Raw genomic sequence first — 576,716 nt, 5'->3', positions numbered from 1 at the left:
TGTATCAGGAAAGTGCTACATCCTACTGTGCAGTAACCATGAGGTCTCCACCATGAGAGGGATGAAACTGTCCCTGCAGAATACAGCATCAGCCAAAGCTGCAAGAATTATCAGTTGGAGTTTAAACACATCTTAGCTTTGAAAAAAAATTCTCCTTCGTTAAAATTAGATTTTTTTCTCATATGATAGATCTTGATTACATTTTCCAGTCCTTCTACTCTTCCTAGTTCCTCCCAACCTCCCCTCCCATCCAGAGCCACCCCATTCCTGTCTCTTGTTAGAAAAGAACAGCTTTCTGAGAGATAACAAGGAATTTAACAAAAGAAATATAATAAGAAAAAATAAAATCCATCACATCGAAGCTGGACAAAGCAACCAAACAGAGAAGAGCCCCTAGAGAAGGCACAAGTATCAGAGACCCACTCATTCATACATTCAGGAGTCACATAAAAGTCCTAAACAGAAAGCTGTAATAGTCTTCTCTGGCTCTTACACTCTTTCCACCTCCTTTTTCATAAGTCTCCAGTCTCCTGAGCTGTGAATAGAGGGATTTAATGGAGACATCCCATTTAGAGCTGTGCATTCCTAGGTCTCTCTCTCTCTCTCTCTCTCTCTCTCTCTCTCTCTCTCTCTCTCTCTCTCTCTCATGTCTGGATGGGAGTCTTTGTATTTATTCCCATATACTGCAAGAGGAGGCTTCTCTGATGATGACTGGATAAGGCACTGATCTGTGAGTTCTATGAGCAGAATACTATTATGAGTTTTTTTATTGTTATCTTTTTTTAAAAAAATAAAAAGAGTAGTAGCATTTGATTTTACCTTAAGTTTCTGGGCTATCTAGTCTCTGGTTCTTGGTCACCCAAGCAGTATCAGGTATGGGTTTCATCTCATTGGTGGGCCTTAAATCAAATAAGCACTGGTTGGTTACTCCTACAAGCTTTGTGCCACCATTGTCCTAACGTATTTTGCAGGTAGGACATTTGCTCAGCCATGTTCATTACTGCTCTCTTCATAGTAGCCAGAAACTGCAAACAACCTAGACGTTCCTATACAGAAGACTGAATAAAGAAAATGTACATTTACACAATGGTGTATTACTTAGCTGTTAAAAAATGATATTGTGCCTGAGGTGGTGGTGGCACACGCCTTTAATTTCAGCACTCGGGAGGCAGAGGCAGGCAGATCTCTGTGAGTTTGAGGCTACTAGAGCTAGTTCCGGGACAGGCTCAATAACTACAGCAAAACCCTGTCTTGAAAAACAAAACAAAAACAAAACAAAAAAAACCCAACAAAAACAAAAAAATATATCATGAAATGCAGGCAAGTGGATGGAACTAGAAAAAAAAATCATTGTTGAGTGAGGTAACCCAGACTCAGAAAGATAAATATAGTATGCATTTGCTTGTATGTGGATATTTTAGGTTTTTAAACTCTTTTTTTATTTTATGTTTATGCTTATAGGTGTTTTGTTTGTGTACCACTGTGAACCCGTTACTCCCAGAGACCAGAAGAAGGAGTTGGCCATTTCTTGCTGTACTTGTCCTTATATTCTAGGGGACTGTGATAGATCCCTGTGCATAATAGTCACTCAAATACATGCCTCAGGAATGAGTGAGTGAGTGAATGAATAAATGAATGAATGCACTTCTCAAATTAAGATTCAATCAGGATTGTATGTGCTTTCCTCACTACAGTGAATCCTGATGTAAGTGCCTAATGATTGCAAAGAAATCATATTTGTCCATTGCCCACTTCCCCCACTAAAGAAGTAGAGTAATTCTGAGATCCTCTCATGACGTCCCTGAGGTGGTGTGATTTCTTCACATGCTGGCCTCCACCACAGGGTGGGAAGATATGAAGAAGCAACGGCTTCAGGTTTTTCAGAATGCACAAGACCAATATAGATGCCGCATGTGCAACTTCTCATCTCTCTGTCTTTCTTGCTTATTTGTGCATTTACTAAAGGCAGAATCCTTTGTTGAGTTTTCCCACTCTTGATGTCTGTTTACCCTATAATAAGCAAAGCTGTATATTTCTTTAGGAGAAGCTTGAATACACAAGTTTCTGGAGCTGTGTACCAATTGGGAATTTGCTTCAAAGGCAGAGTCTCAGCCCCTCTTGAAATCTCCATACCACACTCTGCATTTAACAAGATCCCTAGGTCATTTGTTGGAACCGTTAAAGATAGATAAGCACTGAATTTCTGTATCAGGACATTTATTCCTGAGTAATTAAAGTCCCTGTAGAGTGTCACTTAAGGCCTTTGCTCTCGTTTAAGCAGTTCTTGCAATGCTGCTCCCGTCCTCTAGCTACTAATATACAGTAGTCAGATCCCTCTCAGAAATGCTGCGGAGCTGGCCTTGCATATTTAGTTCTTTTAATGTCTTCTCATAAATCAAGTTTCCCATCCCTTCATCAATCCAGCAACTCTCCCTTGAATTTGCAGTAATTTGTCAACATCTTTCTCCATCTGAGTAGCTGTAAGCCTGAATGTAATTTTCTGTGAGCAGACACAAGTATTATTTATAGGATTCAAAATTCCTTTAAGATACGTGATCAAGGCTAATAGCCAAACAAGGGAAAGGTAATGTATACACACCGTGCCGTGGAAGGCAGTCAATTAGAGTTCCATTTGGTATTCCACAGGCATTATCATCATAAACTGCAATTTAAAAGATAGCTCTCAAACTTTTATATTAGACATAGTGCTCAGGAATATATATTTGGAAATATATATACATATACATATATATATATATATGTATGGAAATAAGTGGTTAAGAACAATGAAGAACAGTAAAATTCTTGCAGATCAAGACAGTCTGGATTAATAGAGGAAAGTAGAAAGAGCATTCCCAGAAAAGTTAATAAGCTAACAATAGCAGTTTAAACGGGGTGATCAGAGAATGATGATGATGATGATGATGATGATGATGATGATGTGACATTTTCTCTACGTTAGTAATATTTTCCAATGTATGGTTTGCAATTGCATGACTCTTAAAAAAAGACAAAGTAAATGATGCTTTGTGGAGCAGAGGAAAGAATTTGCTGTATATTTATTTAAATTATACTGTCTTTTTCACAGATAAGAAAAGAGATCTAGCAAAGCAAGAAATGCCAAGGGAAAAACAAGACCCCTTAATAGTGTTTCTCTTTCCCTCACAGAAAGACAGCAGAGAAACAGATTGAATTGCCAACAATCCTTCCTGCCAAGAAACCTACATAAAGCTCGGTAGACCTAAGTGGTTCAGAGAATATCTCTTCCACCATGGGCCAAGTGGAAGTGGCATTCATTACCATGCACTCTTTCACTTGGACCACCTTAGGGTAATACCTTAAATATTGACTTCTACTGTGCAAAATTATATCTTGTGAGTCTAATATAAAATGAGTATATTATTGATAATTCAAATACAGAGACTCCCAGAATGAGAAACACTTTTGTCATATCTGTGGCAGAAGACCTAGTACTAACTGAGGCTGTCCAAGACAACAGCCTGCCTAGCCAGCCCAGTCAATGTCGACAGGCCGTCACTGAGGCTCTGTTAGGGGCACAGAGCTCTTTGTCTGCATTGAAGATACTACTCAGCTTTGTGGGTGGGAATTTTATTCTCCAGTGCAGGTGGCCCCTTCCTGAAACCATGTTCTATGTCAAGGACACTTTGCTGCTTTAAGAATGAGGTGGACATTTGGTGGCTATCATGACTTTCCTTTCTCTCTGCCACACCTTTGTTCTCAAAGATTAAGTTAGATGTGTATTCCAGGCCACTGAAGAGATTTATGTATATTCTAATTTCTAATGCTCACAGGACAATAACTCTGCTGCAATAACAAGGTTTATTTTATTGCAGTTAAAGGCTGTTTGGAGCCTTAGTAGGTGAGCATGTCCCCTAGCTCACATAGGCTAAACATCTGCTAAGTTCCACCCCACAACTTTCTTAACCTTGCTTTATGGTTATTACCCTCAGGAGACCACTAAGCAGAGTTTGAGGGAGAAAGAACTGAAGTGACATTTGTCTCATTATTCAGCATATTTAGGCAGTTTATTATCTGGTAATGAATTCCTCCCCACTCCCCAAAGAACTTAATATTAAATAATATTAACACATTAACACATAATGTGAGGCTGCATTCATTAATACAGTTTCCAGGTTGCCTATAAATGTTGGTCCAACTGTGTTTCTGTTACTGAGACCAAACACGGAAATGGGTGTTACCTCCATGCCTCAAAAGAGAGATCTTGGTAGTCTAGAGAGATATATGGGTTGCCTAGCAATAGCATTGTTCATTGTGCAGAATGATAATGTGAAATTGTTTTCTGGAAATTTTGTCTCCAGGAAAAAAAAATGCACTTGATATCAGGGAGATTGTAGGAGAAAGAATGAAAATATCAAAAACGGTGCAATAGATGTATCCATTGAGACTGGGCTACACATGATATGCTGGTCCCTGTATTGTAGCCAGTTGTGTTTCTGTGATGTTCTCCATTTTCCATGAACAGAAGCTTCTTTGATGACGGGTGGTAGCTACATTTAACTATGGATATAAAGATAATATTTGGAATATGTAAGAAATTATCAGAGAGCACTGCAGAAAAGAGGACAGAAAGATTATTTTAAAAAACACCCAGAATACCAGGAAGTCTGGGGTAACATAGTCTCTCCTAGAAATGGCTGCTTGAACAAGGACAAAATGTTGGCAGTGTCCTTAGACATGCTAACATGAAAGGGGGGGGGAGGACCTCAAGGGATTCCTCTCACACATAAAGCACTATAGGCAGCTAATGATTAGTTGAAGAAATAGAATTAGCCTCTTCCGGGGATGAGTGCCCTCATTGGTTATCGATTACAAAATGCTCAGCCCTGAAACCATATACACAGAAAAATCAAAAATATATCCAGCAGGTTGCAGTTTTACATTTTCACATTTTATACACACACACACACACACACACACACACACACACACACACACACACACACGAAGCACTAATAATCTAAGAAGAAGAAGCTATCAATTTGAGAGTGAGGAAGCATGGAGGGAGGGTTTCTAGGAGTCTGGAAAGAGAAAAGGGAATGTAATGTGTTACAATTTTAATTTAACTAAAGATTTTTTAGTAGGAGTAAAAAAAATCCCCTCAACTTCCTAAGCTGTAGGGTCTCTAGCTAGTATGTACACATGTAAGATTCTGTAGAAGAACTGGTTACTAAAGATCAGGGAAGTTTGTTCTTCAGGTGAGTGTGTGAGGAGACTCCAAATCACAAACATTAGTTACTTAGCCCAGAGACATTGATTCTCTTCTACTGAAAATGCATTTGAACCTACAGTGATTTGTTTCAATTGTGAGTATCCTGCTCTTCATTGATATATTCTCTAGCCAGAAAATATTACTGGGTTTAATGTATTCAACAGTGACATTTAAGCTATAATTGTAGATAATACTTTCTGTTACCTCCCAGATGTAAATTTCCCTTCTCCTGTCAGAGATTAGATTTTGCTGAAGTCTTTTTCCTTTATGCACCTATATTATCTAAGGAGCCAACCTCTTGTAACACAGTTTGAAAAATAGACATAATCTAATTATAGTGGCTTCTAGATGATCTGTGGACTGTCATTAGATAAAGGCCCTACCTCTGGAAAGTATCTTAATCAGTATTCTATTCTCTGAAAAGACACCATGACCACAGCAAGTCTTAAAAAGCATTTAATTGGGGCTTGCTTACATTTTCAGATATTTAGTCCATTTTCACCATGGTGAAGAGCATGGTGGAAGACAGGTAGACATGGTGCTAGAGAAGTAGCTGAGAGTTCTGTATCTGAACCTGTAGGCTGCAAAGAAAGAGATAGCCCCTGGGGCTGGCTTGGGCTTTTGAAACCACAAATCCCACCCCCAGTGACACACTTCCATCAAAGCCATGCCTCCTAATCCTTCTTAAGCAGTGCCACTCCCTGATGGCCAAGCATTCAAATATATGAACCTATAGGAACCATCACAGTGATCTTGACAAAGATGCTGCCCTTATGAAAAAATGATATGATCAAATCCCACTATAAGAATCATTCCTGGGGTATTGAAATAAATGTGAAGTTAACTCATTATCATCTTTTGAAAAAAATCAAAGAATTAGTGAAAGATACTTATTATAGTAATGAATGTTTGTATTAACCAGATAAAAATAAATGTGATAGTTTTCATAGAAACAATTGCCACTCTATGAAGTACTGAAAATACTATAGTGACTATAACTACAATTTGTTCAAAAATAACAAAAATATATAAAGCTTAATCTTGAATGCCTTTCAGTCAATGATGCTGTCAGACTGCTCCCATTGATTAAATGTAGTAGCAGAGTTGAAACATTTAATCAATCATAAAAGCCACGGTAATGCATTATATTACTCCAAAGCTGAAGCGATTAGTGTACTTGCACTGTAGACCAGAATATAAAGTGCAGAATGCCAGTAAGAAGAAGAAGAAGAACAACAACAACAAAAACGCTGCAAGAGAGAATGATTTCTTTCTCTGTGTATGTCTTCGTAGCTATGAAAAGTATTTGTAGTTCTATGTCTTATGTGGATTATTTCAGTTGCTAGGTATGACAAAGGAAAACAGTCATTTGGAATGTATAGGATGTATTCGTAAAGATGTGAACATGAAAAAATGTAATAGTTTGACACAGAAAATAGTAATAGGTTTTTGGTTGATGATGCACTTTCTTACAAGATGCTCCGCTTTCATTCTGTTGCTTTAATAACAACACTGTTACTAAAAATGTATTCTGGAAGAAAGGGTTTAGCTTACAACTTCCAGGTCAAAATCCCTCACTGAGGGAATTTAAGACCAGAATTTAAGGCAGAGTCATAGAGAAATGCTTCTTACTGGCTTGCTCCCTGGTTCATGCTCAACTCAGTTTCTTTCAGAACCCAGACCTACGTGCCTTTGGAAGGTGCCATCCACTGTGGATCCAGCCATCCCCCATCAGTCATCATCCAACACAAACGCTCACAGTTATGTTCACAAGCTAATCTGATGAAGCCAATTCTTTCACCGAGGTTTCCTCTTCCCAAGTGTTTTTATGTTGTGTCAAATTGACAATATAAGGTAACTAAAAGGGACTGGAGTAATTGCTCAGTGATTAGAGTGCAGACTGCCCTCCCAGTGGCCCCAGATTCAATTCCCAGCACCCATGTGACAGCTAATAACTCAGAAACTCCAGTTTTAGGGGATCTAACCGTAGTCTGGGCTCCACAGACATTGCAGATTCATGATACACAGACATACATGCAGGCAAAACATCTAAACAAAAATTAATAAAGCTCAAGACCAAACCAAAACAAACTGAAGTGTTTAATTCCCCATATTGAGATTTTCCATTATTATTCACTCCACAGCAAAGAAAATAAGCTATAGACAGAGTGAAATGAAAGGGGAGAGATGAAGGGGGAAGAAGAAATGAGGCACATGTACCTGGTATGTCACATTTGAAAAGAAAAAGTTGTTTCAATAAATCAACATAAGAATGGATTGATCTGAAACCAAGAGGTGGTGATAGCAGGGAACATTAAACAAAAAAAAAAAAGATAGATAGAAGATCCATTTTGATTGAATGGGGCATTATTTGATTCATTTTAAAGAATTATAATGAATAACATAACCATAGATATTCACAAACCATCCTTTGATAAGGTTGTATAATAATCTTTAGTCTATATTATGAATATCAAGATTCTAGTGTCTAATTTGTATGCGTATTCATTAATTCATTTGTGGTCTTTGAAAATCTTAATGCAAAATGACCAATAAACAGATAGGTAAGAAAATATTAAAAGAGTTGAATCCAAACTGATGCTTGAACTGGAAACCATGACTCCCAGTACTGACTGAAGGGCCAGTTCATGTACTACATTGAAGCAATTTACTGTCCAAGTGTTTACAATAAAGCTTGAGTCCAAGATAAAAAAAATATTTTGACTTACCCCAAGTCCCATGATTTAGGGCAGGGGTACTTTCCGATTTCCTGATTGAGTTATGGAAAGGTATCTATATGTATCTCTAGATAAAGTTTGATCTTATGTTGAAACAACTTGGTTTGTTCTTAGCTTCTGGCATAGTTCATTTTGCAAGTAGAGTGTCAGCTTCATGGCTCCATCTATACTTTTATCTTTTTACTTCTGTTCAGAGTCAGCAAGGTACCGTAATATGTGACTTGGTATTTTGAGTGTTTCTTGTGACTGGCTCAGCTATTAAAAATACATCTGTTTAGTTCATAAGCCCCACTTTGCGAATTTCTTTTGAAATAGTTTGAAATATTAAGGGCTATAACTCTTCTATCAGGGTTATCTTTTCTCTACTTTGAACTTTCTAAAGGCCAGGAGAAATAAGCCCTCATTTGCAAGAAGCCATCATATAGGGTTATTCGTGTCAATGAAGTCATCACACACAGTGGCACAGAAGCTGGTTCTCTGTTGGACTTCGGAATTTCACCTCTGTGATTTCATTAGCACCAGATAATTGATGAATGACATTTTAAATGGCATGGGTATTAAAATCAGAGAGTACAGGGCTGGGTGATGTTCTGGTGGAGGGGGGGATGTGCTTCTCAAAAGTCACAGGGGGTGGTGAGGACCCTTTGTTTTCTATTCTACCACCTACTAATTTCACAGTCATCTCTGATAAAGGAAAGAATTAACGACCTGGCTGCAATGCCCTTTCAGGCAAGTAGAGAACAGTTATACAACAGCTCTAGCCTTTAAAGGGGGAGAGATGTGATTTCAGACAGGTTATAAAAGCACAGTCTTTGAATGAGAGATGTCTGAGAAGGCGGTTCCCAATTCACCCAGCTTTTAGAAGCAAGAACAATGTCTGACTGCATAAGTAGAATAATATTAGAATAGTCAACATTGCCAGAAACAAAACATTGTTCCTCACTTCTCATTGAATTAAAAAATGGAGGTTATTTCTGTTTTTTCCTTCACTTTTATGCCAAAGTTTTGTTGTTTGTTTATTGATATTCCTTCCCCTTACTGAAAAAAAAAATCTTGAAAGCCACAGAGAGTAAGGAGAACGAGAGGAAGTTTGACATTCAGGTGTCTCAGATTACCACTGTGTGGAAGATATAGGCAAACATCTCTGTGGATCTTTCTTGTTCTTTTTTGTAGCTCAGAAACAGCAATACACTCTCCACATTCTGCAACAAGTCTAGCAAAGACTCACTGGCATGCAAGTATATCAAGTGGATTACTAATTTATGTCTGTCGGATTGACAAACTTCTTCATAGCATGTTCTGAAAGTTTTGCATCCTTTCAACAGGATATATTGAATCTCAGACGCTGGGCTGTGTTGTTGATCCCAATGTCTAGAGAGTAAATTAGAATGTCACATGGTATCTGACAGCCTTTCATTATGGATTTAAAAGGCTAGAATCCTGGATTACAATCCTCAGAGGCCATTCTTTGTAAAGGAATTTAGGCTTTGAAATTACATATTGGAAAATACAAGATACTTAATGTTGACTGCAAGGTTTGTTTTTTTAAATGAAAATATGGGTATTTTCATAAAATTTGGAGAGGGAAGACATTACCTGAGGACATGAGATTCATTCTTGAGTGATGGAAATCATTTATTTGCCTCACTCTAGAGTATCAGAGTACTTAACATTCTAAAATATATTTAGACTAATGTCCTCAAAAAACAAGAGAACTCCAAACCAGTGTTGGCATGCCATTATGCCAATGATACCCTTGGGGGGAAATGGGCTGTTCATATAACTTACATTTTGCCTGCCTCTTTGCACAAATTCCTCAGCTGTCTGTCTCATGATCTAATCTTAGAAGTTTCTGATAATAACACAGTTTGTGATTACTAACAAGGATCTAATCAATATCCTAAAGATTAAAAGGCCCCTACCTCAAAGGAATAAAACTACAATGATTTAACTCAAGGCTAAGCCTGTTTATGTAAGGGTTGGAGAGAAAAAAAAGAAGCCATAGGCCCCATAAATCAAACTGTTGACAGGTTTAGATCTATCCCGACTTGCCCATTTCCTCCTTTGGGATTAAAAAAAGAAAACACTGATGGACTATTCAGAATATCAGTTGTATGTATAATCATCACATGTTAAAATTAGTAATAATACTGTTGCAGTATTTTGACTGTTCTGGGCTCTTTCTCAAACTGGCTGCACCACTCGGACACTGTGCTTCAATATGTCAGAGTAAAAGTGATGATGGATAATTTCCTCTGGCAATGTGAAGTCAACCCCCTCCTTCTTTTGTCACACAGGCAAAGAAGTAAAAGAATGAGAGTGACTATGTGTGTTGGGGTGGGGTGTGTGTAAATTAACTTTTCTTCATGTACGCCAGTCAGTCCAGGTGAGAAGGAAATATATCCCAGACTAGCGTAGTTCCACTTACAGCTTTTTGGTAGTCATTTAGCTACTTCACAAGAGCTGATTATAGCTCTGCCTGTATAGTATAGTTTTGTGCAATGGCCGTGATGTGTTATTCTTACAACAGATGGTATTCCAAGTATGTGACAAAATTACCTTATTTTATTTGGATATCAATCAAGCTTTTGGAGGGTGAAATCAAATGATTTGGAACAAGTAAGATATTCTTCCCACACTCCTTGACTATAACTTTAAAAAAGAAAAAAAATAATAGCTTGATGGAAAATATACTTTATTTAGAGTTAGACAATATGAGAAAATTTTTCAGGTGCCATACTCTGATGCTGTGACATGGGTGTCATTTCGTAGTAGAGGTAAAGAAAGGTAGTTCATGGTAACAGAGTTTTGGAGGTGAGAGACACCAGTCCCTCCTTCTGTGTGATTTGGAAAGATAAAACCTCAAAGACAGGAGAACTTGTGAACTGTTAAGACTTCAAGGGTTCAGGTTATTTTTAAGAATTCATACATAATAATTGTATATGTTCATAAAATATGTATATATTTATGAGATGATATTTTTGACTCATATACAGTATATATTAATCAAATTAAATTAGGGTAGCTATCATATAAATCCAATCAGATATTTACCATTTTTTCCCATCTATTAGGATGACTATCCTCTTTCTTTTTCCATTCAAAAATTTCCCCTCCCCCCCCCCCACCGCATTCCCCTCTTGCTCCCCTACTCATCCTCCAGCCTTAACAGAGGGCAGGGTACCCTGCCCTGTGGGAAGTCCAAGGCCCTCCCCCCGGAAGCTGTGCATCCAAACAGACTAGGGTCCCAAAAAAAACAGTACAAGCAGTAGAAACAAGTCCCAGTGCCTTTTATCAATGGCTTCTCAGTCAGCCCCCATTGTCAGCCACATTCAGCGAGTCCGGTTCGATCACATGCTCGTTCAGTCCCAGTCCAGCTGGATTTGGTGAGTTCTCATTAGAACAGGCACACTGTCTCAGTGGGTGGATCAACCCCTTGTGGTCCAGACTTCCTTGCTCATCTTCTCCCTCCTTCTGCTCTTCAACTGGACCTTGGTAGCTCAATCCAGTGGTCTGATGTGGGTCCCTGTCTCTATCTCCATCCATCACCAGACGAAGATTCTATGGTGATATTCGAGATATTCATCAGTGTGACTATGGGACAAGGCCAGTTCAGGCACCTTCTTCTCTGTGCCCAAGGACCTAGCTGGGGACATCCCAATGGACACCTGGGTTCCCCTCTAGAGCCAAGACGCTTGCCAATCCTAAAATGGCTCCCTTAATGTAGATATCTTCTTCCCTGCTCCTATATCCGCCCTTACTCCATCTCAGCCCTCCCACTACCCCAAGCTCTTCCTAATCCTTTCCTTCTTCCTTCTCTCTTCCCCTCTCCCCTTCCCCCAATCCCACTCCTACCCTTACTCCTACCCCCATGCTCCCAACTTTTGCCCGGCAACCTTGTCTGCTTCCAATTTCCGAGAGAATCTATATAGGTTTTTCTTTGGGTTCACCTTGTTATTTGGCTTCTCTAGGCTTGTGAACTATAGGCTCAATGTCTTTTGTTTACGGCTAGAGTCCACTAATGAGTGAGTACATACCACATTCATCTTTTTGGGTATGGGTTATCTCACTCAGTAAAGTGTTTTCAATTTCCATCCATTTGCATGCAAAATTCAAGATGTCATTGTTTTTTTACTACTGAGTAGTACTCTAATATATTCCATACTTCCTTTATCCATTCTTCCATTGATGGGCATCTAGGTTGTTTCCAGGTTCTGGCTATTACAAATAATGCTGCTATGAACATCGTCGAACAAATGCTTTTGTAGTATGATTGGGCATCTCTTGGGTATATTCCCAAGAGTGGTATTGCTGGATCCTGAGGTTGGTTGATTCCCAATTTTCTGAGAAACTGCCACACTGATTTCCAAAGTGATTGCACAAGTTTGCATTCCCACCGGCAATGGATGAGTGTTCCCCTTAGTCCACATCCTCTCCAGCATAGGCTATCATTGGTGTTTTTGATTTTAGCCATTCTGACAAGTGTAAGATGATATCTCAAAGTTGTTTTGATTTGATCGCTAAAGAAGTTGAATATGACCTTAAGTATCTTTAAACATTTGAACTTCTTCTGTTGAGAATTCTCTGTTCAGTTCAGTAACCTGTTTTTTAATTGGGTTATTTAGAATTTTAATGTCTATTTTATTTTGTTTTTTATATATTTTGGAGATCAGACTTTTGTCTGATGTGGAGTTGGTGAAGATCTTCTCCCATTCAGTAGGATTTCCCATTTTTGTCTTAATGATCTTGTACTTTGCTTTGCAGATGCTTCTCAGTTTCAGGAGGTCCCATTTATTCATTGTTGCTCTCATTGTTTGTGCTACTGGGCTTATACATAGGAAGTGATCTCCTGTGCCCATGTGTTGCAGTCTACTTCCCACTTTCTCTTCTATCAGGTTCAGTGTGGTTGAATTTATATTGAGGTCTTTAATCCATTTGGACTTGAGTTTTGTGCATGATGATAGATATGGATCTATTTTCATTCTTCTACAGGTTGACATCCAGTTATGCCAACACCATTTGTTGAAGATGCTTTCTTTCTTCCATTGTATAATTTTAGCTCCTTTGTCAAAAATCAGGTATTTTTGTATTAAGAACACTTTAAATCCATATTTCTCATCCTATGGAAACACATAGTAAATTAACTACTGTTCCTTTATGAGCTACAGGACAGTAGAACATACTATTGCCATTTGATTTCTAGTTATACCTCAGGACTTGTTACCCAACTATCCATCCTTCCCAAAGTTTGATAACTATGATTCTGGTCTTTGTTTCAGTCAAGCCAATCTCTAGGTCAAGCTGTAAGTGAAAGATGCTTCTGTAACTGGTATATTGCATCAAACATGAAGGTTGCTCATGTATGACAAATGATAGCACATTCATGAAGATGTGCTCTAGGGACATTTATGTTATTTCAAATGACATTTCATTCTTCAGGAAGATGGCTAATTCCACTCTGTACATTTGCCACATTTTCCTTATCTATTCTTTTATCAACATATACTCCTATTGCTTTTGTATTTTTATAGTTATAAATAGTGCTTCAAAAAACATGGGCATGTTTTTAGTTTTCATACTTCCTTTCACAAATCAATAGAGAAATACAAATTCAACTGTGAGTTATCATCTTTCTTCAGAAACAAAGGCTACTTACTAAAGACAAAAATTCTCAAAATTGTTGATGAGGCTATGTAAAACAGGAAACCTCTTATGCACAGTTGATAGAAGTATAAATGAATACTGCCATTATATACTACAGCCTGGAGGTTGCTGCAAAGACTAATAACAGAAATATCATTTGACCAAGAAATTCTTTTTCTGAATAAAAATTCAAAATAAAACAGATAAGTATGTATAAATGAGTTATAATTGTGAGTGAGTTTAACTGAGGGAAGACATTATGACATGAAGTAAAATATAAATTTGGGACATGGAGATACATGGATAGGTGTAGATTGGCAAAGAATTAATTGGGTACAATGGTCTTGAAACTAGCTGATTTGGGTAAATTTGAATGAATGCAAGTTCTCTGAACCTCCTTGGGCACATATGCAATAACCCTCTCTTGTCAGATAAGGCTGATTCCATACTACATGAAGATATGAAATGACATCACAGAACAAGGTCTAAAATTTCCTCTTGCCACAGTCTCCTACTCAAAATGGATTCCTGAGTTAGATTTCAACACCATCTTTGGAATAAACTCAAAATCATACCTAGATGTTAGTCTATGCATTTTAATATTTTAACATCAGAAAAAGATCTTGGTAGTTTGTAAGGGAACCAGAAAGGGCAAGTCATACACCAGGTTGAATTTATCAATTCTGGTGTACTCACAAAAGATTTAGTATCTTAGGACAAGGTAGTCCAAGGATCTGGAAGCAAACTTAACTTCATTGACTTTTCCCTATACAGAATCCTACACAAAGTATTGTTACCAGCATTACCTTGATTTAAATGAAGAACCCAGAATTAGGAAGCCATGCATTTGGGTGCATTTATCATATGTTCCTTAACACAAAGAGTCATTCTCAATGAAGGCTTTGGGAATACTGATTTTAATTTTTAAAAAAGAAGAAAATTAAAAAGAGAAACCCCACACAGTGTAATGAGGAACAAGATGCATTACAGGATCTCTCATGAAGGCATCTTTAGACTCACTTAAAGGTGGAAAATGCTGCCATTTAGAGGTTTTCTGATTTCATTGTAAATGTTACAAACTCAGAGTAGCACGATTAAAATATTAGTGATTAATGTTAAAAGCTCAGTGTGCTTGTTACCCTGAGGGAAAGCAAAGAGAAGTTGGTAAGCAAAATCATTTAGGGGGGCAGGGGTAAATTTTTATCTATCTATCTATCTATCTATCTATCTATCTATCTATCTATCTATCTATCTATCATCTATCTATCTATCTATCTATCTATCTATCATCTATCTATCTATCTATCTATCTATCATCTATCTATCTATCTATCTATCTATCTATCTATCTATCTATCTATCTATCTAACATCTAGACTGCAGCTTCTCCTCCCTCCTCTCCTCTCAGTTCATCCTCCCATCTCCCATATGCTCCCCATCCTATTCTCCATTGCTACTCAGAAAGGGGCAGGCCTCCCATGGATATCAACAAAGTACACCATATCAAGTTGCAGGAAGACTAAGTACCTCCCCTTGGATTATGTGTGGACAAGGCAACCCAATATGAGGAAGAGGGTCCCAAAAGCCAAAAGCCAGCAAAAGGCAGGCCTTGTCCCCACTGTTAGGAGTACCACAAAAAGGCCATGCTATATAACTGTCCCACATGTGCCATGGGTTTAGGTCAGTCCTATGCAGGCTCCCTAGTTGTCAGTTCAGTCTCTGTGAGCCCCTACGAGCCAGGTTAGTTGTTTCTGTGAATTTTCTTGTGGTGTCCTGGATCCCTATGGCTCCTATAGTCCTTCCTTTATCTCTTTAGTAGGATTCACTGAGCTCAGCCAGACATTTGGCTGTGAATCTGTGCATCTGTTTCAATCAGTTGCTAGATGAAGGCTCTCTGATGACAATTGTTATATGAGTATAGTAAAATATTGTTAGGAATTGTTACATTGACTTTTTTTCTTCAGTTTTGTTTGGTTCTATAATCCAATTAAAAATGTGGTATAGATCTAAACACAGACTTTTTAACCAAAGAATCTTTATGGCCAAGAAATAAAGTGTTCAACATTCTTAGCCATTTGTAAAATGCAAATCAAAAGAATTTAAAATTTGATCTTTCTTCTGTCAGAATGGTTAAGGAAAAAAAACACAAGTAACAGCTCATGCTTGAGAGGATGTGGAGCAGATGGAACACTCCTCCATTGCTGGTGGGAGTTCAAGCTTGTACACCCACTTTGGAAGTCAGTATGGCAGTTTCTTAGAAAATTGGGAATCAATGTATCTCAGGACCCAGCTATAACACTCATAGGCATATACCCAAAGGATATGTAATCATACCACAAGAACACTTGTTCAGTTATGTTCAGAGCAGTATTATACCGAATAGTCAGAAACTGTAAACAACCTAGATATCCCTCAGCCAAAGAATTGATAAAGAAAATATGGTATATGTACACAATGGAGTATTACTCAACTATTAAAAACAACGACATCAGAGAATTTTCAGGCAAATAGATGAAACTAGAAAAAAGTCATCCTGAGTGAGGTAACAGACCCAGAAGGCAAATATGGCATGCATTCACTCATAAGTGGATATTAGCTATAAAGTAAAGGACAATCTTGCTACTATGCACAGATTCAGAGAATCTTAGAAACCAGGAGGACTCAGTGGGTGGGGGAAAGTTCAGATCTCTCTGGGAAAGGGAAATAAAAGAGATTTTGTGGGTGGTCTGGGGGCAGATGTTGGTGGGAACATGAGAGATCAGGTAGGGAGGGGATGGGGAAGAGTACTGATAGAGATGAGTGAAGGTGCATTTTGAGGAGAGGTAGAAACCTGATGCAAGGGAGACTCCCAGGAATCTACAAGAATGACCCCAGGTAAGACTCCAAGTAAGAGGGAATAGTAGTCTGCCCTGGCCATCTCCTGTCACCAGGCAAGACTTCCAGTAGAAGGATTGAGACACCAACCCACCAACATAAACTTTGACCTACAGTCTGTCTTGCCTATGGAATGTTCTGGCGTAAGGGTGACACAGATAATGTGGGAATGGCCAATTAGTGACTGTTCCTACTTCCTATTCATGCAATGAGAGCAAGCCCACCCCTGACACTGCCTGAAGAGCCAGGACCCAGAGGCTGGATGGCAGAGAGACCAAGGAATGAAGCAGAATCATTTGACCCACTTGAAATTTTGACAATAGCTAATTAATTGTAAGTTTCCTTTAATACGGATTGGTAGACATTTCACTGAAATTATTCACTAAATTTGTGTAGTTTCTAGTAATAGCTCAGGACTTGATGAAGAGAAACTCGAGCCGAGTCACAGTCCCTCAATTTAACCTGACCTCACCCCAGCTGAATGAAAAAGTAAAGCATGATTTAAAAAAAAGCTGATGATGTCTTATATTGGTTGTGCTTTATAGCAGTATATCTAATACTAAGTAATTCATAATATATAATTTTAATGACTCACAGTTATGGGCACCAGAGAGCCCAATGTTGAGATCCCTGAGTCTGGCAAGGAACTTTTTGATACATCATCTCAGAGTGAATAAAGAGGCCCAGAGAGGCCAAGAAGATGCCAAATATTATTTGACCATGCCACCAAGCTCAGTCATGCGTGCAGAGTCATCATGGTCTAATTTCCTGTCAATGCTGTCACAATGACAATTAAATTTCCTTATGAATCTTAGAAGAGACAAAGCTTTGAACCACATAGCACATTCTACATGCTTTCTATCATTCCAATCTTTCACAGCTAGATCTGGAGCAAATTCATCCTTAACTATACTTTGATTGTTATGAAATTACCTAGATGTTAGAGAAATTGTAGGTTGTTGACTCTGTAAAAACACTACTATTAAATAAGTTGGAATGCCACTGTGGCCAGAGGCATAAAACTTATGTGTAACTGGCGGTAAAGATAATGTAGACATTGTTTTATGTGGGCATAGTGTATTTGCAAAGTCATTCTGTGGGCACATGGAATACATGAAGAAATGTACATTCAGTAATAGGGATAATTTTCATGTTAGCCTTTGACTTAGAGATTGTAACTATTAAAATCTTTGAAACTGAAGTAAGTATTGCTCTAGATTAATTGCAGGGGTTAGTATATCTTCACAGCCTTTGGAAGACGCAGAGGCACTTATTTCTCTTTTATCCCACTTGACTCTCTTGTAAGACAGAGGTTCTCAAGCAATGGCAATGGGTTATTGTTTTATTAAATAGTAGATCCTATCGTAATGACTCTCCTAAATGTATCATCATGATTATTAAGGGACTGATCATGATTTTAGTTTTTTATTCTACATCTCCTTAGCTTTAAATTGTTTTACATTCCTCCTCCACTCCATCCTGAAACCTATAAAAAGTCAGAAATGATTCTTCCTATTGGAAAGAATAGCAGTGTCCCATACCCATCCTCATCTAGACTATATAATTGTCTCTCTGCCTGGAGTTTGTTCTCAAGGCAGCCATCTAGTCTTCCCAAATGATGGCATTATGCTGACCAGACAGGGTGAGTAGAAGGCAGGAATTCCTTAGATAGTTTTAAAAGATAAATGTTATTCCTACCAATGAGAAGATGTTTGTTGATGCATACATGAGTGGGTGAAGATATATATCTTTTCAAGACAAATGCAAACTGCAACATAGTGTGGCTTCTCTTTTTTTCCACTAACAAGCAGCTTTATTTTAATATACCTGACAACTTTAATCTGTTGTTAGTATCCTTTTTTATTAAAGCCAATGGTCAGTGTGTTGATTACATTCATTACTCAGAAACATGACCTAAGAATCCTCAGAGAGAAAGTTGCTTCCAAAGATACACACAGATTACCCTGGCATCTACCTCTCAGACTGTTCACTTGATTTCATGAGCTATGTTGCATTCTTTTCCTAAACATTTTTGTGTTCTCTTCTTTAAGAGAGAAGCACCATGTTTAATAGATCTGTTTGTATTTGACAGGCAGTAGACATCACATTTCCATACATCATTTTAGTTTGTTTGCTCATAATGCCCATAATCTTGAGAAAAACAAAGGTCTACAGGAGAGACACAACACATATAAGTAGTGTACCAATTGGCTTTTATTATTAAGAGACAACAACATTCCTTATGTGCCTTATCAGAAACTCAAAAGAAAAAAAAAGGACGCTTTCTAGAAGTTCCCTAGAGTTTTGAAGCAAATTCATGTTGAGGAGGAGGCCATTCATTTGTCCTGGCTGCCCAGAACCAAAATAATCACAGAGAAACTGTATTCATTAAATCACTGTTTGGCCCATTAGCTCTAGCTTCTTATTGGCTAACTTTTACATATTAATTTAACCCATCACGTGGCTGTGGTTTACCAGGAAAAAATCCCAGAGTCTGTTTCCAGCGGAGGCTCCATGGCTTCTCTCTGACTCCGCTCTTCTTTCTCTCAGCATTCAGCTTAGTTTTCCCTGCCTAGCTCTGTTCCCAAAGTAGTTCCTTTAATTATCAATGGTAATCACAGTATAAGAGGGAAATTCTACATTGAAGTCAAGCCCTCTTCAGAAACAAGCAATTTCCTCCCAAGAAATAGTTCTGTGATACCCATATATCTCCATAAAGAATAATTGCACAACACTGGGTTCTGTTTAACTTAAATGCTTGTCTTAAACTGGGAGTCGTCTAACAAGTCATGTCTTTAAGTTTATGAGACTAACACATCTTAATCAAAAGGGAAGTTAAAAGCAAAAACCTGAACCCAGAATACTGTGCAAAGAAAATTCTCAGCACAAACCAGTTGGTGAAGACATTTCACACAGTGGGCCTGGGAGCCTGACAGGACTATAAACAGCTGAGAGTGGCCTTCTCAGCTGTTTTGCTTTGAGTTGTTCTTGTGTTAGAAATTTAGGCTGAGAGATCTACTTAACATAAGCCGTGTCCTTGAGAAGGGTACCTGGATCTATTATTTTTAGATGATCGGTAGTGTGCCTAACTCCTTTATGTCTTTAGACATATGAGGAACTTGCCTTGAGCATGGCTAAATGAACTTCCCCAAAATACAGTAGAAAGACATGTTCCTTCTGACACCAACTTTCCCCAGTCCCAATCTTTATCCCCATCTTTCCAATATAACTCTGCTGTCCTTGAGCTTTAACTTCCATACTGAAAAAGCTTGACAAAGTCACGTTTATGTAGTGTTCTCTACTCTTGGGAATACTCTCCCAATTCTCTCTCTCTTGTTCCACATAGCTCTTATTTTCCAATCTGACAGCATCATTTCTTCCCTCTATCCCACTGAGCCACTTCTCCATTTTGTTACTATTCCACTTGGCATTTGTCTAGAGATCCTGTGAACTTTTCTCCTCAGATTTTGCCAACATAAGTTCCTTTTGCAAATGTGAGTTGTGTTAACTTCTGCCTATTATTTACATTGCATCATGAAATTCTTTGAATTATAGGCTTGAACAGCTTCAGGGAAAAGCAAATAATGGAAGAACTGAACAATAAGGCTATGCTATTTTACATAATAATTATTCCCATTCTAAGACAATATGTTCCCAATCTCTGCCATTGCTCTTACAGTCTTCTTTTCCTTGAATCTAACTGCCTAGATGTTCTTAAGAGCTGATGTAAGCTGCTTTGGTCTTTTGTGTACTCTACATTAGCCCTCTTGAGAGTGGGCTTCCAGATTTTAATATGGGTAATTTTACTATTTATGGAAAAACTAGCCATAAAAAGTAAGACTATTTTTACTTGTTCTAAATACTGTATTTTCCAGATAGGTGCCCTCTTTTACACTTCCATCATCCCCCACCTCTTCGTGGTAATGTGGTGCACCATCTCGTCTTTCTTTCAAATCATGCATTCAGTCATTTCTCACCTTGTATCTTTGGCATTCTGGAGTTTTAAATTCATGTCTCCCAGTACCACTATCACTGTCCTCTTGCTCTGACATGGAATATATCCATACAATCATAGATAGTGGTAAATTCTATTCATCTTGATTTTTTCCAGTTCCAGAGTCATGCTACATCTCTCGGTCATGATCTTAGATGTGGTTCATTCTATAGCCCAGACCTGGATAATCCATTTTTGTGATGAATTCATCTACAGTTTTGCCTTAAACCTTATATTGACATATTATTATTTTAGTGTTCATAGGAGACATTTGGTGCCTTGTATTCATGTCTGAACTCTATCAAAGAGAATTCCCTGCCTACTCCACCCTGTGACACTAAGAGAGTTATTTCTGACAATTTGACAGCTCTTATGTTAGCAGGGTATCTCTTTTATTTTATTCTGTGATTTAGGTAGAACTCCAGAGAGCATTGAGGACCCCTGGATCAATGGTCAAGATCTTAATTTTTCACTGACTTTGACAACTGTCTTGTGGTTTCCCTTCATCACTTGGTCCAGAGATTACCTTCTTCACTCACTGGAAGATGGCGGGGGACCCTGTTATCCTGATTGCTGACAGGGTAAGAGACAAAAGTGAATTTAAACTGGTCCAGTGGGAATGTTGTCAGGTTTCTCAACTCCCCACCCCTTCTTGAAAGTTATGCTGGATCCATGAAGGCTAAGACTATAAAAATTCCCCAGAAACTTTCCAGTCCTGTGGCTGTGCACTGGCTCACAGTAAAGGTAGCATAATATAACATCTGTGGAAGTCTCAGGATAATGCAGAGAACTCTTCCAGAAATAGTTTAGCAGAGAGTGTTGTACAGCAGACCTGAAGCCCTGAGTAAAACCTGCTAAGAGGCAAAGCATGTTTCATCCCTATCTGAATGAGGAGAGCAGGAAAACAGAAGTGAGCACAGAAAGAAAACAACCAAATACCAACACTGAGTGCACACCGATACTTTCAAATCAGTGAACAGAGAGTAAATTTCCTTCTTTCTGTTGAGTAGTATTGAACTTCCCTGTTTCCTAAAATCCTATTGTGATTATTGGTGTTTCATGGTTATTTGCTTCATACACTATGGAAGGAATCCTCAAGACAGCACTATACATTTTTATTGTGTCATTAATTTAACCCTTGGGCAAATCAGTTAACTACTATCAACACTCAGTGGAAGAGACTCATGGGTACTCTCCCAGGATTTAAGCCTCTTCTAGCTCCCAATGAGACAGAGCTGGTAGATGGTATGTTTATACAGAGAGACAGGGAAGCGAATGACTGTTCTACTTTCACTATTAGGAACCTAGCTGTCTCATAAGCGTACATAAACATTTTCCTTATGTGTGGAAGTTAAGAGAACAACTAAATTTTATGAAAAGTACCGACAAAAGTCACAACTGATCTGAGGGTGAAAAATAACAGGGCTTCCCCACTGGGTCTTCTAAATGAGAGAATGCTATGTAAGGTGGGTCAGTCATCAAGACAACTGGTGGCGTCACTGGGGTCTAAGTCATTCTTGACTCTTTAGCCTCCTCTATGGATAGGTAATCCTCCTCTTCAAATATGTGCCAAGTCTGTCTGCGTTACTCTCGTTTTAAAGCCCTTTCTTTTCATCATAAGAATTATTTTTGTAGTCTGTTACCTGGCCTGTCATTTGTGTTCTTTTCTCTTAGGATCCATTACTTGTAAGTTGTGTCTTTATAGACATAAATCAAGTCATGTCACAACTTTGCAAAATTAACAATGGCTTCCCTTAGAGACAGAGTATTCTTGACGTGTGCCTCTGCTTTTTGGCAAAAGTTCATACTGCACATTGATGCTTGGCAACTGATTTTCTGGTAAAATAAGACTGATACTGTTGCCGATGAGGAATGGCCAGAAAGCCAATAATGTATTTTGCATGGTTATTAATTTTTCAAAGAGCAAGAATGAATAGCTAGTTTGATGCAATGTAGTAAAATCTTCGGATGTGTACATGTTGTCCGTTTTCTCTGGGTTAAATAGGACCATGAGATAATTTACCAGCAAACAGCAAATATTATGAAAACAGGCCTCCTTGTTAGAGGTCTTTTATTACGTGCAAATGAACACTGGCAACATTCTAATGAAGAAGTTGGGGTTGTATGGCCTCCCCACTCTTTCTGCAACTATCTCAAATCCTCTTGCATAGAAATTCGGAGCGCTAGTGATATCCATGATCCTATCTTATAATAAATCAATTCTTAGGCTTTTATGTAATCTGTATTTAAAATGGTTTTTCCTCTAGCCAGAAACTGCAACTTCACATATCAACATGGTGTTATATAACCATTGTGGAGGGAAGAGCATAAAGCTATCCTCTAAAAATCACTAAGATAAGCAACTTAGCTTATAGAAGGGGAGAAAAATGAAATATCATGCTTAAGAAAAGGAGAGAGGACTCTTAACGAAATGTATTCATGAGAAAGAATTACTGACTGCAAGTCATAGAACAAGTCCATCACATCCTACTGAACTCTAGGTTTGCTAATGCAATGTATCAGCAAGGGAAGGAGGGATATTATGTAGAACTGCCACAGTCACTATTGGAAATGTCTTTTCCTCTTACTGAATTCTTATCTAAAATCTGCTTTGTAAATAGACTAAGTCATGTTGAGGCAAAATATAACAAATGTTTTGAGCCCCTACTGGATATTTGTATTTGTGTTCCTGGCTAGGCAAGTAATAATGCAATAAAATATTCTCTTCACTTATGAGGACCTAAAAACCTTTTAGGGGAACTAAGTCTATAAACAAGGCCCGATAGCAGTGATCCTAAAGTTCTCAGCAAAGATTTCACTGTCATTTTGTGCAGATTGGGAATCATTTTTATCTCAAAGCAGGTAAAGACTGTTTAAGATCTGGGGAAAAAATAATGTGTAAAAAAAATCTGTGAGCTACATTAGGAAGCATATAATTCCCAGCTGTGAGTTTAGGCTCTTGAATAGATGAGACCTTAGCTGTAACACATTCTATCCAAAGCACCCTTATATATGATTGTATGGAAGACATTTGAAATAACCAAATAGCATTAACGATATTTTCCATTCTCAGTGACTTAGACAATTATAACCAGAAGGATATGCACCAAGTACAGCATATGCTTATATTAAAATATAATACATATATAGGACCATGTGAAATAATAAATAGACTAGAATGATTAGGAAGCATCAACAGAAAAAAAGTATCCTCCTGTAAGCTCCTCAATACACAGTGGTGCTTAGATATCATGGCTTGTTCTATAATCCTTGTTAAAATCCCTTGGCTGGGAAAGTCCTAAGTACTACAGGAAAACCTACTCTTGTTATTTTGCTAAGTAGCTATGCTGTCAGACTGTCCTCTAAATAATCATGTTTGTACGCATAAACCTGGATGCCTCCTGATACTAGACAGAGATGCTTCTTTTGCAATGGACAGTCAATAGAGAGATACTTAACTACTCAAAGTGCTGGGAACAAGAGATTGGGTTCTCAGTCCTGTTTAGCACTAAAGAGGACATGCATTAACCCTATTACCATCAAAACACAGGATACAGTGCATGAGAGGTGGAAAGAATGTAAAAAGTGGAGAGTGGGAGGGAGCTGCAAAGTGCTCTGTTTCGGATATATTGTGGCTCTCTCCATCACTATCTAACAGTTTGTTTAGCTGAATAAGACCTACTCAAGATCAAGCCCAACCACAGAAAATACTCAAACTACACCGTACATCCTCCAGATTCACTCTTCTGCGCAACAGTGACCAGGTCTTCTTATTCCTCTGTAACCGATGACAAGGTATCCTCCGACCAATCTCCTCAATTCCTGTTTCCCCCTAAGAACTGACTTTTTAGTCTGATGATGCAAGCATGCTGAGAGCAAATCTCTAAAGATGAGGGCTTTTGAAACATCCATAGTGCATACACTGGCCTCCAGCTGCACTAAAAAGAGAGAGCCATAGCTCTGTTTCCATGAAATATATTACCCGGAGAAGCTATTTTTTTGTTTGTGTTCTATACTGGAGTTATTAGAATTTCCGTATCCAGGGAGAAAAAAATTGTGCAGTTCAAAATATTTAAATATCATTGATCTACAACATCTTTAAACCATATAGTTCATGATAATATTGAAATATAATTCTACCTAAAGACACAAATAAACAGTGGTTTAGTTCTTAATGAATATCAAATTTAGTATAACCATGCCGAAAAGCAGAGGGTGAAAACTGCATGATTGAGGAAAGTGGATATTGCAGACTTGGGTTGACTTCTATGATATCAGACTGACTGACAGTGCTGTTGAGATGGTAAAATGCCATTGTCTATTTGAATAGATCTGTGGTCACTTCAAGGGCACAACTCTGAGTCATTCATATTCCTATAAATAATCCCTCATTCAGGCTACAGTAAGCAACTAGTGATCCTATTTGTTGACTAAATTAGAATTATTTCTTTAGTCTGTTGTTGGTACCATATTTGTGGTTACTAGCGTTTGTTCATGTTTCCCCAGAAGAGACACAGAACACATCCCAAGTCTAATTTTTGATTGGAGACAGGAGACAGTACCTGTCTGTATCCACACAGACATAGTGGCATCCTTCCCGGTTGAGCTACATGTGTATGGAGCACGCACAACCACCACAGTGGGAGGATCTGCTTTGTGGTTATGGTTTCCATTCTCCCTGCTGTGAACAGTCTTTTTCTTAATAAATCTGATGCTGCTGAATGGGTGTGCAATTTTCATCTCCCATCTGAGGCTAGCTCTGGAAGAGGTTTATTCTTGTCTCTGTAGCCAAGGTGCTGTGCAGACAGTGTCAGTTGGAAAGGTCACTTTCTGATTGCTGCCAAGCCGCTGGTTCTGCAGGCTATTGCTATGGTTGCTGCATTGAAATGTGTTCTGCACCTCCTTAAAGGATGAGGCATTAATGTTAACTGTTACAGATGTGGAGGGATGGCTGGAAACGTGTTGGACTTACAAAAGAATTGGGTTGTGGATGAAAATGTTGGTTAGGATGGCAGAATTTATTTTCTGAACAACAACAAAGAGCTTTTGAAGACAGAGAAAATTTAGAATCAAAACTGCCCTGCCCCTAAAATCCAAACCTACACTACATGCCCAGTGTTCCTTTTCCTGAGGTTAGTCTTTATTGGTGGTCTTTGGTCTGACTGTCTGGACACATTTGAGATTATCTCTTAAGCCTCCATCAGTATTTCACATATTCATGACTTTTTCTAACAAACAATATTTATATTTTTGGCTTTATAAAGCAGAGCTATTGCTTTATTTTGATTTCAGCATTTACTTTCTGATTTTATTATAACCATAATTTTAGCTTTAAGATGTATGGAATAATATGCTCTGAAAGAAATGTAATTATCTTAGGATTTGCTAAGTCCTTAACATACAAATAGAGCTGATAATATATAATATACATCTGGATATTTATTCAGGAAGGTTGGCAGTTCATAGACTATCCTTGTCCAGACTCGAGATGACATTGATATCATTTCTTTTCATTGCTTGGGGTTGTTAATGAACAAACTTCTTTAAATGTCAAAGAGTGTGTGCCCCTTACTAACTGGGTGTGAAATTTACATAAAACTTTTGTTGTTTCTTTCTTTGAGGCAAGGTCTTACTATGTAGCTCTGGCAGACGTGGAACATACTATGTAGACCAGGTTGGGCTTATATTCACAGAGACCTGCCTGCTTCTGACTCCTGAGTGCTGATATTAAAGGCATGTATCACTGCACCCAGCAGGTTTACCTGATTTTAAAAATAATAGAGCAAATTTACCTATTTTTTTTAAAAATAGAAACTAAGAGAGTATTCATCTTTTACTCAGTTCTTACTGAATCAGACATCTTAAATTTGTGAAGTGAATAGCTAGGATTTGCTCAAAAGGCACTGAGAAACGGAGAGGTGTGTTATGATCAGCTGAATCTGACAGTAGTCCAAAGCACACATACTAAGATACAGTGTTTACAGATTTGGCTCAGCACCATTGAGTCTGGGGAGTATCAGTGTGGACTCAGCAAGAATGACTGTTATTTCCAGAAGGACTTGTGGTTTTAGAAACAATTTTGATTCAGGTATTATTTGGGTGTTGAATGTTCCCATGGGGTTTACGTGTTAATGTGTGATTTTCATGGCGACAGAACTGTGAGGAGGTGAGGCCAAGTGGGAAGTTATATTATTGAATGCACTTGAGAAAGATTTTTGAAACTCTGCTGGCTAGTTTTACGTAAATTTGACAGAAGCTAGAGTCATCTCAAAGAAAAAAAAAACTTTAATGGGGAAAATGCCACCATAGACTGAGCTGTAGGCAAACCTGTAAAGTATATTCCTAATTTGGTAAAATAATAATATGGAAGGCTGTAAAAGCAAAAAGAAAGCACACCATTAACTATCTTAAAAAACATTTAAAGCACACAATCCAGTGTTTAAACATACATATATAGCTTTAATTAACTTTCATCTCTTGGCATCATGGTGTTTCTTCAAGAGCCAAAGACCACCTAACAAAATCCCAGTACCAGACATGAGAAGCCATCTTTTGAGTTGTTGCCCAATGCTATCCAAGAAACTCTACAAACATACTGCCTATTGCAATTGCCCTTGATTAGCACCCCCAGAGTTAAAAAGTAAGTCCCAATTACTGAAGACATATTGCACTTAAGGTGAGACTTACCTAAATGCCTCCTCCATGAGGATTAGGATTAGTTTTCTTTTATGATACCAGAAGGCACCATGCAAGCTTCTAAGGGATACGGGCAACCAATATTCCTACCCAGCTATGGCACATATCAACCATATTAATACCAGTATGGCACTATAAGTGCGGTAGGGTCATACACATCTTGGCAATAACCAATAGCTTTCTAGTTGGACTTAAGACCAACTCAATCTAAGGGACACCATGCCTGGTACTGGACACATAGCTAACTCTTTGATGCTAATTAAGTTATGGTTATTGGAGGAGAAACTACCACTAATTTACTAAACCAGCATAATCCCTAAGAACAACCTATAACCATTTGTTCTTAAACCTAGATATAAGTGTCATCTTCACCCCTTATCAAGGAAAGTTCTTTCTTTAGTAGAGACCACTAAAAAGTACTACAGCCAAGCACAATGCAGAGCTGTGGAGCCCTGTCCCAGTGGATACATCTACAAAACACTCCTATGCATAAGGTTCAGGGAATATTTTGGAACTGGGGATGAAAAGACTTTAAGAACCAGATGATCAGGGAGTTTTCTGTGAGATTATCTTCTAATAATGTCAGAAACTATACCTATAAAAAAAGTAGACAAGATTGCCTGGCAAAAACTGGGAACTTGGGGGTGAGGTGGGATGGGGGTAAGGGGATATGGGGTGAGAAAAGTAAGAAGGGGAGGATCGGGGGAGCTTGGGGGAATAGGATGGTTGGGATAAAGGAAGGGTGGATATGGGAGCAGGGAAGTATATATCCTAATTAAGGGAGCCATCTTTGGGTTGGCAAGAGACTTGACTCTAGAGGGGCTCTCAGGTGTCCAGGGAGATGTCCCCAGCTAGTACCTTGGGCAACTGAGGAGAGGGAACCTGAAATGACCCTATCCTATAGCCATACTGATGAATATCTTGCACATCACCTTAGAACCTTCATCTGGCGATGGATGGAAATAGAGACAGAGACCCACATTGGAGCACCAGACTGAGCTCCCAATGTCCAAATGAGGAGCAGAAGGAGGGAGAACATGAGCAAGGAAGTCAGGACCAGGAAGGGTGCACCCACCCACTGTGACAGTGGGGCTAATCTATTGGGAGCTTACTAAGGCCAGTTGGACTGGGACTGAATAAGCATGGGATAAAACCGGACTCTCTGAACATGGTGGACAATGAAGGCTGATGAGAAGCCAAGGACAATGGCACTAGGTTTCAATCCTACTGCATGAACTGGCTTTGTGGGAGCTTAGCCTGTTTGGATGCTCACCTTCCTGGACCTGGATGGAGGGGGGAAGACCTTGGACTTCCCACAGGGCAGGGAATCCGGACTGCTCTTCAGACTCGAGAGGGAGGGGAAATGGAATAGGGGGAGGGGGAGAGATATGAGGGGGAGGGGGAGGGGAGGGAGGGGGAGGGGGAGACGAGGGGGAGGGAAATGGGAGGCGTGGAGGAGGCAGATATTTTTTTCAACAAAAATAAATAAATAAATTTTAAAAAAAATCTCACCAACATGACCACCCATATGTAAAATGAACTAGAAGGAAATTAGTGAACATGACAAAGTGGATGGGGAAAAGACAAGGAGGACTCAACCCTACACAAAAATGTATAAGTAAGAGAATTAAGCTGGGAGCAGGAGAGATCATCCTCCCCCGGGAAGAGCATATCCATTAGTTACTCAGTACCAAATGATTACTCTTCAAAACATACAACATTATATGGACACTAAAGGTTGTATTTAGGAATTTATATGTATATACAAATATGCATGTGCACGCTATAGCAATTGATGAAAAAACATGAATTTGAAGAAAAGCAGCAGTATGTATATATGAGGGTTTGGAAGGAGGAAAATAAAGGATAAAATATACTTAAAACACAACAATAAGAACAGAAAAGTTTGTAAAAATGATTATAGAGTGATTAGATAATTAATTTATAATTAATTCCAGTAGTGAAATATGATTTTGACCATTTGAATTACTTACTATAGGAAGTTTGACCAGATGCCCTTATCTCATAGATGGTGTTTCCATGCTCTTGGGATGTACACAGGATTTTCCATACATTCTCCACATTCATAACAAAAGCATGAGCAAATGTCATGTGAACTTTATGATTTTAGAATTTTCCAATGTGATCTTAAGAAAAAATGTATCTGAATAATATGTCAAGTAACTGAACTTCAAAATTCTGGGTCTTAGACCCTTGGGGTGGTTTGAAAAAAAAATGGCCCTCAAAGGGAGTGGCACTATTAGGAGCTGTGACCTTGTTGGAGGACGTGTGTAACTGTTGGAGTGGGCTTTATGCTCTCTGTTGCTCAAGCTTTCCTCAGTGTGACTGTGAGTTGACTTCCTGTTTCCTGAAGCCAAGGTATAGCCTTGTGATGTCTGTCTGCATGCCACTATGCGCCTTGTCATAATGATAATGAACCGAACCTCTGAAACTGTAAGTGAGCCGCCCCACCAATTAAATGTATCCATTTAAAGGGTTGCCATGGTCATGGTGTCTCCACGGTAGCAATAACAACAACAAAAAACTGTAACTAAGACACCTCTCATTGGTAATTTCTAATCTCATGATGATAAAGGTGACTACATTGTGTAATAAAGGTAATAGCACACATCCAATTCAAGTTAATGTATTATCACTCTATGACTCAGATAGATAACCTGAGAGAGACAAGCATGAGCAGTCAAATTGCTATAATAGATGATGGATTCTCATTTCTCCTAATTCACCCAAACCATGGAGTGAATACAAATGAATGCTTAGATATATTTCATTAAGATAAAACTTTCTAAAGGGAGAATTATCTCTTATTAATGTTTAGTTAATTAAATTTGTTCTTTGACAGTTTTATATATAATTATATTTATAAATTCTTACTGATTACTCTCATCTCTTACTCTCTTTTGTCTCTGCCCACCCTGTCTACCTTCCCTCCTCCATATTAGTCTTTCTTAATCATTCATATCTATTTGTTTTGCTTCATAAGCCACCCAGTTTAACCTGAGCCATGTTTACAACAATGAGAGTATTGTCTGGGAGGCTCTGCAATGAGGGCACAGCTGAAGACAATGGCATTGGCTCCTCCTCTCCTAGAATACATCATTAACCAATTCAGCAGTAAGATGTAGTGTTCCATGAGTCCTTCGCTATGAAAAGCTAACTATTGACATTGTCCGGTTTGATGCAGACCCAGTGCAGACACCTGCAGGTACTGTGAAGTCATGACTGCGACTGTGTCATAGCTGTGTTATGTCTTACAGTTTTACTCGGTATCTTCCAGGTTTTATATTCTTCCCTTCCCATTTCTAAACCATTTTCTGAGCCTTAGAGAGGGTGTTAAAATGTCATAGTTAAGGTCGAGCCCTCAAACATCACTTATTCTCAGAATCTTGGCAAGTCATGTGCCTCTGCTTAAACCAGTGTTCACTAAAGAGAGGATTCTCTGGTAACTGCTAAAAGGAGATTTTTGTCTGTGAGTATAAACATAGATATGTAGAAAGCAGTTTCCTATTATGTTAACTTAATTCAACAACACTAGTAAATCCTTTCCTCGGATCTATGACCTCATAGGCATGTGTTGTTGATCAATATAGGGGCATAAAAGTCGTTTTTATTTCTTTGTCTTTTTTTTTATGTGCACAGGTGTTTGCCTGCATACATGTCCTTATAGGTGTTGTAATCTGCTGGCCTGGTCTGTCACCTGGGTATCCTCTACCTCTCCACTCTTGCTCTATCCCTAAAGTGGTCACAGTTACATAGTCATTGGGTCCTGTCCAGCCCTCCCCCTGATATGTCTTTTACAGACCCTAAAACCTCTGCCTTACTTCCAGATTTCTAACCTTACCCACCTTTGCACTAACAAATGTCCTGCATGCCCTTAAATAACAACCCAAAGTGGAAGCTTTCTAATTTCTATCAGCAAACAGGCAGATTAAAAACTTTCTATCCTGCCAGCATCTTACACCCATCTGCTGGGCAGCCCCACCCCTACCTGCCTATCAATGATCCTTTTCTCTCTCCTATTCCTTTTCTCGCTCCTATTCTGTCTCTGCCACTGCTGCAGATGCTAATCCCACAGTAACCAGCAAAATTGGCTGGATTTGAGGCGGCTGTTCCACTCCCAGCCCTCATTCTTCCCCACGCCCGTGGCTAGCAGTGTGTGGCTGGTAACACTGAGTAATCTTACCATCTACATCATGTATGAAAGAATGTGTGAATGGTGTGGCCACACGGATATAATTCTGTTTTAAATGTATGTTCTACATGGCCTCTATGTATCTCTTGTTATTTGTATCTGTTTAAAATTCCTGCGGTGGCTCTGAAAACTTGGTTTCTCCATACAACACATGACTGCCACCATTTTGACTAAGAGCAGGTCAGATGACCTCACTGCAATCTTGACTAAGGGGCAGGTGAGGTAACCAAGTCACCATGTTTACTGAGGTATTCTTTGCCTACTTTCGCAGTTTACTTACATTTTTGTCTCTAATTTTCTCTTAAGGACTCTGTTACATGTGTGTTTTGTGCAGCGGCATGTTTTCAGTAGGGACCAACCAAAGCATTCATTTCACTCAACTCGGGCTTAGTGTGTGTGTGTGTGTGTGTGTGTGTGTGTGTGTGTGTGTGTGTGTGTGTGTGTGTGTTTGTGTGTGTGTGTGTGGCATGCATGTGACTTTTGAGTTAACTTTATGTATAAACATAAGTTAGCTTTAACTCTGTGTGTATATGTGTATAAAACTTAAATTCTTTTATAATTGAACCCCAACATCTGTTTATCCCTAAAGCACGGGGAATTCCCTTATAAAATCAGGGTGTACTGTCTCTTTAGTATTATGCTTCAGCTGTTTATCATAAAACAGTAAATAATCTTTTAAAATGTAAATTATATCATCCCACTTCCTTGCTTTATGCCATCTGCTGTACCTTAAAAAAATACATCACCATGTCTTAATTTAATTTCTCAAAAAATAAGAAACTACTCTTTTGGTACCAGAAAAAAAAACTTAAATTCTACTGTGTGTGATTGTACGTATACTTAATGTTAAATGTTTTAAATAGCCTGTTCGTTGTATTGTTCCAGACTAAGAAATCAATAAGTCTCATATTTTATATTGGTATGTATTTTTAAATCTCTTACAAAAATACTGTATATAGGACTCAACCCTGCTTTAAAATAGATTAAGCCATTCTCCACTATTATCAGTTCTACCAATAAGTTTCTATTGCAAACAGTTTTTTTTCCTTTGTCTTTTACAAGTATAACCTATTAATTTAAAAGCCAGTATATTCAATCTTGGACCCAGCTCTGTAGGCAGATCCTATACTGTAATCATAACTTACCTATACCTGATAAACAGTCTTCAACTGCTCAGAGATCTGGGGAATATAGCATTTAAATGTTTAATTATTAAAAGACTTTACATAACAGAGAGACAGGTTGGCTCCTAGCAGCAACATTCTTTCCTCCAAAGGAAAAGAAAAAGAAAAAGAAAAGAAAAAAAAAACAGAAGACAGATGGGCACAGAACAACATCCATCCACAATTTGCTTCAAGTGAAAGCATTAACCACTGGTAGAAACTTTCTTTCATCTAAACTCCTGAAGATCTCCTGACATAGACCAAGAATCAACTGGAATCAACAACCTAACTGATCAGGCCAAGGTAGATTTTTCTTTCTACAGATTTCCTATTCCAGAAGATCTTCAAAAGTCTGGCAAACCCTGCTTCTAACAACAGAAGATAAATACAGTCCTGATGCCCTTGACCTCGACGACCATGAGGACCCTCAGGAGAGGCTCTAGGTAGCCAAATGAGTAAGTTCTCTGTTCTATTAAATCAAGTAAAAATGTATCCTTCTCAAAGATCTCTGATGCAGTTTCATAGCTGAGAGGTTTTGTCAGTTTAAAAGGACAACCTCACCAAACAAATTTCAGTACAACCTCTTAACATGTTCTCAATAGGAGGTGTTTTAAGATATACAAATGAGAGTTATTAAAATGTGTACCTGCAAGTTATAAAAGTCTGAGGACAAATACAAAATTATCAAATTTCTCTCTCACACTGCCTTTCAAAGTCTTAAAGATACTTTTCATCATGCAAAAACATCTGCCACAGTCATTCTAGTTTAAATATGCTTTTGTTTATACAATGCATGTGTCTAAAATTTATATTTTTACAAACTCAAAAAAAATTCTTGTGAGTTCCAGGGAGGTGAATTGATAGATTCACCATAGATAGATCAGATACTCCCCTCTCAATTCCCTGGTCCTGATTTTTTTTCCCTAAACAATATTTTCCTCTGTTCTGTTAACACCTTGCCAGGTCCAAGAGGCACTAGACAGTTCCATACCACAACCCTGGACAGGAGTAAGGAGACCAGCTAACCCAGGATATTACCAGCATCCAGTTTTCTCAGGCTCCCCAAGAAGGACTTTGCCACCCACAAAAAAAAAGCAGGAAGCAGTTTTGAGAATCCACTGTCCCAATTCTTTCAACCTTCTATACCTAAATCCCCGCCTTTTATTTTTTTAAAAAGATGGGGATCTTGTAATCTGTTGGCTTGGTCTGTCACCTGGGTACTCTGTCCTTTTAAAAACAAGTTCTGCAAACTCTCAACCTCCCCACCTCAAGCAGATCTCCAGCTTCTTTTGGAGAGGCAGCTTCTGCCTCTCTCTCTTCTCCCCCTTTCTCCCCTTCCCTTCCCCTTCCATAACCCACTAAATAAACTCTTTACCCCAGCTCTCTCTGCACGGCATATCTGTCTGTCTCTCACCCGCCATGGTCTCCCATTCACTAAGGGGACTGACAGAGACCTCTGGTGGCCTGTTGCCACCCTTCGTGGGACCACCAGCCCTTGTGGGACTGACCTCAGGTCACCAGTGGTTTTAAATGATAACAATTGGGTGTCAGGTACCCTGGAACTGGAGTTACAAACAGTTGTGAGCTGACATGTGGGTGCTGTAAATTAAACCTGGGTCTCAGGAAGAACAACTAATGTTCTTAACCACTGAGCAATCTATCTCTCCAGCCCTGTGGAGTGGAAAAATTTAAGCAGGGAAGAAAGTGAGGAACACTAAAAAGAAGAGGGGACTTGCGATGGGGGGGAGGTAACTAAAATGAAGGTTGTATGAAAAATCCATATGAAAAGGTACTGATTATAACTAAGTTAAAGAATATATAAAAGAGACAGTGAAAAGAGATAGAATGTGTGACTAGACAGTGCTTACCCTAGAAGTAGTAGGTTACTAAATGAAATTTCCAATTCCAGTATGGGAAACCACCAAAGGAGACATTGGTTACTTACTCTTTTTATGTGTTTTTCTAAGTATGAGAGATTATCTAAGACAGCACTTTCTGTAAATACAGAATGTATGCATCCTACAGATGCAAAGGAGTTGAGAAATAATATAAATAAATTAAAGAAACAATTCTAACAGCTTCTGCAAATTCAGACCAAACAAAATACAAAAGTGGCATTAACATTTCCTGCACAGTGAGTTAGATACAGTTCAAACTTTGGAGCCTGCCCTTGCATGTGTGACTCCCTCTGTTATACTGACAGGTTAAAATGGAAACCATTTTCTATTTAGATAATTTCATAGTGCCTTTAAAATGGTGTCACTTAAAGCATGGGAAACAGAAGGTCTTTTCTAAAATATCCTCTTGTTTTCAGGAATAAAATTCAAGTATGATTAGTGTGGTGGATATTTTGGTTGTCTACTTGACTACATCTGGGATTTATTAAAACTCAAAAATATCTGGACACACCCATGATGGAATTTTTGCTTAATTAAGTCATTTGATGTAAATACTTCATTTATATTTTAATAAATAAAACTTGCCTAAAGGTCAGTGCAAAGCAACCATCCTAGTCAGTCATACAGGTCAGGCAGTGGTTGCACACACCTTCCATCCCAGCACTAGAGAGGTATGTAAGGCGGAATGAGACAAGAAGTTGCTCTTCTTCAGTTGGAAGATTTCAAAAAGGTGAGAGTGTAGACAGAAGTTTCTGTACTGCCTGGTCCCACAGCCATTCAGTCCCAAAGAAACACGCAGAGACTTATATTAATTTTAAATTTTCTGGCCTATTAGCTCAGGATTATTATTAACTAGCTCTTATAACTTAAATTAACCTGTAATATTTGTCTATATTTAGCCACATGGTTTGGTACCTTTTCTCAGTGAGGCATTCTCATCTTGCTTCCTCTGCATCTGGCTGGTGACTCCATCTCTCTGCTTTTCATTTTCCCAGAATTTCCTTAGTTTGGTCTCCCCACCTGTATTTCCTGTCTGGTTACTGGCCAATTAGAATTTATTAAACCAATATTAGTGACAAATTTTTACAGTGTATAAGAGTATTATCCCTCACCATCCCTCACCATAAGAGCTCTCTAGGAGCTTGGCTGCTGGGACTGTATTCAACCACTGTCTGGCCTATATGGCTGACTAGCATGGTTGTTTTGCACTGAACTTCAGGCAAGCTTTATTTATTAAAATGCAAATGAAATATCACTACAGTTTGATGTGGAAGATCCACTTTTACTCCAGATCCTTGATATGGAAAGACAGATCTTTGATCTAGATCTTTGGAGGCCTGAGGACCCACCTCTAATCTTGGGAACACCTTCTGCTAGAAGCCTATATAAAGGACATGGAAGAAGGAAGCCTCTTTCTGCCTGCTTGCTCTTGCCTTCACTAGCAAGTCTGCTTCTTCACTGATGTTAGACCCTACTTCTTTGGGATTCCAGTGTATACTGAAGACCAGCTGAGGCATCCAGCTTCATGGACTGAACAACTACTGGATTCTTGGAACTTCTATTCTTAGGAAGCCATTGTTGAATAATCTGAACCACAGCTTGTATGTCATTCTAATAAATCTAATTAATTCTAATAAATCTCATATGTATATATGTATATATACATATATATATATGTATATATACATATATATGTATACATATATATGTTCTGTTACTCTAAAGAACCCTGACTAATACAATTAGTTACCCTAAAATACTTACTTATTTTCTGGTTTGGGGTTCTTGACAGTTGGATATTATTCTCAAGATTAAAATATTTATAGTTGGAAAGGAGGATGCCTATGTGGGTTCAGTGATTAGTCAGTCCTCTGTTACTTTTCCCATAAACAACTAAGTTTATCCCTTTCATCCATATGATCTGTCTTTTCATAGTTGGATGTGCTTCTGCAAATATTCTGTCATTACACAGCAATTGGGAGTGATGGGGCAGGTCCTAGAGGGCACTATCAGTACTTTGGCTTTTGTACAAGAAATCCAAGGAACCACTAGAGGTTTTTGAATACAGAAAGAGAATGATCTTGTTTCAAGTCCATTATTTCTACTAAAATATAAGGAACAGATGGTGAGGAGCAAGTAAAGGAATAAGGAGATGAGCTGTGAACCATTAAGTTGACCCAGATGAGGGATAATGATGGATAGGGTCATGGCAACACTCTGGAATTAGAACTACAGAACTAACTGACAGATTGGCTAGAAGAACTAGTTAGATTTTAAGCACAATTTAAGAATCACTACAGCAGGCAAAATTTAAAGGAAAGATTCCAAGCAAAGAATCAGAGTGGAATTTCCACCTTTAACCACCACCAAATCACCAAGATCCCCACATCACGTCCCATGCACAGGGGTCATGAGTGATGGGGACGTGATTTATTTTTGTGAAGTCTTGAGGATGGAAATTAGACTGGAAACTGTACAGGGCAAAATCAAGAAGAAATATAACAAGGAGTGTACACAACTCTCTCATGGAATTTTGCCATAAAAGCAAAGAAAAATGAGATGTTGGGACAAAGAAGGGGGGTTTAATAGAATGTTCTTTTTGACCTTTTCATCAACGGCATTTAATACATTTTTCAATAAAATGGTGTAACATTGAGTGTGTTGAATTAGTGATGTGACTGACCTTGAAGAGGGTAACCTTGGGGGTGATGCAGTAGACAAAGGATGATTTCAAAGGCTAAGTGCTTAAACATCTGAGTGTGCACACATGAGGCCCATTGTTCCTGCAATGCTGAGAGCACGGGCAGGGATCTGAGAAACTCTGCAGATTTGGTAATGAGGTCGAGCAGAATTTCTTTTGTGATTTCTTTCTATGTTTCCTGTTAAGAACATAACAGCAAAACCTTCTAAACTGAGGAGATTGACAGGAAAGTTGCTAGAGAGATATGTGAAAAAATGAATTTTCTGGAACTCAGTGGGCTCTTCCTCTGAACCTGAGGCCATGCAGCACAGCAGGCAATAGCTTGGCCGCCAGGAATATACGAGTCTCTGTTCTTTGGACATGCTGATCATTGCTACTCATCATTATTACAATAGGAGATATGTTGAAAGTTGTAGGAACCTATGGAAAGCTAATAATTTCATGTTCCTTTCCCTCCCTCCCTCTATCCATTTGCAGCTTTGTCTTGGCTAAGGTAGAAACGTCATTCTCAGTTTTTATTTGGCAGACTAGTGACTGAGCTGCCATGACTTATACCAACAGTGTGTGCTTACTTTCTGAGAACAGCTATACATATGTACATATGTATAAGGTACAGACAACACATAACATATATCTTACAGACAGTCCATTATGCTATTGTACTGGATTGCACTGAGTTCATTGGAATCCATAGTGTCCTTAATAATTAGGCACTGCCCAGTTAAGAAACAGCATTAACAGACTCTGACACAATTTTCAGTGGACTCCCGGGTGTCAACTGGCCTCTTAACCAGAGATTTGGCATTTCAGTGAGCTTATGGCTTAGCTAGCTAAAAAATAAAATAGAAAGGAAAAACAAAACCCTACTTACTTAATAGTCTAGCCAATGATTCTCAGTTATTATCTCCTTTTCTTTCACTCAGTTCTACCCAAACACACATGATTCTTGAACAATAACATTTTACAGAATAGAGAATCAAACACTATCAATTGTGTTGGAATGAATAAGGATGTTGGGAAAAGGAGGAGAAGCAGACAGAGATAATTCCTGAGTGATTCTTTACAAATGAACACTGGCTAAGTTAAACCTGAATTAATGTGAAATTAAATATTACAGTAAGGCTATTATCCAAAGAGGTCACAGTGATGAATGGCCAATTTAAATGAGGCCACAAGAAGGACCCAGAGCCAGAACCTATTAATCCTAGTCTGTTTGCAGACTCCATTTTTATGCAGATTAACCCATATTTCAGGTTGAAAGATCAGCAAGACTTGCTCTCTGACAGGAACCAAATCTCTTTTTTGTTCTTGATTTTATTTGTATGCAGTAAGGGCCGCAGTTCAGTGGTCACAGCTTAGGAAGAACATTCTAGTAATAGCCAGTACTGATTAAAGTGACTGACAAAGCGGTTGTTTGATCCAGACTGCCTTGAGTCTGGTTTCCTTCTTTTTTAGATGGTAATCACTTTATGGTTGCCAATAATTTTTAAATTATTTATAACAATTGTATTGCATTGCACAAGTTCTATAGAGATGTAAAAAAAAAAAAACTCTATTCATTCCAGGTAGAGCTCAATGACAGACCAAAAAAAATGATTGTAGCTTAGTGAACCATTGAGTTTATTGAGGTTACTCACAGGGGCACAAATTGGTTGATAGGAGAATCTCATGTTCTCAGAAATTATTATTGCTTATATAAACTTGAAGAGGAGTCTCATGAATTTTATATGTTTTAGAAGCATCCTAAGACTTCTTAATTTATTTACTTTTTGAGCATATTATAGCTCCTTTACTTCTTGAGTCTTAATGTTTATATTAGGATGAAATAGTCACATGACATGTTGGTACTTGTTCACTTCTTTTTTTAAAAAAAACTATGCTTGTTTTTTCTGAGAGATCCAATTTCATATTCCATATCCCTGTTAATTATCATTGACTTATTTTTCTTTTATAAAATTACAAGAAGTTTTAATGAAATACTTCTGGAGAAATTGGTATGCTTTATGTAGATCTTTGGGTGAAATAGCTGTGTATGTAATATAGATTCAGCTTCTATAATTTTCCCAGCTGAACAAATTTGTTTTAGAACATATGATGGAATAGAATAAGGAATAACATGGCTGGGCATAAGAGCAACTGATGGTGTCCTACACTAAGCAGCCATGTGACCTTGAAAAAAATGACTAGAGTTTAAACATAAAGCATTGCTCTCTGTCTAAAATAGACTCTCAGTGGACAGTTAGTGTTAGATGATGTGAACTTAATTCTTGGGTCCCAGACTTTCCACTAAATTAAGCATCATATTGTGCATGGATGGAAAATATGACAGATACAATTGACTTGCTTGACTTAAAAATTAGCTTGCATACTCTCATTGGCTTTAACAGTTACTACAGATGAATAATGACCTGGTTTAGTTCACAATCAGTCATTATTTCAGCACCGGGATGATGGTTTCATCTTTCAGATAGCAGACAGGCATAAGAGTGGGGATCACTATTACCTATGGAGAAAGCAGGTAGTGGTGACTTCTTGAAGGGAAAATTGGCTTGTCTGCAGAAGTAGAACTTAAATCTTCCATCAGGAAGGCTGTGTTTTATCTCATTCTACTACCAACACAAGGTGAAACTGTTTCTTTGCATGGAAGAGGAACATCTGTTGATGTGATCTGAAGGCTAAGGGCATTTGGACATATTTCGCAATGCTTTGCCATTCCATTCTTGGAGGATTGTGCTTCTTACTGCTTTCTACATTGCTGACTGCCCCTTTGATCAGTGAGTGGACTTGGAAAAGGATAAACCTGACTTGGCCTCAGAAGCATCATCCTATTGTGTGGCATGACCCACTTATGTCACAAGAAGCATGTTTCTCAAAGGGAAATGACCTGGAGCCCAGCCAGAGCAGGAGGAAAACCACAGGGTTGGCAAATACTGAATGCTTCCATGGCATCAGGAAGCTGTGGGACATCTTAGGAGTCTGTATTCTTGCCAAAGCCAGGGGCATACTTAAATATTGAAAAGCAGATCATATATGGACCACTGTAACATTCCCCTAATAACTATATAACTATATTTGACATTTACCTTATATGGGTACAAGATATTATTTTACAGAAAGAAAAGATTTATGACTCTATAGTTAGAGGTAAGGCCTAAAATATAAAAGAGCATATTGAGTTACAACTGTTGGTGCTGCTACACTGATAATACCTCAAAGTATGGCTGAAAGTTGGGATTCCTGCACATGCAGAAGTAGGAAAATGAAAACATGGACAAATGGGCGCGAGGATGCATGGATACATAAACAAGGCACTTGCTCATACACTTTTGCTTATGGTGCTTCTGCTGCTAGAATTTCTCCATGGTTGATTTCAAATCCTTTTTCAAGGTAAGCATTCACATTTCTCCTTTTGAAGGCTTTTTTGAGCCTTGTCTAATTGCTTGACTTGATTTTATCATCCTCCTAACTATTCATGTACCAAACATATATTTCTATTTCAACATTTAAGCTATATGTTTATATATTCTTGTCAGGTATGTTCATTAGCCATTATGGCAGTGACATTTCATTTAAAGGATTTGAAAATTCGCATAGTATTACTTAAACTTACAAATATTAGCATATAAATCTAAGAAAAATGTATATTAAAAGTTATTTATAATAGAATGCAGGTATTTTGTTAATTAATTGATAAAAATTTTTGAGGATTAGGTAGCATTGTTCTGGATATTGGTAAAAACAGGTTCATATGTTGCCATGCTACTCCGAGAAATTTGCATTTATCTCATTCAGTTTCATGCAAGGAATGATGTCGCATATGGGGTGAGATAAAACAGACTTGTGAGTATGACAGAACCATAGAAACTAAGGTGAGATTTTTTTTATCCCGGGTCAGAATTTACTTTGTTCTATAGAGGGTATGATGGGTCACCATATTGTTAATTAGTTGAATCTAGAAGAGTTTATACCAGGAGAACATTCCTGTTGGTGTGTCTGCGAGGCAGTTTTCAGAGAATATTAACAGAACCAAAGAGACTTGCAGCATTCCATAGTACGGGTCCTGGAATGGAATGGGAGGAAAGGAAGGAGAAAGACTTCTGTGTAGGCACACTCCTTTTAGTTTCTTAAGCGTTATAATCTGCCTATCATCCCTGGCATGATGAACAGAAACCCTTGAGCTCAGGGCCTAAAATAACTTACTTTCTCCTTAATTTATGTTTCGTATTTTGCTATAGCTACAAAAGTGGGAATACTGCAGAAAATTAGTGCCAGAAGTAGGATCGCTGCTGTGAGTACTGGCAGTGTTGTTCAGATGCCTTTGGAACTGTTTTGTGGGGCATTTTTGGAAAGGTTTAGAGACATGTGCTAAAGTTTGAATTTTGTTTTGCTTTTCTCTCTGTAACAGCCCTGGCTCTCCTGGAACTCATTTGCAGACCAGATTAGCCTTAAACTCACAGAAACTGGCCTCCTCTTCCTCCTGTGTGCCGGGATTAAAGGTGTGTGCCAACATCGCCCAGCTAGAATTTTAATTTTTAAAGCTGAGATTATTAGGTGATCCTGGTGTGACAAGGGAAGAATAACTACTCAGTTTACATAATTGCAGATGGAAGACGGCATCTGTATGGTTTCAGATAGGAATGGATACTCACTGAGAACTGGACTAGAAGCCATGTGTAATACCTTTTAACAAAGAACTTGTCTATATTCTGTCTGTCTTGAATTCTTGTGGAAGGGTCAATATAAAGGTGACGAATGTTTTAATCTGTGGAGGTAATTCTAAGGCAGCACAGCATTCACACTGTGGCACAGTTATTTCTAACTTCTTCTAGCTATATTAAAAGTGATTATCAGGAGCAAGAGCACAATAGAGAGGTTGGAAAATGGAAAAGCTGCATAGAATATTGGGACCAAGAAAGACAGAGCTAATGAATATATTAGGTCCATGACGGAGGAGCCAGATACTCACATGAAGACAATTGGAAAGACACCTGAAGCTGACTCAGGAGATTTTTAGACTCCACTCTTTACAGCTTTTAAGGATAAGCAGGACACCTGTCTGAAGAACTTTTCCTTAAGAACAGAATACATCCTACATTCTTGGTACACCAGGCTGCCTAAGGTATTTATTCCTTAAGATTCATTTCACTGTGTTCAGCCTTCCAGCCACTCAGCAGTCAGTGTAACCTTGGTGACTCATTAAGAGCTATGAATCATAGATGCTCTCATCCAGATTTTAAAGAGTTGAGAGGTCAAGGAATATGAGGCATAATCATGGTTGCTGGAGGTGTTATGCTACCCACATGGTTGTCAAGATGTGCCCACTAGCACAATAGTGGCATAGCAACTATAGGAGCAACCAAACATTTATAGTTGGATTTGAGGGCCTTTTTACAGAAAGGTGTATTTTCTTTATACTCTAAACCTGGTCAAAAACCTGTAGCCAGGGAGGTTGCAATGGCAAAGCTACTGCTATTGATTTGCTAAATGCATTACACTTATATATTTATATATACTGTATTATATATAGTATATATCAATTACACTTATAATTTATTAGAATCTTTGTGGAGAGCAAGGGAGATATGGGATCAGGGGATATAGAAAGAAAAACTCAGTGAGTACAGAGATCAGTCTTAAGAGGAATGAAGTGATACAGGCAAGAGATCCTGTGGTCTTCAGTACAGAGGCACACCAGTTGAGGGAACACAAAAGGGGTTAAAGAAATGGGTAGGAATTCAGGGCAGCAGTGTCTTCAGACAGCTGCAGACTTAAGCTATTCTGAAAGCATTTGTATGGCATTTGGAATGAAAATGTAGCTACTTCAGCTTTAATAGAAGACAAACAAAAATGCAGGTGACGGTGGGTCGGTTCTGAACAAGGTATCTTTTTTTAATGCATCAACATGGGGTGAGCGCATATTTGAAAGGGCTTAGAATGTATATACAGGCTTTATACTTTGACCTTGACTAATGTGAGGAAATGCAAATCCACAGAGAAAGAAACCCTCACCTAATCTCTAAGTGAAGTAAAAGGAAAGTAAGACATAAATGAAACACTTTTTTTAAATCTTGTCACAAATCATCCAGACTGAGAAAAGAGGAAAGATGGAACACACCTGGAATGTGAAGGCTTCCAGCTTAAGCAAGAGCTGCAAAAGCTATTCTGCAAAGGTGGGCCTTATCCATGCCCTGCTTGTTCATAGGCCTGCGGGAGAACAAGAAAATGCCACCCTGAGGTCTCAGCACTGCTGTGCTCAATTCTTTCCCACCACGAAAAGCACAGGCCAGAGTTCATGTGTTTAAAGTGAGGTTTAATCTAAGGAAAGACTGGCAAGTTTTGAATAATGCCACTGGCTGGAAAAGCTGTATCAGGATTTTTAAAATATATATCTTCTGAACTTCACTGAACAAAAATCATTCAGAGACAGGGATGTGCTGGGCATTATTAACCAGAAGAAAAGTGATGACTTTTCATTTTCATCTATTCTTTATAAATTATAGACTTTCATCTAAAATAAATGGTGCCTGGTATTCATAACCATTTTACACTGTATGTTAACTCTTGTATTGTTCCTTGGCTCTTTGTGAGCAATGTTCCTCATGGAGCCTGACTTTTGTTACATGATATAGCTTAGTGCTCTAAGTAAGGAGACTGTCCCCTTGGTCTGGGGATGAGATAAAAATGACATACATAGATGAGGAATTTTGCTTGCTGTGTTGATTTTGGTTGTCTGTGGTCAGGGTTATGCATTTTGTTTGGTTGATAAAAAAACTCACCCTCAAAATTAGATAAAGGGAAGAGAAGTCATTGGTTATTATGCTTGACAATATTTTTGGTATAAATGCTTCCAGAAAAGCTGACATAATTAGCTTGAAATTTCCTAAATTTTGCCACTTGTCAGCTGTAGGAACCAACTTTGAGACATCACTGACTTTTATCACCTTTAATTAACTCTTTTCCTCAGATTTCTGACAATTAAAATAGGAATAATTTTTTTTTTTGGTTTTTCGAGACAGGGTTTCTCTGTAGCTTTGGAGCCTGTCCTGGAACTCCCTTGGTAGACCAGGCTGGCCTCGAACTCACAGAGATCCGCCTGTCTCTGCCTCCCAAGTGCTGGGATTATAGGAGTGCGCCACCACCGCCCGGCAGGAATAAATATTTTACTAAGCAGAAACTATCACTACTATCATTGATATCAAAGAATATATTAAAAGTCAAGACTAAGCACTGAGCATTGCGATACAATACATTGAAAGCTTCAAATCACTTTTGCTAAAAGCACTCACTTCTGCAATGACAAGGAGGTAGTCAAAGGCAGGATAAAGTTTAGCATTCCTGCCTTCATTGTACCTGTGTTCATTTCCTTACACTTTGGGTCAAAGATTCCTACTTAACTCTCCAGGAAGACAAACTAGTCACTTAAAGGGTAGTAACTAGTAACAGTGTTCCCCCTTTGAAGATAAAGAAATAAAGATAAGAATAAAGAATTTATCTTCAAGCATTTCAGGGAAACAGATTATCATCTGCCAGCTTTTATTAAATCCTAATCCATACTCTACCACAGTGCCACTAAGAGTCTCCTACTGTTGCCCTAAACTAGTCAGAAATAGTGATTCTTGCAGGAACATCAATCCATATAAGACCATCTCCCTTATGGAGGAACAATTTCTCATAATAAGAACTGAGACTGATTCTCCATACTGAAGCAATCTTCTCTTGACATAAAGGAGACTGTCCCTTAAGTGACAACAACTTCTTCAGAGCCAACTTGTAGAACAAAGAAAATTGTCAGTCAGACCATAGTAAATCCAAGACATGTAACTGCATCCTTACCTGCTCACCTGCAAAAGTTTAGACTTTGTGTTAGCACACAGAACAATTCTAGGACCATCTTGTCTTCCTTAGATGGATTGATAAACTACTGAAAACTCCATTCCTTCTCTTCTTCATCACTTATTCTTCTTTTCCTTTGGGGCAAATGAGTCTGTTGAATCCAAACCCTTTCTCTTAATAGCTGAAGATTCACAGAAATATCACTACAAGGAGGGGCCCCTCAGTCTCACTGTCACATCCATAAAGAAGACAGTACATTTGAACGGAGCCATTTTGCACTCGTGGGTTGCTATGTGGCTATGGACAATATCCAATACTTTTTCTTCATACTCATGAGATTCCAAAACAGTCCAGCCAACCTTTGAACAAAACTTTGGAATAAAAGTTTTTCTATGACTTTTATTCAAGAGTACATGTACTTTGGGAGGGATATCAGAGACCTAGGGTCTGCTTACTCTTCCTGAAGTGACTGTCACACTTTCTGTCTATTGCTGATGCTGTCCCTTCCTGGTCTGCATACAGAACAGACCACAAGGATCACACCCAGTACATGAGACAATCTGTGGATTTTGACTTTGACCTTTCAAACCGTAGTAACTTTTACTGTACAACACATCCATGAGTGGGCCTGACTTTCTGCAGTCAAATGATCTGCCCTGAGCTACAACTGCATGGCTCACACTGTGAATATGTACTCAGTCTGTGGACAACAGAAGAAAGGCCATTGGTGCTATTGTAACTGTTTCCAGTACTTACAAACTTACTCACATTTAGACTTAAGACAGCTGAGGAAAAGAAGGCACAGTTTGAGAATTAGTGTTGCTTGGTTTGCAACTTTGCTGTGAACAAAATGAGGAACATTCAAGGAAAAGGAGAAGATTAACATTACATATATGTCATGAATAACAGGTAAGATAAGTTGTCTCCAGTCCTAACTATTAACTAGTATGCATTAATTGACACTGTACTAGATCCAAATGGCCAGTATATGTAGGCAGAATGCATTTGTACTATGCTGATGAAGGGGTGAATTTATTCATGTCTGTCTGAGAATTTTCTATACTTGATTTATGTATTTATTTATCATCTATTTTGTTTTGTTTTTTGGGTTTTAATTAGAATAAAATTACATTACTTTCCTTTTCTCCCTCCAGCTGCTCCTAGCTACCCTTCCTCAAGTCCCTCACAAGTCCCCTCCTCATTTTGATAGCTTTTTCTTTGATTACTATTGTTACGCACACACACACATACACACACACGATATATGTTTGGAAAAATATATACTCTTACAACCTGCTGAGTCTGCATTTGTTGTTCATGTGTATATTGTTTCAAGTATGACCACTCTCCATTGGACAACTAATAAGGCAGTTCATCCCTGGGAGGGGTTAATTCTCCTCTTCCAAACAGTCTTCAGCTGTCTGTTGTTCTTTGTCTAGAGGTAAGACCCTGTGAGATTTTCCCTTTTGGCATTAACATGTCCGTTAACATATCACCATTGTTCCTGTCTTGTTTTGTGCAGCCATTTCTAGTAGAAACTATTTCATAGAAGACTTCCTGGTAATTTGCTTTTACAACCTTTTTGGACCCTCTTCCTCAATGTTCCCTGTTCCATAGCTTCAAGAGCTGCAATGTAGATATAACCATTGCAGCCAGGCTTTCCATGATCTACATATCCTATATATCTCTGTTTTGTGTCCAGATGTGGTTTTCTATGATGGCCTCCATTTGTGTAAAGAGAGGCTTCTAACAGAGGCAGCTACTACTTATTTGTGGGTGTAAGGGGAAAAAATTGGCATGAAGTAAGGGATTGTCTGAGTCTAGGAAAGTGGTGGGATTAGATCGTTGTCTAAGATTCATTACCTTACTTGCCCTGGGGAACTGGGTATTTTTCCAATACCAAGCATAGTCTCTCTCCTGTTTGGTGGATCATCCACTTAGTATTGCTTTGTGAATTTCTTAGACTACCCTGATCAGTCATTAGGAAGGAGCTTTTCTTGCCTGGTACTGATTTGTTTTTTTTTGTTGTTGTTGTTGTTGGTCTATGATTCTTGTAAATGCATTTCTCAAAGTTGCCTTGTTTTTCCCTAATTGCTATGAATACTTATTAACCATTTGGGGGATATTTATTAACAATTTTAATTTCTTCTATTGAAAGCTCTCTTCTTAGTTTCTTAGCCCATTATTAATTGGATTGTTGTAGCAGCATTTTATCTGTATTTTTAGTAAATAAAGCTTGTTCAAAGATTAGGGAGTATAAAAAACCCCACTGGTCAAGCTTTACAGACCAGGCAGTGGTAATGCACAACTTTAATCCCAGTAGCCACACTAGTTGCCATAGAGGCTGGGCAGTGGATGTCTTTAATCCCAGTGGTGCATGCCTTTACTCCAAGCCCTAGAGAGAATTATAAAACAGGAGGAAACAGCTCTCAGTCTCATTCTTATTCTGAGGTTCTTGGAGGCAGAATCGCCTTTTCAGACTGAAGTTGAGGTAAAAGCCAGTGGCTGGCTGCTTTACTTTTCGAATCTTCAGGTTGAAAACCAATTTCTGTCTCTGAGATTTTATTAATCATGCTTCAGATTGTTTCGCTGACTTTTTTTTCGAATTTGTTTTTATCTTTATTTTCCTGAGTACATCTATGTAAAACATGTGTGTACTAGTGACTAGGGAGGCCAGAAAATGGAATTAATTCTCAAAACTAGAATTACATATGGTCATAAGTGTTCATGTAGGTGTTGGGAACTGAATTCAGCTCTTTGGAAGAGCAGCAAGTGATGTGGGAATCCCCTCTGTGTGCTGTGATTACCATTAATGGATAAAGAAACTGCCTTGGCATGTTGATAGTGCAGAACTTCAGTAGGGAGGGAAGATGGAACTGAGTTCTGGGAGGAAGAAAGCAGAATCAGGGAGACGCAATGGATCCACAGAAGATAGACATGCTGAAACTTTGCTGGTAGGCCACACCCTCGTGGTGATATACAGATTAATAGAAATAGAAATTAAGATGTAAGTGTTAGCCAATAAGAAGCTAGAGCTAATGGGCCAAGCAGTGATTTAATTAAAACTGTTTCTGTGTGTTATTTTGGTTCAGGGCGGGCAGGATGAACAAACAGCCTCTTGTTACAAACAAGTACTCTTAACTGCTGAGGTTTTCCACTTTATAATTAAATTAAAAGGCTCTGGGGATCTTGTTTAAAAAAATGAGGACAAGTCATCACCTTAGATCTGGATCACTCAGCAATGAATGAAACAAACATCCATTGCAAATGTGTGTGTCCATGTGCAAGCATATTGTTTCCCTGTTAATATGCAACATTTTTTGAGCTATCAAGTTATTTAATTAGATTATTTTCCAACTGATATGAAACATTATGTTCACATATTTTTGCCCTGTTCACAAACATTTCACAAGGCTTTTATTCCTGAAATCAATACATGATAAACCAATGCATCTGTTTTGGCATTTTAATAGACATTAAAAATGACATATGCTGTCATAAAATAGATTTGCTTAGATGTTTGACAGAAGCTGATATTAAGCCCTCACTCAATAGAATACAGAAGCTGCTTTCTTATTTTACTATCAATGACTTTATTTTACTGTCAGTTTTTGCCTTTAAAACTTACATGATATAATTTAGATAGGCCTGAACTGAAATTTTGCATCTTGTACTGGCATGAGTCAAAACTCTCCTATAAGCTCCTACCCACACTTCCATTCTTTCTGCAATGCTGTCTTTTATAGGGGTAACATGACATTCAAAACTTCTGATTTATTAGATGTTCAGTAGATATTTGTTCATATGCCTCAATTTAAAGTAGCCTGTCCTGACCATATTCTGATTTTGAATCTTATTCTCATAATTGTTATGTTTTAATTAATAATTTTGTAGTTAGATAGGTCAACAAGTGATGTAAGGCAAACAACAAAAGATAGTGACAGTCTGCAAAGCTTCTACTATCCTAGACCAGAAACTAATGACAACATGAATCTAAAATTGATGTGAAACCATAGTTTGGTTCAAACTCTTCTCAGGGTAAGCTTGCACACTTTGCATTTGGGGTCTGAGCAAAACCTTACCAGCCTGGTGAATCTTTCCTATCAGACTCATCTTAAGTTTTAAAACAAAATCTCAACAGACATTTTCTTTAGTGGAATGATTTTAATTGTAGTAAACTAAGTTGAACTGAAAGCCCCTGGAAGATTAATTATTTGATTGAATTGAGTGATGTTTTCTTTAAAAAAAATAGCCTTTTGGCATACATGGAAATGTACGAAAGAAAATTAGTGGGAATACTTAAGTATAACAACCATATTAAACAAGATAAACTACATTTAGCTCATATAAATCTACAATTTACTAGATAAAATCAAAAGCATCAGAAACTATGGTCCCATATCTGTTAGAAAATTAGCACCAACCAAGACAAAAATTAAGAGCCTTGACATCCTAATAAAAAGGTTCTTGAAACAATGCCAAGGAAGGGAACATCTTTGCTACTTTCAGGCTATATTGAGTTTTACTTAGAAAATGATACTGGTGATATTCTTTATTGTTTCTGTTTATATTTTAAAATCATTAAATATAGAGATCCTGATCAGTAGAGTGGAGGGAAAAACCACTTTATAGCTTATTACAACCCTACAGGAAGGTCATTCTGTTAACTAATTTCGAGGATATTGCCTTGGTCAATTGGATGCTCACTATAGTGGCCAGAAATACTGTATGACAGAGACATGCTCTTAACATTTGTACTGTGATATTAATCACCATCTGTTAGTAACTACCAAAATAAACTAAGGAAATAATGATTGAGAAATATTCAAATACAATCATTTTTTCCATTGAAAACCAAGAAAATCAAAACTCAAAATATCTATAGCTTTGTTACAAATGTAGCTCTTGGATTTTATTATGAACAGCTGGAATCACCTTGTATAAATTTATTGGTTAAAAACGTCTGATGGCACATATTTCAAGATACTTACACAACGAGAAATAAGAACATTTAGAGAGACTAGATGTGGTGTTTTATTGAAATGTTCAATAGGAACCATGAAAAGCATTACCAATCTGGAGAGAGAGGAGTTGAGACATGATGTTCTTGTTCGGCGCTGATGTTCTGTTTTTGTCCTCCAATTTCTCCATCCTCTTCTTCTCAAGAGCAGACTTCAAGAACTTGTTTCAACTTTCATATTCCTGGTCTTCAGAGCTTGTCAATGTGTGAGACCTGTTTTATTTCAGTAGTCAAGGCAGACAAGATAAAAATGCTACTTAGAAAAGACCTAGAAGAGGGGAACTTAAAGGACATAGCTGAAAAGTGTTTTTTGTTTCTTATTTGTTTGTTATTTTAAACTCTGGAATATCATCGTGAGTTATGTATTTTGCCAGGCATTGAGCAGAGCTGGAATATCACCTGCTGCTAGGTCATACCAGTGTTAAATTGTTGTGTCATTGTTCCTCAATATCTAGGTCAGAATAAGTGGGCTGATTTGAGGTAATCTTATATTAAATTGCAGTCTCAGACCTATTCCATACATGTGTGATGGGGAAGTTTTGTTAACCAGTTATCTTTAAGAGGTGGGACCAAGTTAGGGTATGGCTTTCTGGAACCTGGAGAAAAACAGGCATAGAGCCCAGGTGCTCTCTCTCTCTGTGGTTCCCTTGCAGCACAGCTGAGCTTGGACTTCTCATACCTGTTTTGTGAGTTTTCTCCATATAATAAATAAAAATATGATTGTTTTATCTCTTATCTAGCCTGGTTATTTCTTGAATTGAGCTGAGTTCTACAGTTGGTGCCTGAATTGTGGGGCTCAGGTCTCCAGGGGATCTAGCCAGCTGTGGTCAGGCTCCACTCCATTCATTTGGGTATAGAATTCCCACACAGTGACCCTGAGTAGCCGCTAGCTGTGGTTCTTCATATTTTCTCATTAAATATCTCAGCTGGCTTTTGCATCCAGTTTTTTTCCATTCTGCTGAAACCCAGGCAGGAGGTTTGCTTCCCCAGGCTTCCCTGGGTGCCTCTGTTTGGCATTGCTACCTTGCTATTCTTGTGCTTTTGCAGCTGCTGACCAATCAGGGATCAACATGGAGCACACAGCCTGTGATTTACACTAAGTAACTGTTTTTAATCTGAGCATTTCTTTCAGCATTTAACGCTAAAATCAGATTAAACTGACCACAGGGCTTCAAGTGTGCCAAGACACCTACTGGCAGGTAACAGCTATTGCTCCTACTCCAGCTCAAACTCAACCACAGGTAAGATTTATAAATTAAAACATAAATTATAAATTTATAATTCATAAAGGCAATATTACAAACAATTTAACAGTCCATGAGTTCAATAGCTTTTTTACTTATGCCATGTATGATGTTATGCAAGGTTTATATGATTTCCCACCTACATCCCTCTATTTGATTCTGGGGATTAGCTTTGTCATTCATATTTTCTCTTTTGAAACATGGTTTGATAATAGGGCCAAGAACGAGGCACTTTTAGAAATGATACAGTCTTTACAGACTGATAATGATCAACTAAAGGGGAAATTCAGGACTCTGGAGAAAAATACAACCAATTTGACAAACAAAACCCAGTCAATGACAGAGGCTGCTGAAACATTGTCTGAGAGAATTTATAGTGTTGAATGTATTAATCAGACTCTGATAAAGGGTTATGATAAAATGTCTGATAGATTATCTCTCCAAGAAGGTAATATGCATGATATAAAAATTATGTCCACACCTTGTCCCTATGTAGCACAGTAGCTTTAAATGCTTGGGACAGGTTTCAGGAACTAAGAAAGAGAGTTGAATCAGATATTAGGGTTAAACAGTATCAGAGAGAACCCTTTAGTGACTTTTTACAAAGATTAACTAAAGTTGTATAAATAGGGGTAACAGAGCCAGAAGCTAGATGTGTACTAATTGATTCATTGGCTTTTGAGAACGCCAACTTAGAATGCAAAAATATCCTTGGGACTTTAAAGGTCAGATCAGCACCAATGGATGAATGGATCTTGCATACAATGAATGTTGAGACACTGACTATAGTACTGAAGCTTGGGTAGGAGAAGCAATTTCCAATGGTATAAGAAGACATCAAAATACCAAAAGTTTTAATTGTGGTAGAATAGGACATCTGAAAAGGGATTGTAGACAAAGGGTTCCTAGGAATAATGTCTTCTCTGAGAATGGCAAGGATTGGAGGACTCGGCCTTCAGGTATATGTAGGAGGTTGGCAAAGGCTGACACTGGACCAATGAATGTAGACAAAAATAAGACAGACCAGGCAACTAGATACCATTGGGAAAATCCTTTGGGGGGGGAGGCTCTCACAGGACCCCATAATGAACATGGTCCAATCATTCCCAGTTACTGTGGAGAAAATGTCTCACCAGGAAAATTTTAAAAATCCAGTACCTACTGTAAAAAAAAAACCATACTGGTCTGGATGATGGAATAGATGTGGAGGATGAATCAAACACTTCAGTAGGACATAGAAAATATATATTCTGGCAGACTTCTATAAATGACCAAAGACCAAAGCTATGAGTGTCTATAAATGGCATTTTTATTGAAAGCTCACTAGACATGGGTGTGGATGTAAGAATCTTGGCATGTTCAAGAGGTAGATATTCAGTTCCTAGGAATTAGAACCCTATCTCAAGTGAAACAAATCATGAGATGTGTTGAATGAATAGGGCCAGAAGGACAGAGAGGCTATATGTAGCTAATATTGCAGTGAATTTGTGGGGTTGTGACCTATTGTAGTAATGTAATACCCAGATTAACATTCCTGAAACCCAAAAAACTTATGTTTTTGAGAAAGATATTAGAAGATATTATAGACAAAGGCCAACCAGCCATTCAGGCGGTATAAGAACACACAGCAACTGACAAAGTTTCAGAAGTACCACCACTTTACTTTTGCAGGATCCCATAAAGAAAACATCTCCCCCATGACAGTGGGAAGCAATTCTAGAGAACGACATCCCCTCTCCCAAAAATGTTTGACCTCACGGTTTGGAACATCATTTTGGGGTTGTTGATTATTACTTGTATAAGGTACAGGGTTGGGGTGGAAACTATGTAGGTTTAGAGATTAAAAAATATACAGGGATAATAATAGTGGGTAATAGAGTGAATATGTGTGAGCTCTTATTTATGGATAATTTACATTGGTATAGGTTTTTGTGTATTGATACAAGTTCAAATTATATTTTTTATTTCTGTTTACAATATTTGTACACATATGCAAAGTTATTTTGTCAGATTGTATATATGCATGTTTCTACTCTGGGACATTTTGTATATTGGTACAACTTTTAGGATGTATTTTCATAATGCATTATATATTTTTCTTACCTCTGATAAAGATACTTATACATTGTTTACATTTCGAGGACATTATCCTGATTTGCTGCACATTTGTTATTTAATATTCTGACATGAAGTCCTAGTCCTTAAGTTATACAGGTATTGAATATTATAGGTCAATAGTTTTTCATGTTTATTATACAGTCAGATTAATTAGATACTTTAGATACACAGAGATTGTATTATGCCTAGATAGCTAGTCTTCAACCTCTTCAAGGATCTGTAGAACATGGTCTTTAAATAATTTAGGGTTCTGTTGACATAAGACATGATTGCTCCTGACAGCATCAATCTATTCCCGAGAAAATGTTGAGCACTGAAGACACTCCACCTGGAGTTTGTTTTCTTCTTGGCACAACAGGCTTTTGGACAGGGAACTGCCCTTGCCTCAACCACTGACAAAGTATATGATATCTGGACTGGATAAGCAGGACACACACACAAAAAAAGGATTGCCAAGACAGGATAAGTCAGTTCTGAAAAATTCCCTGCCTCTGAAAATGGTCTGTCAGTTATGCTAGGCCTTAGTCAAAGTTTGTTGCTTCAACATTGCAAATGAGATTTTGGGTGATTGCTCAGGTAGCCAATTGTCTCTGTCATATACTGCTCACTTTGGAAGATACTTGATTGCACTTCCTACCTACTCAAGTAATATTATCTCACTTCTTAGCCCTTCAATGGGGTTGAAGATTAGACAGTCATAGTTACCTTCCTCTTATGATTTAGCCAAGTTTATTTCCGATGCAAGTCTTAGACTCCTTGGAATAGAATGTTTTTTAAAACATTTGTCATGTGTTCCTTGCTTAATCTTGTTTATGTTGGTTGTAATTTTATACTTCATATTTGATCGCATTGAATATAGTTTTGTATTGGGTTTGGATTGCTCTTGTTTAGACAAAAGAGGGAGGTGATGGGGAAGCTTTGTTATCCAATTATCTTTAAGAGGTAGGACCAAGTTAGGGTATGGCTTTCTGGCACAGAGGGAAAAGGTGCTCTCTCCCTGTGGTTCCCTCACAGCACAGCTCAGCTTGGACTTCTTGTTCCTGTTTCATGAGTTTCCCTCTCATAATAAGTAAAAATATAATTGTTTTATCTTTTAGCTAGACTGATTATTTCCCAAATTGAGTTAACTTCTACATATTTGTATTCTTGAATCCAGGATGCATGTGTAACTACTATCTGTGTAAGTCTTACAGTGGTGCTAGATATGCAAGATGAAAAGTAGGAACACAAAATATCTCAGCCATGTCTAGTCTTGGTAAGGGTCCTATTGCTGTGATAAAATATGGTGACCAAAACCAACATGGGAAGGAAAGCTTGAGCCTATAGAGGGCATTTCTTATTCAAATCACAATGAGGATGCATCAGCAAACTCAGGAGGTTTGCTTGAAGGAGAGCTGTGAGAGAAAATCAGAGAGGCCTTGGGTAGAAGAACATCTCTGATCTAGAGCCTGGCTTCTCCCAGACTCAGGAACGTTTTTCTTATAGCCATTTTGCTCACAAGACATTCGTTCCCTTTACAAGATTCCTTTTCATGGCTCAAATATTTTCCAAACTCCTAATCTTGAGAGACACTTTAGAGACTTTCCTTCACATTAGACTCCTTTATCTTACTCTCTCCTAAAACTTTCACATCTTCAAGGCTCTTGCTTACCCGCCATCTACCCATTTCCTCCTTACAATGAGACTCCATTAAGAGAAAGTGTAAGCTCTGTAAAAGCAGAATCCTTGGGCTCAGATAGCCCCCACTTTAGTCACCAACACCTAGGGATGGAAAGGTGCACAGCTGGTCCTTGGTAGATGCCTGTGGATGAGAGATGACAGAGAAGAAGACAAGATGCCAAGAGAACTCTTTTAGCCCATTATCTGCATTGACAACATACAGAAAACAGCAATCAGTTCTTCTTGGAAATTAAAGTTTTGGTGTCAAAAATAAGCATAAAATGCTATCCCTACTCAATTTCTTTCTTCAATGCCTTAAAGTTCTTGTCAAATAGATCTTTCACTTCCTTGGTTAGATTTACCCCAAGATATTTTATGCTGTTTGTGGCTATCGTGAATGGAGAAGCTTCTCTGATTTCCCTCTCTGCTTCCATATCCTTTGTATATAAGAGGGCGACTGATTTTTTGGAGTTGATCTTGTATCCTGCCACACTGCTAAAGCTGTTTATCAGCTGTAAAAGTTCTTTGGTGGAGTTTTGGGGGTCGCTTATGTACACTATCATATCATCTGCGAATAACGAAAGTTTAACTTCTTCCTTTCCAATTCGAATCCCCTTGATCCCATTATGCTGTCTTATTGCTATTGCTAGAACTTCCAACACTATATTGAAGAGGTATGGCGAAAGTGGACAGCCTTGTCGTGTTCCTGAGTTAAGCGGGATGGCTTTGAGTTTCTCTCCGTTTAATTTGATGTTAGCTGTCGGTTTGCTGTATATAGCTTTTATTATATTTAGGTATGACCCTTGTATCCCTAATCTCTCCAAGACTTTTAACATAAATGGATGTTGTGGATGGACATCCCTTGCTCTTGGATTGGGAGGATCAACATAGTCAAAATGGCAATTCTACCAAAGGCAATTTATAGATTCAATGCAATCCCCATCAAGATCCCATCAAAATTCTTCACAGATCTGGAGAGGACAATAATCAACTTTATATGGAAAAACAAAAAACCCAGGATAGCCAAAACAATCCTATACAATAAAGGATTGTCTGGAGGCATTACCATCCCTGACTTCAAACTCTATACAGAGCTACAGTAATGAAAACAGGGTGGTACTGGCATAAAAACAGAGAAGTCGATCAATGGAATCGTATAGAAGACCCGGATTTAATCCCACAAACCTATGAACACCTCATTTTCGATAAAGGAGCTAAAAGTATACATTGGAAGAAAGAAAGCATCGTCAACAAATGGTGCTGGCACAACTGGATGTCAACCTGTAGAAGAATGAAAATAGACCCATATCTATCACTGTGCACAAAACTCAAGTCCAAATGGATTAAAGACCTCAATATCAGCCCGAAAACACTGAACCTGATAGAAGAGAAAGTGGGAAATACCCTACAACAGATGGGCACAGGTGATCGCTTCTTAGGTATAACCCCAGAAGCACAGACATTAAGGGCAACATTGAATAAATGGGACCTACTAAAACTGAGAAGCTTCTGTAAAGCAAAGGACACTGTCACTAAGACACAAAGGCAACCTACTGACTGGGAGAAGATCTTCACCAACCCCACAACAGACAAAGGTCTAATCTCCAAAATATATAGAGAACTCAAGAAACTAGACTTTCAAATGCTAATTAACCCAATTAAAAAATGGGGCACTGTACTGAACAGAGAATTCTCAACAGAAGAAGTTCAAATGGCCAAAAGACACTTAAGGTCGTGCTCAATCTCCTTAGCAATCAGGGAAATGCAAATCAAAACAACTTTGAGATATCATCTTACACCTGTCAGAATGGCTAAAGTCAAAAACACCAAGGATAGCCTTTGCTGGAGAGGCTGTGGAGGAAGGGGTACACTCATCCATTGCTGGTGGGAATGCAATCTTGTGCAACCACTGTGGAAGTCAGTGTTTCGGTTTCTCAGGAAATTCGGGATCAACCTACCCCTCGACCCAGCAATACCACTCTTGGGAATTTACCCAAGAGATGCTCTATCATATGTCAAAAGCATTTGTTCAACTATGTTCATAGCAGTATTATTTGTAATAGCCAGAACCTGGAAACAACCTAGATGCCCTTCAATGGAAGAATGGATGAAGAAAGTATGGAATATATACACATTAGAGTACTACGCTGCGGTAAAAAACAATGACTTCTCGAATTTTGCATGCAAATGGATGGAAATAGAAAACACTATCCTGAGTGAGGTATCCCAGACCCAAAAAGATGAACATGGGATGTACTCACTCATAATTGGTTTCTAGCCATAAATAGGGGTCACGGAGTCTACAATAGGTGAATCTAAAGAAGCTAAGTAAGAAGGTGAACCCAAGGAAAAACATATAGTTATCCTCTTGGATAAGGGAAGTAGACAAAATTGCTGGGGAGAAAAGTGGGATGTTGGGGGTGGGGTGGGATGGGGGTAAGGGGAGATGGGGAGAGAAAAGGTAGAAGGAAAGGAGGGGGGACTTGGGGAAACAGGAGGATCGGGATAAAGGAAGGTTGGATAGGGGAGCACGGAACTCCATTTCTTAGTTAAAGGACCCACTTTAGGATGGGCAGGAGACTTGACCCTAGAGGGGCTCCCAGGTGCCCAAGCTGAGGCCCCCAGTTAGTTCCTTGGGCAGCTGAGGATAGGGAACCTGAAATGACCCTATCCTAGAGCAATACTGACGAATATCATGCATATCATCCTAGAACTTTCATCTGGCGATGGATGGAAATAGAGACCGAGACCCACACTGGAACACTGGATAGAGCTCCCAAGGTCCCAAGGAGGAGCAGAAGGAGGGAGAACATGAGCAAAGAAGTCGGGACCACGAGGGGTGCACCCACCCACTGAGACAGTGGAGCTGATCTACTGGGAGCTCACCAAGGCCAGCTGGACTGTTACCAAAAAAAGCATGGGATAAAACTGGACTCTCTGAACATGACAAACAATGAGGGCTGATGAGACGCCAAGGACAATGGCACGCGGTTTTGATCCAACGCAATCTGCTGGCTTGGTGGGAGCCTAGCCAGTTTGGATGTTCACCTTCCTAGAAATGGACGGAGGGGGGAGGTCCTAGGACTTACCACAGGGCAGGGAACCCTGACTGCTCTTTGGACTGGAGAGGGAGGGGGAGAAAAGTGGAGGGAAAGGGAGAGAGGTGGGAGGAGGGGGAGAAGAATGGAAGGAGGGGGAGGGAAATGGGAGGCTGGGAGGAGGTGGAAATTTGTTTTTTTTTTCTTTCTTTTCTTTATTCTCCTTTTATCAATAAAAAAAATGCTATCCCTAGGAAATTAAATGTTTCCCCAAATAAGAGAATTTTAAAAATCTTTGTTTCCATAACTTAAACACCCACTGGACTATTAGAAACTTCTTACAAATCTATTAAAAAGAATATTTTCTAAAGATTCACATTAGAATCTATTATAATGCCTCCCAAGGCCCCTATACTTCCAGTTCAGGGACTCACTATTTTAAGTTACTGAATTCATAATACAAATCAATGCTTTTTTCATATAAGCACTCACTACAGGGGCCACATACTTATTCTACTAAAACTCCCAATATTCAAAATATTTATAAGCATCACCATAGGAACAAAATCCATATCTTGTTTCAAGTAACATAGTCTATATTTTTATACATATTAGTTTTTACTTAGTATTGTGACAAAAATTACTAATTTATGAAAATAAGCATGAAACACCTGCTAAGATTCAACCAAGTTTTCTTCACTTCAGACCTCGATCTGTAAAAAGTCTAAAGGCTAAACTGATGCTCATGGTAACACCCATGAAAAAGGAGTAGCTGAATCAGGGGACAGTCTGAGATTTATTTATATCTCATAAACCATGGGAAAAATAATATTTTAAGTAGAGAACATTTTGACAATTTTGTCATGCTTGTATTTTAAACTATGAACATGTCCAACAGAACCTCTTTGGAGGATTAAAGTTAAAGGGCATCCACATACTCAGTCCCACTGGGAGCTGAAGGGCATGGGCTATCTGTCTCTGCAGTGGGAGGAATGGATTCTTCACATGAGGGTGGAGGGCAGAATTGCCCAGAGTAACAACTCAAGGCAGTGGCAGCAGTGAAGACTGCCATTTAATGTAAGCCGTATTTGTTTATATGTAGGGGGCAAAGGGAGAAACCTGATTACAACAGGCAGGGGCTTCTTGTTGCAGGAAGATCTTGCTTCCACCATTCACATATAAAGTGTTTTTATCAAGAGCTTAAACAAGCTATTATGATGGCAAAACGAAAGTTAAGAAGCTGCTTTGAGAAGAAAATAGTGGTAGAAATTCCCACAACCACAACCTTGTTCCTCAGCCTTGCTCACAGGTTACTTTCTTCTAAAACAAACTCAAACACATAAGAAAAATAACTTTAAAGATGGTTTTGCTGTGTGGCTTGTGAAAACTTCCTTGACCCAGATACTGGGTGACAAAAAACTCACTGAGCAGATTCATTTGGACAGTCCTGCTAGTTTAGAAGGTATCCGACTTGTTTATATGGACTTATCTCTTACTGCCTGGGTATGAATTGTTCTAGATGACAGTTCTGTAGCCCTTTAAAGTAGACATTGTTTTACTCTCCATTCCTGTAACAAATACCTGCTATAAATCAACTTCTAAAGAAAAATAGTATCTGGGCTCAGAGGTACAGCGTTTCCAGTCTGTACCTGATCCCATTGTTCGGCCCTGTGGCAAGGCAGTTCATGTTAGCAGCCAATCCAACACCAAAAAGGGAAAATGACAAGAAGTAAAGGGAACAGGAGGTTCAAAACTCCCTTTATGTTGCCACTAGATCCCACCTCTTAACATCGCTGCCACTGACCAATAGTGTATTCAGCCATGACCCTCTGGGGACATTTATGATCCCCAGAAATCTAAGAAAGGTAGAGAAAACCACAAAGAAGGCATATGTGGACTCCTTACTCTCTGATCTAGGCATGTGTGATCTCCCCTACTTTGTGATCTGGGCATGTGTGGTCTCCCCTACTCTGTGATTTGGGTTTAGTGAATAACAGAGAGCTTTCATCCCAGTGACAAAGCTACATTTTTCCTTCACATGGTGACAAAAGAACAGCTCCAAGTCTGGATGCTATAGATGAGGACACCTGAGAGGTTTGTTCACAGAATGCCCCTCACCACTTTTTTAGATGAACCACAAAGCTCGCAGTGCTGGCCTGTCAGCCTTGGGGAGAGAAATACCCTTGTACCCAGTGAATTATTGATGGCCACACAGGGCATGGTAAAGATGCTGTGGGCGCAGTGACGGTGATGGTCTTGTCGTCTTGATTGCAAAGAAATGCATGCAAGGGGGAGTAAAAATGGATTTCAATTTATATTCTGCTTTGCTCAAAATCTTCCTTAAAAGTGAAATGTCACACTTCACACTGTTAAAGAAAGCTTTCAGTTTCTCATTTTCATACACAATTCTCGAAGAAGATTGTATCACCAATGCTCACACTTGGTTTAATTAGCAGTCATTTCTAAGCTGGTCCATGATAAGCTTTTGCAGAAGAAATGAAAAAGTTCATAAATCTGTCAGTCTTGGTACAAAAAAAAATGGCTTTCTTTTTTCAAACTGCCTGGATTGGAAAAGGATGCTGAGGTGGTGGATTTTAAACTTTTATCCGGGCCATTTATCTTTTCTCGATACCTAGAAGTCTTCAAGCTCTCCCATGTGCTAAACATATATACTCGGATCCTCAAAATCACAGTTATTCCCCGTCACACTCTCCAAGCCATAGTTAAAATAGATGTGAGTGGTTAAGAAATTTCCATTTATTGGTTGGAGTAGTGCAGCAAGGAAGAACTTTTTAAAAGGTATCTGGAAATGATTCTCAGCCTGGGGCAGAGAGAGCAGAACCTAACTGGGTTGTTTTGGGACCTTATTAACAAAGCACGGAAGAACCATAGACCTATGTTTTCCAGGGAATATAGTGTAAGGTAATAAATTTAGGAAAAACAAATACTATGTTTATGCAGGTATATACTATGAAGCAAGATAAATAGAAAATTTGTATACCTTAATCAGTTAATGAGTATCTGATTAAGAATCTAATTTTCTCATCTCTTTAGTCAGTTTGTTATGCAGAGCTAAGACCAAGTCATGCATTCCTTTGACTACTAATTGAGCTTTAATAATGTATTGGGCTCTGAAATAAGACCTACTCTTTCAAGAAAGAATCCAATACTGTCATTATTTGTAAAGAAGCATCAACTCTAATGGGGTGATATGCGCACATGTGTTTAGGCTCACTGACTAAAGCAGAAAACCTTAAGAAGGGCACATCTTGAAAGTGGGATGCAAAGTGCGACAGGCATCTGCTCAATGGACATGATTGACCTAAGGGGGAGTAAGCATTTCTTGGGCATGATGGAAAGACCACTTTTTTTTTGAGTGGTATAAAGCCTTAGGAGTGTACACAGGTCCAAGGCAGTGGGGTGATTCTGGCAGCTGGAGGAGTCGGGTACAACTCCAATAGAGGTGAAATTTTGAGGTAAGAAAGAAAATGGGCATTAATGTGTGTGAAACCTTTCCAGGTTGACAGTGGATTGAAGCATGAATTCAGTTTGTCACTGAAGCAAGGCTGAGAACACCTCTTAAAAACCTTGTTTTTACAGTCCTACCTAATATAATAGTTACTAAGAAATAATGCAAATCTGTGATAATTCTACAGTGTACATGGAGGATTTGCATGCTCTTTATCAATGCTAAAATACTTATTGAATGTTCACTTTGTTTCATTCAGAGCACTGATAAGGGAGAGGCACACAATAGAGGGGAAAATTCTATTCCTGAGTTGCTAAGGTGTCGCTTGGTTAATAAATGGAACCAGTACTCGGCTAATAAAAACAATGTGTGATAGTTCAAATAAATCAATTACCTATAGGTGCAAGAGAAGTCAGGACCATGAGAGAGTGCTTGGCTTTGGTGTTGGCCTCAGTGCAAGGGTCATAGGATGCTATTCATTTGCTTTTATAAAAGAAGTGGGAACTTTCCAGAAATACAGGAGTCTCTGAAGGAGATAGGGGTTTTTAGTGGTGGGGGCAGCTTGTTTGTAGCCCTAGAAGTGGGGAAAGGTGAATCATAAACTTACTGGAGCAGTTAGGAGATGGATGACTAAGAAATTCTAACTGAGATGAGCTAACATTATATAATTTAGCAAATTCAAAGGAGTTCTCCAACTGTGGAAGAGGTTGTCAGATTTTGACCACCTACTTTGGAATTAGAACTCCTGGGCAGAAAAGCTTTTAATTGGAGTGTTCGGTTATTACTGCAAACTTCTGGAATTCCTGCATTGTCGAACCACCACAACAAAAACAACATAGGGAGCAGGGTTGGGGAATTAAACATCAGAACAATGCAAGCAAAACTGCAGTGACATATTCTTCTCATTTGAAAATGCAGATTGGAGAGGAAACCTCAAAATGGTAATATCTTTACTTTAAAACAACTATTTATGTCATTATGCAGCTACTATTATTGGATCATTACTGTGATGATTAAAGTTTTCAATTACATGTTGCATTGTTACGTTAAGCTTATACACTCATTAATTAGGTCACTTACATAAAACCCAGTGAAGAACTAGAGGGATTTTATTGCCCACTGCTTCACAGACAGGAAAACAAAGGCGACAAGGTTAAGTGGCTCCTGAGCTCCTCCTATGGGATTTGGGGTCCTCAGGCTGGATGTCTGACCCCACACATGACCTCATTGGCAGGGCTCCCTCAGTTGTGCTCGTGACCGCATTTCCCCCACTAATTAGAAACCAGAGCCCCTGATGTTCCTGAAAATTAATCTTACTCACAGCTGCAAGGTGTACCTGTCCCTTGCCTGTTTGTTTACATGTTGCAATTAGCGACCATCTGCTCTGGAGGTGAGACTGTTAGGTCTTCCTTTGGAAATCCTGACTTCTGTGAAGATGAGTGACAGGGTTTTTGGGGGGGAGGGGGGATGAACTGAGTGATGAACAGGACCTTGGCTCCTCTGGCGAGGTGGACATGCTGCTTGTGAGAGGCACATAGAGCAAAGAAAAGTAACCATGTCTTTTCTCACTTGTTGCCTCTCCTTTTCCTTCCTAGTCACAGTCCCCATGGAGCACATAAGAAGCAATGTGACTGCCAGGACCTCTCCTTTGTATGCAATGTTTGTGAATGAACCTGTATGCCTAATTCTGTTGCTGTACAATGAGGGGCAGAATGCCCTCCTTTTCTCCCTCCCTCCCTCCTTCCTTCCCTCTCTCCCTCCCTCCCTTTCTCCCTCCCTCCCTTCCTCCTTCCCTTCCTCCCTCCTTTCTTAAGAATATTGGAACTGTGAGGGTGTTATGCACTAATGACTCCCCCCCTGAGTTGCCTGACTTGTTGATGCTGTGCCTCCACATGTGACCAGGAGACTTTGTCCTGGGATGTGTTATTCCTTCTTTGATACTTTCCCATTCTACTCTCAAAACTTCTTGTTTTCGCCGGGCGGTGGTGGCGCACGCCTCTAATCCCAGCACTCGGGAGGCAGAGGCAGGCGGATCTCTGTGAGTTCGAGACCAGCCTGGTCTACAGAGCTAGTTCCAGGACAGGCTCCAAAGCCACAGAGAAACTCTGTCTCGAAAAACCAAAAAATAAAAAAATAAAAATAAAAAAAAACTTCTTGTTTTCTGTATTTGTTTGATCTCTGACTTCAGTCTGATTACCCATTTACCCAGAAGGAAAGCATCCTTGTCCTGGGACTACTACCTTATCCTCATTTGTATTTTTTATGTTTTAATTATCTCTTTGGGAATTTCATTGAATTATTTTGATAATAGCCACCTCTCTCTCATGACTTTTGGAAGATCTATTCCCTCCCCTTTCCTTCCTTTCCCTTCCTTTCTTTTCCTTTCCCTTCCCTTCATTCCCTTCCCTTCCCTTAACTTCCCTTCACTTTCCTTCCAATACAACTTTTCAATTTTAACCCCCATGAAGTCCAATTTGTGTTTCCTATACTCTTGGGTATGTGGACTTCTAATGGAACATGGCCAACCTACCAAGGGTACCCCTTAAAAAAAAACTGACTCTTTCTCTCCCAGAAACTGTCAATTGCTAACAGCACCCCAGTTAGGAGTTATACTTCACACTCATCTCCCCTTGGCATGCTGGGATTTTGTCTGGCTTGAGTTGGCACAAGGTCTAGAGCATGCTGTCTCACAACTGGGAGTTTATATCTGCAACTTCCCAGTTGTCTAGAAAACATTGTTTTCTTATAGTAATTCACAGCCTCCGGCTCTTAAAATATTTCTACCTTCTCATGTGCAATGATTCCCGAACCTTAAGAAGAGGGGTGTGATATATGTCACATTGGAGTATGAACACTCCACAATCCTTTGTTCTCTGCTCCTTGACCATGTCCCGTCCTCTATGCTAACCACATTGAACTGAAGAAAGAAGATTCTCTCGTGAGAGTTTTTAGAGATGACTAATCTAGGGTATAAAAATCAGCTATTGGGAGTCAGTTTAACACTGTGACCATTTAGTAGAATTATGACAGTAGATACTTCCCTAGGGCCCATGGCTGTTCTAACCACAGGTTCTTGGTCCTAATAAAAAGTGCCAGTTATGCACTTCATCTTGTGGGGCAGGCCTTGAAAACCTCAGAGAGAAAGATGTTATCCTCGACATTTTTGTCATTGCACCAGTGAGTCTGTTTTGCCAGGCATATCATTCTTATATCTCATAGTTAAGGATTGCTCAGGAATAGGATTGGAGGTTAGTTTTCTCCTCTATAAGGATGTATAACATCACCTAACACTGTAAAAGCTACCCAAGAGGGCAGATGCTTTCGGGTTAGTACCAGCCTGACCTCTTCCTTGTTCTTGTTTATTTTTTTTTACTTCCTGACCACAGTTTCCTCTCCCTCTGCTCCTCCTAGTACATATCTTCATCCCCTCTCTCCCCAACACCATCTACTCCTCCTCCTCTGTTTCTCTTCAGAAAAGGGCAAGCCTCTCATGGGTTTCAATCAGCCATGGCATCTCAAATTGCAGCAAAACTAAGCACATTCTCTCCTATTCAGGCTGAACAAGGCAACCTGGTAGGAGAAAAGGGTCCCAAAAGCAGGCAACAGAGTCAGAGACAGCCCCTGCTTCCACTTTCAGGAGTCCCAGAAGAAGACCAAACTATTATAACAAATGCAGAGTGCCTACTTCAGTCCCATGCAGGCTCCCTGGTTGTCAGTTCAGCTTTTGTGAGCCCCTGCAAGCCAAGAATAGTTGATTCTGTAACTTTTCTTGTGACATCCTGACTTCTTTGACTCCGACAATCCTTCTTTCCCTCTTTTGCAGGATTACCCAAGCTCTGCCTAGTATTTGGCTGTGTATCTTTGCCTCTGTTTCCATCAGCTGCTAGATGAAGTCACTCTGATAATAGCTGGGCTAGGCACTAATCTGTGAGTAGAAAAGAATGTCCTTAGGAATCATTTCATTGACTTTTTTTCCTTTCTATGACTCAAGTATGTGTTGTCTTCAGCAATAGGATTTTACTGGTAAGTTCTGCAGGAGAACCAAGAAGATCAACAATAACTTGTAATGTTTGAGGGTCTATGGATAGAATAGAGAAGTCAGGCCGGAAGAAGATAGTATGATGAGTAAGAGACTTGAGTGTGGACACTTCGCTAAAGGGTGTGGAGAGCTCAGACACACATAGTGAGAGAATGTCATCATTTCTTTTGCTCAACAGTTGCTCTGGACTGACTTAAGGTTTAGCATGCTTTTGTTGACAGAAGCAGGGATGGGGACATGGTAAGGGATATTACTAAAATGAAAAGGGAGTCTTTGCTGATAGATGCCAGGAGCTCAAATCAAGGGATGTAGTCTCTGGAATCTGCATGTAGAAACTTAGTTTCAGGACAGGGAAGAGCCTCTGGTATGTTTTCAGTTCTGACTTACCACATGCTGTATCCGGCATATGCCATCATCACATTAGAGCCTGAGAAAATGCTTACCACACATGCAATCTGCAAATTAAGGAATAAGGTCTCATAAAGTCTCAAAGATCTCAGGTAGGAAGTGACAAAGCCCATGCTCTTTCTCACATGGTCCTCCTCTTACTCATGATGGGCAAATGCTCAGTTTGTTCTGCTTCTTGGGAGTCACTGAACTGGGCTTCACTAACTGTACTGCCAAATACAAGAGTTATGTGCACTCTTACTTTCTGCCATGACTCTGAATGCTCTACTCTCCTTCCTGTCCCTGTCAGAATAATGACATACACAGAGTAGAGCCTTAACAAGCATATCAAATTCTTAATAAAATTCAGTTTGAGATTTTTTTGGATGTGCCTATTAAATACATAAATACTTTAGGAAGCTACTTTGTTCTGAAACTACACAAAGATGTAAGACAAAAATCAATACTCAGCATTTTAAAGTGAACACTAAGAATTCGTTTCTCAGACGTGTGAAAAAAAATGTTCTAACCTTCCAAGTACTTCTCTGATGACTCCTATTACCCTCATGCCTCTTCTGCCACTCTGTTTGCAACCTGATCATTTAAAATTGGTTTACTCATTCCATCCCAGCAATTAAGCAAAGCAGAACTGACTAGGCTCATTTCATAATAGCTCTTAAAGACTGCTTAACGTCGCCATATCCTTTCCTCCATCCCTCTACACACATACAAAGGTCTCACTTCATTGAAATAGGAGACATGGGATGCTGTGGGATAACGCTTTTGTACACTGTAAAGTCTTGTCACTTGTATTGGTTTAATAAAATGCTGATTGGCCAGTAGCCAGGCAGAAAGTACAGGTGGGGCAACCAGACTAAGAAATCTGGGAAGAGGAAAGGCAGAACGTGTGGTCACCATTCAGACCCAGGGGAAGCAAGATAAGAATGTATAACTGAGAAAAGGTACCAAGTCATGTGGCTAAACATTGACAAGAATTATGGGTCAATTTAAGTTGTAAGAACTAGTTATTAATAAGCCTGAGTTAATAGACCAAACAGTTTATAATTAATATAATAAGTCTCTGTGAGTTTCTTTGGGACTGAACGGTTGTGGAATTAAGTGTGAAAGAAACTTAGGTCCACAATGGGATAAGAACAGAGGAGGTAGGCAAGTGTCTACTTCCAAGCTCTGTGGCATCTATCTTGAACTTAGAGGCAGAACACAGAACAGTCAACAGAAACAAAATGAAAGAAAAAGACATCTGTCTCAACTTTCCCAGTTGTCCTGAACCCAAAGAAACACCAATGTGCTCTCATTTTCAATGAGGTTCTTTTAGAACTGCTGTTGTATTGTTATTTCACCTTGTCCCTTATTATGTAGAGCAAAAGGAAATTGTTGTTTCCCAGCAGTGAATACTCCTTGGAGCTAACAAATGTTGTCTTTAATCACATTAAATGGAAGGAGGTGACAGAGATCTTCATAGACAACCCAGACTCTCTTTCCATTTCAGGATATATGTAAATGTACTACAACTTGTATGAAAGTACTGTCATGTTTCTGACTACAACATATTTCACACCTATTTAATGAAGCCCTCTGGGTATTCATGTTCTTTTGTGAAGCTAAAAGTGGACTAAATGCAGGCCTCTTGAAATATCAATCACTAAATTTTGTAGCTAGTGATGACCAAGCTGGATGCTTGCCAGATCCTGAGCACAGGTCCTTCCTTTTACAGATGACACTTCCTAATACCCCATGTAGTAGCCTGCAGCAGTTATATATAAGCATTGTTCATAATTCACTTCAGGTTTCCATTTTCCCTGGAAGCCCTTTCTGGCAATTTTAAACATAATGTAACTTCCTGGTGTGTTTGCTCATTCTATCATTTGTTGAATGTTAGCCATTTGGTTTCTCTCAATCTTTCTGCACCTTGCTTGTATAAAACCACAGTCACTGCATTCATCCATAGGTGTAGACACAATAGTGAGATCTGGGGGCATGGGTTCCACATTCACCTTTGTGTCCTTAGCATGCAGCATGTGCTGTGCCAACAATGAAGTCTTCTCAAATTTATGGAACAATAAATGTGAAATTAAAGAGAAAAAGATACATCTGAAGCCTGCTTCATAGTCCTGAACACAAAGACATGGGGCTGAATGGTCTCATTTTTCACGTGGATCCTCTTTTATAACTAATGGCACATTTTTCTTCTTTTTCCCTTTTGCTTTTTGAAATTATAATATAACTACACTTTTCCCTTTTACCTTCTTTTCTTTCTTCCTTCTGAACTGTCCCACATACTTTTGCCTGCTCTCCTTCAGATCCATGGCCTTTTAATACACACACACACACACGCACACACACACACACACACACACACACACACACACACATATTGTTGGGGTTTCTGTCCTGCCTGGTTCCTGCAGTCATTAAGTCCCAAAGAAATCACACAGAGGTCTACATTAGTTATAAACTGATTGGCCCAATTGCTCAGGCTTCTTATTAACTCTTATAACGTATATAGATCCACCTCTACTTCCTGTCTGGTTGTCCTGCCTTTACTTCTTGCCTGGCTACTGGCCAATCAACGTTTATTTAAAATAGGATAGACAGAGTATAGACCATGGTCCCACACCATATATATTTGTGCCAAATTGTTCGATGGAGGAGAGCCTCAATCCTACCCAAAGAGCTATAGACAACTGAGGACATGTGACCAGCAGAGGGGTTCTGTACATTAATTGGTTGCACACTGCCATACAGTCATCCCCGAAAGAAAACATTGCTCTTTTGTCTTGTGCTATACAGAGTATAGAATACTTACTATACAGAGTAAAAGGAAATCATTGCTACCTAGGAGATCTAGATTAGCAGAGAAAGCTCTAGGGAGCGAGTAGATGATCTCTGAATGAGGTAAAAAAAAAAAAGAAAACTGACTTTCTATTTGGAGAGGGAAGAATGGTTAGTTTTGTAAAAAAAAATATTGATTTTTAAAGAGTTAATAATAATTATGTACACAGTAGCTTTAACAAAAGAGAGGGGAGGTGGAAAGCCATAGAATAATATTTCCTATTTTCCATTTTTAGTTTTTGAGATTATTATATAATTACATCAATTATCCTTTCCTTTTCCCTCCTCCAAACCCTCCAATATATACCTTCTTTTTCTCTTTCAAATTAATGGCCTCTTCTTTTATTGTTATCAAATGCATATGTGTATTTAAATATATATTCCTATATACAATCTGTTTAGTCTGTATAGTTACTCGTGTGTGTGTGTGTGTGTGTGTGTGTGTGTGTATTTATGGCTGGCCATTTGGTGTTAGATAACCAGTTGGTATGCTCTTCCCTGGGGAAGACTATTTCTTCATTTCTCAGTTGCCTGTAGTTCTCTGCATAGGGTGGAGGCTTCCTGGGCTTTTCCTTTTTCATGTTGACAGATCTATTATTGCTGTCCTTGTTCAGTTTCTGTTTAATCAGTCATGCTGGTGTATCTTTATGGGTGTAGCTTCTGATGTGACAAGGAGACACAGTCTCACAGTAAATTTCTGGATCCTCTGGCATTACTTCTTTTGTAGTGGACCTTGAGCTTTAAGAGTGGGGATGTTTTGTAGATGTATCCACTGGGACTAGGCTCTGCATGTTGATTGGTTGTGATATTCTTTAATGGCTTCTGTCTGTTGAAAAGAGAAGTTTCCTATTTTCCAATATAATATTTTACTCACATATGCACTATTTCCCAGAGCACGCAAAAATTGTTCTATAGATAGTGACGGCTCTAGATGTGTCAAAGAAGCCTGTGATCACCTGCTATACAGATTTTAATTATAGTATACATGCTGAAGTCATATTAGCAAATTTCCATGGTAGGATGCTTTTTTTTTTACAAAGAACTTTCTTCTAGTAGTCTTTACTTCCATAGAATTTGACAGGAAACAGGACCTACTCTTTGTATCCTAAGAACTCTCCCCTGCTATTTATGAAGAAAATAGACAATTCTCACATGCTTAATGAATATTTGCTCATCTATCAGGCTAACTATACCCTGTATGTTCAGCAATTGCTCTTCTGTAGGCAGAAAAGCTGCTTGAGAAGCAAGAGGGCGCTAAGAGTGTCTTTCTGTGTACTACAACTTTGCCTTCCCCCACTGCACAGACTGAGTAGGCAATATACTAGATGGATGATGAGAAAGCACATAACCCTGATGCTCATCAAAGCAGAAATTCCAAGTTCATGTCTCTGACCATGGTATCATCACATAAAGGTTTGTTGTTCAAAATGTTACTCTTGTTGATGGTGATATCCTTGGCCAACTTGCTTCTAAATGCCACCTCATTCTATCTATGCATTGGCTCTTGATTCCTATCCTTCCTTTTGAGGAAAGTTAAGGTTTCTCTAATTAGAGATGAGTTTTCCAGGAGCAAATGACTTTGAAGTGGAGAAAATAAAACTTTAAATTTAAATTTATGATAAAATATGAGAACAAAATGGGCATGGAATGGGACTTGAGGAGGGTAATGGTTGACTAAATGGAAGAATCTTCATTTAAGTAGAAAAAAAAAACGACACAAGAAAGATGAGAAATGTAGTCCAGATTTGTCAGGGATGGAAGAATGGGTTTACTCTGGTCTTCTCAGACCTCTGCAACTGTGTCTAACACAGAAAAGCCCTATTGAAACAGAACAGAATTGAGCTTGATAGTCATCTGTAAGACAGGCTACTGAGGCCCCTCATTTGCTAAGTACTCATCTAGACTGTGATCATAATTTCTCTTTCTCATACAGAATGTAGATAGAGATTTTATGTTTATTATGCAAATGTGTGACTGTCCCTGAGAAGGGTATGTTAAAGTCTTTACCAGAGGTATCTCTGAATGCATTCCTTATAAGAAGGCCCTGTGCAGATATAAATAAGCTAAAGTAAAATCATAATAGAATGATGTGAAAATAAAATGATTGCTTGGAGAGTCTATAATGTGATATCCTTACAGAGATCCTTATTTGAAAAGTAGGAACACAGACAGCAAAAGAAGGACATAAGGACATACCATGATAGAGCCTCGAGTGATGTCAAGAGTGTCTAGGAGTCCAAGTGCTAGAAACAGCAAAAAAAAAATTCCCATGAGACTTCCAGGACTTTAGGGGTCACAGTCTTGATGACACCTCAAGTTTGGATTCCAGAGAGCTGGAAGAGATGTTTAAATTCTGCAATTCAGGATGTTTACACAAAGGATAGAATGCTCAAGTTCTTAGCAGAACCCTATAATTCAAGGAGAAATGATATATAGGATACTTAAATATCCTTTCCTTCTTGAAACTGAATCTCCAAGCCGTTTCATATCAGTCAATAGCAACATTTGAAGAGTTACACTAATAAAACAGATTCTTAGATACTCCAGAAAACTCAGGGAAGAAGACAAGCAAGAAACAGAAAGAAGCCAAATATTTTAAACAAGCCGATGATAGGGAGCTTGGGAACAGACATTAGGCATTTCCCAGCTCTCAAAAAAAGCAGCCGTGAAATATTGACCAGCCCTTCACTTTGGTCTCAGTTCCTGATGGTAGATGTTCAGACCTGTGCATCCCGTCAGAACTGCTAGCCTTGTTACAAGCACAGCATGGGACAGAGACTGCCGGAAAAGTTAAAAAGATTGCAGACCCTGGATGCTTTATGATAAATAGAAAGATTCTCTTGTAAGAAAATTAAAATGCAAATTGCAATGTCTGCTTAATATCATTTCCAGAATCCTAATGCTATAAATATACTGTTTACTCTGCATGCAGCATGGAGGCCTAATTGTGTTAATATGCAGGAGGACAGCTCACCTCACTTGTAAAATATCCCCCTCACATTTTATAGCTTTACAAATGTCAGGCTGGTAGGCTATAACTCTCCTGCTGAGGACCTCATTACCTATAAAGCATTCATATCTGTCACATAAAAGATGCAGGTGAGATGCAGATTCGGCAATTAATCCATACATCTTTACCCAACTAGCTGGTCTTGCCACTTTTTCAAACAACAATTACACCACCTTGGGCACCTTTTACAAAGTACTACTGTTTTTCTGTGTTCGATCTGAAGTAAGAAAACTCTAAGTCAACTGATTTCTTTATGTTTTATTTTAGGAGCCTCTTGAATAACACTGACAACTTAAAAGAGGCTTCTCATGTCTAGTAGTGGGATTTGTTAAATGGTATTTAGCTCTTGGAAGGAGAATTGTCAGCCCAGATGAGAAAATTTTCTTTAAACCTTGTATGTACTGTAGGAGATGTCTTCCCATCCCAGCAGCTGCTTCCAAAATAGCCACAAAAGACAATATTATTATTAATTATACATGCTAGACCAATAGTTCAGGCTTATTACTAACTATATCTTACAACTTAAATTAACTCATTTCTACCAATCTATGTATTGCCATGTGGCTCATGGCTTCACCTGTCTTCCAGCATGTCTTGCTCTCTCTGTGTCCTGGCGATTCCACCAAATCCACCCTTCTTCCTCCCAGCATTCTCAGTTTGGCTGTTCCACCTATGCTTACTGCCTGGCTCCTGCCAGTCAGTTCTTTACTGTTTCCCTGTCCACCTAACCCAGCAGCAGTTCCCTTTGATTTGCCTGATTCCTGCAGTTTCTCCAATCTACATACTCACCTCTGAAGATTTGGAGCTAGGAGCCTCCAATGAAAGAACATATGATCGTTGTCCTTTTTAGGGTCTGGCTTACCTCCTGAATATCATCTTTTCTAGTTCCATCTGTTTACCTTTAAAGCTAACTGTTTTATTTTATTATATAAAGACTATTACTTTTGCCCTTGGTTGCCTCCAGAGATGGAAGGTAAGTTTCTATTGTCAAAGACTCCACGTACTTCAGACATAGGGCCCAGAGGTCCCTGAGCTGGAACTGACATGAAAGTCTCTTCCATGAGGACCAGCTCTCATGCTGTCAGAAGGCACTATGAAATCTTCCAAAGGAGGGAGGCTACCAAAGGTCCTACCTAGTATGGCACATATGAATTACAACAAGGATCAACATGGCATGATAACCCTAAGGGTGCATTATGGCACACATGCCTTAACTGGAATTGATTTCTCTACATTAGGACTTAAGACAGACTCAACAAGAGGAAAACCATACTGAAAACCTAGCCTATTTCTCAGGGCTAGTCAAGTTATGGCGACCCTACAGCCATCACTTTACTAGACTGGGATAATCTCCAGCTACATTATAAGCATTTTTCCTTAGACCCACAGAGAAGTGTAGTCTTCACCCCTCATCAAGAAAACTTCTTTTTCAATGAACAGAGGCCTTTACAAAAAAAAAACCCACAACCAACCAAAATACAATTACTGATCCAATTTGCAATGGGTCCATCGACCTAAATGTTTCCGAATGGATACATGGTACCTAGAGCTCAGGGAACGTTACGAGGGTGGAAAGATTTAAAATCTAGAGGATCAAGGAGGTTTCTGTGAGTTTGTCTTCTAGTAATTTCAGAACCCATCAAGTTTCACCAACATGACGCCCTAAACATCAAATGAGCATGGACAACAAAATATATGTCAAAGTGGAAGGTGAAAAACCACCAGGCCTCAACTTTACATTAAGAACTGTGGGCAACTAAGGAATACTTAAAGTGGGTTAAATAGCCTTCTCCAGGCAAGAGCACACCAGTGGATTACCCAACACCAAATGGTCAGCCCTGAAAACATTTATACAAGTAGCATTATACAAACTTACCAGGTTATATTTAAAAATACATATGTATTATATATATATATATATATATATATATATATATATATATATATCTCAAAATATATGGATATATAAACATAAATGCATATAACAACACAACAACAATTAATGAAAAAGAAGCCATAGTTTGAAAGGGAGCAACGAGATTTAAGGGAAGGGATAAATGATGTAAGTATATTATAATCTCAAAAATAAAAGAAATAATAGTAAAAATATTCCTTTCCTGTGATGGGCCATATAGTTAGAATCCCTTTCTAAAATAATCATATTAATCATACTAGCAATAATCCAGATACAATTAAATTCTCAGGCATTTTTCAGCAGTACCAGGAGTAGGAGGCCTCCAAGCTCTTTGTTCCATTTTAGGCAACACAAAGTGAGGGAAAACTGCATTTAATTCTTATAGTATCAGGAATAGGAATGTCCAAGCATGAGTTAAAACATTTAGTGAGGACCTTGTTGTTGTATTGTGGATGTCAGAGGATATGGAACAGTAGAAAAGAGAATAAGAATTCAAACATGTAGGTTTTTATGCCTGGCCCTTTAATTATTAGCATCAATCCATCCACGAAGACAAAGCAGTACACACAGCCTCCCCTTTGACTCCTCTTCCCAGCACTGTTGTGCTGTTACATTGGTTACTCTTATGCAGAATAATGAAGACAGGAAGCCCTAACTCTTTTATGTAGCATTTCCCTAGTCACTTTCAACCATGTGTTTATAAATATTCCACTGAAAGCATTTCATGGTAATAGGGACACAATCCCAGGTCTTTTTCTTTTCTTTTCTGATTGTTTGTATTGAGCTATATATTTTTCTCCACTCCTCTCCACTTTTCTCAAGTAATTTTTATGGGTGAGTTTTTGTTAAGCTTAATATAACTGAATTCCATTGATATCTTCAGAAAGACCTGTAAGATGGAGAAATGTGAACCGTCTGGACACCAAGAAACTAGTGGGGAAAGCATCATACTTAGGTCTGACTGGATCTGCCAGGGCAATTTTCTGTGACTAGTCCTGGCCTCGTTGCTAGAGCCCCAGAGCTGGGGTACAATGTGTGGAGATGTTTCAGTGGTTGACTTTCTCTGACATCATCCACATGCTTCTCCCTGTTGTTAATTAGAGCAGCCATATCAGAGATCAGTCAATATTTTGTGAGTCTCAATCCTTGTCTAAATGCCCCATGAAGACTTTGCTTTAGATCTAGCCCAGCCATCTTTCTGATGGTGGCCCAGAGACAGAAGCTTGCTTCTTCAGTCTCACAGCCCAGGGCTAGCACCTCACACCCTTTTACATCTAGTGCACTGTGCGTCAGAGTCAGGTCACAAGGGTGGTGCTGACACTCTTCAGCAGCAGCTGCTGTGACTACCATAATGCCGCCCAGTGCTCCACGTTTTTGTTGCGTTTCTAGTCATATTTTTCATATAGAAAAGTGATGCCCTCATGGCAGAGTCTGTCTCTGGCTCCGACGAAGCATAACAACCTTTAGCTGAAGGACGACGCAGCCGTGAATTGTTCAGCTGCAGTGCTCAATTAGCCTTCCAATATCTCCCCCCCCTCCCGTTTTCCTCTCACACTCTGTCAAACATGTCACAAACAGAGCCGCTTTCTGATGTGGACATTGGCTCATTAGGCCCCAGCTGAGATCGTTAAATTGTTTCTTTAGAAAAGAAGCAAAAGGGCAGGTTTCAAATTCCTCTGATAGAACGGGTTCTAAACGTCTGCCCTGTTGTGAGATGAATAGTGGCTGATGATTCAGTGATATTTCAGACACCACTGGGGCCCGACTGGCTGCTCGCAAGATTGAGGTTGCTAGGATGGAACAGCAAACAAAGAGCCAGTGCATGGGCGTAGATTTCTGGAGTTGCTTTTTTTTGTGGGCCAATCTTAACGTCATTGCTTTGTTCCTTTAAGACAGGCTTTCTAAATTTGGGCACTATTGACACTTGGGGCCAGGATGTCTTCATTGTGAGGACTGTTCTGAGATTTGGGTTGTGAGAGCATGCCAGCTGTCTACCCGCTAGAAGCCAGCAACATGCCCTCCAAGGTATAGCTAGTAAATGTGCACCCGGAATCATCAAATGTATCGTGACAAAAATCACTTTCAGTTGGCAAAGAATACTTTACAATCTCTAGATGCTTGGCTACCTCCAGCCATGCCCACAGAGGGAATAAATCAGTAGTGTGCACTATCGGATACTGGTGAATGATTAGAGAATTACAGCTGTTAGGACCAGGCAGATCACTTATGTCTGCAGCGGCCTCCTCTCCTTCCATTCTTCATCCTTCCTAGTTTTTCTACTATAACTTAGTGTTAATCTATCATTGTTAGCATACAGAAGCCACTACTGCAGGTCAGGGAAATGTTTTATCTCCTGGTGTCGATCCGAAGTCCTTTGGCTTTACTTTTATTTCTTTAATATCTGTGAAACATCACTCTTATGTGTTCTGTTATCAAAGAATCTTCCATCTATTCATACGCATAAGAACCAGTGGTTGTTAAGTGAATGGATGAGTTAAGCCTCTAAAGTTGTACATATTTCTAGAACATATTTATGTCTGATTTCAATAGTATCAACTAAAATGTTAACGGGTTGAAAAGTGTAGAATACCCATACTTCCTTTCGTCTGTAATGAGGATACTTAGAAATTGTTGTGTACATTCATGTACACACACACACACACACAGAAACATGTCACATTGGTTTTGTAAGTTAAATTAGATAAGGAGTAGAGTAGATATTATTTTTTCTCAAGCATTGTAGCTGTAAAATCATATGCCCTGCAACACTGAGTATTCAGCCATGTCTTTGAGGCCAAGAATTCATCTCATTTAAAAATATTTGTACCTACAGAGGAAGAGATTTGTGTACCGCAAAGCCAGCATTACAAGTCACACCCTCATTCCGCTCAAAGGACGAAGACTAACAAAGGGCTGCTTCCCACGAGATCGATACTAGTTCTCAGCGTCAGGGTCCAGACTTGCCTTCTCTTTCTGAGATTGCTTTTGCTGAGGACAAAGAAAGTTTGTCAGGGACTGTATCTCCTCATGTGCTCTTGGTGCCACACTCAGAATGATAAAGCTATGATATTCTGTGTTGTGCATGCTGGGCTTCAGAGTGGTCCAGTCACGGTCTGAAAACAGCTGGTTCACTCCCTGGCTAGGAACAAAAGGGGCGTGACTTGATGGCGGGCACATTCTGTGGTGACTCCTTCATGATGAGGAGGGGTTCAGTTCTGCTTCTCACCAGGTTTCAGGCTACCCAGACCTTAAGCCTTTCTCTATATTTTTTTCTGTTTTAAATACAAATAAATGGCTTATATCTTAGTTGTACCAGTTTTTAACTGTGTAATCCAGGACAAAGTGTTCAACCTATAGGGCATAGATGTGATTTTAAAATAAAAACAAACTAAAAAACTAAAAAGACCCTGTCTAAGCAGAGGCATCAAACTGTTCACACCAGTCTATCTGTTTAGAGGTAGGATGCATGCAGGCACTTAGGGTGGGGCCATGTGTAGCCATAGGCAGAATGCTGCTCATCTCAGGCTTCCATTCAGAAATGAGTTTTGTGCATAGACTCACAGTGGGTCCCATAGAAGCACCAGGCAAAGAGAATAAGCTATGCAGCCCTGGAGCTCATAGGAAAGAGCTGAGGGCAGAAAGGAGCATGCACTTATATAATGTACTTATGGAAAATGCATACATAGGGACAAGTGCCAAGAAGAGATTGCTATTAGGGGACGGGATGGATCAAGTGAAATGGTGGCCAAAACTCTGAAAGTGACCAGTTGAACAGGTGTCCTACTAACATGAAGAAAGCCATGAAAAACAATTGGCTATGATATCTGTCTAAGGGTGAACACTCTGTGACCAGTGGGACGGAAGAGTCCACAATCATCTATTTTGTGTGACACCAATATGGCATTTTCATCGTCAATGCTTAACAACAGCGCAGTTTTCAGTTTGTGGCCTGGGCTACGTTAATAACTATTCTGGGCTCACGCAGTCCATGGGGTATGTGCTACGTATCTCTCCCCTTAGGTGTTGAAGCAGCTGGCTAACCTGGTTAGAGAGGAATTAATGAGGAGAAGAGAGAGCTGGAGACCATAAATCACACTAACCCAGAAGCTGAAGCCCTGCTCCTGAACCCAAGCCCTTATTTTTTCTGGCTAAATTCTCACCAGGTAATCTAAATGTTTTAAATTGTTCATTTTCTTTATACCTTTAACTAAAAGGATAGAGTAGGCTGGATTTTTCTTAAATGTGGAATCTTAAAGTAGATATCAAAGATGTTTAGAAAATGGTGATGTCACCTCATTTTATTCTTGATGTAGCCTGGGCACAGTTGACTGTATAATGAGAGACCTCTAAGCCTTCCCTCTATTTCTGATCCTGAAAAGCTAGCTTGTATTCCCTCTACCACCATGCTCCAAAATTCAGTGTTCCTGGATTGTAGAAAACTCGTGTATATGTCAACGAAATGAAACAGATGGAAATACTAAATAATAGATCTTCCAAGTCACATATTCCTACCAGAACATTGATCTCCTTACTTAAATGCCTCAGCATTGATTGTTGTCAGGTCACTGGAATGAGATAATGAAGACAATTCAGAGCTTACTCAGTGCCCTGTGAACTTTGACTTGGATCAAGGATTATCTTGTAGCATGGGAGTGGGCAAAGGGACAAAATAATACAGGGGAGAGAGGTGGGGAGGGAAAGCTTTGCAAACACAGAGAGATGGACACAAACAGCAAACAGAAAGACAGAGAGAAATTCACTTTTGTGTGCATGAGTATATATACACAGAGAAGAAGAGGCATGAGAGAGAGAGACAGAGACAGAGACAGAGAGAGACAGAGAGAGAGACAGAGAGATACATATACAGAAGACACAGACAAACATATAGGTCTATAAATACTGACAGATATTTTTACCATACAAATTACAGACATCATTATTGATAGTTCAGTAAATAATTTTAAAAGCTGATAATTACAGGAGATGATTTACTGAAGGTGCCACCCCCTATATAAACTCTCTGATTTATTTTATTTCTTTGTTTTTGCACTTCCAGAGATTAAACCAAGGCATTTGCTCTCACATTGAGATACAGCCCTAACTCCTGAACTTTCCAGTATCAATCGATGTGAAACATACATGTGGAGACATGACGTAGACTGAAAAACCTGCTAAAAACAAAAAGGTTGACAACTTCTAAGATAACCTACTTAGATGGGATAAGAAAGATAATTTTTTAAAAGTTCTCAAGGAAGGCCTTACATAAAACAGTAGATTGGGGATATGTTCTCAGACGTTTGGGCTCATGAGAAGATGATGCCCTGGCTCTGTCAAGCATTTTATCACAGGAATCTTGGGATTGCTAAGGAAAGGTCGCTGCTGAGCCCCGCTCTCTTTTCTCTTGACTCAGATGCACACTACAGTTGAACTCCTCACCAAGCACCTTTGCTTGTCTGTTCATTGTTTTCAGGGGCAGTGCCTGTCTTCCTTTTTTACCTTCCTCTTCCTCTCCTCCCCTTTCTCCATCCTCCTCTCAATCTTTCTTCTCCCTTCCTCTTCCTTTTCTTCCTCATTTTCTCTGTATTTTAGCTCTTATTCTTTCATAGTTACCCTCAATTTCTCCTCCATTCCTATCTAAATATGTGTATGCATTACTGTGAAAACATTACTGAGATGACAGCTGCATTCTTCTGCTTCAGTTCAGTACGATTTTATTATCAGTATATATACCATAATGTTATGGTAAAAACCTCAGTGTGCACAAAATGGTAATGTGTTAGAAGGATCCCAGTAATGTCTCAAGGCTGTTTGATAGGAACACATTCTCTAAGATATTCCACATTAAAAACACTCTTGCCTTATACTGATTCTCACAGACACTTCATAAGACTTCTATTATCCATGTTTTGTCTAAATGGATTGTCCAGGGTTAAAAAAAAAATCTCATTGGAAAGAATTAATACATGGTCTCGTGATTTCCAGAACAGTGTGCAAACCTCCACCTCACGTACTTTCCACTCCACAGCGTCCTGTGAAAAACCTTCAACCATGTGCACCATGACCTAAGTTTTCTGTGAGGATGGTGGCATTGCATGCTCATTAGCATAGTAGCAAAATGAGGTACAGTAACCTGGGTAGTTCTCAGAGATTTCCAAGGGAGAGTGGGCTGTCAAATATAGAGCTGATGAGATGGGTGTGTTGCTTGCTGCACTAAGAGGACAACCAGTTTAACGTTTATAATTTTGATGAATAAAGTAATTCTTCTCTGTTGTATGAACAAGGATACAAGGAAGGTTTTTTTTGTTTTGTTTTTTTATTAAAAATTTCCAACTCCTCCTCTCCTCCCATACCCCTCCCCTTCCCCCCACTCCTCCTCCCCCTCCCTCACTCCCCCTCCCTCTCCCTCTCCAGTCCAAAGAGCAGTCAGGGTTTCCTGCCCTGTGGGAAGTCCAAGGTTCTCCAACCTCCATCCAGATCTAGGAAGGTGAGCATCCAAACAGACTAGGCTCCCACAAAGCCAGTCCATGCAGTAGAATCAAAACCCAATGCCATTGTCCTCGGCTTCTTAGTCAGCCAAGAAAGGTTTTTTAACAAGGCTGGTGAGGCATGGAAACATATGACATGGCACACTGGCTGCCTTCTGTCCTGACCCTGGCCAAAGCTGTATGTCCTGTGTACTGACCCCACTTAGTTTCTTGTATTTTAGGTGCTCCTTGTGGAGATTCACATCCACTTCATCCAGCCCATCCACTAGCTCACTGAAGCCACATTTTAAAATACATAAAAAGTAATAGTTATAATTATTTTAACAATATAGTTAACTTATTGTATCTAGAATATTAACCTTTCAAAATGTAACTACTATAAAATTTGAGGTCTTTAAAAATTTTTTCAAACAAAAAAATGGTTTATCATAAATGCTAAACAATTGAACATTCATCCTTTCTCCTTTCTTTCTTTTTTCTTTTATTTCTCTCTTTTATTTTGTGCTTGGGATTGAACCAAGGTCATTTTATTTGCTAGACACACATTCTGCAACTGGGTTATACTCCGGTGTCGGAACACGGCGAGAAGAGTGACTCACGGTGAGCAGTGCCTTGGGGAGCTGTGAGGGAGGCTCCAGAACAAGACAGAGCCTTTACCTCAGATGCACTTGTTTTGTGGATTGTTCTTGGACATGATTTTGTGCTTCTTGTGATAAACATTTCCTTCAACTTATAAGACATGTTTATTCTTGTTGGATGTCAGATCATAACTAGAGAATCAAATCTGGTGAAAGAATGTGCTGAGCGCTGTCCTCAGTGTACCCCATATCTGGATATGGCCTTCTGCTTTGCTTTTCTGCTTTCCCAGATAAAATCTATTGTACATGTGAGGCAACTGTGTTTAAATTGGTCTGTCCTGAGGAAGTTCTGGGAAAGGGCTGCTCTGCTAATATTTACTACGTGCTTAATGGTGTTTATTTACATGTTATTCTGATTATGTTTCTCTGAACTCAAACAACCTTTCTTGGATCATTGCTTTCTTCATTTCTTTCATGTATAAAAGTACAATGAAACTGAAATAAAGTCGTCTACAGCACTAGACTGGAGTCTGCCCCATTCTTTAAAGTCCTCAAATCATGGGTCTCAAAGAAGATCTACAAAGGTCAGTGAACATTGACACCCAGATATCATAAGTTTATTTCTTTTGTTTTATTTTGTGATAAAATAAAGCTTTCGTGTTAAGGTATAACTTAAATATTTAAACATCATTAAATATTATATAAAATCTATGCACTGAAGAGTGTATAATTCATTAGCATTCCAAAATTACATAATGTCTTTCTTAAATTTAACTTTTATGAGATAGAATCATTTGAGAATGTTTTGTTGTAAAAGTCTCTGCTGTATATAAAAAAAGTAAAAGAAGGAAAATGAAGTTCAGGAAAGCTGGAAAGTTCAAAGTCAACCTCTGGCAACTCATCCAGCCCGTGGATGGAGACCTGGGATCAAACACTGCCGGCTTTTCTTTGTGTTACAGTTTTCTCAGTGTTTCAAGTCTCTATACACTTCCATGAGTTTCTTATCTTGCACACATGAGACTAAAGGTAAGGTTTGGTGCCTCCTGGAAGTAGGAATAGTGATGTCTATTTTGACCAAATGGTATGGATGATAAGGAGGTGAGGAAAGAGTCTACTAGAATATCAGTTTTGTTTTGTTCAACCTGGCATTCATGATAAGCACATCAGTATGGATACTAAGTTTATATATAGGTTGAATGCATATCATGTTAGAAAAACAAACAAAGACATTAATAACACCCCCAATGGTGGCTGCTATTCTGAAGGAATTTCCATGTTCTGAGTACACACCACATTACTTCTCTAGATGATTCCCTTACATTCATTTGTTTAATCCTCACAAAGACATGGTGGGAAATAGCATCAATATTGCTATTTGATGTACAAGAGGAGGACACATGGTACATAAGAAACTATCATCAAAGGGCTGGGTTGTAAACCCAAGAACACCAAGATCTACAATATACAAAATTTGCTATTACAATATGTATTTCCTTTACTGATTATCTGACAGGACCATGTATAGCCACCCCAATGATAAATGTATTAGTCCCAAGTGACTTAAAATTGCATTTTGTTTATTTGTGTGTAGGGGGAGGTGGCCTGTATCTGTGGGTGCACACAAGTCCCTCATGCCCACAACATGTGTATGGCAATCCGATGACATTTGCAGAGGTTGGGTCCCTCCTTCCACCATGTGAGTCCTGAGGTAACACCCAGTTCATCAGCTTTGCTAAGTTCATTTGCTTGCAGTTCCTAAAGTGATTTTAAGTATAAATATATGAGATTTGGAATATGGCTCAGTGGGTAAAGTGATCACTACACAAGCATAAATTACCTGAGTTATGAAGCCCGGAAGCCATGTAAAAGCCAGTCACAGAGGCCTCCACACGCACCTACACATGTGCAAATACATACATATCCCCTCACCCCACCTCACCTCCTACACAAATAATAAAGTGACACCGAAAGACGCTGGGCTTGATGAGTTTATCACTGACTAGATTCAAGTCTTATGCACCTATTCTTGACTGAGGGCTTTTGCAGAGCAGATTCAGCACAAACAAGGGCTCAATCCTGTCCACAAGATATAGATATTGGACCTGCTTTAGGGTCATTGAATGTGAAGAGTTTAAATAGAAGTGTCTCCTATGTCCTCCCTATTACTAGCCAAAGTGCTGAGACTATGACTCACTGGTGGTGGCAAATGCTTTTGGCTCTATGTGAACATCAAACCCAAGTCTATTTTCTTCTTTACTAAGAGATCATATTCACGAGTGTTCCAAGTGCTCGAGTGTTCAGTGCCTTCCTCATATGCCTCTCTCTCTCTCTCTCTCTCTCTCTCTCTCTCTCTCTCTCTCTCTCTTCTCAATCTCTCACTCTCCTTCTCTCTTTTGTTCCCTTACTCTCTCTCACTTATAATGATCATTTATCCTCAGATTAGCCTCTCTCAAGAGAGAATAAGGAGTTCAGTAGCTTTTATGAACTTTTCAAGCCGCAATATTTTGTTTAATTTGTAGGATGCCATCAGGGGACTCACAAATTTGTACTGTCCCATTATGTTGTCAAGTGCATGAGAGCTAGGCAGGAATGACACACTAAGTGTTGTGTTGGCACTGCTGGGGTGAAAGGAGAGTGGGCATCTCTGCAGTTTCCGTCAGCAAGCAGTGATGCACACCTGTGCCCTGTGGGTTCACGAGCAGTACTGCTCAGGTGCGCACTGCTATCTGTAGTTATCCAATACTTGTTTGCATTTCCTTATAACCACATCCACGAAAGAACATGCTGATATGTTTTGTGATGTTTAAAGATAAAATGAGTTTTGTTGCAGCTTTTTCAAATGCTCACAAATTATCATTCATGGATATCTGAAATTCTTTCATGACTGATTGATTTTCCAATCTTAAATTACCAATATAGACATTCGTGACTGATAAAACTAAACAATGAATTTGCTCAGGTTTCCACAGTTACCTGAGCACAAAGCTAAGTGGAATTGTTTGGTATAAGTGCTCTATGTGTGTGCACATGTGTGTTCATGTGTTTGTATGTGTGTGGCTGTGTGAGTGTATACATGCATAGTATGTGTGTATTTACATGTTTATGTACATATGTATATGCAGTGTGTGCATGCATGAGTATGCATTTACATACTTGTGCATATATGTACATGTGAATCTTCCATGAATATGTGCGTGTGCAATTTTGCACATGTTTGCATATGCACGTGATTTTGTATGCACGTGAATTTTTCTGTTTGTGTGTATTGGAAGTATGTGTGCATGCACCCAAATGTGTTTGTGCATGTCTGTGCATTTGTGTGTGCATGTGTCTATGCGTGCATGCATGCATGTGTTTGTATGTGTGCTCACATTGAATTTCACAAGAATAAACATTGCTCTGTTTTACTCTATTTAACCTTCAAATATTTTGAAGAGAATTAATCCTTAGTAGTCAACACCAGTACAAATGAACTATCAGCTTCAAGGTTAGAGACCTGAGGGAGATGACATCAGACATGAATGGTAAGAAAGTGATAATAATAAAGGCCATGAAAAGTGGAGAAAAGCAAGTTTAAAAGTGACCATTCTCCGGGACAGAGGGAGCACTGAATCTGCCTAATTTTCACTCTTGTGTGCAGCAGGATTGCTTTGGGAAATAGAAAGGATAATTAATAAAACTACCCGACTCCCAGAGCCAGTGTCTTATCAATGAGCTTGTTATCTGTGGAGTTCTGTGTTAGCCATTTGCTTTATTCTTATCTCTTCTTCTGTGAGGAAGTGAATAATTACTTTCCCATCCAAGTAGGTGGAGCCATCTGTGAAAACGTTCTGCTCTGGAGACTATGGTCTTCGTGTTCCATCAGAGGAGACGTCTTGTTGTCACGAAGAGGAAATTCTTTACTTCCTTGAGTTCTCACTGCTTTTTTGAAAGTGCCCCTGCTTGGTTTGCAGAACTGGGGGTGCTAAGGCATGAATGATGTATGTTTAGTTTAGTGAGGAGCGTGGCTTAAATAGCTCCACTCAGCACATTAGCCAAATACTGAAAGACTTGCACACTTTTAGTAAGATGAGAAGCTATTTGGTGGTAGTCTTGCTGGATAGAAGAGGTGTCCCTGACACTACTGTTCTGTCACAAACTGTACTGGGGACTGATATTTTGGAATGGTGTCTTTTTCTTCATTGTAACTGAAGTTGGGTAGCTTGTGGAATCTTGTAAGTCAAAGAATGAATAACAACTGCAGAATTGACTGTTTTGGGATCTGTATGTAAAGTCCTAGTTCTCACTGAAAGAAATAAATTCCCCAAAATGGATTTACTCAGGAACCCTATGATTTGAAGAAAGAAGAAGCCCTCTGCCTTCCACTTCCCTCATTGTCTTTCCTCCATTCACTAAGCCTCTCTCCTCTCTCTCTCCACCATCTCCCCATTCTGCTTTCACTTCCCTCCTCTGTTCATCTGTTTCTAATGCCATAAGGTTCATTTTTATACCTTTTCCAATTCCATACTTGTAAAAATCTTTGACTTTATTAGCAGAATATCAAAAACTCTGCCTTTATACACACCTACATAATGCTTGTTCTTCTGGTAGATAAAACGTTCTTTTCCTAGAAGAAAAGATCCCCACTCAGAAAAGGCAATGGGATGTCTAATCCCCCTCAGTTTCTAATTATTGTGTTTCCTAGTTCCAATAACATTAACCTTCAGAGTTCATAGCGTAATCTAGTTCTATTTCAGTGTTCATCATCTTAGGAAGCAAAACGGTTTTATCTAAAATAATATTAAAACTGTCCATCTTATAAGATTAAGGATTAAACACTACAAGAAGTCATATTAAATATTGATTATTTTGAGTAAAACATAAAACACTGTTCAAGTGTCTTAAATACTCAGCTTGTTCATCTAAAAGATTGAATGGTACATTTCAATTTCCTGATGGCTCCATCGGTCTATGTTCTTATAGTCCACGCAGTGCCAACTTTTGTATTAGTTTCTTTTAGAGAAGCCATCCTTTACTCTTGGAAAGCCAGAGTACTCAGTGGATTTGTGGTCTCCTGCTTGCACCCTTCAAATGATGTCTACAATGGTTAGTTCACGCAGAAGCACAGTAAACTAATGGATATCCAAACATGAAAGAACTTTAAAAGTTGGATATTTAAAGTTCTGAGCAAAGAAAAGAATATGGATAGTTGCTTACTTTAACTGTAGTTAAAATTCAAGCCTGCAAAAAAAAAAAAACCCTAGTTGTATACATTTATCTTCACAGGATTTGAAAGAAGAGCATGTCAGGGTTACAAGTTATGAATAAGACAACCAGCTAGGAAAAGAAGAAACAAAGGATTGGGGTGAAGAAAGTGAGCATAAGCGAGGATGAGAATAAAAAGAGGACATTATAGATTTCAAAACCTGTCCAAACAGATGATACAGACATCGCCAATATCATAACAGATTCAAAAAACAGTGGAAATAAACATAACGATACCTGTGGGAATGTTTGTATACCTGAAACAAAGTTAGAGCCAGGCAGCAGGAAATAGAATGAAGTTTAGACATCAGTCAAAATTGTCATACCCAACAGGACACAATTCAGTCTCCTATTTCCCTCTCACATCCTTTGGGGTTGTCCCACCATTTGGAATTCTGGTTTTCTTTATTGTAAACAAAGCTCCATTTCTTTTTCTAAAACCTCTCATTACTCATTTCCTTTCCTACCTCCACCAAAGATATGCTGTCCTGAAATAAAAATGCAGATGGTATCTTCGTGAGGTCTGTGGGCAGACTTCCCATTATCAAATAAAGCCGAGTAGTATGTTTGGAGAAGCTGATCAATAACTGTATTAGCTGAGTAAACAGAGTGTTGAGTTGTGGAAATCATTCTTGCCTTGACTTTCGCAGTCTCTACAACTGTACACAATTATAAAATCAGCAACTGCTAGGATGCTTGCTGTTCGAACATTTCTACTCCAGTATATGCATATCCACCTAGAGATGTGTTTAAACTACTTTAATGCCCCACAAAGTACAAGAAAGGAAAATATTACTTATCTGGAGGGAACATGTCAGTAATTTAAAAGCACATCTTCTTTCAACTAAATATTCAGGCTGAAATGCTGACAGATTTTTACATCTTGAGCTTTGACAAAAAGAACATATAGCTAGGGTGTTATCAAAACCAAAAATGAATATGTGTAATAAATCTTTATATTATTACTATTACCTATTTTTTAAAAGTTACATTATCATGCTGTATTATATCCTCAAATGCAAAATAGATGCTATACAGAATTACAAATTATTTGAAATCTAGAAATCCAAATATGCAAATTTATGGCAGTTCTTTGAAATTTTGCATTTCAGTTTTCTTTTCTTCAGTTGGTTTCTAGGAGAGCATTCCAGTTGTAGAGTGCATGAGTAATGTAGAGAACACAGGACAGTTAGCAAATGCTGCCCACATGCTTAAAGATCTTCATGCTTAGAAAATATAATATATTGGATGACTGGTTTTTTTTAAGACGCCACTTCTTGACCCAAAAAGTATGAAGACATAAATCATTCTATCTGCAGTGCACATCAAGTAGTGACAGCTATTTACCCATGTCCTTTAGCTGCAGTTGGGTTGTTGTGAGGGATAGCAAAGAAATAAATTCTGGGAAAACAAGGTTGGGAAGCACCCTCAGCTGAACTGTGACATAATAATAATAATAATAATAATAATAATAATAATAATAATAATAATAATAATAATAATAAAAAACAAGAACTCTAGGTTACTTTATATATAATGTATAAGGCCATGAAAGTCATGGGCTTTAGATAAAAATGGAACTCAGACCATCTAAATCGCTTATGTCTTTGACATATCTTAGAAATAGGTAACATTCATTGCTCTTAATATGGCTGCCAGTAACCTTAAAATTTTAAGAAAATGCGTGTCTCATGGAGCTGGGACTAGGTATTTGTTTAGTAAGAGAGCCTGAACTAAATCAACTTGGCCTCTAACAAAGCTGTGTTTTTTTGAGTGGCTCCGCATGTGTGTGCACATTCATCTGTGTGTGGATTTACATGTGTGTGCAAATACTTGTGGATATCAGAGGATAACCTTGTGCATCATTCCTCCGTTACCATGCACCTCTGTTTTAGTCATGTGACTTTGTGTGTCTCCTTATGGGCACATTCGTGAATGTTTGTGTGTGTGTGTGTGTGTATCTTTGTCTATGTCTGTATGTGTTTCTCTTTTGAGACAAGGTCTTTCATTGTCCTGGAACTCCCCAAGTAGGCAATGTTGGCTGGCAAGCAAGATGTGGAGACTCATCTTTGACAACCTGCCTTGAGACCAAAGGTGCAAGCTGTCATAGCCAGAGGATTTAACAAAAATTCTGGGGATAAAACTGAGATCTTTGTGCTTCCAAGGAAGGCACTTTACAGACTGAGAGGGACTCCTCAGCAACGTCTACTTATACAGGAGAACAAGGGCTGACACCTGTGCAAGAAGCACTATATTTCAAATTACATATACTTTTATTTATTTGCTTAATTTTATATTGTATCTAGTTCTGGAATTGTACAAGTTTTACTCCAAAATTGATGAGCATTGAGAGAATGCAAATATTTACAACACTTAACTTACCCTCAAGGGTTAAGGCACTAATTCTGTTCCCAAAGGCAGAGTCCCCGTGACCCAAATCTTTCTCTGCTGCTTCCATCCTTTGAATTGCCACACAGGGGATTAATGTCAACACGAATTTTGGAGGAACATCACCATTCAAACCACTGCAAACATAATCTCAAGGGGCCTTTGTCCCCCAAATTGATTCACTCAGTGTGTGTGCTGTCAATTGATGTAGTTAATGAACATTGCATTTTCCATGTAATTTTCAGTTTGCTTTCTTTTTGACATCATTTTTAGCATTGCTGTTGAATATATGCATGAAACACTATTCTCATGTCAAATTTTGTGGATGTAAATTTAATGTGTTTCTCTTTCTGCTTTCTTAACTTGGCTTTCAGAAATTTGGAGAATTTCTCCCACCTGAAAGATCATCTTTGTACAGGTTCAGCTAATTGAGCTGATACAAGCCCAGCAAGAAAGTTGACATGAAAACCTCTCCAAAATAATTGAATCGTTTATCTTAAAGGAAAAAATTATAACTCACGTTTCACTTTAAATTGCCTCATGACCGTACTCCCTCTCCACTCCAGCACACCCAGTCTTGTCTGCCTGTACTGAGCTAGCCTTGTATTTTTTTCATCTAGTCCTGGGAATGTCCTATGCGACTTATCAGCCCTTACATTTTCTTATCCCTTTGTCTGGGACATCTTGCTATGAGTGCCCATGACTATGCCCTCTGTTTAGCTACGGCCCACCCACTTTCTAGGTAGGATATCAGCTTCTTACTACTCTGAGAAGCTTTGCTAGCCATACAAACTGGTTCTAGGTGCTTAACCTGTGCTACAATGAACATCTCAATTTTCCTTTATGATATGTAGAAATTGTTATTTATATTATAGCCATAATGTTATTTTTACTATTTTAGATTTTGCAGAATGTAAAAGCTAGGACTCTGTATAACTTGTCATTTTATCCCGCTGTACAGTCTTTCCAGAGTACCACTGTCTTCTGACCTTTGAACAAATGAAATATGAAAGTTCAGCTATGAAAACTCTAATTTTTAGGGCACAATGAAGCAGCAAAGTCAAAGTGATAAATGCAAATTATAGTACTATTGAAGCAAATTAACATAGAGATCAGCCCTGAAGAATCTCTCAGCAGTTAGAGGTTATGTAATATAAACATCAATTTGCAAATGTGCACATTTAATAAGATTTTTTGTAAATATTCATATTAAACAAAGACTGAATATAACCCATAAGAAATACACAGTTAGCACTGTTATTCAAGTAGAGACTTTACAATAGAATGAATCAATGGATATCTGTGTAGCGGTAACAGAAGTCTTCCTTGCTTTGCTTTTGCTTGTGTGCTCTACGGTTTCCCAAGCCATTTTTAGGATGTAACCATTTAACTAATGAATCATTCATTACCTGGTATGTAAGCTCTAATTTTTTTTTATCATGTCTTAGTTTTCCTTTTTGTTTTTTGGTGCTAGGCATTGAACCTAGGCATTGAACCCAGATTAGTACTCTGTTATTGAACTACACCTCCAAACTTACACTTTTACTAGTAGTGTTTTCCCCCTCAAACACGCCTGAGGGTTAAGTATATCCACTAGCAAGTATATCTACAATCAAGATGAGAAGGGTACAGGCCTTCCAGTCCTTCTCCTGAAGCACATGTACCTTTCATTTCCAGGTTGTTTATGTCCCTGTCTCTCTGGCTATGATTTGAGCTTCATTCCATTACTGATTTTATCTTTGGGGGTTTTTGAAACTTTACTCTCTCCATTTACCAGGATCCTCATTTCAAAACCTCAAACATTTTAGTTCATACCCACAGCCTGTATTCACGCTGCTATCTTATGCCTCTCCTTCTTGCTTTGCTGGTCCACTACTGATTTTATTGGTGACATTTCCATTCTTGCTAGTTTGATCTGTGCTCTGTGAGGCAAGAAGAATTCTGTCCCCGAGCCCTTCCTCACACTGCATGCCAGACAGCTGGCAGAGTACCAATAAAGAAACCAGAATAGCGGAGAAAGCACTCTACTGGCAAAAGCAAAAGACATTTCACAAATAATCCAAGGATACAAATACTTCTGTAAATATTTGCACATGTTCACAGCAATTATTTGACTGACTGATTTATTATCAGCCATTTCATCAGAATGCAATGTGGACAAAAAACACAGGATTAATTCAAAAGCACTTTGGACTCTAATCAAAAACATTTGACTTAGACTGTGTATGTTGTCTAAACACAGGCAAGTCATGTGGGAGCCCTAGGCTACACGTTTGTCATTTGTATCAGAAGAGCATTTATTTATTTGTTTGTTTGTTTGCTTATTCATCACTTACATATTTTGTGTTATTGTGGGTTGAACACAAGTCCTTATACATGTATATGCTATGTAAGCATTCTCTACCATAGAAATATATACACAGTTTTTCTCAGAATTAATTTGAAACCAGGTCTCACAAAGTTATTAAGGCTGACCTTTGAACTCACAGCCCAGGTAGGCCTTAAACTTAAAATTCTGCATCACTCTTTCTTCATCTAAGAAACTTTTGCTATCTGAGGTTCCTAGATTAATTCTGAATGTCTCTATTCAGTGAAAAAGCAATCTTCCCACTTTAAAAATACATATGCATTAGAGTTTAAAAATGCATTTCTATGTTTATCCGTCAGTAGTATTTATAAGAAAAATTCAAAGTGGAATAGTTTAGGTCAAAAATGTCAATGAATTTAATGAGTATATTCATTATTTTACTAAGAGCTTGTAAATATTGACTTTGAGAAGCACTGGTTAATATAAAAAACAAACCTATCCCTTACAGATCAAGTCATTGTCAGCACAATATTAAAATGAGCCAGTCCTGGATGTTAATATTATGTTTCTGTAGATGGAGATGCACCTTACCTTCACAATGTAAGACTTCTACAAAGATGAGCTGTGCTTGGCTGACCCCACAGAGTGCACACATGTCTACTTAATGTGCCAGAGTTAGCAAGTGCCACCTCCACAGGAAATTGAAAAGGCTTTCAAAAAGACAAGTATTAGGTAGATATATCCTTGAAGATTAATGATCACCCAGAACTCTTCAGCTTTCTAATATACAATTGCAGGGAAATTAAAGTCACTCATTTGGGGCTGCATCATAGTCCTGAGCACAGGACTTCCACCTTCAGGTATCTGGCTTGAATCTATATCCACCTCAAGACTGACTGAAAGTCATTAGCTTCTGTCGCCCTCCTCGTGATGTACAGAATGATTTACTCTTCTTCGTTAAGTTCTGACTATAGCCATAAACAACAACAAAATGAAACCTTCACATCCGACGCTCCGTGGAGATGATGGAACCTGAGGAGAAGGGTCTCAGCTTAGATTGGTTTTGTAAATCAAATTAGCATCTCCCTGGCCAACTATGCAAGCTGTGTTGAGACTGTTTAAGTCTTTTCTAGAAGAAAGTGTTTTCATGTTATTCTCTGGACATCTTCCATTAACATATCATGGTGAAGGCAAACCGTGACTGACTCCTAGCTATTGCGGTACCAATCTTTTCGAATTTTTGCTTCACATATAGAGAATTTGCTGAGGGTATAGGAATCTGGTAATCTACAGAAAAGGTTCAATTTATTTTTCTTTCTTTTGTTTTATATCTCACAGACTACAGAGTAAGAAGTGAGATTTTATTATGTGTCATTGTTTTATCTGTGGGGACAAGAATGTGTTGGAATCAGATTGTTGTCTTATCTGCAGAGAAAAAATTATGGTGCAACAGCAAAACATATTTCTATAAAGGTTTCTGCTGCCTGGACTTTCCATTCTGGCTTTGACTCTATCTTTCAGATAACAATACCTTGGAGCTCTGCCTACATTAAAGTGGTCTAGATTTCTCAGTCTCTTTTGACAATAATAGATTCTAGAGTACACAGGTTTTCTAGTTTCTAAAAAGTCTTCAAGCATCCTGGGTCCATCTGCAATCTTGGAATGTTGTTGTTACATCAATGGATATGTATTAGAGTCACCTGGAAGGGCATAGAAATGTCACATATGAGCAGTGTGAGTTCGTAGCCATGACAGAAAAGAGTACTAAAGTAGAGGCTAAAAGGGAAATGAATCCTCACAGTTAGTCTCAAAAGTTTGTTTTAATGTCGGAAATTTAAGTAATGCTTGTGAATGTCAAATAAGGAAATGTGTAATTTGTTTTGTTTTGTTTTGAGATAGGGTTTCTCTGTGAAATGGGGGTAACTTTTATGTGCTAATCAATATTGTCGATGGGGGACAAGTTTCTCATCAATTCTGTAAGTTAATTTCTAGACTGGGTTAATTAAGGAGGGGGAACACATCCCCCAAAAGAGTGTCACCGTTTTGTTATCTGGTTCTGGGCTACATGAAGAGGCTCATGCAGCTGAGTGCCTGCACTCACTCTTCTCTTCTTCCCGCCTTCAGACACAGTGCGAGTGGTCCCCTCAGCCCCACGGATGTGCCTTCCCTGTGGCGACACACTGTGCCTTCCAGCTTCCAGCCGAAGCAAACTCTGTGGGCACCGAGTTTGTCAGTTCTTTTGTCATAGCTAGAACAAAGAAACTTCCATGCTGATGTCTGTGAAGTGATCATTGTGGTGCGAGCACAATTGTAGGGATAAGTCCCACCCCTTAGGGGGCGTGTTCGCCTCGGGCTAATGTTTGCCTATAAATTTGGAGAGCATGCTCCCAGCCACTGCTTCTGCTTTCCTGGTCTCCGCCTGAACGGTGGTTCTGTAAGTCTATTTCGCCATTAAAGCTGTATATATATTTTTACAATCTGTCTGCATTCGTTTACGCCGTTACACACAATGGGCACTCGAACCCCCATCTATTATTCTCCCTTTTGCAAGACACCGAAGATGGAGGTGGTAAGCCACTTTCTATCTAGACAGGTTGTCTGTGGGTTCATACTGAGACTGGCAGAACTATGATAAAGATGCTCTGGAAGACAAAGACAGGATAGCTCCGGTAAACACCTGCCTGAAGAGAAGAGTATTTCTGCCACTTCCTGAGTGACATTTCAGGCAAATTTTCTTAGAGAAGTGACATTCATCATGCTTTGTCTAATTAACCCCGAGAAGTTAGGTTCAATACAGTATTCAGTGTGGTAATTTCCTTATCCCCTTATCTTCTCCTCCATCCTAATCCTTTGTCACTCAATCCTATTTTATTCTAGATTGATATCAATTAAATCAATTTCCCTGGATATCTTAATGACATTTGCTCTGAGAAAGAAATATTAGCTCTTGATTTCCCTGATGTATTAGATTTTTGAGTTATCACAACAAAATCCCACAGACCAAGTAGTTTAGCCTAACAGAGATTTACATTCCTACGTTTATGAGGCTTAGCGGTTGGAATTAAGGACCCCAATTCCTCTAACTCTGAAGGTCTAGGAACTGACCACTTCTTTTCCTTTGCTTCTCATTGTCCTTGCCAGTCTTAGTCTAGTTGACATGTAGTGCCAGGCATGACTTCTGCCTCCACAAGTTCTGCTTTCGCCTTGCCTTGCCTTGCCTTGCCTTGCCTTGCCTTGCCTTGCTTTATTGCATCGCTGGGAACTGAACACAGTTCATGCATATGCTAGACAACTATGCCACCAGTGGGTGACATTCTCAGTGGCCCTTGCCTTTTTCTATTTCTTAGTCTACTGCTTCTAGTCAGATCACCAGTTATATTTAACTAAGGAATTACTCTACTCCCATGTGACCTTAGGTTAATGACCTTTACAAGCATCTGTTTTTCCAAATTAAGTAACACTTGCAGGTTAAAACTCAAAGTGAATGTTTTGGGGGAAACTATTCAAACAAGTACACTGGCTGAGTACTACATAGAGGAACTCTTCCTAATGACTTTTGTTTCACATGTACAATGCATCTCAGTGACCTTCATGATCCTCGCTCTGTGGAATAATTTCATACATAGTAGATGATTATCAAGGAAAAAACGCAAAGTCAAAGAGAATGCTGATAGTCATCTCTGGGGCTGTCCCCTCCTCTGTGCTCTTGTGCATCCATGTTCATCTTGGGATTAACTCAGACATGAGGGCAGAAGGTGCCCATGTTCCTATGCCATGGTACTCTGGGCACCCCACTGTGTTTCTGCTATCCTGTCACCAAGCAGTAAGTTCGTGAACCTTTCAATACTTGAACTTTGAGGTGATGCTTTCATGGAAGGATGAAGGACCTGATCTTCAATAGTGTCACTGGTCCTTAAATGGATATTAGCACAATATTTTTGTTGATAATAAGAGACAGTTGATCCAGAGTAACTTGTTAATTTAATGTCAACTTTTTAGTCAAATTCTACTGCTCTTTTTACAAAGGTCTAAGTAGTACAAGCATAAGCTTTATGATGTGGGAGTGTCATATATCAATCTGTTGATTTCATTGGCTAAGCAATAAAGGAACTGCCTCGGCCCATTTCATTGGTTAGAAGATAGGTGGGAGGAGTAGACAGAACAGAACGCTGGGAGGAAGAGGAAGTGAGGTCAGACTCCGCAGCTCTTCTCTCGGGAGCAGACGCAAGAGAGACGCCATGCTACCTGCTCCAGGGAAGACGCACACCATGCCCCAGCTCCAACCCAGGATGGACTTAGGCTAGAATCTTCCCGGTAAGCGCACCTAGGGGCGCTACACAGATGATAAGAAATGGGCTAGTCCAGGTGTGAGAATTAGCCTAGAAGAGAATGGGCCAAGCAGTGTTTAAATGAATACAGTTTGTGTGTAATTATTTCGGGGCATAAGCTAGCCGAGCCAGGCGGCTGGGTGTTTGGGGACGCAGCCCTGCCGCCGCTCCCATATTACTACAGCTTTAAAATAACCTTCTGGAAAGAAGTTTGAATGTGTTGCCCAAGCATGCCACTTTCTAATGACCGCATCTGGTCATTGAAGCAAACACTTGCATTGTATTCTTCCTTCCAGTGAAGAAACGCTAAAGCTCAGAGGCTGTGTGGCAATATCAGAGATGGAAAGGGAAGAGAGAGGCACAGAGAGTGGCAGCATAATAGCTGTGTCTTTATCCCTATTCATCACAAACTCCAACCTCCTTTTCTTTATCAGGAATGTCGGAATCATTGAAGGTTATTTCTGGAATGCTTGCTTAGCCTGAACGAGTTACTGCTAACATCTTCATCTAACTTGGCCATTACTGAGTTTTGGAACTACATACCCTTTAGTGTGATTTTATTTTTCACAGTCTTTTTCTTTAAATCACATCTTAAATACAAACAAAACTGAAGAACAATAAAGGCTTGGACAAAGAGTATCAAATCTCAGGATGCCAGCTTGGTTTTTAGTCATATGTGGTGGGATGACCTGCAACTCTCCTAGCACATGCCCATACACAGAAAATACTGACTCTGAAACATCAGTGTTGGGGTAGGAGAAATGCGCAGAGTGCTGAAAGAAGGGGTGTAGAAACAAATCAGTCAATCCGGCTGCATCGCTAATTAGATTTTCCCCAACACACAGATGGCTTTGGGCCTATTGATGTTTACTGTGATACTTACATGCTCAGTATATTATTGATTCTGATGTCAAGCCCTGTGCTTAGATGCTGTTTTTGTGTGATGGAAAAACTGCCAAAGAATACCAATGGAACCATTTAAACACAAACACATACTCATAGGTGCACACACATTCACATACACATACTCCTCTCTTCAGAATGTCAACAAACACCAACACTAATTTTAATGCTTAATCAGAGCCTACCCTCAACCTTGCCGAAGTAAAACAATAATGTTTTATTTATTTATTTATTTATTTTTGGTTTTTTCGAGACAGGGTTTCTCTGTAGCTTTGGTGCCTGTCCCGGAACTAGCTCTTGTAGACCAGGCTGGCCTCAAACTCCCAGAGATCCGCCTGCCTCTGCCTCCCGAGTGCTGGGATTAAAGGCGTGCGCCACCACCGCCCGGCTAACAATAATGTTTTAAATGTTGTTAGCTAGCTATTGTCAGCACAAAGTGTTCTTTGAAGATTAATTATTCTCCAGTACCTAAATCAGGTGTAATTCACTGCTGTAAAAAAGGTTACGTGATTTGATAATACCCAAGATGGTTGGTAATAAGATCATGAACAAGCACACGAATGCTAACCCAGGGGGAAAACATCAATCATCTCCTCATACATTAAAGAAAATAAAATGAATTTAATGGAATCTATTTGATTTAGGTGTAAAAAAGAAAGTTGGGATGATATCTAATTATTTAAATGTAGATCTGTGGATGTTGATAAGAAAAAAAATTCACAAACATGATTTTAAATAGTTTAAATAAAATCTATTGGTTATAATAACTACTCTTAATATTTTGTAATTCTGGGGACTCTTAGGAGCATAGGTTAAACTTTCTCAAAGCTGTTTATAACCATCATGCTTTGTGCTTTCCCAGGTTCATGAAAACCATTTAAAATTCTTTTAACCACAGCCTCCATGTCTCTCATTTATGTTCTGTTCAATGGTGAATGTCCCTATCCTGCTTAGCTTTAACAATCAGCTTGACACAGTCTACAATCACCCGAGAATGGAGTCTCATCTGCAAGACTGCTTGGAACAAACTGGCCTGTGGGCACGTCTTTGGGGAGTGTCTTGATTAATTGATGAAGAAGTACTTTGTGTACTGCGGGTGATACCATTCCCTGAGCAGGTAGTACAGACTGTATAAAACTAGCTAAGTACAAATCTGCCAGCAAGACAGCAAGTAACATTCTTCCATGGTTTATGTCTCAAATTCCTACTTGAGTTACTGGTCTGAATGCCCTGGAAGATGGGCTGCGACATGGAAGCTGAAGTAATCCCATTTTTTCCCTAAATTGCTCTTGCCTTGAGTGCTTTATCCCCACAATAGAATGAACTAGAACAGCTCACCTAGCAACCTCCCACACCAGTAGGCTCTTATCCATGCTTCCCTTCTCTCTCCCCTCCCCCTTATTCATACTGCTCCCCCATGTAATCGATTCCTCCTCTTTACATTATTTTGGTTTTTGATGTATGGAGAATTGAGTTTAGGGCTTCTCCTAATCTCAGCTAGAGTTCTAATATTAAACTAGACTCCCCAGCCCTTTCCTCCTCTGCTGGGGAACAATAAGTAGTAAGCCTGTTGATGTCACTGGTCCATCCACTGATCTTTACTGATATTTATAAACTAAACCACCTAACATATTGTGTTAGAAATTTTACTGTACATGATTCAGGTTTTTGCCCATTCATCTTTTTTGGTATAGATGCATCCTACAAACATTAAGTCATTTTATCCAAAGAGCTAGTGCTATCTTTAGTTTAAAACCAACAAGGATGAGGGGCTGGAGTGACAGCCCAGTGTCGTAGACCTTTCTGGCACAGGAGTTGCCTGTACTTGACATTAAGCACTGAAAAATAGTAAAAAATAAAAGTAAACAAAAATAGAAAGAAAAATAAAACTGTTAAGCCAATGTTTAACTCCTACACATCTGGAAAGATCAAGGTCTTTATGCCAAAGAACAGAAAATATGTGATTAAAATTGGATAAGGACATTTATGGCTTAAGGATTAGCTATGAAATTATATACATAGGTGTTTACCTTTTACAGAGGTCTCGAATACCTGTCCTTTCTACTTCTGATGCATAACTGAGATGAGAAGGGCCTGCAGTGACCGAGTTTCTCACTTAGTTGCAAGCGTTCTTTGTCTTTCTGCCTCACTGCTCCTTGCTGCCCTGCTAGAGAGACTTGCGAGCACCCTCGTGTTACTGTGACCATAATATACTTTATTGCAATGCAAACTCTACAGTAGCCTCCTAGGTTCCCCACAGCCCTGAACCTCAGCAACAAAACCTTTCTCCCATTCAGTTTAAGATCCTCACCCATAAACTATGGCCTGAAGTCTCCAGGGCCTCAAAGTCAAGACAAAGATGTGTAAATCCTCCCATGAATTTGAAATGAGAATGTCCTGAGCAGTCATTTTGTGGAAGGAACTGCGTCACAGCGTGGCCTGGAGAGTGATGTACAACTGAGTTTGCTGCTGGGCTGAGTCGGCCCTTATTTTGATAACTTGCAGACCTTCAAGCTGATACTGAGTGCTGAGAGCGCCCATTCATATTTCCTCACAAAGATGAGGATTGAGTGTAACTTGTCAAGCATTTACAGGATAATCTTGATTTTTTTTCTTAGAAAAACCAACTTAAATGTGATCAGATCAGATAGAAGAGTATTCTTTTTTTGCAAGGTTATCTGCTTTGGCATATACAGACAGCTGATGTACTTACACCAGCAGGCACATTTATAGGTCACAGTACCGGGGAAGAAAGGAAGGGAGTTTCAAAGGCTGTGCTGGAATGCACTAGTTTAATCCAATGCAGCATGTCTGATTCGGTTGATTACACTTGACACTCTAGAAGTTGTTAGTCGGGATGAGGAGGCCCTGATCTCACCTGTGTCAATTTCTGTGTGATTAGAGTCCCCAAGACAAATGTATCTGACTCATTACCATGAAGAAGGTATTGTGCATACTGTCAAAAGAGTAAGACATTTTCCTCAGTCCTAAAGATTAAGGTATAATATCCCAATTAGTGCTCTCTCTCTCTCTCTCTCTCTCTCTCTCTCTCTCTCTCTCTCCTTCCCTCCCTCCCTCCCTCCCTCCCTCCCTCCCTCCCTTTCTCCCTCTGTGTGTGTGTGCTTATCTATCTGTATTTGTGTTCTTGAGTGGAGTTGTACCTGTGTGTGTGCATGCGTAGGCCAGAGATTGACATCAAGTTTCTTCCTCAATTGCTCTTCGCCTTTTATAACTAGTCTTGATGAACCTGGGGTTTGTTGACACAGCTAGTCTAGCCTGCCAGCATACTCTAGAGATGACTGTCTTTGTCTCTTGAGTGTTGGCAACCATGGCTCCCTAGCATTCACATGGGTGCTGGGAGTCTGAACAACCGTCTTCACAAGTGTATGGTAAGTGCTTTACCCATCGAGCTATTTATCTTCCCAGCCTCCAATCAGCTATTTTAAAAACAATGTTGTTGAAACAAATACAATAAATATGTTTTTACATCTGTTCAGGAGATATTAAGATATTATTAGTTTTTTTTAAGATATTATTAGTATTTTATTTGGCCCACAGAAATGGAACTCTTTTCTCTCAATTTCTTAACCTGTTTGTGGTGGGTATGATTCCTAAGTTATGTATTCAGTTTGTAAAAGATACAGATTTTAATATTTACTCTGAAAATAATATTTTATTTTCATAATATTCACCCTACCTTCCTCTCTCTAATTTCCCCCAGACTAATCTCCCAACACCTCCACAATTTTGTGGCCTTTTCATCATTTTAATAATAAACTGAGTCCAATTTGTGCTGCTCGTGGGTGTGGAGTTATCCACTGGTGTGTGGTCAGAATACCAGGAACCACATCCTTAGAGAAAATATTCCCTCTCTCCTCCAGATCCCATCGCTGTCCATAGCTTCTCAGTTAGGGGTGGGAGCTCATGAACCCCTTCTCCATGCATGCTGGCATACACACAATATTTCCATCATGTCCAGAAGACTCCATTTTTGTCCACTTCTCCCTACCTTCTGGATCTTACTATCTTTATACTCTTCTCCCTCCCATGCTGGCCCCTGAGCTTTGGAGTAGGAATGATACATATGTCCTATTAACAGAGGAGCACACCACTGACACGTATTCTCTGCCCTCTGCCCTGTAGTGAGCATCCACATTAACTCTGGTCCATCACACAGAGAAACTTCTGTGATGAGATCTGAGAGCTGAACTAATGCATGGGTATGCGAAATATGTTTAGAGTACATGTTCATTTAGCAGAATACTAGTAGTAGGTTTCCGTGGGTCTGTGAGCTCCACAACTATGGTCTCTTGGCCAGGTTTACAGTATCAAAAGTTCATGTTCTCCTATGTACCAGCTTTTAAATCCATTCAGAAATGGGTTAGTTACACCCCCCCCCCCAAAAAAAACACATGCATGCTACTAGGACAAATATGGTCATATCTTTCCACACTGGTCATTTTTGGAGTGCCCAGGGATGACATCTCCTCCCTGCAGCCTGTGTTGCACTTTCCATAATAGAATATCTAGCCAGAGGGAGGAGGCCTCCTGATCATTACCAGTTTGATTTGTTTATGGCCTGAGACCAACGTATATAATTTATTTCCTTAAATCAGCTGTTTCTCTACCCCAGAATCTGACTTGCTTAAGTTTGTGGGTAATGTTATGTCAGGTCATTTGTGATTTATGCTTTACAAGATTGTCAAGAGGCATGTCAGCTTACTGTTGCTGTACCTGGGAGGCCCAGAGAACTATGGTCCTCATGGTTCGTGTTGATAATTGTGGTATTGTTAAGTTCCCATGCATCTTTAAATCTTGAATAACCACCTGGTAAGTGTCTTGAAATAGATTAGGGTATTTTGTTGTCATATAGGGCTTGCTATACTCCACACATCCCAGAGCCTTGCCAGGGCATCCTTGAGACTTTTGTCTTCAGTTCTCCTCAGGCACTATTTTTTTTTTTTTTTTGGTTTTTCAAGACAGGGTTTCTCTGTAGCTTTGATGCCTGTCCCAGACCTAGCTCTTGTAGACCAGGCTGGCCTCAAACTCCCAGAGATCCGCCTGCCTCTGCCTCCCGAGTGCTGGCATTAAAGGCGTGCGCCACCACCGCCCGGCTCCTCAGGCACTATTACGGTGAGAAAATATGTGGTGGTGTCTGGGAGAGAGAGATAGAATGGTTCATGTCTTGTGAAGAGGAACAGATCTGAAGAGGTAAAGTTTTGAGGAGCTGGAAGGAGATGGGTGGCTTGCTTTTAACCTGGGGCCATGGGTATCCATAGCGCTGCCTCAGCCACAGTCTGTGCTAATGTCTGTGACTCCTGTTACCACGAAGGTCAGGAGGATAGGGCTGCACAGAGTTGGTCCCGCCCCTCACTGACTGTAATACTTGTGATAACTGGCCCTGACCCACACCAACTGCAGCACTCTGGAGAGCTACACCTCTCCTAGACAGCATCATAGAGCTGATTCTGTTTGCAGGGCATAGGCAAGCTGGCCCTGAGAGCATGAGAGAAAGAGAGCAGGTCCCTCCCCCACCATCTGCCAAGTGGTATCTTGGTGAAGGAAAAAATGTCTTCCCTGCCTTGTGCTTTGCCACCTACAGTGAACAGGGCAGGGGTGGTGGTGGTGTGTGGCTGACCCAGCCTTTCACCAACTGCAGTATTTGGGAGAATGGACCCATCCTGGGCAGCACAGTTGAACTATCCCTGTAGACAGCAGCACTGGTGAGCCAGTCCCTGGGAATTTGATTGTGGCAGATAAAGCCCACCCCTCATCTGCCATGTGGAGGGTGATGAGGGCTGGGGAAAGATACCTCCCCTTACCCCTCACTGCCTTTGGCAGGTGGGATAGCTGGCCCTGAGGTCATGAGAACAGGAGCTGTCCCTGTTCCTAACCAGCTACAGCACTCGGAAGAGTGGTCCCTGCACCTCAACTGGGCAATGCAGTAGAGCTGACCCTGACGGTGTAGGTGTGGGTGACCAAGCCTGAGGGCATGAAAACTGGGGAATCCTGGAGAGCTCACCCTGCTGGTGAGAATGGGGGAGAGTTGGTGGACTGATTAACACTGCAACTACCAAGGCCCAGAGCCAGGACTATGAGTTGGCCCAACATCTATCCCATCTGTGATTTGCAGGAGCCCGTGAAGGAGCTGGCCCTAGAGATCTAAAGCTGCAGGATCTACACAACACTGGACAACAACACTGTATCCTAGAGGAGTCCTAGTGAGGGCCTAACATCCATAATGTAGCAGAAACCAGAAGCTTCAAACTAGACCAATGACTCTTTGCAATGGACACTTGCAAGTAAAGATATATCGGCACCACAGCTTGCATGATGATTTTTTCCCTTTTCTCTTAAATTTTACATTATTTTGGCTATGAGGTTTGATATGATTCTGTGCAACAGGGACCTTGGCAGGTGGATACAAACCATGGCAGGTGAGAGCCCATGTAGACAAAGCTTAAGTGGGAGTTTTATTGAGTTAAAGGGAGTGGGGAAGAGAGAGAGAGAGAAACAGAGACCTGTTTGCCTTTTCAGAAGAGCGGTGAGAAGACAGTCTCTTAAAGGGACCTTTTGCACCTGCAGCCATAGGACCCTGGCCTGATCAGGATCCTGTCTGAGTGCATCCTTCCAGGTGACAGGGGCCACACAAGGCCTGAATCCTAACAAGATTGCAAGGGCAGAGGGTACAAACAAAGGGACAAGGATATGAATGGGATCAAGATGCATGATGTGAAAGCCACAAAGTATCAAAATAAAAATAAAAAGTTACAAAATAAAAAAATGCATGTGTTTTCTCAGAAGGCGTTCCTTACCAACCAATGTCCAGTACCCTTTTTGGCAAAGACATTTCCCATCCTGCAGATCATAGTATGACATATTTGAGGAATGAGTGTTGAAACAGGGGGAAAATAGTTCTGAAAAAACATAAAGCCTTCTGTGGGCTTGGCTACAAAGAGAACCCCTGAGGCTCAGATATGCAACCATGGGAGAACATCCTATTTATTTATTTACTTCTCTGCTTGTATCTAAAGTTTATTTCCCAGATGAGCTCCCATCTGTTTTCTCTTAAGATTCCTTCTTCCCATTTCTGATGTCTTCCACTCACCTGATATCTTCATAGCCTCAAACTGTATCAAGATTACTTTGAATGGGAGGTGTTAGAACAGAAACTCTTCAAAAAACAGTTAGGACTCTATTCCTATTGTGAGTCCATGGTGGTGTTCTGGAAAGCTTGCATATTTTCTTTGTTCTTCTGTGGTGTTCCAATAGGTCTCCATTTTGTTTTATGAATGAAGTGTGCTACTTCTGAGGTCGTCATAATTGCAGAGCAGGGATGAGCCAGCAAAGGTGCCTGACTCCAGGCAACATTGTTGACACATTTTCATGGGGTCTAACTCTCTCAGTTTGAGCAAATCTGATTTCTTGAGGGCAGTCTTTTTAATGCAAGGCCATGTTTTCTAAAATCCAGCTGGGAATATGACTGTCTCCCTCTAGCAGCTGGGCTCTAATTACTGCACATAAACAAACATCATCTGGATCTGAGCCATCTCACAACCCCGGCTACTATTCATTTTCAAGCTGACCAGGCTCATTTATTACTAATGACAGGCGTCTGTAGCAGATTGGAGTTGGCACAGCCCACTTCCTCTGTATGTAGCATTTCAGAGTGCCTCTGCGAACCTTAGATAACAAACTGCCTAAACTCATGGTTCTCCCAGCCCCATCCACTTCCATGCTCTGCTTGAAGCCTTCCTGTGTCATGGCATTGTCTGTTTGTGGTCCATTATTTGTTGTCCATTTCATAAATGCACACAGAGCTGTGTTTTATTGTCAAATGCTGTTATTTGAATTCTTGTATGTTTCTATCATGCATCTTTACGTGCTAAATGCTGTCCTTTCGGAAAGGAAAACTATTTAATGTTTGAATTATTCAAAGCTGTAAGCACAGAAATTTAACATTGTTGAATGTGTAGAGAGAATAAACAGGGAGCCATCTGAGGCATCATCCTGTTCTAATCTGAGAGAGACATCGAAAGATGCACTGTCTGGCAACAGGATATGAGTCTGAGCTGGGGATTGCTGGTCCATGCCACCCTCACTTCTACATTGGCAATGATGCTATCCCTACTTATTTTTTCTTATTTTGAGAGAAAGAGAGTTATAGAACTTAGCATTCTTAATGTAGACTGGTTCAAGTCTTCTGTTTACATTTTAATATTTAAATTTTTATTTTGTATGCTTCTGCCATGTTTGCTGGAGCTTGTGCCTGATTATTACTGTATTTTCCCTTTCTAGGTCCTGATAATAATACAAAGTACACGAAGTAACTTTAGAGTTTTATGTGTAAGTTTTTTTCTTTAAGTCTGCAGCTAATATTTGGTATGTAGTTTGTATATGTGTATATAAAATATGGCTTAATTTCACAAATCTCAGAAAACTGCGGCTGAGAGAAATCATAGTTTTCCTAAAGCCTTAGAGCCAAGGACACTAGCACTCAAACTCAGTAACCTCATTCCAAATTCCATTCTTGTGTGTGTGTGTGTGTGTGTGTTTGTGTGTATGGATGTATATTGTATACATATACTTTTATCATATATATACATAGACATACATACACATAGATAGATTGATAGATGATAGGTAGACAGACAGACAGACAGATAGATAGATATGTTTTTTGAGACAGGGTTTCTTGGTGTAACACTAGCTGTCCTGGAACTTGTAAACCTATAGACCATGCTGGCCTTCAACTCACAGAGATCCATCTGCCTCTGCCTCCTGAATGCTGAGATTAAAGGTGTGTGCTGCCACTGCCCAGCTTTCTGTCTATATTTTTGACATGATTTTTTTTTCTGATAATGTACTAGTTGTTGCTTTGGTAAACAAAACTTGTCACTAGTACCATTATTGAGCTAAGGAACAATTGGTCAGAAAGTCAGTCTTAACAGTTGCTAAGCAATTTCTAAGCCTAACCCAGTGTTGAACATGAGTGTTTCCTCAGAGAGCTAATGAAAATCAAAGTCCGACTGTCAGTTCTGATGACAGTCCAAGATTAAGGAAGCGTGACAGTGTCAAGGACATGTTCCCTGCAGTAGAACTGGTGAGTGCAATTTATGAATAGAGTTGAAAAAGGGAATTGAATTAGGAACATAGGTTAAATAATGAGAACCACGTTGAGGAAGAATAGAGGGTGCATGCCAGGAAAAGGAGACTTCCTACCAGAAAAGAAATTAGAAACCTATATGGGGCACCAGAGTTCAGGAGGTAACATTGCAGGTGAGCAGTCATACGACCAGTAGAGAAGTGGGTGAAAACCAAACCCTATACAGACTTTTCTGTCTTTGCGAGAAAGAATGAAAGAGCAACAATAAAGTGTCAAGGATAAGATGCTGGAAAAGGAGATGGACAAACAGAATCAGGGCTAGGAGGATACTGCACCTGTGCTTTGCAGAACACTTTCATCCAGGGCTGCCCATCCTCTTGGAAGTCTCAGTTGACCCCAATCGAATGTCTCTGCTTTCCCTTCTCATCACACTCAGAATTTTTTCCTGATGTAGCCTATCACGACATGTTTGTACTCCTTTATGCTTTTTGTTTTGTTTTCAAGACCGTGCTTCTCTGTAGCCTTGGAACCAGCCCTGGAACTGGTTCTTGTAGACCGGGCTGGCCTTAAACTCACACAGCCTTTGCCTCTCATGTGCTGGAATTAAAGGTGTGTGCTACCACTGTCTGGCTTATGTCTATTTTTTAATGTTCTAATTGAAATAAAATTATATCGCATTCTTTCCTCCAGCACCCCCCTCACTCACACACTACCCTCCCTCACTCTTCCATGCTCTCTCACTCTTGAGATGATAGTTTCTTTTTCTTAATATTATTGGGGTATGGAGATGTGTAGATGGATGTGTATGCATAAACATATATAAATATAACCTGCTGAGTCCATTTATTGTCAGTAATTTATATGCTTTCATGAATGCCTGCTCCACACTGGCCAACCAGTAAGGGCCTGCCTCATCCATGGGAACGGCTAAGTTGACTTCTTCTTGCAGTCATTAGTTTCCACATTCTTGTTTTTATTTTGTTCCGGGATGGGATCCTACCTATTTTTCAGTCTTCCACAATAGCATGTCCATTGGTATTTCCATTGTTCCAGTCTTATCTTTATAGCCATTTCTAGATAAAGACTCTTTTATAGCAGACATCTTGAACCCTGGCTTTTACAGTTTTTCCTCCCTTTTCCAAGATGTTCATTGTGTCACAGACACAGAAGCTGTGATGTAGATGTGTCCAATGGGACTGGGCTCCCCACAATCTGCTGATCTCAACATCGTATCCAGTTTTGGTTTTCTGCGATAGCTTCACTTATCTGTGAGTATATAAGATTTAGACTGTAGTAAAGGATTATGCCTGTATAGTAGTGACCACAATAGTCTTTTTTATTCATCATTTTTTTATTTATTTTACAGACCAAACACGGTTTTCCCTCCCTCCTCCCCTCCAGCTTCCTTCCCTTGCCTCCTGTCTATGCCCCCATCCATTCCTCCTCTGTCTCCATTCAGATAGGGTAAGGCTTCGCATGGGAGTTCCATGACCTCATTAGCCTCAAGAAGCTGACTAGATTATCAGTGAAATGATTTCACCCCTCCTTTTTAGTGTGCCTTGATTCAAATTAGATATCTGTTGGTTGCTACTTACTCATGAGTGCCGTTTCTGCAGCTCTATTCATATCTTGTTATGCTGTTGATTGTCATGACTTGTAGGTATTGCATCTGGGTGATTTGTATGTGTTGCATCTGGGTGGGACTGTTTAATTGCTTCCCTCCCTTAGCAGCTTATATAACATTTTCTGGAACAATGAAGTCTAGACCAAAGAAAAGAAATTTTCAGCTGAGATCCAGCTTGAATCATCCAAGTCCTGTGTCTTAAGTCCGTGGTATCTTCAGCAACATAGACCCATCATTACCTTCTGAGAGGCAACTAAGGGCCACCCTAATAATCTGTTTTGGGGGTAATTGCATGGACTGGCCTGAACAACCATTCAAAGGGAGTTTTCTCATCCCTGCTGCTGAGGCTTCTGTTAGTCTTGTTCTTATGCAGAGCACTGTCTGGTGAAGTGGCTGAACTCTTTTTAGACTTTATTTATCAAACAGCCTTGGGGTTATTTGTCCCCTATTTATCCTTTTCCTTGTGTACTGACCCCCTCTCTCCAGCCTCGTTGAAGCCCCATATCTTCATTCCATTCATCTATAACCTGCTACTTCCCTCCGATGCCCCCACCTATGGTCCCTTTATACTTTGCTGGTTGTGCTATATTGTGTACTCACATTGGAAGGTTTGGAGCTCTGGGGTACTTATGAAAGAGGATACGAGTCATTGGTTTTTCTGGGGTCTGGGTTACTTCACACAATATAATCTTTTCTAGTCTCACCCATTTACCTATAAATCTCATATTTTCATTTTTCCTTACAGCTAGATAGTATCCCATTGTGTGCATGTACTATAGTCTCATTATCCATTCATCCACTGGAAGATATTTAGTTTCCATTTCTGGCCTATTATGAGTAAGACAGTAATAACATAGCTGAGATGTATCTGTGGAATAGGCTATTGGGTCCATTGGGCATATGCTGAGGAATGACACAGCACATTAATTTTAGCTTTTTGAGGATCCTTTATAAGGACTTCCAGAAGGATTTCACCGATTTGTATTCTCCACAGCCTCACTGGCATTTTTTGTCATTTGTTTTGTTGAACTTTGTCATTATGGCTGGGATGAGCAGAAATTTCAAAGTTGCTTTAATTTAAACTTTTCTAAGGAGGATGAACACTTTTGAGATATTCTTTGACGCTTCATTTCTTCTATTGAGAATGCTATACCTAGATCTCTAAGCTATTCTTGGAGTCATTTGTTTCAATGACTCTTCTACACTCACATATAAACTCTGTAAGTCAGTAGTTAGATCCACTTTGTTCACAGTTTACTACTTAGGGCCTGTAGTAATAGATGTAGAAGAAAGAAAGGTGGGAAGGCAGGGAGAGAGTTCAGGCATAGAGGTGAAAAGATCAGTCCATCTAGTACGCTGAGTCTAAGCTAAGGAGAAAACAATGGGGGAAAGAAATTTTTTTTGAATATAGTTACTGCTTTCTCATTAATTACTATTGGTGAGGTTATGCTCTCTAGTACCAGATATTACAGAGATACAGTAAAGACTAGAACCAGATATGCCACAAAGGCCCTTGCAAAATGTCATCATGGAGAACAAGTCTGTCCTTCAACATAAGCTTTTTTTATGTTGTTTGCTAATGAAGCAGAATATTCACCAGAAATGAGCATATATTTAAGAAGTTCTTTTTAATAAGATCATTGAAAGTGTAGAATTAAATGTATAGACAGTAAGTCATTCCACTATGCATAGAGGACATGAGGTTTAAGAAATGTTTTTCTTTCTACCTATGCATTAAGCATCAGGAACCTGCTTTAGCTGTTGCCCCTCCCAGGAGACCTGATTGTTTTCATTAAAGAAAACTCTTTCTTACAGGGCCCTGCTGCGAGTTATATAACTATACACAGCACGAAGACACACTCCAGCAGTCTCTAACACAAAGAGGTCCAGCATCAGCAAATGGAACTTCATTTTTCTGAAAGACAGGGCACACCTACCATAGGCAAACCCCTCAGGCTGCTTCTCTTTTAATGTTTTCATTTGATCTCTCATAAAGGGTATTAAGACTGCATGCTGCCTGCTTCAGACAAATCCCCAAATGCAGACTTGCATTATGAAGCCAGAAGGAGAAAATGAGAGCCCTGTGGAACATGGAAAGTCAAGAAAATCCGATGCATTGAGCTCCTCACGTCCATGTTCAGTCCTGAGGCACAGGGAAAGGGGATGCCTCTTATCAAGGGGCTTCCAGCTGCAGGGGTCTCATTAGAGGTCTGGGACTGCCCTTGGCATCCTGTCCACAACCTCTTCATCTATTATTGATGTCAGAGTTCCTCTTTCTTCCCTTTCAGAATGCTTCTCCCTTTGTCAACCTCAACTCCAACCTTTCCATAATATATATGCTGCATTAGCCTTCTTGTTCATCTCACCACTTAAACAAACCACAACAACAAAAAACAGAAAAAGTACTCTTTACTATCATTTGAATGGACCACTCACCCAGTTTCTTTTTTTTATCTTTTTAAAATTATTTTTATTACAAATTTTCACCTCCTCCCATTTCCCTCCTCCTCCCCCCATTCCTCTTCCCCCTCCCTCTCCAGTCCAAAGAGCAGTCAGGGGTCCCTGCCGTGTGGTAAGACCAAGAACCTTCCCCCTCCATCCAGGTCTAGGAAGGTGAGGATCCAAACAGACTAGATGGATGGAGATAGAGACAGAGACCCACATTGGACACTGGACTGAGCTCCCAAGGTCCAAATGAGAAGCAGAAGGAGGGAGAAGATAAGCAAGGAAGTCGGGACCGCGAGGGGTACGTCCACCCACTGTGGCGGTGGGGCTGATCTAATGGGAGCTCACCAAGGCCAGTTGGACTGGGACTGATGGAGCATGTGATCACCTAGTTTCTGTTGTCAACAATTAATAGGTAAAGTTTGAATTTTACTATTTGTACTTGTGTTTAGCTTTGTGCGTAGAATAGTACCTAAGAGCTAATGGAGCAGGTGATTGAATTGTTGAATAATCCCGGGAAACCACCCTCCTCCTGTCTTCAGCCCTCTACCCTGGTCCGGTGTGATTCTAGAACGAGTGACTGAGAGACATTTTCCATTGGCTCTGCTCCTTAACTTGCCTAGAATCTTCCTGAAAGTGTTGTCATGGTATGTGACTTGTTAACTGACAGCATTTTCTCGCTTAGAACTTCCAGTCAGTGCCGTAGACAAGACTATCCATCCTTTGGCTGCTAACATCCTAGTAAGTGAGATTTCCCTTTGCTTTGCACACAGCACAATTGCTAGTGAGCCAAAGGGAACTAGGCTATGGATACTCACCCTTAATGAAAAATGAGGACAGGAGTCCCATTAAAAACTAGGAGAGGAGAGAGTCACAGATCTGAAGGGTGCTGATTTAATTATCAGTTTTTGCAAAGACTTGTTTTTTTCCTTTATTATAAAATCCAGCTTACTAATCACTGCTGATAGCAAATACATACAAGCAACACAGCACCTAAGTGAGAAGGAGATGGTGAAGGACAGAGCAGCGCATTCCTTACAGGATGATACATGGTGTGACATTTAGATTTTGTTTTTAAGTAGATTTACAATGCTCCATGTAATCTTTTTCCCTTCTCACTTCTACTTTTTTTTTTCAAATATCCTTCCACATTCTCCTCCAGGCTTGATGTCCCATGCATTGAGGTGAGTGCACGGAAACCAGAGATTGGTTGTCAAGTTCCGTGATGGATGAAGTTTAGGAGCAGATGCCAGAGGAGTCACCAGATAATCAGCTTTCAATCCTCTCGCCTGCCTTCTCTTTCACAGCTCAGGGTCTACAAGGCCCCAAACATTTCTCATGCCAGGACTTCCCTCGTATAGGAAGACCTATAGAGGAATAATGGAGTCCAGGCTGCAACCATGAGTAACTACAAGAGCTTTCTAAAAAATGTTACTTGGAAAATGATGAAGCCAGATCATAGGACAGCTTTCAAAACAATAAATGATTTAATAGGTGAATGAGATACCATTTGCAGACAGAAATTTTGAGGAAATAATTCTGCATGAGAAGTCACCCAGTGCAGGGGTAGAAGCATGGAAGACAGAAGGAGGTAACAGAAAACAAATGGACATTAATACTTTTTCTTTGCATGTGATTTCATACCAGAACAAAAGATATTATTTTTTCTAAGAACTACCAATGTACTTGAACATGGTACACATATCCTGCCTCCCTTCTGCCAGTGTACTGGTGGATAAATTCACCGTAACTGACTGTAGGAGCCAGACATCACTGCTGGGATAAGATACTACTAAAAGAAAAGTTAGGAACAGCTTGAAGACTAGTTCCCTATTAAAATATTCACATTGTGTCATGGTTTTTAGAAACCAGTCTCTAAATGAGTTTTGACAATGATAAAGAGAAGAATTTGTTTCTGAGCAACAATAAATCATTTCCTTTAAATCGCAGCTGCTTCACTTCCTGTCAGCTGCTCACTTCCTGTCAGAACCCGTAATGTGGGCATGACTCGGACAATGGAGCCACAGTCTCAATTCAGTCAGTGTTTCATTCCAGAATTCATTCTTTCAGATGTCGTATAGATGACTTAGGAAAGCATTCCTGGGCATTTTGGTACCCAGGAAGGAAGATGCAACTCCTGTCACTGAGGCAATCTTTGGTTTCCAACAGTGGCCTCCTCTAAAGTTAAACAGGTGCTCCACTTTTCTGTTCAGACCACATGCTTCTCGGAATTGTCAGGAAGGCTAATAGAGTGGCGACAATGTTCCCTAGGAAAAAATAATAAAGACAAGAAACGGGTATTTGAAATCAATAAAACTTTTTAAAATTTAAGCTTTATATTTTAGAATATTTAAGTATTGTATTTACATCATTTCCACCTCCCTCTCCCTGCTCCAATTCCTATGTATTCCCTTATCCTCTTTCAAATTCATAACTTTAAAAATTATTATTATTAGTCTGTGTGTGTGTGTGTGTGTGTGTGTGTGTGCGTGTGCGTGTGTGTGTGTGTGTGTGTGTAGAGACCCCTGAGTCCATTTAGTGCTGGTTTTAATTATGATGAGCATACCTACTGCCAACCTGCCACTTTTCTTAGCTTGTCGATAGCAAGGAGTTATTTTGAGGGTGGGCCCAGAAGAGATACTATTTTTGGTCTTTGGCTAGTAGAGTCTCATTGAGTACTAACTTTAATTATTCAATTTGACTCCATAGAAAAATGGAATAAGTATGAGCTATGGGTGACGGGAGAAGTCCCTGGGTAAAGATAGGACTTGCCGGTTTAGATGAACACTGACAGTGACTGAAACCCCTGCAGAAACCAAGCAGTTGTATATGAAGAACAATAGAGGCCAAGAACCAGAGGCCCACAAACCGTTACCAGAATCTAGGCCCAACATGGAGAAAACATTCTACTGTTTACAAGAGTGTAAAAGCTGTCCTTTGCTTTTGTATGTCTTTTCTCTAGTTGTAAATACTGAGAATTTTTATGTGCCGCCAATGGGACACATTTTTGAGGGGGTAGCTCTTTTCTAAAGATGTATTTGTTTTATTTTATGTGCATGGAAATTTTGCACAAGTATGTATATATGCCACATGCATGCCTGTTGCCTGTGAAAATCAGAGTTACAGGTGATTGTGAGCCACTATATGGATCCTAGGAATCGAACTCTCATCCTCTGCAGGAGCAACAAGTGCTCATAACCATCTCTCCAGGCCCAGGGAGATCTTTTCTGGATAGCATAACTTAAGGACCTTTTTGCAGAGATGTTAAGAGCAGAATGGTATGTTTTATGTCATCTCCTTAGGAACAGCATTGAGCTAACAACTGTGCCATGTGCATAAAAATTTACAGGACAGAACTCATGTTCTCTATGCTTATGATGATTTTTAAAAATGAGTGTGGAGAGAGAAAGGACTCAAACAGAGACCCAGGATGGTGTCCTGCAAGCATTTGTCTACTGAGAAAACGGAAAATCAGGAAAGAAAATCCTGGGAACAAGGGGGTTCTACAGAAGGGCCACCATGCACAGAGTGTTAGTTCAATGTTTCACAAGGATTAGATTTGAGTTTGAACACGGAGACAATGAGAAGACTATTTGGCTATGTTAAAGGGCTTTTATTCCCTCTACTTTTATAAAATGCATCAAGTCATTTTATGGCATCAGTAACTCTTGTTTATGTATTTCTGAACAGTGACCTCCTGGGAAAGATAGCATTCATCAGGGTTCAGTAATAAAATGCACAATTTGTATCTGAAAACCAAAACTTGATGGCAAGTGGCTTGTATCTTTTTTTTTTAATCAAACAATTCTGAGGGGGGAAAAGGCATTTTTCATTTTTATAGCTAGGAACAGGGTATCACATAATGAGGATACAGCTTTTCAGTTGTGAAAAATGATGCCAGGAATGACTGGAAGCGATAAATCCCCCTCCCCTACTCACTCACAAAATGTTACAGCTTTTATGTCACGTATATCTATTCTAAAACAGCCTCAAGCTTTAGGTGGAAATAAATGTTTGCCTGAGGAGGAAAGGGTTCAGACTGCTCGAGTTAAATGCCAGGTTTTCCTCTCTGCAAGGCCCCATTGTTGGACGTTGTCACGGTAGCACCGTGAAATCGCATTATCAATCCTGCTAAACGCTTCCTTTCGCATTCATTATTTGGGCACAGCGGACCCTGAGTGAGATGCAGCATTGACATCATCTGTCAGGATGAAATGGCTTCTAATACTACTGCTTTCTTAAACAAATCCAAATTGGCATGTTGTTCAATAATAAGAATGTATTAACCCAATTAGAACGGCAGTCATTTGAAAATGTTTCTCATGTGATAAAATCATTTTAATGGGTAGTTGCATCTATAAATTTACATGATATAATTGTTATGATTTTGATGATAAAAGACAAATTTGGCTCTGTTTGCTTTATTAATCATAAGTGAATGTTTGAGATACTACGGAGAAATGTAATTAAAAGTGCGGAAGGCAATTACTATTTTCAGACTGGCTTCCCAGTAACTCTGACTTGTGCCAAGTTCCCATCAATCACCCACATTTCCATAATACTCCTCCCTGTGTGACGGAGGTCAGGTCTGACCCACCTCTCTCTAGTCTCAGACTCCTTCAGGAGAGAGTTCGCATCAACAGGACTTGCTCACTCGGCTCTTCAGCTTGCTTTCCCAGCCGGCTTCAGTGAGAGTTGGTGATGCCTCACTTGAAGCATTTTTTTTTATAACCATAGAAGCATTGGTAGATGAATGGATCTCAGCTATCTGAAGATAAATACGTTTAAGGTTAAAAAATGTGTAATAGTTTTAAGGTTCCCTAAAGCAACTCAAACAGTGAGCTGCTACCCGTTGTTTCCCCGATCCTCACTTGTTTCAAAGAACACTTAATCTAGAGACATAATCGCTGCTTGTCAAGTAAAATGAATGCATGGAGATAGAACAAAGTTTGGCTAGAGTGTGTTTTAGGTAGAAAGATAGTCTACCACAGGGGTTCTTACTCCAGCAGGACAGGCATCAGGAAGAGACAGGAAGGGACCTTGGGCACTGGATTGGCTTTCGACTCCCTTTACTGCCATTTTCCCATCTCCTTTATATGTCAAGTCCTTTATGCTTTCTTACTTTTCTCTGAAATACCATCTAAAATTGCATATCTTCTATTGATTTTAATTCTTATCTTTGAATTTATAAGGTGTTAGAATTATTCTTAAAAAGTCACAATCTTCTTTGCAATTAAGTCCTTTTAATTCACTAGTAAATCTTGGTGTAATTCATAAAATATGTAGATGCGAGACAGGCTGGATAGATGCATCGTACTCGACCCAGTTTAGTGTGAAATGTACCCTTACGTCCTCTGTGCCATCGTTTTAGTAGAAGACTGAAAAATCTAATTTCCCTAATTGAGATCGTCCCTACTGTGTCATGCACCAAGAACTCTCTTAAGGTGGCCTTGGGCTCTCTCTTAGGAATACTTTCATGAGGGAAAAAAGAGGCTTACTACAACATTTTCGCAATGTGGGGCTGGATCTCTAACATTTAGCTATACCAGTTATTCTCTGTTTATCTTGGTTGCAGAAACTCACATTTCTTATATTAATAAGCAAAATAAACTATGAATATCCTTGAAAGTTCTAAATTATGACAATTAAAACAGCCAGTTTTAAATATAATTATTGATATATGATAGAAAATATTTTTATCAAAATTTAGATTCATGGAAGTTGGATCAAGAGAAATTAATTATAATGAAAATGACATATACAAAGCACAAGATTTTTAAAATTAAATCAGAAGGATTTTGTTTATTTATTTTTTGTTTTGTTTTTCTAGACAGGGTTTCTCTGTAGCTTTGGAGCCTGTCCTGGAACTAGCTCTTGTAGACCAGGCTGGCCTTGAACCCACAGAGATCTGCCTGCCTCTGCCTCCCAAGTGATAGGATTAAAAGCATTCACCACAACTGCCCTGCTAAATCAGAGTTTTATTGTACAACCTGACCATTAGTAATTGAAGTTGACATAATTTTCAAGAAAAAATTTTGAAGAAAATTGAATTTCCTTAAAATAAAAAATTGATTGAAAAGTTTGCTCTTTTAAATGAAATAAAATAATAATAAGAATTGAGTTGAATCCATAGAGTCCAGTCTGGAAAATATTCTAGAGCATTTCACCAATATCAGCAAAAAAAATGAAAATGAAAATATCCCAATGACATCAGAGTCACAAGTGAGCATCAATAGAGTGGTTCACAGCATGCCCTCGGTGCCAATGGCCATGTCAGAGGAACAGCAAGTGGCACTTGAGTTTCAGGGGTTCGGCCCACCAGAAAGCAAGGCACTGATGGGTTTCAGGTGGGCAAGGCCCCAAGGGCTTCACCTCCAGAATGTCTCTTGCTACTGCTGTGCCTTTACATGTTTGCCAATACCATTCATCCCTAGTATCTGGCATGGTGGGAATGATTATGGGGGAATCCCCACTGACTTTAATTCAGTGTTATGGTCTCCTGGAAATATACCCTTCTACTGGGCATTTTTACCTGTAGATTATTATTAAGTTAATATTCTCTTAAACTGTACTGTTTAATTGAATTGATGGTTTTATATAATAATAGTGTTAATTTAAATAGAATTTTGATGATTAAGGGTTTTTGTAACAAAGGTGGTAAGGGATTATGACAGAGGCTAGTTTAGTGAGAAAATTAATGTAAGTAAAGGTAGGATATACTGTTGCCTCCACCCCTGATAAAGCAGGGAATGCAGAGGATAGAAAATAGGAACAAGACAGTGTTACAAAGCAAGGCATTAGTTTTTCTTGAGGAGCCATATAGACTGTGGTTTATATTAATGATTAAGGAAAACAACTGAGTTCCAGGAGTTAACTCAAGATCTTTCTGACATTGGAAATGTGTTCACAGGTTTTGTTGTTCATCATAGCTAAAACAAAGCTTGAAAGAATGACTTCATGTAACTAAAAAACAAAGAATTGGATGGTTAGTTAAGATAATTGGACAGGACTCTAAAATATAAAAAGTGAAACTAGTAACCTGTTTTACTGGCAATTATAAAAACTACTGCCCATGGATACAGTTGTGGCTGAAAGGTTCCTGATCTTTGAGAAGTCTACAGGGCAAGTGTTTAACTGCATGTGGGTTCTGGGGATAATTTTTTTGCCTGTAATACATAAAATGTTTAACCATGTAAGTGAAATGGAAAACATGTTGTTTTTACTTGTATTCATTACAATCATTCACTTAAAAAATAAAATGTAACCATATTGCAATTTTAACATTGCTTGAAAGATTCCCCTGGGATCTATAAGCTGTAAGGAAACAAAATAAAGAACTTAGAAGGAAGACATCAGGAAGTAGTGCGGAAGGAAGTCAGGACACAGAAGGGAAACATCGGGGTAGAAAAACAGAACAGAAAATGGATAGAGTAGAACAAGCAAGAGAAAGAATAATAAAATGAAGAACTAAGCTTTGGCCCTCAGAAAGGTCCTCATGTGTCTGTTTGTCTATCCAGTAGTTCACCTGCTCTGCACCTTCCCCTCAGTTTCTCTGACCCGCTGAAGGCTTGCCATTCATCAGCACCCTAGGTGAGATCCTGACATTTTGGAGGTGTGCGTGTGTGTGTGTGTGTGTGTGTGTGTGTGTGTGTGTGTGTGTGTTTCTTTTTTTCATCAGCTCCAGAGATTTCAGTTTTACTTTCTCAGACAGAAAAGTCAACTGAATGGTTAGGGCACCACTCCATGACTCCCCTTCAGTTCCTGAGCTTCAGAAGGTTAGTCCTTAGGACAGCAACACCTCAAACTGTGAAAAGCACCACAGAGCCCCAGAGGAAATGCTGAAACAGTAAACTGTGTAGAAGAAAGTATAGGGAAACACCGTTATCACCTTGTAAGGAAGATTCCTCAGGAAATAATAAAATAATTGTTGTAGAGAATAAAAATTTCTTCTTATTGAAAAAGATTATTAATAAAAATCCAGCCTCAGATGGAGAGAAAACAACACTAAAGCATACTCAACAAATATCTGTATCCAGGATAATTAAACTTACACCTGAAAATGAAAAGTCTTCCCCAGCAAAAGAAAACAGACAAAATCCTGGAACAGACACTATAAAAAATGATAACCATGCAGTAAAAATCAGTACAAACAATCCAAATAAATTGTAAATTACAACATTTAAAATTCAGTATGTTAGCAAAGCACACACCTTTTCCCAAAACTTGGGAGGCAGAAGCAGGCAGATCCCTGGGAGTTCTGTTGCTACAGAGTGAGATGTCTGAAAATGAATAAAAATAATAAAATACAGAACATTAAAACTTAACAGCCTGTAAAAAGTAAAAGGTATGTGTGTGCATGTGTGTGTGTGTGCATGTGTGTGTGTGTGTGTGTGTGAGAGAGAGAGAGAGAGAGAGAGAGAGAGAGAGAGAGAGAGAGAGAGAGAGAAAGCAGAAACACAGAATGATTGGATCTCATGTATTACCCACAGTTATATGCTTTCACAGCTGCTTTGAAACACATTTTGTTATATCTACAAGAGCTACACATGTATATGTATGCTTCAGTAAATATCCTTAAGAAATATAACCAAAACAGAATTGCTTATGTAACCAAAGATGCATAACAATTATTCCCGATAGCATTATTAGCAACTGTCCCCCAAAAGATTATAAAAAATAAATGAATACTTAAATTCACACAGTAGAATATTACATAAAAATACAGTAAATAACCTTCAGGTGTATTTAGCAGTGCAGATGAGTTCACAGCTACATCACTGAGTAAACAAATCTACAAACAAATGGTTATCCAGTTTGGTTCCATACTTACACATTCCAGGAAGTCATGGGTATCCACAACAATAGAAATCACCACATTTCCTTGGCTAGGGTGAGGAATGACTCATGATTTTATGGTGCACAAAAAGGAGGATGCTCTAAACTTGAAAGTTGATTACATAAGTGCTTTTCCTTTTCTGAAACTAAATGGAATTCACATGCTTCTCTTGAAAATTGATGTATTTTTCTTTTATGCATTGCTATATTGAAGCAAAAATAACTTACATGTTGCAGAATTACAGAAAATTTACTGAGATTAATGTGCACTTAATTTCTTTCTGTCAATGCCTATCATAGGGAAAAGTAAGAAGAAAAGTTTCTTACTACAAAGATGCATTCTATAAGATTTCCTCTGTCCTCGATTGTGTAAATGCCTAGCATTTACTGTGGGAAATGCACCTTCTCTTTCTGATGTGGGGAAAGTGAATGAGAGTCCTCAATAAAATCTTATGACATCTCAGGGAGTGCTCTAGCACCCTCAGCCCTGGAGAAAGAGTGGCCTGTGATAGGGCCTCTTAATTTTTCTGTCATTGTCATGGAGTAGGTGAGTGCCCAACTCCAGGTATGTGGCTCTACTCACTCCAGCTGAAACACGTTGCTTGATTCATACCAGAAGCAAAGATAAACAACTAGTCTATAGGAAACCACTAGGCCGTGAGTCTACAATGAAGGGAAACCTAACATCCTTGGCTAGAGGCTTGCTGCATACCAAATGGGGAAATTGTTCTGTACCAATCCATCCCTTGCCACTCTGAGGTGTGTGAAGCAGATGTCCAACATCTGAAAATAAAGAGTGACCAGTCACTGACAATTAGGGAGCCTTATGGGTCTGACAGAAGTCCTTTCCATATATGTTAGGGTTGTGTAGCTTGGTCTTCTGGTGGGGCTCCTATCAGTGAGAGCAGGGGCTGTCTGGGACTCTTTTGATTGCATTTTGAGACTCTTTCCCTCCTACTGGATTGCTTCATACAGCTTTAAATGAGGGGAGGTGCCTAGTATTACTGCAATTTGATATGCCATGTTTGGTTGATATCCCTGTGAGTCCTGCCCTTTTCTGAAGAGAAGCAGAAGAAGCAGATGGGAGAGGGAGGAGGTAGAAGAAACTGCAGTCAAAATGCAATATATAAGAGAAGAATAAATTGAAAAATTAAAGAAAAATGATCTTCCAGCTGAATTAAACACAAGAATGCCTGAATTCATGAGTTTCAGTTACCAGTTCAGTCTGTGATATGCCTTAGTAAATAAAATCCTTTGATTTGCCCAGCGAAGTCTTAACAGCAGTCCCAAGAATCGCTGGCTACGGTTGCATGGGAATGTCACGCACTGAGAGAAAGTGAGTCTTTTATAGGGAGTTTTCGTAGGACTCTAATCAATCTTAATCATTGGGATATAAATATAGTATTGCTTATCTTTTAATACTATTCATATTTTTTCCTAGTAGCATCTATCATCCTGCACCTTTGTTGTCTTCCTAGTTTACTTGCTAATATCTACTAGGAAGAAAACGGAATCAACTATCCAGATAATGGATACTTGACACTGTTGACTGAGCTTAATCATTTCGCACAGTATTGATTTTATTGGACTTAATAGCCATAATTATCCACTTCAAAATACACAAGCAATTACTGAACAAGGAGGAAATTTAGAACCCCTTTGTAATTTTAATTTCTCCTCTTCACCTTCCTCCCCTTCTTTCCCTTTCCCTTCCTCCCCCCTCTTCCCTTCCTCCTCCTCCTAGTATTAGGGATTGGACCCAGGGATATATACATATACTAGGCAAGTGACCTACTGCAAAACTATATCCTAGTACACCTTCAGTATCTTTTTCTTCAATAGCAAATTAAAACAGGCTTGGTTTTCATGACTACATTAACTATTCTTTCCAACAACATGGTTTGGAAAATGAAGAGCCAGTATCAATTATTCTGATGCTCTTCTTGCTCCGGGAATATAGAAAGTTTCCTCCTGGGAGCCTCATCAGCATTAGCTCAAAAGCAGCATTTATAAAAGTCTATGATAACATCAGGTATTATTCCATGTTTATGTTTTCTATTAAATTGAAAATTAAATAATGCCTCCATTTTCTCCAGAAAAGGGTGGGTATATGCATATCTAGATAATTTTTATGAGGGAATCAATCAGGATCTTGTGAAAGTCAGCATCTTCCAGGTTACAGCTTACACACTTAATTAAAACTCCATTAACTTCACTTCTTAAGCAAAACGATGATCTTGGGATTGGGGACCTTTTTCTAGAGAATTGCAATGTGCTGCTTTCATAGGCTTCCTTCACAGAGAACGTAAATTCTACACATGGGCACAGTGGTGATGCATGTCACAAAAATTGAGACAGCAAAAGATGTGCCCAGGGTTTAGGAACAGGAACCTTTGGTATGTTTCCTTTTACTTCATTTTTTGCCACTTGCCCATATGTATACATCATTCATATTAGCCCATATGAAAAATAATGAAACCTCAAAATGTGATCCTCTGCTCTTGCTTGTGAGATGATTATTCTCCAGTGCTTATGATAAACCACCCTCAAGGGAGATGAGTCTTCCAGTGATTGTGCATGAGAACTCTTTTGAACAAAGGCTCCCTCATGACCTGGAATAAGCTGTGCAATACGAGGATCTGTGCTTTTCTAAGGCTTCAGAAGAGTTTCTACTAGCATAGTTATTGGCACTATTGAATAACTGAAACTATTTTGGGCACATTGGAGCAGACATATTTTACATCCCCTGTTAGATAGCAACACAGTTACCACCTGATTTTTCAGTGCAAATATTGAAACCCAAGAGTGTGAAGGTTCAAGTAACACAGACAGGGGAGGTCTTATCCTGAGACTGTGGGTCTGATGTCTGACTCCTTGGCCATGCTGTCTCCCTAGAGCTCTATATGACTTGCAAACAGGGATAAGCGCAGCCAATCAAATAATGTGTTGGAGAACTGAAGCTCAAGGTTCTCTCATAGTCAAGAGGGGAAGTAGAGGCTGGAGGTAGAGCTCGATTGGTTGAGTGCTTTGTATGAATGAATCCTGGGTTTGATCCCCAGCACTAAAGAAAGGGATATGTGGGTATGTGTGCGTGTTTATGTGTATGAATGTTAAAACACTGTTTTCCTCATAAGCTATAGTTGTTAATATGTTTTCATTGTTCGGCATTTTGAGAATTCATGCTCTTTGAAGCCTATTTCATATGTAAAAACATGTATTTTAGGTGGATAGAGTTTATACTATATTGTTCATGCTTTTCTGTTCTTTATTTCCTTTTGTTGGCTATCTAATAAATTAAAAGTCAGTAAATCAAGTTAAGAGAAATTAGAATATTTTCATTTAGTACTTATTTTGTATGTGTTCTATATGCTTACAGCAAATTAGGAAACATTGTCTCACTTTTGGCTTTGGCGTTTCTTTGAGGTGAAATATCCTACTTGAAGCCAAAGCCATTCAATTACTGATACTGGGGAAGAAGTAGATCTGGGTGTGGCAATGAGCCCTGCAATGAGACTCTTGAGCGTCCCAGGTTCCACTGCTCATCCACCTTGTGGGCTCACTTCCAATCTTCCTTTACCTTAATTTCTGCTTCTCGCGTATGACATAATAATGTCCACAATGAGGGTGACTATCAAAAGATGATATTCTGCACACAGTATTTCCCTAGTCATTATATGCCATTGATATGGGCTGGAAGAGTCTGAGCTATATTGTACAAGCGAGAGGCTTAGAGTATATTTTATACATTAAAGTGGCATGAATAGAGGAGGGATAGACTTGGATGAGGTTCACTGGTCCAATAATAGCTGCAACGGGAACGGAAGCAGCTAGCTCTTGAATTTGTGGAGAAACCAGGTCACCTGGAGCAGAACAGGCAGAGAGATGAGAAATAGTGCTGAGCAGGTCAGAAGCACGGGAAAATGGCCTGCAGGATGATTTTGTGATGAGCTAGCCTGGCCTGGAAGGAAGACACTCACTAAGTGGAAAGAAAGCTCGAGCAGCAAACTGGCTGTAGCTGCAATATTTGAGCTCTCTTGTAACGCAAGATCTAGTCACAAAGCAAGCGTGGACACCTGGCCTCTGATCATGAACACATCAGCAGTTACTTCAAATGAATGACCTGTTTTAAAATACTAGGTTATATTTTTGCTAGAACTTTGTCCGAGACCAGCTTCGACAAAGATACCGCTTACCAGGGTAGGGGCATGGGGATGAGAAAAGTTAGTAAAGAGAATGAAGACGTGAGTGAAAATAATAAAACAGAAAACCCAGGATAGTACCGGGAGGGAGTTCCAGTGGATACTGAAATCACCTGCTTTTAATCTTCTATACACTTTTATACCCCAAAACAACAGGGGAAGAAGAAGATAAAAGACTACTTTAACATGATACAAAGGACAACTAGAACAGTTAATTGCTTCAATAGTTTGAGACATCAAGTCATTAGCATTCTTGTTGTTTAGGCAGGGAACCCACACTAGACCAAGTATCCTGAAGGCAGCCACTCCCTAGAGCAGACCTCATAATTCAAAAGAAGGAGCAGAAGTATGCTAGAATTCTCTGAACTTTGGTGAGGGTGGAGTGGATCTACGTGTGTGGGCCATCTTAATGTCAAAAACACCAATAACCACACCCTAGGTCAGGTGTAGCCACACTTGTTGTCAGTAACAAACCAAAACTCTCTGACCTGCTTGGTTCATACATGTCTTGCAGGACAGGTGAGATTAGCTATGATGTTATGCCACTTTTGCATCAGGTCATAGTCCATTCTCACAAGTATCCACTACCACAGAACTCTACAGACATTGTTTCTTCTCCAGTCAGTTTTCCCCAAGTAAGACATTTGCAAATTGTATCTAAATCTCAACGTTCTCCTGGAGACAGGCTAACCACATACACAGCAAGCAAGGTAATGATATTTTTATCCATACTGTTGTGTATATACTTCATATTTATTTTAATAAATTGAAAAGGATGGATAATTGAATCCTGAAATCTGAAGGGACAGTGAAATCAAGAGCCCCAGTTTGGCTGTGCTTCTGTGAAATAGAGCCTTGAAGGTGGCCTAGGAAGCTCTGAAGATCAGCTCTCATGGGGACTAACACACATATGTAGGTTTACCCTACATCAGCTTTTCTTCTGGAAAAAAAACCATATTAAAGTAAGATGCTCAATTTTTATCTTACAAAGGGGACTGCTGGCTTCATTTGAAAGATCAGGATAAATCCAGACTCCCTAGCAGGAAGAGTAGAGTCAAAAATCTAGGTTAGCCAGTTCAGTGACTCTCTTCCAGGAACTGGCTGGCCATAAATTAGATTATAATCTTGAAGAAAATCTTGAGAAACAGGGAGTTACACCTTGTGATTATCACTGGTATTTTTGAAATTTTCCAATGATGCCTTCCCTACCCCCTTTGGGTTGTGGTTTCTTCCCTTAAATACCCCTTCTCCCAGCTACTCAGGGTCGAACTCCTCTACCTCAGCAAGGGATATGAGTCTCAATTCCAGCGCGCTGGTTCCTGTCAATAAACCTCACGTGATTACAGCAAAGATGGTCTCTCGTGAGTTCTTGGGAGATCGTGTTATCCCGAGACTTGAACGAGAGTCTCCCAACTCCAGGGGTCGTTCACATTCTGATGTCAACCTAGATCCAGGAGCCTTCTATCTTCTTTCCTTCATTTCTGGGTACAGTTACTGTAATGGATCAAGTAAAATTCTACAGAACCCTGAGTGGCTGCAGAGTCAGAAATGTTGCAGGTCCCCAAGCGGCAGTGGGTCCTGGGAGCAGCCAGTCCCAGGCAGGGATGGCACAGTTCCCCAAGTGGCTGCAGTGGGCCACGAGGGGCAGCGAGTCCCACAAGGAGAGACAGACAGATGGGCATGCCATGAGACCATGCCACAGGTCTCCGAAGGTGGCTGGTGCAGGGGAGGTTGAATATTTATTTAGTGGGTTATGGAAGGGATGGGGAGAAGGGAGAAGAACAAAGGGGGGGGGGAGCGACAGAGAGAGAGAGAGAGAAACAGAAGGGGAGAAGGGGAGAAGTGGGGAGAGACAGAAGCTGCCTCTTTAAGAGGGAGATGGAAAAGAGAAGGGACTCAGGTTGGAAGCTGAAGATCAGTTTGCCTCGCTGATGGGGGAGGGAGTAGGTGTGGCTTGTCTCTTAAAGGGACAGAGCAGACCATTACAATTACTGCTTAGGTTTAATTCATATGAAGGCATGTATGAAGCTATGTGAAATCTGAGTGTGTATGTGGAAGAAGAGAGAAGCATTTTGGTTTTCACTTAGGTCTGGGAATGATTTGGCATCAGTGTATAGATGGAACATTTGTTTCTAACCACATCTTAGAAGTAGATATTTGAAATTGCTGAAATAGTAGTACCATTTCCTCCACTAGTTAATTCTGAAAAAACACTACAAAGAGGAACTCTGTATTTATTTTATTTTATTTTATTATTTTACTTTATTTTAAACTTTTTTGAAACAAAGTCTTCTGTACATCCCAGGCTGGCACAAATATGCTGTAATGGGTAGGATGACTTTAGCTACAATCTTCATGTCTTTACTTCTAAAATCCTGGGACTACAGGCAGGCTACAATTCCTAGTTTACAGAGCACTGAGGATGGATCCCAGGGTGCTATGCATGCTAAGTGAGCATTCCACCAATTGATCTGCATCCCTAGGCCAGACACTGCATTTTAATTCCTTCTTTGTCTCTCAGGACAAACTGCTCCTTTTAAAGTCATTAACTCAAAATGGTAATATTTCTCTAAGTTTTGGATTAAAATAGGAAATCATGCTTTGATATAATTTGGGAGAAAGTTGCTGGATTCTAATATTGTGAATATAGTTACATTCTGAAATATAGGCTATATAAAATGATAACGTAATATATACAGAGATTTGAAGAGGAGAGAATACTAAAGTTTTCTTTCAGGGCAATGAGCATAAGAAGGAAATAAATAGAAGCCCCATTCATATGATTGTTGCAAATGAAAGAACCTAAATATGAATCAATCATAAGATAATATCGGGGGATGATCAAGGCAATGAGAAGAGCTGCTCAATAACAGGTGAGCATCATGCCTGAGAAGTTTAAGTCTGATGCCCTGGTCCTGCATTTCTTATCAGGCATTTATGCTTTGTATTTTCAACCACAGGGACATATTGGAGGTCTTCGCATCCAATATTGTAATATTAATATTCAGTTATTGAAATATTAAGTTAGAAGCACTACCCCAGCCCCTGGCCTGGGAGTTTGCCTTGGTCTGGACTCCACCTCCGGGAAAGCCTGCCAAACCCTGACCCCTCCCCAGGGAGAATCAGGACCACTCCTACAGGCTATTTAGGCTCCTGCTGGATAAAGGAACACATGGTCTTCTGGTTTTGTGTGTGCTCTCTCTTTCTCTGTCTCCACCCCCCATGCTCCCAGCCACCCAAGAACGCTGCATTCATTAAATGTGGGCATCTTTGATTCGGTCTAATCTGGTCTAATTGGAGTTATTTTGCATCGGTGGAGAGGCTCTTTTTAAGATTTTTCCTAACAATTGTATTTTTATATACTGCTTTTCCTGCTTTTTTTTATTTTAGCCAAAAGAAAGGAACAATTTATTGATATATGGCCCCATTAAATACAAATCTCGCAGCACAATGCTACATGTTCTATTAGCATTCCTGTTGGTTCCTGAAACCGATTCATTCATAGACTTTCATTCCCACCGTTCCACATGTGGCATAAAAGGCATGACTTTCATTCTAAATGAGAAAAGGAGCTAGAAAAATGACAGCATTTAAAAACAAGGAGTCGGTGACCATGAATTTCTGTTTCAAATTCACTAGGCAAAATTTCATTATCTGCTTCTGTGTTTTAGAACCAATTCAAGGTGAGTCATTGAGTTTGGGGAACGGCACTAATATTTTAAAATAGAGCTAACTTGTTTAACTGTCTGTGTAGGGTCCTGTAGTTAGACAATCCTCACTCTGACTCCAAAAGCAGAAACTAGGATGCCCTTGTCAACAAGTCTTAACTTCTGGAGGAAGGTAGGCACTTAGATGAGCAAGGATTCTGAATGCCTCATTTCTCAGAGAGCAACTCCAGCTTTCAGGGGACTTTACCTTGAGCTTGGTATGTATGCACAAGTGCCATTCTGGACAGCACATGAGTTCTGCTTCTGACAAATCCCTCTCCACAGGTGGGTGAAATAAGTTAATTACCTAATCACATTCTGAGTAGGCAAGTGCATCTGATCTCACCTGGGGACAGGAAAGTGACACTGAAAAAGACCCCTTTATCCCTCCTTTTTCTAAATAATTTTCTCCTGTGTGGAGAGTTCAGCCAAGGCAAAGGAGCCCTTTACATCAGCTTTCATCCAGGATAAAATCTCATACCACCTCTATGGTCAGTTTGTCCCCAAGTTGAAGGAAATGAAGTATATAGGTTCAGGAATAGCAAATTTTGGATATATGTATAGTGTATAGTGTATATGTATGTATAGTGTACATGTATATTATTTGGACATATATATGTATAGTATATATATATGTTGATACATGTATAGTGACTTTATATGACACATTTTAAGAGAATAATTTAGAAAGAGAATATTTTTTTTGCTGATGTTATAACCCTAATCAGGAGCTCCCAAAACTGCTGATAAGGACTTTGCCTTTTGTGACTTAGAGGTGTCAATTGCTAATTGGATTAGCTAGCCAGTCTTATCAGTTTACTATTCAGAAATATCTTGTAATGACACAGTGCCTTGTAATGAAGTGTTGTGGTAGAACCAACTGAGGTCAGTTAGAAACACATCCAGAGAGACTGAATAATGCCAATAATCACATTTTTAAAAGAAAATATAAGGAATTAACCTGGACATGCTGATTTTTATTTTTAAACTTACATATAAATAAATGCATAAGTAATAGAATGTATTTAGTGAGTTTTTCTTATTGAAAATAGCATTAATGAAACAAAAACAGTGACAAAAATTCATACATATTGTTTTGCAATGACTCAGTGAATAACAATAATATTAATTCATAATACTGATATTGTCATAGATTTGAAATGGGTAAAGAATATCTCAAGTCAGGGCAGTGGTAGTTCATGCCTTTAGTCCCACCACTAGAGAGGCAGGCAGATCTTTGTGAGTTCAACTAGCCTGGTCTATAGAATGAGTTCCATTATATAGGATGGAACTCATATAGGAAATTATCAGGACAGCCAGGGCTATCTCTCCCCATCTTACCCTTCATCTACTCCTCAGAGGAGGGAAGGTCTCTCTTGGGGAGTAAACAAAGTCTGATATACTAAATTGAGACAAGACCAAGCTCCTTCCCCCTGTATCAAGTCTGAGCAAAGTATCCCACTATAGGGAATGGGCTGTAGCACAGACACTGAGAACAACAATTAATGAATTGAACCTCCTGAAACTGAGAGGCAGTAAGGCTTCTGTAAGGCAAAGAACACTGTCAATAAGTTAAAGAAGCAGCCTGAAGAATGGGAAAAGATCTTCACCAACCTCATATCTGACAGAGAGGACTGATTTCCAAAATATATAAAGAACAAAAGAAACTAAGCATCAGAATACCAAAAAATTCAATTAAAAATGGGATACAGGTCTAAACAGAATTCTCAACAGATGAATCTCAAATGGCCAAAAGGCATTTAAGAAATTGCTCAGCATCCTTAATCATCAAGAAAATGCAAATGAAAATGACTCTGAGAAACCATCTTATACCTGTCAGGATGACTAGATCAAAAACACCGATGAGAGCTTATGCTGGAGAAGATACAGAGTAAGTAGAACACTTCTCCACTGCTGGTGGGAATGCAAACTTCTACAGCCACTTTGGAAATCAGAATAGTGGTTTCTCAGAAAACTAGGAATCAATCTACCTCAAGACCCAGCAATACCACTCCTGGTATATACCCAAAGGATGCACAATCATACACTCAAAGACATTTGTTTAACTATATCCATAGCAGTGTTATTTGTAATATTTAGAACCTAGAAACAACCTAGAAGCCCCTCAACCAAAGAATGGATAAGGAAAATGTGGTACCATTACACAATGGAGTGTTATTCAGCAGTGAAAAACAATGACATCTTGAAATTTGCATGCAAATGAATGAAACTAGAAAAAAAACAATTCTGAGTGAGGTAACCCAGACTGCAAAAGACAAACACAGTGTATACTCACTCATAAGTAGATACTAGAAGTAAAGCAAAGGATAAACAGGCTACAAACCACAGCCCCAGAGAAACTAAGTAAAAAGGAGGACCCTAAGAGGAGCACACATGGAGGGCCCCAGGAAAGGGAAATGGTTAAGATCTCCTGGGTAGTCAGGGTTCCCTGCCCTGTGGTAAGTCCTAGGTCCTCCCCCCTCCGTCCATATCTAGGAAGGTGAACATCCAAACTGGCTAGGCTCCCACCAAGCCAGCACATTGCATTGGATCAAAACCGCGTGCCATTGTCCTTGGCGTCTCATCAGCCTCGAGAGGGAGGGGGAGAAAAGTGGGGGGAAGGGGAGAGGGGTGGGAGGAGGGGGAGAAGAATGGGAGGAGGGGGAGGGAAATGGGAGGCTGGGAGGAGGTGGAAATTTGTTTTTTTTTTCTTTCTTTTCTTTATTTTCCTTTTATCAATAAAAAAAAATACATAAAAAAAATAAAAAAAAAAGATCTCCTGGGTACTTAGTTTTTTGCAATAGCGCATCGATCCTTAGAGGGTAGTCTATCAAGATGAATAGTGTCAACTGTTCTGCTGTCTCTGAGCTTGTGCATGTTTTTCTGCTACATCTTTGTAATTTCTCACCACTCTCAACGCTAAGAACTCATTTGAACAAGACATTTATGCAAAACAATCGTGCCAATAACTGGAAGGATTTAAAAGTTCTCAACTGTAACTGCTTGTCAACTTATCGAGAACAGAGTAAAATACCTCTATATATGAGGAGAAACACCTTGTTATATCACGTCCTTGACTGGTGGACAAACTCCCAAATTTTAGCTATTTCCTCCATAAAAATCTGAACAAGCTATGATCACATTGGATACCTCTGGCCAGCACATGTTCCCTTCAGCTGTTACTGGTGCCTTGATTTGAGATCTCAATATAAATAAGGCCTTGACTGCCTTATTTATAAATGGCTTGGTCTCATTTCTTTTTTTTTTCAGATCATAGTCCTTTATTATCAGATTCATGTATTCTTTTCCATCTATTCCTGTAATTAAAAAAACTCTGAATTATTCTATCAGCTCTTTTCTCATTTCTACTGTTCCTGTGACACAAGATCCCACTTCTGTGGCAATGTTGCCATCCATGTCTTGAGATATGTTCTATTTCTTTCCATATTTACTCAGAACTTGGCCTTATAACTTATTTGACAGTAGGCTGGACGAGGTGCGATACAGATCCACCAAGTCTTTTTCAACAGGTTTACCCACTTTCTATTCTTGGACCTCTGGTGACCAACTGAATGAAGATGGTCTGTTGGGGTTGAAACACTGCACACATGCAAGCTAAGATGTCTGAGTCATAGTAATATAACCTAATCTGGTGGGTTAGCCTGCACAGTGCTAACAAATGATGTTTGCATAAAGTCTGGTATGCCCAGTCTATAGCAAAACTACCCAAGTCTTACATCACCTCTGAAAATGTGAGAGAAACAGCTGAATTATATTCTGAATTGCTTTATTATTTGTAAAAAAAAGTAAATCACTGATACATCTTGATATAGTAGTAATTCCAAAATATTTTTAACTTATAGATGGTATTGAAATGTTTAAGTATTAGAGTAAACATGAGAGTACTTACCAACACTCTACTGTTCACTTCCTACATTGAAAAGAGGGGTATCCAGTGACTTAAAAATTACTTGTTTGAAGCTAATGAATATCAGAGCCTGCATTTCCTGGCTTATTCCAGGTCATCTTGCTTCTATACTACTAGTATGTATTGTGTTTCTGGTTGTTTATGAAAAATGTTTTCATCCCTGTTGTCTACAGATGAAGAATTTGTTTTTAATGCCAAAAAAAAAGCCTGTGTTACATGCATTGACCTATGCCTATGTCTTCTTGAAATGAGTTCCTATTTTAGATTGTCAAGAGTGCTTTGCACATTCCTGTGTCATATTCAGGAATGCATCCCTAGTTCTGAGCTTATTCGATTTCTAATCCTTATCTAAACAGCCACCGACAGCATGCTAGCTTCTTCATTTCTTCAATCATCAAACATTTAATGTTTGCTTACTATAATGTAGTCTATTAGAATTCTTGGCCAATGGGGCAAAATAGTCACAATTTGCATTTAAAACCAAGCCAGTCCTGGAATAACCATTTCCACAAGAAATCACTTAATCACATTTGAGAACAGTATGAGTTAAAAAAAAAAAAAGCATTTCACATGACTGTAGAAACTGTCAGGGAGCTAGCTCCTCACAAAGGTTTCTCTTTCTTGAATCCCAATCTGGTAGAAACAAACTTCTAAGGAAAAAAATGAAGAAAAAGAAAAAATGTAATGGAAATCTCCCTTTATAACACACCCACTCTTCTGAAATACTTAACATGGCCCTCAGAAAGGGCCACCTTTGATCTTATCTCTGTGTGTTTCATACCACACCCCACTTCTAGAACTCTGGAAGTGATACATTTTTAGCTATATGGTTACCTTTCCTCTGCCATGATACATTTCAGAGTCACCCAAAAGTAACTTAATTGCAAAAACTGAAAGTGATATGTTTCTTATAGTAACATTCTATTTTTGAGTTAACTAAATTAAAAGAAAAATCATTTTTTATCACAGAGGAAAGGAGTTCCATGTCTTATATTTATAAGTATAACTGGCAAATAAAAATAAAGTCTATAGCCTGTTCTAAGTGCATACAAGCAACACACAGAGAGATGTGATGAAACAGCAATCACTCCACAGCTGATTAGCATCCTCACTTCACACAGCATTCTACATGACGAGAACATGTAAGATGAACTCTTAGCATATTTTAAGTAGAATGGAGTGATTTATGTTTTTCTGGTAATTAGAGACTTCAAATATCTTTAAATTTATCTCTTGGTCCTCTTTTGAGAAATGTCATCAGGTCCTCTATTTTTAAATTTGTCACTTTTTGTTATTTATTAAGCTATTATGAGTTTCTTATATATTTTAATATTAATCCCTTATTAGCTGTGTGGTTAGCATTTTTTGTTGTGGTACAAATTATCACATCTAGAGACTTATGCATGTTAGGCAAACATTCCACTATTGAACTATATTTTACCTAGATTTTGTGGGTGGGGTGTAAAGTCTTGCTAAGAAGCCATGGGTGCCTCTAAGCTTGTCATCTTCCTGCTGCAAGCAGGAAGTACTGGAAAATACTGGAAACACAAGTGTGTGTCACCTGTAAATATTTTCTCCTATTACATGGGTTTTTTCCTGTAATTTAAATATTTCCTCTGCAGTTTTTGTTTGAAGCAACGCTGTTCATCTGGAGACCTATATTTGCTTTTGTTATTGGTGTCCCAGGGTTTGCATCAAACAAAATAAAAATAAAAGCAAAGAAAACTTGTAAGAACCAAAGTCAAGAGGTGTTTCCCTCTGTTCTAAGAAAGATCATTCCCAAATGAAGTTTCTTAAAATGCTTTGAAGGGAAGAAGCAATTATAAGGTTTGGGTTTGCAAAGGATGGTCTCCAGTGCCTTCTCCAGTGGCTAACCATAACTGTTGGCATTAAGATTCTGCCCCTATAAAAGGTACAAGTATACCTGGACAGTACATGACAGAAGAAGTGGGGTAAACACCTCATACAAGGTTGACTTCTATAGATGAAATCTTTGCAACATAGTTACTTAAACAAGACCTGCATAATGATAACACCAGTTGATAACAGCATGGATTAAAGGAATATCACAAGATTTTCTTCTAAATGGAGATCTACAGGCAATTAATGGCTACTGAGAGAGGGAGAATCAGTATTCTCCAATGATGAGACCCCTAATAGTTTATCCAATCCCAAGCGGTTCATCCTAATTATTAATACATATAAACAACACTAAGTGGACTCTACAATGGTATATATGTAACACATAATAAGAAAGAAAGAATAAGTCATTAACTGGAAAAGTAGTGGGGAATGTCTCACATAATAGTTTTGTGAAAGCAGATTTCCTGTCATTTTCTTTAAATGGAGTGGTGTTTCTTGGTGAAAGCAAACTTGAATCAAATAGCATGTCTTTGTCCATAGATAAGAAATAATGTAATTTGACCCTAGCCTCTGATTAGATTATAGTTTAATGTGAAATAAAACTGAAGATACAACAAGGGGGATGGCTCAGCAGGTAAAGGTGCTACCATTAAACCAGTAGACCTGAGGTTGATTTCTGAAATCCACTTGGTAGAAGGAGCAAAGAGACTATTACAAATTGTCCACTTAATCCACATATATAAACATGTACACACACCCACACCCACACCCACATACACACACACGCACACACACACGCACACGCACACACACACACACACACACACACACACACACACACATATATATATAGCTGTTGTATAGAATTTACTGAAACCTGCTTATCTCTCTCCTGAAAAAAACTGTCTCCTGATTTCCCTGAGATACCTGTTGCTCTCATGAAACCCGTTAGCTTTCCTAAAACAGAAAAGTTAATGTTATTAACTAGTTATCTATAAATTGTAGTGCTTCATATTTTATTCTTCCTCACATTTGCATTTTAACTCAATCCAGACGTAGACATTGGGAAAATCATTTCGGTACAGATCGTTTTCTTCTCTGTGCCTTGCTGTGTACACAGGAGGCTGACGTAGTGATGCTCATGAGGATCCTGTAGTTTGTGTAGAACATGAATACCTTTACCAACTCAGATCATTTTGAGGGAAATTCCAATCCCATCATATATGTGGGAAAAACACCAAATTACCACAATTTAGAGATGAAATAAGGCAAGTGGTCTATCTTTCTTATGAGCTAAGATCTTAATCAGTGTCAGAATAAAATATTCTGCAAACCAAATGAGGTAGAGGTAGAAGGGAGATGCATTATTGAAAATAAGCCCACAGTGAATATTTTAGTATGAAGCTTTATGTTAAAGGAAAAAGCTCCCTTCTACCTCCACCTTTTAAATACCACTAAAAGTCTTTGCCCTCTTTAAGCATTTATAAATTATAGTATCATTTTTTGATAAAAAGGCTGAGAAAGAAATCAGAGAAACATCACCTTTTACAATAGCCACAAATAACATAAAATATTTTGAAGTAATGCTAGCCAAAGAAGTGAAAGACTTGTTTGACAAGAACTTTAAGTCTTTGAATAAAGAAACTGAAGAAGATATCAGAAAACGAAAAGATCTCCCATGCTCTTGGATAGGTAAGATCAACATAGTAAAAATGGCAATCCTACCAAAAGCAATCTATAGAATCAATGCAATTCCCACCAAGATCTCAACACAATTCTTCACAGACCTCATAAGAACAATACACAAATTCATATGAAAAAACCCAGGACAGCAAAATAATTCTGTATAATACTGGAACTTCTGGAGGCATCACCATCTTTTCCTGACTTCAGGTTCTATTATAGAGCTATAGTAGTGAATACAGCTTGATATTGGAATAAAAAAAACATACAGGTGGACCAATGAAATCAATTCAAAAACAGTGATATTAATCCACCTATGAACACCTGAGTTTCAACAAAGAAGCTAAAATTATACAATGGAAAAAAGAAAGCATCTTCAACAAATGGTGCTGGCATAACTGGGTGTAAAAGAATGAAAATAGATTCATGCCTATCCCCATGCACAAAACTCAAATCCACATGGATTAAAGAACTCAATATAAATCTGATCACACTGAAGCTGATAGAACAGAATGTGGGAAGTAGCCTTCAATGCATGGGCACAGGAGACCACTTCCTAAATATAACACCAGTAGCACAGACACTGAGAGCAACACTTAATAAATGGGACCTCCTGAAAATGAGAAGCTTCTATAAGGCAAGAATGCAGTCAGTAAGACAAAATAGCAGTCTACATAGTGTAAAAATATCTTCACCAACCCCACATTGAACAGAAGGCTGATCTCCAAAATATATGAATAACTCAAGAAACTAGATGTCACAATACTAAACAATTCATTTTTTAAAAATGGGATTACAGATCTAAAAAGAGAATTCTCAACAGAAGGATCTCATATGGCTGAAAAGACACTTAAGGAATTGTTCAACATCCTCAGCCATCAGGAAAGTGCAAATCAAAATGACTCTGAGATACACCTGTTAAAATGGCTAAAATAAAAAACATAAACAATGGTTTCTGCAGGAGAGGATGTAGAACAAGGGGAACACTCCTCCAATGCTGCTGAGAATGAAAAGTTGTACATCACTTTAGAAAACAGTATTGTGGTTTCTCAGAAAGTTGGAAATTAATCTACCTCAAATCCCAGTAATACCACTCTTGGACTTATACCCAAAGGGTGCACACATTTGCTCATCTGTGTTTATAGCAGCTTTATTTTTAATATTCAGAACCTAGAAACAACATTTATACTCCTCAATCAAGGAATGGATAGAGAAAACATGATACATTTACACAATGAATTATTACTCAATTGTAAAAAACAATGATGTCTTAAAATTTACATGCAATAAATGGAACTACAAAAACCATCCTGAGAGCTGTATCCCAGACCTAAAAAGACAAACACAGTATGCACTCACTCATAAATGAAAATTAGATGTAAAGCAAAAAAAAAAAAAAAAAAAAAAAAAAGCTGCCCACAAGAATCTAGGTAACTAGGAGAATCCTAAGAAAGACATACATAGATGTAACTGTGAAGGGGGTTAGACAAGATCTCCTGAGAAAATTGTGAGTGGGCAGGGAGGAGAAGGGAGGGCAGAAGGGGGAAAAAGAAAAGTGGGGGGAGGAGGTGAATATGACGGAATGGAATGGTTGAGATCAGGGAATGGCAGAGAGGGAGAGCAAGGAAAGAGATATTTTGATTGTGGGAGCCATTGTGGGACTAGCAAGAAACCTGGCACCAGGGAAATTCCTAGGAATCCACAAGATGACCTCAGCTAAGACTGTAAGCAATAGAGGAGAAGGTGCCTGAACTGGCCTTGCCCTGTAATCAGATTGATGACTACCTTAATTTTCATCGTAGAACCTCCATCTAACAACTGAAGGAAGGAAGCAGATGCAGAGATCTACACATAATCACTGGTCCAAGCTTCCAGAGACCAGTAAAAGAGATAAAGGAACAATATTATGAGCAAAGGGGTCAAGACCATGATGGGGATACCCACAGAAACAGTTGACCTGAGCTAGTGGAAACTCACTGACTCTGGATTGATAGTGAGGGAATCTGCATAGGACCAAACTAGACCCTCTGAATGTGGGTGACAGTTGTGCTGCTTGGAAAGTCTTTGTGGCCACTGGCAATGAGACCAGGATTTATCCCTAGTGCTGGAACTGGCATTTTGCAGCCCATTCTTTTTGGAGGGATTTCTTGCTCAGCCTAAATAAAGGGGGGAGGGCCTTGGTCTTTCCTCAAAGTGATATGTCAGACTTTGTTGACTCCCCATGGGAAACCTTACCCTCTCTGAGGAGTGGCTGGTGGGTAGAGGTGGGAGGGAAGGTAAGGGGAGCAGAAGGAGGGAAGGGAATGCAAACTGATCTAGGTATATAAAATAAGAAAAAAAACATTTTATAAAATAAATAAATAAATAAAAATTTAAAAATAAATTAGTTATAGTATCATTTTTGATTAGATTTAATTTTAATTAAATTTGATTTAGATTTAAGATTATTTGTTGATTTCTGATATGAGAAATAGCCATGAAAGTCACATTCTGCCTTTTTCATCTCTCCATAAATTAATGTTTAATATTCAGAGCACTTAGCATAATGGGGATTCTGGTGGACAATGCTGGAACATTGACCAGTCTTCTTTCCATGATGCATAAACACTGGTGATAGGTCTCAAATGAGAAATTCTCAACATGTTATAAACCTCAAATAAATATCAATACCCTAAACACATAACAGGAACATAAAGGTTGTAGTGTTGAACGCAGCAGAACTTTATATTTCATTTGTGGTTTTAGTTTTTTAAAAATTAAAGTATGGAATTTAAATGATAATGGATATGGGATTTCCCTCTGTAGGCTGTGATTAGCATTAATGAGTAAAGAAACTGCTTTGGACCTATAGCAGGGCAGAACTTAGATAGGTAGGGAAAACTAAACTGAATGCTGAGAGGAAGAAGGCAGAGACAGAGAGAAGTCATGTAGCCGCCAGACGCCAGAAGTTTACTTTGTAAGCCACAACCACATGGTGATACACAGATTAATAGAAATGGGTTAATTAATATGTAAGAGTTAGCCAATAAGAATCTAGAGCTAATGGACTACTCAGTGATATAATTAATACATTTTCTCTGTGATTATTTCTGGGCTAATCAGCCAGGAACCAACAAGCAGCCTCCTTACTACAGATAATAAACTCCAGATATAGAGAACATTCATGTTTGTATTGCAATATACACATTCAGCACAAACTGTCATTTTGGGAAAAATTTCAGAAGCATTCTTAAACCTACAAATCTGCTCTTGCTTGGCCATTAAAAAATGGTAAATCTCGCTGATCAGTTACGGAACATCATTTTGTCCTTGTAGGTACAATTGTAACATGCATGTCAACTAATCACCTTTTTTCTCAAAATAAAATGTACTATTTTTATCTATATCAAAGTTGTTCTCAATAATGTCAACATCAAAAAACACATTTTGTTTTTGTTTTTTAATGACTAAATTAGGTAGGATACATACAGTTGTAGAATTAAAAAATACTTTCTTATCATTTTAAATTGTGGGGTTTTTTAGCGTGTGTGTGTTTTCACACACTAGTACATAAGATTGTAGAGGACAGAGGCCTCTGATTCCTGTGGAGGTAGAGTTAGAAGCACTTGTAAGCCTCTGGAAATGGGTATTAGAAACTGAGCACAAGTCATTCGCAAGAGCAGAGTGGAGATGTGACTGTTGGGCCAGCTCTCTAACCCCTAGTTATGGAATTGTAACAAAATCCCTGTCAGCCATTTCTTCATTTTACAGGTGATAAAGATGAAGTTGTTATGAAGGGCATTTCGTGAACCCAAGGTTTAACAGCTGAAAGATGGTATGTGAAAAACAATGTTTTAGAAAACTGAATGTACACAGAAAATGTTAGCACTATTTGTGTTACCCATTTACTCAATGGATATTCATTGTGGTCCTTGTCAGGGGTGCAACCATGAAGAGCATTAACCTGGATTACTGGCTGCTTTGATCCTAAAATCTGTTCTGCACTGAGAACCAGCAGCCCCTTAGGAGAGATTTTTAGATGCCTAAATCTTTTCATTAACAGATGGACTTCCTCTAAAATGTGGACTTCCAAGACCAAAGATTCTAAGGCCAAGTGGCTTCTGGGGAACGTCTGATTTTCCAGGCAGACTGTGGATCAAGCATCCTTGCATTTGGATGGATGGTTTCCCAGGGGCCTTGAACAGATTGGGCCCAGCACTGGCACAGAGGAAGGCTGGAGAATAATCTCCTGGAAGCCTCAATTAGTGTTTGGTGTATGAACATTAAACAATGCTCAATGTGGAAACAATACATCACCCAGCAGGTCCTAGAAAATAAGCAGAAGGCTGGCCACAGGCCAGGGCCCAGGGCCAAGTCCCTTGTCAAGGACAGCTCTTCTTGGAGAAATGACAGTGGACTTGAGGACAGCAACCTGAAGAGGTAATATAAATTACACTTTGAAAATGAGAGAAGTGCCAAAAGGTGGCTTTGCTTGCTTGTCTAATAGTCATTTTACTTCTTTGGTACAACTTTCTTGATAGACAAAAATAAATAAATTTTATAAAAAATGACATCCATGTCATGTGCACATGTGGAGGATAGAGAACAACTTACGACAGTCAGTTCTCTCCTTCTGCCATACAAGCCTGGGAATTAAATTTGGATTGTCAGCTTTGGCTTTGGACTTCTTTCCTAGTTGAATCTCACTAGCCTTCAGTACATTTGATCAATTTGTTATTCCATACAATTCACCAGATATTCCAGTGTAACTTCTCATTCCCTAGATGCTACCTTGTAGTTAAGTGTCAGTGGGAAACTTACCTCATGGTGTGAGAATCCCTTATCTACGGGCCTCAGTAGAAGTGGCCAGGTCTTTAGGCTGCAGCATTACCCCTCAGGGTAATGGTCCTCAGAATCTATTCCAGTTCAAGCACAAACCAGTTTTTGTGCTAATCAGGATAAACATCTTAGGGATTCAAATCTAATAAAACTGCAAACATGCTATTCAAGTACTGAGCAAAATTAAAACCTTTTCAAATTTTTAATGTTCTGCAGAACTGGTAGGAAAGTCAAATTTTATTTTTATGAAAATTGAAATTTCCTTGAGAAGGCAATTGTATTAAATCTGTCAAATCTTGCCCTTTCTGGCAACTACCTTTGGAATAGTCAATGAGTTTGGTTACTTAATGTGTTTAAGAAGTAATTAATTAGTATGTATCTTTCTTTGTCAAGTTACATGAAAATTAAACTAAGAACTTGCATGAAAAAAAATAACAACAAACATCTTTGAGGAGGCAATCAAAGGCAAGACTAGTGGCCTTTATTGTTTTGTGAGTCACTTAGACTCCCCTGACCAATAAACCTCTCAAAGGGAGATTTTTTCCATGTCTGACACTGAAGTTTTTGTTAAATGGTCTTAGTTCTTTTGGGGAGCATTATCACCTCAAGTGACATAACTTCACTTAATATATGCATGCATATATATACTTATTTATTTATTTTAAAATGAACAAAAAGTACGTTTACCTCTGGCTTTTTCAAACATCTTTAGTGTTGTTTTTCTCTATCCCTTTCTTCTCGGTATTGCTCTCTACCTCTCCCCTTCCCAGTTAAAGCCCCACCTTAGTTTCTCACATGTCCCCTCTCACAGTCCCTTTGTCTGTTACCTCCTTACCTACATAGCTGCTCCCCTACTGTTGCCGTTTTTACTTTCCTGGTTTCTGTGGTTATACCTGATGAGAAGCTCACAACCAAATGCTCAGAACCAGGGTTCACAGAATGGGTGAAGAAACTGAGATTCCTAATTTGGCATATTGAGATACAAATAATACATGCAGTTTGGTATGTGGTGAGGCTGGATAGGGACATGAGTTGTAGCCTATGCTGGTTCATGACAGAAGACAAAATTGAGGAGCCAAGTGATTTGACTTATATGAACATTTTAAACCCAATTTGGCTTATGTTTAAAATCTTGAAGTCTTAGTTTCCTCATTAGTTATCTTTTAGTTGAAAGGAATTTGAAAATTACTATAGCACAGAGGTGTTATTGATGAGGACAGGGAACAATGCGTTAGATTTAGAAGACAGATATTTGCGTCCTGTCTCTTAGCACTTTAGATAAGTTATATAACTCATTCAAGTTTCATTTCTTTAGCTTTAAAATGATGAAATTAAAATCAATACCCTCATTAGTCTCTTTCTTGTCTAATGACCAAAAAGAAAATCTTCCCTCTGTTTTAACGTTAGTTATCCCCATTCACTGAAAAGAGAATGGCTTGCAGTAATTTAGCTGTAAATTAATTAAACACACAAAACTTTGTAATCGCTTTATCTGAAAAGCATTAAAGCCTTAAATAGAAAAGCACAAGACATTTTAACTTCAGTTGGTGAAGACTCAAAGAACCAGACTCAATTCTTCACTATCTACGCAATTTTCTCAGAAGATAAACACATTTTTCTCATTTTGAATTGTAATGACCAGTTAATTTAGGCAGCATAGAGCTAGAAACAGGGATAAATCATAGCAAACATAAGAAAAAACAAATTGACTGAAATAATTTTATGATGGGCAAACAAAAACCTTCATTTTCATAACTAAGCAAAGTCATTATGGATAGACCTGATATTTCAATAGAACAGTTTACACTGACTGAGTTCATATTTTTTTCCTGTGATCGTGACATCTGTGTAATCTGTATGCAAATGTACGACTAGCCAACAAATTCTTAGAGGGTAGTTGAGAATGAACTGGCCAGTGGGCTGCAGTTTACACACCAAACAAAGAACATCACTAATCATAATGTCCTACATTTGTGCATAGAATCATAAATTTACAGAATTAGGAAACCCAGAGCTCAAGTTCCTTTTGCACTTAGGATAAAGCTCCAACAACCTCTACTTTGTCTGAGACAGTAACCACATCTCATGTACAGTCTAAATGATGCCTGTAAAATTCTTAATGAAAGTGAGTTTGTTGAAATTTAAAACTGTAAACTGCTTGGCCAATCCTTTATGTCAATCATTTCCTTTAAGGAAACAATTAGACAACTTCAGTGTTAAATGCCTTTGACTTTACTAAAATACGTTATACGTTCTTTTGAACTTTCTATGCATTTTTAGGTTCTTTAATTCTCTGTTCCTAGCTTGCAATCAGAATCTTCCATTTATGCATAAGCTCATTTCATCACTTTACTCTTTAAATGTGGTGACCAGAATGACCCATAATTAATTGGATATGATCTGATAATTTTAGACCTTGGTAGAAATTACCGATTTCAAATTTTGCTTTCACAGAGCTTGAAGAATTAGAAAGTCATGTTTTCCCATAAGATTGCCAAGTCAGACACTACTACATATGTACTTTTGTAGTTTGGTAAGTTTTTTCTGATCTAAAGTTAATAAGTTTAATATATGGCATTCTTCAACATGACTTGCTGCTTGAATGTGCTCTGTTCATTTGATCCTTATAGTCACAAATATGCAAATCTATTCTGCCTATCATGTGTGTTAATGAGAATAGTAAGTACAGTACTTATGCAAACAATATTTCACTTTTGGGGTGCTTATCTAATTCCTTTATGACATACAGTGTCTCTAAATAACGAAAAAACTGAAGATTTGAAGCTAACTTTATTTAGAATTATAGGTCCCCCACCCTGACAAGTGCGTGCAATTCATATCTTGAAGGGAAGTACTGATATCTATCACTTATAAAATGAGGAAGCTCCCACTTCCCTCATGTCACATTGACTTTTGTTGCTTTTTGGCTCAGATTCCAACCACTGGCACCAATTTGAATATGTATGATGGCTCTCAGCTTGTTAGCAAGCCACTCTGAAAGCCGCAGTAGAGTACCTGTCCCTTTCCCAGCTGTCAGTTTAGCATGATTGTATTATGAAAATAAGACCAGGAAGCATACTCCACAGCCAATGAGAAGCATACATGCTTACTCTTTCTCAGATCTACTCCATGCTCAAATTTGTATCTGTTACCTTTGGGACTGAGTAAAAGTAACACCCTGTATTTTTCTTTATGTCTTGTTAAAGTCCCTGCTCTCTCTATCACTTTCTCTCTTCCTCATCTTTTAGCCGCCACCTCCCTCTGCCTTTTCTGACATTTTCTTCTATCTCTGTCTTTATCTCTTCTACACATATTCGATGCAAATTCTTTAGCTTGAATCTGTCAATGCTACTTACAGTCTTTTCTTATATGTTTTTCCCTTTGTGTTTACCTTAGAAAAAAGATCTTCAACTCTGTACAATTTTCTTCTGGCCATGGTCTTGCTGTGGCTATATTTCATCTTGATCTAGCTATATTGAACATCCTGTACCTGAATGCGTGCAATGCGGTGGCTCAGATACAAACACATCCCATAATTCTAATCACAGGGACTGTCTTCCACTTCTTCTGTTTCTTTCTTTGGAATCTCATCCAGTTAGGTTTGTTTAAAGCCTTCTTTTCCTTCATAAAGCCCTTGCTCCACCTCATGCCTTCTCTATCATGGAGATAGTCACTGTTTAATTATTATTGGTATTAACCCTCTTTTTGTCTAAAAGGTCCAGCCTTGTTATTAACATAATCTTGTAATAACATAATTACCATCAGCCTGTTAAAAATCTTAGCATCAATGAGCTCAATTAGAGCTATTAAGTTTGCTTTGGTAATGACATGATAAATGAGTAAAAATCACAAATACCAAGCCATTATTATCACATCTTCCTCAATGTCAAATAATGCCTTCATTAGGCCAATCCTGCCAAGCCCCTCATCGATTAGCATCACCCCCAAAGATGGTAATTCATTGAATTGATCAGCCATTAACTTAACATTTTTAAATGCCAGTGCACAAAACTGTGCATTGCAAGGAGAGTCCAAAAACTGCCTTTCAGATAAGGTTTTAAGATCATGTCAGTTCTTAGATCACAATTGCTTGGCCCAAAAAGCTTCAGATGGTCAATTTTCCTCAGTCAAAGAAAAAGGAATTCACATTTAAAATTTATTTTCATCACATCAGATTCCTTCTTTATGTTAATTCTTTTTTGTTTTGTTTTGTTTTGTTTTTTTATTATTTATTTATTAAAGATTTCTGCCTCCTCCCAGCCACCGCCTCCCATTTCCCTCCTTCTCCCCCAATCAACTCCCCCTCCCTCATCAGCCCAAAGAGCAGTCAGGGTTCCCCACCCTGTGGGAAGTCCAAGGACCTCCCACCTCCTTCCAGGTCTAGTAAGGTGAGCATCCAAACAGCCTGGGCTCCCACAAAAAAGCAAGTACATGCAGTAGGATCAAAACCCAGTACCATTGTTCTTGATTTCTCAGCAGTCCTAATTGTCTGCTATGTTCAGAGAGTCCGGTTTTATCCCAGCCTTTTTCAGACCCAGGCCAGATGGCCTTGGTGAGTTCCCAATAGAACATCCCCATTGTCTCAGTGTGTGGGTGCACCCCTTGTGGTCCTGAGTTCCATGCTCGTGCTCTCCCTCCTTCTGCTCCTGATTTGGACCTTGAGATTTATGTCCAGTGCTCCAATGTAAGACTCTGTCTCTGTCTCCTTTCATCGCCTGATGAAGGTTAATATCCAGGAGGATGACTATATGTTTTTCTTTGGGTTCACCTTCTTATTTAGCTTCTCTAAGATCATGAATTATAGGCTCAATGTCCTTTATTTATGGCTAGAAACCAATTATGAGTGAGTACATCCCATGTTCCTCTTTTTGGGTCTTGCTTACCTCACTCAGGATAGTGTTTTCTATTTCCATCCATTTGCATGCAAAATTCAAGAAGTCATTATTTTTTACTGCTGAGTAGTACTCTAATATGTATATATTCCATACTTTCTTCATCCATTCTTCCATTGAAGGACATCTAGGTTGTTTCCAGGTTCTGCCTATTACAAACAATGCTGCCATGAACATAGTTGAGCATATACTTTTGTTGTATGATAGGGCATCTCTTGGGTATATTCCCAAGAGTGGTATTGCTGGGTTTGATTAATGATTTTGCAATATGAGCTTGGGTTTATAGCCTCCTGGGTTTGCAACACTGGATAGTTATTTAAATTCCCACCTACAGCTTTTCCCTTTTCTAAAATGGGCATAGATATAGTGCCAGTCTCTCAGGTCTATCTCCCAAATTCAGTGGAACTATTTATGGATGTAACGAACTTTTCCCAGGTAAACTTAAACAAATGTCTGTTCATACCACATAGAGCACCAATGACACACCAGGTTAAAATTACTAACAAAGCATGAATGAGGTGTCATTTACAAAAACATGGGGGATTCAAGGCAGTTGCCTTTCCAAGAAGTCCACTTCAGCATAGGTAATTCCTTCCCCATAGCTTAATAAATGGAGTTTTCACTTCAGTTAACCTTTCACACTCCATATACCTGTGTATCTCTCAGGACCAGAAGATAATGTGAAGTTTGCGCAGAACTGTATACATGCTTGAGAAAGACACAAACAGAGTGGACCTCCTCACTCCAAGTTTTTTCTGTGGGACAATCAACGGGCCTGATCTTGAGGGTCCAGTCTCTCAAAGATAATCATGACTAAACTGATGAAGATAGTACCAGCACTTCTGTTCAGAGGACAATATTCTACAGCATTAGTATAGTTTGGGTACCTTGAATAATTATTCTAATTATTATGAATAATTGTCATTGTGATAAAACTTTTCAGAGAAATTCTGGGGGAAGTTTTATAGTGGTTTAGAAAAATACTAGTAGTTTGGATTCTTTCTTCCCAAGAGAAAGTCAGTTGGTCTGTGGTGCAAGCCTGCCCCTGGCTGTCCTGAAGATAAGTGAGTGGGGATCCACTCTTCCGACTGTGAGCAAACCCTGTTCTTTAATTACTCCTGGTTTCTCTTACCACATAGTGTGATTCATTCACTTAAAGTCACTGCAATAGTTGCTGTCATAACAGATGCTTTCCTGAGAGTCAGATTGATGCCCCCATTGTTTCCGGCTCATCGTAGGCCTGTCGGCAGTAATAGACTCAACCCAAACAAGCATATTTTTCACTCACAGCCTGCTTTTTATGAGCCCCACTGACAGCTCCTTAATAAATAATACATTTCTAAATGTTACTTGGCTTTTCTCCTTATTAATAATTCCAGTAGCTTTCCCAAAGCTTAAGGGTTTTGTTTGGTCACTGGCTAGGTTTTTATTCTTGCCTAGTTTTCTCATTTTATATTTTTAAACAAATATCTGAACTGGAAGCTGTTACAACTATGATCTGTTCCTGGTAGGTGTTCCAAAACTATGTGTTGTTTTCAGCATATATTGAGATATCCAGCAAGAAATTTCTGGTACCAGTTTTTTGCTTTGTTTTGTTGTTTTGTCCTCCCTTCTGGATCTTTTTGTCATGGGAACAAAAGAAAATGCTTGGCTCCAAAGAGATTTTAGGGATGGTTCTAGAAGGATACTTGACATGATGTTTGTAGAATGTATTCCAATTCTGACTAAACATAGGAAGGGTACTTTTGATATTTGCCATAAGCATATATTTACCAATCTATAATAATAAGAACTTGTAACTTAATGCTGAAAGATATATTTATCATGAAAACACCTTTGACTAACTAATTCAGGAAATCACACAAAACTGAGAGAATTCACATTAAAAGATGAGCAGATTCCTGGAGGATGGTACAAATCCCATGTTTAGCAATAGTCAGGAGATCTGGTTCTCTTTAATTTTGAAGTACTTCAGCAGCCAAACACCAAGTTGGTCCTCAAAGATTTTGGGTAAGCAAGTATAAAATTGCTTTTATATTTTCTGAGAGCTAATGAAACAAAGAGATTACCTGATACAAAGGATCCTTCAGCTCTGCTTTTTTTAGTTCTGAGTCCTGAAAAAAAAATGCCCAGAGCCCCAGAGAGGCAAGAAAACGGATGAGTTTCATGGCCCATTAGTCCCCTTTTCAAAGGTTACCTGAACTGCTTTAAGGGATTTGGGGGCTCAGATTCCTCTAACTTCTCCATAGCTGGCAAAAGACTTAATGTAGAAAGAGCACCATCGGGGGCCACAATAAAACCTAACAGATGGCAAAGACCCAGAGCACAGTGGTTTGGCAATGCACCAAATTCAAACTGGTTTGAAATAGGACACAAAGATTAGACGAAAGTTCCTTGACAAGCCTCCTCCTCTATAACTTGTTTCTCTCCCACTCTGGTTCCTCTCCTTTGTCACTCCTTTCCTCCATATTATCCCCACAATTCTACTATTGCCCTGCTTTTTAAACTTATAGAAGTTCCTCCTGGATCAAATCAGTGCCATCAGCAGGTCCATATTAGGACATTGGCTAGGTTCCCTACCAAGTCCCCTAATCTGTGGTCTCATTTTACTCATTATAGCCTTTTGCCTAATTAAAAGTGTCCAGAGGTTTTCCCAAGAGCACAGGATGGCAACTGATGTGGGAGTCCCCTCTGTGTACTGTGATTACCATTAATGAATAAAGAAACTGCAGTGGTCTGTTGATAAGGCAGAACTTAGGTAGGCAGGGAAAACTAAATGGAATGCTGGGAAGAAGAAGTCAAAGTCATAAAAATGCCATAGAGCTGCCAGAGTCAGATGATGCCAAATCTTTGCCTGTAAGCTACTGCCATGTGGTGATATAGAGATTAATAGAAATGGGTTAAATTAATATAAGAGTTAGCCAATAAGAAGCTAAAGCTAATGGGCCAAGCAGGGATTCAATTAATACAGTTTATATGTGATTAGTTTAGTACTGGGCAGCTGCGACGAACAAGTGCTCCTAGACACAAATTAGCACCCACGTAGCCAACTAAATCCATGTAATACCTGAGAGGGCTTGAAAAGGAATTCTAGACAAAAAAAAATATGCAGATTTTAACCGTTTTTTGCATGTATGTTCCACACTTTTTTTTTTATCCATTCTTCCATTGAGGGACATCTAGGTTGTTTCCAGGTTCTGGCTATTATAAATAATGCTGCCATGAACATAGTTGAACAAATGTTTTGTAGTATGATTGGGCATCTCTTAGGTATATTCCCAAGAGTAGTATTGCTGGATCCTGAGGTAAGTTGACTCCCAATTTCCTGAGAAACTGCCACACTGATTTCCAAAGTGGCTCCACCATGCTGGACTGGGCGGAGCTAGCCGGCAGCACCAGATATGCCATAGTAATGGCACAGCTTAAGTTTTAGAATGGCAGGCAAGCAAGAAGTACCATATATATCATAATAATGGCACGGCTTAAGTTTTAAGACTCACTTAGCATTTTAAAAAGCACTCCTGGCCATTAGATGATGATAGATATGCAATAAAGACAAATCCAGATACAAGGACCTATAAATGGGACAGTGTTGGATAAATGTATGTAGGCTTGGGAGAGAGAAGAAAAATAATATAGACGGTTATGAAAACAAGTAATTTTTTTAAAAAAAGGTAAAGTCTTTAAAGGGACAGAGTACAGAAAGAAAAATAAGACACATAAAGATGGAAAATTCACAGTGTCTGGATTATGTATATTATTTGTTATCTTTTAATTTTTTGACTGCAGAGAAAACATTTGATTCTGGATACTGCTGAGCTAAGCCAACATATATATTTCAAAGGTATCATGAATTCAAAATTTGGGTATAAGGAAATATTGCTTTGGAAAAGAGGTTCTTCTTTTGTTTTCCTAGAAGATGAGAACCTGTGGATTGCTTCCAGACCAATATGGTTTGATGGAACAAAACCCCCTGAAAGGTTTCTGTGAACTTCCCCACAAAGAAAATACTTTGCCCAACTGCTTACTGAGATAAACCTAGCACACAGGATACACCATGAAAGACCTGATTAACAGTGTCCCCAAATAGCAAGAAATAGTATGGAAAGAACTATGTCCATATTCCCAAATATTGTTTATAACTGTTTGTTTACATTTAAAGGGAAATATGCTATAGAGATGCATTATTTGCATTAGTATGGATCTTGGTTTATTGATACAAATTTAAGGTCAATTTTCTTATATGTATATTTCTGCTGTTGATTAAGGTATTTTGATTGCAATTCATTTAAAAATGTAATGTATAATTAAGAAATATAGCTTAATAGATAGTTATCTATAATAGTCAAGATTATAGTCATGTTATTTAGGTATTCTAGATATATAGATATATATTTCAGTTTGATAGGTCTTTTTCAAATCTTTCAGAGACCTTTAAAATATGGCATTTAAAATGTTTTAATAACTTAGAACTTTTCATGACAACAAGACACTCTGCTCTTGTCAGCACCAATTACTTTGAGAAGAAGATGGGCATTGAAGAGGCTCCTTAGCCTTTTGGGCAAGAAACTGCTCTTGCATGTCTAAGTGGACACGCAGGATCCACAGAGAAATGACTGCTGAACTTGCCTACAGATGAGATAATCCTTCAGGAATCCTGCTTCACGAAAGAGTCTGTGAGACATTCTACAGGATACGTAAGAAAGTGACTGAACTGTCTTTAAAATTTCCTACTTCGTGGAAAAGTCTGCTAGATACTATGGGCCTGAAGGCTGAAGGTGGATGCCCCAATGGTACAGAAGAACTTTGGGTGACTGTCCAGGCAAAAAGATGTCTCTGTCAATTCTAGAATTTTGGAAGTTGTTTACAACCTACTTCTGCTTTACTTAGGTAATATTATGTCCTTCTGGAGTCTTTGATGGAGTTGAAGAATTTATAATTATAGTTACAGTTTTCCTTAGGTATGATAAAAGATATAAATGTTGTAACTGTAATTATTGCTTGATACCTGTTTTGTTATATGTAATTTTACTATGTTAAACTTAAAACCTTCCTTTTATTTTAAACAGAAAAGGGGAGGTGATGTGGGAGTCCCCTCTGTGTGTTGTGATTACTATTGATGAATAAAGAAACTACAGTGGCCTATTGATAGGGCAGAACTTAGGTAGGCAGGGAAAACTAAATGGAATGCTGGGATGAAGAAGGCAGAGTAAGAGAGATACCATGGAGCTGCCAGAGTCAGACATGCTGAATCTTTCCTGGTAAGCCACTGGATGTGGCAATGTACAGATTAATAGAAATGGGTTAAATTAATATAAGAGCTAGACAATAAAAAGCTAGAGCTAATGAGCCAAGTAGTGTTTGAATTAATATATTTTCTGTGTGGTTATTTTGGTTCTGAGCAGTCGGAATAAACAAGCGGCCCCTCCTCCAACAGTCAACCACATGACCCACCACAGCTGATATAGTTTAAACTATTCTCTTGCTATAGAAAGCCCACTGGAGCTGTCCCTTCCTAGATCCCAGGGCTAGAGTCTAAGCCCCACTCCATTCTCTCACTGGCAACAGTTAATGAGAGAATATGCCATCTTCTTTCTTCTTAAATGTCCACAAGGTTTGTAATGATGGTTTAATGACCTAAAAGCCTCCCAGTGAGATAAAACACTCCAGACAGGAAAGATGCTTTAACTGGTAAGCCCTGTGTATTAGAATCTGGGACACTTCTAATAAGATCAACATACAGACCTCTGTTGGTTGTACCATTTTTGAGGTGACAGGATGGCAATTGCAAATGGAAACTTCCATTCCAAGGGTACCCTTTCCCACTCTCTAGAATCCCTAAGACCTATGCATCATGACACGTAGTCTCCACTTGAGAAAAGATTGTTGCCCTCTAATTGTTATGATTAAAGGACGATTCTCCTTCTGTTAATAATATTTTAAAAAGAGCAGATTGATCTAAACCAACCCTTCCTGTTGAGAATATTCATTCTTTCTCATCCTCTCTCATCCTTTCTGCATCCTTGCTGAGCTGAAAACACACACCAAGGCATGTGTGTACACTGCACTAAGAATCTCCTCCTGTTTCCTGCAAGAATATTGTGAATTTTTGTAGCAAGAGAAGGCTTTTGCTTACTTACTCAACATTTAATATGTCATTTCTTCAAGGAAAGAATACTAAAATGTATTCCAATTCATTTATTTGTATCTATTTATATATCTTATTTGGGGTGTAGTATATCTCTTTGTATGTTTGTCAGTAATTTTATTTTCTGATAGAAACTTTCACAAAGAAGTAAATAGGTTTTGGTGTCTATCATATCTTTGGTGGCAACTGGATCATATCACACAGCTTTAGGGCTAATCAACTGTGATTATCTTTAAAGAGAAGGAGCTGAGATGTCACCCATAAGAAACTTATTGAAGTATCTCATTATAGAAGAATGAAATGCATCTTTAGACATTGGCTATGATAGAACAAATAAGCTGTATCAAGAGGATTTTTGGGCTACATTCTCAGTTTATCAAAGAGAGGGGAAAAAGAAAAAAGCTTATTCTTACAGGGATTCTGGAAAGATACTTTGGCACATAATCCCAGGAATGCTGTGGTGTCATGCAGATATTCTGGAATGCTCAGGGTTAGGGACACCATTTAGGGGTTGATTATTACTTGTATAGGTTTGGGGGTTGGGGTGGAAATTATGTAGGCCCAGAGAATGCTAAAAAAGAAAACAAGGAAAATTGAATGGGATAATAATAGATTAGTGTGAACTTACACAACTACTACTACTACTACTACTACTACTACTAATAATAATAATAATAATAATAATAATAATAATAATAATATAATAATAATGAGCAATAGAGTGAATACTTGTGAGCTATTATTTATGGACAATTTACATTGGCATAGATATAAGTTTTTCCCTTACAATAAATAATAATATTTGGAATCTTCTGGAGTTATCTTGGGATTATTTGATTTGCGTTCCTCCTTCCCTTTTACACATTCGGCTACATTTCAACAGTCTGTGTCACTGTAATCCACAGCACAGCACCTGTGGCAAGATGATTACAAGGGTATGAGATGCACTGTCCTCCAGAGTCCTCTGCTGGCATCACCACAGGTTTCCTTAGTAGGCATGCTCACTCACTAATACAGGATTGTTGGCCTACGCTTGATTATGCCTCTGTTCTCAGTCTTAACTTCCTACCTCCAAACCAGTACTCCATTTACTTCTAAATAAAGTTTGTACTTGGATTATTGAATCTCTGCCTACTTCTGGGAAAACTCAAACTAGAACATACATATATATTCTTTGTTCCAATAGAAATACTTTTTTATTTTAGTTATTGGAATGCACTTAGTTTTTCCTAATTATATATCCATTTTATAGAAGCTCATCATTGGTATCTACAGAGTTCTTCATGAAAAGTCCCTAAAATTGCTTGGTTTGTTTGTTGTTTGTTTATTTTCCTTGAGTATAGACACAATCAGCCTTATGGTGAACATGCTAAAATTGCATTGAGAATGCATTTGCAGGACTGTTGAGAAGGCAGATGACTATATTACAGAGCAGCACAAGTAGGCATTCACAGTCTAGTACCCTGGGGAATTTCAGTTTTCATGCTTATCCTAAGGCTACAAGGGGAGAAAAAGCAAGGTTACATGCATGTCCTGTAGGCACAAAATCAATAAAGCAAAGCTTCAAGCCTCAGTGACATACTGAAAACTCAAACACTTTAATTCTCCTACTTGGTTCATACTCTTCTCAGGAATGACTTAAAGCACCAACTTAGGAACCTTGGTAGCAATCAGACCCATAGAAGGACTTAAGATGGCAGCAATGACTCTGTAGAGTGTAAGGTACTCTGGAGCTGATGTAAGTATGCACATCAAACCCTGGCTTACCATTGATTTATAATTAACGTGGCAGACATCCTGTGCTTTTACTAAGAGTTCAAAACAAACACTCTAAATTTTACCCAGGACCTGAATCTCAGTTTAGAAGTCGTAATCATTTGAATTTTAGAGTTCAGCAATTTTAAACTGGATGTGTGCCTGTGTGCCAACCCATAGCATTTCAATCCTTTACCTTTGCCTTTAGTGTGCTCCTCCCCCAGTGACTGTTGTAATTGTTGAACATTATTTGCTTTGCAGTGCCCAAAATCAGATGAAATTCATTTTTGTTTTCCATCTCACAGAGACTGCTGTTGCATTTTAAATTGTTTTTCCACTTTCAATGTAAACCACTCATTGTGACTCTAATGAAAAAGCTAGCTTTTGAACAAACGGAACACAATTGAGGCTTTCTTGTGTTCTCATGCCCACACTGTGACTCATTGCTAGCAATTCTTTCTCTATTCTAGAGTAAGGCAAGTTTCACTGTTTCCCTTTGATGATCATAACAGCCTCCCAGTTTGAGAACTATCTCTAGGAATATTCTCTAAGAATATTCTCTACTTTATCACTAAGCCCTTCCTAAAGCACTAATTAGTTCATATTATTTTTGCTAAGAATCATTAAATAGACCTTCCCATAATAACTTATAACCTAACAAAACTTGTAAAGTTGTCCTCAGTGTGCTCTCTCTCAGTATCATCTCTATAGACTTGTTTTTCTTTAATTCTTCTTATATTATTGTAGCAACGTGGTATTTCATGTAGGTTTCTTAAATATTTTAGTTTTTATTTTAAAATTTTCTGTGCTCTTCTGTTAGTGATATCCTCAAAATGAAACAAAAAAATATGAAATGAATACAGATCTCACCACAGAATCCAAAGCAGAAATCAAAATAAACAAGCAAAGGGCCAGTAAAACACACACACACACACACACACACACACATGCACACATGCTTGCATATACACATATATACAAAAAAAACAAACAAAGCAAAATGAGATTTTAAAAAAAGGCTACAAAAATACCACTGGATTCATTTACTGTTAGCCTGCTACTACTCTGAGAGATATGGGGCCTCCCTAGAGTATTGTGACTATATCCAATGAGACTCCTTTGGAGAAAACGGAGTTTTGCTTTGTCAACAGGTGGTGGCTGGTGACCACTTCTTTTTCTTTTCTTTTCTCTCTCTCTCTCTCTCTCTCTCTCTCTCTCTCTCTCTCTCTCTCTCTCTCTCTCTCTTTCTCTCTCTCTCTCTGTTTTTCGAGTCAGGGTTTCTCTGTGTAGCTTTGGAGCCTGTCCCGGAACTAGCTCTCATAGACCAGACTGGCCTTGAGCTCACAGAGATCTGCCTGCCTCTGCCTCCCAAGAGCTGGGATTAAAGGTGTCTGTTACCTCCACCTGGTACACTTCCTTTCCAACATCCTCTTCTCCCACGTAGTCCCATAGAATGTACTTAATCTCAGACTAAAGCACACATATCAAAAATTTAAAAGCTAAAATCCACATATAAGATAAAAAGACAATATTTGTCTTTTGGGGTCTGTGTTACATCACTCAGGATTGGTGAGCATGGATGGAGCAAATGTCTCTGTAGTAGAATATAGAATCCTTTAGGAATATGCCCAAGAGTAGTATAGCTGAATCTTGAGGTATATCTATTCCCAACTTCCTGGAGAAAATACCACACTATTTTTCATAGTGGTTGTTTCAATTTGCACTCCCTTCAGCACAGAGTAACTGTTCCTCTTTCCCCACATTTCCCATTCTCAATAACCATGCTGCAAGTCTATGTTTGGTTTGGTTTGGTTTTGATTTTTGGTGTTTGTTTGTTTGTTTTTGCTTTTTTGTTTAAATCTTAGCTGTTCGGACTTGTATATGATGCGATCTTAATGTAGATTGAATATGCATTTCCCTGATGGGGCATTGATTTCTTTAAAGGTTTCTCAGGCATTTGTGTTTCTTCTTTTGAATAATTTGTGCTGAGTTCCAAGATACCCACTTACTTGTTTTATGTCGTTAGTTTTATTAGTTCTTAATATTTTCTACTAGTCTTCTCTCAGCACCGACTTTTTCCCATTCTGTAGGCTATCTCTGCCTTAACGATGGTACTCCATGTCATACAAAGCTTATCAACTTCATGAGGTCTCATTTGTTAATCCTTGGTCTTTGTTCCTGTGCTATACTATTAGTAGCCTCTTCACCGAGCACACCAATGTTCCAATGAGTCGAAGCCCACTCCTCACTTTTTTTTTATCAGATTCACATTATCTGGTCTTATGTTGAGGTCCTTGATCCTTTGATTTTATTTTTGTTCAGGGTGATAAATAAGGGTATATTTGCTTTCTTCTATATGAGATACCAAGTTTTACCAGAACAGCTTGTTGAAGATGTTATTTTTTCCAGTGTATATTTTTAGCTTCTTTCTAAAAAAATCAGGTGCCTGTAGATATGTGAACTTATGTCTAGGTCTTTAATTAAATTAAAATGATCAGCATCTATTTTTTAACATCAATACCAGCTGTTTTCATTACAAAAGTTCTGCAGCACAATTTAAAATCTAGAATGTTGATGATTCCAACTTCTCTTTCATTATTGAAAGTTGTATTAGCTGTCATTTTTTTATGAAGCTACCCTGATACCAAAACCACACAAAGACTTAACCAAGAAAGAGAATTATAGACCAATCTTACTCATGAACATCGATGCAAAAATTCTCAATAAAATACTGGAAAACCACATCCAAGAACACATCTAAAAAAATATACATTATGATCAAGTAGGCTTCATCCCAGAGAGGCGGGGCTAGTTCAACATATGAAAATCTATCAATATAATCCATCATATAAATAAACTGAAGGAAATAAACATATTATCATTTCATTAGATGCTGAAAAAGCATTTGACAAAATTCAACACCCCTTTATGATAAAGGTCTTGGAGAGATTAGGAATACAAGATTCATCCCTAAATATAATAAAAGCAATATACAGCAAGCCAACAGCTAACATTAAATTAAATGGAGAAAAACTCAAAGCCATCCCACTAAAATCAGGAACAAGACAAGGCTGTCCACTCTCTCCATACTACTTCAATATAGTGCTTGAAGTTCTGGCAATAGTAATAAGACAGCATAAGGAGACCAAGGGGATTCAAATTGGAAAGGAAGAAGTCAAACTTTCGTTATTTGCAGATGATATGATAGTGTACATTAGTGACCCCAAAAACTATCTTGAACTTTTATATACAAATCCTTCATTGTCCTGGTTAGATTTATCTCAAGATATTTTTTGAAGGTATTGTGAAAGGTATTGCTTCTTTCTCAGTATGTTTGAGGAAGGACTACTGATTTTTATGTGCCAATTTTGTATCCTGCTCTTTTCTGAAACTGTTTACAGCTGCAGAAGCTTCGTGCTATAGTTTTAGGGTCTTTTGTGTATAATTTCATATGTGTTTTGATCAGTGTTATATTGCTGTGAAGAGGCACCATGATGATGGCAATGCTTATAAGAGAAAACATTTAACTGAGGTTACTTACAGTTTCAGAGTTTTAGCTCATTATTCATTATCATCATGGCAGGGAGCATAGCAACACACAGACAGATATGGTGCTGGAGAAGTAGCTGAGAATTCTACATTTGGATCTACAGGCAGCAGCCAGAAAGAACCTCTAGGCCTGCCTTGAGCTTTTGAAAACTCAAATTCCAAACCCAGTGACACACTTCCTCCACCAAGACCACACCTATTTCAAGAAGGCCACATCCCCTAATCCTTCTCATGCAACATCACTTCCCAGTGACTAAGCATTCAAATATATAAGCCTGTGGGGACCATTCTTTTTGAAACCATCACAATACGCAAACAATATAGTTTGACTCCTTCCTTCCCTACTTGAATCCTCTTGATCTCCTTAAGCTGTCCTTTTGGTTATCTAAGACATCAAGTACTCCAAAGCATAGGTATGGAGAGAGTGGCCATCCTTTTTTTGTTGTTTCTGATTAGTGGAAATGATTTGTTGCTCTCTCCTTAGCTTGATATTGGCTGTGAACCTGCTTAAAAAAATCTCATTTATTATGGTGAGGATTGTCCCGTGTATCCCTAATCTCTATTTTATCATGAAAGTATATTGGATTTTGTCAAAGACCTTTTCTGAACCTAATGGGAGATTATTATATGATTTTTGTCTTTCAATATGTTTAAGAGGTAGATTACATTTATTAACTTACATAAGCTGAGCCATCCCTGCATCTCTGAGTTGAAGTCAACTTGATCATGTTGGATAACCTTTTGATGTGTTCTTGGATTCAGTTTACAAATATGTTATTGCAAAGTTTTGAATCTGTGCTCATAAAAGATATTGCTCTATAATATATCTGGTTTTTGGTTTGGTTTTTGTGTGGTTTTGGTATTAAGACAAAAATGTCCTTGTAGAAAGAATTGGGGAATTTTCTTTCAGTTTCTATTTTGTGGAATAATTTGAGAAATATTGGCATTAATTCTTCTTTGAAGGTCTTGTAGAATCTTGGGTTTTTTTGTGGTTTTCTTTTTTTTTTTGGTTGGGAGACTTCTAATTTTTAATTGTTGTTTCTTTTTCTTTAGGGTTATATGTCTGTTAAAGTTGCTTATATAGTCGCAATTTAAATAGTGTAGAGCATAGATATGAAGAAATTTACCCATTTCTTTTATATTTTCCAATTTAATAGAGTATAAACTTTTAAAATATGTCCTTATTACTCACTAAAATTTCTTGGTCTTTTCTCAGTGTTGCTATTTTGCTCTTTCATTTCTTTTTTTATCAATTTGTTTCTTCTCTTTGTGCCTTTTGCTTAATTTGATGAAAGTTTTGTGAATCTTGTTCATTTTCTCAAAGAACCAACTCTTCCTTTCCTTAATTCTTTCCATTGGTATCTTCTTTTTCCTTTTCCTCTTCCTCTACTTCTTCCTTTTCTCCTTCCATCAGTTGTAGTCCTGAGATGGAATATTTCTTCCCATCTCCTATTTTCAGATGTTATTTTTTCTTACTGTTCTTAAGTTCCAGGTGTGTTTCTAAGTGACTATGGGTAGGTCTAGAGAGATCATAATGGAAGATAGGAAGGATAGTGAAGATGACCTACCTGAGTCCAGTCTATTGTTGCCACTGGGGATGCCTGGTAGAAAATGGTTCTGAAGGTTAGTGGTTGACACAAAGGAATGGAGATAGGCTAAAAAGAAGGCTGGGAGTGCTTGTGGGAAAGAGCTGGGCTAGGTCTGCACCAAGAGGTGGAGTCCCAAAAGAATGGAGGTAGGGCAAAAGGAAAGGCCCCTATCAACTGACTGCAGTACAACAAAGAAAAACATCTGAGAAGACGTGCATGAAAGTTATTTAAATTCTTATAAATAACTAAATGGAAGAAGGGAGCTTGGCTTTGCTGAGAAGCGGTCATTTCAGATAAAATTAGAATTTCTTATTAATATATATTGACTTGTAGTCACCAGAGGCTGTGGTGTTAAGGATATAATTGTTAAATGAATCACACCCAATAATAGCACCCAGACAGTTAAAATCTCAAAAGAAATTCTGTTTAAGTGTACAGAAACTGCATGTTAATTTTGTTTTCCTTTGAAAGTTTTTGTTTTTCTCTTTGCCACCAAACTTCTCTGGATCCCAAATCCTGCTCATGGTATTGTCAAGCTGACCCCAGGCTAAGAATGTCTGTATGTCTATTTAATTTAAAATAAGACTGTGAGAAATGGAAGAGTGATAGGTATAACAGGGAAAGGGTTGAATTCTCATGGTAGATGAAGAGCAAAATTTGGAGGATGTTTTTATTTTGTGCTGGATGTCAAGTGTCTCTGAGTTCCTGCACCAAAGACAATATCTGTGGTTTCATGACACTTCCTGACCCTCCATATAAATTAGAGAGGCACACTAGGAAATCTGTGCTTTGAACCCAGAAACCACAGGTTGGGCAACAGACTGATTCATGTCACATCAAAACACTCAAGACTCCATTAGACTCACAGAAGACTACCTTGTGGGCAGAAGTTAGAAAACCATTAAAGACCAGACACAGACATTCCAACCATCTCATTTCCTCTCATTCACCATTCACACACTCCTGAACAACCTTGTCAAAATAACACATCACGTGTTAGAGGATTTCAAAGGGCCAGGCATTTGCCTTCAATATACCAGCATTCTGCCTAGACACAACTGCTGTTCTTAATCTGTGTTCTAGTCTGCTTAGTTAATTAGAAGGACTTTAATATCTCTTTACTCTGGCAACCATTTCAGCACTGAGAAAGTTCATTATCATCTTTCCCCTGAATTCTCTCTCTTAAATAGTGTAGATTAATAATAGAATTAAGTCCTACAGTTCTGTCTACTGCACCGTTAATGGTATACATTTTTAATACTATTGTTGAGGTAGCATGGCAAAGCACTATACAGCATTTAATAAATGCTAACTATTTTCTCGCTATTTAAAGACAGGGCCATAGTCTTAAGTCTTTTTGTGTCTGGAATAAATTTTCTTACCAGTCTCACCAAAGGATTGACTGGATTTGAGTTTCCTCCAATTAGCTGTTGGAGTTGGTGTTAGTAGGCAGTAGAGAGCCACACCCTTCTGAGAACCGCACTTATTGATTTTCTTTGTGTGACCTTTAGGTGAGCCAGTTTTCAGTTTGTGCCTTTTGTTGATTTGTCTTTTATCTAAAGCCAAACACTTAATTTACCTTCCAGACTCTTTATTTTGTTCAATCTTATGCATTATTTTAAACTGTTATATGCAGATTCTAATGTTTTACGAGTTTCTTTTGTAAATAAAAAAAAAGTGAATACCAGGCAAACATGCTGCTCATTTAATGCATGCTGTGCCAAATAAACAAAACCTCAACGAAAGGACTTGGTTGGGTTTTTTTGGCATATCTTTGTTCTTTTAGCTGGCACTGGGAATAGAATCCAGGAATTCTCACATGTCAAGGTACCACTGAGTCACACCATTGACCATTCTCCTTGACTGTTCTGTATTATACTGTGGTAACATTATGATACATTCATGCAGAGATAAAACATTTTACTTCATTAATGATATTGCAGATACTATTTCTCCAATTAAAAGTATAACAAGAAGACTTGAATCTTAGCATTGATCAATCTGCGGTGTGCTCTAAGAAAGATGCAGGAATCCATAGTAAATGTGGAGGGAGTATCCTAAATGGGACCACTCTGCACCTTAGAATCTGCAACCTCACATTTGTGGGTGAGGCTAGGTTATGCAGCACTGCGAATTAAGAACACTGGCTTTAGTTAACAAATTGTTGAATGCATTTTAATTTAGTTTTTCCCACTGGCTTTATCTTACCCTCTCTTAGCAAATATATATCTATTGGCACTTGAATCTCCGGGTTTTCAATTCACCACTTAAATTGATTTGGCTTTTTTTTTTTTAAGGTGTGACTTAGAACAAAGGAAGAGATCAATTTCACACCAGTCAGTCAGAGAATTAAGGTTTCACCTTCTGGCTGGATCCTTCCTGCGCATCATTTCTTAAAAGATAATTGGAGAATCATGGACTAAGGTGGTTAATGACTTATTCAGTGACATGCACAACAACAAACACTTATTGCCTGACTCTTAAGCAAACCATTTGTTAAGACTTTAGATCCATTTCAGCATTTTCAAGAAATTTAGAAAAGATGAGATTAGGAGAGAATGCAAGTATAGACAAAGCTTTTTACTTTGTGGCTTTTATTCTCTATGGTTTAAAAGATCCCTCCTTACTTTCCATTTAGTTTCTTCCCTGCTATGAATAGACAACATTAACTAAAGAGAGAGATGAATCTCCAATGAAGGAAGTTCTATTTGGAGCATACACAAAAGTACTGAATCACAATCTAGAACACATATTCACAGGCAAGAGCCGTCTCTGCTGTGTATGAAGAATAAGGGAGAGGCTTTGGCTTATTGATATGGAGAAATTTATAAAATATTTGGGGAAGAAAGCTTATTGGCATTTACAGTTCTTGGGAGCAGGCAAGCTGGCTGGTAAGAGGGTTCAGAGAATGTAAGCTAGTTATAAAGTCATTCTTGATAGCTTCATGAACACTCAGTGGAAATGAAAATCTTATAAACCAGATAGGTTACATTGCTGGAATAGTCTGACAGGGCAATTCCTTGAATAGTTTCTCATGATCTAAGAACTTTCTATTTGTATTTTCTTGGCTTTATTGTAGTGACTATGCACGAATATTTTTGAGTTGTTTTAATTTTTTTGAGTATTATATACAGTGCTCATTTCTGTACACTTACAGCTCCTTTTAAGCAAATGAGATTTATATTATCTTATTTTAGCAAGGCATCAATTGCTTTAAAATATATGGTTAAAATTTTAATATAATTAATTAATCTTACCAAATACTTTTAATTGCTTAATATGTCTCTAGTCCTAGAACACATGAAATACAGTACATGTAAATTATATGATATAATATTCTTATATGCTCAAGCTAACATAGTTTGTAGAAGGTATTGGGCGGTATCTCTTGGCTCAGAAACAAATGTGTCATCCCAGTTTGACAGGCACAGTAATTCCTGCATAGGGCCTGCACAAGTCCAAGTCAGTTGGAGTCCCAACACTGATAGGGTGATGAACATAATTTCCCACCCCTAGCCAAGAAGTTATCACCAACTGACAACCACTCACAAAAGAAATATTAGTTTTCTTCAAGAGTCTCATTGGAGATTCAAAACACACTTAAAAGCAGGCCCCATGCCCAGCAATGATGGCCAACTCCAAATGAAATCAATAGTCCTTTGGGGAATGCTTTTGTCTGGGTGTTTTATTTTACCTTACTGGCCTTTTGCTTATATATCATCCCATCCAGTTTTCTGTTTTTATGAATTTGTGTGTGTCTATCTGCAGATGTGTATTTTCCTCACACTTTTTCATTTTTCTCTGCTTGTTTCTTTGTTTTGCTCTATTCTGGTTTGTTTGCTTATTTGCCTATTTTTTTCTAAAGAGAGAAAGAGAAAAAGAAAGTGTGGAATTAGATGGGGGTAGGGAAAGAATCTATGGGACTAGGAAGGCAAACCATAATCAGAATATATTGTATAAAAAATCTGTTTTCAGTTAAAATAAATAGATGCATAAACAAACAAATAAACAAAGGCATAATCCAACACACACACATAAACAGTTAGGACCTTGCCTTTGTAGATCATAAGTAAATTCTGGAGGTTTAGGAGAGATGGTTCAATCAGTAAAGTCCTTGCCATATATGCAGGAAGGCCTGCATGAGTACCCTTAGAACCTGTAATGAACACAGAATTATATCTTGGTCACTGTTCTAGTGCTGTGGAGAGACACAATGACCAAAGCAACCCATATGAAGGAAAGTGTTTAACTTGCTTACAGTTTCAGAGGCTTAGTCCATTGTCATCGTGGCAAGGAATATGGCAGCTAGAGAAGTAGCTGAGATCTACCTCTTAATCCATGGGCAGAGAGAGACACGGAGCCTAGCTTGATCTTTTGAAACTCAAAATCCACCCCCAGTGATATACCTCTTCTAACAAGGTCACAAATCCTACTCCTTTCAAAAAGTTCCACTCCCTGGTGAATAAGCATTCAAACATATTAGCCTATGGGGAACTTTCTTAACCAAACCACCACCACTAAATACTCTCTCTCTCTCTCTCTCTCTCTCTCTCTCTCTCTGTGTGTGTGTGTGTGTGTGTGTGTGTGTGTGTGTGTGTGCGTGTAAGCAAGATGTAGCCTTGGGTGATATTCTTCAGAAGCACCCCTCAACTCATTTTGAGATAAGGTCTCTTCATTCTGAGAGTTACCAGTCAAGTTAAGCTGGCTGGCCTATGAACCACCCGAATCCGTCTATGCCTGCCTTGCCAGTGTTAGGGTTGTAAGCATACACCTTCATGCCTGGCATTTTAGAGAAATTCTGGAGAAATAACTTTGTATTTTATGGTCCCTCACTTTGTTAGCTGAGCCATCTCTCCAGCCTCTCACTTTGGTTTCAAATCTTTGAGCCTACTAAATGCTTTTATTCGACACTCCATCAAATATCAAAAGGATATATTATATGAACTGAGGGGAAACAGACTATGCAAGGATTGAGGAATACCTGAAGCTGTGCTCACAGACTGTGATCTCAGTTGTCCATCAACTAAGCCCACAGTCAAAACATCACAGAAGCTCTGAGGTCGAAATAGAGCAAGCCAGCAGTATTAAATAAAAGGAAAGCAGAATTAAAATGGTGTAAGGATTAGTCAATGGTCAACTTAGCCAAAATAAAAATCTTATTAAATTTCTTTTGTTTTATAGGTTTGGTCTGAAAGTCAACAAAGAAGGTCTTTAAAGTGGATGGGGGAAAAAAAAACCATTCCTTCCAATGACAATGCCTGGAATTAATGATGTTTTCTCGTTTGTGAAAACGTGGTTCCTTTCCCAACACAATGCCTCTCTCTCCGCTGCCGTTATACCATTATGTCTCACAGACGCCTCAGGAAGATCCGTTTCTAAATCATCAAGTCTGGCAGAGTTCCTGTAAGTAAATAATATGCGAGCCTTGAATGGTTCCCTCACTCACAGTTTTGCATAATTATGTAAAATTATGAGTAAATTGCATGTTACAAATGTTCACCTAAGTACAGCTTTCACAGACGTACTAAACAGAGTGAACAGTGGAAAAATACCTGCTTAGAATAAAAGTGAAGATTGGCTTTTAGTCATATAGTTATGACAGAGTGAAATTGAGTAGAAATATGAGTTGCAATGCTCAGTGTATGGTGGTTTTCTTTTTTAAAGAAAAAGTACATTTTGTTGCAGCAATTTCTCCTGATTCTAAAAGAATTTGTTCTTTAAACCAAGTTTATTGTTATAGTCTCCATGCTCATTTATTTTTTGCTAAGTTGGCATTGATTTAGATTGCTGTTCAGGCACAATTTATGCTACAAATATAGCTGGTTTTTTTTTTTTTTTTTTTTTTGCTTCTGGAAAAGTTCTTACTGCCCAGCACCAAAGACACTGCCGGCTCACTCACAATATAACTTCTCCTATTTATTATCCACCTTTTGGTGAAATTATTCATTTGAAGCCATTGTTTCTAAATCTTTATTCCACTTGGTGGAACTCAAAGGCATATATGGATTTAGATATTTATATTTTGCTATTTTTTTCAGCACACATTATTCTTTTGCCTGTTTCCTAAATGGGCAAAGGACCTGACAGTGACCTCCACATGTAGGGTGGTTGTTCCTTCTATTGTCACACATATTAACCCTATTTGAAAACACCCCACAGACACACCCAGAAGTGCTTCACACTTCTAGATTTCCTGGTCCAGAGAAGTTGATGAGATAAAACATCAGAGCATCCAACCCAGAATTGAAACAGCCTAGTTCTGTCTGTCACTTAGAATGTAAGGCCCAGGGCAAACATCTTTATTGCAGTCCCCGCTGCCATCATAAAATCACAGGTCACACATCTGAAAGCATGGTTTAGAGATCTAATTAATTAATTAAAATAATATTCCAATCCATTTAAATATCCACATAGCCAGACAATTCTACCTTACTCCTTAAAGTCTTAAAAAATTGCACCTATATTTAACAAGGAGCTTTAAAAAATGCAGAACTAGGAAAGCACTACATTCTATTATTACGTATGAGACAGATTTGGGGCTAGCATATAAATCGTGATAACCCCATAGTCTCTCAAGAAACTGAGGAGAGTGTGGATGCATCTATTTTTTAATCATTTTAGACAGATGTCTACACAGCTGCATGTGGGTGATTTGTCTCTGCCCAGCCACATGGCCCAGGACATCTGTCTGTGCTGCTTCCCAGCCCTGAGAAAACTAACAAGGTCGTCAAATCTGCATCTTAGCTGGAATTACTGGTCTCCTTTTGCCCTTCTGGTTGTTGCATTACAGGTATGTGTTTTATAAAATGCCTCATTATTTTTAGAGTGGAATCCCAGAACCTACCACAGAGGAAGCATCTTATGCTTGGAGTAAGGATAGCATTTATTTGTTGGCTAATTTTAAGTACTGGCAACTTCCAGGGGAAAAAATGGAATTTGACTGTGAAACCAATAATTGGAGCTTCTCTTAGGAAGAACTTTTTGAGAACTGGGGACATTACCTAAATGCAGAGGCCAGGATTTTGCTAAGTTCTGTTGTGCCTATCACTACCATTACATCCCAATTCTAAGCCTTAGAAATAACAAATGTTTATTTTCCTCATTCTTCTCACCTGTAAAATTTATCTTCCCTTGCCCTTGTAACTTTCCTGTGGGTTTTTGTTTCTCAGGCTTCTCACTCAAATCCATCCATCCTTTTCAGCAAGTCAATGTCACCGTGTATGTATTTGGCCATTGTATTCACAGTCTCCTCTGCTTTTGCATTGTCTGGGCTTTACAGTTTCCATGTCTCCTCTTTTTCTTTGTAATAAAATCTGAGATTTTATTCATCTTTCTGTCTGACATGTCACAGTGCCAGTGAGTTGCGAAATCTTCATGCTTGCCTAATTATTTCATGCTACAGAATAATTTACGTAAGAATCCACCAAAATCATTAAGGAGGAATTCTGGGTAAGCATCTTGAAAAACATCTATAATTAAATGACCACAATGTTCTTTGGTGAATAAGAACACCAAATATTTCTAGATGTAAAATAGCTCCATTGTAACTTTAAATCTGGCAGCTGAGTGGAATCAACTCCATTAATACAAGGAATAAAAGCACAAAGCTATATATGAAATATCAATGTGCTGGCAGGCTGGAGGTTATGGGAGAAAGTCAGTAGGTGTCTCTGGCAGAGAGACCATGGCTACCAAACCAGGGATAAATGTCTAAGGTATCCAGTAGTCTCTAAATTCTGAGTAGTGTTCCTTATCTCATTCCCAAGTCATTAGAAAGTTTCTATCAGATTTTCAGCCTAGAGTTAGCTTCTATGAAGGTGGAATGAAACAAGAAACTTACAGTAAAGGGGAGAGGGGAGGCAGCAAGCAGAAATGTAGAGCCCAAGGCCACTAGAGAGCAAAATGTGTGAGCAGAGGTTGCACAGAGAGAAAACTCCCATGAATAACTCATGCGTGCTCCCCACGTTCTGTGAGTTTATGTGACCTTTATTCACGTTGATTTAGGGGCCTTGTTTTCTTTGTTTTCTCCACCTCCTCTATCTAGTATACTCTTTCTATTTCTTATGTGGGGTTCCATGATTCCGGAGGGGAGGGATTTGATGGAGACATTTCCTTTAGACCTGAGTGTTCCAGTGTTCCCAAGTCTCTCATTATCTGCATAACATCTGGCTGTGAGTCTCTGTATTTGATCTCACTTGCTGCAGGAGGAAGTTTCTCTTGGCCGAGCAAGGACCTGATATGAGTATAGCAGAATATCACTAGGAATAATTTTATTGCTACATATATTTTTTTAAGAATAGTAGTATTTGGTTTTATCCTAGGTCCTTGGGGTAGCTAGTCTCAGGTTCTTGGTCACCCAAGTAGTGTTGGGTATATGAGTTCCATCTTGCAGAATGGGCCTAAAGCCAAATCAAATATTGGTTGGTTACTCCCATAACCTTTGAGTCACTACTGCCCTAGCATATCTGGCATTCAAGACTTCATCAGAAGCCAAAAGTTTCGTGGTAGTTTTGTGTTTATGTTTCTGTTTAGGTAGCTTAGAGAGTATCTTCCTATATCAAAAATGCTAGCACATAGAGATTTCTATGTAGGTACCAGTTCGACTTCTACATATTCAAAGAATTGTGTAAGTATTGTCTTGGTCTGTGGGACCTTGCCATGAGTTTGTGGAGAGAAATCTATACTTTTGGAAACAGCCTAGATTGTTTAGGGATTCCCATGGGACCCCCTTCACCAACAACTCAATTATATGTAACTCATTCCTAATGCTGAAAGCTCTGTTGGGTGTCAAGTGATGACCAGTTGAGACTACTTTTCCCATTATTTGGCAATTTTATTCATGTTCCCTTCATTTATGTTTATATTTTAGGAAGTTTCTACTGTAATTATTTTTAATACTACCCTCAAATGCCTCTTAATTTTAGTTGTCTCTCCCCATATTCCCTCTGTCAACCGTTCTCCTCTCATCTTGATCCTCCCATTCTATCCAACCATAATTCTACTCCCCTTTCATATCTTTCCCCCCAGTCCTGGACTCTACATTTAACCTATGTGGTTCTAATGATTGTAGCATGGTTATCATTGCCTATACAGCATATATTCAACTATACATAAATAGATAACATAGCTGTGTCTGGAGTACCTCATTTGGGATAATGTTTTCTAGTTCTAACCACTTATTGTGACTTTCATAATTTTTGGTTTTGTTAATGACTGAGTGATACTTCATTGTGTAAATGTGCCACATTTTCTTTTTTATTAATTTTTTTAGATTTATTTATTTATTATGTATACAACATTCCTTCCATGTATGCCAGCAGGTCAGAAGAGGGCACCAGATCTCATTATAGATGGCTGTGAGCCACCATGTGGTTGCTGGGAATTGAACTCAGGACCTCTGGAGGAGCAGTCAATGCTCTTAACCTCTGAGCCATCTCTCCAGCCCTCACATTTTCTTTATTTATTCTTCTATTGAAGGGCATTTGGAATTTTTTCCAATTTCTAGTTATTATGAGTACAATAACAATAAATATGGTTGAGTAAATGTCTCTGTGTGGACAAAGAATTCTCTGAGTATATGCCTAAGAGTGATATAGCTAGATCTTGAAGTAGATTCATTTTCGTCTTCCTGAGGAACCACCACACTGACTTCCATCATGGCTGTACAAGTTTGCATTCCCACCAACAACCCTCCACATCCTTGCTTGCATGAAGTGCTGCATGTTTTATTGATGTTGGTCATTCTGACAGGTGTAAGATGCAATCTCAAATAGATTTGAATTTCATTTTCCTGATAACTAAGGTTGTTGAACATTTCTTTAAGTGTTTCTCAGCCATTAGTGTTTTCTTATTTAAGAATTCTGTTTAGATATATACCCCATGTTTAATTGGGTTGTTTGTTTTCTTAATATCTTGATTTATTTGAGTTCTTTACAGAATTTGAATATTAACCTTCTACTGAATGTGTACTTGGTAAAAAGTCTTTTCCCATTTTTTTTAGACTTCTGCTTGGTTCAAATGATGGTATTATTTGCCATGGATAAGCTTCTTACTTTCATGAGGTCCCATTTATTGATTGTTGATCTTAGTGCCTGTGTTAAAAGAGCTCTCCTCAGAAAGCCTTTCCTGTCCATGAGTTCAAGGCTATTCACCACTTTCTCTTCTATGAAGTTCAGTATGTCCTATTTTATGCTGAGGCCTTTGATCCGATTGGAGTTGAGTTTTGTACAAGATGATAAGAATGGATCTATCTGCATTCTTCTACATGTTTTATCAGTACAATTTGTTGAAGATGCTTTTTTTCCTACTGTGTATTTGTGGCTTTTTCTAAAAACTCAAATGGTCATAGATATATGGATTGTATTTGCATCTTCAATTTGACTTCATTGGTAAATGTATCTATTTTGTGAGAATATGATGCTATTTTTATTACTATTGCTTTCTAGTACAACTTGAAATTGGGAATGGTGAGACCTCCTGTAGCTATTTTATTATTCAAGACTCTTTGAGACAATCTCGACTTTTTTTATATTTGTTTATAAAGCTGAAAATATTCCTTTTGAGATCTATGAAGAATTTTGCTGGAATTTTGATGAAGATTACATTGAATTTGAAGATTGATTTTGGTAGGCTGGCCATTGGTATGCAAGAGGAATAATAAACCTAGAGACAGATATTGAGATTCAACCTGAAGATCAGAACAGTAAAGCAACCTGGCTCTTTCCTCTACTTCAGACTGAAAACTGGCTATCCTTCCTCCAGGAATCATCAGATTGAGAGTGTATGTGATATTTGTCTCCTGCAATCTTATATTTCTCTCTAGTGCTGGTATCAAAAGCCTGCCCCACCACTGTCAGGCCTCTATGGCTAGCTAGTGTAGCAGCTGGGATAGAAGGTGTGTGCAACCACTGGCCTGTATGACTAACTAGTGTGGCTGCTTTGCAATGATATTCAGGCAAGCTTTATATATTAAAACACAAATAATATACCACTATAATGGAGTTTGGTAAAAATGCCCCCCAAGGGAGTGGCACTATTAGGAGGTGGGTCTTTGTTGCAGTAGTTGTGGCCTTGTTGGAGAAAATATGTCACTTTGGTGGTAAACTTGAAGTTCCCTATGGTCAAACTATGTACAGTGTGGCACACAGTTGCTTCTGCTGCCTATGGATCAAAATGTATAACTCTCAGATCCTTATCCAGCACCATGTCTACCTACGTGCCACCATAAAGATAATAGACTAAATCTCTGAAACTGTAAGCCAGGCCTAATTAAATGTGTTTTTCCCCTAAGGGGTGCTATGATCATGGTGTCTCTTCACAGCAATAGAAACCCTAACTAAGACAGTCATTGTAAATATTGATACAATGGTATGGGAGATCTTGCTATCTTTTAATTTGTTTCTTCAACGTCTTAAAGTTTTATCATACAAGTCTTTCACCTGCTTTCTTGGGGATACCCCAAAATAGTTTATATTATTTAAGGCTATTGTAAAATGTGTTGTTTCCCAGATTTTTTTCTTTCTTAGTTCATTTGTTGTTTGTACATACTAGGGCTATGGATATTTGTGAGTAAATTTGGTATTTAGCAATTTTCTGAGAGTGTTCAGCAGCTGTATGAGTTTCCTAGTGGAATTTTTAGGGTCACTTATGTGTGCTATCATATCATCTTCCAATAAAGATACTTTCACTTTTTTCTTTCCTATTTGTATTCATTTGTTCTCCTTCAGATGTCTTATTATACTGGCTAAGATTTCAAGTACTACATTGAATAGATACAGAAACCTTGTCTTGTTCCTGTTTTGGTGAAATTGGTCTACCATTGAGTTGTTCTCCATATAAGCTGTTGTTGATTATGAGTTTGCATTAAATTGCCTTTATTGCGTTGAGGTATGACCCTTGTATTCCTAATATCTCCATAACATTTATCATGTAGAGGTATATCATGTAGAGGTATTGGATTTCATCAAAGACCTTTTGTGCATATGATGAGATGATCATGCTCTTTCAATCTTTCAGTTTGTTTACATGGTGGATTACATTTATTGATATATGTAAATTGAGCCATTCCTGCATCTTTTTTATTCTGTTTGCAGGTATTTTATTGAGAACTTTCCATATATGTTTATAAGGTAAATTGCTCTGTAAATTTTTTCTTTGTTAGGTTTTCAATGTGGTTTGGGTCTCAAGGTAACTGTGGCCTTGTAATAGGAGTTAGGCAATGTTGTTTTAGTTTTTTGTGGAATAATTTGAGGAGAATTGGCATTAACTTTTCTTTGAACATCTGGTAGAATGTGGAGCTAAATTCATCTGTTTCTGGGTTTCGTTTTGTTAGTTTGCTTGTTTTTGTTGGTGTGTTGTTATTGTTTTGTTTGGTTTGGTTGGGAGACTTTTTAAATACTGCTTCTATTTCACCATAAATTATATGTCTTTTTACATTGCTCCTCTTATCTTCATTTAATTTTGGTAAGTGGTATACACCCAGGAAATCATCCATTTCTTTCAGATTTTCCAATTTGGTAGACTACAGGTTTTTATTTTATTTCTTTATGATTCTCTGTATTTCCTTGATATCTATTGTTACAGGCCCCTTTCATTTCTAACTTTGGTAATTTGGGTATTCTCTTTTTGCCTTTCACTTAATTTGGATAAAGTTTTGTCAATCTTGGTAATTTTCTTAAAGCACCATGTCTAGTTTCATTGATTTGATTCTTTGTATTGTGTTTTTGTTTGTTTATTGATTTCAACACAGAATTGGATTATTTTTTGTTGTCTACTCCCTTTGGGTATACCTTCTTTTTTTTCCTAGAGCTTTCAGGTGTGCTACTAAATTATTAGTTTAACATTTCTCCAATATGTTATGTGGACACTCAGTTCTATGAACTTGCCTTCTACAATAGACTTCATTATGTTACATAAATTTGGGTATATTATGTATTCATTTGCATTGAATGTTAGAGTCTTTTAATTTTTTCCTTACTTCTGTCTAGATCTATTTTTTATTTGGTAGATAATTGTTCAGTTTCCATGAGTTTGTAAACTTTCTGTTGTTTCTATTGTTGTTGAAATCTAGCTTTAATTAGTGGTCAGATAGGATACAGGTCTTACTTAATTTTCTTGTATCTGCTGAGAATGTTTTTGTGTCTGAATATGTGATCTACTATGGAGAAAGTTCCTTGAAGCAATGAAAAGTTATATTCTTTTGTGTTTGAGATATGTGTTCTGTAAATATCTTGTTAGGACCCTTCATTTAAAACAGCATTTAGCTCCAGCATTTCTCTGTTTAGTTTTTGTCTGGGTGACATGCTTATTGGCAAAAGTGACATATTAAAGTTTCCAAAGATCAATGTGTGAGAGTCAGTATGTAATTTAAGCTTCAGTAGTGTTTCTTTTATAAACTTGGGTTCCCTTGTGTTTAGGAAATAAATGTTCAGAATTGCAATGTTTTCTTGGTGAATTTCTCCTTTTATGGGTATGTAGTATCCTTCCCTTGCTCTGTTTATTAGTTTTTGTTTGAGATCTGTATTTTTAGATATTAAAACGGCTGTGCTGACTTGCTTCTTAGGTCCATTTGCTTGGAATATTGTTTCCATCCTTATGTCCTGAGGTGATGTCTATCCTTGATGTTAAGATGTGTTCTTGGATATATCAGATTGATGGATGGTTGTATTGTATCCATTCTGCTAACCTATATCTTTTTATTGAGCAATTAAGACCAGTGATGTTGAGATACAGCATTGAGCAGTGTTACTGGATATTTTGTTGTTGCTGTTGTGGTGGTGGCGGCGATGGTGTGTGTGTGTGTGAGTGTGTGTGTGTTTATTCTTTTGATTTGCTGTTATGGGGTTATTATTTATTTATTTTGTTTTCTTGGGTATGGTTAACCTCTTTATGTTGGATTTTTTTCTAGCACATTCATTTGGCTGGATACTGTATTTTAATAATATAATCTAAGGCATTTGAATTTTTCTCTGTGTAATGGGAGAATCTCTGAGAACAGACATCATCTTGGCTCTCACTATGGCAATGGTGATATGTGTGACCTTTCATGGTGTATTGTGGGCATCCATCACAGGCACTGGCTGGGTATGTTGGCCTGATACTCTCCCCCCAAAAGTGCTCAGAAGCATAGAACAAAGAAGGAACAAAGCGAGAGGTTCTTGGCTCAGTACAACAGTTAGGGGAAGGTGAGCAGTGTGATTTCTTCCACATCATTTAAATGAAATGACATTTTAAAAACTGTATGTTTGGGTTTTTTTTGCTTTGTTTTAATCATTATGGTATTCAGAGACATTCATGAACACTTGAGAAAGGCAAAGCTTTTAAAATTTTAAAACCCATTTTTTAGTGACACACTTCCTCTAAGGTCACACCTCCTAATCATTCTAATTCTTTCTAATAGTATCACTCCCCGGTGACTACATGTTCAAATATATGAGCCTATAGGGAGCCATTTTTATCCAAACCTCCACATTCTACTCCCTAGCCCCCATAGGCTGATAGCCACATAATAATGAGGAAATGTATTTAGTCCAACTTCAAAAGTTCTCATAGTCTACTACAGTCTCATTGCTGTCTAAAAGTACAAAGTTCAAAGTCCCTGAGAATCACAGAACTCTCTTAAATATAACCCCCCTGTAAAATCAAAATCAAAAAGTAGATCACATCCTTCCACCACACAATGGCATGGTATATACATTACCATTCCATAAAAGGGAATATTGAGGAAATAATGTACCAAAGCAAGACGGAAAACAAGCTGGACAGACTCCAAATTCTGCATCTCTGTGTCTGATGTCAAAGTGCCCTGCAGCTCTCCAAGTCCTTTCAGCTTTGTTGACTTAAACGTACTTCTCTCCCTTGTTCTGTTTCCATGCCTGTCCTGCAGCATCCTCAGCAGGTGTTCTATGAATCTGGCATCTCCAACATCTGAGGTTTCCAATATTATCCAGGTTTTACCTTAGCTTCATGCAATGACCTCTCTTTCTAGGTCTCCGTGAAGGGACACCCCTGACAAATATCTGGTCTAAGTTAGCATTATTGTTGCTGTGATGAGAACCATGACCAAATACAAGATAGGAAGGAAAGTATTGATTTCTTTCAGTGTCATAGGTCATCATCGAAGGAAACTGAGACAGGAACTCAAAGAGAGCAAAAACCTGGAGGCAGGAGCTAATGCAAAGGTCATTGAGGAGTGCAGCTTAATGGCTTACTCCTTTTGATTATAGATCTGAATATGAGTGACCAGTAATAACCACAGGACAGTGTCAATATCAGGCTGTCTTGAAATCTCCTCTGATAGTATCATTAATCCAAAACACTTCAATTTTGCCTCAGGCATAATTTTAGGGCAGGGCAAAAAAAGCCATATTCTTAGTTAGTCAAAATATCGTAAGAATAATAATATCTAGACCTATTACTAACATTCTTCCCCTCTGAAACTTCTTGAGCTGAGCACCCATAATTCAAATCACCCTCAGCATGGTCTTCCTTGTTCCCACTAGAACAGCACAATAGGCTCTGCTTAAAGAATCTAGTGACTTTTGTAAATCAAAATCCTAAAGTCTATATTTCTCTACAAGTGGCATGGTCAGGCCACTCACAGCAATATTGTGCTCCTGGAAATAACTAAAGAATTATTGTTGCTGCAAAGAGACACCATGACCTTTCTCAAGTGCTCACAAGTATCTACCATAGTGATTAAAAAAACATGTAGTTTTTAAATGTCACTTCACTTGAATGATATTGAATAAATTATATCTTTCATATCTTTTTTAACTGTTCATATAGAAGATAGCATCTAACTGAGGCTTTGCTTACAGTTTCAGAGGTTAATATGAGGAGCTTCTGAGTAGCAGCCTCAGCACTCCCTCAGGGTTCAGAACAGGACTTCTACAACAATCAAAAACTAGTTTCAGAATGGGATCTGAGGAGTAGGATGAAATAAGTCAACTCATTTATGATGTGGGAAGTCGTTCTCTATATGTGTTGCTTTTATTGGTTAATAAATAAAGAAGCTGTCTTGACCTGTGATTAGGGCAGAGTAGAGCTAGGTGTGGAAAACTAAACTGAATGCTGGGAGAAAGAAGGCAGAGTCGCAAGATGCCATGTGGCCTTCAAAACCATAAGCTTCATGGTGAAATATAAAATAACAGAAATGGGTTAATCAAAGATATAAGAGATAGCCAACAAGAAGATAGAAGTAATAGGTCAAGTGGTGAATTAATTAAGACAGTTTTTGTGTGATTATTTTGAGTCAGGTTAATCAGGAAATGGACGAGCAGCCTCAGTCAATAAATTGGTGCCCAACGGGTGGCCAAACTGTCAATATAGGTGGAACTGTTTTTGAAATTTACTGCTTCATGGAACGGTACTTTCTGCTGGATACTATGGGTCTGTAGGCTGAAGATGGGTGTCCACAATGTTACAAAAGAACTTTGGGTGACTGTCCAGGCAACAAGATGTCCCTTTCAATGCTAGAGTTTTGGAAGTTGCTTACAATGCACTTCCTGTTTACTTAGGTAATTTTACATTCTTATGGAGTCTTTGATGGAGTTGAAGAATAGATAAAGTTATTGTTTTACTTAGTTATGATAAAACATAAAGTAGATATAAATATTGTAACTATAAATCTTGCTTGATACCTGTTTTGTTATATGTAATTTTACTATGTTAAAGTTAAAACCTTCCCTTTTATTTAAACGCAAAATGGGAGGTGATGTGGGCAGTCAGGAAATGAATTAGCAGCCTTGGACAACACACTTTTGTTACCACTACATGTTCTTTCTTCCTGGCACAAAGAAGCAGTGAAAAGAAGCATAAAGACATAAGGGATGATCTCCACAAAGCTTTAAGTTTATATAGGCATATAGACAAGTTAGCAATCCTATAGGTGGTAACAATAGTATCAAGCATGCATTTTCACAGAGTCATAAAAACTGGTAGATCTGGTAAGGATGCACCTTATGTCTCAGAGGGGACGTGGCTGTGAAGTTCCCCTGTGTCTGGGAACACAGCATAGCTATATTAACCTGTGGGCTTGATTTGTATTAGCATCTAGCTGGTTGAGTTAAAAAATAATATCTTCTGGGAACCTTGCTTTTGATTCCATCAAGTTGCCCACATGAGAATTTTTCTCTCTGAAGCTAGTGTTAGCAACTCAGGCCTTTTTCCTGAAAAACAGTGAATTTCCTGGGCTGTGATCCTATATTAGTTGAAACTAAGATGAAGAATAAATACAGACAATTAGTAACAATTAAGTTAGAGCAAAGGGTCAGTAGATTACACCTTCCTGAGTCTGCTGTTAGAGCAGACATATTGCCTCCAGGTAAATGAATCATCCAATATGAAGCTCCTTTCTTATCAGTGACTACTGTCAATAAAGGTTTGTTGGGGACTATTTTTGTGGATTTTGTCTATGAAAACAAAGGCTTAACTGAGTGAATCCTTTTCACACAAGACTTCATGGTGTGGGGGGAGGTATTCAGTTTCAGTACAAGAGAAGTCAGGTTTATACACTACTGGGATACAATAGAAGGGAGAAATGCCTTGATTTCACAATATTTCTACAGAATTGACAGTGACTTATCCAAAGGACAGGTGTGCTCGTAACTCTGCCAAAACAGGTTAGCCCAAGTAGATATGTATGTGTACACTTCCTGTAGTTTAGTCCAATATATCTGTCAGCTGTACATTTACTGTATAATTCTTGTGAGCTCACCACAGGTTAGTCCATTATCAACATGCTGGGGAATATGGCAGCTTACAAACAGACATGGTGCTTGAGAAGTAGCTGAGCATTCTAAGTCCTAATTCACAGGCTACAGAAATAGAAAGACTCAGTCTGGCATGGGCTTTTGAAACTTCAAAGCCTATCCTTAGTGACACATTTCTTTCAGTAATCCCATACTTCCTGATCTTTCTCGTTCTCTCATATATTGTCACTCCCTTGTAACTAAGCATTCAAATATATGAGTTTACAGTGGCCATTCTTATTTAAGCCACCAAACAGAGGAAATATGCCTTGAGCCATTTTGGGGGCAAGTAGATTAGAAAATGGGATAGAGAGTCACAGAAGGTTATTGCTTATGATTCTGGAATAAGTTACAATATTCAGAAGTTTGTTCACTAACCTGATACCCACATCTTCACCCTTCACTGTGACTAGTGACATCTCTAATACTGTTTGAAAATATGAGACTTTTATCAGTGTTACAGGACTACAGATATAAGTATGGACTTGAGAGACAAAGGCAGGTATTCTGACACAAATTCAGATGAAAAAATAACTTGCCATAGTTTGTCTTTTGATGACTCAAGATTTAGTTCCAAAGTACTCTCACTTTTTGGACATGCCAACCACTGTTCTGGTCTCTGCCTTGAAGAAGGATATATACAAAGCCATTCGTATAAGCCTTCTCCATCCCCCCAGCTCTTAACTTTTCAGAAAACCTCAAACCATTCTTCTTCATTTTGGTTGTGGTTCTTTTCACTGTGTGATATGATTGCTAGCATCTCTGAGAGTCACAATTCAAGAACTAATCTTCATGAGTTATTAGAAATATTTTCCTCCTCATGGGTGGTAACAGTGATAAACTCACTCTCTCCTGCCAACATTGAAGTTGCATGAGTAGGTGGAGTTGAAGAGTGCTTGATGCCCTCACATTTTTCTGTGTCCCAGTGTTCACTCATATGCCCACATGTATTTCTTCTCTTTGATAGAGAAAGACAAGTTTGAAGATTTGGTATTCAGCTTAGAATTTAAAACTTTGGATATTGTCCTTCCAGGGAGAAAACAAGATTGGATAGGAACATGTGATAATAAAAGCTTTTGAATGACAATAAAATAAAAATTGTGAGTGTGAATTACTATAATTCACACTATATTCAAGGTTATAAAATTAAAAATTAAATAAAATACAATTGCTGGTTATTTCTTTGAAAGTATATTCTAGAGATTGAAACTCAGTATACAGTTATCTATCTGCTCAGCTCAGGTAAACCAGTCATCCAGTGCTTCAAAGGGACCACAGAATGTGAAGGTCTCAGTAAGTGGCAACTGCAATTCACTGGGATTTGTAGAAAATTCTTCCTCTGTCTAAGGCTATATTTTCTCAAAGTGAAAACAACTACTCAAATTAAATTTCAGAACAGTCACTCAAGGGTTTTGCCTCATGAATTAAAACAGCAACTCCTGATGAATATAATTTGAAGCCCTACTGTCCGTTGTGTGTTATATGGAAACATCTTTAGAAAAACTATGTATGTGTGTTAAGGGAAATTTTATTCTCACAGTGACAATTCATCATATCATGATTACAGTGCTGGGATTCCTGGCAAACAATAGCTAGTTAAACATAAGAAACAAATGATGCATGATGCGTGCTAATTCTCTAGAGGTCTGAAGGATTTGAAAATATGACCTCATGTGACCTACATCATATTGAACATCTACTGGGACGGTGAACACCTCTTAACTTTATTTCTGATATACAAAAATGAAAAACATAAATCCATCTTTCAAAATCCACAGAGCAGCCATATGAGTCGTGAGTCAAAGGATGCCTCTGTTGCCAAGGCTTGCTTTCTTGCTTGGTGTATTCAGTAAAAACCTTGGCAGTTTATTAAATTGTGTGTCCTTTTTCACAGAAGAATTGATGTGTTTCCATTTAGACACAAGCCTGCTTTCATATAGTAAGAATAGGTATTTTCTGTTTCTAAATATGACCTGTAGGGAATGGCACAATAATTTATTTTGGTCAGGTCCATTTACCTGTCATTCTTTCTCCCAGAATTGAATGATGCTAAGGCATCAAACACATTTCAAGTTGTAGCCATAGACACTGATGTCATTTTTGGTACTTAGTCTAGGCTGTTTGTGAACTTCAGTTTGAAGAAGTTTACTTCAAATTTGAGGCACTGCCCCAAATATTTTATTGCTTGTCATCTTTATGCCAACTACTGGTTAGAGTGATTTTTAAATTAAATTTAATTTGGCTTTTAAGAAGTGAAAACCACTTCAGTGCCATGTTCCATTGATTCTTTTGTAATCATTCAGTTAGATATCAGAGTAGTCCTGTCAATGCTCTGGGCAGTTAATTGAGAAGAAGGGAAAAGGTTTACTCTATAACTCCCTAGATATAGTTGTTACAGAATGGAGATCATTTTAAAGGGTTGACAGAAATCTTCATTTCAAGGTTTAAAAGACATAATGGTAAGTTTAGTGGAAGAAACTCCTTGGTTGTTGCCCTTCCCACAGTTTCCACACTGCCGTGTTTCCTATTATCAGACACAGCTGTGTAGATTGGGTTCTTCTGGATACAGTGAATAAATTTCTAGACTTATGAACCCTAGAGCTATACTAGGCAGTTGTATAAACCTGATTTAATCAAAATTAGTTAATGCATGCCCAAGAAAGGTAGAACATATCTGACATGAAAATGAAAGCAAGACATTGTTGCACAAACCTAAAATTACAGCAATTGGAAGTAGAGGCAGGGAGATAAATAGTTTAAGGTTACCCTACACACAAACTAATGAGTTCTAAGCTAGTCTGGGCTACTTAAGATCTTGTCACAACTATTTAACTACCTAGATAAGTAACTAATAGTTAAATATTTTTAACTTGATATCAGAAATAAATAAGTTACTACTGGAAAGAAATATAACCAATGACTCTTGAAAAGTGGGACATACATTTTTAGAGGACATCCACTCTAAAATTTGTTCTCTCAATGCTGAGAGTCTAAGTTATGACACTGTTGTTTAAAATCTTGTCCATAATTCAGTAGTCTCTGGAGTGCCAAGTTGGTGGTTCAGTTCCTCACTGGGTTCTTCTGAACCACTGTTTTTATCAAAACCCTACTGATGTTGAAACCTGTCCAGGTAGCATTAAAATAAATGATGAAGTTTGCATATGGATAGACTGTTTCTCTACTCTGATTTTAAGCATATGTTGGTATGTTAACTCCTAAGCCTTCTTTAAAGAAACAAATATATACTTTTACTAAACAGCAATTCCATTAAGAACGACGAAGCATGGAAAATCTGATTGAATTTTCCTCGAGGTTTAAAAATTGCTTTCATCTAATAATGAAATGCTGGCTTGACTTTTCCAGAGGAGATTATGTGCAGTTGCTTCAGCAAAGGGGAATAATAACCAGGTCTTCTTAGCATATCCTACTGCTCAGACAATGTCATTGCTGCTTGCTGCCTACCTTTGAGACTACATGGACATCTGGTTAGGCAAATTTCTGTCCTAGACTAAGACCTTGTGTCAAATGAAAGGTGAAGGTAAGTAGAAATTATTAATAGCTTGTTAGGGTATAGCAAAGGCCTGTAGATTATACCTTCCTGCGTCTGCTGCTAGAGAATTTAGAGACACTCAGACCTGTTTATCAGTAAGAACAGACGTGCCTGTCTCTATTGAGGTTCCATGTGGTTCATAGCAGGGGTTCATTCCTTATTGTCAGAAATTCGGTCAATAAGTTTTGGCTGAGTGAATGCTCTCACACCAGGGTCACACAGTGTGGAAGAAGGTTATCTAGTTGCCAGTAAGAAAAAGTCATGTTTAAAGAATGGTCTATATACTGGTGGGATGTTTTGGGATGAATCCCAGTATGGAAAGGAGGAAGGTTATGGCTTCACAAAATTTTTACAGAGTTGAGTATTCAAAAGACAGGTATTACAATGACTTCTTGAATTTTGCATGCAAATGGACAGAAATATAAAACACTATCCTGAGTGAGGTAAGCCAGACCCAAAAAGAGGAACATGGGATGTACTCACTCATATTTGGTTTCTAGCCATAAATAAAGGACATTGAGCCTATAATTCGTGATCCTAGAGAAGTTAAATAAGAAGGTGAACCCAAAGAAAAACATATAGGCATCCTCTTGAATATTAACCTTCATCAGGCGATGAACGGAGACAGAGACAGAGTCCTACATTGGAGCACCGGACTGAAATCTCAAGGTCCAGATCAGGAGCAGAAGGAGAGAGAGCACGAGAAAGGAACTCAGGACCGTGAGGGGTGCACCCACACACTGAGACAATGGGGATGTTCTATCGGGAACTCACCAAGGCCAGCTGGCCTGGGTCTGAAAAAGCATGGGATAAAACCGGACTCGCTGAACATAGTGGACAATGAGGACTACTGAGAACTCAAGAACAGTGGCAATGGGGTTTTGATCCTACTGCACGTACCGGCTTTGTGGGAGCCTAGGCAGTTTGGATGCTCACCTTACTAGACCTGGATGGAGGTGGGTGGTCCTTGGACTTCCCACAGGGCAGGGAGCCCTGATTGCTCTTTGGGCTGACGAGGGAGGGGGACTTGACTGGGGAAGGGGGAGGGAAATGGGAGGCGGTGGCGGGGAGGAGGCAGAAATCTTTAATAAATAAATAAATAGAAAGATGATAGATAGATAGATAGATAGATAGATAGATAGATAGATAGATAGATAGATAGATAAAGACAGGTATTCCCAAAGCTCTGCAAATCGGCTTTCTCACTATGCCCATGATTCTGGCTAGTGATCCATCAGCTGTATTTTTACTGGAAAATGCTTGTGGCTCATAACACCAGATTAGCTGATTTAACAAGGGTGTGGGGCCCACTCCACACCTAGACCTCCTACCTCCTTTCTGGGCTCTAGCCTGGTAAATAACCCTACCACCTGATACTTTTTCCCCTGTAACCTACAATATCTAGCCTAGGACTTCTAGCCAGTGTCCTGGCCTACTCTGGCCACAGAGCCTGCAAAGCAGCCTACCCCCAGGCCTCTTCGGTGTCCCACACCCTGTTCTCTGGCCTGGTTCCAACACCTCCTCTTACAGTACAGCCAACCTCTCAGCTTCCTCCAGGTCCCAATACCTTCGTCCTCTCACAGGACTCTTTGTGCCTGACGCCACCCACTCTGGGAATGCCTAGACTTCCCAAGTCCTCCTCACTGTTGAGCCTAGTGGCTGTTTACATATTCAGTAGAGTCCCAATCAAAACCACTTGCCATGCTCTGTAGAAATAGAAAGAGAAAACAAAGACAAAAAAAGTCATATAGAACCACAAAAGTTCCTACATAGCTGAAACAATGAAGAGCAAAAATAACAAAGCTAGAGGGATTTCTATTCCAGATCTTATGCTGTATTACAAAACTAGTGTAATAAAAACATAACGGTATTGGCAAAATAATGGGCATGTAGACAGATGGAAAGAGTCCAAGGAGATGTCCCTAGCTAGTTCCTTAGGCAGCTGACAAGAGGGAGCCTGAAATGACCCTCTCCTATTGCCATACTGATGAATATCTTGCATATCACCATAGAACCTTCATCTGGCGATGGATGGAGATAGAGACAGAGACCCACATTGGAGCACTGGACTGAGCTCCCAAAGGCCAAATGAGAAGCAGAAGGAGGGAGAACATGAGCAAGGAAGTCAGGACCACAAGGGGTGCACCCACCCACTGAGATATGGGGGCTGATGTATTGGGAGCTCACTAAGACCAGCTGAACTGGGACTGATGGAGCATGTGATCAAACTCGACTCTCTGAATGTGGCGGACAATGCGTGCTGACTGAGAAGCCAAAATAATGGCACTGGGTTTTGATCCTTCTGCATGTACTGGCTTTGAAGGGTCCTAGTCTGTTTGGATGCTCACCTTCCTAGACCTGGATGGAGGGGGGAGGACCTTGGACTTCCCACAGGGCAGGGAACCCTGACTGCTCTTTGGACTGGAGAGGAGGGGGAGGGGAAGTGGGGGATAGAGGAGGGAAATGGGAAGTGGGGAGGAGGTGGAACTTTTTAATAATAATAATAAAATAAAGTTAAAAAATAAAAGACTCAAAAATAAGCGCATGTAATTTCAGCCCCTTAATATTTAACCAAGCCATCAAAATCATAGGCTTAGCAAAAGAGCATTTTCAACAAATAGTGCAAGAGAACAGGATTCCACATGCCCAAGAATGCAATTAGGACTTTAGCTGTCACCTTGTACTATCTAAAAATGGACCCAATTCCCAAACATGAAACACTGAAACTGCTGGAAGAAAACATAGGCAGCACCCTACATGATCTAGGTGTAGAAAAGGACTTCCTAAAGAGGATTTCACTTGTCCAAGAATTAAGACCACCAGCAGACACATGGGACTTCATGAAACTAAAATGTTTCAGCATAGTTTAAGAAACAATCAACCCAGTGAAAAGCAAACCCGAAAAATACACGAAAATCTTTGCTAGCTGCACATCTGATAGATTGGAATCCAGAATTTCCAAAGATTTCAAAAAGCAAAAATTAAAAAACAAAACAAAGCAAATGATGCATTCTGAAATGGGTTTGAGACCTGAATAAAGAGTTCTCAAAAGACAAAATATGCTTAACAAATATCCCCCAAAATATTCATCACCCCTCGCAATTAGTGACATGTTAATCAAAACAATCTGAGAATTTCTCTTCCCACACAGTCAGAATGGCAAAGATCAATGGAATAACCAACAGTAAATGCCAGAGGGGATGTGACTAAAAGGAATCCTCATTAACAGGATTTCAAACTGATCCAGGCGCTGTACAAATCATTGTTGAGAACTATCAAAAGGCTGACACTAAACCATATGACCCAAATATATTACTTCCTGGAACACGCCCAAAGAACTTGACATTACACTCCATAGATATTTGCTTCTCTATTCAGAATAGCTAGGAAATGGAAACACACTAAAGGTACTACAACTGATTAATGGATAATGAAACAAGGCGCATATACACTATGTAATACCATTCAGTTGTAAAGCAAAATAAAATTATGAACTTTGTAGGCTAAGTGGGCGAAACTAGAAAAGATCATATTGAGTGAGATAACCCTGACCAAAAAAGACATACTTCTCCCATTCTTTCTTATTAGAGGCTCTGTACGCCAAATCTTCAGGTGTGAGTATATAATAACTACAGAAACCAGGAAAGTAAAATAGGATCATTGCTAGTGTATCGAGGGAAGCAATAGTTATAGCATGGTACAAGTAATCTTACCAGAGAAATGGGAAAGGGGCTGGTCCTCTTGGCAGGCTAGGCAGGTAAACAAGAAGGTAAAGTTGAAGGCAGGATTTAAATGATCTGGTAGTGTAAATATGAAAGGGAGAGCTCTTTAAGAAGAGGGTAAATATAATTGAAGGAGGAAAATTGGTAAAATAACAATATGAATATATGGAAAGGTCACAGAGAATCATACTATTAATTATTTAATTTAAAAATGCTATAATACTTCTGAGTCAGTGTGTAAATAACATACTGTTTTAATGAATTTTTCTCACTTGGGATGACATTGCTCATTTCAAGAGCCAAAGCCCACCTAACAAAAATCCCAGTAATAGATATAAGAAGCCTGTTTAGAGTTTTTGACTGGGACTACCTAAGAAATTCCCAAAACATAAAACCTATTGCTGTTGCCCTTGGTTACCTCTCTGAGGCAAAACAAAAGTTCCTATTGTGGAAGACACTTTGCACTTCAGAAACCGAGCCCAGAGATCACTGAGATGGAACTGACCTGAAAGCCTTCTCCCTGGACCCTAGCTTTCATGGCACCAGAACATGTCAAAGTATATTGGGAAAAGCCCATGGGTTCTCAAACCTAAACAAAAACCTATAGGCAAATGAGAGAAACTAGGAGCAGGAGACATGGTCAGAGATGGGAATACAAAGTGGATGTGCAATCTAAATGATCAGCCCTAAAAACATACATATGAAAACATTACATGGATTCAACAGGCTCTAGTACACAGATATATATGTGCATTCAATAGCAATGAATGACAAAAGAAGCCATGAATTTGAAGGAGAGTGAGGAGGCATATATGGCAGGGTTTTGAGGAAGGAGAGGGATAAATGTTGCCATTATAAAGAAGAAGAGGAGGAGAAGGAGGCGGCAGCAGCAGTGTGTAGGAAATAAGTGAAAGTCAGCCCTCAGTGTGTCAGAGGTAAATTTCTAAGTGATGAGTAGGGTTCTGGTCAAAAGACTTACTCTGTAAGGATTTCCTTCTTCTTTTTCTTTATTTTTTCTAAAATTGAAAATAGATTTGTCTCTCATACTTTGCATCCAGAGCACAGTTTTCCCTTCCTCAACCTCCCCCATCTCCCATATCCTGTCTTTATTTCCTTTCAAAGCAGAGCAGGCCTTCCAAAGACAACAATCGAACAAAACAAAACAAGAAAAATAAGACAAGGCAAAGTCATCATATCAAGGCTGGACAAGGCTACCAATAGGAGGAAACAAGCCCTAAGAGCAGGCAAAAGAGACAGAGACACACACCTCTGCCCACCCTGAGAAGTCCCCAGAAAACACCAAGCTAAGACACACAAAAACAGAGAATCTGGTGCAGACCCTTTCAGTCCTGGTGCTTGCTGCTTCCCTGTGAGCCCATGTGAGCTCTGTTTGAAGGATTTCTAGTAAGCATTATTGGCAAGGGGTGAAGCATAGAAGGTGGGTCTTGTTGGAGGAAATTGGTCTCACAGGATGTGTCTGTGAGAGTTTATCTTGCTAACTCCCTCCTGTATTTTCCTTCCTTTGCTCCTAGCCTCCTCAATGGGAAATAAAGGACAACAAAGACTCTGGAGAACTAAACAGAATTAATTGAATTAAATTATAATTTATTGGCAATGTTTTTGTTGATTATGTTATAATATACAAACTTTCCCCTAAATTTCTAATTGCTTTAAAGATAAAAATGAAGATTCTTGAAATTTCACTTTTTAACCACATCACTAAAAGTGAAAGTATACTTCAACATCTTAATATTCTTGATTAGTATTTCTACTTATTTGTTACTTGATAAATCTTTATATTCGATTATATTGTTCACATTGCATAAAAACAATTTCACAAAGGAATTTTAAAACATCTACAAGAGAAATAGTCCTCTTTTCCCTGATAATCTTCGCCATGAACTTGGAGGTTTTGAAACTGTCAGCCTCCCAGAGATGACTTTAAGAGCCCTGATGTTATAACTGCATTTATCCTCAGTATCAGAATGCTATCAGTGATTGTCCTACTGCAGAAGCAGGTAGCTCATCTACCCTCCATCTCCATTGTGTTAATAGACACTGCAAGAGCGCAGATAAATCTCATTTTACGTTATGCTTGCTCACAAAATGAATTAGATTGTGTTGTTTTAAGGAGCATGAGAATGTATGACCATTGAAATCATCTGTAAAAATGACCTCAAGATGAATCCCTTGTGCTTGTTAAGCACACGCTAAATCTAGATCACAAATTTGGTCCATTTTATTTTGATTTCGAAAAAATAATGTGTCTCAGAGTGATTTGCACCTGACCTTCAGAGAGGCAAAATTTTGAATGTTCTTCCTAAGACACATATTACAAAGCAGAATTATTGATTATATTTCATTCAGGCAAAATTGGTTATTTTGTTTTACTTATGACCATTATAAAACAGGGCTGAGCAGCCTTGCTATGATCAAATAAGAATGATCTATAATGTTTTCCCAGCTATTGAATAGAAGCCAAGCCATATTGAGGTCAGCAACATTAGCCAGTTTTCCAGCACTGAGACGTTTTGCTGTGGACCACACTTCTGTGTCTGAGCAGCAGCAGCAGCTGCAGTTCTTCCATTAGGAATGCAAGCCTTGTTGCCGACAAGATAACACAGGCAAAGATGGCCAGGGCACACTTACACTGTAATTATTTTTCAGTATTCTGTTGGTCACTTTGGTTATTCCTAAAATGGACAATCTACTGTGCCCACACTTTGATGGATGCCCACACATATATGCATATACATACACTTTCAAGTACTTACATTCATAGACATACTGATATATACATACACTTATATACAATTGTGCATATACACATATAAAAATGCATTCATATACACAGATGAATTCACAAATGCACCCAAAGATATATAAGTACATATACAAACACACATTCATACACACTTAGAAAAACACATTCTATGTAAACCAACATATTGTTGAATATCTTTGGTTTACAGTATACAGAAATACAAAAAAAAAAAACCCTAAATCCAGGTAAAGTGAAGTATCATACATATTTCTGGGTATAATGGGACAGATGATTTTTCTAATTTATCTTATTAATATTCAAAATGAGGGAACCACACTCCTTCCTTACAATGACAGCTATCTCTCTCCATGCTCCCAGTGACTTTCTGCCAATGACCAGGTCTGATGTATCTACAAAGCTCCTGCAGGTGTAAGTGGCTCAATGCAATCTATGTTCATAGTACCACAAACTGACTTGATTTTTCCTACCTTTTTCTTCCATCTTGGTCTATGCTACACCTTCACTCTTTAGAGAGAGCATCATAACTACATTGATCCACCTGTCATTTGACTCTGTTATTGTTTGAACTCTGAACATTTTGTTTCTAACATTAAGTAAACCTCCAGAGACTTTACTTATATATTGGTCTGAAGGTTTATTTCAGTGCCCCACACAGACACAGACAGATACACACACACACACACACACTGTGAAAACTCCCTGAGGCAGAGAATAAGATTTGTAACTATAGAGTTTAAACAGAAAAGGACAGAAATTCTCATTTTGAGTCTCCCAAAAAAGACTCCAGCACTACATTTTGGGCTTTGGATCATCAGACCTAAAACATGAGTATATTGATTTAATATGTTAGATTATGGTTAATAATTTGTTTATGAGAAACTAGTATGAAGAACTATGAAATGCATACTTTAAAGATATTTTTTCTTCTTCTGATTTAGCTTTCTGAATGGAACCAACACATTCTCATTTCAGAAAATTTAAAAAAACACCTGTAAGAAAATAAGTTAACTTACTAATTTCACTACTCAGGGGAGCAAGTATATTGTGTGTTTTCCTTTCATAAGTGGTTTTTTGATCAATGGAGTCAGTGAAAGGAAATTTTAGGGTTGATCCTAAAGCCTTGTGCAATAATGAAATAAATTCTCAGTTAATTTTTAAACTGTAAGTCATATTTAATTTGGTTACATTTCTATGTGTGATGAAAATATGTACTAAGGATAGTCCATATTTACTGTTCTCCTATTTGCACAGCTAAATTACTATTTAAAAGCCTTGAGCACAGACAGATGTCACGGCTCATTCTGTCACCTCTCTGAAAGGTGCCAGCCCAAAGCACAAAGCACAGTAGACAGAGTTGGCATCTCATTCTGTCTCAATCGGCTGCATCATTCAAAAGACCTTACTCTTGCCTGAAGCTCAAATCATTTCCCCAAATCATGACAGCAGATTTTAAAGCCTCTCCCAGGTCTAATTACCTAGGGTCCAATTAAAAACTCTCTGAAAAGAACTTGTGCTATCTCAAGTATTATTAACCTCTTCGTTCTCAAGAGGCTCTTTGTCCACACACCATATGCTAGGTGGCTTTGCTTTCTAAAGGAGTTAAAGAAAGCATAGCTTTATGAGATACTGAGGAGATTATGAATAAAGGTTTACCAAAGGAAATTGATCAGATCTAAAAATATTTATCGTCTGGTCCTGAACCGGAAACATTTCTAAGTAACACTTTAATTCCCAAGACTATTCAGAAAGTCAAACAATGTTAGCAAACATGTTGACTTCAGTAATATCACCTCTACTTTCTGCAATCACTTGAGTTTAAAAGACTGAGTATAACAGGAGGTAAGAGAAGATATAATATTTGAATCTACCTGAGGTTGATGAGAAAGCTGGCAGTTTTTAATTGTTTCTTTATGTACCCACTTGTTTGTGATTTGGAAGCAGAACTAGTCATGGAACTGCTGTAAGTATTTATTTATGATGGTCTGGAAGCTAGCTTTATAAATAATAATTTCTAAGTAATGCATAGTGCTGAATTTAACTTCTCTTACTTCATGTTTTGTGTGTGGGTGACCAAAACTTCAAAAAGCAGGTTAATAACAAAACACCTTTTCCCTAACAGATTCCTTCCTTAGGTCTTGCTGGAGGGAAAGTCACTCCCCTGATACTGGGAAGAGAAGAAGCAGATTTTGAGGGCCCATTCAGTTCATTATTTGTAATAACATTTGAAACACTGAGATAAACACGGATGAATCACCACATTCCAAATTGGGATACAAATGGCAATTGCTCATGTTTGCCATGAGTCTGGGATTTTTTTATTTTATTACTTTAAAAAATATCAATCCAAATTCCCACTCCCTCCTCTCCTCCAACTCCCTCCACACATCTTCCCACTCCATTCTCCTCTAATCCTAAGAGAGAGCAAGGCACCCTGCCCTGTGGAAAGTCCAAGACCCCCCCCCCCACTACATCTAGGTTGAGCAAGGTATACATCCAAAGAGAATAGAATCCTAGAGAGCCAGTACATGCAGTAGAGACAAATCCCAGTGCCACTGTCAGTGGCCCCTCAGTCTGCCCCAACTGTCAACCACAGTCAGAGGGACTAGTTTGATCCCATGCTTGTTCACTCCCAGTCCAGTTGGAGTTGGTGAGCTCCCATTAGCTCAGGCAAACTGTCTCAGTGGGTGAACCCCTCCTGGTCTTGACCTCTTTGCTCATACTCTCATTCCTTCCACTCTTCAACTGGACCTTGGGAGCTCAGTCCAGTGCTCCAATGTGGTTCTCTGCCTCTGTTTCCATCTGTTGTTGGACTAAGGTTTTATGGTGATATTTAGGATAATCATCAGTCTGACTATAGGGCAAGGCCAATTCAGGCACCCTCTCCTCTATTGCTTAGGGTCTTAGCTGGGGTCATCCTTGTGGATTCCTGGAAAATTTTTCTAGATCCAGGTTTCTTGCTAGCCGCATAATGACTCCCTCAATCAAGATAGCTCTTTCCTTGATCTCATATATGTCTTTGCTCCATCTTGACTATTCCATTCCCTCAAGTTCTCCTCAACCCTCCCATTCACCTCTTCCTTTTACCCCCCACTCCCATGCTCTCAATTTTGTCAGGTGATCTTGTCTGTTTCCAATTTCCAGGTGAGTCTATATATGTTTTTCTGGGGGGATCCTAGCTTCTCTAGGATCATGAACTATAGGCTCAATGTCTTGTTTATGGCTAGTATCCACTTATGAGTCAGTACATACCATATTCATTTTTGGGGAGCCTGGGTTACCTCACTCAGGATAGTGTTTTCTAGTTCCATCCATTTACATGCAAAATTCAAGATCTCATTACTTTTTGCCACTGAGTAGTACTCTAATGTATAAATTCTTCAATTGAGAGGCATCTATCTAGGTTGTTTCCAGGTTTTGGCTATTACAAATAATGCTGCTATGAACAAAAAAATGAAGAAGATACCAGAAAATGAAAAGATCTCCCTTGCTTTTGGATAGGAAGGATTAACATAGTAAAAATGGCAATCCTACCAAAAGCAATCTATAGATTCAATGCAATTTCCATCAAAATCCCAACACAATTATTCACAGATCTTGAGAGAACAATAATTAACTTCATATGGAAAAACAAAAAACCCAGGATAGCCAAAACAATCCTATACAATAAAGGAACTTCCAGAGGCATTACCATCCCTGACATCAAGCTCTATTACAGAGCTACAGTAATGTAATGAAAACAGCTTGGTATTGGCACAAAAACAGAGACATTGACCAATGGAATTGAATTGAAGACCCAGATATTAATCCATACATCTATGAACACGTGACTTTTGACAAAGAAACTAAAATTCTACAATGGAAAAAAGAAACAATTTTCAACAATGTTGCTGACATAACTGGATGTCAACATGTAGAACAATGAAAATAGATCCATCTCTATCACCATGAACAAAACTCAAGTCCAAATAAATTAAAAACCTCAATATAAATCTGACCACACTAAACCTGATAGAAGAGAAAGTGGGAAGTAGCCTTCAATACATGGGCACAGGAGACCACTTCCTAAATATAATCCCAGTAGCACAGACAATAAGAGCAACAATAAATAAATGGGACCTTCTGAAACTGAGAAGCTTCTATAAAACAAAGGACACAGTTAATAAAGACAAAAAGGCAGCCTATTAAATGGGAAAAGACCTTTACCAACCTCACATAAGAACAAAGGACTGATCTCCAAAATATATAAAGAACTCAAGAAATTAGATATTAAAATTATAAATAACGCAATTAAAAATGGAGTACTGAACTAAACAGAGAATTTTCAACAGAAGAATTTTAAATGGCCAAAAGATACTTAAGGACATGTTCAGCTTCCTTAGTTATCAGAGAAATGTAAATCAAAACAACTCTGAGATACCATCTTACAACTGTCAGAATGGCTAAGATCAAAAACACTAATGATAGCTTAAGTTAGAGAGGATGTGGAGTAAAGGGATCACTCATCATTGCTGGTGGGAATAGAAACTTGTCAACCACTTTGGATATCAGTATGGTGGTTTCTCAGAAAATTGGGAATTACCCTACCTGAGGATCCTGTAATACCACTCAGTAATACCCAAAAGATGCTCAGTCATACTACAAAAGCATTTGTTCAACTATGTTCAGAGTCTCAGTTTCTTTTTAATTTTTTAAACTTTATTTAATTTTATGTATGAGTACTCCATATGTACACCTGCGTGTCAGAAGAAGGCATCAGATCCTGTTGTAGATGGTCATGAGCCACCATGTGGGTGCTGGGAATTAAACTCAGGACCTCTGGAAGAGCAGCTGGTGCTCTTAACCACTGAGCCATCTCTCCAGCCCCAGTCTCAGATTTTTATAAAGCCTTAGCTTAGCTGAATATCTCCAAAAAATTAAAAGTTAAAGGAATAATAAAAGAATTATGGAAAATATTTGAAAATCTAAAAAATATTCTTTGAACATGGGCCTCTATTTCATGGTATACAGAAATGTCAAGGATGTAATGTTGCAAAATATTTGTTTAGATATGCAAATATGTGTTGCATTTGTTTTACTATTTAAAGATGTGTTATGTAAAAATGTGTTTCTGTTTTACCTTGCCTGCCTGAGATACCTGACTTGTCTAATAAAATGCTGAATGACCAATAGTGAAGAAGGAGATATAGGTGAAACTTCCAAGTAGAAAGAATAAATAGGAAGAGAAATTTAAGCTTGGCAAAGAAATCAAAAGAGATGCCAGGTAGATACCAGTCAGCCAATGGCAGAGAATGCATGAACATAGGACATACAGAATGAAAGAAAAGTAAAAAGCCTGGAATCAAAATGTAGACAAATGGAAACAGATTAAATTAAGTTAAAAGAGATAGTGAGGCAAGTCTATACTAAGGTCGAGCATTCATAGTTAATAATAAGTCTCTGTGTCTTTATTTGGGAGCTGGTTGGTGGGCCAAAGAAAATGTCAACTACAATGTAGTTCTTGAGAAAGAGAAAATTCTTCCTCATACATATAAGAACTAACTGTACACTCCATGTCAGAGCCTAACACCTGAAACTCTGTAACAGTACAGGCTGCACATAAACAATGTAAGCCCTATTATCTGGATTCCAATAGTATTGGGGCAACAGGAGACCAGGGTTGTTTACTCTTGAAAAGTTTGGGGGACATAAGATAATACTTGTTGCTCCTGAAAAGCATTACATTTTTTAGTATAGTTACTCTTTATACAAATAGCATTTGCAAAGTCTGTTGAGCAATCCTCATGACCAACATTGAACAAGGATGTGAGGGCCAAGTACCATGACACACTCACATGGAATCACATACACATAAAAAGTAACAGCACTTAATATTACAAAAACAGTGGAGAGCGATGAATCATTAGGTAATGGATTCTGATAAACTGAAGAACTGCTGCATATAAAAGGTCTGTTTTGAGCTTTAAGATATGCAATAATCTAGAGTCTTCCAGTAAGGAAATTATTTTGGAAAGGAATTGTTCTTTATTCCAAATAAAAGTTGAGTTTGGGTCTTCTTCAAAATAATTTTGTGGCTTCTTGTGATTATCATTCATTTAGTTGTTTATCTTTATAGAGTCAGGCAGGAATATAAAAAGTATAATTCTAGAAAGGTGACATAATTTGAAAGAAAACATACATGAGTTTAAAGAATTTACGTTTTATTCTTGAGACAGCAGACAGCAGGTGAAGAATTAAGGAGAGGCATAGATTATGTCAAGAATTCTTTCCTTGTGCTTTAGAGAAGCACTGGGACTGAATAATGGAGGTGTGTTTCATGTGAGAAATACTGTGTGAAAGAATGCTTGGGGGTCAAGATAAGAGAGCTCTGTGACAGTTTGCTCTCGGTGAAAGCAGCAATAGAAAACTTGCAGAAGTTAGAGGAAAGGGCTCAGACTTCCCTCTTTGAAACTATCGATGAAGCACTCAGGGATGGTTAGGTTGACAGGTGTATCTTGGGTTAATTGTACTGCTAACCACAGTAAGATCTATTGGTAGCAGTTGAATTATAAAGTGATACTGTCTTCTATTATAGAAGCTATGACTATGAAATCGTTAGCTTATGCAAGGAAGCAAAGTGAAATGCTAAATGACATGACCAGTGGAGGGCACAGAGCATAGGCCTCCCTGATCACATGTGTCTCAAAGAATATGGTTTCAGAAGTTAGATGGTACTGGATGGGGTATTTCAGTGAGTCAGCACTGACTCCATTAGAATCTGGGTGCTGCATCTACTTATAAGAACGGAAAAGCAAATCGAATGCCAATAATTAGTGTAAATAATTAGTTAGCCATTCTCAGGAGAAAATATAATATCTGATGGGATAAAAGGTCCATCTAGGCAGACATGACTATTCTACCCTGTATGTATGTATTCAGTTACCATAATGTACCTCAAAAAAAATGACAGCCATGTTAAGTGGCCAATTTATAAAAAACAATAAAACAATATGTAGAAAAATACAACAATTTCTCATACTTAAAAAAATAATTTTGCTGTATAGAATTTATTAAAATTAACATGTTACCAAACAAATAAAAATCATAACCAGATAGTTATTAGCAAATAGTTTTAAATCTAAAAAGCTATGTAAAGTAGAACATCTTGCCACTTAAGTACTTTTCTTTAATTGGCTTTTTAGATGTGTTTGCTGGCATGCTCAGTGAATTGTCTGAGCTACAGGGTTGGAGATGAGGCTCACAGAAGATTGCTTCCCAATTTCTGCAAGCACAAGTTTTAGCTTGAGCTTCTCAAACAACAGGAGTCACGTTTAGCTTCATTTTTATGTTCTCTCACCTGGACTAATGAACAGTTGTATGGCTCTGTGTCCTATGAAGCTTAAAGGAATCCAGAGTGATTGGATGAATGCGCTTTCATGTAAGTTCAGGTAACCGCCCTTCGTGGACACCCAGGAAGGAGCAGGATAGCTCCTGGAACTGAGGAACTGCCGCCCAGGGACCCTCATTTCATGGCTGCTTCTGGAGCATTCTTAGAGTGTTGTGATATCACAGTCTCTGATTCTGGGCCTGTTCTTGTAGAAATGCTACAGGAAATGACATTATTCTTTTGTTTTGGTGATGCTTTCCTGTTTCTCTTAGCTTGGGAAAATCTGTTGAAGGGCAGGGGTTTGGAAATACATCACAATCTTTTGCTTTCACTGAGAGGGTTTGTAGAGACAACTTATTTCAGTTTCATGAGGCAATCACATGGGCCAGCCCAAAGGTATTTTAAATTGGTCTCCCATTTAAAAACAAAGTGAGTTTTCTTATGAAAACTTTAAGAGGGAGGCTTCCCACATTGGTTAGTAAAAGTGTCCCATGAGAGATTAGTGCTAAACAAAAATATATTTTTTAAAAAGCTATAAAATTTTAGTGAGTTAAATTATCTGAAAGAACAATTATTAAAACTAAGAGATGTCAAAGGTTACTTATACTAAATTATATGAATGTTTACTTTGCATTTGAAATTTTCATTACAAATATGCATTAAATTTAATGCTCTACCCAATATTCTCTACTGCAATATGATGTGTGGCATAAATATTCCCTTCAGAGATACCTACATATTGCATACTTTAATAATGTTCTTTCTCTATAGCTACATGAATCATTCAATTTTAAGTCTCAATTTTCTTCAAATAAAGCATCTAACTGCAATACAACCCTAGTTTTTAGTGGTATTGGGGGAGATGATATGTACAAACTGTTGAGTATAATGATTAGTCTCTTCTGAGGGCATGCTCAATAAATATTCACTGTTCTTAAAGTAAGATAAAAGTTTGGCAATGTTTTCCCTTTCTGACTAATATATGTGTTAATTTATTGGCCCAATGAATCAAAATTGTCTCACTGATCATTGATCTGAATGTCTGCATTTTAGTCTCTGATGAATTTATTAAAATTCATCACATCATTTCGTATATTAATTAATGATGTAGTCACTCTATATTTTATTTTGAACACTTTATGTATTTGTCCAATCTCTGACATGTGCTAGAGATAGTACCTAGATTTTTCCCCTGATAATATGTGTTTATTCAGAAATTGAAGGCATGGGTACTATGTGAATGCTTTATAACAGATTTGCTGTTAATTTCCCCTATTTTAGTTCCCTTTAGTTCATGAGACAGACCATAGCACTTTGCATATGTGGAGAAACACAGATTATAAGGCTCAGCTTGTTTGAAGCCAGAGAAAGAAATCATAGCACACTGTTAGAACCTAGGAAAAGTCCAGCTAACAAGATTCTAGAAAGATGCGGATGGGGAGGAAAAGGTTTACTGATGCTGTTCAATCTGAGATGCCTATACATAGACTAGAGAGCTCAAACTGGGAACTTAAAGAGAAGGATGAGTTTGGAACTACAGGTAGAAGAAGGCACTTGTACGGAGGAATGAGAGTGCAAAATCAATAGAACAAGACACATTTGTTCTCAAGTGGTGCAAGGAAGAGGAAATGGGTGGGCAGGACAGCAGAGTCTTGTGGAATGTCATCATTATTGTTTCCATTCCTAACACTTTTCTTTATAGGAAGTCCAGTTATTTCTCCACTTGAGGTTTATTGTTTAATATAAACGTGTGTCCTCATCTGTTAATTCCCTGTCATGGGAGGCAGTAACACATGAGTTTCATGATTCTTGGGTAGAGACAAAATGGAATAGGAAACTCCTCTTTCACATTTCCCATTGACTGATTCCTAGTCACATTCTACTCTATTATTCTGATGTGAGAGTCCCATCTGTGTGCTGGGATGACAATTAGTGAATAAAGAAACTACCTTGGCCAGTTGATAGGGCAGAACTTAGGCAGGCAGGGAGGACTTGGCTGAACGCTGGGAGATTGAAGGGTGGAGTCAAGGGATGCTATGGATCTGCCAGAGATAGACATGCTGAAACTTTGAAACTTTGTTAGTAGGCCACAATCTCGTGGTAATATACAGATTAATAGAAATGGGTTAAATTAAGATGTAAGAGTTAGCCAAGAAGCTAGATCTAATGGGTCAAGCAGTGATTTAATTAACACAGTTTCTGTGTGATTGTTTCAGTTCTAGGTGGCTGGGACGAGCAAGTGGTCCCTCATTGCAACATTATTCCAAGAGCTGCAGTCATTACTTCACCGGACCATTTTCTATTTTGCAAGATGGAAGCTGTTTTCTTTTTTAATCTTTGAATTACTCAAAATTTCTTTTCTTCATTTTGACAAATAAGTTTGTGTATACTCTTTTGTTTTTGTTGTTTATGATGATTTTGGCTTGTTTATTTATTTGTTGTTTTGTTTGGTTTTGTGATATGCCTTAAATCAGACCAAGTGTTGTTTTAATAAGTTCTAGAAGTTCTACAGAGAAGCCATCTGAGAGTGCTGCACACAAATATGGTGTTATAGAGTGTTTGGCCAAAACATGAAGTTCATTTTTCAATACTAATCCTTCCATTTACAGAAGGCAGAGAAGCATCTGTGCAATCCTGGGCAAGCAGTCTGGAGTTCACATCTTTTCCCCACTGGAGCATACAATCAAATGTTGGTTTCTGAGCCTCATTTTTGAATAAACTACCTAACTGATGCAATGGTAGCTCACATTTAAACCACCACTATTCTAAACCAGCACCTATTCCATGATGATTCCTTTTTACATTATTTATTTTAGATTTTGAGATTATACCATTTCGCCCTTCTGTTTTCTACGTCTAAACACTTCTGGATAACTCTCCTTGATCGTTTTCAAATTCAAAAACTCATTTGTAATAATTGTTTTCATTTATTTATACTTTTGTCTACACTATAGGAGTTTTTACATATCAATAAAAACTTGAAAAATTGGAGGGTTTTTAAAGCATGTTTTAGAAATCTAACATGGTTTCATACAAGACGTGGTAAATCTAGGAGAAACTAGGGCCCAGGACACAGATGGAAAACCACTACCCTTCTGCAGCAAATGTGTGGAATGAGCACAAGTGTTTATCTTGTGTTGGGGTGGGTGCTTGGCTGTGAATCACGATGCTGAATTGGGGAGATTATTATCTGTGTGTTTTGTTTTGATGTACTTTGCAGACCTCCTCCAGCATTAACAAATCCTGATTGTCATCAAGGCATAGTGAGAAGATGGACACATGCTTTAATTCAAAATCCTTGGTGCATCTGTGGTCTTGACAGAAAACTTTGAACTGAATGTGATGACCCAATTTCTCTGAGAAAGGCTCTCACTCAGTTAACATCAGAAGGAGATTCTTTCTCATTGTATCTCTCAGTGGCCCAGCAAGCGTGTTAATGAGGAATAATAAATGATGTTATGTTTTGTGCTCACGATTGATTGTTCTAAGATGCAACCTTTGGTGAGAAATGTCTATAGTGGAGGGCCAGTTAAAGAAGCAACAGAGGAAGGAGATACACACAAATAGTGGCACAAAATGTTGTGAGAGTAACTAAACATTTTTTAATTGGATTTAAGGCACACTCCATACCTGACACTGCTGAAGTGGCCATGAATCTGACACTATATATACATGGACCTATGGGAAAACCCTCTAACATTACTCTGTTAAAGGAACAGCAATGAAATATCTCCTAATGATATATTGCTTTACCCATAGATCAGTGCATAGCTTAGTCCTCATCAGTGAATCCTCTTACTGCAGTAATTATCACAGAAACCTACAATTGGACAATGTGCAAACACAAGGTGAGAGACTTTTGAGTACTCATTACTAAAATGTCTTTATCAAACTCTTTCCCCCAAGGTTCAGAGTTCTATATGAAAGAAGAAGAAGAAAGATATTAAGAGCTGAAGAAGATGGATGGCTCCAAGAAAACAGTCTTCCAGACACAGCAGAACTGACACACCTAGGAACTCAGGCAGATTTCATCTGCATTCATAAGACCAACGCATGCTCAAACCAGACAAAATCCCAACATTGAGAAGGGAAAGTAGACATAGCTCCCTTCCCTGAAAAAACAAAATATTCTTGTAATTGATACCTACTAGGAAAGGGAAAATTGGCTTTCTATAATAGAGCATTGCTCTATTGATATATGGTATATGATATAATCAACCATAGTTCAGGGCAGGCCACATGCCCAGGAGTGTTGACCAACACAACACAGAATCCGTGGATTTGGTGAACTTATTTTTTTCTTACTGTTTTTGTTTGTTGATTTTTATTTTGTTTTCTGGGTTTTCTTTTTGGGGTGGGGGGCCAAAAGGGTGTGTGAATAAATGAACGTGAAGCTGGGTATGTAGAGAGGTGAGCAAAATCTGGGAGGAAATGCAGGAAGGTAAAACATGATCAAAACATTTTTAAAAATAAAGTAAGTAAAATAAATCTCTTTAGCTAATTTGACTCAGATTCACAAGAAATGAAGCAGAAATTGTATTTTTATTTAAATGATGAACTATGCAGGCATAATGAAGTTAACAAATATGATAATTAATGACTCAAAGTTTCTCTCACCCTCTTTCCCACTTAACACCTATTCCCACTAAGAGTTGACTTTAACATATTGTTTTTGTGTGATTTTATGCTTTGTGTATATCCTGTCTTACTCTTTCTTTCCATAATATATTCAAGAGACATTTCCCACAAAATGTGTAACTATAGTTTAGCATTTTTATTGCTATTTAATATTCTCATTAAAATAAATTTTATGCTAAGCAAATCTATGCAGTATACTTTTATATTCTATTTTGTGTTGCTTTAGAATCTATTACAATTCAGGCATTTTAACATGGTGTTATTTTATAGACTTGTTAATGTCTTTTTCAAATATATATATATCATATTTATATTTTTAAAAGTATATCTTTAGACCAAAATACATTAATATATTGCTTATTAGATTATGCAATACTATTAAATACTTTCCTACCTTCACCTTTGACTTAAAAGCAAGATAGCAATAGAGAGCTGTAGGGAAAATGATAGTTTCCAGATCAACATTTCTAAAACAATTAGATATCCTTATAAAAAAGAAACCTTCATCTCTACCTCAAACAATATATAAAAATTAATGTCATACAACTTTAGTAAATAATTCTTTTAAAATAAATTTTGATAAGCTGTATTACTAAACTGGGAATGGTGAAATATATCCAATATATCCATAAATACATCATCTTGGAGCCAAAAGTAGGAGTATCATGAATTCAAGACATGCCTTACTATATAGTGATACCATGTATTAAAAAATATAGATAAACAAGGAAAGGAACTATACTGGGGAATACTTTTATAACTTGATGACAAAAAATTATTTTGTATAGACTGATAAATATTTAATATTAATAGCTGCATAAAATGCCTGTAATATGTATCTTAGTATATAAATGCATACATATGGTTTAAATTCAATTTTCTCATCTAAGTTGACAATGCTTCCACCAAGGGCCAAAGAAAACTTAATAAAAAACCAATACCAGTCATAATCAGCCCTCTTTTAAGTTGTTGGTCAGGGTTATCTTCTTAGACTACCAAAACATTATAGACTATTGCTATTGCCCTTGGTTTCCCTCCAGAGGTGGAAGGCAAGTTCCCATTGCTGAAGGCATCATGCACTTCAGATACAGGGCCCAGAATCCCATGAGCTGGAAATGACCTGGATGCGTCCTTCCTGGGGTCAAACTTTCATGGTATCAGAAGGTACCATGTAAGGTTTTAATAGAGGGAAGCACCCACAGTCTTATACTGCTATAATGCACTACAGTGACATGGATGCCTCCAGAATCCTGAGGACTTCTAGTAGGGTTATACATACTGTGTTGGTAAGCAACAGTTCTCTGGTTCAGCTTAAGAGCCACTCAACAAGAGAGAAACCATACCTGGCACTGAAAACATAACCAACTTTCCAGTCATGGATTTTGGAGTAGAACAACAACAAACACTTTCTAAAGCAGCAAAATCTCTAACTAAATTTGATTTGTCTTTACACCCTCAGATAAGTGTAGTTTTCTGCCCTCATCAAGTAAACAATAAATACAGCTGTTACAAAAAGCCACAGACAATCCAAACACACAGGTGTAGAGCCCAGTCCTAATGGATGCTTCTACAAAACAACTTCCATGCCTAAGGCTCAGGGAACACTGCAGAAAAAGAGTCAAGAAGACTGTAAGAGCTGGAGTATTGGCGAGTTTGCTGTGAGACTGTCTCCTAGTAATATTATAACCTGATAGTGTTTTACCAACCCGACTGCCCAAACATCAGCTGAACAAAAACAATAGATATGTAAAAGTTCTATATTAATGGCCATTTTAATCATAATGGCCTTTACATGAAAACAACACAGATTTTTTTAATAGTTGTGGAGATGAACTATTTTCTGTTTTATATGATACTGTACAACAAAACTTAGAAAGCCTTTTATTTAGAGGAAAGTTAAAGATGAAGATGAAGAAACTCAGGGCAGTGCAACAGGCCTTGCTTTGCCCTTGTGTCAGTCGTACATATTTTTGTTTTAGCATTATTCTCTGAGCCTTGTATACTTTGCAAAGTCATCTATAGTACATTGCATGTTACATAGAAAATCGCTCAAAACAACAATCAGCTCATCAAACATTTACTAAGAACTTATACAATAGGACAGATGGAGGATTACTCTAGGAAAGAAGCAAAAGTATTTTTAAAGTATCTATCACCATGCACAAAACTCAAGTCCAAATGGATTAAAGACCTCAATATCAGTCCGAACACACTGAACCTGATAGAAGAGAAAGTGGGAAGTACTCTACAACACATGGGCACAGGAGACAACTTCCTACGTATAACCCCAGCAGCACAGACATTAAGGGCATCAATGAATAAATGGTACCTCCTGAGACTGAGAAGCTTCTGTAAAGCAAAGGACACTGTCACTAAGACAAAAAGGCAACCCACTGACTGAGAGAAGATCTTCACCAACCCCGCAACTGACAAAGGTCTGATCTCCAAAATATATAAAGAACTCAAGAAACTAGCCCGTAAAAGACTAATCAACCCAATTATAAAATAAGGCACTGAGCTGAACAGAGAATTCTCAACAGAAGAAGTTCAAATGGCCAAAAGACACTTAAGATCATGCTGAACTTCCTTAGCAATCAGGGAAATGCAAATCAAGACAACTTTAAGATACCATCTTACACCTGTCACAATGGTTAAAATCAAAAACACCAATGATAGCCTTTGCTGAAGAGGTTGTGGAGAAAGAGGTACACTCATCCATTGCTGGTGGGAATGCAAACTTGTGCAACCACTTTGGAAAGCAGTGTGGCAGTTTCTCAGGAAATTCAGGATCAACCTACCTCTGGACCCAGCAATACCACTCTTGGGAATATACCCAAGAGATGCCCTATCATACAGCAAAAGTCTATGCTCAGCTATGTTCATAGCAGCATTGTTTGTAATAGACAGAACCTGGAAAAAACCTAGATGCCCTTCAATGGAAGAATGGACGAAGGAAGTATGGAATATATACATATTAGAGTAATACTCAGCAGTAAAAACGATGACTTCTTGAATTTTGCATACAAATGGACAGAAATAGAAAACACTATCCTGAGTGAGGTAAGCCAGACCCAAAAAGAGGAACATGGGATGTTCTCACTCATATTTGGTTTCTAGCCATAAGTAAAGGACATTGAGCCTATAATTAGTGATCCTAGAGAAGCTAAATAAGAAGGAGAACCCAGAGAAAAACATACAGGCATCCTCCTGAATATTAACCTTCATCAGGCAATGAAAGGAGACAGAGACAGAGACCCACATTGAAGCACTGGACTGAAATCTCAAGGTCCAGATCAGGAGCAGAAGGAGAGAGAGCATGAGCAAGGAACTCAGGACCACGAGGGGTGCACCCACACACCGAGACAATGGGGATGTTCTATTGGTAACTCACCAAGGCCAGCTGGCCTGGTTCTGAAAAAGCATGGGATAAAACTGGACTTCCTGAACATAGCGGACAATGAGGACTACTGAGAAATCAAGAACAATGGCAATGGGTTTTTGATCCTACTCCACGTACTGGCTTTGTGGAAGTTTAGGCAGTTTGGATGCTCACCTTACTAGACCTGGATGGAGGTGGGTGGTCCTTGGACTTCCCACAGGGCAGGGAACCTTGATTGCTCTTCTGGCTGATGAGGGAGGGGGACTTGATTGGGGGATGGGGAGGGAAATGGGAGGCGGTGGCGGGGAGGAGGCAGAAATCTTTAAGAAAGAAAGAAAGAAAGAAAGAAAGAAAGAAAGAAAGAAAGAAAGAAAGAAAGAAAGAAAGAAAGAAAGAAAGAAAGAAAGAAAGAAAGAAAAAAGAAAGAAAGAAAAAAGAACTTTGTGAAATGGTATAAAGTTAAATTCACATGTTGGTTTCACAACATTTTAACGCAATCATTACTGTGTCCTGAGAAATGAAATATAAATAAATTTAAGGGTTGGGTAGGAGCTCTCTGCAGGAAACCATTCCTTGATGATACTTATCTTGGATTGGAAGAGAAATAACGGGCTTTGGTTGTTTTTGAGGTGATTTCAGGGGACTGAAGCATTTCCAGGAGTGCATAGACATCCCTTCTTATTCATGGAAGACATGTTCAGATATGCCTGAAACCTCAGTTAATCCTGAAATTATCATACACTATGCTTTTTTATCTTATTTTTATAAAAAGACATGCCTTCTCCATCTTATGAGGCATGTATTGTACACAGTTTGAGTAACTCAAACTTTGATGTGCAAGGCAAAAGTGGGGTGAATTTCTGCTTCCTTTTACACACTTGTACTGAAAGACTTGTTCTCAACATATGATTTCTTTCTGTTCCTTATTAAGAATTGTCACTTTTCCACAGAAGAGGCATACTACAGATTTTCCTTGCCATATGTACATTGCCAGCTACTCCGCTCTTGCACTGGAGGTCATTATTAAACAGAATAAGGATCACTTGGACACAAGCATTTGCAATGCAGGGATAAGTAGATACGATAACCAATGTTGTTTTAAAATAACTAATGCATGAGTACTTGGTTCTCTGGATAAGAGATGATTCATGCACTGGGCAGTACAAAGAAGAACAACATGAGATTTTATCATATTATTAAAAATGGTGTGCTATTTAAAAGCTATGGATTGTTTATTTATGGTACTTTCATGTGATATTTTTTAATGTGGTTGACCAAAAATAGTTGAAACTTCAGAAAGTAAATTTGTGGATAAGGGAGAAACTGTACCTGTGCTAGTTTTCACACTGCACTCGGAATCATAATTCTTTGTTCCATTTGTTTAGATGAATACAGCTTTCTTCTCATGTGTGACACTGCCTCACAGCAGAATCTTGATCCTAGGGTCCTTACAGTCTCTCGGCCTCTTATTTCAAATATTTCAAATGAGCCTTCAATGTAAGAATCATATTTTAGATGTCTTGATTGATGTGAGGCACCACACAGTCATTTAATCTCTGTTTATTGACAAGTTTTAGATTTCTGTAATAGTGTCTGTCTGTTGCATGAAGAAACTTCTTTGATGAGGGGTAACAGCTATACATATATATCTATGGATACAGGGATAATTTAAAATTCCATCTTACCTGACTCAATATGATGACTGCAGAAGAGCATTTAGACATGTGCTGTAAACATTAAGTTTGCAGTTGCTGATTTTTGTACTAACAGATATAAGGAAAGGGCTATGTATTCAAGTGTTAGAATAGTGAAAAGAGCAATGATGTATTTCAGAGGACATTGGTTTTGAAAGAGGATGCAGTGAGTTGCTGCATGGAAGGAAGAGGACAGGCATGGATTAGCAAAGTTGCTGCAATGCAAGCGCTGGGTGGATGTCTTGTGGAAGGGAAACACAGGGAAGGAACCGTAGAAGGTGCATAAACTAGCCAAGCACTAAAGTAAGGTTCAGTTTCTATCATTGGTAGAGAATTTAGTTTTTGTCCCAAAGTTAAAAGTTGAATTTGGAACTTAAAAGGAAGAGCACTCTGAAACAGTATATATTTACATTGATTCATATATATGTATGTATGTAATATTGCCATAATAGTAGCATATGGCAGGGATTTGCCCCCAAATGCTCATTTATTAGATGATATGAGAAGTCCTAATAGAAATTAAGTGGAAAAGTGATCTGTGTGATGTCTATGTCATGTCGGAGAATACAACTGAAATCACTGTGTCAGTGGAGACATCCATTGGCTTCAGGAAGAGTGGCACTTAGTCACCCATGTAACTAAGCACCTCACTACTCTTGTCTATGTTTGTGCAGAAATATAAAGCCCTAGGTTCGTGCCAATAACTGGCAGTACATACCCTACAGTCTGGAGTAGTAACACACAGAATGGTGTATAGTTGAGAAACCAATACAGCTTACTACAGTTAGGAAAGTGCAGATGGCAAAGAATAGCATAGCTAACATGAGCTATGAATTCAAGGCAGGTGTCTGTGAGGAGGTGATATTTATGATGAAGTCAGTCTTCCTGAGAATGATCAGCACATAAATTGACATCTTCCTCCAATCTCCCTCCAACAATTGTCCTTTCTTTCTCCAGCTTGGATTTTGCTCCTTGGTTCCTCATGACATAGAGTCTGGTAGCTTTTCTGAAATAAAGAAGGTTTAGAAGGATCAGAAAGCTGCACTTCTATGTCATGCTTTATGTGTTCCCTGAAATTCATTATTGTTTTATGCATCCATAGACATTTTACTAAAAAGCATTCGATGGAGATTTGAGATATTGAGAAGCTGGACTGGAGAGATAGATCAGCCATTAAAAGCTATGCTAAAAAACACACATAAAATAGAGAAGATTACCACCAGTAGCAATCTCTAGAGAGACTTTTCTCTATCATCATCAGCAGCATAACTAATGATGAATTCCAAGTATTTCCTCATCAAGAGTTTATCAAGTCATACTTTTCTGTCTTCAGCATTATAGCTACCCAGTAAGACTGAAAATTCAGCACAAGCAAAGTGAGAGGCAGAGCCTGGCGCTCTGGAGGGGGCCAAGAGGACGCTGTCTTTTCATGCAGCATGTTTTTCTACTAGGGAAGAAAGGGACCATCTGGTACTGTGTTCACCATTCTAGGTTCTTAATGCACGGGCCCGAGCTGCTCTTTTCTTCCTTACACTCTCATCGCATACTTTCACAGGTTCCCTAGTCAGTTTCTGCTTCAGCTTCTTTATTTATGAAACAGGAATAAATACTGTACCATCTCAAGCTTCTTCTATGAACTTCATGGGACAGCATATGTGTAGCACTCATCTCACAGCAGGATTATACTGACAGAATATTCCTACTGCAAATTGTTGAGATCTAGCACAAACTGGCTTAAATCAATAAAAAAAATTTTGTCTATCTTAGAAAATAAGGATGGACAGGTGGTTCTGGAATGGACCCCAAGTTTAGAGAATCCAGAGAACTGCATTGTCCTTAGAATTATCTCTGCATTGCTTTCCTCTTACACCACTTAGCCTTGGCTTCATTGTTTTCTAAAGAAGAACAATTATTTTTCTTGTACGAAGGCATGAAAGTTTTTTTTAGTCTTCACACATTGTTAGATATAAACTAAATGACTGTTTCAATAGATGTGTGCTTCAGCAGGTTGGAAGCCTCTTTTGATAAGAGTTATCCTTCCTTGATTTTGGGCTACAGGCCCATCTTTGTGGAAGGAGAATTTGTGTTACAATTCCTTGCAAAATAACCATGCTAGAATAGACAAAGACAACAGACCCCAGGAGAGGGGCAGAGAGGTACTGATCAGATACACAAGAAAAGCAATCCAAAGCAAGAGTAGGCAGAATTAATAAATGGTGAATGCAAACATTAAACTGATATCAAGTTCCTAGAGTGATGGAAATGATCACAGCATTTGAGCTGACCAAGTATGGCTTATAAGTGATTTCATTAGGCTGGGAATGGGAGGAAGTGAAAGGGGGAAATCCCATACAATTCTACACCTCACTTAATAGCCCAGGATTTTTCGCAGAAGGAAGTGTTAGAGAATACCTCTGATTAGACAATTGTTCACTAATCCCTCAAGGTGTCTCCTTTAATCCCCAGTAACATCAAATGTTACTTTCCATGATAAATAGGCCTTCACAGCTGCAGTTTAGGATCCTGAGGTCTAGATTACACTGGATTGTTTGTGTCGGCTCAGTAGACACAGAGTAGCCTAGTGGTCTGGACAAGTCAATAAGAAAGGTGCAAGGCAGACAGCTTGAAGAGATACTAACTTTCGAGATGAAGGAGACCAAATACCAAGAACCATGCTTGGCATGAGTGGTATACTGCAAGTGAAGAATGAAGCAGAATCACCACGGAAGTAATGACAGCAAGCATGGAGGACTCGGGTCCCTCTTTGCATTCGCCCATAGCTTGCAAATCACTACATCTCTTTCAGCTTCTGGGCACCAATCTGACAGCAAGTCTCATGAATGTAATCAGAGCACAAATTGATTTTCTCTTGTCCCAGTCACTTTGCTTAGGAGGTAGGGAGTTCTTTTCCTTTTACTCTAAGAAAACTCAATAGGCCCCTTCTTTTCTTATCTCCTAACTTTTTAAACATTCTAGAGTTAGATACACAATGCATACATCTCAGCTTTCGGGGTGTTCAATTCGTGGAGGAGTAAAACGTGTGTACCCTTCAGGCTGCTTTGCTAATTTCCCAGCTAGAGATGGTTCCGTGAGTGGTGGAGATACTGCAAATTCTTGTTTTTCCTTTGACTCTCCTTTAAACTTTCAGAGTTCAGAAAAGAAAGAATGCTCAGAAGTGGGAAATGCTTGTATTTGGGTGGGAAATCATTCTATAGGTCTTATGCTCTCTGAAGCTGGGCTGTCAATATATGTTTATACTCAAAACAGAAGAATGTCCAATTAAATTTGAATTTTATATAAACATCAGATTTATTTCAGTGTTCTTGTAACTCATGTGATACTAGGTATTGATACCAAATTATAATTTGTTATTTATCTAAAGTTAAAATGCACTGGTAGCCTCTGATTTTATTTGTTCTATCAATTCTATAGCAAATGTAAAAACCCCTATTGTTACTGCTGTTCAACTGCAATTGCTTTCGTTTGTGATTTTCCTATTCTGGCAGACATACCATAGGCAAGTTGCTGAGGCTTGTCTTGCTGGCCTCCACCGTTCCGCACTGGGTAAAATCGAACAGTCCCACACTGCTGCACTATTAGGATTTTCCGACGTTTGGGCATAGGAAACATTCATGCTTCCTTTGCCTTGGTAAACACTGGAATTTAGGTGACTAATTTTCCTATGTCTCCTTCATTTCTGTTACCTGTGTTAGTGACCACTATCTCTGAACTTCTCCGTTTTCAGTCTGTACACAGGTATACCAGAAAATGGAAGGACCTCCCTTGCTCTTGGATTGGGAGGATCAACATAGTAAAAATGGCAATTCTACCAAAGGCAATTTATAGATTCAATGCAATCCCCATCAAGATCCCATCAAAATTCTTCACAGATCTGGAGAGGACAATAATCAACTTTGTATGGAAAAACAAAAAACCCAGGATAGCCAAAACAATCCTATACAATAAAGGATCTTCTGGAGGCATTACCATCCCTGACTTCAAACTCTATTACAGAGCGACAGTAATGAAAACAGGGTGGTACTGGTCGACCAATGGAATCGTATAGAAGACCCGGTCTTTATCCCACAAACCTATGAACACCTCATTTTCAATAAAGGAGCTAAAAGTATACATTGGAAGAAAGAAAGCATCTTCAACAAATGGTGCTGGCACAACTGGATGTCAACCTGTAGAAGAATGAAAATAGACCCATATCTATCACCGTGCACAAAACTCAAGTCCAAATGGATTAAAGACCTCAATATCAGCCCGAAAACACTGAATCTGATAGAAGAGAAAGTGGGAAATACCCTACAACAGATGGGCACAGGTGATCGCTTCTTAGGTATAACCCCAGAAGCACAGACATTAAGGGCAACATTGAATAAATGGGACCTACTAAAACTGAGAAGCTTCTGTAAAGCAAAGGACACTGTCACTAAGACACAAAGGCAACCTACTGACTGTGAAACCAATCTTAACAACCTGATTTCAGGCCAAGATCCCGCATTGTTCAAAGAGTGAACTGACTTTCATGAGTTGTCCTCCAATCTCTGCATGTCTGCTTGCACTCACATTCCTGGGCACACGCAGACACACACACACACACACACACACATACACACACACACACACGCGCACACACACACACACACACACTTAAATAAATAAAATGTAATAGACATTGTTGCAATGAAGACTATACTTTCCACCCATAAGCTCACATAGCCCGTAGAACCCTAGCTTTTCCTTCTCAGTCTGCATCTGGATTTTAAATACCCACATGATAGTGACTGACATCCTTGCTCTTGAAGCCCCTAATAAATCACATTTTCCTCTTCAATGGTTCTCATTTATTTCTATGAATGTGGTGTTTAAACCTTCCTTTGTGTTCCTCAGATGTTAATAAATACTGGACACCTTTAAACTGTTGTCTTTTTTTCTATAATGAAGAGCCATGCAGAATCCCAGCAATGATGAACAGAACAGAGCAGCTCCCAGTTTTAGCTAATAGCAGACTATATTTAGAATCTGGCTACACTCTGATTTAACACAATAGCTCTCACAGTGCTTTTTTTCTCACTGCTACTGAATACCTCGTCACTAATTGCAATTTTAATTATACTCTCATGTCTCTCAAAGGTCATGAACCATTGTAAGAGAGAGAGAAAAAGAGAGAATAAAGTTACTTGTTCCACAATAAATATTTCCAAATATGTTGCATTTTTATGAATCGGTGATTCCTAGTGGTTCTCTCTGCACAGTGTTTGAAGAGTTTCCCAAGAGATGAGAAAAGCACAGTGCAGACTGTACAGGAGACAGGGAACCCTGTTGAGTAATTCCAGTGGAATCTACTGTGGCAGACAGTCTGCCTGCAGCAACAGAAGAGAACATCATTTCTGCCTGAGATTTACTATGTGTAGCAGAAGCCATTTCTGAAATTCCAAGAGTTGCCTGAAAATCCAAGACCTTCAAGAGATCTTGTGTTGGTGTTTGGTATTCTGACCCAGCAGAATGAAGCTCTGGAAAAGAAAAGGCTGTGGAGTTGGACCTTGGGCTCTTATCCTGATTCACTGTCACTTCTGCATGAGCTTGAACAAGTTCCATCGCATCCTCAAGACCCATGTTTCAGTCAGTGTGGGCAATTCTGGTTTGGCAGATTAGTGAAGCCATTCTGGAGCCATTTGAGTGGTGCTTATCTAAGTTAGGTGTCTCTTTTCTCCACTGTGACCTTGAGCCTTTATTCACAGTGATATCCCAGCAGAACCTGTTAACCCTTGTGGAAGGCATCCTGGGGTTGCAGCTGTGTCTGTTTTGAAATCACCCTAGCATTGTGAACATAAGATCCACTCACAGCATATCTGATGATTCTTATATTAATTCCAAAGACGTAGAATCCTTTAAGTGTTAGTGAGGTTGGGGACTCCATCCATTTTTTTCTTAATTACTGATGGTGAATGCAATATCCTTTTATTCTTGTGAATACACTTAAGAACTCCCACTGTTATGAGTCCCACAGCCAAACATGAGACAAAGCTCAGGGAAACCTGTGGAAGACAGGGAGAAAGGATTGTAAGAGCCAGAGGGTTCCAGGATACCACAAGAAAACCCACAGAGTTAACTAACCTAGGTTCATAGTGTCTCACAGAGAATGAAGTGACAATCAGGGAGCCTACATGGTACTGACAGAAGCACTCTGCTTATATGTTATAGCTGAGTAGCTTGGTCTTCTTTTAGAAGACATTACAGAAAAGGAAACTCAAGTATAGACAGCGTTTCCTCCTGACTTCTTTATAAACATTCCTCCCTATGCCACTTTCCATTTGAAATAAACATTTAAGTTATTTATTTATTTGTTAAAGATTTCTGTCTCTTCCCCGCCACCGAGTCCCATTTCCCTCCCCCAATCAAGTCCCCCTCCCTCGTCAGCCAGAAGAGCAATCAGGGTTCCCTGCCCTGTGGGAAGTCCAAGGACCACCCACCTCCATCCAGGTCTAGTAAGGTGAGCATCCAAACTGCCTAGGATCCCACAAAGCCAGTACGTGCAGTAGGATCAGAAACCCATTGCCACTGTTCTTGAGTTCTCAGTAGTCCTCATTGTCTGCTCTGTTCAGCGAGTCCAATTTTATCCCAGGCTTTTTCAGACCCAGGCCTGCTGGCCTTGGTGAATTTCCGATAGAACATCCCCATTGTCTCAGTGTATGGATGCACCCCTCGCGGTCCTGAGTTCCTTGCTCGTGCTCTCTTTCCTTCTGCTCCTGATTTGGACCTTGAGATTTCAGTCCGGTGCTCCAATGTGGGTCTCTGTCTCTGTCTCCTTTCATTTCCTGATGAAGGTTAATATTCAGGAGGATGCCTATATGTTTTTCTTTGGGTTCACCTTCTTATTTAGCTTCTCTAGGATCACGAATTATAGGCTCAATGTCCTTTATTTATGGCTAGAAACCAAATATGAGTGAGTACATCCCATGTTCCTCTTTTTGGGTCTGGCTTACCTCACTCAGGATAGTGCCCTTCAATGGAAGAATGGATGAAGAAAGTATGGAATATATACATATTAGAGTACTACTCAGCAGTAAAAAACAAGGACTTCTTGAATTTTGCATGCAAATAGATGGAAATAGAAAACATTTAAGTTATTTAAAACAAAGAGAGAGAAGGTGTTTGCCTAACTAGAGTTTTTGGCAGAGAACAACTTGCTTTACACTTGGTATAGTTTTATCTTAAGAATCTGAACCATAGTTCACAGATTACATTTAAAAAACAAGAAGAAATAAGGGTCTAGAGCAATGAGTCAATAAATTATCTTTGCCATGCAAGTATAAAGATTTGAGTTTAGATTTCCATGTGCTCATGAAAAATACCAAGGGTGTGAAACCAATGCTGTAAAAACAAGAGTCCCAAGAATCCCAAAGGCTTACTAACCAAGAAGTCTAGTTAAATCAGTCAGCCATGGGTTCTGTGGGAGATGCTTTCTCAAAAACTAAATGGAGAGTGATTGAGAAAGACATTAAATATTGACTTCTGACCCATGCATATATTCTACATAGATCTACACAAACATACATACACACACACACACACAGAGAGAGAGAGAGAGAGAGAGAGAGAGAGAGAGTAGCTATAGAAGATATATGAAGGAAAGTCTAATATTTATTTCAAACCAGTGAAACTTTCCATCCTGATTGTGTGTTCTTTGTCATATCTGGATATAATTAGAAAGGGTTCATACTTTAAAGAGGAACCACAGGTACATGTGTCTAAGACACAGACCTCTGAACTGTATCTCCATCCACCAATTTCCTCTCACTATTTTACTCCACAGAACACTTGCTAAGGCCCTTCAGAATCAACTACTCATCTTGGTTTCTTCACCCCACAGTTCCGACAATGGAATCATTCACTGCTTCACTTTAGGGCTGTTTGACAAGGTCTCAGTTCCCTAATTTTTTTCTGAAGTTAAATGAGCCCCTTTCCATTCTTTAAAGAACATGTTACAAATTTAGTTGTACTGAGCAGGGGTCTCAGGTAATCTGCAGTATACTCCAGACTCCCAAAGAAGTAAGCTCTAATACCAGAGAAGAAATGAACTTGTCTACAAGAGCGAGGGCAAAAAGGCAAAGAACAAGCACTCCCTTCTTCCATGGTCTTTATGTAGACAGACTGCTACCAGAAAGGCTGTGGTCCAGGTTTAAGGTGAGTCTGTCTACCTCAAATGATCAATCCAAAAATAAATTACCCATAGGTATACTCTGAAGCTTAGGTTTTAGTTAATTCCAGATGTTATCCAGCTGACAACCAAAAATAGCCACCAAAGTTCAGCAACTGGAAAATTATTATAAATATGAAAACAAGACAATAGATGTGTTCAACATGCCATACCTGTGGGACAGAAGCAAGAGTGTATCCCAACATCTCAGTTCCTTGGCCATCTGGAGTAAAGACTGCTGAGTTCATTCAGAAAAGCTCTTCTTTCTGTTTACTCACAAGTTAGTGAGTAGAAGCCAGATTGGCTCTTGCTACAATAAGCACTATTTACTTTGACAATTTTGGAAGTTAAATTACAGAAATTATAATTGCCTTTACGATGCATTTTAGTTTCTTTTGACACAGTGAAATAATTTGTTTACAATAAAACAAATTTACTAAGTAGAATTTATTGTTTCTGTATAAGACACTTATATGAGCTTGTTTATAGTAGTCAGGACAACACACAGAGAGACCTAAAATATTTCATCAGTTCTTGTCAAGGATAGAATTTTCCTGATGTAGGGATAGACTGTCATATATGACTGAATTGCATCTCCTTGTTGATTTTGAGTTGACGGGTTTATTGATTCGATTTTAAAAGTTCAACTATAGTCTTTTCCTGTGATTAGAATCATTCTTACACATGCATATTCATTATATCCTTTTGGGTACAAGTGCTGGTTGTAAAAAAATCTTACTTATTTTTGAGGATGCTTCATTCACAAATACCTTTTCCTTTGTGTGTGTATGTGTGTGTGTAGCTTTAAAGAAAACGTCCTTGAACAGAAACTCACCTCAGGGCTAGGAATATATGAATATGAATATTTATATTCAAGTTTAACTCTATGCTGTAAATATTTGGTCATTAGCCCCAGGTAGTTGGTACTATTTTTACTTCATGTACACAAAAATGGTGTAAATGAGTGAATTTCAGACTCAATCTGATTCTGCTACTACCACAGAATACCAAAAATTGGGCAATTTATATACAGTAGAAATTTGCTACTTAGTTTTGGGGACTGGCAAGTTCAAGATCAAGATGACGGTAGATGTGGCATCTAGTTAAGGCTCTTTTCATCTGTTTCAATGATAGGAACTTACTCTCTTGTTCATATGTGATAGAAGAAGAGATATATGAATATGACCAGTATTTTATGAGTGCATTGATCCATTCCACAAGGGCAGAGACATCACGAGTTCCATAGATCACACCCTTTAATATATTACACAGTAAGTTACAACATATGAAATCTAGGGACACATGCATCCAACCAGTGTCCTTTATTTATTTGATAAGTATGAATGTCATGAACCACCTTTTTGGGGTGACTTCTGCCATAATCCTAGCCTAGGTTTGCATGTTCCAGGGTAGGGGCATGAAGATTAGAAACATTAGATAGGAGGAACAGAGATAAGAAAGAAACACAGAGACACAGGATAGCAATGGGAGGGAAACTCAGCAAATCCCTAATGCTGACTATTTTGCCCATACTTATTTTCCATACATTTTTATACCCCAATACACAAAAGGGGGAAGAAGACAAAAGACTGCTTTAACATAATACAAAGGGCAACCAGAGTAGTTACTTGCTGCAGTGCTTGAGAAATCATGTCATTATTTCTTGAGAAAAGAATCTGATGTCTGGGCAGTGAACATACCCTAGACCAAATATCCTGAAAGCAACCACTCCCTAGCTCAAATCTCCTATTTCAAAAGGAGCAGAAAGAAGTATGTTTGAATTCTCCAACCTTTGGACAGGGTGGAGCAGATCTACCTCTATGGGCCATCTTATTGCAAAAACAGCAATTAATCACACTCTAGGTCAAGATATCTTGTTTTGAAGCCATACCTGTTGTCAAACTTTGAAAGAACAAAAATAAGCTCAAACTCTCTGACTTTCAGACAAGGTAGAATAGGCTCACATTTTGAGTACCCACATATGAAGTATACTAGGAGCTGGTGACTGTGACTGGTAGGGAGTGGTAACTCAAGCCCATTTCTAAGGCTTTAATAAGACACAGAGAAGGATTTACAGAAAGTGTGATATGGTACAGAAACAATTGTTTTAGAGAGTCATGGAGACAGTAAAGAAAAACAGCAATATTTAATGTAAATCATTATACAATAAATTCCTATAGAGATTTTTATGGGTAAACTACTCAAAATCTCAAAGGCAGACGTCATACAGTTGGTTTTTAAGGTGTACCATGCAAGGACTGACAAAGCCCACAATCATTGTCACTTGCTAACCACAGCCCTCTGACCAGCCTAGATGACACACTGCCCAATTCGTTCTGTCTGTGCTGCTCCATTGCCTCCTGGGGCTCGAGAATCACAAGGCCCATGTTTCAAATGTGATAGAACTGGTCACTGGGCCCGAGCATGTCCTAATCCCCATTTTGGTCCTGCAAAACCTTGTATAAGATGTCATAGGGAAGGACATTGGGCAATTGATTGTCCTCATGTACATAGTGGCATGGAGACATCAAACCCAGAAAATTCCTAAGCTGACCTTCTAGGTCTGGTCACAGACAAGTGAGGCTGCCCAGGCTTCTTTGAGCCAACTATAACTATCATCTGTAACAGGGAACCATGGTAAACATCACAATATCAGGACGGCCCATCTCCTTTCTCTTGGATGCCAGAGCCACATTCTCTGTACTGAGGGAATTCTGGGAGCCTATCTCTCCTTCTAGTCTCCCTATTGTCAAGGGAGGGGGACAGCCTTATCTACCCCAGCAGACACCACCACTTAACTGTGTTTTTAGGGGTATTTATCGTACCTCTTACGGGAAGAGATTTTTTTAGCAAAGATAGGAGCTTCCATTTCCTTTGCTCCTCCCACTCACCTTACTCCACACTTGTCAGTAGCTCCACTCCTCCTCCTTCTAGTCTTCCAAACTCCCAACCCCAATGTGTCTTATCCTCTACCAGCATCTCAGGTGAATCCCCAAGTCTGGGGCACCCCAAACTCCTCTGTTGCTAAACACCATTCCCCAGTATTATTCAACTACAAGATCCTACTAAGTATATTACCCAAGCTCAGTACCCCCTCTCTCTCCAGAGCCTTAGGGGACTTAAGCCTATTATCTCTGACCTTTATGAACATAGCGGACAATGAGGACTACTGAGAACTCAAGAACAATGGCAATGGGTTTCTGATCCTACTGCACGCACTGGCTTTGTGGGAGCCTAGGCAGTTTGGATGCTCAACTTACTAGACCTGGATGGAGGTGGGGGTTCCTTGGACTTCCCACAGGCCAGGGAACCCTGATTGCTTTTCGGGCTGGGGGGAGACTTAATTGGGGGAGGGGGAGGGAAATGGGAGGCGGTGGCGGGGAAGAGACAGAAATCTTTAATAAATAAATAAATTTAAAAAAAAAAGAAAAAGAAAAAAGCTACTTCACCCCACCTCTTCTCCCTTTAACACCCCTGCACTTGCTGTTAAAAAACCTAATGGAATCTATCATCTGGTTCAAGACCCCCAGCTCATTAACTCTGCAGTGGTCCCTCTTCATCCTGTAGTAACTAACCCTTACACACTTCTTTCCACTATTCCTCCAGGAACCTCCCACTTCTCAGTTCTAGATCTCAAGGATGCTTTTTTCTGTATTCCTCTCATGTCTCAATCTCAAAACATCTTTGCCTTCCCCTGGACTGACCCTTGCACTTACCTCACCACACAGCTTACCTAGTCTGTCCTTCCCCAGGGATTCCAGGACAGCCCACACCTGTTTGGCCAGGCTTTAGCTTCTGGTCTACTCTCATTGCCTCTCCCTAAGTCTAAACTCATACAGTATGTAGATATTTTATTTTGCAGTGCATCCTTGGAGATCAGCAAAACTGATACCTCCACTCTTTTAAATTTCCTGTCCAAAAGGGAATATAGAATCTCACTCACCTTCTAAGGCCCAACTGTCTACCTCTCAGATCATTTACTTGGGATTAACTACTATCCCAACCCAAAAAGCTATTACCCTAGACAGAAAAAAGCTAATTCAGTCCCTTGGACCTACCTAAATGGACCAGACTCGCCCAGAATAAGTATCATTTAATTCTTCCCTTAACATTCCTGGTCTTGAGAACCCCTGGGAAATTCCCTCCTCCACGCCCCTAAATAACTCCCGTCCATCTTCCATCTTGGAACTCTCCTCCCTTAATCACTGGGTTCTATTTTTTTTCAGACCTAATTTTCTGCTTTTCCAGCATCTTGTGAGGTACAAGCTGCCAGCCAGCCAGTTCCCCAGAGCCGGGAAAAAACAGAAAAGTGATCAATCACCCCAAAATGTGGTCAAACATCTCAACTCCCTGATGCCCACAAAATTAGCAATAACACCCACAAACTCAGCACAAAGCTGTCACAAGAGACTTTATGACACCCCAATCCCACCTACTAAAGGCCAACAAAGTCCTAAAGTTTTATAATAAACAAAAGGGTGGAATGTAATTTCAGCCACATAAGGCTGCACTTCCAGGTTCGAGAGCCATGCACATGCAGACAAGCCCTCAGGCAGAAGTGCCAGAATGTTAAAGGGCCCCGCATGACCCACATGCATGCATGTGTGGTTACATCTACTATGACTCAGCAAAGCCCTTGCATGCATGAATAAGCCCATCATCTGTGTCATCTGCATACAACATAGTCATGCCAACCCACTGTGTGCATGCGCTAGGCAGCTTTTAAATGAATGTACCATTTTCTCTCTCTGCACACAGATTCCCCAGGCCTGTATGCACCCCCTCTAATAAACTCCTAAGCGGGTTTGTTGTGTGTTCTGTGTTTCCTTCTCACTTGTGCCAGGTAATTTCAGATTGTGTTCTTACACTAGCATTTAGGTATCTGGATTATAGGTCTAGGTGTTGATTCCTGTGTTTGTCTTTGTTGGATAGGTGTTTTGTTCCATGGTTTAAGTTTCCTCTCTGGTCTTCTGGTCTAAGTGGCCAAGGATTCTGGTGACTGGTGAGTCTTCAGGTACTATAGGGTGTCTCCTCTGTGGTTTTCAGGGCTTTAAGTCCCTTGATCCTGTCTGGCCTCCAGTAAAGTCAGAGGCTTCTTGGCTCTCTAGATCTGACCTGGTCTCCAGTAAAGTCTGAATCTCCTTCTGGGGTACTTAGGACCAGCCTGGCCTCAGGTAAAGCTTTTGGGACTGTTCTTCTGACTGGTGTGTACTGTACCTGGGCCTATGGTGTTTGACCTTCTAACTGGTGTTGACTTTGTCTGAACCTAAGGAGTCTGCCAGAGTTCTGGGGAAGTGCTGACTACAGCAGGGAAGGGTTGGACGGCAGTATAAATCTTGGGGTTTTTACTCAGAACCCAGGGAGTAGCAGCCATCCAGATGGCAGGCAGGTCACTCAACTGCTTCCTTGTTTACTGGTGAGGGCTGCATCAGAACAGTGGGATTCCTCTGGAATAAGGGCAGGGCTCAATAGTAGGACTCAGATGAGAAGGGGTGGCTACAGGACAGGAGAGTCTCTCACTGATTGTGATTTGTATGGTCTGTGCCTCAGTGGCAGAAGTCTGCTGGGGTTGTGGGCAGGGCCCAACAGCAGCAGGGTTAGGAAGGAGTTATATTTATGACAAACAAGTTTATTCTAATCTCATCAATGGTCAATCTGTATTTCAATCCTACCTTCAATGGTAAAATTACAGTTAAAGTCATATCCTCTCCTAATGATAAAACAAAATAAATTCTGGAAAAAAAATATCATCTAGTAAGAGATTTGTATATAAGAGAGAAAAAATAAATTTTAAAAAGGAAATTCAAGGAATGATATTAAGGTATACCTTGAATCAAATCATTTAACATAAACAACATTTTCTTAATAATTTGATACTCTAAAACTTACTTTGAAATTATAAAAAATGATAACTAGTGGTCAGTTAGAGCCATTTAGTGTTTATGATGTGATTTTTATTTAAATTTCAGTTATTAGTTTTTGAATATATTAATCATAGTTTAGAAAACATGCAATCATTTTTATTCCTCTAAACATTTTTTCCTTTATCATTTTAAAATTTCTCTGAAAAATCATGACCTCCTAAACAAACTGTGAAGAAGTACAACATCAATAGACAGGATACCATGGAAAGGGTAAGTCTCGTGGGGCCCCAATCATAAACAAGAAGCTATAGAATGTTAAAAGCAGGATAAATAGCTCCCTAATAGTTAGCCAATACCAAGTAGTCATCGCTGAGTTCATGAGCTTACAAGTAACACTAAACAGACTGAGCAGGTTGCATTAATACTAAGTGATTTTTTAAAACAAGGTCACATACCTAACTTCTCAGCATTTAAGCTATCTTTACATTGGAGATTTAATTGTTCCCAAGGAAGAGGTTTACTGAGGAAATATCCCTTAGAACCTTAGGACTCATATAAAGAGACCTAACCTTATTAGAAAAGGCTCAGTTTACACTAAGGGTCATCATCTGAGAGCAAAACTCTTTTGAGATTCATCATTTAGTTTCTCCATACCCATTTTTGAAAACGGTAAAATAACATTAATGTTTTCAGCATGAATTCAAAAAGAAAAAATATTAACATTTTCAGTGTAATAATTATTTTGAAAATGTGATATCATTTAACAGGGCAAGGTTTATTGTCACTGTATTCTATGGTGGTATAATTTAATAATTACTGTAAGCTTGAGTAATTTTGAAATATAACAATAGTTTGTTTAAATCTTTTTCCTGCTGTTTTCAAAAGTGGCTAGCTGAAGATGTATTTGAGGAAAGCACCAGTTCTTTCTGACCAGAGTCATTGGCTTTGAAGCCCTCCAGCACAAATGTGAAAAGAAAGAGTGGTGATATATTACATCACAATTTATATTCCTCAGAGCATTCTCCTTTTTTACTGTTCTGATGTGGGATGTCCTTCTGTATATGTGTTGTTCTTATTAGTTAATGAATAAAGCTGTTTTGGTCTCTGACAGGGCAGAATACAGATAGGCTGGAAGAGGGAGAGAGAGGGAGAGAGAGAGAGAGAGAGAGAGAGAGAGAGAGAGAGAGAGAGAGAGAGAGAGGAGTCAAGGAGACACCATATAGCTGCCAAAGGATAAAGATGCACCAGAACCTTACCAGTAGGCCACAGCCTCGTGGTGATATACAGATTAATAAAAATGGGTTAATTTAAGATGCAAGAGTTAGTTAATAAGAAGCCTGAGCTAATAGTCCAAACCGTACTGCAGTTAATATAGTTTTTGCATGATCATTCAGGTCTGGATGGCTGAAAACCAATGAGCAGTCTCTACTCATACTGCATTCCTTCTTTTAAAAAAACCAACCAAACAATCAATCAAAAAAAAAAAAACCCAAATCTCCTTTGTCTAGGAAAGAGATAAATCTGCCTATGGCCTGATTTGCTTTTCTGATTTAGCAAAACAAAACAAACCTCATTAAACAAACGCTAGTAACAAGTTAGACTATATTATGCTTTATTAAACGGTTCTGAGCTTTTAATCTAGTTGCGCATACCCAGACAGAAGCAGGCATCTATCTTTAAAAAGAAGTTGACTTAAAGTATTCTCTCTCTCTCTCTCTCTCTCTCTCTGAAAGAATGCCCTGTTTTTGGTTCTGTAGCCTCTATATCACTTGCAACTGTTGGTGGACTCACAGAAAAAGTCCCTAGGAATGCATCTGGTTTAGGTGAGTAGCTTGGGGAAGCAAGTTGAGCAAGTAATATTTGGCCTCGTAAATGATTGTCCCATCATCTCCACTGTGATGAAGACAATAAAGTATTTGTGACTATCTTAAAGTCTTTCTGCAAGAATGTACACCAAGAGAGACCATTTATAAGTCAGTCTCATCTGGTTCTGCCCCGCAGAGGTACTGTTAAATAATGAAGTTGTAACAAGCAAGAGTTGACATAGGAGGAAATGGAAAGCAGCTATTATTCACCACTGGAAATATTCTGCTTTCATACTGAGATAAATACCTATCTAATCCAAATTCTCTGACACCCCTTTAAGCAGTATCTTCATTAAACTCTCATAAAATCCATTTGGATTGTTTTGATAAAACCTGTTATAAGAAAACCAACCTTCTTTTTGTTTTTTTTAAAAAAACATTTAATATTTATTTATTTTATTTATTATGTATACAACATTCTGTCTGTGTGTATGTCTGCAGGCCAGAAAAGGGCACCAGACCCCATTATAGATGGTTGTGAGCCATCATGTGATTGCTGGAATTGAACTCAGGACCTTTGGAAGAGCAGGCAATGCTCTTAACCTCTGAGCCATCTCTCCAGCCCCTTCTTTTAACAGGTTTGAAAATCAATTAGAAGTCACCTGTGCTGGAGCAGGCCTGTAAGTGGCACAAGAGACGTAAGAGTATAAGCCATCCTGAGCTACATGTGAGATTCTGTTTCTAAGCTATGCGATAAGTATAGTAAAATGAAATTAAAAAACCACAAATGCAGAAAATCAATTCGCCTTTCCTGAGCATAATTAGCATTGAGCAATAAACAGGAACAATAATCCCTCAAGATTTCTGCTTTCTATTATTATCAAACTAGCTGTGGCACTAGAGAAAAACTAGGCCTGTGATCAATTATCAAATTTTTAGGTGCTTACCTGTTTAAACAGAAAATTGACTGAATCTTGTCTAATCTAGAAAGCTTTCATGAACAGTGAGAGATCTTCTGCCTCAGAGAAGAGTTTACACTTACACGAGCAGCAGAAATATTAATTTACCATAAAGGAATAAATAAATGAGCAAAAGCATGAAGAGAGGAATACAGGAAATATGGAATGAAGACATTCTGCAGGACATGATATTAGTAGACATATAAAAAACAATCTCTATTTTGCACACAAGTAATACATAAATGGCACAGTCTATGTCCTACCCAGAAGTCTTGGTAAGCAACCTAGAGTAGGCTTGCCACATGTCCAGGCTCTGATCTAACAATGAATGTCCATCTCTCAGCAAAGTGAATAAATTGAATCAGGAGTTTGTGTGCATGGATCTTTCATATCAGCTCATAAACGCTGGCATTTTCACAGCCTTGCATTAAGTATACAGGGTCTCATGGATCTTTCATAAGGGGAAGAATTCATGCTACTCTTTGAAATTCATACATTATTCTCTGAGCTCTAAGTCTGAAGCATCCTCAGCAAGCTGAAACTTGCAGATATTTAATGGGATGTATATTTCGCTGCTCAATTGAGCAGCAACTGTGCCCAGAACAGGATTCTAAATCCCCTCTATCTTTTTTTTCCCTCAAAACTAATGTTTTGGTGAATTTCCTTTCACATTGTATAAATAGTGATTTATTTTTTTCTAAAACTGAACCTGTCATCTATGGAAATGATACTCTAATTATTTGCCTCTGTGGCATGTAAAAATATTTCTACTATCACTAACTAATTTCAGCATCAATACTATATTTATTATTAAAAACTTATCATTTAATTTTCAATGTTTGTAATACCCCATCCTGATTAATACTGTAATAAACAGTTTATTACTTTATAAACCAATGTCAGTTTTCTTTAAATACATTTCTAAATTCAATATAGCATATTTTAAAAAATCAACATTTTAGTAATCTTGGTATCTTATTAACAGCCTGTCCTAATGATATTAATTTATTACCTTAATATATAAAAAGTCTTTATTTCTCATAAAAGATTCCTGTAAACTTAGATATGACTTTTACAAAAGATCTTTGATGACTTATCCACAAATATAAGTATACTGAATTTGCTTGTATCATTTCTTTATAAAGTTAAACATTCTGTCATTTATTTGATGGTTATTAATATTCTTATTTTTATGTGAGTGTTTCATTCTGACCTTTATTAAATTCTCAAATTTTGTAAATTAGCTTTAGTAAGAAATGCAAACATAGCTCTAACCCATTTGACAAAATGGTTTCTTCTTCTAAGGATCCTGTAAAACTTCTCTTAGTTCTAAATTTGATTTAGAAATTAGTGAAGAATATAGATGAGACATGGTTAAGCCAAAATGCACACAATATAGGATGAAAATGGAAATATTATGACTATTTTGACACCTTATAAATTAGGATCCAATTAGCAAGCATGAGTCCTGAGAGATGATTGCTGGAATTTTCCAGCCCTGAATCAGCCTTCATTGCTTCATAACACACATCCTCCTACCTGGTGGAAGTTGTGGGAAAAGATGCCTTGTATGCTAGTTTTGCTTTCTTTCTAAAGCAGGCATGTGGTAGTATCATTGGATTTTTGATGAAGAAATGTTTTTGAAATGCATGAAAAATATTCAATAATCATCCATCTCCCATTTCTTCCAATCAAAAGCCATTCCATTGTCTGTAGATATAATTTATCTCTTTGCTGAATTCTTCCTCTTCCCCCACAACCCTTTATATTCCATTTTGTTTGGCTATGCCTCCAGCATAAAAACATTACCTTTGCTTTGTTTTTCTCAAACCTATTTCAGCTTTAAAATTTATTTCCACAAACAAGAACACTTCCATACAACTTATTTATTTGTTCTACTTCCCGAAGCTACAGATTTGGTGGATCTGTCTACTACTCTAGACTGGATTGTATCATTCACTATACTGCAGTAAAACAAAAATATGCTTTCATATTAAAATTGTTTACATTTATCTTCATGTTTGTCATTCCCCTTCCAACAACACTGCACTTATCTTAATGTCTGCCTACAGGAAGGCTACCAGTTGTCCTTGAACTGATGTCAGAGGCCTGGGAGAGCAAGGCTGGTATAAAATGAAGCACTTTATTTCTCTCTCTCTCTCTCTCTCTCTCTCTCTCTCTCTCTCTCCCTCCCTCCCTCCCTCCCTCCCTCCCTCCCTCCCCCCCCCCCTCTCTCTCTCTCTCTCTCTCTCTCTCTCTGTGTGTGTGTGTGTGTGTAAGAGTCAGCCTTCAATTTTATCCAGAGTGAATAGAGAAACATCTTTTAAGGTATGAATAAAAAGACACTATATTTATTGCGGGTTAAATTACCAGCCATGGAAAATTTCAGGGAAAGCAGAGGAAAATAAAATCATTATCTTGAGGCATCACATACCAACTGTGTAGGGCATTCACTCCCAAGTAGATCCATCTTGGAGTTCCCTGAAGGCTGATCATATTTCTCACAAGTCACTCAAATGGCTCTACATTAACAACAGGACAGCCCCAGACCAAAACCAGAAATTCTGGGTACGGGGTTCCAGCAATGCAGTGTCATGTGGCTTGAAGGAAAAGTGGGGTTGTGTAGCTGGTCAATCTTTCCCAGACACTGATAATAAGTACATGGCTTTCATGTCATTAAAGTCTAAAACGCAAACAGCACTTAACACTGAGTGCATGTTTATCCATTTTCTTGCCCTATATATATTTATACTATATATATTTATACTATATATATTTATACTATAAATGTCAACATAAAGCTCATGCTCGCTACTCTTCCAGCTTCTGGATTCGGTTCCCGATCCCCCTTGGTGTAGAGGACTGTGATCTAAGACTGTGATCTGTGAGCCTATCTCTAAATAAATAACCCTTTATTATACTGGACTCTGAGCTAGTGTGGGATTATTTTATAACTTCCATCTTCATTGTTTCATTCTTTTCCTGCTTCATTTTTCTTTCAGATTTAACCAAATTCTCATTTTTGTAAAGAAGATCCTCCTCTAACTTGCGCTGTCCACCCTAACCTTATTTAACTTGCTCATTGCACTTAGTCCTCTACTTGTGTCCTGGCCATGGATTGGAAATCTGGCTGCTTAGTCCCAGCATGAAACTTCTTAACCACCTCTGTCAGCTTTTCCTTCTGTGCCTTTTGCCCCCGTGACGCCACAGCCCTCTCACTGCTACCACCTTAGCCTGAGCCATCGTCACGTGTTGCTGGCTCACTTATGAGCCTCAGAAATGGTCTTTGGTATTGGTTGGGCTTACCAACGTAAGTGTTGTTCCAAGTCTTTCAACTATCCTTCCTCTGCCTACAAGATTCTTCTCCAAGAAAATCTTAGGATCACTTTAAAGATATATTAACTTATGTGTATGTGTATATGACTAACCCATTCTGAGAAAATAGCACACATCCATTTAGGAAGATGCCATTTGCCACACAAGAGTTTGAGGACCATTTTTAAAACACAGTGTACACCTTTAATTTAAAATCAATTTTGAATGAAACCCAGTCAACCATGGGAAGCTTTGCTTGGTTACAGAAGATGGTGAGTTCAGATTCACTATCCTCTATTACTAGGGTCCTTACTAGGGTCACCCTCATAGGTTCCAGGAAGTTTCTCCTGCACTTGGTTTCCATACTATTCCTGCAATGCTCCTCAATTCCAGCTGTCTTTCCATGAACTCTCTCCCTCCATTCCTCTTCCAACCTGATCCCTCCTATTCCTATCCCCACATGCCCCCATTCCACCCACAAAATTTATTCGATTTCTTGTTCCCAAAGAGATCCTCCCTAGAGCCCTCCTCTTTACTTAGCCTCTCTGGGTCTGTGGATTATAGCTTGGTTATCATTTACTTAATGGCTAATGTCCACTTACAAGTGAATACATACTATATTTTATTTCTGGGTTTGGGTTACCTTTCTCAGGATGATTGTGGTTGGGATGTATTCTCATCATAACATCTTAGCTAAGGTCCCTAAATATTTTTATCATCATTATTTTAAAAGTCTTCTTTCTTCCATCCTGCTTCTTTATCTCCTCATTCTCCCCTTTGCTTCTACCTTTCCTCACTCCCCACTTCCATTTTTCCCAAAATTGGTTTAATGCATGCAATGCACAGGTGCTGGAAATAAAATAGTTGAATGGCTATCACAGAGCATAACAGTGGTCAAGGAAAACAGAAAGTGTACAAATACTTGCAAAGAAAGCAGACTTTAGTATAGAAAACCAGAATTAGGAGATTTTAAGTATGAATCTCCAACTGTTTGGCCTGCCATGAGAGTGCTCTTTTGATACCCTTTCTCCATGTTTTTGGAAATCTAGAAACCTTCTTCAAGTTGTAAGGTTGACTGTCCAGCTTTTCATTTTGGGTTTCCAACTCATACCACACCCTTACCATCTCTAGTTCAGCCAGACACTCCTTTCTCTCCAACATTCACTTTGAGAAACAACCGACAGGTCAGTTTCCCGGTTCATTCAGGGATCACCATAGACACTCCTGCTAGTGACCTAGTATATGTCGTTCTCCCAGACTCCTGGGCTTCTGTGTCTCCCTGCAATATACAGTGTGGTTTATTGTACTGAGAAAATTCAGCAGAACTCAGCTCTATACTCATCAAGAGAGTGACCTTGCAAAATTATTTAACCTTTCTGATCCCCAGTCTGTGAATAGGAATAATAATGCCTTCCTCTAAAGGTTTCTGTGAAGGTCAACAAAGATGAAATATTGTTCTCTCTGAGTGCTGGCACGGCAGCCTTTGTTTCCTTCCTCAGTTTGCAAGAATAAAAACATGGCCAGTGAATGACAGTTGATGGAAGGAAGTAGAAGCCTCAGAATAGGAAAAAAGTATTCACTAACATAAATTATGATGACACCCATTAAGGATTCCACAAACTATGATTTATTGATATTTGAGACAGATGACTTGTCCCTTGGTATTGAAGTTCTTATAATCATTTAGCTTGTGATTTTATCCTCATTTTATGCCGCTACAGAGAACAAACTAAATTCCATATGGAAACAAAATTACAGTGAGAAGCATGATGTTTATGATTTAAATTCATATCTATTAAGGTTACTATTTGTATCTGTATAACATTCTTTAAAATATTAGACAATCTACATATAAAAATTTCAGAAAATATTAGCCCCCCCAAAAGAAAAAGATAATATAAATCATGTATGCGATTTATATTTTAATAGCTCTGAAGTTTGAGGGGCTTTGTGCTGTTCATGTGTTGATTTTCATCTTAAATTCTCAAGATGATATAGTGTAAAGTGGAAATTTAGTTATATTTTTATTAAATCAGTTCCCCACACTTGCTCCCATTTGGTATTCCTGGGGCTATGAGCCTTTATTAAGGTTATAAAATGCTTCGACCTTCGTCAAAGGCACAGTGACTTCCCTGGAGGTCCGAAGCATTAATGATGAGGTGAAATTCAGAATTATCATCAGCTGGCATCGTCTCCCCTACCACAGAAGCTATTCAAATCCTCCAATTGAAAAGCAAACCTGTCCAAAGGCTCATAAAGAATTCTCTTTGGAAATGGAAATATTGGTCAGATTGCTTTTCAACCTATGATTAGATGTTAACTGGGCAGTAGCCAAATCTTCTGTGTCTTCCTCACATTCCACACTGCAAGCTTGGCAAGTGATGGAATTTAGGGCCAGAGGTCAAGATCAACAGTTGTTGCAGATTTGCCTATGAGAAACTTCTCAGTGAAACTGGATGAGAATTGATTGTGTATGATACAGCATTGTTTCAGTACCGCAGTTTGAAAGGAAAGTCATGCTTCATGCAAGTATTGTATCATCTTTTCATTTGGCCATTCACAGAAACTGAAGAGAATATTGTTCACAACATAATAAAATATCTTTACTGTGAAAATATGTTCATAAAGATAAGATTTTCTTCCAAGACAAAGCAGTGCTAACGAATGTATGTGACTCCATGGCCATGGTGAAGTCTCTAGGAAAGTCAGCCTGCTTCTGCCTCCCCAGACTTGAAGACTATTACATTAGAAATTGTTTGATTTGCTGTTTTCTTTGATCAATGAGAATTTCTGAGCTGGAATAGATGCAAAACTCCTTTGTGATCAGTTTTTATTCTGATATCATATACATAAACATTTGATTTTTTGCATGGTAGAAAAAGGTATTATTTAATAAATACATTAAAATTTCAATTATTCACCATTAGGATATTTATAGCAAAATAGGTTGATTTATATTTATTTATATTCATAGCAATATGTATTGTTGGGTTTCCTTTTATAATATAATTCTTTGATAGAACTACCAGAAAAAATAATATGTCAGTTAATAGAGATTTCAACAAATAAGAAGTCTATGGGTATCCATCTAGTTACTCTTTTTGCAGAAAGCCTAGATTTATCAAGAAAGTGTGGGTAGACGGTCAGTATTCCATAAGACCTGATAGAACTAATTTACTTACTGATTGGTGTAAGGATCCATGCTAGTGGCTTTGTGCCTGTTAACCCTGTGCAAAGTGAAATATTATACTTCACCTTTTAGTTGCATAGGTTTGGATACCTTAAAGCTTGTTCTCATTCAAACCAGGCACCAGGGCATAGTGCACAGGATATGGAAGTGACAGCGAGACTCACTTCTGGTGAGTATTGGTCACAGATTTCACAACTTGTCTTATTTGTCTAGATTTTTTAGTTTCTACTCATTACAGTTGATGTTCAAGGGCTCATCCAGATTTCCATGTCCTTCATGAAGTCATAATTTTTATTGCTGAATGGGTTCATTTTACATAAAGGGGACATTTATGTGCACATGACCCTGAAGGTATTTGTTCTGGGACTTAGCCTTTTGAAGACAGAGATCTGATTGATGAAGACTTTTCTATCGAGATCTGATTGATGAAGACTTTTCTATCGTTTTGATTGCTTGCAAGGAAGACACCAGTAAAAACTTTTTCTGATAAAGAAAAATTTAAGACAAATTATCTAGCTTACTTGAATAGACTGTTGTGCTCCTTAAGAACTTAAAGATGAGATAACTGTACAATAAGAATTTTGGGGCAGGCCTGGAGAGATGGCTCAGAGGTTAAAAACATTAGCTGCGCTTCCAGAAGACCCAGGTTCATTCCCCTGTGTCTGAGCACCCAATGGCAGCTCAGAACTGTCTGTAACCCCAGCTCCAGGGGATCTGGCACCACCACACAGATATACATGCAAGCAAAACACAATAATGCATATAAAAATAAACAGGTTTTAAAAAAGAGGAATTTGAGGAGAATTTCTCCTGAAGACTACTACCTACAAGGGTATATCTGCACTGGTTTCTCATAGAGGAATAAGTTAAAGGGATGACCGAACCATGGGGACCTACAACTATATTCTTCAGTATTTCTTACAGAATAATACATGAAACAAAGAAATAAACAATAGTTCTAACACAACCAACATACTTGACGATAAAATATCAACAAATCAATGGAAATAATTTTTAAAAATTGAAGATTTGTTTATGTGCTTGTGTGTGTATGTATTTGCATATGACTACCTTAGGGGCAAGGCTATAAGTACAGCTAAGCAACAAGTGGAATTATGTAGCTTCTTTCACATTTAAAAAAACACCATTAAAAAAAGGAAATGATGTTGCAAAATTCACATTTGTATGTTCCACTGTCCTGCAACATGAACTTGGAAGCATTAGTGATATTTATTTTTTGAATTGTGATTATAACAAAGTTGCTTGTGGCAACAATCTTTGTGATAATCCTATGCACGTTGGTATTTATCTCTAACCATGATAACATGCTTTAGGGAATATATTAGGTGTAATATATGAGCAGGACACAGGACTAAAGATAACAGGATAAGAAATGCATTACTTTTAAAAAATAAGAGATAGAATCATTCCTGGATTTCATCAATTCTTTTTAGTTTTTATAGCAGCAGCTTTCTTTTGTAGTAATTTTTTTCTTGAAACACTTGCCGACACCCCCTTTTCCATGAAGCACTGCCCTGAGATGGTTTCCTTGCTTGTCATGAAAACTTGTATTGCCACCAAACAAACTTCTTTCCAAGAGAAGGGGGAAGAGTGCAGGTAGAAAGGAGGTGGAGAAGGGTGTAATAGAACAGAAAGTTAGATGGGAGGGCATTGTAGAAAAGGGAGTAATATGGAGGAATTACTAATAAAAAAGAACTTTGAAAAAGACACAAGGAGGGCTGGAGAGATGGTTCAGAGGTTAAGAGCACTGGCTGCCCTTCCAGAGGTCCTGAGTTCAATTCCCAGCAACCACATGATGGCTCACAACCATCTGTAATGAGATCTGGTGCCCTCTTCTGGCATGGAGGAGTACATGCAGAAGGCACATTGTATACGTAATAAATAAATCTTTTAAAAAAAAGGACACAAGGAAGCCTACTACTATAGAAGTGCCCTTAAAAAGAATATATGTGTGTATGAACACATATATAACCATTATATATATTTTTTTACCTTAATATATAAATATATAAATGTATGTATGTGTGTATATGTACCTATGGGTGTATATAATGTACACTCACACACATACACACACACACACACACACACACACATTTGTAAAAGAAGTCTAAATGGTGTTAACCACAACAGGGAGACCACGTCTCTCCAAAGAATCAAACAAAAAGAGCCCAGTACTAGACGTGACTCATTTTCTTCAGCGTATTTAGTCAGAGGGGTCCTATCAACACCCCAAACATTATCATGTGTTTTGACAATATTCACCTCCCCTCTACCTTTCTCAGATAACCCTTCCAGACTCTTATTCCTCCATTTAAACTCATGACTAATTTGTTTGTTTGTTTGTTTGTTTGTTTTTAAACACTAAAATCTAATTAGTGGTGTTCCTACACTCATGAGTATGGATTCTTTTACTGGACAATGGTTTGCCTACTGTGGACCATGCCCCTAAATAAAACTGACTTTCTTTCTTCTAATAGCTATCAAGTTTTAATTGTTTCCCTACAGCAGTGGAGGTTTGTGAACCCCTGCTTCCTTCATCATGAAATAAATGTTCAACTGGATGAATGAACAAAAGATAAGGTCATCTTATAGACCGTATCCACAACCTAAGGCTGTGCATCTCTAATCCCCCTTGCTATTTACAATAAAATCTCCAGCCCAGAAACAAATGAAGAGGCACATTTTGTACTATGAGGATTAAATTACTTTTTCCTACTCCAAAACAAAAGATTTCAATTATTTCATAAACTTTCCTCATTTAAAGCATATTTACTGTGTGTCTTTGTGCTTAGCATAAATTGAGCCACACCTCATTCTGATGTACTCTACTACAATTGGGATCCTTGGATGATAAAAGATGCCAATTTCTCGTTCAATCCATCAATAAATATTCAGCAAACCTGTGTAGAACTAACTTGTAAAAATACAAGTTACATAATATTTATCACCTAGTTTGTATTTAAGCATGTCTCCAGAACTGGAACCTAGTTCTTACTTCTCCCCTTTAAATAAGAGTAAGTTTAATATTTAATATTAACTTCCTCTTCTATAAGAGGATAGAGACATCATTTATTTAGGGAAGATCTGTGGTAAAATCACTAAGACTGTCACTTTAATGTACATGTAAGGATCTTCCCTCCTTGCTTAATTTTTAAAAACTACTTTTAATTAAAATATAGTTATATCTCTTCATCTCTTTCCTTTTCTTTTTCTAAACCTTCTGCTGCCCCACCTCTCAAATTGATGATCTCTTTTTTTATAACTACTATGTTGATTATACTTGTCTATGTATTGTTTATGACTATATGAATACCCATGTAATTTATTCTTTTTTTTTTTTTTTTTTTTTTTTATATTTTTTATTTTAAAGAAAAGAAAAAAAAAAACAAATTTCCACCTCCTCCCACCCGCCTCCCATTTCCCTCCCCCTCCTTCCACTCTTCTCCCCCTCCTCCCACTCTTCTCCCCCTCCTCCCACCCCTCTCCCCTTCCCCCCACTCCTCTCCCCCTCCCTTTCCAGTCCAAAGAGCTGTCAGGGTTCCCTGCCCTGTGGTACGTCCTAGGTCCTCCCCCCTCCATCCATATCTAGGAAGGTGAACATCCAGACTGGCTAGGCTCCCACCAAGCCAGCACATTGCATAGGATCAAAACCATTGTCCTTGGCGTCTCATCAGCCCTCATTGTTCGCCATGTTCCGAGAGTCCAGTTTTATCCCATGCTTTTTCTGGTAACAGTCCAGCTGGCCTTGGTGAGCTCGCAGTAGATCATCTCCACTGTCTCAGTGGGTGGGTGCACTCCTCGTGGTCCTGACATCTTTGCTCATGTTCTCACTCCTTCTGCTCCTCATTGGGACCTTGGGAGCTCAGTCCAGTGTTCCAGTGTGGGTCTCTGTCTCTATCTCCATCCATCGCCAGATGCAAGTTCTAGGATGGTATGCAATATATTCGTCAGTATTGCTCTAGGGTAGGGTCATTTCAGATTCCCTATCCTCAGCTGCCCAGGGAACTAACTGGGGACCTCAGCTTGGGCACCTGGGAGCCCCTCTAGGGTCAAGTCTCCTGCCCACCCTAAAGTGGGTCCCTTAACTAAGAATTGTGGTTCCGTGCTCCCCTATCCAACCTTCCTTTATCCCGATCCTCCTGTTTCCCCAAGTCCACCCTCCTTCCCTTCTACCTTTTCTCTCCCCATCTCCCCTAACCCCCATCCCACCCCACCCCCAAGATCCCACTTTTCCCCCCGGCAATTTTGTCTACTTCCTTTATCCAAGAGGATAACTATATGTTTTTCCTTGGGTTCACCTTCTTACTTAGCTTCTTTAGATTCGCCTATTGTAGACTCCGTGAACCCTATTTATGGCTAGAAACCAATTATGAGTGAGTACATCCCATGTTCGTCTTTTTGGGCCTGGGATACCTCACTCAGGATAGTGTTTTCTATTTCCATCCATTTGCATGCAAAATTCGAGAAGTCATTGTTTTTTACCGCAGCGTAGTACTCTAGTGTGTATATATTCCATACTTTCTTCATCCATTCTTCCATTGAAGGGCATCTAGGTTGTTTCCAGGTTCTGGCTATTACAAATAATACTGCTATGAACATAGTTGAACAAATGCTTTTGACATGTGATAGAGCATCTCTTGGGTAAATTCCCAAGAGTGGTATTGCTGGGTCCAGGGGTAGGTTGATCCCGAATTTCCGGAGAAACCGAAACACTGACTTCCACAGTGGTTGCACAAGATTGCATTCCCACCAGCAATGGATGAGGGTACCCCTTCCTCCACAGCCTCTCCAGCAAAGGCTATCCTTGGTGTTTTTGACTTTAGCCAATCTTACAGGTGTAAGATGATATCTCAAAGTTGTTTTGATTTGCATTTCCCTGATCGCTAAGGAGGTTGAGCATGACCTTAAGTGTCTTTTGGTCATTTGAACTTCTTCTGTTGAGAATTCTCTGTTCAGTTCAGCGCCCCATTTTTTAATTGGGTTAATTAGCATTTTAAAGTCTAGTTTCTTGAGTTCTCTATATATTTTGGAGATCAGACCTTTGTCTGTTGCGGGGTTGGTGAAGATCTTCTCCCAGTCAGTAGGTTGCCTTTGTGTCTTAGTGACAGTGTCCTTTGCTTTACAGAAGCTTCTCAGTTTTAGTAGGTCCCATTTATTCAATGTTGCCCTTACTGTCTGTGCTTCTGGGGTTATACCTAAGAAGCGATCGCCTGTGCCCATCTGTTGTAGGGTATTGCCCACTTTCTCTTCTATCAGGTTCAGTGTTTTCGGGCTGATATTGAGGTCTTTAATCCATTTGGACTTGAGTTTTGTGCACGGTGATAGATATGGGTCTATTTTCATTCTTCTACAGGTTGACATCCAGTTGTGCCAGCACCATTTGTTGAAGATGCTTTCTTTCTTCCAATGTAAACTTTTAGCTCCTTTATCGAAAATGAGGTGTTCATAGGTTTGTGGGATAAAGTCCGGGTCTTCTATACGATTCCATTGGTCGACTTCTCTGTTTTTATGCCAGTACCACCCTGTTTTCATTACTGTAGCTCTGTAATAGAGTTTGAAGTCAGGGATGGTAATGCCTCCAGAAGATCCTTTATTGTATAGGATTGTTTTGGCTATCCTGGGTTTTTTGTTTTTCCATATAAAGTTGATTATTGTCCTCTCCAGATCTGTGAAGAATTTTGATGGGATCTTGATGGGGATTGCATTGAATCTATAAATTGCCTTTGGTAGAATTGCCATTTTTACTATGTTGATCCTCCCAATCCAAGAGCAAGGGATGTCCATCCATTTTTTGGTATCCTCTTCAATTTCTTTCTTCAAAGCCTTAAAGTTCTTGTCAAATAGATCTTTCACTTCCTTGGTTAGATTTACCCCAAGATATTTTATGCTGTTTGTGGCTATCGTGAATGGAGAAGCTTCTCTGATTTCCCTCTCTGCTTCCATATCCTTTGAGTATAGGAGGGCGACTGATTTTTTGGAGTTGATCTTGTATCCTGCCACATTACTAAAGCTGTTTATCAGCTGTAAAAGTTCTTTGGTGGAATTTTGGGGGTCGCTTATGTACACTATCATATCATCTGCGAATAACGAAAGTTTAACTTCTTCATTTCCAATTCGAATCCCCTTGATCCCATTATGCTGTCTTATTGCTATTGCTAGAACTTCCAGCACTATATTGAAGAGGTATGGCGAAAGTGGGCAGCCTTGTCGTGTTCCTGAGTTAAGCGGGATGGCTTTGAGTTTCTCTCCATTTAATTTGATGTTAGCTGTCGGCTTGCTGTATATAGCTTTTATTATATTTAGGTATGACCCTTGTATCCCTAATCTCTCCAAGACTTTTAACATAAATGGGTGTTGAATTTTGTCAAATGCTTTTTCAGCATCTAATGAAATGATCATATGGTTTTTTTCTTTCAGTTTATTTATATGATGGATTACATTGATAGATTTTCGTATGTTGAACCAGCCTTGCATCTCAGGAATGAAGCCTACTTGATCATAGTGGATAATTTTTCGGATGTGTTCTTGGATTCGGTTTGCCAGTATTTTGTTGAGGATTTTTGCGTCGATATTCATGAGTGAGATCGGCCTGTAATTCTCTTTCCTGGTTGAGTCTTTGTGTGGTTTTGGTATCAGAGTAACTGTAGCTTCATAAAAGGAATTTGGTAATGACCCTTCTGTTTCTATATTGTGGAATACATTGAGGAGTATAGGTATTAGGTCTTCTTGGAAGTTCTGGTAGAATTCCGCATTGAAACCATCTGGCCCTGGGCTTTTTTTGGTAGGGAGGTTTTTGATAACAGCTTCTAGTTCTTCGCGACCGACAGGTCTGTTTAGCTTGTTCACCTGGTCCTGATTTAATTTTGGTAAATCGTATTTATCTAAGAAAGTGTCCATTTCTTTTACATTTTCCAGTTTAGTGGCATACAAGCTTTTGTAGTAAGATCTAATGACTCTCTGAATTTCCTCTGTGTTTGTGGTTATGTCCCCCTTTTCATTTCTGATCTTATTAATTTGCAAATTTTCTCTCTGCCGTTTGATTAGTTTGGATAGGGGTTTGTCAATCTTGTTGATTTTTTCCAGGAACCAGCTTCTTGATTCATTGATTCTTTGGATTGTTTTTTGTGTTTCTATTTTGTTGATTTCAGCCCTCAGTTTGATTATTTCCAGTCTTCTACTCCTCCTAGGTGAGTCTGCTTCTTTTTTTTCTAGAGCTTTCAGGTGGGCTGTTAAGTCTCCAATATGTGCTTTCTCTGTTTTCTTTAAGTGGGCACTTAGTGCTATGAACTTTCCTCTCAGGACTGCTTTCATAGTGTCCCATAAGTTCGAGTATGTTGTTTCTTTATTTTCATTGAATTCAAGGAAGACTTTAATTTCTTTCTTTATTTCCTCCTTAATCCAGGTATGGTTCAGTAGTTGACTGTTCAGTTTCCATGAGTTTGTAGGCTTTCTGGGGGTAGCATTGTTGTTGAATTCTAACTTTAATCCATGGTGGTCTGATAAGACACAGGTGGTTAGTAATATTTTTTTGTAGCTGTGTAAGTTAGCTTTGTTACCAAGTATGTGGTCAATTTTCGAGAAGGTTCCATGAGCTGCAGAGAAAAAGGTATATTCTTTCCTATTTGGGTGGAATATTCTATAGATGTCTGTTAAGTCCATTTGCTTCATTACCTCCATTAATTCTCTAATTTCTCTGTTAGGTTTCTGTCTGATTGACCTGTCCATTGGTGAAAGAGGAGTGTTGAAGTCTCCTACTATTAGTGTGTGCGGTTTGATGGCTGCCTTGAATTTTAGCAATGTTTCTTTTACATACGTGGGTGCTTTTATATTAGGGGCATAGATATTCAGGATTGAGATTTCTTCCTGATGAATTTTTCCTGTTATGAGTATAAAATGTCCCTCTCCATCTCTTTTGATTGATTTAAGTTTGAAGTCAACTTTGTTAGAAATTAGTATGGCCACACCTGCTTGTTTCTTAGGTCCATTTGCTTGATAAGCCTTTTCCCAGCCCTTTACTCTGAGTAGGTGCCTGTCTTTGTGGTTGAGGTGTGTTTCTTGTAGACAGCAGAATGTTGGGTCCTGTTTTCGTATCCAGTCTCTTAGCCTGTGCCTTTTTATAGGTGAGTTGAGTCCATTGACATTAAGTGATATTAATGACCAGTGGTTGTTAACTCCGGTCACTTTTTAAGTAGTAGGGTTTGTGTGTTTCCCTTCTTTGAGTTGCGCTGGTGAAGGGTCTCTAGATGTCTGAGTTATTGAGGTCTTTGTTGGACTCCTTGGTTAGTGATTTTCCTTCTATTATTTTCTGTAAGGCTGGATTTGTGGCTACGTATTGCTTAAATTTGTTTTTATCCTGGAAAATTTTGTTTTCTCCATTTATGGTGAACGAAAGCTTGGCTGGATATAGTAGTCTGGGCTTGCATCCATGGTCTCTTAGTTTTTGCAGTACATCTATCCAGGACCTTCTGGCTTTCATGGTTTCCATAGAGAAGTCAGGTGTAAGTCTGATAGGTTTACCTTTATAAGTAAGTTGGCCTTTTTCCTTTGCGGCTCTTAATATTCTTTCTTTATTCTGTATATTTTGTGTTTTGATTATTATATGACGAGGGGATTTTTTTTTTGATCCAGCCTATTTGGGGTTCTGTATGCCTCTTGAACCTTCATAGGTACATCCTTCTTCAGGTTGGGAAAGTTTTCTTCTATAATTTTGTTAAGTATATTTTCTGGACCGTTGAGCTGCACTTCTTCTCCTTCTTCTACTCCAATTATTCTTAGGTTTGGTCTTTTTATTGTGTCCCATATTTCCTGAATGTTTTGTGATGAGAGTTTGTTGGACTTGCTGTTTTCTTTGATCAGTGCGTTTATTTTCTCTATGTTATCCTCAGACTCTGAGATTCTTTCTTCTATCTCTTGTATTCTGCTGGTTATGCTTGTTTCTGTAGTCTCTATTCGTTTACCTAGATTTTCCATGTCCAGCCGGCCCTCTGTTTGTGTTTTCTTCTTTGCCTCCATTTCATTTTTCAAATCATGAACTGTTTCCATTATCTGCTTGATTGTTTTTCCTTGCTTTCCTAGGGTATCATTCACTGATTTACTCAATTCCTCGAACTTTCTGTTATACTTCTCATCCATTTCTATAAGGGCGTTTTTTATATGCTGTTTAAGGGTGTCAATCACTGTCATGAAGTCAGTTTTTTCTCCTTCTTCATGATTCAGGTGTTCATGTCCTCCTGTTGTGAGGTCGCTGGCTTCTGGTGGTTTCGTGTTGTTCTTCAGATTGTTGGGTGAATTCTTGCATTGGCGTCTCCCCATCTCTTCCTTCCAATATTCTCCTATGGATCTTCTTTTACAGGATCAGGTCTTCTTGCCAACTGATGTACCTTCCAAGTGATGTCACTCCCCCGTGCTGTTTCTCCTGGAGTCCAGTTCCGATCTCCTTGCTGCTTGGTTAGCTTCCAAACAAAGGCCCACCCTGCTTGCTGCAGGCAGGTTATGGAGACAAAGGAGCTACCACCTTCCCCTTTGCACTCACCTTCGGGTTCAGTCCCAGCGCCCAGGCAGGCTGAACAGGGAGGCACTCTGCTCCAAGAAGGGAGGGATGGAGGGAGACAGGGGGTAGGGGGATCTGGATGTAAGCTGGATGGGATAGGAAGAGAGAGGAGGTACCGGGCAGTGTAGCCCTGTAGGTTGATCAGGAAGTGTAGGCGGGCTGTTCCCGGGTGCCGCAGCACTCACTCACCACAATGATGTCTCACTAGGTGCCCTGATCGAAACTCCGTGCTGCTTGGTTCGCTCGCAGACAAAGGGCCCACCCTGCTTGCTGCAGGCGGGCTATGGGGACAAAGAAGCCCCCGAGCTCCCCTTTACCCTACGCTTGGGGTTAGGACCCAGCGCCCAAGCAGGCAGAGCAGGGAGGCTCTCTGCCACCCGGGCAGGGAGGGGGAAGAGAAACAGAGGGTGGGGGGATCTGGATGTAAGCTGGATGGGATAGGAAGAGAGAGGAGGTACCGGGCAGTGTAGCCCTGTAGGTTGATCAGGAAGTGTAGGCGGGCTGTTCCCGGGTGCCGCAGCACTCACTCACCACAATGATGTCTCACTAGGTGCCCTGATCGAAACTCCGTGCTGCTTGGTTCGCTCGCAGACAAAGGGCCCACCCTGCTTGCTGCAGGCGGGCTATGGGGACAAAGAAGCCCCCGAGCTCCCCTTTACCCTACGCTTGGGGTTAGGACCCAGCGCCCAAGCAGGCAGAGCAGGGAGGCTCTCTGCCACCAGGGCAGGGAGGGGGAAGAGAAACAGAGGGTGGGGGGATCTGGATGTAAGCTGGATGGGATAGGAAGAGAGTGGAGGTACCGGGCAGTGTAGCCCTGTAGGTTGATCAGGAAGTGTAGGCGGGCTGTTCCCGGGTGCCGCAGCACTCGCTCACCACAATGATGTCTCACTAGGTGCCCTGATGAAACTCCGTGCTGCTTGGTTCGCTCGCAGACAAAGGGCCCACCTTGCTTGCTGCAGGCGGGCTATGGGGACAAAGAAGCCCCCGAGCTCCCCTTTACCCTACGCTTGGGGTTAGGACCCAGCGCCCAAGCAGGCAGAGCAGGGAGGCTCTCTGCCACCAGGGAAGGGAGGGGGAAGAGACCCATGTAATTTATTCTTGACAAAAACCAAACCAAACAAATAAACAAAGGAAGGACAAGGAGGAGGAGGAGAAGGAGAGAGAGAGAGAGAGAAAGAGAGAAATCAAATAAGGATTTAGTTATGTCCTTGGTCAAGCTTTCCCCTTGCGCTCCAAACCAAGACTTTTTATTTCTTTTTCTATTTTCTTATATAGTTCACAACATCATATTTCTACCACAGTCCTATGTGCCAAGCATTGCCTTGAGAATACTAAGGATTACAGAGCTGCAGAGGGCAGCCATTTTAATAAAGTAACATCTCACTCACTGCTGTTAAGTGTCCTTGTCTAAGGACCAAGTTCACAGATATCTATAGATTGAATTTAGAACAGGAAGATGGCCTTAAGTTTCTACAAGTTATAGCAAATTGAGTCATACTCTCCTAATTGTCAACAGTCTTCAGAACACACAATGGAAGCAAATGCACCAGTTTCATGTTCCTCCTTCATAATCAGCAACCTGGGATGACATTCAGCTATCTGGATCACATTTCCCAGACACTTTTGTACTGAACGCTGATACAGAAACCAACTCACCCCTAGACTCCTGGAACTAGCCTGTCCTGGAACTAGCTCTTGTAGACCAGGCTAGTCTTGAACTCACAGAGATCTGCCTGCCTCTGCCTCCCGAGTGCTGGGATTAAAGGCGTGCACCACCACCGCCCGGCTACAAGTCCATTCTTAAAGTTGATAGAGCTGCTGTCTCCTGTGTTCCTGAATCATGGTAAACGAGAAGATGCCCTGTTGCCAAGAACACCATCTCTGGATGATTATGTCATGTGCAACAAATCCCTCTAGTTCATACCTCTATATCATAGTGAAGACAGACGCTTAAAAGAAATCTCGCACTAGCTCAGAATTGAGTATAATAGAGAGTTATTTATTTAGGGGTAGACTCACAGATTATAATCCTATGCACAAATGGGGAACAGGAACTGAATCATGCTGGTGGAAGAGAAGTAGACTTTATATCAGCAAATATTGTACAAGAGGCCATGCCCAAGAATGTGGTTTCTGTGTGATTACTTCAGTTCTGGACAGCTGGGACAAAGCAAGCGGCCTTCCTGTTACAGTGTAACTATAAGTATGACAAACATGGATGATGACTGACCTATAATTCTTAATACCTATATAACTTTAAGACTTCATATTAGACTATTGAATAATTTCTAAACAACTGTGAATAATGAGAATAATGACCTCAAAATGTAAACAATGTATAAGCATCATGATCAGAGGTAAGAATGTATATTGCAATATGATAATAAATATATCCTAAAATTGTATCAATATATGAAATGTCTTAAGCAGAGGTAGAAGCATGCATGCATACAATATGACAAAATAACTTTGCACAGGTATAAAAATATTTAGATAAAAAGGAACACATCCAATATAATTTAAGTTTGTATCAATATGCAAGAATTTATACCAATGTAAATTGCCCATAAATAATAGCTCACAGTATTCACTCCATTACTCACTATTATTATTAATGTGAGTAAGCTCACACTAATCTATTATCCAATCCACATCCAATTTCCTCTTTTCTTTCAAAGAGATCCCTGAGCTTACATAATTTTCCCCCAACCTCCAACTCTTAACAATTATAATAAACCCCTAAATGATGTCCCTAACCGTGAAACAAACTTTGCTGGGAGAGGGGACATCATCTTCTAAAATTACTTCCAGCTGTCATAGGGGTGATGTTCTTTCTATGTGATTCTGTGAAAGTAAAATGATGGGGTTTTTTTTTGTTTTTTTGTTTGTTTTTTTGAGACAGGGTTTCTCTGTAGCTTTTGGTTCCTGTCCTGAAACTAGCTCTTGTAGACCAGGCTGGCCTCGAACTCCCAGAGATCCGCCTGCCTCTGCCTCCCGAGTGCTGGGATTAAAGGCGTGCGCCACCACCGCCCGGCTAAAATGATGGTTAAATGCCAAGATTACTGTCTAGTATAATTACAAATAGTCTCTGAGTATTTGGTAGGGTTTTTCTGAGGTTCCTATTTGGAGTTCTGGCCAAAATGTAAAAAAGTGCACCATCAACCCTAGCCAAATAATACACTAACTCTTACTCTCTCACCCTGTTTACAAGGGATATTTTCCCAAAATTTTTAGTAAATTCCAGAAATATCAATCAGTAATAAACTCAGCATACTGCTTTTCATAAACCTACAATTATGTTATAGATACACTCTGTCTTTTCTACCATTATATTTAAACTATAAAATATGTACAGTAGATAGAACAGTATAATAACTATAATGTACTACAAGAATGGTTGTTTTTTGTCTCTTTCCTGTATTTCTTGTAAAATGTGATATACTGAACAAAGGAATAATTTATTTCTTGGATAAGGATGGAATGATGTGATGAGACATTATTGTAAAATTCAGAAGAGCATAACAAATTAAAGCTTTGAAATACTTATTTCTGAAAACTTCTATTTAATATTTTAAGTCTTAGGTCATTGAAGCTATTACATCTGTTTTTATTTTCAATTAATTTAATTAAAACTCAGAACTTTTCTACATACAAATGTTACATTCAGAAACCAAATTTGTTCCATTGGTGAACTTATCCTGAATATTATCTGATATCTTTTATGCAAGACCAAGTTGGCTGGCAAATTAATAAACTGAGAAATACAACCTTAAGTTGGTAGCAATGTATGGAGGTAGCATAGTTTTTATTCATTTTCCTTTTTGAGTTGATTTTAAAAGTGATGTGTGGTAAGAACCAGATCAAGAGTGATCTCTATATGGTACAGGAATAGCTATGTTCCTTCCCAGACCTTCCTCACAGGAACTCAACTCCCATTTGCTGGAGTTAGCTTTTTATATAGCCATTTATGTCATTCACTTTTACTTGACTTAACAATTTGAATTCTTATCTATAATCTATGTTTTAAAAATACCCACTAGAGTTCTCTCACATTTTAAATAAACACCCATATATACTTGAAGAACCATATACAAGGTGAATTTCTTTTCTTCCCATGGGCATGATTTGGCATTTGCCATTGTCACTTCAAGTTGAGATTCAACCAAGCCATGGTGACCTTTCTACCAGGTTTTTGCAGTGCTAAGCATGTTCCTACCTTAAGGCATCTTCACAGATTGTTCCCTTTGTAGAAATAATCTTTCTTCCATCCACTTATATGCTTCCAGTTAGTTGACATTTTCTCAAGCAGTTCTTTCCTACCTCCCATAAGGTTCTCAGTTATAACTGATGTTCACTGTGGTTTAATTAATTCTGAATCTTGTGCTAATTTAATACTTGTAAGGTCCCTGCAGTGATTGCCTATTGTTCACTGACCTGGATTTCCCTAGATTTCTGTGAGCAGCAGCACTTCTCTGGAAACTCTGCTAGAAACATATTGATTCTCTTATATAATCACAACTATAGAGTGATGGGCACCTAAAATCTTAGAGTAGAAGATTTGAAAATATTCCAATAGGCATTTGTAAACTGATATCATAACAGACAGTATTCTTGAGTAGAATTCTTTCCTCCTTTCATTTTTTTTTTTGTGCTCTCAGGAGCTTTATACCTACAATATGAAGAAATAATACATGTCTGCAGTAAAAGAAAATGAGGCAGATGTCTGGAAAGGACAGAGACGAAAAGAGGACTGAGAACATCAAAGCGGTTCTTGGTTCTAAATCTCCCAGTGACGGCACGGACTGTCCTCTCTCTAGTCAGACTGACTTAGATGTTGGCAACATTATGCAAAGCATAGATGGTTTGCATGTCCTCAGCAATGCAAGCTGGACGCAGTCTGTGTTTTCCTGTCTGCATAGCACACATTAAATCAGAAGAGAGTCATAGGGTAACAACACACTTTCTTCAGTTCCATGAGTTCTCTGTAAACGTTGAATATGTTAAAGTTTCACGCTTTTATTTTATATCTGTTGGAGAAATTTTTGTTTTTTAATTTACATGATCATCCTTTAATTTGGTAATAATTTTAGTTTCATTTTTATCTATCTTAGTAGACATTCATGGCTGTACTTTGAAAGTATCTATAAATCTATGTATCTATGTCTATGCTACAATATATTTATATAATTTTCATAGCTGTAACTCATGTACTTCCCTTCGTTCATACTTTATTACTTCCCCTTTACATTGCCTCCTTTTTAATTTAATTATCAAAGACTCACTCAGATAAACTATAATCCATGATTTTGCTAATTTCTCCTCTAGTGTCACTACTTGTGAACCTTCTCACAGGTACACAATACCATGCTTCGTGTGGGACCCATGGGAGGCTTGTTCCTTTCTGAGTGGAGGTGGAAGGGGAGTGGGTGGGGAGGGAGGTGAGTGGGAGGGGGAACTGGAGAAGAGGAAGGAGGGGAAACTGGTTGGTGTGTAGAATAAATGAAAGAAAGCTGCTATTTAAATAAAAATAAAGGCACACAAGTGTCTTATTGCAAGCAAACTCTAGTACTACTCTTGGAGAACAGTGTCTGTTACTGCAGAGAGTTTACCCCCACATCTTAGTGAAGACTATAAATGCAGGAGAAGCAGGTCACACAAAGACATTTGAAAGACAAAATAGAGTAAGGAAGAAAAGCTAAAGTACACAGTCATCCCAGAGGATACACAAAATACAACAAAGAAGTATAAGAAATAAGAATATACTATAATCCTTTATAGGAACATAGCTCTTTAATACCAGAAACCACTAATAACAGAATAGCTGAAATGGAAGAAAAAAATTTCATAGTTGTACATTTCAAAAGGTTTTGTGGCTACACAGAATACTGAAATAAGCAGATGGCAGCATGAGACAATCAATTCAGCACCTGGACAAGAAATTCATCAAAATGAATGAAATGTTTTAGCAATTTTGAAGAGAAACTAAAAGATATAAAGAAAAATTAGGAAGGAAATTAAGACGCTGACAAAGAATTAAAAAGAAATGTTGGGCATATAACACTTAATCAAATGAATCAAACAGAAAGTACAGCAGAAATTATGATCAACAGATAATACCAATGAGAATATAGAGAGATGGAAGACAATATTGAGACAATAAGGTATTCATGTGTATGTGTGTGTGTCTGTGTGTAAAGTCAAGCACCATGAAAACTCTGGAGAACTGTGGAATGCACCCAAGAGAATAAACCTTTCATACATCAAGTAGTAGTATCTGTGATAAATTTTAAGATCAGAGATAATTTATTCAGTTAAAACACAGCATGAAAATGGAACTGAAAATCCCAGTAACTCAACTAGTAAGCTTAAAGAAAAGCTTCATATTCAAATGAATAAAGCTAAAGATAGACTAACTCAAAGACAGAAAGAAGCTCAAAGATAAAAGTAGAGGAAATAGACCAAAGAAACAAGGAGTATGAAAATAATTATAAAACACAGGGCAGAAATATACAGAAAGTATAGGACACCATAAAAAATTCACATGAATAATAAGTATAATGAGGGAGAAGAACCCCAAGTCAAATGGTAAAAACCAGATCTTCAACAAGAATATAGAAGAAAACTTCCCCAAACTAAGGAACAACACAGCTATACAAATACAGGAAGTGCACAGAACACCAAATAGACAGAACCAGAAAAGAAAATCCCCATCACAAATCACAGTTAAAATACTAAGAATACAAAATACAGATAGCATATTGAGAAAATAGTGAACAATAATGAGAAAAAAGTTCAAGTCACATATAAAGGAAAAATGATCAGAATAATAGCAGCTTTCTCAATGGAAATCCAGGAGATCCTGGAGCAATGCATTCCTAGTTTTAAAAGACTGTGATGGTCATCCTTGACTAGTCGATTCAGCAAAAAAATTGGCCATAATTGAAGGAAAAAGAAAAATTTCTATGGCATAATTAGTTTAAAAAATTATAGCCAACAAGTGGAATAAACTTGGTATCTGGAAAAAAATTTAAAAAATCAGAGTAGAAATCAGTGAATAAAAAAAAAACAATATGAAGAATCAAGAAATGTATGAGCAGGTTATTTGAAAAGATAAACAAGATTGACGGAGCTGTGGCCTACCTGGCTAAGAGAACAGAGAATCTGTGTCTGAAGGATAGAGAAACAGGTCAGAGGAAGAGATGAATAGACAGTTATTTTGGAATTTATCTTTAGTTTAATACCAACACTAAAATTTGAAAAGTTTCTGTACCCCAATAAGCCTCTCGACTGAGGCAATAATCCAAATCAGACCAAATCAAACCGAATTAGAAAAAGCCCAGGTTTAATTCCAGCCCTCCAGAGAGAAAACATGAAAGGAATACCGGAAAACCATGTGTTTATTCTTTGTGTGTGGGGGTGTGGAGTTTAAATGCCCTTTGGGGGTGGTCTTGAGCATCTCTGTAGAGGGGTCATCATTTGGCAGACTTTCTCAGGGGTGGAGTCTGGACTGAGGCAACTCCCAGGGGAGGGGGCTTGGGGTGTTAGGGTGGAACTTCCATCCAGACATTCCAGACTCTGGATATATGGATGCCAGGGGCTGGGATGTGGCTTCCATTTAGACAAAAATATTTTTATTCCTTCTTAGCTTTGGCATGCAATTCTGCTCCCACATTTCTGAATAGTTCTCTTGTTATCAATCTCATCTTATTTTGACAGATGTTTTATATTGTAATCAAAGCAGGCTGCTTGTGATTTTGTTTGTTTGTTTATATTGCCTAGGCCTTTCTTAAACTCACATAATAAACCAGGTTGGAGACAGTAAATAGATGTTTCTATCCAGTTTTCCAAATGCTTTCAAAGTAGTAATTAGCCTACACAAAGCTAGAGCACCTGCTAAAAGTTTTATCACCAAACATTTCCTTAATTTGGGAACAGTTTCCTATGGGGTAAAGGGGAAACATTGTTTATGAAGGGTGTTGTTTCCTGGGAGAGAGCATTATTCCCTGGGGTGGGAAACATTGTTTTCTGGGACTGGGGGAAGCATTGCTTTCTGGGGGTGGGGAGGAAACACTATTTCGAACATTATTACCTGGGAGTGTGGAGGGAAAAATCTTTGTTTCATGGGGAGGCATTGTTTCCCTGGGGGTTGGAGATTTGTGTGTTTCAGGTCAGTTTTATGTGATGCTTTTGAGATGGACTTTCCCAGCTTTTGCCCTGAGACCATCCTCTCCCTCTGGGTATCTAAGTAGGAGATAAAGCTGGACATGATTTTTAAACTCAGAACTCATCAATTACATCATCATACCTGGAGTAGGTTGAAAAACTGAAAGAAAAATGGAAAAGTAGATACAACTGTGTGACTCAGTTTCCTTCTGGAGTCAATTCTGACTTAAAGAAGTTATTTGAGTTCAAGTTTGCCTGCTCTGCCTGCATCCTTGAAGGCTCTGAGAAAGTTCTGATTAAGCCCATAAGAAAGAACATTTGCCCGTGAGAAAATACACACACACATATACACACACATGCACACACAATCTAGTAGAAAGAATACTGTTGATGCCAAACCCTAAAAGCATTGAGATAGTGAACCTGCTTATGAGCTGCAGATGCACGGGAGACAGGAGTCTGCTTACTCGAGGACAGAAATGGTCTGTGGTTAGATACTGACAGTTTACACTGTGATTTTTCTACTTTTGTGTATAAGCAGGCTCTGAAGTAAATTTGTGGCTGTGCAGTGTGAGCTGGCAGTCCCCTGAATCTGTTCTGTGTTTCCTGTCTCCATTTCTTTCAATCTGACATTTCCTTAATCCTTGCACCCCTACCCAGATACCCCCATCTGATCTTGTTGGAGCAGGCTCCAACATAAAACATTGGGATATGAGAAATTTTAAGTTAGATGGAGTGGGAGGTGGGGAAGATTAAGAGAAGTTAAAGGAATTGAAAGAATATAATCCAAAACATGAACATTTTTTAAAAAGTAAATTAATTTAAAAAACTTTCACAGTTACACAACATATTCTAAAAGTGTATTTTGTGCACAAAAATGAGTTGATACCCCAGTTTATTGAATCCTTCAAGAATCATGTTTGAAGGCGGTAAAGGTGTATTAGGAGGTGTAATAGCCTTCTTGATCCAGCTATCAGATACATTCATTAATCTATTTAGGGCACACACACAATACATACGTTAATATGTGTATGGATACTAACAGCAATTGTTTAAGTCACCTGAAACTGTATGAGTACAAAGATTTTCAAGAACTCTATTTAGTAATAAAAAGTCTGTTCAGCTATCTCTCTAATTGATAAAGAATAACTTTTATTAGCAGAAACTTTGTATGATTTTCATTGTTGGAAACTGAGAAAGTAGTCATAGATTTTAGAATCATTAACACAATATGGTCTTGACAGACATAAAGTAGCAAGAGCTCTCAGCCCCTTTGTTTTAGGAGGCGTTTCAAGCTAGATAGACTTGGTAGCTCCTTGTATTTCCCAAGGCGACCATAATAATAACATACGGCTATGAGGTAGACAAGCCTAGAGGTTTCTGTTACTAGAAAAGCCAATCTCTTAAGGCAGTTTCCATTCACCATGAGCCTCCCTTAACTGTCCCCCAAAGGTCAACTACCAGGGCAAGGGCACCCAGTTCCAGGTCAATACTAACAGCCTGCTGTTAACAGCTCAGATCTCCACCCTGCTGTTGCAGAAAACCTGCTTGGATTCCCACCATTTTAGTCTTCTCTCTACCCTCAAAAGATAGCTTTGGCAGTTTGATCACTAGTAAATCTTGTTCTCTGCCCATGAAGCAGTCTAATTGGGTAGTTTCTCCATGCCACTGTTTATATAGGATCTTACCCTATAGGAGGCAGAGGGGAATTGGCTCTGTGGCCTTCAAGATGGAATCAGTTCAAAGGTACACAGTGTGTACAAACACTTCTTTTAAATGTATCTGTTTCAGAAGTTCAGGAATACTACTGAGAGTTCCTTGTATAAAATGTTTCTAAGTAACTCCAAGTAGGTGCCATGAGAAAATTCTTTATATCTGAGGACAATAGTCTGCATATGTGGCCATGGGAAAGCAGCTCCATGCACTGGCAGAAAGTGACTCCAAAGTAATTTAAGACAGACAGACATCACTGCCTGGGGCGGGGGGGTCTGTAAGGGAAGCTCCACTTGAGCCAGAATGTCAGAAATTCTGTCATACAAATGTGCTTTTCTTTTTTACCACAACAGAGGAGTCAGTCAATGATGGCAATTTTGTGAACTAAGTTTCTGTTTATTCCCCTAAATTACCTTCAGTGCTCTGCAGAATGAATGACACAGACATTATCTCCTGATTGAAACTCCTTCCTGGAGAAAGGGAGCTTTTCTGTCATTTGAAACAGTAACTTCCTATCTGAGTGGAGATTAGTCACTTTGATGTTCAAATGAAAGAAAAAGAAAGGCCTAATGGGGCATTGCACAGTGTGGAAACACAGCAGGGGGTGGATCTTGAGAGTCATTTTTAACCATAGTTTCTCTTCTAAATTTTCCTAAAGAAGGTGCAATCCAGATCAGAGTACCTTTGATGGAATTCTGTCATAAGGAAAAGAGGGAGGGAGGGAGGGAGGGAGGGAGGGAGGGAGGGAGGGAGGGAGGGAGGGAGGGAGGGAGGGAGGGAGGGAGGGAGGGAGGAACAGAGGGAGGAAGGGGGGGCAGGTACATTTAAAGAAGTGATGTGAACAGACTTTGAACATGATTAAGGGTGAGGTAGGAAGTGGTTAGTATAGACAGGATTGCAGGTGTCCAACCCTGGAGCCCAGTGAGCAGACAACAAATCAGAGAAAAGTAAACAATGTGTCAATATCAAGCTTCTCACTTCTCTGTAGATGATAAGAAAGGAGAAAAGGGCTGTAATTACACTCTTAGACTGGGAAGTGTGTGTGTGTGTGTGTGTGTGTGTGTGTGTGTGTGTGTGTGTGTAGTCATCAATCTTCAATTCAATCTATTAGGAATCCTTAGTCTTCAACTCTTTGAACTCTTTGTTGCTTTTCTCCCAAAGCATGAAAGACCAAATGAACAAGTGATGTCTTCATCTAGAATGAAGATATTTGGGGGAAAAATGACTACTATTTCAGGATGTGTTCTGGGAACCTTCTTTTAAAGAGAAGGGACATCTATCATTTGCCTCAACCTATTTTCTTACAGTTAACATTCTGGCAAGGACTTAAAAGACAGTCCAGTTTGTATGATTGACACTGTCTTGTCTTAGAAGGATATTTTTATGTGGCTTATGAAAGTTATTCATTGCTAGGAATGAATGAAGGTGGATTCGTGGATGTTAGCTACCTAACCATTTTATAAGTGCTTTTATTGGTGCTTACTCATTGAAAGAAAGAGAAGCATCATAAAATATTTGTTGTAGTTGAGAATCAACCAGGAAAGCTTGACCCAGAAACACAGTGTTAGTATAGGAATTAATGCCTCTTGAACAGATGTGAACTGAGGCTCATGGTCAAAAAGTAAAATCTATCATTAGATTGAAAAGTAATCTATCAATGCTCTCTCATATAGATTACTTTTCATATATGAGAGAGCAAGGAGATGACCTTCTACTGGCTTCAGCAGTGAATCACAGGAAACAGGGCTGGGAATTTCTTGGTCTTGATCTCAGTTGATATACCAGTTTGTGCTCATGTGCGTCTCTATAGCATATTGTGAATGCCTTCCATTTGTGTCAATTAAGTAGCAATGATTATACCATGTGTATTCTATAGCAATGTTTTAATCAGTGTTTCTTACTGTATTATAGAAAAACTAGAAAGCGTATTTGAGATTACCTAGTCAATAGCAAAGAAAAAGGAGGAAAGGGAAAGAATGAAGGAAAAGGGGAGGCTTCGATAGAGGAGATTTAATTCAAATGGAGAGGAAAATAAACAGCTTTGATATAAATGTGTTATTTACAGCATACTTATGAGCAGTCAACTCTATTCACTCCCAACACAGCATTTTCCAAGCAGGCCCCTTACTTACAATAGCTACAACTTACATCGAATATCTAAGTGCAGTGTGTGAGATCCTGCACCTGCTTACAGATCTGCTCCAGCTTCATTTCATGTCAATGCTCTTCATGGAGATCCATTCTGTGGACATGGTCTTAGTGTTCTGAACCCAGAACAAACGAGCCTACTTTAAAGTGTGTCTTCAGCAAGTCCGGTTTTATCCCATGCTGAAGACACACTTTAAAGTAGGCTCGTTTGTTCTACTGAGAACTCAAGAACAATGGCAATGGGTTTTTGATCCTACTGCACGTACTGGCTTTGGGGGAGCCTAGGCAGTTTGGATGCTCACCTTACTAGACCTGGATGGAGGTGGGTGGTCCTTGGACTTCCCACAGGTCAGGGAACCCTGATTGCTCTTCTAGCTGATGAAGGAGGGGAACTTGATCGGAGGAGGGGGAGGGAAATGGGAGGCGGTGGTGGGGAGGAGGCAGAAATCCTTAATAAATAAATAAAATGAAAAAAATAAAAAAACATAAAAAAAGACAACCTGAAAGGATAAAAAATAAAATAAAGTGTGTCTTCATTCTGGACACAGCTTGTACATTCTGGACAGGAGAATGTAGTGATGGTTCTCTTAGTGAGACTAGTCATTTGAGAATTAGATTGGTACATGAATAAATACATGTTCAGTGGTGAAAATGAAAGCGGTTTACCCTCTATGAATTGGACCCCAAATATAGAAGAACAGAACGTGCAAATCTAGGTTATTCTTCATCTTCATATAAGGAATGGTACTGATAATCCTATGTTGTCCCTTGAGTTCAGGTTCCTCATGAGGCTACAACAGAATGCCATTATTGAAAGGAGGTCACACATGATGTCAAGCGGTCGTTTTAGGTGGAAAATAATGCAGTGACTAAAATCTTGCAGAACAGAGTGGAATAAATAGCTGAGTACTTGCTTATAAACTAAGCATGCTTTTATCTTCCCTTTTAATAAACCTCAACGTTATGGAATTTGGCCAATGACTGAATCACAATACAATGTCGAGAAGGCAGCTATGTGAATTCATACAAATATTAGTGGTTTCTGTATCCTTCAAAAGAATTCATGAATTCGAAACATGTAGCCTGGAGTCAGGTCCCAACACTTGGTGGGGGGGGGGATCTCTTTCAGAGGCTATTTCACCAACTGCTGTCTTCAGTGGGAAAGGAATTTTGAGGAAGGGACTGGATCTTTCTGCTACTTAATTTAGTGTATGAGGCAGTCTTCTTAGACACAGAACTCTACTGTGGATGCAGAGTGCACACTGAAAAATTTATCATTCTTTAACAAATACACGATTGGAGACGGGAAATCTAAGGGAAGTGACTAAGGAAAGGAGAGAAAATGTGGGTAATAGATGCGGAAAAGCATTTTGAAAGTGCTTTGGAGCTTCGCTTTGGAGAAGGAATAGTGACACCTGGGAAAGTGGTGTTAAATAAATAACACCATTAAAACCCATCAGGAGCCCAGATGCACCGAGCGCAGATCCACAGAGCTGAATTAATGAGGACATCCTGTTTTAAATCATTTAAAAATCTGGATGCTATTTGCCATTGAAATGTAACCTATTTTATGTTTATATATACATTTTATAGCTATATAATGCTCACCTTCAGATCAAACGTAATGTGTGTGTGTGTGTGTGTGTATGTATGGGTGTGTGGGATGTTGTATTTGGATGTATGCTTTTTTTCACCCTAATTCTCCTTGGGGTACACACCGTCAGTGCCTTCCTAGATGTACATGAAGAGGAACACAATTACAGGTCTCTTGCAAGTGGCATGTGGCAAGCCACTGAAAGAATTCTACTGCTAAGCGTGGTGGCATCTGCCTATACTCATAGTCCCCAGGGAGTGAACTCAAGAAGACCAGGACTTTGAGATATCCTAGCTACACAGAGAATTCTAGATCAGCTGTGGATACATGAAACTGTCTCAATTTTTTTTTACTAATTTAGAAGGTTTCTGTTTAAACATAGAAACACTTTAGAACACACACACACACACACACACACACACACACACACACACACACACACAAACTGCTCCTTCCCCTCCAAAGGCACACTGTCACTGCAGTCACCTTCTTTAGTCTCCAGATGTGTCTTTTCCTTCTCTGATGTAGAACATTTGTATGGTTACCTGCCCCTCACAAGTGAAATCTGAATACCTCACTTGCTAATTCAAGCATTGCAGGACATAACCTCTGAGTACCGCCTCTCTGAAAAAAAAAATCGGAATTTTAAAGTTTGCTACATTTTTCCTTTCTCTAGTATTTTTTTTATCTGTTTGCTTTGCAAAAATACCATTCTGACAAAATATCCCAAGGTTTTATACATGCAAAAGCAAACAAAATGGCCATGGTGCTCTGCTGCTGGTTTCTATGAACGTTCCTAGGGGAAGGGATAGAACAGGGTAGAAGCTTTCCTTTTCAGAAGAGAGTTTGCCACCGGCATTGCACGGGCTTCCATATGCAGTTCACATCTTTGTGTTTGATTACCAGATGAAGTCAGTTTATGCACTATGCATTCTCTTGGCTCTCCCGCTTTCCTATGCAGACTCATGAAATAACTCTTTCTCTTAATTGGAGAGCGGATACTGTCAGATCAGAAACTTGTAACAGAGTTGCCAAGGAAGTGACAATGACTTGCTCCTTCTGAAGTTTTCTGTTATGTAAGCGTGAGTTTTATCACTAGAATGAAAAAATGCCTAAAGCAAAAATTAAGAGAAAAAATACCCTAGCAATAGAAAAGAGATTGGTGTAGGAGCAATGAGATGGATGCTGGGGTTAACTTGAGGTTGTGTCAGACTTCCTGTCCGCAGCAGGTTGAAAAGACGCAGGAGGATCTACACTCTGAAGGTTGCCTGCTGAGACTTTCTTCCACTCCTTATGTTTCTAGTTGAAGATTAATTGCAACCTTAGACTAGTGCAGATTTCCCCTTATCTGAGATGAGTTGTTGAACTGAAGAAGTGTTCATTTAGGGAACTAGACTGGGTATAGTAGCAACATGGGAATTAGATTCCCAAAATGATGTGAAAAGAGGTGAAGGAGGAGACAGGAGAAGAGGCCATCTCATGGTTCAACTTCCCAAGTGTGAGCTTCATGGTTTCTCTAGAACACTTGCATTGGTTTCCTCTTCCCAGAACATCCTTCACTTTTCCCAATTCTGTCTTTGCCTACTGTGGTGGCTTGAATAGAAATGGCTCCCATAAACTCATGTATTTAAATATGTGGTCTTCAGGGAGTGTCACCATTTGAGGGGGATTAGGAAGTGTGACCATGTTGGAGTAGGTGAGCCCTTGTTGGAGGAGCTGTGCCACTGGAGGTGGACTTTAGGCTTTCATATGCTGAAGCCAGGCATTATAGCTGTCTCTCTTCCTGCTGCCTTCCGATACAGATGTAGGACTCTCCGCCTCCTCTTCACCACCGTGTCTGCCTGAAAGCCGCCATGCTTCCTACCATGATGATAACGGACTAAGCCTTTGAACTCTAAGCCAGCCTCAATTAAATGCTTTCCTTTATAAAAGTCACCATGTGGTTGTGATGTCTCTGCACAGCAATAGAGCACTGACTAAAACACCTGCTGAGCACTGGGATACAGGCGGTGATCACCAGCATCCCCTGTCTTTTATGTATGATCTAGGGATGCAGACCCTGGTTCTCATACTTGCACAGCTGGTACTTTGTTCACTGAGCAAGCTGTCTCCTCAGCACAACTGTTATTAATTTTGTATGTCAGAAGATTCCAGAACATAAAAGGATTATACTGTGTGAGTGAAAATACCCTCATTTCTTATAACCTAAGGGATCCAGGGAGAGAATGTCAAATAATCTCTATCTGACAGAAGTAAAATAACAGAGAAGCTACCTGGAGAAGCAACCTGCGCACGCAAGTGCTCACACACACACAATTTTGATCTTATCCCTGGTCATAAGGAGAATATTGAGTGAAGGAGAAATGCCGTTCTCTTTTTTAAAAAATATTTATTTATTTATTTATTTATTATGTATACAATATTCTGTCTATGTATATGTCTGCAGGCCAGAAGAGGACACCAGACCTTATTACAGATGGTTTTGAGCCACCATGTGGTTGCTGGGAATTGAACTCAGGACCTTTGGAAGAGCAGGCAATGCTCTTAACCACTGAGCCATCTCTCCAACCCCCTGCTGTTCTCTTTTTTAGCACATTGTGAAGAATTATCAGAAATAGATTTAAGAATTCATTAAAAGGCTTCTTTTTTTCCCAGGCATTGAGGTGATCATTAATTTTCTTTCCTTATCCATTAGTGTGGTAAATTTTATTTTTCATTTCGAAAGCTCAAGAAACCATGCATTTTTGAAATAATCTACTTATTTTTGATCAAAATGCATGTTGTACATAGTGTTGTATTCAAATTCAAAAAAATCTGTTCAGACTTTTCCCTACTGATTTGAGGGGTAACATTAATTTAGAGTTTGCTTTTTTGATAATTATTTTATTCAGTTTGATATCGATATTTAGTCTAGATCTTAATACTCAGACACTATAAATAGCACTGTATATGGTAAAAGGGAACATCACTTTATAAGTCAAAGATATAATGAAGTTTAAGATTCTAAGAAATGTAGTTTATCCAGTTAGCTTCAAGTGCTGTGACAAGTATTCTGATTAAAGCTGGGTGTTATCTGAAGCAGACAAAAGGACAAGAGAGCAACCTGACTACAGAGGAAGAGAAGGAAGCAATGTGCCCATAAGCCCAGAACACATGGCGACACCAGAACCTGGAGGGAGCAAGGAAAGGCCTCCCCTTGCAGGCCCCAGAGGGTTGAACTGCCAGTGACATGCTGATTTTTCTCCTATGACTTTTGAAGAGGAGGAAGAATACGATTCTGTTATGAAAAGTTTAACGAAATAGCAGACAAAATAATTAAATTCCACCAAAGTTTGTGCAGAATATTATTTAGAAATTTTAGAATTTAGTAGTTTTTTTTCTATAAATTCATTTTTATATTTTGCAGTTAATCAAGTTGTCTACCTTATTATAAGCAAGCTTTGGCAAGTTGTGTTTTTCAAAACATTCATCTGTTACACCTAAGCTGTTAAGTTACTGACCTAGTGTTGTGATGATATTCATTATTTATGATATTGACTGGACTAATTTTGTATTTCATTGTTTTCTTTCAGGTATATTACTGTTAGATTACATATTGTTCTGAAGTGGCTATGTGGAGTTCTAATTTTCTGTATTTCTTGAACACACACACACACACACATTCACTCAATCACATCTATTTCCTATTTATAAATTCTGGTCATAAGCATGAAATATATTTATTTCTCACTAAAAGGTCTATATTTAATTTAAAAAGCCCTATTTTATCTGATCAACCAATAAAGTATAGTGATCTGACTCAAGCCAGGAAAAGTGACAGACTGAAGGTCAGAGAGTCCTTCTTTATGAGTACCAACAAGAGAGAGAAGTTCAGCTGCATTAAAGATTTTAGGAAAATTAGAGATCAATGATAGCAGCTGAAGGCTGATGAGCTGAAGAAGGAGGTGCTGGAGAGTACTTTGCGGGTGGGCTGTCCCTTTCTACTCCACATGGGACAGTGCAGTGGGATCTGTGGAGATTGTGGCAGAGCATAGACCTTCTACAGAAGCTTCCTACAGCACAGTTTCCATAGCATGGGTATAAACATTGTCTTCATAAGCTACTTCTGGCATTTACAGCAGTTAGCTAGGTCTAATCATTAACTAGAAACAGATCCTGGGAAAAAGAACTCTGAAGCAAATTCTTGTGTGACAGAATAGAAAATCTTTTGCACAAAGAAATATTTCTAAATTAGCCATTTCTTCAACCCTCTGTGAAAATTCTGAAACTGAATGTTTCAGTTCCATCCTGGTCTTATTCACCCTACACGTTGGTGATGATTCCAAGGACCTTAGCTTTTGTGCTCGCCTTCTGTTTCCATGTCTCTGATATTTATCTGCAAGATTACTGAAGTATGATAGCAGAGTGATATTAACGGAACATTGCATGCAAATCACTATCTCCAACATATTAGGACCATGATTAATTTCTGAAACAGCCTGACTGCATAAGTAGAAAATAAAGAGCCCTGGAAACATTACCTTCCTCTATATTCCAGTTAATTGGGGCAAATAACCCAAGTATAGGATTTGCCAGCAGCATATGTTTTATTTAAAATAAAGAGCTTTCTTATCTACACAGAACAGCAAAGAGAGCCTTTGGCACACACATTTGTCTGTGAAGCAGCAGAATTTTCATAGGCTTTGGCCTTTAGGGAATGAAAAAAAAAAAAACCAGAGCCATGCATTTTGAGTAGATACACATTTGGTGGCAGTTGTAGGTCACTTACAGGCAATGTGTCTTTAATTCTTTCTGCTTTATATGCTCTAATTTGCCCTCCTGGGATTGAAAAGTGGATTAATGAACACTGTCAGGGAATGAGCCCACACATACTGCCTCAGTATCTTTTCTTAACATCGCCCATAACCTTTCAGTATCATTCACATATTTCCTTGCTGATTTAAGCAATTAATTCCTACTAAAGACAAAACACACAAGTAGAAAATGCAAATAAAAGGTCAGAGCAGTCTTCACTTTGCTGTGAACCTATTTTTAAGATGTATTGTTTTCCTTGGGCATTATCGAACTTCTGTGGTTACATTTTGTGGATCTGAATAGAAAATTATATATCTTGCATTCGTCTCTACAGATTATTATTAATCGCTTATATACACAGAAACTTAAGAGAATTTGAGACTGCTCAGATGAATAAACATAATCCATTCCTTAAAGGAGAAGACATCCTTATTGAGGTGGCAACAAGGAGCCCTGGGGAAGGGACAAAAGTTGCTGTGGAATTTGGCAGAAAGAAGCACCTCGGCCCAGCAGCCCTTGTGTGCCAGTTTGTTCCCAAGTAGCACCAACAATGAAATGCAGCCTCATCAGATCAATGGACTTGAACGTAACAGCTGTAGAAAACTTGAGTTGAGAAAATACAGGACCCTAGATGGCAGCTTAGGTGTGCAGTATAGTTGACCCAGTCCTGGTAGGTTCTATAGAGAAAGCTCCACGAGAATCGGAAGTTGGCTTAGTCTACACTGAAACACTTAATTCAGCATACATCTCTGAACTATTTTAACTTTGAGCAACTTCAGAAAAGTTGTTATCTAGATGTCGTCAGTGTTACTCTCGGAAGAAGTTTACTATGTGTTTTTGAAAGGAAGAGATATCACAATTGATGATAAGGAGCCCAGGAGAAGATTTAATCTACATTATTTGCTCCCTGCCTTCCCTTTGGCAATAGTTTCTCAAGTAAAAAATGCAGGTGAGCAGATGAACAGTTTTGGCTGGTGTTCCTTTATATTTATTCATTTAAAAAGAAAAGACAAAAAGAAACCATAGCTAATGTAGTGAATATTCTTTTTCTTAATGAATTTTCCTCGAAACTTTAACAATTTTATATATTACTCATCCTATGAGGAGTCTATTTAAAGACTTCATGGCTTACTTACCACCCCCCTCGTGTGTGTATAGGGGGTGTGGGTTTGTGGATATGAGAACTGTGCCTGCAAAGGCCAGAAGAGGATGTCAGGTCTCTAAGAACTGGTGTTACAAGTGGTTGTCATCTATGAGACCCAAACTTGTGTCCTCTGGAAGAGCAGTAAGTATTTGTAGTCATTAAACTGTCTCTGAAGCCCCCGGATGTGGGTTTTTATACATTTAAAACATTTTTAAATTTTTCATACAACATATTTTGAGCATATTCTTCCCCATCCTTCAAGTCTTCCCAGATCCTTCTCTCTCTCAAAATAAATAAATAGAAAGAAAAATAAATCAATGAATAAAACCAATTCAAGCAAATAAAAATTGCAAAGAGCCAAAACCATCGAACCAAAATAACAACCCCCCCACACACACACATGCACACACAAAAAAAATATGAGGGACTTTGTTTTGTGTTGTGTAACTAATTCCAAGCACATGGCTTGTCCTGGAATTTTGTTGATGTGCCCAGTGTCACTCCATTGGAGAAAACAGATTTTCTTGACCAGCAGATATTAGTAATTAGTAAATAGCTTCTAAGTTAGGGATGGGACTTTGTGCCTACTCGTCCTTCTCTGTGCTGGGATTTTTCTGATTTGAATGTGTGTAGGTCCAATGCATGCTGTCATAGTCTCTCAGTCCATAAGTACATCAGCTGTGTTGTGTCTGGAAGATTCTGTCTCTTTGGCATCATCTACCACCTCAAGCCCTTGCAATATTTCCACTTCCCCTTCTGCATAGACCCTTGAGGCTTGAGGGGATTGAAATAGACATTCCATTTAGGGACAAGTTGTCTACAATCTCATTCTTTACCCATTATCCAGGTAAGATTCTTCGTGTTAATTGCCATTTACTACAAGAAGAAGCTTCTCTGTTGTTGAGTGATGAAATGAACGATGAGTACAGCAATATGTCAGTAAGGCTTGTTTTATTGCTGCGTTTCTTTAGCAGAATCATAGTAGTAGATTTTCTCCTGGGTCTTATGACCCATCTAGTCTCAGGTTTTTGGATTTATTAGCAGTGTCAGATTTAGGATCTATCTTATGGAGTGGGCCTTAAACCCAATCAGGAAATGGTTGCTTACATCCCTAACATTTATGCTACTATTTTATCAATAGATCTTGCAGGCAGGTCACTGCTTTCAGTGTCAGGCTTTGGAACTATATGATATTGATGATTGTTTTCTCCTATAGTGCAATGCAAAGTACCTTTCAGCACATGAGTGCTGTCTGTAAGAAGATGTTTCTAGTTGGGCACCAACTCAATTTCTTCACATTCAGTGGCATAATTAAGTGGCATCTTAAGAAATGTAGACTTACTGTCAGACTGTTGGTGGTAATTAATATCATTGGCAATAGCTTAAAAAGTTTACAGAGGTGTTTATGGGATACCTTTGCCAACAACTAAATTATGTGCAACCCATTCTTCATACTGGGGGTTTTACTTTATGGCATAAGATGTCTAGTTGGGACGTTGTTTCCCCCATTATATGGTTACTCCATTTAAATTTCTTTTTATGTGCATATATTTAGGGAGCTTCTACAATGGTAAGTCTCCAAACAGCTTTTTTTCAATTCTTGAGTATTAGTTGCCCTTGCACATATTCTCTCGTTTACTCTGTCCTTCCATTCCTTTCTGAATTTAATCCTTTATCCCAAGTTCTTCTTTACTTTTGTATAACACTATATTCAGTTTCTTCTTTCTTGGAAGATCCCATCCTTCTTGCTGATCCCTTACTAGCTACCTAACTTCAATGGATATTTTGATTGAAATATACATATCTAAAGCTTTAAAAGTAAAAATAAGAGAAATCCACAAATAAGAGAAAACAAGCAACGTTTGTCTTTCTGGATCTGGGTTCCCTCACTCAGGATGCTTGTTTTTAGATCCATCCATTTTCCTGATAATTTCATAATTTGTTTTTCTTAATAGTTGAATAATGTTCCGTTGTGTAAAAGTAGTACATTTTCATTATTCATTCATCAGTTGATGTGCATCTAGGAAGCTTACCATTTCTAGCTATTATAAATAAAGAAGCAATGATGTGGATCAGCAAGTGTTTCTGTAGTAAGATGTAGAGTCCTTTGATTATATACCCAAGATGGTATAGCTAGATATTGTAGTATGTCTATTGTCAGCTTCTAAAGGAATCTCCCCACTGATTCTATAGTGGTTATATCAGTTTACATTCCTACTGGCAATAAGAAGGGTTCCCCTTTCTCTGCACCCTTGCTAGCAGGTGTTATAATTTGTCTTGTGGATCTTGTACACTCTGACTGGGTGAGATGAAATTCCTCCATGGCAAAAAAAAAAAAGCCACCAAGACCAGGCTTGTGTTAGAGGCATCCTTGGATGGAGACCCAAAGTGGATGTTGAGTAAAACTGCAAAAGCAAAGCTTGGATTTCAGTCAATGGAGACCTGAAGATGTTGGAGAGCCAGAGTTAAGGGATACCTGCTGAAGAGGACTGCAGACCAAGTGTGGAACCAGACCAAAATAGAGACATGTGTTGTATTCAACATAAAGGAGTTGGAGGTCTGAAAAGCTCTTTGACATCAGACATGGAGATGCAGAGTTTGGAGTGTGTCATGCTGGTTTTCTGTCTTGCTTTGGCACAATCTTTCCTCACTATGCTCCCTTTCCTCCCTTCTGAATGGTAATAAATATTCTGTGCCATTGACATTGGAAATGTATGATCTGTTTTTTTATTTTTATTTTTCATGAGGTTATAGTTAAGAGATTGCCATGAGTATCTGAAGAGACTTTGAATTTTGGACTTTTAAACAGGGTTGGGATTATTACCAACTATGAGTGAGGTCCTTTGAAGTTGGACTGAAGGCATCCTGGCATTATGATATGACTATAAACCTGTGGGGCCAGGTACAGGAATGTGGTGGTTTGAATAAGAGTGCCCCTCTTAGATTTGAATGGTTGTCCACCAGAGTTTGATGTTATTTGCAAAGATATGGAAGGATTGGGAGGTGTGGCTTCATTGGAGTGTATCTCTGGGGATGGGCTTTGGGGTTTCAGAAGTCCAAGCCAGACCCAGTTGTTCTCTCTCCTCCTGATCCCTGTGGATTCAGAGGTAAAACTCTCAATTTCTCCAGTATCATGTCTGCCTGCATTCTGTCATGCTCCCTGTTATTACAATAATGAACTAAACCTTTTAAATTATAAGTAAGCCCTAATTACTATGGTCATGATTTCTCTTCACAGCAATAGAACATTGACTAAGACATCAAGAAAATGAATGGAACTAGAAATAGTTTTATGGTCAAAGTTAAATATCCCAGACTCAGAAAGACAAATACTGCATATTTTCCTCAGATGCAGATGTGTTTTAATTTATATATACATGTATTTATAAGGGTATATATGTATGTATGTATGTGTATATATATAAGGGTATATATTCATGTATTTTAATTCATATATACATGCCATGCCTAGGTCATGAAAATAGAAAGAGACAGGTAGACAAGGGTAAGAGGTTTTGTAAAGATGTGTTGGAGAGGGAAAAACAAAAAAATTAAAATGAAAGTGGGTATTAGACTATATCACATGACAACAAAAGGGAGTTAGTGAAAGGAGGGGGCACCAAAGGAGGGGGGAAGGGATTAAAAAGGTGAGTGTAAGAGGAGATCTGTTGTAGGAGAAGCTGCTTGTTTGTTCTCAGTCTCTCAGACCCAAAACAACCACTCAGAAACTATATTATTTTCAATACTCCTTGGCCAATAGCTTAAGCTTATTTCTGGCTAACTCATATCTTAAATTAACCCATTTATATTAGTTTATATTTTACCATGAGGCTTGTGGCCTACTGGAAAAGTTCCAGCTGACAGCTGTCTTTCCCCTCTGGAGGCTACATGGCATCTCTAAACTCCGTCTTCCTTCTCCCAGCATTCAGATTAGTTTTCCCTGCCTAGCTCTACTCTTTTGCCCTATCACAGTCCAAGACAGTTTCTTTATTAACCAATGGTATTTGCAGCATACAGAGGGGAATCCCACATCATCTCCCCTTTTCTGTTTAAATAAAAAGGAAGGTTTGTTGCAGGAAGCCACTTGTTTTGTTTTTTTGGCTGCCCAGACCAGAAATAATCACACAGAAACTGTATTAATTAAATTACTGTTTGGCCCATTTGTTCTAACTTTTTATTGGCTAACTCTTACATCTTAAATTAACCCATTTCTAGTAATCTGTATATTGCCATGTGGCTGTGGCTTACTGGCTAAAGTTCTGATGTCTGTCTCCAGTGGGGCTATATGGTGTCTCCCTGACTCTGCCTTCTCTCTCCCAGCATTCAGCTTAGTTTTCCACACCCATCTCTGTTCTCCTATAGATCTGCTATAGGCCCAAAGCAGTTCCTTTATTTATCAATGGTAAAGACAGCATACAGAGGGAAATCTCACAACATCTCCCCTTTTCTGTTTAAATAAAAAGGGAAGGTTTTAACTTTAATATAGTAAAATAGCATAAAACAGTTATCAAGCAAGAATTACAATTATATCTATTTTATCTTTTATCATAACTAAGGAAAACTATATTATTATTCTCTATTCTTCAATTCCATCAAAGACTCCAGTAGGATATAATATTATCTAAGCAAACAAGAAGTACATTGTAAGCAACTTCCAAAGCTCTAGAATTGACAGAGACCTCTCGCTACCTGGACTGTCACCCAAAGTTCTTCTGTACCATTGGGGCATCTGTCTTTAGCCTACAGGCCCATAGTATCCAGCAGACAATTTCATGAAGCAGAAAGTTTCTTCTGTATCCTGTAGAATGTCTGGCAGACTCTTTCATGAAGCAAGAAACACGAAGAATTGTCTCATCTTTAGGCACGTTCAGCAGTCATTTTTCTGCGTATCCAGTTCATCAAGTAGTCCAGGGGCAGAAGTACATTTACGCCCAGCTCTGTGAGCCATGCTCATCGTACTACCTCCAGGGACACAGCAGGTCTATGTCACCATTAAGCAACTTGTACCACTCTGCTCACAAACCTCATTATGTTCCATAGCAGGAACTCCCAAAACAGCAAAAGCCATTCTGTGATGCCAACACAAAACAGGATGTTGGCTTTTAAAGAAGCTGTGCCTGGCTCCCATTTCTGTGGATCTAGAAGCCCTCATTTTTTCCTTAAGCTTTTTTAGGTCTTATGTGGACCCATGCCCCAGATGGTAAAAGTCAATTTGTTGATATTCAAAAGAGTTCCACAATAGCCCAGAATAGAGTGCAACCAAGGCTCATTTATCTGGGAATAAACTCACATAAATAGTAGCCATCCATACTTCTCTGTGTGCACTGGGAACTGGAACCAAATTCAGCAGCCAAGAGGCTCACACATGCTTTTCATCTTTATTTATAGTATATGAGACTACACCCAATGTGGGCTGGTATCTAAAAGGCTATTGGCTGAAGGAGCTTCTACAGCAGATATTTTAGACATCAAAGTTTATTCTAACACAGTAATAAACTATTGTTTACGTTGTTATCTTCAGAAAAGTCATCTTTTTAACTGTCATCATCATTGTACAACCAATTAGAATCATACAATGTAGTTTTTTTCCTAGTGCTTGTCAGCCTCATTTATATGAGGTGGGTCATGTAGCGGCTAGAAGTTATAATCATTTCCAGTGTTCCCTCCTTGAGGATATAAACACGACATTCACTGCTGGCCTGTAAACTGAAATTATTGCTCTCATATTTTGTCACCGGTGATCTGTGCCAAGGAGGGTTATGTGTGCCTGTTGCCTTGTAAACAGATGAGCAATAACCAGCAGGAGAATTGGGATGCTGCTCCAGAGTGAAGGTCTGGCTGGGTTTTAAAAGCCATCAATAAGAAACACATGGCAATCAAAGCTGGCTATAAATAGAAGCCTTCGATGATGGGGCAGTTTTCCATCACCAGCAAGAACAGTAGGCTTGAGGTGGATCCAGGAGACACCTCATATAACACTAATGTTTAAACAAGGTGGTGGTATTTAATATTATAATAATATTATCAAAATACTAATACAAATAGAGTATTAACAATATAAAGAAATTCCAAGTGAGAAGGTTGTCTTGTTTTTTTTCTGTTTGACTACCAATGATAACTTTCTCTCGGATCACTGATAAATGCATGAAGCAGCAAAACTAATGGAGTAGGTACTCAATAGATACCAAGCCTTGCTTCATGAGGACACAAATGCAGTTGCCCATATTTTGGGCTTCAAGTGTGGAAGATAGCACAAGCATTTTGTACAGAATTTTAAGAACTTTGTCATTTACAAACTAGTTTTGCATATATAACCTTACTGAAGGCATATAGGACAATAAATTACAGCCTATGTGGACAAATTAACTTTCTCAAGGTCACTCAGTAAGTAGGTGGGCAAATGAAGGCCGCCTATTTCACAGCCTAGCACCTTGTAAATGACACCACAATTTCTATAGCTGTCTCAGAATTGGGATGTATAAAGAGCTACAGTCCAGGTCATGGTATCATGCCTATTATGTGGCAGGGTCATGCAAAATATACAGAGAAGTGTACTTAGAGGTGTGAGAAAAATAATTCCTTGAAAGCTAAGGAATTTTAGCAGAGACAAAAGATATTTCCAATAGACAAAAGATTGACCATTAGATTCATGACTTTTTGGAACCCAGGACCGAATTTCATTTGAAATCATTGTATAGTGGGCAGAATATACTTTCACTGTAAATGCAGAGAATGTAAGATGTTTCCTGGGGGAAAAATGCCATTGAGACCGTAGTCTATAAAATGGGGGAAATCTGCAGGGGCCACACATTTATGGCTCTGGATCTTTGAAAAGTGGGTACTGAGTTTGCAGAGAATTCATTACAGTAGGCCAGCTGCAGCATAGGCTACAAGGTGATGCTCTTGAGGGAGGAGGGGTAAACAGAAATCTCAGTGGAATAGGAACTGTCTTGAAGAAGAAATTGGTTTTTCAAAAAATAACCAGGCTAAAAGGGAGTAGCCAAATAAACTTTAAGCCACCAGTACGAAGCCAGATTTAATTAGTGTGCTATAATGAGAGTTCACTCTGGCAAAAAATCTCAGCCTGGTTTCAAAGCAATCAAGTGAGGATTTATGCTGGGTTATATCTTCAGATATTGCCAAGACTTCCCTAAATATACCACTGACAAATGGCTATTTAAATGGGGAGGATTACTCAGAATTTGACTTATTCCCCAATAATAAGGAGATACTGTGGGTTGGGGACCAGGGCACAGGGTGGTCCATACATGTCCTGAATGTTGATCATGGCAATGCTGGCCTCTAAGGCAAGGACAGTAAAGGTAAGCCCTGCCTGGTCCCACCATTGCCTTAATTTGCTCAACTATACTGAGCTGTACTTTGCCCAACCATATCATTCTCAGAAATGACACAATACCTTCAGATACCACACATGAACCTTTAAATTTTAGAAATACACAAATATAGAAATGGGCAAAAAGATCAGATTTGGAAAGGCCAGTATCTGCTTCTCAGGAATCAAGTCTGTCTGTGGTGCTGAGGCCATAATCCTACCTCTTTGTGATATGTGGTTGATTTAGAATAATGACAGCCTTCTCATTTTATTCTGTCTTCAGTATTCATATGGAAAACTATTAATTCAATTTCACCTATGTTTAAAAAGTTCAGGTAATGACTTTCATAGCTGATATTATATCTCAGTTCACAGGAGACATGGTTTTTCTACTAGAAATAGTGCATGCACCTTTCCTGGCCAGTGATGAAGAAAGTGTTAAATGGCTTTGCAGGACAGCATCACATCTTATTTCGTCTTTATACTTCTCTTCCATTTTGGCACATGTTCTGGGCCTACTGATTTGTAAGAGTCATAATAACTGTATTCTTCAAAGTGGACAGCCATCTAGTCATACTTTCAGTTAGGACTGTACACCTTGATCACCATGTAAGACATCTTGAGTGTCAATCACTTATATGAGGTACTTGTTTATTCTTTTTTTTCTTGTTTATTCTTGACTCAATAAATACAAGAATAAAATTAGACTGAGGTATTCACTTTTGGAGCAAGTGGGCTTGTAGCAATAGGTGATAGAAGAAGAGAAATGAACAATAATTTTCAAGAATGTCTTCCATTTATTGGTGTCTACTAATAAACAGTGGAATGCTCAGCACCAAGTGAGATCTCCCGAGTCCACTTCATCCTGCTTGATAGAAATAAACTCCACAGTGCTGAGCCTTTTAACTTGAGTTTCCTATGATGATGAACAAGAACAGAAGACAAACAAAATAAGTCCTTCAAGCCTTCAGTAAGGTTACATACAAAACAAGTTTAGTCCTCTAAACTATCCATAACTGATAGTGTATTGTCCACAGAAAGCATATTCTAGCATAAAAATATATCAACTGTCTCTGAAAGAGACATGAACTGTGGTTTTTGGTCTGCTCATCATAACTTGTGCAGTTTCATATACATAAATGCCTTACTTCTTTGTGGGATGTTTATACACTGTGTAAAGGTGTATTTTCTGTGATTGGTATAATAAAAAACTGAATGGTCAATAGTTAGGCAGGAGTTTTAAGCAGAATTTCCAGGGAGAAAAAGGAAGGAGAGGAAAACCTACGTGCACAGGAGATATAGAGATTAAATGGAAGGTGCAAGATGGAAGAGAGGTAATACCACATGACAGAACATAGATTAATATAAATTGATTAATTTAAGTTTTAAGAGCTAGTTAGGAACAAGCCTATGTTATAGGCTGAGTGTTCATAATTAATAAGAAGTCTCTATGTCATTATTTGGAAGCTGGCTTGTGGGACAGAGAAAGACTCATTATATTACTTTAAAATTTTGTGGGGTTTTCTGGTACCATGAAAACTAGTCCTCAGAAAGGAGTATACTTCCCACTCTCAAGAGGAAACTAAGGGAAATAGCAATAGGCTGTATGTTTTAGGAATCTCTTTTCAGCCCTGACCAAAAGAGGGCTTGTCAAAAGAGGACTTCTCATGTCTGGTATTGGGGTTTTTCTTTGACGGCCTTTTGCTCTTGGAGGGCAAGCCTTCATTCTAATGTAAAATTTCACTTGAACTATATATGTGCATTTTTACACTTAACTATGTGTGCTTTGGGTTTTTTTAGATTAAGTAGTTAATAGTACAATGCTTTTGATTTTTCAGATATCCTTGCTGTTATTTTACCCTCCTCATTACTCTTTCTGTATTTAACCCCTGTCCCTCCCTATCTAGCCCTTCCTTTCTTCATCCAGATTACTTGTACCCTGCTATTCCAATGGAAGCAACCAACAAGGCTACCAAGTTTGACACAAACGAACCACAAAAAACCCAACGTGGCACTAAGGGTACATTGGTGGCAAGTATACTTTGGTGGTAACTAGACTTTCTAATTAGATTTAAGACCACCTCAAGAACAAGGAAACCAAAAATATACAGTCTAATGCTATTATCATTGGTTACTGCCTTCCCCAACAGACATGGAAGGTAAACTCTCATTGCTAAAGACACCATGCATTTCGGAAACAGAGCCCATAGACCCCTGAGCTGGAAATGACTTGAATATCTCTTTCCTGAGGATTAGTTTCACAGTACCAGAAGATACCATGTAAACTTCCAAAGGAGGCCAGCAATAGTCCTACCCAGCTATGATGCTTATGAACATCACTGACAGCCAGCATAGCACAATAACACTGAGGATACAGCAGTGTCACAGATACCTTGACAGTAACCAAAAGCTCTCCAATTGGGCCAATTGGACTTAAGACCCACTCAACAAGAGGGAGACCATTCCTGGTACTGGAAACCTAGCTAACTACTCAGTTAAATCATGGTTTTCAGAGAAGAATCTACAGCCACTAATTTACTAAAGCAGTATAATTTCTTACAATCTACAACCATCGCCCTTACAACCACAAGAAAATGTAGTTTTCACCCCTCATCCATAAAACTTCTCTGCAACAGACAAAGACCACCACAGAAAACCACAACCAATAAAAATACAGACTTGTGAATCCTAGACTCAATAGATACATTTACAAAACACTTTCACACCTAAGGCTCAGGGAACACTATCTAAGAGGGGAAAGAAAGATTGTAAGAGTCAGAGTATCTGGGAATTTTCTGTGAAATGTGCTTCCCAATAAGGTCAGGAGCAACACCTATAAAGTTTTAGCAACATGATTGACTAAATATGAGCCGAATAAAGATGACACCAATGGACATGCCAAAGTTGATGGGGGAATGACCATGAGGTCTTAACCCTACACAAAGAATTTCGGGTACCTAAGAAATGCTTGGAGTGGGAGAAGCATCCTTTCTCAGGGAAGAGCATAGCAACTGTTATCTGATAATAGAGTCATCCATGAAAACATGCATATAAGTAACATTATACAAATGATCAGGTTATATTTAAAAATACATGTATAGCCGGGCGATGGTGGCACACGCCTTTAATCCCAGCACTCGGGAGGCAGAGGCAGGCGGATCTCTGTGAGTTTGAGACCAGCCTGGTCTACAGAGCTAGTTTCAGGACAGGCTCCAAAGCCACAAAGAAACCCTGTCTCGAAAAAAAAATACATATATATATATATATATATATATATATATATGTCTATACATGTAATAATGATTAACGAAAAATAGGCCATGAGTGAAAAATGATATGAGGAATACATGGCGGGTTTGAAGAAAGGAGAGGTAAGGGATAAATGATGTAATTACATTGTAATCCCAGTTAAGAGTTCTAATAATAGTGGATATGTAACCTGAATTAGTCCTCTCTTGTGATTAGATTAGTGCCTATCCCAATTATTATCAGAGAGTCTTCATCTAGTAACTGATGGAAATATGCAGAGGAGGAGTGGATTTGGAAGTGGGGCAGAGGGGAGATGAGGAAGGGAATGAGAAGAGAAAACGAAGGAAAAATACTGTCGGGATGTAAAATAAATTAATTAAATAACAAATTTTATAGTGTAGAAAAAATAAACCACCTAAATGTTATAATGCCTGTCTACCTTATAGAAATGATACATGAGTTTATCAAGATAGTGCATGTAAAAAATGTTTATCTTGACATTGTATTGACTATCTCTTGTCATTGTTAGTTATTATTACTTTTCTTTTTTGAATTGGATACAGTCATTTTATTGTATTAAAAATTTAGTGTTTAGTTTATTGTATTAAAATAAAAATTCAGACAGACATATAGCTGAAGGAATTCAAATACAGTACACAGAAGGTATTCAACTATTACTTTTCTTAATTATTTATGGAGGATTTTTATATTTATCTAATTAAGATACAATCTTTCATCCAAGATGAAAGCTTAGTAGATAAATGTACTTGCCATATAAGCTAGGTGCCCTGGATTCAGTGCCTGGAACCCACAGAAAAGTATACGGAAAGAACCAACTCCATAAAGTTGTCTTCTGACCTCCACATGCTACCTAGACGTAATCACCCCTACACATAAATAATAAAAATTATAACCTTTTCTTTTGAAATTTTCTTGTAATTTTATATTCTTCCCAAGGGTTATTTTTATATTATTTACAGTTACTTTCATCCTAATAATTTTACATAAGAAAGGTATCTTACATTATCCTATAAGTAAAGTAACTCCATCAGTAAGTTCTGGATTCTGTAAGACTTCAGCATTTTAAATAATTTGTGGTCACAAAACTTTTCCAGATTGTTCTAAATATAAGACCACTCCAGATGGGTGAGGATGTAGCACCTGCTTATCATATCTTTGTCAGCCAGATCTGATGTTGCATAACCATAATGCCAGCACCTGGAGTTTGTAGGGACAAGAGAATCAGAATGTCAAGGACATTTCATCTTCAGCTACATGGCAAGCTCAAGGCCAGACTGAGAACTTGCCTCTATAAAAAGTCTCTTTGGCCTGGAGAGACAGAGTGGTTAAGAGCACTTGCTGTTCTTGGAGAAGACCTTGGAGAGGATTCTACTCCCAGCACCGCACATGGCCACATGCAGCCATCCACAACTCATGATCCAGGAGTGCACTGTTTCTGGCCTCTGCTGACACTGCACATACGTGCCTGTAGGCAAATCACTCATACATATAGAATATTAAAAATAAATACAACATTATAAAAATTTCCTGCTAGGGAGAGAAATGTACAGTTTCTTCTGCTTTAGATGCAAGCACTGGCTGGCTTTGTGGCAGCTCAAGTCACTCTGCTCTTCTGGCTTATTTTCCTCCACTTCCCAGTCAGGCAAAGATGTTTGCTTTTTCTCACTCCTGAAAGTCACACTTTAGGTTAAACTGCAGATTAACGAAGAAACTAGCTATCTTCCATCCATGACACTTTATACCTTTCTGGTGTGGATGTAAAGAAAGCATTTCCTCCTGGGACAAATAAAATTGACTTTTTAAAATGTTCAATTTTATCTCCTGCCTTTGGTTTTACAACATAAGCAGCCTGACATGTGGATTTAATGATTCAGATAAAATCCTAGCGTAGTCACACAGAAACTACTTTTATGTGCATCCTGGCTCCCTAGAAGACAGACAGCTTATGTGCTATTTTGAAAGACAAGAGAAAATCAGACATTTGCAAGTGTAATAAAGGTTTGTTATATGTCCTAGTCTTGTTTGTACTACTGTGATTACATTAAAAATAATACATATGTACCCCATATATATACTTATGAGGCAATAAAAATCAAAGAAAAATGGTTCAGCTATGGAAAATTGTGCTGTTTATTAGACACATAGGTCTATTGGTAAAATACATTAAAGTCATAAATTTCCAAGGGGTAGAAGAGAGCTTGGGAATTATCTCATGCAGTGATTTCTAATCTGACTTTCCTAGAGAGCTATTTTCATATATTTGTAAAGCCTGATATAAATTATATAAAGATTTATGATTTAGGTGCACAACAATTGTGCAATGGTCAGACGAAAGGATTAGATAAGCATGTTATAAGTGGACAACCTTTGTTACAGAGGAAGTGCAATACTTTCAACTCTTAGGAGGTAGAAACAGATAATGGCCAGAGAGACCATCATGCCGCCTACATGTTTAGGTAGACTTTAAATGCTTTCTTGATGGTGTTAGTCAGAAGGCTTCCTGGGGGCAGGCATTGTACTCTCCAATTGGTGAACACTTCTATTGACTAGTGTTAAGTGTGTGTGTATTATATGTATGTATCTGTTTATGTGTGTGAACGCGAATACATATGCATTTGTATGTGGTCACATGTGGAGGCTGGAGGTTAACATTGTTTTGTCTCAGTTGTTGTCTACTTTATCTATTGAGGCATGGTCTTTCACTAAATATGGATCTCCCTAATCTGCTATACAGGCTGACAAGTGAGCTCTAATGATTGATCTGTCTCCTTGCCAAGTGCTTGATTTATAGACATGTGTTCCCATGCTCTGCTCTTACATGAGTGCTAGGGTCTCACTTTCATTCTTGGCCAGCAAGCCCTGAGCTGTTCCTGCAGACTCTGATATTAACTTTTTTTTTCTTTCTTGGATTGAACATAGTTGAGAAAATGCCCTTTGTGGTACGATTTAGCATTCTTTGGCGTTCTGCCCAAAAGTGGGATTGGTGGGTCTTGAGGTAGAGTGATTCCTAATTGTCTGAGAAAGTGGAGAAACTGCTATACTGATTTCCAAAGCAGCTGTACAAGTTTGCACTGCCACCAGGAATGGATGAGTGCTTCCCTTACTCCACATCCTCTCCAGCATAAGCTATCATAGGTGTTTTTGATCTTGACTATTCTGACAGGTGTAAGATGGTACCTCAGAGTTGTTTTGATTTGCATTTCTCTGATGGCTAAGAAGGTTGAGCATTTCCTTAAGTGTTTTTCAGCCATTTGAGATTCATCTGTTGAGAGTTCTCGTTTAAATTTGTACTCCATTTTTAATTGAACTGTTTGATATTCTGGTGTCCAGTTTCTTGAGTTTTGTCTTATTGACTATGTCCTTTGCTGTACAAAAGCTTCTCAGTTTTAGGAAGTCCCATTATTAATTGTTGTCTCAGTGTCTGTGCTACTAGAGTTATATATTTAGGTAGTGGTCTTCTGTGCCAATGAGTTCCAGTGTACTTCCCACTTTCTCTTCTATGAGGTTCAATGAGGTTGTTTTTATGTTGAGATCTTTGATCCATTTGGACTTGAGTTTTGTGAATGGCAATAGATATGGATCTATTTGCATTCTTCTACATTTTGGTATCCAGTTATGCCAGTGCTATTCCTAAAAGATGCTTTCTTTTTTCCATTTTGTAATATTAACTTCTTTGTCAAAAATCAGGTGTTCATATATGTGTAGATTGATATTCAAGGCTTCAATTTGATTTCATTGCCACCTCCTGTCTGTTTTTATTTCCATACCAAGTTGTTTTCATTACTGTATGTAGAGTTCCAAGTCAGGGATGGTGAAGCTTCCAGAAGTTCTTTATTGTAAAAGATTGTTTTGGCTATTCTAGGTGTTTTTCTTTTACATATGAAGTTGAGTATTGTTCTTTTGAGGTTTGTGAAAATTTTTGCTAGGATCTTAATGGATATTACATTGAATCTGTTTCTATTGTGTCAAATAATTTGAGGAGTGTTGGTATTAGTTCTTCTTTGAAAACCATGTAGAATTTTGCACTGAAACTATCTGGCCCTGTTTTTTTTTTTTGTTGTTGTTGTTGTTTTCTTTGTTTGTTTGGGAGATTTTTGATGACTCTTTCTATTTCCACATTGGCTGTAGAGCTATTAATTGTTTATCTGGTCATGATTAAATTTTGTTATATGAAACTTATCTAGAAAATTGTCCATTTCCTTTAAGCTTTCCTATTTTGTGGTATATGGGTTTTTGAAGCATGACCTGATGATCATCTGGGTTTCCTCCATGTCTGGTGTTATATCCCCCTTTTTGTTTCTGATTTTGTTAATTTGGGTATTTTCTCTCTGCCTTTTCCTGAGTTTGGATAAGGGTTTGTCTATTTTGTTGATTTTTTTGAAGAAGCAAATCTTTGTCTCATGATTCTTTGTATTTGTTTGTTTCTATTTTGTTGATTTCTGCTCTCAATATAATTATTTCCTGTCATCTGTACCTCCTGGGTGAGTCTGCTTCATTTTGTTCTAGAGCTTTCAGGTGTTCTCTTAATTTGCTAGCATTGGATTTTTCCAGCTTCTTTATGTAGACATTCTTTATGTAGGCTATGAACTTTCGTCTTAGCACTGCTTTCATTGTATCCCATAGGTTTGGGTATGTTGTGCAGTCATTTTCATTAAATTTTAGAAAGTCTTGAATTTCTTTCTTATTTCTTCCTTGGCACAGTGGTGATTCATTTGAGTGTTCATCATTTTCTCTGTCTGTGGACTTTCTGCAATTAGTGTTGTTATTGAATTCTAACTTTAAACCATGATGATCCAATAAGACACAGGGGGTTATGCCAATATTTCTTTGTATCTGTTGAGATTTTCTTTGCTACCTAGTATATGGTCAGTTTTGGGGAAGGATCAGTGAAGTGCTGAGAAGGTATATTTTTGTTGTTTGTGTTGAATGTTCTATAGATGTTGTTAAGCCCATTTGAGTCATGACATCTGTTAGTTCCCTTATTTCTCTGTTAGGGTTCTGTCTGGTAGACTTGTCTGGTGGTGAGAGTGGGTTTTTGAAGTCTCTGGGTATTAATGTTTTGGACTTGATGTGGGATTTAAACTTTAGAAGCTTTTCTTTTACATATGAAAGTGCCCTTGTATTTGGGGAATAAATGTTCAGGATTGAGACTTTATCTTGATAGATTTTTCCTATGGTGAATATGAAATATCCTTCATCTATTTTGACTAATTTTAGTTTGAAGTCTATCTTATTGGATATTAGAATAGCTACACTAGCTTGTTTCTTAGGTCCATTTGATTGGAAAATCTCTTCCTAACTCTTTACTCTGAGGTAGTATCTGTCTTTGTAGTTTAGAGTGTTTCTTGTATGCAGCAGAAGGATGAATTCTGGTTTTGTATCCAATCTGTTAGCCTGTATCTTTTTATAAGTGAATTGAGTACATTGATATTAAGGGATATTAATGCTAGTTCCTGTTACTTGAGGGTTTTGTTTTTATTATTGGTGGTGGTGGTATTGTGTGTGTGTCTCTTCTTTGGGATTTGCTGGTGTGGGATTAACTATTGCCTGTGCTTTTTTGGGTGTAGCTAACTTCCTTGGGTTGGATTTTTTTTTCTAGTACTTTTTGTACTGCTGGATTTGTGGATAGGTTTTGATTTAATCTGTTTTTGTCATGCAATATCTTGTTTTCTCCATCGCTATTGATTGAAAGCCTTGCTGGATATGATAATCTATGGATTGGCATCTGTAATCTCTTAGTGTCTGCATGGTACCTAACCAGGCCCTTCTGGATTTTTATTATTTCCATTGAGAAGCTGTGTGTAATTCTGCCTTTATGTGTTACTTGGCTTTTTTCTTTGCAGTTCTTAGTATTTTTTCTTTATTCTCTATGTTTAGAGTTTTGATTATTATATGGTGAAGGAACTGCTTTTTTGTTTGTTAGTTTTTTGTTTTGTTTTTATTTGTTTTGTTTTGTTTTTAGTCCAGTCTATTTGGTGTTCTAAAAGTTTCTAGTATTTTCATTGGCATGTATTTCTTTATGTTGTAAAAGTTTTCTTCTATGATTTTGTTAAATATATTTTCTGTACATTTGAGCTGGACTTCTCCTTCTTAAATTCTTATTATTCTTAGGTTACACTTTTTAATGGTGTCCCAGATTTTCTGGATATTTTTTGGTAAGGATTTGTTGGATTTAATATTTTCTTTGACTGATATATCTATTTCCTCTATTATATTTTCAACACTTGAGATTCTCACTTCTATCTCCTGTATTCTGTTCTTTATGCTTGCTTCTATAGTTCCTGATCATGTACCCAGATTTCCCTCAGTTTATGTTTTCTTTATTGCTTCTACTTCCCTTTTCAAGACTTGAACCATGTCTTTCACTTGTGTGATTGCTTTTTCTTGGTTTTCTTTAAGGGATTTATTGACTTCTTCCAATTTTTGTTGTCTTTTCCTCCAATTCTTTTTTTCCCTCCAATTCTTTAAGGAAATGTTTTCTCATTAAGGGCCTCAATCATCTTCATAAAGTTATTTTTAAGGTCTTCTTCTTCTGCTTCATCTATGTTAGGATGCTTAGGTCTTGCTGTTGCAGAACCACTAGTTTCTAGTGATGCTGTATTGCTCTTTATGTTGTTGAGTGTATTCTTATCCTGTTGTCTACCCTTCTCTTTCTCCAATTGTGGCAGGTGTTTTAGGAGTGTCTCTTTTCCTCCAATTGGTGTAGTTTGGGGGCTGTGGCTCCCTTGAATGTTTCTTCAGGTATAAGCAGGACAGAGCCTTCTATAATCTTTCCTCCTGGTTCCTATGGGCTTACGGCTCAGATGATCATTCCTCTTGATGCAGGCATGGTTATTGCTCCAATGGTTGCTCCTGCAGTTACAGTAGGGATAAGGGTGAAATTCCAGCGGTCAGACAATTGCCAGAGGCCACTGCTGTCACTGCAGTCCACTGTGCTGCTGAGGCTTCTTCTCCCGGTGGCTTAGTGGTCTCTCTATATTAACCTTAAGTGAGTGGAAAACAGCATGTCTTTGTTCTCTATCAGAAAGCCCCTGCTAAATATTAAACTTATGATCTTTTGGGATATTTTATACTGTTCCACCCAGGAGCAGAAATTACACCCAGATTTCAATCTTTTCACCAATGATCAAAGTCCTATAGTTAAAGGTCTCTGTTTGGGTTTTTTTGGTTGTTGTTGTTGTTTTGTTTGTTTGTTTTGTTTTTGATGTGATTCCTTTTGCTGGGAAAAAAGAGAGATTTTTATTAGAAACAAATGTGGAATACATAAATGATAAGGCACAGCCACAACTAGCCAGTTGAGGCCTATGACAAAATCTGGACATTTACAAAGTCATATTTTATTGGTCATATTTTGTAATCACAAAAATACTGAAAAGTTATGTTGGTGAGGTCTGACTCACTTCTAAAGCACCTAAACTAGTCTGAGCCTTGATTTGTGGGCCAAAGAATGCCTCGGTTCATAAAAACAAATCTTTGGTCAATGGAATAGAATTGAAGACCCATGAAGACCTATATATAATTCCACATACCTATAGATAACCAGGTTTGGGATTTGGATATTTGGTTGTCTGTTTGGTGTTTTTTTTTTTTTTGGTTGTTGTTTCTTTTCTTTTCTTTTTTGATTGGTTTTGTTTTTATTTTTTTGACAATGAGGACAAAGAAGGAAAAAATACACACTGGAGAAAAAAAATACCACCTTTAACCTGGTCAAATTGGATATCTGTATGTTGAAGGAGTTAGCTAAACTGAGTAGAATGCCTTTGTAGGCCAGCATACTCAGGCTGTGCATACAAAGAGGAATCTAATTTCTAGCTTTTGCAAACACTGCCAGCATTCATACTCAGACAAGAGGAAGGCGCTGCCTTTTTTGAGTCTGTACAATACAGGAAAGGCTTTGCCTCCATTCCCATGATGAGGAACTGAGTCCTTGTCATGGCCATGACCATGTCAACAATACACAGTCCCTAGGGATTTCATTTGCTCTTTACACATTCGCTTGGGGTTTCCTGGGCTCCCTGTAACAGATACATATTAAGATTAGTACAATTTTTTCTTATTTTAAATATTATATCTATTATCCCAATTAATACCAAAAATAAGAAAGCTGATGGGATTCATATTTTTTTAAATGAGGAAAACAAAGCTCAGAAGTATATGAAATATTTGTGTGAACAAAGTTCTATTATTAAGCTGGGCATGTTTGGTGAATGCTGTAGTAACAACATTCAGCTGGCCAAGACAGGATCATGGTGACTTCAAGGTCAACTCGGGGAAGACCCTATCTCTATTTAAAAAATAAATAATAAAATTACCACAGATATTCTTGTTATGCATTCATCCATACCTAATTGCAGGTCTCTATTTTAGTTAGTTACTGGGAAGAATCAGTAAATTCATAGACTCCCACATAGACAGTGCACTTAGAACAAGCATGCATAGATTTAAATCTTGGATTTGTCATTAAATCTGTGATTTTTTTTCAAATATTTTCTCTTTGACAATTCCAGTGCTTTCCCCTGAAGTTAAATAATAATATAAAAAAGAGATCAGCTTGGTTTCTGCTAGTCTGTCTGTCTACTAAGTACTCTGAACTTTGACTCATTTCCCTTCCCAAAGGAGAAAATGTGATGATCAGAGATGTTTGCATGATGTTGTTTTCCTTTTTGGTACAGTGATCCAAACACTGCTTCCCTAAAGGCATGAAAGAAATCCACAGACTGGGCCATCATGCTCAGTCCAACCTGGCGCTCCTGTATCCCTAAGCCTGGCATCATGGGGCCTTTCCTGGGATGGGGTTTGGACAAGCTACGCTGCTCCGAGCCCTGCCAAAATGCTGAGGAGGATTCTGCAGCGGACTGCTCAGGCTCTCAGCTGTGTTACCACCAGCTGTTCTCTCTGGCAATCCTGTGTGGGGCTTCACAGGTCACTGCTAAGGGAGACGTGCCAAACGGATTGGGGATGGATGACTAAGGATCACAAAAGCCGCCTGCCTCATAGCAGCACAAGCTGTAGCTGTTGTTATTACTTTTGGAAATTTTCAAAATGCTGTGCTAAATAGCCCATGAGAAAGAGAATTAGCACCAAATCACCGCGAGTAACTGAATATGATACAGACAACGAAAGAACTAAAGATGCTCCTCTGATATCGCACCACAGATTTTCTTTCTTTCTCCTTTGGCTCCTTGATTCTCTTCTCATCATGTAGCCATTAACGTGCTGGTGGAGAGTCTCAGTGAGTCCTTCTGCTTTAAATCTTGCCCCTTTCAATCAATTTTTCTCAATACTGTCTAGTTCTGGAAGGGTTCCCATATCCTTTGAAATAACATCCCAGTTTCTTGGCACCATATAGAATTCCTTTTTCAGGATAGACCTTTGCAAATGCTAGCTCTGCTTTTCCTCTATACTGCCCATGGTATACACAGCTTCACCAGGCTTTTGCAAACGTAGTCAACTTGCAGTCTTTATAACATAACACCTGAAGTGATCATTTATAAAGAGAAGTGGGCTGCGCATTTTTGTTCTGTTTTGTTGTTTAATTCACAGTTTGTGAAGTTCCCATCTAAAAGCTGGCAAACTCTTTGCTTTTGGTTCCCTGTGGGCATGCCTAATAACAATGTCAGGAGATATGTGACATTTGTTTCATGAGCCAGTAAGCGAAGAGGAAATCAACCAGATGAGGCTGTGGCTCTGTAATGCTCTCCAAGAACATAATCCCTGAGGACCCTGGTAACTCTTAGGAGACTTGACCTTCTCAAGATTCTGTCTCTCACCTTTAGACCCAGCCTGTAACTTGTGTACCATCACAAATATCTAACTTGTGAGCTGCAGAATGTGCTTCATTCAATAACCTAGGTCCTTATTAACATTGAGTAATTAGACACAAATTTATTTTTAAGTTATTTAAACAAAAATGTAATTATGTCACTCCGTTCTATTTTTCCTTCTAACCTTTCCCATGTATCTCCTGCCCCCAACTTGTTCTTTTTAAAGTTCATGGGTCTGGCCCTTTTTTAATTTGGTTTATGCACACACTCACAGACACCTAAATATATAAATATAATCTGTTTGATCCATATAATGTTATTTGTGTATATACATATACGTATATGATTTCCAATCTTACCTGAGCTCTTTACAGAGTTCAATGACTAGTGAGGAGACAGTGAATGGAAAAATGTAAGATGCAAATTTTAGTAAGATTAATCATATGTCTTCTAGTCTTGGGTTAGATTGTACCCATAGGTTATTTTTTGTTGAGTAAACTGCATATAGAATATCACAGTGGGTCGAAACCCTCAGAAGTATGTCCATTTTTTAGTTACTAGATTATGTAAGTATTATCTTACTTTAGTATTGAATTTTATATTCCCATTTATCTGACTCAGTCTGGAATACCAAAGTGCAATGTCATAGCGTGTATAGGTTAGACAACAACAGTTCTGAAGATTGGAAGGTTTATATCATCTTTCCAGCAGATGTCACCTCTGGGGAGTCCTCCAAGTTTTCATGTAACTGTTCTTTCATTGTGTTCCCACATGCCGAGGAAGAAGAAGCAGACTCTTTCTTGGTGTTTTCTGAAAATGGCAATGGAATGAAATCAAATGTTGAAACCTTGTTTCAACATATGATGTTGCTCAGAAGAGGCTATAGAAACAGGCTTTAGGAATGTCCTTAATGGTCCTCCAAAAAGGGTCTTTGAGCTGCCTTCCCTTTCAACCATGAGAAGACTCAGTAAGGAGACGACTGAAAGAATGTTATAAGACAAAACCTTTCAGGACCGTGAACATATTTTTCACGGTCATTAGAAGGAGCATCCTGACAGTCTGGTTTATCTCCCTGTACTCCAGAATTATTGCAAAATAAATCTCTGTGCTACTAAGTTAATTATAATTTGTTATAACAATCACTTAGAGAAGTGTTATGTGAGGTCTATATTTGGGTGCAGAGCGGGAAGAAGAACTGGGTACTTCAGGAATGCAAAAATTTAGGGATTGCATTAAGGTTGAAGAGTGATTAGAAGCCCTTAATGAGTTGAATAAGAAAGATATAAGATACATTCTTTGTTAATATTTTCTACTCCAATTTCCCTGCTCTGGTCTTTTGTGTTGCTCCTATCTTAGGTTTGTACGGATATTCTACAAGCCTTATTATCTTGTGCTAGCAATGAATGCTATTATTCAAGCTCTTGACCCTGTTTCCCTTCTGTTCTTTCTTTCATTTACTCCTTGGGGATTTGGCTTTGCCTTTTATGGCTTTCGGCTTCCATTAATTATAAATTTATTTTGAAAGCAAAAGGTCAGAGTAAGGTCTATATACATGAAAGTGGATGTGAACACAGATTAAGAATCACTTGCAAAGTAAATAATAAGGTGGATTAATGTTTCCTGTAAATTGAATTTTTCTACTTAGAATTAGCTTTTAGAAAGGCCACACTACAAAAGAACATGTTGCTTCCAATTTTGCATTTTCTATCTTCTACTTTTTGAAAAATGAAGCCCTTAGATCTTCTCTAAAGACTTAACTTTTATAGTTGAGTGGATCTGGGACTTGGGATGAAGTAAGGCATTTAACCCTGGGGTGGTCTCTGCTCTTTCTTACAGCTTCAGTCATACTGTACTCTATTACTAAGCCTCTGGAAAATACCTACTTAGACCATACCTATCAAAGACCTTTCAGATTATGTTTCTTTGAATAATTAAAAGAGAACTGCCTAGATCACAAGGGTGTTGTTTCAGACTGGTAAATGTTGAGAAATTGCTAAGTTTAAAGAACACTTTAATTAAAGAACGTTTAGGAAGCTGGTTAATGCTGCAATGTCGGTAAGAACAAAAGTCCTGTTTGCTTGCGACTTTGATTCACTTAAAGGTCACTGATTTGATTAAGAAATGAGACACAGGAAACCATGTACTGCCTTGCATGGACTTGGGAGTACCTTGAATTCTCAGAGGACAACAGTCCTTTTGAAAATGAGGTCTCAGCAATGACACCTTCGAAGGCAAAGTTACAACAAAGGAAAATTTTTCTTTTTTTCTGTTTGAAAAATCACAAATCATCTTTGCTTTATACAGGGTGTTGCAGCCTTTTGATTCCTAGATGGTATAATCCTAAGTATGTTTACTAAATGGACTTGGATATTCTTTTTTTTAATTTATTTATTAAAAATTTCCACCTCCCATTCTCCCATTTTCCTCCCACTCTCCCTCCCCCTTGCTCTTCAGTCCTAAGAGAAGTCAGGGTGCCCTGCCCTGTGGGAAGTCCAAGTCCCCCCCCCATCCAGGTCTAGGAAAGCGTGCATCCAAACAGACTAGGCTCCCAAAAAGCCAGTACATGCAGTAGAATCAAAACCTGGTGTCATTGTCATTGGTGTCTCAGTCTGCCCTCATTGTCAGCCATATTGAGAGTCCGGTTTGATCACATGTTTATTCAGTCCCAGTCCAGCTGGCCTGGGTGAACTCCCAATAGATTAGTTTCACTGTCTCCATAGGTGGATGCACCCCCCATGGTCCTGACTTCCTTGCTCATGTTCTTCCTCTTTCTGCTCTTCATTTGGGCCTTGGGAGCTCAGTCCAGTGCTCCAAATGTGTATCTCTGTCTCTATCTCCATCCATCGCCAGATGAAGGTTCTATGGTGATATGCAAGATATTCATGAGTATGGCTATGGGAGAAGGCCAGTTTAGGCACGCTCTCCTCTGCTGCCCATGGACCTAGCTGGGGAAATCCCCTTGGACACCTGGGAACCTCTCTAGAGCCAAGTCTCTTTCCAACCCTAAAAATGGCTCTCTTAGTTATTTTCTTCCCTGCTCCAATATCCACCCTTCCTCCATCTCAACCATCCCATTCCCCCAAGATCTCCCCAATCCTTCCCTTCTCCCTTCTCTCTCCCCAATTCCCCTTCCCCCAACCCACCCCCACCCCCCTGCTCCCAACTTTTGCCTGGCGATCTTGTCTACTTCCAATATCCAAGAGGATAAATATATGTTTTTCTTTGGGTTCACCTTCTTGGACTTGGATATTCTCTGCCAAAGAGAAGTCTGTATATTTATGATCAGAATTCCTATCTTTTCTCTGGAAGGACCAAAATGCAAGGCTAGTTTACTTCTGAACTAGCTGTGTTCATTTAAATACCCATTTATCAGTCTATATAAGATACTGATTTATTCCTCATAATGCTTTATGAAATATAATTCACTATTGTTGTCAATTAACAGTGTCTTATTTGGGATCTCTATTACTGTAAGAAAACACTAGAACCAAAAGCTACATGAGGAGGAAAGATTTTATTTCATCTTACAACTTATACTCCATCATCTAGGGAAGTAAGGACAAGAATTCAAATCAGAAATGTTGAGGTTGAAAATGCCATGGATTGCATCCCATAGCTTGCTCAGTCTGTTTTCTTATACAACTCAAGACCACCTTTCCAGGAATGGCACCATCCTCAGTGAACTACATCCTCCTACATCCGTCATTAATCAAGAAACTGCCCCACAGACTCATCTATGGGCAAATCTGGTGGTAGCACTTTTTTTTCTGAGATCCCATCTTCCCAAATGACTCTAGCTTGGGTCAAGTTGACAAAAAAAAAAATAAAACTAACCAGGTTAAAGACATTGACCCTTATGGCTATGAAAGATGAGCTTTCTTAAACTTTAAGAGGTTTTTTTTGATTATTTAAGATAATTTCTTCTTGAATAATTGAACATCAAATGATAGGTATCTTTGAAAGAACAAAGCTTTGAACTTGTTCAATCAAATCACAAGGCTACAAATACCAACAAAGCTAAAGACAGAGCAAAGTCCTTGGGGAAATTGATTTTATTATCTTTTCAGGCCAGGGTCTGCATGAGAAGCTTTGTCCTGAGTTGGCCTCTGGAGAGTATTTTCTTCTGCTTAGGAGAGAACGTGCTTCTAGGAAACATATATGTGATTTCTCGCTCCCACCTCACTGCTTCCCAAGCACCATACCTGACCAACTGTACTGAAGTTACAGTTGGCACTTTTTAGCTATCTGCCTTCTTTCTTTCTGTTTTAGATCATTCCATTTTGTATTTACAAATCCCACATTTAGAATCTCCCTTCAACTCCAGCTTCTCTATACTGCTCATTTCCCACACAAAGGCATCCTGTTGTTTTTTTTGTTAGACATGTGGATTTTCATTTTGTCTAAATGGTGGACAAAACTTGGGGTACCACGTGGGCACTGGTTCCAGTTCATCTAGCTATTCATCCTTTCAAGTATTTTTCCTAGGTAACTTTATTCAAGATTTCAACCCTCCTCACTGTCTTTGAGTGGATGTTGCTATATGAAATAGTTTTCATTCATTGTTTTTAATTGTATTTTTAAATAATCAGAATCATCATAGCTGGACATATTTTGTTTGTATTTTGTTTCTTATTGATGTACTCTAAAGAATTTTTATGGGCTTGAGCAATTTACATTTTATTGTAATTTATGACTTGGCAAGCTGTACGTTTATTTGGAATTTGTTTCAGTCTGATAGATACTATAGCTTCTGATCATACATCTGTTGTTATTTTCTCAGATGATGGTGGCATCTCCTTTGATGTGAACAATATGATATTTCTTTTATTTTCCTTGGATTTATCTAGCTCTCCAGTGTTACATGCACTTACCTATGTAAATACGGTAGTTCTATGCAATTTCATCACACACAGTGTGTGCAAACACTATTAAAATCAAGACACTTAACTACATAATGTTCTTAGTGCCATTCCTTCATACAAAAACCTAACTACTGTCCCCACTGTTCCTAAAGTTATAACACCATGTCATCCACAGGTATATTCTTCATAACTATGATTTTTTTCAGTGATAAAATATGCCAGGCATTTCTACAATGTTCCCTGAGCCTTAGGTGTAGAATGTTTTGTAGATGTATTCATTGGTACTGAACTCCATGACTCTGCATTTTGATTGGTTGTGGCTTTCTGTAGTGCTCTTCCTCTCTTGCCATGATATACTTATCTGTTGGCATAAGGACAAATGCTTAGATTATTGTTAGGATTTATGCAATTTTAATAAATTAACAGTTTTAGATTCTCCTCCAATACCTATGAATTGACTAGTACTGAGTAGTTAGCTAGGTTTACAGTACCAAACATGGTTTCCTTCTTCTTGCATGAGTCTTAAGCCCAATCTGAGAGCTATTGGTTACAGCCAAAGTTATGTGTGCCCCTACTGGGTCATCGTGTCAAGCTAGTTGTTACATGGTTCATAGGTATCATAGCCAGGAAGGACTCTTGGTAACCTTCCTTGTTTGGAAGCTTGTAATGGTGATCTTTTAATCATATAAATCTTACAATATTTTATATGAATTTATTTTTATTTTATTGTCTTTAGAACAATTGTAGATAGTAATGCACCTTTAAATTGTTTATAATATTTTGGTATAGAAAAAATAGAATGATTTTTTTGTACTGACATATTATTATATGATGTTGCTGAACTGACCAATCTTACTCTTTTTAAAGAATCTTAAGATATTTCTATATAGAAAATATTGTCTCCAAATAGATATCAGCTTGCATCATTCTTGCTCATCAGAATAATTTTGTAATTACCATTTGTCTCATGACCCTGTCTTACTGAAGTGGACAGAGAACTCAATGCCATGTTAAACACCAGTGACAGTATGATCATCACCATATACCTGAGGAGAGGCACCTTCAGTCTTTTATTGCTAACTATTTTTCTATGCTGAGTTTTTGTATATATTCAAGCTCAGTCAAGTTTAGTGCCTCTATTCTTAAATTGCAGAGAGGTTTTTTTTTCTGATATTTTACTTGTCCATTTTTGTTAGCTATCATGGGCTGCCATTATGTTTCGTGAAATTATTTTTCTCTACCAGATGATATTATAGATGATTTTTATCTTTAACTGCTCACATAAAGGAAGTTCTACCACTTGACTAGTGCACTTGACAGTATTTATGCATTTATAAATTTGCTGTGCTTACCTTCCTTTCATGATATTGATACAATCTTATTACTTGCATCTAAGTTTGTCATAGATATTTTATGTATTTTGAATTTTATGACATATTTTCTGATTTGGTGTCAGTATAAAATTCTTGAATGAGTTCAGAAACATTTTTTTTTCAATTTTCAGGAGACTGTTTTCATTAATATGATTATTTTAAATTCGAAGGATGCTATTGGAAAATACTATAGAGGCAATGACTAAAATAACTGATACATTTTTCACTGTTCTTGGGGTTAGAAATACAACACTAAGATATAGAATATCGAGATCCTTCAGGGTCTCTTTTCTGTGGCTGGGAGATAACAACCTTCTTGTTGCATTCATTTCTTTTCTTTTTCTCTCTCTCTCTTTTTACTTATTTGGTATTTTTAAATGCTTGTTTCTTATTTTATCCTTCTCATCATAAAGCTTGAGGAAATCTATAATCAACAGAACACTCAGAAGCTTTAATGTGATCTTTTTCAGTCCCTAAATATTCTACTCAGTGGCCACTTTCCGGATTGAATCTATTTATTGATATCTGTTGGAGAATTTTCATGGTACATTATAAAGCAGATGCTCAAGGAATAGCAGGTATTTGTTACTTTGTTGTATAAACAGATATCACCACTAACATGTTTTTGTTGATAATTGATGCTGAGGATTTTGACTCTAAGTAAACTTTTTACAGTTTCTTATATAAGTCACTCCTGTTGTCATTAATAACCAATTCCCTGCCTCTGCCTTATTATATTATTAAGTAATTTTGGGACTACTCATTTTTTGAACAAGAAGATATTATGAAGAAAATGAGGATCAAGAAAAGGAGGCATTCAAGTTATTAGTTTGGCTCCTCAGACCTATTGAGAAGTAATATTTCTTAAGAATATAGAAAGAGAGACTTTCTAAGTAAACCTAGATTCTTTAGCAGTTTTTAAATTGACTTTTTATGTGTTTATTTTCTGTTTTCCCTCATAAATCTAAAAATTTAGAATTAGAGGTATTAACTACTTATGTTTTAAAAACATGCTTATCAGAGAACTTGATGTAGGAATGTGATGTTGGAATAAAAACACGAAAGATTAAATGTTAGTTTTCTTTCATTAATTATTCTTATCTAAAAAGTAGGTCAACATAGAAACTCATACATTTTCTGAAAATTTATAAAATTCCAAATGTCTAGTTGATTGCAAATGCAGTCACCCTATTTCTTGTACTTGCAACCTCTTTCAAGATGACAACGTTTCTTCAGAACAGCCATAATCAATCATTTCCAAACATATTCACTTCTCCTAATTGAGTTTGAAATCCTCCTCTTCTCTTTTGCTCTTTTCTACAGGTTGCTCCCCAATCCCAACATATCACAGCATTGATAAATAGATAACAGGAGAAAACTATATCATCCAAATCAGTTCCTACTGTGTGTTCCCATTTACCAAGAATTTGTTCTGGAGAGTTAAGTTGTCTCATCAAAACCGAGGTGCTACAGCAGGTAGAAAATTAACTTTCTGATGACAGCACCCTAGACAGCACTGTGGAAGATTTGACGGGGTGATGGTTAGTTTTATTTGTTTGCTTTTGCTTGTTTGCTTGATTGTCAATTTGATACAAGTTAAATTTACCTAAAAAGAAGGGGCCACAACTAAATTGACCCCCAAAATGCACACCTTCAGATAATCTTGTGGGAGCACTTTCTTAATTAGTAATCTATATGGAAATACCAGTGCAACTCCATGTGAGTGGTCCTGGAGTTCATAAGATGAAGGCTGAGAAAACCATGGAAAGAAATCCAGTAAGCATACACCCAAGACTTCTCCTTTAGTTCTTGCCATCATATTTCTCCCCTGCTTGAGTTCTGGCCCTGAATTTCCTAAAAGATGGATGTGCAAGATTAAATAAACCCTTTTCTACTCAAGTTGTTTTCAGTCACAGTGTTTTAGCCAACAATGAAGAACTAACTAAGATAAAAAGTCTGTAGGGAAGAAATGTGGATGATTTGACACACTGGGTAGTACTTGGGAAAGAGTCGGCATCTTCAACAACACAGGAGAAAGTATCTGTGCCCTGGATAGTACCACGAGAAGCTCAGAACCCAGGACAGCATCATGGAGACACTGTTGCCTTAACATTGTAGATCTGCACCATAGGAATAAATACAACTGGGAGAAGAAACCACGTGTAGGTAAGCAGCAGCTATGGTTTCCTGGGCACAGAGTGGTGAATTCTGGTGAAATTCTTGTTCTGAACAAATTTGACATGCTCAGGAGAGAGCCTCATGAAATTCTCTGTAAAAAGGAGGCAAGAATGTGTGACTATCACAGGAGAAACTATAGTGAAACTTTTCTTCAGTAAAATTCCAATTATTCAAAATGTTTATTTGGCCTGAAGTAATTATAAATTTGTTAGAGGATTGATAAGAATCTATTACACAATCACATTGCTTACTCTCTGTTACTGTTCTTTCCACCCAGAACTGTCGTATCGTACAGCAAATGTGTGTTGCTTCATTTCTCCACTGAGCCCTTCTATAGTTTCTTACTTCTCTTGTGACAGAGACCAGAATCTAACTTCAACTTTAATAGACACGCACGCCTTATTCTAATGTCATCTTCTGTTTCAATATGTCACAGACCCATTTATTAATCATGCCCCCAATTTGTCATTCACGTGCCTACCACGGGGCTAATGACTAGAATGTTATTGCTGAGGAAGCGTCTAAACTTTCCTCTCTCCTCTTGGTAAGGAAGGGGTGTTTCACCTTCTTACAGCACATCAGCCCTCATTATTCAGAAAATTGCAATGACTTCCTCATCTGAGTTTTCCTAATATGAGTAATATAGTCAATTCTGAATTCCCTAAAATTGACAATATTGGCATCCCATAACTCTCCTTGTCACCATAGGTTATGGTACAAATTTGGAAATGATGAGTCCATCTCAAGGTTATCTTTCTCAGTGAATCACCTGTAACCTCCAGGAATTATGTGCCACAACTGAGCTCTTTGAATATAATTGTGTTCCCTAGAGCTTAGTTCAGGTCTTGAAATAGTTTCATAAGCATACAACAGTTTGTTTTATTGCTCAGATTAATTAATAATTCTGAGCAGTGTTTCATACACACAACAGGAGTTCAGAAATATTGAGCAAGTTGATAAAAATATGAATAAATACATGTTGAAATATCTGAATGAGTTAGCTGCTTGAGAATTTCAGGGTCATTTATCATTTTAGTGTGACTTTTGTAGCCATGTATGTACTGTTATAACATTCTTTTCTTTGAGAGAGGTGAAAGAACAAACTGACTTGTATCATTAACCTGTAATTAGCAGTGATTTTCTTACTAACCTACAGTAGTATCAGACTATGTACAGTAAAACAAAGTGCACAATGGATGTCAAAGGCCAACTCAAACTGTTGAGAGAATGCCCTGCCCCTGACATGATTTTATACAGGAGTTTCTTGGTGTTGAAGCAGGCAAAGACTGTGGCTCACCCCAAGTTATACAGTTCTTGCTTCATCTGGAGCACCAGCTGAAGATACTAGTCAGTAGCTCATAGTTCTTCTGATCTAACTGCATGTGCCATGATAGTATTCATTCCACTGAATATGCTTTTATGTCTCCCTTTCCTCTTCCACACAGAATTATGTAGTATAATTTCTGGAGTCCAGCACTTCCTACCAACAACACATTTCAACATCTTTAGCTGACTCTACTATCCATGCTTATACACACTAACCATGCAATGTTTCCAGCAACTTGTCTGCCTAACTTTAAAAGTAATCAAACTCAGTATTTCATATGCTTTAAAGAGTCACTATGGGTCTATTCAAGAAAAGTTTTTTATTTAATTTATTGATTAGCTGGTTTAAATTACATCTCTAGAGAAAGCTAGGAAGTGCCCCAATTTCAACATAGTTAGTCCTGTGAATAAATCTTTATTGTGATCCACAGTGGCGTGCTAGGGGTGACAGAAGTTTTCTCTGTTTTCGAACACATTTTTTACTAAAGCTGGGTGATATAGTCATAACCTAAACTTATTCTAGCAACACTTGGGGCAAGATTTTTTCATCTAAAAATTGTCATGTCTAAACTGTCTTATTTTTGAGGGACAATTAAAAATAAAATAATAAAATAAATAAATGGCTCCAATGTCACTGTAGAAATTAGCTTTTGGCCTGCTAAGCTCCTTAGAAGTAGTGTAGAGTAGAGTAAGGACAATCAGAAAGCAGGGCAGACGGCCTATCTGGTCTATCATATATGCAGATTGTCTTTCCTCTGAGCATGCTTTTCATCTCTAGAGGGAGACTTTATTGTTACAGGTTTTTGATACATTATATTTTTAAGTAATCTTTCTGTTCAATGAATGGGATTAATTGCTACGAAATATTTTTAAAGTAAATGGGATGAAAACTCGTTGACATAATCATTTACACTCTTGAAAGGATTTTATTTAAAGACTTTTCTATAAAAATGAACAATTGGAATCATTAGTCATGGAGGGAATGACTTATTCTAGGTTGTAGACTGGAGACAAGCTGGACTGAAGAACAAGAGTGGCTGGGTGCAGACCACAGAAGTGAATTATATGTTTCTTTCTTTCTAGCTCCAGCTTTGATGGTCAGATTCCATTTATTCCTTTCAGAAGTCCTTCTACCTTTCACCACTTTCAAATTTTACATTTTCTTTGTTTTCCTACTTCAGATTTCTCTGCACAGTTTTTTAAAGTAGCTATTAAGTCAGACAATAACCCTAATTGTGGTGACAGAATTTGTAGGTCAACTACTTGTCAGTACTTACTGAGTAGACAGTGAGTAAAGCATACTTCTGCACATTTTCAGAAAGATTTTTCAGAGAACTCTGGTGAGTGGATTAGTGCTGTGATTTAAGCAAACACACCAAAGGTGTATTAGTTGAAAGCTTTATCCAAACCCTTTAGATTTCCTGGAAAGTGATGGAGCCTTTAAGAGGTGGGACCTAGTGAAATATTTTTAAATTATTTGTTTTTGCTCTCCATGGAAATGATGGGTTCCATCTCCTGCATCTTTTTCTTTCACACCCAGCCTATGAGGTAAGTGGCTTTGCTTCACCATATGTTCTTATTATGATAGATCCAAATGCCTCAGATCCAACCAATTATATATTTGAACATCTAAAATATATTCAAAAGTGAGATTCTTTTACATTTGTAAATTATCATAAATATGTTATGGCAATGAAAGTCTAAGGAATTTAGAAACTTAACTGTAAAGTCCTTTATCAATGAGGGGGTTGTACCATCTCATAAACTGGAACTTGTGACCATGGCCTTCTCAGAGAGAGGTGAGGTTGGCCTCCGATGGAGACTATATATTTGGTCTCTTTCTCTTTCCAAAGAATTTATCTTTTCAACCAAAACTATTAATGATTTTATGGCTTTCCATCCTGTATGTCTGTTTGAGAAATTGTATTCCTTGTAATCCTATATAAGTCAATTTAATAAATATTTTATAGAAATTGCATCATATTCATTATGCTTTTCTGGAAACTCTAATATAGAGAAAATAGGTAGTGAGGAATGAGGCTGCTATTATACCTATACCTAAAGAAGTTTGGGGATTGTATAATGAGAAAAGCCTGATGAAATTTGGAGTCCCAGACTAGAAAATGCCAGAGACACTAAAAGTAGAGTATCACAGGCACATTGTGAATTTCTTGTTTTTAGAGATGTCATGAGATGACCCAGATACAGTTACAAAGTTATAAGACTATTGTCACAGACAAAAATCCTAATATTTTGATCTTATACTACTTGGAATGATTCAATAGTCATTGAATGTAGCTGTAGAGGAAAACTATTCTCTAATCCAACTTCCATAGACAAATTTTTGATGATGACAATTATTTAGCATAAGTTATTAATTATATACAAATAATTTAAGTGATACAAATTATTTACTCAAGGGTTATAGTGAAAAAGAAAGAGTAAAAGTAGCAATGAATAAGACATTTAGAGTCAATAGCAGAGTATTTAAAAATCAAAGGACAAATAAAGCTCCTAAGCACTGGGTTGTATAGAAAATGGGTCAGGTATAACACATGGACAAGGAAATCACTAGGCTTACAAATAGACAGACTGGTCATGGAGAAAATAGTTCCAATTATTTCCTAAATTGCATTTTCTTGCAAACAGGAGATAGATTGCGGGGCTTAAGTCTCAGTCTCAGGACACAAAGGAATGCTGGAGCTGAATGAGCAACTTAACAGAAAAAAAAAGATTAGCTGTTCAAAATGGAAGGAGTAGTAGGCAAAGACAGATTCTAACTATCTGAATCTTTCATTACATGGAACTTTAGTAACATGTATAATTTTTATGTGCAAACCAAATATAAATTTAACTTTTTAATGACTTAGAGCCTTTTAGCAATCTTAATTTTTTTCTTACTTTCTTTTTTTTCTGACACACATTTCTAATTATGTATACCTTAGAAGAGAAATGCGTAGTGCATTTGGTTTTATCAGAATTTCAGGATGAAGAAAACTGTATAAAGAATGTGACCTTAGAAAAACTCAAGGGGATATAGTGCAACAGTTAGTGCAACAAAAGATAAATAACATCAACTTCTTGGGCCTAAGAAAAGAATCCTTGTCTAAGGTATAAATCACCCCAAAATTTAATATTCTAAAATGCTAAGTTTTATTTCAACAGCTAGAAATTGACAAACCCCTAACCTATATTTTCCTTGTATCTATATACATGAAGTGTGTCTTTTTCCTTTACAAAAATTTATCATTCTAGTATTATTTCAGTGAAGTGAATCTGCCAGGTAAATGTTAAAGTACAGGAAGTCAGGGTCCATGTCTGAGTGATTTATTTCTCTAATCTCAGCACTTAGCCAGTTCCAGAAGCATCGGGAGCCAAGGAAGGGAAAGATTGAGTGAAGGAGATTCTTGTCCCTCAACCCTGCTGTTCCCTACTTTATGATAAAACTGCCTTCAATCCATGAAAATTGCTTTGACAGATTCTATTTTAGGCTTAACTTTTCAGTTCTTTCCTTAACACGTGTCCATTATCATTCTTTCTAGTGGTTGCTTTCTGAGCTTGGGTTTAAACAAATTAATTCACACAGGGGGAGAATGGGTGAATGGGAGATTTTATTTCACACAATGAACCATTCTAAGACAAATAACAACAGCACTTCCGATGACAGCTTCTTGAAGTATTTCAAGGAAAATGAGACAGGGAATTTAGTAATATGAATAGAACACTTGCTTTGCGGAGGCCACATCCCTGCAGCCAGATGACCACTATGCAGGTGAAGCAATCCTAAAAGGAATTCACTGAGAGTCACAGCTCCTTCCTTGGGTGTATGTATCACCGAGTCCATATAGTTTCTGTCTTCCCACCGCAGGAACCACATTCTTTCTTCACAATAAATTCACTGTGATAATTCTTTAACAGTATACCGCAGGCTGAGCACTGTGACTATGGGGACATATCATTTTTGCTCTCTAACAACCCATCAGTTTATATTATCAGACACTTTTCTAATGCTCACCTATAGAGGACTCAAGAAGAAATACCAAAACTCTTCCACTTAAGAGAAGACCAGGCCTAGGCCTTTTGTTTTGAACCCTTTCAGCCTCTTCATTATTTACAGATTTGTGAAGTGCAAACAGCCAGAGCTATCAGGCAAAAGCAGATCCCCTAAGCCTTTTATCATCCCAGCTACAAGTTTGCATATTTTCTTTATAACCAGACAGCATACGAAATGAAGCAACTCTTTACAGGAAAATGAAGCAATTGGAATGTTAATTTTATTTGGTAATATATTGTAAAATCTAAATAGCATTATCCATTTGATTGACAAAATCTATCCAGCTGTTAAAGGCAAAATAAAACTATCTCAAGACGCACAGTTATAGAAGTCTAATGTTTGCCTGCAGGTAGATATTGAGAGTTGGGGAGCAGGGAGGCAGGGAGGGAGAGGAACAATTGCCTAGTTGATAAAATCCAGAAAGAGAGACAGGATGGGCACAGAAGCAAAGTGTCATGTCATGGTTTCTCTCTTCTTCTTCAGCGAGGCCTTTATCTTCTTCCACAGGCTGTCCTTCCTCTTTAATTTCTTTTCCATTGAGGATAGCATGGATTCCTTCCTGCGAATTTCTCGCACTAAGCCTTGAAAAGCATCATCAATACCGAATCGGAGGGCTGCAGAGGTCTCAAAGAAGGCACAGTTGTATTCTCGAGCAAGATTCATGCCTTCTTCTGTAGAGACCTAGGGAGGGAAATAAACAAAGAATATTAGAAAGAGAGGGGAGGCTTTCATTTAAAAAAAATGTTCTCCTCGCTCTGGCCTCTGTGTTTCAACTTTATGAACAAAGGTAAAATGTGATATTTGATTGTGAAAACGTTCTAGAATTTCTGGACTTGAAGGACAAATGAGAAATCTGAATCCCACACAGGAAAAGTCAGTATAACTCAAAGCCAGTTCTTCAAATATCAAAACCTGCATGGAAGCTCAGTGGTCAACAGCACCGCTGTAGGTGAATTCCACCTTCAGTCCCACCTTAACTGTTTTTTGATTTGCAACTATAGGTAGTCAAAGTGATCTTTTGGTGTCTGCTTCATCTTCTTTTACACAAAAGAGTAGACGAGTTACACTGACATCATAGATGGTTTTTGGGGGTCTTGGCATCATCTATAGAATGACTGTGCTGGGAACATTTCAAGTGCTGAAGGGGTGATTCTTATATAATTCAGAGTTCTCATCTAACAATGCATGATAGACTTTTAAAAACAACTTTCTGATGAAGGAATCAGTAAGAAAAACATGGTTACTGTGATAAATTAGCCTTTCTCCAGCTAAAAACTTTACACATGATCCATGGTGTTTAACATGTGAAGAGTAAATGAAGTTTTTATGTTTGAACAGCAGAAAGAGTCCTAAATGCTGTGACTTGGCTTCATAACTGTTTGTCAAAGCATAAGATTTGAAAAAGCCTTAAATTTTTTTTAGAACTAAAGTTAAAATTGTGACTGTCACAGAGGGGAAAAAAGGGGGAAGCATTCTCCACTTTCATTGTTCATTTGGGTCACAAAGTTCAGTATCCCAGAGGTAGAGAACACTGCAATAAGAAGAGAGTGATAGGCTGTCCTGATGAAGACGAGTTGTTGCTTCATTATGCCTGTTTGGTCTGGTCACCAGGTGTGAAGTGAGTGGCCAGCCTAATCCTTCCCCACACCAGACATTCCTTTAATGCTGCATCACAGACTCAGATTCTCCATCTCTATGGAATAGCCCCATCTTTCACTGGATTCCATTTTCCGTCCTTTCATGGGCTTCTGTACTTTGTCTTTCTTCAAGCTTGTGTTTTCCTTCAGTTGCTACATAAAATGGTTTTGATTTTTAAATTGACATCCTTCCAAAGGCAGCAGGACTCATAACCATTCTGGTCCCAACTATCTCACTTTTTTTCTTGAGATGTTCAAATCAGATATGTGGTGTCCTTCTGTTATAACTCTACTGATCAAAAAGACATCTTGTCATTTGGAGAAAATAAATCTCTTTAGTAATTCAACCTCTTGCCTCCATAGAAAGGTTTAGTGTGGAAGATGATGTTTATACTATAGCCTGTTAAGAAGCAACTAATATTGCATTCTTTTCTAAACCCGTTTAGGGCACCTTCAGGACAGACTTTGCACAGCCATTGCGGAATGTGAGAATGCAATGTTCACTGCAGTCTAGACATGAGACACAGTGCTGATTTAGTGCAGATCTGAGTATTGAATTGTATCATCCTATTAAAACACATAAAAGGCTAGCATGGTGGATGATGGAAGCTTGCTTCTTTACAAATGCTACACTCTTCTAAGAAACCCAGGAACTGTCCCTTTATAGCTAGCTCTGTTCTCTTTAGTATAATTGGGCAGCTTCCAGTGACTTGAAAAGATCTTACCCAAAATAGGATTTAACAGCTTTGGGCCAACAGCCCTTTTCCTCCTGAGCGTTTTTCCTCCTGAGCGTTTTCCCTCCCTACTGTTTCATGACTTGAACCATTAAATCCCTGGATTCTTTAAGAATAGATCTGGATATGCAAAAGTCTGCATGCATTTCTAAACTACATTTTCTTTAAAAAAAATAAATGTTGGAAGACCTTTCTAAGGTCCATTCAGAGCCTCACTCGGGCATGATTGTCTGTGTTCCTCCACTGGCTCCACTTGCCCATTTCCATTTCTGCTGTCATACGAATTAAAAAAGAACCCCATAATTTGTTCTTTTGGAATGGAGGAATTCAGTGATTCTGAGTTGTCTGAGTGCTGTAGGCTATTTCCTAAAAGGCTGTGTGTGAAGATGAAGGCATATTCAGAAGAATCTATTAAGCAGTTTGAGGATGAATCATTTTGGTTCAATTCATCAGCATCCGAGAAATTATCTTCACTGCTAGAGTTAGAGAACTCTGGGACTGTATTTGGACACAAGATGACAGGGCTGAGAGGAGTTAGGCTGCTGCTAGGTGGTGACTTCCCACTGCCTGTCCTAATTGGTGTTACAGTCTGGTGATGTCCCAAAGTAGCTAATGCAGCTTTGACAAGAAGAGAAGATAGGTGTTGCTCTGACTAATATGACTAAGAAGGTTCTGAAGACAAGAGTCTGGGATGGCGTTGAGCTAATCACAGGTTCCCAGCAATGAGGTTCATATGTTGCATCTATAGGATTAATAGCACTTACGATTCCACCATGCGCTGCCTCGCATTACACTGCTCTTCTGCAACCTGCAGCAGCAGAGTGCTGAGTTTAGTTGACTCTATGATGCTATTTCCTGTGTCCTTGAGTTTCCACCTTCTTTCTGTTTGCCATCTTAACAATTTGAAACTTGGCATTAAAACTCTATCCAAATTTTAATGTTTAGACAGCCATGCTGAAGTGGACAGGGGCCTCCATTCATGAATTTGAGATGAGAACAAGGGGAGATTTGGCGGGAGGGAATGGAGGCGGGATGATGCAATTATACTTTCAAACATTTAAAGAATTATTTTAAGAAATTAAAGAAGATTTTTACAAAAGATTAATAGGTAAGCATCAGACTCTGTAAGCTTCTTATCAAAATCTTGAACACTAAGAACAAGACCTGATTCCAAATGTCTTTAAGCTGCCTACAGGAGATCCTGTCCCCCAGCTCCTTACACACTGGAGAACCCTTCCTCCACCCCTTACACACAGGACAGCCCTTTCCTCAATCCCTTACACACACAAAAGCCCTTTCCCCAATTCCTTACACACAGGAGAGCCCCTCTCCCCATCCCTTACAAACAAGAGAGCCCTTCCTTCCCCCACCTCTTGCACACAGGACAGCCCCTCTCCTCACTCCTAACAGTCCAACCTGGAGTGCAGTACCTGTGATACCTGCATCTATGTTTTGTTTTCTTTTTTATAGAAACTTTACTTTAAAAAAAACAAAAAAGCTTGCCAATTAACAAAACATCACACACCGAAATTAACTAGACTTAAAGTGTATGTAATTCAAAGAACATCTATACAATTAGAATAGGCATCTGGAACGAAAGCCATGGAGCTTCACATTAAATTGTATACTTTCAGTATCAAATGCGCTTTGTGAACATATTTTCTGTTTTCTTTAATCTCCTGCATGAACAACACATTGTAATGAATGAGATTTAAACTTACATGAAAAAAGCTGATATAAGACATAAATACCAGATAAAGGGGACACTATAATAAAGAATATTACTAGACTATAAGGGAAATGTTTTATAAAGATAAATTCAATCCACTTGAAAAATAATATAAGTATAAACTCGTTTCAACTAAGAAAACCTGATATTACTAAAATCCACAATGTTATATGAGATTCTTAACATACAGCTCTTGGCAGTTGAAAGAACAAGGCAGAAAAAGTCAGTAAGAATATAGACTTGAACAAAGCAATGCAAACAGTTGATATAACTTTTAAATATTTGGTGTTATACCCAGTGCCACAAATAGTTGTGCTATTTTCAAGTAAGCATCAGATTCCATGCTAAACCAGGACTGAAAATACTTCAATGAATAAACATCACAGCATATTCCCAAACAAATGAAACTGAGCTAGAAATCAGGAGGAAGGATAACTAAGAAATCTCCAAGTGAAAATATTGTGAAAAATATACTTCCATTTAGGTGAAGTGAAATTACATGAAAATTAGAAAATGTTTGGAACTGAATTATGAAATGAAATGTAACATGAAAAATTGTATGATCATCTAAATCCATCCTCATATGATGTTCATATCAGCATATTCATGCTTTGGAGAAGTATAAATAGGAAAGTGTAATGACTGAAGTATTTACTCAACAAATTATATGTATGGGGCATACTTAAAGCACTAAACATGTAGTATAATTCTGAACAATGACAGAGACCCCAGATAAAGATCAGCATGTAAGTAGGGTTGTGATGTGTTCTTGGGGTGGCACCCCAAATGGATAGTGAGATGAAGGTGGTGTCGTTGGTTCCCTGACACAAAATTCACTGTGAGTAATTTAAAATTTTTATTAATTCCTTCAGAATATTTTTGAGAAAAATATATGGGGGTTGTTTCTTCTAGAAAATAAAGGCAATTTGGGCAGGGGAGAGACAAAATGGAATAGAGAAGTCTATAGTTAAGTTGACATGTTTTACACCCTTAAATTTATATCATTGTGTATGTGGCTATCATATATTTTCATATATGCATTCTTTATACACACATATTTATGAAATGCTTTATAATTATAAAATGCAAGAATCACAAGTAAGTCATTGCAAATTTCAAAATTCATTTACAAGTCAATGTAAATAAAATCACACACCAAAACAAACCAAACCCCAAATTTTAAACAACCAAAAGGACTTCTGTTTAGTTAAAACTGGCATTCAAAATTGAAACCATGAAGGTTGTGTTAAATTTTAAGCTTTAGTTGCAACAGGCTTACTTTTGGGCCACCAGCCGGTTTCCAAATCATGACATGGACATTTCTTATTAGTTTTGATTGCTCGGTCTTATCTTATACTTTTGCCACTGGCTCTTATAACTTAATTCAAGCTGTTTCTCTTCATCTACATTTTGCCTTGGGGTTTTTTTTCCTTTCTTTTATTCTGTATGACCTATTTTTCCTGCTTCCTCTGTGTCTGGCTGGTTGACTGCTGCCTGGATGGCTGGCATCTCCTTCTTTTTCTCCCTCGTTCTCTCTTCTCTTCTTCTCTCCTTTCTCCGTATTCTTTCTGCCTACCAGCCCCAACTATTCCTTTACCCCTTAACTATTGCACGTTAAGCTTTGATTTGACTAATCAGGTGCCTCATGCAGGCAAAGCAAAACATCTTTCAATTACTAAACAAATGCAACATAAACAAATGTAACACATCTTTACATCTTTGAAAATGCAGCATAAATAAATGCTACATATCTTTGCTTAGTTAAAGTAATATTCCACAACTTTCAGTATTGAGTATATTCTATTTACAGTTTTCGACAATAAAGTTTATAAAAATTTTAAGTCTATTGCAAAACTCAAGTTCATCTAAAATAAAAAACACACTCCACACACAGATTCTCGTTAGATTCAGCAAAATAGCACCATGAATGGGAACTTCATGTTTGTATAGACTAAAGTAAACTCAAACTTTCCTGTTTTGACCACTCAGCCAGTGATGCAGGAATGGTATGCCTTCCACTTACAAATAAACATTCACCCTTTCATTAGTTACTAAATCATAAATTCTGAAAGATCTAATTGAGTCTCACAGTAATTTCCACATTAATTATAGTAAAAGCTAAGTGGCACATAAATACTAACATATGTATCTTTTCTTATACATAGTTCTAAAATTCTAAGTAGATCCATGACCTGAAAAAAGGAAAATTAAAGTGAATGAAAAAGGAAATTAAAGTGAAGATATGCTTTAAAAATTTCCATGTTTCAGTCATGTACATTTATCAAAATTATGAAACCATATATTCATCATCCCTACTTTCAAGCTTTACATATTTGTATTTTAAATGTATTGGAGAAAGATATCCCAAACATATCCGAAGAAAAATTCCATCAGATATTGGGGTTCTATATTTAGTAATCATGAGCGGTGTGAAGGTGGTAATTATGGCCGCAGTGTTACTGGAAATAACAGGGAACTTTCCATTTGGTAACTGTGATCAATTTTTGTCAGAACCCAAGAATAGACAAGCAACAGCTTCCCTGTTTAAACCCAAAGAACACAGAGGCACTTTCCTGATATATCATCTGCTAGAAGAAAGCATATTTTGTCTTCCAAGTAAATTTTAGAAAACACAGCACTGGTGAGGAGAATGAATGCTGTGTTTTGAGGGCAGGGGGTCAAGAATTGGTGAACTGTAGTGTCAAGGAACAAAGAAAAGTTCACAAAGAAAAGGTGTAAGACCTAAGGTGCCATCAGGAAGCCTCGGGGAGAAGGCCGGGGAAATAAAAGAGGAAATTGTTTCATGTAAGTAATAGAAGATTTCAAAAACCTAGGGGAGCCATGCTCCATCAGCTAGAGGAGGCCTTAGCACATCGCTGGGAGGCGGACAGACAAAAACTGCAGAGGATGGAGGGCTGGCGCCAGATGGGCCAGCTGCTGGTGCACACGGGAACAGAGATCTGCTGACTCTAGGAGCTGCCTGGCTCTTTACATCTGTTTAACTTTCCATATTAGCTTAGTGAATGTAAAGTAGAATTTAATAGATTGAGTGATGGTGAAGGTTATTAAGGTAATGGTAGCGCCTAGGAAGCTTCATAACTCTTACTAACACAAAAGGAAACTGGTCCCAACTACTGTGATTGCTAATGTTGAACAGAGGGGTGACTTGTTTTCTTCAAGCAGAAGCACTGTAGAAAAGTATCTCCTGGCTGTATGGAGTGACCCCCAGAATTTTGTGTGTGTGTGTGTGTGTGTGTGTGTGTGTGTGTGTGTGTTGTCTGTTTCCCTCCACCTTTATCTATTGAGCTACTAAATAATTTCCCTTCACACCCCACATCATCAATGCACCAGGAATCATACTTTTCTGATGATCATAAACATCTTATATTTCAGTTTGAAAACAAATCAGCCCAAAACTTAGATTGCTCTGTTTTCCTTAGTAACATTCAAATTTCCAGAAATTTATTTCACCTCTTATTTATTAATGCTTTGTCTGCATGTGCTTATGGGCATCATGAGTGTGACCAGTGCCTGTGGAGACCAGAGAGCATGTCACATACCCTGAAATAGAGTCACAGTTCATTGTGTGGCATACTGTCTGCTGGAATCCCTACCTCAGTACTCTGAAAAAGAAGCAAGTGCTCTTAAGTGCTGAGCAATATCGCCAGCCCTTTGTTTGAACAATTTCAGTGGCCTTGTAGATTTTTATAACCGGATCCAATGAAAATGGTTTTTAATAAATTTAACCTGATTTTTTATTTGATTATATCTGAGACTTTTATTTTGATATTTTCTATTCCATCCAACCATCTTGTTTTCTTTATTCTTCCTTAAAAGTTGTTATCCACAAGGGGAACAAATGGTCCCATACATAGTTTGCTTGTCCCTAAATGTCTTTGAAGGACGACTTGGTTCCAGGACCTACATAAAATATTATGATTCACAAAGTCTGTTTTTAGGGAATAGTAATGAGAAAAGGTCTACTTGTTCAGAATAAGTATGCTTCCACACTCACCCCCTAGATTTAGGATACAATTTCTTGAATCTGTTGTTGTAGACCCATAGATGCAGAAGTGGCTTTATCTTATCAACCGAGAGTTATTCTCAACCATATTGAGTCACAACCATGCATCTGGCAGAAGTACATTAAATATTTAATCTTGTTGATGGCAATGATGATATCCATAAACTGTTACTAGTGACTCATGATCAACTCTGATGAGCCCATCAAACTGCAGTTCCAAAGGCCAAGATGTGATTTCCAAATGATCTTTTACTGAAGTGCAGACATTAGCACACTGACAAAGTCTCTTCCCAATGGATGGAGAGGTCAGGATTCCAGAATCCAACTATTCTGGAACGTCACAGCTGAGAGCTCTTGGAGAGTTATTTAGGCTTCATGTGTTTCTGTTTACTGATTTACAGAAACCTATTCACAGATGTGGTGAAAGCATCCAGAGAGGTATTTTAGAAAAAACGCTTTGCAGGCATGCTGACATACTGAGCACACACAGTAAACAGGAGTATAATTCTCAAGGTCAGTGGAAAAACTCTTCTTTGAATTGCATTTTGTGTGGAAAGTTTCCCAACTTCTCACCATTGTTGCAAAATATTTGTTTGCACTGTAAAAATGTGTCTTTGCCTAAGGCCCTTCTGATTGGTTAATGAAAAGCTAAATGACCAATGGCTAGACAGGAAAGAATAGCTGTGACTTCCGGACGGAGTGAGAGAAATTGGGAGTTAGAATCTAGGCTTACAATTTCACCAGCCGACTCTGGAAAGGTAAAAGTCATGTGACAAACCATAGATCAAGAAAAGCAGGTTAAATTTAAGTTATAAAAGCTAATGGGACAAGCCTAAACTAAGGGTCAACCTTTCACAATTAATAATTGTTGATATTTGGAGGCTTGTGAACTAGAGACAGTCTGACAAGAAACAATAAAGTTTGCTAGACATCATTACCAGGAAACCTACAAGAAGTGGTTTCTCATGACATCAAGCCCCACTACTATCCCCTCCTTTACTCCCAGCACAGATTCCAGGACCAGAGTAACCTTCCTGCATTTAGGTGTCTCAAGTATCATTTCCTGATTGTCATGTGCTCCTCCAGGCTTCCCTGTTGCCTGATTACTTCACCTATGTGAACATCTCATTTTCAGAGGGATCTTCATGAACATTGCTGAAATGTTCATTCCACTGCCTCATTTCTTCTTGGGCACTTGACTGTTTTCAGAGATAACTTTACAGATTTATTAATATGTTTATTTTCTGTCTCTCTGTGATACATAGAAGCCTAATTATTCCCTACAAGGTCTTTTTATTGTTGTCTTAGTCACCACTGCACCTCATCCCATCCTCACGAAGACACTTGTAAGCAGGACACATTTACAGAATGACACCTAAGCTGTATGACTCCAGCTTAAATCACAACTGAGAGAGGAGCTCATTTTTCAGCAATGGGCGGCTTGGAAAATTAAAAAGAAACTTCACTGACTACCACCAAACCAGGAAACTGTGATGTCATTTATAAGTGTGTCCTCCGATTTCATTGTACTGGTTCTCAACTCTCTCTAAAAATAAAAAGCAGAGCCTCAACCTGGGAATGAAATTGAAAGCAACAATTATCTAGGTAGATAAGGGGAGGGGGTTAGGGAAAGAACTAACAACAGGAATGAAGAAGTAAGAAGGGAACTTTTGTTGGGTACTAGGAAGGGAGCAAACAAGAACAACACAAATTAGTGTGAGTGCCAAAGATGTTTAGCACCTGCTGAAATTGTTTTGAACCCATCTGAGAAATTTACAACAGAATTTTTGTTATTTTCTTGTGAGCATACACTGTACAACAAGATGCATTGGGCTTTCTCTCTCCTGGTGCTCCAGAGTGGTATTGATTGAAGCAGGACATAATAAATTAAACGGAGTAGCCAGGGCTTCTGAGGCCCAGAATGGTAATGGCTCCAGGGTAAAGGTTTGGGACTGCTTTGTAAGGAGACATTTGAAGTCTCCAAGGCCTTGTGCTTTTCACATAAAAGAACTGTGCAATGCTAGGGGAAAGGTTGCCATGGCAGCCAATAGTTGTTACAAAGGGAAAGAAGTGAAGGTTAATGCTAAATATTTTGCTAACAATGATGATGTCCAGTTTTTTTCTTTAAAATTTTCCTCTAAAGATTTAAAAAGCTATTGCTAAAATTATAAATCAATAGACTTGGTCAGCAAATGTGCTCTTAATGTATATGTATATATATGAATAGGTATGCATATATGTTCATATGTGCTATATTTCTTTATGAATATATACGTTCAATAAAGAAATGAGTACATTTGATATATATTAAATCAATGGCTTGTTGAAACCTTTAGTAAATTAATATGAATAGGTCAGTTTTCCAAGGGTTCACAGAAAGTATTCCTTACGCATCAAAAATATTTAATTGCTAATTTATTACATTAATAAATTTGTGTTGCTCAAAATATAAAGAAGGAAATTATATTACTAATAACACATATAACTATTATAATTAAGTAATAAATTGTGTGACTGTATAATGTCTACTCCCTGCAGAATACAAGACAGGAGAGCAAGGAACACTGCGTTTCTTATAAAACCTGAGCACTTTGCAGATAGAACAGTGCAAAACAAGTATCCTTATTATCCTTTTCCTGAAAGGATGCGTAAGTGGCCAGAAAGATGACCAAGGAGGAACCAGCTGACTTTTATGACAGTGACTCCTGTGAGTTAGAAAATTCAGATGTTGCAATTGTATTTGAATTAATGAAGATTTTAAGTTTTTACAAAATGTTCATGCAATCAATTTCAAGCATCACAAATACATATTTACTTATAATTTTGTGGTAGAAGATGTGCCCTGAAAAAATCCCAAGACAGCATGAAAGAAACACAGGGTTACCATGCTTGCTTGAGTGGAGTCTACAGATCAAAGTGGCAGATGACCCTCAGAGGTTCAAAGGAAGTCTCTGGGAGTCACAATTCTCTCACAGATTGGTCATACTCACTATTGGCCTATGTGTCATTTTGGGGTCATATTTAGAAAAGGCATGCTGTGAAAAGGAGTTTGAAATTGAACCAAGCAAGTCTAATGCCTTTCAATCTTGGGACGTATGGAAGATAGGAATGAACTGCTGCTCATTCTGTGACCTTATACACAGAGATTTGAGACTAGTTTGAATGAGCTATATGCCTGTGCCTTCCGACACCACTGCAAATTTAAGGCTCAAGCCCAGCAGAGCCATTGATGCTCCTGTCAATCATTTTACTTGTAAGTAGCTGGAATCCTTTTCTATGTCTCATTTAGTTTTTCAGAGTCTACACTTCTTGCCTTCTATCTCTGACCTCATCCTCATTTTCAGCAGATCCTCACCCTCTTATTTCACCTTAGGGAAGAAATATAAACACCCAGAGCTAATAGCTCGAAAATTGCAGCCTGGCATCTGAAAATTCATCTTTGTTATTATAATCTTGTCTTATGCCTTTCATTCAGCCTTGGAGGAAGGGAGGCAGATTTCTGTCAAGTGGAGAACCTCCATCTGGGAGTCAAAGCTCTTTGATATCTACTTTAGTTCTGCACCATTAGGTACCCTTTCAAGTTCAACATTTTCATCCCTGTCTCTGGTAGCTTTGCTCTACAATTAAAAAGAAGCACACCTTTCAGCCTAGTTCAGTTCTGGTTACTCTCATATACCTGTCATTCCACTCACGATCAAATGCTGATTAATCGGGAAAATACGTTTTTGAAGTTACAATCAAAAGGATGAGGCTGGAAAAGTTATGGGGAAAAGAGTGTTCAATTTCAAAACTAAATATGTTGTTTAGTGTGCTGGCTTCCCTTAGTCAGGTCTGGTTTGAACATCAATCCTAACAGCCTATGGTATTGTTCTCCTCTTAGCATGACTTGCAAAAGCTTGAAATCCATTCTCATTGACAATCTTCATGTGCTTCCGTGACATTTTACCATATGCAAAACTCCCCATTGAGTTCATAATCTCTGTATTTCTTAATCTTATAAGCTCTTTCTGGTTATTATCCTCAATATTCTTTCTAAATTCCCTGATGCTTCAATTGTCACTCATTCTTCTTATAATTACACACCCACTATTCTACCTGTGATCTTCATTGCTTCTTTTCTCTCTTGACATTTTCTCCTTGTACAGCTTTGGTCAGTTTAATACATAGAGTCATCCTCAGAATGTTCACAAGTTTCAGAGTAATGACTTCAAGTCTTGCCTCATGGTTCAAGTATAAAATTATATCTGCAACCTTTAGATGAGGAATCCCTGCGGAAGTTCCCACAATTTCTTCAGTATGCCCAGTGATCAAATGGGATTCTTTGAAATACTTGTTCAATCCCCATCTACTGCATGTCTAATAAATCAGTCCTTCTTTTGTCTAGAGACTTTATAAAATTAATGCAAATATTTTGAGTTCCAATTAACTGATTCTGTGATTCCTCATTGTCAGAAATATCATGGAGAACATGTAATAATTATATAGAACAATGTCACTTTCTTTATACCTATGAATATAGGCAAAACCATTTTGCTTCTAAAAATTCAAATCCCTCTTCTTTAAAAATAGTCCAATAATAGTAAATAATAGCATTTCTTTCAGAAGTTTCTTATATAGATTATAGAATATTATGTAATAACATAGTCAGTAACCTTCTTAAGGGCTCCAAACTTTTTAATAGATAAGCACTGGAGTAATTTAGACCTGTGAAGAGCAGACAACACAGTTTGGCTGGTGATATTAAAAGGTTCTAGAATTCTGTTGTAATGATGTGTCAACATGACGGGGCACAAATAGCTGAGATCGCTGGCAAATACTCTTCTTGTTATTTCTGTAAGGGCTTTTTTCCCCAAGAGGGGATTGATGTTCAGAACAGTAGACAAAGGAAGATTGTGCTCACTTATGTGCTTGAGAAGCCGTTCCATCCATTAAAAGCCTAAGCTGAGTGACAAGACATAGAAGAGGGAGGTTTCCAGATTGAGAGAGAAAGCACGCAAATTCTCCCGCTTCAGGACATCAACATTTCTGCCGTGTAGGATTGGACTTCAAACTACCACCAACTCCCTTGGTTTAAAGTCTTTTGTTTTGGACAGGAATTATATTCTAACTGTCTAGGATATTCAGTTTAAAATAGAAAAATGGAGCCGGGCAGTGGTGGTGCATGCCTTTAATCCCAGCACTTGAAAGGCAGAGGCAGGCAGATCACTGTAAGTTCGAGGCCAGCCTGGTCTACAGAACTAGTTGCAGGACAAGCTCCAAAGTCACAGAGAATCCCTGATTCAAAAAAAAAAACCAAATTAATTAATTAATTAAATGAAATAAAAAAATGATGATTGGGACTTCTCAGCCTTCATGATTGCATGAGTCATGCTCTTATAACTTAAAACCTCCCCGTCATTTTATGTCCTGGTTTTATAAAGAGCTCTACTAGAACCTGAATGCAAACGGATGAAGGGATGCAATGGCAATTTCTTTTGGATCTCTCTCAAATCATCAAGACAGTTCTCTTGTTTTTGACATGTTTGCAATGGCTAACTAGTTTCTAAAAGCAAGTACTTGATTAACCGTCTCTCTGTAAAATGAATGTTTCTGTCAAGGTTCTTTATACTCAATGGCAAGATAATTTAAAAATCTGAGATTTCCCCCTATGTATCATGATTGAGTTTGCCTCATATAACTTATATAAGCTAAAAGAACAAAAAGATGCCAACATTCCCCCAGATCCTGCAGTTCTTTAACATTGGAGTTGGCACCTGAGATCATTTTCATGCCACCTCATTTTCCGCTTTTCTCTGAGCACAGAGACAACGAGGCAGACGATATGGTGCCTGCCACAAGTGCATTTGTGTGAAGAGAAAACCAGGGGAAATATGCCACTGATATCTGGGAGTAGAGGATGCCTCTTGCTGGGAGAACTGCTGATGCCAGACAGCTAGATATGGGATTTTTGCTATCAAATCCAAAGTTGTATTTTTAAAATTGTATCCTATAGTGGTTCCCTTCCTCTTGGACTTGGAATATTCAAGCAGATTCGAGCGGTTGCACACATGACAGTTTCTAACTGCAGAAAGAGACCTTGTTTGGCCCGAGAAACTTCTTCCATTTGTTTCTTCCTTAGCCCAGTTGCTTGAGCACTCCCCAGGTGAGGAGAGTGACCCGCCTCAGTGAGTGGGTACAAAGCATGCCAGCATACAGCAACCGTTTCCTGACAAGTCTATTACAAAGCAGCAAACGGAGACTGTTCAAGTCTGTGGCACCTGTTCCACTTCTGGATTCCCGTCATGTCAGAGTACCTGACAACAGACACTATCACTGGAAGGACTTGTCAGCCTGCTGACATTATCTGTGCTCATCCTCTGTGGATGTGCTAGTTGGAACAGCCTGACCTACTGAGAGCCAAACAGGAAGATACTTTGTTCAGCGAGTGAGCTCTGAAATGCATGGGCCTGAGTTCCATACCATATATCCTGTCAATAGCTAATTAAGTGATGCAATTAAGTCACTCAGCATCACCGAGACTGTGTTCTCACCTTAAAAGGGGAACAATTAGAAAAATACTGAAGACTATAAGCTTGCTTATATTGTTTTGAATGCAAAAATACTCGGGCCATTTTATTTCTTTATTCACAATAGTGCACTTGATGAACTCATCTCAACATACAACTTATGAATTTTGACATGAGTGAGAAGTCTGATTCTCATCTGCATGATGGGGCAGATGGATTTCTATTATTAGATAATCCAACAGAGTTGGATCTGTTATCAAGTCTGTATTCAGAACTATTGAATATTATGTTGGGTATATTTTACTAAATGAGGCAATAACATATTGTGGTATAAACACCAATCTTCTGTGAAAAAATAATAGTAAGTATTTGATGTTGCTTTTACTCCAACTATTGACATGTTAGTGTTTTTTATAAAAAATATCTCTCCATCCCTGTCAATCTTTTCTTGCGTCAGCCTTCTCTTCACACCCATCTCAAGGAGCAGAACCAACATCTGATGCTATCCATTACCCGTCCTCTGTTGCCAACACTATAGATACTAAAAACTGTGCTCACAGTCTTTTCCGGACATATGATTTGTGTTCTTAATGTGCCTGTTAGGGAGTGAACCCCGTTCTATGTAGGAAGAAGTTTTCTTTCTGAAAGGACACACTATCTTTCCCTTACCCCACATCTCCCAGGTAGCAGATTCAGATGCCCCCTTTCCTCTCCAGACAGCATTTCTCCGAGATATAAATGGTCATAGCCAGATCTTTTGCATTCATAGAACTCAACCATTAAAATGTTTTTTTTTCACTTGCTCATTAAATTAAAGTCACAAATAAACCATGGAAGTTTTTCTCTACTCTGCAAATTGTGCAAAGGATTGCTAGGAAGCATTTCTACAATCTTTACTTTACCAAGTAGTAATGGAATCTGAGAAAAATGTGGGGTATCTTCATAAAAAATTAAAATGAGAGCTAATTTACCATACTAATTTGTAATGAAACCTCATTTAGTGCATAGTATTTATTTGTTAGCAGATCTGAAAGATTTTAGAGTCTATTTTATCTAGTTATTGTGAAAAGTCATTATTGTCTTAATATTTAGGGCTATGCAGTCCAGCCTCTATCAGTAAGCTTCCTGGAATCTAAATTTTCTTCTCAATGGGGGTTGGAATAGCTATTAATTTTGTCATTAGTTTCTTTTGCTGATGCATTGGGATGTATAATCAAAGCATTTGCAAATTAGTTGGATGAATATTGTGCAATTATGGAAGCAATTAATATTTTGGTTGTATCAAAAGAGAAAATGACTTTCAAGAATCTAATATCTAATATCAAGAAATATATGCTTCTACTTAAGGCATGAGTATACAGAAAATAGTGCTCATCTACAAGTGTACAGAGAACAGTGACCAAGTTGTCACTGTTCAGAGGAAAGTGACTAAGCTGTGACTGACCAGACACTAGTGCCTAAGCTGTCCCTGCTCATTTCAGAATAGCAATGCAAAATACTTGATTCGTGGAGAATTAAAGACAATAAACCTTAACTGGGAACATGTCTTCATCTTCTCAGAGACCAGCTGACTAGCAGCTTTTTTCATGTAAAAGGAAATATTTACTGTCTCCAAAGATAGTTTACAGCATTAAAATTCTGTTTGTGGCTTTTGCAAACATCCCTTGGTAAATTACAAGCAGTATTAAAAGGAGTTCTGACAGCCAGGGGAGAAATTGATGGATGACCTGCCATATTTAAGACAGCCGACTTTCTGCTAAGGTCTGCCCTCGCGCACCAGAAGGACAAAATCAAAATACAAGGTCTGGGGAAAAAGGGCTGCTGGAGAACAAAGCTTGTCAACATCAAAGATCTTTAGCTCTAGCCTAAGGGGAGGACTATCATTCAGGTATATATACATAAATAGACACATAGAGGCCCATGTTCATAATTGCCTTCCATATAGACATAGACATGTTTTAGGTTATGTATACTAGTAATTATTCATGACACAGTAATTATATACACAAAACATATAACCTCATGGGGACAAAGTAATTATTCTGTTCCCCTGCTTATCATTATATAATATTTTTGCTTCTCACTCTCAGTAACTTATTTAGTTAAAATAGTATGTTTATCATTAAAATGAGTATTTCAGGATGATAATGGGATCAACCAAGGTGCAATTAGGTGTAGAGTTGTTATTAGCAAAATTATCTGAATCTAGATCCCAGATTCAAGAGCTGGTTTCAAGGCAGCCTAGCAATAAATTGCCCTATGAGTATGAATAAAGTCAACAGAAATGTAAGGAAAATAGAGAAAGGAATACTCTGATTCTGTGGTTAGAAGGTCTAAACCTAGTTAGGGGTAAAGGAAACAAAGTTGGAGTCCCTTGTTATTGAAGTCAATGCATTTATTTTCTGTTACTTTCATTTTTGTTTAAAAGCATGAAATCCTGTAACAGTGGAAGAGTTCCGACTAATATTGTTTCAGCTTTCAGGTGATGTGGGATTTCCCTCTGTAAGCTGTGATTACCATTAATGAATAAAGAACTACTTTGAGCCTATAGCAGAGCAGGGTAGGGCGGAGCAGAGCTAAGCAGGGAGGACTGGACTGAATGTTGGGAGAAAAAAAGGGCAGAGTCAGAGAGAAGCCATGGAGTTGTTGGAAACAGATGCCAGTTAGAATCTTGCCAGTAAGCCACAGCCGTGTGGTATACACAGATTAATAGAAATGAGTTAAATTAATATAAGAGTTAGCCAATAAGAAGCTAGAGCTAATGGGCCAAGCAGTGATTTAATTAACACAGTTTCTGTGTTATTATTTCAAGTCTAAGCTAGCTGAGTGGCTGGTAACGAACAAGCCGCCCCTTGCAACATTCAGGAGTAGAACATCATGATTAAACACTTCCTAGGATGCATTTCCCATTCTCTGGGGGTTTTTTGACTATTGTGGAACTTACTATGAAAAGAAAACCACAGCTGGGCATCTGGAGAGAAGGCTCAATGGACAAGACTAACTAATATGCAAGCTTTAGAAACTGTGTTAGGGATACTCATAGGGTAAAAATGGTCACATGGACCTGTAGCCCAATCCAGTGAGGTATGAAAAGTGGATATACAAAGATCTAGGGGGATTTAAGGTCGCATTCACAAGCCTAGCTCCAGATTCATTAAAACACCCAATCTAAAAGGAGGATGTTGGAGAATGATATAAAGGCCACCAATGCCCTTCTCTGACATCTACATTTGGGCAAATATAGGCATAGGTAGCCACTAACACACAATTGCACAGACACTCCACATATACCATAATCATACATACGTACACTTTCACTTATTCACCTAGAGACACAGACATCTAAACACAAAGACATGTATATGTCACTCACCTGTGTACACACACACACACACAGTGAGAGCTTTGCTTTTGGAACTAGACATTCACATTTTACATCATATTTCAAATTTAAGGCTGACTATGTATCATCTGAAACATAAATGTTTGGAAATGGGATGATGAAAGTAGAATAAAAGTGGGGGAGGACCAGAATTTCTAGGATTACTTGTTGGATGGGCCAGGTATGATGAAAAAGTGAACTTTCTATGTAGCTATATAGAGGTCACTTCCAAACACCAAGAGAACAGTGGTAAATGGATGAAGAAGAAGAGAAAATGGAACTTCCTCAAGGGATCTCTATCACCAGGAGCTATAGGGCTGCCTAGACACTAACAACACTTCGCTTAGCACACAGAGGCAGGATCACTATTAACAACAAAGATAAAATTGCAGAGACTCATGAGCAGCTAGAGCAATCAAAGAGGTCACAGTGGGCTAGAACCAGACCTTCCCCTATAGGTAGAACTGGTTAAGAGTCCTTTCTGCAAATGCCTGTTTGTTGTTGAACACCAAGAGTAATTAACCTTTTTCAAGGATAAAGCAAAAAGAGGGAGAGAGGGAGAGGTGGGAGAGGAGAGAGAGAGGGAAAGAGAGAGAAAGTAAAAAAGAAAGAGAGTTTTGATTACAAGGCAAGGGACAGAGTGAGATAAGGACACACAGTTCTTCCCTTTGCAGGAGCTTCATTCTAGTTTGGTGGTAGCTCAGCACAAACTCATGAAGAGAAGACCCTGAGCTGGGCAACAAAAAGCAATAACACGTATATGTACTTAAATATTTACCAGACACAATTTATACCTCAAATATGAACAATATGAATATGCAAAGAATCACATTGATCTTTTAAGTGGAGCAAGGATAAGAAAGATTGACACATGGCTTTTCTTAACCTTTTTAAAAATGGCTTTCAGTCCCTGTATGATGCATTGATGTAACATTTATGGTCTGTCCAAAGAGATATAAAATATCTACACAGTCAAGTCATTCAGCAGCGTTGTCAAAAGCAAATCAAAGCTTCTTGAGTTACAAAGAAAAGAACTAATTTTAATACTAGATAGGGAGCTTCATGTTATCCACTTAAAGGATTTAGAATTTTCATATTTAAGTGATTTAATATAGGTAAAAGTTGACAATAGGACCCCTTGTTTTCTCATAACATACCCACTAACTAAAAGTACCTTAAATGACATGATAATTGTTTCTTCTTCTTATGCAATGCTGCCTAACAATCAGTCTTTTTGCGAAGCACAAATTTGTTTATTATCCCTGATTGGAGAGTCTTGGAATTTTTGTATATATATATATATACAAAATATTTTTTGTATATATATATATATATATATATATATATATATATATTATCAAGATTTCTTGAAGTATCTGCATTGTGCTTCTGACCATGAGACACAAAACACATGCATATTGGACTTTCTCTCGCAGATCTTAACATAGCTGTCCTAAATAATTTTCTGAGCAATGCCATTTCCAACTACACCTTTATTTCTACATTCATGCTCCTGCTTCTGGCATCCTAAATACTTTATCTCTAAAGATAATGACTATCTTTTATTGTAATAAGATCATGATTAAGAAGCTTGGACCAGGAAGCTCCGATCCCATCCCCTTAGAAATTGATGGAGATAGAGATAATTAGAAACAATGGTCATCATAATCTTTAGAAATCTCTACAGATTTTGTTTTCATACACCAGTTGTACTGAGACTGTGGAGAGCCAACAGCCTGGGAAAGATCAGAAATGAAATACAGATAAGCCCTAGTCTAGTTTGAAGAAGTGTGCCTGTCAATGAGAGTCGTGGCCTTAAGCATTATTTAAAAATCTGTTTCTTTGCATCCTAAGCATGTATGAATCTAAGGAAAAGTAAAATTATTTTAAACCTTGTTCTGTGAGAAGCAAAGGCTACATATTGGTGTTTTCTTGATAAATATTCATGCACACGTAGATAAAGTGAAAATTGTTGGTGTTCCTGATATTTATAAACTGGTCGTAAAGTTTGAGGCTGAACTGATGTCCCCGAATCACTGAGAAAATCATATTGAAAGGAAAATATTTCAGACCGAAAGCAATGGAATAGAGGTTTTGTATATGCTTGGAATAAACGATAGACACAGAGAAGTTACATGGGAGTAATGTAGGCAAAGTCATGAGTGCTCTCTGCTTCCTTCCTAGATCTTGGAGATGATGAACCGAAGACTGACAGCAGCAGGCTTCAAGAGCTGTCCCATAGAGATCCACAGACTGATACTTCTTATTCTCTAACCAACTTTGCTTTCAGTTTTTATTTCACTACAGATCTGTTCTATATACTGAGTGAGCAGTATTAAATAGTGAAGCATTGTCTGTTCTCCATCTTGCTGTAGAAAACATAGAGTGATTAATTATTTGATTTAACTTAGGATGTTAACTGTAGTCATATATGAAGTACAGTTACAGAAAATGTTAATTAATACAAAATTTAAATATATAAAATCAAGTTAGTCTAAAAAAGTATTCCACGTATATAAAACTTGGACAGAGAAAGGCCAGAAGGGCTGGGTGTTCCTATATTTCACTTTTCAGAAATACAATTACTTAAAATGACCAGAGGACTAGCTCTCTCTTCAATTTTACTTGGTTTGCCTCATTTTAAGAGATATTCCAAAGAATCTGTAGATACTGGTCCTGGTATAACTCTTTCCCAGATGTTATCAAAAACAATTAATCAAGGTCATTAGAAGCCAATCAATTAATATTCTGGGTAAACAAAAACAAAACAATAGTTCATATTTTTGCATAATATTTTCTTTCTTTTGAATCACAATTTGAGATTGATTTCATTTTAATATTCACATATTCAAGCTCTATCTTGGATCCTTTCCTTTTTATCCTTCTTCCCTTCTACTTTCTTTTCTGTGGCTTGCTCTTTACCATTCCCCCCTTGTCTCCTCTTCCTTTCCCCTTTTTTCCCATCCTTCTAACTACATGGAAGACTGATCTAGGCCTCTTTCTTCAAAATCTACTAATTTGACTGTAAGAAGAAAATCACAGAGAGGGACAGAAAGGATTTTCTCTTTTCATGCCTAAACAATGGTATCTTGTCTCTCTGCTCAACAGGTTGACAACATAGCTGTATATCTTGTAAGAAATGTGAGCTCATCTAAGGCATAAGACAGTAGTTAGAATTGCTGCAGTTACTCTTTCCCTTGTTTTTTCTACATTACATGGAAATTTCTGGAATCAGGTAACTAAATGGTCTTCTCTGCACAGAATAAAGTATTCTGACTGCTCAATATTTTTTACCAAATAGAACAGTCAACATGTATGTGGAATAAACTGAAAGCAATCTAGAATACAATAAAAATGAATTTACTGAAAATTTTTAGAAAATGTAGATTATACTAGTATAGTACCAGGAAAGGTAATGGAATAAGGTCAGATTCAGGAGTTTTGAAGGTATTGCTATAAAAAGTACATAGGGATGGGAGAAGAGGAATGTTTCCCTAATAGTGTACTGATCACTTGGGTGGACATTTGTTTCTTGTCAAGAAGAGACAAAATTACACAATGAGGTTTAGGGTCAAGGAAACCCAGAGGGCATTGTTGGAAATATTGAGGCCTGAGACGGAAATGAGGAGGACTCTAGCTTTATGGGAAGAAGATAAGACTTGACTGAATGGAGTTCATTGGCTACATTCTTACTGTCATTTAGATAGTAACCTGTCCCTCTGATCTCTCACAGATTTTAGGAACATTACTCCCCACTCTGACGTTTTATTCTATGGAATTATATTTATGGAAGACACCATTGGTCTAGTAAGGTGAGCATCCAAACTGCCTAGGCTCCCACAAAGCCAGTACGTGAAGTAGGATCAAAAACCCATTGCCATTGATCTTGCGTTCCCAGTAGTCCTCTTGAACTTCTGCTGGCAGTTGCTGAAGCTACATTGGAAAGGAAAGGACAACCACAGAGGACTCACACCCTCTAACATGCTATCACTGAGCCCTGAAAATCTACGGATCTGTGTTACAGGAGGTCCTCCCACTCCTCCAGCCAATAGCCGCTGAGATACCAGCCCTCTGCGTAACCAGGAAGGAAGTCAAGTCACCAGCGGAGCAGGAAGTGAAGAGAGAGAGGAGAGGGAAGTGGCCGCTTTTTTAAAGGGAGAGAGACCACGCCCCAAGGGGCTGGTATCTCAGCGGCGATAGGCTGGAGGAGTGGGAGGACCTCCCGTAACAGATCTGGACAGCTCCCTTACATAATCAGAATTAGAACTAGACTCATATACTCATTTCCTCCCCTATGATGCTACTGAAAAAAAAACTTTACCGAAAACAAAGCTACCTGAGATAACAACTTCCTATCTATTACAGGAAGAGATCATTCAGTTAACCCTTAGAAAGCAGACTGTCCTTCATATGTTCTCCTCTTTAATCAGCTATGTTGGAAGTTATTTTATAAGCAGTGAAGAAGATGCTCATCTGATCACTAATGATTACTTCCTTGTGAATGCCTATTCAACTAGAAGTAAGCAGTATTTTTTATTCCATGTAAAATTACCCTTAACTTAAACCTGACACTGAAGAGAAATGGGGTTTAGTGATAGAAAGATAGTGAATGCTTCATTTTAGATACATTTTGAAGGAGAAAATACAATCAAATTTATTTGTGATCATTCTCATCTAGCAGCTCCCTCAAAGACTAATGTTTCTCTAGAAATTCTCATCAACTCTTCTCTTACATCAGATCCACTGCCTACCTTCCTTTCCTCAAGTCTGAGATGCCAAAGTTTGTTGAAATTAAAACATTTCAAATGTTAAGACTAGATAGTGTGAACCAAAGTTCAGGGGTAAGGTATATTTAGTTAAAGATTCACAAATCTAACTGATAAGTACTTTGTACTTGTGAAGAGTTGGCATGTAGATCCAAATTATCTTCAGCTATATTTAGCCTCGTGAATTTATTCACTACTCATGTCTGCGCCTAACCTAACATCCTTTTCACTGTCACACGTAAACAATTGATATATATTAACTTAATAGACCTATTGCTTATACTAACCAGGAAGATAAGAATGCCATACAATAGCATCTGAAATCTGTAAAAGAAAATTTCCCCTCTTTTCTTTAGCCTACTAGGTGAAATCCCCACCAAGGTATTTTTAAAATATCTTGACTCATGATTATTTTATTCCATGATTGTAAAAACTTTATTAAATTGCTTCCACTTTAGACTATATTATTTGGGGGATTGTGAATCTGTGTTCCCAGGACACCATCATTCATATTTGGATGAAAAGAAAATAGTTTCCCCCTCTGATAACTAGCTTTCACAATACAAGAAGCCACCATATAAGCTTCTAAAAGATGGGAAGCAGTCAACTGAACAACACAGCTATGATGCCTAAGAGCCACATTAATAAACAGCACAGCAAGAAACCACTAAGGGTACCGAAGTGGCACACATAACTTCAAGGTAACCAACTGTTTTTTAATTGAGCTTAAGACCTAAACAAGCATAATCCCTAACAACCATCTATAAACTCTTGCTTTTATGCCTGCAGATAAGTGGAGCCTTCATCTTCCCCTCTCAGTGAAACAAATAGGAACCACAAGAAGTCAAAAGGCAGAGTTGTGGACCTTGTCCCACATATTATACATACAAAACATTCCCACACCTAAGGCTCAAGCAACACTGCAGACTATACAAAGTTTACAAGAGTCAAAGGATCAGGGAGTTTCCTGTGAGGTTGTGTCTCCCAGTAACATAAAAAGCTACACCCGTAAAGTCCTACCAACATGATAGCCTAAACATGGACTGAACAAGGAGGACCCCAATGAACATGCCAAACTGCCAGAAGAAAAGCCCACTGATACCCAAGCCTACACAAAGAACTACAGGCAACTGAATAAAGCTAGGCCCAAGAGAGGTGTCACATCCTACAGAAAGTACATCAAATGGCTGTGCACTTTTTGGTATGGTCATTCCTGAAAGCATACACACAAGTAACATTATTACAAACTCAACAGCTTATATTGGGGATATATATGCATATAAAATTTTATGTGTGCATGCAATAACAATTAATGAAAAATGAGGCAATGAATTGGACAAAGAATGAAGGGGGGTTACATGGGAGAGTTTGGAGGAAAGGAAGGGAAGCAAGAAATATAATTAGGACACAATCTTAATTTTTTTTTAAAAAGTGAAAAAAGAAAAATATCATTTCTATGCATGTTTAATTTTTTCTCAAAATTAAGTATATATTTTTCTTTAAAAAGAAAAGAAGACACTGATGTCTCTTATAACCTATGGAGCAAGAGCATTATCTTGAATTAGCAATAAGAAGTTTCTTAGTTATGTATCTTTTCTTGGTATTTTGCTGACGTCTAGTGCTCTCGAGTACTTCTGACTACAGGCAAAGACAGCCTGCACATGCGATGCTGAAATGCATTTGACTGCTTGTCAGTCAGAGCTGAAAATTGATTTCACTCTGGACAGGAGATAGGTTGTGATTTATTAAAATCATTTACTCACTGCCTTATCGTGAATTCTCTTTATTTCCTCCATAACTCCTCATTTTCCCAGTCTTAATTGAGCTAACACACACTGTACAAGAAGCAGTTTAGCCGAACTTTTCTCATTTTCAAAAGTAAGTTTAATGTATGACATCTTGTTTTCATATTCACCAAGCCTGCCTTAATGGCCACTTACAAGTGGGTAAAATTCAGAGAAGCTTCTTCCTGTCCATGCATCCCTGACTCACTTTTTGTTAGAGTATTTGCATTAAAAAGCTGAAGGTATTTCATTGTTCTTTGATGATCTAAATCTTCCATGACTAAGAAATAATAATCTACAGGACTTGGGAGACATCCATTTGATATGCATTTATCTTTATTGAATGATGAATGATCAAAGAAGGAATAAATAATAAATAAATGTATAGATAACTTCCTGGAACTAAATAAGAATAAAAACCTAACAGCAAATCCTCTGGGATACATTGAAAACATTTTGAGGGAAATTTATTGTTCTTAGTTCCTATGCTTAAAAATGGCTTAAGAATACTGCTCAAAAGTTGAAAAACAAGAAAAAACAAATCCAAATGTAGAAAAAAAAACTACGTAAAAAAAAATCTAAATAAATCCAAACTTAACCCAATTAAGAAAAACTGCTAACAGGTGTGCCCAGCTGCTTGGTTTTTTAGTTAATTCCAGATTTCATAAAACTGACAACCAAAAATGTTCTTCATTATATATGTGCTCCAACCCACACTACCTCTCTCTCTCTCAAGCATTTTCCTGTTTTCCACTAGCTAATATAAATACTTAAATGTCCCCCGTCTCTTTTGGTATTAGGATAATAAATTTAGTATTTCCTCTTTTACAAGTCTTGATCCATACTATTACAAACTTGAGTGAGATATTCTTTTTAGCAAGTACCCAGTGAAAACTTGATATGTGAAAAATGTGGTAAAAACAGTTTTTATTCTAGAGAGTTGGCATTGGGTTTGGTAAATAGAAATAAAATGTATAAAGCATTAGATAGGAAGTAAGGCTAGTGGGAGAAAGCGCAGTTTGGAGATTGTCTATACACAAGATGATTGAGCAAATACCCTTGTGAACCCTTATAGCACGCATGCCTGAGATCATTCTGGGAGCTTGAATAGGTCACTTGCTCTCTATAGCCCTAGGAGCCAGTGTGTGATAAAACTACAAACAAATGGTGGAGCTATTATGCTGGGGTAGAATGAAGTTCTAAATTGTGTGCATGTACTGTGCTTCTCAATGCTCAGACTCTAGGCAACCCTATCAGCATTCTTACTTTATATGTGGGAGAACTGAGGCACAGCGAGTGGAAAAATCCTGCTCAGGTCATTCTGAGCTGATCCCCACCACTCTGTTCTCTACTGTGCAAACACTGTTCCTTACTGCCTATCTCACTAAAATATTTATGAAAATAACCTTAAATATAAAAAAAATCAGTTCAAAGAAAAATAATATCAAAACATCAAATGGCCACTGTAAAGATGAAAACAAGTTGACTTCTCCAATAAAATTTATGGCATTACTAATTCTGTTGCATGGGGCAATAAATTCAACCAGTTATTTTTATTCATTGCATTTCCCAATTTTTATGTTAACAACATTGTTTCTTTCTGGCTTACTTGAGAATTCTGTTGAGATAACTGTATTTCTGAGTTAAAATCATAATCTTCCCGCGAATATTTTTCTTTATAATACCAAGAGAGGCAGATGGAAATTTGTGCTCTCTCTTCACCAGAAGCATGTTGGACAGAACCTGTAACCCATCCCGTGTGTCCTCTGCTTGGCTGCCTGCCCAGAGCAGCCTCTCAGGTCTCTCTCTGGGAGCCAGAAAGGCAGCTTTTCTGAAGGTCAGGGCTGTGGCCCACACAGCTGTTACCATATTCTCCACAGTTTTGAAGCCTGAGAACCCAGAGGGATGGATGGTAGAATTGAGCTGTGTTATTGATAAATATTGACAATATGCTTGAAAAATATGTGTAACATAAAAGCTACTTCTGCTATTTGGGGGTTATTCTCTTGATCTCCCTTTCTCTTTCCAGTTATTTTCAGTTATTTGCACACAGTAGTCCCCACTTAACCATAAATGTTCCAAGACTTTAGGCCATTAGCTCACACACACAGTCCACAACCACACACATGAATTATACTTTTGCCCAAACACTTGTGACAAAATAAAAGGTCTGTGAATACTTTCTAGTATTTTACTTCTTGTAACAGCACAAAATGATGTACGGTACACATGCTGAGATGAAATGAAAATTGCAGGCATTGTGTGATAGTTTGGGACTACCACAAAAAGTTACTTGATCTCAAGCACTTGTTTCTAGCTAACAACATGGCTCGTGAATGGTTAATGAGTGCCAAATGCATAAAGGGCATAAACACCAACCCAAGGAGTGGTTAATATACAGGGCGGGACTCAGGAAGATAGTATGAGATCTCACTTTACTGCTCAGAACGCTATGTAATCAAGTTTCCTGAGACATTTATTTCAGGGGACTTCCACTGGACATGTTTGAATCAGAGATAATAGAAAGCAAAGCCATGGAGACTGCCCAATTATCCTGGAAGACAATCACAGATTGGGCAAGAAGGTATATGAACTTAGGGAAAACAAGAAAAACTCGGGTATGGCAGGATCTAAAATGAAGCAGCATCTGATTTTGTAAAACAGAAAGTTTTTCCCTCATTTTATACTCTTCTACATTTATTATCTTTCAAGGAGCCCAATTTTATGGTGTAAGATTAATAGCAATTCTTAGAGTATGAGTTGAATGAGATCAGTTTTTCCAAAATGGCTTGCATGGTACTTGTCTAGTTATGGTTTCTACTCTTGACATAAAACACGTATCAGAAGCAACTTGGATAGAGAAGTATTTATTTCAGCTTACAATATCCTATCACAGCTCTATAGTGAGGGAAGTCAGGTCAGGGAATCAAACAAGGCAAGAATCTAGACACAGGAATGTAGAAATGTCTTCCTGGCTTGCTCTTTGCTGTTTTGCTCAACCTGCTTTCTTACAATACCCAGGTCTAACCAGCTCAGGGATGGCAGCGTGTAAAGTGAGGCAGGCCTTCCCACATCAATTATCAATCAAGAAAAGACAACACATGATAACATACAGGCCAATCTTATAGTGGTTTTGCCCATTAGAGAGTGTGCCAATTTGATATAAAATCAGCAGGGACAGCATCTAACCATAAATTCACATATATAACAAACACCTTTAGCAATAAAATTATTATACTTACTGTTAGTCTGTCAAAACAGAATATTTCCCAAATGGAATGGCTTCATTTGTGTAGTTCTGCCTAATTATAGCAATTTTTTGTCAATTAATACCCTATCTGCACTCTAACATTCAATCCAAGTCATTAAGTCAAAACATTCATCTGTCATTAAGTTTCTCTGACACGTGTTAGCAAATATGAATCGCCTTTGAATTACCTTGCTCTCCTTAAAGAGTTACATGCAACTTTACTATGATTTACGGCATGAAGAGTGTGCCTTGACTTCAGACTTGAGCTTGAATCTTTGCTGTCATTTCCTGACAGCGTCATTGGATATACACTGTGACTGGTCCAGTGTGAGATGCTTTCCAAATTCCACATGGGTATATACCAAAGGGTTTTAATTAATTAATTTATTTTATGTGTATGGGTATTTGCCTGCATATATGTCTATGTATTGTGTGCTTGCCTAGTGACACTGGAGGGCAGAAGATGGAAATGGATCCACTGAGACTGGAGGCACTGATGGTTGTGAGCCACCATTTTGGTGGTGAGATCAAACCCTAGTCATTTGGAAGAGCAGTCAATGTTTTTAAATACTAGGCTCTTAAGTCAGTGCTCTTAAATACTATTTTCTTCAGAATCCCCCCTCAGTGAATTACTGTATAAATTATAAATCACTTATTTAGTTATAATACATTTATTCCAAGTACATTGTAAAGTACTTTATTTTGATTTGGATGAAGCATTATTCCCTGTAGTTTATGGTTTTCATATTTATCAACTCACAGTCATGTTTGCCACATTATCTTATGAATGGTATTTTGTCAGATATTCAAATAGCCATTTCCAGTGCTGTGGGATACCAAACACTTTAATTTCTATAAAATGTCATTGATGGATCATTTTATTTCAAGTCTTAAGTTTCTCTTATATATCTTTAAGCCAGTCTTGAGTTTATAAACATCAGATGTCTATAGCTGAAGTTGTCTCAAGCCAGGGATGCTATATATCATTTTACTGGGTAAAGTAAAATAATGTTTGAAATTTGAGAACAATGTGGACATTCAATACTCAGGTCATTCTTTTCATGAAGAATGGCTTTCAGTGATGCCAGCATCCCTAGTGAGCACCAACAATCTCAATTATGAGAATTTTTCATAGTTACAGTTTTGAAGTACTGGGGAGTTAGACAAATGAAGTAGCATGGATGTACACACGTAGTACTCGGTGTGTTCCCATTCTCCATGAATGTGAGGGTTAGGAAGGACACTACTGTCACCAAAGAACATTGAGGCCTGTTTCCTCACCAAGGCAATGAGGCTTCGGTGGGAACCCCAGACTTTCAAAATCCTTACAGAGTTAACTAGAATTAAAGTTCCTCTTTTTATTTGGCAACATTATGGTTAGAAAAAATTAGAAACTTTTGTGAAATAGGAATTTGTGAAAAAATAAAAACAGTTAAAAAGCAATAAAAATGAGATGGATGTAGAAAAGAAAATGATCAATACTGATAAATAGCCTTCTCAATCTAATCAGCAGAAAGACCCATTGTGTTGATTAGTAGCTATGAGATGTTCCAGGTAGAGAAGTGACTGGCTGGTAGAAGCACTTACATTGTGGTTTTTCAGCACACAAAGATTTTGCATGAGTTACAAGCCCTTCTCCTTAATAATAATAACTTTCAAATAAGAACTATGGAGTTAAGTATCCAGTTTCCAAATATTCTGTTATTTACTAAGAAAATATATTTTAAATAAAAAGGTAATACTGCTATAAAAATAATGTAAATGTATTTGTGGGAATTCACATAACTGCCATTAAATCTTTCTAACCCTTTAATAACAATAAATATGATCTCTTGACAATTGAATATATTTGTTTCTAATAGAGACTTACTTCCCCAATTCCAATATGCTAGCATACATACATATTGAAATTTAAATGTATGCTTATTCATATACTTTTCCTTTTCACTTGTCACAAGTTCACGTGTTACAGTTTGGAGCAGTTTCCCAAGTGAAGAATGACAAGTCTCAGGACTGACAATCAACCCGTCACATCCTGTTATCCCAGCGGGATTAATCTTTAGTCACTTATGTGAACTCTTTGCTCCAGTCATATGATGCTTTTCATTCCCGCCTACATACCTGGCTTTATTCCCACTGCCATGACTTCCCATCACTCCAGAGAACCTGACACTTCTCTTTCCTCTTGTCACAATGAGCCTATTGTTCAGCTCTCTTTTTGTCACTCAGAATGCCCTCCCCCTCTTTCCATCTTGCCTTATCCTTACCTTGTTCAGAAAGTCTGTGGTTCCCATGGTTACACTACAGTATCACAGATTTCAGGGAAAAATCAGATCGGAGGGGTCACAACATTTATAGACAGAAAAACTTGAAGTTCCAAAAGAAAAACAAAAAAATTCAAGTAAAAGGACAGCAACACCCAAGAGCTTCCAGAAGCAGAAAACTTTCCTCAGAGGCTACTCTGGTCAGGGGGGTCACAGAAGGCAGAGGAAACAGTAAATAGACAGAGAACTCATGGTGCCCGTGAAAGAAGCAAGACATTTTCCTCTAGGTATTTCTAGGGTGACTCAGCATTGTAGAAGCCAAGGCAAAGTCGTTTATCTTGTGCCAACTCATTTGTTAACTTTCATTTGCTCTTGTCTTTAACTGTTAATATAAATATATGTTGTCTCCCAACCAAGATATTGGAGTTTAGTAGATAAATGTATTTTTAAGTTGTTTTATAACTCATTCTTGTTGTTAGACTACTTAATAAAACTAAATTTATTAAATATGATTTAAAGCAGTAATTTCCAAATTTATTGACTGTAATACCCTAAATTATTCTGTATCAAGGGTACTACGGATCTTTTACTTATAGGGTTAAACCTATAAGTATAACTGTTTACACCTTAGACGTTGGAATAGGACTTGGCTGTGAATGTATGATATCAATAATAGAGACCAGACAGAAGATTAGTTGTCAATGTTGATTCATCCTGAGAAGTTACAGTTATATTTTTCAAATATAACTTGCTTATCACTGGCACCAATGGAAACACTGTGAAAGGTATAAGATTTCATACAATATATTTCTCACCCCTTTTCTTCTATTACATGAGTCTATTGTTGACACAAATCTAACTTGGCATCCTTACTTGATTTTTATTCTATTATCCCAGTTTGTGCTTCCCATATACCCTTGGGTGTGTGGTTATCCGCTAGAGCATAGTCAACCTACCAGGGCCATACCATAAAGTAAACTAACTCTCCCTGTCCCCAAAGCTGTCAGTTGCTAATAACCCCACAGGCAGGGGTGAAACTCCTTGCTCACCCCTCTGCTCTGAGATTTTTTCTGGCTCAGTTTGTGCCACTCTTGTGCACACAGTCACAGCCGCTGTGAGGTTATTTTTGCAGCTGCCCTGCTGTATCTGGAATATAGTCTTAATCTTCTACTATCTCTGGGTGAACTCAGCCTTCCCAAGAACAGGGGAAATTCTACCATCAGCTTGCCTGAAGTCCAGAGAATTCAGCTCTGACCCTTCCTAGGCTCCAGGGATCAATTCCCTCATGAAAGATTTTTGTTAAGGGAGCATATATAAATAAATATAAGTGTATATATTACTGATACACTTCTTTGTATTTATTTTATTATACATTTGGTTGTATTTTGTTAGCTAAGTCTTTTAAGCTTTTAAATCTTAAAACTCTAGAACTATTGTTGACAATATCTGTTCTGTATTTGTATACTTTGTGGTAAAGACTGATGAATTCTTCTTTGTCTATCCTTTTCTGTTGCCTTCGTTATCAGAATTCCACCATTCTTATTTATTCAATCTTCATTCTACACTTGTACAGTTATTTTTCCAATTCTGATTCACAGGAAGTTCATTTGGTGTTGGTGTGACCAACCCGAGAGAGAGTTGCCTCCTACAGGTCACTGTCATTTGTTCAAAGACAGGACAAATCACAGCTAATAAAATACCAGAAGGATCTTGTTGCACTACTGGGTAAGAGAGATGCATTTTTTTTCCAGTGGCAATAAACTTGGAAGAATATGTAACTGATTGTGACTGTCTTGACATCATGATGGGAAAAAAATCTATCTGAAGAAAGAATTATAATGTAGAAAGGTGGAGAAAAATAAGTACATCTTGGTGATACAATTTAAACTTGGTTTTAATCACACATGTTTTAATTTAAGTTGTGAATTTAATGAATTCATTACTCTCTTTGCTTCTTTCCTAAAACCCAACTTGATTTAGATGCTCTGATTTACAGCCGATTTAATGAACACCCATAGAAAGGCATTGTAGTGACAGCAAATGCACCGAATGACACCAGGGTCCAGTGAAAAGAGAAAAAAATAGGTCATAATTGTGTCACCTTAGCCTACTTCTTCAATTCACATAATCAGTTTTCTTTATAAAATGGGGCTCAACTTCCAATTCTGTAACCTTTTCCAATATGTCTGCACATTTACAATCTTATCACCAGTAATAGCAGAAATCATTCATCTTCCATTTGTCCTATGGTCTATTTTATTTCCTGTCCTCTTGAGCAGAAAACAGACATTTTGAATAATTCTTAACATTGTAATGTTTTCTCTGTATTTGCAACCCACCCAATCATTTGTAAGTGGCTTCAGTCTCCAGAAATGCTCTATAAATCTTATATAACTTCTCAAACCCTGGTATTTTTCTTATATGAACTCTTCATTCTTATTTAAGGGAGCTAAGGAAATAAACAGAGTCACTTCAGCCTATGATTCCAGAGATTCTTAGAAACTGGGAAAAGCAGTAAACCAGCGAGGGAGATCTACCTACTTCAAATTTAGACAGTGAAGAAATGAGAAACAAAATGCTGTCAAGATAAAGAAGGAGCAGATAAGTTGTCTTGGTGAGAAAAACTCAAGTGAGAAAAAGTATTCTAAAGAGAGAACAGAGTAATTTTGATCACCTGCATCCTATGCCAGGCTTAACTGAAATTTGTCTTGATTTCTTTGCTTGCAGTTTTTGAGACAGCCTGATCACTTTTATGAGCATTATATTCTAGACATAATGATCTTTTTTGTTTTCGTAGGTTTGTTTCTTTGTTTGGCTCTTTGAGACAAGGTTTCTTTATGTAACAGCTCTGGCTGTCCTAGAACTCACTTTGTAGACCAGGCTGGCCTCAAACTCACAGATATCCACCTACCTCGGGATTAAGGGCATGCACCACCACCGCATGGGGACACAATGCTCTTGAAGCTCCCATATCTGTTCTATAATTGGCATGTATTATACTATCATATAAATTTTCTTGATCCTAACTATGGATCCCAGAATACAAGAAAGGAACTGTTATCTCATGGTCATGCATTGTAGTTTTTTTCCCATGGAAAGAGTTTTCTTGCTAAGACTGAGGTCAGGCACCACCTTGTCTCTCCACAGAGCCTCCCAGGGCTAGAATACTGTCCTTCATACTCATGCAGTGAAGATGCAAAGCATTCTAAAACAAAAACACCTAGGCCAAATCAAACTAAGTGTACAATACCACACTGACAAGAATTTAGCTCTAGTATACAAATAATGACTTTAATGAATCAACTAGTTTTTTTTATCAATTGTAATACTTATATATTTTGTTTCCTAAATTCCACTAACAGTTCTCTTGATTATAGGATCCAGAAAAATAAGCCAGCAGTTGAAAAGTTAAAATGGATAGTTCAATATTAGAGACACTGTTTATATCCCTGATTTCTTCTTCTGATTAAAACCAAGAAAATGTCTGTGTGCAAGCAGTTAAAATAAGAACCAAAATCTAATAAAGGTGATGGGATTGCTGTGTGCTGAGTTTTTATTACAGGAAACATCTCATAGTGTGCAGTGAAAGCTGCTTCACATCAGGCTGTTTATCAAAAGGGATAAAAAATGTCTTTCAGGCCTGTCTTGCTACCTGTGGATGGTAAAATTTTTCTTTCAACCTTAAAATGAATAATGCATAATAAAAATGATAAGAATAACTAGAAAGTCCATTGACAGTGAAGAAAGATTTACCCTGTTTACTTACGGCATCTCTTTCCCCACAGAAGACATATTTAATGTGACAAAGACAGTAGTAAATTGGATATTAACATTGAAAGCATCACTTACATTGAAAGTACAGAGATAAAAACAGGAGGCTTCTGTGCTGCCAACCACACTTAGTGGGTAATGGGCACTGGTTCCTGGGATTCCCTTGAATATTCTCTTATCGAGTATCACTATGAGCTGGGGTTTCAAGAGGGATACTGAGTGCACACAGTTTGTTCATGACAGCGTTTAAACCGTATTTTTAAAAGTCTCTTATTCTAACTTCTGCTGCTACCATAAAATATCACTGGCTGAGTCAATCATAAGGAAAACAAGTCACTATTTTCCAAGGTGGTTATAAATGTCAAGATTACAGCATCTACTGAGACTATTAAAACATTTATCTCATATTATTTTATTACTACTAATAGATTATTAGTGTGCATATGTATATGATGTGCGTATTTGAGTGTGGTGTATACATGCCATGATCCATACATGTAGTGGTTATAAGACAAGTTGTTGGATCAAGGATTGAACTCACGTACTCAAGCTAGTCTGGAAAAAGTATCATGTATTTCAATTTCTTTAAATTATGTGACCTTCTTCTGACCTCTTGATAATTGAACTTGAAATTCACATATCTTTCTCATCTCAAACTTTCTTACATGATTAAAAAATATTCATATTCTTTAGTCTTATGACTCTCTTAGCAACTTTTCTTTGTATTTGACACTACCGTCTGGCAAAGTCCTTTTCTTGACTGAATTTTAGCCTGATTTCTAAAACTTGTTTATATTCATTCACATATTTCCTCATAAAATTCAATTTGAATAAGTTCAGAAAACTCAATTTGGCAAGAATCTTGCACCTTTCCTGCCTGGCCATTTTCCTTTTTTAACTATGTTCACCATTTTCTATATCTGATCAAGGTCCAAGTAGATGATTCTCAAGTCACTTCACAAATCTTGCATACAGTACATTTTAAAGTTTTTATTTTATCACTTATTAATTCACTTTGGTTTTATATAATGCACAACTTTGCAAGGGCCTCTACTTCCAGATTACATGTAAATTCAGAGCTGAATGCATTGTCAAGGTTGTTTGACATCTCTCTGATAAAATGTCTATGAATTTTATCTCCTTCAAGACAGAAAACATTAGAACATGGGAACTGTAATTAGAGTTGTTAGGAGCTTCAAAGAAAAGATAAAATCTCCATGTTCTTCTACATTTTCAATTAACTAGTTACAGATATATCTAACACTTATTTGTTCATTCACAACTTCATGGTTTACTAAGAGGCTTGCTGTGGTGAGAATCTTCTTTCAGAGAGGAAGTATGTGAAGATGAGTCTTCAACTGAATGGGAGAAACATCAGGGAGTATAAGAAACTGGGAGCACAAGCTGGAAAGGAGCCTAAGGTCTTAGGTCATTTAGGAAATCAGAAAGTACACAAATATATTGTTGGGGCAAGAATGATGGTATGATATGAACTATACTAAACACTATATTTTAATCCACTCAAAACACATGAGGAAATCTATTTCCTTGTGAAATTCTGAGATCAACAATTTAATCTGCAAATTTATCCATTCCATTGTCAGGAGAAAGTATTTTGGTGTGAATCAAACGTATATTGTGTAGATTGAGTTTCAATTTTGTTAAAAGTCACTAATCATAAATTGATATTTTGCAACTCCTTCCATACCATGGAAATCTGAACATCTCAAAGCAGTTGTGACCACAGAGGTTTTCTGATGTTTTCTTTCTTTTCTTTTTTTAGTATCATGTGACTTTGGACTAAGAGTACCCTAGATGTTTCACCATCATCTTCTTGCACTAAACTAAATTCATAGGGCAAGCAGGTAAAGAAAACAATACATAGGTCACTAGTGGATAAGACTAGGGATAGTATTTAGTCTAGCCAATATTATATATAATATCTATACCCAGCCACCCTATGCGTTCTTCTCAAGGGTCTATCAGGATGTTTGCCTGATCCTCTCCTCTATGCACACTACCCAATGTTGCTGCTCTCTAGTCTTGGACCAGGACTCAAACAATATCTATGATCAGTCCTTACTGAGTTGTATAAAAACAGAAGGAGCATTCTCAATCCCATTCTATTAAGCCATATCAATCTAATACCAAAACCAGGGAAAGATAACAATGAAAAATAAAACTCTAGACCAATATCACTGATAAACATAACTTCAAAAAAACTACAAAAAATACTTGCAAACAGAATACAGAAATATATCAAAAAGACCATCAATCATGACCAAGTTGACTTTATCCTTGAAATTCAGAGATAGTTCAATAAATGCAGTTCAATAAATAATAAGCCACATAAATGGACTTAAGACAAAAACATACCACTATCTCAATATACGTAAAGAAAAAAACCTTTGATAAAAATTTAAAATTCCTTCATGGAAAAAATCCTAGAGATGAAACATTCCTAACCCTAATAAAAGTTATGAATGAGAAACCCACAGCCAAAATCATCCTATATGGAGAAAAGCTTGATGGAATCCCAGTGAAGTCAGGGATAAGACATGGATGTTCACATTCTCCATTCCTTCTCAATATTATGCTCAGAGAACTAGCTGGGGCAATAAGGCAAGATGAGAAGGCATTGAAATTAAAGAAATACTAATGAAGTCATCGACTCATACATTCAGATGATATGATACTATGCATTAAAGATGCCTAACTTCTACCAAAAAACTTACAGAAATAATAAATAAATTCCACAATCTGTCAGGATACAGAAGCAACTTGAAAAAAATCAATAACTTTTCTATACTCAACCCACAAACATACAGATGAAGAGATCATGGGCCAGCATAAAATCTCTAAGAACATTCTTAATGTTTGCCTTCTCACCTCAGATAAGTGTAGTCCTCATGCCTCATCGGGGAAACTTCCCTTTGCAACCAGCAAAGACCATTACAGAAAACCACAAGCAATAAAAATGCAAAGTTGTGAAGCCCCATCCCAGCTGATACATCTACAACACAACTCCACCACCCGTTACTGGAATTCCACACAGGTCCTAGTTATTACAGCTTGATAGCGACAGGACATGGAGTCTACTGCCTCACAGGAGGAAATGAGGAGTAACCTCTTGAACTGTTTAATCCATCACACTGGCATCCGAGATGTCATCTCCTTCGATGTCATTTTATTAGTCACCTGCATCTAATGAAACTCCCACTCTGAAAGAAACTATTGTGAATTAATAAAGCCTAACAATATACTCTTGAGTTTTTAACTCAAATAAATAGCTGTTAGATCTGGAGAAAACAGAATAGTTGAAGATTAGCGAACCACAATTTATGGAAAACTTGACTCCAGCTGTCCAAATGTAAAACTAAAACTTTCTGGCAGCAATGGCCCTCTTGTTTCCTAAGCATTGGAATTATGTGTATTTGACGAAAGCTAATTTACTCTAATTCAATGTCCAATAGTTTCTTATATTATTGACATTCCTTCTCTAAAGTCTATTGAGGCAAATAAAGTATTATAAAAATAAATTAAAAAACAGCATGTAACCAATAGTTACTAAATTGGAAAGACAATTACAGATGTTCAATAATACTATCCCAGATGGGAGTACAGGAAGCCAAGACTGCTAGAGAATCTTACATTGTGCTTTATATTTTGTCCTACATTCTCTGGGTCCCATCTTTTCATCACTGTCACCTGTCCAACTAATAACTACACTGCATATTTGAAAAATGAGTTGTGACTAATTTCAAATAATTGTTTGCAAAATTCATTTTTCTTATCATAAGATTTGCTTGGAAAGCCTCCTTCCTGGTCCTCTGTGAAAGGACACTTGGTAAGGTCTCACATGCAGATGGAGTCATCAGAACCTTCGCCACAGGATCTCAGCATGCAGGAGTTGTTCTGGTACATTGGTACAGGTCTTTAATCGTGCTCAGCCCCGCAGTCTTCCTGCAGATACCATTTATTTTCCTTTTGGTGTTGTTTGTAATTACCTGTTTTCCACAACTACTGTCACTTCGTCAGCTGTTACCTTCAGCAGTTATCAGGAAGGAATTAAGAATTCTGAGAAATAAGGGGAGTGTCCCTCAACCTTCAGCAGAAAGTGGAAAGACAGAATGAACCTAGTGCAGTTCAATGCTCCATGCTCACAGCCCTTAGCAGAGTCTGGAAAAGTGGGTTCAGATGTAATCCACTCCCATAACTGCAATACACGCAGGCTGTAAAAGTGTTACAGGACAATAATATTATGAAATTCCTTCAGACGGACTTAATAAGCCACTCGCGGCCATTACTCAAAGCAGAATTTCACGGTAATTTCTCAGTCATCACTTGCTTCCATCTGACAAACAAAAGTAAATAAATACAAAAAATAATTAGTTCACACATGTATCTTCCCTGCCAAGACAGCAGCCCGAGGTGCCAGTGTTTTCCAGATGAAGTATTGCACTGCCCACCCGACTGCGGCTGCCATGTTTCCTCTCACCTTATTAGTCCATTTTCCATTTAGCAGCTAGATAGGTCTTAGTGAAACATATCCATGCCCTGTGGCTTTGTTTTGATATTAAAAGTAGTACAGTTGTGCTAAAAATTGCATCATGTAAGCCGGGCGATGGTGGCGCACGCCTTTAATCCCAGCACTCGGGAGGCAGAGGCAGGCGGATCTCTGTGAGTTCGAGACTAGCCTGGTCTACAGAGCTAGTTCCAGGACAGGTTCCAAAGCCACAGAGAAACCCTGTCTCGAAAAACCAAAAAAAAAAAAAAAAAATTGCATCATGTAGATTGATGGTAAGCAACAGTGACTGAAAATAAATTATTAGAGCATTCTGTATTTATTTTAAACATTTATCATGATTCCCGCAAGTCCATCTTCTCCCATCATCTTTTTAACAAATACAGTTGACTCTTTATTCTTTTCCTATACTGTATTCCAAGTTATCAGAGGAAAGATTGATTTAAACAACCAATTTAATGTATTGCAGACTATTTTACCAGATGCAAAAATTTAGCTGGATGCTAATGGTATTAAATATAGTCAGTTTCTTAAGTAATACATGAGACAACACATTGTGCCTTAGCTCAGTGCTGATTTGGATATCCAAACATCTAGAATTATAGGTATTTGTCTGAAATCTTACTTACTTTAATCATAATTTTAATTTGACTTAGAAAAACTTATAAAAATAATATATAAGCATATTAAGAAACTAAATATGAAATCAAATTTATAATATATGAAATAGTTTCAAGATTCATAAGTGGTTTGATTTGAACAAGGGTCAAAGCTAAAAGTATGAATTTTAGTTAAGATTGTGATTAAGATGTTTATTAAACCTTGTACATGGACTAAGATAATCATGAAAGATAAGAAGTTCTTATTTAAAATTAACGTCTGTGGATTAAAGGACCAGTCTATCATATTTCATGGACTATGTGACCAAATACTGGTAGAACAGCTGCAAAACATACACAAGACTCTAAGCTAAATAACAATAACATTAAAAATAAGAACGTGACTAATGCACTGGTAAGATAACATTTGTAGTGTGTGTGGAGCGCTAAGAATTGTATTTATAGGAACAAAAACTAAATAGGCATTGTGGAGGATCAACGAACAACATAGAACTTTCACATTTGCATATTGACAAGAAGGCAATGGCAACATTGTTGAAAGAACGGGAGTTATTACAAAGACCACGGTAAATACTCTAAATATACTTGATGGTATAACTTGAGTTTTAATGGAACATTAATCATGGCCAGGAATCAATCTGCTGAGTGGAAATTACAGCCATGCTTTCATTTTAGTTTTCTGTGTGTGTGTGTGTGTGTGTGTGTGTGTGTGTGTGTGTGTGTGTGTGTTCCAGAATGCAAAAGGCATATGCTATTTATTTATTTATTTAAGATTTCTGCCTCCTCCCCTCCAACGCCTCCCATATCCCTCCCCTTCCCCCAACCAAGTCCCCCTCCCTCATCGTGCAGTAGGATCAAAACCCAGTGTCATTGATCTTGACTTCTCAGCAGTTCTCATTGTCCACTATGTTCAGCGAGTCCGGTTTTATCCCGTGCTTTTTCAGACCCAGTCCAGCTGTCCTTGTTGAGTTCCCAATAGAACATCCCCATGTTCTCAGTGTGTGGGTGCACCCCTCGCGGTCCTGAGTTCCTTGCTCGTGCTCTCTCTCCTTCTGCTCCTGATTTGGACCTTGGGATTTCAGTCCAGTGTTCCAATTTGGGTCTCTGTCTCTGTCTGCTTTCATCGCCCGATGAAAGTTAATATCCAGGAGGATGACTATATGTCTTTCTTTGGGTTCACCTTCTTATTTAGCTTCTTTATGTTCTTCATATATATTGACTCTTTTCTGATCATACAGCAGTGTTCATTTGTGAATAAAGTATAAACTTCTCACTTATGAGCTCAGGTATCTTTTTATACCTCATACACTTGATTGAAATCTGTAAACTACCCAAAAGGACCCCTGTCCTAAGAATTACCAGAGCCATAAACTGAGTAGTAATTTTTATCATATAGATTAGTGGGAAACAACAAAGATATAAAATAAATTATAAGGACATATAGATTAAAATAATATTTACAAATTTTATATTCATTGAAGTTGAATAATATTCTAAGTTTACAAAATTAATGCATCTTAAAGATTAAAAAATAAGTTGAGAAATATTAAGATAAAACTTGGCTGAAACAAACATCTATTAATTCTCTATAAGACTTTTTTATTTTTTTTATTAAAAATTTCTGCCTCCTCCCCGCCTCCCATTTCCTTCCCCCTCCCCCCACTCCTCTTCCCCTCCCTCTCCAGACCAAAGAGCAATCAGGGTTCCCTGCCCTGTGGGAAGTCCAAGGTCCTCCCCCCTCCATCTAGGTCTAGGAAGGTAAGCATCCAAACAGGCTAGGCTCCCACAAAGCCAGTACATTTCAAAATTTAATTAATTATCTTTTTTCCCCAGGAGATAAAGTAACACTCATGTTTTGGGTTGGACTGAAACAAGAACCAGGTGGTGGTAGCACACACCTTTAATCCCAGAACTCTGGAGGCAGAGGCAGGTGGAGCTTTGTGAGTTCAAGTCCAACCCGGTCTACAAAGTGAGTTCTAAGACAGGCAGGGCTAAGGTTACACAGAGAATCCCTATCTCAAATGAAACAAAGCAAAACAAAAGAAAAAAGAAATGGAGCTCTCTTAACATAGCTGTTTGACACTCTGATCACCTGTGAGGCTTTATTTGGTTTCAGATGTCTGACCTAGCCTGTTTTCCAGACACCACTGTCTGTGATTGAAAACTATACAGAATGTGTTCTTGGTCAGGTATAAAACATGCGAACTCTATTTCATTGCAGCTTTCTATCCGATTTCTTTAAGTTTCTCGGGAGTAAGAATTCATTCTCTTAGCTATTGTGGCATTATAAAATGCAGGGTTGCCTTGGAAACACCTAATTTAAACAATAAGACAAAACAGGAAATGTTTTATGGGGCGATCACCATATGTTTTGGTGCATTTTAACCTGATGCCAGTTTCTGCCTGAGGTCTTTATTAATGTCCCTATAAAAAATGATATAAAAAGCATCTCTTTGCTTAAAATGAAAACATTATTATTAAAAATTCAATTTCAGGAGGATTCTGCTTTAATTATGTCTCATAAATATTTTCCTTTTTAAGAAATAAAATCTGTTTCTTAAAATCTTAAAAGAAAACATTACTTAACCCAAAATTAGACTCTGGATAGTGCAGTATGCAGATATTGCTGAGACCGTGGTCTGCTTTTAAGAAAATAGTTGATGTCACAATTTTTGCTATAATCATTGTAGGAAGTTAAGGCCTACCAGGCCAAAAAGAGCAAACCTGGAGTCTATTTGGCACCGTCAGAGATCCTGATAATGCTTAGCCAATGAGGGATGACCACGCAGTGTCAACTTTCAATGGATCAGAATGCCTAGGTGAGAGGGTTTATAAGTTTCCCCCGTTGTTAAATAAACGAGTCTGCTCTATGTCTCCTACATGACTCCCAGTATCTGAGACGCTGACACTGCACCTTCTCCCCCCTCCCCCGAGGAAGACATTAGGGTCCAGCAATGAATCGTGACTCTAAAATGAAACTGAGTCATAGTGTTTTGATGTGTTCTGGCAAATGAGTGGCACAAGTCACTTACATGCACACTGAAGAACAAAGTGTCAGAGATAGACACCACATGATGGGAATAAGCTTGAAAGTCAGGGTTCCGTGGAGCGTCCTACTACATCAGCATTTCCAGGATAAGAAAATACATAGCAAGCATCACCCATATAAGAATGAACGTTCACCCCTAAATTGGGTAAAAGCTGAATATTTTCAGTAAATGGAAGCTGTCTTCCCTCTGTTCCTGTTAGCTCATGACCTTGGTTCTCAAATTAGATGTCAATGTTGACAGCAAGGCAGGAGTCAGTGGTATCTACTCACTTGAGCTGTTCACTGTTATCTCTGGGCATGACAATCATTTCTCACTCCTGTTTCAGTTTTCTGTCAAGGACATACTCTAAAATCTCAGCTTTGTGATTCTGCTTTTCCAAGATTCCCCAACCATGAATGGCAGATAGTGAAGAGGGAGTATGGCTTCCGGAAAGAGCAAAAGCTTCAGAAAGAAGAGTTAGGGGCTCCAAAGAAAAATCTTGCAGGTTCTTGTGGCTTATTTTTATCTGCTTGCTTTTTGATATAATCTTATTATATCAAATATGGCTCACCTTGAACTCACAACTTTAAGAATGCTCTACCCCTCCGGGATTATTGAGGTTGTTTTACCAGCACAATTTTAACTAGGTAAAAGCCAGAATACATCCACATTTCTCTGAATTTTAAAATGCAAGACTGGAGACTGAGTTCTAGAACAATGGTTATATGAATTATATTTATTAGACTTTACAAATTAAAAAAGACACTAGAGCTTTTTATCACATTAAATCATTATACAAATTAATTATGTGTGGACATTAATAGTTTGAAAATCCATTTTGTAAAACAAAACGTTTTTGGGGAGCAGCATTTTTGTCCCTTGTTACATTATTAATATCCAGCTAAATAAATAGTATTATAATACAACAATTGTTTTATTTAATATGTTACAATGTATTATTCAGTTGAAGCCTACAAAACCTATATAGACTCCCAAAATTGAAAAAGAAGTATTGAAAAGATTTTCCAGGTAACCATGGCTATTCTATACCTTTGTACCTGAACGTCACTAAATATTGCTGTAATGTAAGATTCAAATCATTTAAATAAACAACAAATACTCCACTACATTTAACCTATATGGTTGCTTTGAAGTTTGAACAGCATTTGCTTGTGTAATATTAGGTATTATTTATTTGAAGAGTATTGCTTTTGCTGAACTATGATGATATTGACTGTACTAACACGTTGCTTAAGTATTATCCAAAGAAATATACTTGTTGATATCACCATGTATCTAAGAAAAGAATTCTTTTTATTTATAGTGAAGAGGTAGGTAAAGCTGGATGTCAGATAGAAGCCTTCAATATTGATTAATGTTCCTTTTTTTTTTTTTTTTTTGGTTTTTCGAGACAGGGTTTCTCTGTGGTTTTGGAGCCTGTCCTGGAACTAGCTCTTGTAGACCAGGCTGGTCTCGAACTCACAGAGATCCGCCTGCCTCTGCCTCCCAAGTGCTGGGATTAAAGGCATGCGCCACCACCACCCGGCTTTAATGTTCCTTTCTTAAAATTAAGCATTGACATCCACTAAGCATTAATATATTCCCACTGCTTGCCCTTAAAATCATGGGCTCACTTTCTACATTTTTAAGAAATTATCAACCAACTTGTCAAGACAGAATACTCATGATTTGTATATCATTGATGATTTTAGGTAAGTATGGTACTCCATAAGAAGGGCCACATTATAACGGCTCACAACTCAGTGGCAAAATTCTCATTCTCAATGCTACAAACGTATTTATGACCAAGTGCATTTCCCATTTTATGCATGGAAGAGTAGAGGGATATACTCAAGGCATGAATTCAACAAAATTAACCATTGTAATCAACCCCCTTTAAATGAAATTTATTTTAAGTAATTTTTTTCCTTGCCCTGCTTAGCCACAAAGAATTTAACAATAGTGTAACTGTGACATTAACACGGTCAATGCAGAAAGGTCATGTTTACCTGGATTGGTTATGGCATCATCTGTAGAAGCGCAGCACACTGGAAAGAGGTGACAGAGGCTTAGCATGATTACAGAACTGTTGTGGTCTCATAGGATTTCAGTCAAGACTTTACAGAGAAACTGACCTAAATAAACGTGGCTTCTGAAAAGAAATAACTACTGTATTTGTAAAGAAGGTACTCATATAATTTTTAATGTTATTCTGATAGAGCAGACCACATCAGGTGAAATGGATGACAACGGTACAACTTACTGTGTATAAAACAAACAGAAAACATTTGAAGAGAATTTCTTTTCGTCACAATAATTTTCAAGGACGATACCTATCATGTGTTTATGGGGGCATGTACTTTTACATTATATACTACATTCTCTGAACCACTACATATTTTTTTCCTTTCTGTGTTGAGTTCAATATTGTCATGATTTTGTTTTTTCAAGCCATGCTCTTCTGAGTCACTCAGTATATAAATTTGTTAATTTATATTTAAAAATAAAGCCTTTATATTTTGGGAGAGATGAGTCTTCATTGTAATTCTCCTGACAAGTTGTAGACTTAAGTCTTCTGTTTCCTTAGAAAATGTGCCATGCATTCCGTAAATATTAAGCACTAAGTAAAGTGTCCATAATCTGAAAACATCAATGATATATTAAAGCAGTTTATCTGAAAACTATCACATATCTCGAGTCACAGTAAAAAAAAATAAATAAAATAAAACAAGACATCTCAAGTCCTCATGGACCAACTAGGAGCAGAAATTCTGGAGGAAGGATTATTTTGTAGAAGGGAATACACTATCTCCACACAATGTAGATAAACTAGATGTGACTTTTCCCAGAGCTTCAGCAAGAATTTGTTTAGGTATCAGTTAATGTTAAATAATATTAAGCAGTGCAGAGGTGTTGATTATGCTATCTTATACAGAGGAGAAAAATAAACAGAAGCCGCCTCTTTGGGCATGTGCAGTTGATATGTCAGGAAGTACCTAGAAGACCTTAATGAGCTGTCAGAGTCAACAAGTCAGAATTCTAAGAATGTTAGGGTAAATATGAATCAAAGATTTATGAGTTTCCAGAAGACAGAACTTGGTACCTCTCAAGGTTGTTTTGCTCAGTGGAGCAAAAGTAAAGCCATTTAACGTCTCTGATCTCTAGGTTGTCTGCGCTACCCAAGGGAGTAAGTAACTACTGGAAAGAACAAAAATCTTGACACAGAAGTTTGCATCAGGGTACGTTTTGTTGAGACTTACCACAGGATTCTGGGGAAAAAGCTACTTCACAGGAAGAGGGTAGGCATTAAAGAATGTGAGAGGATTAATATTTATAATATAGAAATGACTCAAAAGAACATCAAAAAACATAGGACCAATTCAGGAAATAAGCCTGAGAACTGAACAGAGAATTCTCAAAGGAAGAAGAATATGCTAAGAAGGATTTTATAAAGTGTTCATCATCCCTCATAATTAGAGAACTGCAAATCAAAACAACTTTGAGAATTCACCATACCACATCATAGTGGAAAATATCAACAGAACAACCAACAACACAACAAATCCTGATCAGGTTGTAAAGGAAAGGAAACCCTCATTCATTGTGGGTGGGTTGCAAATCGGTACAGTCACTAGGGAAATCAATAAATCTACCATATGAATCAGCTATACCACTCCTTAGTCTGTGCTCAAACTTGACATCCTACTCCATAGATACTTGCTCATTCACTGTGGTTCTGTTCACAATAGTGAGAAAATGTAAACAACCTAAATGCCCTTCAACCAACAACTGGATATTGCAAATGCTTTACACATATGCAAAGGATTGCTGTTCATCCATAAAGAAAATGAAATCATGAACTTGGCAGGTAAATCAATGGAACTAGAAAAGATCATACTGAGCAAGGTAACCCAGATCCAAAAAAAAAAAAAATAAGTATGAAATTTTCTCACATTGGAGGTTCCTAGTTCCAAATCTTAAAATGGGATTACATAAAGAAGAAGGAGGAAATAAAGAAACCAGGATGGCAAAACAGAACCACTGCCAGGATAGGGGCTTGGGTCCCATAGAGAGGGGACTATCAGGATATGTGTCATCTGGTCAGGAAAATGGAAAAGGGGCAATCCTTAGGGAACGAGGGAAGCAAATACAGAAAAAGATGGGAGGAGGGTAAATGGGCTGGCAGGATACAAACAGTTCCATGGAGAAAATGGGAAAAGGGAAGTTTTTATGGAGTGGAGAATACAGGAGCAGGAGGAAGGTGGTTAGATTATTAATAATGATGTCTGGAAAAGACACAAGAATCATACTATTAACTTTTTGCTTAAAAACCCATAATACATGTAATTCCATGTATAAATATATGCATATTAGCTTTAATGAACCACCTGGCATGACTGTGCTTCCTTTAAGAACCTTATCAAAATCCAAATACCAGACATGAGAATCCCTCTTCTATATTGTTGGAAGGTTTGTAAATAAACTACCAATACATACAGCCTATTCCCTTTGCCCTAGAACCATCCCAGATGTGGAAAGTGAGTTATTATTTCTGGAGATATCATGTACTTCCAGAAACAGAACCCAGAGACCACTGAGCTGGAACTGAGCCGATTGCCCCGCCCTAAGAACTAGCTTTCGTGGCACCAGTAGGCACCTTGCACAATTCCAGAGTGAGGCAACCAAGTGTCTGACCCAGATATTGTGTCATGAATCACAACAACAACCAGCATGACATGACAGTCCTAAGGGTGTAGTAGTGGCATGAATGATCTGGCGGTAACCAGCAACTCTCTGATTAGACTTAAGGCTACTCAAAAAGAGAAAAACAATTCCAGGTACTATTTACCCAGCTAATTACTCAGTGCTAGTCAAGTCATTATTGGAGAAGAATGTACACAACCTCTAACTTATTATATCAGCATAATTACTAGCAATAATCGTTAAGCATTTGTTCTTATATCCATAGTTAAGTGTAGTCTTCATCCTCATTAGGGAACTTATGTTTGCATCAATTGGCAATCATTATAAAAAAAAGAAAAACCTTATCCAATCAAAACGCAGAATTGTGGAGCCGAGTCCAAATAGAGTACATCATCAAAATACCCCTACACCTCAGGATCAGGGAACATTGTTGAAGAGGGACCAGAAAGACTTTAAGAGCCAGAGAATCTGGGAGTTTTTTGTGAGATTGTGTCTCCTATTAATAGCAGAAACTATACCCATAAAGCCTCACAAACATGACTGTCCAAACATGAGCTGAACAAAGATAACTCCAATGGACATGAAAAACTGGATGGGGGAAAGACCTCAGCCCTATAGAGATTTATAAACTGGGTTGGTGTTTACATCTCCTTTGGCAGCCTGCGGAGTATACACTGTCTTGCCAACAAAATACGCTAGTGCAATGATAGTACAAAGCGCATGAGAGTCCCAATGTCTTATTTAAACTAAGACCCACTTCATGAGATAGAACCCACACGTGACACTGCTTAGGTGACCAAAAACCAGAGACTTGACAGCCCAGAGATCTAGGGTAAAACCAATTAGTACTAGTCTTTTTTTTAAAAAAGTAGTGCTAAAATAACTTCTAATGATATTGTGCCAGACTCATAGGTCAGTGCTAGCCATCATCAGAGAAGCTTCCTGCTGCAACAAGTGGGAACAAATATAGAGAGACCCAAAGCTAAACAATATACAGAGTGTGAGACCTTAGAGCACAAAGCTCTAACTGGGATGTGTCCATCAAATCATTCCCTCAGTGCTCAGAGAACCCTGCAGAAACAGCAGCAGAAAGAATGTAAGAGCCAGAGGGAATGGAGGACACCAGGAAACAACACCCTTCACAGTAACCCCCCCACAAAACCCCACAAGGCCTTCTAAATCAGCATATCAACATAAGGAGAGCAGAGACTGAGCAGAATGCACAGGCCTGCTGGTCGGCACCAGCTCCTCTGCTTATATATTAGAGCTTTCAATTTCATATTTTTATGGGACTCTCAAGTGTGTGAATGAATAGGCCTCTGGTTCTTGTGCCTTCTTTGGGCCTTTTTTTTCTTCTGTTGGTTTCCCTTGTCCAACTTTGATATGATTATTTTGTTTTATATTATTATATTTTATTGTTTTATTCTATTTTTATTTCTTAGAATCCTGGGGTTTTTTTTCTAATGAGAGACAGAAAGGGAGCAGATACCGATAGGAGGGATGGGTGGACAGAACTAACAGGCATAAAGGAAGGGGAAATATTAATTGGGGTATACAGTATAAGAAAAGGATCTATTTTCAATAAAAGGGAGTTGGAAATGTGGACTTCCCAATGGAAAACCACACCAATCACTGTTTCAGTGTCAGAATCCAACTCTGAATATTGCGGCCAGTACCATTATTCAGGCTGGACAAGGTATAAGTAGGAATATATATATATTATATATATAAGTAGGAATATTATATATTATATTATATTATATATGTATATAATATATATGCAGCAACAGTTAAAAAGGAGTCAATGAATTTGGAGAAGAGTGGAGGGAAGCATATAGGAGGTTTTGGAAGGAGGAAAGAGAAAGAAGAAAACAACTATTATAATCTTAAAATCAAAATGTTTTTTAAAATGAAGGTTTGATGTAGTCAATACAGAAATAAAAAAAAATCTAATTGCTCTCCATAAAAAAAACAGATCTATAAATGTCATTTTGATGAAAAAAAAGAGGGAGAGAAAGAAACAATTTAAGTGTGAAGTTTTGTTTTTCTCTGTAGATTTTTTCACACTGTCAGTAAAAAGCAATAGCTATAGACCTCTCCCTAGACTCAGGGCTGTTTCTTTTTGGGTCTGATAGCCCAAACATCGTATTAAACCAACTATCCTCTGAAAAGCACATTTTAATCAAAAAGTTGACAAAGCAAAATACAATTCAGTATTTTTTCACTTGACAAGTAAGAAATATGAATGAAAGTTCCCCCCCAAAAAAGCCCAGGCTTCCACAAGACTGTTTCTCTGATCTAAACGTATATGATGTAGAGAGGTGAAAATATTGCAGGTTCAGAGGCAAATTAGCTTGGAGCGCATTTATTCCCTTAACAATTATTTAGTGCCTATTTTAGTCAGAATTTCTATTGCTGTGAAGAAACACCATGACCACAGCAACTCTTATAAAGGAAAGCATTTAATTGGGGTAGCTCGCTTACAGTTCAGGAGGTGTCTGTTATCATCATGGTGGGACATGTGGGCATGCAGGCAGACATGGTACTGGAGAAGTTGCTTAGAGTCTTACATCTTGCAGGCATCAGAAAGTGGTTTGTGATACCGAGATTAGCTCTAGTATAGGCATTCTCAAAGCCCATCTTCACAGTGACACATTTCTTCCAACAAGGCCATACCTACTCCAACAAAGCCATACCTCCTAATAATGCCACTCCCTGTGGGGGCCATTTTTTTAAACCATCACAGAGCCCCTCTGGGGTATGTGACTTAATAGTTTTTTTCCTATATTTAAATCCTTGTACTATAGAAAAATGCCACTAGTTTCCAATCAAGAAAGGGGCTAAGAAAGTCATCAACTATATTCCTAAGACTAAAGCAGATGTTTTCCAGCTATGCTACAGCCTACCTACCTAATGTTTCCACCAATATATATTTGAAAAGTGACTTGACTTAAGACTTTTTTTGTTCTACAACTATAAAACCTTTCAAATTTTATCATGTTGGAATATGGAATTTGGAGTTTTGTAAGCACGTATTCCTGGGCCCATGACCATCTATATTTGGTACCAGAATAAATACTCCATTTCCTGTGAGGTAAAGTTGTGTTTTTGTGTTAACAAAAGAAAGGAATTCTTGATAGACTATCAGATAAAACATAATCCTTGTTCTTGAGTGTCCTCTTCTCTGTTCATTCTCCTTTGTAAACACCAGGAAGAATGGTAGAACATGCACTTTGTCCTTGTAAATCTGCACTGCATGTAAAATTCATCAAAGACTGGGCTGCGTCAGTAATCTTACCAATTCTAGGAACAACAAAGACATAATCTTGCTCTTCTTTTTAGACAGGCTCTTTAATCTATACAAGTGGATGCTACTAGAAATGCTTTAGGATTTACATAAAGGCAGTGGAATTCCTAAGGGATCCTGCAACCTCACAGTAAGAAGAGAACTTTGTAAGAAAAACTTTACATTTGAATCATATTTTGACCTTGGTTTTGAGTAATTTTCAAGGTCAGAGGTAGAAACCATAAAGACAAAAACAAAAGTTCTAAAGTTGAGGGATAAAGAAGTGGGGAAAATCTGGAAGAAGTTGAAGGAGAGGAAAAATATTATCAAAATATATTGTACAAAACATTTTAATTAAAATGTTCTGTACTCTTACTTCATCATATGACTAAAGTATATTGAAATCGAAAAGTAATTTCATTATGTTTGAAAATCCTAGCATTTGTGTAATGGAATTTTAGTGGAGAGAAAAAAGTTGGAGAAAATCTGAAAGAAAATCTTTATTCTGATTACAAAAGAAAAGATGATGTGTAAATATTTATACAAAGTTCTGCAGCAGGAAATAGACTTGCATTGAACTTAAATCTCTGTGCTATTCTCTCCCGCCCACTAAGCTACTCAGTCATAGGTCATGTGAACTCTTGTCCAGCATGACTTCATTTTGAACCATGAAAATGAAACACTTTAAACAATTCCAACCTCTACTTTAAGTTATTTTTCATTTAATTAAAAGACAGTTCTAAACAAAATATGTGGGTCCAATTCACCAGAACAAATCGCACATAGATGATGCGCCTACATAATACTGGAAACTACAATTCCTGAAAACCATTTCTCAGGACTGTCTAAGGACCCAGAAATAGAATTAAAGAATTTCAGGCTTTTAATGAGATGTTTCGGGGCCATCTTAATAGATAACAGGGTTCACTGTTGTGGAGTTTTATAAATCTTCTTGTCAAAATTCCCTATTCACAGCAAAAAAAAAAATCAATGCACTTTCAAAGTAATTTCAAATAGACATGCTCATTACCAGGTCATTACTTAGCTGGATAATTGCTGTTCATATCGGCAACACAAATCACAGAGAAACTTATTAAGAAAACCTATTAATTTTTTTCTGATAAGCTTCATTATACAATATCTCCTAATTAATGTAATCAGTACCATAAAAATACAAGATAAAAGGGAGCCATGAGGTCATCAGTATTCGACTACCAGGAAGTGAGTGTAGATTCTCTGAAGAGAGCAGTCCATTTGTGAGGAAGTCTCGCTAACATGAGGAAAAGCCTTCCTGATGATGCTTAAGTCTCTCTTCTTCTTAGAAAATTCCTTGTGTTTCATATTTAACGAGAGTAAGTATTAGGGTTCAAATAGTTTCTCTCTAAGGAAGTGCTTATGCCATGTAACTAACTCCAGCATCAGGTCTAGACCTTCAGATACTAGTTTTCCTTCAGATACTAAATTTTTCTCTTGCTTTTATTAGCACCCACACCAGCTTTCAGTGTCCATTGTTCACACTGCATTGACTGTGCTTTCGGTTTGCATCCTGAGCTTCAAACGCATACTCAAAATGGCTTTCTCTTTAAGGGTCTTTGAAATATTTTGGCCACATGTGAAGTTAGGATTGACCATGTGACTGTTTTTTGACCAGTGAAAAGTTGAACAGCATTTCAAGAATAAAAAGCACCAGCTGGGCATAACGGCTCATACCTATAATCCTATCATTCGCTAATTAGATGCATGAGGGTCAGAAGTTCAGGTTCATCCTTGGCTACATCATGAGTCTGAGACATATGAAATATATAAGATTCTGCTTCAGGAAAATGAACAAGGGGAATATTTACTCTCTTGCTCCAGAAAATTAGCTGGTAAATGTGGTATCCGTACACGATGAAACATGGTTATTTAAGAGATGAAAGAAAAGCTATAATGCCATTTGTGGCAACCCAAGTAAATCTAGTGGACATTATGTCAGGTAAAATAAACCACGATCAAAGGGAAAACCAACTACATAATCTTACTTCTTTAGGAAATCAAAGCAAGCTTGATCTTAAAGAAGTAGGGAGTAGTACGGCAATTATCTGAGGCTTGAAGGTAGTGGAGTGAAGTCTTGAAACCATAAATATCCATTTGTGGTCATGAAGAATACAGTCAAGATATCTATTGTACAATATGGTGATTATAGTTACTGTTAATTGTTGTACTTATAAAAAAAATTCTGAGTCAGTGGGCAGGAAATCAGGGGAAAAATGCTTGGTGAACAAGCATGAGGATTAGAGTTTGGATACCCAGCACCTGCAAAAAAAAAAAAAGCCAGGAAATCTTGGTGTTGACCTCTAACTTCTAATGGTGAGATCATATGTGTCTCTGACACTTCTGCCTGCTCATCGGACCCTTTTACTCCTACTGGGTTGCTTCACCCAGCCCTGATATGAAATTCACAATAAAGATGTGTCATTTAAACCACATCATGTTTGTTAGCAGGTCTCACTTAATTCTTTGTACACATGGATAAGAAGAAGTGCTTAGGAGGTTGGGGCTATATGGTTGCATTTGATTGTAACTGTCTCCGGACTATATTTCTCTTTCTACCTCTAGCTCTGTGTTGTGCAGCCAACAAGCTGTTATCTATGAGCCACTGAGGAAGCTCTTCACAAGTCACACTGCTTATGCATTTTTACGTTTGGCATAGCTGTCAGGCCAATTATGTTTTAAACACAAAAGACGTGGCAGGGGACAAAAAGTCATGCAGGTGGAGGTCTGGGCAAAGCAGTAACTTGAACTCTAATTGATCAAAGGTGAATGACTCTATTGTCATACACTGCCCGCCACAAGAACAACCAATTTTACTTCTAGGAAAGAAAGATGAAAGGAAGCAAACTTCACCTCTGAAATAACTTACTAAACCATCAGTGCCCTGTGAGCTAGCCCAAATTACAGTAACTGAACTAACTAAAATAAAAATATTCTCACACAGTAGCTAGGCTGCTCTGCCCAGCAAGAAGGTCTTTATCAGCAAGTCTACTCACTGCTGATTAAATGACAGTTTTTTTTTTTTTATGGTCATGGCTCACTAGAAATTGAAACACAAAATGCTAGTGCAAACTAACAGGTACTCCTCAGAAAGAAGATGTTGCTCTCTGCTCACAATATGCACAGAACATTTATAAAACATGTTCTGTAAATAAAAGCTATAAAGCAGAAGTTGAAATTTTAATACTTATAAAGATATAGAAATTAATCAACTGAAGATCAGACCTTTCTTATAACTAGGAAAATATAAACCTTAAGCTGGCAGTGGCAAACAATAAGAGACAGATCACATGAAATTATGAATATAATTATATCCAGGATATGGTATTTACTAAATCTTATTTAGTACATTAATCCATGTTTTAAAGTCTGAAAAATATTCAAAATAACAAAATAACAAAAGAATAACATTAAGGCCAAATATATTTTACAGCAAAATGTCATTGATGAGTAATAGAAACATCAGACTCTGGGTCATCTACTCAGCAAACACAGAACACAGTCTCTTTCTATGACTGTAGACAGGAGTTTCTGTCTCACCCAATCCAAAGAAACACACAGAGGCTTATATTAATTATAAATTGCTTGGCCTATTAGCTCAGGCTTATTATTAACTAGCTCTTACAACTTAAATTAACCCATAATTCTTGTCTATGTTTAGCCACATGGCTTTGGTACCTTTTCTCAGTAAGGCATCCTCATCTTGCTTCCTCTGTGTCTGGGTGGTGACTGTGCCTCTGCCTTTTCTCTTCCCAGAATTTTCTTAGTGTGGTTGTCCCATCTATATTTCCTGCCTGACTACTAGCCAATTAACATTTTATGAAACCAATACAAGTGAAAATTTTTTTGCAATGTACAAGAACATTCTCCCACAGCATGCCTCCAGTTTGATTCTTGAGTCAGCCAAGGCCTCATTTGGGAATAGCAATTGAGAAGGAGAATACAAAGCATGTAAAAAAAAATTGACAGCATGTGTCCACAAAGGAATTGTAGATTCTTAGAGTTTTTCAAGTCCCTGGAATCAACTCCATTCAACATGACTGATTATACCACCACATGTGTGACCTGACTTGCAAAGCAACAGTTGTACACAATTAGTCCTCACAAGTTCTTGGACATCAGACTTCAGTGTCTGCTGCATCAGAAATTTACCTATTTGTTGTGTGAATTCACCAAATTTCCCAGTTAACATGCTTGAGAATTTCACTAAAACTCTGTTACTAAGCATGCATACCAATGTGGAGAGCAGAAAAAGCAAGAGTCAGTGTGAAGACATACATTATCTAATCTTAGCTCTGATATTAACCTGATATCTGTAGTATTTGAGCAAATATGTTCAATTTCTTGAGCTACAACATCATAAGGAAAAAGTTAAATGACTTTGCTTCTGACAGCTTTCTACAAAAGAAAATACTAAAAAGGTAACAATAATGAAATAGTCGGTCAATGGTTGCACACACATAAGTAAACAGTCAACTCTGTTGAAACATCAAAGGCATCCACAGAGAGAGAAGCCTGATGTGCCCAAGAGAAAGTGAAAAATACCATTGAAGATTCAACTGCTATCTGTGCACTGGAAAGCTGGGAGTGCCAACTAAGGAATCTTGCTAATTATAGTCACATTATTTAGTGTGTGCACACATTTATATGTAGAAATGCAGATTCTGGTTAGACTTCTGGGACAAGGACTGATAAGACTCTTGTTACTAGCAAGCTTCTAGAAATCTAGCTGTTCTGGAGCCAAATCTTAATATACTGAGGGGTTTGATAGAAGCGGAAGTATTCTTGTGGTTTCCTTATTTGTGTTTTTTCCTAAGGTTATATGGCCTTGAAAAAGACAGAGGGAGAGAGGGAGGGAGGGAGGGAAGGAGAAAGGGAGGGAGGGAGGGAGGGAGGGAGGGAGGGAGGGAGGGAAGGAAAAGAAAGACAAAGAGAGAGAGAGAGAGAGAGAGAGAGAGAGAGAGAGAGAGAGAGAGAAGGAGGAGGAGGAGGAGGAGGAGGAGGAGGAGGAGGAGGAGGAGGAGGAGGAGGAGGAGGAGGAGGAGGAGGAGGAGGAGGAGAAAAAAGAAAGAAAGAAAGTTAGAGTGCAGTATGCATGGTGACATCAGACACAGATTTATCTATCTGATGTCTGGTCTCCGCAGGTGGCATTCTTGAGCTCAGGCATTAAGTATGGAGTATGGTGGGTGCTGCAGAAGATACATGGAGTTGCAAACAGCTTTCTTAAGAGTCTAAACTCTGATCAATACAGCATTCAATCCAGTTAAGGTTAAATTGATCATTTAAGCCACTGTTTTCTCAAATTTGTTTTTCTTTAATACTTTTCATCTAGTTAAATGGTTTTATGAAATGAAAGACAAAAGATTAAATTTGAAGAATCTTGTTCACGTAATAGAAAAGAAAATCCATTTGTGACCAGCTTGATCTGTAATAATTAGTTTCACTATTATTATCCAACAATGTCTTTGAATAATTAATTGGGTAATGCACATGTAGGTTTGAAATTACTTCCAACAAAAGGTTAACAGTTATTACATGTCATAACTATGATATGTATGAAGAGTTTGAAATAACAGACTAGCATTGCTTTTGAAGGCAACTGCACTTAATGCAATAAAACTGAACTGAAATTCAAAGTCTGTCTGGGTTAGATTATTTTGAGGGTGTCATTTATCTTTAGATTGGAAATACGAGATGGGGTTTGAACCTGATGAAGGAGGCAAGGCTCTAGAGTCATTGAAATATGAGTTTAAATTATTGGCTAGCTAAATAATTTGTGTTGTGCTTGAGACAAATCGTATAACTTTTCTGAACCTAAAGTTTCTGGCACACAAAACTGTGTTAATAATACCTATGTTTCATGGCTCTTATGATAGTAAGAGAACATATTTATTGTTTATCTAATAGACTGCAGATACAAAGCAAGTATCTGATATTTATTTGTAGCACATAATTATTTTCATGTTTTTTATGAAAAGTATGTAACATTTATTATGCTGCCTTTTATAATGATTAACAGGTGATATATATATTTTATTTAAATATGAGTAATTTATTTGTAGAAAGTTGTATAACATTATAGTAATATATGAGATCCCGTGAGAATAGTGTATCTTAGACTGTCACAGAGAATGGACACAGCAAGGGCCTCAAGCACAAAGCACATCAGACACTCCTTCAAACTATACTAAGCAGCAGAGTCTTTAGAAAACAAGGTCAGTGTAGCTTGGTAGATCAGGTTGGGCAGATTACAGAGCATCTGGTCTAGAGCAGAGAAACTCCGGTGATGGGCAGGAGACTGAATAGTAACCCTACAGAAGCAGCTGCAGAGTCAGCAGTAAGGCTACTCTATACATAGCAGACAATGAGGACTACTGAGAACTCAAGAACAATGGCACTAGGTTTTGATCCTACTGCATGTACTGGCTTTGTGGGAGCCTAGGCTGTTTGGATGCTCACCTTACTAGACCTGGATGGAGGTGAGAGGTCCTTGGACTTCCCACAGGGCAGGGAACCCTGACTGCTCTTCGGGCTGATGAGGGAGTGAGGGAGGGGGAGTAGACTGGGGGAGGGGGAGGGAAATGGAGGCGTGGCAGGGAGGAGGCAGAAATCTTTAATAAGTAAATTAATTAATTAAAAAAAGAAGAAGAAGAATCAGGATGCAGAAGCACTCAAGTCAGGAAGGCTATGGCAGACACCAAAAGGCTCAGAAACACTGAATTTTTAAATATGTTTCTATTCCTTATCTTTATTACAAGGGCAAAATGTCAGGAAAATGCTCAGAATTGAGAAGATCAACAACTAAATCATTACTATCCATACGGGGATCAGAAAAGCCATTTGTTCAAGAAATACAAATGAAGAGAGGTGTTTGAAATCCAGCTTGTGAGCAAAATTGAAATACTCCAATTCAAAACAAATGTTTTCTGTCTGGTGAGACAGGTATGGTGAGAAATAGCATTGCTGAAATTAGAGGAACCGGTAGCATCCAAATTACTGGAGTTACTCATGAAATTTGTATTCAGTAGGTAATAAGATTATGCAAAAAGGAACACAAATGCCGGAATCCTTGCATTTGTATTCTAACACTCCACACTGAAAGCCTTTGGTTCCATTGCACTGCAATTATTAGAAATTTGAAACATTGTCTGAGCAATATGTCACACATAGAAGCTATTACAATTCATAAACTGTTTATTTCCTAAGAAGATCTTGTTCAATTCTTATTATATAAGGTGTGGCTATGTTGTTTTTATTCTTTTAAAGCAAGAATGGCTCTGTCTCTGACTGTATTCTCCAGAAAAAAAGGGGGGGGAGCTTTAACTCTGTGCTATTATTTTTAAATAAAGCATAAGATTTATGGATAACGCATAGATGATTCACTTCTTCATGTTATCATCCCCACTTTTTAGAAGATGGAAAAAATCTGCCTTGTATTATGTAGGAACACAACCAAAAACAAAATCCATATGACTCCTCGAGTCACTGACTTTTTATTAAAATTTCTCAAAGAATTCAAAGTCCTTAGATGTGTTTTTCAGACTCTAATTCAGAGACACCAAAGTACCTTCCATGTCACCATTAACATTGGCTTTCTGTTCACCATAGGTCAACAAATTGTCATCCATTTGTTTAGATACTATATTAAGAATTGGACTTTTAAGAGTGACTAGTATCAGGACCCTAGCCTTGCATAGCAACTGAGTGTTTAAGGTAAGACACTGAACAAACCATTTTAAGATATGGTGGTACACCATAATCCCTAACAGCAATTTAAACATTTGTCCTTTTACCCACAGATGAATGTAGTCCCCCTCCTTCATCATGGAAACTCTTCTTTGCCACAGATGGAGATCACTGTATGAAGCAAAAGGCAGAGTTGTGGAGACCAACCAAAAAGGAGGTATCTACAAAACATTCCCACTCCTAAGGTTCAGTGAACATTGTGTAAGAGAGGGCAGAAAAATTATAAGAGCTAGAACATTTGGGTGCTTTTCTGTGAGATTGTGTCTCCAAATAATGTCAGAAGCTGCACCCATGAAGACCCATCAGTATGACTGCCCAGACGAGAGCTGAACACAAACAACACCAAAGGGCATGCCAAAATAAATGGGAAAAGCCTACGAGACCTCAACTCGACACAAAACTATAAGCAATTAAAAACATGCTGGGCTCAGGAGAGGTAGTCTGTCCCAGGGACGAGCAAACAAACTGGTTGTCCAATGTCAAACTGTTAGCCCTGAAAAATACATAAATGTAGAATTATACATTATGTGGACTAAATAGGTTTATTTAGGCATACATATATATATACATATATATATATATATGTATGCAATAACAATTAATGGAAAAGCAGGCCATAAATTTGAAGGAGAACAGGAAGAGATATTTGGGGAGGTATAGGGGAATAAAAGGGAAGGGGAAATGTTGTGATTATATTATAATCTCAAAATCAAAGAAAATGCAGTAAGATAAAGTGGCAATCCTAATGTATTTGGGGAAGAACATGCATAGGAGGTGGCATCAATTAATTCTAGAGTGAAAGATGAAGGACAGAGGTGATTTGTTGGAATAATGTTACATATTGCTTATTCTTAAAGCAAATGTAGAAGTTCCTTACCTGGCCCCTGAGAGGTGGTTTGAGAAGTTAAAACAGTGTGAGTGAAGGAGCAAAAATAATTTAGAAGCCAGAGTAACTCATTTAATTAAAATACAAGCTAAGCCTGTTCCCTCAAGTTCTCCTCACCCCTCCTCCTTTCTCCTCTTCTTCCCCTTCCACCCTCTCTTCTCTCCTCTTTTGTCAGGTGATCTTGTCTATTTCGACTTTCCAGGTGGATTTATATATGTTTTTCTTAGGGTTCACCTTGTTACTTAGCTTCTCTAGGATCATGAGTTATAGGCTCAATATCCTTTGTTTATGACTAGTATCCACCTATGAGTGAGTACATACCATATTCATCTTTTTGAGTCTGGTTACCTCACTCAGGACGGTGTTTTATAGTTCCATCCATTTGTATGTAAAATTCAAGATGTCGTTGTTTTTTACTGCTGACTTGAAGCCGAGGTGGAGGAAGGGCAGAGATAAGAGCAAGGAAAGGATATCTTGATTGAGGAAGCCATTGTGGGATTGGCAAGAAACCTGGTACTACATCATATGATGTAGTCACTGTTGATATTTTATCAATTCATTTATCACTCTTTCTCAGGGCTCGTATCTGGCCAACTTACTATTGGGATATCATATCACCAAGTCAGATGGAAAAGTGCCACTGCCTTGAGCTTCTAAGAGCCTCCCCCCACTTGCTGTACTAATTGTTTTTCTCTACCAGAGCACCCTATCATGATAATAACTTATGGAAGACATGTAAGAATCGGATCCAATCCATGTTAGTTTCATTTCTGGTGATGGATGCCAACATTGTACAGATTTAAGCTTTCTACGGGGCATTCTTGATCATCTTCTACCTCACATTTTGCACAAATCTCATCTTTTCCCAGGTTCTGGGAACTCCAGTTCATGTTCTGCAGTGTCGCTCAGCCGCTGACTTTGTGCTCCAGCTTGAGCCATTTGATGTTTGCTTTGTATCAGTTTTTATTACAGTTGACATCTGCAGTATCAATTCTTAGGAGTGGTTTTCAGATGATTGGAAGACTGCAGCCGCTCCCATGTTTAAAAAGCTGGCTTCTGTCAGCAGAGAAGGTAAAGATGACTCAAGAGTGATCAAGCGCATTGTAGGGAGGATGAAACTGAGCAGGTCTGGTACTCAGAGGATAAACCATGGTGGATTTGTACGAATTAGAAGTTGATAGACAAAAAGGGGAATGTGTGGTGTAGGATTCGCCTTTATCAGCATGAAATTCACCTAGTTATATATGTGCTATTCTGAGATCATTTTGGGGTAGGTGGTGCATCCTTACTTACATAGGAAATTTTAAAAAAAAGGAAAAGAGTTTGGGGGCGGGGAAGGCTTATCTTTGGATAAATCCGAGAGCTTGATAGAAAGACCTAACCCTGTAAAGGCGATGTGCTCTAAAAAAGCACTTCTTGGAAGGTTCTGGTATCCATTACATCTCTAGATCCTGACCAGTCCAGGAACTGAGACACTGCCTATTCTAGCTGTACTATTATCTGTGTTTCAAAAATGTGTTTGAGCCTCCCCTGGATGGTTAGAGAACACTTCTCATACAGCTGATGGAAATTGGGACCAGGTTTTGCAGGGTGAAGAGGATCTTCAGAAATGAAGACTAAAGACAAAATTTTAAAGGCAAGAGATTATAAAAATGCCACCTTAACCCACAGTATCAGGATGGCACAGAGAGCATTTGCATGAAAACAAGAAGGCTGAGATTTATAAACAATAAATGCTGTGGAAACTTTGAATATAGCTCTGTGACTATTACTTCAAAACAATGATTTTCAATCAGCGGAGGAGGTTCCTCCAAGAGTGTCAAGATGAGATGTAACAGGGTAGGTTGGAGGAGGCACTGCTGGCTTAGTGGACAGAAATTCGGAATTTCCGAACACCCAATTAGGCATAGAAAATCCTCTATAACACCTTATCCAGTTGAAGTGCAAGGAGGGCCAAAATTGAGTAATTGTACTTGTTAGTCAGTTTGAGAGCACATTCTATACTCTTTGACTGTCTGTTATTCCAGTAAACATGAAGGAACCTAGGGAAGGTTCATTCATGAACTACTTATTCGCTGGCTAGGTTTCATGGATGTATAGCAATGACAGTGCTGTGACAGAGTGGTGAAGAGAAGGAAACCAAGTCTCTAGCTTCACACCACTTAGAATCAAGTGAAAATAAATTAGTAAAAAAAACAAGTCCGTGTATAAATAGACACTGTATTTAGTCTAGAGATTGAGGCTACAGAAGGCTGGAATGTGAAGTGGAAGACTCACCAATGCAGAGGCTGTTCTCACCAATTTTGGAAAGAGAATAGCTTTGCCAAACAAGAATGGAGAAAGAATTATGTAAGGCAGAAATTGAGCTTAGAGGAGGTAGTGAGAAACGGCAAAGACAAGAAATGCCAAACAACCACAAATTGCTCAGTGTTATCTTTATTACAAGTTGTATTAGTGTTTTAAACTGATTTCCTATTAGAGAGAAGATTGCTAAGAACTAAGAATTGTTTCCTATTATTTAGCAACTTCTTTCTATTCTTTTTGCTCTCTTCTCTCTCGTCTCTTCCCCTTGCCACCCCTCTTCTTCCCTTCCTTTCTGTATTGAGCAGGTTTCATTGTGTTGCCCTTGTGGTTTGAATGTGAACTGTCTCCCACAGGCTCAGATACTTTTGGGACCCAGTTGGCGGACTTATTTTTGGAGCCTGGACACTGTAGGAGGTAGAGCTTGAGTGGAGGAAAGGCTACTAGTGTGGGCCTTGCAGTTTTATTGTCTGACCCAACTTTCTGCCCACTCACTGCTTCTTGACTACGGATGAAATGTGACCAACCCACTTGATGTCTCTGCCACCACAATGCTCCTGCTTATTGGACTATATCCATATTCAAACTATAAACTAAAATAAACCCTTCCAAAGTGAAGTATTTTTTTTCTTCTTTTCATCATAGCAAGAGTAACAACAGTGAACAAGTAGCATAGGCTTGAAACTGGCCTCATCCTCACTAAGCAGCCTAGGCTGTCCAGAAACACACAATTCTCTCTCCTCACTCAGCCTACCTATTCTTGTCAATGAAATTCATTCGTGCTTGTTTGCCCAGATGATTATACTCCTCCTTTCCTCTCTTCTCTTCCATTTCCTCCTTTTTTCCTTCTTCCCATTTTTCTTTATCCTCCCTTTTTCTTCTTCTTTTAAGTATATCCTGTGCAAATGATAAAAACCCAGGAACTCTAAAGCCTTTTCTAAAAGACTCCAAACAACTGAGCTATATCTCAAGCCTGAAGTCAGTTTCTCTCTTTCTCTTTCCACTTCTCCCTCTATCTCCCATTTTTATTACAGTATTTTTATTCTTTGAGAATTTCATATAGTATATATTGAACACTTCACCCTCCAACTTCTATGATTAACATTGGCTTCACCTTCTGTTTTTTTTTTAAATGTTTTGCCAAAGAAAATGTCTTCCCAATGGTTCATGGGCTAATTCTGCACATAACTTTAAATCTGAAACTTAGTTTCTGGACTTGTTTATGAATTCCCTTTCTTTCTTAGAAAATTTAGGACACATTGTTGCAAACACCTGAGGGCAGCCATTTGTAAAGGCTTTGTCGAATCTCCTGTATGCTCATTTTCAGTCCATTTTATTGCAAACACAAACTAGCCCGCTTTAGAGTACTAGTGTCAAAACATAGTTCCTAATTTTAAGGTTCATGTACTGTGGTTATATGCAGTGTGCCACTGTTCTCCGTGAGCCTGCTTCCAAGCCATAAAAGGAAATAGTAATTAAAACAAGAATATAATAGCACGTATGCATTTTATCATATGGCAATGTGAGTTAAACTATACTATGAGTTTCTATAGTCAATTATGCTCATAGAAAATGTCTGAGAGAGATGCTTTTGGTTAGTAGATAAGAAAACAGTCAACTTCACACGTTGAACAAGAGTTAACACTGAAGCTCAAGTTCCTGCCATTATTTTCTCACTTCTTCATTCTTATAAAGGCCAGTTGCTCCCCTGTCACCCCCAAAGACCTCGAGAGTTTATAGCATGTCATTACAGACATTATCTTTTCAAAAAATGTCCTTTCTCCATGTTCAGATTTTCCATCCAGTCTCTCATTTATGCATATGAAATCATTACTCGTTAAATGAAGGTAAAATTCATGAAAACTTGATTTTATTTTTAATATTATCAGTATCACTTAGGTCCACAAGCTGAAGACTTTATGAAGAAGATTTGACCTGACGACTCTCTCTGTTACAATATGTGCATTTTTACCCTTGAATTCTGACAGCAAAAACTGAGTTGATGAATTCTCTTGGTTTAATTTCACACGTTCACAATGTAAGAACTAAAGAACAGGTGGAAGGTCACAACTGACACAGTAAGTCAATTTAAGTTTTAGAGAGATTGTTCACAAACAAGGGATGACTTAGGTGTCGTTACTACTGCCCCCTTTCTCTTAAAATTAAGTCAGTGTGAGAGTGCAATATTCAGTTATGAGAGACACTGCATTAACAAAAGATTCATATCCTTGCTACCTTTCAACCTTTATTCTCAAAGATGCATAAAATTATATGGTAATGTAAGTATTGAGCAGGAGAGATCATAACTGACAGTTCTGATCTAATAGTGCATGGCTATAAATCAGATAATTTTATATCTCTGCAGGTACATTAATCTAAAATCCATTTAAGGCAGTAGGATTTTAATAATGATATACATATTAAATTTTTTTCCTAAGTGACTCTCTTTCTATATGTCTTTAAAACCTGTACTTTTTCACTATAGGGAAAAAAGCAAGGGATGAAATTTTTGAGATAGAAGAAAAATGAAAATCATATATATATAATCATAGCTTTGCTTGTTAAATTTCAACAGGTTATATCTGTGCTGGACAGAAGGTCATGTTCAGAGAGACATATTCATGAAGCTGAATTAACTACCAGTTCCAGCCAAAATGAAAAATATTGAATTTGACCATTCTCATCAACTTGAGTAATTGCAGGAATTTGACATTTAGCATAAACACCCAGTTCCACTATTTTGACTGAATTCATTAGACTGTTTAGTGAAATAATCTGATAATTTAGCCAAACTTGTATTACTCCATTTAATGAAAAATAATGGTCACTTCAGTTTCCTTTTAATAATTGCTAAAAGCAATTTCCATAAATATACATAATTTAACAAGACAAATATTGATACACGCATATGAAAACAGGGCAAAAGAGTAAGAAAAAGTATTAAAAGTCAAATTAAATCCCATAATGTTTTAAATGTAAAATGAGAGTAGATTAGAAATTTAGATCTAAACTTTTGACAGACAAGAATAATAGGACGACATGACTTGGCACATAGTTGTGTCTTTATGGAGACATTAAATGGTGGTGTAATGAAAACTAAATAGATCGAGTTCTAGAACGAATGAGAATTTTTATTTAAAAGAGAAACTAGCTGGCCAGCACTCATTAAGACTTTCTCCCTTATCTATCCCTTATAGATTAATACATAGTATTATTCAAGATGTTATCCATAGCTAATATATAGCCAAAACTTGTCACAGAAAATTACTGAAAATTTTATGTGTGGAAACATGTAATATAACATTAAGAACAAATAATTCCATAAAATATCAAGTGCAATAATAGCAGAAAAGATTGTTATTTGATGCCCAACTCTTTTATACAAACTATACTAAAATGCATACATGTCTGCACATAAAAATGCATACTTATTGCTATAACCTAAATCTTCACACCTTTTAAAGCATGCAAGTAGCAGATAAAGGCCTGTTAGTTAAGTCTCTAGGTTTCACTCTTTCCAAATGGTATTAACCCAGAGAGGGACATACTGTTGAAGAGAGTGGTGTCCATTTTCCATTTCTACCTTTCTGTCATGACAATAGCATCTTGCTGTACCACTCACTCCCTGACATAACTATCTCATCACAGGACAAACAAACATGCCTAAAAACCCTCCCAAATGAGCCAAAATAAATCTTCTCTTTAAAGTTTCTCATATCAAGTGTTTTGTGATGTAAGAGAAACATATTTGTCTATATGAATATATATATACGTTATAATTTCATATCAAACTTTTCTAGAAGCCATTATTATAGACTTTGTAAATGGCTCAAAAGTCTCAATGTAGTTTATGGTAGTGCATATAATAAAAGATCTCTTAAATGCAGAGGTAATAAACTAAAGACTAGATAAATTTTTATAAATATCATTTTTTCTAATAAAATCTATCAAGAACAAAATTAAATTTGAGATATATTTTAAAAATTAAATAAATACACTTGTGTTACCCTTTATACATTTTTACTTTTTATTTTATTTGAAAATTATAGTCATTGTCTTCAAGTTAGGTTTTTTTTGTTAAAAATAGGGTTTTTTTTAAAATTCAATATACTCTGATTATAGGCTTCCCTCTCCAAACTTTTCTGAGATCCTCTGCATTTTCCCCAACCACCCATATCCACACACTTTTATTCTCTTTCTCATCAGGGTACAAACAGGTATATATAATATAATATAATTTAAAAAATAAAAACAAACAAACAAAAATAGGATGAGACAAACAGAAGAGCAAAGGAAAAGGCTCAAGAAACACATATTGACAGAGTCACTCATTTGTACACAGAAAAATTCCATATAACACAAAAACAGAACCTATAATACATACACAAAGACTTTTAAGTCAGAAAGAGAGAGAGAGAGAGAGAGAGAAGGAAGGAGGGAGGGAGGGAGGAAAGGAAGGAAGGAAGGAAGGAAGGAAGGAAGGAAGGAAGGAAGGAAGGAAGGAAAGAAAGAAAGAAAGAAGGGAAGGAAAATAAAAAATGCCCTGACAAAACATTATGAGACAAAACCCTCTAAATATGCCATTGAGTATATTTTGTGTTGGCAATCAGCTGCTGGGCTTGGGGACCTACTCTTAAAAGTATTTTGTATACCCAGTGAGACGGTTGGAGTAAACTAATCTTTCATTTTCAAGTAGTTATCAATTGGAGATAGCATCTGGGGTGATGATGGGACCAGTATCCACCTCTGCATCTGACCTGTGCAGGCCCTGTGTATGCTGCTACCATCCCTGTAAGTTTGAATATTCATTGATCCTGCTGTGTTTAGAAAGCTTTGATTCCTAAGTGTTCTCTACCCCTTAAGCATCACAAAATATATACATATATAAAGGTTATATAAACAGAATCTCCAAATAACACAGGATATGGAGACCCAATTGGACATCACTTGTCACCAAACGAAGCCTCCAGTTCCAGGAATAGTTTACATCTAATCAAGATTTTGGCCAAAGAAGCACCATGGAAACCCCCAAATAACCCAGGCTATTGCCCAAGTTATTGGTTGCTCTCCACAAACTGATGGTAAGGCCCAATTGCTTAAGACAATACTAAGACAATACCTCATTGAACATAGCAAAGTCAAGCTGATGCCTACATACAGCTTTCGGCCTTACTGACTAGTGTCACCGTTACAGAACACTGCATACTACAAGAGGAGAAAGTCCACAAACACAGTCACAAACTTTGATCTACAGTGATGACCAGCCTGCAAGATATGCTAGTACAATGGTAGCAAGAAGGCTTTGGGAGTAACCAACCAGTATCTTATTGGATTTAAGGCCCACTCCATGAGATCCATCGCCACCACTGCTTGGGTGGTCAAAAACCTGAGATCAGATAGGCCATGAACCTGGGCCTTTAGCAGAACACAGCAATAAAATGGCTACTGAAGACATTCTACTATACTCATAGATGAGTGCCTTGCTCAGCCATCATCAGAGATGCTTTCTCCTGCAGCAGATGGCAACAAATACAGAGACCCACAGCTGGACAACGTGAGGAGAATGAGAGACCTCTGAACACTCAGTATGAAAAGGGATGGATGTCTCTATCAATCCCCTGCCTCCAGACCTCGGGGAACCCTGTGGCAGGGAAGGCAGAAAGTTATAGGGGGGAAGTGAGAAAGAGGATAAGACACAATGGAAGTTAGATGTAAGACGTGAACAAACAATTCAGAGAGGAGAAAATGGAAATATGCACGTGAGGGATTTGACCATTAATCCAAAAATGTAAAATGAAAATCAGAGTGAGATGCATTTCATCCACCATAGATTGAGAAAAAAAGAGAAAAAGCTTGACAATGATACATGTCAGAAGGGGGTAAATTCATAAAACCATGAGACAGACCTGAAAATGTTAAGGCCTTAGAATTAAGTAATCTAACTAATACAAAGCAGGGTGTTTAACTATTTACTATATTCCATGTGCATCCTGAATTCCCAAATAGATTATGGACTATTTAGTGGAATTATCATCAAAATATTAGTCATTCTTCTAAAATTTACTGAGTAACTAATAGAATGTATCATACTAAGCAGCTCTGGTCACCAAGATGAGTAAGTTATCAACTTTCCCAGCATACTTTTCAACCCATCCACCCCCCTTTAAAGTGGCAGTTTTGGTGTTAAGTGAGCTGACATGAAATCTGAAAGACAGTGAGTGGTCAAAACTGTCATGAAGTTAAACTTAAATCTTGATAGTGTTTTGAAAGGGGACTCCAATCAATGCCAAGGAAAAGGGTCTGGAAACAGCACAACATTTTTATCCTGACCTGCAGCATAAGACAAGTGACTCCCTGCCCACCCACTCAAGAGAAGAGGGCTTATTATTTCCCTCATGTTCTCTTAGAACCAAATTGGTATTCCATTAGTGAGATTAGCATCCCTTTTGGAAACTGTTGGAGGAATACTCTGGAAATGGCTGTTAAAGACAGACTAGTCATACATGGTTCATTCCTCAGAGGTCTAATTCCATTTCTTTTTAAGCAAAATTACTCAAGTGTGTTAGAGAGTAAACAGGACTGTGGTCTGAGGAAGGCCTCCCTTTCTACTTTGCTTTTGGTTTACTATTTATTTCTGCCATTGTCACAGCTCATACAGAATCTGATCATCAAAAACCAAATGTCTGTGTCTTGTAAAACATTCTTTTTAAAATTACAATTACAAAAATAAAAGCAATATTGTATCTGTGGAACATTTATATTTTCATATGCATTCTACACTTTTTAACTTAGGAATACACATTTTATGCACCCGTATAGAAATGTATCTTGAGAGCTTGTTTGGAGGTCCTAGCAGGGAGCACAGCCACTTGTATACACTTGACCAAAGACCTGTCCCTCTCTATTAGGAGAAGGTTGTCCTCTATTCAGAGCACACAGCTTAGGGAGGGATGCACTTGGAATGCTGAGGGAGGAAGGGGGCACCTGCCCAGCCAGCCAGAACAGCCAAATCAGCCCTGGTGATCAATGGGGTGACAGATACTTCAGCCAGATATACCGCCCTCACATCCAGCAGATGCAGAGAGAACCACAGTGGAGCATTGGGCTGAGCTCCCAAAGTCCAGTCTAAGAGAAGGAGGAATAAGAATATGAGCAAAGAATCAAAACCTTAATGGTGATACCTACTGAACCAGCTTACCTGAGCTAATGGAAGCCTTTTAACATCAGCCTGACAGTGAGCACCAAACTAGGCCCTCTGAATGTGGGTGACAGTTGTATGGCTGGGGCAGACTATGGGCCATTGGCAGTGAGACCAGGATTTATCCCTACTGCTTGTTCTGGCTTTTTGGAACCCATTCACTCTGGAAAGATACGTAGGTCAGCCTAAATATGGTGTGGAGTGCCTTGGTCCTCCCTCAAAATGACGTGCTAGACTTTGTGGATACCCATGGGAAGTCTTACCCTCTCTGAGGAGTGAATGGGGGTGGAATGGGGGGGGTGAGGGGTAAGATGGAGGGAAGTTGGGAAAGGAGTGGGAAATGGATTTGGCATGTAAAATGAGAAAAGATAGTTTAAAAAATAAATCAAAATAAAATTTGAAAACTATCAGCAAAACAGAAATGTATCTTATGAAATCTGTGATTTTTCTCTCTCTCTCTGAAGTTGTGTGCTCTGCAGGGCACGTGATGCCTGACTCATGTTGGGCTTGTCTCTTGAATCAGCACTGAATTTTCCTGCTATAAATAAGCAGCATGCAGGCAGTCAAACAGAGAAGCACACACACACACACACACACACACACACACACACACACACACACATGCATGCACACACATAGTACAGAATAACACAGCATAGAGAGCAGTGTGATTAAGACATACAAAAAGTTGTAAGACTAGGAGTAAGTATAAAAGAAATGAAAAGAACAAAAAATATAATCACTGACAATAATTTAGAGGTTTAAAAGACCAGAAGATGAATTTATGGTAAAATAAAAATGAAATCTTTCAGTACAAAATTAGATGGATTTAGGGATCAGTTAACTGTAAGTCCCGGTCTCTCGCCTCCATTTTTGGAGGCCCCGCCCCTGTGGCCGCCAAAACTTGACCCCTTCCCTGGGGAGTGTCAAGGCAGCCCGCCAAATCTTGACCACTCTCCCAGTCTATTTAAACTGCTCCCCAGAAAGCCCCTTCGTGGTCTCCCCTCACCCCAAGGTAGTCGCATTGGCGGCTTCCTGGTCCCCCTCAGGACCACCCAGGAGTACAGGAATCCCATTAAACCTGCATATTCTTTAATTCCACTTGTTGTGATTTGGCTTGATTGGGATTTTTGCGTTGGCAGAGAGCTCGCGTTAGGAAATATTCCTAACATTAACATAATTAAAAAGTAACCGAAATGAAGAGGATTAAGAATGAGATGACAGACAGGTAAGGAATGACTAGTCTCAAGAACTAGTCCAGACGTCCAGATTTTGTCCAGTTTTACCCTCCACAGCCCCACACCATGTGTTAGTCTCATGAATAGACACAAGGAATGCCATGTTTAAGTACCTTGACTCACTCAGCAAACGTTAAGGGCCAGACTTACAGAACCACAACCTGAAGTAGTGAGGTTCTAACACATGACTCATCAATTTCTAGATTGCAGAGCAAATTAGCCTTCCCAGTTAGATGCTTCCATAACTGTAGCTACTACTTGTAGGTATGTAGCAATTTGACCAGTGTCTTCTTTTTTTTTGGCTTCCATTATTTTATTAAACACTTATTTCTCTGCAGGTGCCTCTATCATTGCTCAGATTTCTTTTTTTTAAATTTATTTATTTATTAAGGATTTCTGCCTCCTCCCCGCCACTGCCTCCCATTTCCCTCCCCCTCCCCCAATCAAGTCCCTCTCCCTCATCTGCTCGAAGAGCAATCAGGGTTCCCTGACCTGTGGGAAGTCCAAGGACCACCCACCTCTATCCAGGTCTTGTAAGGTGAGCGTCCAAACTGCCTAGGCTCCCCCAAAGCCAGTATGTGCAGTAGGATCAAAAACCCACTGCCATTGTTCTTAAACTTAGGAGGAGGCATAACCCAAAATGATCTTGACAATGAGCAAAAGTCAACAGTGTCTAGACAAGCAATGCTGGGAATGAATTAAAATCACATGTGCAATGAATCTGGACTGTTTGTGCCTATGTTTACCCATGTTGGGTCTGTATCTTCACAGAAGCCTTGGTTCTGAACATACAACTGTGTGTTTTACACTGAGTGTCTTTATACCACCCAAAGCCAATGATCCCGTCCCAAATCATAGACACAAAGAGAATTATTGTGTATTTCCAATTACAGTGCTTTAATTGTACATACAAAATTCTCTGCTCTTATAGAAATGCAATAGTTTAATTGCAAAAAATAAACACAATTGTCTTTTATGCTCATTCTTTAGTATGTAAGTTATATTAGAATGTTTAATTTTGAAACTTTGTTTTTGAATTACTGACATGAGTTTGATAAAATTACTTAGTACTGTTGGCTCAGAAATACTAACAGTTTCTGAAATGGCCTTGACCGCAATTTTGACATGTTATATGTTATGTCAAGTGGCATAGTCAGCCTGATGATTAGAAAATCAAATAAAAATACTGATAACTTTTTTAAATGCACTTTATCTCAAGTATGAATTCCTGAATTAACACTCTGTGTTAAAATAATCAATTTCGCACATTTCATTAGCTTTTGGCTTTAATGAATGGTAAAAGAATATGTACAGTAAAGGTTTACTTTCTATTTAAAATTTTTTATATAATATATCTCAATCACATTCTTTTCCCCTCTCTAATTCCTCTCAAATCTTACTCACCTCCCTATACACCCACCATTATATCTATCTATCTATATCTGTCTCGCACACACAAAAAAACAAGAAAACAAAAAAATTAAAATTGAAACAAACTAAGAAAATCAGTAAGACAAGCAATGTCAAAAAAAAGCATACCAAAAACAGAGTATGTTTTGTGTTGATCAACTATTCTTGCCCTGGCATGTGGTAGGTATACCCAGTGACATTACGGAAGAAAACTGATTTTCTCTTTCCCGAAAGAATCTTGATTAGCTTCTCGATTAGCAGTGGGACTTTGTATTCACTTCCCCTTCTTATTAGAATTTTGCCTAGTGTGAATGTGTGCAGGTTTTGTAGGTGCTATAACAGTCTCCGTGAGTTCATTTGTGTATCATTCCTGTTATGTCTAGAAGATGCTATTTCCTTAGTTTTCAGCCACCTGTGGCTCTTACAATATTTATACCTCATCTTCCCCCTGGACAGTGAGGGGAGAAGTTTGACATATACATCCTACTTAGGACTGAGTACTCCAAAGTCTGTCACTATCTGCACAATGCCCAGGTGTTGCACCTTGTGCTAATTATGACCTACTGCAAGGAAAAAAAAAACTTCTCTAATGAGAGTTCAGTGATTCACTCATCTATGGGTCCAGCAAAATGCCATTAGAAATCATTTAATGCAATGCCCCTTTAGCAGAATAATAGTCATTTTCCTCTAGCCTCATGACCTGTCAACCCTCAAACTCTTGTAAAGGATTATTTTAAAATACATCTCTTTATGATTGATTGTTATTTGATTTTTGTAACTCCTGTTGTAAAGGGTTAAGCGTTTGTGTGTGCGTGCATACATGCATGTGTGTGGAATTGCATAGCATTGTGCCAGTGCCTGCAGAGATCCTTTGAGTCTGGAGTTATTAATTGTCTGATGTGAGTGCTTGTCCTGAACTCTGGTTCTCTGCAAAAGCCATAAATGCTCTTAAGTCCTCTCTTCTCTCCCATTTTTAATATATTATTTTACATACCAGTGTTTTCAGCATCTTGTAAAATTTTGTGAGGTGAAAGAGAATATGGATGGTAAAATAATGTAAGAATTTTCATGGCAGGATAGTCCATATGGCAATTCTTTTACTAATGGACATCCTTGGAAAGCAATGAATACTCTATGTCAGCGTCACCAAGTTGTTGAAAACTTTTTTCTAGACAAAGAGTCCGTGAGTTGCCCAGGGGGATTTCATAATCCCTGTTAAGGAATAAGATTCAGCTGGAACAAGATTCAGTTTTGCACCAGTTAAGATTGTGAACCCAGCTTACAAACATGATATACAATGCTGGAATTTGATAAACACAGAGAGCCAGAAACAAGGGTACACAGATAGCCCTGACCCAAATGAGACTTTGTCCTTCCATCTAACTGCCCTAAGTGTGAAAGGCAGAGATTCCGTAGGAATTTGAGGCAAGACCGTGGACAAACTCTAATCATCAGTAAGATCATCGTCATGGAATTGCTTGCCTGCCTTGGCACTTTACAGGAGGATGATGGCACTTTAAATGAATTCAAGTTCGCCACACTCTCTACTTAAAAGCAGAATTAGAGGGCACTAATTTTACTTCCTTACAGAAAGTAATTGGTAGAAATGGATGCTTCTTTCCATGGTATTCTAATTTAGTCGTCTAAATAAGGGCACAGGACAATGAGGGAGGAACTGAAAGTGCTTTTCCGTGTTGCCTAATGAAATTCAAGTGTACTGACCTTCTGACCATGATGTAGAAGTGTAATGATTTTAAAATTACTTTTGCCTGCTGAGTTGTATATTCTAGTCGGGGAGTAACTAATTATCATTTTAACTGAGCATATTATGTAAATAAGCATGCCTGCTAGTTTATCCCTATCTTGGTATATACTAAGAAAGCTTGGAGTATCTTCTCAAATGACATAAATTCAGTATCAGTGGTAAGGAACATCTTAGTGCTAAAACACTGTCTTCTGCATAAAGCTGTTTTGATATCTGGACAAGAAAATGCTCCTGGGAAAGAGTGACTTGAGAGATGACTGGAGCTTCCATTCTTTGCGTCTCCTAAGATCTCTCCTTTAAGTCAATAATATCCACTATTATTGTTGTGGGTTTCTTTTTTGCTGTTGTAGTTTTTTTTTTAACTAAATTCTACTAATCACTGGGACAGATTTGCCCTGTTAAGGAGAGTCTGTTGCATCAGTTCCTCTAACAGAAAGAATAAAGGGGTGTGAAGTGGGGGGCATAGAGACGGAGGCACTGGAGACACTAACTGACCACACCAGAGAGCAGAAATTATAATAGGTGTCAATGAGAGAAGAAAGAATTTTGAACCAGGAGAAGGAACGTTAATTAGGGTTATACTTGTATATAGCATGTCTTACTTTCCTAGTTATTATTGCAAGCACAGACTGTAGATATAGGAAACACAAACTAAATTATGTTCACGGAGGTTTTATCCTCTATTGCCTTCCATCCCCAGGTTCAAGTACGCATCCTTGTCAGGAATGCAATCTTATTGGTTAGCCTGTTCCTGCCCTGTCCTGCCTCATGTGTTTTCTGAAATGCTGTGACCCCTGGTGATTACCTGGTTTTGAGACCATTTACTTAAAGGAATGAACGTAAGTCCACATGTTTTCCTGCTGATCCTTAGCACATTGAGGCAAGGTCACACCCAAAGTTCATATCTTCTATTCTTGTCTTGACATTCCTTTCCTGAATTACAGGTAAAATCAAAGGAGAATATCTGGGGCGACATTATCATCTAAGAAACACATCTATAGGAAATGTTAAAAGTGGATAAAGAGAAAGAATGAGGCATCCAGAAAGAACAGTGAGGCGTTCCCATCATTAAAATCAACCCTTAATCATTCAGTCAACTATGAAGCTCAAGTCCGACACTAAGGCAACAACAGACAGCCATTGTTGATATGTGTAAATAAACTAATGTTTTCAGCTCATTTCCTGTTGTTATAACAAAATACCTGAACCTGGGTACTGATAGAGAGAAGAAGTTTATTTAGGTCACAGTTTTAGAAACCTAATACTGTTGTGCTAGCTAGCTCTTAGTGGGTTCTGATGATCACTGTTTGGTTACAACATACCTTTGGAAAGAGATCAGAATCAAAGCCAATGAAGACTGACAAGGTGAGATGCTGTGGGATATTTAACTATGTAAAGATGTGTTACATTTGTTTATACTTAGGAATATTACTTTAACTGTGTACAGATGTATTACCTTTGACTACCCTGCATCTATCAATGTAAGGACGTGTTACGTTTGTCTATGTTGCATTTGTTGAATTTCTGAAAAGATGTGTTGCTGTTTCACCTTCCCTGTCTAAGGGCACCTAAATGGGCTAATAAAGAGCTGAATGGCCAATAGCAAGGCAGACAATGGATAGGTGTGGTTGGCAGACAGAGAACAAACAGAAGAGAACCGGGAGAAGAAGAGAGGGGAGAAAGGGAGAAAAGAAAGGGAGATGTCAGCCAGCAAACTCAGACTAGCACATGCAGAAATAAACGTAAAAGGCCCTGAGGCAAAAGGCAGATAAAGGGAAGCAGGTTAAATCAAGTTAAAAGAGCCATCCAGAAATGAGCCTAAGTTAGGTGGAGCATTCATAACCAATAAGAAGTCTCCATGTCATGATTGGGGAGCTGATTGATGGCCCTAAAAAAGAAAGCCTGCTACAGTGAGACAAGCAGCCAGATGCCAGGCAAAGACCAGGCTCATGGATTTTGTCAAACTATTCTGGCAAAATTAGATCATTTCCGCATTTACCCTGCTCCACTGATCCGTTCCTAAGCCATGTCTCCCTTATCTACTTATTAACCTTAGTTTAGGCTTCTTAAAGGTTCTGTCACACCAACACTGCCACACACAGGGACAAGATTCCAGTACAGGAAACTGGTATGAATGAATTCAAACTCTATCCATGTTATAGCATCCCCACTTTAAAATTGTAAATGTCAACTTTGAAGTTGTAATGAAATAAACTGTCAGACCCTTCTCCATTCTACCCACCAAAAGATAAAAATAGACCTTCTTCTTCTTCTTCTTCAGTGATTTCTCCAATTATAATTCTCCAGTCACATGTTGATTAATAATCACTGCTAATAAACAGGACTGTTAAAGGTCACAAGTTTGAATGGTCCTTTAAAAGAAAAGATAATCCCAGTCCGTAACAGTATATGTATGTGTATCTTCTATATGCATATGGTATTTCATGTAACTTAAATAAGCATAAAAGTTTTATCTAAAATTATCCAGCCTGAATGTCAATTCACTTTCGTCAAAATTCCTATTATCTTAGTGTCAAATTAAAGTAAATGTGAGACATATTCAATATGTTCTCCTTGATTGACTGAGTCCAGGTAAGTCAATACAACTCAATTCAGTCAAGCAAATCTTTATTGAACATGAGCTGTGGGTCTGAAATCTTGGTAAACACTGAAAAGAAGAAATATAAGGGCACACACTCAATTGTTCTTTTTTAATCTAAGCATTCTCTAAGAAAAGGAGAATGGGAAGAGACCTTTTGTTCTTGCTGAAGGCTAGGCAGTTTAGCCATCAGCAATCTCTATATGTGATGAGGGCGCACAACTTATTCGGTAGCCGTTACCATACCATACTTTGCTCTTTCTTGGGGATTAGGAATGTATGAAAAACAAGCTCTGTGATCAAGAAAAGCCCAAGATGCACAGAATATCATTCATGATTTTGTCAAAGTTTCTTGATTTATTTGTTCACAGTACAGATAATGAAAAGTCTAGGTTGATATCTATTTTAGATATTATAGGGACTTGAACAGTGCCATAAATCTCTTGTAGCTTTATTTCTCCATCTAGAATTGGATTGGGAAAACAGGACAGTATATCTTATTTATAAAACAATAGTTTAATTGACACTGACTTGCCTAGATGACTAACTAACTAGATAGAATAGTGCCACCAATTGTGCAGTGGAAGGGCAGAACTGGAACTGGTTATCTCTCACACACACACACATGTACATGCACACATACATATATCATAGATTTAGTCAGTATTATGGTAGATTTTAAAAAACTACAAGCTGGGATATATGTATGCATCATTTTCTACTAATTGATAAAGGTATTAATTGGAATTATATCAATTAAAATATTTCTAAAACAATTATAATTTTTACATATATAAATTGTATAATGTGGAATAATAATTATTATCTTAAAGTGTCGCTCTCTAGGCCACCTTGAGTTCACTCAATCCTTTAGAATGTTCTTGACATGCTTGACATAAATTAGTTCCATAACAGACATTATTGTTAAGTTATCTAAGCACAAAACAAAATACTGAATTTTGCTGAATGAATGGGTGAAGCTGGAGTCCTCAGATCACCCTTACTCTACCACTGTAGGCAGGACAGGATCACTCTGCCCTAAGAATTATGCAGTTGTAACCTACAATGTTTCAGTTCAAGAAAATTTCACTTTTACACTTTCTTACTATGAATTTCAAGTCAAATGTGCCTGTAAATCCATCCTTTATGCTGGACACACTAAACACCTCTCAAAAGACAGATTTTCAAGTCTGTATTAGTACACTATAGTCATTTGATATACCTTTCTAGAAATTTCCACTCATACACTTTCATCAATATTTTCTATCCCAAATCCATATATACATATACATGTATGTATGCATGCATGTATATATATATATATATAATAAAGACTTTTGAAGAAGCACAAAGTAAGAATAGCAACTATGCATAGTAAAGATCAGTATTCCATAAGAAAGAAATAATTCATGAATAAGGCAGATCCAACTCTATAAACCATAAAGATTATACACCTTCAAGTTGAATGCAAATTAAAATGGAACTTTAGGGCCAGAAGTATGACCGATCAGACAAAAGTGCTTGCAGCCAAACTTGATGACAAGATTAATCTCTGGCACCCTCATAGTGGAAGAGGAGAGTCTACACCCCAAGTTGTGCTTTTATTTCTACAAACATGCATGCATTCATGAGTGGCACACACACACATGCAGAATAAATGAATGAATGATTGAATAAATAAATAAATAGAATTTAATGAAAAAGGAACTTTAAATTAGCACACCAACCAGATATAATGTATGTTTTTTGCTTAAGATGATGTGTTTAAATAAAATGTATAAATTTATATTTGGGCAAAATAGAGTCATTTTCTTATTTTTGATAATAATGCATTAACTTATAGCAAAAGAATGCCAGTCATGTCACACTTTAAGAATTTATTTTTCTACTTTATAAATTGGTGGAAAATGGGCTGGAGAAATGGCTCAGAGGTTAAGAGCATTACCTGCTCTTCCAAAGGTCCTGAGTTCGATTCCCAGCAACCACATGGTGGCTCAAACCATCTGCAATGGGGTCTGGTGCCCTCTTCTGGCCTGCAGGCATACATACAGACAATATTGTATACATAATAAATAAATATTTAAAAAAGATAAATTGGTGGAAAACTACATTAAGTGTCCTTTCTAGGTCCCTTATTTTTTATTTAAAATTTCTTTTCTTTATTTGAAATTTTAAGGCATAAATGAAATTACATAATAAGAATCACATAAGTTTGGGAAAAATAAAGTAAACCAAAGGAAAATTAGAGCTACTTAGTTCAATAACCATTACACACAAGAAACTGAATGAAATATATACCTGTCATTTACAGAGAGAAAAACACTGTAGTAATTCTCTCTCTCTCTCTCTCTCTCTCTCTCTCTCTCTCTCTCTCTCTGTGTGTGTGTGTGTGTGTGTGTGTGTGTGTGTGTGTGTGTGTGTGTGTGTGTGTGTGTGTGTTATAAACAGAGGCACCTTAGATAATATGGCAACTCCAAAGCCTGACATTGACTAGTAACTTGTTCTCTGTGGTGCTGAGAGACCTGGGTGATTCTACCAAATGCCGTTCTGGATCATCATTCCATGGTGTTGCCTTTTGTTTTGCATAGTTTGATTACTTTTCACTTCTTCAAGCTGATTAGAATATTCCCAGTGAGTAGATTTCTCCACTACATCCTTGTCTTTTTCCTGTGATTTTATAGGACAATAATCATTAAGTTCTCAGAATTAGTCTTATCATTTATTCTCTTTAGAAATATTTTCCAAAAAAATGTATTCTGTAATAACATTTGTGGGTTCATTAAATGGCTAACACCCTGCAGGAGTTGTTAAATCAGTTTGTGGAAGTTCCTCTTTTCTATTATTTTTAATGTTAATGATGCTGCGAACACACTAGAAAATGTGTTATATAGAACCCACCTCTGATTCACATTGGAGGTAGAGATTATATCTAGAGAGGAGAAAACTGAAATACAATAAGTTGAATAATTTGCTTCACACAGGTTCTCAGAGGCAGTGGCTGTGCACAACTGTGAAAGATCTTTATCGCAGATCAAAGACCCTTTTCTTCATACTGCATTGGCTTTCACTTTCCTAAGTTTATAATATCATTTAGAATAATTAGAATTCAAAAGCAAAAACCTATCCATTTATTTCAATACCTTAGAATGCAAGAGTTCTGATAAAGCCTTCCAGAACCCGCATTAGCTGTTATTTATAACAGAAGAAAAAATGAACGTGAAGAATGACTACATGTAATATTGTGACTGACAAACACATGGGAAAGAGTTACTTCATGTGTTTTGCCTGAGGAGTAACTTCCCATAAAACCTGGGTCGAAACAGATGAGTCCTGGAGCTATCGCAAGTGAGTCATGACAAACAGAATCTCAGCAAGAAAACATTAGAAATCTTCTCTCGTCCCAAACCAATTTCTTCTTACATGCTGGAAAATGATCAAAATACAAATAAACCAAATTAACAAAAGTCAAAAGAGGGCCAGGCTCATGTCTTACTGCCGCTGACCCCCATTAGGGGGTTATTCCTTCAGGATCAATACCATTAATGCCTGACTGTGGAGACCCGGCAATCAATGGAAAGTGATAAAGGAAACAGAATCAATAAGCATTAGAAAGACAACAGAGAGTGAAAAAAGACAAATCCAGGAAGAATGCTGTGTAGGACTTTGCCAGAATGAGGGGCAAGGCATGGCTTGCAAGTTACTTCTGCCTCACTTATCTAAATTGTTTCTTCCAACTGGAAAAGCTAATGTTGGATGCAATTAATATTAAGTGCAGCTGGAAGAATCATAGTACAACTGGGGAACCTGATTAACTTCAAATTTCCTTTAAAAAGCCCACAATTTGAAGGAATCCTTAGCATCAGCTTAGAAAGCACTGAGTTTGTATTGGTCTTATAAAATGGAAGTTCCCTTAGGAGGCTAAGGGATCAAGTCATTATAATATCTGTGGCATGGCATCTATCATTTATCAATTAATTATGTTGGAGATACTCTTGAGAACATACAATATCTAGGGCAAAGAGATTGAACATACAAACAGGCAGCAGGCAGACCACACACAAATATAACTACTTCACACCTCAAGAAATCATACCCAGAAACAAGATGCTTATCTGCAATACCACTTTAGTAATCTGGTTTGTTAAAAAAGCAGACTCTAGGAAATCAGACTCTTTGGCTTCTATCTCCAATAACAATCCACAAAGGCAACAATGTTCAGCCCAAAATGAACAAGGCTGTAATAAGGAGGCTGCTTGTTCATTCCTGACTGCTCAGCCCTGAAATAATCACACAGAAACTGTATTAATTAAATCACTGCTTGGTGCATTAGCTCTAACTTCTTATTGGCTATCTCTTATAAATCAATTTAACCCATTTATATTAATCTGTGTATTGCCACGTGGCTGTGGCTTACTGGCTAAAGTTTCCAGTGTCTGTCTGCAGTGACTTCATGGCTTCTCTCTGACTCCATCCTTCTTTTTCCCAGCATTCAGTTCTGTCTTCCCCACCTACCTAAATTCTGCCATACTTAAGGTCTAAAGCAGTTTCTTTATTTATTAATGGTAATCACAGCATACAGAGGGAAATCCCACATCATCTCCCCTTTCCTGTTTAAATAAAAAAGGTTTTAAATTTAGCATGGTAAAATCACATATAACAAAAAGGTTATCAAGCAAGAATTACAGTTACAATATTGCTATTTACTTTATCTTTTATCATAACTAAGGAAAAGTATAACTATAACTATCTATCTATTCTTCAACTCCATCAAAGACCCCAGGAAGATATAATACTACCTAAGTAAACTGTAAGTGCATTGTACACAACTTCCAAAACTCAAGAATTGACAGAAACATCTCACTGCCTGGACAGTCACCCAAAGTTCTTCTGTTCCATTGGGGCCACCATCTTCAGCCTACAGGCCCATAGTACCCAGCAGACTTTTTCCACGAAGCAGGAAATTTCAAAGACAGTTCTGCCTATACTAGCAGTTTGCCAGTGTGTCCTACAGAATGTCTAGCATACTCTTTCATGAAGCAGGAACCCTGAAGGATCATCTCACCTTTAGACAAGTTCAGCAGTCATTTCTCTATGAGTCCTGCATGTCTAGTTTATCAATCAGTCTAGGCAAGAACATTTCTTGCCAAATGGTCAACCAACTCCATAAGAAGCCTCTTCAATGCCCATCTTCCTCTTGAAGTAGATTGGTGCTGCCAGGAGCAGATGTGTCTTATTGTCATAAAAATTCCTAAGTTCTTAAACATTTTAAATGCCATATTCTGAACGTCTCTGAAAGATCTGAAATATATCTCTATCACATGAAATATATCTCTATACATCTAGAATATCTAACTAACATGACTACAATCTCGACAATTATATATGACTATATATTAACGTATATTTTTAATTATATATAACATCTTTAAATAAACTACACAAACACAATATGTTAGTCAAGGCCAGAAATATATGTATACAATATAACAAAGTTTACCTGATATTTGTATCAATAACCCAAGATCCATAACAGTGCAAATTATTCATTTCTATAGCATATCCCCCTTTAAATGTAAACAACCAATCATAAACAATATTTGGGAATATGGGCATAGTTCTGTTCATTCTGCTTCCTGTTCTTTTTTGGGCTAAGTATTTTCTTCTTGGGAGTGTTCACAGCAACCTTTTGGGGGATCTTGGTCCATCCAATCATATTAGCCTAGAGTCAATCCACAGGTTCTCATCCTGTGTGGAAACAAAAGAACTTCTTTTCCAAAGCCACACATCCTTAGATTCAAATTTTGAATTCAAGATACCTTTGAAATATACATGTTGGCTTAGCTTAGCAGTCCCCAGAATCAAATGTCTCTCTGCAGTCAAAAAATTAAAAGATAACACAATAATATACATAATCCATATTCTTTATGAATTTTCCATTTTTACATGGCTTGTTTTACTCTATTACTTTTTCTACAAGTTTAATATTTATTGTATTATCTTTACTACTTTAATCTATGACTTCTATACTCTGTTTCTTTACAGATTTTATTTCTTAAAAAACCAATTACCTCTTTTTATAGCTCTCTGTACTCTTTTTCTTCTCTCTCCCAAGCCTACATTCATTTATCCAACATTGTGACCCATTTGGAGGTCTTTAATGTCTGAATCTGTCCTATTGTCTATTTGTAATTTTTACTGCCCAGGAGAGCTTCTTAAAATGCTAAGTGCTTCTTAAAATGCAAGCTGTGCCATTACTAGAGTATATATGAAATTTTTACTTGCCCCGCCACCCAGTCCAACATGGTAGAGCTGCTTGCGCCTCTGAGAGCCATGCACACAGCCACATTCTCAGGAACACAGCCAATCCATGCCACCATGAAGCAAGCTACAGCAGTCTTCTCACAAACCCCATCCAAATATTCAGTCTCCTTGAAGAGTCAGAGGTCACGTTGGCAGCATGGCCCAGAGAGCCTGCATTTCAAAACTGTGGCTTCTTTTCTGCTATGGCTGAATCAGAAAAACCTCTTTTAAAGGAGCCACAGCATGCCACCAGCAAGCAAAGCCCATCTAGTGGAAAGAATATAGGGCTTTATTAAACTGTCTTGGAAATAAAATAAAATAGCTTTCAGTCTTCCATTACCAATGATTGTCATTCTGTATTAAAAATATATCAACTATGTAGTCAGAACAGAAGACTGGAGAGAAATCCTTTTTAATTTCTTTGCTTGGTTTTCAGGTTTTAACTGTTATGTTTGTAGGTCTGAGGCCTCTATTTTGCTGGCCATTAATGAGGGGCAGTTCTCTGCTTCAGAAGTCAATCCATATGCGTTCTGAAGGGCACTTCCATCTCAAGAATAGCAATACTTCTGGTCCTTCAATGTCTTTTCCTTCTGCCAGTACTAACACGAAAGTGCTTTAGGGCTTATGAAGTAGATTGGGCCCAACACAATGAGGTCCCTTTTGAAAAGTACTGTGACAACATTGGGGAACCATACCAATTTCATGATTAATTAAACTCAGGAGGAGTGGCCATGTAAAACAAAGACTCTGCAGCATCCTAGTATACAGCATTCTTCTCTTCCTAGAAATGCCTAATGCATACTGTCTACTTTTTGTGTATTGTGCAAAATTTTAATACTTCTACAAACTCTGTGTTATCATATATATATGAAATATTGCCATGGAGTTTTTTTCTCTAAGTAGAAGGACCAAATTTATTCTACGAGTAGAATGAATAAAAATGAACCCAATGAAGTTTGATAATATAAAAAATGCTATTTTATATCTAAAAAATGATAATGGCATAAGAACTTTGTGGAAAAGTGTATTTGCATATATTTGTATAACAAAATATGTGTTTGTTAAATATAAACATATACAGAGGTAAATAAAAACCAATATCATGGGTTTAAGAGCATCAGAGTGTTACAGAGCTATTAAAGAATTAGAATTGAAAATATGAAAATACAGGGTTATTGCCTAAAATTCGGTACTACTTTCCCTTGGCATAGTATGCCCTGATTCTGAAAACATGGGGAAGAGTTTATAAAGGTGAAAAGAAATTCCCTTGTCATCTAAAAGATGCAGAGACGAATATAAGATTCTCGGGACTTCTAAAGACGGGCCTGGGAAACCCATATTCTGTGGAATGAAACACTGAAAATCTCCACAACAGGGAAAACTGAGAATTCATCTGTATCTTACAAATTCCAACACAATATTAACTTAATGGTGTTTTGTAGGCATTTTGTCTCATATTGGTTTGTTTGAGCATTTTCTTTCCTATTGGTCTTTTGCTTAGATATTGAAGTTTCTAATTTTGTGTTTTAGTGTGTGTGCGCATGTGTGTATGTGTTTCTTTTGTTTTTGGTTAGTTTGTCTTAAAATCAGACTTGTTTGGGGTCATTTTGTTTGTTTCGTTTGCCTGTTTGTTATATAAAGTGAAAGAGAAAGACAAGAACATGAAGTAGATGGAATAGGGAAATGGGAAGGTTCTGAAAAGGGTATAGGGAAAAGAAGCAAATGATCAGAATATATTGTATGAAAAAATGTGTTTAAAATAGAAATGTATTTTTTGAGATGTGTTGAACCGAGATTCAAATAGTTTTAAGTATGAAAACTGAACTAAAGCTGCTCCAAAATGATCATGATTTTTTTTCTCTACCCAGAAAAAATTATGTAAAGTTTGGTAAATAGGAAAATATCATAATAAATTTTTTCTGATATTTATATATATATTTTTATAGTCACATGATAATGAACAAAAGCAAGAAGAATATGATTAATACATTAAGAAGTTAGACAAAAGCCAGGCATGGTAATGTGTGTCTTTAATCCCAATTTTTGGAGAGAGAAGCAAATGAAACTCTTCTGAGTTCAAAGCTAGCCTATTCTAAATAGCAAGTTCCAAGACTATACAGAGAACCCCTATCTAAAGGGGGGGGTAGGCAAAATTGAGAACATAAAATCCAGAAAAGAATGCTATTTTTAAATTATAATTGAAAATATAATCTAAAACCCAAAGGATACTTTACATAATAGGAGAAATATACTTCAAATATGGATAATCTTAATAGTGTAGCTTTATAGCCTGACATCACTAGCAAAGAGAGCTCAGTAAGTCCACAATCATAATAGGCGTTGTATATACTACTCTTACCATGTTCTAGGTAAGATGGCAAATACATAAATAAAATATAGACAGACTTAAAGAGTATTAGTCAAAGATTTGAACTAATTGGTATATATAACTTTGCATTTGGTAACTATAGAATATGCATTTCTAAATATACATGAAACAGAAGTATAGACCATAAGTTTGTATGCTCCAAACTTCATATCAATCTATAATCATGCAATTAAACTAGTGGTCATCACAAGCAAAAGTAAATTGTTAAATCATATTGTAACAATTTTTCAAACACATAGCCAAATAATGAAGAGAATATTGCAATAGAATTAAGAAAAGACTTTAAGATAAAAAAATGTTTTAAGATTTCTCATGCACAGCTAAAGATGAGCCCAGAGGGAAATTTAAAACTTTATCTTTTTATGTATATATGAGAAATAAGCTTTTTAAAAAGGAAATTTAGTTAAATATTCATTTTAAGAAATTAGTCTTAAGGAACAAAACCCCCAAAGTAGTAGGTGTACATATAGAAAAGAAATTACAAACATAAGAGCAAAAGAATTATCGAATAAAAAATAAAGCCCAGAAGAAAAACTATGGAGAAAACTGGTAAAAACCGATCAGCTCCTGGACATATTGAAAAAGAAGAGATAAAATGAAGGGGAAAGTAGGTCGTGATATCACCCCAGTTAGGGACAGGACAATAGGTAGGAGTTCTCCCTGACAATAGACATAGTTATAAAAACATACAATTATTTTACTTTTATAAAGCTGTCCATAATCAATAACTTTTATCAAAATGAGTATTTTTGTCAGCACAATTTTCACAACTCTGTTGACTTGCACTAAGTATATGAGGTTTTATACTAAAACCTAACTGGAGTTGTACAGAAAAATGCAAACTATCCCTCCAAACACAAATATTGAAACTTTAAATAAGAGCTTAAAACATATAAAAGAACAATGCATCACAAGCTGAAATTTCTTTGAGTCAAAGCGGATCGCAATTGTAAAGTCAGCCATTCTGAATTAAGGTTCTAAGTTTATTTCTTTTCCATACCTCAAATATTCTAAGTAGATATTGTGATGTGGTGGCCCAGTGCTCAGTCATAGTGACAAAAAAATCAGAGCTGTATTTTACTCCTTCCAAGGCTCAGTGAAAATTACAAGAAGGGAGATGGAAACAGTGTTTTGCCTAATTAATTTTACTTCTGCTTTTTAGGAAAACATAATTTGTGCGTTGTGTGTCTCCCAGTCTCATACCACACATGAGTAAGCCTCGCAGGATGAGTAATGTGGTATGAATCCATTCAGTGCCTCAAAGGGATATTTGGCAAAGGTAATTCCTTGGATTTCTCTCCCCCTCCACTCCTCTATGTTTGATTTGCTATCAAAACAATCAGGTAACATCTGGCTAGGACATTCAAAATGCCTCCAATTTTGAATCATTCTGCCCTAGAGTAAGGCTATCCATCACTCATTTCCACCATTACCCACATTATCTCAATTGCTAGACTGTGTTTATGCAGAGTTAATGGACTGTGTAGCAAGGGATAAGGTTGGTCTGGATGTGAAACTAGTGCAGACTGTATTTGATGACTGTAATAGCAGCCTTTATGCATGAATTCCTTTGACATGTCAAGTAGAATCACTAGCAATGATCCCTAGGAGATCGATTTCAAATGTGGTGATGATCATTGAGAATGGGCAAAAATAATTATATCTTCATTTTCTAACAAAATTCCAATGCGTCTAGAAGTTGAAGGTGCCAGCATAAACATGGAAAAAATTCTCTTAGAAAAAAACTCAAACATTTACCTGGATTTTCTACAGCATTTCATGAAAATCAACTAATACCATCACCTTGATGACAAGGTTTAGATACATTTCCAAGATGACTTCACATCTCCTGTATCCATATTGAGTGTCTCCTTCCTCTTCTGACACCCAGTGATCTCATTTATCTCTGAGGGGATTGCCATGGCAACACAGTAGGATTTTGCCCTATTTCGCTCTGTCACCACTTATTCCTTATTTTCTTGACAACTGTGTGTTTTGCAGAAGTTGAGAATCAGGTGTTTCAGCTTCTTATTCCCTCTACACTATCTATGATAGTAGTGTTGTAGACATCGTACTTCAGCAAGGGAATGAAGAAAATAAGAAATTAATGGATGGATTAATTAATTAATTAATGTATAAACAAACTAATTGGTAGTACCAGTGACTAAGTCAAACTTTATCTAATATTGATATATAGAGTTCACGGTTGTATTCAGGCTGATCAAAATTCTATTCGAATAATACTGCTGCTACTCAGGAGTCCCACAACTGAGGTGTGTTTCTCTATTCTACTCTTGGAAAACCACTAGATTTTTTTGTTTGTAGTTTGCTACCAATAAATTTAATCTTCTTCTTTCTCTCATTGTCACAAAGACTGATATGAACTGGAGTTTTATTACATTCATTTGTTATCTGATTTCATGCATATATGATGTCTTCTGACTATTCTGAGCCTCATCCACATCAAACCTGTTGCTTCCCCCCGGATCCTTTTCCCACATTGATGTGCTTTTGTTGTGTTTTTTGATCCAGTGAGTTTAGACAGGGTTGTCTGTTTGATTGTGTCTTTGGAACTATTCCTTTGAGTTTGGTGAGCTTACTGGAGTGTACACAAGGAAAGACAATGATCTCCCCCTTTTCCAGAATCCTTTCGTAACCAGTAGTTCAGCAGTGAAGGGTAGGACTTCATGGGCTTCCCTACCATGACTCACTGCTTGTAGAGGCAGCCAGGTTAAGCTGGTGCTGGTAGCTGCAGCTATGAGAACATGAGTGCAGTGCCTGTGTGTTGTCCACAACATGACACATTACAACCCTTCTTTTTATCTTCAGCTGGTACATTCTTTATACTCCTTCCTCTGTGAAACTTCCTTCTGCCTTATAGTGGCTATTATTCCTAATATTCACTGATATTTCATCTTGAAAATAAGCCAAGATTATACTTTAAAATCTTAATTTATCTGTAGGATTTTATAAGATCTGAATGCTATATAATAAAACAAAAAAAATCCATCAAATTAAAATCAAATAGTAGGGAGTCTCAGAAGTCATGTTCCTGAGTTCAGAGCTCAAGCATCCATATAAAAACCTAACTGAAAGACCTGAATCTATAATCACTTTACTGGGGAAGCCAAGACTGGCAAATTTTGGGAGCATAGCCTAATCAATGAGTGCCAGGTCCTGTGGTTAAACCTTTTCCCAAAAGAAAAAAAAATGTAGAAAGCAACTAAGGAAGACATAATATCATCTATCGATGACCTCCACTGGCACATGCATACTTGGACACATGAGCATATATTCTCACATACACATACAATAAACACAATATCCATACACACAAAACAGAGTTATTGATTCAGGAAAATAAGCACAATACTCTTGAGGACTCTTGTTAGGGTTTTGCATCAACTTGAAATTCATTTTTGATATTTGTTCATGTTTGCTCAAAGTTAGCTAGCTGTACCTTCACTAATACTATACTAAAGATCAAGGTATATCTTCCTGCTATGTCAATTGAGAGTATTTAAAGGATGGATATTGGGCTACCATACTTCATACTGCTTTAAGAACATGTGAACCTGGACATTTACAAGTCAGATTCTGTTCTGGTCACTGTACTAAATGTGTACAGTCCAAATACAGAAATTGAATCCATAATTTAGAATACATTCACAAAATCTCTATTCTCCAAGTTTTATTGTTTACCCATGAGTGTTCACACTTTTCACTTTTGCATGTTTAAAAAAAAATGAAGCAAAAAGGAAACCTAGAAGCTTCATCTGTGACATTGTATTTTCGTCTTCTGTCCTCAGATTTTGAGTTGTTATTATCATTTTAATTCTTGTTCTATAGCAGAATTTCAGAGCCCTTAAAGACACCCTCTTGCAGATCTCCTCTCACTGCTGAGACTATTTTAGTATTCTTTACTTGTTCAACAATTATCCAGAGCATTTATAGCACATTCTGGTTCTCTGAAAATGCAACAAGAATAAGACTAGGCCATGGAAGAGCACAAGGAGTTGCTGGTTGCTACTGAAGATGAGGGATATGTCTCAGGGGGATAGCCACCCTTTGGTTGCCATTGCAAAAGTAAAAAACTCATCTTTGTTTATACAACCAACCCTCATGAAAGATGATAGATTTTTAAAAAACCATGAAAATAGGAGAAGAACATGTTGGGGAGAAAAATGGGTTCTATGAGTGTGAAAGAAAGATAAGAGAGGATAAGGGGGGGGGTCAATATAAACTAATTTTATGTGCATGCGTGTGCATGTGTGTGAGTAAATGGGACAGTATTAAAAATAAGAAAAATATAAAATCCTGAAAATTATTTGCCTAAAACCTTTATTACAATAAGCATATGATACATATAATAAACAACTTAAAAGTTAAAGATATTGTAGAATTATGACAAAAGAAAAATAATAGTTAAAATACTATCAAACTTCTCAAAGACCTTGAACTGAGACCACCGTGAGGGACTGATTGTAGCTTTTTATTAAACTCTGCACCTTCTGTTGTCGATGCAAGTTTCTACATACATTTCCTTCAGTAGGTTTCCTTTCGTCTTAGCAGCCACCGTGCATTCAAGTTACATTGGAGACCAAAATAAACTTAGCTTTCCCTGAATTATGATGATCAGACATACTTCCAAATCTTTGAGACCAAGCATACTGTCTTTGTCAATGTTTTATTGCTGTGAAGAGACATCAGGACCACAGCCATTCTTATAAAGGAAATCATTTCATTGGGGCTGGCTTACAGATTCCGTTTTAGCCAACTATGAACATGGCAGGAAGCCTGGTAGCATGCAGGCCTACAGGGTGCTGGAGGAGCTAAGAGTTCTACATCCAGATCCACAAGAAGCAGGAAGTGAGGGAATGATAGTGGGCCTGGCTTGAGCATTTGAAACCCCAAAGCCCACCCCACAGTGAAACACTTCTTCCAACAAGGCCACACCTCCTGATCCCTATCAAGTAGCACCATTCCCTAATGACCAAGCATTCAAATATGTGAGCCTATATGGGGTATTATTATTCAAACCACCATATATAAAAATAATATGGCTCACTAAAATATCTTAATATGAAAACAAGGTCTTGTTGATTAAAAGTGATATTATAACTTTTATCTTTCTGTATCTGTCTATCCAATGTGTGTATGGCATAAATTCTGAATAAACTTGAACATTCACCTTTCCCGTAACATCTACCCCAGATCCAGAGCTGAGGTGACAAATCTTGCAATTGCTTTTCCTGATTTAATCCTTTTAAGGCACCAAGAGTCTATGTAATGGCGCGCGCTCTCTCTCTCTTACTCTACTTGTAACTTTAACAAAATTTTTAGTAAAATTCTGGAAGAGTCAAGAGCAATAACCAAGTGAATGAGGAAAGGAACCCACCAACAGACTTTCATATTACAGCCACTACCATTACTGGAAACCCAGAAAATATTTTACATGGGAAGACATGCCTGACTTTTTCAAATGCTATTTTAAGAGATTTTGAAGTAATTTTTATATTTTTTGGATAGTAAAGTTTGGTGGCATCTTACTTTTGATTAAAGCTATATTATTACATAGAGACTTTTTGTCAGGGAGATATTCTTTACTATTGGTTTAATTTAAGCATTATCATCTTGAAATTTATGTAGCAATTAAAAGGTAAATTTTGGTTCTGGAGTCACCAAGAAAGGGCAGGATCGTCACTCAGGATATACAGTTATGAGAAGGTTAACAATCCTTTGCTCACTGCCATAATTCACTAAATGTATCACATAATAAAACTCTGTGGTAATTCATTTTCCTGACAAAACCTGTAATGAGAACAGAAAATGAAATGAATCTACCTATTCACTTGACCCAGTGTGTAAGCAGAAGGTAAAAGAATTCCAGTTACACCCTCTAAAAGTCATCATTGGGCTATAATCTTAGGGTGGTTTTCCTTGGATCACAGTGATAAATTTGTTGAAAATCTTTTCTTCTACTTAAAAAATAGAAAAAATCTAATGAGCAGTATAGAAAACATGTAGAGGGCTTAGCCTACAAGATGTATTGAATTAGCTTTTTCCAGTTCATAGCACATTGTTTTCAAACTTGCTTGAGCATTCGCTATTACATCAAAAGTTACAAAGCAGGTGACATGCAAGCATTTGATAAATGCTGAGTGATGATATATAATTATTCTATACAAATAGTATAATCAGTGAAATTCAAGTACTTATTTCAAGATTCAACAACACTTTCCTGTTTTTATTCAGGGTGATATCAAGAACTAAATAAAAATTCATGTCATCTTCTTAATTGACATCTACTTTAAATTTCATTCCAAGAACAGCCAATTAAAAATCACTGATCCCAAATCTCCCTTGTGAACATGAAGGGATTTGACTAAAGTTATTTTAGTTGGTAGAAAAAAAAGAACTTTCCATTCTCCACCAGGATCATTATCAACATCTGTAGACATTTTTGATTTTTACATAGTCAAGGGAACTGTTAGCATGAAAAGGCTACTAAACACCGAGCAGTGCATAAGACCAAAACAGAACCACGTGTCCCAAAACGCCAGCATCACAGCCAAGAAAGACCTCAGAATATTTGAGCATTACTGATCAGAATTTAGTCTTTGTCTTTGAAAGTAGCATGCATGAAATGCTTTGGTCTCAGGCAGATAATGAACAAAGGACATATGTGAAGGAGGCACAGCATCTGTGATGCTCGAGACCCTGACACTTGGAAGAGTCGAGTGTACTGAGGAAGACGAAATGTTGATATCAACATCCATTACAGATTTTATTTTAACATTTTAGTTCAAGTAGAACTGCTTTCAGCTGTCAGTGATAATCTGAAATAGATATGGAAATAGGCTAGAGATTGCTTTAAACATCTTTATCAATAACTTCCTTGACATTTACTGGGGGAAACTGTGAGTTTGCAGCTTGCCTGGAGGTCTCTCAGAAGTTTGCATTTCTGCCTTAATAGTTAATTTTTTCTTGGACAGAACTTCCCTACAGCCATCTTTTGAGACCATGGTCTACTCATACATCTCTGCAGGGGGTGTTATGGCTTCCCATATCACCATGAATATGTCAGAAATTTTCATAGCTTCTCTGGTCTTGTTTTTTCTATCTGTGGTGATTCAGGCAGATTCATAAATAAAAATTGCCATTAACTATTATTATTGCCAAATGTCCTAGGGATGCATCACTTCATGCTGATTGGTTTTGATAAAAAAAAAAACTCAGGAAAACATATGAACAATGTATTTCCTCTCAAAAAATGTGCTTGACTTAGGGCTGCACCTCCCACCCTGAGTCTGGCAAGCTGGAGAGTTTTAGATACCAGGGCTCTAAAGCCCTCTTTCAGAGCTCTTGTGGAGATGAAAGTGGGGGACAGGATTACTGCAGGCTAAATGACCACATAACTTATTGGTTTTACTGAGATTCAGACATTTTAGTTCATAAGGTTTGTGAAATTGCTATCATTTCTACTAACCTGACTAATTTCATTTGTTTCTTGTTCAGAAAATGTTGACTTGGACAATTTTTACAAATCTCTTTATTGTTTATGGCATCAGATATATTAAAAGGACCTTATTTCCCATTCCAGAAGTGTTTTTTAATTTGGCCAACACATATCATGGGTTTCTGTTAAGGTCTAGTTGGGAAGGAATAGAAAGGGACAGCAGTGTGAGGCTGTCCTTCCTCTAGAATAGCTGCCTATTCTGAGGTACAGCAACGTTTCTGGAAGTTTCCCTTCCACCCTCAACAAGATGCAGAGGGCTTTATAATAAACCCTATATTATATATGTTCTCTATGGAAAACCTTGGACAGGATGAAAATAACAACAAAAAAAGATCCAAAATCAAAAGTTACCCTGGTCTGCACAGACAGACTCAAATATTCCTAGGAGAGGAGCAGCTGTGTAGATTACACTTTATGTAAGGGATAATATTTCTTCATTAAATTCATTTGCCTCTGAGAAGTAATCTTTATGTAGGATGCATGTGTTTCTGCATCACCAATTGACTTTGTATTCATAGCAAGAGAGAAACAGAAGCTGATTTCTATAATTATAATAATATTTGTAATTATGAGCTGTGAGGAAGTGAACATAGCAACTATATTTGGGAAGCTTGTTTTACAGTGTGTTAGGATTCAGTAATTCACCCAGTCCATAGAAATATACCACATAATAGAATTTCTTGCTCTTCTCCACCACCAATTATTTTCAAATGGCACATCAGTTTGGAGAGGTGGTTCAGATAATATAACAATGACTAGGCAAAAAATATTCTCCACCTCCTCTCAGAATATTATCCCCTGAAATATATCTGACTTCAATATGATCTTAGAGTTTTGGTATTAAAAGACTATCATTTGGACAGTAGCAATGTTTTTTTTTCTTTTTTCTTTTTTTATTTATTTTTATTTATTTATTAAAGATTTCTGCCTCCTCCCTGCCACCGCCTCCCATTTCCCTCCCCCTCCCCCAATCAAGTTCCCCTCCCTCATCAGCCCAAAGAGCAATCAGAGTTCCCTGCCGTGTGGGAAGTTCAAGGACCACCCACCTCCATCCAGGTCTAGTAAAGTGAGCATGCAAACTGCCTAGGCTCCCACAAAGCCAGTATGTGCAGTAGGATCAAAAACCCATTGTCATTGTTCTTGAGTTCTCAGCAGTCCTCATTGTCTGCTATGTTCAGCGAGTCCGGTTTTATCCCATGTTATTTGTAATTGCCTGTCATTTGAGTAGATTCAACTTCCCTTCTCCTCTGCCTGCCAGGTACTTTTAGGTACTCACTTCAGAGTCTCTATTGCACATCTTTGGTGACATCACCTACAGCCCCACCAGTGTGCCTGCTGCAGTCTGGTCAGTTCTCAGTGGAACACAGAGATATGAGAACTCCTGTCTGTCCATGTGGTTATGCCTGATGAACATGTTGTTGACACTCTTCCTACCTTGACTTGGCTTCGTTTTTACTGAGGGGTCCTGATGAGAAACCTTATCCTAGATCTTCTAAAAGTGAATGTGCAGGGGATCTCTGGCTTACCTCCATCTGTAACACGAACAGGGCCTGCTAGTTGGGTTTTCTGTCCTGACTAGTACCCCACAGCAGGCAAGCCCCAAAGAAAATCACACAGAGATCTCTATAAGTAATAAAGCTGATTGGCCCATTAACTCAGGATATTTATTAGCTCTTGTAGCTTATATTAACCCATTATTCTGATCTATTTTTGCCATATGGCTCGGTACCTTTTTCAGCTGGCAGGTCACATCCTGCTTCCTTGGTGAGCTGCACAGGACTGGGAAGAATCAGCTCCCTCCTTCCCAGAATTCTCCTGTTCTCATTGCATCATTTCCACTTCCTGTCTGTTTTTCCCACCTATACTTCCTGCCAGGCCAATCAGCATTTATTTAACACATGTTTGACAGACTATAGACAATTCTCCTGCACCATCCATCATCATATCTGGTAGTCCTTCTCTTCATTGCTACGTGAAAGGAAATTAGAAAATGCTGTACTTTCATTAAAAAATATGGCTTATAAACTTATTACCTCAGAAGATTATTTTTATCTATAAAAGGACTTTTCTTGTCACTGTATTCCCACTATTGTAACCCTCATCTACTTCACAGCCTAGATGTTAAATATTTACATCTGACGTTATAGAAAGATTTCACACGATGGAAAATTTCACATGTTCTCTCTCTCTCCCTTCTTCCCCCATCACAGTGAAACTATGTACATTTATAATACATACAGGGAAATGAAGAAATGCTACTGGATTTTGTTGATTAAAAATATGGTTGGAGCTTGAGACATGACTGAACGGTTATATTTTAGCTGTGAACTTGTTCAAATAAATTATTTTGTCTCTGCTTATTAAAACTTGTTATGTCTCTTAAAAGATCTTTCACATGTGTTCATGGATGTTTTATTTTTCCAGATGTTGTTTGCTGGACTCTCTATAGACAAGGATCCGAACAACTTGAACTGAGGTCTGTACTAGCCAATACCATGACAGCCTCCAAATAGGTTTTATTTTTCCCATTGTCACTTAATCTAGAATTTTTCTGATTTCCCTAGCAAGACTGTGAAACTTGTGTGAACTAAGGCAAATCTAGTTCTTTACATTTTCAGTAGCATACACTGTTAGGGCTTGGAGTAATTTAAAGACTCAGGTAAACATAATGAGAACCTGATATTGCTTAGAGGCTGGGAGTTTCTACATAGAAGGTTATATTTGGAATTCATATTGCTTTCTGTTTCTTCTGGTGAAAACATATAATGGTGAAAAGGTATAATGTTCCTAAATTGGCTACTTCTTCCAATGAGTTCAAAAGAAGCCCCATTCTAGGAAAGTGTATGTTAATGTTTACAGAATTGTATCACACTCGAGGCAGAAATGCAGAATTCATTGCTTGGCACAAACTCTTACTTTTACAGTTGATGTTTCTCAGAGTTAATACTCACAGCTTTCCTCTTGCTACCTTTTGGAATTCTAGAGTAAACTGTCTCTGTGTATATTTACCTTGCATATCATTTAGAGTCTTACTTTAAAAAACTTTTTTTTTTAGGATTTGGCAATGGCTAGAGAGATTTCTCACCATGGACACAATCCAGTATTCTTAGGAGTCCTTGTCTAAAATGTAAAGGCTTACAACTCATCCTATGTATACAGAACAGACTGAATAGTAGAAACCCACTCCGAAAAATTGAATATCTTCATGGTGTGTTTGGAACAAAGGTATTTTTAAGACCATTAATTTAAATGCTGTTTGGCCATCTATCACTCTTGTGGATTCAGGATGTCCTAAGAGAACACAGAGTATCAATTCAGAGCCCTGTTAGAGCTCTAACCATCTTCACAGAATCTAAAGTAGCACTGATCAACTCCAGCTTCACTCTCACAATAAATGCCAACACTTAATCGTTCTTGCTTTTCCTTTTGATATGTTTAAATTGAATTGAAATTGTTCTTTAATGCCTTTTGTTTAATTCTTTTTTATTTTTACTTAAAAATTTCCACCTCCTCCCCTCCTCCCATTTCCCTCCCCATCCCCTACACCCCTCCTCCCATCCCCTTCCCCCTCCCTCTCCAGTCCAAAGAGCAGTCAGGGTTCCCTGCCCTGTGGGAAGTCCAAGGTCCCCCTCCCTCCATCCAGGTCTAGGAAGGTGAGCATCCAAACAGACTAGGCTCTCACAAAGCCAGTACATGCAGTAGTGGATTCTAGCCATAAATAAAGGACATTGAACCAATAATCCGGGATCCTAGAGAAGCTAAATAAGAATGTGAACCCAAAGAAAAACATATAGTTATCCTCCTGGATATTGGAAGGAGACAATATTTCCAGGCAAAAATTGGAAACTTGGGGGTGGGGGTGGGGGGATAAGCGGATATGGGGAGAAAAAAGTGAGAAGATGAGGATAGGGAGAGCTTGGGGGAATGGGACTGTTGGGATGGAGGAAGGGTGGATATGGGAGCAGGGAAGTACATATCTTAATTAAGGGAGCCATTTTAGGGTTGGCAAGAGACTGGACTCTAGAGGTGTCCCCAGGTGTCCATGGAGATATCCCCAGCTAGATCCTTGGACAGCTGAGGAGAGGGAGCCTGAAATGGCCCTATCCTATAGCCATACTGATGAATATCTTGCATATTACCATAGAACCTTCATCTGGCGATGGATGAAGCTAGAGACAGAGACCCATATTGGAGCACTGGACTGAGCTCCCAAGGCCCAAATGAGGAGCAGAAGGAGGGAGAACATGATCAAGGAAGTCAGAACCCTGCAAGGGTTGTGCCCACCCACTGAGACGTGGGGCTGATCTAATGGGAGCTCACTAAGGCCAGCTGGACTGGGATTGATGGAACATATGATCAAACCAGACTCTCTGAACGTGTCGGACAAGGAGGGCTGACTGAGAAGCCAAGGATAATGGCACTGGGTGTTTAATTCTTTACATACATACATACACTACAAATGCTGTAGGAAGTCTTACAGCCAGTGGTTACCCGCCCACTGGGGCATTGCCTCTTAAACTATATATGCCGAGGTAGAGCTTGCCTCTGCTCTCACCCTTTTCCATTTGCTGGATTCAGTATCTGATCTCAGTTCAAGCAAAGGATTCTGATTTGTGAGTTTACCCCTAAATAAATAACCATCTATTTCTCAATTCTGAGCTAGTGTGGGATTCCTTTTAAGTGTCCTTCTTCACTACAAAAGTTATCTAATTGAAAATAACAAATTATTTCACCAGATCATCTATAGCACTGTAAAGGAAACATCTTCTGAAACAGGTTTGGAAAATCATGCTCCCTTGATATGAAGGTCAATCTTTCTTTAAAAATTATTTATGTCTTTATTATTTATTTATTTGATTGATTGCTTTTATGTGTATTTCAATTGATTAATTTTGTGTGTTGTATAATATTCCTTTACGCTGTGTTTGGTTTAATAAAGAACTGAATGGTTAATATCTAGGCAGGAAGAGGTTAGGTGGGACTTCTGGAGACAGAGGGGTCTCTGGAAAAAAGAAAGATGGAGGCACCAATGGGACACAGTGAAAGCAAAACATATAGAGTAGGAAAGGTAAAACCCATGAGCCACATGGTAGCACATAAATTAATAGATATGGGTTAATTTAAGTTATAAGAGCTAGTTAGAAGCAAGCCTAAGCTAAGACTGAACTTTCATTGTCAGAGACCAGCTCTGACAAGGATATCACTTACCAGGGTAGGAGAATGGGGATTAGAAAAATAAGTAAAGAGAACAAAGACACAAATGACAATTACAAACAGAAGCATAGGATAGTATCAAGAGTTCCAGCGGATACTGAAAATTCTCCCATGTTTAATTTTTCATACATTTTATAACCCAATACTAAAGGGGGAAGAAGGCAAAAAACTGATTTAATATGATACAAAAGACAACTAAAACAGTTACTTGGTTCAATGCTTGAGACATCAGATCATTGATTCCTGAGAAACGAATTGTGTTATTTAGGCAATGAACCCACCCTAGACCAAGTATCCTGAAGGCCGTCATTCCCTGGGTCATACCTCTTAATTCAAAAGAAGGAGCAGAAGTATGCTTTAATTTTCTAATCTTTAGTCGTGGTAGAGTGGATCTACCTGTATGGAGACCATCTTAATGTCCAAAACACCAATAAATAGCCACACCTTAGGTCAGGGTGTAGCCACACTTGCTGGCAACAACTTTGAGAGAAGACTACCTGGAATATGAATCAAACACCCTGTGAACTGAGGGCCCAGATTAAATAAAAGAAGAAAGAGGAGAACATCTAATGAGCACCAGCCTTAATCTCCTCAGCTTCTGTAAAATAATCCATGATCGGGACCTCAATCTTCAGCCATTGGAGCTGTGAGATGCTCTGCTGCAGTCTCTTCTTTCCCACACTGATAGAGTCTAGCCACACAATGTAACCAAAATAAAACCTTTCCTTAAAATTCTCTCTCAGAAATGTGATCACATCAATAAGACACATACCTGATGCACTTGGGAAAGCCAGGAAACAGACCCCACAGCAAGCACTTTGCACTTTCTTTCATGTAGTTCCTAGGGAATTCACTGATCTGCTCCATTTTATCAGACTGATCTTACTAGTACTGTGTGAGTGAACCCAATAATCAGGGGAAAACTCAGGATATAAAGAATACCAGTGAACGCTGCAGAAAATTCTGCAAAACCTTTCTCAAATTCCAACCACAGTGTATCACATATGCCACAAATAAACATAAATGAATTGGAGGGAAAACGGAGTAAATGATTGATATCTATGAATTGATAACCTGATCTAAACTAATTGAATCAGGTTCTGGGCCCAAAGAAAAGGAACAAACAGAACTGAAATGACATTAAACACTGTTCTTGGGACCTAGGAATTATATTCTCAGATTACCTAACAGACTGTTGAAAGAAATGCAGAAACACTACAAGGGTGAAACTGTTTAGCAGAGTCAATAAGCCCTTTCAATAACTTCCTGACCCAGTGCACACTAAGTAAGAGCTTCCTATCAATCATTTGTAGCTGCCTGCTGCTTGCCTTGCCCATCTTTTTATACTTGAAAGAAAAAAATATAAAAAGACAGCGAAGAAGCTGAGTCTGGTATCAACAATTGCAGAATTCACACCAATAATGAGATTTTCAAAATTACTTCTCAATTTCATCATTTTCTACATTATTCTGCTGAATAATTGGAAAATAGAGTTTTATAAATTACAAATCCATATGTTACTCTGTGAAAGTTATCATGTAGTTATTCTACTCTATCTGCTTTTTTTTTTTTTATCAAGAACAGAGTGATGAGTATTGCATACATACTCCACACTCTGCGGTCCTCTAAAGGGAAGCTGGAACTCATCATGGCATGAAGACCAAGACATGCACTGGGGATCTTAACGGATTAAGTACAGGGAAGGGATAAACATTCCTTGTCAAGTCATTTGCATTCTCTTCAAATGGACATATTCAGCATATTCCTCCTGCATGTCCCCACATCCTCCTTTGGCCTCCTGTCCAAACCATGTAGCTCTTGCCCCATTTCCCACATTGAGAATTACATAGTTCTCCTTCTTCCTTAGAAAACAGTTCAAATGGTAATATTATCAGGATTCATTTTACATTAGCAAAACGACAGAAATGATACTTTTTGCTGCTGGGATCCCTGAATTTTCTTTATTTTGCATATTTGTTTGTGACATTATTGCTCAGTTGATTAATAAATTGGCCCATATGTTTAAAGGACTTTCTCTTTATTTTGGATTGAAATATATGCAAACAACTCTAAACACCTTTCTTACACTCACGATTCTGGCATTCCTTTCTCTCACATTCCTCTTACCTATCTATCTTGATTATAACAGGTTATATACCTATGAGCATGTTCATTCTTGGGCTTATTTTAGCAAACCAGTTTCTTAGAGGATGACTTTTCCTTATTGGTTTGGTTTCTATGAGTCTCAGATACCCTTGGATGTTCAAACAGTTTCCAATGATATCACTCTTCAGAGTGATGATCAGCAGGGCCAGGCTGGAATGCTTAGATCACATAAGCACTGCGTCCAGTAGCTGTAGAGCAGTGGTACTCTCCTTAGAGTCCTACAGGTATGTATAGACCATCTTGCCTAAATTAACACCTTCAAAACTCAAGTAAGTTTTGACAATTATATTTCGTTTTTAAGAAACCTGAACCACAACCTCTTCTATTTCTACTATTAGCCAGGGCTCCTAATATAGGATTCCCCTCTGTATGCTGTGAATATCTTTTATTGCCATTGGTCGGTAAAGAAGCCACTTTCAGCCAATGGGTTAACAGAGCAAAGCCAGGCAGAAAATCCAAACAGATATGTAGAAAAAGTAGGTAGAGTCAGGAAGACACCATGTAGCCACCAAAGGAGAAAGACTCGAGCCGCCAGCTAGAACCTTACTGGTAAACCACGAGCCCCATGGTAAAATATAAAATAAACATAATATAAAATGATGGAAATGGGTTAATTTAAGATATAAGAACTACCTAGCAATATGCTTAGGTTATTGGCCAAACAATATTGCAATTAATGTAGTTTCTCTGTGATTATTTTGGGTCGGGTTGACCAGGAACGAACAAGCAACTTCTGCCAACAGGTTCCCATAAGCTGCTCTTAGGTCTAGCCAGGGCCCCCATGGACTGTTCTTTGGTCTATGTAAGGCAGATGCTTCTCTTTCATCTCCGGCTGCACCATTGTTTTCCATTTTTAGTACCGGAAATTTTGATAACACTAGAACATTACTTAAAATGTGGCTAAAGACAAGAAGTTTTGTGGAAATTCTCTGAAATTCCAGAGTCTTATGGCCCAGTGCATACAAATGACAGTAAAGGCAGAATTCTGATTCACTAAGCCTTGGATGATTCTGAACAGTTGTAAAAGTTGTGTTATCCTTATCGAAAGTGCTTAAGACCAGAATTTATTCTTATTTGAGAAACTTTTTAACTATATTTTTAATTTTTAAGTATTTGCACTCAATTTGAATACCCCAAAACCCCAAAGTCCAAAATTGTTTGAATACTGATGTGATGATACATTTTCAGATTAGAATTTCTCAATCTGCATTCCTAAAATGTCTCACTTTGAGAACCAAAATTGACATAATACATTTTTGTGCTAGATACTTATTCTATGAGACACTGACCAAAGAAGGTAAAAAGATCATGGCCATGTTCGTGGTTATCCATAGAACCTGCAAACTAGAGTTCTCTGGGGAGTTCTTATATCTTTGAAACATTGCATCTGTTAAGGCAGTTTCTGATATTGATGCTGAAGTGTTGGAAGTTTGTACAATCCCACAAGAGATCCCACTATGGGCAGCATTGAGTATACCCTCAGCACCACTAAAGGATATGTTCCCTAACTAACTAAGTGAAAAAAAGACTGAAAGTTTGAAAGAATAATAAAAATCATTATCAATTTGCACTGCATAATCTCCTTATCCCCAACATGAACACAGTAGAGTTTTTATGTATATATTCTTTAAAGCATTGACTCCCTTAGTTCATGAGTCTCTTACCCTAACAATCAGCTGAAATGGGTTATTTTAATTGATCTAGATTTAGTGTGTTCTTCTTGGCCATATCTTTAATAATTGACTGAAGTTTTAGTTCCACACTCAATGGATTGTTAAAAATCACAGACCACATGCTAATGGTTTTAGAGAAGTGGAAATGGAAGGTTCTACTCTAGAACTCCAAAGTGAGGCTGCCCTAATGATGTAACGGAAGCTGATGATGGTCTTACGAGTGGCAAGTGGAAATATAAAAGGTTCTCTTTTTAATCTTAGTCTTTTATGGAAATGTCATCTAATCAGCATTTCTTTTACGTTATAGAGTCAGATAGGCAATGTGGATGCTCTGTATTGGATCTATAAATACATATTGAATAACTCCTGACTATATGCATATAGAATACATGTGAGATTTGTGAAGAAATAATTTCATATATATTAGTATTAAAACAAAATTTGCAGGAAAGGAGCAGAGGTTAGTATACATAAGGAATTCATAAATTAATCTTTATCATATTAAATTAGAAATTACATTGCTGATTTATCATACTCAGGAATTGCAAGGGCCATTTTACCATTGTTTATCTTAATTTAGCATGCTTATAGTAGAATATTTGCAATGGGTGATAAGCTAGTGATGGAGGAAGGTCATTGGCTAATAAAGGAACTGCCTTGGCCCATTTCATTGGTTAGAAGATAGGTGGGAGGAGTAGACAGAACAAAACACTGGGAGGAAGAGGAAGTGAGCTCAGACTCGACAGCTCTCCTCTCAGGAGCAGACACCTCAGAGAGAGACGCCATGCTCCCCGCTCCCGGGCAGACACACGCGATGAAGCTCCGACCTAGAATCTTCCCGGTAAGACCGGTGCTCACAGATTATTAGAGATGGGTTGATCGGTATATCAGAATTAGCCAGTAAGGGCAAAAGCTAAAGGGCCAGTGTTTAAATGAATACAGTTTGTGTGTAAATATTTCGGGGCATAAGCTAGCCGAGCAGGCGGCTGGGGTGTTGGGAACGCAGCCCCGCCGCCGCTCCTATTACTACAAGCTAGTCCTATGCATCCTGGAACTCTCACACCTTCCCAAACACTGCTTACATTGAATCTCTAGCTAGTGAATGCTCTTCAAATATTTAACAGGAAAAGTTTCCTTTTGGAATCAATCTTAATTTTATTCGTAGAATTAATTTATTATATCTTCTATTTGTTACTTAATTCCTAATTTCTCAGATGATGGTGGGTCAGTGACTACTCGATACTAAGTACTATAAGGCATTGCCAAGGAGGGAGAAAAAACACCCTACAACTGCTGAATGGACTCAGGGACTGGAAAATCATCTTTGAACCCAGCCTTGAATAAACTTTCCTGTGCCATGAGATCCCCAAATCTGTTAACAAAACACTTGTATTTCAATAGTTCCTCATGCCAACTTATACAAAAAGAATGCATAACAATGTTGTGTATTAAGTCACTAAGTTCATATAACTCAATACCATTTACATCCCAATAATACACGTAAATTAAAAGATAAAATATTTCCACTTTTAAATAATCAAATTTTCTAAGGAGATTCATGAGACATGAATCCTTCCTCAAGTGTAGAATTAAATTGGAAAAAAAATCCACTGTTATTTTCATTTCTGTACTAACTACTTCAACATGGCTTTTTTGCAGTTACTTTATACTTACGGAAATTTTCCATTGTTTTAATCTTCTCCTGACCTGTTCCAGATGATGTTTTAATTTAAAAATATCAAAAATCCTATTAAATGCTGCCATTCCATTGGACAAACATAATATTTGGAATGATAAAAGCAGAGATAAGAAGCTCAGCATAGCAAGTTTTCTTTTTACAGAAATAAAATTCAAAGTACAGAGCCCTAGCTCCCCAGCCATAGCTTTTAAGCAGGAATGGGGGAAAGAAGTGTTCAAAGGTAATATAAGAAAACTAACTTCTCTACCTTTTCAATGATGGCAAAACAGGATGAGGCTTCATGATGCAGTACAAGGAGTGTTGGGAACAGAGAATTTAATGGGCAGTGAACTGAGTCCAGGATGAACTCGGTGCCACCTTCTCACTGATGACTGATGAATTTTGCTTGGAGAACACAGCTTTAAATATAGAATGACAAATGAAGGCTGATTGCCCATCACACATCATTCTGCTGAGAGAGGATGGGTGCAAATTATGAATCAACACAACCTCACTCTGAATTATTGAGCATGAAACTGAAACCTCAGAGATGCTTAAACAATCTATCGCTGAAATCAGCCCATGATATGTAATGCCCTTTCTTATACATTTTAATTCATTTTAACACTTTAAATAGAATTTGAGTAATAGCTTCTTAATGTTCACCACAGAAGGTAGCTAAATCTTTAATGGACTCCTGCGGTAGCCTGCTTAATAATGAAATTTAATTGAGGTCCCTGTAAAAGAAATTTTGTTCTGTTTTAATATTTATGCTTGCAGATTCTTTTGGAGCTATGTTTTAGTCAAACTGCTTCACATAAACACAACTAGTACTTTTATGTGACCAACATGGTAATATGTACAATAGAAGAAACGATTTTTAACTTGTTGAAATTCAGAATTGAAATTTTAAGTTTTAACTGAAAACAAAGGTTTGGCTAGTTGCTTAATTCTATCTGGGCATGTGCACATACTTACCTTGCTGCCACAACTTTGCCACATGAAAGTGTTGTTCTCTCATCCTTGTCTACAATGCAGTTCTCCTTGAACTTGGCTTCTGGTCATAGAATCTCCATTATATTGTTTGACTCATGAAAAATTTGAAAATGAATTTTTGCTGAAGAATTCACATCTATGATTATATGAATTTTCATATCCACCCATAATTATAAATAAGAAGAGAATGATGAGTTATCATCATTTGCAAAGAATACAAAAAAGCCTGCTGCTGTAGTAGAGAATCCTGCTGCATAGCCAGCAATTTATTCCTCTGAAGTCAAACTGTCTACCGTTAGGCTGCGTGTACTGCATATATTCATGTAGTTTGGCTCTAGAAACATTTTGAATACAATAATCAATGTTCCTCTGTGATCGTCACTCAAAAGCCACAGCCTTCATTTTTCTCTCCTGGCGCTTGGCATACCTGATGCCTCTTTACGATAGTCCACTTTTTAAAGTCTTCTCATTCATCTCAAATTCTCCTTTCTAAGGATGCAATCTGTGGACTGACTCTGCTGTGTATATTTGAAAAGAGCATGAAAATGCATTATAATCAGGGTCTGTTCTTGCTTTAATCACAATAAAGTTTAGGATAGAGACATTTGAGTGAGAGTTTCCTTAAACCTGTGTTTTCCTTGACGCACCAACAGATGACCAAGGATCAAATTGCAAAGGGAATTCATTGGTTATTGAACTATATTTGGGTCAAAAAAATTAAGGCTGGAAACAGTCTTGTACACCATTTTGTAGTTAAAGTCATATTTCCAAGAAATGAGGTTACCTATATACCTCTCTGTATTATTACTGAAAATCATATCATGAAGATACCAAAAATGTCCTGGAAAACATGCAACAAGATTATTTTGAGAACTGTATCATTCATGTATATTTATTTAGAGATTAATTTTGTTTAAGCAGATTTGTTTTGTTTTGTTTTATATTGAGTAACAGTGGTCTGGAAAGAACATTGTCAAGCCAAGAATGAGTGTCAGATTTTCTAGCCCCACCACATATATATTTTGCATGTGTTCAAACAATCATAATGTATTTAAAAATCAAATATAACACGTGATATTTTAAAAGAACTATGCTGATTTGTTGAGAGCATGTTGTTATTAGTATGTTTTAGGGAGGAAATAAGTAAATAGCTGAGGTGGGAGAAAAATGAGGTCTTAACTTTGTTTTTAATTCCATGACACTTTGTTCTTCTTGATTTCCACCACTGTTACATCAATAATCACAGAGTAAGGAGAAAATATCAAATACAATTATTACTGAATACCATGATCAAAAGGTCCTGGAAAACATCTAACCAAGTAATTTTGAGAAATGCATCATTCACATTCATTTATTCAGAGATTAATTTTGTTTAAGTAGTTTTTAGTAATGAGTACCAGTGGTCTGCAAAGAGCACTGTCAAGTAAAAATATGAAGACATGTTTTCAACAAGCTTATTTAAATCCTGGTTACACAATATCATACTTAACAAAAGTTAGTTGCATATTGTATTATAATATTATGTTATTAAATTATTATAATATTAAAGGACAATTCTTAGGAAATTCGGCACTGAAGTTTTAGAACATCCTGTAATTTCTGACAATAGTACTAGAAAACACAAAGCCTTCGAGGTGCACCTCTTATATTTTCAAAGTCCACATTCCTTACATTGACCACCCTCTGTATTAAAGAAAGGTTAAGAACATTAACCATGGAGGAAATTTTTTCCAGTTTACAATGACCTTTTCTTTTATAGGTTATCCTAGGGGCCTTTGTCAAGGCACCCAGAGAATAAGAAACACTTCTATTTCTTCTCCTTACTTCTAGTGAGGGATGTCACAGTCGGAGGTCTACTTTTCTATAACAGAGATAGAAACTTTTGAAATCAAAGAAGAAAACTGATAAATTATTAAAAATATAAAGACAACTCAGATAACATAAAAGAGGATGTGGACGCACATAAGCAAACCAAAGTTAGCATAATTTAGAACTCATTTATGTTTGTATTAATACTTTGATCATGACCTCAAAGAGATCTATGCTTTTAAAGATGACACTGAAATATTCAATATTTTTTGTAGTTATATCTATGATGGTAACTCTATTTTTCTTCTTCTTATCATTGTTTTCCCTTAAATAAATAATTTTTAACTGCTACTACATACCAAATTCAAAATTACATACTGGCCAAACAGAAATAAGTAATTATACAGAACCCTTGTTTATCAGCATGTGTTTATGTACATACAAAACACATGAATATATGCATATGTACACTCAGATATAGTTATACATGTCTGTATACAGTATGCCTAGTTATGTAACACATGCTCATACTTATACAGCATAATCAATATTGATATCTACTCCAAGGCTCTTCATGATACTGCCAGTCACTGTGTTGTGCAATGAGCTTCTACGCACAGGCAGTGTCCCAGCAAATAACTTGAAATTGTTCAAAATGGTCACAGTCAGGCTCATCTCTGTATTCTCAGTTTTTGTATACTTTTCCTTAACCAGGTCATCTCGTCACTGAAATCTCAACTGAGATCTAAGTTGCGTATTCAATTAAGTGAGGACGGAAAGATGCGCCATTTGTTCTTCTACTCCCTAACTTTGTCTCAGAACCTACAGCAGTTTGTTCATAAATGCCATTACATTTAATGTTTTCCAGACCCCAAACTATATCATATTCATGACTTAAAATATATCCTATGGTAGTGAACAAGGGATGGTAAATAGATGAGAGATAGTTGTCTTAAAACTCTAATTGCCTGGTCTACAAGAGCTAGTTCCAGGACAGGAACCAAAAGCTATGGAGAAACCCTGTCTCGAAAAATCAAAAAAAAAAAAAAACTCTAATTGCATTCTAGACATAGCAATAGAATACTTGAAAGCATATGAATAGTTTAAGCTTAAGTATCTTTGTCTCATATTATTCCAATGATATTGCTTCCCTTCTAGGGAAAAGTTGCAAGCTTGATTTCCATTCAATATTTTCAAATGTAATTAAATAGTGTCCAGGAAGATCTGTATGCAGTATGATAGCAAAGAATTTTATGGTATAAGATGATCTTATTTGAAAATATTTCTCTATGGTTTTAAAGAAAATTATACAATATAAAACCTCACATGATGGCATGTGCTTAACCGCAACACTCACAAGGTTGAAACAGAATAATCTCTATAAATTTGAGATCAATGTAGGTGACATAGTGAATCCTAGACATGCCTGGGTTCCAGAATAAGGTTAGTGAAGCCCTGTCTCCATAGAAAGCAAGTAAGGAAAGACTATTTCTCCCACTCTCATCACTTCTTAGTTGTCTGCAGTTCACTGTCTAGGGTTTAAGCCTTGGATGCTTTCCTCCTTCCATACTAGCAGGGCTGTTGATTTCAGCCTTGTTCTAATCATGTTGGGGCAGCCATGTTGGTGAGCTATCATAGATGTATCACTTGACATTTCTAGGAAACACCATCCCCTAGCAAAATTCCTACTCTGATTCTTACACTCTTTCTCATCCCTCTTCTGCAAAGAGCCTAAGACTTAGATGCAGGAGTTATGTTGTGTTGTAATTGTATCATTTGGAAATGGGCTCCAGAGTTGTGTTGTAGACATATCATTAGATCTGGGCTCCACAAATCTATATTTTTATCAGTTGCGGTTTTCTATAATAGTCTCCATCTGTAGCAAAGAGACATTTCCAGGGAATAGCACACTAATTGAATATTCAGTATCAAATGACCAGTCCTGAAAACATACACTTACAAGTAACATTGTATAGACTGAGTAGGTTGTAGTTATATATCTAGTAGTGTGTGTGTGTGTGTGTGTGTGTGTGTGTGTGTGTGTGTGTGTAGAAGTGATAAAAACAATGTTTGGAAATATAATATGATCATATATTAAAGAATGTGTTGGTACATTTTAAATTTACATTATTAAATTCAACATCTAAATAAATACTTTTTAATGCATTTCTAAAATTATGTGTTATTATGTTATAAAATAGTGCACTGTATTTCATAATTGAAAAATTACAATTAAAGATATACATTGAAAATTGAAATGCTGCATGAATGTATGTATGTGAATGCATGTGCAAATGTACATTATATAAATGTGTGCATGTGTGTGCATGCATACATTCATCATGCATGTATGATTATGCATATTTATACATGTGTGCTTATGTGTGGTTCAACTGTGTATGCATGTGCATGCATGTGTATGGATATTTGAATGTCTAGATATACATGTGGACATACATGTATGCACCTGCAGAAGTGTGTAAATATGTGTGTGCATGTGTATATGTGTGCTTCCATTAATGTCTGTATAGATATGTGAATATGGCAATATGTTTGTTCTTCTAAATTAATTTCAGAACCCCATGCAGACTTGATGATCTCAATGCTGCACAAAATGCTGCTTAAAGTTAGTTTTGTCCCCAATAATAAGCCAGAAACAGAAGAAAGTGGTGATCTAATATTGCTTAATGGACTATTGTACAGTGCACAATGTCATTGTAATTGCTCTGTAGTTAATTTGAGGTACTCTGCATTTGTTGCATCTATGGATATGCTAATTTCCTTCCCAAACATTATCATCCCTCATGTGTAAATTCTCTGTCTGAGAAATTGGACATTAGAGTCACAGCAGGAGCCAGATTCCAGACAACACTTGTACAGATTGCTTACTGCAGGTGAAAGCTTCTAGTTTCTTCTATTTCTTTCTTGCTTTATCTAATATATAATAGGAATAACAAATCTTTTCTCTCAGTGGGAAGGCACAGTACTATTTTCAGAATCAGTGATGTTGTGATTATGTAAATAGTCCTTCAGTGTAACACTTTATGATTCTACGCATACACAGAGGAGAGAGTTGCATTCAAATCCTGAGTGACTCCCAAGTTTCTTTATCCAATGACTGATTTTTCTAGTTATTACAAGTGATACTTTTAGGCAAAAACTGGACCTCAAAGATCATGTATTTTCTAATCAGAATCCCAGGGGTGTCCAGTGGCATTTCTAGAATGATGAATCTTTTTTGTAGCAGAACAATATCTCCTATACCATGTACAATGCAATGCTCTGTGGAAGCTCTGAGGGTTATTCATCCTTTAAAAACATGCACAGTAATAAAGTTCTGTGCAATCACCCAAGTAAAACAAAATTAGGGATGCATCAGCATTAAGGGTTGCCATAACTTAAGAGTTAGCGATTTTGGAAAATGTTCTCTAAACTCCTGTGAGTTTGAAGACCAATCAAAACAGGGAGTTTCACAGGCTTTCCTCAAAAGATACATGTAATCCTGCATGTATATAGTAGCTTCTGCGAGCTGATGCTTCTTGAACCTGTGCAACTTTTGAGTCTATCTCCTCCACAGGTCATCTGTGAAAGGAACAAGTGAAATCTTACTGAGAGTCGGGCTAATGCAAGGCTTTCTCAGAGGGCCTGATGGAAAGACAAAGGGAACTTTACTCTGTGTCTTTGCCCAGAGGCAGACTTGGCAAGGTCTGGGCTGAGGCTGGAGCTAGGGACTCAAACGAGTTAAGGTTTCAATTCCTGTGAGCTTGGCTTTTCGACCTTGAAGAGATTGGGTTATCAGTTCCACAGCCTGTGTGCTCTCTCCTGTGTTTCTCATCCAAGACTGCTTGATTAGTTTACTCCTGACTCATCTCATCATCTTATGGCTTTCTACTGGCTCTCTTCCATTTTCCCACGTAAATTGTATATAAAATGCTGTATTTTGTTGTTATTGTTGTTGTTGCTGCTGCTGCTACTGTTTTTCAAGACATGGTTTCTCTGTGTAGCCCTGGATATCCTGAAATTTGTTCTGTAGGCCAGGCTGACCTTGGATTTAGGGATCCACCGGCCTCTGACTCCCGGGTGCTGGAATTAAAGGCATGTGTCACCACCACTTAGCTAATCAGCTTATACAAGACCTTCTGACCCCTGGATTGGGGGGTCATCAAGGTTGAGGAAATGTCAGATGAAAGGAATAGGGATAGAAAATACAGGATAGAATCAGGAGGTCTATTTGGTGGAGCCCATGTGTGACTCAGTTTCCATCTGGAATCATTTTTTACTTAAGGACAGCATTTGAGTTTAAGCTTGCCTGCTCTGTTTTTTCCAATAACCTTGAGAGCTGTGAGAGACTTCTGATTTTAACCCGTGAGAAAAGAACACTCTATCTAGTAGAAAGTATACTTCTACTAGATAAACCTCAGGAACAGCGAGATAGAAAATAAGGCTGCACCTGAGCAGCAAGCGCATGTTAGGAGGTTGTTCATTCAAAGACAGGAATTGTCTTATGGTTAGATACAGACAGATCACTGAGCAGCAAGCGCATGTTAGGAGGTTGTTCATTCAAAGACAGGAACTGTCTTATGGTTAGATACAGACAGATCACCTGTGCTATGCTTTGTTTTGCTCTTGTATATAAGCAAGTTCTGAAATAAACTCTGGGCCATTTGGCTGTTTTGGCATGACCAAACAGACCTCCCAATTCTATCCTGTATGTTCTCACTCTGTTCCTTTCATCTAACATTTCCTTGGCCTTGATGACCCCCCCCAATCCAGGAACCCTAGCTGACTTTGTAGGAGCAGGTTCCTACAAAACCCCCAACTTTTCTATCTTATTTATTCTCTTATCTGTTGGTCCTCTCCCACAGCACACTGAAGAATGACCAGGCGACAAACTTTCAAAGGAAATTACCCTCTCTCGTTTTCTTAATATCAAGAGTTATAGAAATGTAAACAGACACACATCTAAAGTCCCTTCCCCAGTCTCTGTATATAACATTGAGATGAATGAAGAAACCTAAAATGTAGCTTCCGCATGATTGCTGGATCTCTAGCACGCTTCTTCCTTATTCTGGTTATTCATGTAGCACAGACCTCTCGAGTTGTGCCATCAGGAGATGCTGTGTGCCTCAGTTGTTTCATTCACACCCCCATCCCCATTGTGAGCGGGGCTAATTTGAACAGCACAAAAAGTTTCAGCAGTATCATTATGTTACCTTGAATAGTAACCAGTAGCCTGCTATTATCCATAGCTCTTCAAATGAGTAAGTACCATTCAAAACCTCGAAGATATAGGTTAGAACTCTGAGTAAAGAAGGGGAAAGAATTTTAAAAGTTCTGGATAAGAGGCCTGCCAGTTTTAGTGCAATCAGTGGATACCTTTAGGTCGCCTCAACTATGTAATCAAGCTTCTTCAAAGGTTTCGTACTGAAAACAAATACGATAGGTAGCATCCCTAGATGACATGACTTGGGATGTCTATAGAATACAGATTATCAGCACCTAAAAGTATAACCTCGTACAAACTATTCACTTTTAATCATATGCAGAAATTAATGCTAACGATTCCCTCAAATCTCCTCTCATTCTGGTTACCATCCTGAATATATTGTCGGCCATTAGATAGCAGAATTGTGCTGAGTCTAGAGTCAGCGGCAGTACCAAATTGCTTCTGGTCATACTTAACTGTTATAGCATAGCAACTGTTATCAAGGGTCCTATAGTCACAAGGTGAAATGACAGTCACGAAATGGGTGATGAAAATAACGAATAGCTCAAAAATTATGTGCTGCTTTTGTAAGTAAATTAATTTTAAAGATGGTCAAGTACACTCTATTACATTGTTAGTGCTTAATAAAAGCACTAATCACAAATATAAATAATTTGGTAAATAGTCAATTCAGTACACTATGAGAATATATCATAAATATTACAACTGTATTCTTATTAGTTTTACTATTAGAGCAGAGGGCTAGGTATCTGGCAAAAAGTATTATATTAGTCTTCATAACACTTGACTTCTTATGTAGATTTTAAAGTCCAACAACAAAATGACTTGAATTAAAGACCATTTGAAACATTGGGAATTAATTTTTGTATTCAATCTCTGGGTTTTAGCTTCACATTTAACTCCACTGCTGCATGTTACCCATACTTTATAACAATCTGAACAGCTCTGTGAGAGACAGACATAAAAGCACTTTATTATATGATTTCTATGACACGATCATAGACAATTGAAGTCTACAATTTCACTGTTTTTTCCTGAACAAGTGTTTTATTAATGACTGATATATGTGAGTGCATTAATTCAGAGGACTTTTCTTCAAAGTGTACGCCTTTAAACTTTCTCTTTATATGGGATGGGAAAATAAAGGCAAAGTGGTCTGGTTAATAGCTGCCTTGTGGTTTTTTTACATTAATTTAATCTTTTTATCGATTTTTATTGAGCTATACATTTCTCTCTGCTCCCCTCCCTGCCTCTCCCCTCCCCTTCAAACCTCTCCTAAGGTCTCCATTCTCCCAATTTACTCAGGAGTTCTTGTCTTTTTCTACTTCCCATGTAGATTAAATCTATGTAAGTCTCTCTTAGTGTCCTCATTGCTGTCTAAGTTCTCTGGGATTGTGGTTTGTAGGCTGGTTTTCTTTGCTTTATATTTAAAACCACCTATGAGTGAGTACATATGATAATTGTCTTTATGTGTCTGGGTTACCTCATTCAAAATAGTGTTTTCCAGCTCCATCCATTTTCCGGCAAAACTCAAGATGTCATTTTTTTTTTTTATGCTGTGTAGTACTCCATTGTGAAAATGTACCACATTTTCCTTATCCATTCTTCAAGCAAGGGGCATTTAGGTTGTTTCCTGGTTCTGGCTATGACAAACAAAACTGCTATGAACATAGTTGAGCACAACTATGAACATACTTGTGGCACGATTTAGCATCCTTTGGATATATACACCAAAGTAGTATTACTGGGTCTTAAGGAAGATTGTTTCTTAATTTTCTGAGAAATCACCACACTGACATCCAAAGGGGCTGTACCAGCTTGCATTCTCACCAGCAATGCAGAAGTGTTTCCTTTACCCCACAACTTCTCCAGCATAAGTTGTCATCAGTGTTTTTGATCTTGGCCATTCTTACAGGTGTAAGATGGACCCTCAGAGTTGTTTTGATTTGCATTTCTCTGATGACTAAGGATGTTGAACATCTCCTTAAATGTCTTTCAGCCATTTTAGATTCCTCTGTTGAGAGTTCTCTGTTTAGGTTTGTACTCCATTTTTTTATTGGATTGTTTGTTCTCTTGATGACCAATTTCTTGAGTTCTTTGTATATTTTGGAGATCAGACCTCTGTCTGATGTGGGGTTAGTGAAGATCTTTTCCCATTCTGTAGGGTGTCATTTTGTCTTGTTGACTGTCTCCTTTGTAGTTGCCTGTGTTTTTGAGGATAAGATGCTGTTCAGAGTATATGTTTTAAAAGAATAAATTCCAAGCACATTTTTATTTTCACCATTTGCAGCAAAGCATCATGAAATCATAATCAAACATCAGACTGATGAATATTTTACAGATTTTCACTGTTTAAGCAGAATAGCAACATAATGAGCTTAATAACAATCAAGAGAACAGAACTAGATTCTGCCAGCAAAAATGATGCCATGCTTGAGAAGAGGATAGAAAAGACAGGCTTGTCTTTGAGATGTTTGGCTGTGTGAGCTAATATTTTAGCTATCTTTTTTGTGTTATGGAACACACAGATTCCAAGACCAGATTTTATAACAGAATTCTATGGTAAAGAAGGTAGATAAGAAATTGAGAAGTTATATAAATTATTCTGAATCTTGTAGAGGAGATGAAAGCTAGCATAAAACTTTGTTTTCTTGACTTAATGAAATGTGCGTGTGAAAATGCATTGCCAGATTATTTTGTAGTGTGTATTAATGTTGATTTAATATTTTGTGCAGAACATTAATACAATAAAGCAAATTAACATCGATGAAAAAAAGGAAGGCAATATGAAACTTAAACAGATTTTATACAATAAAGCTGACTGTTTCTAAGTATGAAAAGTAAGATATCTAGCTGCCCCATAAATTACTAGGCATCAGCAACAAATTATCCAGGAAAGCATGTAGGAGAGGTCTGCCTTACTTTCCTCTGAAGATTGGCTACACGGATTCAGGAAGGATTATGAACAGAGTACAAGTCACAGAAAATGAAAGGTCATTTCTAGGAGAACATTGGAAACACTTATATATGACAAAATTATGGTGTAAACAACCATTTTACTATAAAATACTTTATATGTTTTATTAAGAATAATATTTTGTCTCACAATTCATTTTAAATTATTGGAGAAAAAAGATGTGATGTAATTAAGACTAATCACAATTAAGCAGATATTCTGTCTGACAAATATACCACAGGCAAAGGGTTTCTGTAGAGAAGTGCTACTTAAAGTATTTAATTAACTACTTGGTTTTAAGTATTACTAGAATTTCATACCTTGTAATGTGTACATGTGATTCTATGATATTTTCTCCAAAACTTTGAAAAGTAGATGAAATAAAAAATATTTCTTAGTTCAGCAACACTTAGTAAAGTAAGATACTGGTTAAGAACGGTTTCTAGAGTGTCAGATAAACAAATAACAAATGGCCAGGTTCAGAAAGTCAACAGATGACAGCAGCACATGCCTCTGAACACTGAGAATGATGGCAACAAACTGCAAGGACCCTCACTTGGGACGTACAATGTAGTAAACACAAAGTTAGTACTCTATCTTAACCGGTGTGTAAAAGATTACACATTAAATCCAGAGATTGGAACCCTGCGTTCTAGGTTCCAGAATGCATTAATACATACCAAACAAATTCCATGTCTGTCTGTTATGAGTTATAGGTATTTCTATCCTTCAGATCCATTTCAATGTTAAGGGTGTCTGCCTACTGAGAACTCAAGAACAATGGCAATGGGTTTTGATCCTACTTCACGTACTGGCTTTGTGGGAGCCTAGGCAGTTTGGATGCTCACCTAACTAGACCTGGAAGGACGTGGGTGGTCCTTGGACTTCCCACAGGGCAGGGAACCCTGACTGCTCTTCGGGCTGATGAGAGAGGGGGGCTTAATTGGGGGAGGGGGAGGGAAATGGGAGGCAGTGGCGGGGAGGAGGCAGAAATCTTTAATAAATAATGTACTGATGCTGCTAAAAAAAAAGGGGGGGGGGTGTCCGCTTGCAAGGACCTGCCTATCCACTTGCTATCCAGTTTGTAAAATGTTATGTATTAATAAAAAAAAATCTCAAAACATGCCCCATAATGTATTGACATTAGGCACATTCTAAAGCAATCAGATGTTTGCTGCCCGCTACCAGCTGTGGAAGACACTAATGGACAAGTGTGGGTTAAAGGGTCTCCTAGTAGCTGCCTCCTCGATAGAGAGACTGTAAATAACCAGCTAATTCCTCTGGAAACCAGGGGAATTTAGTATGTGGGTGGAAGGAGGTCCTTCTGGTAGGCTAAAGGCTACCACATAAAGAAGAAGAGACCTGGTCAATCAACCTCATCAACTCAGACCATGAAACCCAATATGAACAAGTTCAACAGAAACACCTGGGTTGAAGTCCCAGAATCTGACAGTGCCACAATACCTCCATGGCCTAAGTGCAGGACAGATGATGCTTAAAGTCGAAAGAGGGGAAATAAGGGGAGCTGAAAGAAATGGGCAGGAAAGGCAGGTACTTCCTCATGCCAAATAGAGTCACCACAATAGGGACCTGGAATGTGAGAACATTAAATACAGTTGGGGAAAACCGGCTTGCTCATGCATGAATTCAGTCATTTGATAGCATTTGTAGGAAACGACTTTGGGAAACAATGAGGTTCTACAGGTACCCAGAGAAAATCATAAGAATACTAGAAAATGCCTGTAAAGATACATTTGTATCAGTCAAAGTCTATGGAGAACTAAGTGATCAGTTTAAGACAATAGTAGGAGGGTTGCAGGGATGCACCCTCTCCCCACTACTCTTACTATATTCCTGGAATTAATAAAAGCAACAGCCCAGGAGAATGAGGAGATAGGCATGCAGATAGGTGGTGTGTGAATCAATAACTTGTGTTTCACCAATAATATAGCACAACTTGCTGAAAGTCCAAATGAGCTGCAGGCCACGGTAAATAAAGTAGTGAAAGTAGGTGAAAACCTTTATATGAAGGAAAACATTGAGAAGACTGAGATACAACTCATGAGAAGGGCACACAAGGATTTTAACATTGTAATAAATAATCAGTACCTCAAGCAAACAGTCAACTTTGTCTCTCTGGGAGGAAACCTCAGTTAAAAAGAGGGAACTATTTCAGATGTCACGAAGAGGATAGGGAAGAGATAGTCTGCACAACGATGACATTAAGAAATATCTCCATCTACAGAAGCAAGCAAACTACAGGATACAGCAATGTCACTTGAAATACTTCGGCAATTTTGTGAGGATGAATGTTGGCAGATACCCAAAGATAGCACTGCTTGGAGGAGTGCACAGGATAAAGCAAAGAGGAAGGCCCAAAAAACACTGGATAAACAGCATAAGGAAGACTGTGGAACCTTGAGTATGACAATAACATCAGCATATAGGGCTGCTCAGAATGGGAACAACTGGAGAACTGCCATACATGGGCTGCCCATGCATGCTTAAGCATTTACCACACCCGTACTATTCTGTGTGACATCCACAGTGCTGAATTCCTGTCATTAAACACAAGACAAGACTGACAGGATACACACCACCAAGAGTGAGTCCTAATCTAAATTGTGCTCTTTAGATGACAATAATGTTTCAGTAACTGATGTTCAACAATTGTAACATGGTACCACTATGATGTGGAACATTGTAGCAGAGGAGTTTGTGAGCATGAGCAGGAGACCTTTATGAACTTCTTTGTGACCCCAACCTAGTTTCTCTGTATATATAAAACTTTTCTAAACCAGGCGGTGGTGGCACACGCCTTTAATCCCAGCACTTGGGAAGCAGAGGCAGGCAGATCTCTGTGAGTTCGAGGCCAGCCTGGACTACAACAGCTAGTTCCAGGACAGAAACCAAAAAGCTACGGAGAAACCCTGTCTCGAAAAAAAAACAACAAAAACAAAAAAAACAAAAAACTTTTCTAAAAGTATTTTTGTAGAATTAAAATACATTTTAATGTGATAGACAATACTTCAGCTAAGTGTATCTGTTATGTTAAAGTTAATATACACTGTTTGAGTTATAATTACTGTGTCTTCCTCATTTGCTTTCAAGAAAACAAGAAAAACATTATTTAGACTGCAATGCCAAAACATTTTATTTTTGACATCCTTCTTGTGATGGGAAACCTATGCTCCTAAAATTTTAGTGCATGTGGCTGTTAGCTGAGAGAAGGTGCTAGTTTGCAGGACTACGGCAAAGTCAGTCATGTTCTATTTTTAACAGGCTGGTGAATAGCAAATATGCCTTAAAGCCAGAAAGGAAAGTCATTCGTGATGGACACATTATTGACAAGCTTCCTTTTAAAAAATGTATACTGCCATGAAACATTTATACATATAATTATAGAAGATAAACACGCACAGATGAACTCCTGGAACATAAGCAGGCATGTGTGTTGACAGCAAGTGGACCAAACAATGCAGACGGAGTCACAGTTTCTATCGCGGCAATGTACCACTACAGTAAATAACCTTACGAAGGATAGAATTTCTGATAGAATTGTCCTCTGCCTTGAATTTGGTTTGTTTTCCACGAAAGGCATGCACCTCAAGAGATACTCACAAGTCCTCCCGAAGGCCCATTGACTGACAGGAATAAGGGTCATGGATGGCAAGGTGTCAAGGGATGAGAAATAAAAAAGACAAAAGCAAAAGTTGGGACCAGGAGGTCTTGCATAAGCTGACGACTTATGCCAAGCAGGTTTATTAAGCAGCACAGCTTGGTATATACTATTTGCAGTGGGGAATTTGCCAAGGTCAGCAGAGGGCCAAGTCAGATAATGTTGACAAAGAGAGTACAGGGTACCTCAGACACAGCTGTCTAAGGAGTGAAAAGCCACAGCCCAGGGGGAAGAGTCAGATCTCCGGAAACTGTAACCTTGACTCCTTCAAGGCCCTGACTCCAGATTCAGAGTAGACCTTGCCATGTCTGCTCATAGACAGGGATACAGTACTAGCATTCCCTTTGTCTTTCATTGGGGCCTCTGAAAAATCCTTGAATGGGTCTGGCTTTCATAGTCTCTTCCAAGTCATTAGACTTTTGCATATTTTTAGGTATGATGCATCGTTCTGGATGATTTAGTGATCATCATCAGTGAAGTGCCCTTAGGACAGGTGTTATTCCTGAGCAGTCTAAGCATATAAAATAGTTTTTAGGCAATTTGTTTTCTAATTACTTTGCTCTTTATAGAGAAGTAAGCATTATCTATTTGGAACATATCATGCTATTGCAGATATCTTTAAGGCAGAAATTTTTTTAAGTTGCCATTACATCAAAAGCATGTATATATACAATCAGTAATAAGAATTTTGACTTATCTCTTATAGAAACATTGATTTAATATTACTTGCTGGACAGTCTGAAGCCTATTGGCAAGAAATATCCCTGTTGACTCTTAAATGGAAAGGAAGGAAAGAAACATAGAAGAAAGGAGGGGAGAGAAAAAAGAAGGAAGGTAGGTTGATTTTAAGAGTCAAGAAAAGGTCCAGCATATTTACCCCTTAGCTATTTCCTATGTAATAACCAAGACATTGGTGTAACCTTGATTTTAGGTTCATTAATTATGCTTATATTCATCTGTTTTACTATTCTAGTTTCCTTTTTTTGTAACAATAAAACATCCCAACAACAAGCAACATAGAGAGTGGTTCTACCTACAGTAGGCTGGGTCAGTTAACAATCAAGGCGGTCTTTCACAGAAATGCCCACAGGTTAGCCTGATTTCAATAATTCCACAGTTGTAGCTCTCTCCTCAAATATTTTTAGACTGTGGCTCGTTGACAATTAAAACAATTGTGCTAACTAGCACAATTGTGAAATGTGAACATCTGAACAAAATTGAAAACATAATGATAAATCACCTCTGTTTTATAATCTTGTCTAAACACAGCTATATTGAGCATAAATAGCTGCCATCTGTATAATTACAGGCTGGATGCTAAATTACTGGGACTAGACACAGTGAAGAAATTTATATTAGCAAAACTTCTATCAGGAACTATTGAGTATATAGTCAGAAGGAAGGTTTGGGTGAGCCTTCCGGGAAAAGAACAAGCCTTCTTACAGACAACCTAGATAAAAGTAAACTATTATCCATTAGCTGAAAAAAGAAGATGTTCTTAATAGCAAAATTTTTATTTGGGCAAGTTCAGCAGCAGAAGTGTAAGGCATAAACTTGGCCTCTTCAATCTTCTCTTGCCATTTCTTATCATAGAACTCATCTTTAATCCAAATAAACTCTGCGTTTACATTTACATTTTAAATAGAACTGCTTGGTGATGTTTCAAATCATCCAGATATTCACATCCTTTGATTGAGTTGTTACATAGCCATCCACTTTTATCAAACATACAATATTGTTATGACATATAAGTTACTGAACACACTAAACGTTTCTGTATTTTACTTACATGGGCCATATAAACACTCCCCAGTGCACACAGAACCAGCCATCACTTGCTCACAACAGTTATATTCATAGTTGTCAAATACAAAGGCAATTGAGGCAGCCACCCATAGATTCATAAATTCTGCTACATTCTGTCAACGGAATTGTCCTCAGCACTAAATAAAAAGAACTTCCAGATCATGAAAAGACATGGAAGATATATGAGTGCATATTGCTGAGTGAAATGACTGGTAGGAAACGGCCTCATGCTACACAGTATGATTAGAATTCAGGAATTCTAGAAGAAACAAGCAGGAGTCAGCAGCATGTTCAGTGACTGAAGAGTAGACATTAAGAAGCAAATGGAGCACCGATGGTTTTCAGTGCAGTGATGGTTTCCTGTGTGGCACTTTAGTGGTAGATACCTGTCATTATACACTGACCAAATCCACAGAGCATATCAGCAAGTGTAGATCCAGATACAAATAATAGAGGTTGGCTAATGCCAAGGCAATGTCAGTTCATTAACGATGACAAATCTCCACCTGACTAAGGATATGGACAGTGGAGAATGCTATGTAAGGGGTGAGGATTTGGGGAAAGCCCATAACTCAATTACTCTGAAAATCTAAAACTTCCATAAAAGTTGCTCTCACAGTAGGACTCCTATCCAGCAAAGGGTATCATCTCCCACTTGCCCCTCCAATCCTCAGTACTATTCTATAATTGTGAGCCCTGCAGCACCCCTTGCCTTGAGCACCAGTTCATGAAGAACGTATTTCACATCCACCATGAGCTTCTCTTTTGTACGTGTAGTTCCTCTTTTTCCATCTCAAATGAATATTTTTATAAAACCTAGCCCAGAGCTAGACTTACAGTGATTAAAATATTTGTGTGAATTAATATATTTTAATACTAGCTTAATTGAAGCCTAATGGATTATACAGATTCTTAAGCTACAGCTTAAAAGAAGAAAAAAAAAGTGTCTTTTCTGAGACTATCTGGCAGCTTCAGAAGAAGTAATCCTGCTTAAGAGGCTGAGATCCTGGTTCCTATGGGGTTTTGCTCTTGTTAATCTTCTTTGCAATTCCACGTCCTGATAGTTAAGGTTGAGAATCAGGAACTGCTTTGAATCTACACAAAGCACATTTATGAATGTCGTTGGAGAGAATACCCACAATGATTGTAAGTCCATTGATGTGCAGTCATGCATGTGAAACCAGGACTGTAGGCAGAGTGCATTCAAGAAAACTGAAGAGTATTTACACCTACTAGAGCTATGTGGCTCAGCGGAATTACCTGATATCCCACCAACCCACTACCGTATAATTTCTCCTTTTGCTGAGAATAAGTCTGAAAACCAAATTCATACTATGCATTAGCAATTCTCTGAATCATCCATTTTCAAAGTGCTCTTAACTGTCCTGAATTGTGTAAGAACTTACTATTCTTCAACCTCCACCAGCACCAGATCCCAAAAATCTTCACTATGGCATTGTAGTGTTATTTTTTATTAATTTTATTATGTGTAGACAGTTGATTAGCCCTAAAATTCAATGCTCAGGGCACTTGAAGACATTAACTTTACACAGGGCTCATTAAAAGCTTTATTTGTGTGTGTGTATGTGTAGTACTGAAAATTAAACTCAGGTCCTCACATTGCTAGACAGCTATTCTAACCCTAAACTATGTTTTCAGTCCTAAGAACTAACTCTCTTCCTCTCTTCACCCATTCAGTAGCTATAGCTAAACTCCCATATTCGGAAACTTAGAGATAATAGAAATGTATGCGTTAGAGTTATAGAAGCTAGGAAGTTCAAAATCAAGGTGTCAACATACCAATTTCTAATGAGACCTTGTTCTCTACTCCCAAAGTGCTATGAATTCATGAATAAAGTGGAATTTTATGATAGTTCTCCCCAACCTCTGGGGTTTTTTTTTCACTATTTCTGCCCTCTATTCCACCACATTGCCTGAGGCTTCAAGATATATCTCTTGTTTCCTTTCCCTTTCTCATGACTACGATTCTGACATTCTCTTGATATACAGAAGAAATCAAGCCTTTTACACTCAATATACTACTAAAAAAACTTCAGATTGATTGTGGGCAAGGATATTAAACCAAAAGGGAATCAATTAACGGGATTTTTTTCTTTTTTAGAGCATGTGTATATGGTGTACGGAATGTGTGTAGGATGAATGTGTCAGTGTTGAGGACAGAAAAGGGTCTCCCTCTTGCTTCCCTGAACCTGAGCTCTCAGTTTTTCTTTGTTAGGCTGGCACCATCTCCTTAGCTCTGGGGCTACAAGTAATGTATTGGACTACACTCAGCTTGTTTTGTGGTTCTAGGATATGAACCCTGGTCCCATTTATACACAAAGGGTTATACACAAAGCACTCTTAGCAGCTGAACCATTTCTCCAGATCCCTAAATCAGTTTCTGAGAACAAAAGTTTCCCTTGGCAATGGAAAGCTCATATATGTTTGACTGGTTGCCATTTGTTTCATACATACTTCACAATGCAATGAGGAAGATTCGGACTGAAAGGCCTTTAGTTCAGTCTTGACTCAGGCGATAGCTCTGAAGTCAAGGAAAAATCACCTCAGTCTGGGAGCTGAGCTCCACCCACCCGAGTTCCAATGACTGGTTTGATATTTTTTTCAATTTTACAGTCCTGGGCAATGTTTCTCAGTCAGGTGTGCCTTCTTGTCTTAAGAGACCATCATGACCGTTTCTGTCCCCTGCACCACAGAACCACAAGATCACAGCAAGTTATACTGTACAGCGGCTACTTTATAAACCCTTTGGAAGAGAGCAAGGGGCAACACTGTCATTTTTTTCACTTTTTCTTGTAGCTTTTATATGGTTGCGTTAATATATCCCATCTTTCTTATTCGCCATTAATATGATTTCCCAACATACTAGTCAGAGCTATTAAGACATATTAAATAACTTACTTTGGCACTAGGAATGTCCAAACTGGATGCTATTTAATAATGATGGGGAAAGTTAGTCTGTGGATAGGAGAGGAGGGTTTAATTTGGTACCAGGTGTGACAGGAAATACTTCAATGGTACTCTGAGTAATCAACAGTGCCCGCCTTACTATTTCCCTGTTGTGATATAGAGACCTATGCTTGGGGATGTCTTTTGGACAGCTGCTTGTCTACCTTCTGCAGGATACATGATATTTAACAATCAGAGTGGGTTCACTAATGAACCTAAGATAGTGGCAAAGAGTAAGCTACTAAGTGAGCAGAAAATGGATAAGAAAGTACTAGAAGACTTAAGAGAGAAGTCATGTCTTCTATTTATGCTTTGCTCATTCGGACCTTCTTTCTTCTAAAAGCTGTTCATAAAAGGATTTCCCAACTTCTATGACCCATTGTTTTATGAGAGCATCAGTAATCTTCTTAATCCTGAATCATGGGAGTCATGGACGGGTGTCTGTGAGGTCTCAAGAGTTTAGGTAGCAGACCAATATTCTCGATAAATATTATACTCCAGACTTGTAGGTTATGTGTTTGCCCCATGCTTACAGGAAGAGCAACATCATAGTTGACTAAGTGCCATATTTTTTTTAACAAAATAAACTCCTAAGTTAGGCTATTAGTTGTCTTTTGTAATGATTCAATATATATATACAGCCACAGATCAAATTTTGTTTAACACGTTTAACACATAATTTTCATAGAAGTGAATATTGTACTATATATTTTACATATATAGACATATATTCCCATATAACATTAAATTGAGCAGACTAGTCTCATAAATAATACAGTCTCAAAACAATCAATGAAATTGAATTAATGAAAATAAACCAACATAACTAATTAACTAAATGGCTAGACAAATCCAGTAATATTATTAAATGTCAATCAGTACCTAGAATATGGATTTTATGTCTCAATTAATATAAATTAAAAGCGATTAAGAAAGTTAATATTTATTTTTAATAAGGCACTCTTCATTCTTCATATTTTAATACGGGATTATTTGGTAGAAATGTCTGCTTCCCTTTAATGTAAGACACCATTATAATACTTCATATGAGATAGAAAATGTTAGTCACATAATGAGTTAGTCACGTAATTAAAATTATGTCTTTAGATTTCTTCTGAAAACCTATATTAGAATCACAACTGTAAATGAGAAGTCATGTTAATAGTCCATGCATCAAAGGCAAACAGTGGCACTTGCTGAAATAAAGTTAATTGCATGGTTCACATAACCTAGTTTAGGAAATGCTATGAGACCTTGAAACACCTTATACCTCTCCACAGAAAGAAGCTCTGCACCCATTGAAGAGGAAACACACATTATAGGAGAGAGTCTTCATCATTACACATCTGGCCAAGGATTAATAACCAGAGTACATAAAGAACTCAAAATTTTAGAGGAAAAAAACAAATGACATGTCTGAAGAAATGGGCCTGGGACCTGAATAGAGTTCTCAAGAGAAAAAAAATATGGCTAATAAATATCTCATAAAATGTTCACTGTCCCTAGAAATTAAAGAAATTTAAATCAGAGCAACTTTGAGATTTCCTCTTACCCTGGTCAAAAGGGCAAAGATCAACACAACAAAACAACCTACAACAAATGTTGGGGATGTGTGGAAAAGGGACCCCTCATTCACTGCTGATGGGAGTGCAAATGGTTCCAGCCACAGATATAGAAAGACAACTCTCATTATAGCCTTGAAGTTCCAAATCTTCAGATGTGAGTACATAACCTGGAGGAATGGCAGAAGCCATGAAAGTAAAATGGGACCATTGCCAGAATACAGGCGTCAGGGAGCAAGAGAGATGGAAACAGCAGGTATAAGTAATCTGATCAGAGAAATGGGAAAAAAGGAGCTCTTTAGGGAGAGGAAGAAAATATAGAAGGAGGGTAAAATAACAATAAGGATGTCTGAAGAAGTCTTAAAGAATTATTCTATTAGCCAGGCGATGGTGGCTCACGCCTTTAATCCCAGCACTCAGGAGGCAGAGGCAGGCGGATCTCTGTGAGTTCGAGACCAGCCTGGTCTACAGAACTAGTTCCAGGACAGGCTCCAAAGCCACAGAGAAACCCTGTCTCGAAAAACCAAAAAAAAAAAAAAGAAAAAAAAAAGAATTATTCTATTAAATATTTACCTCAAAAAGTCTATAATACACATAATTATATATTTTATGTCAATAAAAATGTTATATTCATAATATATTAGATTTATGTGTAATTATGCTGTATGTTATAAATAATATAATTTAAATGTTATTTATATATGCATACATATTTCTTTAAAGAACTTTTCTCATATGACCTGACAATGAGCCAAATGCCAATGAACTAAATTCTAGACAAGAGCAACACTCTTTTGCGATATTAGCCAGGGCTGTCCAGGAGACTCCCCAAACACACAAACTAATGCTATTGTTTACATCCTTATTTACGTCCCAGAGGTAGAAGACATGTCCCTCTTGTTGAAGAAAACAAACACTTCAGAAACAGTGGCCAGAGACCCCTGAACTCAAACTGACCTGAACATTTCCTCCCTGAGGTCTTACTTTCATGGCACCAGAAGGCACAGCTACGATGCCCCTGAACCACGTCAACTGTCAACACGGCCAAACAATCGTAAGGGTGCCGTGGTGGCATACATACCTTGATGGTAACCAACAGCTCTGTTTTTGGACTTAAGACTCTGTCCACAAGAGGGAATTATGTCCGGTCCTAGCCAACAGCCTAGGACTCATAAAGTCATGGTTATAGGAGAATCTACAACCACTACTTTTTTTAAACCAGCATAACCATTCCCAACAATTTCAAAATATTCTCCTTATATTCTCAGACCAGTATATTCTTCACCCTTGTCAAGGAAACCCTTCTTTGCCACAGATGACCACCACTATAGAAAACTAAAACCAATCAAAATGCAGAGTTGTGGAGCCCAGACCTGACAGATACATCTACACAGCCCTACTGTACTTAAGGCTCAGGACACATTTAGGAAATGGGGAGGAAAGGTTGTAAGAGTCAGGAGATCGGGGAGTGGCCTGTGAGATTGTGTCTTCTAGCAATATCAGAAGCTACAGCCGTAAAGTCTCGCCTACATGGCGCCAAAAATATTAGCTGAACAAGTTGTCTACTGACAACACCTGTAGACACGCCAAAATGTATGGGGGAAAGCTCAAGAAGTCTCAACCACACTCAAAGAACTATAGACCAGCAAAGAATGCTAAGAGTGAACGAAACATTCTTCTCCAGGAAAGAGCACAATTTATTACCAATACCTAATTGTTAGCCCTAAAAACATACATACAGGTAACATTATACAGACTAAGCAGGTTATACTACTAAACAGGAATATATATGCATATACATTCATGCATGCAAAAACAGTAACGAAAAAACAGGTCAGAATTGGGAAGACAGCAAGGAAGAGAATATTAGAGATTTGGAAGGGAAGAAGGGGAAGGGATAATTATAATCTCAATTGTTTACTTAAAAAATTAAGAAGCTAAGGCACTGTCTACTAGTATCAATTGGTTAACATTATCCTTTTAAAGGTATTTGTGATAACAAAGGGGCATACTGTTTGATTCCTGATTCAAATTTTACTGTAGGAGTCACTAAAAGAATTAATATTCTGTTCATTACTTTTTGTTTTTATTAATAATGATGAAGTTTTCAGAAAAATAACTAAAAGAAAACAGATTTTACTGTTTAGACTTAGACAGAAGATTTATAAAGAGAAAATAAATTTTTAAAAATGGATATTGGTGAAGGGGGTAAATTAGGAGAGTGTCTCACAGGGACAACAGTAAGGTCAGCTCAGCAAGTGAAAAGCAGGTGATCATGGACACTAGTTACCAGGGAAGTAGTAGAGTTTGGGTTGTTACCCAGAATACATACTTTCACAATATCATTCTTAATTAGCTCTTTCACTTGGCTGCTATTTATTCTGGGCATGCAAGGGCAATGATAGGGTAATTGCTGGTTTTCTACCTTATGCCACAATAGAAGCATGAAGTCAAGCACATACTGTTGGACTGATGTCACATGCTCACAGTGATAAGAAATGTGGCACAAGAATGAACTTGATGAAGAGGAATCATATATAATCACATTCAGTCTTGATGTCTCAGTTCAGAGTCTTTAAACTCTGTGTAATGAAAGTGAAAGTCGGCATAAAGCAGTTTGACCAGTGGGCAGCTATCTTGGATTCGAACACTGAACAAGGACTTCAGCAAGAGGTTTAACTAACTACATTTTTTTAACGAACATTATTTTCCCTTGAAAAAAATAACTAGTACAAAAACTATGGCTATTTCAATTTGAGAACCTGACATACATTATCTTGGCAAATCAGAAAGTGAAACTTCTATTTCAAGAACAAGCATACAGTATTTGTGACCTAAGATAAAATATAACAATATGCTCTTTCTCGAGATCAGGCTAGCTCAATGTCTCAATGTCTTTCAAAGACCAATACCTACTTTAAAACCAAGTATGTTCTCATAATCTCTATTTACTGTTATGGCTGGACTAATCATTACTATAAGAATATTTACTTTATTCTTAAATAATTTATTTCTTAAATAATTATTTAAGAAATATTTAATTTCATTGGCAGAGATTTATATTCTACATTCCAAGTAATACCTAAGAAAGTAATATCTCATGGATTTTGTTAAATTGTCAAAGAAAATTACCCAAAATTATCTGAGAAAGCTAATAAGATATGCTCTATGTCTAACTGATTTTTCATATACTTTAACCAAAACATGTTCAGTATCAACTGACTGAAGACATACAATTAATAATAAGCAAAATATATTAAAAGGATTTTTTAATTGCAAAACAATGGGATTGATATTTATAAATAAAATATATGCATACTTCATAAAACTTTATTATCAATCATAACATATAATGGGTTTAACACTGTGTAAGATTTTAAGTACTTTTTGTGATGATTGTCAGTACTTATGACTCATTAAACAGATGCTCCTGGGGGTTATTAATAATTTTAAAATTGTAAAAGGCTCTCAGGAAACCAGTCTTTACATTCTTGCTTATAAATTATGCATAAATGGTCATGAGGTTGTGTATAGAGACATAGTAAAACACTAAACTACAACAATTATTACAAATATAAATTCAGAAGAGTACTATTGGGATTACAGTTATGAACAGCCCTGAAGGGACAACAGTGATGCTGAGAATTCCTAGCTTCCTGATCTGGATGCAGTCTTTGTGGGTGTGCAAGTAGCTAGCATGCACTTTATTTTCTAATATGTTCTATTAACACTTTCAAAATTAGAGACAGAATCAAAATCCTAAATAATTAGTGAGATAGGGAAATGAGAAGAACTAACAACTGCTGACTTAATAAAAAACCTATTTTGTCATCAGAATAAAAGAGAAGCTAAGAATTGCTGCCAGCAGAAGAAACAGTCTTCCTGAGGCAAGAACACAACAATTATTTAGCCAATACCAGTCAGCCTGGAAAACACACATACAGATAACATACAGACTTAGCAGGTAACACACATGTATATGTATATATGTATACATATATATATATATAAACACACACACGTATACATGTGTGAATGACAACAATTAATAAAAAAGAGATCATGATTTTTTTAAAAGAGTGAGGAGGGACATACAAAAGGTTTGGGAAGAGAAAAAGAGAGGAAGAAATAATATAATATGTTATAATTTAAAAAATAAAAAACTTAAAAAGTATTTAATATTTGTGAGATTTCTTTGGAAAAAGTAAAACAAGCCATCAGAAAACATCACTAATAGAAAATACTAAACAAATAAAATTGTATTGGTCATTACAACATATGAAAATGGACTCCCATTATCTTTAAAGGATTATGAGACAGATTTAAAAGTAAACAGTATCTTTTAATATGCAAATTAAAGGACACTTCACATAATATAGTAAATACAGAAGATTAGATGAGATTATGGAAAATACTGTTTTAGAATTATACGAATAGTGCAATAAAGACAGATGGAAAAAATATCAAAATAATAGAAAAGAGCAACCATCATTATTGCAAAGTAAATCAAACATTATCTTAACGAAGTCATCTTTAACATTAAGCAAGCATCTTAATCTTGAGAAAATGCCATCTTCGATCACAATACATTAATGTATCTTTAAGTTTTGATGGAATAAAGAAAACCATACATAAACAAAATGATGTATTGATTTGTAGACAGAAGAATAAATTTAAAATTATCAGCTCATGAATAAGTAGTTACAGCTGTCGCTAGAGTCTGGGCCTATTGTGTATAATATTTCATTTTTATTCAACCTGGATAATGCAGAAACAGCTGTAACTTTAATTGCTAAAAAGTTTTCCATTAAGTTAGTTTTCCCTAGTCAGTATGAAATGACCACTTGGTTGGAGCATTTCTCCTATTCTTTCACTCTAAGGAAGCATCTGTCTTGTACTTTGAAGAAGAAATGGACTAGTACTCAAGGTTCCTAGAAATGGGCCTGGGCTATGTAAATGATATTATCTGATATTACTGAGTTAACATCTGGTATATAGCCCAGAGTTCCATCTCTATCTTGCATCATACACAGAGTGAAAAGATAAATGGTGGATGATTAAAGTCCTATTTGTCCAAATCAAAACTGGAGTGGCCTTAGGTTAAAATACAAAAGAATATTCCTCTGTGGCGTCAGGAAAGGGGACACTAAAATGCACTAATGTATCCAATGTGGAACATCCGCAGTAAGGTGGAGTTCAGAATCTTCACAGAAACAACAATTAGTCTTTGGTGCCTTTATTTGGGGGACGTAAGTTGAACCCAAAGAAGTGAAGCAGAGATTTGGACAGCAGTGGGAGTTGGAGTTGGAGGGAAGTCTGGGGTCTGAGAGGTGACTGTGAAGTAAGGCTGAAGAGAATATTACATTTCTGTGTGTGTTGTATACACAATACACATTAATCCTAGTGGGGTAGACACAGATAATATAAAAATAACTAAGGGACTGAAAGATGGTCACTGGGTAAAGAAAGGGCTTGCCACATAAAAATAGGGTCATTAGTTGTATTTGAAAATCCATCTAAAGTAATGCAAGATCATGAATGAATGTGTGGTTGTGATACTGGTGTGCACTCCTACACCAAAGTGGGAGACAGACACGAGAATGCCTGTAGGTTAACTAGTCTGACAGGCATAACTGCAAGCAAGAGGCCCCATCTAAAACAGAGTAGAATGCCAGTACTGACACACTAGATTCTCCTCTGACCACCCCATGTACAGACAGACAGACATACATACACACACACACACACATTCACACACACACACACACACACACACACACACAGACGCAGGCATGAAATACATATACAGAAAGACATAAATAATATTAAAATTGAAATTATATAGGATAATTTCCTATTAATGTGCAAAGAGTGCATAGTTAAATCAATAAAATCGTCAGTTATATAAAGAATTCACAGAAAAAGACCTCAAAGTTAAACCACCTAATTATTAGTCAGGAGAATGATAAAAAAAATAAAGACAAATATTATAATAATTAGTCTAGAAAATGATCCAATTTAACAATTCAGATACAGAAAGAAAAATTTTGTGTGTTAGAGTGTTTGTGAACTGGTAATAGTTACCATTTCATACTCTATAAAACTGAAAATCTACATGTCTCCAATGTGTTTCATGTTCCTCCTAGCCATGTTAACTAAGGGCAGTCTGGTGCAGAGTCTGAGAAGACAAAAATAGAAATAACGGCATTTCTGATAATGTGAAAAACTGTGGGAAACACATTATAGTGGGTCAATAGGGTAAATTACTATATAAGTTATTTAAAATATTAGTCATTAAAATTAAGTTGCTGAATTTGTATATGATATGACTATCAAAGTCATATCATTTTTTCAAAGTGCATGTACATATCTATAAACACATGCCTTATCTTTGTAACTGTAAACATCAATACATATGTATCTATTGTATATGGTATATATAAGTTAATTTACAGTTTAGTAAAGTTTCTACATTCTCAATACAAAAATTAGTTAAGTATAGAAAGACATATATTTGTATAATTGATTATTTTTGTTTGAAATGACCCAGAATCATGTGTTGACACAAACCATGGTGAAACAAAACTTCCATCCAATACAGACCAGCTTCAGCAAAACTGGAAATAAAGGCTGATAAGCAAAAGAAAGTCTGTGTTTATAAGTGATATATTTTCTCTTTTATAATATAAAGATGATGTAAATTTAAATATAAATAGTTACTCATTCATGTCTTGTTCCTAGAGTGCTTCGTTTTAAACCCTGTTTCTAGGGATGCTTGTTTGGCATTTACATATTGAATGCTACATTTCAATAAGCAGGAGAAGTGTGGTGCCTGAATAAAAATAGACTATGGGAACTTTTGAAGTTAGACTAAATACATTTTTGCATTATGATATGGCTACAAGCCTATGGGGATCAGAAAGTGAAATGTGCGATTTGAATAAGAATGGCCCCATAGGTTCATATATCGGAATGCTTAGGCCATTAGGAAGTGGCACTACTTGAAAAGGATTAGGAAGGGGGGTCTTGTTGGAGTAGGTATGGTATTCTTGGAGGAAGTGTGTCTCTGGGGGTGGATTTGGGGGTTTTAAAAGCTCAGGTCAAGTTCAGAGTCTTTATCTTCCTGCTGCCTGCAGATCCAAATGTAGAACTCTCACCAATTTCTCCAGCATCATGTCTGCCTTCATTCTGCCATGTTCCCTACCATGTTGGCATATGAACTAAACCTCTGAAACCATAAGCCAGTCCCAATTAAATGCTTTCCTTTATAGAAGTTCCTACGGTCATAGTGTCTCTTCACAATAATAGAACACTGACTGTAACAGAAGTCTACACCAGAAGTGGGGTGCTCCTGTGATAGGACTGATGTTGCTACTTGTTGATACAATGTGGACTTTGGCTTAGAGAAGCAGTTAAAAGCTTTAGGTGAACCATATTAGTAGGGACAAGAAAGACAGTGCCTAGGGCAATTTAACTGTGGGGTCCCAGTTCAAGAAATTTTAGAGCAGAATATTAGTAAGTGGCCTAGAATTTTTGTCCAAAATTTTTTTAAAAAGTGACCGCTTTCTGCCCTTGTCCAAAAGAAATCTGCCTAAGCCTAATATTGAAGAGTTTTGGGTTATTAGCAGGAAATTTCAAGACAGTCTAGTATTGACTGTATCCCGTGGTTATTAGTGATCACTCTTATGCAGATCTGTAAAGAAAATTAGCAAGCAAAGTAAGAAAATACACAAATAAACAGTTTGAGGAGAACAGGAGCCCCAGGAAATGCAATGGCAGAGGAAGAGGCTCTCCAGAGTCTGAGGTGACCCTGGTTTACATAGTGACTTCCAGGACAGCCAGGGCTATGTAGATAGACCCCAGCTCAAAAAATAATTAGTTTAATAAAATAAGATGAATATAATGTGACATATATGACACATAAAATGTATGCATACATACATTTATTAATTTTATAATGAGAGAGAAAAACCAAAAAACTGGTTAGATTCAAATTCCAATTCTGAACCCTACTAGTTTGGACAAACTAAAACTCTATGCTTTGTTTTACGTCCATATCAATAAATTCAACTAAAAAAAGAAAATGAAAGTAAAATAAAATATATAACTAGAGATAAATAAAACTATTCGTTAAATTTAAGTGTTTGTCATGGCAATTGAAATGAATTGCTAAGCCTATCATTTGCATTTAGAAAATAAATGCCCATTAGTTGAAAATCTGCTGATTCTCGTATCATACACTCTTGTGGGTATCTGTATGCTTGTTTTATCCTTGATGGAATGTGTCTCCAAGGCAGGAACTATCTGTGAAATTATTTAGAACATTCTTGACACATGTTTATGCGATATGCTAATCTCCCAGCTCCCCACAAATCACCTGCAGTACTGCTTATGGACAGCTCAAAAACCCAAGATTCATTTCTTTATTCCTAACATATTCTCTCTCTCTCTCTCTCTCTCTCTCTCTCTCTCTCTCTCTCTCTTTTCTTTTTGTCTCTTCCTAGAATAACTCTCATGCTGCATCAGATCATTTCTCCCTGATCAGGGGATTCGTCTTTTAGGGTGTTTTCCCCACATATACTACCAATATGGGTCTCATCTTTGTCAACAACTATTGTACACATTGGTGGTGAGATAATGCTGTGTTCTGCCTATTTATTGTGCACAGCTCCTGGGGGAAATATTTTGAGAAGGACTGAGTTTCTTATATTCTTACAATATTCCCAAGCTATTGACATGCTGCTGTGATAAGCAGGTACTTGCTGTAACTCTACATAAATAGCATTTTCTCAACACAGTCATCCTCAATGCCCAGAGATATAATTACCCACTCTAAATTAAGATCAATACTTCTAGTACTAGTTATCTCACAGAAAATAAAGAAATAATTCGATGATCCCAAGGCACCTCTGAGCTGCCCAGCTATTGGAAATAGTATCTCCTAGTTTCAAGTTGTTTTTTTTTTATTATAACCGAAGGGTTTACCATGTTTGTCTTCAGGATAAGACAGCTTGTAGCCTTTGCCTGATACAAAACTTTATTCCCCGAATCTCTGAAACTCATTCCAATTCATAAACCTTTTTTTAAGGAGTTGGTTAGGGTTTCTCACAAACAGAAATCATCCTCTTTCTCTCCACAGTGTGACGTCAGAGATACAATCAGGAGGAACAAAAGGTCACAGAGGCTAAGGGACCTAGTACTGCTATCTTAGAGTCAGATGACAGAACAGTCTGAATGCAGAGTTGAACAGAACTTAGTGTTGCCTCATGTCCTGTGCCAGGTAGTGGGGTCAAACCTAACATCACACACAGAAAAGTAATGTCACGGAACTTTGTACAAGATTGTTCAGCTGTATGAAACAATCTTTCCTAACTTGTAACTCTTGTCTTTTTCTTATTTTCCCTCCCTCTATTTTTCCCTGATCTGACTGTCTTGTCCATGGCTGAAAATATCCATTCACACTTAAAAAATTATTTTTCTGATCCTCCCTGTGACAACTTGCAGAAAAAAGCTGGGGGGAGGGGATTTATTTGTTTGTTTGTGTTTTATTATCTGAGAGGCATTCTGCGATCCTTAATCTAGGAAAAACAAAGACCAAAACAAAGCACACATTCATGTTGAACTAGTGCTTGGCAGGCCCACAGTAGAGCAGTGAACTGTTAAATCAGGAAATGCTAACTTTTATCTCTTATCTTTAACTGACTGCATGAAATTCTGAAAATTCCTAAATGTTTAGAAGATTGAGCTGGCTCCTAGATAAGCAGACATCATACTACTTAGGAGCCAGCTTCATGATTGTGGTAAAGCATAAATATAATTAATGAACTCCAATGTTTGTATAATTCATTAATGGCATCATCAGCATCAGAAATATCTCTGGATAAAATGTTAGCTCTTACTGAGAATCCTTTCATTTTAACTCAAGCAGGTTAAAAAAATTGATGTTCTAATCATCATTGCTTATTTATTTTATCTATCTATTTTTTTAGTTGAAAAGTCATAAGGCTTACCAAAATACCTTAACAATATAAGCAAATAGAAGAACTCCTCTGTTTTCAACCTGTTTCAACAACAACTGAGAAAGAAGGGATGCCTAGTAAGAAACTCATCCTTGGTCTCTCATTACTACATAGCACGTCTGGCCTCTGTTTTGTTGGGGACTTTAACAGCTTATCTTTGTTACTCTAGGAATTCTCATAGGATTTATTTAAATTATAAGCAGTCTTGGTGCTAACTAGATCTTTGCTTTTAGATAGATAGATAGATAGATAGATAGATAGATAGATAGATAGATAGATATCTCTGTTTCAGATGCAAAATACAAAAACAATTTTTCAAGCATACATGTTTCTTTTAAAGCATACATAGTCTTTAAAGAATACATAGTCTCTTTTAGTCTTAGTTTTCTTGTTAGCTATAATAATTTTATAAAGGCAATTGCTGTCCATAGATTTATCTCTTTAATATTCTCATTCGTCAAATCGTTGTTTTTTTAACAATAGAGAGCTGAAAGTTGAAAATAAAGTGCAAATTGAAATCACATTGTAAAGAAAAAATCCCATTCTGCAATTTCAGGAATGATCCTTTCTACAGACACCATAGCCAGCAGCCTGATTTCCACATCAGCACCTCATTATAGGAGAGTTCATTACTGGAGTCTTGGTGCAGGAGCATCTTTAAGAAGGTGGTAATTGTGTTTTCATGGGTTTTGCCCTCTCTATGACTATCACATTTATTTGTTTTTATCTAAAAGGAAGTCTGTAAAGTCAAAATGTGATTGTTTCTTTTGTTTATTCATAGTGTTGGCTTCAGTGACCTTTGTGGTTTGTGTTGCTGTGATTCACTTTAGTGCTAACTGAGAAAGAGCAGTTTCTAGGGTGTGAGGATCCTCCTGAATCTGCCTCAGGAATACTTTTGAATCTTTGAGCCAAGAGTCTTCTTTGAACCTCAAAAATCAGTGCCTAGAAAGCATGGGAAAGTCAATGTCACCCGTATCTGGGATTATAAAATCACTCTACAAGGTGTGGACTAAACCCATTTCCTAATGGTTTTATATTTCTAGCTTTTTTAGAGTCACTTGTAGCTCCCCTAAGTAGCCCAGTCAATGTTGTTTGTTCTCCAGGAACTCTCCATGTACAACTAAGGAGGCACAGTAATCACTGATTATGCAGGTGTGTTAGTGTGCCCTCATGCTTCTTCCTAGGAGCCCTAAGGCACATGCATTAGTTAGGTTTCTGTTGCTGTGACAAATGCCAAAAGAAACTTGGGGAAGGAAAGGCCTACTTGGCTTACAGGTTGCAGTACACCATCAAGGGAAGCAAGGGAGTGAATTCAAGGCAGGAGTTTGGAGGCAGAAGCTGATGCACAGATCATGGAGGGAGTCTTCTTACTGACTTGCTCCCTATGGCTTGCTCAGACAATTCAGAGTCACCAACCCAGGGGTGACATTGCCCACAGTGAGTTGAATCCTCCCACATCAATCATTTATCAAGAAAATGCTCTCAAGGACTTGCCTAGAGGCCAGTCTAATAGATGCATTTTCTTAAGTGAGGTTCCCTCTTCCCTGTCCCCGCTGGATTGTGTCAAGAAGACAAAAACCAACCAAAACAGAGATCAATCATCCTCATTCTTGCGAGGGGTGTGTCCAGAAGGTTCAGACACTATGAAGTAGGTGAGGATAGTATCATATTAAGCTGTTCAGATGAACACTTCCTCTTACAGAGATGTAATCCTATCATAATAAACACTTGCAAGAACAAAATAAGGTAGAAAAACAGCAACAGATCAGTTACACAGGAAAACAAGCATAGCCTCTGCTTTTGGTTTGAATAAAAATGGTTCCCGATAGACTCGTACATTAGAATGTTTGGTTCCCAATTAGTGGGGCTGTTTGGAAAGGATTAGATGTGCCCTTGTTGGAGGAACTGTGCCACACTGGCTTTCAGATTTCAAAAGCCCATGCCACACCCAGTACCAGACTCTCTCTCTCCCTCATTTCTTCCCTTCCTCCCTTCCTCCCTCCCTCCCTCTCTCTGTTGCTGCTGTTGATGTTGCTGCTACTGCACCTTGCAGATCATGTAAGCTCGCAGTTTCCTGCCTGCCTTCCACCATGCTCCCCGCCATGAGGTTTATGAACACTCTGAAACTAAACAAGACCCTAGTTAAATGCTTTCATTTAAAAGTTGCCTTGGTCATGGCGTTGCCTCACAATAGAACAGTAACTGAGACAGCTTCTAAAATAGCTAGTACCTTAAACAGCTTAGACACTGAAGCACATATAAAACAGAAAAAAAATAGTCACCACAAAAAAAGCATTGCACTAAATAACTGCATTTTCATAAAGCATCTTAAACATTGGCTCTATATGAGCTCTTTCCATTTTAAGAAAACATTAAATGCATTAAACATGAAGATTCAAATTCATAAGATACACAAATTAGTTGTGAAAACTCTGTTTTCTTTAGTCATTATTCCTACCTTAGCAAAAGGTCTTATTAGTAAGTTACAGTAGTAGTTGGTTTAAAAATCAATCACTAAATGGAATAACAGCAACTATTAAAAGCCAGTTCAAATTTAAAGTCAGTATAAATAAAGATGAAGCATCCCAAATTATAACTAAGAAACTCAATTTAGAGAATTAGATTTACAAAAATTTGATTTGCATGCAAGTCCCCTTCTACAAACTAAGTCACAGCAATGGAATTCTGTGGTGGTTTTCCTTGTCTCTGAACAGACAGTAGGGTTACAGTTTCCAAGTAACCATCTCAGAGAGGGCAGCATTACAGCTTTGCCATCAGGTGATACCTAGGAAGGGGGTCTGGTTTGGTGAGAATACACTATAACAAACTATTATGGCAAATCTTGAAAACTTGTCACTCAAGATAGATATAGATATAGTTTCTCTGTTCTGAAGTGTGCTTGAAGAATACATGAAATTATATGAATCTGATGACAGAGCAGATATAATTTAGAAATTACCCACTGTCTATGAGAGCAATTTCTCATTCAGCACAAAAAGGGAGAACTCATATCTATCACTGTATGAAAAATGACCCAAAGACATAGTGGCTTAAATCTTTATATTTGTTGTGGACTCCACAAATCAGAAATCGTGAGGCATTTGCTATTCCAGGTAGATTAGCTGGGATGTCTTATATAATGTCAAGATGATGGTGACTGCTAACAAATCTCACAAGATAACTTTGCCCACATACATGGTACCTTGGTAAGGACAGCTTTGACTCCCATGCACATGGCACATCTCACGTGAGGTCTGGAACTCAAATGTGAACATTTCAAGAGACAAGCACAGAGGCTGCAAATATTTTAAATCTCAAACTCAAAAGTTCCTAGGAGTCATTTCTTTTATACACTACTGCCCAAAGCAAATCTAACACCTGCCAGATTCAAGAACACAGAGAATGGTAAAGATACCATGAAACAGCATATGAGACGGATGATTACAGAGGAGGGAATCACACCATAAAGGAAAACACGTGGGTTTCTTAGGTGGGAAAAGCAGGTAGTTCATGAACTGAAACTTAGAATGCAGTCCTACTCGATACCAGATATCAATGGAGGCAAAGACAAGCTAATATAAGCTTTGCACTCACCTGGCGGAATTGTTCCAGGTCAATTTTGTTACCCACCAAGACAAGGGGAATTTCATAGGTGTGACGGACCTGGAAAATAAGTTCCTTGAACTTGGCAGCCTCCTGGAATGACTGGCGGTCAGTGACAGAGTAGCAGATGATGAAGCCCTCACCCCCACGCATGTACTGCTCCCGCATGGCTGTGAACTCTGCCTGAAGGAGAGACGAGCAAAGGGGAAGGTTTTAGTTGGAGGGAGTTAATAGGAAATATAATGTATTCTTGGGAAATGTGAATATTTTAAACTATTGAGAGTGTTAGATTTTCATCGTAGGTTAGATTTAAGAGCTCCTGGACAGACCTGGCAAATAACAAGTCATAAAAATGAGATTTTGTTTTTATATTTTAATGCCTTCGCTTCATAAATGAATCAATTTGTGTATTGTAAACATTATGTCTTTGAGGTTATGTTAGATAGGTCCTAGTTTAATATTTAAACATTTTCTTACAGCCTGTCTTTTGAAACATTTTTTTTTCTAGAAACCATTGAAAACTTATGATCAAAGGAATCTGGCTCCACTTTTCAAATGAGAGCACATTTGTACTGAAAATCTGGAGCAACTCCTCTGGAGGATTTGGCAAAATGAACTACTTTTCTATACAAAAAAAAAATATATGAACGCAGAGGCTAAAATTATGGCTGAGATGGAGAGTCTGCCTGGCATGCAAAAGGCCCTGGATTTAATCCCAACAGAGAAAGAGAAGAAGGAGAGAGAGAGAGAGAGAGAGAGAGAGAGAGAGAGAGAGAGAGAGAGAGAGAGGGAGGGGGAGAGGGAGAGGGAGAGGGAGAGGGAGAGGGAGGGAGAGGGAGGGAGAGGGAGAGGGAGAGGGAGAGAGAGAGAGAGAGAGAGAGAGAGAGGGAGAGAGAGAGAGAGAGAGAGAGAGGTGGGGAACACAGATTAAAGTTAGAATTTTGATTACCTTTGCCTTTCTGAGAAGGCAGAGTGTGGATAATACAGCTGCATTCATATATTCTGGTGTTCTTAGGTTTGGCTCAGAGAAGCTGAGAAATAGAAGGACCTGGCTGCTTGGAGATAGATTAATTTCTACACTCTGCTAATCCCTTCATCTTCACTTTCTGCAGAAGAAGGCAAACTACATTCCAGATTGGCCTTGTGTGTCATCTGACTGGCCCTTTAATACTGCTTCCCAGCTTTATTACAATTTCTCAAATTCTGAAAATCCTAACATTAAACTGTAATCCACAGAGTTTCTTTAAGTCAAGAATATGCTATTTATTTCTTTATTCTTGGTCTGAATCTACTGCTAACACCACAAGGAGAGATTAGGAAGATGCAATGGGTAGCTTACAGCTTGGGCTTGTCTAAGAAACAAGCCACACTAAACAGCAAGAACATACGCGAGTTTATCGTTATTTGGTCAATTTGTGCTATTAGTAACGAAAGAATGGGAGCAAAATTAGACTTCTTGCGTGGGAAGTCCTTCTGTACATGTGCTGCTTTTATTGGTTAGTAAATAAAGCTACTTTGGCCTATAGCAGGGCAGGAAAGAGTAAGGAAGGAATTCCAAACAGAGATAGAGGAGAAAAGAAGGCAGAGTCAGAGAGACACCATCTAGTCAGCCTCTGAAGGAGACAGATGCCCAGGGAACCTTACAGGTAAACCACGAGCCTCGTGGTAAATACACAGAATAATAGAAATGGGGTAATTCAAGATGTAAGAGTTAGTTGATCAAGAAGCCTGAGCTAATAGGCCAAACAGTGTTGTAATTAATATAGTTTCTGTGTGATTATTTCAGGTCTAGGAAGCTGGGAACGAACTACAAACTCTGCCTACAAACTTCAGAACTAGGAAAAAGGAAACCTTAGCCTAACACAATGAAAGAACAATTAAAATGTATGCTCGGAATACTTCCCTAACAGATGTTCATTTAATTTAATATAACTTTTAAAAGGGAAATATTTCATTAGACTGAAAAAAAATTAGAAAATCTGAGAATTTACTTACAAGTGTGGACACACTGAAAGAACTATAATGATTTTGAGTTAGTGATTTCTCTAAGACATTTTCAATAAATATGGAGTAATTGCCAACAGTATCGGGCTAAACTAACGGCTTCAAGGCTTTAAGAATCAGAGCATAGAGAAGACAGAAGATGTGTCTAGAAACAGACAGCTTACTGCTACAGAAGCAATTAAAATTTTCACCCACTGACATGAACTTTTATAAACTTAATATATAACATATACATACATTAACACTATGCTTAATATTACTTAGCATTAAATATTCTTACTTCAACCCTAAATTTCACACAGTGAGTAAAATGCACTTATATGATACAACATAGTTCTTACTTCACTTAGAACCTTCACCTCTACGACAGGAATGAATGGGCCATAAAATGTCTGTGGCATCTTGTTACTCTATTTTATTCTTTCTTTTATTGAAAATAAATTTTTTTCAGACAATATATTTTGAATATGGTTTCCTCTTCCCCTGTTCCTTCTCGTCTCCCTTTCCATCCAAATCCACACCCTTATTTATTTATTCTTGTTTGAAAAAGTCATCTAAAAATAATAAAATAAAATAAGATACAACAAAACAAAAAACAAAATTAAAATAAGATGAAACATTCAAACATGCAAAAAAAAGAGCTAAAGTAAAGCTCAGGAGATACACTCGGACTTTTATGAATTTGAAGGTCTGCGCTTCAACCAGAAATACACACTTGCTAATAATAAAGCAAAAAACTAAGGACCACAATACTAACTCTCCTTTCCTAAACATACAATCAATCTTTTCAAATAGAAATGACAAAGTTATCAAAGAAACATAATAGATCCTTAGGAAAATAAACATAAATTCATTATAGCAGTTAAACAAAACTTAATGGTCCTGATATGCCATGCAAGTCACTCCTCACTGAGAATCAAATATACTGTGTTCTCTTTCCCATGCAGTATTGCAGCTCCTTCTGTTCATGCATCATAGTCTTTTTTAAAGATATTTTTATTTGTTTATGTGGGTGTCTATAAATGGGACGTGAGTTGAGGTGTCCAAAAGGCACCAGCTTTCTCTGGAGCTGGAGTTATTGCTGACGATCGCAAAGCCGTCAATGTCATAGCTGGGGATCTAACTCCCGTCCCCTGCAAGGTCAGTAATTGGTTCTAACTGTCGGACCATCTCTCTAGCTCCATGCATCGTAGTTTTGCTGCTTTACAAACAATGCTACATTGCATATTCCTAAAATCCCTCTCACTAAGATTCAGTTATGTCTGAGAAGTAGACTTGTGCAAGGAAAACATTCCTCTGCTTTTGAGAAACTGTGATGACTTCACTGCCAAAGATAATAACGCTATTGTATGTGAAAGTGGCTGTTGCTTTTCATCCCCTCCAATGCTACTTTAAACTAATGTGTTTACTCTGGGATGAAAAGAACCATCTTTCTTTGATCTGCTCATTATCTTTGAGTCATGTAGGTGATCTCCTATGTTGACTATTCATTCATGTATGTGCTCTATTTGCGAATCCAGTTAATTGGATAAAGGAGTTTGTGGTGTTTTGATGTTTGTTGTTTTCCCAATTGAGGATTACTCTAACTTGTACTAGACACATGCCTTTCCATGATATTTTCTATATTTAATATAAAGCAATACATTTGATTATATCAGCAATAAATATAGCATAAAAATCTAATAAATCTGACAAAGAAAGGTAAGCATAGTATATAAAAGAAAAATTCACAGGGAACAATATTTAGAGGTTGAATGAAAGCCCAGCAGAGATTATTAATGAGATTAAAGGGCATATATGTTACATTAAAATAAATAGAAAGGTAAAGTGGAACACACCTATAAGTCCAATATTCAAACACTGAGTCAAAGCTGTTGCAATCTCAAGCCAGCCTGAGCTACACAGTGGGACTCTATCAAAAATGAAAACAACAGCAAAAGTACAGCAGTTCTTGTACCAAATTATGTTCATGTTCAATCTTTGTCTTTGCAACCTGAAGGCATGATAAGGGGGTTGCAATGGCATGTGTTTCAGGCTGATAACTCACTAAGATCGTTATCATTCCACACGTAATATCTCAGCACCTTGATTTCCTCATGCAGGAAAGAGGCATTAGAATGTTCTTTGCCTGCCCTATATAGACGAAGAAGAATCAAATTAGAGAACAAACATGAAAATGCTTTGATGATTTTTTTTAATGCAATACAGTTCAAACCTAGTGTTACCTTCATTATAGACTTGACACACCAGAAATCCTCACTGGGAGAGTAGGCATGAGACATCTGTGAGAGGCATTAAGTGTGAACCTGGGAGGTTTTCGAACACAGTCATCAGAAAATTCACACCATTCGAGTCAGAGACCTTTCACCAATGAAGCAGATACAATGAAACACACACAATGATGGGGTGACTGCAAATAGCTGGCTTTCTCTTTGTCACTCACACAGAATCTGTGCACGTCATTTCCTTAAACATACTCGGGAGGTTGTTGGAGCCAAGAATATTGAAGATAAGCTCTCTAACTATGTATGATCTTAGTAACACGGTATAGGAATCTCTTCAAAGGGTAAAACGCTTTGCTTAACATGTTGCCTCCGTTCTCATTACCCCATGCATTAAAGGTTCTGAAACATTTTGTTGTCTGCATTTCATCCGTTAATATCAATAGCTTCCTGCTGTAAATGAAACTTGATGGTTAATTATTGAAGAATGTTACTAGATTTCATTTGCTATCCGTAAGCATCAAAGTACCTATGAAAACAGACTCCAGGAAATGCTGTCTGCATAAACATTTCAGGAATCTTCAGTGCTATTCTGAGTAAATATTACAGTTTGATCCATTTCTTTGACATCTCCCCTTGAACTGAAGTCACGTGGGAATTCTATGAATTCAGAAAACAAATAATTTCTGATAATTATCACTGTGGTGGTTTTAATAAAATGTTCCCATTAATCACAAGTGTTTGAATAGCTGGTGCTCAGTTGGTAGCTATTTGAAGAAGATTAGGAGGTGTGACCTTGCTACACAGTTATGTCACTGAGGCCAACTTTAAGGTTTCAGAATATTTGCTCAGTTATGAGATACCAGTCTCTTTTTCCTGTTTGTGGATGAAGATGTAAGCTCTCAGTGACTTTCAGTACCATCCCTGCCTACCTGCTGCAGTGCACCCTACACTCATGATGATGGACTCCTATCCTTCTGGAACCATAAGCCCCAAATAAACTCTTCCTGCTATTTGCTTTGGACATGGTGTTTTAACCCAGCAACAGTCACAATCCAGGTTTTTGATGGGCAGAGTAAAGATTTTTGAGGAGTGTTAGGGAAAGGACTTGGGCCATCTCCTTTCTGTGTTTACCTGGTAGAAGTATGAAATATCTTCTCCTCCTGTTTAAAAAGCAAACAAATACTCATCACACTACCAGACTAACAGTTTAGATGTATTATAGTGTAATGGGCATAAACTATTGTTTATTCTCATCAGAAAGATGCTGCCAGTCTCAGGATAAGCACACACACATTCTACATGTACATGGACATGCCACATTCACTCAATACAAAAAAAGCAAATCAAAGCCAGGCGGTGGTGGCGCACGCCTTTAATCCCAGCACTTGGGAGGCAGGGGCAGGCGGATCTCTGTGAGTTTGAGGCCAGCCTGGTCTACAAGAGCTAGTTCCAGGACAGGCTCCAAAACCACAGAGAAACCCTGTCTCGAAAAAAAAAAAAACACAAAAAAAGCAAATCAAAAGTCCCATATCTGACACTATGTCCAGTGATTGGATATATAATAAATGAAAACAATAGAACAAATGACAACAGCAAGAAGCCTGCCTTGTCCATGTTTGAACTGAATGGAAGGAATTAAAAGCCCAGTGAATCAGAGATTCAAATAGGGGCAAGAACAGGATGCCAGTGAATGAAAGAGATATCTTGGTTAAAAAAAAAATAGATGTGATATTTTTCCTAAGATTTATTATTTGCCCAATGATGCTTAACTCTCAAGCAACATCACTTTTACAACTAATATATCACCATCCTAAATAGCCTTCTGTGCTCTAACTTATCAACGCACAGTTGCCAAACCTCCAGAGCCTACTAACCCAGGAGCTAGATATTTTCTCAAGGACACCAAAGGATTCATGTGGTTGTTGCTTTGCGTGGATATGGGGAGAGTTGTTTATTTTGTTGTTGTTGGGGGACAAAGATTCATTATGTATCCCTGGCTGGCCAAAGACTTACTATGTAGACTAGACCAGGATGGCTTTGAACTCCAAGAGCTCTGTGTGACTGTGCCTTTCAAAGAGCTGAGTCACAGGAGTGCATCACCATACCCAGGTGACTGCTGCTTTTGCTTTCATCTCTTTAAAAGAATATACATATATAATTGCAAACTTTAATTTGCAATTATATATATATATATATATATATATATATATATATATATATATATATATGGACAGGTGGTTGAAATCTTGAGTTTTGTACTTTAAATACCAGAAAGACTGTTGATCATAATGTTGTCATTGAACACTGGGTATGTAAGGGCCCTAGAATTAGGCTATCATGAAGATAGGTGCTGAAAATTGTCTGTCTCAAATACAATCTGAAATAAACCAAGGCTGTGATACAGGACCCACTATATATATATATATACATATATGTATATATATATATATATATATATTTATTTAAATTTTTGCCATCATAAAGTTACTATAATTTATGTCAGAACTGAAAACAATGGAAAGTGACTTTTTAGTCTCAATCTGATCCCTTAAACAAGTTAAGTATGTCAATAAAGATGGAAATGGTAAAAAAAAAAGGTTTTTATTATGTTGGTAGCATGAAATAAAATTGTACCTAAAATGAAAATTGCAATTGGAAATGCTATCTTTTTTCCCCAGAAAGCAGCACTGTGTCCGTCATTATGGAGTTGCTCTCTGTATTTTTAGAAATACAATGTGTCAGATGCTATGCACAGTCTGCTTAGCTCAGCCATCAAATGTTTACTGAGCACTTACACATATCAGGCATCTAAGACTTAATATGACTTAAAAGAATACATATAATGAAAGAAAAATATTCATTGCTTAATACAGAAAATAATGTATAGAAATTAGACATTAAAACCAGGAAGTAGTGAGAAAACTAAGTTAGATTGACAGTTTGAATTTCCAGAAAGCCAAAGCTATAGTCTAAAATGGTCAACCGCAGATCCTTAAGTCTTAGAGAGGAGGCAATTTTCTCTCCTAGAGTTGAAAAAAGGAGCAGTTCTCTCAATGCCAACAAATCAGGATCCTCAGTAGCAGATTTCCAAAGACATGGTCTGTTTCCAATCCTCTTCCCGCCAAGCAATTTCCCTGAACCTCGAAACACTGAGGACAGTTTGTCTAAGATAAAAGAAACACATGGAGGAAATGAAGCAAAGGGTAAAGATGGGGACAGGAGAGTGAAATCTTCTTGAATTTTGTGCTTGAAATACCGGGAAGACTGCTGATCATAATGTTGACACTGAACACGGGAATATAAGGGCCCTAGAACTGGTCTATCATGAAGATAGGTGCGGAAAACTGTCTGTCTCAAATACCATTTGACATAAACCAAGTCTACAATGCAGGATCCACTGTATAAGTTATGGGTCTGGGTGAAAAAAGAAAATGTGAGATTTTTGTTCAACATTTATAAATGATTAATCAATTTTTTTAAAGAAACTAGGATAGCAAAAGTCAGAACAAAAAGTAAAACATAGGATTCTTCTAAGCAGTAGGACCCAGGTAACAGCACAAGTCACAAGCCCATGACACCAGTCACATTGTGGTCAGGCATAGAGTAACAGCTGGGCACTCTTATGAGACCTTCGGAGACCATACCTAGCTCATCGCCCAGAGCAGAAGCAATGGTGGTCTTGCTGAGACATAAAGACACTTCTGAAGTTTCCTGGCCCTGGAGAGGGTCAAACAATTATGCAAGGACAAGTGTCTGAAAACTACTGTGGTGTGGAGTGTGGGAAACTGAGGCAGAGTAGGGATGGGGCCATACACTTCAGCTGGAAAGGATGTGATGAAAGAGGCACACTTCAGGCTCCTGTTTGCTCAGTAGACGGCACACTCCTGATCTGTGAAATCAGATCACTGAAAACCCTGAAAAACAAGTTTCCAGTTAAATGTGATAGAAAAAAAAAACAGGAATTTGAGAGACATTTTAGCGGCTGGGGAAATAGCTGAGCTGAGAAAAGTGGTTTCTGATAATCCTGATGGGTTTCATCCCCAGTACTAACACAGTGGAAAGAGAACCAATTCCCATAAGCCCTCTGACCTCCACATATGTAATATGGCATGTAGACACACAATGAGCAAACAAACAAGCTAAAAAATAAATATTTTAAGAGATGTTTTAGGCACTACATCAAGCTTGTATTCATGTAACATGGTCTATATTCTGATCTCCACATTAGATAGCAGGTATAGAGATACCGAATGTAGCCAAAATCTTGGAACTTCCAGGAATATTACTATCATTACCATGCTACCGTGTAGTAAAGGGAAGAGTGACATTAGGGCGTTAAGCATGTCTCTGTATTTTGTAACTGTAGCTAAGAAACGGAACAGTAATGGCAGAAATGTGTTAATTGGAAAGTATAGAAGGTTCATTATATGCTACTCTGACTGGTGCTTGCTAGAGTTCACACTAGATATCTAAGGGACACAGGTCACTGGAATAACAGTTCTGTGAAAGATTAAAACCTGAACAGGACCAGTCTTGGGTCCCTTCTATAGATGCATGGATAGATAAAATGCATATGTATATAATGGTATTTTATTTAGCCATGAATCAAAGAAAATTATGTATTTTCAAGAAACTGAATAGAACTGGAATTCATCATGTTTAATGAAAGAAGTCAAATTGAACAAATGTCTCACGTTGCCCCTCCTATCCAGAATCAACATTTCTTTTTAAAGGGCATTAAATCAGAAAAGAGGGTATTTTGAAAGAGGGAGGAGACCAACAGGAAATGGACAGGGTGATGAGGAAGGGTAGCGAATGTGATCAAGGAAAATGATATGCGTGTGAGGAGATGCCATGTGTCATCACTAAAGCAAGAAAGGGAAATGCAGACCAGTACGGGGAGAATTAGTGCACTAACAATCACAAGTTGTTCGGATTGCATATGGGAACAATAATTAAGATACAAACTCAACTTGACTAGAATCCATTCTGGTAGACTGCAACTATCTTGAGAGAGGGAGTTTTCTCAACGAGAGTATGTTTTATCTGATTGAAAGAGATTTTTTTGGAAATGATGCTGACAGCTGTCTTCTGGTTTTGTTCCTTGTGCCTGTATAATACTAAAGTCTAGTTCAACTTTCAGGCAAATTTACTTATTATTGAAATCTTAATGTTAGTTAGAACAAGACAGAAAAGATCAGAGGGCAGTGGGGGAGAAAACGGGGAGGTGAAATGGATGGGAATGGAGTATTATCATGCATATGTGTGAGAATGCCATAATGAAAGGCAGCACTTTGCATATCAACAAAAATATTAATTAGAAAGAATATTTTAAAAGCAAACTCAATATTTCTTATTTTCATTATGTAGCTGATGTTATTTGTCTTACTCAAAAATAAAAGGATACAGACGGTGTTCTACCTATGAGTGAATCAAGTTTTCTTTGCCCTAGAATTCTGAGCGGTTTTCTTCTTTTCTCTGACTTGAACTTACTACCAAAGATGTAGAGGGTCATACCGCCATTGAGTGATACAAACCCACTAAAAGTCATATCTAATAGCAGTCAGTTGCCTGTCTCTGCTGGGTCAATCAGTAACTGTTTTCCTACTCATTAGAGTCTAGCTTAGAAGGAACCAGCATGACTCTTTTCCCACCAGTGGATCCCACCACATTCCTGTTACTCGGTGTGATATTGAGAGCACAATTCAGTGAAAATGACGCAAAGTAAGAAAGCCACAGACAAAGCTAAGTTGCTAATTGATTTAGACTATATCATCCACAAATAAAGAGAATAAAATAGCATGAGCTTACACAAACAAAATTTCCAATTATACAGTCGTTTACATTTTTGAAAGCTCATTTGTAAAAATATGTAGTTCTTCCACAGGAAAAAAAAAAGGTGTTGTTTTGTCACATTAATAATCATTTGTCTCCAAATAATCCTAAAACTTCAGAGTTGAATTAAGAAGCCAACACTCCTGCATACAAATGAGGAAACCCATGCTTAGATCAAGGAAATGTCTTATAATACCAAAAGTATAGCCGGTAACATCTACATGTTTCCTGACCATTGTCAAGTGTGGGACATGTTTCACACCATTTCAACTATGCCTGGTAATGAGGGGCAGCCACTGCACTCTCAGGGTCCCCCTCTTCCAATCTATATTTGTGTGTGTGATTAATCTTCTTTAACTACCACATTATTATGGAGTGACTCTGGCTTCAAAGTGCCAGTGGTTATCCATTTGCTTTCACATCAATCTCTTCTCATCTGCCTTTTTTTAAGGCCAAATATAATCTGATACTATGTTACATATCTACTTCTATTCCCAATTAATCCTAAGCAATCACACTCTAATGGGGTCAGTTCCCAGGGCTCCATTTTTACCACTGGCTCTAGACCTCACTCTGGACATAAATACTATATCCTCCTGCTGGAACTTCCTCCAGCTAATCAGAAATGCAGTGATTATGGGATGTAGTCATTTTACTCTGCAAGCAATAAAGTCCAAATCCAGAAAAGCAGTGATGACATCATTTTATCAATAATTAAAGCACAACCTACTCAGATAAATTCATTTCTGAACCCATGGGTGCTGCTTACAGAATAGCCAGTAATTAATTCAGACTATAAAGCTTGCTGGTTCTGAGGTGTTTCTGGCAGCACCTGCCGTGTTTCACTGTGACTTCACTGAAGGCTTGGTTCTGAATGCGTACCACGTGTACTTAGGAGGAGTATGGACGCTTCACAGCACACATTAGCAAACACTACTTGAGACACCTCAGCTCAGATTTGGATGCTTGTGTAATGAGTGGCAGTGTTTCTGCTGGGTATACAAACTGCTCTCTCTTGTAGAACCATAATGGCCACTACTTTTTATATATTTTCCCACCATTGTTCTTCAACATTGGGTTCATTAATATAGCTTTGGATTCTGCAGCTACCGATTTTTTATTTTAGAACTTGCTGCTTGAGTTGCTGACTTACTTTTAATTAAATTTATTTTATATTCTGGTCAAAGTTTCTCCTCCCTCCTCTCCTTCCATTCTGTCTCCCCACCTCCCCTCTGTTTCTCCCCCATTCACTCTTTCTGTTTCTGTTCAGAAAGGGGCAGACCTCCCATGGGTGTCAACAAGGCATGGCACATCAAGTTGCAGTAGGACTAAGCACCTCCCCATATAGTAAGGCTGGGCAAGGCAACGCAGTATGAGGAATAGGGTCCCAAAAGCCAGCCAAAGTAAGGGACAGACCCTGATCCCACTGGTAGGAGTCCCACAAGATCAAGCTACAGAACCTTCACATGCAGAGTGCCTAGGTCACATGCAGATTATCCAGGTCAGTCCCATGCAGGCTTCCTAACTAGGTTGGTTCAGACTCTGCGAGATTCTATGAGTCAGGTTAGTTGTTTCTGTGGGCTTTCTTGTGATGTCTTTGACCTCTCCACTGCCTACAATCCTTCCTCCCTCTTTTTAGGGGAATTCCCCAAGCTCAGCCTAATGTTTGGCTGTGGACCTCTGCATCTGTTTTCATCAGTTACTGGAAGAAGTCTCTCTGATGACAATTAGGGTATTCACCAATCTATGAGTATGGTAGGTTATCATTAGGCATCATTATGCTGACATTTCTTTTTATCTCTAATCATGTTTGGTTCTGTCCTAGGTCTCTGGGCCCTCCAGTCTCTGGGTCCGGACACTCCAGGCAGTGACGGGTGTGGGTTCACTGTCATGGCATGGGTCTGAGACTGGACCAGTCATTGGTCGGCCACTTTCACAATCTCTGCCCCACCTTTACCCCTGCCCATCTCATAGAAAGGACAGACTGTAGCTCAAAGGTTGTGTGGCTGTGTTGGTGTCCCAGCTCCTCTACTGGAGGTCTTGTCTAATCACAGGAGATGGCCAGTTCCGGCTATGTACCCACTAGGGGTATAGGTCTATTTGAATTGCTGACTTTTGAGTTTCATAAAATTAGTAAAATAAATTTTGGCTGCAGATTAGGACCCAATGACTAACATTTAGTTCTGCCATCTTGTACAATGTGAAGTGACATTCTCAGCATTGAGTTATAAAGTCAAAATATTGATCAGCTCTTAAAAATACCTAAGGTGTTCTATATCCTACAGTATCAAATTTCATTCAATATTTAATTCTTCATGTAAAATAAATAAACACATCCATTTATTAGTATTCAATTTAGCATTTGTCCTTAATAAATGGTAAAATTATATGTATATTAAACTACTGGAGAAAAACTTCCTTCTGATTTATTCAGTATTTTTATTTGCATATTTTATCTAGTTTCATACTCAAGGTTTTGCAAAGCTTTCTCAGGTAAAAGGGGTTAAAAGTGGTACTAGGCTGGTATCTAATACTGTAAAAAAAAAAAAAAAAAAAAAAAAAAAAAAAACTCCATGACCAAAACAACATGGGGAAGGGGAGCTCATTTGGATTACAAGTTACAGTCCACCAAGAAGGAAAGGCAGGCAGGAGCTCAAACAGGAAGCTCAAGGCCAGAACTCAAGGAGAGACAAAGAAGAAATGCCACTAACAGGTTTGCCCCATGTCTTGCTTGGCTACCTGTCAGTTTGATTGGGTTTGTTTGGCTTCTTAATTGTAAAGTTGATTTTTCCCTCCCAGAACTTCTCCCAGATCCTCCCCATCCACTTATCTCCAAGACCCATTTTTCTTTCTACAAAACAAACAACATAAAAAAAAGAAAATCACCATAACAGAAACCACAATATAAAAGCAAAAAAATCAATCAGACAAAACATGCCTAAATAAAGCAAAAATCGGACAAAATGTCTACAAAAATACTCTTCAGTTCATTTTGTGCTGGACAACTACTCCTGGGCTTGCAGTTGAAGCTGTAGTGTTGTTAAAAATCCAATGAGACTCCACTGAAGAAACTATTATTCTCTGCTACCTTTCTTAGGCCACCAAGGAGCACCTGCCCAAGAAAGGCACTGCCCATAGGAGGCTATGCTTTCCTGCTTCAGTTTGCAATTGAGAAAAATGCCTGCCAGGTAGACATTCCTACAGACCAATCTGATGGAGGAAAGTCTTAACTGAGAATTGAGGGTTCCTCTTCTCAAGTATGTCAAGTTGACTATCAAGAATTGTCATCACAGAAGTAGAAGAAGTTAAAGAAGTCCAGCCTTTATATAAGGGCTTCTGCCTTCTCTTAGCATATCTTATTTTGTCCTGGTTGGCTGTTGTTTCTTGGAGGGCTGTTCCCTTCCAAAGAGGAAACAGGAGGAGTGAATTTGGGGAAGAGGTAAATCAGAAAGCTGGGAGGAGTGGAAGATGAGAAACTGTGATTAGGATGTATTGTATGAGAAAAAAATTATTTTCAATTAAAAATAAAAATTTTTAAAAGAAGGTCTAAGATGCTCTGCCTTCCGACCATTGACCACTGTAAATAACTTATCCCAGTTATTTGAGTCACACATGTTCCTCATAACCAATTATAATCTTCTTTCATGGATGTATAGGCATCAAACTCAGCTGTTTTTGATAATCCTTTTCTGAATATTGTTATCACTTATAAGACTTGAAACTTGTAATTATACCTTTCTAATCTTGTTATATAAAAAGTCAAACTCATATCACAAAGCATATCTTTAATATCTTTGTGCACAGTACATGCAGTGTATCTGCATGGCACAGGGTACTTGGATGTCCAAAAAGCTCTAGCCTACTGCTGTTAAATACAAAAAGCCATTTGAAGCACATCGCTTGATTTTCTTGTTCAGTAGAGAAATGTGTATATTTCAGACCAGAAATTATATGGTAGATCCTAACTTTAAGTCAGTTTCTGAAAACTTCTAAGTTGTATCTTTCTAGATAATTATTTTTACTATTTAGAGGGAGAAATGCTGTCAAAATCTGTCAATTCAAATGCCACTCTTACATAGTAAAATGAGCATAAGCTTTGTGCTCAGCCAACATCTGCCCACTTTCAATAATGAATTTATAACCCCTTGTGTGCTTTATATTAAAAATAGGCTATGAAAAAAATATTAACCCCAATTACTTCAATATCCTGCAGCAACTATGCTCTGTGAATAATTTGTTTACACTGACGCAACTGCTTCTTCCCACTGACAGACCCAAGTGAGCTGTTTGATGTTTAACATCTTAAAATAGCTTTCATCGATTTAAAATGTATTAATTTTTAAGTCACATATTATATTTCATCAAAAAATATCAATTAGGAAAACACCAAAATAATGAAGAATGATATGATATGAAGAAATTTAAGCACCAGCTTAATTTAAGAAATTAAGTACCAACATTATAACGATTTTAATTTTGAGATCAGAAAGATAATTCTTCTTGTGAATTGCTAATAAGTTGCAACAGTCAATATAAGAAAAATAACAACTATATATTAATACCATGTTAATATGGACAATGGAAAATATGTACATTGCTTAATATATATATCATATAATCTATAATCACAGAGTCTAATGTTATAGAGCACATAGATTTTATATTTAAAAGTTTATTTTAGTGTCCAATACATAATGAGAACATCATGCAATACTTCTATTGGCAGGAGCCATGGGACTTCTTTGGGGAACAAGGTATGAGAATAGCACAAATGACTCTCCTTGCAGCAAGACCCTGGAGTCCCTGACCCACTTGGCAAAGACCTGTGGACAATTCACTGCATAATTCTGGGCATGACCGTTGGAGCATTATGCTACGTGCTATATCCTTGCCTTCACCATGCTAGCCACACTGCTGGCCTGAACAAGTACAGTAGATTATAAAATTTAATATTACATATTTGTGTGACTATTCTGGAAAGGGTGATTTTAACCATAAGAGTTTTAAAGAGATGTTATTAAATAGATAATATCAGGAGTCAATGGAAATACTCTAGAAACAGGGAATGAAGTAGAATCATAGAAACCCACACTTCCCTCATTTCTAATAGCTGTATCAGTACCCTAAGAAGTTAAGAGAGATAGACATAAAGAAAAGAGAGAAACAGTGCCAGCTATTAAGAGTAAGTTTTCAAGTTACCTATAGGATAAGTGGAAAAACCTGGTATATGCCCAGAGAAGATAGAGTAGTATAAAATGTTGAATGGATTGACCCAGCTTTAGCAGGTAAGCTGATCATGAGAACTCAGACCCTATCAGTTATAAATATTAACTTCAAGAGGCAAAACTGTTTCTCATCCTGCATGATGCTGTAACCCCATATGCTGCCAACTGGACACTTTGTTCTACCTGTAGGTGTCCCTAGTTAGAAAAGTTCCTTTGTAGCTTGTAAGGCTGCTTATGCTTCTAACGGTAGAGAGACAGATCAAAAAGGTAACGGCTACTGGTGGGAACATTGGGAAATGGAAGGGAAAGAAGCAAGGAACAAACTGGCCATTATTGTAACCATTTTTTAAAACTTGGGAAATAAAATCTGATTGTAAAACTGGTCATGCAAACCACTGAAACTATATGAATAAAGACAGCCCAGGCTATCCATGGCCACTTGTTTGAATAACAGGCTGTAACAGCCTTTTCTTGGTGCCCACTTCACACATCCCTCCCAGGTCATCAAACCCATCTGGAGCAAGTTTTCCAGCATTCTATGTCTGTTATAGAAGTTAGCAGTCAAGATGAAAAAGAAAATAAGAGAAAAATCCTCTTTCCTTTGTCTCACAATCACAGACTCATTGTTCCTGAATATTTTTTTATTCCATTGAAAAACCAAATGATGGAAATAGTACCTCAAAAGTTCGTGAAAATTAAAGTTGAAAGCATATAGAAAAATTATCCAGACCAATCTTGATGATGTTTTAGATCCTCCAAACATTGTTATTAGCAAATAGGAATAAAGAGCAGGCTCAACTGCTGCCAGGTCTCCAATCCCTGGAGCTTCTATTAAGGGAGCTTGGGAGCCCAGCTGGGGATAATCTAGTATAAATGCACCCAACTCTGGAGAGAAAGCGCAAGACTGTTTCACAGATCCCGCCTCCACATCCTCTTGTACCCAAAAGAGACTGTTTCATAATAATACTTATTGTTACACAAAGTACACACACAAAGACACACACACACACCCATAAACCTTTAAATGCAACCTTCTCAGTCTGTTTATTGTTACTGTATGTATATGATATCAGGGCTAATCTCTTGGTATTGAATAGCTAATTAGGGGGCTCATTCCTAGGGGAAATGATTTTTTTTTTCAGTCCTGCTCTCAGTATTTCTTAATCATTTTTATCCTATCATTTTTCCAGCCTAAGAAACTTACTAAAAAGTAACAGCAAGTTTTTAGTTTGCAGAAGGAATTTTCTGGCCACAGATTTTGTTTATAAATGTCCTTGAAAAAAATTCTGTTCACACAAAGTGTCCATGTGCAAAATGCTCTCTTGTTAAAGTCCTCTACAGTTAAGGTTTTTTTTGTTACTTGAAACTCAGAGAAGTTTCAGCGCACAGATTAAAAACAAGTTGGAAAGAAAGAAAGCAGGTGCACTCTGGAGAATATCAACCCCATCTGCAAGGCTGCCGTAGTTATCGCCTAACCGCAAGCTTCCTGGCCTTCATTATCCCAGAGCTGGATCTAATTTGCTCAAATAGAGACTGACTGTAAAAGACTGAAAGTAAGACATGGATTCAGAGAACTACCACTGATTTCCAAAGAAGAGAGATTAAAAATGTACTGAAGAATAATGAATCTTTTATATTAGAAGTTATTTTTTATTTTTATTGAAAATAGATTCTTCTCTCATTTAATACATCCAGACCACAGTTTCCCTCTCTCTAGAATCTTATCTTAGCAGATCAAAGAACTCAAAAAATAGTAATTGTAAGTATGTTAGGTAGAAAAGAGATAAACCACGATAAGGAAATGGATTGACTCTGCCTATATGAAAGGGCAAGATGGGAACAAGACATCAAGAGTTCTTTGTCTGAGACCAAACAATGCAACAAATAGGGAGGAAAACTCACCATGAGGCAGTCACAGATATTGTTCAACTATTGCTCCCAATGGAAGGTTAAGAAGATCTAATATTAAAAAGATAGGGGAGACAATTCACATGGGGATGCAGCAGCAGAGAAGAAATTTTGTTCTATTTGATTCAATACATGTATTTAAGTTTAGTATTTCGAAGTTATAAACAAGAGTGTAGTATATTGAGTATGTCTGAAGACACTTAATGAGAAAAAAAAGAGCATAAAAGAAGCAAGGCTCGTGAGGTGGTTTGGCAAGCAAAAGCGCTTGGCTTGTGAGTCTGATCGCCTTGAGTGTCATTCCCAGAATCCATGATGGAAGGAGAGAACTAATTCCAAAACCTGTCCGCTAATCTTCACATGCTTATTGTGACATGTGTGTGTCCGTTCTCACAGACGTATATAATACACAGCACACGTGTGTGCTCACCAACATGCACACACACACAATGAAAGAAAGAAACAAGCAAAAAAAGAAAGAACCAAAAAATCCTAAAAATGGGACTCTATTAAGCAACTCTTCATTACACAAATGTGAGTTTCAGAGATCTGCAACCAGATAGAAAATCTGAGTTTCTAAAATTCCTACCTATTGTGGGAAGATTAAAATTAATAACTTGTAGGTGTGACTTATGGAGTCTTGAGCCTGAGCTTTAGGGACAGTGAGGATGACAGCTCTTATCCCTTCAAGTTGAGTCCAAAACAACCAAACAAATGACCTACATAAGGAAATGGAGGACCTTAAGTTGTGCTAAACAAATTTTCACAATTATAATAATTTTAGGATGATTTACTAGACATTTCATACATTTACATAGCAATTTGAATTAATCTGATAATCTTCCTGTTTATCTACTAGGATGAAAGTCTTTGAGGTATAAGTCACACCAATTAGCACTCGGAGAAGCCAGCGCTCTCATATTTTAAGGCATCATCCCATGTTGGTGTAGCTGAAGCTAAATAACAAAGGTTTGAAAATGACCTGTTTTGTGCAATATTCATTCATTTGTTTATGAAGTTCTCTTTTGTTGTCTTTGGTTTTGTTTTTATTCCTCAAGGCTCAGTTTAAATATTGCAGGTCACACTTTACTTCTTTCCAAAGAAGTGCTATCTTCAAGTATTCGATCTCGTGCCCGTGTATAACATGAAAAACCATGAAACTGTCTCTCATATATATCTCTCCTCATACATTGGAACCCTTGTTTTACCTGCTCTGTGCCTACAAGCTCAGCTACTAGTTCTTATCAATGCAATTAATGGAATATAGCAGAGTTGGCACTCAATATTGGCACTCAATACATCTTCAGATACTTGTAAATTGAATAATCATATTTCTATAACATACATAACAATTTACATCATTTTTTCATACTCCATGTTTCTTGTTTTTTCTTTTAACCTAACAGTACTGACAGTTAGAAAGAACCCACTTAGTAAATTAGGAAAACTGGAGCTCAGAGACATTCAGTACTTTGACAAAAGTCATACGGTTGCTGAATGGGAAGATAGGATTCGAATTTAATTTCCCTTGACTGCAATTCTAGTGCCTGTCTCACTGCGCCATGCTAGAAAGTTTCCTGGCTCTTGGAGCCACAGTGCTCTTCGTTTTAGTGTCCATGCCCCACTGGCGCATAGGGCTTTAAATGTAACTGCTCAGATAGCATAAACCAAGGTCTGGAATATATCTAGTTTATGTCTTGGAAACAATGACCATTCTGTCCTGCCTGACACTTGAAATACTAATGCATGGTATATGGTTTCCTGACACTGTTCTGCAGAAGAGTTTCCAGCAACATTTAAGGGAGAAAAGGAAATAATTTTATCTTAGATGTGGGAAGGCATAGCCAGGCTGGAAATTTTAAGAAGCAAAGGAGAAGTGAGCAAATAGCATACATCATTCTAAGCAGATTTGCACAACGGGTGCCAAGAGTTCCTGTCATGGGAGAAAATAAACTGGCGGTACACAGAATCAGGAGAGGGAGCTGTCAAGATGGGATGATTTGAGGCACACTGAGAGTCTTCATTTGCCTAAAAATACTTTCCCTTCTGACCTCCCAACCACAAGTGCAACTTGCTTTTCCGAGTTAGAAAATCAAAAGTTTCTTTTAACAGCCATGTCTGTTATCCAGGAGGAACAGATCTTGAATTGTATAGGAATACTGTGCAATACTGTGAAACAGTTAGCAAGGGTAAAATAACAAAATCTTTAAACAGTTCAGGTATATTTTTCCTTGGGGAAGAGGCATGCCAATAAAGGTTCTAGAGCTTCCTTTCTTTAATTCTGTGTTCCTGGTCCTTACTCATGAATATATTTATAAGGATCATGATGAATATTCAGAATCATTTAAGGTGTGACAAACAGCAATCCACTGTGGACACACTGCCAGTCAAAGACGGCCACCTTGCGTGAGCTTCAGCAACTCATAACTCAGATTCTCCACTTTCAGAAAGGCTGATGCTAAGCTAGCCTTTCAGAGCTTATAAATTTACTAAAGGAAAGTGTTCAAAATTTCATAAGAATTGTTGTCTTTAAAGTTTTAATAGCTCACATGGTACATTTAAACACAAAAGCTAATATGTAGTTGAGCTTGTATATTCCCAAAGTACCACTCTTTCAGAGATTGAGACAAAAGAATTGGAAATTCCAAATCAGTCTGGCTATAGTTAGTTCACACAGAAAAGAAAAACTAATTTTGTATTTATCTCACAAGCCCTACTGGTCAGATGTTATACAATATACTTTGTGTTCTACTCAAACATAGAAGTCTGCATGATATTAGAAACAACCTTACAAAGAAACAATGAAACAACTGAAGAGAACAGAAAGGAGCTGGGAATATTAAATAACATCTCCAGGATCATGCAGTTACTCAGTGGGAGCTGAAATCATAACTAGGGGTAAATTTGTTCTATTTCACTTAGATCTATTACATCAATTTATGAAAGACTCCACTATTATCTTACTGGTATTCAGAGTCTCAAGTTGTAATTATATATAATTTCTCTGACAAGAAGTTTTGTAGGTGTTACCTGAATTGAAACTAGGAAAATAGTGTCAAATGCTTTATTTCCTTTTCCTTCTCAAAGGACAGACAATCCTTTAGACCTGAAAAGTATCCATTAACCCTAGAAGTTAACAGTGCCACTTGGTAATGTTAGGACTACTTAATTTTCTTAAACCAAGTAGATGGCAATACAGGATCAATACCTATAACCTGTCAATTATCCGAAGCATGAATTCTTCCACTCTTTGACAGTGAGAGGAAGAGGATTCAGCTGAGGACCCTTTACCCACTCCAGAGCCTCTGCTGTCCTCTGGTGCATCTGCTGTGTGTACTAAGTACCCTATGGATTCCACTTCTGCATATCTTTTCTTTCTTTAACTTCAGCCAGGCTTTCCATTTACAGTTATAAATTACAGAATTATTCTTAAATTTCTGTTCACTTCCCTCTTCTAACACTAAGTCTATTAGTAAATCTTGTCCACTTAAATTTATCTCTGGAATCCATACATTTTCTCAGCGGTGAAAGAATCATGGTGTGGGACCCATTGTTCTATTTATTTTATTACATTGGCCAACTTGCAACTCTACCTGCTTTGACCCTGGCTTGCCCAGGGATGCTTACACCCCAGCATTCAGACTGAGCGTCTTCAGAATTATTCAGGTCGGAACTGGCTCTCAGCTGCTGGTCTGTTGGCTTTATGCACACCTCAAGCCACTTCTATAACCCTGCCTCTGACAACACCACCCTTCTCACCAGGCACCAGCAACGTTGGTCTGTTCTCTGTGTTTCAGACATACCAAATGAGCGCTAATTCTTTATATTTCCTTTCTTCATAGATCGTATACAATTTAACAGATTATCAAATTTTGTTATTTATTTATGCTGTCCATCTCAGTAAAATACAAATTTCAGAGCCGGGAGGGAGTGGCACCTGTGAATTAGAGACCCGGTGTTCAATCAGTAAGCAGACTCTTACGTAAAAAGCAGACTGTAGTTTTTAAAATAAATATATTGACTCTGAAGCTAATAAAATATAATATTCTCTGCATGAAAATAGCTATCACCTAGCTTCAAGTAAATGCTAAGTTGCCATTGCTGCAAGTTCGCATACAAGATGTTCTATATATCACTGTCCCTTTACTCCATTTTCTTATGAGAGGGGGATATAAATACAGATTTTTATGAGTTATTGCTTAATTTTAAGATCGAAAGTTATTCAGTTTTTCCTATATATTTTTAATGATACTTTTAATTCTCTAAAAAATATTACATGGACAAGACAACTTTGCCTATTCTCTGCATTTTGAACTCTGCCCTGATTTTGGCACTTTGCCCTAGGCTCTGAGATGCTAACAATGTTTGTAAATACAAGGGTTAAAATGCTTCCTAAAGGACCATAGAGGATCATACTTATTTAGAAAAGAATATGCAAATATAGGAGACAGTGTTTACAATTATCCTTAGAGAAGGATGTGTCATTACCAGGTAGTCTGTCTAATTGTCATCTAGGAGATGTGATGAGGCAGTTATGATACGGGATTTCCCTCACGATGGGGCCCCACAACAACAATTCGACCTAGTTGATAGGATGTCATCATGCGGATAGCACCACCTTAAGATTGTTTTTGGGTTACAAACTGCTAAAGATGATTCTAACTTAGCTAGCTGAGATGGTGCACCTTCTTACAACATTCTGGCCAGAACTTCAAATAATAATTTCAAAAACCCTACCATCTACTCAGATACTATCTGCAATTATACCATACCAGGCAGTAATCTTGAAAATTAACCATCATTTTAGCTTTTACAGAATTAAAAATAACATTGCCCATATGACAGCTGTAAGTAATTCTACAAAATGACATTCCCTCTCCCAACAAAGTTTGTCCTCAGGGTTAGGGACATCTATTAGGGGTTAGATATAAATAGTAAAAGGTTGGGGTAGAAATGATGTAGGCAGGGATCTTTTTTTTAAAAAAGTGAGTGGGTGGAATGGGATAGTAGGTAGATTATTACTTGTGAGATATTATTTGTAGACAATTTACATTGGTATATATTCTTGTATATTGATACAAATTCAAATTATATTTGTTATATTAAATATGCTCCTATTTCTGTTTACAATATTTGTGCATCTATGAAAAGTTATTTTGTCATATTGTATTCATGCGTGTTTCTTCCTCTGCTTAAGATATTTTGTATACTGATGCAATTTTAGGATATATTTATCATATTGCACTATACATTTCTACATCTGATCAATATATATGTATGTATGTATATATATATGTATGTGAATATATATTACAATTTGAGGTCATTGTCCTCATTTACTACACATTTGTTTAAAGATTATTTATTTTTTAATATAAAGCCTTAGTCTTTAAGTTATATAGGTATTAAAAATTACAGGACAATAGTCATCCATGTTTTTCATACTTACAGTTAGACTAATCAAGTTCTCTAGATGGATAGAGATTATATACCACATAGATATGTAATCTTAAAATACTTCAAAGAACTGTAGAATATGATATTTAAATAACTTAGGATTCTGTTGACATAAGACACAATTGCTCCTGACAGCATTGATCTATTCTTAAGAGAATGTTGGGCAACCAAAGACACTCCATTTGGAGCTTGTTTTCTTCTTGGGAAAACTGGCCTTTGGGCAAAGTACTGCCCCTGCCCTGACTACTGACAAAGTGCATGGTGTCCAATCTGGACAAGCAGGATACAAGCAAAAAGACTGCCAAACCTTGCCAAGACAGGGTAAGATAGTTTTTCAAATTTTCCTGCCTCTGAAAATGATCTATCAGATACTCTAGGCCTTAGCCAAAGTTGGATGCCCCAACATTGCAAATAAGTATAGCAGCAGGCTGCATGTTGGTTCCTGGACACTTAGCCCTGAAATAGTCACACAGAAACTGTATTACTTAAATCACTGCTTGCCCCATTAGCTCTATCTTCTTATTGGCTAACTCTTACATATTAATATAACCCATTCCTATTAATCTGTGTATCCCCACTTGGGCTGTGGCTTACCGGCAAGTTTCCAACTGGCATCTGTCTCTGGCAGCTCCATGGCTTCTCTCTGACACCACCCTGCTTCCACTCAGCATTCAGCTTAGTCCCCCCCCCCACTTATCTCTGTTCTACCCTATGAGAACAAGCCAGTTTTCTTTATTAATTATCCAATCATATTCACAGCATACAAAGGGAAATTCCACAGCAAATAAGATTTTGGGTGATTGCACAGGTAGCTAGTTGTCTCTGTCATTTCTTGCACCTTTTAGAAGTTGCCTGATCCCATTTTCTATTTACTCAGGTACTAGTATTTCCCTTCTCAGGTCTTTGATGGAATTAAAGAATAAATAGTTATAGTTTTCCCTAGTTATGATAAAAGATAAATTAGGTATAAAACTTTAGACTCATAAAGAAATATTATAACTATAATTCCTCTTTAATACCTGTTTTGTTATATGTAATTTTACCATGTTAAAGTTAAAACCTTCCTTTTTAATTAGACAAAAAAGGGGAGATGATGTGGGATTCTCCTCTGTATGTTCTGGATATGTTTTATTACCATTAATTAATAAAGAAGCTACTTTGACTTATGACAGGGCAGGAAATCAGAACAGATAAATAGAGAAAGAGTAGGAGTAGTCAGAGAGAAACCATGTAGCTGCCAAAGGAGACAGACACCAGAACCTTACTGGTAGGCCATAGCCTCATGGTGATACATAGACTAAGAGAAATGGGTTAATTTAAGATCTAAGAGTTAGTTAATAAAAAGCCTGAGATAATATACCAAACCATGTTGTAATTAATATAGTTTCTGTGTGATTATTCAGGTCTGGGCAGCTGGAAAATGAAAGTTCAGCCTCCATCTATACAGTTCCAATGACTAAAGAAGCACTCAGTCAATAGAATCCTTGACTAACATGAGAAATTCCTTGGGTTCAGTTGCCAGAACCACATTAAACCAGGTATAATGGTACACACCTGTAATCTCAGCACTCGGGAGGTAGAGGCAGAAAAATCTGAAGTTCAAGGTGATTATTAGCTAAGAGTGAGTTCCAAATCAGTCTGTGAGAAATCTAAGAAAGAAACGCTCTCCCAAATTGAATGTAGCTATAAAAAAGATTTTAAGTGAATTTTTGAGTATGAGAGTTTCAGTGATCACTCGAACAAAAATAAGCATTCCTTTCTGTTATAGAATACCCATATACAGAATAGAACAGAATATCCATATATGGATTAGAATCTGATTATAGAATAACATTTCTCAATATTTCCCATGATTAATTATTAATGTAGGTGTCAGATTTCTTGTCAACTACTTATTTTCACTTAAATGTAATTCTGATAACTTAATCCTGGTTTCTTTATGAGATATGCTATAGGAACATTTGTACCATTGACAATCCACATTAAATTAAAATTCATTGAAATTTTTTCACACGTTTTCACACAAAGGGTAATACACTTTATAAATGTGAGTAGTCAGGGATGGAGTTTGAGGTTGGCAATAAATCACTTACTTTTTTTTATTGATAAAAGGAGAATAAAGAAAAAAAACAAATTTCCACCTCCTCCCAGCCTCCCATTTCCCTCCCCCTCCTCCCACTCTTCTCCCCCTCCTCCCACTCTTCTCCCCCTCCTCCCACCCCTCTCCCCTTCTCCCCACTCCTCTCCCCCTCCCTCTCCAGTCCAAAGAGCAGTCAGGGTTCCCTGCCCTGTGGTAAGTCCTAGGTCCTCCCCCCTCCGTCCATATCTAGGAAGGTGAACATCCAAACTGGCTAGGCTCCCACCAAGCCAGCACATTGCATAGGATCAAAACCGCGTGCCATTGTCCTTGGCGTCTCATCAGCCCTCATTGTTCGCCATGTTCAGAGAGTCCAGTTTTATCCCATGCTTTTTTGGTAACAGTCCAGCTGGCCTTGGTGAGCTCCCAGTAGATCAGCTAGGTTCAATGTCATAGAATGTCAAACCAATAAAAGAGTATGATTGCCAAAAAGCTAATATTGCTTTAAAAATATTTGTCATAATTTTGAGATATTAGTTGCACTCACTTATGTATAGTTCTATGAAAAGCCAAATTCTAAAATGACAAAGTTTCAGCCTTTAGAAGACCACAGGCTAAAATTGCTGCATGTGTTTAGACATTGGTATTGTATGCACTGGATGCAGGTTTTTGACAAAAGAAAGATTAAGGAAACATTACAGGTTTATTACTGAGTATTTCACCACTACAAAAACATAAGGCAGTGATAAGATTATCCATGGTTTGGTTACTACTATGATTAGTCAGTGTAAATCTGTTCTTCTTTTTATAAACATAAATATATTTTATTTCCTCTCCAGATTTATGTAATGATGCATTTTGTAACTGTCAAGGGTTGTATCTACAAAATATGATAGCTACCCATTGCAAATCTAAGAGTCAGATCAAACCAGTTTACCAAAAAGAAAAGTGTTCAAAATAAAACTACAGCTTAGAAAACTTTCTTCCTGTTAAAGGTTTAGTCACCACCAGTTGATGTTACCTGGATGAAAACTGACCAGATGGGACATGGTAGACATGGTAGAAGGTAGTTAGATCAGTGGGAACATGCCCTTGAAGGAGATATTGGGACTATGTCCTCCCTATACTCTTCAATTGCTTCCCAGCTGCCAGGAAGTAGGCTGTCCCCTCTGATACTCATACTCACCTCAGGCTCAAAAGCAACAGCAGCTCCGTGGCCATAACCTGAAACATCTGAAATCATTAACATACTTCTAAGATGTTTAACTCAACTGTTTCACCCTAGTCACAGAACGCTGATTACCATAATGGTTCTAAAACCGCTCTACCATTTGAAGTGTTTGCTCAAGACAAACTCAGAAAGGAACATTGGGGAATTTAGGTTGTTTCTGGACAAACAGGCATGGCACTGATTTGCTAATGTTTTCCATTCTTCAATTTCCAGTTGTTTAAAAAAAATATCAGGTAAAGGCAAATTTGAAATATTATGAATACCATTGATGCATTTTACACAAATGATCGTTAATATTTAAAAAGTAAAATTCCTCAACCATATATGTAATAATCTGAATATGATTTATAGACAACATGAAAAACTATTTACTCAACTCAACAAAGTCTAAGTGTTAAGAAACTGTGGCATTGACACCAAAAGCACAGTTGTGCCATATTCCCAATGTAGATGAGAGGATTTGAAATATTTACACCAACCAGCCTCACTTGGAGGCCTCATTCACAATTTGCTAGACTCCAGAATTGATGGTCATAATAGGTTCCTGGTTGACATTAATACAGTTCACCCAGGAAATACACTTTGATGATCACTCATGCAAATGTTTCTCCTCCTCCTTCTCCCCTTCCTTCTCCTACTCCATCTCTTCTTACTCCTTCTCTGTCTCCTCCTTATCCTCCTCTTCCTCCTCCTCCTCTTTATTATTATTATTATTATTAGTTATTACTTTCTATAAGCCCCTTTAAGAAGGTGGTTTGATTTGAACACAAAAATATCTGAGTGTGCAGTGGAGAGGACTGGAAAGATAGCTCAGCAGTTAAGAGCACTTGCTTTTACAGAGGACCAGGGTTTGATTCCTAGCAGTCACCTAGTGACTTACAACCATCCTTAACTCCAGTTTCAGGAGATTCAATAGCCTCTTCTGACCTCCCTTCAATAGCACCAGGGATACATTCATGGTGTACAGACATATATGTGAGCTAAACATTCACAAATAAATAAATCCATTTTGAAAAAAAAAGTGTCCATAGATAATCAGAGAAGATAAGGATGCTGGAAGTTGAGATGTGAAGGTGGAGAGTGACTAATGGTTCCAGCTGGAATTTTTCAGTGAGAACAGCTTGAATCCTGAATTCTGTATCTAGAGAACAAGGCTCACAGCTGGATCAATTAATCTATTTGAGAAGCCCTGGCCAAATGTTGTATGCATGTTATGATAGGTGGTTATTTACAGTACAATGACTAAACATCTCATAGCTGAACACATAGAGAAAGTAGAATTGGGTCTTTTCTGTGTTGTATAGATTCCTTGCACTAACCTTTGTTACTTCCTATACACTTTCATAAAGCTTATTTTGCATGTCATATTACATGTCATATTGAAACCTTTTGTATTTATTGTTAAAGACTGAAGTGAAAAAACTTGGAAACACAGAGAAATGCAAGTTATGGTGCTGTCACTGTTTCAGCATAGGAATAGGAAATAAGCAAAGACACAAAGTGATCAAAATTGGGTTGAAGGCTCATGGGAAAATGACAGCCAAGAAGAGTTCAGAAAAGAGAACTGAATGGAATAAAAGCATTTGATATTCACAGAAACTGCATAAAGCATATTTAGGCACTATAAAAACTAAATGCATAGAGCTGCTGCTATTACTTTGACCCTTCATTGTGTCATATGTTATTTTTATCATACACTGTGTTCTGTGCCTGATTTGACCTGAATAACTCCTTGAAATGTATATCATATATGTGTGTGTCTCTATGAATTAGATGTATTCTACTGACATAAACAAAGTTGGCAGAACTACTTATATAACACAGTCTCCAACAGACTTATTTCTGTCTGCCTGTGATAGGCTGTACCTCCTACCATTCTAAATGTGGAAAATGTACATTTTAATTGGAATAAATTACATTTAATCTTATGCAAAGAATATTGAAACATGTGACAACTTTGAGCATAAAGAGGAATGTAAAATAAGAGATGGGAATAATTTTCTTAAAAAATACAATGTCTTTCTATGTTCAAACCCTCAAAGGTATTGATAAATTTATTGAGAATGCAGAGGTGATTTTTCAGCTAAGGTTTGAGCTTGATCTTTCTCAGGGAGCATTCTGCAGTCTAGGAGCAGAGGAGCAACAGGTTGGCAAGTCCTGAAGTCATGATGTAAAGTGTGTTCTTACATTATCAGTCTAAGAATGAGCTTCCATGTGGAAGATGATCAGGTGGGAGCTGGATGTCAGAGCACATGTACATAGTGTAAACGTGCATGTTTCATAGTAAATTGGCATGACTGTAGTGTCAACATTGCAATCAAATAGTCCTGGGTTATATTTAATTATTCTTGGTCATTTGTTACTCTCTCTCTCGAAAAAGAATTATGCTCACCAATTACAGTACCAAAACACTGCATCTGTTTCCATGATTATATGATCATCTAATCAAAGGAAAATCAAGAGAAATAGGCCTCAGATGGGGCATTATTCTGTTGGCTCAAAAAAAAAAAAAGTCCAAAGCAGAAAGAGAATAATAGTCGCAGGCTCCTTCTTGTAAGCCAAGCTGTTGCCATTGTTGATATTCCCTCCCCCACTCTTAACCTTAAGATGTAAATTAGGAATGTAAAGGAGACACTGAGAGAATCCCAAGGAGCTTAGAACTCTCAACCCCAGTCTATTGTTAAACCCCCATTGCCTTTTCTACTCACTCTTCAATTCTAGTCTCCCACAGCTCTTCTCCCCACAGTACCTCAGCCAGCTACACAGCTGAGGAAAAATTATAAGAGATTGCTGCAACTATGCTCACAACTAGGAACTGGAATTGGATGCTTCACTCTATAGACCAAAGTTTCCAAGTCAAAAATAACTGAAGCATGATGTCTTATAACAAAAGGTGTGTTGTGGGGTGTACCAGCCGCTAAAACCTTTTGACGTGAGGGCCTTAGAATCTCTGGAGGAAGAACATTCAATGGCCTGAATATAATATACAAGGGCTTTAGACTTAGTTAACTGAAATATCCTTCCCTGGGAGGTGACAACTTAAATAATACATTTTGTTGAATAAGAAAGATAACATCTTACTGATTGTCCAACACAATTGACTTACTCTATAATCTGTTCCTGAAAATAGAATTTGAGAGTTAGAAAAATGAATAATGAAGAGCATATATCTGTTATTTACTTCCAGATAATGAAAATTTGGCCTTGGAAGAAAGAACATATATCTGTTATTTACTTCCAGATGGTGGGAATTTGGCTTTTAAAAGTCTTATGCTTTTAGCTTCTTTTTTTAATATTAAAAATGGGTCATATATAATATGTTAAAATTTAAATAATAAAGACTATAAGAAAAAGCAATCACTTATGCAAACTTTCCCAATACTTTATCTTTTGCATAAAATTTTGGTCTATTACTTTATAGCTAACTAATTACCTTTACTTTGTAAAATATTTTATGACTTTCCTAATTTAATTTAATTATGCATATTCACTTAAAACTTAAGTTTTTAAATTTTTTAAACATTTTTATGTTTTTATTTTACTTTATATGTCATCCACAATGATCAAAATACTACTAGATCAAAAATACATAAAATACTACTCATGTTACTGAAACTTTTTTATTATCTTTCTCAGATGACAAAGCAAGTTTTGTTGTTACTAATATCATAAGCATGAATCAGTAGCTTTGTTAATTACTAGGAATGAATTTAGTCTAAGAAAAGGAAAGTCTATACAATGAAAATTCTAAAGCTTTGGTGAAAAAAAATTTAAGAGAACATACTAAGAAAGACATCTGTGGATATGGATTAGAAAAGTCAGTATTAGTAAAATGTAACCTAGCATTAACTATATATTGAGTATATACAGTTCCTACAATACCAATGGTATTCTTTATAGAACTAGAAAAAAACAATCAAACAGTTAACTTCATATGGAGCCACTCAAAACACCTCAAAAACCAAACTGAGAAAAAAGAAAAACGGAAGTATTTTTCTATTTGATGTAAAAATATTCTAAAATACTTTAGTAATCATATAGCATGATATTAACATAAAAAAACCAAGTACAAAGGCCAATGGGACAAAATAGAGATTGCAGAAGTAAACACAAATATCTATAGCCAATTCATTTCTTAAGAGATTAGAAAATGCATCAGAAAAATGTTGATATTTACAATGTGATATTTGAAAAATTGAATATCAATATGTTCAACAATGACATTAGATTCCCATCTCTTGCTAACTCCAAAAGTCTATTCCATATCAATTTAAAACTTGAATGCAAAACCTTGACTATGAAACTGTTGGAGATGGTCTGAGACCTGGAAATGGATATTTTGAAGACTGTGAAATCCCAAGAAACAAAAGAAAAAATACAAATACCATGCTATTAGCCTAATTCTTGCTACAAAGAAAAAGAAGCAAGGGTCATGGTAAAGATCAACCTACAGAATATAAAGAATATTAAAAAGTCAGAGAGTCTTAAATAGATAGTAAAGAAGAAGATAGGCAAATAAATGCCACAAGTATGAAAAAATGTTTTGCATTAAAAATCATTGGGAAAACGCAAATCAAAACTATGAAACATCATTTTGCTCAAGAAAGATTGCTTCTTATCATGCAGACAAAAGATACCATATGATAACAATAGGGAATAATATGGAAATTTATTTGAAACTGAACACAGAACTACCATATGACCCAGCAATCCAATTTCTGGGTATATTTCCAAAGGAAATGAAGTCTGTTTGTCAAAGAAACATCTACACTCCCATGTGTATCGAATCATTGTTCACAAATAACCAAGAAATGGAAACCACTCTGGGTTCATTAACTGCAAATGGGTGAAGAAGACACACAACACAGACCCAATAGAAAACTATTCAGCTATAAAAAACCAAATTCTGTCTTTTGTGACAACATAAATGGGATTGGAGCTCATTAGCAAAATAAGCCAGACAGAGAAAGACAAATATTCCCATCTCTATGTGGAAACTAAAATATCATTTTATAGAAATGAAGAACAGAGTTGAGACGTTCTTACAAACTAGGATAATTAAAGAACAAATGAAGGAAGGTTAGATAAATATTTACAACACACACACACAAAGCAAAAAAATAAAACTACCACAAGAGAAATATTCTCATCTAGGGAAAAGTAAACCATCTTAGAATGACATAAAAGTGGCTGATAGACACAGAAGACCAAGAACGGGGGGCTGCTTTATTCATCTGAAAGGACCTTATCATAGCATCATACCTCACCCTGGAGGGGTTTGAATAAATTCAAAGGTTGCTAGAGTCCCAAAACTCATTGATTTAGATCTGGGAGAGGCAGACACACTGCAGGGAAGCAGCAAGATATGAAGTTCCAGAGGAAACCAGATATGTGAACAATTGCTCTTTGGTCTAGCAAACAGCCCATCTGGCCACACCCTTATTCAGCACTCAAGATCCCACGATCCCCACAGAATGTACATTTGGCCTGTGCTTAGTTTTGGAGCCTCTCTTGCTTAAGTAAAGAGTGTCTGAGGTTTTCATGCTCCTTTTAAATTTTCTGAAAATTGCAATGGTATGTGTTCACACAGCCGTTTATGATTTTCTGTTTGTGTTATGAGGCCCCTGATTTTCATCCCATGCTGTAAAGACATGAGGTTCACATACTAACAGATAGCACTGGGGTGGGGGGATTTAGTAGGACTTTTCTTCAACAGAAGAAATTCATCTGTCCACCTGGAAGGCTGAATGGATGTTGTTTAATAACCTGGTGATCTTTGGCTATTCTGTGAAGCTAGGCTTCACCCAAATTCCCCGGGCTCCTCTTAAGCACTGTTTTTCAGTAAACAGAACCCATTCTTGTGAAAGATGTTACAGTTGATTTGCAAGGGTTTAAGTTTTGTTGTAATAATGGTCATAAGAAAACTTTTCCCCAAAAGTTTTACTGTGTTTAAATATGTAAAACTAAGCCCCTTGGGGTCAGACTCCAGAAGTTTGAACCAGCTCCAGCTGAACCGAATTTTCGTCTTAGTTCACAGGAATCATTTTCCTGCCAGTCATGATCCTTGCAGGGACCCCACACCACACATTGGTTCTGCTTTCTCTGCACCCTTCTGCTTATCATTGTTTCTAGGGAAACTAGTCTAAAGGGGAATGGAGTGACGAATCTCCTCAACTTCTTTGGTTTATTTCTCCATTATTATCTCTACCACTTGAATTATTTCTAAGATAATTTCCTTAGTCTCATCATTCTAAGATCATAAGTCACTATATTCATTACCAGTCACACCATCCAGAGTAGATTATTCTTCCTCCTCAGCTCGGTGGACTTAAATCAGTAAAGCAATACATCTCATTTGGTTTAATACCTATTGTGTTTCTAGAATTCTGAAAATGCTTTGTGTTAGGCAAATTGTTTTATATAATTTCTGTTCTGGGAGGTCAAAAAGACAAATCTTGTTGCTGTGTTAGATACACATCCTGTTGCTGTGTTCGGATGCATGACATCTTACCTTAACACTATACTGATCAGTGGTTAAGATTATTTTAAATAACCTTTTTTAAAGATTATTTAACCAGATAGGCAATGGTTAGATTATTTTGAAAGTCAGTAGAGTAGAATTGTTCAACTTGTATAAAGATAGAGCCCACTAGACCTGCAGTCACAAATTGAAGCTGTTCAAGGCTACTATTACTATATCAACTGGAAAACCTAGTGAACATAGGAGGGCAGAGGGGAGAGTGCCAGCATTCCCATACCATCTCAGCTGCAGGATGAGTAAGAGGGTAATGTGACATATTGAGGAAGGAAGTCAGTGGTGTACTGACTCCATTCACTATCTGAAGATGCCCTGACCCACTTTCTAGGCAACCGAGGGTGTTCCAGAATAACACTCAGGAATAAGGGCCAGTGAGCATTGCCCTCTCACTTTCTCTGGTATCCTGGCTGTCCTAACGGAAACCACAGGCCAGTGAGAAAGGGTTGGCAGGTCAGAGTCTCCGCTCTAGATACTCTAGAACAATTAGTCTTGTTATAATTTTAACTTTAACATTTTAATTATTGAGATATGGTTCATAAAACATGAAATCCATCATGTCAAACTGTGTGAAGATCTTTTAGTATGTTCCCAGAGTTGCACAATAATCACCACTGAACCCAGTGATTTTCATACCCCAGACTCAGCCCTACTGTCTAGTCTCTCTCTTCTCTGTCCCTGGCAAGTCTGATCACTTACTATCTCTAAGGATTTTCTAATGTCCATATCAATGGAGTGAAACAACATGGCCTTTTTGTATCTAGCTTCTTTCATTAACCAAATGCTTTAAAGGTTCATTAGTACAAGTTTCTTCAAAGCTCCCCAGACAGTTGGAACATGTAGCCAAAACTGTGACCACTGCAAGAGCGGCTGTCTTCTGAATTCAGAGGGAAGCACTGGAGGATACAGGGCTTTAGATTTACTTTGGATGTTTAAACAATTCTTTATATCCAAGGGAAATTAGTGTTCTCTGCCTCTTTCTCTCTGTCTCGTCTGTCTGTCTCTATCTCTCTCTGTGTCTCTTTCTCTCTGTGTCTCGTCTCTCTCTCTCTCTCTCTCTCTCTCTCTCTCTCTCTCTCTCTCTCTCCACCACAAGAGCAGTGTTATTTCTACCAGCATCCTCACATTCCCACTAGAGAACACTGATAGCTGTAAGAAATAGGTCAGATGCCTAGTAGTCCAGCCAAGCCTGGCTCAGTGTCGCAGCAATCCCCAGTTAGTCCTCTGGCTCGATGTACTCCTGGGCACTAACATTTGGGTGAATTTTTAATTACTGAGTATGAGAAGTGCACCCACAAAATCTTTGGGATTTTTTTAACAATGGATAAAAGTTAGGGGATAAATGAAATACGTGCTTGAAATTTGATCTCGTCTCTGCTTCACCTCATGTTTGAGACATGTTGCATCTAACCACAGATAGATATTGGGGCTAATAACACAATAATTAACAAGAGAAATGCACTGTGGTCAAGTTGTCTGTTTTCATTATTTCAAGGCACTGCACCATCAAATGGCAGTAGGCAGAAGTCTCCTGGAGAAGGATTGACTGGTACTTGCTGTTATCTGGATTATTATTCTCCTGGAATTTAGCACAGAAAATAATCCTGAAAGATCAAATGTAATTACTGCCTCACAGCTTGTAGGATAGGCTTTTGGGGTCAAAGATGAAAGACTTGCAAGGAGGTAAATGAGTCACAGATTGCAATAGAATCCTAGATTCTCTGAAGATGTTAAGAAAGACGAGGCAAGCATGACTGGACTCTATTCTGTTGAAATGTGGAAACAGAGGTTCAGCTTGGAAAATCAGTAAAGAGCTATATAAGAAAATGCTTACTGATGATTCAGGTAAAAAACTCATTAATGTCTTGCTATCCTATTTGATAGAGCTATCCCAGGGCATTTTTTAAAATAAAAAAGGAAAGAAACAGATTTGGTCTTATGCTGTTATCACTTGAAAAGCTGAATAGTTTGAAATGATATATATGTTGAATGCTCTCTATCATTTAAGACATACAAATGTATATTTATCCCCAAATCTTTGGTGGTAAGTCAACCTGGCCCCTTTTTAAAATAAGTCTGCCAAATAAAACTATATCTTTGCATAATACATCCATAATGCATTTTTCAAACTTTAAAGTTTTGGTATCATTAAAGTGGAGCAAAATTTAAGACACTCGCGAAGCTAGGAGAGTTCAGAACTTACAGATTTTTAAATGTCAAATTTCTACACTGCCTTGCCAGCCCTTATTTCAACAACAATTTCAGATGTGAGGGAAGCTGAGAGTTATTGTAAATGCACCGTGTTGAAACACTCAATTTTGTACAAGGCTTGACTTTTTTCTCCAAGTATGCTATCAGTGTACTAAGTTAATTTGTATAATTAGAAATTATATACAAAAATGTAGCTGGCAGGGATTCAGGAGAGAGCTGAAACATGGCTATGGCAATAAACTTCCTGGCATTTAGTAGATTAAGCATAGTGATTATTACTATTTTGAGTGGGAATGAAGGTCACTGACTAGCATGGTAGGTGAAGTAAAGAGAAAACTGCCAGAAAACTCCTACTGTACAGGAACAAGCATAGACTGAAGTATTATTTCATAAGCAAGTTGAAAAAAACAGCATTTAAAATGGGCTTCTTATATACTATTTTAAGATCAGTAATGTGATAATTGCCAGATGTCAGACACTGAGCTGAAGAATTTAGATGATTCTGTTAGTCTTGGGTTTTATTCTTATCTAGATAAAACTCACCCCTTGGTTCTTACTCATGAAAAAGAAACTTTGGTTTGGAATTTGTAGATGCCCACACAGTTAAGAGAGTTAAAGAGATCTTGAACTTTTAAGTGTTAAAAAACAAGTTAAAGACAGTGGGACATTAAAAATTGTACTATGTTTGTTTTATTTTGTGAAATTAACATGAGATCTTGAAGAGAAGTAAAGAAAAGATTATGACTTACTGTAATGTTTTTGGATGTCAAGGTTGACAAGGGGTACAATGTTATAGGTTTTATCAAATTGATACAAGCCTGAACATACATGGGAAGAGGAACTCTTACACGAGAAATTGCCTCTGTCAGACTGCCCTGTGGGCGTGTCTGTGGACATTTTCTTGTTTTCTCATTGATATGAGTGGTCCCAACCTACCGTGGACAGTGTCATCTCTAGGCAGGTTAACTTGGGCTATGTAGGAAAGGAGCTGATCTAACTAGTAGTCAGCTAGAACCTTCATCCCTCCTGACTAGCACTCATGATACCTGAAGGTATTCTGCTCACCCTGAGAAGAAGGTAAGCATCGATATCACCCAGCTATAAACCCTGTGACCTCCAACTCGAACGGCCTTCAGAACACATTGGTAAAAAAGAGGTACAAATGCTATGGGAGTAGCTTTTTGATTGGATTTAAGACCTATCATGGCATAAAACCCATACCTGACAATGATAAAGTGACTAAGATCCCGAGACTAGATAGGTCTTGGGACTAAGGGAAGAAAACCTTCTACTATTATTCTGCTAAAGGAACATAGCAATAAAATTACTCTTAGGCCATACTGCTATATCCATTGACCAGTGCCTTGCTCATTCCACACCAAAGAATCTTCTTCTTGCAGTAGATGTAAATTAACAAAGAGAAAAACAATCAGAAAATATGCACGGAGTGACAGATTGTAGCGTGCTCAATTCTAAACGTGATGTCTTCATCAAAGCCCTCCTCTCAAGGCTCAGGTGTCTATGCAGAAGAGGATGCAGATATTGCAAGAGGAAGAAGTGATAGATCAGTACAAGGATGAAGAATCATCCAGATGCACATAAATTCACAGAGACCATGGCAGAATGCACAAGATCAGCACTGGTTCAAGTCATAATGCATCCCAGTACCGAGAGGGGGAAGTGGACAAGGCACTAACCAAGAAACTATTTACAATTGACTCACTAGCAAAGAGAAATCATTTTTCTTAATGAGTGTCACTAGGTTTATCAATCACATTCAGGGAAGTCATACTAAGGAAGAGGTGGCCAACAAAAAAAACTCAATAAAATTTTTATGGACTTTATGTTTCATTTTGTTTTTACTTTTTTTATTGGTCTTCTACCTATTTTGTTTTGATTTTCATTAGGGGCTTATTTCTTTGCTTTTTTGCTTTTGTTTTAGTCTTTTGAAAGAGAAAAGAATGAGAGAGGAAGGGGGGACTGAAAGAACATAAAATTGAGTGGCAAGAGATGGGAGGATATGGGAGGACTTGGAGAGAAGTGAGCATAATCAAAATTGTAAAAAATTAATAAAAAATAAGTGTAGATTTCCTCTCTGATCTAATAATTCCACTTCTAATTATACCCTCAAATTGAAAGCAGGGTCTCAGAGAGATATATCTACAGATATGTTCATATTAATGTTCCATATATCTAAAACAGGAAGTATCAGGCAAAAATAAAAAGAAAGGAAGGTATGAGAGAAGGAAGAGAGGGAAGAAGAAAAGAAAAAAGGAAGAGAGGGAGAAGGCAGGAGAGAAAGAAAGAAAGAAAGAAAGAAAGAAAGAAAGAAAGAAAGAAAGAAAGAAAGAAAAAAGAAAGAAAATTGGGTTATTAAGAGCAAACCAGTAAGAGCATTCATCCATGGTCTCTGCTTCAAGTTCCTGTCTTGAGTTCCTGCCCTGGCATTCTTTGATGATTGATTGTAATCTGAAAATTAAATCATTTCCCTCTCCATTGTTTCCATCAGTCTATTTTCTTGAAGAAACAGAAACCAAACTATGACAAGCAATTTCAAAATGTCTAAAATTTTGCATTGTCCTTTCTTTTCTCAAAGTTTAGTAACTGCATGATAGAAACATGGAAGTTGTTGCCAGAAGTCTGGGTTTGGAAATGACTGTTTGTTACCTTGTGGTTAGTCTTCTTATTGTGGGACATGAATACTCAAATTCAGTGAAGAGATAGAACATGTCTGTTAAGATTATAGACACCCTGAGAATGCTATCAGGGCTATAACAGCCATTCTGCTGTGCTGACTCTAAGACTACCCTGTGCCTCCTGGTGATCACTTGCAATCATGGGCTTCTCTGATCTATAGTTATAGTGCAGGATCAAGACAGAAGCAGATATAGTGCTTGAGTCCAATTGGGGAAGCATCGATGTGGTGACCTAACTACTGATCTACTGTTAGGACCTGAGACCATTAGGAGATCTAATTTTGAAGTTAATTTGTTAACATATTTCCCTGAAGATACTAGGTGATTACTAAATACTCAGACTAGGTATTTTATGAACTTTCCAGAGTGTCCCACAGTACAAGAAGTAATATATAGTGCACTGTATACATTTACCATCAGAATTACGTATACAGTTCACTTAGCATTTTGGCATTGCTTGAAAGAGAAGCCTACAAAGGTCTCCTATGCAAGGGGAGAGATGAGGTATATTTATAGAACATTGTCCTTATACCTCATGGAATTGTTTCAATCTCATCGGCTTCTTGTTGTTTAATGAGAAGTAACCTTAAAGGCTCATTGTATTACTTTGTTCATGAAAACCATCTCAACTATATCTTGTATTTTTTTCTCGACAACTCAGCATTCTTCCTATGATATTTCAAATGTGATGATACAGGAGTGAGAACACAAGTAGCTGTAATAACAGACTTCTATTTTTCCGACATATAAAATGCATCTGAAATAAAATTCAGTTCTTCTACCTGGGAAGCACTTTGGGTTTTCTGAGAATAGAAGTCTGAGATCTGCAAAGCTGGGTATCTGGAAAGACAAGCAATCTCAGCTTGTATTCTGCCCTAAGTGGGGCTTTCCTGAATCACAGAAGAAAATTAAAAATACAAAAATAAGCAAGCCATAGATGGGAGGGGAAATCATCTTAAATGGTTTTAAAACTATTTTCCTTCTGGAAAGGACTCAGTTTATGCTTCCATTAAAATATTGCTGATATAAATGTTTCAATTTTCCATTAGATAGTTTATCTTCCATTTGAAACATGAATTTATTTAGGATGAGAGAACAGTAGTAGAGATAATGAGCTAGAAGATTCCAGATAACTGCCAGAGCTACTCACAGCAGTAATATGTTCAGAAAATAGAATCATATTTGTCTTTAGAGTCTTTCAGAAACAGAAAGCTCTGCTTCAGGGTGGAAGGCAAGAGACAGAGTTCAGGCTCAGCCACCTGAAAGGAGAGCAACTGGCTTCAGATTTCTTGCTAATATTACTTAGTAGCCTGGCAGGTGGGCTCCTTAGTTAGTTTCAAGCTGCCACTTTAATGAGGTCCCCCTTCTCTGAGAGTCGCCTTTATATGAAATATTCGTTATCATTTCTGTCTACATTCACCATTCAAAGGATTCTGGGACGAAACTAAATTAGCACATCCCCAGAAGAGCCTCACAAAGAGGCTCTTCATCGGGTCCTATTGATCAGAAGAAACTTCTCACATGCTGTTAAGACATTTAATTGCTCTGGGGCAATGCATGTTCCAACATTTTTGGTCCATTCGCTTCCAGTTTCCCACTAGTGTTAAAATCAGCATGCTATTTATTGGTAGCTGGCCCAACAAAGTATCACAAACTTCTTAAATGAGATTGCCTTAACATTCTTTTGACTAATTGAAGAATTGATCTCTAATGAAGAAATTTGTATTGCAAATGTTTTATTTCAAGTGCAAAGGAATGTTGAGGATTCCTAGCAGTAAGAATAGTTTTAATAGAATATCAGTTTCTGGAAGGTTGCCCCCACCACTAATCACAAACACACACACACACACACACACACACAATCTTGGCTATAGTATTTTTTCTAACATCAACTGAACGACCACATAATTAGGAAATATCACAAAATATCTAACAAGAAAGCAGGCACAGACATAAAAGAAGACATAATCTTTCTCTTAAAAATTAATTTTATACAGAAAACTAGTGAACTTATTCAAATTTTAAAATGTTAGCTATAAGGTATGTGGGATGTTAATGTTTTTGCAAGACATCTGTTTGAAGTGATATTTCACCCACGACTCCTGCCCAGCAGACCAAGCTGAAACAACATTGCTTCTGTTTTGCGCCATAAAATTACACTGAATCTGAAAGAGACCAGCTTTCAAAATAAAAAAAACAAATACCAAACAAATTCACATTAGCCAATCAGAAGGGACCTAATTTACCTAAGATACTAAAAACTAGACCCTGTAAGAAGAGTAACTCTAAAATTACTAATCAAAGAATAAAATAAAATTATTAATAAACTTTACATCTGTTACTTCTGCACTCCTTAGTTTTATTTTGATTTGGGTTTGGTTTTTGGTTTTTCAGCCTTTAAAGTCAGGCTCTTCTGCTCAGTTCATTGGAACAATTCTTCTATTCTTAGAGAATGGGGGCATTCCTCCATTCAAAATTACATATCAAACTTAAAAATAAAATCTTTAAACTTGCTACAATTTTATCTTAAATTTTCAAGGACTGTGATATTTTCCTTGTGAGTTTTCGGCTGCATCCTTTCTCTGCAACTTAAAGTGTATGTCATTCCAAACAAATTGATATCATTTGTTGTAGGAGCTGCGGGCTGCGTTCCTGCCGCCCCAGCTCCTGGTTGCCTGGCTAGCTTATGCCCCGAAATAACAACACACAAACTGTATTCTTTTAAACACTGCTTGGCCCATTAACTCTAACTCTTACAGACTAATTCTCATATCCCGATCAACCCTTCTCTAATAATCTGTGTAGCATCAGTCTTACCGGGAAAGATTCAGCATATCTGACCTGGCAGCTTGCTTCATGGCGTCTGCATGGGAGAGGGGAGCATGGCCTCTGAGCTACTTCCTCTTCCTCCCAGCATTCTGTTCTGTTTACTCCTCCCACCTATGTTTTAATCTATGAGGCCAAGCAGTTTCTTTATTACTTAACCAATGACCTTCCTCCATCAATCATTATTTCTGGATTACCAACTACCATATATGGTGAGCCAATTTGTATTGTTTTGTTAAAGTACCTTAGGTTCTCTATTTAATTTTGAAAGAACATATTTGGCTTATAGCATCTGAGATCTAAGAATACAACACTGACATTTAGTGGCTATATCACTGCAAAGAAGATGGTAGGTATCATGGCGGAAGTTGTATGAGCAGGAGACATGAAAGGATGAAACTGTATGCCAGAGGAAGGTCCATTCGTGACCAGGTCGCATCAAGGATCCTTTCAGGAGAACTAAGCATCCTGATGAGCAGCTTGAACATCCTCTGAGGTCATGGCCTCTCAAGGTTAAATCTCCACCTTGTAAAGATCCCCACCTCTTCCCAAAGTTACCTTTCTATTGATCAAACAAGCGTCTATCCCCTGAAAGTTTGGGGACTCAAACTATATTAGAACACAGAAACAGCCATGATACCAGTGTAACATGCAGAAACATTGTCTAGAAAGGTTCACAAGTTTTTCCTTAATATCTTATTTTGGCTTAAAAATCCAATGTTCTAGTTGCCTTCCTCTGAATTGTTCTTGAATCCTTGAAGCCTCCCAGATATGTACAAAGGTCCAAACATACCCTGACTCTTTATCATGCTAGATTGCTCTAAAAATAATGAATTTTTTACATAATACTGTTGCTATGCTGCTGAAGACGTGGGAAGAGAGCCTGATTTATCCTTCTTTGATTAACATTGTTTAAGAAAAAGAAAAGTTATTATTCTTAAAACATTACTGAAGTCTTTAATTTCCATGTGTGTGGGGGGGGCGGCTTTCTAAAATTAGTGTTGCTGTTGAATTCTGATTTTAAACCATGGTGATCTGATAAGATACATGGGGTTGTTCCAATTTTCTGGTATCTGTTGAGGTTTGCTTTGTTATAGTATGTGGTCAATTTTTGAGAAAGTTCCATGAGATGCTGAGAAGAAGGTATATTCTTTTATATTAGGATGGAATGTTTATTGAGAACTACCTTTACAATACAGGCAACATTTTATCTTAACTATCCAATAGACACCTTTCTGCTAAAAGGTCAAAAATTTCTTGAAGACCAGAGACATTTAAAAACATATGTATTTGCTACAACTTTTAGAACTGTTTAGAGAACATAGTCATTTCCCACTACAGAATATTTCTTTGCAGAAGTAATGCATAAAATGGTGTTGAGAATGACAACATAAGAGAACATAAAATGCATAAATAACACTCTCTCCAAGTAACACATTTTGGATGAGGCTAAAGTAATAAAAACAATAAATATTTTATGTGATGCCGTAGAAACCATTTCCATCAGATAGGAAGGAGAAAAGAAGCCATGTGAACCATATTTGCCACTGAATTTCTCACACTCCTCACTATGTTGCTTCTGTATAAAATAATTGCTGAGGTTACATGTGTTCAAACATTTATATAGCTATCAAATAGAACATAGTTCATTTAGATAGTATAATCACATTGCCGATTTATCACTATGTAGACAATGCTTGCCATGTTAGAACTGATTGAAAAAAAATCCAAATGCCTAAAATCCTTTCTGCAAAATACTATAAAGTGACAAAAAAGAGTTGAATGATGGTAAAAATGCTACAATAATATTATTATTTGAGATTTACTATTCTGCATGTTCAAGCCATTGTTCTCACAATATTCTGTGAGAATTGAATATTGGTCTCTAATTAAATATTTTATGAGAATATCACAGATATTGAAAAAACAAAACAAATTGAAGGACTTGCCACTTTCAGATATCCTGGTATCATTCATTTGAAAGACTGCTTTCAGAGAAGGCAATTAGATACATTCCCACAGGACTCCAGGTATAGCTGATGAACAAAAAGTGAAAATCTCCAAGCCCTGTCAGTTACTAGACACTAGATCTCGATTAAGTCACTTCTGAGTTATAATGTGCTGTATTTGTAAACTGTGAAGACTAAAATATGTGTCTCTAAGGCATCTTCAGCATTCTAGTAAGCACAGTTATAACCATTTACATGACTATTAACTCAGAAATGTTTCTCTGTTGCCTAAAGTGTTTGTGTAAGAGCCTCTCTCAATAGCAATTCCATGCACAGTGCCCGAACACTAACTACTAAACCCAGTTTGGCATTGCTCTCCACAGTAGAATACTGAAGTGATTGTTTCATAGTAGTTTCTATCTGGAGTCTGAGACATGAATTATGAGTGAATTATGAAAAATTTTAATTATCAGACATTTCTATTGAAAGTTTGCATAAAAGAGTTTCAACAAGGGCTGGGTACGTTGCTTGGTGAAGTGCTTGTTTAGTGTAGAAGAGACCTTGAGCTCCATCCCCAGCACACACACAAATGAATTCACAGTCATCATTCTACTTAAGAGTCTATGCAAACTACAAATCATGGTTTTTTTTTTTAATTTGCCTGGTTTGATGTTGAAAATTGTCAAATATCAGCAAAGAGGCACATGATAAATACATAAATATTAATGTTCTGCATATTATACACCAAATAACTCATATTTAAATAAGGATTTCATAATGAAATTAAATATAAAAAAGAGATGAAAGGATTAAAATATGCAATGAAATATTTCTTCCTTCAATTTTGGGTCTAATTCCTTCTTAACATACAAAAATAAAAGTGTAAGTCCTTCAAGGCCAAGAAATTCAGAGGGTTTTTTTAAATTTAATTTTTAATCTCAGTATGCAAAAATCTAACGTTGCAAATATATTAGAGCCCAAATAATCACATTAATAAAGCATACTACTCACAAAAATCATAGTCATTTTTCAGATCTTTTATAATTAATAATGTAAGTGATTTTATCCCTGGATAAAAAAAAGTTTACTTTTAAAAAAAACTCATAATTTTTTTAGCAGTTCATGTAAATCTTGATTATGTTTTTGAAAGTTCTTTTCCTTTTTGTTAATTAAATTTATTCACTTATTTTACATCTCTACCACAGTTTCTCCACCCTCCTTGCCTCCCATTTGCTCTCCTCTCCTCCCCTCTGCCCCCTCACCCCTCAATCTATTCCTCCTATGTTTCTGTTCAGAAAGGAGCTGTCCTCCCATGAGTATCAACAAAGCATAGCATAGCAATTCGAGGTAGGACTAGGCTTCTTCCTTTGTATTAAGGCTGGGCAAAGCTACTGCCCATGAGGAATAGGTTCCTAAAACCCAGCCAAAATATACAAGGGGCAGTTCTTGCTCCCACTGCCAGGGATCCCACAAGTCACAAGTAGAAAAGCTATACAATGGTCACACATATGTAGAGGGCCTATGCTGGTTCCATGCAGGCTCCCTGGCTGTCGGTTCAGACTCTATGAGTTCCTATGAGACCAGATAAGTTGTTTCTGTGGCTTCCCTTGTGATGCCCTTGTGGTGTTATCTGTAAATTTTAGTATGGCACCTGACCAACTATAGAAATACAAGCACTTAAAACACATTGCTACACTCTTAAACAATTTTATATTTTTGGTTGTGTTTTGTTTTGTTTTCTAGTGTGGTTTGGATTTATCTCAGGATGCAAGAGATGATGCGCAAGAACTCTACCACTGAGCCACATTCAAGCTTCTAATTTTCTGGGGCAGTATTTAATCTTATATATCCTCTTGTTCTAAACTTAAATTGTCAAACTATTTTACTTTAGAAACCCACTGCTGAAATGTTGGGGGCGGGGAGCTAAGAATCCTAATTACATGGAAGAGAATCAAGGAACCAGCACATCCCACATGGCTTTGACAGCATCCACTCAGAGTGAAAGCTACCACTGTCCTTGTTTGAGAGAGTGCTTAAATTCACAAAAGCCTACCTCCTTGAGCTTTGTGTTTCTCGTGGGAAATTATATCGACTATGAGAGAACTACTCAGCAAGGTGGTCAGAACTATTAACACACAAGAAGACTCAACTGAAGGGGCCCTTCATGACCTCGGGACATAAGGGGGAATCGTGGCCATCTGGGAACTTTATGTCTACTTTGGGGCACTTCTAGCTCAAATTCCATTTACCAATCACGAAAGAATCCACAACATTTTGTAGAGTGAGATGATTCTCAGGGAAAAGGCCATGCCCTAAATCCTCTCTGTGAGGATTGGCCACAAGTACATGAAGGTCAGAACTGAACTGGCAATTAAAACTTTAATAGAGGAATTATGCACCAACCAAGCCAGTAGTAATTTAGAAAATGACAGAGCTTGAAATCTGGACGGCACCTCAGAGATCCAGTCTAGTTCTTTTGTTTCTCAGAGGGGCAACTTCACATTGGTTTGAGGCCCTCTTTGACTGCAGAGCTAGTGGGAGCAAACCAGATAAATCTGCATATCCTTTCACTCTGCCCTGATAGAGCCCCTGCAGTAGCCACCTGTGTGGCCATTCCCATCTCTTGTTTCATTTAACAGCATATTAATAAATATTAAGGTATCAAAAGTATTAGAGAACTATTTTCATTATTTCTTATAAGGATGAACATGATTCAATACATTTATAGTTAAATTAAGCTTGATGTGCATATTTAATTAGATTTCCTTTGAAGCCATGTGTCCCTCTCCTGGTCTTTTTTTTTTTTTTTGAATTTTCGAAACAGGGTTTCTCCATAGTCTTTGGTTCCTGTCCTGGAACTAGCTCTTGTAGCCCAGGCTGGCCTCAAACTCACAGAGATCCACCTGCCTCTGCCTCCCGAGTGCTGGGATTAAAGGCGTGCGCCACCACCGTCCAGCACCCTCTCCTGGTCTTGATCGAGGCATTGTAGGTATCTCGGGAAGTCTATTAGCAAGCCTTGTATAAATCCACTGTAGTCTTTCTCACAATTGGCTGCCTTTGTTGATGTGTCGTCCCCACTGCCCCTAATCTCAGGGTGTTTGAGAACCAACACCCTTTTATTACCTCCTGCATTTTTTGTTTATGAAGTTCTTGATATACACTGTGGTATTTTATAAAAGAAATAAAATGAAAGAATTTGTGTTCTTGTCTGACTCTGAAGTCACCTTCAAATTAGTACACAACCCTGACAAAGCTCTTATCCTCCCTGAGCCTCAAACACCACATTTACAAAATACATAATAGATTTTTTCAGGAGATGCACCTAGAGCCAGTATAAAGCTATAGACAAGAATGTTTCAATTTGCTGCTAGAAAACTCCTTCCAGTCATTAGAGTTGTGCATTGGCTAGCTACTTTTGGAAATATAAACCCTAAAATGGGGAGAAGATAAATATACATAAATGAGCATTATGGGAGAATTGAACGCTAAAATATTAATTCAAACCCTGGAGGAACAGGCTAACTTGCGAATTTCTACGGAGTTTGCAGACTATCTGAACAGCATGAAATGATGACTAGGGAATGCTATGCCCAAGCACGACATCTTGGAAATTTCCAAAACTACAGGAATACAACAGTTTGTTTGATCTTCTCTTGCCTACTCTCCTACTAAAAAGCATTCTATTACACTTTCTTCTTCATTTACTTGGAGGAGGTACGTGTGCTGTGGCACAGACTTTGGGGTAACATGATTGTTTGAGCTTTCCTTCCACTATGAGGGTTCTTCTGCACCTTTGCCTACTGAGCCATCTCATCCACCCGGCCCACTACCATTTGAAGACCTATACATGACACATGAGAAAGAAATACGGCAGGAAGAGCCGAGAAGGAATATAAACAAGCAAGCCTAGTGTCTTTACCTCTGTGTAAGTTCTACCCTCTTTGTGCCCAGCCATTTTTGACACAGCTGTCCATTTGTAAACAAATCTAAGCATAAGAATTCAAAGTTTACCTGAAAATGCAGACATATCTTCATTCTGTGAAACTTTTATGTACATAAGATCTGGGTTAATTGAACATATTAGACCTCTCTTGTTAGTCTGTGTGTTTTGTCATCATGCCCGCCGTAAGACTTGCAGCAGGTGGAAAAGGGATTGTTCCATTTGTCCTCTGCAGATATGAACACAAACCAGGCTGGACATGGCTTTCAGTGTTGCCTCTAAGAGGACAGCCACTTCACCTGCTTGCATACCATGATCCTCGAATTCTAGGTAATGACATTAATAACAGTTTTTCTATCTCCCCTCCACGTTTATTGTACAATTAATAAATTTCCACCTATATGGAAATTAATATTATCTAAATCAAGCAATGTATCATTATTAAGATACTTCAGGAGTGTTTTCACATGTCCCCTACAGAGATATAATTTCTGTTAAATCAGCTGCATAGACCACCTCCTGTGTGAGCAGGTTTAATAATAGTGTAAAAGCTAACATATCACCATCTGCTTAGCATTATGTACTCCTGACTATGTTTGGATACAGTTAATACCTGGCTTGACAAGTATGTAGTGGCATATAGATTTAACATCCTTTTCTACTGAATTGTATACCCCCAGGTTTCTCAGTATTTTCAGAGTCTCGGTATGTTTCATTGCTTAATACTTGGCCCCCAGATTGGTACTATGCTCTACCTCCATCTATACTGAAGAAAACATACTCCATTAATACATCATACTGATCAGCTGCATAATAGCAACATATAACAAAGTCTGAAGCAATAATGCTATGATTTTCTAGTTCACCAATCTGTGTACCAATGGGAACAGATCTGGGTGAAGCTGGATCTGATTCCCATTGCTCATGAATTTAGGTCCACTCCCTGATTCCTTCTCTTTTGTAGACCAGAGGTCATCTAAAACATGCTCTTCTCTTGGGGAACTAGCAGAACAGTGCTAGAAAGTCCACGAACAAACTGACCCTCCAATAAAACAACATTATCTGTGATAACATGACCAAACCTATGACCAGTGGAGAAGAGAACCAACCTTTTCATTCAACAAATGAAGGGCTTCACATTCTGTAAAACACATTTCTAATCGAAATTTTCAGTTCTGTTGAGTTGACTTATCAAAATAACTATTTGGGTGGTTGAAGATAATTATATTTTAAAATGTCTAATTTCTTTGACTGGAATTTAGCCTACTCTGTTTTTCTCCAGTTAGGCTTCCAGTTCTGGAAATTAGCGTACTTTGTCCTATATAAGAATGTCATTTTGAATAATTGAGATAAATTTCCAATTTAATGTCCCCAAAGTCGTTAGAAATTTCTCCATTAGTTCATTGTTCAAAGTCCCTAGAAATAAATGGGTTGGTTAGCATACAATTCATAATATAGAAATTGATTGTCAATTCTAGTGTATTGCTCACCATCAACACCCTAATATCTACAGTCATTCAGAAGCAGCTATACAAAAGAGATGAAAATTTAAACTTTATTATTTATTGATGCTGGGATCAAATGTAACTCTGTAACTTGTATATGCAAATTTTGAATCTTTAAGTTCAAAAATAATGGAAAGAAAAAACCCTGTGTCCACAACAGAGTCTCAACCCTAATGACTTCTGTTGTAATCTAGAATTTTTATGATTTTATAATGTTCTCTTTAAATTTGGCTCACCATTTGGCCTTAATATTAAAAATAGAATTTTAAAGGTGTTTGCTTTTTTACTACTACAAAATGTCACTTTTGCAGCTAAAACTGCTTTGAAATGAAATCTATCCTCTGACGAGGTTGCAAGGTTTAGCTCATTTTCCCTTTTGTGTATGGGGGACATGGGTCACTTCCACTCTAGACAAGTGGACTGCCCCCAAGTTCTGCTTCACTCCATACCTTCTCAATAAATATGGGTGAGACTGGCTTTTATTTAATAAACCACTGATGGTTGCCACCTGTGCCAGCACAAGAATATGTATTTCGATTCACTGTGATTTCTGGTTTGCTTACATACTATGCACATGGGTTTCTTCCCTTATCTTTCAGGCCTTTTTCTTTTTGTGCATTAAAACCTTCTTGTGTAGACTTCTCTCATTACTCTGCTTATTTTCAATTTTTATGGATTGTACCTGGCTCTTAATACACAGGTTTATTTTAACAATCATCTGTAAAGTATAAAGTTAAATCAAGCATTCACCATCCTACTCAGCAAGACATTTGACATGTATATCAGAGATGTATTTCTTCATATTTCTTCTTATAATTATTCTAGAGTACTTTTATTCTGTTTATTTTGTTCCTGTTTCATTTTTTGAGAATTATACTCATTGGTGCATCATTTACACTCCTCCCTTTCCTGCTTTCAAACAGAATTTCTACTTTTGAGTAAAAATAAGAAGCTATTTCCTTGATTTTATAATTTCATTAGCAATGCAGTAATTGAATGTGTAATTTTATACTTAGACTATCAAGAGGAGTTTTAAATGTGATTTACCTTTTCAAATCAATTATTTTTCATCTTTAATATACTATTGATATTGCTAATTTCTTCTGTTTGAAGCATTGAAGTCATCTATTTTACAGTCAGTGTGCAAGAAACTAAACACAAACTTATCTGATATTGGTCAGATTTATTAAACATATGATGTAAACAATAATTAAAGGAAAGGAATGGGAGAGAGAGTTGGGAAGGGTTGCTTGGGAGGTGCTGAAGAGAGAAAAAGGAAGGGGAAATAATGTAATTATATTATACTTTCAAAAATAAAACAAGTATTATTAAAAATAAAACATCACCTACCTGACCAGCAGTGTCCAAGATGTCTAAGTAAGCAGGCTCATTGTCAATCCTCACCTGGGTTTTGTAAGCATCTTCTGAAAAACATAAGACAAAGTTTCGCTTATGAGTTTTCCACAGGAAAATCTGGGGTTGAATTTGAAATTTTGTAAAAAGACACTCTAAGTTACTGATAAGTTATTTAAATAATAGATGAAGAAAGCAAAGAATATAACAGAGTTGGTAGTGAAATCTATAAATGTCTTAGAATGCTAGGTGTGGTGACACATACCTCTGATCCCAGCCCTGGAGAGAGAGAGACAGGTGGGGCTCTGTGAGTTTGAGGCCTATCTGATCTATGTCAGGAGTGACAAGCCAGGCAGGGCAAGAGAGGTAGTTTGATGTGGGATTCCCCCTGTGTGTTGTGAATACCATTGATTAATAAAGAAACTGTCTTGAGCCTGCGCAGGGAATAGAGCTAGGCAGGGAAAACTAAATTGAATGCTGGGAGAAAGAAAGGCAGAGTTAGAGAGAAGCCATGTAGACAGACAGGCCAGTAAGCCACAGCCATGTGACAATACTCAGATTGATAGAGATGGATTAGATTAATATGTAAGAGTTAGCCAATAATAAGCTAGAGCTAATTGGCCAAGTAGTGATTTAAATAATACAGTTTCTGTGTGATTATTTTGGTTCTGGGCAGCAGGAACCAACAAGCAGTTCTTTCTTCCTTCAGTAGTTCGGAGGTTAAGAGCCTTTTTTCTTCCAAGTTTTTTTTTCCAGCACTCACATGATGGCTCACAACCAACTGTATATAACTCCAGTTTCAGGAGATCTGATATCCTCTTCTGACTTCTGTAGGCTTCAGGCACACACCTGGTGCACATACATACATGCAAGCAAAACATTCTATACATAAAAATAAAATAAATATGTCTAAACAAACAAACAAAAAGCAAAAGCTTACATGGAGAAACATCATGATACTGGATTTGGAAATTCATTCTTGCACAGGCCACTAAATTATAGAAACCTTTATATTTCTAATATTCACAGTTGAAGAGATTGCTTTGATATTTCCTGAGAGAAGGAAGATGGGAAAGTACTACATTTTCAGTACAGGAGATACTGTGTATGCATGTCTATGAATCACTGAATAACGATAACTAACATGTTTGCCTGGGTCTGAAGCCCTGGACAAGCCTCTGAATGTTTTCCTTTATTTATATCCATGTATGTTCTTATTGCATTTAACCTACCACAACAGATTACAGCCTGATGAAGTGTAACAGTGGGTTAAGGTCATCTGCAATTCTGGGACCTTGAGCTCATGGATTCCCGAAGGTCTTATTTTGCCCTGTTCACTGTTTATATTGTAAAGAAGATGCTGACAGATCCATTGCCAGAAAGTGTTTAGAGCATCACTTAGGAGACATCGATAAGTATCAGGCTGCCGATTTTAAACCACAACTGGACAAATGAATTATTTTAAAATATCTTTATTCAAAAGGTAATACTGATCAACCATAGGAGATGTTTTTTTCTGATGAGCAGTGTTGAAAACCTCCAACAAACTAAATGCTTGTTTGCCCAGGGAGATAGAAGACACACATGCACATGTCCACACATGTGTATGATGTGCATAGACAAAGAATCACACAGACAGAACCCAAAGAACACTTAATAGTGCACAATCATAGGAATTATAAGGTTTTTTATCCTATTATTCTTTTTTTTCAGCCACTTTATAAAGAGAGTATCTGTGGGATCACAGGGTTTTTTGTTTGTTTTGTTTTTGTTTGTGTGGTACAAAGAATTAATTTTTAGTTTCCTAACAGAGAAACAGTTACTCGAAGTGAGGATTACAAGTGAGCCTCAGATCGCATGCTTGCTTATTTAAATGCAAAGGCCCGGGAAGCAGCCTGCAGAGGTTGGGGAGCTGAGTAACCAAGGCTGGGGCCTTCTGTGTGACCATCTGATGCTGTGACAAGGCAGCACGTGGGACTCACATTAAAAAAGAGCCCCTTTCGAGATCAGAAAAACCTCTTCAAAAATAATAGATGTAAACCAGCTGGGAACTAAAATCGGGCCGGGGAGCCAAGACTTTTTTCTCTGTTTTTTTAGATACATCCATCCATGTATACATTCTAGTATGAGAAATCTGGGTCACCTTTCTGGCCTGAATAGAGGCTAATCCCTTTCATTTCCTCTCCATAAACAATCTTTCTTTCAGTTCCCATTCATCCACTCCCTTTGAGGCTACCCATGCAGAAACAGACTGTCAGAAACACTTCGTTGAATGCATAGAAACACTTTCCTGAATTTCAACCATCTGCCTATAGTGCCTACCCTGAAGTGAGCTCATTTATCTTCCCAAGCAAAAGGCTAAAAGTACACAAAGCTTCTTCAGGAAGAAATGATCACAGCTGCATGCTACATTCTTTAAACAGAAAAGCACAATAGGACTGCATTCATGGAGGCACCAACCACCTTAAAATTCATCTCAACCTGCAGGTATTTAACATGAGACCAGAGTATCTGTTCTTCACTCTGCTCCTGCAGCAGAATTTTATACACTAAAACAATAAAGGCTTATATTTAAGTTTTTAATCCATCACACTTTATGTAGACTGGGTTGGTCAGCCATCTACCTTGTTTGTAAAGTGTAGATAGCTGTACATAAAGAACAAGACTTCTTACATGGTTCTACAGGGGAGCACATGTCATAGTACACTGGAAACAAAAAAGCACAATTCACATTCAAGATACACTATGCTGTGAATTTTTAGCCAAACTATATGAATCAAAAACCTTGTCTGCTATTTCTGTTTGCACATATTCAAATGCATATTTACCAAGCAGAAAAATCACAGAGGATTAACAAGATGTATTTTCAACAATCACCAAATATATTTTTGGATATTTGGATATTTTAAAATGCATGAAGTATTCGGGAAAACCTTTTAATTCTTTCCCAGAGTAATTTGTATTTATATAAGTAACTTAAAAATATGTTAGTTGTAAATATTAAGGCAATTTAAAGCCATAAAATATGTAATTGAGAAATATTATTGAATTTTCACTACATGATTTTAACATATTATAATACTTGAATGTTTCTTTCTTGATTTAATTATATTGTTAAAAATATTTCACTGAAACTGTTTTTCTATAAATTTGAGCCTGTGCATTTCTCCATGGTAGCAATTGTTGACACAATATTTTTTTACCTAATATTTTTAAAAGGAAATAAATAATACAAAGGCTCAACTAAGGTATTTGGGGGCCTTTCTAGGAGGTCTTCTTACATAAATCTTGTCTGTTGTACATACGAGAGCATCAGTGTGTATGCGTATTTATTGTGCACATGCATGATACATATATATGTAAAGTAGAAGTCTTGAAAATGGACAGTACGAACTCTTCTGTCTTGATTAAACCCAGAGGATACAACATGGGTTCAAATCTGCATTTGGATCAGTTTGACACTAATATCAGGATCAATGTACTAGCATCATCCACATAGATTTAAGGACTCTGCTAGGTAATAGGAATGTACAGAAGTCTACTAGTGGTAATACCATTCTAAGCCAAGTCTTCTCTCACCAAAGCCAAGATGAAGCTATTAATCTTTGTGGAAGTTGCCCTTCAGGGGTTCTGTAGCACAAAGTGGGCTTAAAAGCAGATTGCTTCTTCATAATTCTTACATAGAAATGAAGACCAATTTTATAGTCAATCTCAAATACCTGCAGACTCTTCACCATGGTCTTCACCAGAAGGCTACAAAGTTCCTGTGAAGGGTATAAGTAAAATCTGAAAATGAAGTTGCAAGTCATGTTGTGGTATAAGTTATACAGTGCAGCAAAGGTGCGTATTCAGAACATAGAAAGCGTTTAGACAAGACACTAAAAAGATGAAAACTTCTTGTATGCAGGAGAAGTAAGCAAGGTATTCAGTGATGTATTTTCTTTGTTAGGTTGGGAACTGTTATATTTGTAGACATTTGTATATGTGCTTTTTTCTGTTATGATTCATATTATAATACTGTAGACATCATAACATTTATTTTTCATTTGTTATATTATTTATTCTCTTTTGCATCATAACAAAACATTATTCACCCTTATTGAAAAAAAATGAGTTCAATAATTTGACCAATTAAAATTTGTAAATATATTATTTGTATATGACACAGAATTTACATATATGTGTTTATATACATATATTATGTATTTACATACATATGTACATATAGATTTTGAATTGATAATTTATATATAAGAATTACAAGACACTGATATATACTGCTATGTAAAGAAATTTGTTATTTATTCATCATATTTTTGTCCAGTTTCTCTGCCAATTCAATTTCAAGTCCTGATAGCTTTCTGACTTTTCTGACAGTGCTGATGAATATAGTCTGTGGGGATGGAATATGGAAGGATTTCAAATATCCTTTATATTCCCAAATATTTTTCTACTGGTATAACATGATCCCTCAAAGTCCATCCTGGTGCTTAATTCCTTCTAAGATAAACAACTTAGTTTCCAACAAAATTAAAAGTGAGGTAAAATATTAATACATTATTAACCACAAACACCTTATCCTAAGATCACATTTGCTCAAGCTTAGCTGTCAGGAGAGAAAGAAGAATGTGGCCTTGATGGAATGATCGTCAGGGATGATAGAAGTGTAAAGGTCAAAAACTACTGCAGACAGCCTTGGATGCAGAAGCAGCAGAGTAGCCAGTGAATAAAAACGGTGCAGAAGGTAAATGATCACCAACACCTGAAAGGATTCGGGGTGGGAGCAGCATCCTGAAGAGCTGTGTTCATTTGGGGAGGGCATTCATTTCCTTCTAGTTTCTTTCTTAAATTGATGAGGAAAATGAAGCGATTTTATGTACTGATGCTGAGCAGAGTTAAAGCAACTGAACACCATGTATATAAACCAAAACTAAATTTAGCACATAGGAACTCTACATAAGTGATTCCATACTTGTCTTCTATGAAACTTGACAATTCTTGAACTATTAGACCCTCTAAGGGATGCAAAAATGAAATTTCCATAGAGAGAAGAATGGTTTATTTTATTGGTTTTGTGTTTGTGGCTTGAATAATAAGATAAATCAGTGTTGAAAACGTTCCCAGAAAAGTAGTGGTTGTTTTTTTTTTTTTTTGAAGATCTTGTTAAAATGCAAATCTTAGTTTAGTCCAGAGCTGGATTAGTAATCTACATTTTAATAAACTGCCGGGCCATGTAAACTGGTCCAGAAACATTCTATAATAGATACTGAGATGTTCAACATATGTAAACAAGCCAAAAAGCACAGAGGAATAAGTGGTACAGGTATAAGCTAAAACTAAAGTCCCAAGAACTTGGGCTTTTATGCAAAACCAGCTACGAAGGTAGTGAAGTAAGAATTTATAAAAACAAGAGTGCTCCACCTTCAGTAGCAAGGAGGCACTCAGAATCCACTGTGCTTTCCAAACAAAATCTTAAGAGGGGTCAAAAATAATAATTTACAGGTCTTTCTGTTTATGAACAAAGTATTTTATTGTTGCTTCTTATTGGGAGCTGAACTCAGTGCCGAATATCTTCTAAGAAAATGTACTACTGAGATATATCAATGGACTCTCTTTAAACGTGTTTTGAGACAGGGGTAGTATACTAATAATACTAATACTAAAAATCACTCTGTAGATTGGGTAGAAACTTAAATTTGCCATTCTCCTGCTTCTTCATCCTGAGTGGGTAATATAGGCATGGACCAACATTTCTGATGCTAAACTTCCTAACAGAAATAAAAGATTGGTCTGAAGGGGTGTGTTAGTTATATCCCTGTGGAAAATGGCTGACATAAACAACTTAAAATGAGGCAAGCTTTATTTTAATCATGGTTTCGGAGGTTTCAGTGGGTGGACTCCTGGAGACACATGTTTGGACAGAATGTCATGACACTGAAATGATGGCCAGAGAAGTAGCTTCTCCCCGTGGAAGAATGGAACCAGACACTAAGAAAGCAATTAACGGGGACTAAATATAGCCTTCAAAGTCAGAGCTCATTGACCTCCTTCCTCCAGCTAGTCCCCACCTAGTTTCTAGAGCCTCCCAGATTTGTACCACTCCCTGGGAATCAAGCCTTTAATATGTGAGCCAGTGAATAGCACTTCTTATTCTCGCCATAAGAAAAGAATTTACGAAGTTGAATGAGTGATGACTATGTCACTATGAATCTAGGTCTTTTGGCCAAGCTCTATAAATGAAAAGGCTTTTTATAACTGGAGAAGATAAACATATCATTTTCTTTTCATGACCTATTTTCAACTATCAAGAAAAGATAATTTATAATTTTCTATGCAGAAAACTTTACTGTTTGCTAAATTCAGGCAGGATATTCTTCACTTTTAATTTCTGTTCCTTAAATCTAACACAGTCTTAGTTATGTATTTTTGTAGGTACGAAATAATAGAAAAGCAATGTCCTTTGCTACTTCAATCAATTCATATTCATTTGATATTCAAAATTTAGGCATATATTTTTTGAAATGTCAATACTCATAACAACATAAGTTGTTTTAGACTGTGAAAGCAGAAGTTTCTTTTACATAATTTTAATTTTATACTCATACCCATACACATACATACCACCCACCAGTGAAAAGAATCAGAGGATATGGATTTTAGAAAAGTAGAAAGCTAATTGGTTATTTTTAGTGTGTATGACTCATACACTGGCAGTTAAAAGATGTTTCCATTATCATAGAGCAGAAGAGTGTTTATACTGGAAATCTGTGTCAATTGTCCAAGTTGGCAAGTTAAGTGAGTTCTAAAACCAGTTACACTGCCAGCCATTATGAAGTGATCTGGGAACAGAAACAGAACAGGAAACAGTACGTGGATCAAAGTTCATTAGGGATCTTACCACATTATTAGATGCTTTTAGCTTTATTTATATTATTCATCAAAGAAGATTCACAGAAGACACAAAGGCTAGGAAAAGAAAATGATAAACAAAAAAAGGCAAGGTGGACTTCTGACAACTGCTAGAAATACTATATTTTCCAGACTTCTTATTTTCTCTTTTTGTAGGAGAATCCTATTGAGAACCAGAAGATAGAACTAACATTTGTAAAGAGAAACTGAAACCCCAAGATATGGTGTTAGACTAGAAGTCTCCTTCAACAGAGTGAAAAACTATTTGTATGATTAATAGTGTCTTATGAATCCAAGAAATGTGTGATGGCATTTGAATCACAACCATGCATGAAAAAGGACATCAGATAGGCATTTGACTTGTAATCCCAGGTGACAAATGGAGAAACACAACATGACAGCAAAGATGATTGATAGGGTTAGTAAGTGTTTAAATGGCTTCCTCCACCATGATAAATCACAGATTGTTGACAAAATGGTAAAAGTCTTCTAGATTATTCTTCCATTTGCCATACTGTGTTTACCATTTTATTAATGATTAAAAGAATACATACTCATATGGAAAAATGTGTAAGACTTGAGGATGATAATGATGGCTTAGGCATTGTTATAACTGGAATTATAAGGGTTCCTGATGATATTGGCAATGGATAGTTTGTAACACAACACTCAGTGGAGACAAATACAATTTTCTATCTTTGTTTTCTCTTTAATGCCTGAGGACATGAGAATGATATTTGAATTAAAAATAGTAGTTTTGATTTTAAAAAAATGGGGGTAAGATTTTTCTGCTTGAGCCAATGAAGCACAGCATTTACAGAGCCTTGGGGTTGGATTAGAAAGATGTCAAACCCATCTTCGCTTATCGAGCATTGGAGATGCGGCCTCTCCTCTTCAGCCTACAGATGAAATGCTCTGTTTGCTGGAGGGGAAGAAATTCTGAGTCTTACAGAGATAAAAGGTGATGAACTCAAGGGATAAGTGTTGAGAATGGGTTTGGGGGAGAGATTAAGAGAGTTCATGCGAGCAAACTCCACTGGAGAAGGACTGAGCCAGCAACCTGGGCCAGAGCAGGCCTGGGATGGTGAACTCCACAGGAGCAGGAGCAGATCCAGACCAGGAACATTTGGGGAGCCAGGACTAAGCCAGCGACCTGGGCCAGAGTAGACCTGAGACAGTGAATTCCACAAGACCAGGTACAGAGGAGCAATCAGTGAGTAAGTGGACCAGAGCTAGAGACCTCTGTGGATCCAAGCATGAATCTGGGACCTTCGAGGGAGTAGACCTGAGACAGGACCCCAGCCAGTCCAAAAGTGAGTCTGGAACCTCCAGGAACTAGGCCTGAGTGAGGACCTCTGTGGTTCTGGGCATGAGTCTGGGACCTCCAAGAGAGTAGGCAGGAAACAGGTCTAGACAGGAGTCTGGGACCTCTGAGAAACTAAGCCTGAGCCAGGTGTTCTGCATGTCTGGACACACCAGAATCTGTGACCTCTGAGGAAATACATCAAAACCAGAGACCTTTGCAGGACCAACCCCAAGCCGGGGACCTCTGCAGGAGCAGATCCAGACCAGGGACATTTACAGAAAAAGGTCTGAGCCTGCAATCTAGGCAAGAGCAGGCCTGTGACTAAACTCCACAGGAGTAGAGCAAACCCTGGGAGCTCTGAGCAACCTCCAGGAACATGGAGAGAACAACTGGATAACTGGAACCTTGGCACTGAATGCACCTCAAGGAGCAGCCATCTGAGTCTTGGATCCACTGGCGCTTGGAAGATTAATCACCAGAGTCACAGACAGCCCCAGCTACACCAATTAGAGGAAAAGATGAGTAGACAAAGAATACATGTGACACCACAAAGAGCAACAAGACACCAGTAAAATCTAGTGACCCTACAATAGCAAGACTTGAACAACCAAATATAGATGAAGCACAAAAAAATGACCTAAGAAAACAACTTCAGGAAAATTTTTGAGACACTTAAAAAGGAAATGAGAAAATCCATCAAAAAATGAAGGAAAAGACAAACAAAAAATTGGAAGACATCAACAAATCCTTTAAAGAAGGGATGGGGAGAGGAGTGGGGGGAGGGGGAGAGGGGTGGGAGGAGGGGGAGGGAAATGGGAGGCTGGGGGGAGGTGGAAATTTGGTTTTTTTTATTCTCCTTTTATCAATAAAAAAAAAGAAAGAAAGAAAAAAAAAAAGAAAACCCAGAAAAGACAATCAAACATATTAAAGAAACTATTCTATTTTAGTTGAAAACTAAAATAGAGACAAAAGAAAACACAAAATGAGGGAATTATAGACAGAAATCATGAGAAAACGATCAGAAAATTAGAAATGCAAGCATAAACTGCACAATACAAGAGATGGAAAAGAGAATCTCAAGCGCTGAAGATACAATCGAGGAAATAGACTCATCAGTCAAAGAAAAAAAGCGTTAAATTTAACAAAAGCTTAACACAAAATATCCAGGAAATATGGGACACCATGAAAAGACCAAAGCTAAGAATAATAGGTATAGAAGAAGGAGAAGAAGTTAAACTCAAAAGCACAGAAAATCTATTTAACAAAGTCATAGAAGAAAACTTGCCCAACCTAAAGAGAAGGAGCTCGAGAGATTGAATTAACAGTGGGTGGTTCACAGGGAACACACAAAACAAGGTTCAGATAAAAGTGGAAGAAGACCAATTTGTGTTGCCTATATACTCATTGGAGCGAACTTCCAGCGACCTTTAGAGAAAACTGAGTTCTTCCCCCACGCACACCTGCCCCTCACCCCCACCAGAAGCCATCTGCTGGGAATAGCTATACTTCAGCATCCTTATCACAGTTTTTAAGGGCTCTCCTCATTAACTACCGGTCTGGACTGTTATTTGGGGGGGAGGGGGGTGAAGGGACACAAAGGTGGGAGGGTGGACCTGGGAGGAATGGGAAGTAAATGTGATCAGAATGTATTGCACAAAATGCCCAAATAATTAATACAAATACTATGTTGGAAGAAAACATATCTTACAGAAGTTGGCAAGTGCTCCTTCATGGTTTATTGAAAGAATGCTCACATTTATTTTGGTTGGTTGCTTGGTTGGTTGGTTCTGGCTGTGCTGGGGCTCGAAATTTGTGACTTGTACGTTTTAGGTTCAATGCTCTGCTGCTGAGCTATCTGCCAACACACTTTGCACTTCCTATTTTTTGTGATCCAATGCAGTTCATTAAAGTTTCTTTCATTAAAAAAAGTGGGATAAGAAAACAGAGACAGAAGTACCCTCAAAATTAACTTTAAGTAGAAAATTATGCCATAAAATGTTAAAAAAAATAAAAGAGAGAGAGGAAGGGAGGGAGGGAGGGAGGGAGGGAGAATAGGAAGGAAGAGACAGCAAGAAAGAAAATATTATAGGTATATGTCTCAATGGGTGAATTCTTACCTACAAGCATGTAATTCTAGAAAAAAAAAGTTCATATCCCTAACCCCCACATAAAAACCAAACATGTAACATATGTCTGTTACTCAAGTGCCGGAGGACACAGATGGGTAGAGCCCTGAACTCACAGGCTGGCTAGTTTAGTCAATTAGTGAACGAAACCTGGCCCCAAAATATTAAGTTGAGAACAATTGAGAAATATACCCCAATATGATTCTCTGGTTTCTACAGTCACCTAATTACACACACACACACACACACACACACACACACACACACACACACCCCATATACCACAATATAAAAAAATTAATAAATATATACAAATAAAAACAAATAATATTGTAGAGAGGTTTCATATAAGAAATGATGCTTTAAGACTTGCAGAACCCAAAACAAATGCATGACAGAGAAGGAAGCTCTAAAATACCAATGAGTTACATTTACAAAGGGGAACTATGTTTTAGCTAAACCTATTATTACAAATGATCTTAAATCATGTGTCTTACAATAACATCAAGCAGGACTTTTATGGAAATGCTATGCTTAGTTCTGGAGTGGGAAATTAATATGATGGACCAAGGTTACACTGCACATTAAACCAGGAGAAAGCAATTGATAACTGATGGAATCATGTTCAAAGAACTCAAAGACAATTTTTAAACAAGCCATTTGTAAACAATGTGCAGTAGGACTATACTAAGGAAAGTGAGGGGAAGGAAATAAAACAGTCAAATATTTTAAACCAGTAACTTAGTGATGACAGAATAAGATTGATCATGTTTGCAAAGATTAGAAAAATCAGCTTTCCCTTTTGAAAACTGGTAACTGATTAAAAAAACTCATGACATTTATGCATAAAATGAATCACTAAATAAACAACATTTAACAGAATATTTTACTTTATAAAGTATTCCATACAATAAGAAATACAGAAATCATAGGTGTTGGAGTGTCAACATTTTATATCTACTAATGGTTATTAATAGCTGTCAACATTGTCTTTGGATCTAATATACAATATGATTTATAAATTTACCTTTTCATAAGATATCAAATATGATTTTAACTTAATCGCTAGATCAAACTACAGCTTGGGAGGAAATTCCAAGTGTCCACTAGTATAGTAAGGTACACAATAGACACCCCCAAGCATTATGAGAAACTGCATAGATTAGAGTTGTGCCTAAACATGTGCACACATGAATAAAGAAGGTGGAGAAGGAACTAGAATGTAATTTTAGAAAAAAAATATATAACAAGAGTTGCTTGTTGGTGGACATTGTGCAGGTAATTTGGGGCAACAAGGAAGATTCTGCTGTTTATTGACTGGTGACTATATAACAAAGTTTTTTGCTTCTATGGAATCATTAAAGTTTTTGATTATCTAATATTATTTTCAGTAAACAATAATAAATAGTTAAGCAAAGAGAGAAAATAAATATTGACTATTTAATATTAAACAAACATACAGTTCAGAATAACACCTCTGAGAACATCTGACATATCTATGAGCTGTGAAAATTAAGATGGACCTGTATAAATATTTCATGAAGGGTTGTACATGAATCTGTTCCAGAGGTCATAAACAAACATTCATCCATCCCCAATGAAGGAAAGACAACAGATCAAAGTAAGGACACCATCAAAGTCTAATGTGGTCAACCAGTAAATGTATTGGGGTTGCTTACAGGAATATTGGATGATGGCCACATGCACGGGCTGCAATGACAAAGACAGCTGCATCAACACAGCCTGCCACAGCCATGACAGGAGCTCACAAAACCCAAAAAACAAGGCCTGACTCTTAAGCAGCTTCATTAGTCTGTCTTCTGGGAAGCTCAGCAGCTCTGAACCTCTTCTAGGCGGCTGAGCTGGTGGTCTAAGAGTGTCTCTCAGCAGTCCTGATCTCTGTGGTAAACTTGGAGAGGCAAGGGCCTAATGCATCTATTCAATTCCAGAGACTTTTTGAACCTTTTGAGGTTTACTTCCAAGTCTCAAGGAGCTCACATTCTCCCCGCGCCCTCCTCCCCTCAGGCGGAATGTTCAACTTCCCTTTAGAGCATGCTGTGAGAGGTTCCCTGTGGAATGAGGATTCATGTAGCAATCCATCAGATTTGATCAAGTAGCATCAGTATTACTCCCTCTAGGAGTGAAAAAAAAAACAGGAGAGTCTCCCATATTTATAAACTCCTTTCCTAATTGGTTAAATACATGAAGAACCATGCTTGCCTTTCTAAAGTGTGCCACACGTCAAATAAGATACTTGATTAACATCCAAATCATTAATTACTGATAGGCAATGTGGCACCTGCTACCACTCCAAAGGTTCTTCAAAGTGATATTTTATAAAATCTGCGTTTATTCCAAAATATGAGATAGAAATCAATTTATCAATTAGGAATGCCCGTGAATAAACTTAAGTTAATGTAAATAAACCTAAAACATTCCAATGTTTATACCTAAACATTTCCAACACGGAAAAGGTAGATGGAGTGTATCTAAACCAGTCACAAATATTTATTTTTTTAAATGCATCCTTATTTTAAAGAAGAAAGAAAAATAAAACTTCGGGTGTGGTTTTCAGTTAGTAGACCTGACCAAAGCTGAGTGAGTCATTTAAGACAAAGCAGAATTGGTGCTGAGACTCTAATTCCTTCTGTTAAAGTTTAGAAAGAAGCAGGCTTCCCTCGCAGAGATAAACCCCTCCAGTGTCAATACCACTGAAGTAGTAAAGGGGAAGTTTTAGGTAAAACTGTTCCATGATGGCGTTTAGAGAAACAAGGCGACTTGAATATTTTTACAATCCATCCTCCCTTCATGGAACAGATTTAATATTTCCATGGTCTTATTAAAGACAATTTCAGAAGTGCTTTTCTGCATCATTGGATGTCATTTTAATCACACCAAATCTTATGGAAATTTATGTTTAATTCTAAAGCATGCTCCACCCACTACCATATTCCAATTAAAGCGTGACATTGACACATCCCAGGCCCCCACACGGTTCAGTGTTTAGACTGCACAGAATTTCAAAGGCTGGTATCTCTCCAAACCAGGGAGCCTCTTTAACCTATAATTTACATAATGCATTCATTTTCAGATTAGTCACGTGGTTAATGAGTGTCTTGGAGAACGTCCAGTTTTATCACCTCTGTTGTACTTCCCTTATTTCAGCCACCAGACTCAATTAACAATGCCAGCTACTGCCAAGTGGTGTACACAGTATAAATTAGACTTGTTCATTTGTTCCAGAAAACAATCACATCCACTGCAATTTGGAAATTGTTTTCCATCAGTGAGTATAATTAATTGTTAAAATGTGAATCAGCAAGCATTTTCCTTCATTGCATAAACCAGGGTTTCAGCTATTGACTGTTCCATGTTTATCACATGCAGTATTTGCTCTTCACAGACTTCATCTCAAATCCTCGAAGAAACGCTATAAATTCTGTAAGGAAGTTCTTCAAATAATGAGGTTGTGTTTTAGAACTTGAATTAGGTAGCAATCTTTTATGAGAATGAATGAGTGTAAAATTGGCTTTTTAATGAAGAAGGGGGTATGGATTATTCAACATTGTATTTTACTTCTTGCAGTTTAATTAAACTTTGCAAAATAGAACTTATTGAACATCCAGCCTTGATATAAAAATGTTGTTCTATGTCTTTCTGACATACCTATCTCAATTTAAGGGGCTTTATTTTTTTCTTAATTGTGTTATTTTATTTCATTGTCAAAAATTTTTCGGGTTCTAGTTATTAATAATTATGAATTATTAAAAATAAAACTAAGTTTCTTTTTAAAATAGAAAATATTTCTAATGGATACATCAGTCTGTATTATTATTTCGCAAACAAAAAATAGTCATTGAACATCTTAGGTCAAATTAAATTGTAGAAAGCAACCAGTTTACTTGATGAAATTGGGACTTTTTAATTTACAATGTGGCCATCTTCACACATTTTATATACACTATCATATGGCCATAGATGAGTTTTATGAGAATAAAATGGAAGAAATAAGCAAGATAATTGAATTCTAAAGTTTTTCCGTGCCTATGTTCCACAACTTAGAAGGCTGTAGCAATATGTTTGCCAGTTCAGTGGAAACCTAGGTTAACAAAATGTGTTCAAGGTTAGTGTTCAGTACCAGAAAAAGGAAATAAATAAATAAATAAATAAATAAATAAATAAATAGGCTCTCTGATGCTCAACAGAATAATTTGATGAGAAATATGGAAGTATAATTGTCCTCCCAACAATGGCTATTCTTAAGATACAACTCACAGTGACGGAAACAGGGATGAAAAAGATAACGGCGTTTGGTCCTGTTAGGTTTTGCCTTCTGAAATTAAAAAACAAAAATACTAAACAGGGCATTTTCTTGCAGTATTTAAGAGGTGGTACTGATTTCACATGTGTTTTATTTTCTTGTTTTAGAAAAGAACATCAATGTTTTATTATTTAAATATTAAAAGACTGAATACATTTCAAATGACAAGACATAAATTGTTGGAATATCTTTTTGGTATTCCTAAGATTACTGAGTGGGTCATTACAGTTCCTTCAGCTATGTTTAACTCAGCCCATAACCCTAAAACAGCATCATGAAAAGAGCTTGTCTGTACCTTCCAGACTGTGGAAGGGGTTAATATCAAAAGGCAGCATCTGTCATGCTCACCTCGTTTGTCTTTGCAGGTATGGTGACCTAAGGGTATAAATCACAGCGGCCAGAGCTTCCTTGTGCAAAGGTCAAAATGATTTGTTTTAAGTTTATTGGCTTAGAGAACACTGAGAAAATACCCTGTAACTTTCCGATGCTGCATGCATTTTTCAGCTCCTATAAATCAAAACCACAGTATTTTTCAAATGGTAAATGCAATTTCTATATGTGAAGTCTTCAGAGCTGCATTCTTAACTTAAATTTATTGTAATAGAACTGCCTTGTTTAGAATTATAGCTGAGATCATTTATTCTTAAAGATTTATATATTACACATCTGAGGATTTAAAAAATAATAATTTTCATATTTCAGTTAAATTTGCAGAAATACAAATGATGGCATCTGTACTCCTGTGATCCCTGGCTTTCAGGTTTCATTTACATCCATTGTGTTGGCTTTGTTTCTCATGCCCTTTCCACCAGTACCTCTAAATATAAGCTCCGTGTATTTGTTCAAACATAAAAAAAGCAAGAACTGAATTATATGATAAAAAAGGTCAAGTTAATTCTTAGCAATACTTTTCAAAAACTCATCAAACCCACCCCATGTATGATTTAAGTCAGTGCTTATTATATATAACACCTGATTTTGCTTCCTGCAAATAAGTACATTTTGTCGCTTAAGTAACTTTGATACCCAAAGACCACCAAAGTGATACATTTAAACAAATAATTTGGAGAAGAAAATAAGTCTTCTCATGAAGAAGCTGCATGTTTATCTAATATTTTCTAGAATACCAATCTTTCAAATGTCTGTCACCAAATCCTACCTCCATTTAACTGAAAGTCATTTTGAAACTTTGCACATATGATTTACTTCCAGAGAATTTTGTCCACACCCACCCCTTAAATCATGTTATTTTTCCAAAAATTAAATTTTCTTGGATCATCATTTCCTTCATGTGCTACCTGCATGTGTCGAGTTGAGTTTTAATGGCTGTGCCATCACTGCAATGATAACTACATAGAAATGCTCATTTCAAGGGGAAGCCTGCTGACAAAGTGTTATGGAAGTTCACACGCAGTGGTCTCCTTTTCAGTGTGTGACACAGTTATCTGCAAGGACTGTATGTTCGTGACGATTAAAAAATTCTCGTTAATCTTCATTGTCCTAATGTCGTTTACTGTTATATATGATACCAGGATCTTTTTATTGCCTTTGTGGTTTCTGATTACCAGCAGAGAGGATGTTGGGCTTTTACCTACAGACAAACTCATTAAAATTACTTTATTTATACCTAGATCAAATAAGAATTGTGTACTTATAAAAAAAGGAAAGACAGGATTGCTCAGAATCCAGAAGCCATTTCTGTGGATCCTTCTCTCAGGAACGCAGACCTAGCTGTGGAAGCTTAAGTGTGCGCTCCTAATATTGAGCAGAAGGTTGAGCTAGATAGAATGGACATGAAGCATAAAGACAGACTTCGCAATCAAAAGACATCTTACAGAAGACCATTACTGGGCAAAAGGACTTGAATTTAATAAAACCTGTGTTTACATAGAGAGAAAAGGAACAAGTGTCAGTGAAATTAATACTTTAAAAAAGAGAAGCCCAAGTATAATTAGCAGAAAAAATATTTTCCTCCTAATTAACAAGAAGTTATTGAGCAACTTAGAGCAATGAAAAGTGACTGAGAGGAGGGTGTGACATGCACACACACACACCTATACACACACATACACACACATACACACGCACACGTGTGTTAATAAACACTGACTCTATCTGAACTCTCAAAAGGTCTCTGGAAACATTTTTTAAGGTGTGGGACTCTTTCTCAAATGTTTGGAAATAATTAAAATTAAACAAGTATTTTAAAACAATAATCTCCTGGGGGGAGGAGACTCTCACTGTCAATACCTAAAAGAAAAGAATATGAACAAAGATAAAAATACAAAGAGTGATAAAGAGGAAAAAAATGCCTTTTTTCTAGAAATCTAAATATTCTAGCAGGTTTTTAAAATGATATGGATGGATTAATCCATGGATATGGAATATGTTTTGATTGAATGGAAGAAACTCAACTGGACATCATATATGCAGATAACAAAATGTTTATTAAACTGTATAGTACAATGCTATTAAAACACAAAAATTATAAACTTTGCATGTACATATGAGAGTTCTGGTAAATTTCACAAACACTTACTGTATGTATTAGTAGATTTTAAACATGTAGAAAAGCTGGGAAATGATGGCATATGCATTTAATCCCAGCACTCGAGAGGCAGAGCAAGTGGATCTCTGACTTCAAGGCCAGCCTGGGCTGTAGAGTGAGTTCCAGGAGACCTAAGAGTACCAGAGAAAACCCATCTTTAAAAACCAATGTACATGATATGATATGTGTGTATGTGCATGCACCCATGCATACGATATATACATATATATTAGTCAAAGCATGTTTAAAACTGTGTTCTTCATAATATAACTCTTTTTAAAGTATGGATAACACAGGTATGATGATGGTCCTTAATTATGAAGATTCTTCTGTGATGCTGAGATATATATAGTCTCAGGAGTGTCATTATATGAAGGTACCTCTACGAGAACTGCTCTGTTGCAGCTATGAATTGAAAATGTATCTGAAGAATGTTTAGGAAGTAGAATAAACAGGTGTTTATGGCTATATCCTCTGAAATGAAGCATCCCCACCCAAAAGGAGAAAAGGTTTTTAAGACTACAAAAATAAATTAAGCATAACAAGACCCAGGAACTTAATTAAAGTTACAAGGTTCAAAAACACATGAAAACCACAAGAATTATAAGGTTCTTCACCAAGGTTATAATCACTACCAATCTGATAGTCTTTGAGTCTTCAAAATGTCTGAAATTTGTGTGGGACTCTTCACCAATGTAGGATCTATGAGTCTATACCCATGGTATGGAATTTTTGTGATGTAGGAACCCTTAGTGACCCTCTAAATGGCACCTGAGCTACAGCCCTGTAAGCGACTCTAACAAACTGGTTCACTAAGTTAGACATGATTGGAATCATATCTTTGGTAACCTATCTGGAGTCTTAGACATTTGTTTTGGTCTCTACGGGAAAAGGCACACAACAGTAAGTCAAAGATGAAATGACTGTAGAGAAAACGGAAGTTGAAAATAATGACTAGCTTTGGGATTTGAATTTCCAGATGGACAGGTAAGAAATGTATGCAGGTAAAACATAGTACAAGAGAAGAATCTGGTAGGTTCAAGTTTTGAAATTAACTGAAAAAAAAGAAAGTTGTTTCAGACATCCAAATATAAATTTCAAATCGGTTGTAGAGTGTAAGTGTAGAAGTAAAAAAAGTAATCTGACAGCTATTTTAACATACATAAGTTACAAAAACTGGGGCCATAGTCTTATCTGTGGCAAGAAAATGTATGGTGATAGGCGTTAAGGATATAGTTAAGTGGATGAGTGCTTACTTAACATGAAAGGGGTGTAGTCTTTACTACCCCAAGAGAGGAAGAGAGAGAAATGATGGTAGTCAAGATTGAAGGTAGTATCAGAGTGAAAAAATGTCCTCAATATATGCTTCAAGGATGCTTAGATGTACTGTCCAGAAAAGGCACAGAACCTCAAGAGCATCACAGAGGCCTGAAAATAATGAAAAAAAATAACTGAAAAAAAAACAGTAAATTGGTGTTTGTGACATATGAAGCAGCACTTCTTACCATAGGGACATGATCAGCATTCTTGACTACCCGTAGGATCTCAATAAGATATGACTAGTGAATGTCATTTTGATTTGAACATGGTAATGTCTCTTAAATAATTAGTGGTGGACACCAGAGGAGAATAGCTTGAAGAAAGTGTAGAAATGGCTGGGTATAGTAGTTTGGGTTTGCATCCATCGTCTCTTAGTTTCTACAGTACCTCTATCCAGGACCTTCTGGCTTTCATGGTTTCCATAGAGAAGTCAGGTGTAAGTCTGATCGGTTTACCTTTATAAGTTACTTGCCCTTTTTCCTTTGCAGCTCTTAATATTCTTTCTTTAACCTGAATATTTTGTGTTTTGATTATTATATGGCGAGGGGATGTTTTTCTTTGATCCAGTCTGTTTGGAGTTCTGTATGCTTCTTGAATATTCAAAGGAATATCTTTCTTTATGTTGGGAAAGTTTTCTTCCATAATTTTGATAAAAATATTTTCTGGGTTCCCTGACCTGTGGGAAGTCCAAGGACCACCCACCTCCATCCAGGTCTAGGGAACCCTGATTGCTCTTTGAGCTGATGAGGGAGGGGGACTTGATCGGGGGAGGGAGAGGAAAATGGGAGGCGGTGGCGGGGAGAAGGCAGAAATCTTTAATAAATAAATAAATTAAAAAAATATTTTCTGGGCCTTTGAACTATGACTCTTCTCCTTCTTCTATTCCTATTATTCTTAGGTTTGGTCGTTTTATTGTGTCCCATATTTTCTGAATGTTTTGTGATGAGAATTTGTTGGCTTTGCTGTTTTCTTTGGTCAGTGCATTTATTTTCTCTATGGTGTCCTCAGAATCGGAGATTCTTTCTTCTATCTCTTGTATTCTATTGATTATGTTTGTTTCCGTAGACTCTGCTCGTTGACCTAGATTTTCCATATCCAGCTGGTCCTCAGTTTGTGTTTTCTTCCTTTCTTCCATTTCAGTTTTCAATTCTTGAACTGTTTCCCTTACCTGTACTATTCAGCAGTAAAAAACAAGGACTTCTTGAATTTTGCATGCAAATGAATGGAAATAGAAAACACTATCCTGAGTGAGGTAAGCCAGACCCAAAAAGAGGAACATGGGATATTCTCACTCATCTTTGGTTTCTAGCCATAAATAAAGGACATTGAGCCTATAATTAGTGATCCTAGAGAAGCTAGATAAGGAGAACCCAAAGAAAAACATATAGGCATCCTCCTGAATATTAACCTTCATCAGGTGATGAAAGGAGACAGAGACAGAGACAGAGACCCACATTGGGACACCAGACAGAAATCTCAAGGTCCAAATCAGGAGCAGAAGGAGAGACAGCACGAGCAAGGAACTCAGGACCGCAAGAGGTGCACCCACACACTGAGACAATGGGGATGTTCTATCAGGAACTCACCAAGGCAGGCTGGTCTAAAAAACCCTGGGATAAAACCGGAATCGCAGAACATAGAGGACAATGAGAACTACTGAGAACTCAAGAACAATGGCAATGGGTTTTTGATCCTACTGCACATACTGGCTTTGGGGGAGCCTAGGCAGTTTGGATGCTCACCTTACTAGACGTGGATGGAGGTGGGTGGTCCTTGGACTTCCCACAGGGCAGGGAACCCTGATTGCTTTTTGGGCTGACGAGGGAGGAGGACTTGATTGGGGGAGGGGGAGGGAAATGGGAGGCGGTGGCGGGGAAGAGACAGAAATCTTTAATAAATAAATAAATAAAAACTTTAAAAAATTAAAAAAAAGAAAGTGTAGAAATGGTGAATACAGATGGCTAAATAACAAAAATGACCTAATGAGAAGAGATAAAGGAACACCTAAAATGAAAACAACAATCTGGAAATTAGTTTAAATAGGAGACTGAAGCCTTACAAAACATGACAATGAAAATAGAAAATATGGAAATAGGTTAAATGAAAACTAGAACCTTCAGCCAGTAATACTCTGCTTTCCTCCTATAGGATTAACATTTGGAATGTCAGGTCATCAACTTGTATGAGATTATAAAAGCTTCCCTCTTCCTTGATGTACAAGCATGCAAGGATACTTATAAAGAAATAATCATATCTTTGCTGTGGTAATATTAATAATACATTAATAGAGCTTGTTTCTTTATGTCATCATCTTTGTGTAACTTAGGCCAGCCTTGAAGTTTGGTTCGCCTGCCTCTACTTCTCTAGTGATGATAATACAGACATAAGACACCATTCCCAGCATGAAATGCTATTTTTTAATGTTGATATTCAGTTCTTAAATAGTGAAGGTATTGTTTAAAATAAAATATTATAACAGCTAAGGAAGTATGAAAATGTACTAACTTTTCTTGTACAGAACTTGCCTCTTATCACCAAATAACTCAACAAATTACTTATGTCTATTTTTGTTAGTGAACTATTTCTAGAGGAATTGATTCTTATTATGTCACTTGAGTAATAAAAACGGGATATTTAAATTTTTAAACCAATTTCTTTTTAATTGAAATACATTCTTCTCTTATATAATACATCCCAAGCAGAGTTTCTACTCCCTCCGCTCCTCCTAGTGTCCCTTTTCATCTCCCTTCTCCCTCAGTTTAACTCCCCCCTGGCTTCCTCTTCAGAAATGAGTAGACCTCCAAGAGATAACAGCCAAACATGACAAAATGGGATACGATAAAGCAAGGTAAAAGCCATCATATCTAGGCTGGACAAGACAACACAATAGAAGGTGGGCAAAGTCTCAAAAGCAGGCAAAAGAGTTAGAGATACTCCAGCTCCTACTGTTAGGAGTCTCACAAAAACACCAAGGTAACAGCCATAACATATACACAGAGACCTGGTGCAGACACTTGCAGGCCCCTGTGCTTGCTGAATTTCTACTGTATAAAAATAGCTGTTTATATAGAGGTTGTTATTGACAGTTGTTTTTCCAAACAATTTAAAAATAGCTAATTTTAGATTTGAGAAGGCTTGCTTTTATTTTTAAGGAAAATGTCTTTAGCACTATTTCACACACATGAAAACAGAGGCCCATAATAAACCAAAGGCTAGTAGAAACTTAACTAGTCTCATTTGGAGTTTGCTATTTCGATGTTTAATTTATTCCTTGTCTATCATACATATTCTGTTTGTACAGGATATACATAAATTTATAAATTATTTCTTCTTTTGTTTGCTTAGCTTTTTGAAGCAGGGTTTCTTTTTTTGTTGATATTTATTGAGTTCTACATTTTTTCTCTGCTCCCCTCCCTGCCTCTCCCCTCCTCCTCTTCAATCCTCCCCCAAGGTCCCCATGCTCCCAATTTACTCAGATCTTGTGTTTTTCTACTTTCTACTTCCCATGTAGATTAGATCTATGTCAGTCTCTCTTAGCGTCCGCGTTGTTGTCTAAGTATTTTGATTTTTCTTTTATTCCTCTTTCAAAATTTTAGTTCACAAAATCTGAATGTTTGCAACTGGTAAATATTGCATGCTAAAGATTAACTACTTCCCTTTGTGTGAAAATGCACATTATGAACTGTCTTTAATCAATGAAAATCAAATCATAGAAATGGACAATTGACATATTAAAATTTTTATCTAAGTTATTCCAAATAGATATTATTAAATATCTATCGTCATGTCTTTTTTTCATGTTGAAGAAATGTATCCTGATCCGAACAGCTTCTATGTTAGTTATTAGACTATTTTCTCCTTAGTCATCTTAAAACAGTCTGGGATATCACCTTAAATTACTATATTAAATTAAAATTGTAATAGAAATAATTCATAGTTTTTAGCAAAGATTCTCTTCAATTAGTCCATACATTTTAAACAATCGTTAAAAAATATCTCTGAATTTGAGGTCAACTGAAGATTTGGAATGAAGCCTACTAATTTCAAAGCATAAAACCTGAATTCCTGAACTATTAATGCTTGAAATTTTCAACAGGTACATAAAACTCTAAATATGTTCCTAATTACAATATTTTAAACTTTCTGTTTGAAAATGTGAGTGTGAGCTCAAAGAGGTAAATATCAGCTTGCTAGAATCTTTTGGGTATGGTTAAATACTGTCTGTGTCACTTTAACCAGCTAATGTGTAGGTCATACTCTAAGTACACCTTTTTTCTTCTTTCAAGCTTCCTGTAATTGGCTCATTAAGAACCAATAGAACACTAACCATGCTCTTAAAAAGAAATTACTGAAATAACAGAGAAAATATAATTATAAGTCACTTGACTTTAGAACAAATGTCCCCTAATAATAACCACCAAATAAACAAAATGCTGAGGAGTGTTTCTTCTGTAGGTCCACAGCTTCCCTCTGTGAAATAACAGAATGGTGTGTATGTTGACTACAATGATTTTAATTAGCATTACATCAATAATTTTAGATAATCATAGTTATCATCAAAGATGACTACTTAGGAATTTTAATGGCTGTGTGACTATGTAATAATCTGAAGGAGTCCTTTTATTTCTCAGACTGAGCTAAATCCTGTTCTTTGGGGGCATACAGAAGATTATAAAGCCTTCTTATTGGAAGACTGCAGCAATCTGAAAGGATGTGATACCTATCCACAGACTGTCATGTTTAAGCTTTCAGTTTGTTAATTTCCTGAACTGATTCAATATCTCTGAGGCATCTCTCATATTTCATATGAGATTGTTGTCTTATAGTCCATATGGTCTTCACATTCAGGTTCCTAAAAGAAACTTTACATGGCAAGTAGAAGCAAAAATTTTAATCATAATTTGCTCTCCACTTATAGTTTTGGTCTGGGAATGTTTCGGGTAACCATAAGTACTTTACAGTATTCAAGATGAAATAGTAGAAATATAATGCAATAAAGTGATATTCTGGTTATTTTTCATCTACAATGATAAATATTTTGGAATTTCCAAGAGAGCACAAGGGGTAGGTGTCTTCTTCCTGACAGTTTTTGTGTTCACCATTACTTTCCAGTTCAATTGAATTCTACTGAAGAAGTCTAGCATCCATTTTATCTCAAGCAGTATGTGAAACAGTTACACCTATATTATCTCTCATAACCATCAAAAGAAATAAAAGCATTATCTCTTTACAAATGAGAAAGATCAGAGATATAAACCAGCTTGATTGAAGTTGATGGGACAGTAAATAATTTTGCCATTCACTCCCCTGATGTGGGATTTCCCTCTGTATGCTGTAAATATCATTGGTTAATAAAACAACTGGCTTAGCCTGATAGGATAGAACTTAGCTAGGTAGAAAAAACTAAACTAAATGCTGGGAGAAAGAAGGCAGAGTAAAGGAGCAAAGCCATGTAGCACTGCTGGACACAGATGCCAAAACTTTACCCGGTAAGCCACAGTCTTGTGTCAATACACAGATTACTAAAATTGGGCTAAATTTAGATATAAGAGTTAGCCAATAAGAATCTAGAGCTAATTGGTCAAGCAAAAATTTAAATAATATAATTTCTGTGTGATTATTTTGGGTCTGAGCTGCTGGGCATCTGGGAAATAAACAAGTGTTCTCCTTACAACACTCACCCAATTTCTTGGTCCATCTTTTGTATACCAGAAATGGGTAAGTCTTTGATTATAAATTCAGACACTGTATTGCATTTAGAAAAGTGCTAAGTAAGTCTCTACCACATAGTATAAGAAACAAATAGCAATAAGCCAGAAACATGAAGACAAATATATATGTTCTTTCACTTGTAGATCCTATATAAGAATCTATAAATAAATATATATGTTCGTGTTCACATACACACATCTATGAAAAACAGACGATCAATGTCATCAGTAGTTATGCATGTTGATCAAAAAGAATCATTTAAATCCTAAAGCAAATATTTGAAGACATAAAGAGGTCAGCTATTAAACACTGAAGTGTTTTCCCAGAAAAAGTGATCAAATGCAACCATGCCAAGATGAGCAAGCATCTGGCACACTCCAGGAACAATGAGGCCAGTGAGGATAAAACAAATGAGGTTCAACACCAAAGCATCAAATCAGGTACGCAATGCATTCGGTCCTTGAAGACTGATTCATCATTTATTTTTCAGCTTGTGGATTGAAACAAAGGCCTTAAAAATGCTATGCAGGTTGCTTGCCGTTGAGCTCTTATCAAATCATGACTTGTTATTTCATCATCATGGACTTCACAGGACTTAGTCAATATATCAGCTTTTACCACAAGTATAAAATAAAATTAATGGAAGATTGTGACCAGTAGCATAAACCACCAGAATTCTAAATAGGAAAACTCAGTGGGAAGGTAGATAAACATGGAAATTCAGAGAGAAATATGAGATGAAAAGGTAAGAACTAAGTTAAGTCAGAGGTACTAATAAAGGAAAAAAAGAGCCTAACATCTTAGATGCCAAGTTAAAATGATATATGAAATCCAAGTCAACCATGGCTATTGTTAATAGCAGTTTATACAGAGAGCTGTAGAGAAAGTGGTAGCCATTGAGTAACCACTAGAGTCAAAGCCATCTTCTCTAAGGATTTGCACCCATGCTTGGATCTAAAAGTTGGACTGGGCTTCCTTGATAAGAAGTAAAGAAGTTACTCTGAGTTACAGGAACACATATTAGTGAGAGGGACAGAAAAGGGTTACTAGTTACACTTAAACTAAAAGCCAGATTTACTGGAGCCTAGCAAATGTGAGGAGTTCCATGAAGACTGAAACATCTCCAACCTACTGGGTGTCACGTGAATTACATTTCCCCTCTTCCTCTGCTCAAACATAAAGGAGTCACTACTTAACATAATCCTTCAAAATCATCTTGATTTCCATCAACAATTATTTCATAGCCTTCTGATATAGGAATCCCCTCTGTATGCTGTGAATATGTTTTATTACCATTGGTTAACAAAGAAGCTGTTTGGGGCCTATTAAAATGCAGAATAAAGCAAGGCAAGAATTCCAAGCAGAGATAGAGGAGAAAAGAAGGCAGAGTCAAGGAGATACCATGTAGCCACTGAAGAAGACAGGCACCCTGGAACCTTGCCAGTAAACCATGAGCCTTGTGGTGACACACAGAATAATAGAAATGGGTTAATTTAAGATCTAAGAGCTAGCTAGAAATACACTTAAACTATTGGCCAAACAGTATTGTAATTAATATAGTTTCTGTATGATTGTTTTGGGTCTGGGTGACCGGAAAACAAACAAGCAGACTCTGCCTACAGCCTTTATTCTTTATAATAACAATATTCCACTTTCTCCAACCCTCAAAACCATCTTTTCAGTAGTAATTTCTAGAACACTTCTGTTTTACTCTTTAGAATAATTAGATACATTAATCTGTGCTAATATATAAGTGATTCTACATGGCTTGGGGCCCTACCCACCGACCCAGAGCATTTACATTTTAACAGGAATTTTCTATGACACAAAGAAGTGAATCTATTAGTTCACATTTTATATGCTAAGTAGGACATTTTAGTGTGATACAAGCTATACAATTTCTCTCAATCCACTTTAGGAAGATTTTATTCTTCCAAAGCTATTGAGACACATAAACAGTGTAGTAAATTTGCTCCTTGCTGGCTAATTGCACTATTTTTTCAGCGTTTTCTTTGCACGTTAATGTTCACTGTGCTCTGCAGATGCCCTGGTCCTATCGCCAAAGCACTTTACCCCTGAAATGAGCCTCCCTATTTAGAGAAGCATGGCAAGTAATTTAGAAAGAATATTCTATGTATAGTATTTTATTATGCTTCTTATAGAGCTTGTTACAGTCCTTGCCAATTGCTCAGAAAGAATATTAATCTTTTGGATGAGCATATTTGCAGTGTTCATGGTATGTAAGTGAAATTAAGGTCTAAAATATTAAAATAAGGAAAGAGTTTTCAATCTATTCAACTATGATAGTGTGTCTTCTTTGAAAATAAGGTAAAAAATACAGCCAGAAAGTTGGTTTTATAAATTCTGTTCTGTGAAAACCAAATAAATACTATAACAATTAGATAACTTTATCATGATGGATCTGGGTTTATTCAAGTTGTCTTCCTTCCATAAGAAAAGTGGCTGAAGAAAAAAAAAATTGAATAGGTCCTTAAGGCCAACTTAACTAAATTGTGTCCTGCATTCATGTAATGAGCTCAAGTCATCATAATGCAATGAGACAGAAATGGACAACTGGATTCCAGATAAAAAGACACAATCAGCTCTTAGAGACAAGGTGGGAGGGGCAAGCAAAGTAAGGAAGCTTAATAAAAAATAATTCTTGCCTATTTCTCTACAGAACTGATTCCTGCATCTTGTACAATGCCTTGAAACTACTTTATAAATATATTAATATTGAATAAAGAGGAAAATCAAGAGGATGAAAAGGGTCAAAAACAGAAAAATAAAGACATTTGTATATGTTTAATTTTCCAATGAAATTTTCTTCTTGCCAATAACTAGCCATGAAAAGTTGTCTACCTTGATCAATATATTAGTGTTAGGAGATCAACACTGCTTTAATCCTACAAAAAATGGTGGTATGAAATAACTTGAGACGCAATCAGCATTTTTTCTCTTCTACTCTTCCGACCAATCAGTGTCAAAGCCACTACTCTGACATGGCTCCACAGTTCCTGTCCAGTTTTCAGCACAGGGACTTTGCTGATTCATGAGTGGATAGCAAACAAAAGCCAGTTCACTCTGTAAATTGTTGAATTTTGTCTTTTAATAAAGTATACTTCCATCCTGAGGTCCTGTGATGAACTAAGCTGTCTTTGTCCAACACCTCATGATTTTCTGTGCAATTAGTTCACTATATACTCTCATTTGTCCTTTATCTTCCACGCCTTTCCAAGAGCACTGGAAAGGCATTCCTGTGTTTGAGCTCATAACATGTTTAATATCATAACTGGTTGTGATGACAGAGGGAGGGAGATAATCATTGATTCATACACAATTTACACAAAGTTAAAATACTCTCTATGCACAGGAAACACAAGTCCCTCAGGGTTCCATCTATCACCTAATATTTTATCCAGGTATAGCTAGCTGAGACATTTTGTTTTGCTTTGTTAATTAGTCAGGTCAGGTACTTGAGTTCCTGGTGTTTTATGTCTGTCTTCAAGTGAAAAACAGTAATCATGAACAGATACATTCAAACCATATAAAGGTGCCAACAAACAGAGCTGTGGACTAAAATTCCTAGTCAACACATAAAACCTTGATGTGCACATTTATGTTTTGGCTTTAAGGGAATTTGTCTTTTATTTCAGTAAGAGAAAAATACAGCTAGTTTTAAAATTCTCTTATAACTATGTATAGTAATACTTTTAAACTTCAGGTTACAATTAAAAAACTTATCTTTCTTTTTGGTTTTTTGAGACAGGGTTTCTCTGTAGCTTTGGAACCTGTCCTGGCACTCACTCTGTAGACCAGGCTGGTGTCAAACTCACATAGATCCACCTGTCTCTGCCTGTTGAGTGCTGGGATTAAAGGTGTGTGCCACCACTGTCCAATTTAAGGAATGCATCTTAACAAACAATCCTAGACTATTTTCTCATAATCCTCTAAGGATTCCAGACAGACTTCCTTGAAAAACCTTCTTGAAGAAGGACTTCTGAATTCTAGAATGGATGCCTGGAAATTGATGCCTGGCACATGAACTTAGTTCATAGCAAGCAGAGCTTGGAGGAGGGGAGACTGTGCTTCTCCATCCTTTCTGAGTCATTCCATGCAGCATCTTGCTGCTTTACTATATTACAGACTGTCTTCAGAGGAAAAAAATGCTCCTATAATTTCTCCTAACTTCTCTTCCTGAACTGAAAATACCTGAAGATTTAAACTATGATATTTATATTTTTATTTATGATGGTCAAAACATTGTATTGCTAGATTAGAAATGCAAACTTTGCTCAACGGCTGACATGCTTTGGTCAAATCTAAAGATTTATAATATGTGGCACGCTCATTTATTGACATAAAGGTTCAGACAACAGGATCTTAATAAGAATGTTACTTCTTAATATCTCTAAATAATTATTCTATGAAGAAAATCAAGCTATATTTAGAATTATGTAAAATGTTTAGAGATGTTCCCTTTCAACTCCAATCTAGCCCCATTCTGCTCTATTATTACTAATGTGATTCTTTAATGAAATCTCTTTCCATTGGAAAATTAAGCCAACTGTAAATGTTCATGCCATAGTTATTTTCTATAAATTTGAGACATGGAAATCACTGGTTACTAACTTTGAATATGTGACCAATAGATATGGAGCAGAATCCTTTCTTTGAAAACAACATTGACATAACCAATATTCCTAAGTTCTGTTTTATGGAGAGTCCAAAAACTTCAATTTGATTTTCAGAGTTACCCCAAGATATTTTATGCTATTTGTGGCTATCATGAAAGGTGATGCTTCTCTGATTTCCCTCTCTGCTTCCTTATCCTTTGTGTCTAGGAGGGCAACTGAATTTTTGGAATTGATCTTGTATCCTGCCACGCTACTAAAGGTGTTTATCAGCTGTAGGAGTTCTTTGCTGGAGTTTTTGGGGTTACTCATGCACACTATCATATCATCTGCAAATAATGAAAGTTTAACTTCTTCCTTTCCAATTCGAATCCCTTTGATCCCCTTATGTTGTCTTATTGCTATTGCTAGAACTTCAAGCACTATATTGAAAAGGTATGGAGAGAGTGGACAGCCTTGTCGTGTTCTTGATTTTAGTGGGATGGCTTGGAGTTTCTCTCCATTTAATTTGATTTTCAATTGAAATAAAGATTATACTAAGTCAAATGTGAGGGCAAAAAATAACCCAACAAACTAATTCTTCTCATATTTCAGGAAAATATACCAAGAAATCTCAGTTACTATGAAGACAAATATCTCTGGATAAGTACAGAAAATATTCCTTTCCTTTTTCAGAGATAAGTATCCACAATGGGTGCTATTCTTCTCGAATTTGTAAGATATTCAAGCTATACTAACATGAATTTCCCCTAAAGATGTCATGAAGTCATCAGCTAAAGTATAGCTAAGCCAGCTGGAGCAGACACAAAGTAAACTGTCTGAGCCTTTCGCCCTCTACCATCAGGATAACAATGGAAAATCGTTAACCAATATCCCATTACAGAAGCCAAGAAATGAGAGGATGAGAGAGTCAAATTGACAGCAATAAACTGTTGTTTCCACTTTCAACCTTCTTTCAACACCACCTTGTTTATTTCTAGATAAAAGTTTAATTTCAGCTGTTATCACTGAAAGTCCAGGCAGCCAAATTGCAAGAAACAAATGTTCTCTCAGCCTATCTGAAAGAGTTATCACCATACATGACACATTTGTTCCTTGTAACAAAGACGCTGATAACATATTTACATCTATTACCTTATTCCGGAAATTACATGAAGGACTTGTACGCAAGGCCAGTTTATCCAACACCACTACACAAAGATGAAAAGTAATGAACAACAAAGTACATTTGTGATATCATAAAATGTATATTATATTATCCCAGCTATATGCAATATTCAGAGCTTTTATCCAGAGATTCCCCCTTGTCTATAGCTGAAAGTGAGTGACAAAAAGCTAACAGCATCCCAAAATTAAGATATTTCAAATATCAACTGAGAGAACAATCAATCACTGAAGCTGATCACTTCTCAAACTGCACAAAGTAATTATTTCAGAAACAAAATTCAATTCCTCAGAGAATTCATCAGGTTAATAGTATTCAAATTTGCTATTAAATTAAATCTTATTAATTCGGTTAGCCTAAGAGGAGGTCTTAGGGGACCATTAGACTTGTTTAAAGGTAATCTTTTGGGGCCTGGAAAGATGACTTCACAGTTAAGAGCACTTGTTGGCCTTGTAGAGCAGCAGTGTTCACTCTCGAGACCCAAATAGTTGTTCACAACAACCCGTAATTCCAGCTCCAGGGTTTCTTTTGACCTCTGTGGGCACCAGCCACACGTATAATACACGTGTATATATGTAGGTAAAACACTCACACACAAAATAAAATATATAAATATTAAAAAATAAAACTAGTGCATTTTGATTATATCAGCAACATAATTCATCCACATGTTCTGCAGAATTTTCAGGAAGGAGTACAAAAGCGTTACCGAAGAGATAATTTCATGTTCAATATCCTGATGAAGATTAAAAACTAGGAGATGTTACTCCTGCACAAAAACTGTTCATCAAGAGAGAAAAAGCAATGGAAGTGACTGGGAATGGAGAACACAGTGATGAAGAGTAAAGGGCTTCCATTCCGCCAGCAAGCCTACGTAAGGAGCCCAGCAGTTCTGTTCTTTGCTTGCAGAAAGTAAAGCTCAGTGCAACCTTAAGCTCAATGCATTTCTAACCAAAGAATCCAATGATGGACTCTGCTTGAGAATTTCCAGCTCTCTCTAAAGCAGTTTTCTGAATGAGTAAAGCAATTTTAAAGGCATCATTCTTGTTTCAAACAAGGGAGGAGGCTTGTTCCTCGCAGCAGGGTTTCCCTACTGCTATGCTGGGAAGAAAACTAGACTAGAGGAAGTTAGCATGCTGGATTTGGGACACAAATCATACTTTGACTCAGTGTGTCTCAGTTTCTTCATCTACAAACAAGGATGCTAAGTGAAATTATACCTAGACTTAAATGCTTCTCCAAATACATCTTTGAGAAAAGGAACTAATTCTACAATAGGAAACCACAGACTGAAAATGTGATCAAGTGTGTATGTAATCATATCAGCTATAAAACTCAGAGCAAAGGTTTTTAATTCTTTCTTTTTCTAATGGAAAATGTCCATTAGTGAATCCATAAATCAGCATAATGGATCCCCACAATCATTTACCAGAATAACTTGAACAAAGTATAAAATATGAAAATGCATTATGAGAAGAAAGGGCAAATACTGTCTCATGACTCGGAAATTTATATAGATATATTCATGTGTATATACGCTGAGTGATAGAACAAATTACACTTTTATTCTCTAGCATTATCAATAGTGCTTATAAGTACCACTTATTTACAGTGTATCTATTTAAACTAGATGAGAAAAGCAGCTTTTACTTACCGATCGTGGGGTCATGATAATCTGGAAACTGGTGGCTTATAAACTGCATTGTCACTGCTGAAGAAGAGAAAACAGTCAGCCCTTCCCTATAAATTATTCATCAACATAGCTCTGCATTTTCATCTCTTCTGCTAAGTAGCTCTCCTGTATGAGGGACTACATTAATTATATGACATTAGCTAACACATGATAATGATGGTAATAACACATAGTTACAAAAACAACAAGGTCTATACTATATATTTGTAGTAAATATGCTCAAAGCTTAAGTGTGTTTCAATACCTGGTGTAAGAAGAATATGACCTAGTGATAGAGCCTCTCAGTTAGCTCTGGTTAGTTGGTGGTTGTTAAGAAATTTCTGGGATTTTTTTGGTCCTGAGTTTTATGATCTGGCTGAATCTATGTCACCCCATGAGTGGTCAGAATCTGGCATCAAATTGAACAATGAATGGTAGCTTAAGTAGTCTGTCACCTCCACCTGAAAGATTCGGTGCATCTAAACTGAAATGAGATACCCTCGCTCTGTCTCTAGAAATTGAGGAATACACACCTGTTTGCTGAAGTGAGAAACTGCCTCAACATATATCCTATGACAAATCCATTTAGCTGATTTAGGCTACAATGTTGAAAATATCCTTACATCCTCCCCTCTTACACCCTCCATACAATGATCTAAATATCCAGTTTACCTGAAACACCTTTGCAGTATGTCTAGATGCCTTCTTTCTCAGCATCAGTTCAGAGTCTTATCCTCTTTAAACTGCTTTCTTTCTGTAAATTCGGACTTACAAGACAAGTCACAATGGTAGCCTAACAGTTATTCAGCAGCCTGTTTGTCACTGACCTCTAGAGTAAAGACCACAGCCTTGAAAACAGCATCAGCCTGTAGGGGTTTTAATGGCTATCCTATCTCTCAGGCCAAGTGTGTTTCTTGTGTTCAAACCTTCTGAGCTAGTATCCTTGAACAAGCCTTTGCTACTTGTTCTAGAATAGCTTCAGTGTCACTGCACCGGATCTCACTTTACAACTAACACTGAACCAGACTTATATTAACCCTCTTCTCACTGAAACCTCAACTTTAGAACTTTGGTGTTGTATTTTTTTTAATAACCCAGTTCCTGCAAGAATTTTGTTGATTCTGTTTAGAAAGACTCTTCCACCATTTAACACTGATGATCACTTGACTAGGAAATGTTCTTTCAGGAGCATCTAACATATTTTTTTTATTCCCAGTTGGTGGCACTGGCTTGGGAGGTTGTGAATATATTATGAGGTGGAACCTAGATGGAGGAAACAAATCCCTGGAGGTGTGGCTTTGAGAGTGGTGTTTGTCTCCAGTCCTTTCCTAGCTCTATGCCTCCTGTCTGTCAGGTGAAGAACCAGCTCCTCCAGCATGTCCCTCTCTGCAGTGCACCATGCCCCTCTGTGCCTGTAGTTCGTGATCCTAGAGAAGCTAAGTAATAAGGTGAACCCAAAGAAAAACATATATAGATCCTCCTGGAAATTGGAAGCAGACAATATTGCCGGGCAAAAGTTGGGAGCATGGAGGTGGGATGGGGTGGAGGGAAGGGGAGAAGGGAGAAGGGGAGGATTGGGGAGAGCTTGGGGGAGTGGGATGGTTGAAGTGGAGAAAGGGTGGATCTGGGAGCAAGGAAGAAGATAAGTTAGTTAAGGGAGCCATTTAGGGTTGGCAAGAGACTCTGCTCTAAAGAGGTTCCCAGGTGTCCAAGAGAATGTCCCCAGCTTGGTCCTTGGGCAGTAGAGGAGAGGGTGCCTGAACTGGCCTTGCCCTATAGCCACACTAATGAATATCTTGAATATCACCATAGAACCTTTGTCCGGCAATGGATGGAGATAGAGACAGAGACCCACAGTGGAGCACTGGACTGAGCTCCCAAGGTCCAGATGAAGAGCAGAAGGAAGGAGAAGATGTGCAAGGAAGTCAAGGCCACGAGGGGTTCATACACCCACTGAGACGGTGTGACTGATCTAATGGGAGCTCACCAAGGCCAGCTGGACTGGGACTGAACAAGCATGTAATCAAGCCAAACTCTCTGAATGTGGCTGAAAATGGGGGCTGACTGAGAAGCCAATGATAATGGCACTAGGATTTGATTCTACTGCATGTACTGGCTTTTTGGGATCCTAGTCTGTTTGGATGTATACCTTCCTAGGCCTGGATGGAGGGGGAAGGGCCTTGGACTTCCTACAGGGCAGGGTACCCTGCCTTATCTTAGGACTTGAGCGGGAGAGGAAAGGGTGAGTGGGGGGAGTGGGATGGAAATGGGAGGAGAGGAGGAGGTGAAAATTTTGAATGGAAAGTTCATAGCACTAAGTGCCCACATAAAGAAAACGGAGAAAGCTCACATTAGAGACTTAACAGCACACCTGAAAGCTCTAGAAAAAAGAAGCAGACTCACCCAGGAGGAGTAGAAGACTAGAAATAATCAAACTGAGGGCTGAAATAAACAAAATAGAAACACAGAAAACAATCCAAAGAATCAATGAAACAAAGAGCTGGTTCTTTGAGAAAATCAACAAGATTGACAAACCCCTATCCAAACTAAGCAAATGGCAGAGAGAGAACATGCAAATTAACATCATCAGAAAATGAAAAGGGGGACATTACCACAGACACTGAGGAAATTCAGAAAATCAGTAGGTCTTACTACAAAAGCCTGTCTGCCACAAAATTGGAAAATGTAAAAGAAATGGACATTTTTTTCAGATAAGTACCACATACCAAAATTAAATCAAGACCAGGTGAACAATTTAAATAGACCTATAAGTCGCGAGGAAATAGAAGCTGTCATCAAAAACTTTCTTCTTAGCATTGCTTTCATAGTGTCTCATAGGTTTGGGTATGTTGCGTCATTATTTTTGTTGAATTCAAGAAAGACTTTAAGTTCTTTCTGATTGAGATTTTGTTAAATGACGTATGTGAAGAAGCTAACAAAATTCTTGAAGTTAGATCCTTAAACTTAATGCCAAAAAAGAGCTTATAATTTTTCTCATCAAAATTATAGGCCAAGAAAACCCACCTAACCCCCATGACTTCAGAAGAACTCTGAAGCACAGGCTGCAATTGTACAAAGCAGACCAACAGGTGAGTGATCACCCAAACAGTTGGGAAGCTCACTCTCTAGGCCCTAGACACTGGGGCAAAATCCCAGTCCTTCCTGCACCTGCCTCAACTTTACTAGCCAGCCAGTAGCAAGCTCCTGTAGGTATGCTGCTCCAACACCCCCACCTCATTAATGGGACCCTGAAAGTTATAAATCCTGAAATCCACCCATTAATTGCAATGTCAAAGGAACTCTGAAGCACAGGCTGGAACTGCACAGAGTGGACCAAGAGAACAAACCAAGAGAGGAGACCAAAAGAACCCTCAGCAGCTCCCTGAGACACACACAGACAGCAACTGCACAGAGCAGACCAAGAGCAACTCCCTAAGACACAGACAGCAGCTGCAAGGGTTGGATCAAGAGGCAAAGACACTGCTGGCACCAAATGGAGGAAGACATGGGTAGGCACAAATGCAAGAATTTATTCGACAACCCAAAAAGCAACATGGTAACATCAGAACCCAGTGGGCATACAACAGGAAGACTTGATCATCCTAACTCAGAAAAAGCAGAAGAAAACAATTTTAAATATAATCACTCTTGAAAATGATAGCCACTCTTAAAGAAGAAATGAAAAATTCCCTTAAAGAAACAGAGGTAAAAACAAACAAAAATCAGAAGAAATCAAAAAATCAAGAAACCCAAAGAAACTAAGAAACAACAATCCAACCAGTGAAGCAAATAGTTCAAGACTTGAAAAATGAAATGGATTTGTTAAAGAAAACACAAACCAAGAGAATTCTGGAAATGCACAACCTGGGTAAATGAATGGGAACTACAGATGCAAGCAAAACCAACAGAATACAAGAGAGGGAAGAGAGAATCTCAGGTATTGAAGGTACTATTGGGGAAATAAATTCACAAATCAAAGAAAATGTTAAATCCAACAAATTGTTAACACTGGACACCACTGAAAAGACCAAATCTAAGAATAATAGGGATAGAAGAAGAAGAATTCCAGCTCAAAGGCACAGAAAATATATTCAGCAAAATCATACAAATAAACTTTCCCAACCTAAGGAAAGGTATGTCTATGAAGGTCCAAGAAGCTTACAGAACACCAAATACATTGAACCAAAAAAGAGTCCCCTTGGCATATAATAATCATAACTGAAAACTTACAAAATAAAGAAAGGATATTAAGAGCTGCAAAGGAAAAAGGCCAAGTCACATATAAAGGCAAACCTATCAGAATTACACCCGACTTCTCAATGGAAACTCTGAGATCCAGAAGGTCCTGGATAGATGTAGTGAAGACACTAGAGACCACAGATTCATGTTCAGACTACTATACCCAGCAAAGCATTCAATCACCATTGATGGAGAAAACAAGATATTCCATGACAAAACCAGATTTAATCAATACCTATCCACAAATCCAACTATACGGAAAGTACTAAAAGGAAAACTCCAACCCAAGGAAACTAACTGCACCCACAAAAACACAGTCAAAAGATAACCTCACACCAGCAAACCCCAAAAAAGGGAAACACACAAACTTTACCACCAAAAAATAACAGGATTTAACAACCACTGATCATTAATATTGCTTACTATCAATAGACTAAGTTCACCTATAAAAAGACACAGGCTAACAGAATGGATACAACAGCAGAATCCATCCTTCTGCTGTATATAAGAAATACACCTCAATTTCAAAGACAGGCATTACTCAGAGTAAAGATTTGGGAGAAAATTTTCCAATCAAATAGACCCAAGAGACAAAGAGGTGTAGCTATCCTAATATCTAACAAAATAGACTTCAAACTAAAATCAATTAGATGAGATGGTGAGCAACACTTCATACTCATCACAGGAAAAATTAATCATGATGAAGTCTCAATCCTGAACATTTAATCCATTTGGACTTGAGTTTTGTGCATGGTGATAGATATGGAACTATTTTCATTCTTCTACAGGTTGACATCCAGTTATGCCAGCACCATTTGTTGAAGATGCTTTCTTTCTTCCATTGTATACTTTTAGTTCTTTTATCGAAAATCAGGTGTTCATGGGTTTGTGAGTTAAAATCCAAGTCTTCTATTTGATTCCATTGGTCGACTTCTCTGTTTTTATGCCAGTACCAAGCTGTTTTCAATACTGTCACTCTGTAATAGAGTTTGAAGTCAGTGGGGTGTTGAAGTCTCTTATCATTAGTGTGTGGGATTTGAAATATAATTTAAGCTTTAGTAATGTTTCTTTTACATATGTGGGTGCTCTTGTATTTGGGGCACAGATGTTCTGGCTTTTTGGAACCCATTCTCGTTGACCAGATGCCATGCTCAGCCTAGATATATTGGGGAGGGCCTTGGTCCTGCCTTAAAGCAATGTGTTAGACTTTGTTGACTCTCAATGGGAAGCTTTACCTTCTCTAAGGAGTTGATAGGGGTGGGGTACAGGGGAGGTGGAGGGAATGGGAGGAGAGGAAGGAGTGGGAACTGGGATTGATATGTAAAATGAGAAGATAAATTTTTAAAAACTATATGTCAAATATGATCTAAATTTAACATTAATTTCCCTGTAAATGATGTCTTTTCATTAAATTTCTTCACTACTAAAAATCTATTTGTCTAAGAAGACAAAGAATAAAGATTATCATTCTATTAAAATGCCTTTAAATAATTTAAACAAAAAATATGTTGCATAGTAAAAGTTTTAAATATTTGTGTCTTTTAACATTTAGTGAGCCTCTGCTATGTAGTAGATGACCATAGAAAATTAGTAGGTTCCATCTTTCAGATGTATTGCATCCAAGACATATTTTAAAATTTCTAAATTAGAAAATTCAGACACATGCATGCAGGAATAGGAAGGCTGACTGAAAAGTGTCTGAGTATAAACAGAATTATGAGAATACTAGTTTCCCACTCGTCTTAAGGGGATGTCTAGTGTAGAGGGAAAATGGCCGCACAGTTCTTGACTTCCCATTCATGTCAAAGTGTAGACCAGAGGAATGGGATCCTTTCATCAAAGATGTCTCCCTCAGGCACCAGAGTGGTAAGAGAGTGAAGAGAGAATTCCTAGATACTTGCATGAGAAGATATTGGAGGAAATGTTGCAAACACCATATATAACACTAAATATTCCTCCATGTGCTTTCTGTGTCATAACTTGCTTATTTGCCAACCTTGTCTATAATGTAGCTGCAGTAAATATCAAGAGGAAAAGAAAATATATCTTGTAAAAAGATAACAGGCTCAAACACACAGGGTAGGGAACAAGATTCAAGAGTCAAAGAAAATGTGAAATTTTCAAATTTAAGAAAATAAAATGTCACCCTTTTCTTCTATCAAAGAGCAACAATTGCTTAACCCCATCTTGGTCTTCATATCTTCTGATATCTTTTGAGTTTCTACAAAGAATCCTTTAGAACTTTGTAAGCACAAGTATCTTTTACAAGTCACTGAATTCCTCAAGAAGCCATTACAAGAAATTACACTTGTTTACATTTCTGTAGATAGCAGACTATATACTGGTGATTTTATAAGCAATTATTTACATGGGAGGTATATGAATTGCTGATTGTAATGTTCTCGCTTAGGTGAATTGAACAGCCATCAAGAAGATCAAGGAACAGCAACAGGAGACAAATCCTGCTTTGTGGTGTGATCACTCACACTGCTGTGATAACTGGTTTTCATTGATTTGTGGACAGAATGTATACGCTTGGAGAGGAAATTTGATGAGAAAAGTTGAGTCATTGACTGTAAACATAATGCAAAAAATTAGAAGTGAAGAAAAAGAACTTTTTTAACTAAGGCACTATCTTTTGATTTCTAAGATTACTGCAAGTACTTTTTAATACCTGCATAGGGAACAAGGATATTCCTCCTCTGTAGATATGAGAATTTATGAAAGCTATATACAGCATGAGAAAATATTCATAGAGTTTATATAAAACACTTTTGCTTTATTTGTGTTTTCTTAACATATTTTGTGTAACTGTAATGATTCATAAAACTTTATAAAATATTCAGTAAATACACAAAATGAGTAATGACCCTAAACAGATTAAACTTCCATACAATAATAGTAATAAATTTAAAACAATAAAAGTAAACCTATTTTATTTGATCCGTCCTTCCTATGAATGTCTTAATTTAAATTTTCATTTTATTATTCAGGAATTTCCATAATTTACTATTTCACTTTCTACTCAACCTTAAATCAACTGTTCTTCTTTAGCATAATGCAGGATTAAACCATCAAATTTACGTTTCTGAGAAATCCGACAATATCATATATTATCCTCCTTAGAATGTTAGCAGTTTATGGCCAGAGGCAGACTGTCAGTTATATAAAAGAAAAATCATAAAGAGAAAAGAGTTACTTTCTACAGAGTAAAACACAAAACGACAGAAAGTCTGCAGAGAAGCAGACGACTCATCACTAATTCACCTAACCACACCCACCCTTCGGATGGAATCTGATTACTTATGGAAAGCACTAGACTGAAGCACTCCGGATAATGATATAATCTAATAGCAGAGGCAGAGGACAGGCAGTCCCCACTGTCCCTTTGGGAACTGAAGGCCTGAGATGAGAAATACGAAACTAAAAGACTGACTACAAGGGATTAGTCAGATTTCTCTCATTTACAGGGTTTGTTAGGTCTTGAAAAAGTTACTTAAACCTACCATTTTTATTTTATTGTAAGCAAAAAAACAATGGATGGAGGAAAGACAAATTAAAGCAGGCTCTAGATTATACATCCTGCCATGCTTCATTCTCTATTCCGTTGCTTATCATTGCCACCACCAGCACCATCATTACCATCATCATCTCTTCTTCAACTGCATGAGATATAGTTCTCTCACCTTCTACTTCAGTCTCCATCATGTTATTCTTTTCTAGTTCTACTGGTCTTCTGGGAGTCTTCATAACTCCATTACACCCCTCTCAAAGAGAGGACTTAGTTAATGCTATCTTTGCCTAGACTACTCTACCTTCACACACCTGTGGGACTAAGTCTCATACATTTCATATGACTCACAGAGAGATTCCTTGGTAGGTGTTCCATCATCTCTAAATTTAAATCAAAATTCATTTGTTCTTTAAGGGAGAACACTCCTTCATTGCTGGTGGGACCGCAAACTTGGAAATCAGTATGGTGATTTCCCAGAAAATTGAGAATCAATCTACCTCAAGACCCAGAAATACAACTCTTGGGCACATACCCAAAGGATGCACACACATACCACAAAGACATTTGCTCAAATATGTTCATAGTAACATTATTCATAATGGTTTCCAGGTTTCCAGAACCTGGAAACAATTTAGGTGTCCCTCAACCAAAGAATGAATAAAGAAGATGTGGTACATTTACACAATGGAGTACTACTCAGTGGTTTAAAAAAAAGTGACATCTTAAAATTCGCAGGCAAATGGATGTAACTGGAAAGAACCATCCTGAGTGAGGTGACCCAGACCCAGAAAGACAAATACAGAATGTACTCACTTATAAGCGGATATTAGATGTAAAGCAAAGGATAACCAGCCTACAGGTTGGTCCATGACCCCAGAGAAACTAGGTAACTAGGTAACAAAGGGAAACCTAAGAGAGACATTCTTGGATCCCCCTGGGAAGGGGAAATAGACAAGAATTCCTGAGAAAACTGGGAGCATACGGTGGGAGAGCAGAAGGGGAGGAGAGGGATAAAGGAGGGGAAAGAGACCATGAGGAGACAGGATGGCCAAGATGGGGGAAGAACAGAAAGGGAGAGCAAGAAAACAGATTTTTGATTGAGGGAGCCATTATGTGGCTTCGAGAAACCTTGCACTAAGAAAACTCTCAGAAATCTACAAGGATGACTCTAGCTCATTGACTTCAGACTAATGGCCGGGGAACCTGCGGAGGCCCAAACTAGGCCCTTTGAATATCCATGACAGTTGTGTGGCTGGGGCAGTCTGTGGAGCCACTGGCACCGGGACCAGGATTTATCCCTAGTACTTGAACTGACTTTTTGGAGCCCATTCTCTTTGGAGGAATACCAGGTTCCGTCTAAATATAGCGGGGAGGGCCTTGGTCCTGCCTCAAAGTGATGTGCCAGACTTTGTTGACTTCCCATGTGAAACCTTACCCTCTCTGAGGAGTGCATTGGGAGTGAAGTTGGTGTAAGGTGAGGGGGAGTGGAAGGAGAAAGAGAGGGAACTGGGATTAGTATAGAAAATGAGAAAAGACTGTTTATAAAAAATTAATCTCATTCCTTCTCACTGTAACTCCTTGTGTCCTTTTGTTGACATTAATTAAATAACTGAGCTTTAACACTACATGCTTATTACATAAAAGATGATACTTAAGTACTTGGAACATATTAAGGAGTGGTACAGGCCAAAAGGATATGTAGAGAGGACAGAGAAATACTGATAAATGTATATAATCTTGCATATATATTAATGCTTGCATGGTAACAATGCAATGAAAAAATAAATTATCATTGGATAATTATCAGAATAACTAAATATGGTAAAACAAAATTCTATGGCAAGAATTTAATAGATTTACAATTTCAAATACCTCTAGAAAATGTAATATTTCTACTATTAGAGATTATGTTCATGTAGTTACTAAGAAAGATAACTGTGAACATTTAATTTTCAGAACAATATTCTATGACCTGACACCAACTTCTGTTTAGAGATTCTATTGCTATGATAAAACACTATGAACAAAAGTAACTTGTGTACGGTGGAGGTAGTTGCTACATCTTATGCTTCTACACCACAGTTTGTCACTGAGAGAAGTCAGACCAGGAAATCAAACAGGAGAGGAGCCTGGAGGCAGAAACTAATGCAGAGACTATAAAGGAGCACTGCCTACTGGCTTGCTCCATGTGGCTTGTTTGGCCTGCTTCTAGATCCCAGGACCACCAGTCCAGTGGTACATGGCCCACAGTGAGCTGAGCCTTCCCACAAGAATTAATCAAGAAATTGCACCAAAGATTTGCCCACAGTCCAATCTGATGTGGACATTTTCTCAATTGAATTTCCCTCTTTCCAAATGACTCTGGATCATGTCAAGTTGGTATAAAACTAGGAAGCATAACAAGTACATTAAAAAATAGGATACAACTTTTTAAAATGTCACTGCTTAAAATTATCTTGGGATTATAGTCTTTAAAATAATTTGTTTATGATGTAACATTTGCATATCTGTTTAAAAGCATGAAAGTTGGTTGTTTAATCTTACAAATTTGAAGAAGAAACAAGTTAGCAAGTCTAATATCACTGTATACTCCAGGTTAAGGATCTATTGAGGGATCAAAGAGATTGAACCACAGGTCTCCAAAGCTATGATTTTTATTTTTCTAATGTACTTCAAATTCTCTTCTCCTAACAGAAAATGTGTGCTTGATCATGAGTGTGTCAATGATGTCTTCTAATTCACGACTATACATTGAGTCACTATTTTTTGAATAACAAAAGAATCCATCTAAAATCCTGTCTTATCTCAAGGTCAACCTCAGCTAAAACGGTGTCACCTATTTTTTTCTGCCAACAGTTAATTAGAATGTATTGCGCTATAACAATATCAAAAGCATACACTATCTCCCAAAAGTGGCACACCTGAAAGATGGATCATACTGAGATGCCCAGGAGGCGTCTGCTGAGTACCTTCAATAAGGGTAAGAAAGTCACTGACCTAAACTGTCACGTGATCTCTTCTAAAGTCAATGCAATGGAAGAAGCAAAATATAGTTACAGAATTGGCTAAATATTCCTTAATTCTCAGTATAGTTTTAGCACATTAACTGTTCGGTAAACTATAAAGAAAGCTAAAGTTAAAATTGAGTGAGTTTATCCGAACTGTGCACTAGTGCCTGATTTTCTTTTCTCTAGCTAATGTACTTTTAACATATCCCTTTCTCTCTTTTCTATGGGGTACCATTTTTTTGAACATCTATGAAATTAACGCTCAGAAAGAGGTATTTTTCTGCACTGGTGTTATGGTGACTTCTGAACGCAAAACGACCATCAGTAAGTTTACATTCAAAACATGAAATGCAGTAACAAAATCAAATGTAAAAACAGTAAAGGGTCCCATTTTCCGACCCAAATATTATAACCCACCTATGAATAAAATCATCATGGGTCAAAGAAAGACAGAATATCTAATAATGCCATTTACTTGTTCATTAGCCATGAGACATTTACTAAGATAAAGCTGTTTCTCCATTCTCCCATATGTATGTAGACAGGGTAGAGAGTGGGTGGGGAGGGAAGGGCTTAGACTTGAAGGATAATGGACAGATTGAATGATGTACCATTTGGGTGAGGGATGATGCTAAACTGGAGTTGGAGAGGAGAGCTGACTCTTCAGTTTCCCATTTTCTGAATATTTCCCTTTCACGGAATTCCTTCTGTTACTTCGATATTTTTTCATAAACTACTGCTAATAGAAAGAAATTGTGCTTTCCAGTCTTTAGAACATCTATTTATCTTCACTGACTGATATTAGCAAATGACTGATGAGGCACAGAATCGCAGTGGGTATTGAAACTCAATATTACCAGTCAATGCTTATTTGCTCTGTGCTGACAATTTTGTACTCGGTGAAACAAAAAAGAAAAATAGACATTTTTCAACAATCTCTTCTGAAATCTTTGTCATTTATGAAAGGCCCAAATTCTTAGGTAATAAATTACTATTGACAACAGAAAACTTGTACTGACATCTGTGTATATATGCCATTCCTTCAGCTGCATTCTTAAAGAATAATTAATGAAGACAATTATTGGAACTTCTTTTACATGAATGTGTGATGGAACCGCAGACTGTTCTCAGAGTTTAAGATGTGTGCAATTTATCATAGGAGTTACCAAAGACAACCTTATTTATACTATATGAGAATGCTATTTCTTATTATATGCCATAATACAGATGCATTCTGTCTCGAGATGGCAATCTTTTAATAAAAACATTCCAGCATTTTAGAGAATTGTTAGTGAGGAACAGATGCTAACAAACACTTGAAGCTGAAGGCTTCTTTTGTGTAGGTTTAGAAGAATATTAACCAAAAGTAACATACCTGTGATTTAAGGAGTTCTGTCATAGTTCACATGTCTAAGCATTCTTCTTGACTTGATGATTCTCCATTTTATATCTGATAACTATATAATAACTGTAAATTGGCAGTAGGCTAGCCAGCTGCTTTGTGAGTTTCCTGGCTGAGAGTTATGGGTGTCCTAGACATCTTTCCTTATTACACTGTTCTGCTGCCCTGAAATTACCCATCTGACGCCATGAATGATCCAACTTCTGTGCTCTATTTCTAAAACTGTTTTCTCCTTTCATCTCACATAGCCTTTTAATAAACAACAGAAGCTTCACAGAAGGAAACTGACAGCAATCTGTGTAGCATTTTGTATTCTTACCCACATCAGATCTGTCTATATCAATAATGGCATTAGGTTATAATGATGCTATATATTCTACAGGGATTTTCTTATTTTGACATTATTTTAAAGTACGCATCTATCTTCATCAAATTTTTTTATTGATTTTTATTGAGCTCTACATTTTTCTCTGCTCCCCTCCATTCCTCTCTCCTCCCCTTCAACCTTCCCCCAAGATTCCCCAAGCTCCCAATTTACTCAGGAGATCTTGTCTTTTTCTATTTCCCATGTAGATTCGATCTATGTATGTCTCTCTTAGGGTCCTCATTGTTGTTTAGGTTCTCTGGGATTGTGGTTTGTGGGCTGTTTTTCTTTGCTTTATGTTTAAAAAACACTTATTAGTGAGTGCATGTGATAATTGTCTTTTTGTGCCTGGGTTACCTCACTCAAAATGATGTTTTCTATATCCATTTCCCTGAAAAATTCAAGATGTCATTATTTTTTTTCCTAATGTGTAGTATTCCATTGTGTAAATGTACCACATTTTCCTTATCCATTCTTCAGTCGAAGGACATTTAGGTTGCTTCCAGTTCTGACTGTAACAAACAAAGCTGCTATGACCATAGTTGAGCACATGTCCTTGTGGCACGATTGAGCACCCTTTGGGTATATACCAAAAAGTGGTATTACTGGGTCTTGAGGAAGGTCGTTTTCTAATTTTCTGGGATTTTGCCACACTGACATCCAAAGGGGCTGTACCAACTTGCATTCCCTCTAGCAATGCAGAAGTGTTCCCTTTACAACATCTTCAGCATAAGTTGTCATCAGTGTTTTTGATCTTGGCCGTTCTTACAGGTGTAAAATGGAATCTTGGAGTTGCTTTGATTTACAACCTCATCAAATTTGTGAGGTGACAAAATCGAAGAGAATGGTTAGCATGTCGATTTCATACATAAAATGAGGGTAATTAGGATAATTCCGACACACTGGAATGATAGGATAAAACCAAAAGGAAGAGCTGAATTGGTGTAGAAATCTTAGATTGTAGTTAATATAATACTGTTGCAATTATAAAAGCATAGAGTGAGTTGAATATGGTGTAGTATTCATTAAACTAGGAAAACAGATGTGAATACTGGATTTAGACGAACACAGTTGTATGACACAACTAAATTAGCCATGTGGAGTAGATTGAGACAACATCCTGGCTATTATATCTAAAGCTGTTGTTCTTAAAGCCTAGGCAAACTACTCCAGCCATCAGAGAGATCCATTCAGAGGGGAAAGGGGTCCTCCTTTCTGGAACTTCTACCTTCATAAAACCCTATCTTTCCAGATAACCCAAACAACATTCTACTTCTAAAACTAGACATTTTTAGAGACTTGTAAATAAATAAAATTATGTCATCCTTTTTCATTTAATTTTTTTATTTTCTATAAAATAACACATTTTAAGAGTTATTTCCCGTGGAAATACTTGACTACAATGCATTTCTTTTCTATAAAATTTCAGTTTTAGTCCATGCCCACTGCACTTATGCATTTCCCTCTTGCTTTAACTAATATTGCATTATGTTGGTTGGTTAGTTTCATTGTTTACAAGATTCAAAGTGAAGTGCTGGGCTGTTTATAAAATGTTTGAATGGTGTAAGTCTGTAGCCAGAACTGAAAACTGGAGCTCAAGATCATCACCTGATACATAACATGTTCAAGATCAGCCTAAACTACATGAGACATGTAACCAAAATTAATCATAAAAATAGTAAGTGGAGTAATATACATAAGATTGTGAAACTGCTCAGCAATTCTAAGGCTCTGGTGAACACTGCCCAAACTTGCTGTTACTCACTTCTCTTTAGGATGTCTCAAGTGATTTCTCTTTGCCAATATTGCACTTCAGTCTCAGGGCCAAATTAGCTAGAACATGATTTTTTAACCAAAACTCATATACGCTTACCTGATATCACCCATCTTTCTACCCATTGGCATCTTGTTTTCATCAAGATCCCTTGCTTAATAGTCCTTGTATCACTGTGGGAATAACAGTTAGTCATATAGTTGCTAAATTAACGAGTTCAATGGGAAAGTAAATATAATCATTGTGCTGTTTTTATAAGACTGTTTTAAACACATGTTAAACTGATTTGAAAAATAGTTTGAATCTAAGCTATAAACCCAGATTACTTGCCTAAAATTTTCTTCTGTTTTTTCTCTTTCTAATTGTAGCACTACTACAATACCATTCTAGAGCTCTAGATCTGAGTGAATTAGAAATAAATAACTGGTAAACCAGACATGGTAGTAGTGAGCGTTGGCTCATCAAATCTTCAGGACTGCCATAGTTCCCCTTCATAAACAATGACACAAGAACTAACTGGAAGTTGTGTTTGAAGCCAGCACTGCCTGGTGAGAGACTCTCCCCATACTATAGCTATGGTGCAATGAGCTCTATAGGTAGGGCTCTGGTGTTCAAATTACAATAAAGCTCATGGAAGTCCTGTGGACTAAGTTATTAAACACTCCCTGAACTGTTTGTTTATCTTATTGCAAGGTTTGTTTACAAGGCTCATTATCTTCACAATGTAAAGAACTACAGGAGTGGGGTAGGATATTTGTCTATAACCTTATAAGAAGAAACATATTCTGTACATTAGCATCAGGCATTTACCCTGTTCTTAGAATAACAGCATTGATTATTGGGCAGGTACTCATGCAGCAACAGCTTATTCGTTGATACTTCATTGTTAAGGTCTTGTTTATGCACTCAGTTCTAGGAGACACTTTACAACAGACTTCTAGGCATTCTGGCTCTTACAACCTTTCTGCCCCTTTTCTGAGACATTCCCTAAGCCATAGATACATGAGTAGTGTTGAGGACATAGCCAATGAGGATATGTTGATCTCTGCATTGTGTTCAGTTGTGGTTTTCATTTGCTCTATATAGAAGCTTCTTTGATGAGGGGACATCTCATGGGGTCCTGCCCCTAAACAATGAAATACAGGTAGCCAATGACTGATGAGAGAATTAACCTCTCCCAGGACTGAGTTCCTTAACTTTTCCAATTCAAAATGATCACCCTTAAAACCATATGCACACAAACAAAGAAAAAAAAACAGACTCAACAGTTTGTATTTGTATTCTCTGTTAGGGCTTCTATTGCTATGTTATGTACCATGACCAAAAGCAACTTGGGGAGTGAAGGTTGTATTTTAACTTATAGTTTACCAATGAGGGAAGTCATGACAGGAACACAAACAGGGCAGAAACCTGAAGGCAGGAATTGATGCAAGAAACCATGGAGGAATGCTGCTTACTGACTTGTTATAGATTTGCTAAAACCTTATACCATCTAGGACCATCTGCAGAGGGGTTGACTCCACCAATAGTGGGCGGGTCCTCCCACATGGATCAATAATCAAGATAATGCACCAAAGGCTTGCTCACAGGCCACTCTGGTGGGGTCATTTTCTCAGCTGAGTTTCCCTCTTCCAAACTGACTCTAGCTTGTGTCATGTTGACACAAAACTACCTAGGACATCTCTGTAACAATAATAATCAAAGTAAAAGAGGTATATATTGATTGGGAAATTAAATGGATGGTAAAAATAAGTAAACGTAAAGACTTGCACACCATAGTCATTAAATGCATAACATTTCTTGCTGTTTTTAATGACTTGTTATGATGTGTTCCAGTCAGACGATAGTTTTATACCACCAAAATACACTTCTTTGCAATAGCACCTACCTCTTGAATATTTGCTGATAAAATTATTTAATAAATTAGATTATTTAATATGGTAAGAAAAAAAACAGGAGTTACCAAATGTTGACAAACACCCAAATACTATTTTTTTAATATTTAAAACACAATAAAAGAAAGGTTCTTGTCCCATGCTACTGCACAAAATTGAGTTCCACATAAGAAAATCTTTTCACTGGATCTGGCATCCACTACCCATTAATATGTCTACTGCGGGATCTGCATGCTTGATTTAATCAAATTTGCTTGTACTACATTAGTCTACGTTTACTTTGACACCGTTCCATCATTTTCTATCATCCTCTTTATGACATTCCGCTATCTTAGTGTGCTCCAGACAGAATATCAAGCAGGATTTTGACACCTCAGAACTCTGTGATTGCATGTAAAGAGAAGAAATGTGTGGAGTCGTCTCTTTGCTCAACGTTAACTCTACTTGGTCCCCTGTTCCAAATCCCAGTGAGCCTTTGTAGTGCATCTGAGGATGCAGGCTCTGACGTGTCCTCTGGAGATGTGTGGGACCTGAAGATGAGCAAAATGAACTGACCACAGCACCCACTTGGGGCTACAAGACTACCAGGGCGAGGTCAAAGTGTCCTCACAGATAGTTTCTAAAAATAGCTCAGTTTCAGAAGAGAAATTATTTAAAACCCCTCAGAGATAAGTTGGGTGATTTCTGGTAACTCATTTCATAAAAGAAACTAAATATCTGACACATTAAGATCAATGGTCCATATGAACTCAAGGAAAAATAGCTAAAGAGAAACTTTTGTCAGGGTTCCTTGCATAATGACTGAAGGGGAGATAAAGCATGTGAAAAATAAATATTTTGATGTACATTTTACCTGTTCTTCAGACAAAAAAAAAGTGCATCTTTGTGTTCATGAATTTACTTGGGATGTTTATTAATGTATCATACAGCCCCCTTCTATGGATGATTAATCTCTTCTATTGAACAATATCTATGTTTTTTAGATAATTTGAAGGATATTCCATGTACCCCTTCACATATAGCAGTAGATACACTTTGGTGGATAAATAGCCCTAACTGATCTGCCTCTATTGACTCTTGGACACACAGCTATCAGGCACCCACACTCTTGCTGCATGGTGCCAGGTGTTCCGACATCCTCTTTATTGGACATCCATAGAGATCTCACAGACATCATGGTTCCAGATGAGAGCTCACAGCAAGGACAGCAAAGGGTCTGAGAAGTGCTCCCCCAGATTTTACAGCTCTCTGTCCTGCAGTCCTAAAAGAGTCTGAGAAGTGCTCCCCCAGATTTTACAGCTCTCTGTCCTGCAGTCCTAAAAGAGTCTGAGAAGTGCTCCCCCAGATTTTACAGCTCTCTGTCCTGCAGTCCTAAAAGAGTCTGAGAAGTGCTCCCCCAGATTTTACAGCTCTCTGTCCTGCAGTCCTAAAAGAGTCTGAGAAGTGCTCCCCCAGATTTTACAGCTCTCTGTCCTGCAGTCCTAAAAGAGTCTGAGAAGTGCTCCCCCAGATTTTACAGCTCTCTGTCCTGCAGTCCTAAAAGAGTCTGAGAAGTGCTCCCCCAGATTTTACAGCTCTCTGTCCTGCAGTCCTAAAAGAGTCTGAGAAGTGCTCCCCCAGATTTTACAGCTCTCTGTCCTGCAGTCCTAAAAGAGTCTGAGAAGTGCTCCCCCAGATTTTACAGCTCTCTGTCCTGCAGTCCTAAAAGCTCTCTTGTTGCTTCTATCTGCCTGATGCTTTGATAATAGAAACACTTCCTAGAATTGTAGAAGAGAAGCCTCTGATAATTTAAAACAAATTACGGTTATTGTAAATTGGCCATACTAATTCTTAAATTGTGCTTCACTTTCTTCTCTGGTGTGGATAAGTTTCACATTTTATTTTCCCTATGGGGCATTCACAGATTGTTTCTGAAACTAAGCATGAATCTAAAACACTGTATCTGAGAGATGCCACTGTGGTGGTAGCTGCGACTCACTATCTGCTAATCATACTCATTTTCTTCAACATTGAGCTGTCAATCATGCTGTGTATGGGATTCACTTCAGTTTCTGTTACTTGAATCAACTCATGGGTAGCCCTCCAGATATATGACAGTAATGTTGATCTAATGCATATTATTCATAAGCTCTAGGGTACATTTTGAGAGTCATTTACTCTGTCTTGGGAGCAATCCAAAGTTCATATTCATGGGAAAAGATCACCCTGGAAAATCAGTGATTGCTTCTCAAAATTTTATATGGATAATCTCAATTTTTAAAAACAAAAGTCATGATTTTCTTACACAAAAAGTCAATGAGGGGAAAGTGATAAATCAGACAAAAGTATAATGCCACAATTGTATGAATAGAACATGATGAAACCCATCACTTTGTACAATAACTTTAACATCAAAAGAAGAAAAGAAAAGTTAGGTAATGAGCACAGTTCCCTGTCTTCGTTGCGAGGTCTCATCAGGAACTACATTGCTTGGGAGTCTAGGGATGTCTGGTATTGAAGAGGATGACAGAACACCAGGGCATGACGGAGCCTGCCCATGGGTGCCTGACAGCTGTGCATCTGAGGGTGAACTCAAGCAAATCACTTAGGGCCAACCCGTTAGTTCCTCCAGTAAAGTATATCTACAATTGTATATGAAAGGGCACATGGAATATCCTTCAAATTCTCCAGGAAGAACTGAATTAGTCAATAGAAGACATTTATCATTATCCATGGAAGGGGGCTGTGTGGTGCATTAGTAAACACCTCAAGTAACCTTATGAACTCAAAGACACAAGATTTTGACAGAGCACTGATAAAACATAAACCACAGCACAAAGACAGAACGAGCATGTCCTGCATTAAATAAATAGCTTCATTAATATCAGAAGAAACAGTTAATAGGGCACTGGTTATGAGGCCTTTGCACTTACTGTTTGTCTAGGAGAGGAAGATTTAGGTACAGTGTAACATAAATTCCACAGGCAGTTTATAGGTCACATGAGCAAGGAAGTGAGTACAGAGAAGTCAGCTGTGCATCTGGGTTCATGGTCAGGCAGACATATTGCTGAGGGATGACAGGACTTTATGGTTAGAGAACTACCTTTCATAGCAATAGCAGCTTCAAAATGAGAATTCTGTAAAGGTAAATTTACAGAAGTCCTGTGTTCTTTAGAAGTTAATTTGCTGCTATTGTTTATCTTAGTGACCTCCCCGTGGATGTTTATTCATGGCCTGTCTTTGACTTTAAAAGTGGGAATTAAATGAAGTCAGCTAAACAACCTACCATATCTACAAATAGTGGACAAGCAAAAGCTATCTAGCTGGTATGATTCCATGATCAACATGCTTACCCAGAGCTTTTTCACAATAATCTATGTGATGGTGTCCTAGTCAGTGTTTCTTGCTGTGAATAGACCCTATGACCAAGACAAGTCTTATAAAATAAGTTATTTAGTTTGCGGCTAGCTGACAGTTTCAGAGGCTTGGTCCACTATGATCACGGCAGGAAGTAGAGCAGCATGCATTGCAGTACCGGATCAATAACTAAGAGCTGACTCTTAGAGAGAAAGAGAGACAGAGAGCCCCATGCTGGGCCTGGTGTGAGTTTGCTTTCTGAAATCTCCAAGCCCACCCTCAGTGACATACTTCCTCCAACAAGGTCATACCTCCTAATCTTTCTCAAATAGCGACACTCTCTGTTGACTAAGAAGTCATTTATATGAGCCTATGGGGACCATTCTTATTCATCACACCAGATGGTACAAGGAAGTTCCTCTACACCTTAACATTTCACAGATACAGAGAATGTCCAAGGTATTAAAAAATGACCTGAGTTATCTGAAAAGCTAAGCCACCCTTCGAACTCCAGAGACACCACAACATATTGAATTTGAAAACCAAGAAAAGCAATATTGTTCTCAATATCGAGCAGACTTGTCATCAAAACTAATAAACATTTATTGCAAAAAGATTATTGGAATCTTTCTAGAAGGGTTTTCTTCTAGGAAAATATATACTTACAGGAGCCATGATTTAAAGAAAACCATGACACCCATCATATTTTAGGCTGAGAAATGACCAAAGTGGGACCAGGTAAGTTGTGGCACTTGTGGAACAAGCAGTTGACACTTGACAGCCATCTTATTACACCTTGAAGATATTGAAGAAATAAATCATCAAGGCTATAAAGAACTGGATTTTGAAGTCTCAAAACTGAGAACAAAAGACAAACCCAACAGTGGCTCAGAGGGTGAATTTGACGTACTGGTCACATTCGAATAGGCCACAACATGAGAGAGGGCCTTGCGGTGACGGATCTCTTGGGTTTTGACATATCCATGGCCATGGCAGTAGCTTTTGACTAGACATGATTGTTACAACCCTTGAATCACCATCTTCAAACAAAGAAACCCATGTCTCATTACTGCCCTAATCAGTAACATTTAAAAATGTCCTAAAAACGCATCTTCTATGTTCATAAATTTTTCTTTCTCATGGTCTGAATTCTGAAAAAGCTGTCCTTTGGTCTAGCTCCTATGATGGAGGTTCCACAGACAAACCTACCCTTTCAAGGGGTTATATAAATTCAGTGCCAGCAGAGACATTTTGTGGATAAACTACATGAGTTAGCTATTTATTAAGGAAGGAAAATAGCTAATAAAAAGATTTATTCATATTTATTATAGGCACTCCCCAACATGCTTTCTCTTGTTTTCTAATATTTTATAATCAGCAGACCAATTTGGGGCCCTCTTTGATATTACAATCGCTTTTATTGTTAGAGTTAAATCACAAAGGCCTCTCGCCCTTGGCTTCCCTAATGTGAAGCACTATATATAAAATGAGTTACTGCAAATAAGACAAGGGCTGCTGCCATAAAGCTGTCAACCTCATCTCTGGGATTTTCTTTCCAAATAGCCCTATACACTTTCAAACAATTACTTTGCATTGAAAAGAGGCAAGCCTCTATTAAGCTTAGGTATTTATGAATCTCATGTTTCAACACATTCACAGTAATGTAAAGGAATTAGGAATACAAAGCATGGAGCTTCTAGAACTGTTTCAGGGTGAAGAGCTACTGTGTGGGCATGCATTAAGCTGGAATTCAATGTGCAGTTAGCACAAGAGAAACACACTTAGCATTGGTTGAGATTTTGCTTGTGGTATCATACAGTTTTCTTCACTTAGCCAGGCACATCAAATGATCCCAGGGAAGCAGGTGCTGATCTAGTAATGGGGTCAACCACCAAAGGATTGCCCCTTCTTTGTTTATATTAATCTAAAGCAGGGAAGGATGCAGCAACTGTCTTGGCCCAAGATAATTAGAAACAACTCAAAAGCCAACAGCAGCAGGAGGACTGTGGTCTATTTTGCCCAAGGAAAGCAAAATACTGTGCTAATCTCTCTTGATATGTTAAAGCAAGGCAGCATAAAATAAAGATATAGAACAAATCTGAACTATTTCTGGAACATTTATTTTAGTCATAACATCTGTTATTTTTATTATTCTTTCATTTAAAGCAGTAATTAAAATGAGAAAAATGCTGTCTGGCTTTCAAATGTGTGCTTCAGCAGCACATATGTGCACACACACCCGTGCACACCCCCGCACACACACACACACACCACTAATAGTAATAATAATAATAATAAACATTGTTAATAACAGTATGAACAAAGGGCTGGAGAGACACCTTAGTGGGTAAAGGTGTTTACTGCCAAGCCAGATGATCTGAGTTCAGTGCTCCAGGTTGCGCATGGTGGTACAAGAGAGTCAGCTCCAAACTGTCCTCTGCTCTCCACGCGTGTACCACTGCAATCATGCACCCCACACAAACAAATGAGGAAACATGAGACAGTTTTAAAATGAGAAAAAAAATAAGATGACTAGTAGCTTAGGAGACAGTGTTTCTTTGCCATGCAACGTTGTTTAGAATATCACAGCCTGATCATATTTTTCATTGATAACAACATGAGATTTTGTTGTTTTGTTTTGTTTATATAAAACAAAAATAATCACTTGAATAAACACTGGTGCAAACACTACCTGACAGAATTAATAATTGAATGCCTGACTGGCACAAGATAGAGTCCATTTGTAATTTATTATTTCACAAAACAAAAATAGTCTAGGGCTGGAGAGATGGCTCAGCGGTTAAGAACATTGCCCGCTATTCCAGAGGTCCTGAGTTCAATTCCCAGCAACCACATGGTGGCTCACAACTACCTGTAATGAGGTCTGGTGCCCTCTTCTGGCCTGTAGGCATATACACAGAATATTGTATACATAATAAATAAATAAATATTTTTTAAAAATAGTCTATATTAACTTACTACTCAAAGAACAGGCTACTCTGGCTTCAGCTGACAGTTTGCTAGAAATGAAATACTAAGATTCCAACAAGGCAGAAAGGAAATTTTAGCAGCAAGTTTCAGCAGTGTTGGAGTTTGAGCTGTCCTGCTGTATCTATCACACACAGATCTGGAATGGTCTGAGTCTGGAGAAACCCATAATTTTCAGAAAGTCAGAATGTCACCAGAAATCAGTATACATAGAATAACTGCATCATTTCTTCAGAGTGCTTCAGCCTAAACCAGTAAGGTTTCTCTCTTGTGTTCCTCAGAACCAGTGGACCAAAGATTCCCCCTCTATCTGACATGAATGCTCGTCTCTTAGTCTCCATAGACTACACACATGCTTGCACACAGGTGAGAGACCACAAAAAGGGGGGAATGAAATGTTTATTCCAAAGAGGGATGTCATGACAATTTTCATATGATAGTAAATGATAGTAAGAGTAATTGCTAATGTTTATTAAATTGTATATATATATACACACACACGCACACATATGTGTGTGTGCGTGTGTGTGTGTGTGTGTATAATGTGAAAACTATTCTTGGAGAGGTTCTACATGCCTCAGCTCATCTAACCATAAATATCTAACATGTGCTTGTCTTTTGTTTTACAGTTGTCAGTGGAATGTTCCAGAAACTTTAAGATCATTGCCTAAGGTCGCACAACCTTCATTATTTTATACAACAAGAAATCCAACTCAGTAACATTAAAAGTCACTTTTATGCTTAAGTTATTTTCTTTTACCTTCAGTATAACTTTATTTCTAAATATTATGACAAGATTATTATACACTTGAGTGACAGTTTATAAGAGTAACAAATAATAAAGATTAAAGCACCTTTGTTCAAAACTAAGTCTTAACAGCTTCTTTCATTGTGCTACTAAACATTAAATGAAACATATTATGTCAAAAAGTCATCCATGACTCACTAACATGAAGAAATGTATGCTAGATACCCACAGAGTTAGGGCTTGGTACTAGTGGGAATCACAGGATGCCAACTGATTATTATAGAATTATAAACTCCTATGATGAAAAGTATGTTCTGATGTCAACTCCTTATTTCACAGATGTCCAGAGGGTTTGAGAGATGTAACTATCACTACAACCTTTGTGGTGACAGCACTGGAAGCCGAAACAAGATTTCATAGTTTCTCTGTCAATCAACAAAGTCTGAAAAATAGGGGAATACCCTCAGCAAGTGATTACAAACTCAGAATAGAAATAAACAGAATATAATCAGGTTTATGGAATCTGGGCATCTAGGCAAAGGTAATGGTGGTATCCCCCTAATTCCAGAAATCTCAATTCACCATGGAACTATCACTGAATACGTGATAACCTAATGAAGTATTTTAAGCATCAGCTTTCAGTTAGAATGATGCTAGGCTTTGTCAGACGGGTAAGTGCCTTTGTTATTGGTGACTAGATTAATCCCATGATCTACTAGCTCGAAGTAATGTGCATTTTAGAAGTGACAAGTATCATTTTACATCCCATTACTGAACAGTGCTTTTCCATGAGAATAAAAATGGGAATTAAATAAAGAGATGCGGTATTCGACACAACGCAACATGTGGATCAGAAGGCAGCAGGAAGGCCCACAAAACACAGGTGCATTATGAATTTCTAAGCAATTTTCATCTGTGTTCATGTATTACATCTTAATACAGAGATGACGATCATAGCTAAGTTCTGAAAAACAATGGATATTCTAGAGACAATTTCAAAATTTATAATCTGAGCAGAATTTTCGTTTCCATTAAGATAGTTGGCCAGATGCCACGCTATAATTTCAGCAAAATTTCATTTTCTACCATCTTCACGATAATTTAAAATAGGTAATTTTATGACATATTGTGTTTTTCTGGAATTTCCTATAATCAACTTTGTTCTGCCTCTCCTTGGTCTTACTCAAACACACAAATAACAAGATGAGAACTATTCCATGTTAGCTGGAATGTTTCATTATTTCATTATGAAATAATAGTGAGTAAACACTAAGTGGAATTTTCTACCTTACAATGTTCCTTTTAGCCTTCATACAAGTACTGTTATTTGATTTAGTCACTTATTTTATTGTGTCATGAGCAAAAGAAGCCACGGACTCACACATTTTGGGTAAGTGTTCTACATTGAGCTAGTCCAACCACAGATACCCCAACTCACCCACCCCAACCCTTTAAGATCATAGAGTACACAACGGTACTCAGACCCGCTTGTGTGTTATTAGGAATAAACTGATGAATAATATAAAGGGAAAAGGAAAACGGAACTAGGTGGCTTCCACACACTGTAATTGTGAAAAACGTTTAAAAAGAGGGAATATCAGAGACTAGGGAGATTTATTTTTATTTTACATATAGGGGTATTTTGCCTGAATGTATATCTGTGCACCACATGCTTGCAGTGCCTAATGGAAGCCAGAATAGAGTATTGGATCTCCTGGGACTGAAGTTACAGATGCTTATTAGCTACCATATGGGTGCTAGAAATTGAACCTGGGTCCTTTGGAAGAGCAGTCAGTGCTCCCCTGACCACTGAATCATTTCTCCAGCCCCAGAGAACACAGTTTCTGAGTGAAAACAAGGAACAGAACACTTGGAAAGGCAGGGATTTCATGTGGAAAATCTTAGATCTACAAATAAAGATTAAACTCAAAACTACAGCAGACATAGAATAAAATAATGGTAAAGACCCGTTTAGAGAGTAGGCTTTATACCAAGACTGTGAAATTATGTCAGATTAATAAAGTGTTTTAATTGTATGACAGAGGGTGTTAGCTTCCATCAGGTTCTCATACTTGATGTTTTCTGAATCTCCAAAAGAATAATTAAAGAATGAGTTGCTGGGAAAATAGCCGTGAGGTGAGTTCAGATCATCAGTGTCCACATAAAAGTGGATTCAGCAGCATGACTGCTATAAAGAATGAGATAGACAGATCTCAAAAGCTCGCTAGTCAGCCATCTAATGGGCATACGCTTCCCGTTCTGTGAGAGACTATGCCTTTAAAAGTGAGCCAGAGAGCTACTGAGGACGACATCCAGCAGCAAATCTGGCCTCCATATAAGCAAAGCTTATAAATTTTATTAAGAAATGTTGTCTCATAGATAATCCAGAACCCTTAAAGTTTAGGGATAGTATAGAACTGTTACTATCCCAGAAGAACTAGCCTAGAAAATCCTATCCCAGAACCCTTAAAGTTTAGGGATAGTATAGAACTGTTACTATCCCAGAAGAACTAGCCTAGAAAATCCTATCCTAGGGGAAATACTGGAAGTGGAAAGGTACAATTTACAGATGAGAAAAAATATGTAGAGAGATAGATGTGTTAAAACAGTGGCTCTCAACCTGCCAAATGCTGCAAGCTGAGAGTGTGAACTGCCTCCTCCCATCTTATATTCCTCTCTAGGGCTGGGATTAAAGATGAGCATCACTGGGATTAAAGGCAAGCTCCATCCAGTTCCTATGGCAAACTAGTGTGGCTATTGGGATTAAAGGTGTGTTACCACTGTCTGGTCTGTAAGGCTGATCAGTGGGGCTATTTTACTCCTTGATCTTCAGGAAAGTTTTACTTATTAAAATATAAATAAAATATCACTAAATTTACAAATTGGTCTCTGAGACTCCCCTGGCATGTGCTTAGCATGAATAGGTTTCCTTAACCTCAGAGGAAGATTCTACAACCCCTTTATTCCGGTATCCTTCATGACTCTAAGGTCAGAACCACATGACCAATGTTACCAAGTTCTGCTTCCCGCTTAGGATGGATGTGAACTCCTACATGAATACATTTACATAAATTTTGATTTATTGTTGTTGTTGTTGTTGTTGCTATTGAATAAACTTCCCTCTGCTTTAGGAACGCAATGGCTTATTGTGAGGCTACACATGAGAAACCAACTTTGCTCTGGATGTTGAGAAAGCCTTTGTAAAACACTAGCAGTTGAAAGGCCACATGGATGCCCGAGGTCTGGACCACAACCTGCAGACATGTTGTTGTCCAAGGGCCATGTTTCTGCCCAGGTCATGCCCATCTGAGTGGCCTACACTGCCACCTGGAGCCATGACGACATCTGGGCCCAAGTTTTTGCCGAGGACTATGTCTGGGTCGGTGACTGACCCCACAACATCCAGGGTCTCAGTTGACTTCCTGTTATCACCCAGGGTCTGGTCAGTCACCTGAGATCATGTTGGTATCCAAGGGCCATGTTGCCTCCAGTGCCATGATGATCTGGTGGCTTGTTCTGTCACCAGGCAATGGTGACATCTGGCTCTAAACTGCTGCCGAGGGCTATGTCTGGGTCAGTGGTCCTACTGAACCTGGGGTTTGTGTTGATCTCCATTGCCCATGATACCACAGGGGGGCATAGGAACCATACATGTTGAAATCCAGGGGCAATGCTGAGCCACCGTCATCCTTTGCTGGCCCTGCCCCTTGTTGGCCACCACAGAAGAAGAGCTAGCCTTAGCCCTCAAGGGAGAGCTGGCCACACATAGAAGAACTGGCTCCACCCCTCAAGGTTGAACTGGCAGCAGAGAGAAGAGCTGGCTCTACCCTCAACTGTGAGGGGTGGACTGAGAAGCCTAGACTGACCAAATCAGCTGCCACCTGGACTTTGAGTTGTCCTCCCCCACATCCATCGCATCTATGACCTGCCAGAGTGTGTGAAGGGACTACAGGATCTCCATAACTCAGGGCAGCATCAGGATATCCAAGAGTTTTGGTGAAGGTCCAGGATTAATGGTGTACCAGAAGCCAGAGGCCTTGAAGCAGATGAGTAACTCATTGGAATGAACATTTGCAAGTAAAGCTGAGATGACCAAAGGGTGTTCTGTGTGGCACACTGCAATTCTCAATGCCACTAAGGCGAAAGAAGAGGTGTTGGAGAGGGAGGAAAGAATAAAGGAGAAAAGTGAGTTTTTGTTTGTTTGTTTGTTTTGTTTTGTTTTTAATTAATATTTTTTAAATTTTCTTTTGGGGTTGGGTGCTACAAGGGTGAGGTGTGGAAGTGGAGGGGCTGGAAAATAAGTGGGATCGGGATGCATGATGTGAAATCCTCAAAGAACCAATAAAAAATTTTGTTAAAAAATAGTAGCAGTTGATTATCATATACAAGTATTTTTGCAACTGCCGTAACTAGAATTATTGATATGACTGTAAGCTATCTTTTGAGAGTTTATAAAAAGGACAGAGATTCTAAGAGGAATGATACTGACTTTGATTTATATTGGGAACAGGCTGCATGATTGTAGATGGTCCCTAAACTCAACATCTTCCAAATAATTCTTATGGCAATAATTTGGAAATTTAATGATTTAGCATTATATCTTTAATTCCATTGGAACTCGCTTGTCTCCACAGTGGACCAACCCTCTTTGCCATTGCTTTAAACCATCTGCAGGCTATCTATGCAGTCACGCCTCCTTGTTATGAAAAATTCTGCAAGGGTTTCCTCTGACATGTCATATAAAATTCAAAGGGCAGCAGGCAGTGTTGGCACATGCCTTCAATCCCAGCACTCAGAAAACAGAAGCTGGTGGATCTCTGTGAGTCTGAGGCCAGCCTGGTCTACAGAACAAGATCATGGACAAGCAGGGTGATTACACAGAGAAACCCTATCTTGAAAATAAAATACCAACAACAAAAGAGCATTAAATTGTCATGACAAATCTCACGTCATCTCTCATCTGGTCATTGTTATACCAGTGGCATACCTTAATAATACTCCCTTCTAGAGTAGCCTTTCTCCAGATATTCACAGGTCCTTCCCTTACTTTCTTCTGGCCTCCTTGCAGAAAGCATCTTTGTGAGGTTAAAAAAAAAAGTAACTTCCCATAACTTCCTTGTTCTATTTTCATCACAGTGCTTATATTATCTGTTATGTAACATAGCTCATTTATATTTATACTAAAATACAAATTCTGTCTGTTGTAAAAGATAACAATGTCCTTTACAGATTCTCAAATATATACGATGAGTGAGCGGACAAAGGGTAAAACACACCTACAGTAAGTTCCTTTTCCTGAAAGTGTTTCAGAAGACAACCTGCTTTATCGTACAGTTTGCTTCACCTGGATTAATGCAGAATGTAATCAAAAAGTGGTAATTTTTACTCCATCCCACCAAACATTGAGTCTCTGAATGCTGAGGACAGCACCAAATGCCTAAAATAAAGTGCTATTCGCTGAATGAAAATGACAAGGGACTGAAACTCACACTTGATCTAGGCCACACCAAGTGCATTTTAACCGGAGTGAATGCTGCCGGGAGCAGAAACGCAGCTTTGCTGATTTTGTTATATATACAAAACCAGATTCTACCCTTTACCATAGGATTCATTGAATGCATCAGCCATTATGTAGAGAATTCTCCAACACAATTCAGTTGAAAGGTATCGGAGCGACATTTTTACAGAAGGATAATAGCATGAGAAACACCTTAACCCAATCAGCTAAAAGTCTATTGTAGATCTGGGTGCTGTGCTAACAGCCACATGCTTCTCAGAAATTCAGGCAAGCTCCACAGTTTTCAGCTCGTTTTCTTCCTAAACTGGTACAGAACATGACCCAGAAACAAAGCAGCCCAGACACAAGAAGGGATGTTAGTTTTGGGACTGTTTGTGTTTCCCAGTTCTCTAGGGAGAGCTTCTAACCTGAAAGCTGGCTTTAGTGGCTTGGTTTCTCTGGAATTGAAAATAAATATTTTCAAAGTCCCGAGGACACACTTACTTTTTGACGTTCTTGTGTTGGTTTTGTTTCACTGACCTAGAAGGCCATACAGACACTCAAGAATGGGGGCCATGTTGGTGTTTCAGTCATACTGCTGCTGGGTGACATCCAGACCAGCCCATGGTCCTACCATGGCTGGAGTTTGGCCTGAAGTCCGGGTCCTGCATTGCCACCAAAGGTAACATAGAAGCCCAGGATTAGGGGCCACAATCTGAGGCCTAGGTGGTGTCCAGCAGCCATACGGATGCCAGATCCATCCCCACCTGAGTGTCATTCCTTACACCCAGGCGCAAGCTGTGGTTGAGGGCTATATCTGGGTCCCTAGTCTAGCTACAGCTGGGGTCTGTGCAGATGTCTGTTGCCTCTGTCACCTCAGAAGACCTTAAGAACCATGTGAGATGAAATCAGAGGGCCATGCTGAAACAGCCCTGCCCTGGGAAAACTGTTCTTGCCTCTTGCTGGAGACTACAGCAGAAGAGCTGGCCCCTGCATGTTGGAGAGACGGCCCCCACCCCTCACCACAGGCCAGGGTGAACCCATCCTGAGGGGATGCTCGTAGGGGAGCTGATTCCACCCCCTTGGCTGAGGCAGGTGGCTGCAGGGGCCCAAACTGACCGGCATGACAAACACCCAGGCCCACAGCCCAGTCTTGGGTTGACCCTTTGTAGCATTTACCCTACCTAAGACCTGCCGGAGCTGATGAAGCCACTGGTCCTAGAATACAACAACCCACAAGATCTCCAAGACTCATGGCAACCACAGGATATCCCAGAAGAGTGCTGGTGGGGATCCAGTGATGGTGGTGTACCAGAAACCAGAGTCCTTGAACCAGACCAGAGACTCACTGCCAATGAACATTTGCCAGTAAAAGTGACGGAACAAAGAGTTATTCTACATGGCACATCAAAGCCTCAATTGCCACCAGGACGAATGAAGAGGTGTTGAAGAGGCAGGAAAAGGGAGAAGCTAAGAGATTTTTCTGTTGTTATTTTTGCTTTGTTTTTGTTTGCTTGTTTTTGTTTTTGCTTTTGTTTGTTTTCATGCTAACTTTAAGTTGTTTCCTTATATTAGAGGGTCTTGACAGGGATGAGGGGAAAATTGGGGGGACAAGTAGAATTGAGGTACATGATGTGAAATTCCCAAAGAGTCAACAAAGTCGTTAAATAGTAGTAAAAATGAAAGTTTCATTAACTATTCTGGGTTTATTCCTGATATCTGCCCTTTTTCTTAAGGCTTCTCTCTAACCTTTGATTTTTATCTATGCATCTAACAAAGTAAATACAGCTACATCCTGCATTCTCAGTTCAGAGGACTTGGGTTTAAATGGGACAAAAGGACAGTTTCATTTGTATTGAGATCATTTCTACTGGGCAGTGGTGGCCCACACCTTTGATCCCAGCACTCCCAAGCATATCTCTGAGTTCAAGTCCAGCCTGGTCTGCAGAGTGAGTTCCAGAGCAGCCAGGGCTACATAGAAAAAGCCTATCTCAAAAAGACAAAACAAAACGAAACAAACAAAAAGAAAGAAAAAAAATGATTTCCTTCCATTATTAATACACTTTGCTAACTATGGTCTGTTAACACTAACCTGTTGGTTTTTTCACCAGAAGAAATGGCAACTGCTCCTCCATTACCTGTGAGAGAACATTACCTCAGGTGCTGTTGATGATATCAAAGCCACATTCCCTTCTGACAGATCATATAAAGTTTTATGTCACATTAATTAACAGTTCACTGATTGCTTCCAGATCATTGATTTCCTTCATAACCTCCCCCCCCTTTTTTATTTTCTGTGTTTGGAGAATTACTCTAGAGGTGGTAGAAGATTCTCAAATCTATGAGTTAAAGCCCAATGACTGGAAGGGAGGCATCATGTGTGTGTGTGTATGTGTGTGTGTGTGTGTGATTTTTAGTTACAATCTTAATTTTTCTCTTAATTGGACTATTAATAAATAATGGTCAATTTTCAAAATATTCCTTTATATATCTCATAATATGGAGAATTTTAATTTCAGAATTTTGATTTTGTTTGCATTTTCTTTCAAACCAGTTCATTTCTAGGCTAGACAAAATTAACAGTCTAATCCATCAGTTCAAACTCACAGTTCTTTCTTGGTTTCTATGAGGATATAGAGCTGAAAGGGAACCATCATTCTTGTAGATAATTAGAAAATAAATCCTCAAGTATTTAGCAAATTAAAGTCATAATACTTCAGTTTGGGGGTGGATCAGTTAGTGAGACAGCATCAACTGTAGCTCAGTAATGAGGCTGTATTGTTGATCCGGTTATGGATTTCCACAGACCTTTCTGCTTGTGCAGTTTCTACAGTGTACCCTGTTTGCTTGTTCGAATCTCATTTCCTCAGAATCTTCACGACCTCCCATACCTTGCAAGGTGGCGAAGTAACTGATTTTTCATTGGCAGCGAGACTGCGAGGGAGAACGAGAAAGAAACTTTCCACACATCCTTTCATTCTCACCTACCGAGGACCCACAGGCACGAGGCGAATGGGGAGACACGAGTTCAGAACCTTTCCACTTCTCCTTCTAAACCCTTCAACAGAGACCACGAGGATCTGAATTTTAAAGGTGACTTTGTTCTAAACTGCTTTCCTAATGAAAAATGTGACATTAAAAGCAGAGTGTGGGACCACACGGGGGGGGGGGGCAACATTCCGGCAACCTGACCAAAGAGGGGTGTCTTAATTGGACAACTGAATGTCCTGTATGTCCCACTCAGTTGACAGCTCATTACTTCATTATTTTGTGTCAAATAAAACTTCCTAGGTCAACTGAAGAGCACTTGTACTTGGTTCTGTTGTGCTTTACTGGTGGCTTTTAGAGCCCATCATCTAACTATTTGGAGAGAAACGACCACAGCCTAGCATTCACTGCCTTGGGTGGGCCCTTTCATTAAAAGCAACAGCATTAAGGTGTGAAGGAAATTAAAGTTTCTGATACTTTTGTTGTTCTAGATGCATCTGGAGCAGGATTTAGGATCACTGCGTCATCATCATCCTGCTACACAAGACAGCTTTCAAATTCAGATGGGACCTGTGGACCATCCATCCCTGGTCCTATGGCACACTTTCATAACTCAGCCTCTTCACTTCAGCCAAAGTTAAGACTTTTGAAGGATGTCTGAACTTGAGTAAACCTTTCGATATCTGAACTGAGCTTGAAATAGAGGTAGAAACTAAGATGAAGAAAGAGGAATATAGTTTCTAAGCCAGGTCTAATAGTCTACAACTGTAACCCAGCACTCAGGAGACTGAACCTCAAAGATCATGAGTTTGGGGCCAGCCTGGTCTACACAGCTTGGATATAAAGTCAACCTTCAGGCTGGAGAGAAGGCTCAGTGGTTAAGAGCATTGCCTGCTCTTCCAAAGGTCCTGAGTTCAATTCCCAGCAACCACATAGTGGCTCACAACCATCTGTAATGAGGTTTGGTGCCCTCTTCTGGCCTGCAGACACACACACAGACAGGATATTGTATACATAATAAATAAATAAGTATTTAAAAAAATAAAGTCAACCTTCATAATCATGTATCACCTATCTATCTCAAAAACAAAACAAAAACTAAATTAAACTAAAACCCCTGCTCTGATCTAACCTAGCAACAACAAAACCACCTTTCCCATACACCAACAAAGCTCATGGAACATGGATTGTCCCCAGGTCCTCACACAACTTGTTTCATTTTGTGTCTGGTCAGGCTTCACAGGCAACGAGAAAGTCACCTTAATTTATTTTGTTTTGTTGTATTGGCAGATTTTTGAACTCTCCATGCAACTATTAGAATAGAGACCATCATGTGCTAACAAACCATAAAAGATAAAAGTATCCCAGTGGTGTTTGAAAACTATTAACGCACCCTTGAAAACTCAGAAATAATTTGTGGGTTGCCAAGATGCCTCATAGAAGAGCCGGGAATAAAATGAGTGTGGAAACATAAATGAGCGTTTGACAGCCATAAAGGAGAGACAGGAAAAAGCTGCATGTCTTTGCCATGGAGTGCGGGACATGTAGGCCAATGAATCTTGTGTGGGTGGAACAAACTCTGGATCACGGGAAGAAAATTATGGCAATCCCACCAAACTTCAGATAGCATTGAGGCCTGGTTTCTGTGTAGTTTTAACTAAATGATTACTGCTAGTAATTATCCTTACTATTTATGTACTATTTAGAAGTAGCAGTAACTACAAAATAGATATAAACTAAGTTCATTTGATATTTGAGTAAAAATATCACAAGTCACCTTTATATTTTTAAGTTCATAATACATTTATGCACTGTCACTGTCATAACTGAACACTTTTCAATAACACATAAGTAAATACAATTTTAAATCATGCACACTGAGCTATAACTATTTTTAGTTAATAATTCCCATCTTTCCACCTAAATAAAACCTTTATTTAAAATTCAGACTATATTCATATTTTCCCCAAATAGCCTTTGTATCTTATTTGCTCAGCCAGGATCTTCCTATATCTAACTTACTGCACATTTGGTTCCTTGTTTTGTTTTTGTTTTTGTAACACTGGTATAGCTGGAATTAGTTATCAATCTTAGTTTTGTTGTCATTGCTGTTAAATTTAAAATGTATCTTGATATCTATATATATATTTCTTATAGTCAAACTGGGCGGTGGTGAGGCACACTTTTAATCCCAGCACTTGGGAGGCAGAGGCAGGCAGATCTCTGTGTAGTCCAGCCTGGACTACAAGAGCTAGTTCCAGGATAGACAGGCTCCAAAGTTACAGAGAAACCTTGCCTCAAAAAAAAATCCTTATAGTCTCCTGTAGAAGGAGCTACGGGCTATGTTACGCTGCCCAGCTCCTGGCCACTGGCTAGCTTTATACCTGAAATAACAATACACAAATTGTATTCATTTAAACACTGGTTGGCCCATTAGCTCTAGCCTCTTACTGGCTAACTCTCACATCTTGACTAACCCATCTTACCAGGAAGATTCTACCATATGTCCATCTTGGGCTGTAGCTTCATTGTGTCTGCCCCAGAGAGGAGAGGCATGGCAATTAACTAACTTCCCTTCTTCCCAGCATTCTCTTCTGTCTACTCGACCTATCTAAATCCTGTCCTATAAAAAAGCCAACGCAGTTGCAAGTCCTGCCTCCTTTATTTGTAAAGTAGCCATTTGCAGCAATCTACAACTGAAACGAGAAGAATCATGCTAGCTTGCTATTTCATTATAGTCTGTGAAGTGTGGTTTTAGTGGAGAAAAATTTGTTGTCAGTTTAATTCTTTGTGTCCAAAAATGAGTTCCTTGACAAAAAAAAATCTATCCCTTTGTGAATGTTAATGTTTAATTTGTTCAGAATCTAAAACTTGTACACAGATGGTCTTGAACATACCAAATACATGCATGTCATGTTTTTTGAAAGCCAGACTTTCAATAAAAATTTAATTGAATTTTGTCTTAGGAGACGCAATCTAAAACCAAGTTTCTGTGGACTTGGCTAAGCATGTTATTTGCCTTTCAGCATAAATAGACATGCGCATTATCTTTAGAATAATTTAATCACATAGAATTAGTTACAATTCATTCAAAGTCATTCTTGTTTTGCCACTTTTTTAAGAGTTCCATCCTGACTACCCTATGTCTAAGAACTCTGTCAGCCTCAAAAAATGAGTCAAAATGCAATACACTAAAAAAAAGGAAAGAACAGAAAAAATGCATTTTTTGAAGGTGATTGAATTTTGTGTCAATCTAAAGCTCATTTCCTTTCTGCCTTTAGTGAATAAAAAGGTATTTGCAAATTCCCGCAATTCCATATGCCATTTTTTGTCATGTTAACATGGGACCCAGTTCATCTGGTAGAAACCAAGGGTAAAGACAGTTAGGAACATGCCTGGCTTGAACTGTTGCTGGATCCCTGGGCGGTTTTGTTTTGCTTTTTGTTTGTTTGTTTATTGTTTTTATCATTGCTACAGTCTATTCAATTTTCTCTGGTCACCACTGTGGTATTGATGCCTTCATATGCTTCTTGAGTGTCAGAATCTATCGTTTTTTTCTTCATAAAAACTAAAGTAAGTTTTTAAAGTAGAGGATGGTGGCAGAAACAAGAGTCCCCAGAGTGTGTGAACCCTGAGGTCTGCAACTCTGCAACTCAGCAAAGGTTCATTTACTCATCAGGTTTTATGCCTATCCAACAGGAGGGAGCACGAAGTCGGCCTCCACATAGTTAGCATTCTAACTAGAAAACTGCTGCAGGCTGACAAGAAAGAGACAAGAAGGGAAGGAAAAGTGGAAATCTCACAATCGGATTAGGAACTGATAAAGCCAGACTGAGATGCCACAATAAAAGCAGGAAAGAGCAGAGATATTTGGTATCAAATATCTCTGAATAAACATTCATTCTGCAGATGACCTCAGCCTATAGTTTATGTGTTCAGAATGGTAGCTTCCTCATTAGATTCAGTAGGTTAATTTCTGAGTTTCTTCCTTTACTAAAAATTCGCTTTCACTCTTCCATTTTTTCCTTCTCTTTCTGAAAACTGTTATAAAATATTCTTTAAGTTACCCAAATTCTTTACTACAAAATAGTGTATGACCATTCCAACATCAACAGTCAGTCTGAACTTTGAACAGCTGATGTTCCGTTTTGCAGGGAAAGCTCCTTAAGACAGAAAGGAAACAACTCAAGTAGGCTTCAGGAAGTCCCTGAAACTGACAAGCTTCATTAGGTCCCTCTCCCCAGGAGTAAACAGTAGGACTGCAGAGAGCTACTTTCGGACAAGTCAAGATGCAAGGAAGACTCCCAGGCTAGATAAGCAGCCTGAGAGAAAAAGGCACCAGTTGAACAGCCTGGGAGGGCTGAGGCCAACTGAGGCACCTGGAAAGAAACCCTTCAACCTGTTGAGCTGCTTATAGGCTGTGTAGTGTGCTCCATGTTCTCAGCTTTTATGACCTGACAACCTCGCTGACATGGGCTTTTTTTGCCATAGCTGTCTTTGAGATATTTCTGATTCTGTAAGTAAACCCTCACCCATATTTCTATATGTAATAAAATTCATGCTGTGTTCATAGGCTAGAAGAGGGGCTTGAATAGCCCGGAACTAGAGATACAGGTAGTTGCCTGATGTGGGTGCTAGAAAACAATTCTCTGGAAGAGCAACATATTCTCTTAACTGATGAGCAAGTTCTCCAACCCTCTCCCCAAAGATAATTTCTTAAAGGAGTCAGATTGAACAAAGTTCAAAAAGCGTCAAGACTTTCCCATCTTTGATTCCTAACAGGTGATTCATCACATTTGACTTATCTTAAAGATGATTGTGACAACATTTGATTTAAGTATTTTCTTACTAACGAGCACTATTTTGAACACTGTACTTAGGTTGATTCAGTTAAGATCAACATTACTTAGTGTTTTTATTGATATGAAGAGATACCATGACCATAGCAACTTCTATAAATAAAACCATTTAACTGGGGTGGCTCACTTGGAGTTTCAGAGGTTCAGTCCATTATCATGAAGATGGGAAGCATGGCAGTGTGCAGGCAGACATGGTGCTGGAGCTGAGAGTGCTGCATCTTGACCAGAAAGGAGCAGGAAGTCAACTGACAGTCACACTAGGGGAAGTTTGAACATAAGAGACCTCAAAGCCCGCCCCCACTGTGACATGCTTCCTCTAACAAGCCACAGCTCCTAATAGTGCCACACTCTTTGGGGGCCATTTTCTTCTATACCACCACAGTTACCCTATGACACATCTCATTTCTTGCGTCCTCTTATGACTCAAGTCAAGTTATGGATTTTCATTGTTTTATTTAGTTTTAAGTTTAGCTTACTCAGTCCTAAGTCCACAAATAGCAGTGCAATTCTCTCCTACTGCTTGTTCTAGCAGATTTGTTCAACAATATGTCACTAAAAGCTCCAGATCACACAACCTCACAGTGCCTTGAATCCTAATTGTCTTAGAAGTGTCTTTGGCTTCTCAGTTTCATATGAGTCTCAAGAAATTTGTCTAGCTGCTGTATTAGGACTGGGGTCACATGTGGTTCTATTGGGTGATACTTAGAATATTTTTGTTGACCTTTCTTAAGGTGGTAGATCTCAAGGCAGCTGCCTTTCTAATCACCAGCCCAAAGTACACCAAGTAAGGGTTTGAGGAAGCATGAACGTGACTTCAGGACTGTCATAGAAGTCAAGGTTTGCCTCTGTATGTAATGTTATTGTGAGTCTACGGTGTTTCAATTAATTTCATTATAAAAAATCTCAGCCTAATAGTAGAATAAACTTACAAATCTTAACAGAAAAAAATAACAGAAATGATAGTTCAATTTCTTCTATATAAAACCTATCAGTCTAGAAAGAACTATGAATGTGTCCCAGAGTCCTCATCCTTGAAACGGCCATAATATTCTTTTCAGCCTGCTTTGCATAAGGGCAGAAAAATGCATTTGAAGCCTTTAAAATTATTACCAAATGACTTCTGTTAATATCTGAAGCAGTAATGCTAAAGAGAGAGGGAGAGAACGAAGAAAGAAAAAAAGAAAATCCTATTTACATTTCCATATTTTCAAATGGAGATGTATAAACTAAAGATGCCCAATCACAAAATTTCCCACTACTAAAATATCTCAAAGTATTTGAATTAACTTACAGGAAATGCAGTGATATTAACATTAAGATGTGGCAGGAAGAGGCTACTAAGAAGTGTTCTCTGGACAGGACAAGGCAGTCGCATTCACAAACTCACAGTGACTGTGACTGCCTACACAAAACGTGCACTAGATCAAGCCAGTCCTAATTCGAGCATGGTTAAAGTATGGGGTCATGAAACCCCACTACTGAGAAGCTTTGGCAGTTGAAAGCTGCTGGAATAGATTCAGGTAAGCATGTTTCCCATGCTCCAATGAATGGTCCTTTGCCTGTACACTTACAGACAGCACTGATTAGATTCAATGAGTCATGAAGGAAGGATCTGAAGGGACATGGTGCCTATGGGTCTGGAAAGAGTTGGAGGGAGAGTTCAGAGCGATATTATCAAAATATATTTTATATACATATAAAATTCTAGAAGAAAAAAATGATTCTTTTTTATCTAAAAAAAAAAATACTAATACAAGACGAACATCTTCCTGGGCCCTGTCCTAAACAGAGGAGCCTGGCTGTAGCATGCCTATATAATACAATAGACTTCTCATTAAAAGGGGACTGGCAGAATTTAGAATAGACACAAGATAGCAAAATATACAGTTTGCTACAAATTATGGTAACATCAATTGCTTCATGGTTTTCACTAAAAGCTAATAGGAAATCTGAAAATGAATTATTCATGAAATTGTCCACAAATATTTTCTTGAACTTGCGCTGAACTTTGATGAGCACGGAGTAATTCAAATGCACTTATCATCCCTTTGTTCCTTTTTAGTCTCCCCATCGCACTTGCCTGGGTCATTACCCAAGAGCCACCCTGTGCTAGCTGAGTTCTGAGTTTCCTGAGCTGACTGAAGCTCCTCCATGTTCAACATATTCCTTCCTATAGTGTTTGTCTCTGACAGAGACTGTCTATGTGGGTATATGTGCAAGTGTTAGCAGTGGGGAAACAGAAGGTAAGGACTGTATCTCGGAACATTTGAAGAAAGCACAGAATGGGGGGGGGGGTCACTGAAATGTAATTAATCAAGAGTTGATCTATGTGGTTATATTTTGTGCATTTTTGTGATTTTTCTTTTAGTTCCCAAATCTGTCCTCATGAATTTAAAACTAAATAGAATTCACCTGTACTCATTCTTCCAATGGATGGAAGCATCAGCCTCTGTACAAGATACAGTCATTTTCGTCAAGTGTTTCTATACTTGTCCATGTGCGTGAGGCACCAATGTGTTAAAGACTCAGTCACCTCCAGCCCACAGGACCACTAAGCATCACTAACTCACTCATTAGTCATCTGGGTGTGTGGGGGGGGGGGTGCTCATACTGTGGGTTTGCTCTGAAAGCTGTAAAACATGAGGATGCTGATGCCATACTAGAGTGCTTCAGTCTTTCCACACCTCCTGCTTGCTCCTGGCAAATAATGTCATCGGCAGACGGTCATGGTTGTCTTCATTTAAACATTTCCTCTGATGGAGCTTCAGAACCTGATTTCCTGGGAGCACTGTGTGCCTGTGAGCCCTTCACCTTAAACTGAATTGTTCTCTGGAAATTAAAGCAGAGCCTGCTATTCAGTTATCCAGCAGAGAAAATGTTCTGCAGAAGAAATTGGATTTTATGCTTCAAAAACAAAGATGACCTTTGGATTATTTGTTATTTGGATTCTGAATGTTCAAAGTACCATCTCAGCCAATAGTAATTGGGGGAAGATTCCATCTGTCTTATTTAACCTTTTATTTCTTAACAATATTCAACAAATGCCCAATAGTTTATTTTTCCATGGATTTTTGCTCCATTTAGATATTTTAAGTATATGATACATTTACCTGAGATAGATATTTCCAAGTTCAGACTTGCCAATTCATTTGTCATTACACATACATTACTGAAAAGATAACTTTTAATGATGTCCATGATCTAATAAGGGAACACTAATATTGACAAGATCAAATACAGATGCAATATTCAGGACACTTTTACTCTTAAAGCCACTAGGATCTCTATTACCTGAGTAAAATGTTTTAAGAAACAGTATAACAGTCTTTTGCCTTGAAGATGCCTATGTAGTTACCCATTTCCCCAAAAAGTGCTTTTGAGAAGAAGTTCTATAGGAAAACCACACTTGAATGCACATATTGAGGCTTTTTGGAGTTACAGTACTTACTATCCAATTTACTTGCATGTACCCAAATTAAAAATTCTTCATCTTCATGTAATATCCATTCTTTGACCACTTCACAAAAGAAGGATATTTGAATGAGATTCCTCGGGGCATATTTTATAAAAATCTTCTTATTCCCTGAAATCTCCTTAACTGACTTCAAGTTTCTTATCTTACCCTAAAGCAATGTCAGAATTCATAGTCACTGAATACAGAGAGGGCGTTTCAGTTTGTGAGACCTACCAATAGTCTCAAAAATTAACTGAGGAAATTCTAGTAGCCTAGCTGTAACATCTGTGAACCACAAAAGTGACCAGTGCAGTAGGAAATCTAGTAAAGAGAAACACACATCTCAGCGGTAATTAAGAGTCAGGTGGTTTCAATAAAAGGTAACGTGTATCTGATACTATAACCCTAACCGCTGCCCGAGGCTAGTTAGCCCATTGGCCCTAAAGGAGAGCCTACACTGCCACTTTCCTAAACCAGTATTGTTTCCAACCACATTTGAAACACTTAATGTTATATCCACAGGTAAGTGTAGCTTAGCCCCCATCAAAGCAGCTTCTTTTTGCAGCAGAGACCTTTCTGGAAAGTCACAGCTGGTCCAAATGCAGAGCGCAACTGACTGTGGGGTGCCCAGCCCCAGTTGATGGATCTACAGCACAACCCCCACACAAATGGCTCAAAAAGCATCCCAGAAGAGGGATCAGAAAGATTGTAGGGGTCAGAGGGCTGGACATCTAATGCAAGATAGTGTCTTCTGTATATGGCAAGGAAACTACAACCATGAAGTCTCAACAACATGATCATTAGACAAAGCCTGAACAATGACAACAATTGACATTCTGTCATGGATGGGAGAAAGCCCCTTCCCTATATGAAAAGCTACAGATAATTAATGACTAATAAGCAAAGAATATTCTATCTTCTCCTAGGTGAGTACCCTTACACCTGTCAGAATGGCTAAGATCAAAAACACAAGTGACAGCTCATGCTGGAGAGGATGTGGAGCAAGAGGGTACACTCCTCCATTGCTGATGGGAGTGAAAACTAGTACAACAACTGTCAAAATCAGTATGGCGATTTCTCAGAAAATTAGGAATCAATCTACTTCAAGACCCAGCAAGGCCGGGCGGTGGTGGTGCATGCCTTTAATCCCAGCACTTGGGAGGCAGAGGCAGATGGATCTCTGTGAGTTCGAGGCCAGCCTGGTCTACAAGAGCTAGTTCCGGGACGGGCACCAAAGCTACAGAGAAAGCCTGTCTCGAAAAAACAAAAAAAGAAAAAACAAAAAAAAAAGGACCCAGCAATACCACTTTTGGTCATATACCCAAAGGAGGCTTTCTCACACCACAAGGACATTTGCTCAACAATGTTCATAGGAGCATTATTTGTGATAGCCAGAATCTGAAAACAACCTAGATGCCCCTCAACCAAAAAATGGATAAAGAATGTGGTACATTTACACAATGGAGTACTACTCAGCAGTAAAAAAAAAAAATGACATCTTTAAATTTGCAAACAAATGGACAGAATTAGAAGAAAACATCCTGAGTGAGGTAACCCAGACCTAGGAAGACAAATATAATATGTATTCACTCATAAGTGGATATTAGACATAAAGCAAAGGATAACCAGCCTACAATCCACAACCCCAGAGAAGCTAAAACCCTCTTCCAGAAACAGATGGAAGCAGATGCAGAGATCCACAACTAACCACTGGGCTGAACTCCAGGAGTACAGTCGAAGAGAGGGAGGAGTGAGAATATGAACAAAGGGATCAAGGCCATGGTGGGGAAACCCACAGAATCAGCTGAGCTGAGCTAGTGGGAGATCACTGACTTTGTACTGACAACTGGGGAACCTGCATAGGACCAAACTAGCCCCCTGATTACAGGTGACAATGGTGTGGCTTGGGCATTATATTGAGTAGCTGGCAGTGGGACTAGGATCTAATGCTAATGCATGAACCAAATTAGTGGAGCTCATTCTCTATAGAGAGATACCTTGCTCAGCCTAGGCATGGGGGAGAAAGGGAAGGTCTTGGTCCTGCCTCAGTGAGGTGATGGGACAGATTTAGTTGACTTCTGAGGGGAGGTCTTACCCTTTCTGATGTGCACATGGAGGGTGGGGAGAAGGTGAGGGGAATGGAAAGAGAGGAGGGAGGGGGAAGTGGGATTGGTATGTAAAAATAAATAAATAAAATAAAATAAAATAAAAAAAGAACTACAAGAAAATAGTCTTCTCCAGGAAAGTTACCTAATACCAAATGATCAGCACGGAAAATATATATTAAATTACACTACACAGACTGAGCAAGGTATATTTATATATTTAGGAATTAATGCATGAACATAACAATATTTAACAAAACAATGAGTCTATGAATTTTTAAAGATACCCAGGAGGGGCATATAGGAGAATTTTTTGAGGGAAGAAAGGGTAGAGGGAAATTATGTGATTATTATAATCTCAAAAAGTATTTTTAAAAAATAATAGGGAAATGGTGGGGCTTTTTCCTTTTTTTCTCATCTCCTCAAACTCCGGTATAACTCAACAAGGTTCTCATGGAAGAGCAAATATAAATATATCCAGCAGAAAGATGAGTAATCATACATGTCCATGACAACAAATATCAGAGAAGTGAATTACAGACAACAAGAATTTGTCAGACTTAGTTCAAGAATGTAAAATATCTGCATGCAGATGAAAGTTCAAATTCTCCTCCATCTTGCTTGCAATATTTAGTACTGTGGAACAGTAATCATCTAATGCACAATATATTTTATAATAATCTGACTCTTAGTAACATCAAAGATTTAATTTCTTTGAATTATTTGATATCAAAGGGTTAAAATGACTTTGAGAAAAACATGAATTAATACCAGAATTTAATGTCTAAGTTTTATATGAAGGTATATTTTGAGAAATTATGTTGCACTATGTTATATATACTTTCCTGCCTATATAAAAGTTTCACAATTAATTAATTAGTATAGATATTATGCCAAGACATGTGGAGAGATAAATCCAATGATTTAGAGTTAAAAACAAATCAAAAACAAAAATCAAGATATCAAATACAAATTAGTAAGCTGCTGTTCTCTGTCAATTAGAAAAATGAAGATGGCAAAGTCAGTTTAAATATCTAGACAAATATACAAATAAATGTAAAACTTACTCTTCAGCATCAAATTTATTTAAATTACAATTCATATGTAAAATGGTAAACTTTATTTAAAATTCAATGTAATCATTTTATCTAAATCAAGATCATATAAGAAAGATTATATTCATCTATTTATCTGTAGCATAGCTTCATGCACTGGCTGATTTGATAAATGGTGTAATATTTCAGAGATGCAGATTCTAAGCATTTAACTCAATTGCCTAGATAATTTGATTGGACTAGCTGGGTAACGTTATTATTTCTGGAAAATATACGGAAATGTGTGTTATGTGATTCCTGCTTGCCTGATGATGCTAGGTGAGGCAGGGGACGTTTGGCCACTCAGCTCTCTTCTTCTTAGAAGAAGAAAACATGAGACTACAGCAGTGGTCACATCTGGAATGAGCAAGGCTTCACACAGGTGTCCCTAATCAGAAACCTTAGTTTTAAAATAGATGGATCCTGATTTTTGTGTGCGGAGTTTTGTTTGCTTGGCTGTTTTCTTTATTTTGGGTGCCTGCTTTTCTCTTTCTTATAAATTTTCTAAATAACTTTTTGAGGATTTTAAATGTGAGTGCTATATTTATATTATTTCCAACCTTCCCTGATCAGCCCTAAATTAATGTACATAAACGAAAAACCAGATGGACTCAGTAGGTTGTATAGAAAGAGAAAGTATCTCTTATTTTTCAAGTGTTTTAAGAGGCAGAGCAACGAAGCAGTGACATGACTTTGAAGAAAAAGATGGAAGGAAGGAAATCGGTACTGGGGAAGCAAATATAATTTGCCAACAATTATTGGCTCAAATCCAAAATAAACTCTAAAAGAATATTTTCTACGGCATATATTCATCATCGGCACCAGCAAAACACACATGCATGCACTGAATGAGACTTAAAAATCCAAGAGCTATATGTTAGTTATCCATTGACCTGGGTTAGGGGCCTTGTTAGGATATTAGCGCTATCTTGAGATTTACAGTGGATCCAAGCCTCCTAAATCTGAAAATAGTTTCACAAATGCAAGAACACTGAAGAATATTCATTACTGTCATAGAAGGATTGTAATGAGTATTTCATATCAATGCATGTCTATATGTTCCTCATCATTAAAAGATATTTGATACCAGATACATGGAAATAGCTCGTGTGTATATATTTTAAGGAGTACAAAAAGACACCATTATTTTATGGTTCTCTTTTATCAAGAAGTAATAACATTTATACTGACTTCAAAATCATGTTTTCTTTTTGGTGATCAAAAATATTTTAGAGTATGCTAGTAGACTGGATGGTAGGGTCTGAAGTATTTATTTTATTCTTATTCATAATACCTAGACTATATATTACTTAAGTGTATTTTTCATTAATGTGTGTGTTTGTGAATGATGTGTGTGAGGGCACGCCTGCCACAGTGTGTACATGGAGACCAGAGGACAATTTTGTATGCTGGTTCTGACCTTTTACCAATGCATGGTTTTCACGGATCAAACCCAGGCTTCAGATTTCCCAGCAAGTGCATTCTCTCATAAAAAAAAATAAAAAATAAATAAAAAACACTTTTTTTGGAAAATTAAATTCGTATAAATTACTATAATTTTACAGTTAGAAAGTACTCAAATAGTGTCAATAGAAAAAGCTAGACGTATTGACAATAAAGCTTGCTTAATGTAAGTTGGAAAATTTCATTCTTACTTCTTGAAGGACAAGTAGGATCTAAGTACAGAGAGAATGTTCTAGAGGGCTACTAAAAGCAAGCATAGTGCTTTATGAGGCACGTAGATAAGAGTGCAGAAAGCTTGTTTGGGAGACAAGGAAATGACCCTACTGACTGAAGTAACCAATTTGCACAAGGACAATAGTTCCCACTGGGAAATGAAATTGGAAGTTGATGCTAGAGTGTGTCCAAGGAACTGCGAATCAAGTAAACAAAAAACAAGGCTTATGCAAACAGTAGGGAAGCTTTAAGGCCACAAAAATTATTACAAGGCTCTTTATTTCAATGATCTGCAAGGGTAGAGTGTCAGCGAACTCCCTACTCCATAAATCAAACTTGAAGTCCTGTCTCTTACAAGATCATTCATCACTTTCAGGATTAAGGCATTTATAATGCCAGCAAATGAAACACAAATGGATATTAAAAACTCCACCAGATGATTAATCAGTAGAGGTGGAAGTAGAGAACCTTATTAGTTAGATAGGGATTAGCTAGTGTGGTCACGTGGTAGCTATAAAGACAGAAAATTAAACATGACCGCACATGCCAGGGATGCTGTTCAGCCTTCCAGAGACCTTTGCAATGTGTGACCTTCCATGAGGAGATCATTGAAATTGAACAAAAGAATGGAGCTATGCTGGCCTCCCTGATTCTCATTTGAATTCACGTGACTCTAAAATCCTGTCTTACAAGGAGAGTCCCACAGAAGCTGGTGTTGCCTTAGGATGCATTAGAGACCTTTTTCTAGGGTTCAAACTGAATCCAGACAGTGACTCTCTACACTCAAACCATTTCCAAAAATTTCACAAATTTGTTTCTTCTTTTTGGGAAAGAAGTAGAAGTTAGCAGTCATATATCACACACACACACACACACACACACACACCATTCTCTGAAAGATCCTTACTAGCAGCGGGTTCTGTTCCCTTCTTTCTTGTCCCCTTCTTCGGGATGCCATTTTATCCTCCATACAAAGGTCACATAGATATGGAAGGAAGCGAAAAATAGTTTTCTGTAAATAAGCAGAAATAAAGCCACTTCGGCCTTGAACAAAATGGACAAAACACAATCTCGAGCTTGAGGAGAACTGAACAGTGTGTGACGTTTGTTGCTTTTGTTCTCTGTTTTGAAAGGTATAATAATAATAGTGACGCACTCTTAGCTGAATTGAAGTGCCAGGTGCTGGTCCCATCCCTTCCTGCACTTTATTTGTGAGTAGCTCTGAAGGCCATTCTACTCTCATCAACATTTAACAGACGCCGTGATCACAAGACTCACTAAACAAACCAGGATTAGAATGTGGGTCACAGGTTTCTAAAGCCCTGTTCTCAAGCCTGCATTCTGCAAACTAGACTTAACTTTGGAAGGGTGAACAGTTGCATGCATGCAGGACGATATGGAAAAGCAGAAAGTCCACATCTGGGCTGTGCTCATGAGTAAACCTTCCAAGTTACTAGCAGAGAATCATAACAGGGACACTCGGATGGTGACAGATTCAGAGTCTGACTTTCTATGTTGTCGCTAAGTAAATCATCTAAGGAAGACTTCCTTAGGAAGGATAACCAGGGACGTTAGCACCAACAAGATCAACAGGGTAGCTTAGGTTATTCCTACCCCTTGATAAGGCCTTTCCTGGCCTTTGCCATAGATGTTTAGTTTTGTTTTTGTTTGTTTTGGTTTTGGGTTTGGGGGTGATTTGCAGTTCTAGAACAGGTTGGGCTTCTGCAGCTAAGATTTCTAAAATCACTTTGAATCGTATGTAAATGTGCCTTGCTCTCTTTTCATTTGTAATGCAAACCTGTAAATGTGGTTTACTTGCGCATATTGATGAACATTAGCATTTTATTTTAATGTGAGGCTATTAGGAGTAATGCTGCTGTAAATACTGACCAATCCTCATTATCCACACATATTTCTGTTGAGCAAACACAGGTAGGAGTGGCGTTGCTAGATCTTGGACTTAACTCACACGCTCCTCCATCTTGTAACATAGCGGTCGATCATTTTTCAGCATGACAATATTAATTGATAAGCAACATATCCTAGACCACATAACAGTGCTAATATTTTAAATATTTGTCTATTTTAGTTATGACTTATGGTTATAATAAAGATTTTAAACTTTGTTGAATATTAAGATGCACGGGGCTGAATAGAACAGTCCATGGAATGAAAGAAAGATCAGAGGAGAGAGCTCTGGCTCATCCCTGAAGAAATCTGGAGGAAGAATTGCTGCCAAGTGCCTATTAGTGACAGAAGAACTGAATCTCAGCACACTTCTATCCATCTTCAGAGCCCAAGCTGTTTCAAACATGCTGGGCTGTCTCAAAATTACACTCAAGAAAATGCAAATCAGCCTAGTGAGGCAGACAACATGTGTGCTTGTCACTGAACAGGATTCCATACAAGAAAAAAAAATGTTTTTAATTTGCTTTCTGTGATGAAGAAATGGAGACAGCTTTATTTTTTATCTTTTTAAATATATTTTTGTTAATAGTCTCATTGCAAACATGTAATGAATATCAGTCTTTTCAGCCCCTATTACCTGTTACCTATTATGTCATTCCCACCACTTGTCCCGCTGAACCCTTCTTCCCAACAAGTCCCTCTTCTACTTTCAACCATGTACGTGTGTCTGTGGGTATCTATGTGTGTCTGTGTGTGTATGCATGTGTGTGTCTGTGTATAATTGTGTATCTTTATGTCTGTGAGTGAATCTGTGCATGTGTGTAAATTTCTGTGTGTGTGTATGTATGTGTCTGTGTATTTGTCTGTGTGTGTGTGCCTCATAGGATTTAATTGGGTCGCTTTCAAGAGTATGGATAGGAGATTATTTACTGGACATAGGCAACTTATCAGTGGCCGTGCCACAGAAGAAAGTAATACTCTTCCCCCAGTAATATTAACTATTATCTGCCCTTGAGGAAAGGATGGGCCCCATGAGCCATAGCTCTTTCATGATGAAATTTTAAGGAGCCCCAATCCTGCACAAGTCTTGTGTAGTATTTACAACAGCAACAAATTGATAAGTATAATGTCCGTGTCATATCCAAAAGAAGTCTTCTGCAACACACCTTTTCATTCTCCAGCTCTAACCTTCCTTGTCTTCCCTTTCCCACAAGTTTCCTGAGCCTTAGGGGTAGGATCGGATACTGATGACCGCATTAGAGATATGTACATACTAGCTATGAATTTTCAGGATAGGGTGTTGAACTTGGAGCACATGTAGTGTACAAAAAGATAGATGGGTACCATTTGAGGAGGTGGGTGTAAAATGAAGGCCTTAAGCAAGCACGGAGAGTGAAGCACAGGTGATATGAAAGATAGAAAAGAGAAAAGCGAAAGTAGAATATGCTGAGGGGCTGGGAGTAGGCTGGGAGTACATGGCATAGGAGGGGATGGGAAGGAAATGAACCATACTAAAGATTATGATAATTCATATGGAAACTGACTCTTCTTTAAACATGTTAAAACATATAATTGAAAAGCTTAAGCTACAGTACCCTGTATGGGGGGGAAGGATAACGTACTTCCCAAAGCCACAGATTATTAAGCAAATCCGCCCCCTGCCCCCTCCATCAGGTTATCAGGGAGGCCCTTAAATCTGCAGAACAAGATTGTTGACACTGTTGTTCATCCATCCATCACCAGTAGTAGAATTGCTGAAAGCACTTTGGTCACAGTGAGAAATAAGCAAGAATTGAGCTGGGGAACAGATTGTAAGGTCAGAGAAATAAAAAGGATTTTGTGGGGTATGAATGAGTAGATGAAAAAGTTGACATTAGATCAGATAAGCTCTCATTAACACCAAACCAGAGGAAAGGGGAAAGTAGCTGAACGAAGAAGCAGGGCCAAAGAAGACAAACTCCCCAATCCAGGGAGAAATGTTGATTGTGGTTTTTTACAATTTCTTAGTTTGTTTCTTGGAAGTTTTTAATAGCAGTAACTATTGTGCCTTCCAAATAAATCTTGCCCTCTTAATTTTAGAGTTTCTTCTGATCTGGGAAAAATGATGCCTTGCTGTAATCTCCGTCCGCTAGTCTCAGATCTCCCCCATTCCTGCTCTTGCCATAAAATTTACAAATAGTACAGAGGTTCTGTTCTTCACAGGACTGGGCTTGTTTGTTTGGATTTTGTTTTTGTTTTTGTTTTTTTGAGGCAAAGTTTCTCTGTGTAGCCCCGGATGTACTGGAATTCATTCTGTAGATCAGCCAGGACTCGAACTCACAGGGATCCACCTGCCTCTGCCTCCCAAGTGCTGGGATTAAAGGCTTACGCCATCACTGCCTGGTCCTACTTCAGTTATATTCAGTGTGAAACAAAAAAAAATAATTTGCTAAAATATTAATAATCCCCTTAAAATTAAAACAGTCAAAATTGACAGTATTCTATAGGCCTATTCCCCAAGGTTCACCAAAGACTTTCTTCCCCCACACCACACCCCCAACCTGAGAACTAGTTTGGGAAATAAAATGTGAGTGGTTTTCAGTTTCATATGCATTTGTATGCAAGACATTCCACCCTCTGGTTTAAAAGAAATATGCACAATATGCTTCTACATTATCTGCTGACTTAGGATCATTTGTCATAGCAGAGCTCCTTCGCATTGCTAACAGATTTTGTCCACAAGCTTACCCTGGCCTCTATAAGCCACTAAGCATTCTGAACATAGGTGCCCTTTATACGTCCAAACTGTCACCCAGAATCTTTCATGCTTGCTTGAGAGAGTTGTACACAACCAATGGCCTAAGCTATGCTTATACACCACTGTTGTTTTCTGATATCAGTTTTCTTCTCTATGACTCTTTGTATGCGAATTCTGAAGTATCATTTAGTTTTATTTTAATACTTACACCCGGTGTCTTAGGCTTTAAATTACTTCAAAGACAGAAGAAAGAAATTAAACTTGTAAATATTTTTGAGGATTTATTGCCACAAATATCATAAAAGAAGGATGATCCTATAAAATTTATTTCCTACACTCTAAGAATTTATAATCAAGATGGAAATATACAGTCTAAAGAAATAGCAAGTTAAATAAAAATTCAAAATTTAAATAACATTTTAAGACCATATATCAGATTCCAGAAGAACCTGGGCAACTATAAATACTGCTGAAAACAACAATAAATCATAAAGAACGTGTTTAAAAGAGAGAATATATTAAACCGGAAAAGAAAGAGAACCTGGGCAAATGGATGGGGGTGAACAGCTGGAAGGAAGGTGGAGGGAACGTTCCCAAGGGCCACCTCAGGAAACACTGTCACAGGACAATGTTTGAGCCTCGGTTCTGAGGCTTCCCATCGCTGCCTTTCTTCAGTCTCCCTTTCAATCCCCTCCTGATCACTGCTGACTCCTGGCAGTGTCTTAGTCCAGCTCCCACCTGCCTGCTCTCTCCATCCTGCACAGCAATGCCATCTGACAGGGCAGACCTCCCCCATCTGACTGGCTCTCGGGATGCCTGTTTTGACAATTGACAAGAAGCCACTGTTGATTCAGTTGCCAGAAGCCCTGCAGGCTTTGGGTATCGACTTATTGACAGTGTGGGTGTGGGCACAGTGTAGGGGTGGGCATGCTGAAATGCAGAGAGAAGAAGCAAAGTAGTATGCGGGGTAAACAGGCTAGCCTTGTATGGGGAGCAGGGAGAAAGTAAAAGCTGGATGTAAGGGGAAGGGTTAAAATATGGTGGGTGGAGACAAATTTACTAAAGTCATAATTCCAAACGAAAATGTACACAGTGTTTCTAAATAATCTGATTTTCCCGCTAGGGGAAAACAAACAAAAAGAACTCCATGTACCTGTAATTTACTAGTTTTCTTGCAAGAACAAGGGAACATTTTATTATTTAATATGTGTGAAAACAGCAAAAAGACTGGAAAGAATAGTTCCGGTCCATGTTCACACACAGGTACACTCTACTAAAAATCAGGACGTCTCCAAGACTTTTTTAAATGGTGTTGTTAAATCCTTCTTCTATAAGTAGTGGTGTGTGTGTGTGTGTGTGTGTGTGTGTGTGTGTATTGTGTGTGTGTGTGCACGCACATGCACGCGTATGCATGTGTGTATGTTCCAAGTAAATTGCTGTAAAAAAAGAGTTGCTTCCTAGAGTAACTAGCAAGCCACAATCATTATTGTCACTGAAATTACCACTCATAGAAGAAAGCTGAAGGATATCAATATAAGGTTATAGAGAGCAAGAGAATAGAGCAGCTCAAAACTCAATGGCAGATCCATAACATCCAATCCAAACTGTTTTCCTAGAACTCGTATGAAAGATATCATTACCTGCCCCATGCTACAGAGATAAACACATTTAAGGTGTGGAAGGGGAAAAAAGAGAAGGGGAGGAAAATGCGAAGGAGGACTGAAAGGGCAGGGGAAAAGGGGATAAATAAATAAGGAAAAAAACAAAAGAAGGAAGAAATGGAGAAGGGAGGGAGTGAAGACTGGGGAGAAGGAAGGCAGAAGTTTTAATGAAGGTTTATTATTCTGATAATAGCACACAGCTTATAATTAATATTTTCCTATGTAATCTACACTGATAACTCTGAGATAATAATTTTAAATAAGCCATTTTGAAGAAAATGGAGACTTAAAGGGTTTAAATGGACTATGTAAAATCAATTACTGTTGAGAGTAGATAATAAAAAGTACATTTACCCATTTATGTTAAAACTGTAACACATCCAGGTGGTAGTGGCTCACACCTTTAACCCCAGCACTTTGGAGGTAGAGGCAGGGCAGATCTTTGAGTTTGAGGCCAGCCTGATCTACAGAACCAGTTCCAGGACATCCAAGGCTACACAGAGAAATCCTGTCTTGAAAAAAATAATTACAACTCAACACCTATGTCCCTAATTTTTCTCTTAATCATCTATGAGAGACAGTCACTGTAAGAGCCGTTGTTGCTCCCATTACAGTCACTGCCCGTAACTGGTGACACTCATCTATTGGGTAACAGAAAGCAGGGTGGCCTGTTAGAAAGATCTATCATCCAAGATTCCAGAAAACTATGCTGTGAAGGCTGTAGCTGAATGGTTGATTAACCTGACAAATGACTCTACCTCCTCTCAGTTCCATCACTTCCAGTGTGACACCTTGACCTTTCTCTCACTGTACATGTGACTTTGCAATTCTTTTTCTGTATCATTTTATTTATGTCCCTATGTATAGGGCCAAGGTTGAATCTCATTCTTAGTAATACTTAAAGATGTTTACTTCTCTAGGAACATCGCCATCCTCCCTGGATTCTTCTTAAATAATGAAACAAGAAAGATAGTCTCCACATGTAACTTTCTCTCCATATATATTTTATAACTATTCATTATATATGTACATACATACATATGAGAGAGAGGAGGTCAAAATGGATGAATGGATAGATAGATAGATAGATAGATAGATAGATAGATAGATAGATAGATAGATAGATAGATAGATTGATTGATGAAATACTATGAAAGAGATGTCAATACTTAATAGATTTAAATCTGCGTAATATATTTAACCTACTGTTTTCTTCACTAATCCTGTTACTTTCAGTAAGTTCTCATTTTGTCAGCTACTTGGTTATCCAACCCTGTGATTGTCACCCTTTCTCTATGTATTCAGGCCCCCAGGATTCCCTCAACAAACCAGATGTTCCCCTTACTATCTGCCTCTCACATTTCCCCATCCCATTTAAATGAGGGTATCATTACCTGCTGTTAGGATAGGATGTTGGATTTTTCAGCTTTGATGCACATGTTCTACTTGATGTCTAGAAGACATCTGAGAAGATGCAGCTGCTTTTAGGTAGCAGGTGCATAGCACTCTCTCCCCCCAAAATGGAGCTAAACCCTTCATGCACAGGCATTTGGGTTTTTCATTTAATCACTATGTATCTTTGGGCACATTGTGAATTAATTTCAACATAAGCCTTGATCCTCTCATACATAAAATGCAGATTGCTACAGTTTCCTCTCAAGATCAAGGTAAGCCACATGTGAAGGCTGGTGGATGGGCTAGGCTATGGGTCATGCCAACAGCACACTGTTGGAATGTTAGGGACCACCAACACATGAGAGGCTTAGGGACTGATACAGCCTCGTGCCAATCATTTAATATAGGCATCAACCAGCACTAACTCTCTCTTTCATAATTTTAATCTCTGCAGAGTACATGTTGTCGTGGAAATAGTATCAGTTAATACCTTTGACCTGAATTGTTTCCAAACATCATTTGAGAGAGAGGATATCAGTTTTCTGTTTCCCCGTGAGCTTTCTTTGAACCTTCTGACTGATTCTTGTGACAGCGCTGCAGTAACTGGTGGTCTGCGGTACCATTAGGGTAGAACAACTAAGGGTAAGGACAGAGGTTTAAAATCTTTTTATTTTCCCCTTACTTTTTCCTATTCCTTAGCAGAATCCACAGCATCACACATGGTCATGATATGACAGCTGCTTGGCTTTCTTAGACACAAAATTTCGCTTAAAAGGTTTAACAGTGGGCCGTAGGGTCATGAAAGATGTACTTGGCTTTTTTCTGTTTCTTTGATATGTCAGATACTAGCTCAATTCTACCAGTTTATAGGAACTCACTGAGGTTGAAAAGATTCTTATGTGTGTTGCCTTCTGATAACCTCAGAACATATAGTCCTTGATTTTCTTTTACAAAAATCTAGTACATAAAATTATGGATTTAAAATCTACCATGTAAAACTATGATTTTACAAAAGAGAGAAATTTAAAAAAGGATGTTGGAGAATATATTTGCTTGGTTTACAAACAAGCTTTTATTTTACAATGTCATAGTTATAGTAATTCCTAGTTCTCTAATGCTTTTGTATGCATGGGTCTTTTGTCTTAATATATTTGTGGACATATACACATACATATATACATGTGTGCATATAGGCATGTATACGTGTGTGTGTGTGTGTGTGTGTGTGTGTGTGTGTGTGTGTGTCGTGTGTGTGTATTCAGTTGCCTAAGATCTAGTCCAGGAGAGATTTTTCCCTGCTTGTCCTAGAATACACTAATTTATAAGACCTCTTCCTGAAACATTGTAATGTCTAAATTCCTTCTCGGCCTTCCTTGTGTTTTACTATCTGCTAAATTATGTTTCTCATCATTCTCCACACTGTTTCTTCTCAATGTCACAAGTGTCCTATTCATCTTGCAATGCACAAACGCTATCTATTGTAACATGTGCTTAGCTATCGTATCCAGATATAGACATCCTTGAACCTGAACTATCTGCATCAAAGATCTATTGTTACTTTGTATTATGTATCATTTTTCCTCCATAAAATGGGTATGCAATGTCCAGAACATTGTGAAAAATCCAAGCCATGAATAAATTATCTGCCTTCTGCCTTCTGTCATGTTTCATACAGACTTCACATTTGAAATACACATTAAGACATAGTTTCAACAAGACAACTTCAAGACCTGTGCTATCTGTTCTTCCCATTCAATTGGCTGGAAACAATGTCACTAGAAAGCCTAAATTGACTTCCTTATTCCTGTTTCTGTACGTTCTTATACCAATCTCTGGATATATGTCTCTGGATATATCTAAACTCAGTAGATAGCATAAAGGATTGATTGAATTATTCTATTATCAAACAGTGTGAGAATGGTATTATATAGTTTAGAAAACAAGATACCAATGATGTTGGTTAGCATCTGCTCATGTCTGCACTGGGTAAGCTGCTTTCACACATAGTGGGAAATCAAACAGCAGTCCAGCACACTAAGACACAGGAGCAGAATCACTGATCAAATCACAAAAGATGGAAAAAGTCAATGCTTAGTCAGATGGAGGAAGAACAGAGATGAGAGCAAGAAAAGAGATATATTGATTGAGGGAGCCATTATAGGGTTAGCAGAAACCTGGCTCTAGAGAAATTCCCAGGAATCCACAAGGATGAACCCGCCTAAGACCCTAAGCAATAGAGGAAATGGGGCCCTATCTTGACTTGCTCTGTAGTCAGACTGATGATTATCTTAAATATCACCATAGAACCTTTGTCCAACAACAGATGGAAACAGAGGCAGAGACCCACATTGGAGCACTGGACTGAGTTCCCAAGATCCAGTTGAAGAGTGGAAGGAATGAGAATATGAGCAAAGAAGTCAAGACCATGAAGAGTTCATCCACTGAAACTGTTTACCTGGGCTAACGGGAGCTCACCAACTCCAGCTGGACTCGGAAGGTACAGTCATAGGACCAAACTAGTTCCTCTGAATGTGGTTGACAGTTGCTTGGCTGGGGCAGACTAAGGGACCACTGGCAGTGGCACCAGGATTTATCTCTACTGCATGTACTAACTTTCTGGGATCCTGTTCTCTTTGGATGTATACCATGCTCAGCCTAGATATAGTAGGGAAGGCCTTGGACCTTCCACAAAGCAATGTGCTTACCCTCTCTTAGGATTAGATGGGGGTGGAGTGGGAGGGTGTGTAGAGGGAATGGAAGGAGGTGAGGGAATGGGAATTTGGATTAGTATTTATATTTTTATTAAAAAATCTAATAAATTGAAAGAACTACTTAGCAAAACTCTTCCACTACAGCTGTGATATTTTTCTTCTCTAAATTAACAGAGAACATTAAGAGCCCTATGACAAAAAGAAGCCAAGAAAGACCATAGCACACCTCAAGCCCATTGGCCTATCCAATTGTTCTCATTTCTTTACTTTCAATTATACTTACAATGCATGGCACACATGGGCTTTTGTTCTACTCTCATTGCTGTGACATCATCAGATCCAAACATGTCAGCATTTTATCAGCTCTTTTAAATAAATAATAGGCTCATGCATATTCATTAATTATTCTTTTTTCTCATTTTGTATTTTAATTATCTTCTCATTTTTAGATTTTTCAGATTATAATTCCATAATTTCCCTCCTCCTTTTTTCTCCCTCCAGACTTTCCTTGACCTACTTCAAATTCATGATCTCTCTCTTCATTAATTGTCACTGCATTCACATATGAATATGCATATACATATATATTCCCAAATACTTAGTACAACTGCCAAGTCTGTATAATGTTACTTGTCTATATATATTTTCAGGCCTGGCTATTTGTTACTGAATAAGCAATTTGTGTGCTCCTCCCCAGGAGAAGACTACTTCTCCCGTTCTCAGCACTCCTTGGTTGCCTGTAGTTCTTTGTGTAGCACTTGATAATTTTGTAAGCAGTTCCCACATCATGAATTTTATGTTTATTATTGTGAGAACAGTTACTAATGCATATGCAGCCACATGTTGGGTAACTCCCAAGATACCTTCTTACAAATGGGTCATTTGCCATTCTGCAAGCATCACAAAGAGTGTCAGCATGAACTTGCATATGTCTAATATACACCAAGAGTATATTATATATACACATGCATATATTAAATATACATTTTAAATAATCAGGAAAGTAAACGATAATAAAATATATAAACAAGGGCTGAGAAGACAGATCATCAGATAAGGGTACTAGCTGCCAACTCTGAGGACGTGAGTCAGATCCTCAGGATCCACGTAGTGAAAATGGAAATTAGGCAACCACATGCTGTTCTCTGACCACCACACAAATGCTGTGGTGTCACACACCCAATGGATGAATGTAAAAACTTAAAAATACCTGAACCATTAACATAGTAATAATTATCATCATCATGTTTTATGCACTGTTAATAATTCCTATATGTATCATTAATATATATTCTATATCCCAGCATCAGCATAAACACATGGGTGTGAACGGTGCTGTGATATTAGGATGACTACATCACAAGGGCTATTTAGCTCCATTATAATCTCATGGTACTATCACCGCTGAGCAAGAGTGACAAGACCATGTTTGAGACACTCAGTGCGATATGTGTAAATAGCATGTTCGATCGTGCCATACTGAAACAAGCAGTGCACTCATCATTCCATGCTTACCCTGTTTACTTTTGCTTGACTGTTTTCCTGTGTGGCAAGAGCGTCTAAAAGTACTGGCATCACAAAACTTCAGACACAGTGTGATATCATTGCCTGTATCCTTCATAGAACATTAGCTCCACAGACTGACTCCTTCAAACCTTCTACTTTACATGAATATTGTGTGGTCCAGTTTTCTCTGTGTCATCCTCTGCAAAGCCAATGGTGGAAAATACAACAGTGTGTTGAAGGTGTGTTCTAGATACAAATCATCTACCTCTTCAACTCCCAATTTCTCTATCGTTTCCATAGGATGAAGATGGTTTTTATTAACCCCTGTTTTCTCAGCAGTTGGAACATTAGTGAACAATATTATAATGTGACGATTAATTACATAAATATTCAAGTGTTTTTATATTATACAGATTAAATGTTGTGTAATATTAATTACATCAATTCAAAATCAGATTTAGAGTTCTGTTGTAGAAAATTAACAGTTATTTTTATAATTTTCAGGGAAAATATTGCACTAATGACAGCCCTATTTTCTTTTTGATGGTGAGTGATAAAAGTCCTCACTTTCCTTCCTCGATATATGAAAAATAATGCAGTAGTCGGATGAAGTGACTTGGAACTCTGTGTTTTATTTTTCTTTAGGTACAGTTGTGGCATGATTTTTCAATTTATTAATTGGATATGCAATTGTGAGGAGAAAATGTGAGCATCTAATATATGTTGCCTACATCCCTACTGCTGGGTTCTTCCTAGATGTCTGCTTCCTTCATGTTTTCCCACTGGAGTAGCCACTGAAGGTCTGTGCATAACACATACTCAATAACCTTGCCTGGTCACTTAAAGTTTGAAATTTTTCCACACAACACATTGGTTTGCCTACTTATTTGTCTTACAAAAACTGTTATTTCAGCAAAGTAACTAGTGTTTTCAAATGTTTTGACTCACAGTATATTTTAGTAAAACAGGGATTAAAAAACAATGTAATTTCTCAATAAACAGAAAATTCCCTAAGATTTTGTTCATTTAATAATTTTTGTGACAGTATATTGATTTCCTTGTCTTTGATCAGGGATGACTCTGACCTTATGCTCAGAAATGGAAACAGATAAGAATTTTATGTAGTTCCCTTAACTTTTGGAGAGGGCTTCCTCCCAAACATCCCTGTACACGGCATAATGGGGCAGGATAGACAGTCTCAAGAAATTCCTCTATTAATTTAAATCTTCAGTCACATGAAAATGGCTTTTAAAGACATTTTAGTTTATTTGAAAGCAAACATTTTGACATTTAAAAGATTAAGTAATGAAATTGATGATGAATATTTACATACTGAAAGCCCCAAATAAACTCGAGAAGCTAGTTCAAGAGCAAGCTCTGATTCCATCATTGTGAAGGCCAAAGGAAATTCTGTGATGGAAATTTTAGTATGTATAGTATTTCCTGAAGTTTTATCCAAACATATCATTTCAGAGAAATCACAGGACTATCTTCCTTTATCCCTCACCTTCTCTAAAGACTAGCTGCCTGATCTTGTCTGCATTACACCGGAAATGTTTTTGCTCCATCTTTGGTGAGAAATGTATTTCTTTTGTGTAAAGTGAAGATAAAAGCAATTCAGACTGTTGAAAATCTCCAGCTATTGGGACAGTCAGTAAAATCTAACAGGAAGAAAGGTCAGATAGACCACTATTATGTACATAAGGTTACATAGTAAATGGCCTACTGGAGGCTGCTACCTACACTATCTTTAGTTCCATGCTCCAGGTCTAAGACCAGGAAACAGATTGACAAGTTACTCTCTTTCCATGCCCCCAGGTCCTGTAGAAACAAAGTAACATCAGCTAGCGCACAAATGACATGTGGATACCCAGACCTCACCATGTCTGTCTCGGTTCACATGCTACCCGAGAAAGACTCTCTGACACTGACATTTTTCAACCTCTCCTCTAATACGCTCTTTCATCTCTCGTCCTGCTCTGTCTCTTTCTGTCTCTAAGTAGCTCAGTCTTTCTCAATCCTTGCAAAACATAGCCTGGTTTATGTACATTATAACCTTTACTAATTTCTCATTAAATCTACACATTCATTTTCCCTCTTATGCCATTGCTTACTTCAACAGAAAATAAACCATTTTTAAACGCCTCATTCATAAAGTTATTAAGTTTCCATGCCATGCTTCTTTCCTAGATGGCATGACTCCCCTTTCTGGGACACAAGCTTTGTATCACTTCTAGACCTAACTTACCCCCTTCTCCCCTTCAGGCTATTTCATTTTTGGATAAAAAAGAGACTTCTGTCTTTTAATATTCTTTATGACCTCTTTATATTTCCTGTACACTATAATTATTCTTTCTCCCTCCCTTGACTTCTCAGCTTTTTCAGTCTTGTTAGACATACACCAAAGCTACTAGCTTGTTCCTTAGTCCTCAACTTTGAATTTTATTTCCATGAAGGAAAATGCTGAATTTCTTTGGTAATATTTGTCCGGGCTCACTATTCATAAATACATGTCCCCAGTGGGGATCCTCTTATGTGTATATGAAGTACTGTATTATCAGCTCATACCTTAACCATGACCAAGCTGTGAGACTCAGCCTGAAGCATCGCTGGGTGACTGCTCATTTAGTTTGTTATAGATGGTGTGTTACGCTCCCATAGAAAGAAACCATTGCCTGCTATGCTATGCTATGCTATGCTATGCTATGCTATGCTATGCTATGCTATGCTATGCTATGCTATGCTATGCTATGCTATGCCAGCCTGGATTTTTAACTCTTCCTCTCATTACCACCTCAAATGCCTTCTCACAGCTTTCCTTTAATTTGCTTAACCACAAAGCATGACTCGATTACCCTGCTTGCCTCCCATAGAGAGAAACATTCTTTTTAAACCACTATTACTTTCCAAATCCAACTTTTTCTTTAAAAAAAAAAAAAGGTCTATGCATGCAATGGCAGACACAGAAAATCAGACTCCTCCTCAAAACACAAGCAAACAAAGCCCTTCCAACAACTAGCACCAAAACTACTGAGGATGTACCTGTGTTTGTAACTGCCTCTTTAACTAAAGAGGCACAGAAATCCTCTTTTAATTTGTGTATTTATGAGAACAGTAGAAAATTTCTCCCGCATGAGTTTGTCTAATATATTTCACATCTAATGTAAAGACCTAGAAACACAGAACAATTATTACGCAGCATGAAATGAAAGAAACAAATTATCCTCTTAAAGTTCTACGCATTATGACTGCTCTCTCCGAATTCTCCTGACTCGGGAGCTTCCCCTTAAGTCTTTACTTTTAATCACCCTGCCAGATGCTCTTCTGGTAGCTGCCATGGTCTACACAGCAGCCTCTATGCAGATTCCCTCCTTCCCCGGCGGCTTTTGAAAACTTACCGCTTTTACCAACGCCCCCTGCGCCCAGCATTACCACCTTGTACTCTCTGGACCCGCCTGGTGAGCTGCCAGGGCAACAGTGGGCTTCATTTTCTACTTCCATCTTACCCAGGGGAACGCGAGGAGAAAAAAGGAAGAAAAAGTCACCCGTGTCAGGTGCTTGCTCAGATAGTAAACAACTCTAAAACTGTGTCAAAGGAAAGCTGTAGTGCATGACAAGAACCATCAGCGTCGGGCTGCCTGCTGGTCCTCTGCTGGAGCGGGTCTCATAGCAACCACTTCAATTGCTTCCAATAAAAATCTGGCTTTACCTCCCCCTCCCTCTGATCCTTCACCGTTTCACATCTCCACTGATCTCACTTGCTCATTCTGGTTTCTCCTTTCCCTCGGTGTTCTATTTCTCCATTGCTCTTTTTCAGTTTTCCTCTCTCTTTTCTCTTCTAGGTGCCCCCCCCTTCCCCGGCTGCAGCAGCAAGTTTTTAGATGCACACACACTTGAGCTCATTCCAGACTGAGGGGCTATAACAGAGAGAGTCTGAGCCTTAAGAAGAGATGCTGTCTCACTAGCTGACTTCTGTTACTGCAGCTTCAGAGACATTATTTTATTTTAATCAGAGTCAATTACTTGAACATTTCTGTGAATTGTATCGGAGCTATCTCTCGAGATCTGCCCTTACATGTCTCATTTTGGAAAAGGGGCGACACCCATACAAAAAAAAAACCAACTCTGGGAACATAAGGGTGAGTCTTTAGTGTTGTTGGGATAATGCCTAAGAGGAGTTGCTTGCTCATTGTGTGTGCAGTGGAGGTCCTAACATAGGGGATAATTATATTAGCTCATTGCCACATCTGAATATGGATCATTCTTATTTATACCAAGTCATTAGAAACAAAGTGGATTATATGACTCTGGCAAGCATGGAAGATATACAATAAATATGTTTTTATTAAAATGGTTGCATATTAAATCATAGAAGAATCTAGGCTGTTCTTCAGAAGGTCAAAGTCTTTCTCATCTGAATTCTTACAGCCTTTTCCACTGTGATCTTCTAAAACATGAAAGTCTCAGAATAGTTTCAATAATCTCTACTTATCGGTCAGATCCTGTCCTTCTGTAGAGGCAATGGCGTTCTTCATATGTTAGGCTTCTTGTTGAAGTTGACCTTGGAGGATGTATCCAAGTGTTTCAAGTACATTGACTTGTTTTTCTAATTTTTAAGATCCTCCATAAAGAAATCATATATTTGGTTTTTAGAGACAGGGTTTCTCTGTGTAACAGCCCTAACTGTCCTGGAACTAGCTCTTGTAGACTAGGCTGATCTCGAACTCACACAGATCCGCCTACCTTTGCCTCCCGAGTGCTGGGTTTAAAGGAGTGTGCCACCACCACTCAGCTAATTATATTTATACAATTCTGTATATCACTATAGTGTGCAATGAAGTAAGAGGCACAGGATAATTGTTTGGTACATATTCCTGGTTGTGTTCAGTACATTTTCTCAGCTATGGCTGAGAATGCCATAGCCAAGAGCTCAGATTCTGGGGCCATGTGACTTAATTCTCAAACAGGCTCAGTCTGATTCACTCAACTGATTTTTCAACAAAATGATATGTGAAACCCTACATTCTCAATCCAGGCATACATAGATATATTATTATATATTTATATATATATATTATATAATTATCACATTATTTTGGTTTTCTCTTGAAGCATAATGCTGACAGCTAATTTTATAAATATATACTAGGGAAAAATATCTTCTAATGTGCTTATCCAAGTACTTAAGTCTTTTTTATTTTCTACTTATCTGTCAAGATTTGATTTATTTTATTGAGTTCTAAGAATTCTTTATATATTTTGAATGTAATCCTTTTTTGCATCTTACTGATGCATCTTCATTGTATACAGGTGGTTTTTTCATATAATATTTTCAAGTCTTTTGGCCATAATCAGCTCCTTTCTTCCCTGCCTTTGATATCTTCCTTTTTCTCCTCCCTTCCTCTAGTCTTTTCTCTTCTTTCATATTATTGTATATAATATACATACATATATACATATATATGTACTCCCTGTAAGATTTTACTCCATCTGTAGTTTTTCTTATAGAATCTTTCAAAGAGCTGGAGGGGAGAAAAGAAATATAATTAAAATATATTTTTTAAAAATACCAAGATATTTAAATGTTAATTTAGTTTATGATTGTTTTATTTAAGACATATTCCAGGGGACCTTTCTGTTTATACATTTCCCTGTACACTCTCTCTTTCCAATCTCCTTCCACTATAGTTCACTTATGAACCTAGTTCTCTTCATTTCTGTAGTAACTCCCCAATTTGGGGGTAATTTTAAACTGTGTTTCCCCTTGTGCTACAGAACTAAGTTTAAAGACCTCCTGGATGTACCCATGACAACTCTGCTTACGTTTGAACTTTGGTGTGTCTAGAAATGTCAACACATGGAGTTGACATTGTCATCAGTAAGATCATAAGAGCATCAGTACCTTCCAAGATCCAGTTTGGATTCTGTTTCCGTTATATTTGATTTTCATAACCGGAACATTCTCTAATTCACTCTCTCCTAGCACAGGTTCTCTGCCCTGTCCTGTTTTCAGAGGGCACAATTGAGCCTGTACACATAAATCATCAACCTATTGACCATACTGACACATTCATATATCAAATACAAAACCATACAAGCCAGTGGCTTCCAATGTCTCACACACACACAAATCATTACCTGAGGCCATATTCCAACTCTGCCTTCACACTCTGCGGAGTAAGCAAGCTATGAGCTACTTGTCTTCCTGGCAAAACCATCCATTCTATGATTGGATCTAACAAAGAAATATGGCTTACCATATTTCATGTACTTACCATGTTTTGAAAAATTAAAATGTTATCATTAAATGAAACAAAAAATATAAACAGCATTTAACATTTAGTGGTTTTGTGTCTAGATCTGTTGCTGAAATATCATGACCCTGAGAACACTACATGCCCTCTAGTCAGGCCGTCTGCTACTCAGTTGTCCATATCAGCCATGCTGATTGTTGGTAAAGCACAGAGTCTTTGGTCATCCACTATTCAGAAGACTTATTTTGATATTGGGTAAGAGAAAGAAATACATACAATTGTTTTCAAAGTAAACATATGAGTAGCTTACCAGAAATCCTGTGAGACACTGTGAGAGGGAACTGTGGCTGGTGAATTAACTGTCTTCTCAGTTATACTATGTCTATCTATATTCCTCGCCTGAAAAATCAATAGTACTTTTCCTTTTACGTGGAGTTAAAAAATAAAACATGAAATACAGAAAGACTTTCCTAACTGAGGTCTACTTTGCCTGTTCTTTTAAATTCTAGGAGTCTAGCTTTTTTTTTTTGTCATGTGTTACTAAGGATCTTTGATCCTGATTAATAGTGATCAGATTATAAAGCATTAAGGTTAGTGACTTTTGTATTTTCTTTGATTTATGACTTAGCCACTACACCCACAGGCCATGCTTGTGTGTGTGCATGCACATGTATGTGTGTATGTATGTGCTTAGAGAGCTACAAGGAGATCTTTTGTAGATATATAAATGTTCGGTGAAAGGAAACATTTAAGCAACTGAAATCATCACATAACAGATATCCCTGAACTCAGGAAAATTGTCTAAAGTAACATACCTTGGCACGTCCCTTTGAAAACTCATTTCTACTGCATGAAGACCTAGGTGCTAGGTTAAAAAGGAAGCACTTGGCTCTTATATGATTCAAGCACAGTCTAATCTGCTTCCATGCACCATGCTTTCCTCTATAGCCCTTCTTTTTCTAAAAAAAAAAAAAAAATGATTTTTATTTGTATTTAAACAGTAGCCAGATATGGCGGCACAAAACACTAGAGAGTTGCTTGGCATTTAAGAGCACTTGTTGCTCTTGTGAGCACCCCAATTCAGTTCAAAGCACTTCATCCGTGTCTCCAGTCCCGGGAGCTCCAACGCTCTGCAGGCACCAGGGTTACAATTGGTGCACAAACATATGTATGGGTAAAACACCCATACACATAAGATAACAAAGTAAACATATCTAAAAAAATAAGTTTGCATTCCCATGCCTGGCTTTTAAAAATCATAATAATTATCTATATTATAATAATCTATAACGTTTTAAATGCTCAAATCGCGTTTTAAATAATCGCAATTTAAATCTGTACTGTCTTTTTTCTTTTTTTATTTTTTTTATTGAGAAAAGGAAAAAAAAAAGTTTCCAGCCTCCCATTTCCCTCCCCCTCCTTCCACCCTTCTCCCCCTCCCCCCACTCCTCTCCCCCTCCCTCTCCAGTCCAAAGAGCAGTCAGGGTTCCCTGCCCTGTGGAAAGTCCAAGGTCCTCCCCCCTCCATCCATGTCTAGGAAGGTGAACATCCAAACTGGCTAGGCTCCCACAAAGCCAGAACATGAAGTAGAATCAAAACCCCGTGCCATTGTTCTTGGGTTCTCATCAGCCCTCATTGTCCGCCATGTTCAGAGAGTCCGGTTTTATCCCATACTTTTTCAGTCACAGTCCAGCTGGCCTTGGTGAGCTCCCAATAGATCAGCTCCACTGTCTTAGTGGGAGGGTGCACCCCTCGCAGTCCTGACTTCCTTGCTCATGGTTCCCCCTCCTTCTGCTCCTCATTTGGACCTTGGAAGCTCAGTCGGGTGCTCGAATATGGGTCTCTGTCTATAGACCTTCTTAATTGATGAAAAGAGAAACTAATCCAATAAACAATGGCTTGAGAAGAAGCACATCATTCTATTTAAATGGATGAAACTGTAAACTTCGCTACGATTTACCGAGGCATCAAGTCACTGTGATGAGTCTTCTCATGTCCAGCATGCTTTATTTAAGTCCAGGCCCCCAGTCCTATGGCCTTTCTGCTCCCTGTTCCGTGATATACCCTGAGCACTGATGGTGCCCTGGACAGGGGACCTGCTCTGGGACCTGCATATTGGGTCAATAACCTTTATCCTGGCCTTCAATTATTCCTCTCTCAGAAAAGTTAATCCCAAGACTAAAAGATTAATAGCCAAATCCTTTGACAAACATATTGACTTGTCTCTGGGGGAAGTTCCAAATACATTTAAGACAAAACAATTAAATAATAACAAGACTCAAATATCGTATTCTGATGGTCAACAATAAATAAAAATGTTTTGAATGTACTATCCATATGTCAAAGGGTTAACAAAATTTCAAAATCCTCCAGAGTCAGTATTTCTTAAAATTCAAGTTATGGATTCAAGATTCTCAAAATGTATGCTTTATTTTAGCTGTGCCCATTTGAGTTAGTCAGTCGTGTAAGGGTATGAGACCAAGTTCTGAATACTCTAAGTAAGACCCAAAGTCCCTTTGTATTGTGCATAAAAATTCCAGTGGGGACTCTCACTGACTGTGTCTGGTTCATCCACCCCAATTGCAGCAAAAAAATGACAGGGAGGTTTCCTGGGGTCTAACACCACAGAATTAATTTAATTTCTTGCAACTGAGAGTCCATTCCTTACCTAGCAACACCAGGTCAGCTGACTATCTGAAGAAGTCAAGCTATGGTGGCACCAGTAGACAACACCTCTTCAGCCCTGGCCCATGCATGGCAGAAACTTGAGGGTTTAACCACCTGAAGAAGCAAGTGATCTGTTTTTGCCTACTGTCCTTATGTACCGCTACTCTGGTTTTATCTATTGTTATAATATTAGTTCTAGTCTTCTGCATAGGTCTGGATGCTGCAGCTCCAGCTAACTGGAAATATGGCAAAAAAAAAATCTGTTAGTATTCTTTTATCTTTTTTGTGTCATATACTTTAATGACATTCATTGTTACTAATATTTCTCCACATTCCTCTTCCCATAATTAGCTGGCATAATTAACTCAATAAACATTATACAGATTGAATTGGTGGTGGAGATTTCTAATATTTTGCTTGGATAATTTTACAGTATGCTTCAAATGCCACTACATGCCATTGCTGTTAGCATCAACATGGTAATTTTCTAAGTGAAAAGTGAGATAATGCTTGCATTTTTACCAATGCTAGTTATGAGACTGTTTCTAGTTGGCGAGAGGCAAAGAAGAATTGTAGTGTACCCTAAATGCATAGCATAGCTTTCATGGATAAGATAGCCCATAGCCAATGGGCACTAAGCATCAGACATGCATCTCTTTACAAATGAGCTCATTATGACCACACAAGATCATGAAAAACTATTACTATGGACTACATGAGCTAGTAGGAAACTATTTTATAGTAAAGTAGTCTCGTTGTGACTCTGATCTTTCTTAACAACTAACAGTTAAAATTCTCAACTATCCCCTGCCCCAGGTATTCAATCCCTCATTTGCAGAACAAAAGCCTAATACATTCTGACATTCAAATAATGTAGTCTTTAGTGGGAGACAATTAGGTATTAAGAAGCCCCATTCATTTGCTAAGTACCCTATAAGAGTAGTGGTTTCAGCTTCTTAGTCATTCCAGCTCCATAAAATGTAAATACTAAATTGGGCTGGAGAGATGGCTCAGCCATTAAAGGCTAGTCTCACAACCAAAAATGTAAATACTAAATTGAGTAGAGATGGATTAGTGATGAGGAAGTATCTTTACTTCTAAATGTGTGGAGGAAAAGACATACTAGAAAGCAGTGAAATTCCTGGTCGGAAGAGAAATCCGAAGGGGAGTTTGGAATTGTAACAGTCTTGTTTCACCCTTCCTGCAATTTTGATAACTTTTTGTTGTTGTTGTTTTGTTTTGTTTTTCGAGACAGGGTTTCTCTGTAGCTTTGGTGCCTGTCCCGGAACTAGCTCTTGTAGACCAGGCTGGCCTCGAATTCCCAGAGATCCACCTGCCTCTGCCTCCCAAGTGCTGGGATTAAAGGCATGTGCCACCACCGCCCGGCTAATTTTGATAACTTTGAACTTTGCTATCAGAAGATAAGAAGCTAGGAATAATTCTCAAGCAGAGACAAAAATTCGAATAAATGCAATTTACAAAGCCTCTCTAGAGATACTATGAAGTATAAAATAAGACCTGAAGAAACTATCCATAAAATGCCCGTGTAATTATTTTAGTTGTCCATTGGGGAGACAATAGCAATCTCATCTTGATATTGTAGATCTGTGGGTGAGGACCTTGGAAAGGGTACACATCTTACTATGGAGAAAAGTTGGGGGGAAGTTGGCAGATGCTGGTGCCCTATGGGTTCAGAGGACTAAGAAATGAACAAAACTAAACGTTATGTCAGACTTTATTGCATAAGTGGCTATACTAGAGGTGTAATGGTGTTTCTTAAGATACAGCATTTATAATTGGATTGATTAGCCTTTTACGGTCTAGTTTCTTGATTTCTTTATATATTTTGGAGATCAGACCTTTGTCAGTTGCGGGGTTGGTGAAAATCTTCTCCCAGTAAGTGGGTTGCCTTTTTGTCTTAGTGACAGTGTCCTTTGCTTTACAGAAGCTTCTCAGCCTCAGGAGGTCCCATTTATTCAATGATGCCCTTAGTGTCTGTGCTGCTGGGGTTATACATAGGAAGTGGTCTCCTGTGCCCATGTGTTGTAGAGTACTTCCCACTTCCTCTTCTATCAGGTTCAGTGTGTTTGGACTGATATTGAGGTCTTCAATCCATTTGGACTTGAGTTTTGTGCATGGTGATAGATATGGATCATTTTCATTCTTTTACAGATTGACTTCCAGTTTTGCCAGCACAATTTGTTGAAAATGCTGCCTTTTTTCCATTGTATACTTTTAGCTCCTTTATCGAAAATCAGGTGCTCATAGGTTTGTGGGTTAAAGTCAGGGTCTTCTATTCGATTCCATTGGTCGACTTCTCTGTTTTTATGCCAATACCAGGCTGTTTTCAATACTGTAGCTCTATAATAGAGTTTGAAGTCAGGGATGGTAATGCCTCCAGACAATCCTTTATTGTATAAGATTGCTCTGGCTATCCTGGGTTTTTTGTTCCTCCATATACAGCATTTATTAAGAACAGACTTGCATGAAGTTAACTGGTGAGATGTGAATAATGAATCAAATTTTGATTGCCTTAAAATTGATAGTATTCTAGAATATCTAATTAGATATGTTCTAAACAATTTCAAACTGTAAATTTGAAATGCAAAGAAAAATATTTGCATTTGAGGATACAGAATATAGATTAGAAAATTTTATTAGAGTCAAATGAAAATTCAACAAGCAATGAGATTCTTTGTGCAAGGCTTATTCAAAGATACAGGAACTAAGGCCTTTATGGACAATCACTTGAGCAAGAAAGTATTTGTTTAAGTATCTGAACAAGGAACTTACTAAAAACTTCAGGGCAATTTTAATTAATTAAATACTAATATTTTCAGGTCTTTATCCAAAAATAAGGATGTAGATAATTAAATAAACTGATATAAGAAAATTTTAAAAAATCAACTAAGCAAATCTTGGTTAGTGCTACCCAATGCTTAAATTGGTTCTGCAAGTGTAATTCTGAAATTCCCTCATTCCATGTGGAAAGGACAAACTCATTTGTGAATTCATGGGTTATTGGTTGAAAACAAGATGAAAATAATCAAACAGTAGAAGTGATTATTGAGAGTCAAGGACTAGACTCAGTCATATGCTTTTCATTTCAAAACTTGGTAGTGACAAAAAAGAGATTACATGCTTTTCGTACTCGCTCTATGCATTACAATGGCTACCTAGTCAGTGGAAAATATTCTTTAGAATAAAAAATGCATGCAATTCAACTGAAGCAAATAATGTTACTCTAATTCATATATGCATTTAAAATGAGATTCTCAAAAATCCCCTACTTCTGGAGACCAAGAAATACTGACTGGATTCCCAAATTCTAGTTTTATTACATTGCATATGTAATAATTTTCAACCTTTAAAATCTATATATTTTACCCACACAAACTTGTAGGTTTTCTGAATTTTTGTTTTATTACAGGTCTGTGATGGATCTTAATATGTGCGTTGATTTTCTTGTTGGTTTTGCTTTCAGCTAAAACTTTCTGTTTTTATGTTCCTCTGTAAAGTTTTACACAACTTAGCTTCAAACATTCACTCTTGTCCTATTGTTTTTTTGTGACTATAAATAATTTGCTTTGTTTATTTTGTTACCTTTATGGTATTTGTGGATTGTGTCATAGAGATTCTACCTTGGAGACCTCTCTTGGAGACCATATAAATTTTAAATCTTTAGTCTAAACTTGTTTGTCTCATCGTATTATCCTGAGATATATTTTGTTGAAGTTCTGTTTTTTATTTTATTTTGTTTATTTTTCTTTTCTCAACTGACTTCCATAGCTTGTCAGTATTTCATGGAGAAATTAGAATTTTCTACATGTTGTGTAGAAAAAAATTAAAACAGCATTATCCCCACATTCTAAACAGAGTGTTAGAAATATATTAGTGACAAGGCCAACTAACAACTACAGCAACAAAATACCTGTCTATACATATATGTGTGTGTGTGTGTGTATGTGTATATATATATATATATATATATATATATATATACACACTCCTTATTAACACTCATACACACACGCACGCACAAGCACACACACAAAGTCATTTCTGTTCTGTTGAATTCACCTTGTCTGTTGCTCTGCTACCAAGTTCGACCTGTGAGGTTTGGCTTCTTTCTGAACCCACATTGAACAGAATGTGGGCAATTCCACTTTTCAGATGTCAAATTTTGAAATACCTGCTTTAAAATCTATTTATAATCACTAACCACACACAAAATAGCAAGATTTCAGATACTTAAAAACAGTTTGGTAATTATATGAACAACCCTGGAAGGTAAGTCTCTTAAATATGATAAATAAATATGTTAAGAAGGAAGACAAACTATATATTATGAATATAAGGATTCCTGTTACGACACTAAAAGTGAATAAATTCAGCCTGGGGAAACCGAGACTCAGAGACTTATACATGTAAATAGATGAGCAACCAAAACAGAACACCGTAAAGCAATGTTACAGAAAAAGGAGAAACGTCATGACAAACTAGAGTCAATAACCTCTTTTGATATTTTATCTAAGTCTATCTTTTTGAGAATTTCATGTATGAGCTGTAGACACGAATACGCCTATACATTCCCTGCCCCTCCCTCCTCCTCCAACTCCTCTCATTTCTTTCTATCCTTCCTCGCAAACTCATGGCCTCTTCTTTGTGATTGCTGTGTGTGTGTGTGTGTGTGTGTGTGTGTGTGTGTGTGTGTGTGTGTCTTGACAACCTACTGAATCTAGTATTATATATGCATATGTCAATTCCTGAACACTTGGAATTGGGTAAACTGCCAGTGCCTGAAGAAAACTCATTCTTCCTTGCTTAACAGTCATTGACCATCTGAGATGATGGAAATTCCTTGATTTTGCTCCAAAAGTGTATGTCTACAGTATAATGGTTTGCTAGAATATGGTGTCTGTAGAAAAGCAGAAGTTATTAAAAGGCAAGAGAATCTATAGAAAGTAGAAAAATATGTATGTCATTCCTATCCTTTCATAGTAATCTGCAAATGAAACTTGAAAATTCATTCTGTAATGCTCTTAAAGACTGATTATTGGTTAAGGGTAATAGAATACAGTAAGGATCAAATCCATGTAATTGTTAATATGGGGTCTCCCCTGATTCCCTAATTGAACCAGAAGAGTAAGGTGAGCAGTTATTATTTATAACCCTTATGGAGTAAATAAATCCATCCCAATGGTTTATCCTCTTGTGCTGTATACTTGTAAGACACAATTTAGGGAGTGGGGAATAAGTAAGATTAAAGGCAGTGAAGGATTCACATGATACACAAATGCTTCTTTTAGTCTGAATTCAAATATCTGTAGTTCTCCCCTTGCCTCTAGAGATAATATACAAAGACTATCCAATAAAATCTCTTCTTTTAGAGTTTTAAGTAGATTGGTTAGAGCATATGAATATTTTTTTATTTTGTTGAAATTGCACTGGGAATACCAAGCAAGTATTATGAGGCCAGGGGTAATTGGTGAACAAATACCTTTTCCTGCCATGCCCTAGTTTGCCTAGGTTGCAAACTTAACATTTTCATAGACAATGGAGAACATGTATTTAAAGAGGCTCCAGTAAGGGAGTTGAGAGAACCTTGCCCAGCATAGTTATCGGTGTTACGCTTTGTACTTTCGATTTGCCAGAATAGGGATAATCTCCTCTCTTGCCTCTTTTACCAATTTTAAGTTTTGATCATTCTGCTTATATTCATTCAAGGAATTAGCTATTTGCTCCTCATGATTAACATCTTCCTTAAGCATTTTGGTAACAGACTAAATTAATGGCCACATGTGGTGGTTTGAATAAGAGTGACCCCCGTAGGGTCATATTTGAATGCTTAGGG

At 37.8% G+C, this 576,716-nt stretch overlaps 1 protein-coding gene and 1 pseudogene across 3 annotated transcripts; both read right to left on the bottom strand.

The window, feature by feature from the left end:
* Nucleotides 1-287,184: 287,184 nt before the first annotated feature.
* On the bottom strand, nucleotides 287,185-565,764 carry Rit2 (Ras like without CAAX 2). Of its 3 annotated transcripts, XM_075969091.1 has the most exons (6): nucleotides 565,340-565,674; nucleotides 505,064-505,120; nucleotides 473,366-473,439; nucleotides 424,386-424,577; nucleotides 364,777-364,864; nucleotides 288,223-288,325 (listed from the first exon to the last, which is right to left on the bottom strand). In XM_075969091.1, exons 1-5 carry the CDS (start codon nucleotides 565,440-565,442, stop codon nucleotides 364,826-364,828), a joined length of 465 nt encoding a protein of 154 aa, XP_075825206.1. In that variant the 5' UTR covers nucleotides 565,443-565,674; the 3' UTR covers nucleotides 288,223-288,325; nucleotides 364,777-364,825. The 3 variants fall into 3 exon arrangements, with proteins under 3 accessions (XP_075825204.1, XP_075825203.1, XP_075825206.1); XM_075969089.1 differs by lacking the exons at nucleotides 364,777-364,864; nucleotides 565,340-565,674 and adding an exon at nucleotides 565,700-565,764 and having other exon boundaries at nucleotides 287,185-288,325; XM_075969088.1 differs by lacking the exon at nucleotides 364,777-364,864 and having other exon boundaries at nucleotides 287,185-288,325.
* On the bottom strand, nucleotides 290,209-290,931 carry LOC142848533 (oxysterol-binding protein-related protein 9 pseudogene; annotated as a pseudogene).
* Nucleotides 565,765-576,716: the final 10,952 nt, after the last annotated feature.

Source organism: Microtus pennsylvanicus, chromosome 4 (genome assembly GCF_037038515.1).
Source record: "Microtus pennsylvanicus isolate mMicPen1 chromosome 4, mMicPen1.hap1, whole genome shotgun sequence".
NCBI lineage: Eukaryota > Metazoa > Chordata > Mammalia > Rodentia > Cricetidae > Microtus > Microtus pennsylvanicus.
The sequence above is the reverse complement of the archived record's forward strand: the minus strand, read 5'-3'. Positions and strand labels throughout refer to the sequence as shown.

What these genes read in the sequence shown, in the direction of transcription:
- Rit2 (XM_075969088.1), bottom strand. Translation starts at nt 565,442, where the DNA reads ATGGAAGTAGAAAATGAAGCCCACTGTTGCCCTGGCAGCTCACCAGGC. An exon ending in TTATCATGACCCCACGATCG is followed by an intron (nt 473,440 to 505,063) that starts GTAAGTAAAAGC and finishes TATGTTTTTCAG; the next exon opens with AAGATGCTTACAAAACCCAG. An exon ending in TCTTGGACACTGCTGGTCAG is followed by an intron (nt 424,578 to 473,365) that starts GTAGGTGATGTT and finishes TCTCTCCTTCAG; the next exon opens with GCAGAGTTCACAGCCATGCG.